This window comes from Aphelocoma coerulescens, chromosome 4, assembly GCF_041296385.1.
Source record: "Aphelocoma coerulescens isolate FSJ_1873_10779 chromosome 4, UR_Acoe_1.0, whole genome shotgun sequence".
Classification (NCBI taxonomy): Eukaryota; Metazoa; Chordata; class Aves; order Passeriformes; family Corvidae; genus Aphelocoma; species Aphelocoma coerulescens.
Window position 1 is genome coordinate 5,223,069 of NC_091017.1, and position 576,716 is coordinate 5,799,784.

Here is a 576,716-nt window from a genome sequence, read left to right on the forward strand (position 1 = left end):
AAACAGCCCCTGAAATAACTTAGGGACCAAATAACATCATTCAAACCCACTAAAGGTTTATTGGAAAGACTGAAAAATTAGTCTTTAATACTATGGCCAAAATTAAGTGTGCAACAAAATGTCTTCTGGAGAGAGCCTTGGTGCTGTGCAAGAATTGTGCAGCCACAGGCAAAGCACTGGTGAGTTTGTGACTGTATTTTAGTCACAAATCCAAGCCACGGCCTCAATGGCACTGCTGTGAAGGAAGTGAACTCCATCCTCGCTGGAACTGGGACACTCACAGTGATAAAACTGGTTTGATTATGGATCCTCTGCTTACACTAAATCACATTCATTCTTTTCTGGTGGGAACAAAGTCTACAATTTGTCATTGCTAACCTGTTGCTCATCAATAATTATTTTCATCTTCCACTGGGAAGGAGTTCACTTGAGTCCTTCTCCCATCTACATACCTAGCAAGAGGGGTATGTGGTTCTGTGCCTGAAGTGGGGAGCTAAGCTAAGAGTCTGGAAGGGCTTCCACGTCTGGAGAGCAGAGGTATTAAACACCCTCCTTTTACTGAAACTGAGGAAAGGCTTGCTTCCTTTATTAAGTAAAAAAGTCTGAGTTTTGTAGTCTGTGCCCCAGGTAAATGGGTATATTGTCCATTGTCCCTTCCACTGTGTACATGTTTGAACACGTGCTGATCCTTGGCATTTCACAAGCACCTAACCCTCAATATTGCAGCATGATAGCAGAGAATGGGAAGAAAGTCTGACTTTTGCTACCCTTATGGGCCACCATTTCCATCCTTTAGTGAGGGTGAGGTAATGGTTTAAATGAAAAAGGTTCAGACTTTAAAAATAGGATATGCATTTTGTCTCCATAGGGAACTTAACAGGTACATCTGAAGGACTACCTTCATCTGTGAAAATATGCCAGTCTGGACTGTGCAGAAGTGAAAATACATACATGAAAACTAATATTTTCTATTTCCTTTTTGTTCAGCTTCCTGTATGCAGAGCCCAGGTTGTTTATTCTTGTGAATGATGCAATGGGTTAACGGATAGTATGTGGGTTATCAGTAAGGAAATCTGAAGGTACAAGGACCATAACAGTACCTAATGTTTCACTTTGATTAAACTGGTGGAATTCTGTCTCAATGGAAAATTGTGAAGGCGTACAGCCTTCATTTCATCAAGAGGATACGGTAGGAAGTAACTCAAAAGACAAATTGTCATATTATTTCTAAATCGCTGTCATATTATTTCTAAATTATTAAATGCCTTGAGGACTTTCGATTCAAGACCCATGCAGTCTTTTTACAAAAGATAAAATACATGCATAGTCTTTCCTTGCCAAGGCTGAGATTTAGGGAGGGAAGGGGCTCAGGGGAATGGTTTGGTGGATTTAGTTAGGAGCCAAGAGAAGTCACCAGGATGTTGCCATTCTCTAACTGAGCTTGCACAAGGGAATGAGTGTGTTTCCTTTTGGATACTGCTTTCCATGAGAAGCAGCCTTGTATAAGCACTTAATTTGCTTTAGAAATCTAAGGAAATTTAAAATATTTTATATCGAAATTTTTAAAAATATGTATCTTCCATTTTGTTTCTTTGCTGCTTTGTAGAGTGTACAGCAATGCAGGATAAGCTCAGTTGCCTTTTAGAAATAAAAAGAGCTGGCACACAGGGAAGCTGCCCATAATCCCCCACCCCTGAGAGCTTCAAGATGCATGGCAGAGCTTCCCTCATGGGGATGAACACCAGGCCAGCTGTCACCCAAACCCTTGTGCAGTCCCATCTGCTCCCCTCCAGGTAAGCCAGGAGAGAGGCTTGAGTATCCATGCACAGGAAGGGCAGCACTAGGACCATTTCAGTAGCTGCATTCACCATTCTCAGTGGTTCTGAAATGTGTATGCATGACCTTTTTTGTGTCTTCTGCAAAAATATTTGATGCTTTCTGTGGGCAGCAGTCAAGATTTTCTTTGAGGTGGGTCTAATAGACATTGTTTCTGTGCCTAACTGCTCTTGCTTGAATAAAGATCAAGAATAATGTTTTCTTAAAAACCAGTAGGCAGGGAAAGCCCTTGGGTTACCCCACCTTAGCACTGCATGTTGGTGTTTTGAAACTAGGGTGGGGTGGTTTATATTTTGATAGACCATTATCTGGAGGGAAGCAAATAAACTGAAACTTGACCTGATTAGTGCCTTGTTCCTCACCAATGTTGTTGTTGTTTATATGCTGCAAAACAGCCTGTGAGGGCAGCCAGGAGCTAAAGACAGTCCTTTACACTAAAGGCTGGCAAACAGTTTTCCTGGGATGACTTCACCAAATACATTCGTTTACCCAAGGCTCTGAGAATTAAATGCACAGGCAATATTTTCCTCCTAAATTTATAGGAGAGAGGTACCTGAGTGAGTGCCTTGAGTGCCAGCCACGTACCTCCTGCTGCAAGATGCAGGACCTGCATGGTGTCAGCCCTGGTAAGAATCTCTGTGGCATTGGTCACAGCTAGTGGCTACCCACAGTCACTCTGGCTGGCTGAGCAAGAAAACTTGTGGGTTTGTTTCAGCTTCCTTGCTAGAAGTCTCAGACCCATACATCCTCATTTTGGGCAAGAGATACACTCCCAAACATGACTTATCCTGCTTATTTCTTGCTATGGCCTGTCCACATCACAGGCCCTGCACCCCCCTGGTGGTGAAGCAACAGCTTCCAGGGCCTCATTGTTTGTAAAGCCCATATCTCCCAATTTCCTCTTTTTCACCTAATACTGACCATTTCCCTCTCTGCCTTCAGAAACCTTGGATTTTTTAAAAACAGATTAATTTTGTTTGCCTTGAGAGAGGCTTTTTTGTAAAACTCTGTCTCATTGCTGCTCCACTCCTTCCTAAATCTTAGACAGAAAATGCCTCCTTCTGTCCCCAGACTTGTTTTTCTCTTCTGGTGAGAGTGATTTAATTCTTATTCTGCTCTTCCAATATTGCTCAAAAGATGTTGCAGGAAACAAAGTTGTATTGTATTGAAACAGAAAACAATTTCAGAATGGGTTGAATCACCCTATCTTCAACCCCCAGCTAAAAATAATTAAAAAAAGGATGATTCACAGTAGAAAGTCTATAGGAGGTTTCTCAAATTCAGTTCTGGTTTATCATCTGTGAGGCAATTCTGTGCTTGTCATTCTGGCAATGTGGTATCATTTTACTTGAAAATGGCTTGGAGGTTTTACTGATTCATTCTGGAAGATGACTTTATTGGTAAATTAGAAGGTTATTTTTGCTTCTTTCATGAAGGATTTGAAGTATATTTCAGACTATAGAAAATTTAAGTAAGTAAAAGTAAATATATAACAGTAAAAACATAACAGTAAGTATAGTCAAAATGCAACATGCTTAAAGCCAGTGTGAGGCAGTGCTTTTTTTATGTAACACAAAAGCTGTAGAAGCTTTTGCCTCAATATCATCAGGGGCAAGACCTTTGTGAGGTTGAGTACCATTAGGCACACTGGTAACATCATCTCTAGTTAAATTACAGAAAAGGGATGAAAAGAAAACATCAGACCTGGGGCACAGCGATGCCTGTCATGCATTCCTTTGGATGAAGGAGTAGTGCCTGGTGCCACAGGCAGCCAGGGCTACCCCAGCTGCGTGCTGGGGCTGGTTTTCAGTCCCCTTAAGCTGGATCTGAGCTTGCAGTTCCCTTCACCTGGGCAAAGGCTGTGACTGTTTCTGCAGCCTCTGTAAGGCTTGGCAAGCAGGATTGATGCCTGGACATGGTGGTGCATTGGCTTCCTTGGTGCTTTAAAGGACAGTGATCCCCCTACCTACACCAAAATTCCTGTCCCTCTTCATCAAATCAGGCCAAAATCTGGTCTGGTGTGAAGTCTGTTTCCAGTTCCACATGGTGAGCAGAATGAGTATTTTGTAATCTGGCTGAAAATGTACCTAGTTTATGTTCTGCTTTTGTATTATCAAATGATCCCCAAAGAGGGAGTCCACAGAACAGCTTTGGTGGAAGTTGAACTGTGCATCAGCTGCAGGAGCACTCTGGAGACCCAGCAGTGTTTGGTGGACTGGCAGAACTGGGTGCATTTGAGGGATTCGTCCATGAGGGTAATGGAAGTTCCCAAGCCCACAACAAATTGCACTGGATTTAAATACAAAAATGTAAGTGTAGTACTGAATAAAGGGTACTCTTTATTTCCATTTTCTTAACAGGAAATAGTTTTTTCAAAATTATTGCAAGGAAGATTGTGAAGTAACCAAGCTTTGCTACCCAGGCGAGAGCAATGGAGCAGAGAAGTGGCCCAAGCCTCCTCCTGAGGCCCTCCTGCTTGGCTGCCAGCTCTGGCTTCTGCAGGTCAGTGCAGTGCCTGGTGACTCCAGGAGGAAGGGTGACTAAGAGGGTGACAAAAGTTAGTGGAGGCTGCCATGAAACCCTGTCACAGGAGGTGTGAGATTTATGGCAGTGCTGACATACTTGCTGTGAATTGCAGAAAAGGCACATGAGGTCGAATGGCCAAGCTCCTTGGCTCTCTCGCTGAGGGCTGTGTGGACTAGAAACCAGCTGCTGCCTGGTGAAAGCTTTTTATGAATCACTTTTAATTAATACTCATGAAGGTGGTGGGAGAGGGCAGTGTGAAGAGGGATCAGTGCTGAGTTTGGCCAGAAGCAGTGCTGCTGACAGGGCACACTTCCCATGCTGGCACAGGCACAGTGGCAGCAGCGCTGTTCCGAGATCTGCAGCTGCACATAAACTCCACGTGCTGACAGTTTCCCCAGATAGGCTCTGCTAGCACTGCCAACCAAAGTGCCTCTGGAACAAGTCCAGAGAAGTGGCACTGAGTTGATCACAGGGCTGGAACACCTCTTCCTTGAAGACAGGCTGAGAGACTTTGGTTGTTCAGCTTGGAGAAAGAAGGCTCCAGGGAAACCTTATAGCCCCTTCCAGTATGTAAAGGTACAAGAGAGCTGAAGAGGGACTTTTCACAAGTGCATAGGACAAGGTGGGATGGCTTTAAGCTGAAGGAGGGTCGATTTAGGTTAGATTTAGGAAGAAATTCTTTAACTGTAAGGGTGGTGAGGCACTGAAACAGGTTGCTCAAAGAGGTTGTGGACTCCCCATCCATGGAGGTGTTCCAATTCCAGGTTGGATGCAGCTCTGAGCAGCCTGGTCTGATGGAAGGTTTCCTGCCCATGGCAAGGGTGTTGGAACTAGATGAGCTTTAAGGTTTCTTCCAACGAAAACCACCCTATGATTCTATGGATAACTGAATTTTCACAATCTACACACTTTTTTAGAACTACATTTGATATACTTACCAACCACATTTACTGTTAGAGAGTGAAAATGGTAGACATGATTTGTTTATGATTTATTTAGAAATCATTTCACATGATTAAACTAGTGTGCTTTGTTTGGGGGAATTTACTGTTCTTCTAGTGTATAATAGATAGTCTTCCTTGTATTCTAAGAGTAGTCATATTCATGTGGGGAAAAATGAAATCCCCTGCCCGTAACTGAATTTCAAGCTGAATACATCGCAGAGAGAAAATAATATGTATATTATGCCTTTGGTGTACTCTATGAGCTGTCACACCAGCAAGCAACTACCTCTTAGGGGCAGAAATGAAAACTTGCCTTTACAAACCTGGATTCACTCGCACCCATAGGTGACCACAGCTGCAGCAACATGAGTACTGCAGTTCCTACCAGGGTGCTAATAGTTCCTTTCACATGCACATTGGTGCCCCCTTTCCTTGGTGACAGGAAACCTGTGACCAGCCAGGAACTCTCTGTCTACAAGTGTCAAAACCTGCCCCTCCAGAAATCCCTCTGGGCTCTGTGGTCACTGAACTCACACCTGGGCACATGTGGGTGTCAGTCTGTTTCCTGCCAGCACATGTCAGTGTGAAACTTGTACTGCTTTCTCACAAAAGGGACCCTGGGGACATTCACACATGCTTTCTATGGGTGCCCAGGCAGAGTCTTTAGTATAGAAATGTACCCTTTTAATGTACATCTCTACCCAGATGATGAGTAAGATATGACCAAATCTGTGACTACCAACAAGAACATTAAGCCTGTGAATGACAATAAGGCAGTGTTTTAGAAAGAACAAGGCAGCATAATAAGGGATTTAAAGATACCTTGTTTTAATGAAGTGAAATACAGAAATGTAGGCTGATTTCTTGACACTTCTGCTGTTTTGCCTTATGTTTTGGAATCCCATACATGAATAGCAGTAAATTTTAATTCTAACACCAGTTTGCTCACAGACTTGTATTTTCTGAGGGTAATATAGACAGGTATTTTGTAGATTTGGTCTTAATTACAGGCAAAGACTAACTCGTCTGCCAAAGCAGTGTTCAGCCACCAGAGAGTTTTCCAGCAGTAGGTAATTCACAGGTACTGAAAAGGTTATCAGATGTCAAAGATTCTCATTCGAGGTTGCCTTTAAAATGATATTGTCTGTCTAGTGCAAATATTTTAGTCCTGAAGACTTTGTCAGAGGGTGTTTCCTTAAGTATTATTTCTGCAGCTGGGAATGGCATAAGAGAGGTTTTTACTTAGTTGCTTTCATGGAAAGTCGAGTTTCACTAAGCAGATGAGGACTCAGATATTCCAAGAAGTTCTGAATTGAATAAAATAAAGTGACTTAATATCAGTGAATGTGAATTTAAAATTACATACAATAATGAATCAAAGGTGTAGACAACCTAAAATAAGAAGTTTACATTTACGAAGTAAAAAAAAGTAGCAGCACTCGCTGTGTGGTTTGGAAAACTGTTCTGTTGTATAGCCAAATGAATTCCTTTCCTTTGCACCCATGGTCAGGGTTAGGATAGAAACTTTGATTTCAGACTAATTATTTCCACTAAAAACTTCAGAGTTCTTAAATTTGTAAGTTGATCTTTGTAGTTTGCAGTGCTGCTGCAGTTAGCATAATGTGGACTTTACTTTAGTAATTGTTCTTGTAGATCTGCCCCTTGCTCCAAATTCTACCTAAGTCCCTTGCTGTAGCAATGATAAAAATTTCTGCAATTTTGGTACTCAGTGTTTAAGTGGTTGGACAAAGTATCAGAAACCATCTGTATTGTACACACAGTAATAAACATGAGAGGGATAGCAGAAGGTTTCTGCCTGAGCAATGCCACCTATGTTCTACGTCCTAAGGAATGACTCAAACAATGGGACGTGTTCATGAATACAGAAAAAAGCTGTTGAAGAAAAATGTCTTTATCCACATACTCATGGAGTAACATTATAACATGGCCAATCTTACCAAGTTTCATAATGAATCGTAGGTGGGAACTGAAAAAAGCAAACTGTTGCCCAAACATCATTACCGTAAGTGTAAAGGAAAAGAAACATTGTAGGTGGGGATTGTAGTTCTGAGCCATTCCTTTGGTGTCTTATATGTAACTGTCCCAGAAAAACCCCAACAGGACTTCACCGTCACAAATCTCCTGTTCTGCAGACAGCCTGCCTGTTCTTGCCTGGTTGGCCACAACCCCTGAACACTTCTGACAACAAGAAAAAAAAGAATGCCATTTGACGTATTTCACGTTTCCACTCCTGTTCCGTGATCTTTTTCCTTCTGTCTGCGGTTGTTTAACCTTGATCCAGTCATTCAGGTGAGAACAGAGAAAAGTGGAAACAAGGCTGTGTATTTTTCCTCCCGTGTGTTGAGCCACGGCACAGTCAGGGATGGACTCAGTGGCCTTCGACCTGAAGCGTTCTTTGAAAACAAAACAGTATTTTGACTACGGCTCAGTGACATTTAATTTCTTCAGCCAATAGTAATTATTTTACTGTCTGGAATAGTGACTATTGAATTTTCCCCTGGGGATGGCTGAACCACACAGGAGGTTGTGGGGAAGCACCATCCAGGTGCCAAGCTCCAGAATCCACGCTGCAGCCAAGGATCAGCTCTACATTTTGCAAAATCATCCTTTGCCGGTGCGTGCTTAGACTTTGTTATTTGCAAGCTCTTCAGCTGCAACAAAAATTTCCGTGGAGTAGGGAGTGGGGAGGCATGTTTTGGGATAAAATCCAGGCTGCTGTTTCCAGCCTGTGAACTGCCTACATTGCACCGGCAGCTACAAATTAGGTGACTCAGTTCTGTGTGGTCACAGTCAGTCAGAAAATAGCAATGCTTGTGGCACGCAGGGTGCTGTGGCTGGTCCCATCCTATTGAGCAAATCGATGTTTACAACGACCACTGCACTTTTCCTTTCCCTAGTGCAACACCCAGACCAGCCTTGATTTTTCAATAGCCAAGTATATCAATGATACCCGAGCCCATGCCTTCAGAAGTGAGTCTGGGAAACAGTGGGTGAAAATTGCCGCCTCCATTTAGATACCTAAATAAAATGCCTGCCTTCAAAAACCCGTTCTGAAAGCCCCGGACCTTATCATTAGTGACATTTCATTGAGATCTGTTATCTGTGCAGTTCCACAAGTGACCTAGAATAAGAAGAGAACAATTCTTGTTTTTAGAAATGGAAAAATTTGCCCTTTAGGGAGTCCTCCATGACGCAGAAATATTCAGGCGGTCTGCTGGCCTTTGCTTTGACTATCATTGCATGGGATGTTCTTTCTAAGCAGTGTGGAATTGCCCAGTGGCAATCAATGAGCAGAAGCAGCTGGAGATGATCCAGGATGGTTTTGTTGGCTGTGCTGCTTTCCCAGGGAGAGCAAGGTTGGGGCAGAAAATCCACCGCAGCGCGACTGCGCAGCGGGAAAGCAGAGCAGGGGGAATTCATGGCACACCACAGCAGTAGTAGTGACTGCTGCAGGCCACAGCCACAGTGTGGATTGAGGTTGCCCTCGGGTTTTTCACTGATTTCTTTCAGTGTATCTGCAGCCAAAAAAGTCAGATCTGGCTTTATTTTAGCTTCACTTTAGCAGGGCCAAGGCAGGCTTCCTGCTGTCATCTGCAGCAGGGTGCAAAGGCTTGGGACTGGGTCTGTTCTCAATGTCAGTGAGTAGCACACAGGTCCTGGGTACTAAGCACAGCCAGGAGACTTGTGCGGACAGCTGAGGGCATCAGAGGGGTTTGGGCTGTGTATTTCTACTGTTTCATGTTGCACAGGGTCTGGCTGCAGATTTATATCAACTGGGAGTCAGGAAGCATGAAAATACCACACATTTGATTTTATCATTATTATTATGAAGACAACACCCAAAAGACCATAATTCTATTTTACAGGAATAACTAGACCCTGCCTAATCTCATCTCGGATTTCACTTCAAGTTAGCTCCAATTAAGAATACTTACTTTTCCAGTGGTAAGCTCTTGCCGGAAAGAGTAGTTTCCTTGAAGTCACTGGATTTAGATGGACGTTATAGGACTCAATCCATATGCTGAAGTATTGGTCTAAGTGGACAAAGGAAGGGGTCTTTAACTTGGATTTCTGTCTCTAGCTACGATCTAGGCAGTTTCTCAAACATCATCCTTTTCCAATTGAATAATGAAGGGAAAAATGGTTTCCTGAAAGAGCTTGTGAGAGGCAGAGCACAATCTAATATTTAATCTAGTCAAAGTTATATAAGAAAAAAAAAGACTCGCAGGAGACTATTAACCACTTTTTCTGTCAGAAATATGCAAAAAGAATTGCCATGCTAGGCAAAGTCTGCTTACACATCCTAGAAATTCAATATTTAGTAGAAGTAGTCACCCCTGCAAGATCTTTTTCTCTCTTTTGGTAACATCCACAAGAAAGAATAAAAATGGATAAACTATATGGGACCCATCAGTCTTAATCTAGAATACACCTGTCTGCACATGGAGTTATTAAGAAAGATCTGATCTTCAGCAAATCCAGATTCCACCCTTAGAAATGCACAGCAGGAAGACCACCTTAAACAAGAGCTAAAATCTTCCCAAAACTAAAGAGACACTATTCTGTAGTCTTACCTTTTTTTAGTGTGCATTGTCCTTCCAAATTAATGATCCATAAAATTGCAAATGCTAGTACTGAAATGAGAGCTGTGCAAGGGAAAAAATGGTTGAACAATTTGCCTCTGTCAATGGCTTCAAGACAAAAGCCTGTATCTGCAGTTCTGCATTTTGTTGGTATAAGAGGAAACAGGTCTGCAAAGAGGCTTCTTAAAATAAAAAAAAAAATTCTGCTGGTTCTGACTGTGTATTAAATACATCTGTTGGCTTGTGGGGGCTTCTCTTACTCAAAATTGCAGTGAGATTCACAGTAACATTTTTTTCCTACATATCTGATCAACCACATACAACCTTTACCAAGGCAACTAAATTAGAAAGAAAAGAGCAATGCATTAGGATAGTACTGGCATTTGCAACATAGCTTTTAAGGTCTGTTGAAGATGAAAAACATACACAGGTCATAAGCATGTGTTACTGGAATGCAATTTTGCAGGAACCAGAAGACACCTGCTTTTTCAGGGCAAAGATTGCTAAAAGGCATGACAGGACACTGAGAAAGATTATATATGTAAAATAGAGAATATCAGTACAACAAGATATAAACTCAGAAGTCTACTGCTACAGGTCAGAGACTTTACTGCTTAGATCGATTGTGCTTGATTCCTCTAGATTCAAATTCGCAATGTTAGACTTCAAAATTCCCAAAATTTGCATGAAATGGAAGATGTGCAGCTGGGTGCATATGTATCATGTCAAATGAAAAGGAGTTCATAGTCAAAGACCCTGCTGAGAAAACCTGGCATCAGCATCAGGGAATATTCTTTCCTAAAATCCTTAAGCCTGTTTTGGAGTGATTTATTCTAAACAGAAAAGTAAGGGGGTTTGCTTTTAGTGGGTAGAAAAGGTTTTTTTGGGGGTGTGGATTGCAACCAGCACAGGTTGAGATGCCAAGCATTTTGCTTGCAGCTCACACTGGCCAAAGCTTTTATGTCAGGCAGCAGAGTGATTATCACTACTGTTAATCTTCACTTCCAATAATTTTCCTGTACTTTATGAATAAAATAGGGAAAGAGTGCAATATTGCCTATCAGCTGTCTGAAAGTAACTGTGTTTGTATATGTAAGGAATGAGGACATTTGGATGAGTACAGCACAAAAAGGAAAGTGGATTTTTTTTACAAAACCTCATGCTTCTCTGGTGTACAAAATAATGCAAACAAGGAGAAAGATCAATGAATGGAGTGCTTTTTCTTTCAGTAGCAAGAATCTGATGGGAAAATCTGCAAGGTCATGCAATTAAAAGCTAAAGGAGCTCAGGAACATGCTGAATGAAGGTTGAACAAGTGAATATAGCTGCTGCTCTTTTGATTATGAGAGTTAGGCTTTGCAAGTGTACTGCCCTTACCTGGCAATTTTCTGTGCCTCCAGAGAGCTATGGACTCTGTTTGAAGACAGGAAATGAATTAATCATGCCTCTTCTGGGTTCACAGAGAGATTTGTTTGAGATTCCAGTTTTACTCTAAAAGCAAAATGGTATTCTCTTACATAAACCTTATGGTATTAAATCAGGGCATAATGAGATCTAACAAAGTGGGAAGTATAATTCTGAAATACTGTGGGTTTTCACTCTTGCTCTTCTCAAGATCAGTTCCAAAATCTCAAAAACTTCTCCCAGCTCTCCCTCATTTTCAATTACATTGTTCAAATTTTGCCATTCCTGTCAGAACCTTCATTTTGGGGTCCTTTGAACTGCCTAAACTAAAACTCGATACATTGTGCTGATATCAGAGTCTTAGGCCTGTGAGCTCTGAAATGAGATTTGTCCTCTTTGAAGGAAGGAAAAACCTGTGGGTTCAAAACTTCCATCCCTTGCAGAAACAAAACCTCCAGATACATCACCCAGCATTGCTGTAGAAATGCCTCTGTAATGAACCAGATTGTGCTGATGTTGAAGCTGTTCTGTCTCTGGCTTTTCTCTCCAAGCTGTCTAACCTCATTCACAGCTGAGCCACAGACAGAGGTGTGATGCATGCTGGCACAGTCTGTTCTTATAAACTTAGTTTCTGCATTACTCTCTCACTACTGACTCATGTTTTTCTCCACCTGCCCATGCTTTTGTACCAGAGTAAATCTTGGTGTTGAGAGACAAGGACGGAGAGGAGGCGCTTGGAACTGTTTCACAGGGTTTCTATGTACAAAAGCATTTCTGAACCACTTAAAATCCTTTGGTTAAGGTTGATCAGTATCTGCCAAAAATAAGCCCTCAGGTGCATTTCCGCAGCCACATGAAACAAGCAGCCACCTGTGACTGAGTTGTGCAAGTTGCATAGTACCAACAGGATCCTGGTTTTCCTCATCTTTTGCATCTTCAGCTAAGCCATGGAAGTTGTATTTGATAGCAAGTGCTGTAATGTGATGTAAATAAATCAAACCTTGCTTTGGTTTGCTGAAGAAGAAATTATTTAAGGGCTTTGTCCTGGTTTGAGACAAATTTGGAGGAAAATGTCCGAAATGAACGTATTCTCTAATAGAAGGCAGATTTCAGCAGCCCCTCCGCCCCAGGTTTGGAAAGAAATTCCTCAGAGGAAAGTGAAAAAAAAAAGTTATTTATTTAACAAGCAGGGTGCACACAGGCACCAAAAAAGAATGAATAATATTAAATAATAAAACCTCTCGCTGTGGAGAAAACCTGAGTCCTTTCTGTAGGTGTGGCTTTGCTCTCTCCAGAGCTGGGGTGCAGCTTGGGTCCCCGCCGGGGCTGTGGTGCAAGGCCTCACAGTGATGTTCTGGTGTTGCTGAACAGTCCAGAGGAAAAGAAGAAGAAGCCAAAGTTCCAGGGAAAAAACCTTCTTGCCTCAGCTAACAGGCTAGCTAAAAAGCAAAGAATTTTAACTCTCCATCTCTCACCTGAGAAAAGAGAGCCGAAAGCTGGTTAAAAGCAGGAAGGTTCTTTCCCTGGCTCTGCCGCAGCGAGAACACAGGGGAGTGTGTGTGTCCTTGAACACAAAACCACTCTGAAGAATTCACTTGGCTTTTTTTCCCCCCTTTCTCTCGGACCCAGCTTAAAGACACAGGATTCATGTCTGGGCATAGAGCAGGCGTTAGGGGATACAGCATCATAAAGTCACCCCAAGACAGGCTTCTATCTTTTGGTCATTAATGGTGAGAGACTGACTTAAATTAGAAAGGAAACAAAGAGCATTGATGGAAAATTACCACTGAAAGCCCCATTGTCCTGTATGCCTGAAGACTTTACTGGGTATCCAATGAGCTGCTGAGCTACTAGTATCAGACTCTGGGCTGCAAAAGTCTCTGCACAGACTTTGGACTGCAGCTGTGAGCTGGTGTTTAAAAAGTCAACTAGAAAGCTTGACAACTCATAAATTTATCACACAATCGTGCAATTTTGTGCTTAGTCTTTAATACTGCTGTTAAAGCCTGCTCCCCATCCCTTTAATAATTGAAGGCAAACCCTTTACTGCACATGAAAGAAGCTGCCAGCTTGTTACATACAAATAAAGAAGTGTTATTGGAGATATCCAAGAGGTGAGCTGAACTGTACCATGCCTCTGCTTGCTGCCAGATCAAAAGCCAGTCCCTGAAGTCGGTATGGCTGCTGTTAGTTTCAGAACAACACCATGTTTCCCTGGGCTCTGGCTTGTGCATACCTGAATGAATCACAGGTCCCTGGGCTCAGGTGGGCAGGGAAATACTGGCACATGGGCAATTACATTGGAGAGGCCATGCTGGAGGAGATCATCTTAACACAAAGCAGGGAGGAGGAAAGATGATACTCAGCTGGTTAAAGTAGATTGTGTCTGCCAAAAATATCTCTCATAGCTATTCCCATAGTCACATAAAAAAAGCAGCCATCTGTGATCACATTGTGCAACACATCCTGTGTTTAAAGATGTTCATTCTTTTGTGCCAATCTGCTCATTGGGAGGGATTGGGACACAGAACTTGCTCTCAAAGCCTTGGAGGAACATCCTCCATTGCTCTCTGGTGTGTGCCTCTCATTTGTGCCTTGAAATGGTCCTCTGTTGAGTTATTCTTCAGTTAAAGGTCAAAATGCATCCAAATCTCTTAGATTTCGGCTTTTAATCTTTAAAAAGGAAATGTGGAAAAATGGTGCAGATATTTACTATTAGATGTAAGACTGAGGATAAGCATCATCTTTGTCTAGGGCTGTTCTGTATCCAGATCTGGATGTGTGTACTCAGTAACGTGAAGATTTTATTCACAAGGTTAAACATTCCTCTTGTATCTTTGTTACTGCAGGATTCTTCTTGGCTTCCATGTAGTCCTTGCCTGCTACTGCAAAGCTAATTTTCCAAGCCTGCCTCTCTGCTTAAATAATTTCTGTGATGTCTCTGTCATATTAGGTGCCAGTGAAATGCCTGTTCCTCCAAGGCCAGCTGTGAGGTACTCTCAGCCTCGTGACCATCTCCCACTTGCTGTTGGTACATTCCCTTCCACCTCTCAGTGACCTGTGCTCTAAGGCTCTGCCACCTTCCTGTTATGTATTTAAGAGCGCACATTTTTTGGTTTTTCCAAAACATCCCAATTTCAGTCATCTTCAGACGGCTTTTCTAAGAAATGACTATTGGAAAGATGTTAACATTACTTGGATTTCTGGCCAATACTGTCTTATGTGTCATCTGTCTTCTGCTGAGGCTGAAAGCTTTCTAGGGCATGGGGCTATTACAGTTCTGCCTGGATAGTCCCTAAAACAACTCATATGCAAATAAAAAATAGTGGTAATTGTTAGGAACTCAGTGAGTGTTATCAAGCAACATCTACTGAAGTTGATGTAATGTTTTTAAAGAGATGGTGCCTTGAACAAGCCAGCCTCTCAATGGAAACTGCTGAAATAAGTGTGAAATGATTTCTTTTTGTCTAAGATTTATGCCACCTTTTGAACTGCAAAAGTTTCGGGATGGCAACAATGCCACAAAAATTACTGTTCAAACTCCATTTTCCATTAAATACCTAGATTCAGTTTGAATCAGTGCTTCACTCTTGAAAACAAATAATTTTGTATCCCTAAAGGAGTTAATCTGACACCTTGACATTTGCAAGTGCTATTCAAAAACCACCTTAAACTTTTGAACTCCAGGACAATGAGCCAGCAGCTCACATGCGATCGTTGATATAAATTCATTCTGACTCCAGCACGTAGAAGGAAATTCACTCCAAGAATGCAGCTGTAGATATTTAGAAATGTCCCAGGTGGCCATGATGTATCTGTAAACTATCACTATAAAACAGTTTGCGTGAAAAGGGACATGCTGAACCCAAAAAAGGGGGAACCTGTGGTGTAAGCAGGCCCATGGTGGAGCCAACCTGTGACACCTCCTCAGAAGAAAATGCTGGTGTTGAACATCAGTGTTAAAACATCTGAGTGGTGACCCAGTCATGGTAGAGGATGTGTGGGGCCTCGTTCCTCCCTTGTTGGCATAGATTACAAAGGCAGGCTCTGGTCTGCCCATCAGGCTGGGCCAAAAGCACTTGGTCTGGTAAATGGATGCATGCACAGACAGAGCTAGGAAGGGCTGGTTTGTTTTTCCCTTGACACGTAGCTGTTTTCTCCTGTCTGTCCTTTCCTGTGTTTTGGTCAATATGGGCATGGAACAAATGTGACAAGGAATGGACATCAGAGGAAGTTTCCTTTATTTTCTGCATGGTCTTGCTGCTTAACCTTCCTACGCAAAGTTTCAGGTGGCTAAACACAAGGCACAGGGGCAGCAGCTTTGCTAAGGAGGCACAAGGAGGATGAGAAGCCTTCAAGGAAGCATGGCACTGGTGAGGAAGGATTGTGTTAGGGTCATGGGATTGGCTGGGGTGCTGATGCCAGTTCTGATCCAAGTGGCCTATAAGCCATTGGAGACTTGGGGTGGAAAGGATTGTACTGCCTAGGCTGTTTGATTGTGAAAGCAACCTTTCCCAGTGCCAGCAGAGCTCTCTGGTTTCCACCTCAGTGTGGAAGCGCACGTTTAGGGATGTCAGGTCTCTTCTTGTCCCCTTTACAGGAGCAGCTTCTGAAAAGAGCTTTTGTTTGGAGCAACTGCCTAGACTGCTGGGCAAACCCATGCCAGTCTGTTCCTGTGTTTCCTTTCCCAAGAGCAATACTCAACCCTGGAGCTGGAGAGCCAGGCATTGGCTGCCTGACCCAGGATGCTTGTGGTCTTCTCAGAGTAACACCACCCTCAACATGAGCTTGGCAAGTGGCACAGGGAACACATGGAAGGAAACAAGGTGGATTTGTGAGCAATGTTTTGGGTTGCTCTCCCAGCTGGATTGCTTGCAGAGCCATCATCTGAAGCAGCGTTGGCAGTATTCAGCCAGTACTGGAAAATTCAGGGTTTGAAGCCACCCTGGCTGTTTGTACCCAGCTCTGCAATCATGGAATATGGCTGGGAGTTAGATGGGTGGGAAGTGAGAGCAGCACCTCTGGTGACCCTCACTGGAGCCACAAGTGCTGTGCTGGCCACAACAGTATGGCAAGAACCAAGACTTCCGTAAGCCCCTGTGCTTGAAGGCAAACAGCCTGGGCTGGGGAAGACCAGGAAGGGCAAGGTGTGACTTGCTCCTCGCCAAAAACCAGAGGGACAGGATGAGGTGGGACAGCAGAGTCCATTTGCTGGTGGCCCTGGCAGGTCCCCATGTGAGGAGGTAGAGCTGGTCACACACCTTGCAGTGTTGGGGTTGGCAAAGCAGCGGGGCCGTGGGCAGGCAGTGCTGGCTCGGGCTCCGCTCGCAGCTCCCCAGGATGCTGTCAATGATGTCCTGGCACGCTGGCCCTGAGCCCACAGTCACCGCCTGCACCACAATCTCCCCTTTGTTTTCGATGCCGACACATCCAGAGGCTGTAGCTGCGTTTCCTACACCCACTGGGAGGATGTGGGATTTTCCTGGCTGCGAAATGCAGCAGCAAGAAGCTCTGCAGGCTGGGCTAGTGACTCAGCTGCTAGTGATGGGCAGAGGACAGGACAGACGGGCTCTCCCCTCTCCGTGTGTGCAGCAGCCCAAGCCACGGTGGGCTTGCAAACCTTAATCCTTTTGTTTTCCACCCCAATCCTAATTTTGCCACACTAGAGGAGAAGAAATTAATCTTGCCAGCAGGAGATACCCCAACTGGTTTGGAGAAACAAACACATGATTTTTATTTTAAAAATATTTCATTCCTTTCATCATAGTCATTTCTGCAGAAACACAGTCAGAAGTTGCTGTGTAGGAGTATGGATTTCTGGTAATAAGGCCACCTACACAAATCCACCGCAGGAAATAGGAAGTCCATACCTAAAGCCTCTATTGTCTAAGGCCGAGTTTTGCAGACGTGCTGAAGCCCCAGTTAGTCCTGCTGCAGGCAATGGGAATAGATGTTGCCGAGCCCTTGGCAGGAGGGGGTCAGGATTGCACCATCCTAGATCTTGACTCGGTGAGTCATGGCATTGCAGAGCGTTTGGTAGTCAGGAGAATTCTGAATCTCGGCCCAAAAATCCCCACACAATAAATAATATCCTGTTTAATTCATCTATTGCATCTTGGGTTGGTACTAGGAAGAATAAAAGTACCTTTTTCTTCCCTCCCGCCTTCTAAAAGCTCTTTCATTTCTGGGAAAAACTCCTTTAATTGTGATACATAAGCATTTTCAACTCATATTTTCTCTTGGATTTGTAATACTGCTATTTTTAATGCTGTAAGCAATAATAGAGTTGTTTCCTGCAGAAAGATCCTAAGCATTTAGCCCACCCAGACACTGACCTAGTTTATCAGGACTTGACAAAAATATTTATATATTTTGCAGCACAGAGATAATATTCAAACCTGTTGGCCATTTTGATGAATATTTCATTGGTTCCTAAGGTTAAGGAGGAGGATGAGAAAGAGCCATGTAAAGGGAAATGTTTACCCAACACTAGACTCAGCTATGGTAATTTTCTGCTTAGAGAAAATAATTGTAGTTTTAGCACCTGTTTCACCTGATATCTGCTCTAGATGGACTGTACCTTCACTGACATGGATTTTTTTTCATCTAGGAAAAAATCTTCCTTTTATTTCTGCAAAAGGTAGCTGTTGTTCCATGACTAACATCAATAACTTCATCAATAATTTAGTTAACCTGTTAGGATAAAAACCCCAAAAACATTGTTAAATTGATGTCCTTTCCAAAAGGAGCTATTCTGCATCAATTCTCTCCAGACTCACGAGTGCATTATGGACTGATTTAAACAAAACATTCAAAAGATTTGTGGAAACCATGCTTCTGTGGATTTCTTTGGCCAATCATGTCCTAAGCTCTCTAAAGAGGAAACACGGAGAACAGAGTTAAACTGAGATGATCTGGCTCTATTTTTTTAAAAGTTGTTAAAAGGTTGCTTTTTTTTTACTGGAATGCCTTCTAGGGTTTCTAATTCAATCTACAGTCTTTGTGGTCACTTTTTCCTTCATTTTCAGAGCTTTCATGGTACTTCTCATTTGGATGTCCGAAAAAAATTTAGAGGAAAGTATGTATCTGTTTTCTCTATATTGAGGTAGAGAAGGCACCATACTAGGAAGCTATTTCAGACAATAGCATGGATGTGTGAATTAAGCTGGTTTTGTTTCATTGCACTAAGCTACGTTTTTGGGTAGAGAGTGGTTCAAAATAATGTTGGAAATGGGTTAGGTTAGCTGTTGCATTTGCTTCCTATGGAAACCAATTTTTATGGCTTTATATATGTGGGGGGGTTCTTTTCATGGTGAAACGTATGTCACTGCTAGAACCAGTTAGAAGCTTTCAAAGGAAATAATGTAGCCTTGAGAGCTAGGGAATTTTACACCTCTGCAGCTCAGGCTTAACAGTTTTGCTTTGTTAATATTCTCTGTGTTGAATCTAATTCACACAAGCAAAAAAAAAAAAATGCCTTGAGCAATTTCAAGTGCAGTAATTAGTGGCAGCCAGGACTGCAAAGAGGTCAAGAGCTATAGGTTTAGGTCCCCACAAGGCCATTGGAGTTATGCCACATCCCTAAAGGTCAATACACTCACCTCAGGGACAAGAGTCTAATTCTCAAATCCTTGCTCCTCTTGACTCGAAGCTTTCACACATCCCAAGGGAGGGCCACAAGCATCCTGCAGCGAGCCTGGCTCTGTCTCTCTGCTGGGAGTGGTTCCATTTGATAGCAGTATTCCCAAAGGGAGAAAATAACTCTACAGAGTGATCAGAGCACTCGGGGGGACTGTGTGAAAGGCGAGTTGAGTTCTCTGCTCTCCTGAGAGCATGTCTGCAATTATTGATAGAGTGGGAGTTTCAGAAAGTGTGGTTTGGGGGTTTAGCTTTGAACAACTGACTAATAATTACAGAGTTGGGAACACGGGTTGTGAGAGAAGCCTTGTGCTCTTCCTTTCAGAGAAAATAATTCTGTATCCAACCACGTATTTCAAGCCCAGTCTGGATGGTGTTTGTGAGCCTACTTTCTCTCGTCATTGAAAGCCACAGAGGACGCAAAGAAGCGTCAAAACCTCGCTCACCTCACACGTCAGTAACTGGATGCCCTCTAGCGAGGCTGCCACGCTCTCAGATCTATCGGCTCTCATTTGTATTGAGATCTGTGACACAAAGGAAGCTGTCTTTGCAGGATTATCCCCTGAGGGTGCTTTTCCTCAAGTGCCAAGGCTCATCTCGGCCTGTAGACGGAGCAGTTTGCTGCCCTGTGTCCTGCTCAAAATCCACTTAGGCTATCCGGGGGCATTTAAAGCCGTTGTAGTGTGGCAATATTTGATTTATTTAACTCCTTGAGGAGGTTTCCAGGGAATTAGTATTTAACATTTCAAATACGTAGTGTGACTTCACCAGGCAGTTTACAGGATGTGAGAGTTAGTCTTCAAAACTGTAAATGACCAATTTAAATATTTTAATATTAAATACCTCATCAGTTTATTGAACTATTTGGGCTCTGTTAAGTAAGACTCCCGGTGTGTGGAAGTACACAAATGTTTCCTCTGTTGCTTCCCCCCACCCTCTTTTAAATACCAAGATTAGGTGTACCTGAAAAGAAGTCTTTTTTCTTCTGCAATGTAAGAAGCTGATCCTGTGCTCGTTGCTCTGAAAACAAACTCGCACATAATGAAATGAGAGCACAGCACTCCTTGGCAGTTCCTTGGGCCTTTTTTCCCTAAAGCCAATTGAAGATTTGCCTTAATGTGGGACTAGCAGGATTGTGGGCCTGAGAGATGATAAAGAACTTAGAAGTTACATTTGGGAGGTAAAACTGCCGTGCAATTGTCATATTTTGGAATATAACTTGTAAGCAATTTTTTTTTCTCTTGAACTATTTTGTATTTTATTAAAAGCCTGGTACTTTTTCATTTCAAAACATTTTTCATTTGAAGTAATTTGTAGTATTATCTCCCAAGAAGCTATTTATTGTCCTTAACAATGCTTTGATATTTAGGTATTTGCCAGACACAAACTGCAGTTCCACTTTCCTTTCTGTAAAGTATCTGCCTAGAATGAACACTCAGAATGAAAATCAGGTTTTGCTGATGGTGCAAAGGAAGGATCTCAGCTGGGTGCACACAATGAATTGCAGCCCTGAGGGGAATCTGCAAATGCCAGATATTTAAGGACCCACTCTCTATGCCAGCATGAAGGGGAAAAGGGATGCAAAGGATGGGCTTTGCAGCCAGCTGCCAGGCTGAAGAGAGGATGATTTCCCTCACTATCCTGCAAGCTAAAGCACCACAAGACACTTGTTAACACTTGCAAGTTTTGTGCTCATTCAGACACTTCTTCACATTCCAGACTTCTGAGATTAATGGGCAAGCCAGAAATAACATTTCACCATGGTAGTACACATGGCAGGTATGATTGTGTGGCTTTTTCCTACTTTCAGGGCAGCTAATGAGATTAGAACAGGAAGAGAGAAGTGACATGCATCATAGGTAAACCACAGTCATCAATCCCTTCCTGTGGCAGCATAAAAAAAAAAGTACCATCACTCTAATAGGCTCTGGGATTCCCCATAATCAACTAAAACTTCAAATTTCCCTTTCTGAATAGATGTGCTTAGTACTAGAAACTTTTAATTAGCAGAGTGGAAGAGGAATTATGTGGCACACTACTGCACCTAAGAATTCCTCTCTTAGAAAGAAGAGATAAATGGAAGTGAAAATGAACTTGGTGAACCATTTAAGACTTTAAAGTAATTTTTAAAAAAACAGAATAAGCACAAGAACTCCGTAACTTGCAAAACAGTTTTATTTCACACTTATACAAAGTTAAGACATTTTAAAACACTTATGGTACTATAGATTACATCTACTGCCACTATGCTAACACGGGACTTTTTGGGCCTCTGGAGCTTAACAGGATTTGAAAGTTTTGATGCTGATTGTCTATAAAGGATAAACCCTCCTGCAGAGCCACATAATCAGGTACCAAGCTGTGTGTTACTGCTCTATAACTCAAAAGGAGATGTGGCTCTCCAGTAAGTCCTAGATCGACAGGATATGTAAGAAATACTAAAGAAAACAAAGGTACTCCTAAAAAAAAACCACCCTAAAACCTGTGACGTGCGAAATGGATTTGGACTGCATGGATCTAAATATATTCAGTGTTCCAAAGATGTCCATGGTGAGCTACTTTTTCACTTCAGATGCAAATCCCCTCTGCAACATAACTGTCAGCAAGACAAAATTTACTCTAGTGCACCATGGAACTGGACTTTTTAGGTACCTGAAATCCTGGAGTGACAGCAGCTCTGTAATGTCTGGGGAGTGAGAACAATGGCACAAGGTGTTGCCTGGTTATACAATAAACTTTGGTCACCCAAGCAGGTTACATTCAAGTTTCATTCAGGTTTCAGGTGATCAGATAAACACAAGAACATCTATGGATGGCACACAGCTCCAAAGGAAGGACCAAATCTACATTTGCTTTCCATTACATCCAAAACCAACTTGCCACAGGGAAACAGTGTTTCATACAGAAATACAGATAGATATGCAATTCATTTTAGAGTCTTTCATGGAAATAAACAACAGGAGACAAATACCAAAAGATAACCTAAAAAACCTTCAAAGGAATAAAAAATACTGTGCTTGTCCCTTCAATCTGTAGCCTTAGGAAAGGCAAAGTAGCCTTTCCCACCAGCAGTGGGAATCTTCACATCTTAAGTGAAATATCTTTTAGTTAAATAGTAAAACACAGTGGTTTTTATCCAAAATGGCTATCAGGGAAGTTGTTATGGTGGAGGGGAAGGGACCCTGCCTTGCAGGTTCAGTTCATCCTTCCTTTTGACTTCTGCAGTATCGCATTCTGGCAGTTTTGGGTACTGCAGCCTTCCTTCCCCAATGATCTTTGTTGAAAAAGAGGAATAAACCAAAAAAATCTTTCCTTTCAGACTTTCTTTACATGGCAGAAAACATGCAGGAGGCACAAGCCCAGTTTTTAAGCCTTTTCCAGGTTATCTTTTGGACCAGCTGTATAGCAAGGCAACAAATACTAGTATAAGCTAGTTTTCTTCATGATTCTCAAAAATTCTTGCTCACTTACTTCTCCATCTCCATCTCTATCAGCTTCATCAATCATTTCCTACAAAACACATTGTACATTTGATCAGGCACTGGACTCTAACCACAAGATATTCCACTCATTAAAACAACAATAAATCAGAGGCACTTCATGTGAAAACAGAACTATGTATTTGACTGCTTTTCATATTTCTGACCTCCCACCCAATCCCTAGGAGCTACAGGCTTGGTCTGTAAATCAGAATTTACCTGAAGTTCTTCATCTGTTAAATTCTCTCCCAGCTCCTTGGCAACCCTTTTCAAGTTTTTGAATGAAATCTTTCCTGTGCCATCATCATCGAATAATCGGAAAGCTTTCAGGATTTCTTCTTTTGAATCCTTTTCGCTCTAAACCAAGAGTAAAGCATATGTTAATCAGAAAACCCCTGACACTGAGATGATCCTTTTTCTTATGCTGTCACAAGAATTTCTGCTAAGCATTCCTACCATTTTTTGTGTCATCATAGCCAAAAAGTCCTCAAAGTCGATGGTGCCACTTCCTTCCTTGTCAATGTCTGCTATCATCTTCTTAATCTCTTCCTTCTTTGGCTCAAAGCCTAAGGCACGCATTGCAACCTGTGCCAAAATAGCAAAACCAATTCTGTTAGGAGGCCACCAGAATTTTGGTGTAAGGGCTGAGCTAAAGCTTGTTTCATTTCCTTGTCCAGAACTGTAGTGACAACTCACTGCCATGAAAACACCTTGGTGTCCTCTACCAGCTCTTTCATCTTGCTGAACAATAACAGTGCAGGTTTAATATTCTTAAGATGTCATTTTTCCTATATGGTCTAGTGGAAATCCTAAGTTATATTAGGCAGAGGTAAATCATGCTTCCAGGTTATGTACGCAGGAATTGAGCACAGTGTGTATGCGAGAAATCAAGGTAAAGGAGAGAATTAAAAGGGTTCATGCTTACAAAAAGATCAAACACATAAAATCACAGGGAGAGAACTGAGAACAATCTTCCCCCTTTACTACTGCATGTATGCAAGGGCCCACACACTGCCTGAATTGTTACTGAAATGCAACTCTGATCTCCGTTTTGCTCTTTTTTAAATCAAAAACCAGGTAATTTTTAGATTACATATATACAAATACACTTGTAACTTTCCTGAATGCGTGCAAAATCTGTGTTTAGTTCTCAGGCGAAGAAAATATTTGATATTCTGATGCTCATCCCAGAACAACAAAAGTCCACTTCCAGGAACAAGCACCTTAGTCATGAAAACTGAAACTGTTTAGTTTCTCTAATGCTCAGCTATTCAAAGCTTTCAGATCTAAACATCCACATGGTAGAGAAGCCTGTCTGCTGTGAACCATTGCATGCAGAGGGCACCCCAAATTCAGCCATTACACTCCTTCACACTCCAAAACTATTTTAAAATAGGGTTGAACAAACAGAAAAAGCAGCTACTATTTTGAGATCAAAGATATTTTCACCCCAGAGAAAAAAACCCAAAAAGTTTGAAAACCTTCAGTTCTTTTATGTCGATGCTTCCAGATCCATCAGTGTCAAACAAATCAAAAGCTTCTCTGATCTCCTGCTTTTGCTCTTCTGTAAGTTCAGGTTTCAAGCCACTTTTCTTCCGCTGGGCTGTACCTAAGCCAGGTTTTCTATAGTTGGATGCCTTCAGAAAGTGAGGGAGAGAACAGATAAGAAACAGAGCATTCCAGGGAGAATTCAAAATACACAAAATTATAAATGACATTAAAGCTGTAGCAGAGGTGAGAGACATTCCTTGCTGCAATTGGTAGACACCTGGTCTCTATGCTCATTTTCTTACATTATTGTAGAAAGAAAACAAGCCAACACTTTGTTCCTGGGGAATGTGCATTTGGGCTTCCTGTTTTCTGTTTTAAACAGAAAGATCACCCATTAAAGGAGTAATGACAGAAAAACAGGTGGGCAGCCTGAAAATGAACACTCCACTGAGGTGACCACGACCCTCTGCACCTTCTGCCAGTTGCCTTTCCTGCAGGTTTACCTGAAAAATACGAGTGCAACATCCTCACAGCTAAAAAGGCTGGTTGCTTAGGGTGTTGGCTGTAAATGAGACTCAAAATCAGCCACTCCTGATGGAGCGAAGTTTAAAGGGAGCTGAGTAGCTCCAGGCTGCCTGTCCATTGAGTAGATGTGGAGCCAGGTAGCAATGTGCCACAGCAGAGAGATCAACACAATCTCTCCCACAAGAACTAATCTGCTTGTGCTGAGCTGGTGATCATTATCCAGGGCACTTCTGAGACCTGTCCTGCCTCTGCTGTAAGCCACTACAGTACAGTGTTCCCCCCGCCACCTATAAAGCAGGACAGATGCTTTCCTCAAGTACAGTTTTGTTTTTAAATCAGCAGCAGACAGATTTTAGTCCTGCAGTCTTCAATCTGCACAGCGTCGTGGAAGGAAAAAGGCAGCCTCTCCCACCCCCAGCTTCAACTGGCTAGGCTTTACATAAGTAAATAAACACAAAGCAAGGAATTTGTTACCTAGCTACTGTGCACCAGTCTCCTGCCTCTGCTGAATTGTTACCAGTTTTTGGGCTGGGATTTCTCTTTTAAATACCCAGAGTGTAATAGAGAAGAATCCATTTTCTCGTATTTAGAAATGAAATTTCAGTTTTTAACGTGATTTGTCCCTCCCAGCTTGGATTGCAAAGCCATTTGTCTGGCTTTCCTCTGCAATTAACAGAGGCATGAGACTTTTACTAAGAGCATACGCTGCTCTGGGAAGAAGACACACGAGACCTTTTCCTGACTATGGAGACTTATTCCATTTGTTTCACATCTGAATTGTGCAAATCCCTTTCAGGTTCCACCTCCGGGCCTGCCCGGTGCCGTTGCAACAACACTCCGGGGCCCCGAACGTCGCGGAGGTCCGTGAGCTGCGCCAAGAGGAACGAGGCGTCTTTCCCCCGGCTTGACGAGAGCAGGTGACGTATTTTGCGAATCCCGGTGTATTTCCGGGAGTGTTTTTCCCGTTGGAAGAGGGGGGGCCTCTCCGGGGTGCGTTGTGCGAGGCAACCGGGCAGCAGCGACGGCCTGGGCAGGGGTGGAACCTGAAGGGGATTTGCACAACTCCTGCTGTCGGCGGCAGGGGCTGGAGGGGCTCGGGGGAGGCGGCGGTGGGAAGGGAGCCCGCGGCGGGGAGGGCGCGCTCACCATCCGGCCGGGAATGCCGCTCCGGGATGGGACCGCACCGCACCAGACGGGACGGGAGCTCCGCACCGCCGCGCGCAGCCGACACGCGCCGCCCAGCCGGCCAATGAGCGGGCGGAACGAGAGCGCGAACCCGCCTCCCCCAAGGCTCGGGCCAATGGCGGCGCGGCGTGCTCGTGAGGGACAGTGAGGGAGCGCGGGGCGGGCCCGCGCGCGGGGCGCCTGAGGGAGCGGCGGCCGTGTCCAGGCAACTCCGTGTCCAGGGAAGCGGCGGGAGCGCCGGGAGCGCGGCCCCTCCGGTGAGACACCCGCACCGGCCCGGCAGGCACCCTCCGGCCTCCAGGAAGCGGCTAGGCTGTCGCCAGCGCAGTTCCGGTGTGTCCATCCAGGCAGCTTCCAGGCGTGTGGGGCCGGCGGGCCGGGAAGCACTTCTTCCCCCTCGCAATACTACGACATAACATTGAAGTGGACTTTCGGTGTGTGGGATGGAAAAAAATTAGCTTTTTGGATTTGGAAAAGGGGCCTTTAGGGGAGCTGGAGAAAATGATGTGAATAAATTCCAGTACCTGAAGGGAACCTACAGGAAATAGGGGGCAAGACTATTTACAAGAGCATATAGTGACAGGACAAGGGGGAATGGGTTCAAACTAACAGACAGTAGATTTAGATTGGATATTAGGAAGAAAGTCTTTATTGTGAGGGTGATGAGGGACTGGAACAGGTTGCCCAGAGAAGTTGTGGATGCCCCATTCCTGGAAGTGTCCAAGGCCAGATTGGATGTGGCTCTGAGCAACCTGGTCTAGTGGAAGACGATCCTGCCCGTGGCAGGGGGGTTGAAACTGGATGATCTTTAAGGTCCCTTCCCACCCAGGCCATTCTGTGGTTCTGTGGTTTGAATCTGAGCATAAGAGGTACAGGACTCATGGTTCTCAATTCTTGGTGTGTATACTTTGTTATTCAAAAAGGGAGCTTTATTTTAATCTATGTGGTGTGCCACGGGACTGTGGTGTGGAAGAGATTTTCAGGGAAAGAAAATTTGTTTTTGGTGTGTTACGAATGAATAGTTGGTCAAAACTTTAAAGTCTTGGCAGTTCATGAGGTATGAAGAAGTGGCATTGCTTTTATTTCACTTAATGAAGTATTCATGCATGCTAATTGGACTAAACAGAATTGGAAAAGAATATGTTTTTCCAGACTTGAAGGTTAAAGTCAGTGGCATGACTGTTGTTACCTAGAAGGATCTACACAGAGCTCTTGAGTTTTGCATGTGATTTGTCTGTTCTGCTCTAGTGAAGTTTTGCCTTAAGTCAGGCAAATAACTGAAATTCCAGATAGCAGGACAGGAGGGAGGTGGTAGTTCCATACAGCCTGTACTGATGGAAGTGTAAGGTGCCATGGGAATTAACAGCTCTTTACTATTGGCCAGCCAGAAACAATTCCATGGTTTTTTAAGAGTGCACCATTTCAGCAACTCTGCCCATTGATTTCTCTTAGTAGATGCACAGGATGAAGATCTGCTTTATACAGAGGAGAGCTGTATTCAGGGCTAGAGTGTTAAAATGATTCTTCAGAGATTCATGCTGTGGTGTGCTGTGAGGACAGGGCAGTAATTTGTGCTCTGTTCACAGATGCTGCCCACTGCCCATGGCTTTCAGGGATGTGAATGCCAGGAGACACATTGGACTCCAGCAACTCTCATCCTTAGCATCCACTGGGAGAACATTCCTGGGGCCAATGAAATCACATAAATTCATTGTGGATGAAAGCACCAACCAGAGCACATTGATTTGTTCTGCTGTTAGACTGATTGAAAGTTTGGATTTGACAAGTGCTGCTGGACAGCTTCTTAATGAAACCATTCAGGCTCAGAACAAGGAGTTTAAGACTGGGATGAGTACCCTGTTGTTCCTGGTTGGAGCGTGGAGCAATGCTGTGGTGGAGTGCCTCCAGCAGAACGTTCCTGTTCCAGCAATAGTGTCTGTGATGTCTGAGGGGTTGAACTCTTGCTGTGAGAGAGTCCAGTGTCTTCAAATACCAATACATGATGTAAAGAAAGAGCTGTGTTCTAGCAGAGTTAGGCCAAAGGCTTTTGAAAGCAAAACTGGCCAAGCTGGACGTGACGGTCTTACAAATCCTTGGAATTTGCTGTGTTTTCAGAGAGATATTTCTGCACCAGAAGAAATAATTCCAATAAATTCTAGTTCCCATCAAGGAGATGATTGTCATTTTAACAAGTGCCTGGTTTCATCTTTGGCTGGCTTTGGTTCAGTGACTTCTCTTGTCAAAGCAGCGGGTGACAGAAGTTCGTCTGTGTTGTCTGGAAGTGGTGTTACTGCATCCAGCTGTATCGCTATCACACACAAGTTAACCCACAGCAGACACTTCAGCACCCTGGGGAAAAGCCATTTTTCAAGTCAGCAAGGTGATTTTCAGGGATACCTTTCAGGGCCATCAGCAGATCCATGTGGATGTTGTGGTTTAGGACATTTGGCAATGGCTCTGAGCCACGGAAACCAGACCAGCGTGAAACTGCTACAGAGCATTGCTGCTTATCAGCAAGAGAGAGCAGAATGCAGTGGCTCTTCCCAGATTAACATCACAGAGATTGTGACGTGCTGCGTGCTAGGCCTGCCTGAGAGCTATTCCTGTGTCTCCCCAGGCTTTGTCACATTAGTGTCACCAGAGCAAGCCACAGTCATCAAACACTTTGCAGACAAACCCCTTCGGATTCTGCTGATGGATGGTGACCTCACGGAGCAGTATCGCCACTTAGGTTTTAACAGACCACAGAATGTAAGGACCGTACTGGAGCATCCGAATCCACAGGGAGGCAGAGCAGGAGATGCGTGGCTAAGCAGAATGCTGGATATTCTGATGACCTTTGAAGTAAACCTGGTTTTGGTCAAAGGAAATGTGTGCGAGAACTTCATGGAAAGGTGCATCGGCAGCAGGATATTGGTAATTGGTTGTGTGGCTCGGGATGTGCTGTGTGCCTTTGGGGCGGCCACTGGTGCCCAGGCAGTGACGTACCTGAGCCAGCTGAACGCTTCCTGTGTTGGGAACGGGGCCCGGGCGGAGCTGTGGAAGGCCAGCGATGGGCGCGCGATGGATCTGGGTGAGCTGGTGCCAGTGCGGATCAGCGCGGGAGGCATCCCCCTGCTCACGGCCGTGCTCACCACTGCCCTGCCTTCCAAGGTGCAGCTCCTTGAAGACCAGTTCTGGACTTTGCTGTATCGACTCCATCACGCTCTTAAGGATGGGAAGGTTTTCCCTGGGGGTGGCGCGGTGGAGCTCTTGTGCCTCAGTCACATCCAGGTGCTCGCAGAGCAGCCCAAGCCACTGGGAAATGACAAACCTGGGAGAGAGTTTCCCAGTCCCTGGCTGGCAGAGTATAAATCCATTGTGCTCCAGGCGCTGGGAAGTGGCTGGAAGTGGTACCTCTCTGTGGTCCTGTGTAACACTGCAAAGGCCAGGTCAGAGCTGGAAGCGTGTGCTGCAGTGGATCATCACCTCCAGAAAGCGGCAGCCTGTGGGTCTCCCTCAGCTTATATTTTGGCAGAATTTAAGAGAGGTGGAGTGCTCAGAGGTGGCTCTGATCCCTTCCCTGACCAGGTCACAGATTTAAAAGTTTGTGATAACGTTGCAGCCAAGACAGAGGCATGGAGGAGAGCTCTGGACCTGGTGCTGCTGGTGCTTCAAACAGACACTGAAATTATCACAGGCCCCACAAGGAACCAGCTCTTGAACTCACCTGTGTCAGGTGAATTTATGTTTTTATAGGACTTTTCAGGATTTTTAAGTCCATGAGTCAGTGGGAGAAGCCCGGGCGCAACCTACTTGTCTTTATAAAGCAAACAGTGAGATGTGATTGTGACTTTAGAATGTAACAGCAGAAGTCAGAATGAGAGACAGCCACAAGGTAATTTCTTACTTCTAGAAATGGGAACTAAATAACAAACAAAAATCTCTTGTGGGCTTACCTCTAAGCCCAGCCGTGCATTTCTAGCTAATGGTATTGCCTGTACGGATGTCTCCTAATGTCTTCTAAAGAAAGGTAGAGATCTCTTATGTAACATGGCTGCACTTGTGTTACATGAAAGAATATAGTGTAATTATTTCTAAATTAATACCTTTTTCCTAATTTCTGTACACTGCAAATGTAAGAGTTAAACTTGAAATAATGTGAACGTTACATTTTATACTGAGAGATTGTATGAATCAATTCTATTTTTGCATATTTATGTGCTCCATATATCCTATTTTCCAGTATATACCCTCTGGAATTTCTCTGGTTTTGACCAGTCCAGCCTGAATCCTTCCTTTTGGTATTACAGACTGGATGCATCTCTACACAGTTTTCTTTTAAATTGCCAACTGGATTTGTAGATTATTTCCATGGGGTCTTTCAGCTATCCTTGCAGAGAGGAAAATGTTGCTGTAAGTTTTAGGTGTTGGCTAACAACTGGAAATGAATCTGTCCTGGTGATTGAGGCAAGGCATTTTTGCTGTGTTACAGCACTGACAGTTTGAAATCTGGGCACTGGAGAACTGGCACTTCATTGCAAGAGAGAGGTGTGTAACTATGGAGATATTTTTTTCTGAACTTGGCATTCTGAGTCACCTTGAAAGTGAAATGTCTCACCAGTCTGGTGAAAATAGAATGGAAAACGAATGGAAATGGTGATGCTAAGGAGGTTCCTTGCCTTCAAGAACTTTCTCATTAAAATGCTCATGGCTGGCAGCACAGATAAGGAAATTCATGCACAAATAAGGTTGAGATCCTTGTGGGGGTGTCTGTGCGTGTATTAAAGTCGTGTTACGTTTCTGACCTGAAACGAAACATTTTGGTTTGCTATCAGACCCCAGCATTCAGTGGATTTTGGCAAAATCTCATCAGTACTACAGGGGTTTATAATTTTAATTTGGAACAGTAGTTCCTAACAGCATAAGGGTCTCGTTATATTAAAGTTCTGATCATCCTGAAGTTACATGTTCATTATTAATCAGTTAGCAAATTGATGTGTGGCTGCTTGGCCACATTCTTGGTGTACCAAGATGTGAGAGAGAAAGAGACTGGTAGATCAAAAAAGGCAAAAGGAGCTGGGGGCTGTTAAGTGAGAATTAAATGGAAACACAACATATAAATAAACAAACTCTGCTGCTCTGCAAGAGTTTGCAGCTCATGTTTGGCTTCACACTGTTTTTCTTGATCCTCCTGTGCTGAACATTGCATAACCCCTGTTCCCAGGAAAAGATCCACTTGCACTTTATTTGAATAATAGAGTGAAGTGTGTTATGGAAAATCTGTGGACATGAATTGTATTGAGGTGGTCCAACATCTATTTATGGGGCTCTTAGACACTGGGAGCTGACGCACCAAATGTTGAGAAAGTCCAACATGACGTAATTTTTCCAATCAGGCTTTTAAAAAGCACATAATGATATATTTAAATGTGATGCCAAAACCAGGACAAGAGGTTTTCTAAAAAGCTGTCAGATGTTACATTTTGATTAATTAACGCTTGTTTTTCTACAGTGAAATGGAACATTTTATGAACTAGGTAGATCCTGTATCCTGGGTTACTTAAAATTATCTCTTTGGTATGCACAGAAGATTAACATGCATGCTCTCCCCAAGACATCCTCTCCTCCAGTTTGCAATACAACATACTGGTGCGGCTCCCTCAGCCTCAGATTTCTTAAAGCTCTCTGCACCATGGAATGGAGATCCTGTGCCTGTCTGCCATGGCGCTCGGCACAGGGAATGATTTCGACATCTGCCACGGGCGATTTCAGCTCCTGCCAGGCAGAGGCTTCTCCTCTGGACACAAAGGCTGTTTGTGTAGAGTATGGTGTGATGGGAGAGCTAAGCTTTTACATGTGATGTGCTTGGGAAATTGGGAGATGGCAGAGATTTCAGGGAGTTGGCACATCTTGCTCCCTGCTGGAACCAAGTCCCAGTCAGGTGCCTTGTTTCTCCCTTGCATCCCAGTATCATCATTCCCAGCTCACGCCACCTTCTGTTTAGGGCTGATTGCCTTGTATTTCATATTTCTCTTTATAAAGCAAATTTTTAGGCCTCTGCTACTTGAAGATTTCCTGAAATGTGGCACAGACATTAATCATAGCAACCAGACCCTTGTCCCAAGCTGGGCCAGCCTGGAGGGCAGAGCCACCTGCAAGATCTGGCCCTGTAAGGGATATAGACCAGTGATCAGTGGCTGTCAAGAGGAACCCGAGAGTTTGCCTGCTACCGGGTGTGCTAAAAATGTGAGCTCAGAAATGTAGGAGGCTGTGTGTACCTACAAGGGTCTCCAGGCAGGAAAAGGAGTGACTGTGGGAGGGTGGGGCTGAGGAGAAAACGTGCATACTGTTTGTTTGCACTGAACTCCTTTAGCTGTCCCAAACCAGGGCTGCTGGAGAGGCTGGGAGAACATTTTCCTTTCTATTTTTTTAGAGGAGAGAGTTGGAGAGGGGAAGTGAATCTAGGAGAAAAGTTATGGAGTGGCAAGAGATTTTCAGCTCTGCTCACAAGGACAAGGCAACTGGCAGGCCTGAGTCATCCCATCAGTCACAGTGCCAGCAGAAAATCATTCTTGCAGTATCAAGAACTGACCTTCCTCCATGCAAAGCAGGTTGGCTTCCCATAACCAACTCAGGCAGGACATCTACAGGAGCTGAACCAACATCACCAGGTATCAAGTGAATGAAATGTCTTGTTACTGATTTTTTTTTTAAATCTTTCTGTGTGTAAACTCTATAAAACTCCTGTGCAAACTCCGTGTTACGTGACAGTGCCATACTGAAATGGGACTGAGCTGCTGCTTCAAGGAAGGGCTTGCTGTTCTGGAACCTGCTGAGTTGCCAGGACTGCTGTGAACAACAGGCACTTCTGGGAGTAACAGAGGCTCACTACAAGCCTTACAATTTGTTTTACCCAGTTTTATCCCTCTCTCTGTAGATCAGCAATCCTTTTGACGTAATTCCACACCGGTACAGTCAGAGCAGTTTGTATGACATCATTTGGAAAAAAATCAAAAAATCACAGATTAATTCTGCCACTTGCCACCAGCATTGTTGCATTAATTAACCATTTATGGCAAAGTTGCAGGACCAAGACCTTTCTTTGCTAACCAAGCATTAATAGATCTGCAGTCTTAAAGGGCTTTTTCTTTATAGATAATGTTGCTCCAAGAACTAATGTCCCCAGGGATGATTCCAGCACAGGTGACAGGAGAGTGAGAACAGCTGAGGTGTGTGCACAAACCAGAGACTGGGCTTGATCCTGAATAGGGGGAGGAAGAAAAGCATACACCCCTCTATTTGTTTTGGCTTCCTACCTGTTTATTCTGCCAGTAATACCCATTTCTGTAGACTTTTGAGGAGTACCCACAGTGGTGTCTTTGGCTGATTTCAGTGCTGGTTTGCTGTAAGTACTGGGATTCAGTTTGTTGCATTTTGTCCCTGAAAACTTTGTAGGGACAAGGGCAGTTTGGGGCAGAGATGCAGAATGGAGGGAAAGAGTAGTTCCCCAACTTCTCCTTCCACATCAGGCGCCAGATGACCCCTGGGGAGTAGCTTCCTGTCACATTTAATCCAAGCCTGAGTTTCCCAGCACCATCCCAGCAGCCATGTGTTCCCATGGTGAGACATGTTTGGGAGGAATCTTTTTCAGAGGGGTGGAAAGAAAGGCTGGGCCATGATCATGCACAGATGGTGAAAGAGCTCATGAGAAGGGGAAGAAAGCAAGGGCTGTATTTGGTTTCCCTGCCTAGCAGAGATTCAAAACAAAAAAGTTCAAAAGGAATTCTTTCCTTGGGGACCAAGTGCTACTCCAAACAATAGGATTATTTTTTCATTATTGTAGGAGTAGTAAAGATAGCATGCAGTTTTTATTTAGAAGTAATGGGAATACTGACCCGACTGTGTTTTATTCCAGCTGAAATCAGTAGAATGGGGTTTAGTGCTATTCACAACTTTTGTCCGCTGTGTTGTGAGACCAAATATTTAACCAGCATTGCAGATTTGGAGAGATGACTGAAAATAACACAGTTGGTGAACTTATTTATTTCCAAGGTGTAATTTGAGTCACTGCTTTCACTGACTAAACTTAAAAACAAAACAAAACCGAACAACAGAAACGTTCTATTTGTTAGGACTGGAGAGCCCGAATAACCGCAGAGGACTTGTATAAAATAAATTTTATTTATAAATGTACATATATACACACATTCTGGAGCAGAACAGTTTCTCAGTCGGCAACATTATAGAGTAGTCATACAACTCTGATCTGATTCACCTCCTGTTTATGTCAAAGAAAACCATTAAAACACTTCCTTTTTTAGAATAACCATTTATTATCAGTAAATCCCTTTTTTTTTTTTTTTTTTAAAGAGCCTTGTAGAAAAAGGATCCCTCCAGTAAACTGAAAGGAATTGTGTCTTCTTTGGGGTATTAATTCCTGCATTCCATCTGCTGCTCCCTGAATTTGCAACTCTGCCTGTGAGTCACAGCTCCAGGATACCAGTTTTAGGGGAAGTGAGCACGATTCCACATGTGTAATTCCCTATCAGTATAGTGTTTTTGCTTCCCTACAGTGATGAAAATTAACGGCTACACCTGCAGCAATACAGATATGTTGATTAGATCAGTTTAATTAACTGGCAAAGTCCTGCTAATACAACATTATTCCAGTTCCCTGAGTATTCTTTGCTCAAGGTAAGGGGCAGTCAGTGCTCAGCACCTCCCTTGGTTTCTGTGAGCACTGTTTAAATAACCATCTCAACCATCCCATCCAAGTTCTGGTGCCTTCTGGAGCTGTTTAGCTGGGACAGAGTTGCTGATGGCTGCCAGAAGCCTGGAAACTCAGATGTCATTGGCAGTAAGAGAGCTTTACTGGAACTGAAGCCCAAATCTCTCTTTGTTTATCTGAAGTACCAGGCAGTTAGCTTGAAAAATGGTCATTTATTGTGACCCTGGCTGTGTAATTATTCAGGCTTGTAATTGACATCTCAAACACAAAAGCAGTGCTGTAAATAAGCTCTGCTCTTGTATTTGAGAATTGCCAAATGTCAGATCAGTATTTGCTGCACATGGAGTTACTGTGGCTAATTTGGGAAGTGCTCTCAGGTCTCAGCTCCAGTGCTGGATACTCGGGACTGTTTCCCAGCAGAGCTTGACGAGGACCTCCAGCCTCCCAGATTCCTCCTAACAACCATTCATTAGGCCAGTGAAATGGTGGAAGAAGAGAGAAATTTCAAGGCCAGGAGAAGCTGGATGAAATCCAGGGTGTCCTATTTGCTTGCATCTCATTATTAAACAGACTTCCTATTATTAAAGTGCTGAAGAAAGGTCTTCCAAAAATACAGGAGCTGATTTAAAAGACTTTTTCCTGTGCCAAGAGGTGCTGTTTGAATTAACTGTGTTTGCTCACCTTGAATGGGTATTCCCTGATGCTTTTGCTGATGTGCATGTGTGACAAGATGTCATTTCCCTGATATGTTATTCTCAGGAGACTGGAGGGGAAGGGGCAATCACACTTTGGTCCTGAATTAATACAGGGACCAATCCCTTTCTCATTAAAAACATCAGTGAAGTTTCCATGGCTTTGGGGAGTTGGTCTCTAAGAAACAGAATTTTGCAAAACTGTGGTTGTCCTTCCTCCCTCTTCTGAATACTGGCAAAGGGTGACTTTTGGATATTTCTTGGTGGCAAGAAATGTAAAATTGAAGACTGCAAATGATGAGGAGTGGCTTCATTAAAAGCCACTCTGTTTTCAGATGAACCTCTAATAAGCTCTGGTAGCAATGACCACTGGTTAAGGATGACATGGAAAACATTTCCTTCAGAGATGCGATGGGTTGAGCTGTGCCTTCCACAGAAGAATTTGATGAGGATTAGAAGCCCAGCATCCCTAGGTTAAGGGATGCCTCCTGCAGGGAATGTCACTTAGGAAGACCAGTCAGCTTTGGAAACAGGTATATCCAGGTCTGTCAATCTGTTTCTTATTTTAAAACTGCAAACTCTATAGAGAAGAAACTCTTTATTCATATGGTACGTAACAAAATGAGGCCTTGGATAATGATCAGGAGTCAGAATTTCTGTAGTAATGAATGAATGTTTGATGTCATCTAAGATTTGGCTTCTTCACCTTGAAAGACATTTCCTTGATTTGCAAACCTGATGAACCTGATGGACTTTGTCTAAAAGCCTTCTACATTACTTGGCCATACACAATTCCCACAAGTCTGAACTCCATAAGGATAATATCAGAGTAGCTCTTGGAGAGTAATAGTAAACTTTGACAATGAACACAGTATCTCTTTTTTGGAATGAGGGTGAAAATTAAACCACAGCAGTTAAAACGTGCCAAGCAGAGCTCTGAGTAGTCCTACAACACACAGTGCAAACTCAGTGGAGCAGAATGGTTCCTCTACATCCGAACAGGCATGTTGGCAGAATGGAAGGAATGTTGTCCTTTCAAATGCCTGGGAAATGAAGTGAGACCACAGCATATGTGTGAGGGGTTGGAGTTTCACTAATTCTTTTTAACATCTCTTTGAAAGAATTCCCCACAATCTGCAGTCATTTCTTTTACATGCAATCTCTTTATTTATGGCTTTAATAATAATCTCCAGTGTTGGAGCTCTGTCTGTCTGTCTTGGTCTGACAAAAATGTTGGGAGTTGCCCCTTGTCATGTTTCCTGTATCACTGATGCAGTGCTGGGTCAGGCAGACTTGTAGCAATGGTTTTAATATTGCAAGCAAAAGATAAACAGACTTTATTGCTGCAGGTTTGAGGAAAATCCTTCTTTCTCCTCTTTGGTTTAGTTGGGGTTGTTTTGGTTGTTTTTTTTTTTAAGTGGAAACTTAAATTGGTTTTTTACAATTGTGCTTTCATCTGTGTCTGCCTCTTCCCCTGCTCTGTTTGCTCTTGAGTCCCCAAAATTAGCAAGAGTAATGTTCTAGTTTGCAGTGCAGTAGGAAAGAATAACTTGACTTTCTAAAATGTAATAAACAGTGCTAGACCTGGAACAAGTACAAAACCTTCAGACAAGGTGAAAGCCCCCAGAAGAATACCTCTATTCAAAATGTCTGTGGATGTCTGCAAATACTGCCAGCAGCTTAAGTCTTGTCCTTTTCCTTTCCAAACATGTGTATTAGGTTTTCCTTTAAAAATACATACTGTATCCTTGAACTCTTCCACGCTCCTAGTCAAAGAAGGTAGTATTTCCTTTAGACCAGCTGATTCATACATAAAATAAAAGCTGTGAGACATTATTTTGGTCTTGGTTGTTTCCCTCTTGTGATATTGGATGGAAAACATTCTCTTTGAAATACGCAAGTGTTAAAACCAGCAATCATCTCTAGGTGTTGAGGGTTACCTGGCTCAACATCTCAGGAGTTCCACCAGGCTCAAATCCAGTTGCACCTGATCTGCTCCAGCTCTATTTAAAATGTCCCTTATCCTGTGGGACCTGTCTGTGCTATACAGCAAATGCTACAAATCTGTACACTGCACTTCGTTTCTTCCTTGTGTTTTGGTTTTGAATGGAACTATGATCTTCCCTCCTCTTGGTTTTTTTACAACAAAATATCTGATTTGCAGACAGGGCAAAAAGGTTTTATTTTGTGTAGGAAGCTCAGCTACAGACTTACCTTTCTATTAAGTTAAATCAGTGAAGGTAAAGCCCTTACATCACACAATCTGTTCTGTACCTATGTCTCTAAATGTACATGAAATTACTTAGAATAATATACTTAGTAGATCAGGGTAATTTATTCCTTAAATATGAGCTTTGTCATTATTTTGGGGTCAAATATGATGGAGTGAGAGACTGTCTGTTGTTTAATGTGTCATCTGTTCCACCTGGGTGACACCCATCTGTTTGAGTGTCCCAAGCAGAGGCTAATTTTGTAGCTGTGCTGTTGCCAGCAGCCTGAGAAAGATTCTTGGTGGCATTTATTTACTCCTTTTTATTTGCTGTAAAATCACTGCTGATTACAGCCTGAGTTTCTCTTTGTTGTCAGATGAGAGCAACAGCGAAAATTCCACTGATATTTAACTTACTGGGAAGGAGCCATAAGTGGTCTAGGATTTATTCTTGGATTATTTTGTCATGTCACCATCTTTTACTAGCTGATAATTTCCTGTTCATCAATGACAGGACAGTCACACAGCATATCCTCTGCAGTGGAGGTTGTCCCTATATGAGTAGCTTTTTATATTTAAAATCTCGGCAAGAGAGAATTCTTCCTAGGCATAAAAAAATGTGCATGGAAGGAAGGGATTAATATTAAGATGATGGCCTTGTCATCTGATTTGGCCTCTTTAAATCCTTCTGGAAGTGCCAGGTCCAGAAATTCCCCCAATTAATTTTCTTACAATCCCCTCTGTATTCTGCTTCTAACGAAGTCCTGTGAGAATGACTGTAACAGATGAGAAAATTAACTGAGATTTGAATCACATTTGAAATTGGCAGGAAGGTGAGGGGCTTAAAGCCAAGCTCCACAACATCCTCAAATACAGAATATTTGGGATCAAAAGCCCTGCGTTTTCTTCTGAGGAGAACTAGGGCCACTTGTGATTTGCTGCAATCAATCAGGACTTTGCAGTCCCATCAAAGAAATGTCGCTGGGAATGAAGTGCATGGAAAGGAGAGTCACCCTGGAGGCTTGCCTGGGGGACAGCACCAACAGTGGCTGGGACCCCCTTCCTGGAGTTATCTGGAGTGTGGAAAAGCCAGGGTGCAGAATATAATTTTTTGTCCATTTTTTGTTGCTGTTGAGTTGTTGGAGTTTTTTTAATAAGTTAATTGAGGCTACAGTTAATTGATAATTGGGATACCTGTGAGAACTGTGTGAGCTGGTCGGATATAATTCTGAAGGCATTAATTACATATTGCCAATATTTCAAACCATAATTGGAGATCAATGTTATAGGTATGTTGCAGCCTTTGCAGTAATCTGAAGCAGCTCAAAATTTCACAAGAAATTTTGGAGACAAGTAACCACTTGAAGCCTAAAACTGTTCTACTGTCATTGCTCTTTGTTTTCATTTTTAAATCTTGCAATTAGTATTCTTAAAAAAACAATAAATAAAGCAAAAGGCAAATACAGACCATCTGTGAAACAGAAAGAAATTGTTAAAAGCTGCATCCACGGGGATCTCTGGGAAGAGTGCCACAACACAGCTAAGCACTCAAGTCAGCATGATATAATTACAAATTAAGCATCTCTAAAACAAATTCCAAATTGAAAATAAAAATCCATTCTGCTTATTTCTTTGTGGTAGAGGACCCCACTTTTAGAAATTACCATCTATTCTCCTGCAAACTGCAGGGTCTGTGGGGTCTGCATGCCCTCCACAGGTGGGGTTTCTTGGAGGGGGCACCTCATGGGGCATTGCTCAAATCCATACCTCAGTCAAGAGACTGAGTGCGGGAGGACTTCGAGCAGGTCGGGAGCTCGCTGTGTTTTTTAGAGCTCTGGCATAAGGGCAGGTAATGCTGTTCTGTACTCCTGGCGTGTAGAAATGTGCCTCTTGTTCCAGGAAATGCCTTGTTCGGTTCATATCAACTGCATTCATTTAAATAACGGGCCCCCAGCGATGAGATGTTGAGACAGAATCTTTTTACACTTGAACCAGAGCACAGTCTCCAATGCTCTCTCACTTCTTGACTTTATCTAAAGGAACATTTTGCTGGCTTAAGCCAGACTGGATCTGATGGCTCTTGGGACATGCTTGAGGTAAAAGTGCTTTCAGCAAAGTCATCTAAGCATTTGTAATAACAACTTATGTTATTGTTTACTGCTGTATTTCCAAGAGGAACAAATGGAAACTTTAGTACTTGAAAAGCCAGAAAAAGAATTCTGTAAATAAATGAAATGGATGATGACACAATATTTAAGATTATTGCTGAACAATTTTGTCATTTAAACCAGACTGGTTTTTTCTAGACATGTCCTGCCTTTCACAGAAGAACATTACCCTCAGTTGTAGAGGTTAGATCCATATGTTAGATAGATCTGTCCTCTCCATGAAAACCAGAAGTATTCCTAAGAACTGAAGATGACTGTAATGAAACAAAAATCTCCAGAATAAAATGTCTCCATGAAAATCAGATTAATCCTGAGACTGAGTAAAGAAATTAGTTTCTCACAGAGGTTCAAAGTAGCTGCAATAAAATCATTTGACCAGTCAGGCACAAAATAGTACACCAAACATGACACAGTTTTTGGAACCTTCCTAATTTAAAACAAAAGGAAAATCCTCTACCTCATATATGGAATTCTAAATAAATAATCTGTTATTAAGATGTTTTGAATAGAAAAAACTGAATTTTCTGCTTTGAAGAGGGGCATAAACCAACGGCTTTTAAGGGAAGGCTCATCAGAGTTTCCTTGGGGTATTTAAAACCAATGAGGATGTCCTTGGTAAACACAAAAATGTAAAAATTCAAGCTTTTGTGCCTGTTGTTTTGTTTTTACCTTATGACATTGTTGTAGAAATAGAAACCATGTATTTAATAGTGAATTTCTTTACTTGGTTTTGGAACTTCAACCTTAAATTTTTCAATACCTCTGAAGGGAGATGATTTAATATCAGAATTCTGTTTGATGTGCATTGTAAGCTTTACTCTGGTCTCAAAAGCTCTTGTTTCTGATTGCAATCAGCATCAGTGTATTTCTTTACTAGAAAGGTTGTCTGGGGAAATAATTGCTATTATTTATATCAAGTCTGTTCGTCTCTGTATTTCCACTTCTCCTCTGTTCCCTCGTGTCCTAGGTGTGTTAAATCAGGAAGTCTCAGCACTGCTGTCATCTGATCGGTGCTTCCTGGCTTTCCACCATCTGAGAAACTATTCCCTGGACAAAATGCTTTCTGGAATAAGCCTTCTGTGCCTCATGGGATAAAGATCAGCAGCAGCAGCCCAGAGCTGTTGTGCTTAGTCAACTTAAAATGACAGCTGACATTAATAATAATTAGAGCTCATTAAAACCAAGTCCATTGGGGTTCTTATGAAGTGAATACCTTCTTGCTCACTGGTTATTTAAGTGATGTACAGACTGTCAAGCAGACAACAACAGCACTGACTGGAGAGACACTGTGAATCCAGCTGACTTCCCCCACTTTCAATCCTCCAGAGACTGCTGACAAAATTATTGAGATTCTTCCCTTTCCAGTGAATAAGAAATGCTGAGTAAAAGGATATTACATAAATTGGCTGACATTTGGAGTGGACCAGCTAATTCTCATTGCCTCGTGTGTGGTGGCTGTGTGTGTATGTGCACATGTGCCTGGTGTTGTCAATGAGCTCCCTGCCCACTCCCCTCTGCTCCCAGCAGCCTGCTGGGAGGCTGAATTTTGGGAGTTACGTAAGAGACAGTCTAGGAAAACATCCCAGCCATTTGGAATTTACCCTCAGCACTAACCTCTTTCCTCCATTGTGTCATGCACTTTAAAAAATTATTTTTTGTTTAGTGGCGTGATGGGGATGTGTCTCATCTGAAAAAATGAGGTCTGTCTGTTGTGGGGAGGGAGTTGGGTGTACCAAAATTGACTTTTGCTTGCTCTGCTTTCCATGGGCTGTGGCTGCAGTCCCTGGAGTCAAAAATCTCTCCTTTCTCTAACAGCTGGGAGTTAAAGATTACCAAGGGCAATTGTGCAGTAAAGGGAGATAAAAATGAGCTGTTAGGGATGTATCTTTACCCTGCTGGCAGCTGCTTCCTGGGAAAGGGCTAGCAGCAGGTATTGTGTCTACAAACACTTCTGACAAATTATTTCCCTTAAAAAGTAACAAAAAGTAATGTGAGATTACACTTTATGGCCAGTGAAGATGGGGTCACCCCTAGTTTGAATAGATCGGTGTGAAAATAATAAAACAATAAAATTCCAGTGAAAGTGCATTTCACCAGGAACATCACTTGTTGCTATGTGTAACCCTCCTCTGAGCTGTGCTCATTCTGAATGCTGCTTCATATTCCTGCAAATTTGTACAGAGTTTTATCCAATAAGTTTTGGTTGGCCTGTCTTATAACACCAGAAGAACACTCCAGTAAATTTTTCTTATACTACTTTGGAACCATGTTACTTTATTACATGTGATTTTTCTCTTGTGGCCTAGAAGCTTAATCCTGATTCTGCTCAAGTTTAAGAGCAAAGATCTTAGTAATATTTGTGTTTTCTTTTAAAAGTGGTTGGGATCAGACCACTAGGCCCTGCCTCTGCTTTGTAGTGTACTGAAGATACTGGTTTTAGAAGTGGGGAATTTCTTAAACATTCTGATTTCGATCTTTTGGAGGTTGAAATACATGAGAGTTCAGCTCCATACAACAGAGCAGGAATTACAGCTAAACCCCTCCCAGTACCACTGCTTTTCATATGCTAAAATCAAATTCAGACAGGAGGTAAGCAAATGCAACTCCTTTGTTTACACTCATTTGTACCACATCTGAATTCTGGCCAGTTCCATCCAGTCTTCTAAGCTAATTGCATACAGTATGTTCCAGTCTTCTCATCCCATTGCTTACAGCACGATTTGCCTTTTTTGCATGTAACCATCCTGGAAAAAAGACTCGCGTCTGAGAGGTAATGTAATTGTGTTTTCAGTTATCCCCTGTGGGAGTAATCCAAACATCATAATACAAGCTAACCTCTGTTTTAAAGATGGTACACAAAGCTCATGAAAAGAATCTGAAATAAGAATAGAGACTATTCAGTGCTGAGCTATTTTGTATGTGAGTGGAAGAACAAAGGTGACTGCTTCACTCCTAACAACCAACCTATTCACGTCTCTAGTCCCCTAACACAGGATATAGCAACACACATGCTGCAGCTTTTTTCCTAGGCCACTGGGAATTTGGTGGTGTGTCTTGGGCATGTGGTAGCCAAAAAGCATTTGTTTACCCCTTCATAATTTTCAGGGGCCTCCTTTCCTTCCTCTTTGCAGAAAAAGTACTTCCATCTGTTAAGTACAGTTGCGTAAAAAAAAAAAAGCTGGATAAAGTTACAAATGATGGTTTTTACTTTTTTTTTTTACACAAATCACTTCATCATTATTTCTGTCACATTTTTACTCTGTTGTCCTTACTGCACGTCCTAGACCCAGGCAGTTTCACATATGTGATGCGTGGAGCCAGGACTTCTAGTGAGAGCTGGCTGGGAACTCAAATGTCTTAAAAACAATGGCTGCCATCAACAGTTCAAAGAGTCCAATAGATTTTTAAGGGATTTGGATTGAGGCCTGAACTGACTTCAGAGTGCTGAGATGCTTAATTTGGAGAGTATGGCAGATGTCTGGGAATCAACTGTTTAAAATGGCAGGCAACATAGGGATACCCTAAAATAGTAATTTCTCTTAGAAGCTTATGCTCAGGGCATTGAAGGTGAGAGCGTAATGAAGAATGACAGAAAAGGTTTGTCATCAAGCTAACAACTCCAGTGACATGAATTTAATTGTAATCATCCCCTAAACTTGAAAAAAGTTTTAAACAGAGCTCCCAAATAGGTCCAGTTGCCTCCTGAAACACTAATTGTGTGTGTCTGGCAGCTGTGTGGCACTGGCCAGGCTGCATTAAGCATGGAATCAAGTTGGTTCAAAATAACAGTTGAACTAATTGTTTAATAAAATCACAGATTTTGTTAGATGATTAACCTAACTTTATATTTGTTATAGGCTCTGGAGAAAACTTGCGTTGGCAATAACTCATTCCTTGTATTGCACTTGCTACTTCTTCCTCTCCTGCCCTGAGCTCCTGAGTTTTTGCTGTGATATTTATAACTGTCTCATCTATTTGCCTTTATGGAGCATGGAGACTTCTAGAAACCAGACAAGAATACACAATATGGATGGAGAAAGGCTGGAAAGGGATTGGCTCTAGTGCTTATGGAAAAAACCCAAAAAAACATCATAAGGAAAGGCTCTTTTTTGACCTTCCTAAATAAAATCTTTGGGCTGTACTCAGGTTGTACTCAGGTTCACCTTCTCCCTCAGAATATCTGAAACTTTTGTTTGCTAAAGATCACAGTTCTCTGCTGCTCCATTCTGTTCTCCATTCCACAGCCACACCTGGGAAAAGTATTTATTCTCATCCATGTCTCTGTGGTGAAACTGGCCACTAGGAAAAAAAACAGCGTTCCATAAAAATAACTCTGCTCAATAATAAATTTGTGCATGAGGTCATATTCTTAACCTGAAATTAAATAGCTAAATATTAAAAAAAAAAAAAAGGTCCAAAAAAGCAGCAAGCAGTTTATAAGGAAGAAAGGAGAACCATAGTTCAGCAACTAATGAACTAAGGATGCCTTATGGGCTACTTGGTATGCTGTGAGAAGGAGATTGGAATAAATAATTGGCCTTGAAAGTCATCTCTACAAATATCCTTAATAAAAATGAAGTAGTTGGCATGGCACTGGTGTCACCTTACAGTGTCTGTGATGGTGGGGTTGTGACAGGAGACCTGTTAGTGAAAATTACAGGAATTGTTCAGGATGAGATGAACTCATTTGATGGAGGGCTGTAAAGGCCCTTGTATACTTTTCTTGGAAAAACACAAGTGCTGTAGGTAAAAATATTTCAGTACCTTCATTTGATTGTTATCTGTGTGCGCTAAAAATACCATCTGGAAATGGCTGCCAGAGAAGTCAGTGAGAGGTGCTATTTGAAGGGTGTGAGTAAAAAGTAATGTTACCATAAATTCCAACCAAAGAGGTGAGGTAGCCTGGGGATATATCTTGTGCACATCCTGTTCCTCCTTCCATACTCTGCATGGGGATTGATATCCCTGCTAACTGTGCATCCAGCCTTTCCCTTGGCATGGTGTCCCCACCAGCCCTGTTTTGAATAACAGATCATGGTAGCTTCAGGGAGGCCAGGGAAGGCATTGGGAAGTAAAAACCTTAAAGGAATGCTTCATCACTCTCTCCTTGCTGTCTTCAAATCATCCCAGAGCAAATGTTTTTACATCAGTAAAAATAAGGAAGGATGTTGGCTCTGAACTGTTCAAGTGCTACTTAATACGAGCACAGCTTGGCCAGCAAAGCCTGCTCCATGGGCCTGCCTTGGCAGCACCCTCCTGGCTGTGTGTGGACACCCAGGGAGCTGCTGCAGGAGCTGAGCCCCAGGAGCCAGGCTCTGGCAGGCTGCAGCTCTCCCAGGATCCCATCCCCTGGCACAGCCCCACACGCATGGCTGCTGTGCGCTCCCAGGAGCTGACAGATGTGACAGATGACATTGTGCTCGCTGCAGGCCCACACAGCTGGGCTGAGTGACTAACCCTGGCTGTTCACCCACACACTGATGTCAGGACAGCAGCCAATAGCTCAGAGTGACTCTCCTTGTCTGTGTGCACGTCAGTGGCAAACCCAACAATGGGCAAGGAAGGAATCAAAGCAAAACCCAACTTCAGACTAGGAGCAACTGATGTAAAATGGGATATGTAACTCCCATGTCCAGTGAAAGGAATCATCGATATTAGCTCGGCTGTTTTATAATAAATGAATCATTAGATGACAAAGCCCATAAATTGATTCATAAACAGCTGTCCTGTTAATATGAAAACACTGAGATCAATCTGTCTGAAAAACTGCAATTCAATTGTGAATGGAAATAACAGCTAAAATCCAGCATTCATCTTGGCCAGGATGAATTTTACAAAATAAACTTCTGAGCACATTTTTGAGTTCTATCCATCCTTGCATGGATAATATGTGTATGCAAGCATATGCACTAAAAATGCTGTCTGGCCACCTGGATTTCAGTTAATTCATTAATATCATTAATTGCAATGAATTTGACTTGGTCTTTGAGGGAAAGACTTCTATCATTGTTTGCTTGCTGAGTTTTTTGTTGTTTTTCCAAGGTACTTGTTGGTTGTGGTGCAATGACTCAAGGTGTGCGATTAGTCAGAATAAGAGCCCTCAGTACTTATGGCAATAAAGTTTGCCACATATATTTTTGTTATTTTTCCCTGCAGTGAAGCACTCCTAGATGATGTATGGTTTGGGATTGGTTGCCCTTGCTGAGGTAATTGATGCCATGGTACCTACTTTGAAGAAGAATGTTTTGTAACTTGAGTTTTGTGGTAGGCAGGTGATGGGCAGTCTGATGGGATTCAGGGAGACTGTCACCCTGCCAAGGAGTGAAATGGGGAGCTGGGAGCTACCATGAGGAGGGAAATTGCTAGGTGAAAGGAAAATGAAGGACCTTATGGAAAAAATAAGCCATAGGGTTATGAGGATTGGCTGAGGAAGGAGGACATTGGCTTTGAACTTCAAGAAAGGAGGCAGGGATTAAGAAGCAGTGGGGAAAGGAAACCCACCTCTGGAGCACATGGCTAGGAGTCATAGTGAGATACAAAGGAAAAGTAGTCCGGAGACAGAGCTTGGCATGAGGAGCTGGGGAAAGATTTAGAAACAGGCCAAGAACCTGTGCCTGACAGCAGGGGAAGGGAAAAGAACAGGGTGGGGACAAAGGATGAGGCGACGAGACAGGCTGGGGGTGGAGGGTGGGGCAGCCAAGAGAAAGGAAGATGAGTCTGTGCCTATTTCAGTGTCCTCCTGGTTCTCACTCCTGGGTCTGGGATTACACAGCCTTTCCCTTCATCTGCTGTCAGAAGGCACCGTCATCCACTGATAACGTGCACACATTGACTCCTACACAGGAGACAGCTTGCCACAGGGGACAACCTTTCTCTGTTTGAGACACAGAGTCACTGTGGCCTGTGGCAAAGCCAGTGGGTCCAGCTTTATCTCCAGTGTCAGCTGGTATCCCCCACAGGGTATGGGTAGGGAATTTGTGAGTTTTAGATCAACAACATGAACAGCTCACAAAGGTTTCAGAGCAAACATTCAGACTCATAATGGCACCTGTAACTCTTGCTTTTCAGTCTTAAGTCCCTCCTGCTTGGGTTTTGCACCTTCAGCATTCTCTTTAAGGTACAGCTGTTTTTTCCCTAGAGAAGTCTTCCCAAATGCCATGTGAAGTATGAGATGCTGGAATTCATGGCAGTGTGAATTCAGTAGTTGAACAAGGCAGTGGTCAGTAGCTGGCCACATTAATGTCAGAGTGAGCTTCCTCTTTAGCATTTGCTGGGGTTCTTGGAGCAGGTAATGCAGCTTTTACAGAAAAATCAACAGGCAAACAGTGAAGTCTGGGGTCCTTCTCCTGTCACTTGTCATGTAAGCAGTGAGCTCTTCACACAGATACTGGGTTTGTGGCAGAAAAGCAAAATCCATTTGCACAGCAATTTACTATCCCTGGAATAAGGGTTATGTAAAGCAACCCCATTTGCTCTCCGCAAAGATGGGCATGTTCTCACAAAATTTCCATGGAGTGCTTGGAGGAATACTGACTTGATAAAACTAATGAGGGTGTGACAATGTTTTTTATGCAGGCATTCATTCTCTAATTCTTCCTGAGGAGGAGAAGGATATAAATGATATAAAATAGTGATTCTTATGTAATGAGTATTGCTTTTATATAAAAGAAAACACTGAGCAATTTAACCTCCCAGATGCTTGGAAGTTAATGATTGCAGGTCAGCTTTGAGATAATAGCCCGGGCAGTGTTGGGAAAGTAATTTTCTGGCAGATAACAGATTCCATTTTGGCATGTGGACAGTGGATTACAGTTCTTTAACCACCACGAAGAGCTGCGCTAAGCTCTGCTCTGTCCCAGAAACAAACAAGAGTTCACAAGAGCCAGCTGGCTTCAGTTGCACTTACAGTGCTTGTAGCTTCAGATATCGTGGGAGATGCAGTCATGGTGAACATAAAGACATATAGGGATGGTTTCACAGCTGAGAAAGGGGGGATTGCAGAACGTGTTTGTCCCAAGCTGGTCACTGCATGGATGGATGCATTGGGGTGTGGTGGAGCAATAACTGCATCCACCCCAGCACTGAGTGCTGCCTCAGGCTCATTTGGGAGAGTTCTCCCTCCCTAGAACTAAAAGCTAACACAGCACAAGGGACCACATCATTTCTTTGCACTTCCAAAGGCATTCCAGGGCCTGTCTCTCCTTTCTCAAACACTGCTGTGCCGATACCCTGAACAGGGAACTGTCTTTTCAAGGGCTTAATGTGTTCACGGTGCCTCTGGAGCTCTGTGTTCTGCATGTGATGCTTGGTCTGTGACCTGCTGCTGCAGGGTGTTATGCTCTGGGGAACCCTTAAGTGGGGCCTAGGTTTGGGAATCCATGGAAACTGTCCTGAAACAAAGAGAAAACAAATGGGAGAGTTGTGACATTCCTTCTGGAATACTATTAGCACAGATTGTTACCGAGAGAGGGGTTTGGGTTGTTTCTCTATTCTTGCTGTTTTCTACCTGCCAGCTAATACATCCTACAGAAATGACGCAGAGCAAGATTTTGGTTGTGCAAGTGGTACAAATTAAATTCATGATGTAGTAAAATAATATTTTTTTCTTTTTAATGTCCCACTGATCTCATCTCTCCTTGCCCTTCAGTGTGAAATGATGAAAGCTGCATGATGTGGTAACTGCTGTTCCTTGGGAATAGTCTGTCTTTGCTGTATTCCTCCATGACATTACTTTGGCCTCATACTATAACATACCAGTGAATGGAGAGAGTATTTTCCTCACTTCCACCTATATTTATATTTCCAACTACAGTCCTGTGAATAATATAACATTCTCCAGAATTAGACCATGTGGAAGTTAGGAATTCTATGACCTGTGTATAAGAACCTAATTTAAAAGAGGATACAGGAGAACCTATAACAAAACTTTCACTGTTTCATGATCACTTGCTAGGAGAGAGACAGTGACTGACATTTTTGGCTTGTGGGGGGGTTGTAGTTAATGTGGAAATACTCAGAGTGAAAATTGTTGTAGGCAGATTTGCTGCAAGCAGCCCTGCTTGATCAGGGGTTGGACCAGATGTGCAGAGGTGCTTTCCAACCTCAACTAGTCTGTGTTTATGTGAAGATCCGCTTCCTAACAGTTTGTGTGTGCTCTGATCAAATGGGATAATGGGTTTCTGAAATGACAACAACCACACAGGCGGGCACTGGCTGTATCTGCCCCACAAGCACTGATTTTCCCCCCAGACACGGGGAAGAAGATCTCCCTCTAATCTCTGAACGTGTCCAAGCACTTCCAGTGTAAGAACAGTTGCTTTACCCTGCAGCAATACAACAAAATGTGTCTTGAGTCCTGAGCAGGGGCCAAGTTACTTTGGGACACTTTTTGCCACCCTTTCAGTGACATGGGATCAGGAGAGATACATACCTAAATCATGATCTTATGATTATAACGCAATGCTGTGAGAAGGATATGTGGTTTTATGATTGTTCCTATTAAGGAATCTCTCAACAAGTCTGGATTTCTTTGAAATCCAGTATTAACTGAAATTCTTTGAGTTCATGATGTTTGATTGCAGAGTATTTTTTAAATTTGTCTATTTTTAATGTATATTATCAGTCTTTATACGAACATTGTTTCTTTTCTTAGCCTGGAGTAATTTTGCTAATTTAGATGTATTACTCTCAGTAATGTGGATACAGAGAGAGAGGGTGAGTATATGTGTTTGTATGTACATTAGAGAGAAGGAGAGGGGTGATTTTGCTAATTCTGAACTCTAACCCCCATAAATATTTGTTCTTAGGACATTATTTCTCGTTTCTCATAAGCTGAGGTCACTACTGCATCTCTTAGATCTGCAACAGCTGTCAGTGCTTCTAGACAGTTCAGATCTTTTTCCAAGTGCAATCATTCTGGACCACAGAAAATTTGATTTACTTCCAATTTAGGCCTCACTGCATTGTTCGTTCTCTTGTCTTCAGCTGTGCTGGGCTGTTGTGTTTCCAACATTTGTAAAGACAACTCAAAACAAAGTTTTGGCCATCTGTGGCATTCTCAGATTAAGCATATATTGAGAAAATTTTATTTAGAAAGACATAAACAAGTGTCCACTGGTGCTTTAGAGGAATAAAGTACTCCTCTGAACTGGAATGGAGACTGCAAGAGGTTTGTAATAGGGAGGAGAGTTTAATTTTCTACTGTTGATGTGATGTCTTTCTACTGTTTGCACGAGAAAAAGAAAAAAAAAGATGAAGAGGGAAAAATAAGCTTTTATTTAAAAGAAATATTGAGGAAGGGTCATAAAGCCATGAGAAAGGTAAATGAAAAGCTGAACTTCTGCTAGAGGTTTTTTTTAAAAGAGTGACCATGCAAGTAGACTTCCCAGGCACTTAATATCGATACATACTTCAAACAGAGAAATTTTGCCTCATAAACTGCACCTACAAAAGTAGGTGGGTAAAAACTGAAGCTGCTTTCTACAGTAACTAATATTTAGAAGGCAAATTCAGTTATAGCCATGTTTGTGGCTGTTTGCTTCCATCATACAAGGCAGGTGCAGCATGTGTTTAAGCTCCTGAGCAAACATATGAATATTGATCCAGAATATAAATACCAGCTCTTGATGGTGAAAAATAAAAGTTCTGAGGAAAAAATTGCTACTGAATTTTTAAACTCATGCTCAGGCTTTGAAGGAAGGAAATCTTCCTTCCAAATTTAAAGTCAAGCAGTTAATGTTCTTAAAGTTTTTGACATTTCCTGTGACAAGTGAGTGTGTGAGAATTTGTGGGAGACCTTTGGTGTCGATATGTGCTGGGAGATGGATGACTTTTTCCACTGTTAGCTGAGCACAAGACAACATAGGAGCAGCTTCAGAAGGGACACAGCTTATCCATCTCTTTTTGGCTAATTGCTACTCGGATATGCACCAAAGAGAGGGGTTGGGAAGCCAAGAGCCTGCGGAAGTTGAGAAGCTCTGTGATGGAGTGGAGGCCTGGGCTGATGTTCCATTTCCAGCAGCTGGAAGCGTTCCCTGCTGCCACAGTGATACAAACCACCTGCTGAGGTGTCCTCGTGGTGGGAAGATGTGAGCCAAGTGTTCCTCGGTGTCTTTGCTTTCCTGTAGTTCCAATTGCTTCTCAAAAGTGAGTGGCTTTTTGTTTGCTTGATTTTAATTCTATAGTAAATCAGTTCTTCTGCAGATTAATTTAGAATGCTTTTCAAACACCATTTTCATTATTCCTGTGTGAGCAAACTGGAGATGTCATCCTGGTAACCTGTCATATGGCTGAAACATATGAGACATATGGCTGAAACCCCTCTAAAAGCAGCTTCTGTGAAAGGGGATTGACATTTCCTGGGCTTGTCATAATGGCAGGACTTGTAGTAGTAACTGTTGGAAAGCTGGGAAAGTTGTTGCACCTTGGATTAAAAATCAAAAACTGATGGAGCTGTTGGAGTTTCTTACTCCTAATTTGGAGTATCTCAATAATTACTCTTGGATTTTTCAGGGTTTTCCTGCAATATAATTCAGGTTTGAATTATGTTTACTTTGGAGTGTTTTTCCAGATGTTCTTACTGAGAGTCTGCAGAAATTTAAGAATTATATATTGACTAAATGTGATGATTGGATGTGCAGATGAGTGCCCTGTGTTCAGTATGACCCCTGTGTATGAGAGCAGCACTGAATAAAACAGCTTTTTCTCTCTTAGAGGTAAGATATTCCTGTGAGGAGCACGGAATTGGACTCAGATGATCCTTATGGGTCCCTTCCAACTTGAGATGTTCTCTGATTCTATTAAAAATTGTACCTGGTTACAAAACAGTGCAGGACAAACAGAATGGTACTAGTTCAAATAAATGGAACAGGTTAGAGAATGGGTCTCTAAGAGGTATTTTTGAAGAAGCAGGAAGGTAGGGTTTAAGGCATTGTAACATGGAGTGTCTTACACAGGCCAAGAGAAGGCTTGTGAAGGGGTTGGAAGCATGGATAACTGATGGTCTGGGTGGAGGGGAAGCAGCTGTATGGGTGTAATTGTGTGGAAGATTTGAGTTGAGGAAGGGTGGTGGAAGAGGCCACAAGAAAGGAAAATGCTTCTGCCAGCATCGCTTTAGTCAATGTTTAAGAGCAATATTAATGACCATATTAAGAGGTTGGATGCAGAAGAAAGTAAAGTGGAGAAAATAAAACCAGGCGTGTTTTCCATTTGAAGAAGAGAAAGGAAAATATATTAAAAAATATAGAAAGTTGGCAGATCCTGAGGTGAGTGCAGATAGCTTAGGGAATAAGGCTTCCATTTTAGCTCTGTAATCTTTTAGTTGTAGGCCCCACATACACAATTCCCAGTGACAAGCTTCTAAAGAGTTCTCAAGCCTCACAATTTTATTGGTAAACTGGATTTTACTGGTTTTCAAAAGGATCATTTGATAAGGAATTTGAGCTGGTTGCCTTACCCACCCTACCACCACTGGGTTCAGCACCCTCATGGAGGTCAGGGCTCTGAAGACTGAGAAATATCAGGACCCTGTCCTGTAAAGCACAGTGTTTACTCTGCCGCTCGGTGACAGGGCATCCAGCTGAGAGCTGTGAACGGCTGCTGTGTGTGTAGGGAATGTAGAGTTAAAGGAATGGCTGAGTGGAACTAGGAATGTTTAGTCTTTAGAAAAGTTTTTTCGGTTTTAAGCATTTTGAGATTGCTTTTTTGTTTTATATTTTTAAATAATTCCTTAGAGTTTTAAAAACTACATTTTCACCCCTTCCCTTCATCTGCTTGAATCCAGCTTCATCTTCCCTTCATCTGCCTTCCAAGGAAGACAGAAGGACTTTGGAAGTCTCTGTAGTGCAAGGATGCAAAATGCCCTGAACGCGGCTTCTGTTGCAAGAGGAAACAAGCAGGGTCTTTGCCATTGGCTGTGACTGTCCAGAACTCTCAGCTACAATGGTAACGTGGGATTTTCATGAGAAATATGAGGGAGTGTTTGAAGTGAATGGATGGCTGGGGAACCTAGGGAAGCGGGGGGATACTCACGGAGCAACAAGGCTGAAATGCCCATTTGTGGAACAAGGCAGCAGGTGCCTGCCCCTGTGGCACTGAGGGGAAGCAGCTGACACGGCGTGAACCTGTCTGGACTGGGCCACGCTCTGCCTACTCCCTTCATCATGAGGGTGTGGGAAGCAGCGTGATCGTCACTGATTCTGGTAAAGAATTAAAATTTATGGCTTGCCAGAGGTCAGAGCTGGGAAGGGAAGTGAAGCGGCAACAAAATATCCTTGACGTACTTGCTAGCAAAGAGGATAGTACAAACTGCGTGAGCTGCACGCAGTGTCTGCCTTGGTTTGTTCCTGTGGGTTGCTGCCTGTTGGCTGTGTGCAAAGAGCAGTGCTTGCAGTCCTACTTGGGATTGTCCAGGGCTGCTTGTGCTGCCTTTGAAGCCAGAGAGCTTTCCAAGGTCCGGGCATGAGCAGCCCGCTGTTAAACAGATTAGGGGCACAAAGCATGTTTTTGGAAAAAAACCTTTTCATGCAGTTTTGTTGTCAGCCTCAGGCACAAAGTGCATTTGATCGTCAATACACTTAATAAACTCTGTGCAGATTTGTTTTATTATAGGTGGAAGGCCTGGGCCAGAATTTTCACCTGTTGCCTTTTGCTATTAGTTTGCTCCTGTTGGATGGGAGGAGAACTGGTTTCTGGTGAATGCAGTGGAACAAAACGGTTGCCACGGATTTATTTTAAACACATGTTTCATCATATTGTGATTTAAACAATTTAGAATGGTGCAGAGGCCACATAACTTCTTCTGGTCTAAAATAACTCTCCAGTTACTTTTTTTATAAGGCCAGAGGAAAAGATGTCCGACCGATGTTCGCCGCATCCCGTTTCCAGCGCTGCCGGCAGCGGTGCTCAGCCGGACGGGGCCCAGCGCGGCCACCCCTGGCCCGGTCCCCCGCTGTGGCCGACGCGGCTGTAGAGACGCAGGGAGCGGCCCCCGGCGCGGCGCGGGGGCGGTCGGGGGCGGGGCGCGGCGGGGGCAGCCCGGTGCCGGTGGGGAGTCCGTCCCCGGCGTGCTCGGCTCTGCCGTCTATCCTGCTTCCCGCTCTCCCCATCCAGCAGCACCGTTGCGCAGCTCCCGCGGGCCGGCGGGGACGGGACGTGTCGGGAGCTCGGCGGGGCTCGCGGCTTGCGAGGCGAGGCTGGACGGCCGGGGTAGGGGCCGAGGCCGCCCGACGCTGGCGGCGGGGGGCGGCGGGGGCCCGGCGCGGCGCGGTGCCGCCGGGGCCCGGCGCATGGCGGCGGCGGCGGCGGCGGGGGGCATCGCCACGCTGCCCGACGACGGCGGCAGCGGCGCCTTTCCCCCGGGGCACTTCAAGGACCCCAAGCGCCTATACTGCAAGAACGGCGGCTTCTTCCTGCGCATCAACCCCGACGGGAAGGTGGACGGCGTCCGCGAGAAGAGCGACCCGCACAGTGAGTGTGTCCCGGGACCACCGCGGGCGGGCGAGCGGCTCCTCGCCCGGGCAGTGGGGCTGCCAGAGGGGCCGTGCCTCGGCCGTCCTGCCCTGCCGAAGCTTCGGCAGCGAGCCCTGCTTGGAAAGTGCCCGTAAATGTGCCGAATGTTCCTATGTGCATAACCGCGAGTACGCAGACGGAGTTAATTCATACCGAGTTAATTCATACACACGTGCTGCAGCGGGTGGTCACCCACCGGCACCCGCGGGGTGTCCCGGGGCAAAGCCTCGCTGGTGCCTCCGCGCTCAACCTGCTGGGTACAGAGCTCGTCAGGTGCACGGAGGTTTGGTTACGGGCTTGAAGGGGTCTCGAGTTTGTTTGCGCGGCCCTTAAAGGGGTGTAATGGCACTTGCCGGCTCCACACGGCGGCGGTGAATGCGTTGGATGCATCAAGGTACAGAGAAGGTTGTTCTTTTTCCCACTGCGGGTAGGTGCTCCTGAGTAGGAGCCCTTTTGGCACACAGGTACTCTTAGGAACAGAGGGGTAAATCTGGCCAAGGAAGCAGCAGGGTTTATAACAAACTGCTGTCAGAACATTTTTTGACTTAAAATGTTGCATATTGTGTGGTTGTTTTTTTGTTTTTTTTTTGTTTTTTTTTTTTTTTTTTTTTTTTGCTAACTTAATTAACCACGATTCAGCTACAGATAAAACCTATGGATTCCAGCAGCAGCAGGAAGGAGGTTGTCTCTCCAATACATGATCTTTTGAGGGGAGGGAGAGGCTCCTGGGCTGGGAACACAGCCCATGGATTGAGTGGTCACAGGGTTGCAGGGAGCATGTGGCAGGTTGCTGTTACCAACACAGGCTGCTTTTGGTCCCATGAACCAAATGCCTTTTGCAGAGCTCAGAATACTTTGGAAGTGTTCAGTATGGAGGTTTTGTGGATGTAGTGGTGAGTTTTTGATGTGCCTGTGAGGCATTTCCTTCAGAGCAGGTACAGGGAGTCGCTACCTAGCTGTCAGGTCATCCCAGTGCGATTCCTGGTTGGAGAGAAGTTGTTATTGTGCAGGGCCTGCCTGCAGGCACTTGGCATGAGAAGCAGGTGAAATGCCTTACTAGGATTCTTTATCTGCATTACACCTGTGCTCTGAGTAATGGATGCAGGGACCGGGCTAAACTTGGGGGAGAACGAAGTGAGGAGACAGACCAAAGGTTCTTAATACTACTTTCCACATTGGACATTCACCTTTTGCAAAACAATTAGTTTTACCCAACAATTCCAAAGAAATCCTGTAACAGGAATCCTTAAAGGAAATAAATCTCATTAGTTCATCAGATGTGTCACCTAACCCTAGGAGTAGCTATGAAAATGTGCTGGAAACCTACTACAAAGGGAGGTGATGTTGAGTGAAGGATGTACAAGGCTGAAGCTGGATCCAAGACATTGTCATGGCTGTTGGGTTCTTGCCTCATTCCCTGTTTCTGCTTTTGAAAAGTGCAGGTAGTGGTGTGTGTTGGTCTGTGCTCACCTGGCTGAGCCATGCTGCTCTGAGTGGAGGGGGTATTTATCACTGCTGCCTTTTTCATCATGGAGCTCCCCCTTAATCATCTCTTCCTCCCTGCCTTGTTTTATTATTCTCTCAGTAAAACTAATACTAGTTTTTCATTCTTGAGTCCACTGAATGTGTGTTTTGTCTTCCTGTTGAGCCTTATCAATATTAAAATTTTCAACTGACATCCTGTGGTTTCCTAGTAGTGAATTGTGCTTGAAAATATTTCTAATACTGATGATACTGCCTTATTCTTCCAGGTTTTTCTGTTTTGATCTATAGTTGTATTTTTGCTGTCATTTTTTTTTGGGCTCCTCATTTTGCCTCTGTACTTTTTCTTCCCTGCCTCTTCAGTACTATCTGATCACAAGTATTCTTTCCCCCTTCCTTTGGTGCTTCCCTCTCTGAAGCTCCTCTCTTTTCTGACCTTTTTTCCTCTTGAACAAATGGTGCCAGCAGGTAAAGGAAAACCTGAGTTGTAAGTGGGTGATGTGGCCTCTGCCCTGTGCTGCACCAAGTCAGCTCCTCAGGCACCCTCAGCTTGGCACTTGCTGGCCAAGTGTAGAAAACCCTTTTGTTTAAAAAGAGTAGTTTCTAAATGTGATACACCTGGGAGCTGCTGGGATTTGCTTCCAGCGAACACACCTAGGGACAGGGATGCCACCACGCCTGAGCTGCTCCCTTGTCCCTTGCTGCCATGCTCTCCTTTTCTCATTATCAGACAGCTCTTGGCTTGTGGCTTTTTCTTTCTTCCTCTTTTTTTTTTTTTTTTTTTTTTTTTTCCTGGAAGAACCCTAGTTCTGAGAAGCAGAAAATAATCAGTGCTTGAAGCATCAGTGAGGCTCATTGCTGGGGCATTGCATGGTTCACATCCTTAGCATCTTTGCTGTAAATACGTCATTCCACACGACTCTGCTCAACTCTGACCTGGTGAGTGCTGCTCTGTGGAAGTCCCTGTGAAATCTCGTGGTATTCCTGGCATGGTAGAAGGCAATAAATCTTGGACAGTGTGAAAGGACTTTAAAAAAGAAATTAGCAATGAAAATATACACCTCAAGTAATTCAGGGTGATTTTCTTAGCTGAGCAAAAGGTTTTTTAAGGTGGTTTTGAGAAAAGAATACCATGTCTTTGCACAATTTGGTTTAGAAATAATGAAAGGACAGTTCGTAGAGATGCTTGTGGTTGCTGCTATTCTTAGGAATTAATTATACAAAATAACATTTCAGTAGCACATCATCCTTACTTTTAAAGGAAGTTCTTATTTTAGAAGGCAAATTACTGTCTCCTTACGTTTCAGACCAAAGCTTTAATATTACAAACAAATTTCCATGATCCATGTCCTTTTTTGTTCCCCTCCTCCTTCCTCTATTTAACATACTTATCTGTTTTATGTCATGGCATGGTTTTATACTCACCCCACTCACATTCATTTATTCATAATTGTGTGGTTAATGAAATTAACAATGGAAGTTGACGTCCTGCGTGCTGGAGGATTGGGATCATATGATTCACCCAGCTGAAAACCAGGACAGGGCGTCTTCCATGGCCATTATTGCCACATCTGATGCGTGTGCTGCAGTGACTCCAGTGAAGTGCCCCTTTGGACACACTCTGGGGACTCCATCCTGAGTTTTTTCCCTTGAAGAAGTACTTTCAGACAAACAAGAAACAGAGGGCACTTGCTGAGAGTTTTGTTGTTTAAAGCAAAACAAAAAACATGGCTGGTTTTTTGTTGTTGTTGATCAACAACTTTTGATTTATGCCCTGGAAAACGTACAAAGAACGCAGTGTTTTTGGAAAGACTTTTAGAAACTCTCCAGAGGTGTTTCCCTCAAAGAGGCTACAGTACTGGTGAGGGGAGAAAAGCATGGGGAATGGAAAGAGAACACTTATCCATACATATAGAACATATCTAGCAGTACAGCTGGTTCCTTTCACAGTTCCCCTAAATGAGGAATGGTTGGCATTTATGTATTTCCAGAATTTCTTAAGCAGCTTTGTTTCATGATGAGCATAACCCAAGACAGTATCCAAGGAATCCCGAGCCATTCTTGTCCACTCCTTAATGAGGTGACAAGGCTCCAGCCTCTCACTTGGAAAAGATTCAGCTGTGTGAGCTCAGTCAACCGTGCAGATGTCTGAAATACCTTCTTCCTGCTCAGTACCTCTCTCCTCTTCCATAAATATCTGAAGAAAATGTAAAATAGGGTAGTACTGGTCCAGGAAAATTTCTTATGAAGGTTCCTTTCATAAGTAGTTGTTAATGTTAAGATTTTGACTTTTCTCTTACATGACATTTAAATGGTTGTGGAAAGACTCTGCTGAAATATAGGCTGACTTTTAGAGCAGCTCAGTGAAGATGATGAAAATCTGATCATGCAATGGGAGAAAACTCATGGGGATCCTCAAAAAGAGGAAGCTGAGCAAATGTCAGGAAGTGTTTTCGTAAGAAGGTTCAGTACCTGGTGTTTAACTTTTATAGGTGCGTATGTTGTTTGGGACTTGGAATATCTCCTTTCCTGTTTTGGTGTCCCAAAGACATGGCCAGAGTTGTTGACAGGGCAAGACCTGTTCCAAATCTTAGCACTAAGTGAGAGGTGACTCTTCTTTTTAAAAAACCCTGCCCCTTAACGTTCAAATACATGGCTTCTACCCAAGTCCTTCTGGAAACACACTCTTTCTGCATTACTTTTAATCTGTTGCACAGACCTGAACTGCTTTGCCAAGTACGTTGTGGCATAGCCCAGAAATTCCTCCTGGCTCCTGGATGTAGCTGCCTTTAGGGGATGAGGTAGCAGAGACACCCCACGTGAAAAAGTTGGGAATATGCTTTGTTCTGCTTCTTTTGTCATAGAAATACCATCATGTTCCTGCATGGTCCTGCTCAGGGGAGGATGCCCTCTCATCTGTCATCGTGTGTGCTAATCCTCTATCCCGGATCCTAGTGAGTCTTGCCCACCCCGGAGCTGTGTGATCCAGTAGCAGGTACACTCTAAAGGTGGACCAAGGCAATACAAGATGTCTCCAGTGGGCAGTGAACTGTCCTGTCCCTCCCAGCTGTTTTCTGTCCAGTTTGGAAGTAGGGTTCCAAGGGCACCACCACGCACAGGTACACTAGAGGGCAGGATTTAGCCCTTAAATTGTGTCACTTTGGAAATCAGGAGTGTTTTTAGGTACTTATGTAGTCCTGTTTGCAGGAAAATGATAATCCAACTCCTGTTAGCCACTGCACACCCAGAGCTGGAAAAGACAAATACAGATAACATGTAGTGAGATCAGGGGGCTGCTGTTGGTTTTTGTTTGGTTCATAAATGCTTAAAATTTGTGCAACTGATTCTAAAGAAAAAGTTTATCTGTAGTGGGGTCATATTTAAAAGCATTTTATAGAAAGTGAATGATGTTAGTAACTCAACCTGAATTTTAAATCATAATCCTTTCAGTGTCACTTTGTTTCTGTAAGCTTTCCCGAGCTCCCCTGGATTACAGATATGGCAGGCAGTTCTAATAAATAATTATTTGATCATTATGGTTTTTAGCACTCTTAGGAGATTGCCCTGGGATCGCTGGCCATGTGTTTCAGGATACTTGGGCAGTGATGGATTGTGCTGAACTGGTTAATGACCCTGGAGTTAATGGTGCTCTTGGCTGTCGGTGACAGCGCGTTTAGAGCAGTTATCTAATAAAACCAAACCAGACTCAATGCAGTCCAGAGAATGCTCAAGAACACACATAAGTGTATGAAATCTGTCAATTGAATATCTATACCAAGCAATATTTGAAATGTTTATGGCTTGATTTTGAAGGCTTAAAGTTGGTAATGAGATAGTGTTTCAATCCTTATGGAGAGTTAATAGCCTTTGCTTTTGTTAGTACCTGTTTAAGACTATTCATTTCAAAATAAAACAACTCTCTCATCCTTCATTTGTTTTCAGTAGTGTTTGGTGACAATATACGGGTAAGCTTTTTCCTGTCTGCCTCTTCTGCTGCCTCCAGACGTGTCAATAAAAATGTTAAAAGGGCAACTCTCTGGAGTGCTGGTGGCATTTTAGGGTTATTATCTTACGTAGTTTTTTGTTTGTTCAGGGTAGGGCCAGATTTTGACTGCAGCCTGATAGGATCAGCCGAGAATACAAATGAGATGATGTCTGCAGAGTTGGGTGGAGGTCGTCTTGCAGGAGCTGTCATGGTGCTCTGTTGGTGGAGTGAGCCTGCCACTCATGTTTGACTTTTAGAGCTTGAAACCACATTGCCCGAATGATTCAAAGGATAAGGGTACTGAGGGTACTGGGAAAGGGCAAAGTAGGGCGCAGGTGCCATGTGCAGTGGCAGTGTGGTGAAATTCTGCTCTTGTGCTGCAGAGATCACGGGCATGTCTGTTACCTTTTGATGGGATTTCAGCAGGTCTCACAAAACCACAATCATTAGCATTCCTGGAATGTGCAAGTCACAAAATCCCGGTACCCGTGGCTATGGAATCCTGTATGGTGGTGTTCTGTAAGAGCAGGGAGAGATGTCAGCTGTGATACAGCTTGAAAATATTTGTAGTCTGTTTCTTGGTTCTTTCCTTTCTACTCTCAGGCTGGTGCACAATGCCTGATGGAAACTATTATTCCCAGATGCCCTGTGCCATTCTGTGGGGGTGTAGCTTTGGGGTTATTTTTGCTGATAAAGGATGTCCTTAACATACTCGAGTGTGCAGTCGCCACAATATCTCAATCTGTGCTTGGGGGGAAGGTCAGAGTGTTACCTCTGGGGACTGGCATCAGTTTTTTGGCAGACTGTCTTTTCTTGGTGTTTCTGGGTACTGGGCTAAAAATCTTCAAGTGTTTAATTTTAATCCACATGCCCATCACTGAAATGTCAAGAAAGGTGTGAGAGCTGGTGCAAGGGTGGTGGTAGGAGCCTGAGGCTGGGAGTGTGGAATGGAGGGACACGGAATGCCCCTCTCCAGTGGCAGCTGATTGTCACTGCCTGTCCTGTGGTGCCATGTCCTGACCCATCTCATCTGTTAAAATGCAGGACAGGATACAACATCTTCCCAGAGGGATGTCTTGAAGAGTCCATGCAGTTGTCACCTATGTTTTATTTCAGGTTAGAATAGTAATTTTGGGACTACATTACAGAGAATGTTCATACAGTCCCACAACTCTGGGAAGACCAGCGGAGAGACCGACATTCCTGAGTGTAGGGAACCACACCTGTGGAGTGGTTGTGTGCTGTTTCTCCATGGGGCCTACTGGTACCTGTGGGAACAGAGATGGATGCAAAACGAGGAACATGGGTTAGTGTGGAGAAACAGCCACTGGGGGCCATATAGGGGCTGTATGGGAGAGGCTGGCACCTCTGTTGAGAAGTCTCTAGGGAATCCTGCTGCACAGACCTGTTAGGCTGAGCAGCTCCTGGGAAATAGTATGTGGATTCCACCTGTCATGGAGCAGTTGGGATAAACAGTTGAACGTGCTCCTGGCCATGCCTCAGCGTATGTAAATGGGAAGGCTTCATTTTGTGGTTTTTACAGATGTTTACAAACTCACTATGGATGTTTTGCTAATGGTAATGTAGTTCATTCAGGAAAATGGAGGAAAAAGATGTACAATTCTCATGTCCTTAGAAATGCAGGAATTCCTCAAAGCTGAAGAGGTGCTCAGAACTGCCTCATGTTGCCAGGTGTTATTTGTTTCAGTCCTAACCTTCTGCTTGCTTTACTGCTTCAAGCAGTAGCATCTTCCAGAGCACTTAACTGTGCTACAGCAAGTATCAGTGGTGGTAAGGTGTTTTCCAGTGATCAGGCTCTAGTCCCATGGATCAATATTGTCTGTGTGATGTTTTATTAGGAGAAAACACTGTTAGGAGTGGGATGCCTGGCTGCTGCTTTGATGTGGTTAGGGTGAGACAGTGTGATGGCCAGTGCTTGTAGCTGGTGTACTTCAGGAGCATCTTCTTGCAGGGATGTCTGGAGCATTGTGGACATTGAAACCATCACATGGATCTAAACCAGGATATGAGCACTAGCAATGGTCTGGCTGAAGCAGCAGGGAGCCCGGTAGGTTCTTCCGAGCTGCAAGGTCTCTCTTGAAAGCTTCCAGGGTCTCTCTTTTGTTGTCAGGAAAGTGCTCCTGTCCCTTCTTAGTATGGTGAATGTCTTCAGAATAAAAGTGAGGAGTGTTACCCAAATATATGCACTGTGTGTTTTATTTTCAGTTAAGGAATTTGGTTTCTTACAAAGAAAACTCTTTACTCAAGCAAGGCTGCATTCAAAAGCCTCAAAAATTAGAGCCTTTTTGTGAAGACTGGGATTCATTACTGAGCTGGGTCAGCAGTGATTGACAACTCTTGTCCTTCACTGCAGTGCGTGCTGTTCCCCTGTGGATGCTTTATTTAAAGGTCAGCACAGGGTGGTCACACAGCTTGATGGAAGAGGATGAAATAGGAGGATGAAGTAAGACTCTGGGCTTAATGTGGCATTTGCACTGTCCTTGCAATAAAGGAGATGGGCAGGCACCAGTGCAATACTGTGTGTGCACGTGTATGGCTTTTGATTGGGGTTTTCTTTTGACTTTTTGCATAAATATTTATTAAAGTCTCAGTGATCAGTTTCATCGGTATTGGAGATAGGGGAAGTGCAAACCTGGCGTAGTCACTGTCTCAACCTTTTGGCCAGGTTAAGAGCAATCAGCTGTAAAAGGCAGCTTAATTCACAGGAGCTCCTCTGTATGGGGTTGTTCCTTCTTGCTCCCTGTCTGCTGTGCCATCTCTCTACACCCTGGTGCCTGATGGAGTTCCTCTTTCACCACTGTGCTCCAGACTCTCAGATCCAATTTACTGCTTCTTCTCAGCATTCCTAAAATTCAGCTTTTCCTTTCCAGCTGTGACAGTGAGGCTTACTGAGCCTATGGGTTGGCAGTGTCTCACCACTGCTCTGGCAGTCTTTTCCTTTCACCTCATGTGTTACTGCTCCGACATCAGTCACAGCCCTGAAATACTGAGTACTGCTGAGTAGTTGTGTGAGTTGTACCTGGAGGAGGAACACTACAAAATACCTTCTAAAAATGAGACATTTTACCTTTTCCATCTTCTGAAATGCTGTTCCGTGTTTGCTTTAGGTTGTCCCCGGTTTTACGTGCTGGTTTTGCTGCAAGTGAAAAACAGGTCACAGTTACAAGATGAGTGAGCGCACAGTACACATAAAGCTGAATTTCTGCAAGTTCTGTATGTGTCTTCTGATATGGCTGAGTTGGCTGAACAATTGCACCAGCTTTGTTCTAAAGTTGAGCACCCAAAAGTGGTTATTCTACGATTTACTTCAGTGAATACTAAATGAAGTGAATGCAAATGAAAGCAACATGGGGGATTGCCTTACCCTTGCTAAGAAAAGCCCTTTAGGAAAAGTCTTAAAAAAACTACATGTGAGCAGGCATGCATTATTATTTTCATAAGGAAACCCTGAAACATTTTTCTAAATCAAGAATTTGGGGTGAAAATACTGGTAATTTGGAGACTAAGCTTTATTACCTGTACCCAGTAAAGAATTAAGTTCTTCTCTGGTAAAGTTAGGTATTTTTTCTGTTTGGTTTTGCTCTCTTGACTTCCAAAGATGCATCAGTTCATCTGCAATGCCAAGGAGTCAGCAAACAGTGTGGCAGAAGGCATTTAGAAGGGTTTTACATGACGGTGACTTGGAGTTTCTGGCGTATTAAATCCTTTCATAACTTGAAGCAATTGCTGTTTACTCGGCAGCACAAAATGCCCAAGTCGTACTTTGTAAGCAGAACCCAGAAACTCTGGATTTGCTTTTGCGTGAGATTTTTAAAGGGCTTGATTAGGTTTGATCAACCAGATTATGCGAGCTGTGAGAAATGGAGAAGCGTGGCTGTGTGTGTTTTACATGTGGGCACACAGGCAAGGAGCACAGTGTCACACTGGTGCCAGAAGTGTTGGATGTCACACTGTTCTGAAGTTACTGTTCTGCAGGATGACTTTACTGTCTTTTATACGAAATTTATAGGGAGCACCAGAGAATGCTGTGTATTTGGTAATCAGTGGTTCGTGGGGAGGATTCCCAGTGCCACAGGTACGTGTTAGGTAGAGCTGGATATTTGTAGGAATTGATGTCAAGTTATAAATCAGAATAGGTGAGTAACCTGAAAAGGGAAATAATTTCCATTGTATTCACTATCTGTACTACTTAAAAAGGTGAAAACTCTTAAATAAATCTGGGAATGTTCATCTTAATGTGGTTGATTAGATAGATTAGCGGGTCGATGCTTAAACAGTTACACAAATTACTGTTCTGCTTAAAGCCTTGGTTTACTCTTAAGTGTAACCGGAACTTCCTGAAGTGTTTGTGTTTCAGGAGTGTGTATTTTTGTTGTAGATGTTTACATTTTGGAGACCTTGGGTCTGTCTGCGAGTGGTTTTATGCCTCTGGCTGGCAAAAAGGAAAAAGATACACTTAGAATGTTGTCATGCAAAAGCAAAGAAATGTGCCTTTGTATGGGAGTGTGACTCACTGTTTCTCACTGTGACACTCCGTGTGCTTGATTGTTTTTGTTGCAATCCTAATGGTTTGGCTTATTAGCAGCCCACCTCTCCTGGTAAGACTTGCTGGCTGTTTCTCACCTCTGTTTCTCCTCTCTCCCCCTCACGTGTGTTCCAGGTTTTAGGCAGCGTGTGCTTCAGTGACTCTGGCAGTGGCTCAATTTTGCCATGAGTGTATGAAAGCGAGCAAGTTGTTCTCTTGTTCGCGGTCTGAAGACTTGAGGATGCCTCGTATGTCAGTGCTTATCAAATAGCAGATGTTAAATTGCTTAGTGTGCCTTTGAGAAAGAGATATCAGAAACTGTCAGAGACTGGTGTGGGACAGAGAGACAAAGATTTTTGTAATTCCTGGAGATAAGTTACAGTAGGCATCCCCAGCTCGTGGGCTCGGGTTTGGATCTCATCCAGCAGGCAGGAAATGCCACAATGGGGGTGTTAATATATGTATGTTTGTAAATGCATGTGTAGCTTTGAAGCAGCCCCTGGGTTTGGGAGGGTTTGTCGTGTTAGGTGTGGAGCAAGCACGTCTGACTCCTTGTGTTTTCCTTGGACACCTGTCTGGGACTAGATGTTGCCCCCGAGCATGAAGGAATGGCCAACTTCAGCCACAGAGTATGGTGGAGCAGAAATTGGGCTGTAGGGTGTTGCATTTAGCGAAACATTGTTGAGTCTCACTTTTCCCTTCCTTTTCTTTGTGGACTTCCTTGCATTTCTGATGCTTATTCCCTCTGGAGCTGACCCACCTCTGCAGTGAGACTGCAAAATAGCTGCTTTGTGCTTTCCTGTGGGCATGGAGGTGCAGGAGGGTGGGCAATGGGAGCTGGCGCTGCAGCTTCACTGCAGTGACACTCGGGGGCCTCGTGGAAGGATTTTCCTTACAGGGCCTCTGCAAATATGTTGGAGATGGGCCCTGAGCCTTTGGCTGGGGCTGAGGTTTTCCACAGCAGACTGTAGTAACACTAGTCATTGATCCAGAGACGTGCAGCCTGGGATTTCTGGGGGGTACAGAAACTCTCCCTTCTCATAAACTGAGAGGTGTTTTGCTTGTGACTTTTTTAGTTCCAATAAAGCAGCTGAATATTAGTGAAAACAGGGGTTGAAATAGTATCCAATTTGTCCTCTCTTCCCCTGATCTGCTCCCTTAGCTTCAGTGTGGCAAGCAGAGTTCTCACTGTGAAGTGATGGAGGCTCTTGAGCAGGAGGCTGAACTAGACACAGTCCTTCTGACCCGAGTTTTCTGTGATTCTGGTACTGGGGCTGGTACTCGTACCTTTAGTCTGCACTGAAGTCTGTGGGTAGGCTGTTTGCTAGGTGTGTTATAGTGAAAATATAGCTGAGGCTGTAATCAAACCTTTATTTGCTGTGTAAATGTGTGCAAAGCCAGAGGCTCATAGTTGGTTCTTACTTTAAGGTTTCTCTGATATAGTGGTTAGAGTTCCCATTTCCTTGTGGAGGAGTAGGAAAATGGGGGTTTTATTAATCCCTTTGGCTAATACATACTCAAATTCCACCTACTTCAGATGTGTGTCTGCCTCATGCTCCGGTACAGCACCCTCCTGTACTGCCCTTTACCCTGCCCCATCTTCACTGCTCTTTGCTCTTTTTTGTCTGCATTTTATTTTTATTTTGTTTTGTTTCGTTTCGTTTCATTTCATTTCATTTTTAATTATTTTTTATTCCTAATGTGTTTGTCGCTTTCTCTTCTCCCTGTGACCTTTATTTTCCCTTTTCCTTACTGATCCTGTGGCATTCTCCTGCCCCAGAACATCTTAGCCAGTGCAGCTGCTGTGAGTGAAATACCAGCACGTGGTTTTTGCTCACAGGGATTGCCCCGGGTGAAGGGCTTGCCAGCAGATTCCCACTGGGAGTCAAAAGGTAGTACCAGCACAGCCGTGAGCAACTTCCAGAATGTGCAGCTCTGTTTTTCTGAAGAATTAAGTTGGGAGATTTTCCCAAGCTCTTTGAAATGAACCGCTCTTGAAGGAGATTTTTGGCCGAACCCTTTGTGATGCAGAGCAGTGAAACCATTTGGGACCATTTAAGTTGTGCAGTGTAACTGGGTCTGGGCCACTCTAAAGCTTTGGTTTGTTAAACTGTAAAAGGGCCTGAGAGTTTGCATTGTACGTGTGATTTTCCAGTTCTAGTGCTCAGAACAATAAAAGTACTTTTGGAAAATGTCCATGTTTTCTCTATTCTCTGCATTTGCTCACAGCTTTCCTGTCTGGCTACTTGTCCTTAGAATTATTTTCTGCACTGGACTGTGCAAAACTGCCTTGGAAATTTTTTTTTTTTTTGAGATCTCTAAGAAAAGCAAGGAAGATCCATTTTTTAACAGAAATCTGAAACCTTGCTGACCACAATGCTAATACCACTTTTCAACTTCCATATTCTTAGAAAAGTCTCTCCAAGTTGTGAAATGCCCATTCGTAAGCCTCTTAAATACACTGTTCAGTTTAACCTGCAGTTTGTACATCTGTCCTGGCCACATATCCTGCGAAAGAGCATTTCAGTGCCTTTTGCAGTGTGGTCCAGCTTCCTTTAGTGCCACAAGTTGTACTGGTTCCAGTGGAAATATGGGTTGGACGGTGTAGCTCATGGTGTTGTTCATCAGTGAATACAAATCTCTAACAGAACCTCTGTGTATTGTTGGGGAAAACTGTTCCCACTCTATCCATTTTTATAGTACTGGAAGGCACCATAGGTTCACTCGAGCTACATCACTCGGAGTTTCTCTGCTGGTGTAAAAGTGCGTTTGTACATCTTGCAATTTGTTCCTTCTTACTTGGCAGAATGATTCTATTAAGCTTATTATGATAGAAAAGAAAGTCTTTAATAGGAGCTGCAAATTTCCTGAGTCCTTTGAGTTGGTTGTACTGTTTTATTTAATAACTTGGTGATGACCAGTTATTTATTTAAAAACTGGTGAAGCCCCAGCCCTGGGGATGTTTTCTCAGCAGGCGAGCTCTGTGTTGTCACAACACCAGCAGGCATCAGGCGGAGCCTTGTGCTTGGGTTCCTCGTGGATTGCAGGGCATGAACGGGAACAGGGAAATAACTCACTGCTGTGCTAGAGGGGCCCTCAGAGGATTGCAAGAATATCTGGGAAAATGCGCTTTTTTAGCCCTTGGTTAAGGAGCTCTTTCACAACAATCTCTGCTACTTTTTCTGGGCTACAAATATCTTAATTATTTGACTTTCATGGATCGGGTTTTGAGGCTCAGTTATGCTGAGAACAAGTATTGGGAGTAGACGTGAAATGATGAATGGAGTCTGAACTGTTGCTGTTGGTGATTAAAGGCTGCAAAAGATGCAGATCATCGGTGTCAAGTGATACATTTCTTGAACAACCAGTGTAGTTGGAGTGAGTTAAACCTAAAATTGTCACTTCTGGTGATGATCTTGTGGTCAAAATGTGTTGGATTAGTAAGGCTGTGTTGTATCTTGGCATCTCCAGCTCAGTGTAACCCTGTGGCAAATACTCACTGCATTAATAAAGCCATAAAATAATGCTGAAACCTGAAAAACTCACAGTATTACTCTGGCTCTGTTTGTTCACGTGTTTTTCGAATTGGAGAGGAAAATCCAGTGAAGCTGATTCTCATTTTGGGGCTTTGAGTATTGCAGCTCTTTTCAAACTCTGCAGGAAAACCTTGGGGCTTTTTTTTTCTTCTCACAAGTTTCTCCAAACTATACAAATTTTTACAGGACTTAGAAACCTTTACCAGAAGTTTATTTTCACAGAATTTGAACTTCTGGCCTGGTGTGATGTAGGATTTCGTGTGTGTTTTTGTCCAGAGAAAGTCATGAAGCATAATAAGTCAGTACTACAGTAATTAATATTAATTTTCAGCTGTTCCACAGCTGTTTCTTGTTAAGTGTGTGGTGAAAGCTGTGTGCTTGGGCACATCTCAAAAGTCTATTTCCCACAGTCCCTGCCCAGAGCACTTTTCCACATTGTAGCTTCCCCAGAGGCTAAGGAGTTACACCGAAGTGTTTGGAGCTGTTCACAAGTCTGATTTTGGCCTCATAACTTGTGAGGGCTGTAATTTGGATACTTGATTCTGAGATGAAATTGGCGCCTGACTTTTTACTTGTACCCTGAAAAAGGGTTTGCGGCAATTACCCCAACAGTTTCATGTCCCTGTATTCCTGTTGTTGGAGTTTTGGTTGGTTTCTTCAGTGCTGTCTATTTTTCCCTTCCACAAAAAGCCAAATAAGCAACAATCTCTCTCTGAATCTCAAGAGATGCTCTTTCTCCAAAATTTACAGTCACTTCAGGCTTTTATTCTGGTGACTGAAAAGCTCAAGCTATTTAAAACTACATCTCCAAACGGAATAAAGTACCTGCTGCACCAAAGCAGGTGGGTGAAGGGAGCTCTTGCCTGAGATGTTGTATACAACGGGCAAGGGCAGGCAAAATGGGAAGCTTTCAGATGTTCATCCAAACTACCGAGTTTGATTTGTGGCTACAGAAATCAGTTAAGGCTTTGTGCTAGTAACCCACAGGTAGTAGCTAAAAGCTGTGTGATAGGACCTTACAGGTTTTCCTTTCTATAAAATCTTTAATTTCTTTTAATTGAAGCAAAACACATTCCTGATTCGTGTAATGCTGTTTCCTGTGCCTTTGCTGCCTTCACCTACTGCTGCAGTTCTGTTTGTTTGTTCCACCCACTTGTTGGATGGATGCGGTAAACTAATGGATATTTATCTGTTGGGAACTGCCAGAACCCTTAGGCGGTGATATGGACCTGAATAGTCTCAGCTGCAGCCCAGACTCGCTGACAGCCTGTACAGTGTCCGATGCTATTGCGCAAACATTGAGAGATACCTCTGGAAAAATTGCCGTGAAAAATTTCTGTTTTCTGGGAGCAGTTGATTGTGCCCTAAATGGGCTTTCAAGGAATTTAATGGGTTTTTAAGTTGCCTTTTTGTGAAGATGGAATAACTCAATCTCACCATTGCCACTTCCTTTATGAAAATGGATTCAGAAAGCCAAAGGTTGAAAATTTATTCTCATTGCAAGCTGAAGCTTTCTATGGTGCAGGGTTTGAAGCAGTGACTGTCAAGTGCTGTGATCCCACGATGGCTATGAAACCTTTTGTCTTTTTTTTGGTTTTGTTCGCAGTCAAGCTGCAGCTTCAGGCAGAGGAACGAGGAGTGGTGTCCATCAAAGGTGTCAGTGCCAATCGCTTCCTGGCCATGAAGGAGGATGGCAGATTGCTGGCCTTGGTAAGCAGCACTTTCCTGATGTCTCTGTGTGTGTTGGTGTGTCCTGCCCTAGCTGTGTGGAGTAGCCTCTCTTCCCGCAGGAGTTACTCAGCTGCTCAGTGTGGGACCTATCAGGCGGAATGAGCGCTGCACAGCTTCTGTCAATTACTTGAAATAGGAGTTAGAGGAGTTGGATATTTCTGCCCTACCCAGGAGCTGAAAAATTTAACAGGAATGGCTTGTCTCAGAAAAAAAAAATCACAGTGATCAGGAAATTATAAAAACAAATGAAGAATAGAGTGTTTGTATTTTTACCCTCAGGAGTAATTTTTTCCTCTTTCACTTACTTTCACATAAAGTGATTTTAAAAGACCTCTTTGAAGTGGAAAGTAAAGCCAATTTCTTTTAAAAAATTACTTTTGTGATACTAATCTGTATAAATTGTTTTCTCATTTTCCTTTGTAGAGAATCAAGGTTTTTTTGGGCACTTCTACTTCCTAAGTAGAAAACTGGCAAGAAGAATATTTTTGAAAATGTTATGATAAAATTTAAAAAGTTATATAAATGTGGGTGAATTAAACTGCTCTCTAGTGAGACTAGTTTTAGTTTAAACTCTGGTGTGTTTTATTGGTATCAGCTGAATTTTTAACTGTGTTTTAAAGCTGGTGTGTGCAGCAGACTCTGGAAGTTAATGTCTCTCCGAGCCAGATGATAAATTTTGCTTTAAGAGCTGCAGTTACATTCATTTTGCTTATGAGACGTAGACACTGTAAACCTCTCATCCATATTTTAACCTTCAATGCCTGGTGAAGCACCACTGCAGGGCATCCACTCTGCCGAATTTCGGTTTGCAGGAATCACTGGTGCATTGGTGTATTCACACAGCTCCATTCAGTCTCTGTGCAATTCCCTCCCGATGGCTGGGGTTAACAATGTGCATTCCTAACCCTGACTGAACTGCAGCTAATGAAAGACCTGTGCCAGGGGCTGCAGAAATTGCTTCTGATTCCCTTTCTCTGCTTCCATGAAATGAGACTGAACGTAGTTTTACAGGAGCAGGGCTCCCTGGGGTGCTCCTCGGCTCTGGCTCCAGGGAGTTTTGTGTGGGCTCAGGAATGCAGTTAAAGAACCTGCTTCAAGTTACTTGGATATTGTGTGACAGCTCAGTTGAAGAAAATGTGAGGAGTTGTCCACTGTGCTATTCTTGAATTAAGGATAATTGGGAATTTCCTGTGGTGCTGGTGCGGTGGCATTTGGCTTCCCATTCTAGTTGCAGTCCGTACCCTGAGCAACGGCAAAGTGTCAAAATAGGGTGTTTAGCACCATTTGTAAAATTATAAACATAAACACAGGGGTGTGTTTATATTTGGAGTTTCTGACCTGCTGCTGCATGGTGGGTTTGGTTGTAGAACACGCTTCCCTTGCAGCAGTTTTAGCTGTAGTTCCTGTAAAGCAAAATGCTCGGGAAGTATCATCCGTTCACTCGGACTTACTCTCGCAGAATATGTAAAGTTGGGTCACTTTGTGCTTCTCACTTGAGCTTATAAAACTTTTTTCTTTTGTGTTGTTTCCAGAAATGGGTATTACTTGAATCATGTTTGCTGCATACAACGTTGTTATTCATAGGTGGAAACTCTCTTACTCTTTTAAGATTTTTTTTTTTTTTTCCTCCAACCAGCCTAACAAACGCTCCTGCAATTTCATGGCTGTTTTCTGTAGCACTGGCAATGTTTTTTCATGAGGATTTCTGCACTGTGACTTCCAATAGTCTGTGGCTGGCTGTGCCTTTACCATTTTCTGCCTCTGAACACATTCAAGAAACTGTTTCTAATTGCCAGCGTCTCTTGTTCAGTTCGAGCAGGGCTGTGTTTCACGAGAGCTTGCAAAGAGCGTACACTGGAAATGTTTGTGGTGAACTGCACATGGTGAAACACTGCTGAAATTTAAGACATTATGGAACTTTAATTTCTAAACACGTAATTTAGTCCTCTTATCCATCAGTCACTCAAGTACTGTTCTGTCCTTTTTAATGTCTGGGTTTTTTTAATTACTCTTCAGTGTCCAGGATCAATTTGCATAGTGTCCTTGTTTTACAAATAAATCAACATCTTTGGAACTACGTTTGCAAATTATTATTCAGGCCTGTTTTTCGTCTTGTTGGATGTTTTTGTAATTACTTGTTGAGACATGCTGCAGGGTTTGTTCTGAGCTGGGCTCTGCAAGATGATTTACTGCACAGCCTGTGGATCACTGCTCACCCTGGTGATCTATGTGGAGGTGCAGTGGGTCATGTTCTTGTCTGGAAACCTGGATGCTGCAACTTTTATGGAGCATTTTCTTGCTCTTTACTAACAGACTCAGTGTGGGGGAGAGGAGATCTCTACCACTGGAGGAAATGGCTGGTTATGAATGCAGATAGTCAAAACCTCCCCTTGGAAAATGCTCTTTTAACTGAAAATATTTGTGCAGAAATGCATTTGTTCCATCAGATTTCTGATGGAAAACCAGAACCATTTCCCATCTGATGTGGCTTATTTTGACTTTCCAGTTTATTATAAGAATGAAATACTTTGACTTTATAGAATGAAATGTGATTATTTCATTTAATTAAGAAATTTCCCAAACTTCCCATGAAAGGAAGGGTTTTGACTAACTTGTATTTTATGATAAATAATTTGTTATTTAAGGACATGACCTGTTCATTCTGTTGTGCTTATGTGGTTTTGCTGCGATCGGCCAGGTTTTACCAGACTTCAGGAACTTGACTTGAAGGGAAATTCTTGTCTTTTGATGTTATAGATTAAAACTGTGCTCCAAGAATGTTTGTGAGAATAACCTGCATTTAGTTAGTGGAGTTCAGGTGTTTCATGAAGGGCTGTGAACGCTTCTGCTGCCAGATCAGCACTCTGAATGCAGCCTGGAATGAAGTGTATTTGAAGGAAAAAACCACAGCTATCCAGGGTTTTTCCAGGTGCTGAGACTGACAGTGCAGTGGCTGGCATCCCGCTCTTGCTGGAAAGCAGTCCAGCTCCTGAAATGTCGCCTTTGGCAGATGTTAAAGAATACATAGTTCATGAAGCCTGAACTGCCGTTTGTCACCTAAATGATGGGGTTTATGTCCAAATTGACAGCAGCGTCCTGTAGGAAAGCACTGGTATCAAGTATGCTTTGGGGAGAAATAAGGATTTTTTTCACCCTTTTTGATGGTGTCTCTGCCTGAATTTCCAGCTTGGGCAGTTGTACTGAATTGTCTATACTCTGCTTAAAGTTTTTGTTCTTAAAGGCTTCTTTATACATTTTCTGATCAGAACAAAGAATTACACACTAGAAGCAAATTAAAAGCTGCTTGATCTGTGTTAGAGACAATAAATGAACCATAGGTAAATCCTCTTCCCGTAGGTAGCTTTAACAATATTTTCACAGTAAGTATCTTTCTTCAGTCGTGAAACAGTTAATCTCTATTTCTTAAAACCACAGGTACTGCTCATATTCTTGTTAAGTTACTCCCCTGAATGTGAAGAATTGATTTGTGGTGCTACACCAGTAAAATGTGTTTTCTTTTCCCTTTCAGAAATACGCAACAGAAGAATGTTTCTTTTTTGAGCGTTTGGAATCCAATAACTATAACACTTACCGGTCACGGAAATACTCGGACTGGTACGTGGCACTGAAAAGAACTGGACAGTACAAACCTGGACCAAAAACTGGACCTGGACAGAAAGCTATCCTTTTCCTTCCTATGTCTGCTAAAAGCTGATTTCCATGGCAGATTCAGAACACCAGTGCCATACAGCACTAAAAACATCGCCTTTCCTACTCCTCTCCGAAGTAGCAGAATATAAGCAATTATTTGCTGATATTATAACTACTTTTGCAGATACCAGATTAAACCATGAATGTTTCATACTGTCTTTATATTGCTCTTTAAACGCACTGTGCCAGTGTGTGGGGAGGTAAAGTGACTTGGAGAATGTATTTTCAGGATCAGTAACTTCTGTTTTCTGCTAGGTATCTATGTATTTTATTTAGCTTATGCTTGCTTTACGTAGAGAACAAACCTGATGCACACTCATGGCAACCATTACCTTTAAAAATAATTTATATCTTAGCTTATTAGAGAATAATTACTTTCTAGTAATTACCTAAAAAGAAGTCCATGAATAATTTTAATATGCAACACTGCAATAATAATTCTAAATTATTACTATAAGGAAATGTGAAATGTGTTGCTATGATGTCATGTTTCTGTAGGACTCGGGCAGTTCCCTGTGGTAGAGTTTGTAGAACAGGCCTGTGTAGACAGCTGGGAACTCCCTCATGGTTATGTCAATCCTATCAAACCCTTCCCGGTACCCATACAGTAAGAGCTTGGCCACGTTGCTGCTGATGGGAGTGGCATTTTCCGTCCTGGCCAACTCCTCCAGGTCCATCCACTCACACCGGAGGCACTCGTGCTGGCAGAAGCTGATGTGGAAGGAAGAGGGCTCCATGCGGCAGATGATGTACATGTCTGACTTCCCGAAGGCTCCGGGGTGTTCGTGTTGCTGCCTGATGCTCAGGATGGACTTGAACTCTGACTTGATGCCAGTCTCTTCAAAAACCTCCCGAACTGCTGTGTCTCCTGGGTGGAAAGAGCAATCCTTGCAATACATCTGAGAGTAACTTAGCACTCCTTAAACCTTTTGGAAAGGCGGAAAGCCTCTAACTCAACACATTTCTGTTTGCTTCATAATGTTTTCAGGATGTAAGTCTGTTTTTCCAACACAAGGATAAGCTAATGTTTTGGTCCCCAAACAAAAGTAACTGCTGTGTGCCTTTCCTGTGTATATCCTACAGAATTACTTTGGTAATGTTGTACAGGGTGTGGTTTGAAAGGGACACTGATGGCTGCTGGCTCCGCTGATCCATTAATCCAAGACAGCACTGCACTGTCTTTGCAGTCTTTTGGATCCCTATCCCTCTCCTTGTCCCTGCCCGGTCTCAGGTTCAGACCCTGTGCAGCAGCACCTGCACTGATGTCAGATCTCTTGATCGGATCAGTTTCACTGCACTTTCACGCCAAGGGATAACAAAACGTGTAAAACTGTTTGCAGAAAGTGAAAGGTGGTGCCAGGTCCTTTTCAAGATGTACCTTAAGGGTCTGGTGACATTTCAAATATGCCACAGCACCAGTGCAGCACAGAGCCTGTTCCTGAGGAAACATGCTGCATCTGTGCTGCACATGTGCATTCTGTGTGCCCCAGACATAGTGAGGTCAGTCCTAACATTCCCCACCACAAACGCAGCAGGAACTTTAAGGGTCTGCAGGGTCTGCGTGCTGCAATTACAGCCAGAGAACCACCCATCCATCCAGAACTCCTCCAGAGAGATGATTTTTCTCTTCAATAACAACTTAAATTGAAGAGTCCCAAATAAGTTTTTTTAATATTCCACTGATTTCCCCAAAGTCTGCAGTTTCATTGTAGCCAAGTCAAATCCTACTTGCCTGGGGTAACTGCTGGTAGGTTGAATACTGGCTTTTCCCAGATTAATTTAACCTGGTCACATCTGGTTTGAGTGGTCAGTGGATAGAACTGTTGTGCAATGTTAACTGCTCCTGTTAGTTCATTTTCAGTAAGAAATGTGTGCTGGCTTGCTTCCAAAAGCAAATGCATTTTAGAAGACCTGCAGAGATTCACCATCCTATGGAAGCTTGCATCTTGGCATGTCAGAGGGGAACAAAACAGACATTTCAGGGGTAGTTTCAGATATTGGAAAGAACTCCCTGTGGCAGGTGATTTTGTTAGTGGGCAGGGGGGCTGTATTTACACAGAAGTGAACTGAGATCATGAGGAGCGTTGAGGCAGACTGTGGTTAAGAAAAATGCAGTAATTAGGGATTTCATTTAAGCTTTGAGCTTTGCTTTTGGATGAAGTGCCATTTCCCTTTTATTTAAATGTGTGTATATATATATATAAATATCTAATGACAGTTAAACTAGAAGAAACACTACGGCTGGAGTTTCAGAAATACTCAAATACAAAAATGTGTGCACTTTGCTTAATCTGCATTATGAAACTATTGATGTTACTTGCATGAGTCAGTTGGCACTCATTTAAGTAGGCAGTCATGCATGTTGTTACTTCATGTAACCAAAGGATTTTAAGTATTGTAATTGCAATTTTTAATTGCAATTTAAAATTTAGTCCCTTGAGTGACTTGAGTTTTTAAGGTTTGATGTAAGAATGAAAAAGGAAGATTAGGCTCTATTACATTGTATGTTTCACTAATTTATACCTTCTTGTAATATAAGATGTGATGCAGAGAATCATAACTTTTATTATTCTGTAGTTTATAAGTGGCAGGAGGGAAGCTGTAAGAGACTTTTCTCCTGGGTGGTTTTCAGTCCAGGCTCCAGCCAGAATCTCACCTGGTAAGTGAGGGATGGCCATTGGCTTACTCAGCAGCAGCATCCCTCCAGGAAATGCCAGTGCTGTCATTTTGTTGTTCCTTTGAGTACAAAATTCCTTTTGCCGCTGGCAGTAGAAGTGAGAAGGGGCCTGGCTGGACAACAGCCATGGCGTTTGGGATTCTTTTGAAAACACGGATCCATTTCACCACGTTACATTGCAATGTCCAGCAAATATTTTTGATTTCCATCACCAGGTTTGACAGAAAGACTTAAAACATGACTCATGAGTTACAAAAACTAAACTCAGCCATATCCTGATAACCAGGAGCTTTCTCCATGTATTGAAATAATAACTGGAATACAACCCTAACGCATGTTGTTGTAGGGAGACTTCTAAAACAGTAGGTATTTCTAAGGTATGGAACAGTCAGGAAACCTGGGCTCAACAGCTTAAGAATTAACCAGCCTATGGATCATGATTTTAAGGGCTGAGATACAAGGAGAAAAAAAGCCAGATTTTCTCTCTCTTCTTAAACACCCTTGTTCATTCACCTGTGAAGATAAACTGCAGAAGTGCTCATCATCAGCATGTGGTGTGTTGGAGAGAAATGAGAAGTTTCCTCAAACCAACCTTGTTTCCGACCACAGGAGTGCCTTGTGTCTGTGTTGGTAGCAGGTGCCCACAAGACTGAGGCCCTGCACTTCACACTGGCCCTGTGGCAAGGAGCTTTTAGTCCAAGCTAATCAAGTGGAGGGGGGTGGAAGGAAGCAAGTGCATTTACTTGTTTTGCATGTAAAAAGGGCGAGTTGGAAACTTTTGCTCAGTCCATCTCTGAGGTCACTGCCCTGGATTCCAGTGTGAGCCGAGAGCTCCTTGTTTCAGTTTTATTTGGGCTCTATATGGATTACCTTAATCCTCTGCACTTCTGGCTCATTTTTCAGCATATCCGACTAGCCTACAAAAATTTAGTTGGCCTCAGGCACGCACTTAAAAGGAAGTGTGGAAAAAAGTAAATGTTACAAATACAAAACTTCTTTACCCTGAACATGATGCTGTTACCATTAGGGTCCCAGGATTGTGTCACTCCATCTGTTCACCACTAATTCAAGGAAACAATCGATCATAGAAGCGAGGTGGGGCACCCTGTATTTCAGTGGTATTCATGTCTTTGTAAACTCTGTTGATGTCTGACCTGTTCTCCTAGAACTTACCAATGTCTTCTCCTGGGTTAGACAGCCCTCCTGGAAATTTCCATGCGTTTACAGTCTGTATTGGAGGAAAAACCCATTCATGAAGTAGTCAGCCTGTGTTGCACTCTTTAATACGAAGGAGACAATTAACACTTAACCTTTTTTTGTTGAAGTTGCAGTATTGTTATTTTACAAACATCAGTGAGTAGGAACTTGTTCATTCCTGCTAACATGATCAGAGACAGCTACAGCCTGTATGAATTATTGGAACAAAACACCTACTGATTGAAAGTACAAACTGTCCAACAGTCATTAGACAACGTTGCTGCTAGATAGAGTAGCTGAATATTAAAAAAAAAAGCTGCTATAACTATATAATCTTATATTTAATCACTAATGTATTCCACTTCCATGGTTTTGGCTTTTAAAAAATGTATTTATATTTAATCTTACCAAAAGGTATTACAATTGTACTGTTCTGTACTGCACTGGCTTTAAGATGTCTCTGTGTGTCTGTAATGATCATTTAGTATAACTTGTCATTTTCATGGAATACAAGATATGAGGGCTTGTGTGTGAGTTATGCATAGAAACATTTATTGAATTGCAATAAAGTTCACTATTAAAACATGAAGTGCAGGCTTGATGTTGTTACTCACACTGCTTAAGGGAGTCCCAGTCCCTGCATCTCTTGGAAGAACATGAAGATTTGTAGGCTTTACCTTTACTTGTGTGTACTTTTTCTTTCTTTCCTTGTTAAAAGTTTAAGTAGGAAGAGGTTACCCTTCACCTAGAAATAAATGCAGTAAAAGGGTACACTGGTGCAAAAAAAGCTTTTTCTGTCCATGCAGCATAGCAGGGAAGCTGTGTGCTTTCCAGTGATTTGAAACCCTAATGACTACATTGGAAATTTTTTTTTTCCTGGGCATTCTTAAAGGGCTTGGATAGGAATTAAAAGTAATAGATTAAAAATAGTGCAGATGGAAAACACATATATTTGTCTACTGGCTTTCAGATTTGCTTCTAGTTCCTGGAAATCTTTGTGTGCTGTGGAATTGTCCTGTCACAATTAAACCCAAACAGCTCTTAAAATTCCAACAGCTGTTTAAAAGTTTTTTTTACTCTGATATATTTTTAAGATATTTACTAAAAGGTAAGCATGCACATTTTTGGTTTTTTGTGTAAAGGGTAAAGAAATGTGTTTCTAATGTTTCCAAAGTGCTGTTGTGTCCCTGGAGACTCTCTGGAGCTGGAACCACTTTTGGAGTCTACAGCACGAGAGGTAGGTTTATGCTTTAATTGGTAATTGCTGAATGTAAGCCTGAAGGTCATGCTATAGACAAGTCCTCGACATTTTACTGTAAGTAAAAATATAAAATACAAAAACGAAAAACAAACATCTTCAATTACAGGAAACAAGTTCAGAGGAAGAGAGACACCCTTGTCTTTAGTGTTAGAAACTCAACATGTAGTATGACTGAACCTGCCTACGAAAGCACCCTTTCACTGAAGTTCATTATCTGTGTTGTAGTTACTAATGAACTGATCCTTTGGGTCCTGAGGAGAAATGTCTTAGTAACTATTTCAGGAAAGACAGGAGAACGCCGCCAGTGACTGACACAGTTTTAACTGTGTAAAATGCAAATGATACATCCAAGTGTATTTCAGTCTACCTAGCTAGGTTTTGATTGTTTTAGGTTAAAACTGCATTAATCTCACTCTCCTAGAGACTACTTTAACTTGCAAATGAAAGCATAACGGAGGCTAAATGTCTCTTAAATGGAGTAGCACAGGCAGCTGCCAGTGAGCCAGAGAGCTTTCTGCAGCAGCTGAATTAAAACCTGGGTTAGCCTGATAGGGGCTGGAAGACATTTCAGTGATTGATGCTCCTTGACCTCAAGCCACATCACACGAGCCACCCTCACCACAGCACTGCTCTGGTCTGGAATTTTCTGTAGTGAGGGTGAGCGCTTCCGTGTGTGAGGAATTAAAGATCTTTACACCTGCTGGACTAAGGTGGTCTCCAGGTCACAGCCAACCAAGTTACTGCTTATTTAAAGCCACAGATATGCCTGGAATTTTGGAAACCAAACCAAATCAGAATCCTTCTCTCAAAATCTGTTTCGAGCCATGGGGGTTTTCCAGAGGTCGTCATGGATCCAAACACAAGATCAGGGACTCCTGGGTCAGTTACAGGAGAAAACAGAAAACTCAAAGCAGGAAGGATACTTAGTTCTGCTGAATCAATCACCAGTTATAATTTATAACAAAGCTGTTGATTTTTAGAGTTGTTTGTTTTTCCCTTAAAATGGAATACAGTAATCTGTTGATAGATGTGTTTAAGACACTTGTAAAAGGAAGTAACTTTCAACTATCACAATTTTGGAGTGGAATAAAAAGAAACATATATTTTGTTTTATACTACAGAATAAGCTTATCTGAATGAACTTTCTATTTTATAATCCTGTAGCAAACATACCTTATTTCTGTCTTGTACAACCAACACCTTCCCCGTGCTTTCATCTAGAACAGCACCTGGTAGAGAAAGAATATTGAAGAAGATGAAGCATTTGGACAACTATGTTCAATCCTAACAACCAAAATTTAACATTTTGATAAAGCATAACAAACCCCTAATGGTAACATGTACAGTTAGGAAGGTTTGTATGGAGGAATCACAGAGTGGTTTGTCAGTGGAAAATGGATGCACAATAAAATATCAGAAAAAGGTTAAGTGTCCCATATAAAAATTCAAAGTTGGCAGTACCAAGATAAAAAATTGCAACATTTAAGTTCCAGATTAGACAAGAAATGAAAAGAAAAACTTGCTTGTGTTAATATCAGAACTAAAGAATGCAAGATCAAGAGGTTACCCAAACAATCTGGCAAAGCTGCTTGCTTCAGCAGAGACGTGCCTGTAATCTTCCTCAAATAACAGAATTTTCCAGTGACTCTGGCTGAGAAGCCACCCTTAAGGGGGATGAGTTTTTCTCCAGTGAAATTCATGATAAACCCCCCCCCACCTGCTGTAGTGAAAATTTGAGTGGTTTTGGGTTAATAACACACCAGGTTTAGTACTCTGGGCTGACTGTACAGTAATGTTCAGCTGTGTGACTGTTTCTGAACTCGCACTACCCAGCTAACAATTCATGACAGGAACTGTGCTGTAATCTGAGCCAACTTCTTAATCAAAAAGTGTTGCTTCCAAGTGGAAAAGTGACACTTTCACTCAATGAAGAAGCCTGTCTGACTAAGAAGTGCCACTTTTCCTTATGTCCTCATGCTCAGCCCATGACTTTCTCCCTCAGGTTACAAGTTTTCCTACTTTCTGAACTCCAAGTGCTTTCATGTTTAATTATGTCATGCTCACTGGTCATACTTTAAAAATGTCCTTCCCTTAAAACAGGTATTTTTCTCAGATTTTAAAGAGTGCTGTGGTGAGCAGGACGAGTGCTGTGGTGCATCTTGCCAGGATCTCTTCCACATCAGTCATACATGGCTTTCAAATTAGAGGTTAACAGTAAAAAAAAGCTGATGTCATTTTATAGCCAGAGGAAGAGGATACAGGCACATCTGTGATGACATGTGCATTTAAAATGCTATGGGGAAGTATATCCACAGAAAGGAATTATTAAGGATGAGTGTCCAACTAAAAACAACCTCTGTTTTTCAGTAATACATGGCAGAGTTATGTGTAGGAGGAATATTTCAAAGATGAAGTACCAGTCTTCCTTCAAGCTATGTCAAAGGACGTGCTTTAAAAGGGTAGTCATGTATCTGCCTCCCTGTGGCTTGTGACTTAATGATTTCATTCCTCCTGTAAATATTTAGTAGTGTCCAAGTTCAACTATTGTAATGATTAAAAGAGGGAACATAAAAGCAGGAGGAACTCTGTGATTAGAGGGTTTGTTTTCTAGAAAAGTCATTCCTCAGCCAAAGGGCTTGCTGAGATCACGGAGGGCTGGTGAAGGCAGGAAACTGCCATTTGAATCAAACAGAAAGTGTGTTTGCTCTCCTCTGTTCCCCCGAAATTGAAGCCTGTGCATGTAATTTTTGGCAGTGAAATTCCCAGTGAGATGATCAGAATCTCTGCTAGAGGATACCTAAATCCAGAGCAAGAAGAAAGAAAACACACTAGCAGGATTTGCTGTCTGGTCTCATGTTCCCTTGCTGGACCACACCTGGTGACCAGTGAGATCAGAGCTTGACTGCAGGCCCTGAAGTGTGGTTTCTAAAACTCTCCCTCCTGCTACAAATGTGGCACCTGGAGCTTTAAATCATCTAGTACCATGATGACTTTCGTGCCACGATGACTTTCTGGAAAGGTTTATACTTGCAAGCCAACCAAGTAATCACTATTACAACACCACTTGGTTTTGAATGTTCTCTTTTGGAAAATAGGTAAGAAAAGCATTTAAAAAAAAAAGAATCCCTTAGCCAACTCCAGATAATGAGTAATGGAGGGGAAAAATACCTTCATCCTACCTCTTTTATTTATGACTGATGTAAAAATGCATGCAAAGATGTTCAGTGTCGAAAAGCACGTGTCAACCACAGAATGAGTGCAGACACAACTGCCTGCACTGAAAACAACAGCAGACAGGAATAGCTATTTGCAAAATAGTTCTAATGGGAACTACTTTTAAGTCACTTTTGATACGTGACTTGCCAAATCTATCTACCTCCATCTTCCTGTGCAGCTTCACAGTAATGCAGCTGCTCATTTTAGATTTCCTTAAGTAACAGGATTGGCCAAGGCTGATGGTCCTCTGTGTGTGAAGACTCTCCTTCCAGGAGTCCTTCAACTCCAAGGACCTTGTTTCAACAAGTGGATTAAGGTGGTAGCAATGCAAATAACAGCTGTATTGTAAGGCTTGTAGTGCATGAGTGGGGGAAGAAAATGCTTTTTATTTTTCTTCCTCTCCTTTTACTTTCCTTCCTCAGCTTGTCCTCTCATGCCAGGTACATGACATATTTACAAACATGTCACTTTCTGGATGGCAGGCCACATCCTCCTCGGAGGTGGAGAATTTTGGAAATGCTTTTTAAAAACATGTTAATCACTTCATACACCAGAGACTCCTCTGTATCTTTACACATGTGGAAAATCCTGCCGCCTACAAACGGATGCAGTAACTTAGCTGGAAGACACATCACACATTCCACTATTTCTAAACAATAATGGCCAAGCCCAATGAGTAACGTTTGCTACTCTCTGCTTGGCCACTCTCATCCAGTCTGGTAAAACATGACCTGACCCTGCTTATTCACACCTTTGTCATTGCTTGGCTGGATGGTCCTGAGGCACAAGCCCTGGCTGTGCTGTGTTTGCTGCGTGGGAAACTCCAGACAGGAGGAAAACCAGCTGCTGCTCTACTTGGCAATGAGACTTGCTACCTGTTCCCTGTGCTGGCTTCCTGCTGGCCAGCCAAGCACTCTCCACATCTCTGCTTTTCATTTTCAGGATGCTCAGAGGACTGAGTCCTGCATTTCACTGGCCACAGCTTTGGCATAGACTCTCACCAGCAAATTGCTTTTATTTACTGCAGATACGTTGTGAAATACTTTTTTGGTTAGGAAATAAAAATGCCTTAAGTTTGACCCCCCTCCCCAATATACATATTTAAATAATTTATTATTTCAATAAAATGAATTAAAAATAGAATGGAGCCTTCCCACTACCCAGGGTCTCCCTCCTAAAGAAGACAAAGCAGTAAACCTACCAGGTGGTATCCACACTGCTTAGTGTGTTTTTGGGATGTGTTCCAGATCCACTGACAGTGAGTGGAACAAAGGAAAAAAAACCCACATAGCAGTCATTATTTAACACTTGTTTACCTGCCTAAAATGCTTTCCTTAAGTATTTACCTACCTTAAAGAAATCCCCAATAATGAATAAAAGCGTACAGGTTTGAAAAATGGTAGCAAAGAACAGATACATTATATGTTGTGCAATTTTAAAACCTGTACAATAAAATATGAAATCCATATACCTGCACGTACCAAACTTTTCTTTAAAGTTTCCTCCTACTTGCAGAGTGCAAAGTTTTGAAGCACAACTGCAAATTATGCTCTGAAAATACATTTTTAAATGTTTATTTGCAAATCTTTCAGAATTATGATTTTTCTTCTAGTCCTTTCTGATGCCCACTGGGGTCACAACTCATCTCTTACATGATCTCCTTTCAAGCAGCACTTTCAGCTGTGCAAGTTCTACTTCAGAAAACCTCTCACATAGTCAGGTTTCCTCACAAGGAGTAACACGGTGTATTTGCGAGTAGAATGCAACGTCCTGTTCCAGTTTAATGCCACATATTTTAATGGTGAGGTTTCCATACCTCAGGAAAACATGCTCCAACATGTCCATTGACAAACTCCAAGCCCGCCTTCAGCATCCACCCTGCCCTCTGCTGGTCTTGGAAGAAGACTACCGGCAGTTATCACTATTTTGTAATTCAAGAGGTTTTTTCCGCCGAACTTCCTTTTACCTGACCTGTGGCTACACAGAACAAACCATCTTTTGTGAGTTCTTCCTAACTAGATTTTTCAAATTGCTGTTTATGGGCCTCAACACCACTTGCTGAAGAAATAACATCCCACATGGTCCCTGTGAGCCAAGTACAAACAAGTCAGGTTCTAACTGGAGAGATTCGCTCTCCCCAATCTCGTGATTTCTGAGCGTTAATGTAACCCTTAACCAGTACAGGAGGGGTCCAAGCCAAGCTCCAATTACAGATTACTGAGTGATGGGATAAGCAATGGTAGATCTGCAGAACTCTGCTGAGTGAGAGGGCAAAACCACTCAAATTCAGTGAAGCTAACTCCAAGCTGACAGCATTTTTGGCTCATCATCAGTCCCTTGTCCTGTGCTATATGAAAAACTAAAAAAGGGGAGACTTCTCTAGTTCCTCAGAAATTTTTTCAGTTATGGAACGACTTTCCAACTGTGGCTGTAGGAGGTCTTGATGGATTAAGACTATGGTGTTTGTTTGATTTTTTTGGTAAGATATATGGTTGGATTGAAGACTTCTAGGCACAGCTTAGATCAGCTTTCAGACCACTGCAATTTAGTCTAATAGTTGCTTTAGCTTCTGAACAATCCTGTTGGGTCAAATTTTCCCCATTTAAACACATTAACTTGAGCATAGTTTAGGCAGGTACACGTATTAAGCACACAGAGCAGAGAGGTGCTTTCTCTAAGTCGGTGGTTACTTTTTCATTTTAAAATGCAGTAGGCAGCTGGTTTCCACATGCTGGTTGTACAGAGGAACAGTTCCTACTGAACCTGCTCCTAAGGGCTCCTTCAAGACTTTCTGTGGGTGCAACCACTTCTGTAACTCACCTGCAACCCCCAGCTGGTGTGTGGCGAACCCCGGCAGCCTGCTGGGCCCCTCTCCCAGCCACAGCGTCAGGGTGGACGAGCCCTGCTCGGCGTGGTGGAAAGCAAAGCCTTGGGAAGCAGCCACCGCCACAAGGCTGCTCTGGAGGATGGGGACATGGAGCCAGACAGCAACACGGCCTTCCTTCCGCCACTGAGACACGGACTCTGCAAGGCAGGGAAGTGAGGAGGGTCAGGGACCCCTTTGCCCTTGGTCTGTGTGGTTTTAAACTTTACCACATGCTACAGCCGTTGGTAATGTGCAAAAATCTGTATTTTTCACCTAATTTACCACAGGGTGAAACTATTGCTGGTGGGAGAAACTAGCCAGCAGTGTCAGAGGCTGCCAGCTCGACATATTATGCAGCACAACTTGGTGTTCATGTGCAAAATGATGGCTTTTCCATCATGGGTCTGCCATGAGAAACAGGGGAATCTACTCTTCTGGACACCAACTGTCCCACTGGACAGTTCCTCAGTATAAGGAAGATAAGGAGGCCACAAAAAGGATGAGGGGTCTGGACCATCTCTCTCATAAGGAGACACTGCGGGAGCTGGACCTGTTCAGTCTGGAGAAGATGAGTCTCAGATGGGAGCTCATCAATCCATACAAATATCTCAAAGGTGGTGCCAAGAGAATGATGCCAGACTCTTTTTCAGTGGTGCCCAGTGACAGGATAAGGAGGAATGGCCATAAACTGAAACACGTTAAGTTTCACCTGAACACGAGGAAGAACTTCTTCACACAGAGTGGCAGAGCACTGGAACAGGCTGCCCAGTGGGGGCGTGGAGTCTCCTCTGGAGACATTCCAAATCCACCTGCTGTGGTTTGTCACTCCTGTGTCACCTGCTCCGGGCGACTGGACTGGATGATCTCCAGAGGTCCCTTCTAACCCTAGCTATTCTATGGCTCTGTGAACAACATCTACTCCCGCCTGCCAGCGCCCTCCACCTCACGGCCGCGGCTCAAGGTCTTTGAGGGGAAGGCGGTGGTTGAGGGCGCCCCCTGGCGGGACCCCCGCCACCCCTCACACACCGCCCCCCGCCCGCCCGGTGACTCAGGACCCCCGCCCGGCACTTGCCCCGCAGCCACCGCCCGAAGGAAGCCTGCTCCAGCCGCGGGGACCCGCGCAGCTCGCCCAGGTCCACGCTCACCCCCCCGAACTTGTCCGGCCTCGCCCGCAGCCCCGCCAGGGCCGCCCAGCCCCGCACCCTCCGCAGCGCCCGCCACGGCCCCGCCATGGCGCTGAGCGAGGCGGGGAACGGCCGCCCCCAGGGCGGTGCCAACCTCTGCGCCGGAACCACTCTGCGGCGGCCGTGGGGCAGCATGTCCGCCTCCTCTTCCAGAAGGAAGAGTAAGGGGCGCTCGGCCGCGGGTGGCGGCTCCCCGCGGGATGGTCCCCTCGAAGCTGCCGCGGGCGGGCCGCTGGCGCTGCGCGTCACCGACGCCGTGGAGGCAGGTACGGGGTACGGGTGGCGGGAACGGGCAGCTCCAGCCCCGCTGCCTCAGCCGGCGCACTGAGGGCGCCTCGTTTGAATCTGAGTCCCTGCCCAGCAGCGCTCCCGGCGCCTCACGAAGGCGGGACCGGGGGGTCTCTCAGTCCAAGCCCCCATGGAACCTACTCTTATTCCCGTGGAAGGGTGCCGGCGGTAGCGCTAAATCGCGGTGAAAGGGGCAGTACCGAGCAGCGTGGGACCACCGGTGTTCCCAGCCCCGCCGGCAGCCCCTCACGGGGGTCCGCGCGCTCCCCTCAGGGCAGGCGCCGTGACGGCCGGCGAGGCTGTGCTTCCCGGGGAGCACAGGAAACGCCGGACTTACTGACAGGAAGGGGAGAAAAAGTGATTTTTTTTTTTTCTTTCCTCCCGAAAACTTCAGGAGATGACAAAGTCCCGAAGATGCTGCGCAGAGCGCTGGCGCAGCTGTCGCTGAGCAGCATGAAATCTGCGGATCTCTGCATAGGGCGGCCGGCCCTGCTCACCTCTGCTGAAGGGCGGCAGGAGGTGAGATCCTTTCTTGTCCCTTCAGGTGCTTTTCTGGTGTTATCAGCGTGTTCCTGTTGTATTCAACAGGACCAGCATGGATCATGCATTGAGAAAGATGGTGAATATGCTCTTCTATGTTTTCTACACTGTAGTTGCATCTGTATTCTCAGTATTGGAAAAAACCCATGCAGCTGATTTTTTTTCTGATAAATTTATAAGTCATGTGTGAATATATGGGTTATATATCTTATCTTGCATAAGCACCCACATCAGTTTTATTTCCAAATAAAGTGTGTAATTATTTACTCATCTTTTTTCATGGATTTGTAGCATTTTCTAGTCAGCACAGTGTATGCTTTTGAGTCATCTTCAGATTGCGTAGAGAGTCCTGGTGAAATTTTTTTATCACTTTTATAGGCAAAATATAACCCCTTCTATCTTGAAAAGTGTTGTGGATCATATCTTAAGAGCTCAGTGCTACTTGTGTCTTGCTTAGTGGAACCAGGTTTTAACCTAATCCTACATATTAAAGCATTGTTTACCTTGACTGGAAATGGGCGGAGCAAAACCTCAACTGACAGGTATTGGCTTTGAAAACTCTTCCTAGGTCTGTACTGCTTGGCCCACCACAGGCTTTCCAGGGGGGAGAATTGGGCTGGATGAAACCACACAGAAGAGCCTGAAAGTAAATCCAGGTGACACTGTCACTGTGCAGCCTGTGACTGGTGCCGTCATCCAGGCAGAGGAAGTCGATGTAAAGTTGAGGTATGGAGCTTGTTACAGCCTTGTTGAAGTTTTTATTCAACCACTTCCCTTCATTCTCTTGTCATGTCACAGAGTGGGCATTTGGATTATTGCAGAGTCTGATTATAGTTATGTCCTAAATAAAGTTACAGTTACTTTTGAAAGTGTCCTAGCACTTACATTTTTATAAATTAACATCACAGTTCCCAGGCATTCATTTGCACATTTTTTTTCCATGAAGAAATTCCTCCTGATGTCCAGAGAACCATAGTTTCATGTAAGAAGTAAGAACATAATTTACTAAAAGAATAAATTGAAGTCCCATTGTTCAAGTACTGCCTAGGTTTCTAGATGCTTTACAGGTGTAGTTCATTCTCTTCCAATTAACACCTCTGGGTAGTGTTTGCATACATAATTTAGCTTTTTCTTCCAGTTAAAAGAATCAATCCCTAACTTCAGGTCCCAGCAGCATATTTGAGTATGTGTTTGCTCATCAGGAAAGGCTGTGATATTTTAAGAGCTCCTCTAAATTAACTGAATACACCTGTTTTCCATAAAGTTGCTTTCTTGTTGGTTAAAATCAGGAAGTGGGCTTTGATGTGCAGGCTTAGGGCTCCCCCCGTTGTTCACACTTTGAGTTGCAGCAGCAAAATCTGCTTTAAATGCCTTTGGTGTGGTGCTTTTCGACGTACAGGTGTGAGTGCTTACAAAAATTGGGGACTTCCATCTGCAAAAGGGATGAAGTGAGTCTAATCTGAGAACCAGTTACATAAACGACTAGAAAACGCTTTGTGGGGAAAACTTGTGTTTTGATAGTGGATATGCAAGTGCTCAAGGCACTGTTTTAATCAATAGAAGTCGTGTATGTGTGTTTGCAAGGCTGAAAGAGACCTGCCTGATCTAAATTCTTCTCAATTCAGTGCATGTAGCAGTGATTATCCTGCCTGGTGAGATGAAAAGCCTGCATTGCATATTTGTAATTCTAAGAAATGATAAATATAACTTGGGATTTTGTTAATTATAGCGTTTTGTTTGGCAAAAGTAGCCCTAGATTACATAGATACACTTCTTGTATTACTATATGTCTAATATCTTCAGGGTTAAGTCCATATGATACAAAAACTGCTAAGTGCTGTGGACTCTGGTTTGGTTTTTAAGTGCTTGGAAAACCAACTTTTTCCCTTCCTACCACAGGGACAAAGATGCCACCGCTAATGCTGAGGAAATGTCTGTGTGTCTGCTGAGGAACCTTGGTATGAGTTTTGCTGCTTCTCTTTTGAGAATTTTTGTAGTAGATCATTAAGTTCTGGATACAAGAGCAAACATTTTCCCTTTGTGTTCTTAATCAGGGGCTTATGGCAAAATAGGGGATGTTACTTTATTCACGCTTTGTAGATTGAAATGTTGTCATCTTTGTCTTTTTTTTTTCTTTCATCTTCTCATAGATGGGAAAATAGTCCTACCAGGAAACCTTTTGGCTTTCACTTACTATGGCAAACTTTGCAACATTGTGGTGATGAAAGTGAAGGGGAGCGATGGTGCAGAGCTGATTGCACAGGGCAGTGCCATTCCCGGTGATTCCAATGAGCCAGACCTTGAGAGATCTGATTTGGAGAGCAGTGCCTTAGATTTGTCCTTACAGCTCGGCAGGATGGACATCGCTGATAGTCCAGGGGTTGCCTCCATGAGCACCCCGAGCAAAGCCGTGGATCTGGGCTCACCAGTCGCACCCAGCGGTCCAGACTCTGGGCAGGGAGACAAAACTTTCAGCGGGGGAGATGGTGCAGACCTCATCCAGGATCGGGAGTTGGCTGGGAAAGCCAGCGCTGAGGGACTCCCACTAACAGGCAAAATTGGAGCCATGAGCAATAAAGATTGTTTTTACTTCATTTCTTCAAGAACTAAAATCAATTTTATAGAACCAAGGACCAGTGTAGCAGAGGATGGCGAGTGTGAGTCCCGGGTCACCTATGACATGATAGGAGGCTTAAGCAGCCAGCTCAGAACTATTAGAGAAACTGTTGAACTGCCCCTGAAGCAACCTGAACTGTTCAAGAGTTACGGTATGATGCCTGAGAATTTGCTTTCTTCATTAACTTTCTTTTATAACGTGACTTTTTTTTTTTTTTTTTAAACACCAATTGCTCCAGGATTATGCACTTAAATGAATTTTATGTAACACTGATCTGGTAAACTTGTGTGTCCAAACAATGTCAAACTGCCTTATAATTACACTGTATGGATACTGTGAAGATGTTATGGCTAGCCTATGTGAAAAACAGTTGAGCAGGGAAGGAATATGTGTCTGTACTGAAATTCCAGCATGCATGAGCAGAATTTGTAGCACATAGGAAAGACTTCTGTACTTGGACATTTGGAAGGTGCAATTGTTTGTGTTGCCCTAAGATTTTGTGTTGGTAGAGTCAGTTAATCATATCCTTTAAATGGAGAAGAACTCAGATTAATTCTTCTGCTATTTTTATCCCTGTGTGTTCCTGCAAAATTTTAAGGAGGTCTTGGAGGCTTTTTACTCAAACTGCTGAGTGTGTTTAGTATGGAATTACAGGGTGGAAAACCAAAGACAATTACTGTTGCCATACATAAAGTTATAGCTAATATATATGAAAACTTAAAGGATATTTGTGACTCTGTGCTGTGTATTTATCACAAATGGCTGTGTACCTTGTTTAGGTGTGCATCACCGTGAGACAGGGCCTTTTACCTATAAATATTTCTTTAATACCATGCCTTGGAGGCCTTTTATTTCTCTCTGTGACCTCTTCCCCCACACATGCTTCAGAGAGGAGGTGATTTCAGCTGGGACAGTTTCTATAGCGCACAGGTGGCTGTTTCCTGGCCATGATCCACAGGTGTCAGTGGGGTGGTGTGAGGCATCCACGAGTGGTCCAGCTCATTTGGTCCAACCCCAGCATCACCACATGGTTTTGTGGCAGCAGAGTTTGCTTCATCATGAGTGTTCTTCATACCTAGTCCCTAAAACTTAAGCAGATTCTCTACTAATTATGTGATGGCTGATGATGTTTTCTCAGGAGTTACAAGCCTTTACCCCCTCTCCAAACGTTGGGAGTCCTTGTCTGCTCACGGGCAGCAAGGCTGGAGCTGAGGTGAACCTGTGGTTCCACAGCCCCGTGTCTTGCCAGTGCCAGAAACGCCACAGGAGGGAGCAGCACGTGCTTTAATGTGCTGGTGAAGGAACCTGTCTGTAGAGATGCTTTTAATTTTATCCTTTGTCAGTCAGCAGATAATTTTTTTTCTCTTTTCCAGTGTATTAGTTTCTAAGATTCAGGCTTGTGGCTTGCCCTTAAGGCATTATTGCCTGATTCCCAGTCCCACCTGATATTTCTTTGGTCATGTTTCACCAATATCTTATGTGCTGGGGTTAGGCCTTTGTCAAACATTTGTGTCTGCTTTTTGCTTTCTAATTTTTCAACTTCTGTTTTTGGCTTTTGCGCCCGTTTAATTTGGCTTTGCTGGTCTGAAACTATTTTTGGTGGGCTCTTTACCTGGGATCATAATAGTGTTTCTTGCAGTTTACCTGTAATTTCCATCCAGCTTCAACTGTACACAGCAGTACCTTGTTCTTCCAAAGTCCCTTATGTTCTGTCTCTTTGGCTCTTAACGTGTGCCATTAAATAGGCAAATTCACCCTTTTAATGTGTTTTTTCATCATCTTGCAAGCATTCTTAAATCAAGCCTCACAGTATTTCTAGAGCTTTCTGGAGTGTTGAAGAGAAGTGGTTTTCTGATGTGGGAAATTTGATATAACGACACTGTAAAAGTCATGAATAGCTTAAAGTGTATTCATGGATGTTAGGTACTCAGTCTAGCAATTTTTTTGAGAACACACGGGGAAGATTTATAATGAACTACTGAAAAATATAATGAATTAAACAGATGCTTTTTAAATAGAGTCTTTTGGACATTGAAAAATTGGATGGATGTCCCATTTAAGAGTGATCTTTTCCCTGGAAGCCCACAATTTCATCATGATGACATGTCTGTTACGGGAATTAATCCTGAGGTTAAGTTATTATTGGTACTAACAGGGACAGTGAAATGTGCAAGTGCAGGCTGAGTCTGGCATTTATCACCAGTAACTTCCTTTCTCTGTTTGTGTGCATGTGCTTATCCAAAGGGATCCCTCCTCCTCGAGGAGTGCTGCTCTATGGCCCTCCAGGAACTGGGAAGACCATGATTGCCAAGGCCATTGCAAACGAGGTTGGCGCTCACGTTACTGTTATTAATGGCCCTGAAATAATAAGCAAGTAAGTCCATCCTCTTTATGTTCATAAATTCTGTAAACGTAGTAGCCCAAAATATGCTCTGGCATCTATCCATTGTGGAGAGATGTAGTATTTGCTATGGGTTATCTGCCCAAAAGAGTCAAAAACAAATGGGGAAGGGTTCTCTCAAGTAGGGCTTGTGTTTCTCATATTAAAAGAGGTTTATTGGACTTGGCCAGGAAATTTGTGTAAGGCATGGACTGAATTAAAGAGGGGATTCAAACTGCATCTGCAGTTGCATGTAGGTTAGTTCTGCAACAAGAAGAGGAAGTTGTCAGAGCGTATTTGCAATTAAGGTGATACTGCATAGACTGATGCATCCAGAGAAGTAATTTTTTGTTGTTTTTCAAAAATGTAAATAAAAGTGTTTCTCACACAGAAGAGAAGCAGTTCTCCTTAATTTTTTTTCTAGTTACTAGATGATTCTAACTTTGCCTGTGCCCCATTTCACCTTAATTTCCTGTCCTTGTGGAAATAAAGATTATTGTAGATTTGCCTAGACTTCAGGTCTTTAAAAGTGTGCACTATGGCTTTTTGTGACTCATGAGGAATAATTTTCCAGGTTGCCTGGAAAAGACAAAAACCCCATGTTTTTTGTTAAAATATTTTAATTCTCACAGGTTTTATGGAGAGTCTGAGTCGCGGTTACGTCAGATATTCGCTGAGGCTTCTCTCCGGTACGTTCCTTTGGAGAATTTTATCTGTGGTATCAGTTCCAGCCTTAACGTTTTTAAAAGAAAAATATTTGCAAGAATCTTTGAATTGTGACTTTTTTCATCCAGTGGTTTTTAAAAGGAAATAAATTTGTTTATGTAGAGCTCAGCTAGGAGGAAAGCAGTGAAACTCTAGGATGCCTGTTAAATCCTTTTGGACACTGCCCTTTTTAAGGGGCTGTTAGGGATGGTGCCAGATCGTTCAACCTGTGTCGTTACTGCATCGTGTGCTTGTTTCAACAGATGGAAACACGAGCCAGAGTTTCACCTGGATCCAGATTTTCCTCTCTAGTTTCTGGAGGCTAGCTCCAAATAGATCAGTGTTGGTACTGGATATAGCATGCCTCTGGTGGCATCTTGCCCAAATTTGTTAGATCTGGCTAAGGCAGATGTTAGACTTCCATGTGGTTGGTGTTCATAGTACATTAGCAAAAGACTATTGCATACTGAAGGTATTAGTTGTCTAATATATTATTCATTTTAGTTTTCTCTTTGAGTAACACTGTATTCGGGACTGAAACTTCCAGTTACCTAAAGGAGTGGGATGCTTGTTAGTTTTTGTAGGAACTGGACATTTTCCATGAACAGCTTTGCTCTGCTTGAGTGCTTTAAATCTTCCCAAGCACCTTAACTTCTTTTTTCCCTTTATTTTTTTTCCCTCCAGTCGCCCCTCAATTATATTTATAGATGAGTTGGATGCCCTCTGTCCAAAGAGAGAAGGGGCTCAGAATGAAGTGGAAAAGAGAGTTGTTGCTTCATTGCTGACATTAATGGATGGCATTGGCTCAGTAAGTCGACTCTATTGAGGCAAATAATGTGCATGGGCAATCACTGAACAAAATAGTATTTCTTCTACAGGGGAGCCAATATTAGATGTATCACTTGTGGGGAAAGAAGGCAGGTGAGACTTTATAGAGTAATCTAATGCTTTTTTGGATGCTAAGCAGAGGATGTAGGAGAGGAATGATAACTGTGAGTTTAAAAGAAAGTAGGTTTCTTCCATTCACTGCCTTTCCTTTACCTTCTCTCCCTCTTGTAGTTTTGGAGATCAAACTGAAATTTCAGTGATAGCCCATCACTGAACTAAACCAGGTATTTTTAATTGCTCTGAAATCAAAGTCATCCAAATACTTCTGGTCACATGTAGGCTGCATGATTAAAGGCAACAGTAACTATTTCAAGATTGCTAGAGCAGTATGTAGGGCATAAACAAAAGCCTAATAAAGAAACAGTAAGTTTAATTGACTTGAGTAAATTATGGTTTAAGCCCATAAAGTTTGGCAATCTCTCATCTATTATTTTATGATTATTAGCAGGAAAGATGAAAGAACTCTGTCCAGAGTATGAAAATAAATTTCTTCTGTTTATGTAATCTGCAAGTTTCTCATTATTTCCCTGCATGGCAGTTTGAGTTGCCCAGTCTGGAATTGTTCACAGGCAGAACATATTTTCTGGTGGCAAAGGCTAATGGATATTCTTCCTGGGAAAAGTGCTTCATTCACAAAAAGAGTGTGACATTACAAGAGACCTCCTAGCTGATCCTGCCTCGCTGTAAAAGTGAAAAAGCAGAGCTTGAGGAAATTGATTAGGATTTTTGACCTTGCTTTTCCTACTGGACCTACAGGAAGCTTTATAACCTCCTGTCTTTGCTGGGTTTGATACCTGGACTGATTTGTTTCCCAGCCTTGTTTATTTCCCAGCCTTATTTATACCATTTTGTTCTTGTGCCAGCGCTGCATTTTAGCTTAAACACTTATTTTTCTCTCCTTGCTTCTTACTTTCTGATTCAGGAAAGCAGATTATTGGGGATTAAAGTGGGAGTGTCTCTTGTACTATCTGTACATGCACGCAGCCTGTAGTATTGCTAAATTGCAGCTGGGGATGGGTTGGTTGGGTTCACTTTTGGGGTGCGTATTCTGAAAAGCTTGTTTTATTCCTTTAGAGCCAGCATTGGGATTTTAGTGTGTGTAATAGCTGGAAAAGTAAGCAAGAAGTATGTTTATAAGCTGTGTGACATTTAATTATATTTTAAAAATAACATCTTGCACTGTTTGATGCCTCCAGGAAGGCAGTGAAGGGCAGCTGTTGGTCCTTGGGGCCACCAATCGCCCTCATGCCCTGGATGCAGCACTGCGCAGGCCAGGGCGTTTCGATAAGGAGATAGAAATCGGAATTCCCAATGCCCAGGACCGTCTGGACATACTCCTGAAGCTTCTCAAGAAGGTTCCCCATTCGCTCACAGCAGAGCAGTTGGCACAGCTGGCTGACAGTGCACATGGTTATGTGGGTGCAGACTTGGCAGCCTTGTGCAAAGAAGCAGGTAAGACTTTGTTTATCTTATTTAGGGTATTACTTTACTGTTAGTGTCTTTATTAAGGAAAAAAAAATCCACAGTCTGTACTAACGGCTTTTGAAAAAACAATGTTTTGTTAATTTTTGTGTCAAAGACAAGACAGCCAGGTATTAGATATGAGGAACACCAATCTACTGCTGGGCAGATCAGAAAAATTCTTTGAATATTAATAACTTTTAGAATCCAGTGTTACGATCAATAACCCTGGGGAATCCCCTATGCCATTTTTAGGCTATTAGACAGCTTGCTCTCTCTCAGTAAACCAATGGTTTAGGGAGTTAGCTAACATCCCAAAGAGTTTTTCTACTTGCACGCAAAAATCCTAAGTCACTCTGGCTGCACAGCTTGCCCTGCAGGTCTGTGTTTCCAGGATGTGGAAGCGGTGTTCCTCAGTGGTGTTTCCTGTGTCTCCCTTCCATATTTTGTGCCCGTATTCCATTTCCTGCAGATGAGGAGCTCCTTGGGGCGAGGGGGGCGAGGGTGCTGTGTGCACCTGGCTCAGATTGTGCAGCAGAGCTGGGAGAGCTGCAGAGCACACCCTGAGCCAGGGGCTGGAACGTGGCCCTTGGCCTTGGGAACGGGCATAGCCCTGGAGAATTATCCATGCATCATGCAGCCAGGGTTCAGTATGTTCCAGGGAATGCTTCAGCATGAGTTCACTTCTGTTTTCACTGGATGAAATTTTGCAAGTACGCTCTATCAGTTCCTAGGTTTTGCTAGAATGTGTCTGCACTGTTTTAAGTGTTGGAGCTTAAATCTGCCCATGAGCAGCCCTTTCAAACAGCCGAGTCAAAATATGACTCTCCAGCTCTGCTTATGCCTGTTTGCTCCCTTGTGGTTCACAAGCAAGTTTGCTGCATGCGCTGGTTACTTTTATTTCCTTTGGCACTGGGACAGCTTCCTCTGGCAGTGGCACAGAGCACGGATAATTCTTGCATTGGAATTGACTGCGAAGATGACAGATGTTTTATTAGGGGTGATGGCACCTGGAACAGCAAGGATTTTACTTGCCAGCTTCCAGAATTTTTAAGGGATAGTTCTCAAATGCAAATTTTTGGAGTTTTTATGGATCAAGAAGAAAAGAAATACACGAATGCAAGACTGTTTGTTTTACAGTGCTCTTCTCTCGGCTTCAGTTGTGTTTTAAGCTCTGTTTTAAATTAGAAAACATTATTATTTTTTCCTGCTTATATATATTTGTTTTAAAAAAAGATAAACTCCCTTTTTATTTTCCTTCCCCTGTGTTTTTGGAAGCCTGTCAGTCTGCCTGTGTCTCAGTACTTGCATAGTAAACACTTAACTAATGTAATCTAAAGTTCTCAGTGAGAAGTGTTGTGGTTTCAATTCCAAACATGAGCCAGCCGAGGCTTTACTCGAGCGTGCTCAGATGGATCCTGGACACTTCATAATCCAGCTGCAAATAGATTATATTTACCCACTTCATGAGGACCTCTTAGAAAATAAATTTGGAACGTTGTGCAGGTTGAACACTATGTAGGTAAAAAACTTTGGGCATCTACCTGTGGCTGATTGCAGGACATGGTGTTATCCAGGAGCTTTGCATCCAAAGCCAGTGGTGGGAATGAGGGAAGGAGGATATCTCCTTCCTATTGCTCTTCTCTCCTCAAGTTTGACTCCATGCTGTTAAATTTCCCTGTCGTTTGTTAACGCGGGGTGACCTCTGCTGGGGAAAATAGTGTCCAGCGCCCTTAACTCCTTGCAGGCCACGTGAATTTTTCCTCTTGAAGAAGTTGCAGAAGCATGAGTCAGTTGAGCTATTACATAAACTGAAGTTAAGTTGCTCATCACTAAGGAACGTTCTTAGTTGGAGTCTAGGTTTTTTTCCAGTTAAGCTTTTTATCTGTTTTTTATATTGCATTTTCAACACCTGGTAAAATATTACTGCTTTCGCTGGAGTTAAACTTAGCAAAGGCTTGTATAATCTACTATTTCTCCTCAGTAGATCAAGATTCCTTCATATGGTAAATTTTCCAGTGTTTTGTCTAGTTTTTTGTGTTGTTCCAAGATGCATGGGCTTCTATTGCTTCACTTCAGAAACTCTGCTGTGGGCCAAGCTAGCTTGCTGCCCAGGAATGCTCTCTGATATTCAGCCTAAGTTTTCCTTGTTTAGTTTTATCCCATTATTTCTATTTACATCCTTGTACAACACGTTTGCTCTCCCTCCTTAGTGTTTATGCCCTTCAGATATCTCTAGGCTGTTCTCATGTCCCCTACCTCCTCATTCATTACTGGACCAAACTATAAATATTTAGCTCTTTTAATCTTTTCTCATAAATAAGTCCTTCCTGCCTTCCGAGAAATTGTGTTGATTTTCTCTGAACTGCCTCCAGTTTGTCAATAACCTTTTTGGTGATGTAGGGCTTAGAATTGAACATATTTCATATATATGTCTACATCACAGCATAAAACATGGTATAAACATATAGTTAATGTGACTAATGCACATTTCTAAATATCCAAAATGCTTTGTATTCAGGCACTATCTGAGTTAAGAATTCTTTCACAAGTTTCAAGGTTATTTGTGCCACATTCAGACTTGATGTGTGTGTAAGTACAGGTGAAATGTGGAAACTAGCTTAGAAGAAGGATTTCAGCACTCAGGAATACACGTTCAGTTTTTGGCACAGGATTACTGTTGCTTGCTGACTATATTTCTGTTGTGGTCTGTGGGAGACTCTCAAGTCCTGCATACCCCATTTATATCCTTGAGTTTGTGGCTGGAGAGACTGAAAGATTGCAAGCTAAATATGTTTATATTCTTAATACAAAGTTTAGATCATTTTCCAGAGGACTCATCTTTCCTTATCTTCCTACTTCAACTCTGTTTTTTTAACACATATATTGTGTATATACTGCTTATATAAACCAAGGGTGTAGTAATTAATGTAACATGGTAAATGTAGTATTTGTAGGGCTTTTGCATCTCTAGTTAGGTTTCCTGAGATACTCCATTGTAAAAGCTTTGATGTTTGCCTTCTATATAATTCTGAAGACCATTTATTAATGAAAAGTAAATAACCATTGTAGAATTAAACATATTCCATCTGGTTTTTTGGCAGTAGTTGTTTGTTCTCCAGTGCAGGATTTGCTTAGTGGTACTGCTGGGGTTAGACAGGCAAGTTTTGTGTTCTGTTCAGCAACTCTGCATTTTCATGGGAATTTTGAAGAAGTGTTGGGGCCTGTAATGTCCATTTTGTGCTGAATGTTTCCAGGTCCCCGTGTCTATGGTGTGTACAGAATTGTGTGGTGTATGCAGGGATGGGCAGGTAGAGGAAAAGTGGACAAGAAACTTGGAGAATCTGTGCAGTGTGAGCTGGACTTTCCCAAACAGGGCATTATGGCCAAAACCCGTGGCACCTTTATATGGAGATGCTTATAATAATCAACTAAGAGTGTTTTTATTTTATCTGCTGAATTTTTAAAGTATTAGTGGATTTTTCTCCTTTTCCTCTACTGAAGATACAGTTCTAGCCTCTCAAAAAATGAAACCACAAAACTGTGATTTTTATAGGATATTTACGTGTCCAAGGTTACAATATCTGTAGTGACTACACTGGAGATATTAAGATTTGCTGTGATTCTCTACTGCCTGGCGAGGTACTTGTGATTTCCACAATTAGCTGATGCTTTCATGAAGTTAACAGCCAAGTGTGGAAAACCTGCAGATTTCATGTTGGGCACTGGGCCACATCCCATGGACATCAACTTGCAGTGTGCTACTCTTGGTAAACTCCTGAGGACTTGGGTACCATCCAAGGGATTCACACACACAGAATTCTTGACAAGAAAAGGGCTTAGTTACGTGTGTAGCTGAGAAAGTCATATTCTTCAGACTGGAAGAGGTCTACTGTATCCTAAATTATTTAGTAGACTGGTTTTAGTGTGAACAGCTGCCTTCTGAATTATTTTATATCAAGCAGAGGAGGGTATAGGAGATAGACTGCCATATCCTTGCATGTAATGCCAGTGTTTGTATGCCCTTGAGATCTTGTTGCTTCTCCTTTGTTTAATTTGCCACGTGGTCTTTTATTAATTCCCAAAAAATTTATAATGGTTTTAATTTATTGGCAAAGATAAGCACTGTACTTTTTTTTAAAAAAAACCAAAACATATGAAATGTTAATTATGTAGCAGGGACATGAATGGTATAAACTGTACTGAATGTTAGAAGATGCTTAGCAACAAAGGTTTCCAAATATAGCAATTTATTATAAACTTATCCTTCTATGGCTGCCTGTAGCATTTCAAGAGGGTGAATATAAATATAGCTTGATTTCTTCAAGGAGTGGGTTCAGTCATATTGTTTACAGAGAAAGGAAGTATTTGCTTTGTGACTCTTAGAATTTATCTTCAACATCCTTGTTCATTACACATCATTTCAGTGTGCTGATATAAAACACTTGGGCTGTGATAAGATAGCATCATGAGGAGAGGAAGAACAAATGGCTTTGTTTAAATAGTGGTCTTTCTGGCAAGAACATTGACTTGCTTCCAGTAAGGATGCTGTAACCACTGAGACTTTGAGACTTCTGTAAAAGAGGCACTGGTGGCTTTGTTTTGCATCAGAAGTTTTTAAATTGCTTGGAAAAGGTATCACCCTGCTTAGCCTTTAGGATTAGAATGGTTTACTGGCTTAAGATGTCTGTTACAAAAAAAAATCTTAGAGAAATAAGGGATTGAGATGCATCTTTGACCAGAATGAGTCAGCATGACTGCTGAGTCTGTGAAGCCACTTGCATAGGCATGTCATAATGGTCTGTTGTCTTGTTCTCATAATTTTGAGACCTGTTGTTTGGAGATCTTATTGTCTGTGCTGTTCATTTGCCCCTTTAATTAGCCCTGCATTCTGATGAATAATACAGGATGGAGAGGCTTTATGCTGCTTAATCTATAGATCTGTATATTGATTTTATGTGGATGGCAGATCTGTAAAGGTGTAATTTATTTAGGAGGATACTGTACCTGGCTTTTTGTTGGAGCTGAGAAACTTCCTGCTGTATCTTCTACACCCCGAAACAGAATTTCTGCAATCCCCTTGCATTAAAAATAAGAATTAAAAAACAATAATAACTGAAGGACTGTCTCTTAGAATTTTTCTGTTTTTCCCTGTAATTGACAGGGAAGTGAATTCCCCTAAAGCCCAGGAATGTCTCTTTGTTAGACCTATGTAGTTTCCCCCCAGCTCCTGCAGTTGTGGTAGCCTGGCCACCTGCAGGAAACATGAGCCGTGTGGGCTAATGTGATTAACAGTGAGGCTCTGTGCACCCCGAGGAGCAGCCCCTGACTGCTCTTTCAACCAGACAAATGCTGCCTTCAATCCGTGCCTTCCCAGCCTCCTATCTCCAATCGAGCTCTTCCTTTCAGCTCAGGCACAGCCCTGATGAAACAGCCCAGTGTTAGAGCATCAAGAATATCCCTCCTTTCTTTAAGCCAAGAAATTCAGTCTGAACCTTTCCCAGCACGGTCTGCACCCGGGTTCTGCTGGGGGTGTGCAACAAATGTAGATTTTTTTTTTTTTGGATTGTAATCCTAAATGTAGGAATGTGGGTTTGAGACACTGTTGAAAATGCAGATTTTGACAGAGGCAGTTGATGACCAAGGCAATGGGCTTGTTTGTTTTGCAGGGTGGTTTTGCTTTGCTTTCAAATTAACTGACTGCAGTTACAGATTTGAAAGGGGAAGCACTGCTTGACACGCTGTAATTATTTTATTCCCTTATGGAAAGTGACTGAAAATACCATGTCTGTGTTGTTACTTATTTATTAGTAGCAGGGACAAATATTGAAGCTATGCTGTTGCAAACAATCTGCTGTTGCATTGTCTAACTGAGTACTGGTTCCCATGTGACACTCAAAATGAGGTGGGAAAGGCTGCTTGCCTTTTTGTGAAAAGGTCATGTAGAAGATGTGGGAGTTTGGGGAATATTAATAACATATCTAGTCAGATGGTCAATACAAAAAAAAGAAGTGTTAGGAAATTTTTGCAGAAAGGACAGCATATTGGATTTTGAAATACACTGAAAAGCAGAGACATAATACAAAAGTAAAGCTACAAATGAATTTTTGGACTGGGACAACTGAGTTTTCTGACACTGTGTTCCATCACTCTAATTTATGGTATAAGGAGAGCAAGAAACTCCAATCCCCATCTTCAGTGTCCATGAGTTTTAAGTTAATGTTGCATTCTGTGGTGTTGAAGTTGGGTCCGTGAAGCAGAGGGTGTTTCTAAACCAAAGCAGTTGGCCGAGCAGCTTGGCAGTAAATGGGCCCTTGTTTGCACACACACATAGCAAAGCAGTGTGGCTTTTTTGGCCTCTGATTGGAACACGTGTTTTGGGATTGTTTCTTCGAGCAGCAGCTCAGAGTGATGGCTTTTGTGCAGAAGTGGCTACATGTGGCTGCTGCCTCTCTGAAGCAATGCTGGTGCATGTTGTGTCGGTTTTTGGAGTTATTTTTTTCTTGTAGAAAGTCTTTGCCCATTTTTTTGGTTTGTTTTCTCATGGTACTTGATTTTTGTTTTTGCACGAGGAACATTGCACTGACTGCAGTCAGGGCATGTGAACTTTTGGTTTTCATCATAACTCATTTTAAGTGTGTGTTTATCCAAAACTTGCAGCTAATTGGATGATGGGATTGCTGACTTCATGCACACAGTTGTGGGTTGAGTACTTAATAATCTGTTTAAAGCACATCCCATTCTGTCTGCTGATATTTATATAAGCAGGAAATAAGGATTATTTTTCAGAAGAGTTGATCAATAACTGTAGCTAATACTTTAAATGAACCTTCTTGGCAGATAAGTCACTGTGTTCTTGCTTCTGCAGCTTGAGTGGTATGGAAGAAATGATGTTACTCATGTGTGGCAATGCAGTTAGCAGTAGGCATTTGTATGTAGAATGATTAGCTACTATTGGGGGACAGAGCTTAAAGGTTTTCAGGCAGAGTTTTTATAAGTCTCCTGACTTTAATTTTTAGCTGTATCCCTTGCCAACATTCCTAATTACAATTAGACTGGGCATTTAGCCACTAACTCTTTTGCTTCTTGTCTTTTTGCCCTTGCTGTTCTGGTAGCCTGGCAGTCCTTGTTTTTCTCCTCACACGTGTGTGACCACCCTTAGCTTAGGTACAGATATGTCTGGGAGCAGGCTCGGAACAGGCACTCTGGTATTCCTTATTTCCCTCTGTTGTCACGGTGTTGGGATAAATGACGTGTGTACCTGATCTGTGAATAAACTGTTTCCTCTACGAAAGAAGTTCTGAAAATGCAGTTCTTCCTTCCTTCCTCCCTTCCTCCCTTCCTTCCCCTCCTATCACACCTCTCAGCAGCTTTCAGGGAGCTCCACAGACGTGTTCCAGCAAATGCCAGGGCCCTTGAGGAAGGACTATAAATCATGGATATAATCCCTATAGTAGGTTAGTGCTCAGGTTAGCCCAGTGAATTTGTAATGTTACGGTTACAAGGGATTTAAGGGCATTATCTTTCCTGTGCAAACAGTGCATGAAAGTTCTTCAGGGATTTTTCCCATATAGCTCTGGCAGCTAAAGACAGATTGCAGAATGTGGTTTTGAGAGCAAAAGTCAAGGTTTATGCTTCCTGATTTTTTTTTTTCCCCCAAATAAGCAAGAATTTTATGTACAGGTTCAATTAAAAAAAGAAAGTTTAAAATATATTTATAAACTGACTTTAAGTTATATGAAATGCTTTTTCTTGCATAAACCTGTTAAATTTTGAAGTGTAGTGTGTAAAGATCTAGAAGTAGAGGAAGATACCCCCTCCAGTGCCATAAGAAAGCTGGGATCTTACCCATCCATGCCCCTCTGTTGAGTGTTCCACTGCCAGCCACGTGGTAAAGGGTCACACTGGGTCTGACAGCTGTCACTGTCAGGGAGAAATAGCGTGTGTCTTCTGGGTTTGGCCAGAAGAACTTGGGAGGGAAATGCCAGATTAGCAGAGAAGGAAGAAACATTTCCTTATGTAAACAACCTTACAAGAAGATAATAATTTCTTTGAAGCTACTTACAAATTCTGGTATTGGGATTCTGGTAGAGTAAGTCCAGACAGGATGGATTTGCAAAAGGAATAGCTGATGGGCAGTAAAAGATGCACGAGTAACAATTTTGTTTGGTTCAGTTTATTTCCTCAAGTGTTGTGTATATATTCTGTTTTGGAAACCTAAAGTATATATGTTGGTCATTCTGAGTGGCTGCTTCCTATTATTTACAGTGGTGTATAATTATACACAGACTCTGACAAATATAGCAGTGTCGTATGGTCTTTTTTTAGGCTCAGATATTTGTTATTATGACCTAATGTGCCAAAACTTAGCCAAGCTATGAGCAAGAAAATCTTACAGGCAAACAATGCTATTGACGTTGTGCATAGCTTGGTACCATCTGTACCAGGACAGGGCATTCTGCTGGGTTTTTCCCCTCTGTCCACTTGGTTTCCTCTGTTCTAGACAGACAGGATGAGTTGGTGAGGTAGAGCACACTGTTGCTGGGCTGGAACAAACTGTTTATTTTCCACTCTTTGTAATCATGCATACCTTATTATGCTGCTTTCTTTTATTTTCCTTTTTATTTTTTTTTTTAACCAGGATTTTCCATTACTACTTCACTGAGGATCAGTGTTGTTCACTAGCCCTGTGCTAGATATAGGTATCCTGTGCCTATGTGAACAGTCCCGCTGACCCTTCAGCAGGATAACTGCATCTCAGTCCTTCCTCCCCTCATGCAGGACTGGAATAAAGCAGGGAAAACCCACTTGCCGACTTCTGAGCCCCCCCAGGCACTGCCAAAAGGGTCATTGATACTCATTAGCCCTTAAGAAGGGAGTAAGGTCTGAAAAGGAGCAAGCAGAGCTGGAACAAGTGCTGTGCTCAGAGTCAGTTCACAGCAATGACATTATGCTCAACCCAAAACATTCCCATGTGAAAGACACCCAGGAGGTGCCTGATGTTTTCTGAGGAGTTCCTGTTTGTATCTGCATTATAACTTGTGTAGGGGTGAACGTGGGTTTGCTGTAGGGTTCCACCTCGTTTGCCTCTGCACTGCTTCTGGCAGCAGGGTTTGCATCCTACCCTGCGTTGCTTACGTTAAATCCGTCTTTCAGCGTCTTGAGACGAGGATGTGTTTTCCTGCCTCTGGCAAGCCACTGGCTGTATCCTTCTCCTGTTACTGAGGCTCCCCCTCCCCACCCCTCTTGTTAGAGGTCAATCTGAAGTGCAGGAAAGAATGATTATGATAACAGGAGGAAACAGGAAGAATCATGCTTTCTTTTTCAATCTGTTTTTTATTATTGTTTTAATGTAAAACATTGTTTCAATTAAATGCTGACCTGTGCAGTGGCGTGTGCGTGCACAGGCTGAAATGAATTCCGGCTTTGTTTGGAAAGCTGTGACCTCTTTATTCCTGTTCTGGATCAAGGCTGTTGCCTTCCAAATCCACTGCTGAGGACTAAAATTTCACTCATACTCCTTGTAGCACTGGCAGTAACAAACCTTAAGAGCACTGGTATCCTTGGGCATTTTTATTTGCTGTTCTCTCTCAATTTTTAAAATAAGTGTGCTTGGTTTTAAGACTTACTCATGTCATGGAAAAAAGATAACCGTGACACATTTAAAATGCATCAAATGAGTGTTGGGCTACACTGGCACTTGGTGGAGCAGATAGGTATAGAAATGAGCAGATATCCTTATCAATAACTTGCTTTCTCTAGGCCTTAATTTCATGTGATGCTATTTACTTGCACTTTTTTAAACTGAGATTCCTGTGTGAATTGACTGCCCTGAAAGAAAATATAAGACTGAACCCCAATGCCCGCTCCCACCCCAAAAAGTCTTAGCTGCAGTGACGTGGAATAATATGTCATGTTTATTTGTTTGGATGTAAATTTGAAATTTGGGGGGTGAATCTATGTTGTCTCACGTAAGTTGGTTTTTTTTGGTTTTTCTTTTTGTTTTTTTTCTTAAAATGAACTTCTTCAGAGGAAGGAAGGAGGGGGTGAAGAATAGCAGTGAAAATTGCCTGGGTTGTTAAAATGAGTCAGTTGTATTTTTTGCTTGTCCTCTGGTGACAGATTTTCGTTTTTCTCCTTGGCCTCATGGAATGTTTTTATTTATGTATCTTATTAGTTTTGGATGTTCTGTACAAGGGGAAACCTGAATTACAAACTTTTTTTCTCTCTTGTTATTGTATTAAGAACCTGGGTATTGGATGCAGGTGCTCCGACTCTGCCGTAATTGGCACTTTATGGAGAGACACCAGCTGTACTGCTTCACAGGGGACATATTATATCTCTTCACACGTTGTATATATTGTAGGAAATGCAGAATTCCTGTCATTGTCAGAAACTTTGCATGTCTGTGTCTACCAGTGCCTCTGCAGTAAAAAAAGACAACAATCTGCTGAAAGTTAAAACCATGTCTATTTTCAGAAATGGCTTATCCCTTTTATTGTCCTTTCATGTAGCACTAATTGATGTTTTGTTTGGTTAAATATAGAAGAGATTTAACAAATGTTTGTCTTTTTATGGTCATGCAAGGTGAACTGGTGGGGTATGAACTGCCTCATTTGTTTTGGAACACATGGCAACAGATACCGCATATCTGGATGTGTGTATACCTGTATATAAAATTATACTCATCGTGTAATAGTATACAAAAAAAAAATTTAACATTTTCAGTCACAGAACAGGGTTGGAAGTAGAAGCAATAAAACCCTAAATTATATTAGGCTTTAAAAGGCATAATTATACAGTGGGAAAACCATCCTGCTCCTGGGCATCTTACACAACGGGGGCTGCAGTTGCTCTCTGGGGAATGCCTGGGAGACGCCAACAGTACCGCTCGGTCCTGCCCGAGGAATAGTGATGTATTGATGTGTGAGTAGGTGGGACTTGTGTGGCTTTTGAGGGATTGATTTATAGGAGGAAACTAGGAATTAGTATCAAGATTTATGGATACTGTATGTGAGTGATTTGTCCAAAGGAGAGGGTAAAAGCTCTGCCTGCGTTCGGAAAATGTGATTGCTGAAGGGAACAAATAACTATTGAGCGTCACAGGGAATGGTTGTTCCATATCAAGAAAAATGCAGGTGTCTGGCATCTTGCTACGTGGAAAAATAGGGTTCCAATGGAAGTTAAAGCAATCTCATCAGGCTTTTTTAAAAAGTTTTGAAGATACTGTCCTGATAATAGAGAAGTGGGCAAGGTTGGGGATGTCTTGTGAGCTGATTTAATGTGTTCTTAAATGTTCATTGTCCTTGCTCCTCTGTGGTTTAGAAATGTGTTCAGATCACTGTATGGACATTTGGATGTTTTGCCCTGCTAGCTTTACATCTGGGAACATGGAACAAAGCTTGTTCCATTCTGTCTTTTGGAGCAGATATGGTTTATATTCTATCTGTCGCTGTCAAATCCCCTTTTTTGTGCTCTCTCATCAGAAGTGTCTTGCATGTTCTTTGACATAGTTCAGGCCCAGCACTGAGACACTCTTTTGAACACAATTCCCTTTCCAGTGCTGCAGTGTGTTTGTGTGTGGTAGACTCTGTTTGGGAGCAAGCCTACCTATTTCCATGTTTTTTTTGTTTTGCTAGGTTTGTATGCCCTGCGGAGAGCACTGGGGAAGAGGCCCAACCTGTTGGACACCGAGGTGGTTGGGTCAGTGATGATTGCTTTCAATGACTTCCTGCAGGGGATGAATGATGTCAGGCCCAGTGCCATGAGGGAGGTGGCAATTGATGTGCCAAAAGTAAGTTGTTTTGTGCAATGCTCTGGCAACATTGACAGAGCCGTGTTAAGAGAGGAGTTTTATGGAGTGGAAGCCTCAAGTTACTGGTTAATGTTGTGCACTATCTTTCTGTTTGTGTGTTTGTTTACTTAATTATAATTTGGAAGAACCATTTGCAGAAGCTTAAGTTCCTAATGCTTCAGGAAGAGTTTGTAGTGCAGGAGCATATCTCCTGATCTGTGGTTTTATATGCTGAGTGGCTTAATGGAGTATACATCTTCAGATATATGTTCAAGGAAGGTCCTGAACAGCCGTGGAGCCTTTTGGGAAGCAGACACAAACTAGAGCAATAAACTACTGTTAGCATTTGTAACCACAGTGTGTTGAAACAAAACTGTGAAGAGTTTGCTCTGATTTTTATGTGAATGTGGCCTGAATGTCCTCAGTGGCATTATATGGTTTTTAAGTGAAGGCAGAAGTCAGTGCTGTAGTCAGATTATCACTGCCAAGCATTCACCTGTCAGTGACTGTCATTATATGAACAGTTCATTTGGTGGTGCCAGGTTCATCTTTACCCTGCTCACTGCCCTCTTAATTACATATTATAGCAGTTTAGTAGCAGACCCAACATAAATTGGGCTGGTGAACTGATCTGGTTTAAGGCAACTCTGATCTATGTTAAGAAGATTGAGCAAAAGAATTTTGTATTTTATCTGACTAAATCCTGATTATGTGAGCAGTTGTGCTGGTGTTTCTCAGCAGCTCCCCAAGCCCTAGAAGAAAACATTTATGTTTCATTGCATGAAAATGAGTCATTTGGGAATTAGATTGCATGACTGTAGACCCTTATTCCCAAACTTATAGGAATGGGAAATAAAATCTGTGAACCGGATGCTGCACGCAGCCAGCTCGGATGTCACACTTGGCTTGTTAAGAGTCCATGCTGTGCAGAGTGGAATTGCCTGGGCTGGCCCCAGACAGCTTTTCCTGGAAATGGTGTCATGGCACCAATATCCTCAAGGCTAAGTGGTTTTGCTGAGAGCCAGAGTTACTGATTCTTGCCTTGCTTATTGTGCTAGTGGCTCGTGGGCTCAGGTTGTTATCCCTGTGCTGTGCCTCTCAGGCACACCAGCCCCTCTGGAGCCAGGTGGAATGCTGCTGAACAGCACAATACAGGCAGGTAGAAGCAAGGTCTTGAGGTACTGCAGGAAGTCTGTTCTCAGTCCTGGTCAACCTACTCCTCAGGCTCCCGTGTCCATTAAACCATCCTGCCGGTGGCTTCCTTCACTGTCATTTGATTTTATTTGATAAACACCCACTGAGTCATTGGAATACTACTGAAATTCATTCCTTTAGTAACAACATAGTGGAGATTTGTTTTTGTGCTGACAGGACTTGCATTTCCACAAAGTAATGCATAATCTCTAATGATGTAGGGTAAATTTCAAGCCATCTGCTTGGTGCCTGGGTGAGTTTAAAGTAGAACTCAAAGTACTGGGTGCAACAGATTTTGTCCTCCCATATCACCTACCAAAGGAAGGGGTTTTGGAACTAGATGATCTTTAGGGTCCGTTCCATCTCAAAACATTCTGTGAATGCTATAATCTAAAAAATCCTTGCTAAAAATAACTTCAAACGCTACATAAATTATAAGATGTGAGATTTTTTTTCACAAAGAGAAGACAGGAATTTGAGCTACATTAATAATACCAGCTTTTCAGCTTTAGCTTTTTATTGCAGGTATAGTACTCGTTTGGCAGCCCCCTTGGTGTGGATGGGACTTTTGGCCTCTGTAGTCACTTAAAAGTAAAAGCATTGACATACATGAGATTTTTTTGACTTGTAGCTTCGTTTTTCAGATGGTGGGGCTTTTTCATATTTCATTGCTTTGCAGTAGCCACGTGCCAATCAAATGAAAAGAGTTCAAAGTAACTTCTGAATAAAGCCACAAGTCCTTCCTCTTGTGTCTGGATTGTGTGTTGGCTGTGACCAAGGCAAATGCAAAATCCTTGCTGCCTGGTTCTGTGTGCATCTTGCCTTCCAGAGCCTTTTTTGAACTTTGATGTGTGTTATAACCTTTTTAGAAGGCCGCTTTTTCTGCAGCAGGGATTCAGGAGAGAGGGGATGAACATTATAAATCAGGAAGTTAATACTGCTGTTCTTTGGAGAGTTGCACTGCAGTTGCTGTTCCTCCCTCTCCTATGGGTTTTTCTGAAACTTTTTTTCAGAGAGTGCTGTGCGTTTTGCTTGTCTCTTTCACTGCCTTTACTGTAATTCAACACTCAGATTTGTGACTTTGCAGCCAAAAGGTTCTGGATGAGACATCCTTTGCCTGTCTGCTTTATTTCTTTATTACTGGTGCTTAATAACCTCTGGGGAACTGCTCTGCATCGAGCTCTGAGCTCTGTTGACCTGGGGAGAGCTACAGATTACAGCAGTAATGAAATCTTGGTGTCTTACACACTGTAGCAGAGAGCTGGCTTTGTATGTGTGAGCCCAGCCCCAAGGCTAATCTTTAAAGCCATTTCCACAGTGACAGAACATCGCACCTCATTGCTGGTGTTGCAAGACTTCTCCTTTGAGTTCCTGTGCAGGTGAGAGCAGTGTAAATATCGCTGGTGGACTGTCCCCCCTCCCCACCCCCCCCCCCTTAGCTCTCTCCTTTTGAAATGAGGAAATACAAATTTGTTCTGCTTAGAACTTCACCAGAATGTGAAGGTAGAGGTTTGTTAGCTATTTTTGCTTTTCATACTTTTGCCTCACCAGTTACACACCTTGCACTGTAGGAATTTAAAATGTAAGCAAAGTCAGAATAAGTCTCCAGATTGTTGAAAACAAGCTTCATGTAAGGTGGCCCTACTTCACCTTTTCTGTACAATCCTGTCACTTGTGCTGGTGTTAAATTACATGTAGTGGGTCTAAAAAAATCACTTGAATAATGCCTCAGAAGGCTTACACAGTAGATTGAATATTGGCAGAGGGTAAAAGATTGAATATTTAAGAGGGTAAAAATAACATTTAAGTGTTTTCTCCCTGGCTTTTTATATGTATGTGAGGTACTGCTAATAGATCTTGCTGAAAGTTACAGGGAATTCCTGATGGCCTAATTAATTTTAAGATGTTCTTGTTCATGTTTGTCAAAATCTTTGTCTAGATAGAAAGACATGATGATAGGAATGACTATCCATGCTTTACCAGGTATGAGTAAGGATTGATCTTGAAAAAAGGAGAAAAAGCCTATGTTTTCTTCTTCCCTAAAAAAAGTTGCCTAAGAGTGCCAAGATTTAGTTCTGTGCAGTTTATAAAGCTCCTAGATAGAATCAAGGGTTGTAGGGATAGGTAATACATCTTTTAAAATGAAATTTAAACCACACTATTTCATATCATAAACTTGGGTTTGCTGGTTGCTCTCTGCTGTCTTTGTAATTTTCTTCTACATCAAAGTCTGACAATTGAGAAATTTTATTTGGTTTGAAGTTTGGTTGGTCTTAAACAAAAGTGCTTGCACCACATCCAAATGCACTTTCTCATCCACTTCAATAGCAGACTGAATTACCTTTTTCAGGGACTGTCTGCTTCTAGTTTCCACTCCTTGTCCTGTCATCAGGAGAAAATAAGGACAAGCCAAGGGTGACACCAGTTTTCAGCTCAGGTGAAAGGCAATACCTTGCCTCTCAGCAACACTTGCTTGCCTTTCACATGGAACTGACTTTCCAGAGCTGAAGGGTGATTTATGTTGAGCGAATTTATGGAAGTGTATTTTAAGGCAGAAGATCACTTGATTTAGGAGTGCCTTAACATGTTTAATATTTGAGGTGGATGGGAGTGGGTGGTGACTGGAGAAAGAGCAGTCTGAGGGGATGTGGGGAAAAGTCTCAGGCTTGTTGACAGCCATGTAGGAAGAGGTGTAGCAGGTTTTAGATCTGCCTGCTGGTTTAGGTAGGACATATTACATGCCTTTATGTGTTCCTGACAAGCCTGTCTTGTGCTTCTTATTTAATAAAGACTTTTTGAAGAAGTGACTCATTAAAAACAGCTTCATGAAACAACCAGTACACATTCTACAGAGCATCCTTGATTTGTTTGTTTTTTTTAATAGTTCTGCTCCATAGTCTGAGTTCAACAAAGTGCTCTGTTCTGCAGGTATCTTGGTCAGACATAGGAGGACTAGAAGACGTCAAGCTGAAGTTGAAGCAGGCAGTTGAATGGCCTCTCAAACATCCCGAGTCCTTCATCCGAATGGGGATCCAGCCTCCCAAAGGTGTCCTGCTTTATGGACCTCCTGGGTGCTCAAAAACCATGATAGCAAAAGCTTTGGCTCATGAAAGTGGCCTCAACTTCTTGGCAGTGAAGGTAGGCCATTCAGACTCATATTTTCTTAACTCCTGCGTACCAATTGGTAGTTTACCAGTTTCCAGCGTTAAAATCCAGTGGCTCATGGTGTTTCTGATCCCTCTATATGCTCCAGCAAGCACCTTGTAAATATAACGTAAGGTTTGTGTTTCCTTAGGAAAAGGAGTAGTGCTTTCTTGTATGCCAATAAAAAAATTGTTATTTATTTTATCACAGCACAGATGTTTGATGGATGGGTAAGCTATGGAGTGACATCTTAAATATTGGCATTGTTTAAAGTCTTTCTGAAAGTGGCAACAATACTTAAACTGCAATTAAAGCAGGAAAGGGAAAAGTGACTGGATAGTGGTTAGCCGCTCTTACTGGAATAATTACTTGCATGCATGAAAATATTATCATCTAATCTCTTACATTCCTTTTCATTCCTCAGGAAGGTCACTTTCTTTATCTCACTGTTCATGTTTCGTTGCAGATTTTTCTTGTCCTATTTGCCTTTTTTTTAGGGGTAAATAGTTTTCAGAAAGCTTGCAAAATCAGTTATATCTTGAATACTCTGGGATAAATGGGATATTCTCTCAGCGTTAAGAAACACTAAGTATAGAAAAATTGTTGCCTGTGAATCAGTGTAATTGATCACTGTGGGTTGTATGGAAAACACATGAATAGAACTTATTTAATAATAATACTGCGCTTCACTGCATAGGAAAGAAAAAAAAAAGATAGCAGAGTGATTCCACATGGGGTAGTCTTGCAGCTGTGTCAGAATGTTAATGAAGTGCAAGAAAAAACATTTGTTTAAGTATTTTGAAAGTATCTCCTTCTCTGTAGTAAGATCACGTCCCCTTCTCTCTTGACCATCTCTTTACTCACAAAGCCTCCTGTGTTAGCTTCTGCACAGCTTCCTCCTCCTCCCATCCTTTCACCCACGCTGTAGCTGTAGCTGTGGATCCTCTCTGGGAGCAGAGGCAGTTGTGCTGACCCTGAAACCAGCAGCCCTTCACTGCCCGGGCTCAGTGGGATTGCAGGCAGCCCTCTGGGTCATGGTCACATCAACAAGGGCAGCCTTGGAAACCTCAGCCCTTAAGAAACACTACCTTTACTGCCTCTTCCATAAAGACAAAGTAGTTCTTTGTGCTCCAGAGTTACTGGTAAACAAGGTAACCTTTTCCTCCTCCTCTGCTTAAAAGAAAACATTCCTCTTTGTCTCACCCCAAGCACTGGTGCCCCAGAGGGTGGGGGGAAAAAAGGTAGCAGTCTGGAAAAAAAACCCAGTTGAAAATGGATGTTGTTGCTGTCTTGTATCCCTCAATCATAGCACCATCAGACATTTTTACTGATGCAGTTAATTGTCCAAAGTGAAGGGTGGCTCATGCTGACCAGGAGGTATCTGAAGGTGCAATGATGAGAAATGCTTGTGTACAGTAATGCAGCGTTTTTCCATGGTGGAGTTCTGCATGTGCAACGTCCCCCATCATTGACAAGCTGCAGCAGAAGTGTCTGGCTCGAGGAAACTGTCTGTGATTCCCTGTTGGTTTAAATCTCTTGGCCTGAAACTGGTCAAATATTCAATGTACAGATGTTTCAAGAAGCACATCTCTGGAGCATGTCCAGCCTTGGACATGTTGACTCCCGGAAGGGAACATAGCCCACTTTCTCTAACTTCACATTTGTTTCCTGGACAGAAAAAGGCAACATCCATCATGTACTAAATGTATTAAACACTGTCTGTAGCACTTTTTCAAGTGCAACAGGCATGAATTAATTTCCACTGCAACTGTTCCTGCAATAAATCCAAAGTAGATTAATATGTGAGGTTTTGGTTTGTTTTGTTGGGGTTTTTTTGAGAGGGATTTTTCTTTTCTTGCTTATAGCCGTATTAATTTTTTTGTTCTCTACATTATGTCTCGGGTGTCCATCTCTGGAACTGACATCAGGCATTTTGAAATGAAAGTGCGATTCTTGATAATTAACTTTTCAGACTTGCGTTTTCCTCCCAGTCTCTCCTGCCTCGAATAAATAATTCTGATTAAACGTGTCTGCTGTACAGCTTGTGGGATACTCTTTTGGGACAGTGCAGGGGGCAGAGGTTCTTGGGCCCTTCTGGAGCAGGGGCTGCAGGCAGGAGGCACAGCTCTAGCTGTTGGAGCCTGCTGCTGGATGCTGTCTCTCCCTTTGTCTGAAGGCTGAGAGGAAATAGATTCTGTTACATGCAGTGCTTGCTCGGTCCAGTGAATTTTGGAAGGCTGGACCTATTGTGTCTGCACACTACATTTAAGAGCCATGGGCACAGTAAGTCCCAACTCCTGCAAGTGCTGAATGTACTGTCCTTGTCTGAGTTGGCTGTCCTGCTTCAGTGCAGCAGGTATTGCCCCAGCCCAGCCTGCCTCCAAGAAGGCTTTGTTTGCCAGATGTGTCTGTGCAGTTTGGACAGCTGACTGTTCAGTGAGATGTTTCAGCTGGGTTATGAGCAAACTGTTAAAATGTGACCTTTCCATCTGTCTTGGGCATGGGGAGCTGTCACAGGGCAGCCTCTGGCCCACGTCTGACTGGCCTCTCGTGGGGTTTGGAAGATGGGCAGTCTCAATGTCATTTCTGGGCAGAGGAGCTGAAGAAAATAATGTGATAACAGATGTTTGACGTTGCATCCTGTTCTCTCCTGAAATCTATTGTGAGGTTTGAATGGTTAGTGTTACAATGAATGTGGCGCTTTTGTAAACATGCTCTTTGATACTTGGCCAAAACCTTTTTATAGCTGTATTTTCACCAAGATTGGCGACCTTTTGCTTTTCCAGAGCAAAGCAGCTTGTTGGTTGGTTTGTTTTACAAAGCAATCTTGCATATAATTCCTAAGGGGAATAGTTTATTTTTGTTCCTTCTCTTGACTTTCTTTGTCTCTAATACAATGTATCTGCTAAATTTACTGGGGAGGAGGTTGTCAACTACTTTCCAGGGGATGGCTCTTCCTGCTCTTTCCTGCCAACCCCTTTTTCTGAATCTCTTGTAGCATTGAGGCTTTTCAGGGTTCGAATGGTCATCTGGATTATTCCCCCCTCCCAAACCTCTGTTACAGAAAAGGCAACTGAATTGTTCTCAACTTCTTGGAGATTTTTCAGTGTTTTGCAGCTATGGATACAAGCAAATGTAAGACTGCATGAAGGAATGAATTAGGATAATTTCTTCGTTCTGCAGGATTAGACATCAGTCTTGACTTATCAATATTTTTTGATCTGACTGACCACTTATTTTAGTCAGCCTTCTCTGCATTTTTGTCCTTCTTCACAATCCCTTTGTGCTTTCTCCAAAGTGTGTAATTTTCTTCTGAAATGTGTTTTATGCATTTTTTGTTCTAGTAAGAAAAAACCCTTGTATACAGGTATTGGAGCTATCCATATGAATATGATGGGGATACAATTTCCAGCTTCTGCCAGGCTGATGACACCTTGCTGCTATATACAACCTGTCTCTCTGACATTTTTGCTTTAGCTGTCATCTAGCTTTCTGAAACTGAACAGAAAGGAAATTAAACCCTTTGTCACTGTATTCCCTCTTTTGACTATTTATATGGTAGGTATTTCTGTGGACTGTATTGACAGTTCCTGCACTTAGGGTCAGCTTCGACTAGCTGGTTTTTTTGAGCTATATTTTTATGAGACCAGTAGGATTTTTGTGGTCATATTATAAGAATATTTTTGGAGGAAGCTCACCTGTCTTGCTGTAGGGCATAGATAATTATCTCTGCATTTGTCTTGCATCTTAGTTTATTTAGATGTGTTATGACTGCCCTATTGGATTTTTAATTTCTTAGTTTATTTTGTTTTTAGGAAATCCTGTGTTATTGTGTTGTGCTAAGAATCAAATGAGTATTACTTTTCCTTACAGATTTTCTGTTGCTTTTCTGGGAAGCAGTTTGCAGAGAATCTCGTGGAATATTTTCCCCCCTCCTGTTATTGTGCTTTAGGTCATTAACTTTAGTACCAAATAAGAAAACCATTGTGCTTTTTTTGGTTTTAACCTATTTCAGAATGAAAACTGGAGTCTGCTCTTAAGTTGTCAGGCTGGGTGACAGTCAGGGTACCCACCCAGATAAACTCCATCAACCAGCTGTGATGGTCTGGTCCATGGGGACTTGGAGTTCTGTTTTTCTGTCCAACAAGCAGATTACCTGAGTTTATAAAATAGACAGCAAGAAAAATTATGTAACTTCTATATGCTTGTAAAGGTTTTGGGAGCATCATTTTTCCTCTGGCTGTTTAGTTCTTTTTAACATTTGTCTGTTGAAAATCAAAAATAAGGCAAAATCTTGCGTAGGGATAATGACAAAAACCAGCTTAAATTTAAATAAATTAAATCCCTTGGAGTTCAGCTAAGTGAGATGCAGTAATTGTTGTAAACAGGATGAAGCAATACTTGAAAAAAAACCCCACCACACAAAGAAAACCAAACCCACCTGTGACAGTAAGGAGTGTTTAAGGATGTCAGCACTGAGCAGACCACTGGTACAGATGATGTGAACTATACTGTTCTAAAACTTTAATTTAAAACATTAGTAAGGAGCTCCAACTACAGTGTGATTAAAAAAAAGATTAAAAGAAAAAAAAAGGGAAATATTCCTGACCTTTTATTTGCTGTTACTTAAGAGCTTGGGCTGAAGGAATCTTTTCTTTTTTCAATTAGCAGTAATTACAAAAATATACACTGTTCCCAGGACTCTGACTTCACCTTGGCTTGGTTTAACTTCCTGTATCACCCAGCCGATGCTTTTGTACCACTCCCCGTGCTTGACATGTGCTTAAGCTTAGTTTGTCATCTGGGTCAATTATGTCAAAATATTTTCCAATTGAAGTTTCCTCTGCTTTTCCCTTCAGCTCTTGGCTGTGGCAGCTCCAACAGATTAATGAGGCTTGGAAAGGTCGACTGCATTGCTTTGTGAAGAACTGTCACTGAGTTTTGGGGAGATAGCTTAGCCTTTTGATGGGGATTTCAGTGAGCAGAAGCCTGAAATAAGAAAGCTTGGTGACTGTAAGTAGTTATAAGCAAAATGTTTCAGATGATAAATGCAGAAGCATTGTGGTTTTATGAGAAACTTTTGCAAACATTTGATAAAATTTCTAAAAAGATCCACAGTAAGACATTTACAGTAACTTATTAGTTAATTAGCAGATAGTAAATATAACTCTGTTTGAAATTTGACATTGTTATCCTATTTACAAGGGATAACAAGTTGAGATACTTTGAAGAGTTCTTTTAATCCTGAAGCTATCTGCATATTTTACTTTACTAAAAATAAAAAGAAATCATTCATCCATTCTTACCATAAGCTTACCAAAAGTGAATGTGCAAGCCGAAATTTATTAAATATGATCCCCTGCCTCTGTTTCCTTGTCCCTTCTCAATTACCTTGCAAATTTAATTTTTATTAGCACTTAATTTCTCTCTCTCTCATCAAGTTACCAGTGATGGAATGGGATGTTGCTGGAGGTGTGAAGTCTCAGCAAATAGGGTTTTGCAGGAGGGGTGGCTGATTTTGTGTGGTTTTGCTGTGTGATTTTTTGATCCCACGTGGATCCTGCCCTGATGGTGCCAAAGGCACTCTGAAGGCACTGGTGCATGCAGTGAGTGTAATTCAATGTTTCCACTCAGTTCATTCTGCAGTGCAAATCCTGGCTTCTGTCTTGTGTAAAGAAGCCTCAAAAGATTGTCATAGGAGTTTGCTGGTCGAGGCAAATGGCAAACAAGTGGATTCTGAGGCATGCCAGTAAAGAAAATTGGGTATTACAGTTGCCTTTGCAGTCTGACCATGCTGCTTATAGTAACTTCACTGCAAGGATTGGGGTTTTTGCCAGTTTTCCCCTTTCCTCTAGAGCCCACAAGCACCTGCTGAAATTGAAGTTTTTCAAACCCCAGACAGGTGTCAACAAGTTTTTAAGGTCCTCTGGAATGCAAGGCAGAGGGAGAGGAAGTGATTAAAATGGTGCACGGTGCTCAGCCTGGGGTTTCCTTATGCTGGGAGTGATGCAGATTAAATCTTTACCCAGCCCTGAAAGAGAAGAAGCAGGCTTTATTCTTAACAAGCAAATAGAATGCGTTTTCTGAGCAAATATTTTTCTGTGCAGCGTAACCAATTACCAAATCACACACATACAGCCTCTGCCTTAGAAAGAGCCTTACTGTTAAAATAAAGGAAGTCTCAGTGTTTATCTTGTTAACTTGCTTCCCTGCAGCCGCCCTGAGTCATGTGGTGCTTTGGTTGGACTGTGGGAGGGATGAAATAGCATTTTGCCATGGAGATTACAGTGCCAAAAGACTCAATAACTATTTTCTGAGTCTCTTCAGTGTTGTTAGAATAGAGCATAAGGCTGAGAGAATTGGGATTGTTCAGTCTCGAGAAGACAGGGCTTAGGAGTGACCTAATTGTGGCTTTCCAGAACCTAAACAGAGCCTACAAGAAAGATGGAGAGAGGCTCTTTCCAAGAGCATGTAGTGACAGGGTAAGGGGGAATGGTTTTAAAATGGAACAGAGTAGATTTGGATTAGATAGATTAGGAAATATTCTTTACTGTGAGGGTGGCGAGGCACAGGCACAGGATGCCCAGAGAAGTTGTGGATTACCCATCCCTGGAGTACTTAAAGGCCGTGTCGGATGTGGCTCTGAGCAGCCTGGTCTGGTGGAAGGTGTCCCTTCCCTGGCAGGGAGGTTGGAACTAAATGATCTTTAAGGACTCTTCCAACCCAGGCCATTCTGTGATTCTATGACTTTATCTCACCTGCAGTGTCAAAACTGGAAAGACTTAAAAAAAAGATGCTGGTTTTAACTCTGTGAAGGGTGTATTGGTGGGGTGGGATCAAGCTTTGCTCCTCTGAGCTGGATGTCTAAGCTTCTCCTGCCAGTCTGCAGAGAAATTAGCACTTTGCACCTTAGAGGTAAATGTCTGCCTGTCCAAATGAGTTAATGTAAATGTCTAACTCAGATGCAGATGTGTGAATGTGGGCTCTGAACATTATCCTAGGAACACATTGTGAACAGTAGAAAAAGAATTTTGGCACCTCCTGTCTCTCTTTTCTTGTTCTTTTCTGAGATTCACAGTACGGAGCTCAGTTTCTAGAGACATCATTTGAAATCACATACTGATTATGACTGATACTTTAATGTCTGTCTGATCATTTCTGCTTTGAATATGGCAAAGATGGAATTGTGCATTATCTTATAGTAATAATCTAGAGTAATAATCCATTGGATGTCATAAAACTCTCTAGTTGGATTTTTAGAACATAGGAATTGTACTCTGTGGCTAACATAGTTTAATGTGTCTGCGTAAAAGCCCAGAACCTCTATGTGAGGTTATCACACTATTTCTGAAGAGTCTAGACTGAGCTGTATGCTGGAGAAATCTGGAACTGTGCCCATGTGACTCAGAAATCCTAAGTGCATAACTTGCCTGATTGCCAAAATAGTAAAAAAAAAAAAAAAACAAAACTGTAAGAGAAGTCACTGTCTAAATTTCCTATGCAAGTGGTGGAAAAAATCTGCAAGTGGTCTTAAGCCCTGCTCAGAAAAATGACTGATACTCTTTAACTTCACGGATAGCAGATGTCCCTCTTGCAGTTTAAAATCACTTTGAGAACTTCTGTCAGAACCATGTGTATACAAGCTTATCTCATGTTGCTGCATGTATGCAGGGCTTTTATCTTCTGCGCAGTTAATCTTTCAAGAGTTGATTCTGATAATATTTTAAATGTAAGGAATTTTTTTTATTAAAATAATTAAATTAAAATTCACCAGACCATAAGCAAAGTAGAAGGTTTCATAATACAAGGGGATATATCTCATAAATGGGGATGGAATAGTCTTTAAGCAAAGCATGCCTGGAAATTCTCTCTACTTTGAGGCTGAATAAAAAAACCTCAGCAGTATCCAGTGGGCCTGAATTGGAATTTACTGTCATTCTGGATTCTAGCTCACAAATACTTATGTGCATGGCTAAGCTACAACTACTTCTGCCAGTTTTCTGCTCCAAATCTTTTGCTGGTTTTGGAGTCACTGTGCAAATGACCACAAGAAACAGGTTTTGTTTCTCCATGTCTGTTTGTATGGAAGATGACTTGTTGCAGATGAGAACAGAGCTGTGCAGCATTAAACTAGCCCATTTGTTACTAGCACCTCTTGGTCAGTGTATCAACAGCTATAAAAAGCTTTTAAAAGAATCCTTATGCTCACCCCTGGGCCAGCAATGATCTTTCAACAAATGTCAGCTTGCTGACTAAGTCAAGCTCACGTTGTTTGATTTTTAAAGCATTTAGAAAAGCACTGAAATATAAAATAAAATCTCTCCTGGTATTTCTTCAGTGGCCTCCAAAGAAAGCCTGCTAAAGGTGAGCTTTGTGAAAATGAGAAGCTGTGTCAGCTGCCAGCAGGTGACTTTGTGGTGGTCTGTAGACTGCCTGTCCTGTGGATTTATTTTTCAAATAAGAACTGCCATCAATCTGAGCTAAAGGACAGCACAGGTGCAGACAGGGTAAGGCAGAGGCTCAGCTCAGGTGGGACCAGAGCTCACCCAGTTCGGTTGCTACCTCCAACTGCTTTGAACATTTCTAGTTTTTGTGGTTTTCAGTGTTTGTGTGAGATGAATTGTACAGCGATTCCTCCTCTTCTGGGTGTGCTTTGTCTTTGGAGCCTCTTCCTTTCTTGCCATGTATAATACGGATTCCGAGCTGCTCGCAATAAAAACCGTGACACTTAAATGCAGTTCTGGTGTCTCTCATGAGTGGTGAACTAAAAGACTTCCAAATCAATTTCCATGAAAATTCTCCACAAAGAGGCACGGGTCATTAACATGTAGTGGTCTTTCAGCTGCAGTTGCTGCTTAATGGAGAGAAAAATGGAGAAAAACTTCATGTCGAAGCTTACAGCAAAAAGCATTCAAAATAATTCTCTTTGGAAACATTTTAAACAGTATTTATTGCTTTGATGTTACCTTCAGCATATTTTAATGCTTAATTAAAAATAAAACTCCAAGCATCTGAAATTATATTGTACCTTAGAGCTCGAATAGAGTAGTTTTGGGTTAAGCTGGTGGGTTTTTGTTTGTTTGTTTGTTTGTTTTTTTCTGAGGCAAAAGAAAATGTCAGGCTGTTTGATGTTGGGTCATAGGAGAGGAGTACCCCGTTGGCACTGATGTGTGTGATGTTGGTTTCCATGGGAATACTGATGTGAATTAAGATTATTTATGGGAATAAGGGCATGAAAGAGAAGGTCCACAGGCTCCAAGGAAAAGTTAGTGAGAGAAATCTGTAATTGTGGGTAGAGTCTGCAGCAGTTTCTCAGTGTAAAAGGGAGCTGAATGGAAAGAGAGGACTCTGCTCTCGTTCCTTAAGGATTTGTCAGGGCTGTGCTATCGGATTGCTTATCTGCCCTGCACGTGATGAATGGCGAGGGCCCGGGGCAGCTGAGCTGTGTTGGAGCTGCAGCCTGTTGCTCACTAACTGCTGCACACGCCTCATGGGCGGTGTCAACAGCAGCAAAAGGCGCTGTGTTTCTCCCTCTCGCCTTGTTTTTGCCTTCTCTCTTTCCTGCATTCCTTGGTTTTGTGTCTGAATAATTCTGTTTCTGTGGAAGTACCCACCAGACTTCAGTTTTGCAGTCATTGGAGGCCTCCAGCTGACACTTTAGCTACCACAGCAGTTGCTTTAAGGGTGGATGTTGCAATGCTAATTGTATCCTTTACCTTTCCTACAGGCAAGGCACACAGTGCTGGCACTATCAACCCTTATACTGTGGCTTTGGCCTGAGTGGTGCTCTAGGTCTGCCTGCTGCACTGTCTCACCTGGTCCTTTGGATAATGGACAACTCTTTTTGCAAACGAGTAAATTAAAATGGTAGCTATGCCTGGATGCTTTGCTGATATCAGATAACTTGTGCTTTGCTTTTCAGAGGATATGTTTTTCTTCCCACATTAGCACAGGTGTTTTCCAGTGTCAAGGTAAAGTCAGTGCATTAACTGTTACTGCAGGAATGAAAATGAGCATGGAGAGGGGAGACTGTGTTCCATTCACCAACCTGGGAACAAAGTCCAGATGGTCCCATTCAAAGAGGGGTTGTAACAGAGGCTCTGTCACTGCCAGTGCATAAATGTGTGTCTGCCACACATTCTTAATTGTGACATACCTGCTGTTTAAAGCTGCCTTGTGCTCTGGGCTGAGTGTTACCTGAAGGTACCACAGCTGGGAGAAGGTGGGTCAGCTTTCTGACTTTGAAGAATGGATGTTGTTTCCGCTGGGGAAATTACAAGGACACCTGTTGCTCCCTGGTAAATAGATTGAAGCCACTGGCTCTTTTTGTTCAGGGCAGCAGATAATCATACTTGGTTGTGGCTGCAGGTCAATGTTGATGCAAACCAGGCTGAAGTCAATGAGACATTACCAATCCCAGGAGAAGCTGAGGCCCATTAGGAAGCGTTATTTAAGCAGCCTATCCTGCAGGATATAGCAGAACAGAAAATACTCAGAGAATTTGCCATTGTTTTACTTTTCATAATTGTAAGTACTTGTTCAAGACTCCAGTGCTGACCCTGTGGTCTCCAGTCTGTTCCTGGTGGACAGGGCTATGAGGATAAACAGGCACCACAGCAGCTGGTGCTCGTAATCCTGCTTGGCAGCCTCAGCAGAGGAACAGGAATGTGAATGAGCTCAGACACTGAGCAGCTTCCTCGCTAGGGATGGGTTTCAGGTGTGCTGCTGTGGAGCTTCTTGCATCACCTGCAGAGTGCCAAGTTCAAAGAAGTGCTGTTAAACATTGGTTTATGTCACTGTTGTGGTGCTTGGTTGGACAGGATGCACGTTGAGAGTGCAAGTAAATGCTTTACTGTGATTTGTCCTTCTGACTGATTTGCAGCCCCTTGGTGCTGTTGTTGAACACTTTTAAGAACCTCCAAGCATTTATTTTTTTGGTTAATTCCATTTCTCATGAAGGTACTGGGAAAGTATTAAGATGAGAGGACTAACCAACATGCATAGGTACTAAAATAAATGGAGAAAACTTGGTTAAGGTAGAGGGTAAGTAAAAATGCATCCATAAGACCTGCAAATGACAAAATCTCAGAATTTTTTGTAACAGAGCATGACCAGTGTAGGCAGATGGTTTCAGTCATTTTGTGTACAAATGTATCATGCTTATTAATTTTCTATTTTGCAGGGGCCTGAGTTGATGAATAAATACGTTGGTGAGTCTGAACGAGCAGTGAGAGAGGTGAGAAAGGGCAAGTTATGGATAATGTTAGGTGCTTAACTTTCTTGGCTTTCTTATTCTTCTCTGCTTATGAGGTACCTTTAAACTTTCTGAAAAACTCTTTCTGGTGTAAGTTTAAAAAAGAAAAGAAAAAAGTGAAGCAGCAGGGATATTTAGCTTTCTCCTGCATCAGCCTAGTGATTCATGTCAAATTTGGGATCCTGTAGCAGCTTTTACTGCAAGCCTGTATCATGAAAAACTCACAAAAACCTGTTTTAAAGTGAAACCAACCCAAAGCAAGACAGGACTGATGTCTTTTATGTGAAGCTGTGTAGCTCTTGAGGTGTGCACGGGGTGATAGTGTACTGTAAACAGCTTCCATCCCTTAAAACTGGGTGTTTCATTGTTGTTTTTTTGTAGATCTTCAGGAAAGCCAGAGCAGTGTCTCCTTCAATTCTTTTCTTTGATGAAATAGATGCCTTGGCAGTTGAAAGGGGAAAGTAAGTAATTCTGTTACAAAAATAACAGACATTATTTCCTGATAAATTACTCTTACACTGTACAATCACAAATTTATTTACCTTTCTAGAATTATTTTATTAAATATATTCATTCTTTATACAGAAGGGTAACGTGTGACTTTTACTCAAGCCTATTTAACTTGGCATAAACAGGTAAGCTGGTGGAGTTCCTCCTTTCTCATCTCATTAGCCTGAATGATTCTACTGGTTCTCATGCTCTTTGGCTCTTTTCTGTGGTTTTACCTTTTATTTCCAGTAACTTAACTCCTTTCTTTTCCCAGGGTTGTTGCACTGGCCTAATTTGGTGTCTCCATCAAGCAAACAATATGATCATAAGCTACATAAAACAAATTTCCAAGGAGACTACTCATATACATAAATTTACACCTACATTTAAACATTTTGCCAGACTGGGAAAAACTTCATGAAAAGCATTAGGAACACTTTTGTCCTTTCATGTGTGACATTAAGAAGGGATTATTGTGCAAACAGCTAGTATTATTTTTTTTTATATCTTGCTTTGTGATGATTCCAAGAGATGTTTAGCTCATGTCTGAAGTAGGATTATTGCAGTTTTTCGTTGCTACTACAGCATTTAAGACTTGACAGGCTTTGTAAGTGGGCTTTCTTGTGGGATACCTTCTTGTAAATGTTAAAACTGCTACTTGCTGTTGCAGTAAATACTTTTATCCTGTTTTATTTTGTATGAAAAGCTACCAGATTGGTGCATTAGAAAGTATTTGTCCAGTTTAAAGGCGCATCAGAACTTCAACATTTTTCTGGGAAAAAAGCTCCCTCAACATCCTTACACATTCCTTTGTATTGCAAGAAGGGCATTTGTATCTTCAGAAAAGGATAGCAGGTGTCATTTTGATGTTTCAGTGACACAAATAAATTGTTTGTGTCACAGGAGGTGGCATCACGTGTAGCATAGAGCTGCCCTGTGAAGCTGCTAAGAAATTAATGTTCTTGCTGTTGGAAATGTAAAATCTGATTGAAGATGTTTTCCTCAGCATCCTTCTCACATGCAATGTATGCAGCTGTGAAATTTGTGAGCTTCCTAGAACTGGTATGCACTGAAACACCTGCCTGCTTATTACAACAGAGAAATTGCAAAATTGTTTGCTTGAATCAAGCCAGTGGAGGGGAAAAAATATCATCCCCTGCTGCAATTGTTAATGTGTATAGCTTTCAGAACCAGTACTTCATCAAGATCAAAACTCTTGGAAGATTAAGCCATAACACATTTTAAACAGCCTTTTCACACAGTGCCCTGGAGGTGTTGAGTTTGTTTGTTTGTTTGCTTTATTCTTTCAGGGAGTAAACAACTTGATTTTACCTTACCTGGAACTATCCGTGGGGGGTAGTAGGCCTGGCACAGCTTGCTGAAGAATGTGGTGTGACCTGCTGCAGTGGTGTTGTGCTGGAGACATCTGGTTTTGGAGCTTTAAAAAGAACAGGGTGGGACACACAAATATTTCATTGTCAAATCTGAACCAGATGGGAGGTAAAATATGTAGCAGAGTTCTCATAAAATTCATCTGAAATTAAATGGTGTAGGAAACCAGACAAGGCACTTATTAGAAATGGCCCTTTTTTACAGGCTGACTTTGCACAGTAGGAATTTGCAAATGCACTAGAGATGCTAACGATTTGTGGCCTCTGGAGATCCATTTCCTGTTCTATTACTGACCATGCTGAAGTTTTCAAGGAAACACCTGTTTATATTGTCTCCCCATTCCCTCTGTTGGCTGAATTAGTTTTCTTTGCCTTGGCAGTGAAAAACACTCTGTGATACAGCTTTGTAAGAGGTTTTTCCTCTTGGTTTAAATTTGTGTTAGGATGCTGTGGGCTTTGTGCACCACGTGCCACATTCCGTATCTCCTGGGTAGGCAAACTCTCCTGATCCTACCAGGACATGTCCAGAGATACAGAGAAGCTGAAACTGTTAAGTTTGAGAGTAATTTTACATTTTATTCTGATCAGAAATACAGATGTGAAATAACCTTGAGTAAATCACTTAATGCTTTTGTTCTTCAAAGCACCTTGCCAAGTATTCGTTAACCCATTATTTAGCTTTGACTAAAGCTTGTGGGTTTAAACCAGAAATAATTTGCTCCAAACCTTCTGTAGAGATCACAAGACTATCCCTTCTCAGCAGCAGGCACGTATGAACTAACAGCCTTTGTAAATAATGAGTGTACAGGTAGATCAAGCAAGCTGAGGAATTTTCTTGTTTGGACCATTCATTACAATGTCTCCTTTGCATCAGGTAGTGGATTCTGTCCCTGCACAGGCCATTACTCCATGGCAAGCACTGTGGCTGCACTCGGTTATGCCACAGTGTTTTATTTGTTACACATTCCCAAGCCATAATTCATTCCATAATTGTAATACATCTAACACACTACCTAATGTAACTGTCTCATGTAGCAGTTTTGTTTTACAAAATGTATTTGTGTGTTTATTGGTTAGAACAAGTAATACTTTGAAGTCAGCAAAAATTATATTAATTGACTTTGCTTATTGTCAAAATGTATTATTTGGAAAAGATAATTTCTTATCCCACCTGCTTAGAAGTTCTGCATGTTTTATTGATACAAACTAAGCTCCTGGATTTTTTTTCTTGTCTGTCCACAACCTCCCTATTTTGCTTATAGGCAACCCACTAATACATATTAATCAAGGAATTAAGACTGTGGGCTGGATACATACCAGTGTTGAAGACAGTTTATGAAAATATAATCCTGCAGCTCTGCAGAAAAATAGTTCAATGTAAGGAGCAATTGCTCGAGAAAAAAATCTGATTATTCTTGATGCAAGAGGTCGAGAGGGTGATTCTCAATAGTTTTGGGTTTCCAGTGTGGTGGTGAAGACATAAAGATACTTTGAGCTGTGTTCATTTCTGCGTTTTGTTCTGTTACTCTGAGCTTCTGATGCTCATGGAGGATTTTTCCGTTGCTTTCTGATTTACGTTGAGATGTTAGAGTAAGTTTAGAGAGAACTGAAAATGAAGAATTAGTGGCTCAGTGGGCTGACCATAGAGAAAAAGGGAGGCATTCACCATGTCTGACTCTAAAGAACAAATGATAAACCTGCAGCAGAAAAGATGGTAGAAAGTTAGAGGTGTCACAGTGAGGTTTGAAGAGGAGAAATGATTGAGAAAGGAAAAACTTCTGCAGTTGTGCGCCAGGAGAGGTGAACCATGGGATGCATGGAGCCTTTTCCACTTCTCCATGGTTCTAATTAGCATTTGCTTTCACCAGCAGATTATAACTTTTTCTTTTTTTTCTCCATACTTTTGAAAGATGCAGTTATGACTTTTGGTAGGACAGATTGCACTGAAGCAGGACTGGTTCAGATACAGCAGTGTGAGCAGGAAAGTTTGCCTCAAAGTAATCCCATGCTTGCACAAAGCTTGGGAGGCTTTACAAATTGCACAGCTGTAGAGAGTTATGGGTATTTGTTACCCTCAGTATCCTGACCATGTAAAACCTAATTCTTCTGGCCATTAGGGGTTGCCAAGAGGGAAATGGCTTGGTAATTAGACTTGAAAGTGATGAATGAATGTGGGTCTGTGTAAATGCAGCGCAGACAGTCTGTTTGCTGAACTTCAGAAATCTCCGTGCTTTGGAAATGGAACATTGTTTATATAAGTAGGATTTTTAGGATTTTTGGGCAAGAGACATCCTTTTCTTGTTTTTCAGAAGCAAAGCATTTCCCCTTTAACTGCAAGTCTCTATAACGTAGGGTAGGAAATGCTGTAGACTGCTGTCAAAGACACTGATAAATTCTGTTTTCCAAGGGGGAAAAAAAAAGAAAGACCAGGGACAAAATCAGTACCTTGCATTTGACTTGTGGGGGCCAAAAGTTGGTAGATGGATGTTGCTAACCTTTTCAGAGTGAGGGTAGAAGTGACAAACTGAAGGGTCTTTTGTACTAATTCCCTTAAACTACAACACGATGATGCTTTTTTGGGGAAAATATGTTATTCTGTATGCTGGGGGGAGGACAGATAGATTCCTAAGCCACAATTTAAAACAGTCAGAACCACTGAAAACCACACTGTTTTCACTTTAGGTATTAAAATCTTTGCAGTCTTAACTTTTGAGGCTCTTGAGCTTTTAGAAGAAGCTGAGGTACAGCAGCTTCTCTTCTGTACTGTGCCACCTCTGCCTTGAACAGGGACAGTGATAAATCTCTTTTTAAACCAAGATATCTTTCTGGAATATTTTAGCTCATATTTATTTATCCTCTACACTTGAACTTATCATTATATTTTAGTGCCTGTGCAAATTCCCTGGTGCAATGGGCAGCTTCTGTCACGAAGGAGGTTAGTGTGTTGCATCCAGTAATGAAACCCACGGGCTGGACCCTGCAGGGATACAGCAAAGTGACAGTAGATAGGATAGAGGTTCTTGGCAGGAATCCACCTTGCACAGGGTAAATGAGCAGTAGTGAAGCTGGAGGAGGTATTGTCCCCCTAATGTTTCTCATGCAAAGACAGAAGAATGTGAACAAAGTATACCTGGAAGAAATGGGGTTTCCCTCTGCCATGGTTGTTGTGAGGAAGCCAGTTCTTGTTCAGCTCAGATAAAGAACCTTGTGTTTCTGACCTCTGTTGGCACTGGTGCCCCCGAATTGGGGAGCATCAGCTGATTCCCTGCAATATCTGAGCTGTGTTTGCACATGGTGGAGAATTGAGACATTCCAAACTTTTGTGACTGCTGTATGAATTCTTTAAAGTTTGGGAATTTGGTATCCAAACAAATACTGTCTGGGGAAAAAATACTGTCTGCATGCCTAGTGCCAGCTTTTTATTTTAGGCCTAGCAAGAAGTGGTGAAAGAGGAAAGTTTTGAAACAATTATATTGTACAGTAAAGCTTGTGATTGGTTTTGGAAGAGCAATTTTAACAAATAGCATTACCCATAGTTTGGGTGTGTATACAATAAATGTCTGCTTCCCTTTAAACTAAACTTGTTAGTGCTTGTGGCTATCAAGAATCCTTTATCACAATGTGTTTCTTCCTTTTTGTTTACAAACCCAAATAATGGGTAACTTCCCAGCCTGCATTGTAATTCAGATAATTTGAAGTCAGTAGAGACTTTCATTGACATCAGTGAAAACAGGACTGGATACAAAACTGCTTTTCTTGAAGACATAATTTTAATGATAGGCAGGAGGAACATAATTGCAACTAAAATTTATAAATAATGAACCTATTATACATAAATATTACTGTAATGAAATGAAATCCAGTCTAGTTAGTTACTTCTAGGTCTATAATACTTCCAACTTAAACTGTATTTGCTTTCCTGGTAGACATGATTGATTACAGATTTAAACTTGATTAACTTCCAGGAATGCACAGCAGAGAAATGCTGAGAAAAACAGAATGAAGGGAAGTGGGAAATTTACTGGGCATCAGGTGTGTGCTTGGTTTGGGCTTGTTTTTTTTATTTTTATTGCCTTTTTTTTAAGGCAACATCAGCATTAGCAGAATAAGAGAACTCATGATGTTAGCATTCTTCCTGTGTCACCCAGACAGTGCCAGGGCCAGCTGGAAGTGTGGGCTAATGCCCATATTTCATGAATATGCATCTGGAATTAGTTGCAAACAGATGGAAATGGGTGATAGATCATGACCTAGGTGCTCAGGGATTTGGAGATGGGCTTGGGGAAAGCCTTCTGGAAGAAAGCCTGTTGATTCCAAACCTGTCTCAAACTGGCTCCTTTCCTCCTTTTCTCTCCTTTCACTGTGTTTCATTTTCATGGGCCTACTTCATTAACTTTTGGAAGCTTCAATAATGAGAAATTTAGGCAAGTGGAAGAGGCTGCTTACACAGCCGTGAAGGATAATTAGGATGTGTCTGCAGCTGTCTATAGGCCATTTGTTTCAAAGTCACCTGCTGACAGCTGAGCACTGTTTCCTGTTTTCACAAAGCTCATCATCTTTTTAGGAGTGCTTGCTTGCAAGCTGGAGGCCACTTAAGGAGTACTTGGGAGTTCTTTTATTTTTCTGTGCTCTCCTAATGCCTTCAAAACCAAATTACATGAACGGCATTTAATCAGCGAATTGACGGTTGGCAAAACATCATTCTGCCGTGGAGGTGACCATGAAGATAAATATTCTACCCAGACTGAATTTCCCAGACTTTGCCTAGGTTCCCTCTGGATATTTTCCTTCTGTGGTACTTGAATTTTGTGCTTGAGAAAACAGGGAAGATATGAAACAATATAGTGGGTAATAGTTGATACAGGTGCGTACAGAATCCAACTGCATCTAATTGTAGGGTGCTGATGGAGGGAAGGGTTTAGGATCGTCTTCTTGCAGGGTTTTTGTGATCACACAGGCAGGAAAATTCCCTGCTATGGGGAATGCTTTTTCTCTGAGCACTGAAGTGGCTTGTGTACTAGTGTGGTTTGGGTTTTGTTTTTTTTTAATGAGTAGCAAAACTATGTAAGTGATAATGTAAAAGATTTGCGTGCTATATATCTTAGACTTTAATGACATCCAAGCCTGTGGTATCTGTAGTGGTCTGAGTAACAGTCATTGAAGTTGTGCCATTCACATGATACAACATTCACATGATACAACATTCACAGAAGTAAATTTGGCCAGGTGTTTTAATATTGGACAAGCCTGCTTTTCCTGACTGGCATGCCAATGTCCATTCTACTGGACAAAATGCCCCAGTGATGGAATTTTTGCATGAAATTTGATATCTGCGACCATCCTGCAGTTACTGTCTTTCTGGTAATGCTATTGGAGTAGATTATTTGCATTTTTTATTTTTTCAAATGCTGTGGAAAACTTTAACCTGCCAAAGCCATATTTCACCCGAGCTCATGAGGGAGGGCAATAAAGGAGTGTGACAGTTAATTATGATCGCAGCAGCCGGATTGAAAAACTGGGCTTGGCAGGTGCTCCTTGCTGACAGGTTTCCCCTGCAAAGCCCTGACAGAAATGTCAGGCTCAATAAAAATCCTTCAGGCTGTGCGAGAGAGGCGGCTCTCGCGTGGGAGTCTGCTGGCAGGGGGCTTCTGTATTTCAGGAACCTTTTAGCTCCGTAGTTCACAGAGAGGTGGAGAGTCCTGCCAGGAAGGTCTATTTCAACCTGTTCAAATTTTTTTGATACTGAGCATTTTGTCATGTAAATGAGTTTTACATTTGTTTTGATAGGAAATTATTTCCAGGGGTTTCAGTGAAAGGGTTATTTGAAATGATACCACATCCACAAGTATTTTTAAAACCTATAAATTTTGAGTATGATTGCAATTCTTTTGTTAGGGGGGGGAAAAATAATAAAGTCAGTTTTTATCCATATGTAGATCTTGCCTGATGGGATATTTTGGAAGAGAAGGTGGGCTTGACTCCATTCTCACAAAACCTGCATTATAGATTTCAGCTATGTGGCGATCAATCCGTCTGCAGTAATTTATCCTGGATGGTTCTCCTGAGGTCTGCCTCTTCGACCTCACAGCTCTGCCTGAGGAAGGGTCAGCTGTGCAGGAGAGGGGTCCTCCCAGACTACTTCTGCTTTTGCAGCTTCACAGTGGCTGTGATTTTAACAGCTCTCAAAATGTTATTGTGTGAAGATTTCCTGCATTTCCACGTCTACAGTTTAGCAGTGTAATTAAATTAAGGTCCTGATTCTGAAGCCAAGGTGTTCAGACAGTGCCACTGAAGTCAGTGGTGGGATGGAGAGTCACTGGTTCTCATGTATGAGATTTAAGTGGTGATGGAGACTTAAATATATTTTTCAGTGAAAATGATATCTGGTGTTGGAAAGCCAGTGAAGTGAGTATTTTTTCAGAAGTGTTCTAGATAGGTGATGCAAATGTACGTTTGCTTTAGCTCGCAGTGGTGATGCTTACCAAATTTCATCATTTTGGTGAAACCGCAGTGACTACATTTTCAGACTGTTTTTAGTTTTCAAATATTAAAAAATCTGTTAGAAAAAGGATGGGGGGAAGGAAAAGGAAGTTAAATAAGTAAAAATGTACAAAACAAGAATTAGCTGTCCAAGAAATGCCTATAGCAGGAAGGGTAACAGATTTAAATGTGATTTCGTACATCTGGTTATGTCTGGAAACAAAATCTTCTTGGCTGGAAGATCTGTATAAGCTAATGAACTGTATGTACTCCTTGGTGCAGTGATAGGATGGAGCTGTGGTTGCTTTTATATCCCCTGGAAGAAGTATGAGAGTGGTTTAAGGTGTCCAGGGGGAAATTTCAATGCCCACTGATACATGAATCCAGCTGGCTTGAACGGTCATTGGATAAAGCCGGAGGAGATAGAAATAAAAGCTGTGGAGAGCCCTCTCCTGCTGTATTGATTTTGGAGCTGATGCTCTGGATCTCTCAGGTTTATCAGACAAAGGCAGAATTAATTCAAATTAATTGTGAGTCTTTTTTAAACTGTAGAATACGTGATTTATTCTGCCAAAATGTGTATTGGGAATGCCTTTAGCCAACATAAAATACCAAGAGCAGGTTTGTCTTTCATGCTCACCGTGGATAGTCTTACCTGACAGCCTTCAGGAGTCTTCTCTGAAGGTCAAGCTGAGTGCCTGTGCAGGAGTGCACTTGTGCTTTGTCTGAGACTGGTGGAACACTTGCAGGATTAGCTGGCATATCACATAGAGGAGGATTTCTGTCTCTAACTGATGTAATGACCTTCTCTACCTTTAAAAACTTCATTGAGGATTGTAAATAAAGTGAGGTTGGCAAAAAATTTAAATAACACATAGCCTAATGTATTTCATTAGGGCAACACAAGCAGTCACTTGAAATTCTCAGGCAGGCTCCTCTTTGCTCACACATTTTTTATGTTGAAGGTATTTCTGGTTGGGGCACAGCTCCTACATGCACACACCCGTGCACACACATGGCCCTGCGTGGATTATGTGAGGGGCTTAGCTCTGGCTGCCTGGATTTGCAGGCAGCGTGTTGACAGGAAATTAGTTTGTACCAGGACGTGCCTTTGGAGGCCATTTCCAGGCAGTTGTGATGACATCAACGTGTGGAGGTCAGGTGGAGGCGGGGGGGGCCAAGGCAGCCCCTTGGCTGGAAGTTGGTTTTGGCAGTGCCTCCATGGGACTGGAGGGTTAATCACGGTTTGTTTCTCTGGCTGCTGTTTGCGTCAAAACTCTGGGCAGCCTTAATGAACGTTGCCTGTGTTAATTTGGAACCCTTGTTGGGAAACCATGGGACAATGGAAAATCGCATCCTTGCGTGTCACCCCTGGAATTAACAGCTCGGGCAGCACCGGAGCTCTCGCATCTCACCGTGGTTCTGAGACAGCTCCGAGCAGCTGGGGAAGAGATCTCTCCCTGTGCCTGCCTGGGATTTTTATAGGGTGTCCTGTTAAGCCAAAAGCTAATTTAGTGTAGACTGTGCTAAAACGGTGCAGCGTGTGATAGCTTAGTGAACTGTGTAAATAAAAGCACTGACATTAGAAATCCATGGTGTCGTAGGACCCAGGCACCTCCCCACTTGATACTGGTTTTGTTACTGATACTTTTTGCGTGCATGGACTTAAAATTATTTACTTCACTTTTAAGAGGTAATAATAAAGCCCCTAATAACGTCCTGGAAGCCCTCATTGTTTGAGCTGTATTATACCATCTGTGATTGCCTAACTGCAGTTTTCTGATGATGCCCTAATTGCATGAAAGTCCTTGCAATGTGCATTCCCCTGTGGGGATTTTCTTTAGAATAAACACTTCTTTAGTGTGTTGTGGGTTTTTTCTTTTTTTGCAGTCTGAAGCTTGTATGAGAAGTGTTTATATTGGGGAAAGATGTAATATCCGTTCTAGCCACCTCTCTCTAAAACTAAGTATTTCTTTTTTTTTTTAAAGGAAACAGAAAAGTTTAGCATCTCCTCCAAAGTCTTCCAGCTTCAGATCAATTTATATAACATTAACATTTTGGTCCCAGTTTTACAATTATTTTTCCTTTGCTTAGCATTTTCTTGTGCTCAGTCTATTTGGTATAAAGTGGAGTAAAATTGAAACTCATGCAAGATGGGAGGCCTGGATCCCTATTGAGACTAGCTAATGTTACAAAGTTGCTTTTAATTTCCTTTAAGCTGTGTGTCCTTCCAAAAGCATATGCTATCCATGTCCAACACCTGAAGTGTTTTATCACACTCAGCCCTCTATAAGTCAGTGGGACTGTGACCCATGGGTATGTTAGAAATGCTCAGATATGGCTTGGGAATATGCAGTGTGGCTGCAGAAACCCCAAAAGCTGACGAGCAGGTAACTCAAGTCCCTTCTCTAATATTTCTTCGCAACTTAAATATTTTACTCTCTTAGCCAACACTTATTATAGCTCCTTAAAGATGTTTTCCAGACTGGGTGTGATAAGTTAACTGTTCTGCACTGTAAAATTGCAGAACCAGTTGTAGGACAGGAAAGTTGGGGAATTTATTTGGAGGAGAGCTGTACAACAGTGATGGAGCCATTACTGTTGCTGTGGCTTTGGGACATCACTGTGGTCGCAGGCAGGCTGGTGGTGGGTGGCAGTGCTGCAGCAATATGTATGTATAATAACTGTACAACTGCATTTATGCATTCTCTATCTGATGGAAGTAATTGGAGCACTTACATTTTAATATATTTAATATTTTTATGTTTGGAAACTAGCTTTGTCACGATTGTATTGCAGTTCTCTGTGTGTAGAGGTCCCTGTATATCTGTGTAAAAATTTAAGAGGACTTCTGGAAAAGAGCTTTAACAACTTGGAGATTAAAAAATTATCTTAATCCTCTGTAGATTTGGTCTTAAGTATCAGACTTCTTTTTGCTTCTTACTTTATAGGGATCCAGAAGAACTGGAGAGATTAATTTTTTTAAATTGTATTGAAAAGAAGGGTACAGAAGTGAAACCTTCCCCTGTGCAGCAGAGCAGGGAATAGCCCTGGAAGAGCAGTCCCATTGATGAAAGATGATGGAGGATGCCATCCACAGGGGAAGGTTGTGTTGGAAACAGCGAAGTTTTGGTGTGTGCCAAGAGCAGGATTCCCAGTTTCTGGCAAAGGAGGATAAAACTCATATTTTTGGTGTAATTTCCAGCTGCTGTCCCTAGCCTGCTTCAGTTTCCTTGTCCCTTCTCAGCAGAGGGAATACTTTATGCTTGTCTGCTTAGGTTTTCCACATATTGGTAACTTCAAAACTGGAGTTTTCAGTTTTTTCAGTGTTGGATTTTTTTCCTGGTATCTGGAAAATGAGCTGAGTTGAAGGACTGACAATGCTATTATGAGGCAGTTGGTCAACACTCAATTTATTCTCAAGTGATGGAGAGAACATAAAAATATAGAGCAACTCTGCAAAACACAGCTGCCTAATTTTTTATATTGCATAGGGTGGTGTAAGCTCTCACTTGGATGATACTAAAATGCAAGTAATAGTAAAGAAGCTGTGAGAATTCAGTTTTCTTAAAAATGTTTATTCCAGCTATCGACATTGTGCTAAGTTCTTTACAACCTCCATAGCAGGGCAAGAAATAAAAGGAACCCTAAATCTCGGTTGCTTTGCTGCATACCAAGAAAACCTAGGGAAGTCAAATTCGCTGGTTTGGTTTTACTCACTTCATATCACTGATACTGTTTCAGAGATTGAAGGTGAAAATAAATATTGTGAAGAATTAAGGTAAGAAGATGCATCCCTGTAAATTGGAAAGAATAGCATATCTTTTTCTTTCTCCAGTTTCTAGGAAGGGAAAACTAATGCTGTGACTTTTTTTTTTCCTGTAAATCAGCTCTTCAGGTGCTGGAAATGTAGCAGACCGTGTCTTGGCTCAGTTGCTGACGGAAATGGATGGGATAGAACAGCTGAAGGACGTGACAATTTTGGCAGCTACGAACAGACCGGACATGATAGACAAGGTACAAATAGATGCACTCTCTATATCCTGTTCCTCTTGAAAAAAGACCAGATTTTGGTATAATTCCATCCTCTTGTACTCTCCAAACTGTTGTCTGTTCAATTTAATGATGTAGAAGTTTGAAAATGAAGACAAGGCAGAGGAATGGTTCATGACCCTCACTTTTTTTTCCCTCCCCTCTAAAGTATTTTTAACAGAAAAAAAAAAAGTTTTATGGTGGCCTTAATTATCTGTTTCCTAGAAGAAATTACCCTTAAGTCAAGCTCATTGAACTTGCGCAGCAGCGTTTCTGTCAAACTGCTGCTGTGGTTTTTGCTTCTGTTCTGTTTGTTTATGCGGGAGTTTGCTGGAGTTTGTTGGTTTCATTAGTTACTTCCTTTCAAGGATTAAATGTCTCAGCAATTCAGTTTCCAGCTGTAAACAGGGCAATTTCTCCTCAGATCCCACATCAGCTCTGTGACAAGAACATCTCAAGTTTGTAAAATCTGGAGGGTTGTAACACTTACTGCAGAAAACCTCCAAACGCAAACCCAACCCAGCAGCCCTCCAGAAAATCCGTTTTACAGCTGTTTACCACTGCTGTGTCTTCTCACAGCTAAGTGCAGTAGACAGATCGGTCTGAAGTGATTTCCTTTAAGATACATTTTGTAGTGTTGGTAGGGTTATTCCACGGCTTTTTGCCTTCACAACATTAATAAATTTGATGACAGGTTAATGAATTTAGTTTTCATGGTCTTTTTAGGGTTTCTTATAAGTTTCTTAATTCTCACATTTTAAGCTGTTTCTGGAATAATCTTTCTGTTTGTCTTGAAGCATTCAGGCATAAAATAAGTATGAAATGTGTATGTTTAAGATATGGTTTGTATGCACATGAAGTCTTGAAAGAAAACTTGCATTTTGGCTCCAGAACACGGCCTCTTCCCTTTTGAACTGGAGAAAGCCACACAGCTGAAGGAGACCTGACAAAGACTTACTCAGAGCTTACTTGTACAGTATCTGTGAGCCTGCCATGGCAAAGCAGAGCCAGCAAAGAGTTTTCAGTAGAAGATAATAAAACTCATCAGTGAAAAGTGTGCTTGTGCAAAATTGAAACTTTCAAGATTTCACTTTTGTCAAATTGGTTTTGGGTTTTTTTTGGTGACTGTTCTTTGGGGTCAGATTAAGCTGAATTTGAAAACATTCTGATTGAACAGCAGGGAAATTCTCTTCGGAGTCAGTTCAACATTGTATTATGTTGCCTCCTTCACCACCTGATGGGAATTGAGTTCTCTGTCATTCTCCCTTTTGTTGGATTTCTCCTGGGCACACAGTGAATGCTGCTTTCTCATATTTCAGGTTTTATTTGAAATACTGGCAGTATTGGAACAGAACTACCTTAAGGGTGCCACCCTGCAATATACAGGGAACTTTTGGATAGAACCTAAGGTACTATGTACTGTACCTACATCACTGATGCAAATCCAGACCTCTTAGCCTGGGACTGAAAGTTCTCATTTTGATATAATGTATAAAAATTCAGTGTCTTCTCTACATAAGAATTTTATAAGGGTGGTGGGCTTTTAAGAATGAACAACACAGTTTTGTCATCCAGACCAGACAGGCTGTACCAGGCCACTGTCTTTTCCTGGGTACGTGCAATATTTGCAATGCAGGAGTTGTATTTTTTCCCTTCCCTGGAAGAAAGAAGATATGACACCAGAAAGCATTTCTACTTCACTTATGGGAAATCTTTCAGTGGGGCCTTTTAGTTTACTCGGCAATTGGTGATCCCTTTGAGAAGGTATGGTTTTGTTAAATTAATATTTTATATGGAAATAGTTCTGTATGACAATAAGTGAGTGTCCTGTTTTCATAGGTATGTATGGTGACTATACAGTAATTTTTTAATGCATGGGCTTTACATATGGCATAAAAGTGTAAGGCAGTCTCTGTTCTCTACTTCCAAGGACTGGGACAACGTCTGGGATACATTGTGACTATTCTCTAGCTTTTCAAAGCAAGAAATGCTTGGGGGAATGTGTGTTTTCTAAGGTTTATATGCCTGCAGAATTGCTAACAATCCATCCAGCATTTTAATTTATGTGGCTCCTGCTTAACTGACAGTAATGTGATGATGAAACTCTTGTAATTTGCAAACAGCATGTGGGGATATCAAATGTAAGGGTATTCCCCAGAGCCTAGTGCAGACTTCATTATTCCTGCAAACACTACAGCACGTTGCTTTCGGATAGTGAATAGATTTGAGTCAGACTTTTTACAAAGTTATGTGTAATGGTAAACTTGTTTTGACTTGTCACAGATGTCTATTAATAACTTATTTCTCTAAGATGATTGCTTCGAAATATTGTTGCAGCCTAAAGTTGTGTCTCATGTTTGTGTCTCAGCTACTTTGCATCTCATTCATATGATGCTGGAGAGACTTTGGAATAGTTTCTATTTTCTGTAAGAATACAAACCCAGCACGTCCTGTTTTCAGCCATGTATGGTACAGAAAGTGATTTCTCTTGGAAGGGAAATATTCTGGAACAAGATGTTCTGAACATTCTTTGAAAGTGATACAGAAACAAAACACTCTGAGTCAGTAATAATAGTAAAATCTTTCCTTCTTCATTCTATAAGCAGAATTGATGAACAGTAACTGGAAAAACTGCCTTTTGGTTTTGGTGACTTACCCACTCAGGAGTGATTTTTCATGCCTAAAGTATGTAGCAGTAACTTTATGGAGCTGCTTATGATTCAAAGCCTGTTTGTATTTTCCTATGCATCAGTTGTCCTAATGAGAGATCACTCATTTCCACATAAAATATTTTGAACCCTGTTTATAAATTGCTCAGCTTGAAATGAAATTTTCTGTCCAGACATACATGTGAACAAGTTTTCAGATGTGGTGTGACAGATTTCCATGGAAGAAAACCTAGACCAACTCATCAGGATTTGTGTGCCCTGTTTTTCCTTTTCTCAGTGGAACCTGTTTTCCTGGTCTTTTAGTGCTGGGCTTACTTCTGGTGTGAGAAGGGTGAATTGCTATCATTACCTACCCATGCAGATATCTTTTTTTCCCTCTTAAGCAGCGTTTCAAACTCCATTAGCAAGGGTGCATTGGGGAAAAAGGGGGACTGTCAGATCCCCAGGGACTTCGATGAATGTTTTAGCACAGGTAGCAAGATACACAGTTGCTTCGGGATTGGATGATTTTACCTCCTGCTGGGTCAAGTTTGAATGTCAAACACATTAGCTGTGATGTAAAACACGAGGCGCTGAGTGAAGGGATGGCCCGTGGTATAGGATGACATCCTGCTGCTCCTGACAGCTTCACTTCTCCTTATCTTGGGGTGCAGAAAAGACTATCCTCAAATATGCTATTTGCATAAGAATGACAGGATGTGATAGGACAAATGAAGATTAATGGGAAGCTGTGCTGTCAGCATTACCCATTGTCTCCAGATTGATGATGGTCTGGATTTTGTCTGCATTCATGGGCTTCAGTTTAAACTGGAAGCTGTCCTGGTACCAGAATACTGAAGAGCTGAACCTTTACAAATGCTTTGTTAGCACAGGAGGGCAGTGCTCGGCTCCTCATCTCCAAGCATCCTGCTTGTTGCTCTAAAAACGTGTATTTTGCATATTGTGCTGGTGCAGGAGATTTTTCCTGCCTCCTTTTGCATGTTTATTTTGGTGTTTAAAAACTTCCTGCTCCCTAGTCTTCCTCCTTATTTTTTCCTCTTCCATCACCTGCAAGTTTTGCTGCTCCTTACATAAGCTTTGTTGACTTCATTCTATTAACCACTGGCTTTAAATTCAGCTTATTTAGTTTAAGAGTCACATGGATAACACTGAGTTTTGTGTTCTGGTTGCATGAACAAAATAAAACAGAACTGCAACTGATACTCTTAGCAACTGCCAAGCATGAGGAAAGGGAATAAAACTCCCTTCCCCCATGGTTCAATTGGATTTGAAGGAGTTTTCTGGGCAGAGAAATCAAGCAGAGGTTTATCAAATTGATCTGCCCCTCAAATGTTGATTATTATGTAGTTATGGGACAATCTTAATTTAAAGGGGCTTGTTTTGATGAAAATAAAAAATGCGTGATAGAACCATTTGGCAGAATCAGCAAAGAAATTATAATTTCTTGCCTGCAGCAAAAGTGAATAATCTTTCCTCTTTAAAAACATCAAAGTTCAGTCTTTCTGAAAGCTTGTGGAAGAAATTCAAATATTTAAGTTTTCAATTTTACAAGTTAAAAGGAATAGGAAAGAATCTTGCACATTTATTCGTTATTGTCTAGAAATGTTTATGTGCTGTTACAAAGCAGGTGATGCAGTCAGATGCAGTGGCACAATCTTACCTCAGTACCACGTAATATATTCTTCTATTTACATATTTGCCTATTTGCAATTTCTGTTTTGGCCAAATATTCCTGTGTTACAACTCTGACTTGGTAGGATTTCGTTTTCCCAAATGTCGTATAGGACTGTAGAGTTAGAAGCCACATAATCCATCATGTGTCTTGCAGTGGTAGGGAATGAGCAGAGTAAGGAAAGGGGGATAAGTCTCTTGCTGCCATTTCTCAGCACTGCAGATTTCATCCAGACTGGGAGGGCAGGGGACCCAAGACTGGGTGCTTTTTAGAAGGAAATGGTGCAGAAACACTTTACTTTCCCACCTGTTGTATTCTTGTGATGCAGTATTTCAGAGTGGGAATCAAAGTATGGGAATGCAATCACCACGGCTCTCCACACTGCCGAACAATTCGTTATCACTTTTTTACTTTAAATGCTGAAATGCCTCTCTGCTTGTGAAAGGACACTCTTCGTATTCTTGTAAAGCCCTGGGATTAAAAACAGAAAGTGAGAGTTTGTGGGTCTCCTTTTCAGTCAGCCAGCACCTAGAGCACTTACATCATCTTGCCCAGGTGCAAGTATGGCTCTTTGAAATAACAGAAGATGTGGGATTTCTTTTGAAGACAAGATTGTTCTGGAGCATATAATAAATTTTCAGAAAATGAAGCTTTAGGGAAAAATGATATCAAACTACATGACATGGAAAAGAGGATCTGATATTCTAAAATACTTCCACAATTTTGGCACCAACACATTTTTGATCAACCGGTTTTCTCTGGTATGTGTTTGAGTTTTCCTCTTAATTTTCTTAAACCTGCAACTCTCACTGGGGCAAAGAGGTGCTCTGGAAAGTTTCTCAGAGGTTCAACTTTGCCTTTATTAACGTCAGATCTTTACACTTTGGGGTGATTAGAAACTTATTACGTTTTTTTAAAAAAAACCAGAAAAGAACAAAGAGTAAAATGAAATTACTGAAAAGTTTTCACATGTTCTTTTCACCTGCCAGACTGAAATGGCTGAATGGACACGGTTGATGAGCAGTGCTGTTTACTGGCTGAGACTTTCAAGGGGCTGAGACCTCCAGGCTTGGAGGCTGGATTACATAGTGAATCCATGGTTTCTAAAGATCCTGACCACTCTTACTATGTAGAGACAGTTTTGGGATTCTTATATATATATATATATATATATATATATATATATGTATATACATATTTCTTTAAGACATGAACTAGGTTTTAAGATTCACCTGAATCTCCCTCTCTCCTTTCTCTTCTCCCCCCTGCCCCCCACCTCCCTCACAGATGAAAACTTTGTTTTCTCATGAGCACAGCAAATAAAATATTTCCAGGTGTGCAGAAGTGATTTTTGTTTTCAACTATTCGATTGTCAGAGTGTGGAGGGCTGAGTAGTAAATCAGCCTTAAGGCTGCTATGGTTTTAAAAAACAAAATCTTAGTGGTGACAGCTGAAGAGCACAGTGACTTTTTCACTCAAGATTTATTGCTTGCCTGAAAAGAAAGGTTGGAGGGAAAACTTGCTGGGCTGCATATTTTCTCCTTTAGCAGATATACTATAGGGCCAGGACAAGTTGGTTGTATTTTGTCTGTGAAAACATACATTTTAACAATGTATGTAAAAATATAATAGTTTTACTTCAAATAGAACAGAAAAGTCAATACACCTTCTCCTGTTGTTTATAGCGGAAAGCATTCCTTGTGTTGGCTCAGTCGTGTGTTTTAGCATCACTTATACTTTCATAAACTTCCCTGCAGCACATGCCAGAAAATTTACTTGAAGGGATCAATGTGTATTTATTTCATTTGGAAAAGTACAGAGATGGAAAGGTAAAGGCCATGGGCCAACGTTTGTTCTTACTCAGACCTTCTGCCTGGAAGTCCCAGAGTCCAGCTAAGGTACACAGGGTGCTAGCAGGCCTCTGGACAAAGCAGGAGCTTGGAAAGGCTCTCAGTTTCATGTCTGTTGTGTAAATGCCATCCTGGTTCAATGAGTCTGTAACTGTGATACCAGGCATGGTTTTGGAGGTTTGTGGTTGTTTTTTGTTTTGTTACTTTTGTGTGGGTTTTTTTTAACAGTGGCATGGAAATGATGCTGTATTTCTAAGATAACATGGGAACATCTGGGATTAAAATGAGTAATGCTTCTAAAAATTAGGTACATGTAAGCAGTACATGTAGACTGGGTGTAAATTCTTAAGTGTTGGGTTAGATCAAGTCTATTCTTCATGTAGATTTAATGACAAAGCAAACAACTTGATCTAGAGAAGTAACAGGAATTTTATGACTAATTGTCATGTACCTGTACAGCAGCTTTTATCTGCAAAAACTTGTGTGTGTGTTTGTAAAGGTCTGGGTTTTCACTTCCTGTTTGAGTTACTTGAAAACAGTGTATGTGATGGTAACACCTTCCTTTTAAATCCTTTAAATTCACTCTTTTCACGTTGTGTCGGTGTTTGGGTTGTGCAGGGGATGGGTACAGCTAAGCATCTCCCCAGAGATGGGTGGCTTGGCTCTGTTCCCAGGGGAGCATCCTCAGGAGCTGTCAGGGCTGTGGTGGCCTGTACCTGAGATAACTGGGATTTATGTCAGAGAAGCAAAGTGCAGCAAGGCATATTCTATAGTCAGTGTGCTGGATGGCATGAGTCTTAGTTACATTTAATTAGCTTCGTTAGGGTAGTGATAACAGTTAGAGGAGAGACATTCCAAACAGCCTTGGGTTTTAAATATTTGTGGGGGTGACGCTGGAAAGGATGTAAGTGTAATATTGAGAGCGGCAGAAGCTCAAGGAAGGGCTGCAGTTATGGTGCTTGGGCTGTAACCACGGACACATTTAGGGCTTGCTTTGCACTTGGTCTTCTGCCCAGCTTTCCTCTTTGTGGGTGCAAAATGCACAGTGTTTGTCCAGCTTTCTGTGTATGCTATATTAAAATAGCATTATAGAGGATATTGTGTTTGTCGAGCACTCATGAGTTAAGAACTGGCATGGGCAAGATTGTGTGTACAATCTTAGTTCATTCATCTTCTGTGTGTGCATCATAATGCAGTCTTTATTTACATTAATTAAAGATGTGTGCATTGTGAGTGATTAATTAAATTGCATTCATTTAGAAAATTATTTTTGCAAGTCATTATGATTGCCTCTAATTACCTTAATACTCAAGTTTCCTTGCTTTTGCAGGCTCTGACTAACACTGTTTAAAATCAGATGAACCATCACTAGTTTCTGGGGGAAATAATCAGGTTACATAATTTTGTGTCATACTGAGATCTTCATGGTTATCAGCAGTACAGCACCCTCTGGGTCTGCCACAAAACTTGTTCACTTGAAATAGGTGATAAATTGACAACATTCAACTCCTTTGCTGTTTTTTTTTTGTGGGGTCTACTGTGCAAGAATGGGACTTTTGTCTGTTCCCCAGGATATTTTCTGACAACAAAAGAGTGCTTTTGCCCCAGTGTCCATGCTCTTGGTTTTCAGTGTGTTCACTCTTCCTATCAGGAGGCTTTTCTTTCTGGTGTCTTCTTTCTCCTCTGCTTGACTGTATTCAGACAACTCCAGTAAGGGAGAGGTTGCTGTTATTTTGGGAGCCTAGGTCCAGCGTGGCCTGCTGACTCCTTCAGCCTTGGCAGGATCAGTCTTTGAGTGGGCAAAATTTGGAAAATGTATCTACAAAATGTCAAGAAGCCCCACAAAGCTTTTTCAAATTGAGATGTTTCAAGTCCTCCTAATGTGGTCAGGTCTCAAGACCTCTGTCCAAAGGTTAGGGTGAAAGAGTTTTATTTTTATTAATTTTTAAGAACTGTAAATAAAGCGACATATTTCTTGGTCTCCTTCTCATGCAATGGCTGAAATGTTTTGACTGAAGCATTACAAAACAAATCAGTCTAAGGCAGCCAGCCAGCTTGGAAAGGACAAGAAGGTCAAAGCTCGGAATAGTGTAAGCTACTAAATGGATTATTTTATAATATAAAATGTTGAGTGACTTCTATATTAACTGTTGATAGTTATCTCTCCCCTAACAGGGTACAGAGCTGTTCCAGTAAAAAGGGAAGTTGTGGTGAAATGGAATGCCCAGGTTTGTACAGGTCACTGGTTTAGTGTCCGTCAGAACCAAGGGCAGCTTGGGAGGATGAGGTGGCCAGTGCACAGTGTCACTATTTGGTTGCACACTTAAAGATTGTGACTTTTTCACTTTCATTTTAGGTTTAGGAAACCTCTGAACCTCAGAGCTTTATAATGAGCAAGCTGGAATACAGTCAAGCTCTTTACATCAGTAAAGGACTCTAAAGAGCTGCTGAGTTTAGGGATTAGCTGCTGTGCACTTATTTCTCAGTAAGGATGTTAGTAATCTTTTACTCAAGGTTCTTTATGGGTATTAGATGCCATCATTAGTCCTTTCAGTTGGTTACAACCATTTCTTTGTGAAATTTCTGTGGGGAGAAGGAAAAATAGGAGATCTCAGGCAGAAATTCCAATCACTGATTTTTAGAAAATTTTTACTGTGTTAAAGGAGATCCAACTTTAAATTCTATTTGCCCCATCAGTGATGAAAGCTGGATGTCTTGCACATGTGTTGTACATATTTTTAGGCATAAATGGAAATACCATTCATATGCAGTACATATAACACTGTAAGAGAATAGGTTCAGGAAAGACAGGTTCTTTCTGTAAGATCTTAGTTAAATTTTTGACATAAAGCTAAATGTGGTACTGTAATAATGTAGCATAAGAGGAAGGGGAGCAATCTGGAGGTGACTGATTTAATAATGTATCATTTCATAAGATGTGTAGAAGGATTGATGTGCACTGAAGTGCAAAGCTAGGGCTCTCTCCTTGTCCATGTGAGATGTTAACATCTCCTGTGAACAGTACAAACTTGGTAGATGGCTGCTTAGATCGCTGGATACCTCAGGCTTGGATTGGATATGCATAATAACAAAACTTTGGGGTTTGTTTGAGGCTATGTGTGATTTGATGTATAGGCAACTGTAAAAGTTGGCTCAGACTCAGGAGAGTTTGTGATGCTTCTTGGGATAACCTAGAAAAACGTGTAAATGACAAGCTGATTGTGAGCAAAGGGTCTGAAAGTTAAGTGGGTATTTTGATTGAGTGGTGGCAGGCAGGACTCAGCAGTTCTGGAAATCTGAAGTGACTGCTGCTTTTTGGGGGTTATGTCTGTTAAATATTCTTACCTGGTTGAGGAATTTAATTAAAGAGGATGTAGTCACTTCTTGCTTTGCTTTAAGTGTTGCATGTATTCCCTCCATGGCAAATGAAACTTTGTTCTACAGAGAAATATATACCAGTTATATGGGCTTTGAACACACTTTACAACAATACTCTGATTGCTGTCTACAGCATCTTCTTGAAGTACTGTTCTCATTTAGGTGCTGGAAAAGATCATTTTGGGAACTGCCCTTTTTTTTTTAGTTGCTGATCGTGTGATATTGTTCTGTGCTAAACGAAAGGAGAGTCAGCTATTCCTAAACAGAAACTAGTTTATGCCTTTGATCATCCTTGCTGCCCTTCTCTGAACCTCTTCCAGATCTATTATATCCTTTTGGAAAGAAGGGGACCAAGACTGCATGCAGCATCCAAGGTGTGGGTGCACCATGGGTGTTTGTGGGTGCATAATGATGTTTTCTGGTTTGATCTTTACTCTTTTATTAGAAGTTCTGAATTTTTAACACTAGAATTGCTTTTTTGACTGCTGCCAAGAACCAAACTAGAGTTTTCATCGCTGTCTATTAAGACTAGAGGTGGTAATGATTCATCTCATGGCACATCCGTTTATTTATGAAGAGAATATTGAATTTCCCATGTTCAGTACTTTGCCTTTACTTACATTGAACATTATCCAATTGCTGAGTCTCCTGAGAGTCTTGGACAGTTCTTTACCATCAGTCTTCATCCCTGTTTCTTTGAATAACTCTATCATTAGAAATTATGGCTCCTATATGACATAATTTCTTTGGTATTAAACCTCATAAAGGAGGTGTAAATTTTATACAGGAAAAATAGATGAGATGAAGGGGTCTGTATTGTGTCACAATCGAGAGGTAACAGGAAAGGCCTCTCCCCTGCCAGTACATGCTGTTATCTACAGACAGATCCTGACAAGCACAGTTGGACTCTTACTGAAAACAGAGGAATGAGAGATAAAGCATCACACAATATAATGAGCTTGAGGGAAATTGTATTTCTTTGCACTGCAGTGCATTGGTTCTGAAAAGGAAAGGGAGAAGGGTAAGAAGCATGGCACTGTTTCTGGTCTGTCTTGTCAGCAATGACCATGATAGGTGAGCTGCAGGTCCTGGTGTTGATATCCCCATGGAGTTAAGTCCTATGACTGAGAAGAAAAAAAAAATAAATTGCAGGTTGATTTCAAGCAGGCTGAAAAATCTATTGTTCTGTAAGAAGCATGCTTTAGTTAGAACTATTTTACACTAGTTTTATGCTAGATTTATTCAAAATAAGCAAGTAGAAGCAAAGCAAAAAAAAAAATCTTAAAGAGAATGATCATTCTAAAAGAAGTTTGTCTCCATATCACAGTGTACCTTGTAATGTTGTGTGGGGAGCCTAAGCCTGCCTATGTATTTATAAAGAGGAAAACAGTGAAACAGGCAGTCATCGAGATTTACTAGGTGGTAGGAAAAAAAGCAATCTGTAAGGAGGGCTGTGTCTTTGCAGTAGGCAGCAATGCACAAGAAAAGTGCTGAGTGCCAGCCCAGTCTGGGGGAAAACACTCCTGAGAGTGGCACAGAAAATGGAGGGATCACAGCGTTGGTTCTTGAGACAAGAGTGAGTCTTCTTCAGACTGCAAAGGGCTTAGCTCTGCTTCAGAAGTTGTTTTTCTTAGCAGTGAATGCTTTCTGCAGAAGTCACTGAGCGAGGAGAGTGGCGTTAGCCAGTTTTCAAGGCAAGTCTTATTCCATTACTTAACGGGGAGGCACGTGAGCTATGTAAGCAAGAACACACGCCAGGGTGTGTGTGTTCATCAGTCAGCATGTGGGGTGTGTGTAATTGGCAAACACACACCTTGGAACATGTTCCTGCACCTATAAAATGGCCATTTATTTTAGTTTTATTAAGGAATGTAAATACCCTCTGCTAGCTTACAAAATTCCCTTTTTTATATGTAAAATTGAAACACTATTCTTTCATGCATTTAATGGTGAAGTGTGTTAAAGTCTTTAAATACCTGTTTTAGTGCTTAAGTACTAGTTTGCTCTGATATCTGAGCTTCTCTGTTGTCTTCATGCACTAACAATTCCATTTGAGTGGATGTGAGGAAATGTAACTTGACTTCATCCTAATTTCCCCATTGATTCCTATTCCTTGTGCTCCTCTGAGCTTCCCCACCTGTACTTAGAAACAATACATTTCCCAGGGGAGCTGCAGTGCAAACCTTATTCTTCACCCAGAAGGACTGGCTTCAGAGGATATTACTCTTAAATGATGGTTTGAGTCTGTGTATGAGCAGGGAGGGATTTTGATGTTGCTTCAGCTGTCTGCCTGCTCTCCAGAAGAAGTGTCATCAAGGGATGGAAGAGTGCCAAGAATCAGAGTGACATGGAAATAGGTTGTGCCCCTTGCTGCAGTTCTGGCAGTGTATTACCTATAGAAGACTGACACCTCCTTATTGAAGACCTCTGTCTCCTCTGTGCATTGTGAACAGGAGTGATGGAAACAAAGTGAAAGAGCTGTAATTGCTGTAGGCACTGTAATTGAGGCATTAGGTGCAGTTCCATCACTGCTTCTCCAGAAGTTGCTGATTAACATTCACAGAGCTCAAAATTCTTCCCTCTGTGCAACCCCACTGCATGTGAAGGGATTTCAGAATTATGGCTGAAGGGAAAGTCTTGTGTTTCCTCTTTTTTGGGTTACCTTTTTCAGTTACTTGTCTTTCTAGTGGACAGAGCAGGGAAAGGAGAGAGGCCGCTGCTGAAGGCTCTAGATCATGTGAAAGACTTGTACAAGACCATTACTGGCTTTGTAGGTAATAGGACTCTGTCCTGCCTTTGTTTTCCGTGTGAAAACAGAGCACGTTTCACAGGAGATGCCACATCACAAATAAAGACACTGTTTAAGCAGATGCATTTCCACAACAAAGGCATATTTTGACGTCATCTGCCAGTAATGCTGTGACAGAACACAAATAATGTAGGCTCTTGGAAAAGGAAAAATATTAATTGGAACCATTAACTTTCTGAGACAGTGAATGAATTTTGAAATAAATTATTTTAATTAGTACTGTTCTAAGAGAAAAGAAGTTGTGGTTTGATTCAAAATTGCCAGAATTTGTGTAACCTGGCGTGCCACCTGAAGTTTTGGGCTCACAGAGAAATTCAAACTCATTATTCAAATGGCAGCCTGATTTGTTTTTTTTGTTTTTGTTTTTTTTTTTTTTTTTTCTTCTGTTGTAGGATTTCCTTAGGTTTACATTTTATTTATGTGGATCTTATTCTCATAAAAGTACCGATACAAAAGATCTTAACCTGGAACTCCTTCAGTCCGTGTTCAAACTGTTTTCTTTTCCCACAAGCTGAGGATTGCATTTGATTCCAACATTGAAATAATATATGTATATGCTTTACTGTAAAGCTCAGTATATAAGTGTATTTGAATGTTTGCAGAATTGGAATTTTAGGAACTAGAAGAAGGTGGCTAAAGTCAGTATCTGATTAAGCAGAAATATACCATGCATACAAACTGGGCTGAAATAATGCTTGTTTTGGCAATTCTGAATGCTTTGAGTTTTAACATTGTCTGCTTATATATTTATATAATATATCTAAATAATAATTATATTAATATAGTCACTTGTTTTTCTACTTTTCCCACATAATAATGGAGTGACAGAACTAAGCTTTGCCGAAGGAAAAAAAATGAGAAAAAAAGTGGGATATAAGAGTTCTCCCACATCACCGAAGATGAGGGAGAGTGAAAATGAACCCGGTGCTTTCTCAGCCAGATGGTCCTGATGCCCTGGACTGATAACTTTCTGCACATGCACGGGGTTGCACAGTCATCTTTTGTAGAAACACCAGATAAAGCTGTTTTTTCCAGGAAAACTATTCTTGTATGGAACACTAAATATCTTACTGCTTCAATTTCAGCTTTGAGCAGCAGTGATGTGTCTAAATGTTGGCTTGTACTGATAAAAAAAGCCATTCTAAGTTAGAAAAATACCCACTTCACGTCCTGACCTCATCCACAGTGTGGTCTCTTCCAAAGGGGTGGTTGGTGTAATCGTGTTCACATCGTGGTTTCATCATTTCAGCATCACCAGCCCATTCGCCCCCTCACCAAGTATTTACATTCTTGCAGGAAATAAAACAACAAATGTCAGGGTCCTGAAGGTGAATTTGCTTTCTTTTGTGTATGTGTGTGTGTGTTTCATTGGGGGGTACAATGAAACAAAGACTTTTTATAATACTGAATATTTTTGTGGTAGAATGGGTTGTTGTGGTGCTCTCCCTTGTGGAAGAGTATAAAGGTAGTCTATTATTATTCTATATTTTCCTTGGTTTTTTAAATGGTTGCTTCAGCTGGGATTCCCTTTTCTCTAAGGATTAGCTGTTGTACCTGATTCTCTGTTTCTTACTATTGCCATGGTCCTGGGCATTACATGCTTTTGTTTCAACAGTCATCTTATTCATGCACATGAAATTACTAAATTTCCTGGTTTTGCTTATCTGAATATTAGCTAAAGGATGATAAATATCTGGACACGTGGTCTCATTTTATTTCTTTAAACAAAGATACCAGTTACCTCTAGTTACCTAATTTCTTTGTTACCAAGAACTGGAAGAAGAAACACTGAACATTTTGAAAGTTTTGTGCACATATTTTCAAATTACTCTTCAGGTTCCCAAAACTTGGGATCAGCAGATGGCAGTCAAACCAAAGTTCCATCTCTTAGCTTGCGTGGAGATTTCCAAATACCGTGCCTGTAGGAGAAAGTGGGAAGAGAGACTCTGTGGCAGAGTTGTGTCAGAAGAGATGTTCTTACACATTTGTAAAGAGATACAGGTTTGTTGTCAGACCTTAGAAGAGAGGAGCTTTGATTTCTGTCTGTCTGGGATTTGCATAGGGTGTTTGTTTCGGGTCTTTGGACTTGGGAAGCTCTTGAATATTTTTTTTACAGCATCTGTGAATGTTTTGAAAAGACCAAACTGCTGATTAGGTTGTCTTACTAGAGTTCTAGAGATCTGTCTATTTAAAAATATTTTCTTATTTAACATATGTGAGAAAAGAGCTTTGATTTTATACCTGGATTGTCTCTCACTAGGGAGTAATCTGTTTTTTATTAATCAGTTTTGTTTTTTTTTTTTTTTTTTTTTTTTTTTTTTTTAAATAAAAACCGTATGTTTCTTTAATTCATGGTTGTTAATGCTTATAAAGAAAATGAATTTCTTTGCACTTCTTGCTTGTATTTTAATTATTTTTGGAAGGATATCAGCTAAGTGGCTGAAGACTATTCAGTATTATATGGTCTTTTTATTTACATCCGGTTCTAAATAGTGGAGACACTTGTAAACCAGTGCAGCTGTATTTAAGTTGTTGATGGAGTAGTTTCCTAGAACTGCACCTTCCATGTAACACAGTTACCCAAGGCTTAGTTACTGAAAGCGTGAGAACTGAAAGGAGTTGTAGGGTTTGAAGTATCATTATGCATTTATTGTACTGTTATTTTATTATATTTCCATGTTTTTCACTTTACAATGTCATTATTGAACTTCAACCACTGCTTTTTTTTTTCCTTTTCATTTATATTGCAAATTCTGTCTTCTGTTTTCTCTTGTCTGCTATTAGGAGGGGAGGGGAAAAAAAACCCTCTAATCGAAAACAAACGAACAAAACAAAAAACTTTGTGGGAAAAAGACTCAAAGGTTTTATCATGAGTCAGTATTTTCAGTTCACACTTCACATCTCCCTTTCCCCTGGAGGGATTAACACTGCCTATTAATTGAAAAGCACAGTTTATACTGAGCATTATTTAACATATGCTGGTGGAATTACTGTACTTCCTGTTTTGTATTCACAATAATAGGTTTCTGAAGAGTTGCCTTTGTATAAATACCTCACTGACATTTGAGGCAAGTATGTTCATGTCTTGGAGTAAGCACGAAAGAGTAATGTGTTGGAACACTGCTAAAGAAGGAAATCTCTTTGTGTTTCATAAATGATACCCCTAAAGCCTTTAAAAAATCTTGTGTTTTAAAATGACAGCTCTGCAAAGATTTTATTTCTTTGCTTTGTGTTATTCTGGCTTGAATTTGCTCTAGTAAAGCATAAAGGGAAAATTGTGGCTTCAGCAAGGAATCTTCTCTGCACCTGGAGTGCTTTGCCAGGAAGCCTGAAATACTGTCACAGGGAATAGCAAATCTGCAGAATGTGTTAATGTTAAAAGGAAGGGAAAACTTATTAACAAACGAGCTATTAATGCAAGTACAAATTTCCTTATATGTCTCTTAGTCCCATTTAAAGTCACTTGTGAAAAATCAGGGGGCTGTGGGGAGCCCAGGGAGTGAAGGTTTCCACCAGACTTTGTGTCCAAGTTTTGTCTGTATTGGTTGTGGGACTGCAGAGTTCTTACGATGGCCAGAGCTGATAATACATGATGGAGATCAGGTCAGAACTGATTAGGTTTTATTATCAAAACTCATTTGCTAATGCTTACTGGCCATCTGGTTAGTTCTGAAATTTATTTTGAGTCTCTAGAGAAGGAGAAAAAGATTAGAGATAACAGTAATAGTGACTTTTTTTAATATGAAAGTTGAAATTATTAAAAAACACTTAGCCTCTATTAAGGGGTTGAAAGCCCTCTGATAATGTTTATATTTATTATTTATTTGTTTAAAGTGCACAAAATTTATACTGGGCCGAATCACTGGTTCCGTTTTCTTTACCTCTTAATTAGTTTTTACCATGTTATGTAGGCACACCACTGCTCTCCAGGATGTGTGAAGTGGTTTCTTACATTCCAAAATATGTGGAAAAAGTAAGAAATAGGAGGACATTTTTTTCTCCTTCAAATTTAAGCTGCTAGCTGTAGCTTTGTATATCTGCCAGTTAAAATCGCAGATGAAAATACTGTAGAAAAAAACCCAATCTTGTGTTGTTGTGCTCTCAGTTTCACTTCAATGCTCATTTGGTTTGTAAGTGACACCCCAAAGATATTGTGTGTTTAATCCTGAAATCATCTTCATCCTGTTTTATAGTCTGAGAGAGGAAAAAAAAAATGTGGGGAATTTCCTTTTAAGATAGCCTTGTTTCCTGCCTTCTCTTTAATCTCCATATAAGATATGCTTCCCAGAGAAGTGTCAGCTGGCAATTGCTGTATGTGCAGGCCCTGAACTGAAAAGAAATTCAATCAAATTACACATAAACCTGAATTCACAGAAATTTAAGTAACTTGGCAACCTCTCCCCTATGCACCAGTTTTGATTTGCCTGCCTGAAGCCCTGCTCATGTCTGGTCTGGTGACAAGGTTCGCACATTTGTGACAGTGCTGGTGTAGCTGAATGTCCAAGAGCTGCATTTCTGTGGCTAGGTTGGCAGAAGGCTCTGGTGAAGACTTTCTCTGATGTAGCTTTACCTTTTCTCTGAACGATGCGAGCCAAGCAAGGCCAAAAAAAAAAAAAAAATAGCCTCAATTCTTTACGATTCTTTGCTGTGGTATCAAAACCTATATACCCCTAAAGAAATAACGTCCAACATTAACCACTCTGAGACATTCTGGGCTTAGTTCTGGGCTGACTTGTCTCTTGAAGTTTTCAGGACAATGTTGCAGATGATTCTGAGAATTAAAAAAAAAAAAGGAATAATTTGTCTAGATTAAATCAAGGCTCTGAAAAACTCCAGGCTCTTTTATCTTTGGAGCATTGGTGATGATCCAAACAGGAGGATTGCTTTCCCTGGAAGGATTCACCTAGATTTGGCCATGGAAAATATATTTGCTCAGCAAATTTAATCAGTTTATCACAAAGTTCTGCAAGCATCTTCTCTGTGTTTTGGGTAGTCTGGACAACATACTGCTTTCTGTGTAGCTGCAGCCTCATCCTCCATGATGTCTTGTCTGCAAAGCACGAAGCTGGACTTTGAGCTTGGGAGAGGAAAGAGCTGGGAATTCTGAGGTCCCCTCACTGTCCTTTGTGGCAAAGAAAAGGGCAAAAGTATCCAGAAAAAAAATCTTAGTTTCTTGAGTGGGTGTTAGTTCTCTGGATTTTATGGTCGTCATGGCACAGTACTGCAGACAGAAGGCAAGCAGGGAACGCTCACCCTGTTTGCAAATGACATTATTGAGATGTTGCTTGTGGTCATATTAGATGCTTGTGGAGAAGCAGAGGTCTAATTGTAGCTGCACCAGAACTCTTAAATAGTATCCATTTAGTCACCCAGACTTTGAGAGAAGTCTGTGTTTGGTTGTGATGCTGGTAACCCACTGCACCACATTCCTCCTTAGGGGCAGAAAAAGAAGCCAGGTCTTAAAAGAAAGAATTTCTCTGCTGCCTTGCAAATAGTAGTGGAATTCACAGGCTACTGTGGTGGGGTTTTCGGGTGGCTGGTCAATGCACAGAGTAACATCCTCCTGCTACCACAAATTGTTCTCATCATCCAGATGGAAAGTGTCTGGGCTGTGGATTGGCTATTTATGTTAGTAAATGCAGGAAGGCTCCTGGGAGCTGTGGTGATAGACCACACCATGTTGGGCACTGTACAGGAAAAAACCTGTCCCTGCCAGCCCCAAGAGGTGAGGACCCCAAGTTGCCCTTCTGTCAGCAGTGTGCCCATGGGATAGACTCTCTGGTTTTCCTTGCAGATAGCTCTTCCTTTAAGCTTCAGAAATAAAAGTGACACAGAATCTGATAAAAGGTTGTAAAGGCAGATGCTGGGAGTTAACCAGACCTGCATGGGCAACTGCAGCTTGATTTTGTTCTCCTTTGTGTGTGTGTGTGTGTGTTACAGGGTCCTGCCGGAGATTTCCCAAGCACAAAGTATTTGTTTGAGGGATTACTTATGGATGGCCCAGTGCCAGTGAAAATATCTACTCTGAGTACAGCAACAATCAAAACCCAAACAAAGTGTTTTAAGATATATGCTGAGCAGTATGGGGATGACATAAAAATAGTTTGGTGTTTTGCTCTGGGATGGAACAATGTGGCCAGTGCCCACACAGTGCTGTGGAGGAGGCTCAGAGATCAGCATCAGTCCTTCAGGGAGTTCAGCCACTGTCAGATAAGGGAACATGGCTTTTATTGTTACAGTTTTTAAACTTTGGTGATTAAAAAGAAGGCAAAAGTGAATGGGGGATGAAGATGGAATAAAAATATCTATTTGTATTCCTTGTAAATTGAAGGAGATAATTACATTGAGTGGGTAAGCGGCTACCTGGTGACTAACGGGCATAAGTGGCTAATGAAAGAACCGCCTTCAAAAAGGTATCAAAGAGAAAAATAGTTCATAGCAATCACTGCCATGCAGTGTCACTGAGGTAAGCATCTTAGCCAGATTACAGAATGGATTTTCTGTTTGTTCAGGTAATTAAATTATCCAGATTTTAAGAAAAAATATTATATAAATGTGTTTTGTCATGTCTGTGTCTTAAAATGAGTCAAAGTCCTTAAAATTGATTATTTTAGTCACTCTCTGCTTCCTGGAGTTTGGAGGGTCCTCACCAAGTGGAGGCTGAAGGTTTTGACACACAAACAGCAGCAAGGTTGTGGTAACTCTTCCTTTGCACAGCACATTCTTTATTTGCTGCAGCAAATGTGTGGTAATTTGCCCATCTGGATATGAGTCATACACTGCCTCTCAAGGAAAATGTGTGTTCCAGCCACCATGGCAGGGAACCTGAAAGATAAAATGTGGTTGCCATATATAAAAGTATAAATAATGCAACTTCTTGTCATCAGATGGGTCATGGTGGTTCCAAGTCTGTAAGTATATGCTCAGCTTAAAGTATGGAAGGTACCCAAGTAATATTTCTTCTCTGACAAAGGTATGTGTGAAATGACCCGTCAAAATAGGTAATTTTTGTATAATAATGGTTGCTCATTTTCTAATTGAGAGCAGTTTTCTGCTTGATACAGTTCTTTATGAGAGAATATGTTGTTGCAAGCTTTTTTATTATTATTTTATTTTTATTATTGGTTTTATCGTGTTGGCTGTGGAAATATTGCCAAATCCTTAGTGGTGAGCTGTAGCAAAAACACATGGGATTAATCAATATGCAAAATAGTATATATTATTTCACTTTTATAGGGTAGGAATCCGATGTGTGTATGCCAGTGAATTTTGTTCAAGGAAACCTTTCTCTTGCACTGCTACTTATCACAGAAGTAGAAGTAATATTATAGTTGGCATTTTTAAAAATCCAACACTTTACTCTGAAGGTAACTGGAATTTTATTTGGTTGCTTTCTCACCATGCTGTCAATTAACTGGGACAAAAATAAAACCTCCTTCTATACAGTGTGAATAGGCAAGCAGAAAAGCAATGCAGAGCTGTTGCCCTCTTTGCCCTGGATGCAGCAGGTGAATATTAACATGCACTTGTAGGTGCAAATACCTCTACAGAGTATAGGCATGTACAGATTACATTTTTACATGCCCAGATCCATTTGATTTTTACATGCCCAGATCTATTTGACAGCTTCTGAAGATACTAAAACAGTGCAGTAAGGAACACTACTGCAGACAGGTGTGATCACAGCCATGATTTTCTAACATCCCTGTGCAACTTGGATAGTTTCACACACAGTAGCAGACCAGTATTGCAGGGGGTCATATGTGTGGGCTCACAGCCCTCCACAGACCAGTACCTTTTGTAAATAAACAAATGTCATACATGATGAACAGTTAACTAATTGAAACTGTCCACCCCCAGCCAGCTTTATAAATGGACTGCCATTTAGCAAGTCAGAGAGGGCTGCACATTTTTTTTTCTGATGAGTAGATGGAAACTATTTTCTTCTAAGCAACATTTTCAGTAAAGTGGATTGATGTCAGGTTCAGTAATGCATGTAGAAAAACGTGGTAATTTACTGAGGTTTCTCTGGCATAAGTTTGATGTAGCTGCATTACTCAAACTGTGGCTATAAGGAGCTTTCTCTAAATCTGTGTCAATACAGTATTGAAACCACACCTTGCAAAACCCCCTCATGTAGTGCCATTTTTATATGTCCGTGCTGTATCATTTTTTGAAAAAGCTTTGTTGAATGAAAATGTGTTGACTGTCCTTGTAGTACTTTTTGGTTAATCATGGGATTGGCTCCTCCTTGTGCATGTAAGAAATGACAGTGTTTAATTAGGATATGGTAAGAAGTAAATCTAAAATACATAATTAATAATAGCTGAAATAATCATAGAGTCATGGCCTGGTTTGGGTTGGAAGGGACCTTAAATATCAGCTAGTTCCAAGGCAGGGACACCTTCCACTGGACCAGGTTGCTCAGAGTCCCATCCAGCCTATGCTTGAAGAAGGTCTGATGCTTTGCAACCTTACCAGCCTAGGAAAAACCCAGAAAGCCAGATTTCTTGGTGAATTTCCTTTTTTGGCTTATTGGCAGCTGTCTGGACTGGCAGATTCTTGAGAAGGGCAGTTATCAGATGGTGTACAGGGCAGGCAGATGATGGTGCAAGAGTGACCCCATCCCCTTATGTGGTTCTAGGATTCTGCCTTGCAAGTGACAGTAGTAGCCAAATGCAGACAGTGATTAAGTTCTAGTTACTCAAACTTGAATAATGTAATTCTTTGTATTCTGGTAGCTATCTGTTGATTCTTACTTTAGTTCTGGCTATCTCCTGTCTCCTCTTACCTCAGCTGTTTCATTTTAGCATGTCAAGGGAGAGGAAGAAAAGGGGCTGCAAATGTGTGGGGACAGCCTTGTGCCTGTGGAGCAGCTTACCTCCGGGACATGCAGCTGAAGTGTTTGAAACGCCCTGGAGTTTGGCAGTTTTCCGTTTGCTTTCCCTTTTCCTTCCTTTTTTTAGTCCTCCAGTAATAGCTCCCTTGTTCCAAAGAACAAAACCAGCACTTAGTGGTCATTCAGAAAGATTCATTAAAAACAGGAATGGAGTAATTGTAAACAGGCACCCCCCTCCTATCATTCCTCCCCCTTTCATTCTAGCCCAGGGCACAGCAGCCTTGTGTTGTCTGGCTCCAGACAAATTTTGGGAGAAAAAAAGGAACAATAGCCTTTGGAGGTTAAAATAACCTTTCCTTATTCAGCTGTTACAGTACTTTCTTAGAAAACTGAGAAAATAACTATAATTTAAATTTTTTAAAACCATGCACTTTAACTGATAAACATTCTTATTGTAAAATCAGAGTGTGCCTCTTTTATAATAAAATAGAGGTAGTAATTGTGCTGAGATTTCATTACAGAAGGTAAGAAAGGTGGGAAACAGCAATGGGAATGTTAATTAATATAGTTTTCTTATAGACTGGGGTAATCAGTGGCTGATAAAGCTGTGATTCATTCCTGGTTTGTCTTTTTTACAAGAGCTATCCAATAATATTGCAGATGTGTTAGCCTTTGTGCTTACCTAGAATTACTGGCAGTGGTGTAGGTTATGAGGAATAGCGGTGATTTTCTGGATGGGTGATGTTTGTGGAAATTGTTTCATCACTAAGAGACTTTTTAAATTATGGAATTATAGAAGGGAGCTGAAGATGTGCTCTGGGTACCTCTCCTCCCTCCCCTTTGCCTCTGCAGCTGCAGAACCCTTGCAGAGTGTGTGCTGCATTCCCACCCTGTCAGCCCTGCCCAAGACTGACCTGAAGCTGGAGCTGCTAAAATGCCATGGATTTAGATGCAAAAACAGGTACAGAGTTACTTTAACACTCACAACCGCTCCAAAATTGAGCTTTCCATTGGTTGTAACCAGCGTGCACTGGACAAGGGGTGGGTACTTAGTAATAATTGTGGCATTTTTGATTGACAGATGGTTTGGCAGCACTTCTTGTATAAACAATTTTGTTATCTGCAGTAGTGTGAGAAGCTAGAGTTCAGCTGGAGAACCAGCTGACTTCAAAGCAGGACAATTCATGTGTTTGTCTGACCTGCCTTGGGGTTGCCTGGGGATAAACTGGATCTGAATGAGCCACACCAGGCAGTGACACTGTATGGCAGTGATTGCTGTGAGCTATTTTCCCTTTGATAAACAGTACCGTGGCAAAACCAGCAGAGCTGCTCCCCATGGGGTGTGGAGAAATGTATTTAGTCTGAGGGCTGCATTAATCGAACCTGGTACATGAATTAATTGGGTTTGAATTATCCGGGGTTTCTTCTCATGACCTACTGTTTTGCCAGGGGGGATACAAATGGAATTGCTGTGAGAGGATGTTACTGCAAGGTTCAGGTTCAAAGATGTTAAGGCCAAATTACAGCCCTGTTGTTGCCATCTGGACTGGGTAGTAACTGCTTAAAAATAAATACCATTAGGAACAGCCTAATCCATCTAATTATTCACTGCTGTTATGCAGGTGATTGGGAAGAAATTAAATGATTAGCATCCGTGGGGTCGGATCTATCCTGTTTATTTAAAAGCTTCTCAGAGCCACCATTTTTCCCCTTTTTCCCTTGAGCAGAAGAGGCCAGAGCAGGAAAGCATGGGAAAGACAGCATGTGTAGGATTTCTTCCCGTAGCAAGTGCAAAGAGATGGGTTTTTTGTACTGGATTGATGGGACGTGGCCCAGCTCCCCTCACCTCCAGCCTGACGGTCGTGGCAGAAGACAGTGTAAGTGGTCCCAGAAGCAATAGGTCTGTAATGGGAAGTTGTGTGTGCCTGTTGAGCTGAAGCTCCACACCTGTTCTGTGTCATAACAACTTCCCCTGCGCACGGGGGGAGTTCTGTGAGTTATTTCGGTATTAATTTTGTTGGATCCTGGGGCCTTTCCTCCTGCTGGACAATCAAAATAGTCTTCTGTTCTGTCAGCAAAGCTTTGGCCTAACTCTTTTTGGCTTGTCTTCATAAACTTCCATGTAACCATGTGCATGTCTGCAAACACCATTATTATAAAGGCCTCTGAAATCATGCTGTGATGAAGGATAATAATTACTTTTTTCACAACTTTTAAATTTGTTTTTTCACTTCGCAAAGTAAGCATGAAAAAACTTGTGAGCATTTTCTAATGAATTATGGAAGAATATACCAACCCCACGCTTGACTTGCCATGCTGTTACCCCATTTACCCTAGCTTTAGCTCTGGCCTTGACCAGATTTGCCTGTTACAGATTAGTGTTTTCAGCCAGAGACTGCAACAGCATCACAGCTTGGCAGCATCCTCACACCCACACAACCACATTTTTCTGTGGTTTTTGACTTGTTAACCTCAGTCCTTCATTTGTTCATACCTATTTAAGTAGGTGATTGTACTGTGTCTTCAGAGAGCATCACCAGAGCTGTGTGCTTCAAATTATGCTTAGGGAAGATGGAATTTCTCCCTGAATCTGTTTAAATCACAGGGAAAGTGAGCAGGGGAAGTGCATTATTATTATCTTAGTATTAGTTTGGGTCAGTGTCATGCAGCATAAAGCTATTATGCTTTGATAATAGGTCATAAATACAAGTGTGTGACTCTGAGAGTGGTACTTGAGGGCTTTCTTTTAAAATAATGCATGTAGTCAGTTTCTTTTGGTATAAAAATCTTAAAGCTTAGTTTAATATTGTACTAAATATCTGCATACCTTATAGTCATCTACCTCTTCCTTTACCCGGATCTATTTTATAATTGTTTTACATTTTTCTGGGGTAAAAGACACCTGGTGAGAGTGATCAGGCTGGGAATTCAGAGATTAGTGCTATTTTAGATCTCCAGATACCACTTATACAGATGGCCCCAGCTGTTTCTGGCTGATTTTGATACCAAACTGCTAATTTCTGATGGCAGGTTTATTTTTACTACTGTGCTGCCCTTGGTTGTCCTTGTAGTTGTGAACTGTCAAAATATTGGGGCTTTGGGGCCCTCATTCTTCACTACATCACAATTGTTGTCTTGAGCCTAACACAGGTGGGATGTTGTAGGGATCATCCTGTTTTGATTTGTGAATGTGAGGAGCTGCTGAACTTAAGGCACACAGGGAATATGAAGTACAGGCATCTCTAGGAAACAGGATCATTGGCCCCAGAAAATCCAAAGCAAAAGCTTCTGCAGCCTGACCTCTCATCAACACTGAGGTATAAAAGAAATTTGAGAAATTTGTGTTTAGAGTCTTATCAGGATTTTTGAATGTGATATTGAGAGGCTAAGATCTGTGTTTAAATAGTTATTGCATGTTATTGCTAAGACTTTGTGATAGGAAAGGAACTTGAGGCACTTGATTTTCTTGTCAAAGAAAATGCTTGTGCTTTCAAATATGGAGACATATTTGGAGTATCTCAGCTTTCTGTATGTGTTTTCAGTTTTGACTTGCACGGTTGACATGTTGCACACTAACTTCTGTAAGGTGTCAGTATAGAGAGTGTCCAGTGAAAGGCTGAATGTGGGTCATGGTCTCTCACAGAGGAGATAATACTGGATGGAAAAGAAGAGAAAAAGCACACAGGCAATGCCAATTACACCAATGATGCAGTTACTTTTGAAGTGGTAAGTGCTGAAGTATTACCAGAGTTGCTCTTCCTTGCCTTTGTTCTGTCATTACCTAAGAAAAGATTGTTGTTTGATAAACAATGTGTAGCATTGGATGCCAGATGAAAGCATAGCCAAGAGATTAGATTACATTATCAAGAGAGAGAGGAAGGAAGATGCATGGAGAATGGGTCTGTTACAAGTCACCAGGTAATTATCAAGCTCCGTAATTATAAAGGGGCAGCTTCTCCTTTCTAATGTCTGTTTTAAAGTTTTAAATGTTACTTGTGATTAAAAGCAGATCGTTTTGGGAGGGAGGAGTGAGCTTTCTTATTTCTCCATCCAGATTATTGTTGAAACAAAGAAAAGCTGCAAAAGTGGAAAAAGTCCTCTGATGATGTGTATGCATGTGCATGTTTGGAGGGCAGAGATGGGATAGTAAGAGCTCTGAACTTCGGATTTCCCAGCAAAGTGGATGTAAAAATCAATCTGAAAATAGTGTGGCATGAAGTAAATTAGTTTTTCCTCTGGTAGTGAAGTCACAGGTCTGGTTTAGCTAATGTGAAGGGTCTATGGTGGTGCAATGCATTGGGGTGTCCCCACAGGTTTCAAAACTAGGGGAAAGATAAAATTCAAAATGGCTGGTAGCCTATTCTGTGTCACACCTAATGCTGATATCTCCATTGATAGATAATATAATTTTGCCACGTGACATATTTTTTCCCTCTGTCACAGGTCACTCAAAAACATAAATTAAATTTTGTTAGCTCTAATTACTATAATCTTGAACAGAAGATTATAGAAAGACAGGTTTTTCCTTCTTTAGAATCACTACATATATGGTTGAATAAGGGCCATTTTTCAGGCCCATTTTCTGAAATGGGTCTGTTCCCAAGTTTGCTCTGATGAATACTATACAGCCAAAACAGGTTTCCATCCACATACACTTGTCTAAAATCGCAGGAGTAATGCTATGGAAATACCTGCATGACCACCACTCCTCTGTGTTAGAGTCTCACTGGTGATCTAGGAGGATAACGGGAAAGATGACAATCTCAAAATTATGCACAACAATTTAAAAAATGCCTTTTTATGTCTTCAGTGTTTCAAACTCTGACATGCTAGGAAAATTGCCAGGATAATGGGATTGCCACGGCCTTTGTACTGGAAGAATTCTTTCTTTTCTATTGTAGCTACACTCACCTTTTAAGCCTTTTCTGCCTGCTCATCCCCATGCTTGAATATGTAGATGCTGTGGTTGCAAACATCTCTCCAGAGAGGTGAGGCTCACCAAGTGCAGAACACCTGTCACTCTGAAAGGGCTCGGGAACACCTTTCTGAGAGTGTGTCCTTCAGAGTGAAGAAAAGGACATACTATGGCTAGAAACATACTTTAATTGGAAGAGCATTAAGGTACCATGGAAGGGGAAGAAGAGAAAAAAAAAACCACCTCAAACACAAACCAAAACAAAAAAATTAACTAAACACGTTTCAGAAATATGAGAGAGGTCTTCTAATTTGGGCTCAGACTGGGAATATGTCTTAAATCTCAGACTACTTTGTCAATTAGGTTCAGTTGCAAAGTGAGAGCAGGCACATGCCTTTGGGAGCCAAAGAGAAATATTGATAAATAAATTGCATTGGATAGTTCTTCCATTCCCTACAAACAATGCTGTTAAAGAGGACAATGAGTGTGTTGTTTTAATGAGATTCTAATCCGTGACTGGAATAGCTTTGCATAAAACATGGAAATTTTGCTTTGTCAGAGGCCTGCAAATGGTACTGAAACTGTAATTGTGGTCAGTGCTATTGTGAGATGCAAACACTGGAAGATGTGATCTCTGCTATGAGTTTTCACATGTTCGTTTTATGTGCCTGGTGGCTCATGTATAAAAGCCTTGTCATAGCTGGAAGAGCAGGGAGCAAATGGACTTGCTAATGCTGGGGAGTCAGCCCTCAGCTGGTGTGTGAATGGCTGTGGACTCAGCAGCATATTGCACGGTCTGCTGTGTTTAGCCTGCTACTTCAGAATGAAATCTGAAGTACTTGTAGTCCTGTGTTAGTCCCGATTCTCTTTGAATTGACTAACATGATTCTTTCTGACATCCACTACCATATGTAGTCCACGTGATGTGGACTTGTCCATGGGAAGCAGCCTGCCCTGACTAAATAGTACTTAGTAAGGTCCCAGCCTTCCTGAAAAGCTTCTCCCCCTCCCATACCTTTTTTCTTTCTCTTCTTCTTCTTTCTTTTCTTTTTTTTTTTTTTAAGTAGGTTTTGTGGAAGTGAAGTATCACTGTGGTATTTCAGAACAGAATCCTCAGATCTTAAAAAAAAAAAAAAAAAGAAAAAGGCAGGGGAGTAGAGGGATGGAGGAAGAGAAAAGCTCTGCATGACAAGCCATTGTCTCCGGAAATGGAACACGCCCACTAGGTATTTTTCCATCAGGAACCATTGAATTAGTCCTCTGCATCCTGATCAGAGAGATTGTAAAAGTAGGACGCTTGCAGTGAATAGACTGGTTTTTGTCAGTAGCTTTGAAACTGCCTGTCACAGCTCGTGTGCTTTTGTGCAGTAATTTGTTTATTACTACTTCCTTCCTATGAAAACAGAATAAAAGGAGTGGCAAGCAAAATACACATTTGGATGAGATTTTGCAGTTTGAAGACTGAACTGTTTTGTAAGAATAATTCGATGGTGTGCATTTGTTCCCTTGTGCAGTGGGAACCCAGAGAGGAATAGCTGCTGGGGTGTGCTCTTCAGGAAGTGAGAAAGCAGCAGGATGCTCCATCTCTGTGGGGGACACAGTCACTACTAAAATGTGAGAGACTGCATTGAACTCAGTTCCTTGAAATACTTTGTGATACCATTAAAAAAGGGTGCTTGGCAGCACAAATTAGCTGCATCTCGTGGCTACAGCAGTGTGTTCAAAGTGTGGGTCAGCAGTCACAAGCTGCAGAGTTCCCAGGTTGTGTGACTTTCCTACCCCTGAGATAGGAGTTGCTGCCGAGAAGGAGTAATTGAATTCCGAGTGGGTGGTTCTCCTGTGCCAAACAACATAACTTGAGCCATGAAGGTGATTTACCTGAACTCATTTTACTCATAGTTTCAAAGTGCAGATTTTAACTGGGGTCAGAACTAAGCCCTGAAATGTGAATTTAGGTGAAGGATTTTAATCTTCAGGTAGACTTTGGTTGGTTCCTCTCCTTTGACTGTTGTGTCTCAGTGAGGAGTCTCACAGTGGGTTGATGGCAGGGATGGTGTGAATGAACAACCACTCATATTAGCTCAGCACGTTTAACCAAACAGCTGTGAGGGAAGGTTGCAACTTTAGTCTTCTCTTAACCACAGGTAAGAATATGTTGCTGACCCTCAACATCAGGCCCTCCCTACCCCACTTCTTGAGCTGCCTGGTTCCTGGAGGGATAGGTATGCCCATGTATTTTTATTTTAAAATCAGAAGAAAAGACATAATTCCACCTCACCTCTTCTCTAACAAAATAACTTACGTTACACACAAGTGCAGCACAGGCTTGGCTAAAAAAATTGAAAGTCCCTGTTGTTTTTTATAACTATTTGTTAGCTATTCATTTCTATTCACATAGCATGTGATGCCTGGGTTTTTTTCATGGAAGCTTGGCATAGTCAATGATGAGACCATCTTAAACTTGCAGCTCTCAGCTCCATTTAGGTGAAGAGAGCCTGGAAAGTGCGACGTGTTTTCCATACCGAGTCGTGGGTGATTAGCAGTTGGCAATGAGCTGATATGAAATGATAATGGAAGAGTGGCTGTGGTAATTGTTGTGTTGTCTGTGTCTCAGGAAGAGGTGTGTCTGCCTCTTGCCTGCAGTAAAATTGATGACATGGTCTGATAGACAAGTGCTACATAAAGACTGAGAGGAATTTATAGGCACCTGAAGGCAATACAAGCCGATGATGAAAGGCGTTCTCAATGTTAGACACTAATTCATAGTGAAGTGAAATCCTCAGAAGGGCTTTGTGTCTGCCATGCAGCTCACCAGGATGAAAGCCCACCTAAATGGCAGCAGGTTGTAATTCAAACACACTTGGGTGCCATGTTGAAGTTCACAAGCAAAAAAAAAAAAAAAGCAGAAATATTAATTAGACCTTAGCTGCAAACTTCTTGTTGCAGCTCTTTCTTAAGAATCTCTTCAACTACTCCACTTTTTACTTGTGTTGTTTTGCTGTATGCTTTTTTTCTTTTTGGTTGTCTTAAATATGTGTATTCAATGCACATCAATAAATGCTTCTGAAGTAGAGTAAAAGATCATATTTGAACCAATTGGGTTAGAATTTTACAATTGCCTCTTTTACAGCTAACGAAGCATTTTTTTCTGGGGAATTACACGTTTTCTCAGTCTTGTCATCTGTCTCCAGAGCCTGTTTATGTAGTTCATCAGGTTTCTGTGAAACAAGAATAAGGTTACACACTCAGAAGATTCAGTAGTGCTTAAGAGCAGTTTCACTTCCTAAAATATTGCTCATGATTTAAGGACTGCTGTGAACTAGTCTTATTACTTTATTTGTTTTCTTCCAGAAGATACCAGTTACCAGTGATAAGCCAAAGAATTGTTATAGCGCCAAATGCAGAGTAGAAGACTGGGGCAGTTTATGGGAACAGATTAATTACTGTTATGTCCTGTGTTGTAATCACGTTGTTATGGTCATCGTGGTCTGGCTCTGTAACAGAGGCCAGGCTTGTAGAGAAATACATGAAAGAAATGGAAGAAGTTTCAGGCATGGGTTACCATGATCTGGAGAGCAATGTGTTTGCCAGGAACCTTCTTTTTTCCCTTTGCCAGCTGATTCATAAAAGATAGTGCTTTCCTGTATCCTGTTGGAAAGAGGGTTACAAACTGCATTTTGGATGACTGTAGCAATCTGAGGTAATGAAAAATTGGTGTTGGTATTGCACTGTCCTTTCAGAACCATCGTATCAGATGCTCCGTGTACTGGTGGAAGGACGTGTTCTTTCATTTCTCAGACAATGCTGAATTTCCATGCTGAAATTCAGAGACTGCATTTTTATGTACATATAAATGCAATTACATTGTATAATTTTCATTATGCTCACCTTTTCCCCACGTACTCAACATCTGTTTGTTTTTCTGTTCATGGTCTGTATCATTACGTTTGCTTGCAAAGCAAAAAGGAGTGGAGTGGCAGAATTCTTTTAGAAACACTAGAGGTGCCAACAATAATGGTGATGATGCAAAGTTCATAAATTTTTTTATTTCAAAACTAATTTCTTTCACAGTCTTTCTTCACACTTTGTCTTCTTGTAAGTTTTAAAAAAAAAACCAAATTGGGCGATGTCATTACGTCCCGTTAAAGGAGGTCAAGTTGTACTCTAACGCCTAAAGTTATCTGAGACTCTTCTCAAATATGGCAGACAAATTCTCCATTTTCAAGGTCAAAACCAGCTAGATTCCAGTGCCTCTGGAAACTGTCTTTTTTTCCTTTTGGAGCCATCTTGCTGTTCTCTGGATGGCGTCTCCTGTTCACTCTTTCAGTTCATTCACTTGAGTTAGTCTTTACCAAACTCTGTGTGGGTTTCCCCCCCTCCGCCTCCAAATCTTTCTCAATTGTTTTTCTCTGAACCACAACTTGCCCTTTTCCACCACTAATGATGCTTTTTTTTCTGACTTGCTCCTTTTGTGAACACTGGCCTATTCAAGGCTGAATTTCTCATTGCTCCCAGCTTGACCTTTCTTCATTTTGTTGACTTCATGCTTTCAAATTTTGCCCGCTTTTCCTCCCTCTCTTTTTGTTCTTCTTCTCTTGTCTTTTCCCTGGCACTGTATTTCTCCATCTTAGTGTGTCCCGCCCTTCCTGTTCATGTCAGCTACCTCTCATTTTGTCACTTCTGGCAAAATCAATCACCTTGGTAAGGAAATTCCCAATTATATTGGATTTTCCTTTTCAATTCTTTGCTTTGTAAATGGTTTCTCTGATTCTGTCCCTTTTCCAGCATCATTTACTATCTCAGGTTTTAGAAATTGATTAGTGGCAAGAGATGTACTGAGTCAAAAGAGCTATTCTCAAAAAGTGAAAATGCATCATAAATTAAAAAATGTCTTGAAAATTATCCATGGCAACAGAATCAGGTTTTTCACATCAACATCCCTTCCTCCCTGAGCTAAAATAGGAGCTTCCACAGAGCTGCAAAACTCATGAAACTTCTGATAAATTTGTATGTCTGCTCGTTGACTGACTTCTGCTGAATTTTAGGAGGGCTGTAGCTGAACTTCTGGTCTATTAAATACCATAGAACTCACTGCAGGAAAGAAATATTATGCCCTGTGAGCAAGGGATAAAACCTTAGCTGGAGTTACTGCCAGTGCGGACACTGGATAATTCATGTGGAGATGGTATTGGCTCTGTTAGCCTTGGACATGGTGTGCTGACATGGACATGATTTCCTGGTTAAAACAGACCAACATGTGTCAGTGGTCCCAGATCTGGCAAAATAAAATTCAGAAAGTTGAAGACTGATACATGTTGGGTATGTGTTTGTTTGCTGTTGTAGTTGCTTGGTATTGGTTTTGTTTTTTAGTATCTTGTTCCAAATGTAAAGGCTTTTAGGTATTTTTCTAAGTTTTATTTTCCTCTGATTCCTTTTGCACACTCCCAATGTTTTCTTCAGTTAGTTTCTTTGTTTACTGACTCTTGTCCATTCCTCACCTCTGCACTTCTTTCCCAGATTTCCCTTTCCTGGTATTTCTTGCTTTGAACTGATGGTTGCTGTGTTATATAGGAAACCTTTCTGTTTTTTTCTGAAACTCTTCTGGTGAGTTTTTTTCTTATCCTTCTTATAATTTCTATTCTTTGACTTCTTCCTTATTTCTCCCTAGTGCTTACTAAAACAAAGTCATCGTGGTTTGAATTCACTTTATCACTGTCTTTTGACTGTTCAGATCCTTTTCTGAAATGAACAAGTGGTTTCTTCAGTAACAAAAGCAGTGATGCCACCCCGCTTCTCCTTCCCCCTCCCTGTGATACCCAGTGAATTAAAGTTACAACAAAGGGAGACAAGGAAAAGGACTTGTGACGGCACAAGTGGGCAGCATCGTTGCTTTGGTTGCCATAGCAATGAAGTTGCTCATTTTGGCATGCGAGCATCAAGAGATTTAAGTAATGACATCCATTAAAATATAGTGTGGGTTTCCTGCAAGCTGGCAGCAGGGCTGCAGGGTTATTCTCAGCTATCTGGGATTTTTTTGTCTGCTCTCTTAACCTTCCTGATTGACCTATTTGCAAAAACATTCTGTATCCACTGGCTCCTTCCAATTGGAGACAGCCCTGAGGGTAAAGTTCACTGTTTAATTCCACAAGTGCTTATGGACAATGCGTATTATAAAGGTACACAGAAGGCTGTTGTGCTTGCTCTGGAAGTGTTAATGGAACTAATGTATTTGTCAGGAGAGGAAAATACAGCTACCCCTGCACAGAGAGCAAGCACAGGCTCTCAGTGAAAGGAGAAAAAACATATAAGAAAAAGTAAATATCAGGAAAATTACATTATTAGTTACATGGATACCCTCTTGGTCTATAGGATAAATATACTTGGAGAAGAATAAAAAGACAGATTTAATTTTATCTCTTTTAAATGACGGCTAAATCCTTGCTTCAAAAAACACAGAATGAAAATCACTTTGTAAAGCACCCATTTCTTACTTACTGAATTACTTCTTACTTACTGCTACTGTAACTTTTTCAGAATTTCTCATACTTGAGATATTCAGCTATTTAAAAACCTAGTAGGAATATTATGGATGTATTCCATGGCAGAGATGATGGCTATTAATTTGTTAGGGTGACTTCTGAAATAATTTTTTTTGTTGATGAGGACATTTGCAGCTGTTTGCAGATGTACTCGAGAGTGTATCCTCTCAGAATGTGATTTTTCTTTTCTTCATGGCAATATTGCTTCTATAGATATTGAGCTGTATTTCTTTTACTTACACTCATTATTTTTGCTAACAGAGGAAGCATTTCTGGATATTGTCATGACATAATAATATTAAAGTAAGCATTTATTTTTCTAATCTAATCTACTCAGTAAGTCATGTGAATGGAAGGAGCATTTTCAGTTTGTGAATACTTCTTTGTTTTTACTTCTGTGCTTACAAGTCAGAGTATTAAATATAATAATATTTTTAATTTAAAACCCTGTTATTTTTCTGCTTGATTGTGCAGCATTTGCTGTAATTAATAAGAAAAGAAAGAAAGAAAGAAAATTGGATCCCAGCTGACTGCTGTTGTTGCTTGTAGAAATAAAAAGGTTAAAACTTCAGCTGAATGGTTGAAGAAAGTGTTGAGTTTAGACAAAGCTTATTAATTGTTCTTTAATATCATCCTGTACCAGTGAGTGTCAGGGAAAACCAACATAAGAGTTTTCATGTAAACCTGCGACCACAGCTACATAAACAAGCTCTCAGCTCCTTTGAAATCACAGGCAGCTTGAAACCATGAGCAAGTTTCCTCTGGAAATAACTAACGTTTAAACCCTTTTAAATTCCATTTGCAGTTGAGAAAATAACCTGTTATTTAGGTCATGGAACATTTTTCTCCCTTACTTTGCTTGCACCCATTGCATCAAATGAGGCTTCCCCTTCTATTAAATGTGACTTTTTACAATTGGTTTTATGCCTCATGTTTATTGTAGCTGATGGTGGGGGGCAGTGGGGACTAAACACGTTTTGTGTCTAATTGCAAGTGATTGGTTTTTCATTTTTCCTTACATGTCATTGTTTAAATTCTGCTCTTTCGACATGTTTTGTCCTAAAGCACTGCCTGTTTACAATTCAGTACTTCTATTAGCTTAAGGCCCAGCTAAGCAACTCCTGTTCTGTGTTAGTAAATGTCTTAGTTCCTGACAGATAGCTGCAGCAGGAATCTGATGGATATGACATTTACAGCATTAGAGCTGCAATGGTGAGAAATAATCTATGTCTTGTCAGCTTATGGTAGAGTCAAACTTCTCTTTTAGTGGAATGAAACAGTAGCTGTTTCCCACTGCAAGTAAGAGATAAATTTTTGATTGGTTTTATTGGGTGGGGTTTTTTTGTGATTTTTTTTTTTTAAATGTAATGGGGGGAAAAATCAACTCTTTCCCACAATCTGAATTTGTAAAATGAGATGTGATTGTTACAAAATTTTATATTAAGTGTTTGATCCATAAGCACGAGGAGATAAATATCAGTATTTCTCAGACTCAGAAGGCTAATTTTAAGTCTTTGTTTTATGCACCCAGATATTTTGGATTTACTGGGTCTCCACTGAAAACTGTGGGTGAATTTGGCCCAGAAACTACATGCTCAATCATCAAAAGTTGTGTTATCTAATGAGAAAGAAAATTTTCATGATAGATGGAATAGCCCCTGAGCTGTCCAGCGGTTCCCAAAGTAGCACATAGGAGAACTGCTGGTCTTGGCTTTCCTTTTCATTTCAAGTTAACAGGAAAAGAACAAATGTGTGGAGATAAAAGCTGTATCCTCCAAGGAAGTTCTTTGATCCTGTCGTGGCTATCTCAGTGTAACTCCTTACTAGGACGCTTGTATTCCAGGATGAAGATTCCCCTTTTTTTCTGTGTACAAAATACAAGCAGAAGAAAGTAAGGAGCATTAATCCTGGAATTCAAGTGTCCCAACAGGATTAGCATAGACAATAATGTCTCTGTAGACAGACCTGAGAGGAGAGAGTTAAAGCAATCTGTATTCTCTTAATTTTCTTTTTAAAGCTCAAAAAACTCACTGCCATGCCTGAGGCTAAGTTCAGAGTTGAGGGATGCTTCATTGTGAGTGTTTTTCTGTACCTGCCATTCATTGCCCCTTCGGTATCACAAAGAGGTGTCACACCCAAAATCTGCAGCAGGCTGTTCACCTGTCCCAGTCACAGGCGCTGCTGGGGAGGGAGTGTTTGCTCTCAGGTGGGGTAAGACGAGATCTGTGCTGCCTCACTTCCAGAGTTCGGGGTTATTTAGCATGTACAGTCATTCCCAACTTGCTTTTTTTGTTTTGCTCATCAGTGCAGATGTGTTCTTAAGGACAGAAATCACAGTGGCCTGAATAAGAAGGAAGCTGCTGACAGCTTTACTGCTCTTTTTTAATTGCTGTTATTCTCTGCTAGCAGTGTGGCTTTTCCAAAAGTAGTTCTGTGGAATTCAGTGGAATTCTGAAAATCATATCCTGAGTGTTAAAAAGGTGCTCTATTTTATTGGTAAATGTTTCTTACTTTTTTTTTCCCCTCCCAAAATTATGCTAATGGAGAATTTACTGTTGACTTTTTGAGCATTTACTACTCTGAAGTAGTCCCCACTCTGCTTCGTAGTTGACATTCTAATTTGTACACAAGTACTAGTTTTTTAGGAATACTGGATTTTTAACAGTAACAGCTTGAATTTTAAATTATTTTTCCAAACTCACATACAGGCAAAATAATATCCCTGCTTTATAAAGAATTGGCAGAATAGATCTCAATTGTCAGTCACGGGAGCATTCTGAAACCTGTGTGGCAAATTCAGTTATATTGAGGGCGTGATTTTTTCCCCAGGTTTCCATGTTTTAAGGATTCTTCTGAAGCTGATTCCATTTGTAATCCGTACACCATGTATGGAGCACTGTCCTTTATTCTTTATTACACTCTGCAGGCTGTTGATTACAGGTACCTTTTGAGTCTATCCTCTGGCATCCTGGAGCATAAACAAAGCTGCAGACACTATGTTTTCCTCTCCCAGCAGCATGATGTGTTGTGAATTAACCAAGTAGCCTTGGGTTCTACTTGAGCTTCCCCATTGTTGGAAAAGCAATTTATTCCTCTAATGAGACCGGAGATTAAGGATTGAATTAAAGGGAAAGTGTGGGTTGATACAAAAACCAGTTAATAAATAAGTTAAATTACTGGTCTTTTCAGTTTTAATAGCCAATGAGGTGTTTGCTTTCTTTTCACAGTGCTGAATTGTTGGGAGTGATTGCTTTTTTATGGTTATAACATCTAAGGAATACTGTGCCCTTAGTTTTTCATAACTGAGAAACCACTGAACTAAAAAAGTAGGCAGCTCCAGAAGTGGGAATGTGTGATTTAGGAAAGATCATGTGAAGATCCTGTGGTTTAGAAAAGATCAAGCTGTGAGGAGGAGAAACCACCCATTTTTCTAGAGTAGTATAAAAAGATTCACCGCAGGAGGGATATTTTGAAGCCATATCTAACTGTTCAGTGAGCCTCTTTAGCTAAGTTAGGCATACAGCCACATGGAAATTTAAATAGGGAAACCAAACACAGCTCCCAGATGCATCCTAGAAACAATCAGATGTTGGCTAATGGACCTTATTTCTGTCTCACTCCTGTCTACTGCGCTTATCCTTTGCCACCCTGCACTTTTTCATATCCTGAAGGGAGTTTTATCTCACGGCAGGGTGCTTTATCTTCTGTTACATGGGTGCCTACCCCTCACAGCTCCTCGGGGAACACGTGTCTTTTCCCTTCCTCTTCCCTGCCCCTCGCTCCTTAGGAGAGGGACAGTTCAGAGCCAGCTGCTCTTATCAGAAATTCACACAGTACCTGGCAGTAGAAGGGGAAAGCCTTTGAAGTTGTGTGTAGGAAGGAGAAAGGACCCTCTTGGGACTCTGGTGTGCGTTTCCTAGGCATGGCCACAGGCTCTGAAGTCATGGATAGCAGGAGGGAGCCCCTTTTAGCCCCAGGTGTGTGGGCAAGAAGTCACCCTGCAGGTGGAGGAAGCTGTGGCCCTTCTGAGCCATCTGGCACAGGGTAGGCATGCTCATGGGTTTTGCTCCTCTTAGTCCCTTGTAGGGGTACAGCAGAGAATCAGCCATGGCCCAGGCCTCCTTTGTAGTTGCAGAGGAAGTTGCTGGCTGGAGATAAGGCTTCTGAAGATCCGGCCCGAATCAGACTGGATGTCTGGCACTGGGCTGCAGCCGCGCGAGGAAGTCCTTCGTCATCAGAGTGAAATGAAACGCAGGTCAGAGACTATGGGGTCAGAAGACAAAAATTGCTAAGTTAGCTTGAAATTCCAGGTCAAAAGTTTCTCCTCCTTTCATTAAACATAGCAAAAGGCATTTCTGATTGCCAGGGATACTGATAATCTAGAGATCCAGATCCTTTTGTACTAGGCCTTGCACTGCTGCCTGTGCTCTGAAGAACTTTCTTGGGATTGAGATTGGTGCATTACAACATTATTCCCTGGGGTTTTGTGCAAGAAAATGGACATATTTTAAAGAAAAATAAAAAGTACTGAAAACCATGGTGTTGCAATTTTTTTACTCTCTTTTTAAATTATTATACCTAATAAAAAATTGCTTGGTCATATGCAGGGTGAGCAAAACCCTGTATGTTCCAGAGCCCCCAGAACCGTCCAGGAAAGGAAAGGGGGATGTTCTCCTTGAGACTATTCTCCTTCTCCCTATTTACTGTGCTCTTCTAGATTTGTCTCCCTCTCAGTGGCTTCTCTTCTTCACCTTCTGTCCTCTCCTTGCCCAGGAGCTACCTCAGGGATGTGAGCATTTGCCCTTATTGGAGTCTCAACCATTTTTTAGCCTCTTTTCCCCACTCCCCTGCAAAATTGACTTGCTGTTGGTCTGTAAACCACCACCAGATTTTGTTTGTCTCTTGAATGGTTCAGTTTACTGGTTTCAAAGATCTGAATGGCTTGGCTTTCTGAATCATGTGGCTGACATATCCTCTTCAGATTTTTGTTAGCAGTCCAAATTACAAATAATAGTAGTAAGATGCATTTGCAATCAGAGTACAGCATGTTATTTTTTGGAGCCACTCTCACTGCTGCCATTCCATCTTGTTGTGTACAACACTGTATTTTTTTCACGTTTGAATGTTTTGGTTCCATCTAAATTAAAGCATACAACAGCTTTCTCTCAGACAGTGGAGTCTTTTTTAATGATGTTTAGCCACATACATTGGTTCATCCCTTTGAATTTACCTTTCCAGTTTACCATTACCTGTCCTTGTTTGTCTGTGAAGTAACTTCTTGATGAGACTGCAACCCAGTGGCGGCTTGCCAATATTTTCTTAGTTTTTCTTGGAACATTCAGTTTAGGAAGCAGACTAATTAGCGCATAAACATTGTTTAGCAGAAGAACTCCAATTAGCACTGTTTGGCCTCAGCGATAAACAAAGTTTAGATGCACGTCAGTGTTTGTCCTAACAGTTTATAAAGTCCATTTTGTGGTCCTAGGGGACAGCACACAGCAGATACATTAAATAGTCACTGCAGTGGAGGCCATGAGAAAAAGCTTGCTGTGTCAACCTTAATAGGCTGTGCATGATACATTAGTGAGCTACTTTGGAAGCTTTCCATTAATCTTAATTATTCTGAAATACTAACTAAATCTTTACAAATATGTCTTTTTCTTGTTATTGTCTGTCTGCTACCATAGGAAAAAAAAATACGACATACTCTTCAGTCCTTGTAAACAAATGGAATTTAGGTTTTCAATGTGTATTTTTGTGTTGTCACTATATTTTTTTCCATGTTTTGTTAAAGCCTAAAACTAAGCTAGATTCTTATCAGTACAAGCTTAGGCAAGCAGCTTTTCCCCGAGAAAATAGCTATCCTCATTTTGGCATGATAAAATTAATACTGATAAATAGGTGGGATAAGCTTGGACTACCCTTATGGTAGTATTGCAGGTAGCCAAGTGTAGGAGCATGCACTTTGTGGTTCTAAGGGAGGGATGCTTGTCCAGCCATGGTGGGCTTATTTGTAAGAAACTGAAGACTAGAAGATGGTTGAAGTATCAAATAACCATTCCTCCTTCCCTGCTCCACATGCCTTAGTTGCAGTTTGGTTGGCTTTCTTTCTGGTTGTCCTGTAAATTCCTTGAACCTGTATATAAGCAGAAGAATTGGAGAGAGTGAATAACTTCATGTGCCCATCCCTTGTGTTGGGACTTTTAATTTATTGTATAGGCAACTGGCCTGGAGGTTGAATCCAGTAGTGGTATCTTTAGATCGTAGTCGGTATTAGATGACTAAAGTTAATACGAAATATTCTATGTGTACTAAAAATACTTGAACTAATTGGTGTAATCCTAACTCTGCATGAGAGAAGGATGCATGGAAGCAGCTGCTGATGTTTTGCTGGGTTAGCTCTATTTGTATTTCAGAAATTACTATAACTAGAGGATCACACAAGACAGGTCTAGTCTTAGCTGTTTAGTGGCTTCAAAATGTCTTTTTGCTCCTGACAGCAGTACACAGAGCACAGAGGCAGCCCAAAGAAAATCAGAGTTTTCTGCTGGAAATCCTTCCAACCAATTGAAAGGCATTGTTAAAATGTCTAATTCCTGTTTCATCAATCAGTTAACTGAAAAATAACAGATGCAAATAAAGGAAAACTGTTTCCTTTCTCCTTTAGACAATGAGACAGATCCAAAACTTCTAGACAGCCATGCAAGGGTGTCTGTTCTTCACTCCAGGGTGCTGGATTGCGTGTATGTTACTTGTCATTAAACAGTGCAGGATGTGGAGCTGCCCTTTCTCTCAGCCCTGGGTGGTTAACTGAGAGAGTGAAATTGTCCACTCACCAGGGGAGGGAGGAAGCTAACCCTAACACTTAACTATTTATTGTACTTCACTGTCACCCATGCTCTGCTGTTGCAGCTTCCTTGTGTATGGAGTCAGTGGATGGCATCCTTGATAGTCCAGCTGCAAAAGAATCACGTTCCTCAAATTGAATTTGTTGCAGGTTTTTATAACAGTTGGAGAAAATCCTTCCTCCAAAAATAAACATCAGAATTTAATGTTGTTGCTGTAGAGGATGGGATGTGATTGGTGACATGGTTTAAGTTACTTGTTAGCTTTAACTAAACACATTCACATTTTCTGTTATTTTTTTCCCTTTTATGAGTATTTTACTCTAATATATTTTCTAAGTTACTGCATCTCCTCATTCCCTCATGCTCTTCCATTGTCTCCCTCTTTCCCTTTCTCTTCCTCTCATTGCTTCTTCACCGACAGGCCAGATTTTGATTTAACAGTTTTGTGGTTGATACTTTACTCAAACACTTGAGGAATTATCAAGTGAATGGTGCCAAGGGCCTTTAGAAAGATTTCCTCCTCGGAAGTTTTTTTGTCTCCTACAAATAGATTCAATAAATTAACTAACATTAATTAGAAAATAATAGACTCTTCCTACTTCCCATCATATGAAGATAACGTCAGAGGAGTAGCCATGTACCATTTAAAATTCTTTATTTAGTGTATAGTAGTTGAGTCCTCTCTGACCTTGGCACATTTAAAAAGAAGTCTTTCTTTATATACCATGTGAAAAGGTGCACAGAAATTAATTTCATTTCAGATGTACAAATTTCCTAATTATTCCCATTTGCAAACTTAGTTCTCACTTGCAGGGAACAGATAAAGGGTGTCTCATTAACTTCCAATTTGGTCAAAGTTTTTGTTTGTGTTGGGGGTTTTTTGGTTTCTTTCTTTTTCTTTCAATTTACAAGGGACTGCTCTTGGGAAATATTGCAAAGACCAGGTTAAAAATGAGCTGTGATAAAAAAGGTCCCATAAAAGATAGGAACTGATTGATGGCAAGGTAAGTTGATAAAGATTGGTCTCACATAAGAAAGTAAATTATTAACTGCTTGATTTTTCTGGAGCTCTACTGTTCCCTTGGGCCTTGGAAATTTTCTTGGGATTCTAATACAAAATACACCCCTGATTTAATTCCAGCACATGCCAGGTTGGTGTTGTGTACTTCTCCTGCAGGTTTTAAAGAGATTGCAGGTGTTTTGTTTTTTGTTACGCTTGCAATCTGAACTGTGGAGCTGCATTCTGGAATATACCTTTGTGAAAAAATAAACGTGTGTAGCAGAAAAAATACAAGCCATTAGTGGAAAGCCTGTGAGTAGTACCTAAAAATACAGATGATTCTCTCCACTAAAATATCTCAGGAGCTTACATTCGTACAGTCATGGATGGTGTTTATGCATCTAAGAAACAGGTGAAGCAGTGAGCAGCTGTGGCAGTGCAGGCTAAACCGTATGGGAAACTCAGAGTGAACTAAGAATTACACCCAAGTTTCTTCAAGTCCAGTAACCAGTTTTGCTTAAAGTACTCTTTTATACTTTTTCCCCCTCCCTGTTGGATTTTTTTAAAAAGTCAGCTATAGAACAGGGCTCTAGTGAATTGATAACAACTCATTTCCTTTGCGATCACCAGGAAATACACTGAGCAATTAAGGGTGGCTGGATGGGAAAAGGGCTTTCATTTCACTGAGATACAAAAGTTCCCAGGCTTTCCTGGCTTTTCAGCAGCCTTCCAGGTGGTCTGACTTGGAGCTAAGTCCCCCATGTTCCGATGTCCATAGTAGCAGCAAATTTGAGGAAATAGGACTGATGGCTTGAAGGATTTTTTTTCTCTGTGTTTCATTTTTTAACAGCTCTTGTACAAATCTCAGCTTCTATTTCCTACCTGTTTCTTTATTATCTAGATAAAGAGCAAAGAACTTCCACCAACAGCCTACAGATTCACAGAGAGTAGTTCCTTGTTAAGAAGGAATATCTCCCAGTAATCCTTGAATTCTCAATCTCTGTAAAGATTAACAAGTATGGTGCTGTTTTAAGAGAGGGTGACCATCTGCTGATCCTGTTTTGCATAGAGATCCTCACTGGCTGTTTTTCTTTCAAATGTTGACCTAAAAATGTAACATTTCCCCACAATGTGAGCTCCATGTGACAGCAAGTTGTAGCTTGTTGAAATGCACTATGCCCACTAGTGTAAAATGAGAGTATCAGTATTTCATGTAGAAACATGACTTGGCTTGAAATTGATACAACAGATTTACAAGATAAAAAACGTGAAAATTCCTGCAAGTCCTAACAAAATACTCTCTTTAAGTAATGCACACTAAGTAAATATTATTGTTTATTGGAAACCCTTTCCGTATTAGAGTCTATTTTTGCTGTTTACTTCTCTAGGATCTGAATAACAAAGCCAATAGTATTTTCTAGGAGACAAAAAAAATAAAATCTGAGTTTTGTATCTCTTTTAAAAATCCAGAGTTTCTTTTTTCATCGCTGATTTATTCAAACTGAAAAAAAACGGAATTACAGACATATCCATATCTGATAATGTGGCCTGAACTTCTGGTCCCTTGCCTCTGTGGTTGAAAATTCACTATCTGCTATTGAAAGAGATCTTGCAGTCATAATAGATGCCAAATTTACTGAGCTTTTTTGTTCACTTGCTGATAATACTCTGGATTTATTTATTTATTGTTGAGGGGTTTGTGTGTGTGGTTGTGTGCACGTGTGGATTATCTCAATGTTGTGTCCTTTCCCTCCCTTATTTTAATGTTCATGCCATGGCAGTGTTTTCACCACAATTTGGAATTCTGTTTGAAGTCCCTAACCAAATACCACTGTTCTAAATGTTAATTCTCTTCTGAACAGCGGTAGAGTTCCTGTGTCCTTCCTCTCCGAGGCTCTTAAGTACACTGTGATCTGTAAGACTCATCACAGGATTAAGGAACAAGAAGTGCTAATCTGGGTTTTACCCCTTCCTGGCTCTGTAGTTTAGGCTGTCTGTAAAAGGAGAGAGCTGACCTGAGTTTCTCAGAGGTGTGGGGTGAGGATTAACTGCAGACACAAATTGTTGCATGGGTTCCTGGGAATGTTTCACCAAGATTTTCAAGTCATGTAAGGTGGTGCAGTTCATCTGAACTAAGCAGAAACTTGCATATTGCTACAAAAAATATGTAATTGTTTGAGGGAAATAGATTTGAAATGTTTTTAGCCCTGTAAAATGCACAGAAACAATTTCACTTGTATCTCTCTGCTCAAAATACATACAAGATTTTAAGATTTGCCTGCACCTGTTTTTGCCATCCAATCCAATTAGGATTTTCTTTCTAAAAGGGAGCAGTGCCGTTTGTTACCTGGAATTGTAAAAACAGAGATTGGTGCCTTATTCTCTATCAGCAAAATGTGTCATCAGCCTTCAGCATAGAGTTTTGAATGCAGTTCCCAGGAGGCCTCAACTACGTGAGACATCCAAAGGCTCTGATGCCATCAGCTGGAAATCCTGGCCCAGAAAAATGTTTGTGTATTTTAATTTTCCACCTCAGTTTTCAGTAGGTACTCCAGTTTACAATATTATTTGTTAGCTGGAGCCAAGTGCAGGAAAATACGACCGCTGTGGAAACCTCTGTAGCTTTTGTGGAGGTTTGATAGCATTGGACACAGACAAAACTGTACTCCCAAAGTAGTGTTAATATCATTGAAACACCTGAATTTTGTATAATCTCCTATTTTAGAGAGCAAAAGAGAGAGAGGGTGCTCTATACATGCGCACATAATAAATGTCAGTCTGGTTTATTCCTTCTGAATTAATGTATGTAGGACTGGAACTTCTGTAAAAGGCATTAGCAGGGTGAATATTCTTGCCAATGCCACATTTGTGTGATTGATGAATGATGTCTCGGTCATGAAGCCCTTGAGGAACAGAGTGCAAATAGCAGAATCTTTTTTTTTTTTAATACTTACTCTTTCAGAGATTTTACAGGTAAATCTTTGAATAGAGTAGAATTTTTAAAGTGTTGTCTTTTGACCACAGTGTACAGGGTGCTACATTTCCTTCTCATGAGTTCCTGTTTGGGACAGACAAAGCAGATGTTTGTCTTGGAAGCAGGCTTTATTTGGCGTGGTGGCAGGAAGCACTGAGAGATTTGCTATTGACATTTAATCCCTGATGTTTCTGTAGATTGAAAGAACATTTTTTTTCTTTATTTCTCTTTTTTTCCTTTTTTGTTGCTTGCTTGAATCTATGTAAAATGAACTGAACTCATAATACATATTTGGCAAGGGAGCTGGAAACACTGTATTCTGTTTCTTATAATCTTGACAGTCTTACTCATAAATCCCAGTCCCCCGATTCCTCTGATCACAGTGAGATTTTTTTTTTTTTGCAGGTGTTTAAAACGTGAAATTAGATGTTTCCCCCAAAGCTGTATGTCTGATCTCCATCACTGCAGCAATCTGACTCAAGGGCCTGTCCTCCAAGTCATTCTGGCTTAGGGAAGTTTCTTCCTGCATCTGGCCCATGCTTTGTGTTAATCTGTATTAATCTGCATTAATATGTATTAATATGTATTAATATTAATCTGTTTTAAAATTAGGAGGAAAAAAGGAGGGGGGAAAGCAGCTGAGAAGATAACTGGGCTGTGAAGGCAACCAAGCTGATTTGCATGAAAATACTGGAATGAAGTACTGTTTTAATAAATTCCAATGGTTTTTCTGTAAAACCTCCAGGATGTTTCACACATAAAGTTGTACTGTAGAGATTTTTTCGCTGCAAAAATCTTAGGTGTTAGAAAAAGAACTTCAGCTGTTTTTCTGTTATTTGCATTTTCACACAACGGATTTTTTCTTTTCTGGGTAATAATCTTGGTTTGTGGAGGCCACGAAACTGCCCCTCTGTTTTGTCTCACCTGGGGTTCAGGCTGTGATGGACCGAGCATTCCTGTGCAGTGCTGGAAGCAATGAAGTGATGCTCTGGGCATTTATGTGCAGCAGATTTGAATCCTGCAAAAGTAAAGTTACTGGGGAGAAAAGCAAACCCATTGAAAGATTCAGCTAGTGAACTTCATCTTGGGTCAATACCTGGAATACTTCATTTTTAGCAGACTGGATTGAGGTGGTTTGGGCTTTAGAGCTGCTTCAGCTTGAACTATGTCTCAGATGGGAATACGTGAGGGCTGCTTCTATTGTAATAGGAATGCTTTGGAACCAGAATATAACTCCTGCTATTAGGCAGTCAACAAAAATTTTAAATGCTTTTTGTTCTTAGGGGTATTTTTATAAAATCTTAACAACCCGTGGTTTCCCGTTTAATTTGAATATAGCTTAATTCACCAGCTTGCCTTTCAAGATGGTCCTGGATTTACCACCTGAGCCACAACTTCCTTAATGTCATGCCAGAGTAGTTTTAAGGGAAGGATATATTCAAATAATGTGGAAAATGTGTCCAGGAGAATGAGTGTGTGATAGCTCTCGGGTTACAGAGTGCAGCGGAGTCTGCAGGAGAGGGACATGTATTACCCATTAACACTTTACAGAAATGAGTCCTGCAAAAATAGTTACTGACTGGAAAGAGGGAAAAAAGAAGGCTAATTATTTTTCCTCACTAGTTCTATGTTTCACCCATTCCTGCTGATTCTTCAAATGTGGGTACTCTGTTTTAAAGAAGAGTTTATCTGTGTAATTATGCAGTTCTATTATTATATAGCGACTGTGTAGTTACCACCAGTCATTAAAGTAGTTCTTCCACACCAGTTGTAGCCATCCTTGGGTGGCACTGAAAAACAGAGTGGTTTTTAACAGCTGTTTTAAGAAATAAAAGAAATGGTGAAGCCACCAAGCATAGAGGGAAGAAGCACTGGGAGTGTGAAATGGTCTTCTTTAGAGCACAAGGGTTCATGCAGTAAGAAATGTAAGGAATCGAAACATTGTAAAGGCCTGAAACAAGATGCTCCTCCTGCCCTCCCACAACTGGAGTATTTTTTATTTTGTGCTTTAGTCCCAGGTCTTGTTTTTGTTTAGGTAATCTTTATATCAGGTTGCAGGTTATGTTCCTGTGCATAGATTTTCCTAATACTGACAGCCAGAAATGGTTTCCAATCCACTTTTTAGAAGTTTTCTAGGCTACCTATGAATTAAATGAAACTGCTTCAGGTCCAATAAATTTACTCATTAATGGTGTCAGCATTAGGTTTTGGAGCTTTCTGGGTTTCGATTATTCCCACTGTAGTCTCTAGACTGTGGACTCTCACCAGGCCTTTCTGTGCACACAGAGCTGCCAAAAAATCAAATAGGAAAGAATTACATGACTCAAGTTGTTGCATTGTTTGCGTTGCTGGAAGCTGCCTGTGGGGAAAAAAAAATATTGAAGGCAGAAAACTCTCTTCCATTCCTCAACCAAAAAATGGCTGTGCCAGCATAGAGAACTTCCCTGTCCTTAAGGAATGAGGTTGTCCATTTTTTTCCCCACTGCTGATCAGCTGTGCTAGAACTGCCCACACATACCCTGGGTATTTGCCTGTGGCTGGTTTAGTGGGAAGAGGTCTCAGCAGCTCCAGCAACCCAATGCCCTCTGCAAAGAGTACATATCACTTGGCACAGACATGGCTGTTGATCCCCAGAGCAATTGGGATTGGCCTGGGAGTCTCTGGGAGTGGGGAACATGTGCAGGAGGTGGTGATGTCTAATGGGTGAGGCCTGGTGAGAAAGGGTGGAAATTTGGGTTTTTTTTCTATTGCTCCAGTTGTTTCTGATAGGAAGGTTTTGTGGTAGAATGACTTCAGGGCTCATGTCTGGGAGCTAAAGGATGGCAAGGATAAATTTGAAGTAAATTTAAATTATTGTAATCTGATTTTTATTTTAATTTCCTTTTTTCCCATAGTTTAATAAGTTAGCATGCTCTGATATTTTTATCTACAGCCTTAGCACAAATAGTAATCGTTGCCAATCCCTATAATTACTATTTTGTGATCCTTTGGGAGCCTGCTGTACCAAGGCATTCTCTTCCCGTTGCTTCAGCACCTGGAAATTCAGGCTCCAATGATATTTTCCAGCAGATGTGACTCTCAGGGCTTGTTTATTTTTAGCTGGGGATTGTGCACCTTGATCTCGGTGGGAAGCTTCCTGTCCTCATTGTCTTTTACAGCCGGTTGTAAAGGCAAGTGGCTTATAATGACCTACCCTTACTTCCCCTCGCTGCTTCCAAAAGACACAGGAATGTCATCATCACGTTATAATTTACTCAGGGACTTTCCGATGAGGACCTCACAGGTTTAACCTTTCCAAAAGCTGTGTTTGTTTAAGAGGGTAATAGTGTTGGTAGCTTAAATGTTGAGGCTAAGAAGTTACCAGATTGTGTTTGATAAGTTCATTGATCTTTGTCCACAGCACAGTTTTTATTTTGTGGCAAGTGGATCTGTGTTTTTCAGTGATAGACATATTTTGATCACCTGATTCCATTATAATGAAATTTCTGAGGAAAAATATTTTTATTTTTAATGTTACGTATCTACCTTCTCTTAAATGACTTTTAAATAATGGAGAAGAGAACATACAGGAATAGTTTATATTTCTCCATATGTTTCTTAAAAACTTATTTTAGGACATCCTAAAACTTTAAGCCTTGTGTGTGTGTGTGCTCCTGCGCATAGGTACCTGTGTATACATTGTCTGTGTGTGTTTAGACCAGTTTAAAAGCCTTGTGTAGCAGGTCATAATGAAAAGTTTTTCTCTTTAATTTGTAGATACTTCCAATATTTGTTAAAGAACAAACCATTCAGCAAGAAAGGGCTCTGATCCCAGGATCAGGACTTTCTGTAGCCCCTGTGAGCGCTGCTGTTGCGATGCTGTTTTGTCGGTTTCCTGTTGTATGAAAAACAGTTTAAGGAGCAGATTTCCATCTATTATATTCCTCAGAAAACAGGCAGGATGATCCAGCTGATGGTTGGGTTTCATATATAGAGGGTTTGGAATAAAGCCCAAGCTTGTGGATTATTTCATCTTTTGCTCCTCTAACTTGTTTTGCCATTATAGGGAAAAGAATGTTTGTTTCCTAAATATTCTGTGTGGTAGATAGTGGAAACTCCATGCCCACTACCTTTCTCCCCCAGGAAGTTTTTTTCCCACTAACGATATGCAGATTTTATTTTTGGCACCTAGTTTGAATTTTGGAAGAGGGACATGATACAAGGATCCCCTTTCAGTATTCTTCTGTTAAAATGGGAAAAGGAAACAGACCCTTCCTTTTCTTTGCGAGGTGAGCAATAACAGGAGAGTACTGCTGCTGTTGGTGCTTGCCGAGTGATATTTATTATTGGGTAACATGGCAGGCTAATAATCCTATGAGTTGTGCTTTTGGGAAAAGACTTAGAGGCCTTCAGTTCTCCTTGGAATCCTTAAAAACCAGAGATTTTGTTTCGAACAGTTTGTTTCAAACACCTGTCCCAGGAGCATCTTTAATGAGCTGTTAGGATTCCCAGTGTACTCTGAGAATATCCTGGAAAGTTTTGATGCTTTCCTAATTGCTGCTTCACAATCATCACCAAATCAGACCTCCCCAAAACATCTGTAATACTTTTTGTTAGAGCAGAAGATTGTACAGAAGCTTCTCTTGTCGCAGAATAATTCTCAGTCAGGCCATTCTTTTCATCCCTAACAGGAGAAGTCCTAAAATGCATTCTCTTGTCAGTGGGGCTGCTGCAGAACTTTGGGTTATGTAAAAACAGTCAATCTTCTATACCATGGAAAAAACTGGTAGAAGGACAGGTAGAAGGAACATATTTCCACTTACTTTTTACAGTATTAAAATTGGTCAACACTTGTAAAAGTGATAAGATCGTCTGAGGGGACCTGGTAAACTGGTACAGAGATCTCCCTGTTTTGTTCTTAAACCATTTGTGTGCACTCCTGGTACTGAGCCTGAAAAAACCCCTCCCAACATGTACCTACAAAGCTCTGTTCAATGGCACATCCTGACATGTGAAAGAAGTAGTGGGGCTGAGCTACCTGAAAGAATGGCTTGGCATTCCTGCAGCTGAGGGAAGCTGCTTTTGAGGAAAGAAAGGAGATAGGGAGGAGCCTGGGCAGTGGTGAGTGTATGTGGGAGGGTCAGGAAGGCAGGCTGGAGCTAAAAAGACTACATCTGTGTTTTTCCAGGTGTCCCTTTTGTAATATTTCACTTTTTTTTTTAGAAGAGGCAGTACATCCAGTCATTCAGAGAACTAAGTGACAAGAAGAGAGAGAAGCCAGGCTTGTGCTGTGCTTTCATTAAGTGTTTTACTGCAAGTGGTACCTCATTTTATAATGCTTTCTCAATTACAGGGTCTCCCACACACTCATTGCCCCTCATTTTCTTCCTCATTACTTTATTGCTTTGTTTAATCCTTTATAATGTGTCTAACCCACTGTTAGGGTTACTTGCAAAGGTCAGGCTGCTCTTGAGATATTTTTGCTTGAAATAAATGAAATGGTTCCAAATTGTCTGTGTTTAGTGTGACCAAAAAAACCCCAAAGCAACCCAATCTTTTAAGCTTCAGAAATTAGTGAGTTCTTCCCTGATCAAACAGGACTTCCAGAATTGGTGCTTGCCTTCTACTTAAAAGATTCAGGAGGCCCCCTCCATGCTTGGAGCATATATAAATGATGAAAACAATTAAATGTGTACATATTTTACAAGATTTAACTTGACAAGCCTGAATAAACTAGCTTCTGCCCTGCACCTTTGTTCTTGCCCTAGGACTTTCTGTGTACTTGTGATAGACTTTCAACTCAGTCAGAAAAAATTCTTCATAACCAAAAGACTTGGCATCAGAATTAAAACAACTGTTTCAGGAATTGCTCATACCTTTCCCATTACTTTGGCAGTATGACAATTACAGGTAGAAAAATTAAGCCACAATCTTCTCCTGAGCCCCCTTTTGCTGCAATTGTTCGGTGTATTTTTACAGAAGGATGTCCTGTAAAATCAGCTTGTTGAGAGTAGAAGTGGAGTGTGTGCTTCAGTAAAAATCTGTTTTTCAGGTTAGGTTTTCATCTTTCCCTTGCATTGTTTCAAGTTGAGTTTCAGTTATAAATAATAAATCTGGAATTCTGCACTGGTGTGTATCTTGCGGGCTGGGTGTAGTTATTGGTGAGAGCTGCCGTCTTATTATCTCACCAAATTAATTTCCATTTTGATTTTATATGATTCCTGATTAACTGAAATGTATTTGTAGATTTGGATGTTTCAGTTCAAAGTATTATTGTCACTGATGTCAGAAAGACAAACACTATGCTGAGAATGTTTAGTCAAACTTTCTCAGTGAAAGCAAATGAGAAATTTTTTTATGTCAAGTGACCTTGAAAAATTGTCTTATTTCCCTGGTTTTATTTTGAGAGGTGAGATTTAGTTCCATGTTGCTGGCCTTTTGACTTTGGGTTTTTCAGCATGTAGCTCCAATAGCTTGTTTCATTGTGTAGCTCATGACCCTGTTCAAGGTTCTCTGATCATTAATGCACATTAATACATTGGTGCAATACCCTGGTGTAAAAGAGAAGCCTTGTGACTCTCAGTGATGTAAAGGTGTTTACATTTGAGTTTACAGGTATTTCAGCTTTCCTCCTTACCCTCCCTGCCAATTTTTCCTGTTAAGCAGACTGATCTTAGTGATTTCCATGTATATACAACTCTCCAAGTAGCAGAACTGTGTATCGTACACATGCACACAAAAATCAAATAATATAATGGTGTAAGGAAGAAGCCTGATGGTGTCTGTTTTAATTTGTAAGTGAAACTGTAACCTTCCCAGAAGTTATGGTTGCCTTTCTGGTTGTAATCATTTAACAGCTTATTGAAGGATAAAGGTGCTCCACTACCAGAAAAAAAGGTACATCTGTTGTGGAGGGCATTATTTTTGAGTATAAAATGGTAAGTAGCAGTACCTCCTTTATAATTTGGTAGGGCATACTGGATTTAGGAATGGTAGTTGGGGGTATGCAGTATAGCCAAGAAATACTTGAGACTTTACAATCAGCCAATGCATTACTTCGTTTGTTTTCATGGAATATTGAATGGTGTGGGAATTAATAGGCTTGGGGGTGTGTTGGAAGAAAAACCTTCATTAGAGTTGCTGGTAGGGCAAGAATTGTTCCTGTCCCCCAACCTCCATGTTCTCTAAACTCAGCTGTTTTTGTAGCAAGAAAGTTTTTCAAACAGTATTTTTTAGGATATTATAATTCCAAAATTGTCGCATACCTCATCACTTTTAGTGCACAATCTGAGCTGCAAAACTGACAGAACCATCCAGGTAAAAGCCTGTTAAAGGATTCATTTCTGACTTTTTATACATCTATTGTGGTTTTTATTATTTGATGTCAGACCTGGGATATCTCCCAGTGATTTAACGGACGTACCAATTTGGAGGAATACATGGCCTTTAAAGAAAAAAGTTGTATGATTGTGGAGAAACCTGAGACGTGAAGTTATATAAGTTGCAAACAGCACAGAGCTCAGTTTACAGCAGAGCTGTGTGTGATGCTTCTACCTCTCACATGACTGTAAATTAGTGTTACCTGTCAACAGGTTGTTATTCTGTCTGTTTGGCCTGTAACTGTTATGGAAGGAACAGGGAAAGGGAGGAAGTCAGCTTTGGTCATGACCCAGAATCTGATGAAGATACTGGAAAGATTTTTGTTGACTTTATTATGCTTGATATCAGATCCTTGGAGTTTGAAAAAAACTCCAGGAAAGGAGAAAAAAACCAGAGGCTTGAAAAAAGAATTTGTCATTTGACTGCTGTGTGAAACTGTAGGTTAGTTCAGAGCAAGCATTTTAGCCCTGAGTAAAGAGAAATAATTTTGACATTTTTTGTAAAAGAAAACTTTGCTGAATAACTATGGCATGGAAAACTTTGTGTCATGCAGTTTATCAGATTATTTTAAATAATCTCAGGAACAGCAGAGTAGGCAGACTAAGGATTCATCTAGTCTAATTTTTAGTCTCTAGCAATCAGCAAAAAGTGGATGCCTAAGAAAGAACACAGAATGACTTAAATTCCCAGCTTGCTCTTCCTTGAAGGTACAGAGCACCAGAACCTTTATCAGGAATATACCTGCTTTTTTTCTCCTGTGTGTTAGAGTAACTGACAAAATACACACAACCAAATGGTTTATTGACTGAGAGAACTCCAAAACAAAAAAAGGCCCAATGGAAGCTTTTCACTAAGACTTAAAAATATCATTGGACGGCACTGATACAGTTTTAGCATTTGCTAAAATGCGAAGTCACAACCCTAAGTCATTGTTTTACCACTCTGCCTGTTTTTTCATTATGAACATTGTCTTTGGCTATTTTGTTTTCAAATATTGTCAGATCAGCTCTATTAATAAAGGTGCCCTCAGGGTATTTGCAGCTAGTGAGGTGGTGTTCAGGGTACTGATTCAGCACTTAATAAGAAACTATTTGTTACCTTTTTGTTTGCAGCAGCAACAAGTTTTAACATTAAAGCATTACGGTATCTGATTGCCTACAGGAAAGGGATATAATATTCACTTAGCAGCCAATGAATGAATGATTAAAATCTTAAAAGCATTTAATAAGATTGAAACACAGAGCAGGGCTGTTCTCTGGTGTAAAGTTACAGAAGAGGTTCACTGGGTCAGAGAAAGAGTATGGGAGATTGCATTTTTTTGTTGTTGTTGAAAAAAATAGCACTGTTACTTCTGCTGTCAAGTCAAGACAGCTCTGAGGGGAAAACCATAGATGAGTGATGGTATGTTAAAAACAGCACAAAACCAAACCAAAGAATTGGTTCCACACCTGTAATATGACAAAAAAGAGTCATTATTATACAAAGATATGCCCAAGGTTTCTATCCTTACCATTAGTTAAAGCTGTAACAATTAGGCTGCTGTAAACAGAATCTGAAGTTAAGGTATGTACTCAGCTGAAACTGCAGTTCAAGGAGCTAATGAGTTAATTAAGCACTGGGACAGCCTTCATGCCTGTGACAAGCTCTGCAGAGTCTGACAGCAGTCTTGCTTGCTTGTTTATTAATAAACAGGCTGTTTATTAATGACATCTAAACACTTCAGTAGTTCAATATATTGAAAGTGGGTTTTGATGCTTCGTGCATTTTGAGTTTGGCAGCCTCTCCCTGGGAGACAAGAGGTTATAATTGGTTCTTTAAGGACCTTAAGTTGGCCAAAGATTCCTGCCAAACAATTTTTTGTCAGCAGGGAGAGAGCCCAGGGCATGATATGCCCGGCATCCCAGTCACAGTTTGTGCTCAGGTCCCCAGGGTAAGGAGCAGTCTGAGGAATATCACAGATGAAATAGGGAGAAAAGGGCATTTTGGAAAGGTGAAATTATCTCCATTTAATCCTTTATAGCTTGATGAAACTTTGCATCTGCTGAGTAAGTTGTACTGGAAGTCTAGGACTCCAGGACTAGGGAGATGTATCTCTACATATGAGAAGTGCTAATATTTTCCTGGAATTATTCTTCTCCACCTTCATGCCCAGAGGCAGAAAAATGGGGGCAGTACAGTTTGAAGGTTCCTAGGAGCACTGAAAAGCCTTTGGATACCATTGTCTTCTTCTGAAAGTGCTATTAAAATTAATTATGTGATAGGTTTGGGGGGGGGGGGGGGGCATTCCTGACAACTGTAAACTTTTTCATTTTCCTCCTTTTCGGTCTGTCTGCCCTGTAAAACTTGCATTTTTTGTAGAGAAATTGGATTTGGGTGGAATAGGATCTTCTGTTCATTCATTAGTTTTTCTGAATGACTTGATCCAAACTGATAATTGCCTGCAGAGGAGATTACCCACCTCACCAGCCAAAAGAGAGCATCCCTGCACTGGCATCCTGGGCATGGATGCAACCATGAGTTTTGCAGTCCATTTCTCATGACTTGATTTTTCAGCTTTAAGAAAATAGCTTACCAAGATAAGAATCTTAATCCTGTCAATAAAATAACAACCAAAAAGGAAAAAAAAAGGAGAAAAGGAAAGGGGAGGCTGGACTTGACAGGTTTCTCCAACTCCGCAGTCTGTGAGGTGTTGGAAAGATGTTTTCCCTTGTTCCTGTCTGTCTCCCTGACCCTCACTCACCCTAAGGACAGCATCACTGCTCTCCCTCATGCCATCAGCGTTGGTGGCGGCAGCCAGTCTGACCTGGAAAGGAGCCGAGGCTCCGGAGATCTCCCTTCAGACCCGGAAATGTCAGGAATTCCCTCCCTCGTCCCGCTCTGTTTATTCAGGGCGCCGAATGCCGGCTTCACCTCATGGCACTGGCAGGAGGCAGCCGGAGGCCTTTCCACAGCGGTGCCTGTGGCTGGGTCCGGCGCAGCTTTGTGCACGCGATGCTCTGTGTGCATCTGTCAGGGAGGGAAGGACTTTAAAGCTTCTCTTTAAAGTACAGCACAAATCAGAGGAGGGCAGTGGAAGGTGGCAGAAGCTGATGTCCCCTCCTGGGCTGATTTGAGAGACAGGTCTATGCCTAAAGGTGTGTGAAGTCCAGTGATGTGGGCCCCAGACAGTCTCACCTAGACTGGTCTTGGAAGGTGACTTCTTTCACTGGAAAACATTAATTTATATTATCTGTGCAGAAGAGTTTTGTTGACATAGGTTCCACCCTGGAGGTGACTGGGATCTAGTACTGGATGCAGTACCTCTTGCTTTAGGAGTCCTTGGTGTGAAATGAGGCTTTAGGAGTCCTTGGTGTGAAATGAGGCATCATTGTACTTTTCTTGGGTCCCGTGCAGTTATTTACACAAGGTCCATTTTTTTCTCGTAGATGGAAAAGCACAACCATGGCTTGTAATGTTGAATTCTTAGTGATAAGCCTACCCTTAAAACCGAAAGTTTTTCATTTCCCTCTAACTTCATCAAGAATATTCTCAGTACTAGGGACTTTATTCTCAATAACTCTGTTTTAGAATAAAATGAGTTTGTTTTACCAGTATTAATAGGTAAAGAATCTCCATCCATATTTTGGGAAGACAAATATGCATACCTATCTGGATGTCAGATGACATCATTGGAAAATGGGGAAAAATAGTTTGAATACTGGTGAGGAACATAATTTCAGATGAGTTACGTGAAAGAGACTGTGGTGGGAAATGTCAATCAGGACAGGAAGACCAGGATGTCATGCAGATATGGGAAGAGGGTTGGGATTGGGCCAGAGGGAGTGAAGAGTAGGATTTTTAGGATGGTAGGAACCAAAGGTGTGTTTCATGGAATAAGAGGTCAGAGAATAGGGAGAAAATGGATGTGGATTTGAAGGACCGGAGCAGATGAGTTGGATGAGTTCAGAAGGACAAGAAGAGGACTGAAAGGAGAAGAAAGAAGCTGAATGAGCAAAGGGAAACTGCAGCAAGGACACAAATACAAGAGGAAAGACTTGGAGACATAAATGTTGATGGAAAATGGAAAGATGAAAGTATTATATTTTTATATTTTCTATTGGAAGAAAATTTCCAGGTTATATGTGGGAAGGAAGTAGAGGCAAGGAGGAGCATGAAATGAAAAGTTGGTAAAACAGGATTTTGGGAGTTCTTTGTACTAAAGTGGAAGAAACAAAGCTGACTTAGCTAGGATTGTGGAAAAACTAAAGGGAAGATGAACTTGCAGTGGAGGGCATCAGCCGGATCTTGAGACTTCCAGCCCAGATGATCCATAGCACAAGAACAGGAGCAGAGGAAATGGGTGTTGGTTTATTGGGAACATGCAGGTCACATGCCAGGTGTTTGGTTGTCAATGTGTCAGTGAATATAGGTAGTGTTTCTTAAGTCACTGTTTAGAAAATTGTTGCTCTGAAAAAGCCTCAGCCGTGTTGTCCTCTTACAAAAGTTATTCCTGTCCTAACATGCTGTAAGTTGGCAGGAGAAGGTGTGACTGTTCCTGCGCTGTCTGGAATTTGGACAGTTTTTGGCTGTAACCTCTCAAGTAAAGGTAACAATAACAAGAAGTCATTACCTTATTGTTTCTTTTTTCAACTATAAATTACAGACTTTGGGTTGTACTGTCAGGAATTTAGAGCTGGAAGCAAGTTTCTGCCACCTTGTTCCATTTATGTTTTAAATCTTACTTGATGAGTAATAGAAAGAACAGGCATTCAAAGTGAAGCAGGATTGAGGGAGAGAGATTTTTAGAATTCACAGCAGGACTGTACTGGGGCAAGAAGAAATGCAGGTTAATAGAGTTCAAAGAGTTGTGCTCAGAACCTTGCCATTGCATAAACCAACAAAATCAGGAAAATTATTGTTGGAATTTCTTTGGTCCAGTCTACTGCTGAAGTCCAAACTACCTGTCTTTATCATGGAGCTGGAGCTGCTTATGATTGCTCTGTGGCAGTGTTATACAAGTTTGTAAGAACTCAGGAATTGCTTGAGGCCTAGGAGGATTAAAAAGCTGCACAATGATAAGACTAGAAGTGAAAAACTCTATGCTAGTTCTAATTTGAACACAGAATTGCTACGATGCTTCTGATAAACCACTCAGTCTGCTCTCTGCAATTTGCACACCTGTAAAACTCTCATGTGCCTTGTTTCACAGGCATGTGAAATTATGTTAATATTAATGTTAACATTAATAACAGTATTTTGAAGATGTAGAGTCATAAATGATTAGTCTTGTCATCTGATACTGCTTCATGCCATCCTTCTTCCAGAATTTTTATGCATAATGTTGGTGACTGTAGCAAAGTGCAGGAGAGTTAACAGGAATACGGTGGAGAAGGAAACAATTTGTTTTATTCTTGCACAGTCCTGTCTGCAACTTTTACATGTTCTTATTTTGTTTCACTTGTGGGGAAGCTTGCCTGACAGAAAATGAGACAAGCTGTTGATGCCCCATCCCTGGAAGTGTCCAAGGCCAGGCTGGATGAGTCTCTGGGCAACCTGGTCTAGTGAATGTCATCCCTCCCTATGGCAGGGGTTGGAACTAGGTGATCTTTAAGGTCCCTTTCAACTCAAGGCATTTCTGTGATTCTATAAAAATCAGCTGCAAATCAGCAGGTAGAGAAAGGCTGCAGCCTTGAGCCCTTGTCAGTGCTAGAATTTAAGGCAGGGATCTGTCTGGGTGCTGGGTTTGGGGGCAGCATGAGAAAGCACAGCACCAAGAGGTCCTCAGGTGGTTTCTAGAAGTGCGAATATTGGGGGTTTTACCTTTTTGCCTTCCTGCTCCTCCCCCAGAGGAAACATTTTCTGCTGATTTTTCTTCCCAGTAATGATGCATTTCTGTGTGTTTTGTGTGAAGTTGCAAATGAAATTATTACTTTTTTTTTTTTGTCAAGGGTCTGGCTTTCACACTCCCTCCCTCTCCAAGTCCAGGCCTGCAGTCTGTCCTCTGCGTATCTGATTCATTTTAGTTCCTCCAGGGATGTGTTTGTATAACCTTTTAATACCAGGGACCTGGGTGACCTTGGCATAACACAATGAATCATATATGGGAAATGTAAAGTTAGCAAAAAGAAATGAAGTAAGCATAGTAACGGTCAGAAAAGTAATTGTACAAATCTCATCTTAGGCAGCAGATAGACTTCCTGTGTATGTTTTGAGTTGTCTCTGCTGAATTTCCTGACAAAAAGTGAACCCACAGGGATCTTAATTGGCTCTCAAAACCCAAGCTGATTTTGCAAGCTGATAATTAGTGTGTTTCTGTGAGCATATTTATATACATGTTGAAAACAGACCATATCTAATTTAGATCCTATTGAGAGACACAAGACAGGGACATCCACGGTGTGATTTCTGTTATATTTATTTGTACGGATTTCTAAAACTCATTTAGCATGCATTCTGCACTCTGGACTCCTGACACATAAATCTACATGTGTATCACTAATTCATTATTATTATTTTGTATAAAGGCCTGCTCAGCACATCTTAAATCAGAGCTGCACAGCACCCAACAGTAAAATCAACAACTCCTGTAGCCACATAAATCTCTCCAGCCTCTGTCCATCTTCTCTTTGCAGTTCAATTGCACTTTAGGCACAAGATCATGTGTGGCACATCCTGGATTGCAGGCATTCAAGACCGAGTTATTCCCAAAACAATTTTTTGAAAATTGCTTTTCCTGAAAGGACTCTTCTTTTTGTTTCTTCCCCCTTGCCCTCCAGCTGATAAAACTTTATTAGCAACTGTGCTGAAGGTGTCCCAGAAAATTGCCTGAGCTGTAGTCATTTCTCTAGGTAATATAGATATTTTATATAATATTATTAATTCAGTATGACGTGACTTCACTGTAGGTGAAACTCTCAAAAGTACTTTGCTCAGTCTTTTTCGGAGTGCAGGGCCTGACTTGTCAGTGGAAATATGAAAGAATCACATATTTGAGACTCACACTTCTAAAGCACTGAAAAATCTTATTGCAATGCAATATGAAATTCAAATACACCTTCCCTAACTGACTTTAGCTATTTGTGTTTTATGATTTGTTCTGGTTAATCAGACTGTGGTCATGATTCCAAAGATCCCTGCTGGCTTTCTGGTGGAATGCTTTAGAGAAAACAGATATAAAATAGCAGAAAATACTATTGGTTGTCACATTTTTTCCCCCTGCCTTTGCCTCCCTCCAGGTGAGAAGTTCATTTTCTTTGACAAGGCTATGTAGAACATTTCCTGCATGTCACATCCAATATTCACTTGAATTTAAATGATTAATAAGTTGTTATTTTAATATGTCAACAGAATTTTTTTAAATTAGAAAGCAAGTAAAGGTACTGACATCTACAGGATCCTTAAAAAGTTGCTTATACTTTTCTTCCTTTCTCCAAAAAGACATGCAAGGGCATGGAAAGATCTAGAAGCAATTGCACTTGATTTTGATTGGAGAGCATTTTTTCAAGCAACTGATTACTGCTCTGAAGTTATCAATAATTAACTGTTACTTTAATTAGTGGCAAAACAGGCCCATTACTTAATTTGAAACAAGTGGTTCCATCTCTGGTTCAGATGCATTTGAGAGCATTTTTCTTGTGGCATTGCCTGTTGCAGTCTCACCTTCTCTGAAGTGTCTTCTGTTTTGTTTTATGAGGAAAAGGTGTCTTGGTTTGAAAAGACAGGTGTCTGCCAAGGAAGGCAATAGACAACAGGATCCCCTTCCCTCTGAATTATTATAATGAAATTAAGGGGCTTTCAGGCAAAGATATGGGAAAAGGAATAGCAGTTCTTTACGAGTACGTGTAACAAGGCAAACAAACAACAAGCAGAGCCAGAAGCCAGCACCAGCCTCTGTGGGCCGCGGGCCCTTTCCCCTCGGTGCAGTTCCGCTCACAGCCGGCAGGGGCGCTGGTGGCTCCCGGCCGGGCAGGGCGGCTGCGATGATTGCGCCTGCAGGGGGCGCTGTGGGGAGAGCTCGGCCACGTCTCCCTCACGGAATGGGCTGCAGCAGGAGCCTCGGAGCGGTGGCTGGGATGGCAGAGGCTGGCACACCCCCCGGGTGACAAATAAAATGTAGCAGAGAACTCCGCAGCTGTAGCAGGAGCCGCAGGGTGCTGGGTTAGAGGGCAGCAAAAAAGCCCAAGGCAGCGGCAGAAAACAGCGGGGCTGGGCAGTGACAGCCGGGCTCCTCCGAAGCAGCTGCCGCACGCAGCCGGGGAGACGCGCCCCCTGGGAAGGGGAGGGGGGAGGGGTCCCCAGTTTTTCCCTTGAGGCACCCCAGTAGACGGTGAGGGTCCTTTACAGTCAGATCGGGTGTCAATAAGGTCCCAGTTCAGCAGCCGTGCTAACGAGCAAAGCTCCACTCTTGGTAGGAGAGGACAGCAGGAGACGGAACCCCACGGTGGTAGTGAATTCTTCCCACAGTGACTGCAGCCTGTCTCCCCTCCGATGCCAACAGAGAGAGAAGGAGAGGACCTGCACCCAGCCCTTCACCTCCCTGCCAAAATCTCCTGGTATCTTTGCTCTTCCAAAGAGAAAATCCCCCCAGGTAAGAGGGTAACCAGCTGCACCCTTCCCCCATGCTGGCCATTTCTCTCTTAAGGACCAGTCAATATTGTCTCTTAGCAACAGATGGGACAAAATTCCATGAGAGGAAGAAAGGAAAGGAAAAATCCTAATCCCCATCAAAAGGTTTTCAAAGTTGCAGTCTAAAGTCTTAGGCCTTGGTTAACCGAAGTGCTTAAGGAAAGTGTTTTAAGTCCATTATTTTAAAGGTGGTTATTCACTGGCTTTCAGACATGGACTGTACAGAAAAACAGTCTCCTTAGTTAAGAGCAGGCAGTAGCTTCCCTGACCTCTGTCTGCTGATTTATTCTGGAAACCAGAATAGCAAGTGTGTGTCTTGCCCACTGGGAATCCAAACATTTTGAGGAAAAGAGTGTGGGTTTTTGTGTCTGACAAATAAAATGAAGACACACTTTTATGGCTCAGAGATGAAACTGTTAAAATGAAAAACCTGAGTGCAAAGGTAAAGATGTAACAGTTGTTAATTGTATTTACAAAGTAGAACTTGTTCTGTCCTCTATAATCTACATAATATTTAAAACAGAGCCAACTCTGTTTTGCCAAACTTTTGTGGCTTCCAGGCGCCTTAAGATGTTCCCTTGTACACAGAGAGAGGTGATTACTGAAGTTCATCATAGGTACAAAAGGAGGAGAAGGAACTGCTGTGTTGTGTCAGGTGATGTGAGGGGACATCATTGGTAACTGGCCAAAAGTACTTTGTTTCTCTCTTTTTTTTTTTTTTTTTTTTTTTCAGTTTCAGAGGAGGAGGAGATGTTGCAGAATTTTTTTCTGCATGCATTTCTTCTGCCATGGAGATCTGTTTACATCTGGGGTTTTTTTGCAAATATCTATATTGCCTTAATTGCTTGTTTTTTCTCTTCATTTAGGCACACTTTTATAGCCAGAAATAATTTTAAAAGATGGTTCTGTAAGAAATAGTTTCAAAACATTTGATGTGTGTGAGACTTTGACTTGATGCAATGAAGCATAAAATGTTTTGTTGAGATCTCTACCTGTTCATTGGAATAATTTTGTCAGCACAGTCATGCTGCTTCTCCTTCATGTGATATCAGCTCTTTCTCATTATCTCAGAAGCAACAGCACAAAAAGGGCCCTGCTCCTGCATTCCTACAGCTCCCTGCCTTCCTCCTGGATGTCACTGTGCTGGGAGTGGGCTGTAAGAGGGATGGGATGCTCTACAGAGCTGGCTCTCATTTCTCATTGGTAGTTTTCCCTTATGTGAATGATGGGAGGTAATCCTTGATTTTCCTTCCTCTGAATGAATCTCAGATTTTCAACTATCCCTCAGTTTTATGTAATACCTTAATTTTATGCTATATGATTGCCTCCTTGGTAATAAAATCCTTCATACTCTATTGCACAGTATTCATATCCATTTATTTTCCTTTGGAAGTCAGTGTGTTTTCATCTCATAATTGTCACTCATTATCTAGGCCCTGCTGCAGGAGGAACCTCATATTTCTGAGAAATACATGGAGCCAGTTGACAGCTAAGGCACCCCAACACAGTTAGCAGAGAGAGCTCTGGCTTTGCTTAGGCACGAGTGTGAGAGCCTACGTGGAACTGGAAACATTCGTTTTCCTTCTGTTTGTGAGACTGGAGGAGGCTTATTGCCAAGAGAGGAGCATCAAACAATGCTGTAATGCCTTTTGATGTTTCTCTCTTGGTCTTAAATCATGCTCTGATGTTAATTAGTTTGGTGGGGTGGGTTTGGTTTTTTTTTTAATCATTTAATGATTCGAGTATATATAAAATAATTTTCTTTGCCTACACCAAAATATTGCAGACTGGTGAGATGCTACTTGAGGTTAGAGAGGCTGTGTGAAAGCCAGGGTTTTACACAAGAACTCAGTCAGTAACAGGCAGAACAAGTATCAGTAGAAATTCTTTAGGAGCTTTAGGGTCTGCAGTACCAAGTGTTGATAGGAGCTGAAAAGTTCTTTCAGTAGGTCCTCGAGAGCCGGGAGCCACCCAAGGCAAAAGGTTAAGAGGTGGCACAGGGTTTGTAAAGCCCTATCAGCAAATATCTGTGCTCTGTAACTTGGGTTTGCTGTGAATCTTTCAGTATCTCTTTCTTGACACAATTTTTTCCCATCCTTGGAGCACCCTTTGTTTTCACAGAGTTTTAGACTTTCTGTAGCCTTATATAGAGTGTTTGTGTTCAGTAGAATTTCCTTAAATTAGCCATTATAGATAATGACCTTTAAGCAAAGAAGAATGGTCATTCCAGAGGATTGCACAGAGTAATTTGAATAAAATGAGAAAAAACCCTTATGACAGCTTCATTATATACATTTATCTTATAACTACACAAAATAAAATTGTATTCATTGTACTTCTGGACTATCATAATCCATATTTTCATATAGAACATACCAAACAATTTAAAATATTGCACCTGCTTAATATCTGTTGTTACATTAGCATTTTGCCACTAGTCAGGTCTTTTAAATAGTGTTTGTTCTTGGTTATGCTGTTTATTACATATTATAATTCAATATCCAGAGGCCAGAATAATTTTGTAGGATAAGTGTTAAGGGATACACAAATAAGATAATTTTATTGGTGTAAAAGTACATAATGCTAAATGGTTCTGGGTTTTCTTACATATTTACCTTGGGTTTGTAATGGTGGTGACGAGGGTAAAAAGAAATGTTCCAACAGTGAAGGGCAAAAAAGGATTCATCTAAGCTAACCAAACTGGATTTTTATTTTCTGTGAGGCTGGAACAGGTTGGCCAGGAACTGGTGTATACTCCATCCCTGGAAGTGCTCAAGACCAGGTCGGATGGGGCTTGGAGCAACCTGGTCTGAGGAAGGTGTCCCTCCCCATGGCAGGGCGGTTGGAACTAAATGGTCTTTTAGGTCCCTTCCAACTCAAACTGTAATTCTATTATTTCCTCTATTGTCTTTGGCACTTTTGTAGTCAATTACAAGTTTAAAGGCATAAATAATTGTATTTAGGTATCTATTTTAATGAAAAAAAGAAAGAATTATAGCTTGAACTATCAATGGTGTGTGCAGTGATTAACTTCAAGACAAGTATCTGTGTGGAACCCCAATTCACTGAGGTTCATTATCAGACACTTAAAATATTCATGGCCATGACATGAGTCTGACTTACCCTCCTCTTAAACAAGAAAGAAGAAAAGAAAACAGTGGAATATTCTAAATAAAAGTTTCTTTAGGCCTGGTCTCACATGATTATGCCATTGCTTCTCACCAACAGAGAGACAAAGACCCTAAACATCGGGTAGAAGTCTTTCATCAAAGTGAGTACATTCCTGAGAAATATTTTTTGGGTGTAGCAAAGTTACCGATTTTATTTCTGTGGCAGTCTATCAAGGAAAACCATTACCATCATTAATCAGTTTAATATGTCAAGATCAAGTGTCTAGATGCTCTGTTTGGCAGGCACAACATTTTGCCTGCACGGGGAGATTATGAATTTTGAGTGCTGCCCTTTTTAAAGGCTTCAGAAGCTTTTGCCTGTGTAACAATCTGAGACTGGAAGAGAAGTGCCCTAAGTATAGCTAATTATTTACTTACCTCATCAAAGGTAAGCAATAGTTCTCTTTGGGGTGAGTATGTGACTCACTGCACTTATCTGTATCTGTTACCTTTCCCCTCACTGCCTATGACCTCTTAAATATTTTAAGTAGAGATAGTGGAATGTGAACACGCTTCCGGAGCTATCAGACAGAATGTCAGTTTGCTGGGAAAAGAAATGAAATACACCTTAAAAGAAGCTAGTCAGCTGATTCTGAAATTATTGTCTTTGCTGACAAGGTAGGATGACACACACACACAGTCTGCCTTAGTGAAGCTGAGGTCCTAGATGCTTTTTAGAATTATTATAGGTGATCTAAATAGTGCTGTCTGTACTTTTAAAGTTGTCTAACTCTTTGTCAAATGGATCAGTTACAAGAATCTTTATACATGACGATTCTTTGACTGTTGGGACCATTGCCTGCTTCAGCATTTCTTTATGTCAACTAAAACCACTTCTGTTTTTTAAGTTTTAAGAAAAACTAACAGGAGATTATCTCTTACCACAGTCAATGGTTTTGCCCAAACCTGATATTGTTGTTTTTTTTTACTGGGGTTTGGTTTAGAAACTCTCTCACCCCTTGTGCACTAGAGGGGAGGCTTCAAGCTTTTGTTATGTGTGTACCTTTTCTTATTTTAATGTCCTGATTTGGGCAGATTTTACTTCTAGTAAACTTTGATTTCTACACACGACAGAGTTTGACAGCTAAATTAAACAGTTGTCATTAGGTGTGATCCATTCTGGCGTGGCTGACACTTTGGTTTTCTCACCCCTATCACTCAGAGGACTGAAAGATGAGAGTGGGGCACCTAGAGGTGAAGGAGAAGAGTGGAGAGTGACAACATCCCTGTAGCTGGGTATCAGGTGGCTAAACAAATTGGAGAGAACTGATGTAGAAGTCAAAACTGGGAAAATCAAGCAGATGGATCTTGTAAGGGGTACTTTAAATGTCACAGAGAATCTAGATTACTCTGCACACTTATGAAATCAAAACAGAGCTGTGAAACCCAAAGGCATGGTATAATTTTCATTTTTCTCAGCTGAGTGGCCCACCTAACAGAGTGCTACTGCTTTATCAGTTCCGGTGGTAGATGTCTGTACTGATATTTCACATAAAAAACTGTCTTATTCCAGATGGTGGAGGGGTTTTCTGCTATGCTTTCTTTTCTAAAATGTCAGATGGGAAAAATTCCCATAAATAATGTTGTTTTCACCCAAACAATGTTCGTAGTAGGAATGGTTTTCCTTTCTCATTGAATAAAGCAAGTTGGGTAATTCTGGAAAATATTGACCTAGTTCTTTCATGTACAAAAAAAAAAAAGGCAGAGGGAAAACCACAGAAGTGAACAATACAGCTAATTCCACATGGATCTCCTTTTGTATTTTTATATATGAAATAGCATTATGGGCAATAGTAAATAGGCTTTTAATGTGCCAGGAATTTAGCCTCAGGTATTTGGCTGCCCTCCCAAGTCCTGCTTCTACTGCTCTGTCAAGCCATACAAGGGTAACCCGTCACTGTGTGCTGTGTGTGGATGATAGTAGAGACTTCAGGGTGACATGTTCAGGCAGTAGGGAAGGTTGGGCATATTCCCTGGAGGAGCTCTAGGATGTGCTTATCAAAGGAATTTAAAGAATAAGCATTGCTACTGTGTTCAGTCTTTCAGAATAATTTTCAGCAAAATATTAGCAAATAGTTTTCATGCTCAAAAAATTATCAAGAATAACTTCTAAACTGGTTTGACCTGGATTGAAAAAGATAGCTTTTTGAAGATGCCGCTTAGTTAAAAAAAAATCAGCTTTTTCTATGAATAATCAATGTTTCTGATTGGTTTCTTTTAACAGAAATTAGTGTTTTCTTTGGTAACCAGTGGGGGTTTTTACAAGAGACACCTGGTTCATGGGAGGACATACTTTGGTTTGGAAATGCTCTTGTTGTGCTTGCAGAACATGTTTCCACCGAAGCTTATGGTATCCAGGCAGAGCTCCAGGCAGACACTATATGACTATTTCTGAGTCTTTAACTTCCTTTTCTGACCCAAAAGTTTTTAGGCTGAAGTTTTTTGCAGAAAATGGAGGGATGCAAAATCATTGCAGCTCTAGCTGCCCGTCTTTATTCCCATTCACCATCAAGCTGCAGTGCTGATTGGGGCAGATCCTTCCAAGAACTGCTTTTGTGTGTGAATCCTATTGACATCTTTCACTTACCTTAATGGAAAATACTCTCTCCTTTCTGACATTTTCTATTACCTTCTTTCTCCTCTGTTTTTCCCACTTTCTTCTCATTCCTTCCTCCGTGGTCTGGCTTCAGCTCCAGGTGCTTTTCCTCTGTGCTAGAAATAATTAGTGCTGGTTTAGTTTTTAGCTGTAGTTCCTCGGTAAGGAAACTCTTTACCTGGACTTTAATTCCCTGGAGCAGAGTAGAGCCATCTGTAATCCTTGGGTGTTGATCACTGTGGGTTAGAGATAATTTCCGAATTCTGGAATTCCCTGCTGGCCAGGAGGACTCAATGACAGGATAATGAGTAAGATGCAACCACCCAAGTTTCAGGATTTTGAGGTTATATAAACTTGCTGATTCATATGATGAGAAAGCCACTGGCCACTGTTTAATTTCTGGGATCAGCCTCTGCTGCTGTAAATATTAGCAGAGTGCCAGGAGACGACAGAGGAACTGCACTGGTTTACAGCAGCATGCTGGGGCTCTAATGTCTTAATAAATGTAAGAGTGCATTGCTGCAGTGATTCTCCCTTTGCTGGACTCATCAGTGAAGAATTTGGAAAGGTAATGGGAGGGTACTGTGAATATAATTCAGAGCAGGCTCTGAAAAAAGATATTGCTAATCTAATTCATAGAACTGACTGTGAGCACACCAGCTGAGCTTGATGCATAAAAACACGGTATGTGTGATATGTAAACTATGTGTATTATTAAATCTCATTAAAATGATGGCTGCTGTAGAAGAGATTTTTGTCTTCCAAAAAAAAAAAAACCCATGCATGATCCAGTTTCCTATTAGAAGAACAAAAATCGTAGAGATTAACAGCTACTTTTGTGCTTCATACATTTATAAATATTTCCTGAGTGATATTCTCTAATCAGTTATAAATGGTATTTGAATAGCTTTCTTCTGAGTTAATTCTCAGGTTTTTAGAGCACACTGTTAATTCAGACTCGTTTGGAGAGATTTTTTAAAAGTGGAGTGGGTATTTTAAGAGTGTTAGAAAACAGGATTTGGAAATCTGGTCAGGTCTTCAATTCCATGGTTTTCTCTAAATATTTTACAGCTGTTTGTAGCCTCTTGTAGCTGATTTTCATTAGTTTTATTGCTCCAGTCCATTCCTGCCAAGTTTGCTGCAGACTCGGGTGTTGGTGGGGTGGATTTGCAGGCAGAGATTCTGTGCGAGGACCTTGTCAGTCCAGTTCCTGCCTCTGGTTCCTGATGGGACCAACTCCTCATTAAACTCCCCTAGGAGCACTGCAGAATGAACTGCATGTACATTGCCCTGCAAATAATACATTGTAATTAATGTAAAATGACTCACAGAGAATAATTGTCTTTGATAATCATACCATTATTTAACAATAATTCCTGTGGGTTTGCTTTTAAGTAACTTCTCGTAAGGAGTGTATGTGCCCACAGGTACTGTTTAAAAGCTAGCTGGGTAATTAAACATTTTTGCTTTAATTGTTACCTCTTACAGCTGCTTCACTGAAATTAATAAGAAAGAAAACTTGGAGAAGAAACCAGCAGGAAATAAGAAAATACAAATAGGAAGTTAAAGGAATTGTCTCTGATACAGCTTGCAGTGCGTCAAGTTTCATTTCAGCAATATGAATAGTAACATCAGCTAGTGACAGATAGTAACATCCATTAGTATACAGTAATGAATTGGAATTTAGAAGACTTCTTTTTATTTTATTCCAGGTTTGTCAAGTCGTAATTCAAAAACAAGTGAGAAATTGTCCTTCATTTTGATAAATTCAGTGTAGTTTTGCAGTGATTATTGTAAAGGTGATGGGAAATTTTTTTCTTTTCTCTTTGCTCTCCTCCAGTCAGTTTTCTGTCTCATTGGCACAGACAGGGCAGGCAGGGATGTGGCTTGTTTCTGTCAGCCTGGCTGAGCTGTTTTGTGGATACAGAACTGAGAGGAGCTCCTCCTGGGCAGGAGGGGGAAATGGACACTTCATGATGAAATCCCAGCAATTTATAAACAGGTGAAGCCTCGTGCTTGAGAGAACACGTAGAGCTCCCTGAACTCCTGGAGATAAAGTGTGTCCTTGTCGTTGATTGGCATTTTTGGCAGGCAAAGGACCAGGGATGCTCACCCAGCAGAGCCCTGCAGTTATGCACAGCTGTGGCCAAACAGGCTTTTGTCCATCCTAGGACTGCATTGACGTAAGGAAATACAATATCAAGGACTGTGCAACTCTGCATTATGTTCAAGGGCTGGGAGGATTTTTCCTATGAGCATGGTGGGATGAAAAAGCAATGTTAACTGGGACATTCATTTCCACTCCCTCAATCCCCCTGAAGTTTTTGTCTGTGGATGTTTGTGCTCTCAGAGGGGCCAAAAGCTGTCACATTGGCTAATAAATCTTCCAGGAATTTTGAAACCCTGTGAGTTATGGAGCCCAACTCTTGTTGGGCTGTATGCAGGCGTACCAGAAGTGAGTGTAAAACCTGCAGAGATTTTGAGTGCTGCTGTTGGGAGACTGACTGTGCTGCTAAGCGGGTCTCCAGCACAGACCCCAAGGCCCCTCTGTGTAGATTATTGTGGTATGGCAATTTTTTTATTCCCTTACCTTTGAGTGCTGGCAGTTCTGAAGTTGCAGTTTAAGAGTGGAGGGTTTCTGAGCTTTTAAAGTGTTGCTTTTGAGACATCAGCCTGTGAAAAAGAGATGATAAGTGTGTTTGCAAAGGGGGGATTTGAGTTGTGTATCAACAACTGAATTTTAACTTGCCTTGAGCAGATGAAAAGTCATAGTGTCATCAAAATCAGACAGTCACAATCCCTAACTGTGTCCAGGGAGCAAGTTATTTCCACTTACGTTTTAATTGTCTTCATTTTTTTTTTGTTTGAAATGGGGTTTGATTCATTGTTAGCACCGTTTGCGACCATTTTGATGGTGCTCATCATGAGAGGAGATGAATTTCCTGGCACAGATTTTCCATAGAATAATTTTTGCATGCATGTGCTGTTGGTACAAAAAGATTCTATCTTTGCATCCCCAGAAAGAATTCTAACTGATTTTTCCATCAGAGCAACTTGAGTAAAATGAAATTCTGTTTCCTCCTGCGTATTCTGGCCTTCAGCCAAAGCATGGCTTTATGAATTCAGCAACTTGAAGAATGAATATAATTTTGAAAGCTAAATAATACGTGGGAGGAAATGTTGGTAGTTGTGAAGCTCTTATGTTAGAAATGTAGCTACGTGAAGTAGGGTTTTTTTTCCCTTAAATTCCTTTGATAAATCCTAACCCTAGAGCCCAAGAGTTGTCTCTATTCAGAGGGCAATTCGTATTTCCTCTTGGTTAGAGGGCAGCTTTGAGTACTGATGGCCCTGTGAAGTAAGTCAGAGTAATTTAAATTTTAAATGTCTCAGTGCGGTTCCTGCAGTTTGCAAATGCTTCGGGAAGTTCCAGATCAATAGAAAATAGAGGTGGGTGTCTTCTTACAAGCCACATTGCCCTCGGGCAACATCAAGCTCTGGGCACACTATTCCTGAGCTGCATCCTGAACTGGGCTATTGTCTTTCTTAAATGATACAGTCAGGAGGAGTAATCAGATAGTTATGTTAAATTGACTACGGTTTGAATCAGTGATTAGAGCCCAAGATAAAGCTGGTGGTTCAAAGTGACTCCCAAGCAAGTCACTTAAAGCTTTCAGGATCAAACGCTGCTAAATTCTGGGAAGACCTTAGCATGAACACTGAAGATATTTCCTGTTTCCAAGTTGCAAGTGAGCAGTAACTCGCCACTGGAGTTTGGTAGGAAAAACACAATGTTTCTTTTAAATGATGGAGCAATCGAGTATTTTATCTAATATGTTGCAGTTCCCCGGTGCTGAAGGGTGGGATTCTGTGACTCTGGCAAGCAGCAGCTTCTTACTCTGTTAGCTGAGAACATGTACAGCTCGGTATGGCAAGAGCTTACTTATGCTTTGAAATTGCTTATGGTTTCCAAAATCTGCCTTCCATAAGTAGAATGGGCTTGTTCAGTTAGGACACGCACACCTATTCGGACACCTGTAAACTGAAGGAGAGTAAACCCCCCTCAACACTTCACAAGAAAGTTTGGCTGGATGAAAAAATTCACCTCAGGAGCTCAGCATGGTTTCTTTTGGGCCTTTCTGCCCAGCAGCTTCATAGCTGGCACATAAATGCAGCTTTCCAGACAGCCAAGTATTAATAAATCATAGTCGGTTTATATATGTAAAAGTTGTTGAAACTATGCAAATTAACTGTTAAAACATACTCTTTCAGGAGGAAAACCCAATTTCTGTGAATTATACTACAAGTAAATGCAGTCTAAAATGAGATACATTGCTGACTGTATCATAGGAGCATAAACAAGTGTTAAAAAGGTGAGAGGAGAACACTTTACCAGCATGGTTTTACACCTCAGGAGACTTACTAAGGAAATAAACTAAATATTTATAACAAGAAGGGAAGGAAATAAGCAATGATAATATTAAACAGCTGAGCAGGGCAATGATCTGTCAATCTTGGCAAATAAATCATCTGTAAGTAGATCATCATAAAGCTCACAACATAGAGAGAAAAGCAAAACACAGGGAGAGCTGTAAATTAATATGGACCCAGAAAATAAAAATTGGTAAAGATAGCTGAATTGTTACTCTGGAGTCATTAGAAAAGTGTAATTAAGGAGAAAAAAAAAGGCAAAAAAAAAAAAAAGGAGAAATTAAAGATGGCCTGAACTACTGTAGTAATTAATATGATTCTGTGCTTTTTTCTGTTGGTGGAAAAGTCTTCTCCTGTGCTGTTTCAGGCAGGATAAAGGGATGAGTTAAGTTCAGTAGAACAGAAGGTCATATGCTGACCAAATTTAATCCTGACCATAACTCAGCTGAACCCTTATTTGAAATACCTCCCCCAGGGTTTTATAATCTAGGTTGTACTCACAGATTAGACATATTTGAGTCTGTCTGTCAGGATTGGTACTGGAGCATCTTGAAATGACAGGGTATGTTAAGGGAAGTAATTGGCTCATTGAGGTTTTTGGTCAAGGTGCAGCTTTGTTGATTGAAGTACACCTTGACAGGATGAATACTCATTTATGCAGATGAGTAGAGGTGCAATCTTTCACCCCTGCTGTTTGGAGCCACTGTTCATTTAAATGGGAAACAGTGGGAGATAAAAAAGGTAACTCAGGTGGAACATGCATTATATTACTTAATGAAAACCACAGCTGGGTTGTTTTCCAACAGACACTCATGGGCAAAAAAAAGGGGGGAAAAGAAGAGAAAAAAGAGAAGGTGATTTAAAAACCAAATAGACTTAATGAGAACCACAGTAATTTTCAACCCTGATAATACGATGCAAAACCAGGCATCTTCGCTTTGCACGCCAGTAAGATGGGAATGAGCAGGGTGTCCAGAAGGAAACAGTGCAATACCTCAACGAGGCAGCAGCTGCATTTGGCCAGCATGAAGAAGATGTAGGTGTTGATAATCTACAACTTAAAACTGATGTAGGAGTCTTCCACTGAGATTCTGTTTCCACCTTAACAGTTGGATGTGAAAGCTGGAAATCCACCAAAGGTACAGACAGACGTCTAAAAGCTTTTGAAATTAAATGCCTTGGGGAAATAGTAGGTATTAAATGGAATGAATTTATAACAAATACTGAGATTCGTCAGGGAGTTGAACAAGACTTAATCTTCTAAATTATCCAGAAATGAAGATGGAAATATCTAGGATATGTGGTAAGAATGAAGCTGGATCTGATGCCAGACTGTCTGCCATGGCAGGAATGCCTTCAGGCTGACTGTAGAACATGTAAAAGGGGCTGACCAAAATAATTCCTCTATTGGAAAGTGCTTAGAACCAGAAACATCACAGGTGGCTTCACAAAGTGGGGGACAGTCAAGGAGAAAACCAGATGGACAACAATCAGCAGAATCCTGCATTTGTTTGAGGGAACTCTCGGCAGTGTAGGGAAAAAATGTGAGTGCAGTGGCACCAAAGGTTTTCATCCAATATTTTACATCTGTTGGGGTCTATAAATGCTTGGCAGACCTGCAGAATGATTCAGGACTTTTATCAGCACTGCTCTAGTCCCAATGAGCAGAAAGGACATATTTTAACCCCAGAGTTCCAGCTCTCTCTGTCGCTTGCAACTGGTAGCTGCAGTGAGCTCTGTAATTTATGTAAACTCTGCACCACCCACAAGTCTCTAAGATCAACACACAAAGTGGTTTCTGCCGGTATGAGGGAGAAAACCACCAGGTTGTCTTCCTGCATCCGGGTGGAGGAAGTCAGTGATTGTCTGCTTGCAATAATAAGAGGAGGCATGTCTGTGGGGCCTTTTCTCCAGGCAGAGTGTCTTGGCTTCTGACCCAGCCAGTGCACCGCTGTTCTTAATTAGCCGTGTCTTGACTCCATTAATATCCTGGCATGCATCTATCTGGGATTCTGGAGTCAAGCGTGCAGTTCTTCAGTGTTACCCGGACTTTCTCAGTCTGTGGAACTGTGTCACCTGCTCTGTGGCGCCAGCTGCAGCCTTGGTGACCACATCTGGCTGTTCCCAAAGTCTTTGTGCTCATCTGGACCCAAGAAAGTTCCTTAACTGCTTAAAGACTCACGTTGCATGTCTACTGCTAGATGTTCTATGTCAGACAGTGCTTTGCTATGTGAGCATCACTTTGTGGGTGCTGGTTAGAGGCTTCTTACTCACCTGCTTCTCTTTTCCTCCTCAATTTATAACTTAAACACAGGTTAAGAATGCACCTTTTGAAAGGAGGAAAGGGCTTCACTGGTGTTCAGGCATGTACCCATAGCAAAGGAGTTGGAATGAGATGATCTTTAAGGTCCTTTCCAACCCAGTCTGTGATTCTTCCACTACCGTATAGCGAGTTAAAACTCATAGTGTGTTTTCTGGTTGTTCTGTATCAAAAGCATGGTTAGCATTTGATGAACAGAGGCATCCTGTGCTGTTTGTTCTGCTCAGCAGGCTCCTGCCTGGCCACCAGCTATGCCCTTGGCAGAGAGAAAGCACCCTTGGGAACACCTGGCAGTCTTGGGGAGAGATCCAAGTTTGCCTTAGTCAGTCTCAAATGGGCTTGGCACCTGCATTGTACCCAATATATGTTAGCTGTGAGTGGGCAGAGGAGGGCTGTGTCTCCCAAAGAGAGGGGTTTAAACCAGGATTTGTTTTTTTCGCTCCCTGGAATATAAGCCTCAAGATGGATTTTTAAAAGGCAAAATCACCTTGGTTTCCAATTTCAAGTACAAATGAGTGGTATTTATTGTATTGTGGCTTTATTCCCTCTCTGAGGTGAATGATTTTTCCTTTAGCTTACAGTTATTGTGATCAATATCTACTTTATTGCTTAAAATGGTCATCCAGAACCACAGTAGTAAAATAAGATCTCTCAAATAATGAAAACCAGAAATTTATTTTTTTTCAGCCGCAGCGTTGGCAGTAATGACGGAAAGTCATTGATTTCCTTTTGAAACTGTTTCTGAATTGTTTCCTTGATGTTGCCTACCTCTCTTCTGATCTCTTTCTTTAGAAGCAGCTGCTTTCACGTACCTGGTTTGTTCCAGGAACATTTCTTTTACACTTTGTTTATTTGTAGTTTGTTACAGACAGGTCCTAAAGTTTGGTCACAGGCCAGGAAAAGTCATGAATATTTTTGTGGTAGGGTAGTCACTGAAGTAACCAGGTGCAAGGAATACAGAAACTGGTATTACAAAAGGTTATATAAAATGGATCATGCAGCTTTAGAAATGCATCTTGTCTGCAGCACATTTTAACTTCTTGTCACACACTGAAGTATTCGGTCTTGAGAAGTGTTCAGAGCATGTCCTGTGGATGAATCGTAGGAAAACAGAAAGTAGGAGATGAAAAGCTATTGTAAGGCAGGTCCAGCTGGAGCTGACCTGCTGTCAGTTTTTGTCATTTGAAGCTAAGTTGTCTCTCAGAAAAAACATCTCATCGCATGCTGGTAATTTAATCAGAGCACTGGTAATATGAAGGTAAAGCTTATGTATGGAAAAGAATGTATTATGTGGTAGATTATTGTTGCAGTGTTAGAAAGCTTCTGAGGAGAATTGTGCTATTTTGGCAGGAGTTCAAAATTCTCTTTCCTACAAGGAACAGGTTCAGTGGTTTGTTTTTTCTCTAACATGTCATTTTGAGGTTACATGGTAACATCTGTCAGAGCTATGCTAACCTCTGTCATCCAGCTGTTATAATTGTGGTATTTTCCTTCCTTTTCCTTCTCTTTCCTCTCCTTTCTGCTTTCCCTTTCTCCTCCCTCAGAAAAGAAAAAAAAAGGTAAAAAAACCCAACAACGAAAACCACCTCCTTTTATACTGAAACTTCAGGTGGAATGAAGTGGTTATAAAAGCATCTGTCAACACAGGAATGGTTTGCCAAGCCAAGTATTTGGGTTGGAAGTCATGCCTTCCCGACTGCTTGAAAACAGGAAGTATCTCTGTTAAGTGATGGATAGCTCTACTTTGCTGAGAGGAAGAAAAGGCTTTTTTTTCTTTTTTTGTCTTTCTTTTTTTGCCTCTGGGCCAACAAATGAGTTCTGCAGTTGTTCCATGTATCTAAAGAAAGACTCCTATAGAAATGTGGATATGGGTGTACACATCTGTATGAGTGTGTGTGTATATATATATATATTTGTGTGTGTATATGAATATACAAGCTAAAAAAAAATACAAAACTCAAAACCAACAATATACTTTGTACATGATCAGTCCCTGTCAGAAGCCAGCCCAGGCACATCTTATCCCAGTGATTCCTGTAAAGCTCTCAAAATCTGTCAGAAACAGCCTGCAGGATTGCAACGGCTCCTGGGTGATTAATTGCCAAAAGAGTCTGGTTCCAGGTTCCATTACATGTAATTGTTATCTTTTTCTAGAGGGGTTCTTTTATTAAACTCTCACCTCCCCCCCCACCCAAAAAAAAAAAAAAAAAAAAAAAAGAAAAAAAGGAGGGAAAAGAAAAAAAGAGCTGGCATTCCTGAGGTTTTGCACCTCTTAGACAGGAGCATGGAGGACTCTCTTATGTAAACATACACTGAAGAGGGTGTGTTATGTTGTTTATTAGCTGATGATAGATTTTTTTTTCCCCCCTTCACTTAATTTTAGCTTTACTAAAAATCATTTTATTAGAAATGGGGGAGAAAAAGCTTCATGGAGTGGGCAACATCCAGTGTCTTCTCTGCATTAAAACCTCACTGTGAGACCCAGCAAATAGCAAAGGACTAGATCACCCCTGCTCCTTGCTAAAATTGCAGGAAAACCACCAAAAAACTGGGACATCCTCTGTGCCATTGTGGTAAGACTGCTCAGACTGGACATGAGGAGAGGACAAGACCTTGAGTCTGACACCCCCTTTGCAAAGGAAGTTTGTGGCTTTAAAATGTGTGGTTGAGTGTCCTGAAGGTAGGGGCAGATTGTGAAGAATAAATTGCTTTTCTGAGGCCATATCGACAAAGCAGGGGGGATTGAGAGCCTGATTCCCTCTTGGTGCCTCGGTGGGTTTAAACACACGTAATTTGGAGCTGAATTTCTGTGGTGCCAAAACCTGGAATTGTATCAGTATGGTTGCTTGGGTTTGCACTGCTTTTACTGCATTGAAAACGAGCTGTGTTTCTGACAGGTTTAGACTTTCATAGATGGAGGCCTGGGCGAAGCTTGGCTCCCAATGGGCACTGCAGTGATTTGTGCCAACTGATCAATTTAACTGTTTGAAATATCAGGTGGGAAAAAAAAAGCACAGAGATACTGGTTCTGCAGCAGCAGAGTACCTGCCTGCAGATGTTTCCGCCAAGAGAAGTGGTTGAAACTCTGTTTCTTGAGATATTTTAATCCTATCTGAAGAAAACTACATAGAAACGTGCCCTGGTATTGTCTGCATGGGCCAAGGAGCACACTGTTCCTCACAGTTGTGTTTGCACGGTCTCGTTGCAACGGAACAAGTCTCCTCAAGTCTTCTTTCTCCGTGATTCCCTGTGAATTGGCTGTATTAATCAAACATCAAACTCTGCCAGTGGCAGGATGGTGATGTGCAGTGGTCAGAGCACTGCTGTTAGTCTGATTAAAAAGATGAGAGAATATTTTGTGGCATCCAGCTTTGTGCAGGTTTGGAAAGCCAAGCCTGGTCTTCCTTAGAGGTTTTTGAGGCTCGGTATGCTTTCGCATCAACTCTGGACATTTTTGCTCTCTTGAAGCACTTCAAGCACTGCCTGTTTGTAGTTACTGAAGTTATACTCGTATCTGTTTTGAATCACCACCCTTAGTGGAAATGACTGGTTTGCTGTGAAACATGCAGAAGCAGGGAATGTCGTTCCAGCAGGAGATGACAGTGGTTTCTATTGATTCAAGGCAGTTCTTTGCCCAGGTTTCATTTTGAAAGGAAAGATGAATTTGCTATTTTCCTGCCCACTGGCACACTGTAGGATAAACTGTTCTGCTGTAATAGCTAAGAGACTGGTCTGTAGTGCTGGCTGAAGGTGTTCGTTTCTGTGGGTAGCCAGGAAAGAGAGCAGTTCCAGAAGATGCATTGAATTACATGGAGAAGTTTCCCACTGTTGATGTGACAAACTGGAAACAGGTATGACTTAGTGGTTGAAGGGAAAAGATGAACTAAAGGTGTATACCTGGAGGATAAACAAAGGGAGTAGCTGTCACACAGGCCAGGGGCATCTGAGGAACAGATAATGTTCTTGTTTTGCAGATGGTTCACTCTGCATATTGCTTCATCTTGCTTTGGACTGGGATCATATCAGCTGTCTCCCAGTTGGAGCTGGTTTGCTGTTTGTATCAAACCACATGTTTGCTCCCTGTCTTTAATTTGTGCTCCTGGTGAATGCCTGAGCAGAGGGTTCCTGCTGCGCTGCTGCCGCTCGGTAGCGCGTTCCTGCTGAACACCTGCTGTCAAACTATCATGTCCCTTCTTGTCAACTTGCACAACGCTCTGGGTCTTGAGCAAGACTGACACCACGGAAGGGTTTTGCAGCCCGGCTTTTGTAAATCTCCGTAGAAAGTGAAGCCTTTGCATAGGGGACTGCAGCATTTTCTAGGAGCTGGTTTCTAATAATATTTGATAAAACTCTGTTAGCAAATGCATTTTATGAAGTAGTGGATGTACCGTAGGTTACGGAAACAAAGTGCTCCACCCTGAGAGGAGTCGTAGATGTTGTGTAATGACAGCAGAGAGTAATCTGCACAGATCCTGGGAGATGTACAAGGGTGGTGACCAGCAAAAAAAGTCATCAAAGAGGGGAGCTTGTTAGAGGTCTTGGCATGTGCTGACGGTGGTGACAGACATTGGCACAGAAGGAAGAAGGTGGGGAGGTGGAAGAGTGTGAGCAAAGGGGCTCTTGGCAGGAACAAAGCAGTATCGCTTGACTCGGGAGCCTGTAATTACAAGACTCCAGCCTTGTGACACAGTGAATAAGTGTGTCACCTGGAACAGAGGAATTTGGGGTTGCCTCCCGAAGCAGCTCATGCCAGACGGAGCGGGAATAAAAACCTTGTGGAAGAATAAAATTTAGCTCTCCACTGGACTGCGGTTTTTAAGTCCTTAATAGTGACACTCCAATGTGTCTTTTCCTCTCAGCACCTTCTGATTTCTGTAATTAGCCTGTGGTTGTAAAAAAGCCTCCACCAATCTCTCTAGCAAACAGGATGGATTCCAGTACTTGAAACTTTCAAAGATCCTAAAATGCCAGGCGCTTCCTGATCTCTTGGGCTGGGAGCATGACCTGCTCTGGCACAGACGGAGAACAAAAACATCAGGCACTGAGCTGAGCCTCAAAAGCGTAGGAGAAAGCACCTTTATGGAAGCTGCCTTCACTCCTGCCAGAGATAAATGATGGCACAAGAAGGCCTTAACATTTCCCACACTTGCAATGCATCTGTCCTGACATGTGGGCAAAACCATGGAAAGCATCTCACAAACAGCTACTGCTTGCGCAGACTACAGGAAGGCTGGGATGGGGTGGTGAGGCACTGGCACAGGCTGCCCAGGGGAGCTGTGGATTCCCCATCCCTGGAAATGTTCCAAGCCAGGCTGGATGGGGCTTGGAGCAACCTGGTCCAGTGGAAAGTGTCCCTACCCATGGCAGCGGGGTTAGAATGGGATAATTTTTAAGGTCCTTTCCAACCCAGGCCATTCTCTGATTCTATGGTTCTATTTCTTTAAAATTATTTAGAAGCGTTCAAATACTGTAATGGTGAAAGTAAAAAAAAAATTGCATTACCCTGCGAAGTTACAAGATATGGAGCATCTCTTGTATTGAGGAGTCCGTGTAAGTAGGAGCCATGACCAGGGTTCATAAATAGCAATTGTTAATTTAAATTGGAAGGATTTAGTTACAAAGGAGCTATTCCCAGTCCTCTCATTTTCATCAGTGGTCTAATCCCAACAGACTCCAAAGGCAAAATTAAACTTTTAGTTGCATTTTTTATGTTTTGCATTAAAAGCAATGTATTTGTTTGAAAGAAAACAAATTTAGTATAAAAATCTGTTCCTACTTGTGGAGATTGATTGCAGCAGAGAACACACAATAACTTTGATTCTCCAGAGGAGCTTCTCTACCTGCTGAAGTGACTTGCTGTCTCTTACTCACCTCAATATGCCACTTATTGCTTGGGAGTTTTTAAGTTGTATTTATTTTTTCTAGTGTTAGGTTACCCTCTTGCACAGTTCATGTGTGACTTTTTGTTATAAGATCTGATTAAGAATGCTTTTGATGAATTAAGCATGGCTGCGGAGATATATCAGTAGAAAAACTATTCTTTTTTCTTGTCCCACTGAAAGCTCATCAGCTGGTTATGCTTCTGCCAGTATTGTAGTTCTGCATTCTTTGACAATGTGATTTTTGAAATTGCCAAGTATCCTTTGAGAAAGCTAACTGAAGGTAGATGCTTAAAAAAAAACAAAAGGGGAAAGAGGAGGAGGGAAATTAGCAAAGCCCTAAGGTTAAATCTGTTCCATTAATAGGAACCACAAATAGTTTTCAAGCTTTACCTGTTTAAGTTTTCTTTCCTGAAATAATTATCTTCATAACTGTGCACAAAATACACATTTTATGAAGTAGAGGATGTATGAAGTAGCTGTCTTTTCCAATTATATGTTTTGAGGAAATACTCCATTTTAATTATAAGAAAAATGAAATGTTTCTTTTTGAGAGGGGAGCAGTTTCTCCTTAAAAAACTGTGGTTTTGCTGTTGATGATACTCTGTATTACGTGACAATTATCCCACTTTCCTAGTATTCCCCAGAGGAGCACTGTATCTGTGTACCACTCATAACCTTTCAATGCATGAGCACTTAGACCCCTTTCAAAATTGTTGTGGTAACAACAACAACAAAAAAAATCACATAAACCTGCAGAAGAATTGCTCAGTGGTATGAAGTATTCTGGTTTGAAAGTATTCTGGTTTCTACCAAAACCCCAATTACTTAATTTTGTGCCCTTCCTGGCCGACATAAATTATGCAACCCTCGCATCTTGACATCAGTGAGTTATGTAGCTCTGTGCACACATCAATTAATTTTGGCCCCATCAACTTCCCACCTTCTGTGTGCTCCTCGCCCCAAATCGGGTTTGCATCTCCCAGCCGCGAGCGGTTCATCTCGCGCTCCCGGCAGCCGCATCTGCCTGGGCCTGCAGCCCCGCTTCAACTCTTCACCCTCCCCCTCCTGCCTCTGCTCCTGCTCAGCCAAGCCACCGCCTGCTCCTGCTGAATCCCTCCTCCTCCCGCTCCACAGTGTGGATCCATCCTTGTGCCTTGCCAGTGGGTCACCACCTAATCTCAGTGCGCCCAGCCCAGGGCAGTGAGGCTGGCCCAGAGGTGACCTTGTTGTCCTTATTGCCCTCCTCTCCATTTTCAAAGTGCACGTTGCAAGATTGAAGCTTCATCTTCTGGAATAGCCTGTGAAAGTCATGGCGTGCTTGGAGCAGCCACCTCCAAAGCCCTACCCGTAGTGAAGCCTGGATCATGCAGCATCCCACTGGGAAAAGCAGTAGCTTCTAGGTCTGTACAAAAAGTGGTGTTGAGGAGAAAGTACCCATCCAACTCAGCACTGCTGCCAGCATGCTGGTAAGCATGACCTGGGCCTCGGGGTTGAAGTGACGCCACTGCTGCAGGTATCCACATCCTGTGCCTCAGCAGGCTTCCTTAAGCAACCCAGAAGAGCTCACTTCCTTCCAGTGAGCAAAAACATCATGAGGGATGTCTTGTTCCCTTACTGCTGACCTCTGCGTGCAGCTCAGTTCTGAATTCTGAATTATTTTGGCCAGAAAGGAAAAGCATCTCCGTGAGAAGTGTGCAGAGACCAAACAGCTGAGAGGGCAGTGTGATGTCCTGCAAACGAGAGAGGCCTGAACTTGCTGTTGCTTTCCAGTTGCGTTCCGAGCAGCTGGCAGCAGAGCAGCTCTGCAGCCCACCCGCGGCCCCTCACCAGGCCTTTGTCCTCCAGTAACACAGGATGGGTCAAGGCCTCACCTCGCCTGCTGATTTTAGCTCCTCAGGAGTATGGAGAGGGGGAGACTGGTGGCTTGCCAAAGGGCCAAGGTGATGACAGCAGAGCGAGGAGCAGTCAGGCTGTGCCCAGGGTTTCCCAGGGTCACCATGTTAGGAGAGCTCTCACAGACCAGCTCTCAGTTCAATCTGCTTTTGTCTCCAGGGGCTGGAGGGAGTCTGACTCTTGTCTCAAGTTGAGGTTACAGAATATTTTCTCTCCTTTTTGTCTGTGTTGATGTAATGAGCGAGTGCTGCTGCGACTGACTTGTGCTTTTTTTGTACAGTTCCCAACACATCTGGTCGCCTTGGATAAGGTCCCTGGGCCTGATTGTAGCAAAAAAGTAATGATAGCGTGCTTAAAACTTGGGCCTCCAACTACCACCATATGTAAAACACAAAGCATTGGGGACAAACTGGAAGAAACACAGATTTTAGTCACTGATCAAAAAAAAGTATGTTCACTGTGTTATATCTGCAGTTGTGCTTTTTGTGTCTTGGAACTGAGAGCCAGGCAATGGGGCGCTTGCTCCCAGCTGATTGGCAGTGAGCATTTTCCCTGTCCCACCTGCACCACAGCCCTGGTCATTCATCAGTGGGAAGCTAAGCTGGCTGTAGAAAACATTCTAATTACCTGGGTGTCCTGATGAAACCTGCCTTGGTTTGAAAGAGGCACACCACTGTGCTCACGTGAACGTTTCTTTTTTCTTCTAAATAATAGAATTAGCTATGGGCATTTCCTTAAGAGCACGCAGAACACAATTGCAGTCTAATTCCTCACCTTCCAAGCCTAGTCTTGAAACATGCAAATTTCTCTTTCAAGTTGTTGGCAAAAAATGGCAACATCCTGACACACACGCATGATTTAGACACTGGATTACACACTGGTCGAGATATCAGTTGTGGAAAACAGCACAGTCTGCTGAGCAAATATCAGTGGACAGCTTGTTTCTTGTACTCTTGTAGGGATCCAGCACTGGCCACTGCAGGGACAGGGTACTGGGCTGGATGTGGATCTGTGGTCTTCCCAGCCTTGCTCTGTCCTTGCACAGCTCCCTGCAGTACCACAGCACAGCGCTTTCTGCTGAGCATTTTCATGTTCTGTTTTAAAAATAACAAGACATCTCTTAACATTCAGGATACATTTTTCCACTCTGAAGCACCACAACAGTCTTTTTAAAGAAACTCTAGGAAGGGTGTTAACTTGATCAATGCTGTGCAGGAAGGAAAGCTCTTTCCTACTATTTTTTCAGCATGACTTTCACTGACATGATCAGGCTGGGAAAAGACTTATTGGCTGACAGCCCAGGACAGCCATGCAATATCTCTAGTCATCTGGAGCTCAAACTAGTCTACCCAAGGGAGAACCATAACATAAAAACAATTTAGGTTACATGCTGAATCTTATAAACATTGTTCAGTTTTTATAAAATAGTTTAAATACTATTTATGTGCATTCGCTGTGCATGGGATTATTGTATTTCGCTTTTCTTTTTTCCAAATGTCAAGTAAGAAAGGCTGGGAGGGTTTTTACTTTTTTTACTGTAGATGGCTTTCAAAAATCTTGGAGATTTTTTGTAAACATAGGGAAATGAGCTTCCTCCCTTCTCATAAATTTAAGAGCTTGGTTTCTCCTCTCTATCGGATATAATTGTTTTATATATAGATAAAGTTTACTTTTTGACCGTGTCTAGAAAGCTGAAGGGAGCTTCCAGAGGTCCAGTGATCCCTCTCCTGCGCACGCAGGGCTTTCACCAGACCAGATTGGGGAGAGCTTGTCTTCTTCTGCTGAGCCATAAAACCCTTGAGAGCAGAGTTTCCACAGCCTTCCTGATGACCTGCCCTGAGGCTGTGCTTCTCTTCTAGACGTTTTTTCCTCCCATCCAGTCTGAACCCTCCACTCTGCCCTTCGTGGCCACTGTCCCCTCTTACGTTGTCTGTCACTGTTTGCTCTGTCACCCTTCCACCTCCAATATAATCTGAGTAACCCTGAACACCCAAAGTGCAAGGCCAAACACGTGTATGAAGCTGAGCATCACTGGCCTCTCTCTGTTGTTACTTTATTTTGCATAAAAAAACCTGTCAGAGTAGTCTGCTCTTCTGTAAGCATGTGCAGCTCTACTAAAGCAACATGGATGCAGAATGTAAGATTCACTCCAACAAAACCCTTCTTTTCACCACTTGTCTTGGTGGAAGATCTGAGCTTGGGATGTGTCCATTGCCACCTGTCTTTCTGCCAAGTCCTAACATTCCAGCACACCTTGCAACAAGTCTAGAAGTATTATTTTAGGAAAATGAGTATGGTTTCTTTATGATTCCTTTTTTCCATAAACTGGTATTTCACAAGCTAAGTAGCTTACTGTCTTTTCTTGTGCAGGTTCTTGCTTTTGCTGAAATTATTGGTTATTTGGTGGTGGTGTTTTTGAGTTGTGGTTTTTTTTTACTTCCTTGATGTGCTGTAACTTTTACTGTGATGCTTTTGTTGCAGGCCTTGCTGAGGCCGGGGCGAATAGACAGAATTATCTACGTGCCACTGCCAGATGCAGCCACTCGCCAGGAAATCTTCAAGCTTCATTTCCAGTCCATGCCAGTCAGTGATGATGTTTGCTTGGCTGAGCTTGTGGAACACACACAGAAGTACTCGGGAGCAGAGGTAAAACTTCCTGGAGCTGGTGTTTAAAGTTGAGCTCAAATATCATCCAGATATCTCTTGAGCTTTCTCAGAGTGGTGGTCAGAATTAGGAAAGGGAATATTTCAGATATTCCTGTGCTTTTGCAGGCTGGGGCTTTTTAACTTTCAAAAAAGCATCAGAGGAGGGTTGCCGGGGGAAGGGTCTCTTTCAGGGGTGAGCCTTTGTACAATTGCAGATGGCCTCATTAAGGATGTGCTGCCAGGAGTGGAGAGAGGTGGAGGCAAGTTCTCCCAGACTTCCCAAACAATTCCTCCACATCTCCGGGAATCTTCTGAATGTAGGGTTGTGACTGAGAGCCTCAGGTGGAGAGAGGAGAGAGGGAGTTAGGGAACAGTATAGGGGGGTTGCAAAGGAATCACTTTAAAGCTTATATTTTCCTATTCCATATAATCAAGACCTCACAGCAGCACTTACTGTTATAACTTGTTGCTATTAGTTAGCTTCTGACAGTGGATGTCAGACAATTATTTCCTGTCCTAGGTAGAAGGAGAAACTTTCTCAGATGCTGCTGCCTGGAAGTTATAATAAGTATCAGTATGTTAGTGGTCACCATTCTGCTCCCTGAATATTATTCATGTCAGTGTCTCGTGAAAGGATATTTCCTCATTTTAATTAATTGAGAGTAATTATATTAATTCAAAAATTCAAAGAATGTTAATAAGGTTGCCAAATCAAGCTCCTGAAAGGTGTGAAATACCAGAATTTCCACCTTGCTGTAGGCAGCCCTAGTGTCTGCATTATCACACCATCTCATTACATAGCCACCTTCTGCTTTTTCCATAGCAGAATGGAAAATGTCATGTGCTTGCCTTGGCTCCCCATCTCTGTGTGCTGTTTACAAGGGCAGGGAAATAAGCTAAACTTTTGTCTTGGGTGATTGTGGAGGATCTGTGTGATTGCTGTAGTGCTGAAGGCCCTTCTCAACAGACTGGTCATTGAACATGCTGCTCCCAGGCAAGGCTTCTCCTCATTTAGCTGTCACTTAAATACTGGTAGGTTGTAAAATGCTGTGCTGCATACTAATAAACCCTGGCTGATGAGGGCACTGCTGTGTGTGCTGTGGGGTCATTTTGGGAAGCTGTGTCACGGCAGGCACCAAAGCCAAACCCACGAGAGTTTTCCTCCTCCACAGCACAGGGCAGACTGCACTCCAGGAATGAATGAATGAAAGCCATGTAGTGAGCAGAGCTGGTTTGTGTAGCACATCCTTTTGCCCAGAATGTGGGCTCTCACAGTGGAAAAAAAAAGCAACAATAAAAAGAATTTCAGGCTTAAATGTTGATCTGGAAAACTGTCACAGCTCTACTGCTTCCACATTTTGGAGCAGTGACCTGAAACAGTGTTATGTTTATATTTGGGGGACAGTGACACAACTTGGGAACATTTATCTGCCTCTGGCTGAGTTACAAGCCTCCAAAAACATAAATATAAACATATCCTCTGTTGCATATGGCATCTCTCGCCTTACCAGGCAACAACTGCGTGCTTGGTATTTTAGAAATTCCAAGCATATGGGGATTTCCTTTGGATCTGGATCAGCTGAAAAGCTAGTGGTGAATTCCAGTGCCTGGTTGATAATGAGTCACAAATGTCTTGGTGCTGGCTTTGTAGAGAACCAAAAATAAGTTAATGGGTCATTGAGTGCAGCTACAGTCTGGTTGCAGGGGAAAAAAAAAAGCTGCCTGTTTCTAATATGGTATTTCTCACGAATTTTGTTCTTTTGCATCATGCAAAGTATTATAATAACTGGGATGTAAAGAGTAAATACAGAAAAAGCCTCAGTCAGGGTTCCTTGGAAGAATATATAAAGTCTTGGCAGTTGGCACACACAGTGGCCAGTTTCATTAAAGCCTTTTCTTCCCAGTGTCTCCAGCTTCCCAGCTTTACAAATAGTTTCCGCTGCTGAATGGCAAGTTCCCATTCCACTGTTCTAGCCTTTGTTCAGAGAAAGAAATGGAAAATGCCTGGTTTTGTGACTAGAAGATGCTGTATGAATAGGGAGCTGCGTGTAAAGATGCGTTGAATCATCCTGACATGAGCTGAATAAACAGCCAGGAAAGTGGATAGTTCAGTGTGCATCTGGCTTCCAACTTGGCCCCTTTTCAGATCAGATAGTTGTGTATTTTTGCCTGTCATCACTTATGACCAGTTATCTCTGTTCACCTGCTGGATGTACGTTTCTCTTAATGACTACCTTTAAAGATACATCAAGATAGGAAAATAGGGTGATTACTTCCCCCTGTTTCATGTGAGGGAAGGTGGATGATAATTTATGAGGGTGAATTACAATTTCCTTCTCTCGTGTGTAAGTGAAGTTTAAAGTGAAAAAAAAAACCATTAGATGAGCAATGTCTGTACAGTTAACTTCTAGGTCGAAGAAATCCTCAGCTTTCTGAAAATATTCAGGTTTGAGTTCAGTCTTCATTTTTAGACCTTTCTGAAGAAGTGCTCTGCAGTAGTGCTTGGGCTCTTGTTCAGGGATACTGCATTTTATTTTGGCCAAAATTGCAGGAGGTCCAACTTTTATAAAACTGATAATTTTTTAATGGTTTTATATAATTAGAATGTCTTCACTCAGAGGTTGTTTCACAGTTTGATCACAGCTCTTCCTAGAGCGTTTTCACTGTTGTACTTCATGCTGAGAAGTTTTATCTGTTTCATTTCCCACTGAAGTAGGAATAATTAGAGATCTGACCACAGAAGTATTTAAAAGCAATGTTTTTAAGTACAAGCAGTGTGAGTTCTTTGAGTCTCATTTGCTTGTTTTCATGGTGCTGCCACAGCCAGCTTGCCTTAGGAAAGATGGGCTTTCCACGAACTCAGGTGCTCCATTTTTCAGTTTGGGATTAGACAAGCAAGGCATGAAGAAACTGTTTCCCCACTGGAGAAATATTTTGTTCCAGAAAGTAGGCGATAAAAAGGAAAAGAAACGCAGCAGAGTGAGAGATGTTCTTTAATTTTCTGAGCCGCAGTCAGACGATGTTTTTGTTGCAATTCAAAAGGCAGAGAGGGAGGTTTTAGGCAGAAACTGAAATCAAGTGTTGAGTTCTTTTGAGTTTAAAGTCAGTTGGAATTAATAAAAAATTAAATAATCTGGGTATGATGACAATATTCCTCAGACAAGTGTGCTTATGAAAGTAAGATAATGGGACTGGCTACTTTTAAATTGGTGGAAAGCAGGTCATGGTGAAAGCCAAGGCTGGCATGGTTTCTATAGTATTATCAGTTTCCATGCTTACAGGACACAATAGTAGAGCGGGAATCTTGGAACCTGTAAATCTTTCACTGGTTCTTACTCGAAGTGGAACAGTTAATGTAAAAAATATCTTTCTCACTTTGCAATAACTTGCAATGGGAGCACAGAAAATGAAAGGGAAGAAAAGCAAGCTGATGAAGGTTTGCTCTGGCTCAAATAAGAGCAGATGTGATGCCAAAAAGATCTTTGCAGCAGCAAACTAGCTCAAATCAACCCAAGTCTTTGACTCTTAAAATATGTATTCCAAAACATGTGTGTTCTTGTTTACCAGATATTGACATATTTAAACTGGTAACTTTAATTAAAAAAACACCCCAAAAAACCACACCCTTTCCAAATTCCTCTCTTTCTAATAGAGGAAGATACTAAGTACAAAAGGAATGAGGATGTGTTCCATCCTAGGTGCACAGGACGGTGAAGACTTTTTTAAGAGATTGGGAAAAATTTGTCTATTTAGTAAAGAATATCTACAGTAAAGGAGAGAGAGGGTTTAGATATAGCAGAAAAAAAGGACATTCAAAAGATAAGGATGTGTTACCTTCTTTCCATCTAGCTTTCCATGAAGGAAGAGATCTTCCAGACTTAAGGAAGAGTCTTTCTGCTTAACGTTATTAAAGAACAGTGGATTCAATCCTATATAGTAGCCTGAAGTATAAGAGTGAAATGTGATTTTCAAGGTGAGGAATGCCATCAAACTGAAATGCAGCAAGATTAAGGCCTCAGATGAACCTCTGATGTTTCTGTTGGAACGGTGCAGGGGATCTGTTAATTTATATTGCTCATTGAAAAGTGAACATTTTTGTGTGGGTGGGTGAGGAAAAGTCTCTGCCATCATCCAATATGGGTAGCATGGGATCACCTCCTTCCTACACACATTTATCAGTGCTAAAGATGTGTTTGGCACAGGTGTCTGGAAGGTGAGGAAATACCTGGCATTGGGAATGTTTTCCAAATGTTAGTGTTTGGAATAAAAGAGATGAATCACCGGAAAGGAAATAACTACACAGGACTTCCCATGGGATTTTGCCTGCTGCTGGTCTCGCAGGAGGCTCCTACGTGCGGAATGTGCTTGAGCAGAATGGGAATGAGGGCAGTGTGAGCACCTGGGGATGTTGGAATGGCATTGGTGTGGCAGTGCTGAAAGCAGGAGTTGGGGGCATTACTCTGCCTCTCCCTGCTCTTTTCAGTCACTTCAGAAAGATCTGGTTTCCGTCGCTCATTTTTCTGAGATGTTGCCCGGAGTGGATGGATTTTCGTCATGTTGTGTCTCAGCTGAGGCCTGATAAAGTGCTGTGTGCTCTGACCTAGTGGGGGTATAGAGTATGGCTGGCAATCAGCACATTTATGCCAAACATAAGGTTTGGTGTAGAGGGGAGTATTGGCACTGAAATTTATGCATGGCAAGCTCATCTAGGAAAGAACATTTTCTCCTTCAGTGAGATAATGATTTGCTAATAGTTTAATCAAGCAAGGGAGATTTAATGCATCTGGATGAAGGGACATTAGTGTTTCCGAAAAGGTCAGACCCATTAACAGCTCAGGGGGACACAGTCGAAGCTGCTTCCTAAGTAACTCTAAGAACAGTTATCCTCAGAGGAACTTGGGGAAAAAAGCCAGAGGGAATTTGAATGAGCACCAAACAGTGCTGAGGTATGAAATTTCACTTGCTTCTCAAACCTGACTTTTTTCCCCCATAAAGCCCAAAGGGCTGATATTTTGATTCTTTAAATGCTGAAACAGTTCAGATTCAGGAACTTTACAGCTGATTTCAACATGTTTTTCTTCATTAACTACTTCAAAGATATTGTCCACCCACGTTCTGTAAGTGAGGACTCTTGTGTTTGCTTTTGTCCTCCCTGTGGTTTTGCAGAGTTGTTTTGTGTTGTGCCCAGTGTTTGGAGAAAGAACATCAGCAGAAGCATCACCTGTGTCAGAGCAAGCTCCCTTCCCATGAGGTTGCACAAACCAGCTTTAGTTTCACCAAACCAGCTGAGGCACCAACTGCTGTTTGCCTCCTTCCCTGTCTTCTCCTTCCCGTTTCCCCACAACCTCACCCGTGGCAGAGTAACCAGGAGCTCCTGATGGCTGAGGGTGGCAGAGGAGAGTGTGCTGCCAGCACAGCAGGGCACTGCCACTGTCACACAGGCTTATAAAAGAGGGACCTAGGCCGAACCTCTGTCAGCCAGCTTCACTTGCCCTCTGCTCTTGCCTCTGGCTTTGCTGCTTTATTGTCCTGGGTTTGGCTGTAATTCCCAGCAATGGAAAAACATGTTGCTCTTTAAAAGCAGATGGGAATTCATTCCTGAAGGAAAAAATATGTCTCTTTAGGCTACTGCTATTGTTTTCTTTGAGTTTTATTTTTTGCCTGTGAGTTATTTCTAGCAACTTTTAATTTAATTTTTTTTTTTTTAATCAGACAGTGGGGATTATTCTTCAGTGTCTTAAAGCACACACTCTCAGTATAGCAATGATCACAAGTGGGGGTATTTAAAGTTCAGAGTGAAAATTGCATTTGCAGTGATCAGGAAGGAATTGAAAGTGTTGGCTTGTTTCTGCCTTTTTGAAGTACTTTCATTGGCGTAATACAAATGCTTATATCGGCTCAGAGTTGTAGAATTGGCTTTTATGTTAAAAAAAAAAGGAAAAGAAAAAATAATAAGTGATTTTTTTCCTCACACTGACCTGTTTTTCTGATTTAAACCTGTAGTGCTGGCACTCGATCTCATAAGTTATGATGTGTCACGGGGTATGTGGTTAGGAGTGAACTTGCTGCTTGGAGTTTGACTCAAGTCTAGTCCTAAAGTATAAGACAAGGCATACAAATTGGAGAAAGTCACCAAAAAGTTATTGCACTTCAGAGAAAACTGATTCCTGGTCTGTCACTCTTTCATGACAACTTCAGGGCCAGATCCTCTCAACATACACAAGTTGCTGTAAATACTGAGTATGTCTTAGTACATTAGCAAAAGATATGTCTGAAGTTTTTTGTTTCATTTTCCATGAAATCACTGATTTGTATCCACATTTTTCATAAACCAGGGTGGGAGTGGATGGGGGAAGTAGATATTCTTACATACCCATTGCTATTTCTTATGCCCTTAAGATTAGCAAGTGTCTGACTTGCTTATGTGCCTGTTATGATTAATTTTAACAGTACACAATGTCTGACTGTCCATCCTCAGTGTTCAATTTATCTTTCTTTACATGTATGTTCATTTTCCCCTTGGATATGCTGAGTTAGAGGAGGGCCACCAAGTTGATTAGAGGGATGGAACACCCTTCCTATGAGGAAAAGCTGAGAGAATCAGGGTTGTTCTGCCTGGAGAAGAGAAGGCTTTGGGATTACCTAATGGTGGCCTTCCAGGGACCCTGCAGGGATCCTGCAAGAATGGAGAAGGACTATTGGCAAGGGCATGTAGTGACAGGACAAGGGGGAATTTCTTTCAAACTGAAAGAAAATAAGTTTAGATTAGCTTATTATGAAGAAATTGTTCCCTGTAAGGGTGGTGAGGCCCTGGCACAGCTTGCCCAGGGAAGCTGTGGTTGCTCCATCCCTGGAAGTGTCCAAGGCCAGGCTGGATGGAGCTCGGAGCAACCTGGTCTAGTGGAAGGTGTCCCTGCCCATGGCAGGGAGGTTGAAACTGGAGGATTTTAAGGTCCCTTCTAACCCAGGCTGTTCTTGATTCTGTGATTTCAAGGAGGTAGCACCAAAGCATAATCTCCAGCATCAGCTTGGCCAGGCGAGCTGCAGAAGGCTCCCCACTTCTGCAGTGAAATTACCTTCCATCCTTCATAGAATCAGCCCTCCAAAACCACGGGTTGTACTTGGTCAGTGAGATCTGAAATAGTTCTGATTATGATCTTAATTGGCACTAGGAATATTTAGATATAGTACCTGAAGGCTAATTCAGGATGTTTATACCAGATGAAAGCATCCAGAGGAACACCTTGTACTGACCTACTTGTGTTTCTGGGACTGTGCCAGTTAAATTGTTGTCATGGTAGAAGAAATGTTAATGAATGGCAGAGGAATAATAGGGCCCAGGTGTAAAAGCCTATTAATCTACCTGGCTATTGTTGTTGTGAATGAAGAACATGTTATTTTAATGGCAACACTGACTGTTTACACTTCACTGAACTGCAAAGATTGGAGAGCTGGGGGTGTGGGTGAATTAAAATGTTTGAACATATATTGGTATCTTTGTGTGCAGGGAAAATAGGATGTTTGCTTTTGGCAGTCATCTGCAAGAAGTCATTGTTTCTGTTGCAAAAATTTGGAACCTAATAATGAATAATAGTATCTAATAAAATCAACTCACAATAGACTGTGAATTTCTTGAACAATAAACGTACCTAATTTTAAGCTTAAATGCCCTCTCTAGTAAAACTACCATTGTGTAGTACATGCACCAACTATTCTGCTTCCATTGCTTTCTCCCATGATAGAAATGATATTTCACTTGTGTGAAGTGAATTTTGAGTTTATTTTGTGAGGGGTGATCATTACTGATAAAATATTTGGAGGTGGGGTGGGGGGGTGGGGTTTGGTTTCTTCCTTAACATTTTAATTGTGATGTGCTTTGATACTTCCTGTCCTTAAAAATGTGTACAAGGCACAGGCTTATGCACTTGTCATCCCAGAAAGTTGAGTTTGAAAATGCACTCTGCTATATTCCTTTCAAAGAGGTTTTGATTATGTGTGATTTTATTTTTCTAAGTGAGATTTTTTGTGGATAGAATAGTTGAAATGTCTGCTTTTGTTCCACTTTCTTTTTTTATCCACAAACTTTAACAATGGCAGTGTTGGAGCTGGTGGCTTTTTGGTGAGATTAAGGTGCTCGGTGTTAATTCTGAAACCATTTGAGAAGTTGTTAGTAATTAAAATAATCACTGATGCTGAATGTGGGAACAGGGAATCTTTCAAGTATTGCAGCCAAACCTACATCATCAAACGGGGCAATTTTCATTCTTGCCATGTAACTTCTGTTTTCCAGAGCCCTGCTGGAAAGCTGATGGGCACAAGCACTGCTGTAGCTTGGATTTTTGTGTAGCAGAAGTTGGAAGTTGTTATTTCCAAGTTATCTTTTATGGTTACCCTTAAATACATATGGAAAAGCTTTGGATTGCCTTTGGCAAAGGGATTAAAAGGTTATTGGCAGATGGAAGCAGCACAATAATAATGCTGCAGCAAATTATTAGCTATGTTAGAAGCAATTCCATGGTCTGTTTTACTTTTTAATTAAACTTTTTTCAAACTATCACCTAGTTCTCAGCTTAGGCTTTTTGTTTCCTCTCTTTGAGTAATGAAAATGTCAAGGATAGCTGGGTAGGAAAAAACCTTTCAGGTCTTAAGTCTTCTGTAATTTGTCCATGGCATTGCATGTATAGAAGGGAGCCATCGGATCTGGCCTGACCACTTGCAGTGGGAGAAAAACGGAGCAAACCCCAAGATGACTGCAAGTGCTAATTGGTCTTGACATCCCCATTGTCAGGGGAGGAGAACCAAGAGTGTTTTGTCCAGTTTAAAAGAGCTGCTTTGGGTTTTGTTTGATGGTTTATTTTCCTATTTAGGGAAGTTGGGAGTGGGAGTTACTTTCTCAAAGTAATTGGCATCTTACAGACGTGGTCTTTGTTACTTCATTTCCTAGCAAACAAAATAAATTTGTGATAGAACTAGAAAATTACTGTTATATTAACATTGCATAGTGAAACACACCATTGGAAGGAGAGAAGGGAGAGAGCAGCAATCTGTCTTCTGTTTCGTCCTCTTGTGCTCTTTACTGGGATAAAACAACTTCGTCTTTTTCTAGAACTGCCCCCAGTGAGTTCTCATTTGATGGAAACCAATGAACAAGGTAAAAAAAAAATTTTACCCAGCTCACAGGTCAGACTCTGTGGGTTTGCAAGTATTTGTGAGTCTGTGTAAGTAGAACTCTTTGTGAGTCTGTGTAAGGAGAACTCTTTCTGCTCAGTCTCTTCAGCAGTTGATTTCCCTTGCACGGCGTGATTTTTGTTGCTGAGCTGGGGCTGAAGGACCAAAGAGCAGGAGACAGCCGGACAGGTTGTTGGGGATTTTTCCCATGACAAGCAAGGACAAGAGGCTTGGGTGTTCAGCACTGTCACACTGCCACAAGCAAGCAAAACACTCAGACCCCAAACCAAAAGCCACGTGCCACTTGTGTTTCTGCTTACCTGTGCAAGTGGTGGTTGTGGCTGTGTACCTGGAGAGAGGGATTTTGGGGAGTCCCCTTGCCAGGGAGGGCATAGTATGGCTGGCGGGCTCATCACAGGCTCCTCATTTCATGGGATCTTGCCATTTCTGTGGTCATGTCTGGGTATTTCTGTATTATATAAACCAAGGGGCAGAGAACCAAACTGCACTCCTTTGTTAGTGAAACAGAATTTGCAAGGCAAGAAAATGCGTGCGATAGTTTAGTGTAAACAAGAGAGAACAAAACTTTTCTTGATTTTGACTTTTCTAGTTTAAGGCCTGAGGACTTCCAAAGAAGTGTTGTTGGCAGTCTTGTTTTATTATTCAAATAACAAGAGCTCATCATAATGAGATGTCAGCTCTCAGAAGTGGAGTATGGATTATAGTCAAAATGTTAAAAGCTGAAAACTTGCTGTTCATTTTTAACATTTGTTGCTACTAAATGTGCAAAAGTATTTGTGAAATAAGCTGAAAAACCTGGGGTTTGGGGGCATTATAGGAGATTTTTTTGTATGTGATCATATGTATAAAGACCTTTCTCTTCTTGTTTATAATTTTCTTCACAAGAAAATAAGTTCTGTGAACTTACCCATACAACAAAGATTCTATTCTTTCCTCTTCTTTGTTATATACTGTCTTTGCACACGAGCTAAAAAAAAAAAATAGTTGGTTTATTCATTAAAAAAAATCCCTAGTTTCTCTTCATTGAACCATGTTTGTTAATAACAATATTTATAGACGAGCAGTAAAAAAAAAGAAAAAAAAAGAAGTATGAAATTAATTTGTCTTTTGTCAGTGCTTGGAAGTTGGAATAAGAAAGGGAACTGGAGCACTGAGACAGTATCTTACCCTAGGCTAGTTGTTTACCATTAAAGAGAGAGCTTGCCTGCTGGAGGGAGTGTTATGTTTTGGACTTACTTCCTTGTAACTCATAAATCTTGGCTGTATAAACGTTCAGTCATTAATTAAGGCTTTCAAATTAATCTGTTTCCTGACTGGACTTGGCTGGTTTTGCATAGAGCAGTGCTGTTGCCCAATCTCCCAGTTTCGAAGTGCTCTCGAACGTGTGACATGGGAGGATGGTGTTTATTGTGGAGAGTTAATGAACAGCACCAAAGGAGGGAGAGGGAGCTCCTTGGTTACCAACATGTGCAGGAAATAGGGTGCTGGTATCAAAATGGTTTTGTGCACTTTAATTGCTTCCCTTACTTCAAACAATGGCAAAAGTGGATATTTTGTATTGATAAATGTCAGTCCCAGGCAGAAGTATTTTTCATTCCTTTCATTATTCTCACATAGTTGTTCTGGTTTTGCAATTCAGCCAGTTTACTCAGGATGTTGTATAAATGCAGCCAAAACATCTCTCTCATGTGATGGAAAAAGATTTCAACTTTTGTTAGAGACTTCTTAGAAATTAGTTGGTAGTATTATCACTCAGGTGCTGCTCATTTGGGGTTTGTGTCCTACTTGTTTTACCCTTTCTTTACAAATGTGTAAATGTGTATAAATATTTGTGTTTCCTTTCTTACTTATGCAGCCATGGAGGCGCTTTTATCATATATTTAATTATTTCTCTAATATTAAGTATTTTCAGAAATTCATCCTGAGGATGTACTACTTTTTGTAGCCATTTCAAACCAAAAATATTTTCATTACCTGGGTACCAGCTGACTAGATGTGAATTCAAGCAGTCAGCTTCCTTCAGTTCTGCATGTGCAAAGGATTTCATAAGTAACTTGTCAGGTTTAGATTAGACATATGGAAGAAGAGGGTGCTGAGCCACTGGCACAGGTTGCCCTGAGAAGTTGTGGATGCCCCATCCCTGGGAGTGTTCAAGGCAAGATTGGATTGGGCTCTGAGCAATCTGGTCTGGTGAAAAGTGTCCCTGCCTATGGCAGGGGGGTTAGGACAAGACAATCTTTAAGATTCCTCCCAACTCAAACCATTCCAGAATTCTTTTTTTTTTTTTTTAGTAAAATGATTTTTCCATATACAAGAAAACCCCTTGCATTTTAATGGCATGAAAGACAAGGTGTGTTTTCACTGTCACTTAGTCCCTAGCTAAGCCATTCTAAATGTTTCCAGGTCTTTCAGTGTTGCTTTTTACAGATTTCTGATGAGAAACATGACTCCACGTGTTTGTGAGGAGCACTGGCCAGAGGAATCCCTTTCCTTTTGATCATCACTTTGAAAAACTCACTGTGTCCTCAGTGCTAATGTTGGCATGTGAAAGAGCAGCCTGACCCTTAAGAACAACTCTGCCACTCTTACCATGTTTTTTTGGAGCAGAAAAAGAGGTTATTGTCACACAAGAAGTTCTTTCAGTGGCAGCTTAGTCTCTAGAAGTTTGTCACAGAGATGCAGCATCAAAGATGTGCGGGCAATGAGTGACCTGCTGAGCTGGGCAGGTGGTGCAGTCCAGGTGGGCTTGCTGTGCTTGGTGAAAGTGTTCCTATCATGTGGAGCCTGATAGGAACACTTGCTAAATATAAAACATAGTATTAAGAAACTGAGGTAATAAATCTCTCTTCTGCCAGTATACATTTGATTGGAGACAGTCCTGGACTTGCTGGGAGATAGGATGGATTGTTGGATTGGTTTCTTCTTTCTTATGGATTTGATAAATCACTTGACACATCATATTTGGTAACAAGTAAACTATTTCAAAGCCTGAAATGATGCCTGGGTGACATTTATAATTTGAAATCCATTGTTACATAAGACTTGACATTCAGTGTTGTATTCAGTCTGTTGTATTCAGTGTCTGTGTGCAACCTAGGGAGCAGAACAAATTACAATTCACCTTATTGCTTGCCATATACAAACTAGGACTGGTTTTGCTGTGCGCGGATTCAAAATGAGGAGCTACGTTCAAAATACCTCTAGGGCTTTATTACAGATGATGTGTTTCATGGCTACCCATTTGTTTTGGGACCTGTTTCCTGAGGGTTGTTACCAGGAGGTTGCATCAAACCACTTTGGAATGGCTGGTGCTGGTTTCGGTGTCATTCCAATCCTGTGCTGTACAGCAGAAGTCATTCAACCTATTTAAAAAGGGCTTAAAGCTACCTAAATAAAGTAAATAAAGGGGGTCAATTCATGTGGTGGTGGGAGCCAAGACCAGTGATGACTCCCTGGACTGCAGGAGCTGCTCTGCTCATCTGGCAATCCTGGAGCTCTCCAGGCTTTTCCAGCAGAGCCAGCACAGGGAGCTATGCAGGATCTCCTTGTGATCATTGCTCCTGCTGTGGTTTCCCAAGGTGAACAAAACAGTGATCCTGGTGTTAAAGTGATAAACCAAGTCCAGTCCTAGCCCAGTCGGGATCCGCAGGGAACGGGTTGTTCCCTGCGAGTCGGAACAACGCTGATAACATTTGGCAGGAATAGCAAATACACATTAATATTTGCATTATGATAACAGGGAGAGTCTATTTTGAGGTTTATATTTGGTACTAATAATTCATCCTTGGGTTTGAGATGATTCCTGAAAGAAAGTATCTGTCGCCTACAAAAAACAATCTTTTTTGAAAGTCCCTCATTTTTCAAACAGAGAGCTTTTAGCCACTTTATTCTTACCATTTGAAATCCAGCAGTTTTATTGTACTAATGTTTAGCCTGCCAGGACCTTTTAGCACCAGATTTTTTTCCTTTGAAAATAGTGAGGGTTTTTTTGCTGTTTGTTTCTTCTTAATTCATATGCAACATTTAAGGAAAGCTTAATTAACCCCAGAATACAGGGAGAGGGAAAGGAAACAGTGCTCAGCAATTGAGACTATATTTAGCTACATTTATACAGAAATAATTGTATCACCTAAATCCCTTTTTCTTTATTTGTGGATGAGTTTGGGGGCTAGGTAGGCAAGGCAGGCACAGGCTTGGTAAAAAGACGGAGAGGGAGGAAAAATACTTCCCTGCATCTGGAAACCAGAAATATAATGAGCTATCTTTGTTTCTGTGTAGAGCTGAAGCAGGTCTTGCTCTTAAAACTCCTTGAGTCAGAGTTTAAGTTTCAGTTTAGGAGGTTTGCAAAGTTTGGAAAAGCCATGGAAGTTGAATTCTATTCTCAAGGTGTGAACACGGGACTGGGCTGATCCTGGATAGGAAGGCCAGTTCTTGTTACTGTTTTTTATTAAAGTATTTTGTTACTTCTGCTGCAAATTAACATTGGTTTGAACATTTTCTCTCTTAAGTATTGTTCAGTCTTCCTCATTAAAAAAACATTTCCTCAATAATAATAGGTTCCATATGTAGATGTACTATGTATGTAAAGTGATACATATTAATATAGCAATTGCCCATGAAAATGTGTTTTTTTGCTTTTCCACCATGTAATGACCCTTCCTGCTCCTGCCCCCAAACAAGCAGAACAACAAGAGGGCCTGCTGAATGGAAGTGTGCAGTTTTAAACAATTTTCCAGATACGACGTTTTCCGAGCTGGAGTGGAGCTGGCAGAGGAGGCCGGCAGAGATGGATCCTGTTCCAGGAACAGCCTGACTTTGCAAAGCAGGGTCAGTACTGGGGCTCGCCTTTGCCTGACAGCGAGCCCCCGGCTTTCCCGGGAAAGCTGCTCACCAGGTGCTTCACCAGGCCCTCCTCCTGCAGGATCCTTCTCTGACAGGACGGTGCTTCCAGCTGAGCTCTTGCTCAGTGCTTTGCTGAAGCCCAATGTTGCAGTGAGATGGAAACACTTCATCCCAAAAACCTGTGGGGAAAGCATTCCTTAAAAAGAAGGAAAACAAACCCCCTTTTCATTTTTAGAGGGTTACAACAGTATCCCAACATTTGCCTGTAGAAACAACACCCAGCCTCTATTTCATAAAGACATAGATCTCTACAAAGCCAAATTACCTTGTGAAATCTCTATTTTTTTAATCTTTATGCATTTAACAAAAGGAATATTTCCGTGTGTTCTGGTTAAGTCTTGGAACGTGATGCAATCAGTCAGTTTGGCCGAGGAGATGTTCTCCAAGCATCCCGCAGCAGATGAGCTTGCCAGCTTCCGCAGGGAGAGGAGGTGGGGGAGAGCTGCAAGCATTCTTCATTCCTGCCAGTTGTGAGTTAAAAGACTGTCAGAACCATTTCCCAAAGCAAAAGGGACACACTGAGTTTTTCTTCAACCCATTGGTTGAGGGGAAATTAAAAAAAAAAATTAAATCCTGAATGAGGTGAAGTGGTATAGGATATAGCTGTCTCATTACTTATGTGGGGAAAAATGTAGGTATTAATTTTACTTTTATAAATTTTGCTTTAGACTTCCTTCTGATAAAAAATTATTTACAAACACTAAATTGAATAATTTCTTTAGTTCTGTATTGACTTAACTTTCTACATTAGAAATAGAATTTAGAACGCTTCACCTTGAAAATATTTCAAGTATTTCAATTCAAAATGACTTTTTCAAGATTTCCTTTCAATTTTGTTGCTAAGTGGAATGGGTGAGGTTGAATTTGACCCTTTGTTTATTTGGCTTTGGATTAAATAATACATTCTGCTTGGGAAATATTCTGCTCTCTATTCCACAGAATGCTTTTGCAATTCCGCTTTTGGATCAACTTAAAATTAGAGGGAGTTTTGTTTTCTGAAACAGAGAATAAAAAAGAGGGTTTTTTTCACATTTTGATAGATACATGTTTACTTCAGCATCGTGTATTTTCAGCTCTTTTGCTGGTTCACTTTATAATTCTTTTGCTAAGAAAACTGAGCAGCCCAGACTCATAATCTGCAGGCTGCACTTTCACATGGACCCAGGTGTTCATGTTCTTCTGTTTATATTGACTCCTCACTTTGAAAGATAAGACTTTCTGTCTCAGGTGGAAATAGTGAAGTTGTAGGAAATAGTTTGTAGAAAGAGGAATATTTAGTTGATCTGTATCTCAGAATGTATTCTGTTTTGAAAATGTATTTAAATGATTGTGTGATTATACATAGTTGTGGGCGACTAATCTAGTCTGTTGCTGCAGGTCATGGGAATAGTCATAAAAAGTATTTATTGTGAGTGTGAACCCGGATGCGTGCTTTCCCGACATGTTTCCCATATGGTCTGTAAGTAAACAGTAAATCAGATAGAGAAGAGTTGAGGAAAGAGAGGAAGTGGGTACGTGGGGATTCTGCAGCATTAAAACCCTACATGATTTGAAGCCCTGGCTTGTTTTGTCTCTGAAGGGAAAAAAAAGAAAGAGTTAGTCTAAGCAGAACAAAGATGCTCTGCAGATCTGGGAACCCATGGAAGTTCAGGCACTTACAAAAAAACATAAACTTTTTTTATCAGGAGAGCCTTGGTGGAAGTTTCTAGGCCACCTCTAGAAATGACTTGCCATTTGCCCATCTACACTCGCTGCTGTGGCAGAGCCCAGCCTGTGTCTGCAGACTGCAGCTTGCACATTCTTCTCCTGAAACCAAACTAGTTTTAGGGAATTGCTGGTTCCATTTTGAAAACTCAGCATTCGTGACAGAATATCCCTGTTAGACGTGAGGGTCTTCCTTGGTCCTCTCTGCTTGCTTTGGGAAGTCTGAACCAGGAAGGCAGGGATGTATCAGATGGTCTCAGTGGGTGTGGATGGGGGTCTGAGCTGTAAGCACTGCAAAAATGCCTTTTTTTATTGCAGCTGAAGAGCACACAAGAAGTCCTGAGTTACAAACTTTGTACACTGGATGTGTGAGTGGGAGGGTAGGAGTTGTGCCTGGCAGGAGAAACCCTGTTTTGACACTGTCACTTCAATATACATGAGAAGTTTTGAGCTCTACTCATACATTTGATCCGTGTTTATCTGTTTTACCTGATTTACCTTTAAATCCATCCCAAGGCTCTGAAGTGTTGTTCCTCCATACTTTAGCCTAAGCAGGTTTTCTTTTAGCCATCATGGCAATCTCTCTGTCTCTGAAAGGGGCCATTTCATAGCTCTGGTATCTCAGGCTGGGAAGTTTGCTCTTGGATACAGGCTTTCCATACTCTGCAATCCCTCTGATTTTCCTGATTTTTGTCTTCTGTCACGGGCTAAAGAAAGTACAAGTTTTCTGTGGGAAATGATTGGGAGATTAGAGAGAAGAAGTTGGCTCCAATCCAAAGGGTGGTGAGATTAGCACAGTTTAAAAGATAAAGCCAAATCTCTATTCTCTGTTACCTTGTGAGACTCCAGCCTAGGGCTAAATGCAGCCACAGACGGATGAATGTTCTTGTACTTCTGACGGCATGTCAATGTGAGGAAGTTATCCTGGAACGAGATAGGGTGTGAATGTAAATGCAGTAGGTGTTCCAGCATAATATCCTGTGGAGACAAGGCCTTGGTGAAGTGACTAAAAGCAGTGGAATGACTCCATTGGAAGCTGAGGACACTGCATTCCCCCTTCAGCAGCCAACCATGCAGACAGAAGACAGGCTGGACACCAGGCTGTCGGTTTCTCGCGCTTTCATGTGTCGGAGGAAAATAACTTTTCAGGGATGGGACTGTGCAACTACACGAATTTATTGTTTAAAATAACAAACGCATCAGTCGAGGCGTGAGCTTTTACAACACCTCCGAGTAATGGCGACTAGTCACAAGATCTAGGGTTACATCGTAATTTATAACTTTCTAATCCAATAGATACTTAAAACGACACTTTGTTTTCGATTAATGACCTATCACCTGTGGCACTTCTCACTGCAGTGCAGCTTATGTTTTGACCAATAGCTTCTCATGTCACGTACACACAGTTGTCTCTCTTATACCATCTAAATTCTTAACTTAAACTATATAAAATCACACTATTATATTTTAAAACCCTTCACCAAAACACCCAGTGTACAATTTTACTTATAATGATAGGAACACAAGTTTGTAATCCTGTTGCTTAAAGTCCACAAATCTCTGTCAATTAAGCCAGACCTAGTCTCTTCCAGGGTTGTAAATCAAAGCCTCCTTTAATTGCAGGAGTTTCTACTCCTCTGTCTCCCACACCAGGCCTGTCCCAGGCCTTTTTTTTCAGTTAAAATACAAGATCTAACCATCTTTGCACTGGCTGCTTTCCCTGTCATTGTGGAAATCATGATTTATTGCTCAAGTTATTAGTTGTCAGAAAGAGGTGGATGAGGTGATGGCCAATGGTGTTACTGTAGGTGTCTTGTGAACACAAAACATAGTTTAACACCCAGTGTGATGGGGAATATTTTAGCTCTGCCATCTCTTAATTAATTCCTACAGATTATCACTCCAGCTTTGATCGTCTCTGTGGGTATCTAGGGTCTGTTAGTGTGTATTTGTAGTGCTGGAGAGGTGTATGTGTGCACACACTCTTCCTGTGGTGCTCTGGGAGTTAAAACTCACCTTTTTTAATGCTTGAGAGGTTGCTACACACCAGTTTTTAGGCCTGTGTGGTGTGATTCAGTTGTTACCTATCCTTTATGGTCTGCTGGAAACGAGTGTTTATTTTTAAAGTGCCTTTGCCTGGATTAAATAGAGCATTAATTAGTGCGTGTGAGGAACAGGGTGCATTATTCCAGCACAGCTTTCCATCGCGTCAAGAGCTCATTACCAGATGTAGGGATCATAAACAAACACGCATGGCTGCTGCATGTAAATTTTCTGCAGGATAAATTACTGCTGATCCCTCCTGATTACATCACTTTGTCTTCCAGCTCATTAATACACTTTTGACCATGGAGAGTATTTAGGTGCTAATAACTCACAAAGCAATATACAGGAAAGTATTCGCTTTCCATATTTGTTAAACATATTTCCATCTGGATTTTCTGCCCGTGGTCTAGACTACTCTTTTTTTTTTAAGTTTTGGAAGAGTAGTTTTGTAGTCAAAAATTTTCCTTCATGATTGGTGTTTGCTTCTACAAGGTCTGTAGCAGGATATACAAATAGCCCTCCCAAAGCCACACAAAGACGATGATACAGAAGTTAATCTGAAATTATTAGGCCAAAGTCTTTGCTGGCACAATCCTCAGGGTAGTTATGCCAGCAGGTAAATTGGCCTAAGGATGAATAAACTTAATGAAAGCCGGGAATCACTAATTTAGAACTTGATCGTGCCTGTTACCGAGGAATTAGATCCCACTGCAGTAACTCCCATGGCAGTCCCTGGAACCAGTCCCTGCCATGCCAGGCACCCCAGTGGCTGCTGTAACCCCTCCACTGTCGATGGTCTGGGAGGTTTGGGACATGAATGGGCACTGACCTGAGGAAGGCAGCTCATCCCAGGTGTCAGCACAGCTTGTAGGTGGTGACAAATGACATTTGTGATAGAGCCAAAATCTGTAAACCTACATTCAGTCCCTCTCAAGGATTGTCAAATGGCTGACTCCTGTTTGGAGTGACTTTTGCCTAGCCCTGCTGGGATCCCTGGCATGTAATGTTTCACATACCCTGGTGGAAGAGACCATTTTCTTACTCCTCTCCTATACTTCTTATCCCCCTTCCAAATTCTCCGAGAGCACCAGCCACACACTGCCTGAGCTGCTGACCGCAGCAAAATGACCTGGCAGGGATGAGTAGCCTTGTACCAGTTTCTTCCTATTTTCCTTTTACTGGAGACATCAAGATACAAAAAATAGGTAGAAATATAAAGCACCAAAGGAATGTGACACGCTGGCATTAATCACGGCTTCTCTCTGTGACCCGAGCATGAATTTTAGCATTCATAATTCGACTGAATCCTGCATTAAAATCTGTCTCTGCTTCTGATAATGGGTATTACTGAGTCCAAAGTTCTGCAGAGCCAATAAGTACCATCACCTTAAAGGCAAAAAAGGTCTTGTTTGTTCATGGTACTTGTCCTGCTCAATGTCTTACAGCTTCCATTTAGCTTCCAATTATTAAAAGCAGATAAGGGGTTTGGAACATATTTAAGCATGTGCTTTACTTCAGTCGTGTTTGCTGACGTCAGAGGAACCCAAAACAGATGCCTATGTGCTTTCAGGGATGCTTTCTTGAAACAGGGGGAGAGGAAAAGAGAGAAGTCTCTCCTTCTCTTCTTGGCTCTCCTCTTTTCATGTGTGAGTAACACACTGTGCGCCTGGTTTCATTTAAATCCAAGGATGGCAAGCAACCACACTCTGTGAAAACTTCCTACTTCTTCCCATCCTTTTTTATGGTTTGTTTTTTTTCTTCTTGCTATTGATATTTGGGAACCTGTGGAGACAAAGTGATGTGAAACTTGGAGGTCTGACAGAGGAGTTTATTCTGGCAGTGTTTGTGTGAAGCCCTGTGGTGCCATGAAATCCCCCTCAGTTCCACTGCTTGCTTTGCTTTTTCAAACACAGCCATAGCCTGGGCTGGTGCTTCATTTGCAGGGGGTCTATCAGGAGACAGGGAGATGGATGGGAGAATGTCCCAGCTCACAGGTTGGTTGAATTGCCTCTTTTATGGTAATAACATTCCTGAAGCGTGTTCTAATATTTTATAGCTTTTTTATATGAAAGACATGGATACCTGTCAGTAAATTACAAATCTGTGAATCCAGTAAACTAGTTGGTTCTTCTGAATCAAGTGTGCTTGATGTTCAGATGAATTTGTATCCCATTAAATGGCAGTAGCACTCATTGTATACTTCAACTCTACAATAACAGAGCGTGTATACGGACTCTACTTTTTAAAAGGGAAATAAATTTATAGGAATTTTGTTTGAGGATTTATGTTACGGGTTTTTTTAAACAGTGAAGCATTTCCTGACGGGTTTGCAACAGCTAAGCAAAATGTGTGTTGAAATCACATTCACACCTAAGTGTTACATGGCTGTCCCTGCTTTGCCAGCTGCTCAGTTCGTGTGGTGACAGACCAAACAACTGCTAAGTGACAGTGCTGAAAACAATTTTGCAGGTTTCTCAAGAAAGTGTAAAGATGAGACTTCTCCACCATCTAAGATTAAGGGCCATTTGCATCACATCTGAAATATTCTGTGCTTGGTAAAGGTGAGGAGAGGAATATTTTGGGAATATGAGTGTACATAGTTGGGGCACTGACAGCTGCATGTCACTTTTTTTTCTCTCCACCAAAGTTTGGGGTATGTGAGTAGGGTTAAGTTGACCCGAACCATGAAGTCTAGTGCTGATCAGAGATTTCAAACCCACCCTTCTGTGTGCAGAAATGTCAGTGTGAGCTCATGTTGAAGCAATATAGACTTGATTAGGATCTTCTTTTAATTGAGAAATCATATTACAAAATACATCTGCTCCCAGTAGTTTTAAGAAGTGCCTTGTGGCAATTAAAGCAATCGTTTGCTCAGAAAATAATACCAGGAAGAAATGTAGCACATTTTACTGGATTTTTTTTCTGGATGTATATACTGTGTTAAAGAGAAGGATCATCAGTCCATCAATAGCACATAAATTAAGAAGTCCCTTGGTGGTTGATTTAATAATCTAAGTAGGATGTACTAGCTAAAGGAAAACTGGGAAGTAGCGTGTACACTTACTGCAAGGCTGTCAGGCAGTACTTAGTTATAAATCTTGCAAAACTGAAAAAACCCACCCTGATAAGATTACCAAGACATGACAAATGCCAGCTATAAATAGATTTTTGACTTCCTGCTCATCTCTTCTTTCTCCTGCCCTTCGCACTGGGCTCCAGTGTAACCAACTGTCAGGGTTGTGCAGCTCCTCCAGGTGAAGGGCAGCTCTTGATATATTTGTGATCATTGTGTGAAGTTCTCCTGTTAGTATGTGGTCCCTGTTTTAACCTCTTTGCAGATTCCCCCGATTATCCCAAATCACTTTCACATGGAGCTGAGGTTAAGCTTTATTTCTCTTGGCTTGTCCCTTCCGTAGCAGACACTTCGTCTTCACTTTGAAAGGACAAAGCGATGTTCAGCTGCCTGGGCCTGCGCCCAGCATTTGATTTATACATTATTTAATTTCCTTTGGAAAATTGGAAGCAGAACTTTAGGAGTGGAAGTCAGTCCTTTTCATTTGTTTAAGGATCTTTTAGGGCTAATATAATCATCGATAGTAGATGTCAGCATGATTAGGGTGACTTAAGGTAAAGCAAAGAAAATTGAATACCAAGAGAAATTCTTTTGCAGAGGAGAGGGTGCCAAGATTTATAGCTGTGCACAACATCTGTGGGTTACGAATTGTGGCATTAAAAAATGAAAATAGAAAATTGTCGGGTTTTTGAGTGACACATTGAAAACACCTGCCTCCCCTGGCTGCAGGCTAGGGCAAGAAAGGCTTGCACCCTTTGTGTTAAATTTGCAGTCATTCCTTGGACTGTGGGTCTCTCTGGAACTTAATTCAACCAAGAAACTAATTCTACAGAAATTCCTCACTTAGTCTGGAGGTTTGCATTTGGGCTGACGCTGCATTCACTCCTGCAATTAGGTCTGCACATGCCTCTAAGTGACTGCCAAGACAATTTGAAAATTTCTCATGCAGTGGAGTCAGGAAATTAAAAATTAACTCTGGAAAGGACATCATATAATATTTGGCAGTTTGGTTTGAGTGCTGTGTCCACTGACGAGTGGAAGGTCCTCCTCTCACCAAAAAAAAAAAAAAAAAACAACCAATCCAAAACTTGAAATATGTCTTCCATGGGATTTTGAATGATCCACAGCTGAGGGAAATATGGGAAGGGGAAAGGCCTGTGGCGTACATGTGCTTATGGATACAATATGACTTATTTGTGGCCTTCAATTTAGCAAAATAGCATTTAATGACACAGAGTGAGAGTCCCACATTGTTTCAGGCTCCCTGGTGCTACGGCTGCTGTTCCCAACATGGTTGTGTGGGGGAGGAAAAGGGGCTTCAGTGCCAGAGTGTCACTGTGGGGCTGTGCCCATTCCAAGTCCCAGAGTTATCCATTTGATCTGTAAGTCACTTGATAAACAGGAGGTGCACGTTGCAGCACAAGAGAGGCTTTCTGAATCACAGCCCTTTGGGATGAAACAAGCACCTTCCCCAGTCCAGGCTGCTGAGGGAAGTACCAGTCGTGTGGTGTCATGCAAAATGAAAGGAAGGAATAAAGACCAGCATGAAAAGTATTAAATTTGATACCACATGGGAAATATTAAGAACATCTCCTGATCTTTGTGGTACGGAACAATTACAAAGCTGAGAGAAAATATTATTTGGTTTTTGGGTCAGTATGGAAAACTGCTTCTGTGGCATATCCTGTATGTTTGCCTTCATTCTTTTGGTTGCCTTTTATTGTATTTGCAGAGGGGTTAAGACTTTCTATCTGAGTCCTACAGACTGTCTGTACATCTAACATGAAATGAGTAAGTACAATACACAAGGAAGTGGAAAGTTCACACTTTCTCATGCACATAGGCAATTCCTGAGCAAATCTTCTGAACTCAGCTCTTGACAAGGGTCTGGAAACAATTCCGGTTGTAGATATCCCCACAAGGCAGACAGAGCAGCATCTGCTAAGGACAAAGTCAGTGTTACAATTAAGGTGTCCTTTTTTTACCACCCCATTGACTCATGGCCACTTGGCATGTGCTGTTGGATGCTGTCATCCTTAGAGTCCTCCTCTGTGGCACGCAAAGTGGGCTGCTGGGTGATTCCTGAGCCTGTTAAATAGGCTGGAATGACTCCAGGGAGTGCAGTTTTGCTTTGTTGTGTCATTATATAACTTGGCCACACAATTCAGCACAGTAAAATATTTATGGAAGTTCAGGAGAAGGCATATGTGTGCTGCAGTCTCTAGTGAGAGGAGTGCACCCACAGCACTGCAGGTAAGAGGAGCAGATGGTTTTTCCTGTGTATTCACTCAGCTTCCCCCAAAAGAAGACTGGGAGATACTTTGAGGATCCAGGCTTGCATATATCATGTAGAGGGTTGCAGTACTGCCTAAGGCTGCTATTCATTCTTACTTCTCAGCCTACAGATTTAAGGGATGTTTAAGATCTGTACAACCCATGGTACTGGGTTGTTTTTCTTCTAATTTTCTCATTTTGTCCTTCTTCCCTTCTGCCAAAACCCTTCCCAGCTCCTGTCTGTCTTTCCTGTTGCTCGCTGTAATAGTCGTTCCTTTCACCTTTCTTTCTTCCTTTCTCTCTGTAGCTGTTTGGACAATTCCTTTGGATACAACTCCTTCCTTTAGTGGTGGAAACTGGATGGGGAGCAGAATTTTTTTCCCTACTGAATTTAGGTTCTGGTAGGCAAAGCAACCCTACAGCAGGAGGCAAAAAACTTCAATTTGGTGACTTCAATTTGTAAGTGTCCCTCAAAGTATCCCTCAGGATCACTTTGGGAGTGTCCTGTTGCTGGTTACACTAACGTTTCTTTGTGGTTTTTTAGGGTCTTTCAGCTGTGGTCTTTAGTTCTCTTATAGTTTCTCAGCTCACTCTTGTGACATCCTTCTTTGGGCATCATCCCCTCCTCCCTTGAACACTATTAAGCATAAATTTCATACTTTTCTGGCCTTATATTGTTTGAATATCGTGCTAGCCTGCAAATTCTTAGAAGCTGAAATGGTGTTAACATTAAGAAGCAAAGCTGCACACAGTGTGGAGGAAGGGGAAGGGAGACTCCTCTGCATCCCCCTATGCATATTTGCAGAAATGCTGAGGGTAAATTTTGAATGTAAAGCATCTTTGTGAAGAGAAATTCAAGTGACCCATTTTCTAAGTCTTCATAGTGTTGGAAATTTGCATTACATTGTCTTGCCTAGACAAGGAAGGAGGGGGAGAAAACCCAAGAGACCAAGGAGGTTTTAGCAACAACATGGCACAAATTGAGAAGGAATTTACAAATATGAAAGAGAAGAGTTTGTTAAATTAGATGTTAACCATGGAGTAAGCAGATCTGGATGACTTTCAGATATTACATGGATTCAGTTTCCTCAGCTGGAGGAGGGCACCCAAATGACAAGTTGTAATATTAATGGTGCAAAAGCAGACACCGTAATTGACTTTCTGTTCCATTAATATATACCCCTTCCATAAATCCTTAACTCAAGGTAATAGTTGATACCCCACTTTTCTTGTTCAATATATTTGCATCATTTGTAGTGTCTTTTCTTGCCATAATTGCTTCATTTCTTTTCTTGCAGAAGCAAAACCTGCATTAAAATTTGAATAAGTTTTTTACAGCATTTTTTGCTTCCTCCTTTAGGAGTAACAACCATACACAAAGGCATTTTGCTGGGGCTTAATGCTATTGCTTTCTAGGTCTTCCTGTCCTCCCAGTTACACTCTGCCTCCCTGGAATACAGGCGTGCAGTAGCCCTCCCTGATTTTCCTGGGAAACATGAGCAGCTGGGTGCTGCGGGAAGCTCCAAGAGGTAAACTCAGAAACAGCCTGAAATTCCTCAGCAGAGCTGAGGAAATAGATACTCCACAGGAGACATCTTGCACCTTCCAGGAACTGAGAACCCAATAAATAAACGCTAGAGAGCTTACATTAAGGACATTACTAATTTTGCAATCCAAAAGCCTTATGTGTGTTCTCCCCAAATGTCTTTTCTCACCTCCTACCTCAACTCAGGATGTGTATGCATGTGTCATAGGGAGACACAGAAAGTGTAAGTCTTATTATTGTAGGATTTCTGTGTTTTCTATCCAAATTGACAGAAAAACTAAGTTTCTAGAAGATTTGTCATTATTCTTAACTTAGTGAGTTTGCCTTTACTGTATTGCATGATGATAGTTCATATGAAGGTAACTACAGTTGCTATTTCTAACCTGCTGTGTAAAATCCAAATTGGGACAATATTCACCATGGCTCCAAAGACAGGGCGAAAGGCAGAATTTAAATGAACCTGTGAAAAAACAATTTTTTTGCTTTCCTTCTTTGCTAGTTGGATCCAAAAGTTTAGGGCTATAGCTACCTTTAAATGGTGATATAATGTAATAGAAATGCAGCTGGAGCTGAAAGGAGATGAAAGACAATAGAGACTGGCTGTGCTCTATTGACCAAAAAAAAAAATATTTTTAGGGAAGGGAGAGCACTTCTCCCAGTTCCTTTTGCAGAATTGCTTTTATTTGCTTTGTTTTGATAGGAGTCTGAGGCCTCTGCTCAGCTTAAACTTGAGAAAGGAAAGGCAAGAATTATTTTCCAGTGCAAGAAATAGGGAATATACTGAACATATTCCCCAACCTCCTAAGTGCCTCAAACTCTGAAAAGCAAGCAAGCAAATGCAGCAACCACTTAACACCTCCACCCTGATAGGTTTCATAAGGTAGGAGCTGCCAAATCTGTTTTGTACAGTTTTTTTTTCTAGGGAGAAACTCATGACAGCCACAGCTAATGATGAAGTCTTCTAGTTTTAAATTTTTAGTTACATAATCCAATCTCTCTTGCTGGTGGCGTTCAGCAGAATACCCTTGGCTCTGTGTCCAGGCCTTCTGCAGCACCAGCAGACTGTGAGTGAGAACACAGGATTCTCTTAATTACTTTTAATTAAAATGAGTGCGTGCACACACACACACATAGAAAGACTCTGGTTTTCTAGTGGCTTGGCTTCCTTTTCCTCACTGAAGGGAAGAAGTTAAACTTTCCCATTAAATGTTTATATAAAAATGAAATAATTCTGAGGTTAACCAGAAATGCAGCCTAATCTTGTATAGAAACATGCATGAGATTTTTGGGGGGGTTGGTTTTTTGGGGTTTTTTTTAGTTGCATAAATATAGCTGAAACTTGAAGTTGGCAGAGAGTGCTGTTTAAAAATATTCAGTCCCAGCATGTAAAAACTCGTTTTGTTACGGAATTCCTTTGTGAGAGGTGTAGCTATGCCATGTCTCTGCCAAAGTGATGGGAGCCATATCGGCAGAGCGCCTCTTGGAAAATAGCTGCATTTTGGGCTTGTAGTTACAAAATTGAAATCAGAATTTACATGTTTTATACATTGCTTGGAAGGATACCACATCTAGTAATATTTTTAAGAGAGTGGAAGGAAGAAAGCAAGCAAGCTTGCAGATGGAGCTGAGGCTTCGCTCTGTTAGAACATGTCGGGATGAGCAGAGGTATGTGTGATGACACTTAGCATGTACCACTGAGAGCGCTGCTTTATTCCCCTTAGCTGTCATCATGTGCTGGAGTTATGATACATACACCTAATTTTGGCTACATACCTCATCTTTCCCTTCCCTGGGCATGTGTGAGCTTTATAGAATAACAGGAGCTACTGATACATGTGATGCTGTCTGCTGCCCAGGCACAGCCCCTGCTCAGTTTCTGGCACTGGAAGAGCAATTAAAGGCAGCATTTTGGGGTCACTCTGCCTCAGTAATTGTTGCCGTGGTTGTCCCACAAGTGCAGCTGACCAGTTGTCTGGCTCAGCTCTTGGCTCACCTTCAGCTGAATCTGAAGCTTGGCTGAGATCAGGAGGAGAGGGCAGAAGGAGGACTTGGTCTTTGCTGTGGCCACCATGGAAAGGACGAGTGGGAACCCCCATCCTGGTCAAATCAGATGTATTCAGGCAGCAGGATGGCTTTGTGTCCCTGTGCAGCACCTCAGGTAAGCTGTGGACACCCACATGTGTGGTCACCTGCACATCAAGCCACAAAATTACACAAATAAGCAAATGGTACATTAAATTGTGAAGATCTGGGGCAGACTGCTCTGAACTAAGGTCACTTACAGACATCATTAAAGGAGCTGGTTTTATTCAATTACATGTGCTTAACAATTTCTCATGAAAGGAATCAGGAATAGCAGAGATCATTTGCTCAGAGACACAGGATACACATAATTATAGAATCACAGGATGGTTTGGGTTGGAAGGGACTTTAAAGAACATCTTGTTCCACTCCCCTGCCACGGGCAGGGACACCTTCCACTAGACCAGGTTACTCAAAAAGTAATACCTGTCCTTTCCAATTAAGAATTGCAAAGATGCTGCTTCATCAGTGCAGACCTCTTTTAAAGTATACCAGTCCAGTGTCTGCTCATACTGAATGTCTCTTTAATAAACAAGGAAGAAAGAAGTCTATATTTTTATTAAAAAATAATATCTAATTATAGACTATCATTGCTGAGGGTAGGAACTCATCTGTTGCAAGGCAGTGTTCCTAAATACAGAACCATAGAGATGTAAGTGCTTTAACTTGAGGAAAGCTAATAACATTTTACAACATAGCTGCTTGGAGATCAAAGAGGCCTCTGTCTCACTGAGGCACTTGTGTGGCCTATGAGGGCCTTGCACACTTCAGCTGGGAAAATTTTATGGAGCAACAATCATGTCCTAAGCAAATCCACTCCATAGCTCCCATGGTTCAGTACATGAATCTGAGGAGTGAATGGATACTGTCTGAAAAGCACGATGTTAATACACTTAATCATTTTCTGCTTAGAACACATTATCTTCCCTTTGCAAAATGCCCAAATGTATAATGCGTATAATTTTGCCCAGAGAAGCTGTGGATGCCCCATCTGTGGAAGTTTTCAAAGCCAGGTTCTGAGCAACCTGGTCTAGTGGAAAGTGTCCCTGCCCATGGCAGAGGGGTTAGAACTAGGTAATCTTCAAGGTCCCTTCCAACCGTAACCATTCTTTGATCCTGTGATCCATCCCATTTAAATCTACAGATCATAGAACTGAGCAGAATGAAGAGATGCACATACAGGGTGATTCTTGGTCTTTTTAAAGATAGGTCAAAATTTATCACAAGGTGATCAATAATACCATAGTATTGGAAACTTTTTCCTCTATACAGAACAAGATGTGTAGCAGTCAGTAACAATTTCTCTGTGCAGAGAAGAGAAAAAAAACGTGTTTTCTTGTCTTTCCTTGGTTTATACATGAAACAGGGGAGTCAAAACACAAGAGAAGTACTACATTTAAGCCTTTTTGAAACACATCAAAAACTTCACCTGTCAGCAGCTAAGACCCTCTCAGTTTAGCCCATTTTAAAGAGAAAAATTGATATTTGTGCCATCTTAAAATAGCAATCTTATCTAGGGCAGGTCTCCCCAGCAGCTCTCCGCTCCTGGAGCACAACACGTCTTCCTTGCTGTGCTCCCCACTCCTCCCATGCCGACTTGTCGAATCCCCCCTGAACCCATCTCAATACCCCAGCAGCAAGCTAAGGCTTTTTTTTTTTTTTTTTTTTTTTTTTTTTTTTTTTTTTAATTTCTGGATTAGTTTTGTGATGGTCTGGTGCATTGAATCGGTGAATGAAAGGGCCAGCTTAGCGCCGGAGCCAGCACAAGAGCCAGGCGGGAGCCCGCAGCCGGCAGCGGGTGGTGCCTACACAAAGGAGAAGGGGAAAGCGGAGCCGTGGCGCCCCACACTGAGCAGGAGTGACCTGCTGGGGGTGGCACAAACCTCGAGGTATTTTTACATCTCTGCCCAGCTCTGCATTGAGCCCCCTACAAATCCCTTGTGGGAAGTTGTGCGCTGCTGGAGCTGCATTGAATTATTTACGTGGATTTTAGAGTACAGTCAGCAACCTCTCCCAGCTACTCTCTGCCTACGGAGCAGCTTCTCGCTTTGGAAAGGCATCCATGCCCTCTTTTTGCCTTAGTCTCAGATGGGTCCCGGGAGCTTTCCAACTCTCCCCGTTTTGTGGGGATAAGTCTTTTGCTCTCACAGAGCAGCTCCTGGCACAGGGGTAGGGCAGGAATTCGCCCGAGTGAGACACAGATGTCCAGACCCAGGGGTTATTCATGTCTTTTTTCAAATGCCGTGTGTGAAGCTTTTATCCCTCCCTGGCTGAGCGGGAAAGTGGGAAAGGCGAGTCCCCAGACCTGGTCCCGGCTCCCTTTGAGGTGCCCGGCGGGCGCTCAGCCTTGCAGGTACTGCTCCGCCAGGAAGCGCCCCAATTTGTGCTATTCACAACCCGCAGGGCACTGTTCTTGTTTCCAGGCTCCTAATCCCTCTCTCACACACAGTCCCTTACAACTTTAACTGGCGGGGTGGAGGAGCGAGTTAAAAAGGAAGGAAAAAGGAAAATGAAACACAATGTACGGCCAGGCAGTGGCTGCCAGTTACGGCGTACACAATCGACACCAGCTGCAGCCCAATTAAACCCGACATTCACAGGTGTTCCCAGCACACTCGGCCCTAACAAAACCACTTTCTTGAAAATACCTAGGGCTTTAACACAGAAGCTCTTTTTTTTTTTTTTTTTTTTTTTTAGATATTCTTTAAAGCTTTTTAGAACACTTTAAATACAAAGAAGCTGAAAGGGACTTTGAGTCCGCTGGAAAGAGTTGGTGCTTAATGCCAGAATGGGGGAGATCGCCCAGCTGAATCAGCCAGTGTAACCATTGGTTTCGAGGGAAAGATGGGCTATGCTAAATGCTGTTTATTCAGGGAACAGTAACTGGCACCGGGCATTTTATTGTTGCTGGGAGTGAAATGGGGAAGGAGGGAACGACTAGGTGTAAATCCTTTTCTTCTGGGGCGCTCATCATTGTTTGCAGCATAGCTGTGAGATGGTATGTGGCTTTGCTTCTTACTGATCTCTGTGTGGTGGCTCAGACAGCAAATTTTAATTCTCCTTTCTTCCCAGGAAAGCTTGATAGTAGTGCCTTTTTGGCTTTGAAGCACAATTCTAGATTATTTATTTTCTGATCTTAAAGCACTTACTGAGATGATAAATCAGTCCTTTAAGAAAGTAATGTACTGTTTTACATACATGAATCCAAAACTATTCCCATGCTAAGAGACGGCTGCTGGCAGCAGACGAATGCATCAGTCAGTAAATTGCTCTGATTCCACTGAAAATGAGAATTCTCTTTGTTAAACTTCCATTTATAATGATAATAATAATAACCAAACTAGGGGATATTCTGGTACTCATAGATTCAGCAGCTTTTTACCCCACGTGGCTGGCTCTTCATTGCTGCAGTAGCACCCATGTAGTTACAGTGGTTACAGCTTAATTACCTGGTGCCTACCTAGTCTGTTGTTTAATCGCTGCTATGTCTGACACTCACTTCATGTCTTCATTACTGCCTTAGCAGTGGGTGCTGAAAGCCACTCTGGATTTAGATGCAGTCACAAAATATCTATTTTGTCCCTCCATACAGTGAGCTGCAGTTTTGCCTTTGGAACAGGACTAAGACATTATTCCTACTCCTCACAAAACCCAGAGATCCAAAAGACTGTGCTTTTATTTGTCTTTTCTTTTTTGTATACTGAAAAGGTGAAAATGATGATTCCTTGTATTTGTATTTGAAACTCATTAAGAATTGCCTTGCAGGTAGGTGATGTTGGTTCTCAGTGTTCATTTATGGAGACAGGCAGAGGCTATTCATCCTACTAAATGCAATGGAGAAAAAAGAATCTCACCCAAGCTTCAAATTAGCAAATAATTCGGCCTAAATTAGGTACTTGGGAAAAGATACTGGAGGCAGTGTGGATAATTTTCTGAGAAAAATCCTCTCGACACAAATACAGTGATAAGAAAGGAACTGCAGGCAACCCAGGGACAGAGCTATGGCCTGGTACAGCCCTCTCTGTGCCCTTCAGGCACTCAGCAGTGAGAGTTCAGGGCAGAACTAACCAAGGTAACAATGGCAGATGGGAAGAGGGATGGACAGGTTGGGCAGGAGCAAGGTCTGAGTCACTGAGGACTCTTCAGCTTGCAAAGACTTGACTGAGAGGGGATGAGATAAAACTCTGTAAAATCATCGATGGAACAGGGAAGTTGAACAGGGAAGAGCAGATGAATCACCGTTCTCATAACACAGGGACTAGGAGGACTTGTTGAAATTGCCAGATTTAATACAAACAAAAGTGCTTTTATTATATAAGGCATAATTGGACTGTGGCAGTCGATACAGAATGATCTTGTAGAGGCCAAAAGGAGAAGAGATTTAAGAAAGTCACAGGAGAAGTTCATTGGGGATAGGCCTGTTGCAGGGATTTGAAGGTAATGATCCGTATGCAGCTTCTGGTTTGGAGTGCTGCTAGGCCTGGGAAAGATCCATGTCTTGCTGCAAAGGGTCTTCTTCCTCTGCTATCAGTTACAGCCCCTTCTGCTGCCTTCCCTTTTTGCCTCAATCCACAGAAATGACATTTAAAAACCCTTCAGTTGCTCCATCTGGTAAGAAATGTCCTAACATGGCTGTGACAAGGAATCTCCATGATAGACCAGTGACCTAAGGCCAGTAATACCTAATTCACCACATGAAGTCACTCTTCTGTCACTGTGGCTGCACTACTACTTGTGTTTGCTTTCCACGAGTGATTTAGCTTTACCAGCTAGTGAGAATGCTTGTAAAGACTTTTCTTTTTTTTTTTAAAGTTTGCATACTTGAACAAAGAAAAATAATCAGACTCGCCTTGTTGAATCTCTTACCTCAGAAACCTGATCCTCTGGGTTAGACAAGGAAAGGAAACAACTCCATGTGACTCTGTGACCAGACACAAGGGCCTAAATTTTCAACACTGTGCCATAACGCCTGCTGTTTATTACTCAATAATATAGAAAAGATTTAGTCCACAAAAATTCTGAGTGCAGCCAGGAAAAGGGAGAACAATAATTCATGCCTTAAAATTCTTTCCTTGTGCCTTAAAACCAGCTGAAATGCTTTTGAGAAGCCAAAAATAAAGTTTTCTGGTGCTTCTTCATGTCTAGTGATTTTCAGTTATCGCAGAACTTGTGGCTCAGTCTTCAAGAATAAAATTAAAACCAAAAAAATCCTTTGGAGGTTAATTATCATCGCTGTTACTGATAGTGTTGGCAGGGCATAGAGAACAGGTGAAAGCATCATCAGAACTATCAGCCTCTGGGCAAATTCCTCCTGAGTGTATCAGTGTACAAATGAAATGGGAAGAAATAGGATTGGCAGTGGCGTTCCTTCGGTTTTGGATGTGGCGACTTGACAGTGTCTCATTCAGCTTCTCCTTCAGTAAAACAACTGCTGACAAATGAACACCTTGTCAGTGACACCCTGCTTCAGCATTTCATGCTGTGGATGGGTGATGGTCTCCGTGAGAAGAACAGGGCAGTCAAAACCTGCTGGACTACATTTGGGGATTTTTAATAATGCCTGTGAGAACTTCTAGAAGGTCTCTTAATTTTGTGGCCTTAGTGCAGTATTTATCCAGGGGATGTGGACCCTTCCTTCAAAGGCCAACATGGGTTCAGAGTCCAGGATGCTTGGGATCTGTTTTTCCATCAAGAGCCTTCTCCCTTGTGAAAGAATTCTGGATTTAGTGGCAGGCAGGGAGTGTGGGGGGAGTTTGATCTGGTGTGGGTTTTTTCTTTAAGTAGCTTAATATTCCTGTTAGAGAGGGGGACATAGTCACAATGTCTGCTTAGAGAAAAACCTGTACAGAAAGACCAGGGCCTCTCTGTTAACTTTCTGGGTGGTGTATTACTGATCTCCACGAGAAGCTGGTGCACTAAATCTCAGCTGTGCTTCCACGTTCAGCTGTCTCTGAAGTCCTGAAAAGCATTAAAATGCGTAACAGCAGTGTTTAGCTTTGGTGCTCATTAGAGCAGCACAGAACTAATAGTAATATTGTTGTAACTTGACAAAGCCATCTAAATCCATGCATGTTTTCTTGTGAAAGCTTCCTAAACATGCTGCTAAATCCCCTAAAAAGCTACTAAACGGCTTTGGCAACCATTAGTAGAGCATAAGCGGGGGAACTCCTTTCAGTAAGTGAACAAACAGAGAAAATATGCTGAATAGCTGGACAAATGTGTTTCAGCTGGCTCTTTCATTTACAGATATAAGGGAGCAGTCAATATCAATCACTGTTTTCCCTGTTGCACTGGAAATCACAATATCTCTTTTCATTCCACAAGCTCCTTTCACCACAGTAATGTGTCTTTAGAGTGACACTGGCATCAGTCTGTTTCCGCTGTCTGAAGTCCAGAGAGCTTAAAAACACATTGCAGAGTATGAGACCTTAACCCTCCTCCCCTTCCACACAACCCTCTCCTCCGAGCCTCCTTTTGGAGTTAATTGTTTTTATTTCTTTCCCAGTGCAAGGCTGGGAAAGAAAAGTGCCCGCAGAGCCTGGGAATATCTGCTCTTGCACTTTGGGGATGGAAAAATATATCGCTGGTTGTTGGGATTTGAATTTATCAGGTGTTGTGGGGAGTTTAACACAAGGTAATATGATTAGCGAGTTAATTTGCAGCATGCTGTAATGTGAATTGTAGTGTAACTGTGATTTGAATTTCGAGCTATATCCTGTTTCTTGGATGTCCTAATCACCCACAACCTCATTTATTTAAAAAAAAAAGTTGAAAAACTCTACTTGTGATTATTTGGCATTTGGAGTGATTTGATGTTCTTGTGTTCTCTTTCTTCAAGTAATGTAAATAACGACGACAACAACAACAACAATAATAATAATGATAATAATAATGCTGTGTGGTTGGTTTTTTATTGTCTCTTTGCAGATAACAGCAGTCTGCAGGGAAGCAGCCCTCCTAGCTCTTCAGGAAGACATCCATGCCAAATCTATCACAGGCTGGCACTTCCGGAGCGCGCTGACAGTTGTGAGCCCGAGGATTCCCGACTCGTTAATCCAGTTTTATGCAGATTACCAGCAGCAAAGTGGACTGCACGCGCTCTGAAAGGCAAATTAATACATACCCCATTCACTGTGTGAATGGCAGATTTCCTTTGTAAAGCTGTCAGAAGCCAAAGAGTTCTGTACTGTGAGTGAGTGGAGTGTCTGGAGTTAACTGAATGCAGAATTGCTGTAATAAAAGTCCCTGTGGGAGTTTTGAGTGTCATAGACATCATCCTAAACTTTAGATTTTACCATTTCAGTGGTATAACCTGCCTTTTAGAGGTAGTTAGATCTCTGGTTTAAGTCAGATTATCTCAGTGTATATCCATATATCCAAGAAAAGGATCAAATTCTGAGTTTTTGGTAGATTCTTGGCCCTAAATAGAAAAGCAGCAGATGCCATTACTGCCTGATTTGTTCCTGCCTCAACCACAGTTTAAGCCTAGAGACCATCCCAGTGAGGTGCAGACTTGTGGAGTGGCCTCATTGCAAAAAATGCTTAAAATTATTGTGAATCTTTTGATTTATGATCTCCAGCAAAGCTGCCAAACAGGCTCTCTGAGATAAGGCCAAGGCATCCTGATTGATTATAGCCAAACATTTATCTTTGGTCTTCCCCAACTCCTTTTTAGACGTGCTGGCAGGTAGGCACCTTAAAAACTGTCCACCCCTTCACTAACCTGAACCCACTGCCACATGTCAGCAGAAGATTCTTGTTGTTGATGTTTGTTTCCATCAAAATAAATAGGAATGCTGATAAATAAATAGGTAATTTAAAGCTGGCCACTGGAAATCCATAATGAATCCTAATTAATGAATGAGAAAACCTCCTTGCAAAAACTGTTATAAATGACCACAAAATACTTCAGGGACAGATAAAATCTTCTCAAGTTGTTTCTTTATTATATCGTCTGTTGAAATGATGACAGGTCCTTGTGGGCTCTCTGCTCTTACACTCAGGATGAAATGCAGTTAAGCAAACTAATATTCAGCTTTTTGCCCACAACAGAAAGACTGAGCTTTTCTAGTCCAGACATAAAAAGTTGAGGGAAAAGTAAACCAAAACCCACACAAACTTCAACAGAAAGGTAATTTCTTCACCTTGATTATGGCTTTTCCTCTCCTTACTTAGTTCCACATTGTAGGCATTTTGTAGCTTTTAAACAGAAATCTGCTATTTTTAAATGACAACTTTTTTATTACTCTCATTCTAACCTATTGTTGCTGTAATTAGCATTTAATTTTAGTATTGCTGTAAAGGATTAGAGAATGAGGAAAAGGGGGTCCTTTACTTAGTTCAGCTGACGTGTGTGAGATTTTTTCTTTTTTTCATTGTTTGACTCTTTAATAGTCCAACAGACAGAGGGAATTAAGAAAATTATGAACTGGAAAAGTTGCCTTGGGGATCAAGACTGCATCTGAAACTACTTTATCCTTCTTTTCTAAATTCTACATACTCCAGCTTGGAGCTCAGGATGTGAACCATTCATCATAACCCTTACAGTTTTGAGGTTTCCAGAAGTTAAATGCCATACCTTTATCCCCTGGCACTTCACTCCAGTGTCTGCTCCTGAAGGGAGGAAAGAGAGACTGCAGTTTTCACTGCCAATAATGAATTCTGTTCGTGATTTTGTAGCCTAAAAATAACACTACGTGGTGCTCCAGATGAGTGTTAAAACTAGATGGCCATTCCTTGGGAAGTGCTCAGGTTTATTGGGAACATGCACCAAGGAGTGAATGTGGACTGAGAAATTACAAGAGGGACAGGTAGGAGCTGGCTGCCCTGTCCCTTTGTGGAATCCTGCTGCCATCAGAGGGAAATTTTGCACATTGAATTTTAGGACATTAGGAGAGAATGCTGGCCCATGTCTGCTGTTTGTGCCTTGGGAAAAATCCCATCCTTGCAAACAATTATCCTTGTACCTGTATGGTGCCACATTTATCCACAGGGCACCAAATCTCATGATACACACCCATATGCTTGAAGTGACTTTAAATGTAGGAAGCTCCCCTTTTTATCCTTGGGTTTGTGGAATTTGATTTTTAAAAAAAGTAAGACATTCTTTAAAAAAAATAAGCGATGACAAATTTGCAAAGTCCCTGGGAGGTGTCTGTTGCTCCCAAAAAATTCTGTTTGGAAAACTTTGCCAGTCTGATGCCAGTCAGGATCTTATTCCGTCCCAAGCCACTGATAAACTGAGATTTAAAGGAAGGTATGATGATTCCCTGTCTCTTTCCTAAAGACAGATCACTGTTACTGTGGATGAGCAAATTGAAACCCACTTACTAGAATTCTGGAAAACGACCAAAAGTTCGGTTTTGGTCAAAACACAGGGGCAGCGTAGCCCTTTCATAATCCAGCTTGGTGAGAGCTGTTGCACCTGAGCCTCTCGTTGGAACTTACTGATGAGGGCACTGTAGGACAGAGCACTCCAGGAACATCTCCTGTCATTTACAGGAGCGAGTTTTGCTTCAGAGCTGACTCCTCACAACGTGTTGTGCTGAACACCTCGTGCCTTGGCACCCACTCAGATCTCTTGCACTGTGAGCCCATAAAAGCCTGAACACCTCTGTGCTGCAGAGCAACTCAAAGACAGAAGCTCTCTCTCTTCTGATCGGTTTTGTTGTTGTGTTTCCATGAGATTTCATTTTAACGAAAGGATTGAGGCTCAGTGAACTTCAGCAGAGAAGGCATCTGAGAAGAACATCTCTGTCCCATCCTCTGTTTAACTGCTTAAACTTCCTAGGCTTGCTTCTTTACGTTCTTTAGAAACACAGTCTTTTTCCTGCCTGCTATTATCTTTTGGGGCTGGTTTTTGGCCCAAATACTGCTTGAGTTGCAGAATTGTTAACATTAAATCAACTTTTCAACGTTTCAGGCACATTTTGTTTAAATACAAAGTCTACCTTTTTCCTCCAATAACAAGCTCTTGCAAAATGGCATAAAATGTCTTTTGACAGTTTGGCCAGAAATTACCAGGAGAATAATTTATGATCAAAAGGCGAAATTGTCTTCACTTAACTTGAAAAAAAGTTCAGTCCTGTGTTCTGCCTAATGCATAAAACAGGTTTTCACTGAAAGTATGATACACAATTTTTAATCCTGGAAAAAAGAATGAAGTTTATTGTGGATAATTTTCCTGCAGCCTCTAAATGAGAGCAGAACGTAAATTTTACTAGGCTCAGGTGCAAAGGCAAACATCAGGGACAGAATAAAGATCATTTACTTCAAAGATGGTTATTCAAAATCATTGAATTTAGACTTGTCAGCCCTTTCAAATATTATATCCTTAACGCTGCTTTTTGTGGATTCTGTATGCTGGCTCTCTCCTTTCAACTTCATTACCCATTTTAAATGTCAAAGTGTGGGGATTCCCCTCCAGAAACTGGGCAGGTGCCAAACAATGCTCCTGCAACCGAGCATCCATGGAAGGTTGGGAGCGATGTTTCCTGGTGAAGGAGGAGTCAGACTCTGCTGATGGGGTGTGGAGAGGGGAAAAGTGGAAGTCAGATCTGGTGTTTTGCCCTGTAGCTCCCAGGAAGATGAAGTTCAGTGATGGACACAGGTTGGTGGGCAGGAGAACTGTCTCTGCTTATTGCAGTCAGGGCTGTGTGGAGCCTGACCCTGAAGGGTTTTGGTTGTTTCTGGCTCTGCCAGAGAAAGCAGCTGATCTGTGGGTGAAACAGAACTGCCAGCCCTAGAAATGCCAGTGTCCAAGGGTTGTGGTATCCTAGTATGTGGTGCTAGAACTTGGGAGGAATTGGACCTGGAAGATGAAAAGTCACCACTGGAAGGTGTCGCAACCTTGGCAAAAGGCCCTAAAAGAATTAGTAAAAAGCAGGCACAAAGAACTTGCCTTGCTTCCTGTGATCCCAAAGTTGGGATAAAACTGACTGTGCTTCCATTCACACTCCTGAGCCTTGGGGTTGCTCCTGCGCTGATGCACTCTAGGGCATAGGAAGTGGTTTGCAGTGGGATACATTTGGAAAATGGGTTTTGCATTGTGACCCTTTTGTATTTGTATTTAATATTGTTGCTATGGTTGTAGTGAATTGCAGTAATTTTTGTCTCCTAGGAACCCCAAAATCTTTTGCTTTTGCTAATGCCCTTTTTTCCTTGACATGGAAGACAATACCACAGGTGATCTTAATGTGTGCAGTTTGATACGGAGATTTCCTGAGGAAGTAGGTGCAAGAGGCAGAATTGCTATTGTGGCTGGGCATGTTTTGTCTATTTGGCAGGTCAACATCTGGAAGACAAATATTTCAGCTGAAACCTCCTCGTAATCTTGGGGTTTGTGTCTGTTCCTTCTGCAAGTGCTACCTACTCATTTATTAACCTCCTCTGCTGGAAACTTTACTGCGCGTTTTCACCAGGGCTTTATGTGTTCTGTGTTAAACGTTTTAAATGGTGTCATTCTTCCACACAGACTTAAATCCAACAGCTCCAGAGCCCTGATAGGAGGAGGAGGAGATGTGTGTTTTCTCTGTTAACTGGCCTGCCAAGGACAGGAGGGGTGAGGGGGAGAGAGCCCCACTCTGTGTTTGCATGGCAGGACTCCAGCGAGAGTGCAGGTGTTGTGAGAAGAGGCAATGGCAACCAGATGACATTCCTTCCCCTTGAACTCCTTCCCCATTGCTCACACTGACTGTGTGTCCAGCAGTTGCACTCGATGATCTTAAAGGTTCATTTCCAACGTAAATGATTCTGTGATACCCTTCCAACAAAACTGGAGGCTAGCATGTTGTTTGCATGTGCCTGTGTAAAATCCATGGCAGTAAAGCTTGGCTTCCTCTAACTAGAAGATTAGGGGAGTGGAATCACTCTTGGCAGCCATTGGGAAGATACTAGAAGATGGTCCAGACAGTGATTTATCCCAGCTGAGAGCTGAACAGCCTATCTGGAGGTCCTGATGTCAGAAGAGGCCCTCAGCACTTACCTAGAGAAAGTGCCTTGAGGTAGATGGAAGGAATTGAGAGCAGCCACCCTCAATATATTGAGTAAAATATTTTATCAATTTGTGCAAATATATCCTGTTTGCATAAATGGTTCTGGAAATGCTGCTGGTCTTTTCCTCTCATACCTGTGTGTGTGGCATTAACCATGCACCCCGGGGATTTTTTTATCTCCTTTGCTAACACTGAGGAGTTTTCACATCCCTGTTTGGTAAAATGGCTCTGCATCAGCCAAGTGTGGAAAGGGCTTTGATAATGTTCAAGGTGAAACACTTGTCAGCTCTCACTTTATCCAGGAACGGATTATCTGGGCTGTGGAATAATGAGGTCATGTCTTTCCTCCACACCGCTGGCAAGAGCTTCGGATTTCACACAGGGGCAGCTGCTTACACCAAGCCTGCTCTGCTTAATGCCTTTAAAGCTACCCTGCTTCCCTGTCAGCGAGTTCTTCCCAAACTGAGGGTGTGAAACGTGCTCACACAGCCTCGTTTGCAGGGCCTGTGAGGGGGCTCCTGGTGCTTGGATCGCTGTCCTGTCCCAGAGCTAAGTGGGTGGGATGCAGGAGTGCAGGATGTGAGAAGCAGAGTGACCTGTATGTTGCGACTGCACCTAAAATGTAGGAATACAGAGCAGGATCTGGTGGGTGGGTGGACCAAACCCACGAAGCTCTTTCCAGTTGTCCCATCAGCAGCTTGCGGTCTGAATCTGCAGCTTTAATGCTGCGCTGTGGCAGTGAGAGTGGCCATGGACATGGAAGATCCCTAAAGCACACAAGCTGTGGGTGTTAAAGCCTATGGGTGCTTAAGTAGATTAGCAAACAAACAAATCCTTTAATATTCTGGAATGTTTCCTCACCACCTAAGTAGGGATTATTCCACCAAGACAACAAATTCTATCCTTCTACCTAGTGTAAATTCTGCCTTTCAGAGAGCTGTGCTCTTTAATGAGCAGTACTCTTAGGTTTTAAAAAAAGGAAAATCTGAAAGCATGTTGGAAGTGTCTGTGTGGATTTCAAGAAAAGCACAAAAATGGTAAAAAGAGCTGTTAAAAATGTTCAAGACCCTGTGAAAACTGAGGTTGCTGCAGTGCTGGCAGTAGCATATGTAGGATGCTACACCACAAAGGTTGCTACAATTTTATCCTTAAAATTTGTTTTACAGAACTCACTACCACTTTATGTACAAATATGTGACACAACTCACCCAGCACTTTCTCCTTAGCACTGTGAAAATACTGGTTAAACGATCAGCTTTCTATCTGAAACATGCAGAAACAACCAGTTACCTTGGTCTGATTCTACTTCCAGGCTTTCATCATCTGCGATTTTGGTAAAAAGCTGTTTTTGTTAATGTGTAATGCCTCATAGTAACCGGTTACACTTTTACTACAAAGGGGTGTTTTATTTTCCCGAGGGATGAATAGTAATCAAGGATCAGCTGGTAGTGCCAAGTGCCCTGATAACACAATTGGCTGCATACAGCTTTGTTAGGCCCCTTCCTGCACTGGCTGGCTGGGAAGACTTAAGATGTTGAGAGAGCTGTTCTTTACCTACTTGGCTGTTGGGGAGCTGAATTTTGGGATCACTTTGTCTGCCGGGTGAGGAGGTAAGTGCTGGCCTCAGAGCACATGAAGCCCTTACTGATTAAGGACAGTGAGGGGAGTGACGGAGAGGGGACAGATGGAGAAAATGCTTGAAAATAAACATGTGAATTAGAAAAATTACCCTGGAATTCATCACTGACTGATTTTAAAGTGGAAGGGTGGGGGGGGGCGGGGGTTGATGGAGTTGGAAGATAGGAAATGGGAATACTGATTCTAATCAGAGTAGGGGCTGATTTGTGTTATTTTGATGCTGATTTAGGTGAACTGAAGGAGGGCTGCAGTCACCATGGCCCTGTGGTAGGAAGTGTCTCACTGCTAAGCACAAAGTGGAATCTGGCTTTGATCTCATTAACCCCATCAGCACTGGAGTAGCAGGTGTGTTTCTGGAGCTTGACTCTTCCAGGCATTTAAGGTGCATAGAAAAGTGGTAGAGATTACTTCAGAAAAAAAAAAGGTAAGGCAAAGATCCTGCTCTTCTGATTTTTTCAGAAATTTAGTGTCCAGTAGTGGTATCAAGAGGGAGGAAGGGAATTCTGCCCCTTTTCTCAATGAGAGGAGGAGAAGTTGGGGGAATAAAAATCTGAGGAGAAGTGGGGAGGAAAAGAAATTGCTAGAAAGCCTGTATGGAAAATTTCCTCCTTTCCTCTAAGTCTGCTCATTGTTTATTTTTAAACTTCACAAGAAAAAAAAATGAGATGGAGAAGAAGGAAAACCCACAGCAACAGTAACAAGAAGAGCATCTTGGATGGCTTTGCACAAAGGTGGGCTTTGTTTCTTGCAGTCAGTTCTGTTAGGATGTGACTTAGCCTGATTTTTTGAACATCCTCAATATCCTTAATAGGTGCCCTATGCTGGATTTTAGGCTGGGTTTATCCTGCTGGATTGTCTTGGGAGGAAGGGTCACAGCCACAGAAGTTGAGCCCAAGCTGTGCAGACTACTTTGAGATCTCCAATTTAAAAATAGGATATAGAAGTAAAGTTCTGTGTTAGCTCTAAAATTCTGCTGTTCCATCAATTAAGGATCCCCCCTCATGACTTTGATAATAGAGTGTGTGTGGAAGGAAAATAATGGTGGTTTATGACTTGCTGAGCCCCTCCAGTTGTAACACACTTGCCCTGTCTTAGGTGAGGGCTGGAAACAAAACATCATCACCTCAGGTTTTTAATCTCTGCAAAACATAATGAACTATTTTGAAAGGGTGGTTGGAGGGTTAAGCTAGGAAGGACAAACTGGTAGTGTAATAACATCTATATTAAAAATAAAAAAAACCCAACACAGATGTAACGTGTTATATAATCTCTGTTAAACTTGCTCTGGGAAACCCTCCAAGAGCCAGTGTCAGTCTCCATTTTGTACAAGTCTGTACATAACCTTTGTAAGAATTTGTGTGAAGTTGGGTGGGGAAACAGAGAAAGACAAAGTTAGAACAGAATGTAGCCTGGCCAAAGCCTTTCTGCGACGGCGCATTCAGAGCAGGGACAGAGGGAGGTTTGCTCCTTCCCGGGCCTTCCCACCAAGCCACCCCTCGGTGCAGGTGCTATCAGCCTCTGTTAGTTGCTAACAGATACAGCAATTCATTTAATGACTGCTAATAAATAGTGTATATAATAAGATAGGGGCTATGCCACAGAGCTGTTTGTTTTCCAGGAGCTCAGTCACTGCCTGTCTCACCATAGATGGTGTTCACTTACCTCCCAGCAGAGAATAACTTGGAACAAAGTGGTTTCAAGCATGGTGTTTGGATACAGGGGGAAAGGTGCTGAAAACAGAGGAATTATAGTGATAAATCCTCTTGTGAAATGTGAAAGAAGCTTTTAACACTTTTCTGACAAAACATCAATCTGACTGTATCGATCTATTCCTGCTGAGCTCTTGTCAGCTTCTGTCCTTTCCACCTTCCTCCTTCCCTGGAACTACTATCCTAGTCAGCTCTTCTTGTGACACCTTTGGAAGTCATCTCTCTTAACGGAGGTGTTGCTGTGCTGCTTCCTTCCCATTACCTGCCAGGAAGGATTGTTTTCCTCTACACAATTCAGCAGAGCAGCCACTGGCGCTGAAAATATTGATGGTGTGGAGGTGATTTGGAACATGGCAAGTTTCCTCAAACAAACAAGTAATGCAGCAACATTCATAAGCTTTGGCTGAGCTATCCTGTCATGAAATACACTGGGAAAATATTTTTTTCAGGCTTTTTTTCCTTTTACTCCAAGCCTAAGTGTAAAACAGAGCTGACAGACCAGCTGTCTCCTGTCTAAACTACCTTTAACAGGAACAGTAGAGCTGTTTTAGCTGTTCCTCAAGGAGCAAACAGGGAATAATTCCACATTTACTACATCTCTCACATTTACTTTGCATCTTTATAGACACAAACTAGGATACATTTGGGTATCCAAGTACCTAACAGCACAAGGAAAAAGAGATGTGATTTAGAAAATGCATGCCTTGGAAATTCTCAGCATCTCAGCCTGGTTTTCCTGACATGGTCTGTCCTTTCAACCTCTCTTTTCTTTGCCCAGGGAGGTCTGACAATAGGAATTGTCCCTTCCTGTCTTAGAAAGAACTCTCTGAGCAAATGATTCTTTCTGTGTCTTCCTGAGAAGTGCTGAGCACTTTATAGCAATTGGCACCCTGGAAAATTAAGTCTGCAGGAGTTAATGAGTCTACAGGAGTGTTTGTAATTGACTCAAAGTTGTTGTTTTTTCATGTGGCAAGTTCTAAAAAAAACAGCAGATGGTTTTGAAAGGTAATTCTTGACATGAATCCAGCTCCAAAAATGTTGTTTTCCATTTACTTCCCGTGTTTCACACTGTTTGTGTGTGATGAAATATGAGTAGCGCTACTGCTGAGCCGCTGTGCTCTTGGTAGGCTTGTGGTGAGAGATCTTTTCCATGCCTTTTCAACCATAGAAGAGTAAAAGAAAGGTGTGGTGTTGGTTTGTTTGTTTTTCCCCCTGTACAATACCTGCAGCAAAGACTCACAATATGGTAAAATGTACTGAAAACAGGATCTTAGGTGCATAAAGGTTTAAATTTTCTGGAAATGGGACATTTTGAGGAGAATTTTAAAAGTCATGTTAGTTTGCTGTGATGACGGAGTGGTGTGTAAGTTCTAGCAGATTGATGTTTAGGTTTTGATAATTGATAATAGGTTTTGATAAATCTGCAGAGATGAAATCCAGCCAGGTGGTGACAGCTATTTCACTACTCTGAGAGATATGGACATAAATAATAGCTGAGCAGTTGACCTCAATATCTGCTGGAGCTGAAGACAACCTTTCTTGAATACTCTCAGGTCTCTGTCTGGCCTTCCATGTAGAAAAGACTAGAACCCAGTAGGGAACTGTTGTCAGGGATTTTTTAAAAAATTTTATTTAATAAACAGTACAGGGAATTGCTGCAAACACTGAGTTCAGCCAGGTAGTGATGTCCATATCAGTTCTAAGCTAATATAAGATGTGTTTTCTAATTTTCAACTGGGCACACTTGGCAGTCTTATCTTTATTCAGGTGCTTCTTTTAGGCTGGATTATACTGCTGTAAATCTATGGAAAGATTGCTGTAGGCAACAGTGCAGTCCCTCCCTTGGGAATGCTTTGGTATTACAGTGCTGCTCCAAGAAATGTCACCTTGCAGCAGCATCACTGCAGTGTTTTGGAAGGTTAGTGGGCAGGCTAATTTAGGAGGAAATTACATTTTCTGCTTTAATTTTAAAACTACTGAACTTGGAAGGCAATAGATACAGGATCCTGACTAGGATTTGAGATACTTTAACCTGGGAATGTTTCAGTAGTAGATGTAGTTCTTGTACAATGAAATTCTTTGGTTTCTCCAGGACAGCATTTAATTGATCAGGGAAAGAAACAAGAATCACAGGAATGGTTTCAAAATGAGAGTTATTGAGGAATCTAAAAGAGGGACCACCCCCCCCAACACACACAAACACAGTTTCTGGTGTCACAACCTCCCTGTGTTAAGTGTGTGTCTGTACATGTCCTGCTGGGTGGGAGCCAGCATGAGAGGCAGTGCAAGCTTTCCCCATGGCTTGGGTGGAACTAGAGCAGCCTGTCTCCCACCCCGATGGAAATGAGGGGGGTTTTCATCAGCAACGTGACAGTATGTGCAGGGGCATGTGTGTTTTCTGTTCTTCGCTGTCAAGGGTTTTCCCAGTCCTTTTTGGTGGGAGAAATCTGGCCTTTTCAACCCAAAGGCTCTTGAGGGATAATATTTTTTACACTGTCTCAAAAATACCAGTCTCCTGACTTCCTCACTCAAAGGGAACCAAGGTTAACTTTGATTTCCCCAGGAACAGAATCCGGCCCTTGGCACTGAATATTCCTTGGCAGGTTGTTGTTGTTACTACAGATCAAAATTCCAAGATGTCACCGGCAAGCTCTTCTAGAGTACAACAAACCTTATCAAACATGCAGGGGGTGTCTTGGCACTTTATACTTGAATTGCCACATGCAGAGCAGAATCTGTCAGAGAGGTAAGACCCAGAAAATGAGAAAAAGGATGGAAAAATACAGGTTAATAGCAAATTATACTTTATCATTCTCTTGTTGGGATGTGGCAAAGTGACATCACTGTAGTCTTGCAGATTTGTGGTAAGAGATTTATCTTTTCAGCCATAACAGAGTAAAAGAAAGGTGTGGGGCTGTTTATTTGGTTTTTCCCCTGAGAAGTTAAAATCTGTAAATATTGAAGTGGGTGATGCTGCAGCCAGAAATCCATGTGGCTCCTGTGGCATGTTCCTTTTCCTGTATCCAGTTTCTGGTGGGAAAGCAATGACAACTGCTGAGCTATTTGAGAACTGGCTCTCTAGATACACACTTAGCACCATTTGGTAGCATGCAAGTGTATGAAGGCTCAGAGGAAGAAGTTGCCATGAAAAAAAAAATTGCCTGTTGCAAACTTCTCTTCAAGGGATCCATGGAAAAACTTCCTCCCTGTTTGCATTTGCCTGTTAAAATCTTACTGAAATGGGTTTTGATGGTAAAGCAGAACTAAGAAAGTGACAAAGATGGGAAGCTACTGCTTCCCCACAGAAGCTGCTGCAGCCACGGAGGGAACCTAAACTTTGGTTGTTGACACACTGTTCTTGAGAGCGACAAGAGAGATTGTGTTCATTAGGCCAACCCCATCATTCTTGCTAAAAGCAGGCTCAGGTTTCCATGTATATTTTCAAATCAAATTAGAAACGCTGCTGCTGAGACCTCCTTCAGCTGACAGTGACGGATTGCACAACCTGATAAACAGGAGGCATTCCTGGAGCTGTGCTAACACCCGAGTCGCCACAAGTGCTTAGATAATAGAAACATGCACAGAGCTATGTATTTAAATTAGCAGAGAGCTTCTCCTCTTCCCTCAGTAAAGCAGCCCACTCCTGGGGAGTAGCAGAAATGGGAAGGGTTTGTGTCTGTGCAAGGAATTGTTCTCTCAGTGGATGGTAAAAGGCAGCTTGCTCAGTGCTAGGACAAGAGACAAGGAGTTGCAGATAATTTATGGTAGATGGGAGTAAGTTATTATTGGTATTCAGCAATAATGACAATTTTCCTTTTTCACAAAGCTGTTTATACAGGCAGATGAAGTCATATTACCTAAAATAGTTAACAATTAATACAAAGTAATGAAGACATGGTCAAGTAGCTTATCAGAGTATCTTGTGCAAGTGCAGACAACTCGGGTAGCAGCTAAACATGAAGGCTACAGAGGCAGTTCTCCAAGGAAAATTAAGCTTGATCAGAAAACAATAACTATGGATACCTGAAGGAGAGGTGAAAAGGTACCAGTTGCCTGTGCGGCAAAGGAGTAGTGGAAAATAAAGAGACTGGCTGTGGCCTACCCTTAGGAGAGTGAAGTTTTGCCTCTGGTTACCCAAGGAAAATACCAATTTCCTTGATGCAATGCAAGAGATGGGAAAGTGAAGGTGTGTTCTCAGACTCTCGGCCTGTTTTACAGACCTTGGCATTTTCTTTCTGTTTAATTTGTGGTGAATTTGGGCACAGACCAAACCCCTCTCTCTGCAGCATTTCCCCGGTGCTTTGATTCCACATTCAAATGTTCATGAGGCAGGTTCACGTCGAGGTTTGTCCCTTTGTTCTTGGAGGTTTGCCTGGCTGCCGCCTTTTACTGTCTCCTCTGCCTCTAAGAAAAACTGATGTTATCTCCTGAAGTGAAAACTGCAGGTTCTATTTGTAACTGAGGATTTCCTGTGTGCCTTTCCCCAGCCCTCGCAGTGACGGCAAGAGGCAGCGGTGCACGGGCTGCGCGTCTTCAGAGAGCTTTGAGAACAGCCCCTGCACAGGAGCTGAAGAAATCCCCAGCCACCGGTGCTTTGATCTCAGATAAAGGTCAACCTGTCTGGTAGAAAGTGTGATGGGAAACGCTACCACATCAGCCTTCGCTTTCTCTTCTTTGTCCTGAAGTGATTCACTGTACCTGTCAGGGTATGCCTTCACAAAGACACCCGCGGTGTTTGGCTCTTGGGATAGCTTTATTCGTCTCTTAAGCCAGGGCCGACAAGATTTCATGTGAGCTGCTGAGAAACTGCCCACAGCACTTGTTATTACAGCAGTGTTTCATAGCTGTTAGATTTTGTTGGTTTGTTGGCGTTTTTAAATCACAGAATCATTTAGGTTGGAAAAAAACCTTTAAGGTCATTGAGTCCAGCCATCAACCCAGCGCTGCCGAGTCACTGCTAAACCATGTCCCCAAGTGCCACATCTGCACACCTTTAAATCCCTCCAGAGTTGGTGACTCAACCAGCTCTCTGGGCAGCCTGTTCCAATGCCTTCAGTGAAGAAATTTTTCCTGATTCCTAATCTAAATCTCCACTGGCACAACTTGAGGCCTTTTCTTCATGCCTTGTAGTATATATAGGCCTAGTGGTATGTTAAAAAATTAGTTATGCTGGTCTTACCCCAGCAAGTATTGAGAGTCTCTGAGACTGTTCAAGCACTGACAACTGCAAAGATCCACCTGACACAACCTCAAAGTCGCTGACATGCAAAGCTTTGGGGAGCTGCATGTTCCAGTCAGTTCTCCTGACACCACGTCTGCAAGATCATCACTGCTGGGGGAAGTACCTGACTTACACATGCTGCAGGTAAGACTGGCACAACAATTTGGCTAATAATTTTGTTATAAATGCTAATGGAGGGGGGTGTTTAATTACCTTTGAATTCCTCTGTAACTTTAGAAATGTTGTTGCAGCTGTGAAGATTAGTTATGAAGTGACAAGTAACTTGCATAAAGGGAAATACTTTATCTGCTGAGTCTCCTCAAAGCCATGTTGGCTTTGTGACTGGGGCTGAGTGTGTGTCCTCCTTCTGGACTGGGATCTGTGCCCTAGCAAGGGCTAAGAGATGCTGCTTAGGGTGAAACAGAATAATATTCCCAGGTGGGGTGCACCATGGAAATAGTTACTGATAATGGGAGGATCAGAGTTTATCCAGTGCATCTTTATAAAGGTCAGTTAAGGCACCTAGAGAAAAAAGTTGCTTCTAGGTGTGGCTAAGGAAGAAAACCAAACAAAAAGCTAAGGACTTGCTTTTATTCTGTCCAATCCACCTTTTGGCACTCTGAGGCTGCCATGAGGGGGAAGTAGCATCTGACCTGCAGAAGGTGGGGATCATTTCTAGTATGTGATCCTCAAAGTGAAAATGGAAACAGGGATTGGATCACTGCTCTTGTCCATCATTCAGTCTCTTGAACACCATTCTGACAGGTTTTTCAGAAGGATTTACTTCAGACGTAGAGGGCTGGTCTCTCTTGACCTGTTGTCAGTGGGGGCACCTCTAGATGATGGTTTGGAGACAGAAAATAACTTGGTTGCATCGAATTCCTGCCTGTCACTCCTCAAGGTCGTGCCAGGATGTAGCCATAAGTGTCAGTTTATTCTCCAGAATGTACCTCTCCTTTTTCTAATCAGAACTCACTGCTATCATTTCCAGGAATAATCTAATGAGATGGGCTTGTGTGAGATGCAAGAATGTTTGCTTGAGCCTGTGGAGAGGCTTTGGATATCACTGGAGCGTTTTCCCTTCTTCCATTGAAGTATTCATTCAGGTGCCAAGTGATAGTAAACACCTGCCCATACTCTTGGTTATTTGACTGACCCATTAAAGCCCAGTGTTATGTTTCTAAAATCAAGCTCTTACACTTGGCATAGTTTTTAAGGTGGTACTGGCTTTAGAGATGAGAAAGGAGAGGTGTTGAGGTGTTTTTATGGTAATATCCTAAGAAAAATGCATACAGACTTCTGTGAGAACATAGTCAATTGGTAAATGTGTTTTTCAGTGGTGGAAGAGAGCCCTGCTACCACCAAAGGCTCCGAGGTGAACTTGCTAACCACTAAGACTACTCTGCAGGAATATATATTTTTTTTTCATTTTCTTAGTAATTTTGGTTCTTCAGTTGGATTTTTTGTTCATTTGAACTCTTACAGGTTCCAAGGTTTTCAGAGGGATTTCACTGAAAATGGTTTTGTACTTTGTGCTTGAGGTGTGCCTAAGAATGCTTTTGGTGGACAGCCACATTTTCTAAATCCCCCAGCAATATTAATGCTGATTTGGAATATTTTTATTCCACACCAAGGATTTTTATGCCATTGTTTGTCCTTTGAGCCTCTGTCATTGGAAGATGTTATTTAGGGTTTGTCTGTATCAGCAATCTGTTAATTACAAACTCAGAAGTATTAGAAGTCATATTACCACTAGTACTACATTCTAGTATTCAGTATAGAACCTCTAATGCACACAAATTTTATTTCATAGAGAAGTAGGTGGTTCAGGTAAAGGTTTTGCATAATGATGAAAATTTCAAAAATGCAGTTTAGGTGATTTCTTTCCAAGTTCAGCGAAGTTTAATGAAAAACAACTGTGCTACATCCATGAGTGTGAGCTGGGTGCACAGACTGTCATCGAGCACCACCTTTGTGCTGGTGTGTTCCTGTTTGCTGGGATTGTTTGCTTTTGGATGAATGTTCCTGCTAAGCAGCTCCACGCATTCTTAGCACATACTTTTCTTTGGGGCAAAAGGTGGGAGAATATGGGGTTTTTGTGAAAGAGATTGTTAGTATGTTTCTGATAAACTTAGAGCTGCAGTGGTGTTTAGCCAAGTATTGGAAGTCTCAACCATTCCAACACTTTGCATGTTGTTATGAAATAATTCTCAGAATTTTGATGTGCTTTACATCACTTTCCCGTGTTCTTTTGGTGGCCTGTTAAAATACTCCACTCCGTGAAAAAAATCAAACCAAAACACCCCCTCCCCCCCCGCCCCCCAAAACATACGTCGAAGATAATATCTGGCCATAAAACTACTGGCTTGGAAAGCATCCCTGTATCTCTTTGGCACCACGGCAGAGATGCAGTGGTGGGCATTGGATGGGATCTTGCCGAGGCAGGACTGGAAAGGCGGGAGAGAGACAACCGGGTCAATAACCCGTATCATCTCTTGATGCTGCAGTGCCAGCCGTAAAAGGATGAGAAGAGCCGCTTCCTATCTGATGGCAGGATGACAAGAGTGAATGCTTCCCGAGGTCCTCAGCTGCCTCTGCGATAGGCTTGAAAGAAGAAGAAAATATCTTGTGAATATAAACGAAGGGCTGTTCCATCTGGCTTGAAAGGCGCTGATGGTAAAAGAGAAGAATCTCTCTCTAACGCTGTCAAAAGGAGCGTGGAAGAACTCAGCCCTTCAGCAGAGTCCCGTGTCCGGCGGTGCCGCGGCAGCAGCGCGGCCCCGGCTCTGCCCTCCCGGCCGAGCGCAGGCAGCGTGTGCGGACCGGGCACCTTCGAGCTCCGCCGGGCCGAGCCCCCGGGGCGCTCCCTCTGCCGGCGGGGCCGCGAGGAGCCGTGGCCGCGGCCGGAGAGGAGCAGGTTCTCCCTCCCTCCTTCCCCGCCGGCCCGCGGGAGCGGCGGTGCCCGCGCGGGAGCGGCTCCCGGCGGGAGGGCGGGGAATCCACGCCGGGATTTCGGAGGCACACTGACATCAGGGGGGCGCGGCCGGCGGCGGGCGGGGGCTGCGCGCTGAAAGGCGGCGGGGCGCGGCCCGAGTCACTCCGGAACGGCGGCGGGGCAGCGCGGAGCGGCTGCCGGCACTGCCCGGGCTGGATCCGTGCCGCCAATGTGCCGCGGGAGGCGGGCGCTCACCCCGGCCGTAGGTAAGCCCGGGCGGCGCTCGCCGCGCCGCACACACCCCTCCCGCCGGGTCAGGTGCGGGCGGGCGGCCGGGGCTCCCCGCGCCGCGCTGGGGGCGGCCGCGCTGCGAGGCGTGCGGGAGGTGCGGGCGAGCCGCGCTCGCTGCTCTGCGGGGCAGCGGGCGGGAGAGCCGCGTCTCGGCTTCCCGGGCCAGCAGCACTGAGCTGGGCGCGATTCGCTGCTCATAGAGAACCTCCGGGTCCGTGCTCGCCCGTCCCGCCCGACGCGGGGTCTCCGGCGCCTCGGAGCCTTGCGGAGACCTCGGTGCCAGACTGCGGCGTGCGGGGCCACCTCTCCCCGCCGCGTCCTGCCCTTGCCCCGAGCCTGTCACTCGGCCCCCGGCAGCGACAGCCAGCACATGGCTGTGTGCGGGGAGCTCGCAGGGCCACTGCATTGCGCTCCCTCTCGCTTCGTTCGCAGTTCGCTGAGCTCTGCCTGGAGAGTCAGAGCCGCTTCGTGATTGTTTTAAAAAGAAAATAAAACAAAAAAATCAAAACGAAAACCAAAAAAACCCGACCGAATCTTTCGCACGAGAGGTTGTGGTTGCACTTTGCCAGACGGGACTTGCGGCAAGGACCATGCGGTGAAGCCGAGCGCTGGAGCGGGACCGCAGCCCTAAACTCTGCGATCGCAAAGGGAAATAACAAACAACCGGAGCAGGAGCCGCGCACCCGCCGCCTCTTCCCGGAGACCTGCATCGCAACAGCCCCGCTGCCTGCCGCAGCCTGCAGCCGCCTGAGGCTCGATCCAGACACTCCGCTTTGCAGGAAAGGCTGGATTTCCTCCCCGTCGCCTCCGGACCGAGAGAGCCGCGGCCGAAGGAGAGGGCCGCTTCCCCGGGCGGCCCGGCCCGCTGCATGCTGACCCCCGGGAGAGGGGGGCTGCGGTGAGCAGCAGAGCGGGGCTTTTCTCCGCTGGCCCAGTAGGACGTGAAGATCGGCGAGCGAGAGCTGTTCGGGGACGAGGAGCGCAGCCCGCCGGGCTTCCCCGCCCCGGGGTCCGGGAGGGCGAGGAGCCGGGGCCCCGCCGCCCCCCGCCCGCTGGATTTGCCGTTCCCGGTGGCTCCCTGCACATCAGTAAGTTGGGACCCGCCGTGCACTCACACCGGGGCCGGCACTGCCGCGGCGAGCAGGTGCCGCGGGGCGCTGCGGCGCCCGCCCGGCGAGGGGCGGCTCCGACCACCCTCCCACCGCCCCTCTCCCGGAATGGAGGCACTGGGCTGCTGCGGGACGGCTCGCTGGGGACCGCGACCGGCTGCAAACGAGCAGAACGTCAAAAACACCCCCCAATGCTCCTCGCAGGTGGGGGCCAGAGGGGCCGAGGCGGGGGGTGCCGAGTGCGGGGAAGCCCCGGGGCTGAGCGGCCGCTCGGCTGCTTTAATTGCCGGGCAATCCGCCCTCCAGAGGCAGTGCCGGGCTGAGATCTGCCTTCCCCTGTGGAAAAGGGAGAGAAGGAGGGCAAGGAAAAAAAAAAAAGCCCATGTTTTCATTCATAACTTTTTTTCTGCCCTTTTTCCCCTCCTCTTCCTTCCTCTCCGTCAGCGCCGTGATCCGCTCGGCTCCGCTCGGGGCGCAGAGAGCGCCGCGCCGCCGCTGCCCGCCTGGGGGCTGCGGGGAGCGGGGCGGGACGGGGGGCCTGGCGGCGTGTCCGAGCGGGTGTGGAGAAGGGGAGGGAAACGGGATCCCACCCCCGAGGTGCGGTGAGGGAGCGCAGCCCCGGGTGCAGAACCGTGAGGGCTCTCGCCGCCTGCGCCGTACGTTATTATTTTGTTTTACTCGGTTTTATTTTATTGTCCGGGGGGAAGCAGTTTACGAGCGATCTGCGCGGGGGTGGAGGTGGCTGGTTCAACTCTCGCCCCGGTCTGCAGCTGGGCTTGTCAGTCTGCGCCGCGTTGATGTTGCGCTTTCCCCCCAAAGATGGCACTGGATGTCTTTCGGATTTTCTTGCGATATTGTTTTCTATCCCCTAGGGAGCCCAGCTCCTGGCTGGTACAGCTGTAAATCTTTCCCTTTTCGCATTCATTCACCCTTGGCTTGTTGTGGATTTGTATTCAGTGCTCGTGAAGAAGGCGGCTTGTTGTGGGGGGTAGAAGGAGGGTGGTGAGGCACTGGCACAGGAAAAAGCTGTGGATGCCCTATTTCTGGAAGTGTCCAAGACCAGGTCGGATGGGGCTCTGAGCAACCTGTTCTAGTGGAAAGTGTCCCTGCCCATGGCCGGGGGCTTTGGAACTGCATGGTCTTTAAGGTCCCTTCCCATCCAAACCTTTCTATGATTCTATTCTGTGAATTAGAAGTGAGAGTGTTTGGGTTTCTATTTAATCTGGTGACCACAAAGCCCACACAGGTGATGCTCGATGTAAAATGAAATCTTTGACTACTGGATGAGGACAAAGACTTTGTGTCCTGGCAGAAGCTGTCACTTTCTGCCCATGGTGACTGCCTGTTAGGAGAAACCTTTCCTCTTCTTGTTCTTTCTGTGCTTCCACACCACGGTGCCTTTTTCTCTCTGGAGTGGGGAACAGCTCCATGCCAGCTGTGGTAGGCAAGAGTTTTGGAAGTGCTTGATAGCACTTACCTTTCTCTGCTTTCAGGTAAACACTTATGACATCTCGGGGGGGATGAAAAAGGGACTTTCCTTCAGCTGACAGTAAAGAAAAGCGATTTGTTGTCTTGGTTCCCTGCATAAATGTGGCACTTAGATACTCAGCTACATTTTTGTGTAGGTACAGAACTGTCACTGCAGTTTTCTCAGTCAGTGTTGCAATCTTCACGTCCCTAGCTAGGAAGGGGATGGAAATGTGTAACATCTCTATTATTCTCCTACTATTTAAAAGATAGACTAGCAGATGTTCTGTTTATTTGAGAAGCTTTTAATCTGTCTTGTGAAAATGGATTTGTTCTTTGCTTGTGTTTTGAGGTTGTTGAAGGGTTTTTATCTGCTCTTAACATTTTTATGAATCCTCAGGTACTTTTTTGTCTGACACCTAGTTCATCTAAGCCTTTTCTACCTCAATTTTCTTTCACACTCCGGCCTGTGGTCAGGAAACATTTGAAAGCAGGTTGTTTGCACCCTTGCTTTAATCTTATGAAGGAGCATATTAGATTTGTAGGCTGAGTTACTTTCTCATAGAAAATGTCTTGGCCACTTGACAGCACTTAGTTCAGGACTCTGTAATGCACATACGTCACTTTAAGAGGGAGACTTTCCAAGCGCACTAGGAAGCAATCTGTGGAGCTTTCTGATGCTGCAGATTCAGACAGAAGAGTGAGAATTGGGCATGTTCCTCACTCTGCCACACGGAACATGAACGTGGTGGTATTCCTGACTGTTTCCAGCTCAGTTTCGGGGGCATTTGGAATTGCTGTTGCTACAGACAGATGCTGAGTTCAGTAGCAAGGGAGAGGCACTTCCCATGGCGTGCCAAGTAAGCATACAAGTTAATACTGGATTTTTTTTTTCTTTTTTTTTTTTTTTTTAAATGGCATGGGGGCTCCTTTGCATTCCTCATCTATGATGCCATACCCAGACTCTCCCCATTACTGGACTTTGGCCAGATCCTCAGCATTGCTGTAATCCCCTGCTGAAAGTGATCAGTACCAGGTGGCTGGGGCAGTTTGGGCTTTGCCAGATCACTTCTGTTTTCAGAAAGTATCCCGTGCTTTATCCCTCTGCTGCCCTTGATCTCATGTGTGTATATGTACACACGCAGTGTTTATTTACACCTTCTGTCTCCTTTCTTATTTTAGGATTTCAGATGCATGCCAGGTTCCTGCTGAATGCCAGCAGCAGAGATCACTACAGATGGAGCCCCAAAGTCAGCATGGCAGTGGCGGTTCCCTGGTGGTGATTCAGCAGCCCTCCCTGGACAGCCGGCAGCGCTCGGACTATGACAGGGAGAGCCAGCCCACGACCATCTTGTCACTGGACCAGATCAAGGCCATCAGGGGCAGCAACGAATACACCGAAGGACCGTCTGTGGTGAAAAAATCGGGTCCGCGGACGGCACCGAGGCAGGAGAAGCATGAAAGGACTCATGAGATTATACCAATTAATGTGAATAATAACTACGAACACAGGCCCGGCCATGCGGGGCACGTGGCACATCAGCATAACGCCAGGGCTCCCGTCCTGAGCCGATCGACCAGCACGGGGAGCGCGGCCAGCTCCGGCAGCAACAGCAGCGCCTCCTCGGAGCAAGGGCTGCTGGGGCGCTCGCCACCGTCCCGGCCGGGCTCCGGCCACAGATCCGATCGGACAATCCGGGCGCAGCCCAAGCAGTCGGCCCTGATCGTGGACGATCTGAAGGGGCCTTTGAAAGAGGACTTGACGCAGCACAAGTTTATCTGCGAGCAGTGCGGGAAGTGCAAGTGCGGGGAGTGCACGGCGCCGCGGGCCCTGCCCTCCTGCCTGGCCTGCAACCGGCAGTGCCTGTGCTCGGCCGAGAGCATGGTGGAGTACGGCACCTGCATGTGCCTGGTCAAAGGGATCTTCTACCACTGTTCCAACGACGATGAAGGGGACTCGTACGCGGATAATCCCTGCTCCTGCTCCCAGTCACACTGCTGTTCTAGGTACCTGTGCATGGGAGCCATGTCCTTGTTCCTGCCTTGCTTGCTCTGCTACCCTCCGGCCAAAGGATGCCTAAAACTCTGCCGGGGGTGCTACGACCGCGTCAATCGTCCGGGGTGCCGGTGCAAGAACTCCAACACGGTCTATTGTAAACTGGAGAGCTGCCCCTCCCGGGGTCAGGGCAAGCCCTCATGATTTTGGGAGGGAGGTTTTCTTCCTCCAACTTCAGTTTTTCAGGTTGTAGCTGATTTTTTTCCCCCTCCCCATCTTTTCTTCTTCCCCCCTCCTCTCCCATTTTGGGAGGACTGTTCTTTTCTTTTCCTTTCCGTCTCCCCAGCTTCAGATACATGAGTTCTCCCCCTTGCATCTTTGCTCTCCTCCTCCTACTGACTTGGCTGAGTGTGGAGCATTTCATGCAGTCGTTGCTGCTCTTTGGTAAGTGTGGACCTGGTATCTGCACCTGCCACTCTCTTGGGCAGGGTCTTTGAGTTTGTAACTGAACCACTCCTGAAAGAGACAGTCAGGGCTCACTGGGCTCTTGAAGCTTCTTGCTCTGTGAATATCTTCCCAAAGATGTTTTTTTGTTGTTGTTGTTCTCAGCATTTTATGGGTTTTTTTCCTTAACCTCCCAGGTGCCAAGGAAGAATAACTTTCCTGAGTGAGCTGGATTGTGAACTAACTTTTTGTGTGTGTTCTTTCTGGAGAGGGATGTAAAATAAAGGCTTCACCAAATGAAAGGCCTGACTCTTCTATAGGCAGCCTGCTTCTTTTTGCATCCTTTTTTTCCCCCCCTCTCTTTTTGTCTTAACTTTTGGAACATTCTCAGACCTGAGAATTGCCCTGCCTCCTTTTTCTTTTTTTTTTCTTTTAAAATTACATTTTCAATATAACTTCAGTTTTTGCTACACTATGTAGATCTTCACATTGGAGACATTGTGGCTGCAACATACTCATTTGTTTCTTTTGCTGTCCAATCTTTGAAGGATATTGCTCACTCCACCCTCCTAATCCTGTTTTTATAGTCTGTCAGTATCAGTTGATATTAAAGTTGGTGGTGTTCATATATCCAAACGGCCTTCAGGTGTCATTGAGTCACCTAAATTGTTCTTGAATCCTTCAAGTCTCTTGTGATCCTTTGGCTTAGTGAGTTTAGCTCTGCTCTGTGCTTTATAATTTTATTCTGTCCCTGTTTTATTGCCTTAGCCACAAATTGTGGTCCTTTTTTGTATATTTTATGTATAAAACACAAAGTTGAATCCCAACTATTTTTAAGACAAAAGTCTGTTAAAACTTTTTTTATTGTAAAGAATATTTATTATGTGAATCTCTATTATTTTATGATATTTATTGCAAAAGACTTCAAAAATGTACTCATGTCTGAATATAACAAAATATCAATACTTAACGAAATAAGGATGACACGAAGAAAGTACATATGTTAACTATAATGCAGAAAATATATTAATTAATGAACATGGCTCTGGAGTTCTTTTGTTACAATGACAGCTTGTGAGCTACGTGTGTGTATTGCTGGGCTGTCCCTCCTTCAGGTCTGTCAGGTGGCAAATAACCTCCTATTGATACTTCAAAGCCACTAGTCTGTGCTCTAGTTTAGTTTACTTAAGTTTAAGCCAACTATATATGAAGTAAGTTTTTGCTATGGGATGTTTAATACAATTGAATCTATGTTGTGCTTAATAGTGCCAAGAAATGGAGGCTCTATTTATTTACCAAAGCATTTGGAAATACAGTTGTGGAGGAGGAAACCACAACTTCCAAGCTGGGGTTTTATTTTTTGTTGTTTCTTAAGGAATACCACATTAACATGCAAAGCCATTTAAAATTTTCCTATCTAGAACTTCTTGGCTGGTTAAATGGTGCAGCAGCTGAAGAAATTAATCTCCCCCGCTCAATTCTAAACAAAAAGCTAGAGGCAGGATGAAAAGTAGCAATTGTGTTGCTGTAGTTTGGTAGCTTTGAAATCTGGGAATGTGTGTGTGTGTTTGGGCCTATGTCTGCCTTACTTGGTTCTTTTCCCATACGTTTTCCAATGTCAACTGAATCTTCTGTCTTTAAATTAAAGGCTCTTAAGGATGACCTAAGTGTCACAGCTACTTGTGGCCATTTAACACACATTCAACAGAAAAAGCTTTTCATTAAGAGTGAATGGGGAGACCTCATTCTTTTCCTCATATGGGTCAAGGTTACATCGCAATTCTCCTGAACTTTAAAAGTTTTAAACGGATGTAATTTCACATGGTGTTCAGACTAAGTGGTTCTAGAGAAACTCCACTTCAGAACACAGCAGTGACTTGACAAATGTGTCATATCTTGCTTTTTTTAAGTCGCGCTGCTTTGAATTGCCATATTCAAGCTGCTCTGACTCCCAGCACAGTGATGATTTCAGTAAGCTTGCCTTTTTGTAGTTAATTCCATCCCAGCTGATGCAGTGTCATGGAATGGAGCTGACTGAAAAGCTGCATTTTTATTAAACAGCACAGATGACCCCCTGAGAGATAGAAAGTGAAATCATCATCTGAGTACACCTAGGAATGCTCCGCAGGATGCGGGTGGTGCCGCTCCTCTCTGTGTGACAGAAGTGACGGGCTGGGGGGCTCGTGGGGCAGCAGTGGATGTACACGAATTCTGCTGTCCAAGATTTCCTGAGAGGAAGCAAAGCCAGGAGAAGAATGTTCCTGAGGAGCAGCGACTCGCACTCCTTCGCTATCGCGGCGCGTCTCTAACAGCGACAGCTGCAAACAGCCCCGCAGAGACAATGGGGGCCTTGTCCGATGCTGGCCGGAGATGTCCACTGGTAACTGTGTGCTGACACCCGGGAACACGGAGCCAACTGCCTCCTCTCAGCAGGATCACAGCCAGCTCCCTGCTCAGGGCGTGTGCTCCAAGGGTGCTGCTTGTGCCTCCTCAAGGAAAACTTTACCCTCTGTACCTCTGTCTCTTTTTTTTTTCAGCCAGATGACTTATCCAGGGGTTTGGGTTGGTTCCTAGCAGAAGAGAAGAAATCCCAAAGGACCCACGTGTTCTCTATCCTTTAATGATTGTCTTCCATCAGGAGCCATCTCATGGCACTGATCCAGATCTCTTTTTTTAAAACAAAATCAACAAAAGCTATGCTCTAGTTAGTCATGCTAACGCTCCCTTTACTAACCAGATTTTGGGAATAACTTGAGGTTGCAGTTCCTTTGGAGAAATACTTGACTTGGACCTACACAGCAATGAGAAGAAAACAGTTCCTTGCAGGTCTTACATGGTTTTCTAATTGCCAGGTAGAGCAGGCAGTGTTAGAAAAATGAGAATAATGGTTTTCTCTTGGGTTAGATGCTGTATGCTTTGTATTTAACGTACAAATGTATCTCAGTTCGCTTTCAGGTACTCTCTGGAATGCAAGGTCATTGCTGTTATGTCATGGAAAGGACTGGGAATTCATTCAGGCAGATGGATTTTGTGGTGTAGAGCCACGCAGGGTTGCACGAGAGCACATGAATGTCTTTCCAGCTGAAAGAGACCAGAGCAAGATGACAGATGGATGAAGCTGTGAAGCCTCCACAGCCTGAAGAGACGCAGGTTACTTTAAATATGCCCCAAGTGGTCAGCCGCTGTAGTGTGTTCTACTTTCCACAGTGGAATGGCCATCCAAGGATGCAGTGTTCTGTTGGAAGGGGGTTTGCTGAGGGGACTTCCAGCAATTAGAGGGCACTGAAGTGCAGATTTGAGTCCTTCAACCCAAAATTTGTCAGGGGGCTGTTTGAGGTTACCCCTCCATGTCTGCAGAGTGCCAGACTGTCAGAGCCTGTTGCAATGTAGGCCATAAAAAGTACTTTTTTTCTGATGTTTCCGAGATGTTGTTTTGAGAAGCCAGGAGAACTCTGTGTAAAATGATGGTGTAATTAGGCAGCAAGTTCAGCTGACCTACTGACCTAATTGCATGGGTGGGTGATGGATTTGGCTGAAGCTGCCATCTAGTTCTAACAGTGGAGGCCTCCGATGCATAAGGTCTGGGTTGAAGGAAAAAGGGAAGTCCAGCAAGCTGGAATTCTTGCTTTGCTTAGTGTCTCAAACCTCGTGATAAGAGATGAGTTTAGGAAACTATAATTTAGCAATAAAACCAGTAGGTAGATAAAGTTTCCACGTTCCATGCTGGAGGAATCCATGGCTGGAGTGAGAACTTGCCCTCAGAGTTGGGGTGTTTCTCCAAAGACGGCTCCATTACACTAATGCTGGAGTGGGTGAGGGCATTATCTGAGGGGGGATAATGCCTAACAAATGAAAAGTACTTGCTCTTGTTTATGGTTCCATATCCTAAAGACAGGTGGGAGAGGATTAGCTCCTCTGTCTGTGATAAAGCAAATCTGTTAAGAGGGATTAAAGGGGCTAGATGAAGTGTTTTAATGGACTTATATGAAGTAATAGATTTTTGTCCTGGAGGAATGTTCAGGACTCACTGATACTTCTGCATTTCTTGTTCTGCTAAAATTACCTCCAAATTCTAAGGAATCCTGATTAATTGTTGGCTTTCTTCCAGCTGGTGCATTTGTGTCAGTCATGGTGGTGCTTCAAAAAACCTGGAATAAAATGCTGTTCTGCTGTCACACAGCTGGATTTCCCAGCCTTACACAGCACATGGGGCTGCACAGGTCTCCTTCTGATGACCCTTCATTTGGGGGGCAGGTTGCTTTTAGGGGAGCTCTTCATCATGTGTGTAGTTCTTCCCCGTGGTTGTGTTCCACCTTCCTCTGGCTGGTGTGAGGAGCCAAGGCATGGCTCCTCCCCTCGGCATTGGCTACCCCCATATGGAGCCCGAGGTAACGAGCTTCCTGTTCCTGTTTGAACAGAAGGATCTGTTCAAAAACTTTGTGATCTCCAGAGTGATATTTACAGCTCGGTTTATATTTGTGAGAAAGAGATGCAGTGCTGTTGGTTTTCCCAGTAGCTGCCATTCCCACTCCTGGTGAAGATGTCTTGAGATGAGATACTCCCTCATTTACTTACCAATAAATACTAACTTGGGAAAGATTTCCTGCAAACCACACATGGTCTGCCTTTTTAGTTTAAGTATATAGGGGTGAAACACTAGTCTCAATGAATAACTTTTCCTTTTAGCATCAAAGAAGAACCAGAAATTCACCTGGATTTTTCAATTTTCCTGATACATGCATGGGACAGTATTAAAAAAGAAAGAGTGTACTTGCAGAAGAAGTCCATATTCCAAAATTAGCTTGACAGTGTAGTTGCTCTTCATTTTGGAGCAGAGAAGCATACATTTGGTCAGTCCCTTGAGAAAGGTGTGCCTGATAGCCGTGGCTCTGGCCTTGTAAGCACGCCCTGTTTTTGTGAACCTTTGTCTACACTTACGGTGCCCCGACCTGAAAACAAACATCCTGCAGAACACGATGGCAGGAGGCACAAACAGCCTGACAGAGGCTCTGCCCCCAGGGGCTGAACCCCATTGTGTTTGTGCAAGAAGGAGCACAATGGGACATCCTGCCTGACCCCCTGCCGTAGTATGACCGGGTTTATTCCATGGAATATTTCTTCTGAATGGAGCTGATGGATTTACACCAGTGAATGAGCTGGCCAGGCAACGGAGTGCTTGCACTGCCTTAGGAATGCCCAGGTTTCCTACATGTTAGGATGTTCTTAGTTTGTGGCATAAAGTGACTGTGAGAAGTAGCTGGAGCGCCCTAAACATAGGCTGAAATTACATAACTGATTAACTACTTAATGGCTATTTTAAATGAAACCTCCTGTTTTCTGGCACATGCTTCAATTTCCAAACCACCTGAGAGTTCTTGCAGCGCCGGGAGGATTCATTCCTCTTCCATGCTCCAAGCAGGAGGAAGAGATGAATTTGTGTGACCTGGTAAAGGTTCTCTCCAAAGCTTCATTTCTTGTGTGATGTCTGATTTGTTGCTTTTGGATCTGTGCACTTTATGAGTGGGACACTTCCAGATGAAAATGAAGAAACTAGTTGCCTGGAAGGAAGGGGAAAGTCCTGGAGCTTTCCTCTAACCCAGATATTGGGAGATTGCACAGTACCCTCTTTTTATAGCAAAGTCTTATCTAAATCTAGTCTCATTTACCTGACCCCTTCTTTTTAGGGAATAATTGTCCACGTGTTCATTTTTCTACATGGCATGCAAAGTTCTCCTGGATGAAATGTGCTGTGACTACAGGAGCACCTGGGCTGTCACTGAGGCACTTGTTGATTAATACATTTTTACATGTCCTGTATCTCATCCAAATCAAGGTGAGGATAAACCTGGTTAGTCAGGTACAGGATAGTTGGATGTCACGAATTTGTTTTGTTCTGAAATTCAACTCCAGGTATGAACTTTGCCAAACTTTGGCAGTACCTGGGCTGGAGTTTACTGACCTGCCAAGAGTATGTGAGGAAATACTGTTAGAGTTGAAAATGCATCAGTTCTGCTGCATTAAATGGTCAAAGGGTCTCTCTGGAGCAAGTGGTAGAGATAGAAGATGCCCTTCTGGAGTCTCCACAGAGACTTTTGTATGGGCTTTCAAACCTGGAGTTCTAGGCCCTGTGTGCTTGTTTCCCCACTTTCCATCCCTTGCCCTGTACTGGAGCTGGAGTGCTTGCCATGGTAGTTCCAGAGTCATCCATCACTGCTGCCAGGTGCAGATAACATCCCCTGGGAAAGTTAACCTAATCTGTGCTTCCTGCTGACAGCTCTAACACACTGGGGTTGGGAGAACTTTATCTGTTCAGGTGGCAAAAATCGCAAAGTATCTCAGAGCATTTTACACTTGGACTTAAATTCTTTCAAATTAACTGTGCCTGATGAAACAGCTCTGAAGGAAACTCTTCTCTCTGGCTGCTTGGAAAACTGGGGCTGGAGGGCTGTGTGGAGCCACGCTGTGTGGCACTGGCACAACCAGGAGCCTTTGACCAGCAGTGTCTAATTACTGAGTCATTCTGTGCAGAGGGATGGATGGATGGATGGATGGATGGATGGATGGATGGATGGATGGATGGATGGATGGATGGATGGATGTGAGGGAAGGAAAAAACCCTTCCTGCTGGAAACTGTAGCACTTTCTGGAGAATATTTAAAACATGCCATTTAAAACATGCCAATATCTAAAACATAGGTGGGGCATGTGTGGTGGGTTAGAAGGTTTGTTAATACTCTAAGGGGAAAATATATAATCCCAAGACAGACAGAGACCAATTTGAAATGTTCTTGCTACAGCACACTGTATGGTATGATCCATCTGTAAGGAACAGTTTCCACATTTATTACTTCTTGGGGTTTCTTTTTAATACTATTTGAAAATGGTAGCGGTGCTGTTCTCTGGGTGTCAGCGTTTGGATATGTGGGAAACGAGGTAAGAGCCTAACTAATACATGTTACTTGCGGGGCTGGAAACTAGAGCCATATCCTATGGCCTTCTAATTAAAACTCTTTATTTCCACAGATTTATTCTGTGGGCCTTACTAAATAGATCAGCCTTGGGTTTCTAATGGTGACTACTTGAGGAGGAATGTCGCCTTTGTTCCCCTGAATGGTGGGGAGCAGATTACCGGGCTGCCAATTTCCTGCTGCCTTTCAGAGCTGCAATTTGAGCCCTATTTGCTCCTGGCTCTTGCACAATTGGAAACAATGGGTGGCTTCTTTCAGGTTTCACTTCAGAGCTCTTAGAAACTGGGGAAGTGGCAAAAGCCCTACTTTACAGGTAATTAACAATAGATAATGTTTGCTCTGCGTTTTTTCCCTTTTTTTTTTTTTTTTTTTTTTTTTTTTTTTTTTTTTTTTTAAGAGCTGATAAAGGTAGAAGTACACACCGAGCTCCCAACATAGAACCCGCACGGGCAGTTCTGTGGATGCAGTCCCGGCCACAAGCCCAGCAAGGTGATGGTGTGGGTCAAACCTCCAAGCAAAGGCACGGAAAGACACACCAGAAGAGCTGCTGGGCTGCCAGCAATGCTGAGCGCTGAGCCTGGACAGGCTCCCTGTTTCAATCAGCCCAGTGTGTGTGAGTGTTTGCTGGTGTGAACCTGCTCTTTGATTTAGGGCCCCTTTTTATTGTAGCCTCTATCTCCTTTATTAGGTGCACTCTTCTCATACCTTGTTGACGTTTATGTAGGATAGTTAAATGTTTTCTTGTGGATATTCTGTTCTAGGAAACCACCTGTCCTGTAAAGTTTATCTTAAATACAGAAGCTTGTTTTACCACATAAAGATGTAAGTGGCTGTTGTTTAATCTTATCTTGCTAATGGAGAGCTGTGGATGCCTCCAAAGAACATATAAAGAGATGCTCTTGCAATGTTATTAAAATTTATCAAAAAATTATTTGGAGCAGATGGACAGTGTCTAAATTGGGATGCTCATGCCTCTCTGTGTTAGATGTGCTCTCCTTCCTTGCCTCCCTGCCTGAAGACTCATCACTGTAGGTGCCTACTGGGGCTGCAGACGTGGATGCAGGGCTATGAACCAAAAATGGGATGTATCCAGCAGCACCTGAGGCAATTCAGTCCCTGCACTCCATCCACGTGTTGCATTTGAACATGTAAACAAAGTATTAAAAAATAAATTAAAACAAGAGGCAGTTCTGCACTTCATGCCTGTGTTTCTGAGTTTCCCAGGGGGATTGTAGAATTTCATTAGCTTTAACTGTGAGCATGACTTTTGCATCCTGTTCTCACCATCTGCAAGGCTTGGAAAAACTGTCTGACTCAGAGAAATAAGTCTGTTTCTCCTCCTTGCAGTTGTAGCTGCCCCTCTTGCTACTATGACTTCGGTGGTATCTTTTAGGCTGTAAATCTTACCATAGAAACTTATCCCAGTAGGAGGAAAGGGTTGCGCAGTTGTGACATTTTGGATGTATCTCTTCTCCAGAGCGGGAGCAGATGGAAGGATGCCCATGCCCTCTGTTGCTCATCTTCACTGAGCTCTGAAAAAGAGGAGGAAGAGATTCTGAGCAGAGGCTTAGAGCCAAGCTGTAAAACTGCCTCACTGGTAGGTTTGTCAGGGGATCATGATAATTTCCCCCTTTCTCCAGTTCCTTGCAGATAATTTAGGGAGATAGAGGAGTTATGAATGAACAAGGTATGTGCCCATCGCCTTTCCCACCTGTGACTGCAGCAGCGCTTCCATGAGATGCCAGTGCCAATGCAAAGGGCCTTTCTGGCTCTTTTGTGCTTATGGACAATGCAATTACATAATATAATAAAATCATAATGGAAATGTCACCCACAACAGGAGCTGTACGATGGGTAACCCTTTCCTCCTCCTGCATTCTGTGGGCACAGACACACGTGGGGATATTTGCACTCAGTGTACACCAAAGGTTTTCCTCTCCTGCCTCTAAGGCCTCCCCAGCACCCTTGAGCAGACTTTGTGTCAGCCCCGCTCGTACGTGATGTTCTGCTGTGGAAAATGATGCCTCCCTCATGTTTTTCAGAGGATGTAAATTTGCCAAAACAAATGATGGGGAGAGGAACGCCTGACAATTCTGTTTTGATTTTATGTAACCTTTACAGTGCCCTCCCGCAATGCCTCCCAGATAAAGAGGTGGTGTGCCAAAAAAAGAGAATAGTTACAACTCCTGATGACCTCATCCCATCTCCCCGTTTCAAACAAGGCACTTTTTGATGGGTTACGAGACATGACATCAGAGTTTTCGGTTTCGTGCCTGCAGCGACAGTGGGAGCATCCCACGGAGCGAACCCACTCGCTGGGTAGCAAGGGCAGCAATGAGACAGGAAAAGTGTGAGCCACAACAGCCACAAAGCAACGGAGGAGTTGGACAAGGCTGTACAGTGATACACCAGAGTCAGAATGGAAAATGCTTTTTAAAATTCCCTATGTCATTCTTCTGCCATCAGCTTGCTTTCGAAGCAGTCTCTCACAACAGGACTGCCACACGGCATGGAAAGGGCTGGAGGCTAAAGGCTGCCAGGCTCAGCAAAGCCTGGAGTTAAGCACTTCCCCCAGTGAAGGAGCCAAATCTCACCAGGATATGGTTGCAAATGGAATGCTTTGGGTGGAGGTGGCTCTGTCTCCGTTGCCCTCCTGTGCTGGAAATGCACGGATGGCCTGTGAAGCCAGACCCCAGATGGAATTTCATGTGTAAGGAGTCTCAGCTTCAAGGTTCTGCTGAAGCCTCAGCTCAGTCCAGGCATACAGAGGAGATGCTACCTGGCAAAGGAGAACAGGTGAAAGCACTGAGTCATCTGCAATAATTTCCTTAACAAAAGGACTCGGTGCTGTCAGCTGGTCCATAGCCTGGGGGTTATATTCTTATCTAGACTTAGGCAGGAAACCATTTGATTTACAACTGGATGTAAGGAATAGCGATTGCTTGCCTCATCTGCACAGTAGACTACTGGCATATATTTCCCTTTGGTTACAAACCTAAAGGATCCCACATCAGCACTACACTGCAGTGTGTGTTTGTGTGTGTGTGTGTGTTGTTGGCTAAGCCAGTTAGGATGCTGAGAACATGGCAGACTAATGCTACAGAGTTTGTAAATTCAGGGTAAAATGAAAAGAATCTGCCCGGAAAGCTCTGAGCAACTCAGGTGGTGGCAAACTCCTTTCTGCCCCTTGAGAACACCTGGATACTCCACATAATGATGAGGCTCAAATTTCCCACAGCTGAGGGGACACCCAGGACAAGAGCCTTTGGTTTTATAGAAGGGTATAAAGCAGGTCTGCTCTTCTTCAGGCAGGTCATAGTATGTGTTTTGATCCCCTTCAGACTTGCCCTAAGACCTGCAGCCTTAAACCCAAGGGTTTATGACAGGAGAGCTGTACTGTGCTCCTGCATCCCTTCTGGAGCTGCACCGATTTGGTGAGCCTGTGCTAAAGGGTGTCAGCTACAAGTGGCCCGAGATCTGTGATCAAGCTACAGGGGTTTGGTACCAAAATTACAGAATCTGCTCCCAGCAGAATGCTGGGTCTGAGTCAGCTAGAGAGACCAAATGGATGTTCTTACCGACTTAGTCTTTGTTGGGTGCCTAACTAGAGCTGAGCCTCCTGCAAGGACAGGGGCTTTGACTGCCTTTTGTGATACAAATGGGGCATGTTTAAAACCCTGTTTGTGGCTGGGAATGGGAAACTGTTTGTTTGAGGGTATTAACTGTCTGATAGCACGTCTGGCCCTCATCGAGGTGGCCCCAGGAGGAGGATAGCTTGGAAACACCACTTGCAATTAAAACCTGTTTTTTAAAGTGCAGTTCTGCTGCTTGTTCACGCTGAGAAGCGCTTCCTATCTTTCAGAGTCTTTTGGTCTCTGGGCTACACTTAATAGGATGAGATTTATTTTTTTTCCCCCCTTTCCCCCTTGAACCACAAAGCTACCAAGCTATCCAAGAAAGAGGCTTGTAATTAATGCTAAGTGGAGTGGAAAGCAGGGTGGCTGCTCAGCGTACCACACGCTCTGGCCTCAAAGAATGCCAGTGAAGCTCTGAAACAACCGTGAGTCTCCAGGTTTTTAATCATGGTACGTGGGAGTAGGAGCTGCCCTCACCGCAGTGAAGCGGTTTGGCTCTGTTGTGGCTGGAATGTGAATATTGTACTGCTGGGCCATGGAAGCGTCCCTTTGGGTGGGTTTCTCTTTTGGGGCACTCCAGAAGACGCTGGGTTTGCTTCTCTTTAAAAGCTTTGTCTAAGTTCCTGCGGGTTATGACCTTGCAGTTGGGGGCTGTGATCTTCCTGGTGATAACCTCATCACCTCGCCTTGGCCTGTCCCTAAAGGGTCTGTTCCATGGACACATTTTCTCAGCTGTCCCCTCCTCCTTCACAGAGCTTTGTTGTTCCAGTAAGTGGTTTCACTTTCTCAAGTGTTGAAAGTGGCTGTTAAAGCAGCAGCTGCCTTAACCTGGGGCTCACCTGCTTTACATTTGGGATTTTTCTCCCCCACCTTCAGGTTGTTTTCCCACCGGGTTTGATGAGCAAGTGGAATGCAGTTTCCATGTCTGCCAGATGGGTTATAGACCTCACCCTGAGCAATGATAGGGCAAGGTTTTTTGCTCAGCTCTTGAAGAGATAGGGAATGTGGGCAAGTCCTTTGCCTGTGCTTTTCCAACCCCTCCTGGGTGTCTAAAAATCCTTAGAGAAAAATGCCTGTGACTGCTAAGAAACCCTTTGCTGAGTAAAACTGAGGTTAGATCAGTACTGAGTGACAAAAAAAAAAAAAAAGGTGAGGAGCAGGAGGAGTGACATTGGGGTTTTTTTAACCCACTTTATAGTAGGTCCATTTCAACTCCATGGTTTTCCTTTTTGGCTTTGCATCTCCAAATTGCACTCTGCGTTTCCATGTCTGTTTGGTGAGGCTATAGCAGAAACACTGGTGTCTTTGCACTGCCTCAGCTTGCAGAGAATAAATATCATAGTTGTTGGCTTGGCCATTTGGTCACCTTGCTGTTGGAAGTGTTTTTTTTTATTTTGTCCCCTAACAAATAGGCTGTGGCAGAGGACCTGCTGTGTCACATTTCTCTATTTAAACTCTTGATTTGTGGGTTTTCTTGGTGTTTTGTTTTTTTTTTTTTTTCCCCTTTAAAACAAAGCCCCTCAATTGTCAAGCTGTGTCAGACTTACTCAGAATTCCAGAGTTTTGCTTCTTTTTTGAAGGTGGCTGTACAGAAAATCGATGCATGGAATATTTTTCTCCTCCGATGTCTTCATGGCTCTCCCTCCAAGCCGTCTGTCGGTGTTTCCCATCTGCCTGGGTTTCTCATGCAGATGAGTCACGCAAAACGGTTTCCTCCTGCACCCTGTTAGGACAAAGGCTCAGTTGTTGTTTTCTGTTGATAAACTGGACATTTAACTGCTTCGTTTCCCCCCTACTACAGCAGAATTAGTCGGGGGCTATTTGCTCAGGCCCCAATCCCTGGGATTGCTGGGACAATCGCTCAAGAGGTTCCGATTTAGAAACCAATGAATGTCAAGCTGAGCCTCTGAACTAAACTCTCTTTGAGATGAGCCAGAGTGACCTGCAGCGAGCTCTAAAGAAGAGTGCAATGACCCCCCCCTCCCCTTCCCTTCCCGAAAGGAAAAATATTTCCCAGACCACTGGGAACCCTCCTGACTTCCTCTCCTGTGAATTCTGGATTAGTGTGATTTGCATGCTTAAAGTTAATTCACTGGTGAACGGAGGAGGTGTCTGGGCGCTTGAATAGATTCAGCTCCTCGCCGCTGAGTGCCAAAGGCCTCCGGTGCGAACCACAGAGCGAGGGAAAGTGAGGACATGGAGGACAACTGCAGGGCTGAGGGGAGGGAGGAGGGATTGTACCATTTGTACTGAAGTGTTTGCAATTCTGCCCTCCCACAGGCCATGGCAACTGGACTGAATGTAATCTGGCCCTTTTATTTTCTTGCTTTCATTCAAGTGAGGCCATATAACAAGTGGGGAGAGAGAGGAAGGGGGGAAATGCATGAAGTATACATAATAAAGGTGATACTGCTGGAAATGCAGTTTGCTGTTTAAAAATGCAACCAAACCTCAGTGTGTTGGGCGGGTTGGGAATTTGAGTCTGCTGTGCCCGTGGGAGGCTTCTTCTGAAGCCATCCTTAAAAACAAACCAAACAAAAAAAGCCATGTCTGGTCATCCACAGGCCTTGCTCCCTGATAAGAGGCATCTCTCCCTGACCAAATTAAAACATGGGCTCCATCTTGCAGCTTGCACTTGATAAGATGGGTCTATCCGCCTGTTGGGAAAGGTCCCGTTTCCAATTTTTTGGTGCCTGGGAAATCTGCTTTAAAATTGATGGGGGAGAGGGAAAAAAAAAAATAAAAGAAGAAAAGCTTGAATCATTGCACGGAGTCACTGGCCCCGCTGAGGGGGCTTTCTCTGTCCTCTGAAGAACAGACCACGCACAAAGCCAGATGGTTCCCGTCTGCTGGCTTTATTCAATGCACTTCCTCCCACAGACGGGAGCCCTTTTGCCCTCCTTCCACCCCCCTCTTTCAGGCATCCACCACTGGGCCTTTCTGTTCTGCGGCTGGAAATAATCTTTTATTGCCCAGTTGTTCGGAAGTGACCTTTTGCCCTTGATTAGATAGCACCAGGCTCTATCGCCGGATTGCTTTTGAGCTGGCAGTTGCTTTTTTGTGTCCGCTGATCCGGTGTCAGGGAGAACAATGCAAGGCTTTGCAAAATTTTAGTCCAGCTAAGGCTCCATGTGGGATGGCGGGGGTAGGGAGGAACGGCGTTGGATAAAGCGGCCTCGCGGACCATGATTAATTATATGAAAACATTTCCTTTAATAAACTGAAAAACAAATCGTGTTTTGGTTTGGGTTTTATATTCATCTCGCGCACTGATGCGAACCGCTGTGAGCTCCTTTCCAAGCCGTTGGATCCGCGTTGGAGGCAAAGGGGCAAAACTGCTCCTTGTTCCTTTTCTACGGGGTTTTTGTGCCTGGCTGCTCAGGCAGGTGAGCTGAAATCTGCCCCCAAGCCCTCTGCCCCAAGCATTGAGCTCAGTGTTTTACTGATCGGGTGGCTGGAGGAGTTATTTTGGGGAGATGCTCTCAGGCCCTGGAGGAAATAACTGATCCTTTTCCAAAGGGCAGTTTTGAGAGCTTTAGAAAGGAATCTTAGCAGTTACCTGTAGACAAAAAAGTCAGCATTTAAGGAAAGTCATGGAAATTCTGTAAAATGTAATAAAAGAGGAAAATAGGCATTTCTAGAGAAATTTTAACCCCAAAGCCTAGAACTGAGTGTACATTACACTTCCCTTGGCATAGTGATTATATGCTCCTGTATTATTTTCTATTGAACATAAAATACACTGCATCATTTGGGGGGTGGGAATCTCTTTCCTAAATAAACGGACCTTGAGCTTTAGCCTAATACCAAACCAAACAAACCCCAAACCTGCCTTTCCCCTCCCCATCCAGCTTGATCTGGACTGACTTACAAATAGCAGGAGAGAAGCTGGTGGCCTGTGGGTTACTCAGTAATCTGTAAGCTAAAATCAAGAAAGCTGGTTTTGGGGTGTTTTTTGAATTAGGTATTCAATGTGTTCAAGACAGCTTAGGCAGTCTGGCAAAATAAAAAATGAATAAAATAAAAAAAAAAGTAAGTACATCTGGTTTCCAGTCCTTCAGAAATTAAAAGGAGAAAGATCCTTGTTCTGCAAGGTTTTTATTCTTTGTGTTTGGGTCTGGTGGGGTTTTTTGTCTGGTTCCCCCCCCCCATGATTGGATTCTGTCACTACCCAATTTTGGAGGAATTTTCTCCAGGGAATAATTTGTTGTTTACCACAATCCTTTTGTTACTGCTGTACACTACACTGCTTTCTTGAATAGTAACCTTTAAAAAAAAAAATGCATCAGCTCTTTTGGCCTCACTGATTCATCAGCAGCTATTAATTCTGTCACCCCTTCATCTGGCAAATCACACAAATGTCTGTGGTGTGAATTGGACACGTTCCGTGTCACGAAGGCAGTTTGGGAGCTCTGTTCCCTGGCTGTCTGGGCTCCAGCTGCTGGAGTACTGGGCCCTGTGAGGAATGGTGTCCAGCCAAGGTGCCACCATGGCAGGTACCCTCACCTGGGTTCTCCTGGCTCTCAGAGCAATCTGCTCCACAAGCCTGTTGGTTTTGCCACTGTTAGATGTCACAGGACTTCTCTGTGAGGAAGAGTTTGCTTATGATTCTTAATTAATTCCATGCATTTTTTCCCTCACATCCCTATTTTATTCACTATCTTTGGTTATCTTACATAATTTTATCAATTATATTTGGTTATCTATAAGTGTTATCTTTGGGCAGTAAGAAACTTTCGTATATGAAATATTTGTATAGATTCTGTTGCCCTGCTTGGAAGATTTGTCAGGTGGTAACTTGAGGGTACCTGAGAAGCAGAGGTTGTATCAAGTAGCTCTCCAGGTTACAAGAACTCCTCAATTAACACCGGCTGTGTTAATTGAACCCATATCTGTCCCCATATCTTTTGGTTGTAGTCAGAGCAATGACTGCTGCTCTGTCTTCTCTCCCATGCCAAAGTTATTGCTATGATAAGCAATTTACACCTTAGAATATTTTAGGTTGGAAGGAACCTCAAAGCAGTGGTTGAAGCCCAATTTGCTTTTGTATGGTTTTTAATTTGTGAAAGTTCAGGATACTTTTTTTTAAATGAGAATTGATGAAGAACAACTACAGGAAAATTCATACTAGCAAATTTATTTTAATTCTTTCCACTTGTCACATCTCTCATGTGGGTTCAGTGGTGGTGGTATGATAGTTACTCAGTCAGGTTTGAAAGAAGTTGGTGATAGAAGAAACTTCAGAATAACTCATAACTTTTTATCAAGGGGAAAAAACATGAGCCAGTCTGAGGCAAAGCAGCCTATCTGGTTTTCAGTGCAGGAGCCCACGTGTAGTGTGTGTGTGTGTGCAACAGGGGACTATTTCCACTTGCTAATGTCAGTGCTGCTGTTAATCAGCTGCCCACGACCGTCAGTGATGTTGTTTTCAGATTTGTTCCACACCTCTTTGCCTGCAGACTGCACCTCGTGGGTCACTGTGCTGGGCTGCAGCACAGGGCTCTCAGCTACGCCCAAGAGCCAGGGGGCTTAAATGCACCTCAGCACTTCTGGCTGGGGTGCTGGGGGACAGAGACGGGGAAAAAAAATCTTGGTCTTTTCCATTCTTTTTTGTAGGAGGTGGGCTTCAGGTCAAGGCTGTGAGCTGCTCCTCCTCCTTGGTTAGAGAGGGAACACAGGAGATCTCTTATCATCTGGGACATTGCTAGGTCCAAGACCACTTCGAGCTCACAACACATGCTGGGACAAGGGCGGATTGTTGTAAACTGAAAGAGGGTGGGATTATATTGGACACAAGGAAGAAGTTCTTCACTATGAGGGTGGTGAGGCCCTGGCACAGGTTGCCCAGAGAAGGTGTGGATGCCCCAGCCCTGGAAGTGTCCAAAGCCAGGTTGGATGGGACTCTGAACAAAGTGATTTAGTGGGAGGTATTCCTGTCCATGACAGGAGATTGCAATTACGTGGTCCTTTCCAACCCAAGCCATTTTGTGATTCTATGATCAGTCCTGCCTGGTCTAAGCCTAGGGTGACTGAAGCAATACACCTGCTCTTATCCAGTATGGAGGAAATGAAGATGGAGCTAACTGGGAAGCTCAGGGGAAGAGAGAATTGAATTATTTAATTTCTACAGTTTTGAATACATTTTTCCTTCCTTGATAGTTGTTTGAATTCTCGTTTTTTGTTTTTATCCTTATGGAGGAAGTTGAATATCAGAGCTGCTCTCTGCTTGCTCACAATGTTTTCTCTTGAATTATCTTTTAGAAGTTTTTTGTGCCATGTTAGATCTGCTTAAATAAATTGCCTTGGAAAACTAATAAAGCATTAAGACACTGAAAAACCGGGCTGCATACAGAAGAGACTCTAGGTACTTGAAGTAAATTCAGGAGTTTCAGGATATGCATGCATGTGGTGGGTGACGGGAAATGAGTTAATTTTCTATATTCCTAACTTGTTCCTTTCTTCTCCAGCACTGTTTGCCTGGGAAAACAATGATTGCCTTTCATTCTTTTCTTCCCTTTCAAAGAACTGGGATTTAGTCAATGGGACTATTTACATGCAAAACGTGAAGCATATGCATAAGTGCTTGCAGGACTTCGGCCTTTCATTGTCGCTAAAAGATCGCTGCTTTCTGGTGGCAGATGAACTTGTCATTTTAAAACTCATAATAAACAAAATTAAGTCATTGCAGGCAGGTAATTAGCCTTAAGAAAAATAAACAAGGTCTAAGGAGTTTAATAAATGTTTTCCCCAGCCCCCCAGCTGAGGAAAATGAGGCACTCTCCTTTGGAGTAATATAAAAGTGCAGGAATAGACATATTGAAATAAAACGGGAGATGATGGGGAGTGGGGTAAAACCACTCTTGGTTGTGTTGAAAGCAAAACTTTGAATAAGATGCTGAGAGAATTGGGTTTTCTCTATTCAGTTTGAATTTAGCTTTTACTTATTTTCCTGCCTGTACTGGGCAACCTGCAGATACCACAGGCTCTGCTGACCACAGGTTTGCTGAGCAGAGTGGTCTGCTGTGTAAAACAGCAACAAAAGCTCGACAATCAAAATTTCCATCCACTCTGCTGTCCTTCAGCCTGATATCTTTAATTTTCTTCTTTGGGTAGATTAACCAAAGCACTCTATTTCTGTCTAATTTGGTGACCTCAGAACACAACTGATAAGGAAATTTGCTTATCAAGATATGTGGTGGAAATAGCTGTAAGTGTGAGAATATGTTGCAATGCTCATGCTCTTGTTAAGGCTCCTTGAGGTGAGAAAAGCTTTGCTGTAGAACTATATTCCATGTAATCTTCATGTTGTAAGTATCCTACTTGAATTGCACTGGGATCTAATTCCAAAAATTCATGTGTTCCTTGGGTTTTCAGCCAGGATTTTTCAGTGTGTAAATGTGCAATCCTCAGGTAGGCTGTAAAAATCCCTGGCTTCCTAGAGAGCTTCTCTGCCTCAATCAGCTCTTACCATCGTGGCAGTAACCAAAACCATTCCAAATAAAGCCGAGGGATCGCTGTGCTCCTTACTACGAGCAAGGGCTCTGTGTCCTAGACTCCTCTACAGGCACTGAGCACTTTTTGAAAGCTAAACAAATAATAACCCTATCAAAATAAACCAATTTTAAATGGTAGCAAATAAAAGAGGAATCCAATCATGTGCTCCTTTGCCTGACTAATGTTTCTATGTGTTCAGCCCTCAGCCTTATTGCCTTTATGAGATTTACATAAATTAGTCATCACATTTTATCATTTTCCTTTTACATATGTATGGCTGTTAGATGTGTGTGAAAAAATGTCATGAGTATCAGAGGTCTATTTGCATCAGAATTTCCAGTGGAAATGTCAAGTATGACCTTTCCCTTGTCCGGGTGGCTAATCCCATTTGAAATTCCTGCCATGCTCCTAGGGAGGGTCACTGCGCTTGTGAATTCAGGCACAGCACCTGCTGCAGCCTCCGCTGCTGCTCTTCCTCCCCGAGCTCGGATGACGGAGCTGGCAGCCTGCAGAGCTGGGCTGATGCTCGGCCTGGCTGCGGTTCCCTGCCATCTCTACTCCCCAGTTATGGGACTAAAATGCTTTCTTATGAATTTCTTTTTTTTTTCTTGGCAAGGTTTTTTTGGAGGGTTTAAAGAACATAAAGGAAAGATGCAGCAGACAGATTAATGGTGACTGCTTACTTCTGAAATAGAGGAATGGAGATTTGGAAATTTCAGGGCAGAAAAATAAGGCTTTTTTCATGTTAAAAGAAAAAAAGCAAGAGTAAAGATATATGTGGGTTCATAATGCCTCCTGCCTGGATTATTGGATAAGAGATGCACCTTTCCTGATGAGGGACTTGAAGCCTTCCCTTGTAGCTGTAAATCAGTCTGGAGGCTGTAAGCAGGTGCAAATACACTGGCAGGATATCCACATGTAATAAACTAACCCTTGCTTTGCCACTACGTGGGTCTGTTGACAATTTCCCATTACAGGAAGTGCTTTTTGATATTCAGAGGAAATCTGCTCTTGGGTTATAATGTCTATTTCTATCATAGTGATTTTATAATCCCATTGTATGCCGAGGGGATTTGGAAGTAAAATTTCCTGCAGCCTATAAGAAAATAACTTTTATAACCTTGCTTATCTCTAATTACATTTTATTATTTTTTAGATGTTAGTTTATTTAAATATTTACTTTGGGAAATAACCACCAGAGATTAAGTTCTTGGTTCCTGTAGTCATGTGGGTATTATCGGTTTATGGCTCCTTTCCGAACCAGCCCTCAGTCAAATAATTTTCTATCAGACTGGAGCTGTATTGGCAAGCACAAGAAGCACTGGTGCCTTTGTAATCAGTTCCTGACATTAGAGATAGTACGGCCAGTTCCTGGGCCTCCTTCATCTTATATAAAGTTTGATTAAAGCACAAAGCCAAGATAGTGGGAATGCCAAACTTGCTCCTAATTCTGCTGCCAGAATGCCCCATGAGCCGTAGCAAACAACCCATTTATGATCCCTAAACTTTGAGCCCCTCTATGAATTGAAAAAAATTCCCTGTAGTGTGTGGAGGAGGCTTGGTGAACGGAGATTCCTAGGGGAAAAAAAATAACTTTGGTAAATAAAACTCAATAGTGGGTTGTGTAATACTTTTGAGAACTCCTGCAGCCCACTCCTGCTCCTGGTTTGGACCTCCTGGCCTGGGTGGGGACCTGGTGCCCATGGGATGCTGTGAGCTGCTTAGGTCCGCAGGGAGCCTATCTGTTCCCATGACTCACGGACAGCTTTCCATCCATGGTTTACACTGCACTGCACGTGTAAAACCACCACGCTTAAATTACTGCATGACAGCAGGATGTTCACTCTGGATGACCAAACTGGCCACCACGCCAACTCAGCTATTCCCTTTCCAGCCTAAGAGGATCCCCTTCCTGCAGCACCTGATTGAAATCGGTCCCAGCACCTTTATTGTTCCTAAGGTCTGAGCGTTTGTCTTACAGCAAGTGTTTTGGTGGGTGATCTGCATTCTGATAGAGCATAACCTTCAGTGCTTTTCCTCAGGAAGTGACTGTACTGACAAGTAAAGCATGTTTATCTGCTGAACAGAAAAACATACAAATAAGAAATGTATTTAACCAGGAGGTGACTCAGTATGTGACAGGTGGGATGCTGGTTACATATTTTCCTTAAGGAGTGGTAGAAGATGACAGGAACAAATCCGTCATGTCCTCCCAGGGTGTGTACATGGGCAGTGTGAATCAATATATTACAAACACAGACATCATGGTGGGTGGCTTTAAATTCAGTGCTTCAAAATCACTGGGGGCTAAAGCCAAGGTCTTTAAGCAACCTCCTGCCCTAATGCACTTTGCTAAGCACTTAGGTTCCAGTAATGGCTGAGTGTCTAAGCAAGCGCAATCAAGACTGAGTCCAGGGAGAGCAGGGCAGTCTCCCTTGTGAAAAAAATATTGTTTCATCATGTTCTGTGTGTGTTTATCCGAAAACAGAACATATTCTTGAAATGACTAGTTATTGTCTGCTAAAATTTTCTGAGTCAAGAGTGCTGCTTGCCTCTCTGGGGAGCAACATGGCCTGCTGCCAGCACAGCACCTGGAGGGAAATCTGAGAAGACAGTGGACACAGCAATTCCCCTTCTGTCTCTCTGAAAGTCTGGGTGTGAAGGATCTGCAATTTGTACCATCAGCTAAGACAGGGCAGCACACACCATAGCTGAGTGTACTGGGCAAACACCAGCTCATTAAAACTGGAGGAAATACCTTTTTGTTTTTAAGCAGGAATCTTTGTATACCACTGTTAGCTTGTCAGGTCTTTCTGTGGCTTTTACTAAGACAGGAACAGAAGAGAAAGGAATTCTTAAAGGCTTGAAAGCTGAGCTTATCCTACATAGCTGCATATCCTGCATCCCCCAGTAATGGGAATGGCTGCTGTCCCATTCTCTTCCCCTCAGACTCCCTCATAACCACCTCTGGTACCCCATACTGCTCCTACTGGAGGAATCTGACATGGAGGAAAGGACAGGGATGATTGCTGTAGTGCCCTGAGCCCCTTGGCAAACTTGTCTTTTTGCTGCCTGGTCATTCCTACGAGCTCTTATGAGTATTCCCCATGTTGGACAGATGGCTCCAGCCAACTGGTCTCATGGGAAGTGTTCTCACGTCCTCAAATCTTCCCGTAAGTCTCGCTTTTCCTTTAACACAGAGCCTGCTTCCTTATATAGGAAGTAGCACTTAGAAGTGCAACCTCCTGTGAAGATTTAGGAGTCTCTCCAGGCTGCTGTATCTCTTCCAGGCACTGTGCTGATACAAACAGGCTGGGTTTCTGATGCTGTGGAGACCTTACAAGGTAGTGGCCAGAGCCTCTGTAATAAAACCCTTCTGCTTATTAATGGCTTCCTGTAGCATTCACACGCTATGCTGCAACTGAAAACAGCCTTTCTCCAACAACACCATTCCCACTGGCTTCACCCACTTGCACTAAAAATTCAAGTCAGATCAGAAATATTCTTTAATGCCGCATTACTAACAAACACTTAATGATATATCAGTTAAATGGCATGGGTGCGACACGATGTGATTTTACTTCAGGAGAGCAGAAGATAAATAGGGTCATAAACAATTTTTATAGTGCTAGGAATGGGAAGAGAGAATTTAACATTCTAAGGCATAGTATTACATATCTGTCCCCCTCCCCTTTTGCTCTGGTTTCCTGAGATTGCTGTACTATAGATCAGCACTGTAAATCAGCAATCCTCTGAATGGTCAGGTAAAACACTAAATACTCCAGGTTGGGGAATTTTCTCGTGGTACATGAGTGGCATAATTCACCTCCTTTATTTATTTATTTATTTATAAATATGGTCTTTCTGAGGAAATAAGGGGACTAGAAACAAGGGGTTTGCTGCTGTGCCCTGGCTGAGGAACAGGTATCACCAATGGCACTGGTAACCTGCAAGGGCTGACCTGTACCTACACAGCTTGAGTGGAATTCAGGTGTAGTCCATTGCCTTCCTGACTCGCTTGGATAAACAGGAGCTAATTAATTGCCATACTGGCTTGTGAGGTCACTCTCAATCCAGGGAAAAAACCCCACAGTTCTGACCTCATAAAGGTTAAACCCTAATCTGTTAATTCCATCCTCAAGATACTTCTCCATGTGTTCAGAGTTTAGGTCCAAAGTTGCCCCCAACACACAATATTTGACAAATGCTGCTAAGTACTAGATAAAATAAATAATAGATTGCATGACAAGTAGGGGTTTTAAAAAAAATTCTGTATTTTATATTACTATGATTTCAAACATATGTGGTTAAGCTTATCAGATTTCTAAAAATGAACGTTCTATAAAAATCACACTGGGCCCCTCAGCTGTGTTTTCCTCTATTATTTATAGACAAATTGAAAACAAATGGTCTTCTCTCTTTCAAAAACAAAAAAGCACAATGAAATGGAAGCAGCTGTCAGAATGTGCTTTTCCTCCCAAAGTCATCTGCAACACAATCTAAATCGGAGATTATTTCCTTTAATCTGAAGTGCATTGCCATTTAATGGTGGTTTTGGTGGCAATTCCAGTGGAAGCTGAAGGGAAAAGTGTCAAGACTGTCGCAATGGGAGAGAGCTCAAAGGCCCTTTTTTGGCCACGCCACATCTGTGCAGTGCTCCTACTGTTGGAAGGGCTGTGAAGGAGACTTCCTGGTTGTCAGAAAACAAGATACACAAATTTCAGGGGTTGCTAGTCTGGAGCCAGATTCATGCCTCCTAAATGGGATTTATACACCATAAAACATCTGGGAAAGGATTTGGAGCTCAGAGTGGACACAAGTGTTCATGCAATAGCTGATGCACTGGAGTACAGCATTCCCTCTAGCTGCCTGTGTATTTAAGAGGGTGCTAAAAGACGGGAGAGTGCAGGAAGTTTGGGAGCTGGTTTAAAGGCTTGTGTTTTGCATGGAGAGAAAGAGATCGAGAATTCCATCTATTTAGCTTATCACAAGGAAAGGTTGAGGAGTGACTTGATTACAGCACTTTAAGCACCTTTGTGGAGAGGAAATATGTACTAAAGGGCTCTGTAATTCAGCTGGATAAGTCACAAGACTGAACTTGAAACCAGAAAACTCAGAGCACAGGCATGTATCTTTAGCAGGGATGTTTAATAAGCACTGTAATAAACTACCAAGGAAAGTGATAAATTCCCCAGCTCCTGATTTATTCAGGTCAGGGCTGCAGCCCTACTTAGAAGCAGTGCTTAAACCAAACATGAGCTGCTGGGATGAGCAGAGAGGTGACCATGATTAAATGACCTCTCGTACAGACTTCGTGAGTGCAGGAAATAAAGTGATTCCCTTGCTGGCGTCATGCATTCCAATAGTAGATGGCAGCCTGAACCTGCTGTGAAAATCACCTCACAGAACAGGACCACAGAGCAAAGTGTGACATCATCCTTAGAAATAACTCCACACAGCACTGGCAAGTGTTATATAACTCCTCGCTGGATCACAAGACTACTGTAATTCTTCCGGGTCTAGGTCCTGTTGGAAGAGGTCCAGCTCCAGCTTTTATTTCTACCCTGACTTCAAACTCAGACATTCAAACTTCTATTAGCAAACAAAGTCATCTTTCATTTGTATAGAAAATAAAACTGCTAATTTTTACGATAAGTTACCTTTTATGAAATTAGCGCACAAACTTTTATAAAACAAGCATCCTTATAAAACCTCCTGTACCAGATGAACTAATCTGCTTGAGTTACTGGAGTGTCTATTTGCCTCCAGACAATCTTCCCTGTGAGCCTGCTAAGAAGAGTGACTGCATGGAAGTGAGCAAAAGGAGGTAGAATAGAGTTTACAATGGGAGGGGCAAGAAATCAAGATGATGAATGAATGCTTTGATAGCGTAGAACGTCGTCAAATTTCTGAAAGCTGAAACACGGGCAACAGGAAAAAAAAGAAATCCACCCTATAACCTTTGATTTTAAACTAACCCTGGGTATGTTGCTTGCAAGGTGTCTCTATTTCTGAGGCTTCAAGGACTGCAAGCCTTCTACTGACCTGATTGCATTTTGTGTGCTTCATAGTCTCCCCCAGTTACTCTGCTTCTCTGGTGCCCAGCTTTTCATCCCATCTACAAGGGGCTCCACACTTAATCAATATAAGTCCAAGTAGCTCTGTGAAGGCAGGTGACTGTAGGAAGAACTCTGACATCCCCTTATATTGTCATTAATTTAAAAAAATATATATATATATAAATTTACCTTTTTTGGTGGCCACTGACTGCTTTTTCAGCAGCAGAGAATCTGTTGCTCTCCAGTGATCCAATATCCAAACTCTGAGTGGGGCATCCCTCAGTGGCATTGAGTCAGCTGCATTTTCACAGTGCTTAGTGAAATGTGGTGGCATCTCCTGGTTCCTTCTTCTTTCCATACAGTGCTGAACATAATAGGATTATGGCCTTAAAAGCACAATCTCCAGCTTCTAAGTAACATGCAATATGCAATAATAGTTACTCTTGTATTATAACAGTCATGTGTGATAATACATGACTTGTTATTTTAGAGACAGGAACTTGAGTAAGGGTGATGAAGCAACCTAATTAACGCTTGGGAATTGCCATATGCAATCGTGTTACTTGGAGAACATTCAGCATGCTCTGAGAAGCATTGTCCAGGGTTACTGTCAGACACAAGCTTGTGACCAAAAGGAGCTGTTGTACTGATAACGCATGGCAAATCCTGTCTTCCTTACAAGAAAAAGGAATCACAGTTAGAACTAGTTAGAAATTGAAATATCTTAGCTAGATAAGGTGCTTTGCCACCCCTTCTATTTTATTTTTGGATCTTTCTGGCAAAACCACACCATTAATGGCCATGACTGAAGAAAAATATCCATTAGCTCAGTGCTACTGTGTGTTATGCACTTCATAGCCATTACTTTCAGAAATCACTTAGTTTAGGGCACTTCCTTGTGACTTTTCTCTCAAACACACCCTATTAACAATGCACTTTGTCTCCAACTGTATTGCAGCTGATGATAAACAGATGGATCTCGGTCACTGGATGAATATGAGAAAGCTGCTGGAGCATGGTATGGTTCATATTCCCACCCAGCTGCCTCAGGCTTCTGTCCTCTTGAAACCCTGCTGAATAGTGAAGGCTTCTAATTAGGGTGAGGGTCTCTTTCTGGTCATATATCACTTTCTTTGGCAGGGCTTCCATGGACTCGAAAGAGGGAAAATGCACAATGCTGTCAAAACAGTGTCTCCTTCAGAGTGACCTAAAAAAAAAATGGGGCCTGTGTGAAAGTTGGCTCTTTGGGGGAGGGTGGGGAAAGGAAAAGAGGAAAGAATGATGGTGAAAATCACTGGCATCTCCCCTAAAGGAGCTCCTGGCATGCTGATGGGTTTGAAATGATGCTGTGAGTCACTGAGGACACAACCCAGTATCACAGGCTGCAGCACAGCATGCACATGTGCAACTATTAAGTGATGATCTCTGGATGCTTGAATTGTGTTTTGGGTTCTTTAAAGATTTTAATTTTTTTTTTTTTAGGATAACTTGAAAGGGTTTGTTTTCATGTTAAAGCTCCCTTTTGTGGCAGTAAGGTCTAATGCTGCACATAGTGCCACTGTGGCTAGAAGATTTTATCTGTGTGAAGTTAAGTGGTCTCAGGTAATTTTAAGTGCATTGAAATCTCTAGGAAGTACACTTCCATGTGGCCAATGCCTTGAGAGGCTGGAATGGAGCCCTGACACTGCCTAGGTGTGCCAAAAGCACCCACCAGCCCCCTGGAAGTATGTTTTTGTCCCAGTTTTTAGAAAGCGATGGCCATAGCAAAGAAAGTGGGTATTGAGAGAACAGAAATGGGGGTCAGCGGCTGCACTTGGGGGATTCTTTGCCCACTTTCTGTCTGAAGGGCTAAGCCCACCTCACCGCAAAGGCGATGAGGGGGACGCAGAGGCGACACAGGGTTTTCCCCCTCACAGGGGTGCCCTCAGCCCTCTCGGGGCAGGGGTGTGGAGGTGCCCGCAGGCGCTGAAGGGCATGGAGGGCGATGGCGCCATTTCCATCTCAGTGGGCGATGCCTCAGGTGCCCCCTCACGGCGCCCGCCCGCCTCAGGGCCGTGAGGGGGGGACAGGAAATGGCGGCGGCGTTCCCGCCACTGAGCTCCCTCACGAGCCCGCACAGCCCGAGGCGCCCCAAGGCGAGCCTGGCGGTGCTGAAGCCGCTGTGAAAATGTCTGGAATTGGGCGTCTTCCAGCAGCCTTCTTCCCCGGGACCACACTGGGAGGCGTGGAAAGCCCGGTTGCAGCTTTGTCTCCTGTGCCATTTCGGTGTCATGGTGCCCAGCCGGCTGCAGGGCCGAGGTGATGTGCGCAACCTCCCCGGCTGTCCCTGTGGGGAGGAAGGCGCCCCAGACTTCACTCATATATTTCCAGATGTGCCAGAAGGCTTGGTCACTGTTTTTCGGCAGGTTAATAAGGTTTTATACCTGCGCCGAGACAGCCTCCCGTGGAAAGGGGAGAGGCCGCCCCAGGGCTGCTGGAGCTTTGCTTATTCTCACAAAAGTTGCCCCGCTGGATTGCTTCCGCTCCCTGCCGAGCTGATAACCCGCACCTCCCCGACAGCAAACAAACCCTGCCGTTCCCCAAAGGTTGGGACACATCCTGCGATCCCGCCTGGAACGGGGTCAGTCGACTGCCAGCAAGTGACCCACTTTTCCAGCTGCTGCCAAGTGCGCTCAGCCCTGAGGCAGCCCCGGGGCTTCGAGCTGTGTCCCTGTCCCAAAAAGTGGTGATGCGTGAAGAGAAAGTAGGAGTTTTAGCAGGGGAATCTCGTGTCTCTGTCAATAATATTTGAAAACCAAAGGGAGCCTGAGATGGGTGTTAAAAAGTCACAGTAAAACAAAAATCTAGTTCTGGAATGAATGTTTGCTTCCACAGTACTTTTTCCTCGCTGTAGGGGCCATCACAATTTAGGTAAATCTAATTTTAGAGGGACATTTTTAAAATAGCCAGGACTGATCCTACTGGAGGGAGGGAGTGAGCAGCTCTTTAAAATGAGCTTCTTGCAGTGTCTGTGAAAATCAGAGGTTTGCCCTGTTTTAACTCTACCTTATCTTGATTGTAGATTTATTGGAGGTTTGGATATTATATTTATTAAATATACTTGTGCATTAAGGACCTCCATGCCAACAAAATGTATTCTTGCTGCATACAAGAAGGAGGACCTGGTGTTTCCATGTATTTTTTCCCCTTTCTCTTCTGTATCTTATTGCTCACTCAGACAAACCCCAGGTGGTCACTTTTGCACTGATTTCACCACTGTCTTCTAAGCTGTTTTTGGAAAGCGACAGGAAAACCCTAAAATATATTTCTCACCTCGAGGGTGGTATGCTTCTATTATATGTGTTGGGACTGAATATTTTCAAACACCAGCTCAATAGAGCATTTATTTCTACTGAACCATGAGAAATAATCTTGAAGGCTTTCTTGGAGTATATTTTGTACATGAGTTCAAATGATTTTCAAATAGTTTTTTAAAAGAATGATGCTCATAATTTTTTAGGTGTCAGAAATATCTATTATATGATCTTTCCCCTTAGTTAATTGAAAGTATTCATATCTCTGGGTAAAATTGATGCTGATATCAATGTGTATAAATTTCATACACATCTCCCAATTTGTTGCTCTTAACTTGCATTACAATACTTTTACATTGTGCTCCTGTGTGTTACAGTAATCTCTCTCACCTTGGGAGTGAAAAAAAAATCACCTGCACATCTGTCCCCACTCTCGGAATAATAAAACCTTTATGCGCCAGTGAATTTTTCTCTCCAAGCACCGACACCAAACTCCTCAGATGGGGCTGCACAGGGAATTTAAAAGTAGGATGCCCTGTGGCAGTTAATCATAGCTAATGCAGAGCCCAGGAGGAAGAGGAAATGATTTTATGACTGTAAGTGGAAAAAGGACAAGTCAACAGGGCTGGGAAAGAGAAGCTGCCGTGTGCAGGGGAGCCTCAGGCTTTTGGCGTGGTTGCAGGAAGTGGGCTGAATGCATCATGAGGGGCGCCCACAGATGCACTCAGGGCTTTCAGAGATGTATTTAGGTCACTGACACTCTGAAAGCTTTATACTTTTTGAGCCCAGGGGCTGTGACAAAGGCCTGTAAACTCAGAGTGAAGGCTAGCATCCATCCGTGGCTGGCCTTATTGTATCCACAGGAATTTCAGATCAATGAAGGATGTTAGCAATTATGTGCTGAAACAACTAAGTACAATGGGATGAGGTAAGGAAAGCGATTCAGCCTTGAATTTGAATTTCTTTTGGTTTCGGTCAGTTTGTGCCAACACCCCTTGCAATGCACACTCTGTCTCTGGGGCTGTCCCATATTGTTCAGGACAGGAAATTTGAGAGACACAAGTTCAGCAGCAAGTGTCAAAGTTGCATGTATGGATGCGATGTTCTCCCTGATGTACGGGCCCGTTTCATTGCTGGACACGTGAGGTATTTTGTGAATGCGATGCTGATTTCTCTCTTTTGGCACAAAATATTTTATAGCAGGTATTGCTCTGGTTTTTAAGCCTGAGAAATGTTACTTGGCTTCCTGCAAAGCTCCAACCCCTGGTGGGCTGTGAAGAAAGTCCCATGTGCTGCCTCATGCTCTGCTTGTTCCCCGTGGTTCTTTCCGCTTGTGATTCCCAAAGGGCCAAACGCAGGGCTGTGTGCCTGACCCCCGTATCCAGGCCACTGGGCAGACTGAAGGAAGGAGGAGGAATTCCTTTGAAGTTGTGGAGCTGCTCCCCAGTAGCTGACTGGAGCCCAGTGGTGGGTGCAGTGTCCCATGGTGTTGTTGCTGCCTCCCTGAAAAGGATCTGATTCCTGCTGCTCCCTGCAGCGCAACTACACCAGTTCCACTACAGTGCAGCCTTCTTCCATTGCCGAGCCTGGCTCTGAGCAACCTCAGGATGACAGACACTCACAGAAAACCCCATTACAGACTTCCTTTCTTAAAAGCCAAAACACACGCTAGGAGAGCCTGGAGTCTGTGACTTCCAGTTAGGGCAGTTAATCAAAACGTTTGCCATGTATTGTGTGAGCTCCTTCACAGTTTGTGCATTTATCTTTTTAACATCTGCAGAACAGCATGGTTTGGATAGGTTTCTGTTACTACTCCAGCCTTCATTGGCTCTCAAAAATGAGTGAAGAGGAGCCAGACAACATAAAGGGCAGGCAATCAAAGCTTTTGACTCTTAGATCCTCGCAGATGGGCCTTCTGATGAAATGACTAACAACTGCTGCCAGATCAGCAAGTAGCAACCACAAGGCACCTGTATTTATTTAACTTTCATTTTGCCAGATAACTTGTCTTTATGCTCTTGCAGTTTTAACTATGGATTATAAGTCACGAGGCTTCCTTCTGATCTCCCTAGCACAAGTGTAGAATGAGTCACTTGAGATTGGTTGGTGATAAGAGTTCTTCTACTGTACAAGTGGCGTATGCAAAGGCAGGAGGTGCAGATGATGAGTCCAGTGTGGAGTTTGTTTGAAACATCTTTATTGCCGGCCTCCGGTGTGAAGTCTTCTTAGGGCACGTACTAGAGGGAGGAAAGGTTTTTAGCAGCACCTTTGGTTATTGTTAAGATAGATAAATAAAAACCAGTGATCTCATTTTTCTTTAACAAATGGCTCTGCATCTCATGAATTTGGCTGTGTGAAAAGATGCTGTCTGCAGCCAGGGCCCCCCAGCTCCTCCAGCCCGCCTGGGTGAAGCTCTGGGTGAGGGGCAGGCAGTTTCCCTGACCTTGCAGCTGCCTGCCAAAGCCGAGATATTGCCAGATGCCTTGGGCTACAAACCTTGCACCTCAGAGCACTCATTCCAGGAACGACTCGCAGGTGGTGTTGCCAGCAGCTCCACAGGAGCTTCGTGGCTCTGGCCCTTATGGAAGGAACAAAACCGCAGATGTGGCCGTGTCCCAGGATGACCTGGTGGCTCTGGCTCCAGTAGCTCCGCTGTCTTGCCACCTTTCGCAGGCACGGGATCCAATTGCTCCGTGGCCCCAGTGCCAATCCAGTCCCGCTGCCAGACGCCTCAGTGTAGCCTTGGTGCATGGAGTACATGGCTTGCTCATGGGCCATAGGGGGCTTCCTAATTCTTGGCTATCCTCCTGCAAGGCTATCCTTGAAGGCAAATGTTCCATGTTGAATATTGGCTTCTGTCAGGACAGGTTAGAACGTGCTTTGTGTCTCTGATTGCTGCTAGTTTTGGGTGCTGTGAAGGGGCCCCCAGTGGGTGCTTGGCTGTTCCTGGAAAGCAGTCAGCTCCCCTGTTCCTGGAGTCAGATATCTGAACAATGGCAAGTGCCAAATCTCTAATTCCTTCTGTATCAATCAGTGGTTTTATAGCCAATGCTTTACCTGTGTGCTGTTGGCTTTTGTTCACCAAAAAACATCCTGCCCATATGTGTTGGCCTAGGATAAAGTTGGACTTGTCAACATAGGATAAAGTCACAAAGTGAACCTGCTCAAGTGTTAGAAGCAATATTGCAGCAGTACCATCAGACTTGGCCCATGGTTTTTAGCAATCCTTGCAGCTGTGCCTGTACTTCAGGTTTTAGGGATATGCTTTGGTGTCTAAATGAGCATATGTATTCTCTGTCTGATAGTGGAAACTAGTTAGAACACAGAGTTCTGCCAAATTTGATCTTACATTTTTTTTTAATGTCTACAGCAAGATCTGATAGTTTTAAAAGGCTTTCATGTGACTCTTGCTGGAATGGTTTTCTTCAGTCACTTCTGTCTATGCTCTCTTCTGAGTCCAAATATGATGAGGAGGCCACGTAGCTGATTTAAGTACTTCAAGCTAGCGAAATTAGACCAAATTGATTGAGGGCATGTGTGGCAAGCACAGCACTTGAAAACCAACCAGCTGTTTCCTCCTGAGAAGTGTTCTTACTGAGGGACTTGAAATTGCGATTGATCCCAAGTTTTCAGTATCAGGATTATTTAAATATCAAGCTCTGCCTCACTGCTGTCTTTAGGCTATAGGGTATGATCTGTCTTCACGTTAAGTAAAACTTTCTTTTTTGAGGAATTTTGCAAGGAAAGGGAAATTGAGGGGAGCCAGCAGATGCTGTGGCCTATGGTTTATCGCCCAAACAAGAATGGCCTCATCTGTCCCCAGTTCCCCAGCTGATGCGTTTGCTTTACTGGGGCTTCTTTTCCTGGAGTCATCTCCTGCAGGGATTAGCTTGGGTCTGAATTTATGCAAATATGGGAGCACTGAAGTGTCTTGCATTGTCCAGAATCATAGTCAAGGAATGAAAATGCTGGTTTTGCTCATAGCTTAGAACTAAGCTTAAATGTGAATTTCCTGGACTTTGTGAATTTTAAAAATTAGATTTACTTTTGCATTAGCATCACATCTAAACACCAAATTTCCTTTTTTGTTCTTAAGATAAGGGAAAAAAATCAGGAGCAGGATTTTATTCACCAAGAAAATGTGGTGAGGCCAATTTTTGATAGGTTTTGCTAAAACAAGCAAGCAAATACTGGCCACACTCATTATTTGTAAATTGATGAACAGCTTCAGCCAGGAAGTGAAAGCTGTGTTTATGGTGAGCTAGGATGGAACGAGGCATCACTCATGTCCTTTGTGGTGCTTCAGTTGGTGATACTGGTGAGGAGTCATGTGGAGTGCACAAATCCAAGCCTTTGCATGGTTCTGGACAGGCTTTTGAGCGTGGTAGGGGCGGGGCTGCCATTGGGAGGGTAAGGCTGCTGTAGGAACTGTTTTTCAGTCGTGGCTTACACGGGATTTACCAATGTTCTGTGAAGAGCTGGTTTGTCCAGCTTTACAGATAAAACTTGTGATTTGCTTGTGGCAAAAAAATGCACAAGAGAGGTTGACAAAACCTTTATTTTTTTTCTGTGCAGTTCCTGTACCTGTCAAAAGGATTTTATGAGATAGAGAGCGAGGTGGGTACGTGGTTTCCTGCACTGTGCCTGAAAGGAGACAGATTTGTTAAGACGATTTTGACAGTGCATTTGTCGCTGTAAGGGAACATTTGGGAAATCCTGTTTGGTGTGTTTGAGTGTGGCAATCACCCTGGTGCTCTTCCTCGTGGCAAGCTGCAGTAACTCTGCCTGGGACCAGAGCACGCATTGCCCCATTCATAATAAAGGTGTCGAAACCCTTCGTGCAGCAGCGTCTCTAACGTGGTACTGGGGTGGATCTGCTGAGTCAGCAGCGGGGCTGGTTCACACACCGTGCCTGGAGTTACGGCAGCGCTCCCCTTATCTGCTGGTGGGCAGGGAAAGGGCACAGGAGCGGCAGAGCTGGGAATGAACAACGCCAGTATAAGGAACAGGATTCCCATTTATCTTCAGAGTAACCTGAACTTTGGTGCCCTGCCCTTGTTGCTGGTTACCTGACAGCATTCCCTTCGCTTTGCCATTAGCTAATTGTCCCTCGGACTGCCTGTTAACGAGGTAATTTGCCGCATCTGCTTCCACTTTCCATGTCACGGACAGTTGCTGGTTTTGCAAAATGTTTTGTGTTTGTCAAGCTGCTCTGCCTGCCTGGAAATGTTTTGCCTGCTCAAATTTTTTCGGCTCATACCTCAAGGACTTGTTACTAGGTAACAGAGTTTCATTTGCCAATTGCCCACTATTTCCTTCTCACCGTATTACAGGCCTGATTATTAACATTTAGTTCAGAGAAATTGCTGTCATTATGTGAAGTAACTTCCTTTAGAGGTTACTCATTAACCTTAGGTATTTTACTGTGCGATTATAATTGCCAAATGCCATAGGCATGGAAAACCTTTGAACTCCTCAAGGTATTAGTGTATGGGAGAAATGGTATCAGCTGTGATTTTTATACATTCTCCATCCCCTCCCCCCCCTCCAGTTATTTTTCCTTTTGACTGTATTCTCCTTCCATTCCTCTTGGCATGTTGCATAGCATACAGGGCCTGCTCAGCTGCTGGAGAAGAGAATGTTTCCTTCTGGAAAGGAATAAACCTCTCCTATTCCCCTTCAGATCTGAGATTAGCCCTAGCCAGCTCAGGGGCCCATCATCTGCTTTCCAGTGCCACTAAGAACAGAATTTCATCCCTTGCCCTTGCATGAAAAGTGAAATAATTGGAAAGTCGTGTGGCATGCTCCATACTGTTAACATGTAGTTTTCCAGAATTTAGGATGGCTCTTCCATGTTTGTTTTGGGGAGACTTTCAGCTCTACTGCCCTAGATTGTGTTCAAGGAATGGAGATTTTCAGACAAAAACACCATTCCCCTTTTAAAAAAAAAATATTTTCTATACAGACACAATCAGCTGCATACTAAAGTGTTTGCTGCAGGGCAACATGTGTTTCTGGAAAAATCTTACTATATATATTTGTCTTTCTCCCCTAACCCATTTCTCCTTAGAAGTCCGTTGACATTCCTAGTAACTTGATGCCTCTGACAGGACAGAGCAATGCTGCTCTAGCTGTAGTGTAGGCCTGTGTTGTCATATGACTTCAGTGAGGAAATATATATCATATCCAGGAAATTAGGGAACAAGTGAGATACATACCCAGTGTTTAAACAGAACTAAAAAAACCAAAAAAAAATTTACCCATGCAATAGGAATGTTTTTACATGGAGACCTATTTTGGTGGTAGGAACCAAAATGTTGTGGTGGACAGGGAACATTAATCTGGTAAATCTTCTAAAATATAACATTAGAAAAAACTAGTGCTATAAATTAAAAAAGGGGAAAGCTCCAGTGGGATTAACAAATGAGTCCTCCCAAGTCTGAGCTTGGCAGCAGGGGGAATAAAACAAGATCATGACAGAGCAACTTCCATCAAGCCCTCGATTTAATATTTAATATTTAATATTTAATTGATTTAATAAATGATTAACAGATCTGTCCTGTTAATCTCAGCACGAACTTTTGGGGTTTTTTGAAGGGGAAAAAGTGAGGAAAACCTCTCCAAACCAGTATGTCCTTGCATGATGCACGCAGTATAATCTCCACGATGAAAGTGCTAAATCAGTACCACGTTATTATTAATAACGAAAAATGTCCAGTGACATAATTTTGGATAGTGCCCTAACCTTCAGCTTTTTGTGGTAATTTGTTTCTTCTTTCATTCTCTAGAACAATTCTTGCTCCTGATTTCAGTGGGTTTTCTCCTTTGACAATGTGTCAGCTGCGACTTCTCAACTGCTGTGTGTTGCAATGAGCTAAGCAGTGGAATTTGTGGTGACATCTCATGTAACTCTCTGGGATAAATTTAGCGATTCATGAAGTCCAAGCAGTGCAGAAGGTGGGTAACACTTTAAAAGTTATTTTAGTAAAACTGTGCTTCACTGATTTCCTGTCTGTTCCTTCTACTTTATCTGCTCACCTGCAGCTCCAGGTCTGATTAGTGGATCCATCATTCCACACTGTAGGAACAGCTCAGTGCTCAGTTTTTGCTTTCTGTTTATTGCCAATAAATCCACATCATTTAACAGAGACCACTAGTATGGTTTAAAACCAAGCACACCTCAGACTGGCATTAACTACTTAGAGCCCTTCTGCAGAATACAGCATGAAACTCAATTTGCTGGTGTGGAATGTGAAAATCACTAGCAAAACGTCATGCATGAGAAAGCATTTGGGGAAATTAAAAGCCTACTGCATGTCATAATGGCATACTGTATCAAAGATTCTGGATTACAGTTACAAAATCTTGCTCCACTGAAGCAAGTGGATGCAGAAAGCTGGGAAAACGTAGCTAACACCTGAGACAAGGCATGTTCCTGCCAGCTGTGGCACGTCTCTTGCATTCATGAAGACCAGCAAATGCCTCAGCATATTTATTTATTTATCTTTCTGTCTGTTTATGTATGAAATGTCTAAATGTGTCTGTTCTCTATTGTACAAACATTACAAAATATTTACCTTTATTTTGATACATGACATTGTTTCTTGGAGCAGGTGTCATGGAATAATAACATTAAGTTATTAGATGTGGTATCTAATATTTTTTTTTCTTACAGAAGCACCTGTGGTAGTTCAAGTGTTACATTTTTTCCACATGTTGAGTTTGCAAGTGCAGAAGAAAGAGATGTATTTTTAGACCAAAATTAGACTATGTGGTAATACACAGTAAAGTACTTTCTCCTACAGAAGTTGTGGCAAATTTTAAGTTAAACAATGATTATTATGTTTCCATAGAATACAGTGCAATGGGATAAATCTCTCTTAGCAACCTCCATTGTAACTCTACTTAGTGGGGGGAAAAAGCCAACAAGGTAACAAGAAAGTGGCCTAGAGTACAGCATGAACAGAACTGTCCTTAGGACATACAGTAACAGGCTGAAGCTGTCATAAACACTCTTTATTTCCCTTGGGTCTGGACATGTACCTTTGCAAGTTTCAGTGGAATCAGGATTTATTGATCTGGAATCTCTAAGAAACACCTGTGAGGTTCACTGTATTAGAAATGCCTATCAAGCTTATAAAATCAACAGAATGTTATTGATTTGCCACCAGGAAGGTTATATTTAAACTTACTGAGAAAATAAAAAATATTTTCAAGATGCCTGGTAAGGCATTCTGCTTCTCTCTTTTTTTTTTTTTTTTTAAAGTCATTCCTCTTGACTGGTCCTGATGCAGTCAGGTTTTATTCCTTTCATCAGGAAGGGAAAGATTGAACCTGTGCTTGATGGTTTATTGGTAACTAGACAATCTCTAAAAGAGCAAGATTGGTTGGGATTTTTCTGGCGGGAGAGGGGGTTGTTTGTTTTTTTCTTCCCTGGAGTGGAGAGAATAAGAAATTTTGGTCTCTTAAAAACGAAGGAAAAGGCAGGAAACTGATTTAGTCCTTGTGATTTCAATAATGTTTGACTCGCTGCATTCTGAGGACAGGATTTGATTTTTCTATTTGCTTTCCCCCCCTTTGAATGCAAGGCTGGGATCTGTTGTTTCTGATTAAATGTGTGCTGAGCCTTGTGGCGTTAGAAAATTGCACTCCCTGCACCTCCATTCCTCGTGCTCTCTGTTGCCCAATGTGGAAGTTGTGGCTCTATGGGGATTTACTGTTTCCTCTTAGGATCACCTGTGCTGTGGCTTAAATAAAAGTTTGTTTCTTCAGCTGTCTGACTTCGGAGTTTATCTGACTCAGGCTGACCCCTCAGTTTTATAATGAGCTAGTTTATTTGCTTGTGCAAATTGGGTTTTCTTAGACAGAAATATAACAGACTGTAAAGAGGCCAATCTTTTGATCATTTTGCCTCCGGAAGGGGGAAGGCTACAATGCCTTTCTGCACTCACTGGGCACTCCCTGGGTTGTTAATAACATTAAGTTACTGTTCCTGAACACTCTGTGGTTGGATTTTTTTTTTTTTTTTTTAACTGTGTTATAAAAGTCTGGTATGTAGAAAAATGTTGTTTCTTCTGTCTATGCTAGAAATATTGATGGGTTTTAGAATCTAATTGCTTCTGTATTTGCAGGAAATACAGAGCCTTTGCTTAGCAACCAGTCTGACTGTTTCCAATTCTTCTTTAAATATATCTTTGTGCTGCACCTATAGCCGTGCACACAGGGAAGCACGAGGCAGAATGCTGGAAGAAAAGGAGGAGTAAACACTTGGTGAAAATGGTGCCAGTTTTTCCTCGATGGGCCTCGAGCCTCTAATGCAGCCCAACAAAGCTGGGAGTGATGTGTCAAAATATCTTTTAATAAACAACGGAGGCACTAGGAAATAATACTGGTCAGGGCTTGTTTTTCTGGCTCAGGGCCTCATTCCAACCTGTTGCAACCAGCTATTGAACGTCTATGGGGACACCCCCACACAAGAGGCCCCATGGAGGAAAGGAACTTTTACATTTCTGTTTGACTGGGATCCTTGCCAGTGGCTAAGTTCAAAGTGCAGTTTCCAGTAATTTGCTGTTACTACTTCGTGTGTTTGATAGGCCAGGACAGAAGCATGCAACCCGAAGTAATATTTCCTGATTTCTGACATTTCTCAAGATATGAATGGAGGCTGCTGAGGCACTAAAACTTGGAAGGGTTTTCCTGACTCCAACACCTTCGATGCTTTCCTTTTCTCCTCTTGCGCAGCCCCTTTCCCTCCCCCCATCTCCTCCCTTAGCTCACATTCCCTGCTGTTGTCAGTTCCGTATTTGGATGACATTCATATTGATTGTTTCCCTATGCAAACACTGTGTGGCTGGTCTGATGCAACCAGAAGAATCCTATTGATTTACTGAGTGTGAGGGTTATTTAGATTGATATCCTTCTGGAGTACTGATAACGCTTTCATCTCCCCTCAGAATTATGGTTAACCTTTCCATTTTGGGGGAAGGGCATGTAAATGAATTTCCTTTGCCCTGTTAACTGTGGTAAGAGGGAGGTAAGCACAGGGAGAAGCCAGTGGAATAACTACTGTTCTCTCCAACATAAGCAGTTGTAGGCCATGTGTATGCCATTGTGGTTATGGGAGAAGTATCCTTTGTAATTAAGATTATATAAGCATTCCTATTGTAATCCTTTGTTTCCAGCTCTCCAAAACTTGCCTCTTTTGGGCTGATGTTTTCCTGGCTTGTTCTTTGCCATGTCACAACTTAATTATTTATTTTCCAAGCAGGGATGCAAATGTTGGAGAGAGCTGAGGCAATGGACCTCTCTTGCCCATTTGAAAAAAGCTCTTGACTTTTTTGAAAATTAGATCCAGAGTCCAAATGAGCTTTAGGTAGAAAGGACGTGACTGTTGATGAGCTTTTGGGGAATGCTATTTTAATTACTGAATAATCTAGATTTGTGCAAAAGGTAATGCAAATGGGCTGTGTAAGGGCAGAGATCAGGTTGGGAGGGCAGACTTCAATGCTTAAAATCCTAATTCTCTTTTTTTTACAGGTTAAGTGTGCAGACTTCCTAAGTCTGCAGGGGCGTGGGGGTCCTAGCACAGCTACCCACAAAAGCAGAGTAGTAGGAAATTTAAAGGTGCAGATTTCAGTTCTAACTGCACCCCTGCAGCAAAGTCAGTGCTCACAGGAACAAAAGCTGAGTGTTGAAGCTGTGTGTGCTGGCTTTGCACTGGAGCTTCATTTTTCAGCAGAAACTGTCGTCTCAATTCTGTTTTAAAAACCAAATAAAATTCCTTTGGCTAGTATGTAGTTTGAGTTTTCAAATAAATAAGCAAGCAAATACCTTTTCTTCCAGAGAGCACTGACAGGTGTTCACACAATCCAAGCACTCATGAGGTTTTAATCATTAAACTAAACAGTTCCTTGAAAGCAGAGGAATTTGGATTTAATCCTGATCTTTATACTTGTGCTGATCACATCACTCCGGTGTGTCCGCTGCAGTGACATCCATGGGACAGCCTAAGCAGCAAGTAGAAAGAAACAGTGAGAACATATTTTTGAGCTGAACATTTCAAGCACTGTAATTGGAACTGCATTATTTGTGATTAGTGCCTTTTTTTCCGATGTTTAGTCCAAAATCCTCTGGGGGGGGAAGTGGGAGAAAGCACAGAGTAGCAAATAATCACAAGATGCTCTGTGGTGGGAGTTGATTTGCCCATGAGCGCCGTGCGTCGCTGGTACCAGGGCGTGTGTCATGTGGCCGGCAGCTGTGTTCCCTTGCCGGATGCCCAGCCCCTCTCCATAACCAGCTGCAGGGCCTTGGCCTCCCTCTCTGTGGATTTTTAGCCAGGAGGATGTGAGTGGAGTGGAAGGGAGAAGGCTGCAACCTGGTCCATGTGTGTTTCTTTTTATTATTTATTTTAAAATTAGTTTTGTGCGAGAATAACTCACCGGCGTCTGGCTGCATAAGTTTGTTAAGCCCACAGTCTCCTGTGGGTGACAAAGCCTCTGGCTGTGTTACAAGCACTCTGAACTGATTGAAGAATGTCAGGTTGCATCATGAGACCAAACAGCAGGTAAAGAAACAGAGCATGCTGTGTTCAAATGAAATAACTCCTCATAAACCTGGAGGATTGCAGTGAACTTTGTTGCTAAGTGGTTCCTTGGCCAAGAGAAGCACCAGAGATGTTCCACTGAATAACTGTAAAGGGTTACTACACTGGAACTGCAGTCTAATTCTGTTGAGGAAGATGCAGGGCTCACTAGATCCCACAGGAAGTTTTCTATGTAGTCCCTTGTGTCTTCATTGTTGATATGTGAAACCAGAATAATATTCAAGAGGCTGTATTTGGTTTCCATTATATTTGCTCGAATGTGGATTGTATTGAGGGAATTAGGTTCATCCTTTGAGATTGTTCTGTGCAAAACAAGAAGTTGTGAAGGAAGGAACGTAGTCCGGTTGTTCACTGTAACAATAAACATGGAAAATGATTCAATGATCTGTGAAGCTCAGTGAAATTTATGAGAACACAGCAACTGTCACGCTAGATCAGATCAAAGATTATTATGACCAAGTATCCTGCCTCTGGCAGAGGCCGGTGAGAGCGGGATGCGGAAAGGGCCTCAGAAAAGAGATATATATTTGAAATTATCTTTCCCTGCTCTATCTTTTCAGCTTCTAACAAAGAGTTGTGTAGCTGCTTCCTAGACTGACATGTGCTTGATACCTTCTCCTGGGTGTATTCATGGTTCATTCCTTTGATCTCCATTTGAACCTGTGTGCTGCTTTACCTCCACCAGCTCCTGTGGGCACTGAGTTCCACACTGTAATTGTTTTATGAAGAAGCATTTCCTTTTGTTTTTAAATTGCTGCCAGTTTAAAACAGGCCTCCTGACTTCCTTTATTACATACAGTAAATAATTCCCTTTTTTTACCACATCATTCCATTCATTATTTTTCAGATGTTGATTCTGTCCTCTCTTAGCCAGCTGGCATGTCCTAATTTATTTAGCTTCTTCTTGTCTGGAATTTGTCCTTTACTTCTTACTTTCCACGGTGCCTTTCCCCTAATCTTTCCCAGTTCTTCCGTGTGCTCTGAGAGATGGTGAGGAGATGAATGCAGCACTGTAATCAAATGGCTCTAATGAGTAACCCTGTGAGGGTGCTTGGATGAGCAAAATGCCTGTGGACTTGAGCCAAAGGTTGCACTGATTAGCCTGGGAAGACCGGTGCTGTCAGGCTTTGTCTGTGCGGTGTCAGAACAAGATAAAGCTGTACGAGTGCTCCTTGTTACCTGCCTTAAGTTCATCATCTCCCTTCTGAAGTTACAGCTGTGATGCCAAAGCTTTGGATGAACCATGCTTCAGACTCCTGGACCTGAAAACAGTGGGTGCCAAAAGAAAAAGATTATACTAGCCATGGTGGGGTGATGAAAGTTTGTGACATGCTGGGGAATGAGGGGAGAAGTTCCTCACGTGTTCAGCAAAAGATTATTGCACCCCCCCAAACCCCGCAATCCATAAATGGGTATTTTTGGTTTTTTTTTCATGATCCCTTTGGGTTATTTGCATAATGTGGATTTTTGCCTAAGTGCTGCTATGCACTGCTCTTAGTGATTTTGTAGCAGAAGGTGGGGATCTATGTTTGAGACTCCTCTCAGATCTTGGCCTCACGGGGCACTGAAAACCCTGACGATTCAGTAACAGCCCTTTGCACAAGCCTTACAGTGCAGCAAAAATTGAAATGGTTCCTTTTGTGGTGAGGTTACAAGTCAATAACTTGAGCTCGGATTGTGTCCATATCCGGTGAGGAGTGAGGATTACATCTCCCCCCCCCTTCTCTTCACAGTCCTGCCTAACAAATCCAGACCCATTCCCCGCAGGGAGCCGAGCAGGCGAAAGGAAGGGAGTGTCGTCCCCTTGGGAGCTGTTACTGCATCCGCTCCCCCCAGGAAGGAGGAGGGAGGAATTCCGACAATTCCTTGCCAAGCTGTTCCAAGGGTAGAGCACTTACACCCCACCAGCTAATCAGGGCTGCTCCTTAAGGCTTTATTGTAGCATCTGGACTTCAGTAACTTTTTTTAAGCCTAGTTTTGTACTGAAGATTACTGTGAATTTAGATCCAAACCATTGCTTGAGTTGCACATCCAAAATAAGCATTGTTAACAAAAGCCAAGTGCCTTATGCATTTTATTCAGTGCTAAGAGCAGCTTGACTGCTAATATTTCATGTGCTGGAAGAAGTGGAGCTGCAGTGTTTCGAGCTAATCCTGGGGTTTTGAAGCAGATCCTGCATGGCAAGCTATAATGCCCATGGTTATGCTAGTAGTAATCAGTTTGAGGCCAGTGAGATGTGGGTGCAGAGAGATACAGGACAGAATCCTTGTAAGAAGGCAAATGTGCCCTTTGCCATGTTTGTTTAATATTGCACTATTAGTTTTTTGAAGTGCCTTTGTTATAATGTCTGCCCATGTTACCTTTTAAAATTTTTTCCAGGTCTGCTACTGTTAAAATAAATCATATGGCTAAGCAAGAATTTGTCCTGCCTCCTCCTAAGACATGTAGGCTTAATACTTTTGCTGCCTAAGTCACAATCATGGTTTAGCTAGAAAGGTTTAAACAAAACTCTGCTGTATTATATCCCAGCAGTTACTTGGGAGAAATATGTGGAGAAAGAGGGAGCAAGGTGAGAAGGGGAAAGAGGAGAACACTTACCTCTCTTCTCTTGCTGTGCAAGTCCAGTCTGAATGTCTGCACAGAGGGGCTTTGAGTTTTTCCCTTTGCAGGAACCCATGAGCACAACTGGGTAGAAGCAAGCAGGACTGAACTAGTCCGGATGGTGGATTGCTTTGTGTGCCCCTGTTGTGTTTCTCTCCAGCTCCGGCCAGGCATTCTGGCTTTACACAGCAGGTAGCTACACAAACAGATGAAAAGCTCGGCTTTCCTTGCATTGCTTTTGCCCTTTATGCTCTAGGCTTCGCAAGGAATGCTATTTTTTTGCGTGTTGAACCAAAGGATTCCTAAGTGAAGGAGCAGATTATTTGTTCTGCAGCTTGCATGTTGGTGAAAAATGCATAGTGCTGGGTGTAGCCCCTTCCAGAGCTGTAGAGTTCATGGGTGTAGCGACAGCTTCCACTTGCATGGGTGCCTTTTTGGCAAATACAGGGCTACAGAAAGAATTGAAACAACTCTCCTGGTGTGTTGGAAGACAAGGCCCAGATAAGTAGTGTTATTAGCCAGTTGGGAGGGTAATTAGTGACCAGGTGGAGAGCATCCATTCCAGGTGCCGGATCTGAGTATTGGAAGAGCACTGACCTTGGGCATGCTGACTTTTACAATAGAGCAATTAATAGGAACGGGATATGCAGATAAATGAAAGCTAACTTAGTGATATCTGTCTGTAATCCCTTTGTCACAACCCCCTTTATTATCTAACACACAAGGGTGTGGACATCAAAGTGTAAGTGCAAAAGGATTCTGAATTGTCTCTCTCATTTGTTCACCCTTCTAGGGAGAAAATGCTATTGATGAATGTATAGATCTGTAGAGCAGTAAGACCATAATTTGATCATGTGTATAATGTGATATATTGTTATTGCTTGAAAGGTGGAAAAATGGCTGTCAGGAAACTATTCTCAAAGCTTTTAATTGTAAATTAGGATTCTAGGTATAAGTTCTGTAGGGACTTGATTAGATTTGCTGTCTCCCCCCTTGGCACCCTGGGCTATGGATTAGTTCACTATCCCAAGCTGTCGCTAATAATGGAATGAATCTATTAGCTGCATGGTTCTGCTAAAATTATTTGCAGTAAAAGGATTGTTTAGAGTTACATTTGCATGGTAATGGACAGGCTTTGGCTGTTAAGGGTGGATGAACAGATCAGATTGCAGGGTTCTTACAGAATCAGAAACATGGGGTGGTGTTGGCTTATAGTTTGTTCTTTTGGAGATTGTTCTACTGTTCATAGTGAAGCACTAGGGAAGCTAGAGAGATAATATAGTAGTCTGGTGTCTAGGACACTGAGCTGTCTGGAGAGGGACACCAGCTCCTTGCTCCAGTGAACATTTGGAATATTAATTTCTCACCTCATCTTTCTTTTCTTGTCCTGCTGTATACACTTTTCTTCCCCTATCACCAGTCTTCTGGGATATGGAAACTGTAGGAAAACAGCTGTTGGCTATGCTGGGGATGCCTGCTTTCCCTACCTACTGCCAAGAAGTCTTTTTGAAAGATTTCTTGGGCTAGACCTTATCCTGTGATCACAGCCAGTGTGTTCTCTGGAGCAAGGGTTGCAAGTGCAGTAGGCAGAAGAAAAGTTAGCCTGAAAATCCCATCAAAATATAAAGAAGGAGCTGAGAAAGCAGTGTCCTAGGAATCAAATTCTGAATTTATCTGCTGATGAAAATCTAGAGCCCTGCAGGATTAGGATTAGCTAGGTCAGGGTGTGAAAGCAGATGGTGCTACCAGAGAGAGATGCCCAAATCCATCATTTGGATTTAACTTCGTAGGTTAACTCCTAGAAAGATGTAATGTGCTAACCACACAGTTAAGCTCAGAGCATCCCTTTCCTATTTCCCTTGGCAGCCAGTTTGTTTAACTGTAGGTCATGCCAGGAATGAAAAAACTGAAACAAATCAAAGCTGCTCTGCATTTCCCAGTCTGACTCTCTCACCTGCTGCATCGTGGAGCATCACCGTGGGAAGCTCAAACTCTGCCACATGCTGTGGGATGTGATACAGCACAGCCTGACCTACCCAGGCTGTGTCAGCTACAGGAAGTCTGAAAATATGATTTCCTGAAAAACAAGTGAAAGGAGGGGAAGTGCGCAGTTTATGTTTTGAGGATGGCATTATTGGAAACTCCGTGAGCACTTCTGTCAAAATACCTACAAGCTAGCTATTTAGTCATATGAATAGTTGCCATTTATTTACAAGGCATCTGTGTGTGAATTAGGAAAAATCCTTTAACATGTATCAGACCTCACAGAGATGAGTAATTCTGTGGAAACAGCGTGCGTGTCAGACGTGACTGATCGCTTGTTGCCCTGTATTCTGTCCTTTGTTTTTGAGTAAGACTCCAATGTATGTGCTAGCAGTGATTCAGTATGAACCAGGGGGTGTCTGATAGAATCTTCTTGTCTCTTGCATTTCAATAGAAGATGCAAGATTTTCTTACTTAGAATTTTCTTGACAGAATCAAATTGTGGGGCAGTTTCCCAATTGGTGTCAGCTGGTAAGCTCTGGTTTGCATCAGGTTAGGACCTGGTCTCTCTACTTATAAGAAAGCTATCCTAAAAATGCATTTCCCAAAATGCAAATGTGCCATGCAGGGGTGGTTGTGACTGTTATCTTTCCTCGATTTCTTAACTCTGTGTGTAGAACAGAAAGCTCTTGGTTTCAGCACCTGTGGTCTAAGGTAGGAGTGGGATCTAGGAACTGGAGTCAAACTTGGGGCCTCTCTCTTTAGGCTCCATATGTTAACTTTAATTACTTTTCTATGTGATTTCCTTGAACTGTTTCATGGTTTTCCCAGTGCTTTAATACTGAATCTCTTATTTCCTGGACAAGTCCCTGAGCAACCTGATCTAACTGGACCTGCTCAGAGCTGGGAGTTGGATTAGATGACCTCCCAGGAGTCCTTTCCAAAGTAAACTATTCTATGAAAAGAAAAAGATGCTTTTGGGACTGATAGATGAGGTATAACAGGGCAAGCTGTGGAGCTGGGGAAGCCACAAGCACTCCATTTTACCCAAAGATATGAAGCACTGTTACTTTCCTGTATTTGTTGTTTCCATCTTCTTGCAGTAAATTCAATTACCATTGAGCAGGACTTTTTCACCAGGGGCTGGCTGGGAAATTTTCTGCAGAGTGCTGGAGATAGAATTTCTAGCTGGCAATTTGTGTTTAGTCGACCCTTCCTAACACCAGTTCCAATTCAATGGATGTAACTTCTGTATCTGAGTGCATTTAGTTTAAGTGCAGGCAGAAAGCAAGTGTTTGGCATGCAAAATGCTGCACATCTGCTGAGAGCTTTAGCCCGAACTGATGCAGCTTTCCTGAGCAAAGGAACATCTGGAGATGCCAGCAATAAGAAATCAGAGTATAGATTTATTTTTTAAGCCGACAGAAGGATCAGGGAAGATTAAATACGTGAGACAACTTGTCCCCATGGAAGACAGTGAGAGAGCAAGACAGCAGACCTTGGTGCCCCATGTGTTTCTGCAGGGATTTCAGTCCTGCCAGGCCACCACTACTGCTGCATGATTTGAGAGAAAGAAGGCAGAGAGTGCTGTCCTGTCTGCAGTGAGCAAATTTGATTTATTCCTCTTCTGGCCGAGTAGCTGCAGCCTACAAGGCAGTTGTGGGGCAGTTTTGTGCCCGATTCTTCCCTGGATTTGCTGTTGGGAATTGGTCAGTCAGTTGTAGAGAGAAAGTGTTTCTCCTGGGCCTCTATTAAGTATCTTTGCTTGGAGTTCCCTGCTAACACAGGTAGCTTATGTTGGGCATGTCATTTTGGTCCTTCAGTGTTGTGCATGGATTATGCACAGGGATGATTTCAGTACTTCGTGAAATCAGTGTTGCAGACACCTGAAATAGTGGATTTTTATAAAAATGTGTGGAGGCTAAATTTATTAATTCAACAGTCAAGGATTGTTGACATAATATAAGCACTCTTGTGTGCTCATGAGTTATTCTGCATAATTGTGGTTAGAAGTGTATCTGTGCCTGAAGAATACAGATGGTAACAGAAGGATAGATATGCAAGGAGAGCTGTTTAATTCCTGAACTATCAAACTTCTGAAGTAAATGTGTAGCATCTCTTTGTTTCACAGTTCACTTGTAGCATAAATATCATGACCAGTACTTTGCTGTCTGCCAAAATGTCCAAATCCTACATCATGCTTTGGACAAAGGCCCCGTGGAAGTACAGCATTTAAGGTTTTTACCTGCAGAAAAGCTTCCTGTTCAGGCTTCGTCAACAGATGCATGAAGCACAAGAATTACTGTTGACAGTGAACACTTTATTACAGGGCAAAAGATCCTCTTAAGAATGTAAGGTCAGCAGTCTGTGAGTGAAGAATTTCTTATGCACATCAACACACAAATGCTCGATGCCTAATCCTTTAATATGATTTTTATGGATTGATTTCAACAGGAATCCAAGGACAAATCTTCAGTAGCTGAACAACCTTCTAGCAACAAGCTGGCTTTGTTGGAATTCATGCTCAAAAATTATCCCACTCTAGTTGCTTTTTAATAGCTCATCTTCCAGTTTTGAGTGACTCCTTACTGAAGCAAACTCCTACTGACTTTTTTGAGTATTTTGCTAAACCAAGTATTCCTGTTTATAGGGGGATGTCTTAGGGCAGGCTATAACGACGTGTGCATGACTGTCATATGAGTTAGTCTGAGCTGACAATCTGAGCTGACAATGGGTTTGTCAGTCATGGAAACCTACTACTCTACTATTATTTAGAAGATAATTTCCATTTTATGTGTGCTTTTAGCCTGACTAGGTGACTTCCCTCACGTGGAAAATTGCAGTTGGCTTGAGAGTAAACTCTCGGCCCTTCAGTAATTTCTCTGTGAGAGTCTGTCCTCAATGTCTCCGGAGCTCTGACTTGTTATCCTGAGACTTGCTTAGCCCTTTCCTTCCAAAAGTAACCTAGTTGCTGTAAGTCTGTTCTCTAAGCTGTCACTACTTTTCTGTTCTGTTTTAAAATATCTTTCTGCTGTATCTCATTTTTATGTGGAACACAGCCCTTCTCTAAACTGTTGTGCAGTTTGTAGTGAGCTCAGGAAGAAGAGGCATCTGAAAGCTACTAAAAACATCATGTTTCAAACCCAGCAGTTGTCAGAAATAAAGATACCTTTTGGTTTAAGTGAGGGCTAAACTTTTTCCAGCAGTTGCTCTTGTCAAAGAATTTAAATCTGGGAGGAAGTGAAGGCTTTTCACTGTACTACTCCTCCACCTGAGGTACTGCTTTAGTTCATTGCACTCCAGATATTCACTAATTTCTCCAAGCAGAGGAGCTGGACGGGGGTTTGTTTAGTTTAGTGTGCGGGTTCTGCCTGATCCACCCAGTTTCCTGTGATCTGTCTATTCAAGGACAGTGAACCCCTTAGACTATGCTTGATTACTTGACCCAGGAGGTCTTCCCAATTGGTCTTCACCCAGGTCTTCCCTGGACTCGGTGCATGTGCCAGACATACCCTGCGTCTATATTAGAGTGAGATTCTGGGCTTAAATTGGCATCCACTTTACCCTTGTTTCCCCTTAAAGGCAATCCAGGTGAATAGACTGGATGTGAGCTTTAACACACTCTGACAGGTCCCAGATCTGGATGGTTTGAGGGCAAAGAGGGAACGACAAGATTGGAAAGCATGCCAGGCTATCTCCAGCAGGGATCTGGGCAAGACCTTAGAAGACCTGTTGCCTACAAAGTATCTGAAGAGATTTCATCTGTTTAATTTCTCATGTTTCTTGAGTTTGTTTCATTACAAACCTTCTGGTCATTCAACATAATATTGCAAAGATTATACCCCAGATTCTTCATGGTATCCATGGAAGATGTGGGCAATTCCTAGGAGAGGAGAGGTTCCTAAGTCTATTTCAGTAGCTCAAAATCAGACAGGCTTTCTTTACAGGGGCATGTTTACCACTGTAAATCCTGAACATTACCTACCTTCTGCTAGTGCCTGGGGCTTTGCTGTCATGGCTGATACTGCATGTCTAGTACTGAAGACCTGTGCCCAAAATGAAAATAAGTGTGCTCAGTTTGCTGATTGTTTCTCCAGAAAATGTTTCTTATGCTGAATTAATATGTTGCCATCTGAAAATCTGAGTTTACACAAAAATTACTCCAGGTTTCTTATTTCCTTCCATAGGTGACAGTATTTAATTATATGCGAAAAAAATAGAAAAGAAACTTGTTTTTTTAAAAACGTGGATTTTTTTTTAATGTGTGGACAATTGGAAATAAAAAATTAAGAAGCACAAATAAGTATATGCAGTGGCTATGAACTAAATGGTTTAAAAGGTCCATTTACTGTGAGGGTGATGAGGCACTGGCACAGGTTTCCCAGAGAAGTTGTGGATGCCCCATCCCTGGCAGTGCCCAAGGTTGGATGTGGCTCTGAGCAACCTGGTCTGGTGAAGGTGTCCCTGCTGCCCATGGCAGAGGGGTTGGAACTAATGATCTTTAAGGCCCTTTCCAACCCAAACTATTCTATGATTCTATGTTTTTTTTACTCAGCTTCCCTTACACTTATCTGTGACGTACTTGGCCTGTGCTAAAAGTATTTTTATTCTATAATCTGAGGGCAGAAAATAATACCAGTACAACTTCCAGGTCACCTCTTTTAGTAGCAGCTGCCTCAATCCAAGGCATTGAGTGCCTTTCCTGCAAGGGAAGGGTTATCTCTCCTCTCGAATGTGAGAGCACACCCTGCTCTAGCCTGCAGGCACACAGATAATAATAACATGGAAGGATGGCAGCCTGTGCTCTGGAACGGTTTATGAGGAGGAAGTCCGCAATTACATATTTCTGGGCAAACATTAACCAAGGCTGAAGCCTAGCTTCGAAGAAAAACAACAGGCTGGAAGCTCCAGTAATATAGCTGTTATGTGGACTGGAAACAGCAGTCATGCATTCATGGAGCATTAGAAGCTAAGTAAGAATAGCACGACAACAAAGCAAAAGGCTTGATAATATTAGCACATCCTGGTGTGTGCCTGCAGAAAGTGTCTCTGTCCCGGCACAGCCCTCCAGTGATATTGGAAAGACCAAGGAGATGATTTTTTTTTTTTTTAAGTACTCTCTAGCTCTGTGAAAACAGACCTAAGCCAAAGTAATGGGACTATTGTTTGCTGTGCTCACGGCCTAATCCATTTATATCGGTGGTTTCAGAGCTTGCCACCACACACTGAAGTTTCCCCTTTAAAAAACAAGTTACTTTGGGCATCTCTCAATCACTGCGGTTACCACGCTAGAAACAATTGCCATTCTGTGCTGTGGTTTTGTAAAGCAGCAGTCTTATTTAGAGCTTTGTGTGCTAAACTCGGATATGCCCATTCTATTATGGACTCTCTGTACCTAAAAATGGAATTGTTACACTAAAATTAAGGAGACAGCCAAATGATACATACTTCCTCTGCTTTGTTTTTTCTGACAGACCACAATTGCTGCAGAGAAGCTGTCCACTCATTACTGCAAGCTCTGGGGAGAAGGAGTGACAGAATTTAGACCTGTATGGGAGAAGAGCATTAGTCTAAAGAGACACTTGCTGTGGCAAGCATAATATGTAAATTCCAAAGTTAAGCACTTTGGAAAAAGTCCAAAAGATGAAGATACATACATTACTGCTGCAGGGGGAAAGGAAGGGAATCTTAAATGTCTCCACAGAGAATATTTACTTGGCTTTTCTTCCTTTCCTTTTTTTAAAGGGCAAGACCGTTGTGGCTGAGAAGCCTTACACTTGGATTAGGCTATTGGGTTCAGGTTTAATGGTAAAAGTTAGTTTTATTCTGTTGTTATCTGGGCTAAAATAAGAAAATAGGTTTACTGTCCTAACATCCTTCACTGCTAGGGCAGGCACATACCTACCCACTCCTGTTAGTGACCTGAAACCACTAACATCCAAAGCCCTTAAGAAAGCTGAAATGAAGTTACTTGTTCAGCTGGCTTCATTGAGGACAGTTGTTCCTGCCCCGGTGCTGTCCTCACAATTAGCAGTGATTAACAGTCCTGCTGCAACCAATACTCCGCGGTGAGACTGGAATGGAAAATGCAGCCTTGGGGACTCTGTGAGGTCTCTCACAACAACAAATTATCTTCAAATAGCAGCGATCCTGCTTTGCCTTGTTCTGATAATGGAAAACTGTGTTCTTTGGTTTTGTCTTTTCCCTTCTCTCCTCTGCCTAATACTGCACACTTTTTAATACCAAAGCAGCTTTTTAAAGCCCCCCATTCACTCCCAAGTGTTTTAGCAGGCTAATCTGGAATATTTTAACAAAACACAAACTGTGACATTCAGTCACAGGGTGATTTCTTCCATGTTTATGCTTGCATTTTGAAAACCCAAAATATCTCTAGATAAGTGCCAGTAGATTATTTTACATACACCAGAAGAGATCTGTTGCTGGCATTTTTGAAAGGTGCCGGTTCAGAGGGTAGAAAGAACTGGTCTTTTCTGGGGAGTATGGCTGGGTTGTATTGTAATTATGGAATAAAGAATTCTGACTCCTAAATAGGTATCCTTCAGAATATTTTAATCTAACCCAAATAAAACCATGTTTGTGTTTAAATAAGGAAGATGATTAATGGGATAATGGGAGGGGACATAGTTTCACTTCTTGTAAAAGGGCTGCAAGTATAAACTTGACAAAAAGCTGCTTTTTTTGGTTTGTTTTGAGGGTGGGCAAATCATGGATAGCTTAGAGATAAGAGCTGCACAGGTGCTTGGCTTGTCCTTTCATATTTTATTGCATCTTTCAAACTATGTTTTTGGAGGCTGAACATGGATTTAGGTTAATCTTTTAGTGATGCATCTATATAAGCTTTTGTAAGTTGATGACATTATCTCCTGCATGGTAGTAAATTTGGTTCCTGCTGAAGTAGACTTGTCTTCTAGTAGTATGTCCTTCTCCTTTTGGGAAACTTAGCACATGTCAGTGAACCAGCAAAGGATGAGAATCTAAGCAGAATATTCAAGTCAGATTTTTTTTTGCCTGTTTAAGAAGTTACTCATTGCATTGTCATTCATAATCGTCTTCCCGTGTGACAGGATGGGCTTGTCAGATCCCAGGGAGATAAAGTGGAATTTGCCAGCTCCTAGGGGGCCAAAGTAAGCATCCTTCTGACTAACAGTCTTTGAGCACTGTGTCAGGAGTTATGGGAATTTGGAGTTACGTGCTGCTGTTGAGTGGCACGGCAAAATATGGTTGTGTAAGTGTGGTTAGTGGTTAATGATTTCTTTTTTTGTCTTTCCTTCTCTGCCTTCTGTGCTCCTTGCTCTGTACATGAGAGCAGGAAGGAGGATTTGGATGGAGCAATGCAGCCTCTTCATCTTTTCCTAACTGAGTCAATGTTGTTGCTATTTCTAGAAGTCATCTTTGGTCTTCTCTAAAGGACCATCAAGAGATGAGAGACATCTTCAGCTTGGAAGTGTGGAAGGTGGGAGTTCTCCAGCACACCAGGAGCTCTGCCTGCTGGCTCTTCTGGTTGCAAGCATAGTATATATTTTAGATTCTCCCAGGGAGTCTCATTTTGCCTCCCTAATGCACTGCTTCAGAGCAGGAGCCTCTGCAGCAACGGGTGTGAGAGAGAGTCTTGTGTAGGCAGTGCTGTGTTGACAAGTGCCTTGTACCATCTGCTTCCTTCCTCCACAAATCCATCAGCATCCATGCAGCAGCTTGTACTTGGTAAGAGCACTGAAAGGAGATGTGATTTGGATTTAATCATTAGCAAATGTCCCTTGACTGTTTCTCAGCTGCCCCATCTGAGTTTAATTCCTGGAGAAGGAAACTGATGTATTCCTGCCTTCAGGTGTAATTACTTCAAGACAGATTGACCGTTTAAGCACACACGACACTGCTTAGCTTTAATTAGAGTAAATTGGCAGAATTTATATGACCGGTAGTTTGGGGGACTGTCAGATGCATGAAAGTATATTTTGCATATCATTTCCTGCTGAGGCTGAGACCAAGGTACTAGCTGAAAGACTTGTAATTAGGATAAAAACACTTTGTAAATTTAACCCTATCTCTGTTAGGAGAAGAGTGGAACTGGCTGGGGAAGGGGGTGGTGTTCCAGGGAGACAAAAACATTTGAAAGAGAATGAGAAGCAAGAAGTTGTTGGAGACTGTGCAATAACACAGACAAGTGTTATTGCCAAACTGGAATCTTTGTAGACAGGCACAGGTGATTTGTAAGTGTGTAAGTAAGATTTATAAACCCAAAGATAATTTTTTTTTGGAAGGTTGTTCTAGTATATTGTATGACCCCAGTGTTGATATAACTGAGATTAAAAAGAAAAAGAGGTTTGGCTGGATGTTCTGTCACAACAGTTCTTAGTGCACCAATTTAGAGTGCTCTGGAATAATGTCAGGCTCTGCTGGATCCACCCCTGACTTGACCCTTAGCTGCAACAGCAGTGCAAGCAATGAGGTTTTAGTACATAAAGGGATTCCAAATCATCAGCTGAGCAGTACGTGAGGACCAGGAGCACTGCTGAGCCCCTTCTGTATTGAGCAATCTGAGGGGACAGGCCTCTTGTTGCTGTGCCCTACACTTCCTTCCTGCTTGGAGAAGCTCTTTCCCAAACCAGAATCAGGGAGCTGCTTTGTGCCACGCACGTGCTGATGGATGTTGTCACTGTAGCTGGGATGCAGTTTACAGTCTGTCTCTGCCTGGCACCTGGGGAGCGTCCATTTAAAAAATTGGGGAAGATGAAGGGTCCTCAATTTTCCCAAAGAAGGAATAGCCGACCACAGGTTCAAGTTCGATTAAATTATTGGCACAGGGTTTCCTGACTGATCTCTGCTTAATGGTGGGAGCTCTTACTGATAGTATTCCATAAGAAGCTTCTGGAGTAAAAAGAGTTGAAAACAGCAGGTTGTTTTTTTTTTTCTGGAATAGACCAAAGCATGTTAATTTCTGTTTTATTGCTTGGCACAGGAGAGGTGGCTTTATCACCCTGCTGATTTGAAGTTTAGTGAAGAGGCTTAGTTGAAGTGGTCTTGAACATCTTCTGTGATGAGGTCAGGATGGAATAGGAATCTCTTTGCTTGAGGATGCTGCAAATATGCTGGGTCCAACATACTTAACTGTTCTACTTTTTATTATCTGCATCATTTGTCCTGGGCCTGAGACCTGTGAAGACAGTGGAAGAGCTGTGGTCTATAAGACTTGGGAACCAATATTTAAGTTGCTGAACAGCTCAGGGTTCTGTGAGGAGTTTTATTTCTGTGTCAGCTGTACCTGCTTAGACACATCTTTGCTTTAATTTGGTGCAAGTGTGCCACCATCCAAACGTGATATATCTGGGTCCAATAGTCCCTTGAAACTGTGTTTTCTCTAGCCAGAATGATGGAGTCTGTAGATGGATAAGAGGTGGTTATCTTGTGTTAATTATGAGAGAGGCCAGTCTGGCTGCTCCTTGTTTCTTGCTGCTTTCATGTGATTTTTGATTCTGTGACTGAGTTTAAATACAGTTGACAAGACCTGCATCTGCTGATGAGTTAAGAGCTTGCTGTCAGCACCCATTCTTCCAGCACAGTATCAGTACTTCGGATTTCAGTCACCCTAATCTCTCTGCTTTCAGAAATGGAGTCCTGCCTCCCTGAAAAACAGACACAGCGGAAATTCTGTTGATCTTTCTTCTCAAGATCGTGCATTAACAACACTCTGGCAGGATTAAGGTAAGAAAGTTTGAGGAAAAACTTTGAGTTCCTTGCTGTTCATTGCTTCTCCTTCTCCTAATACAAACTTGTGATAGCAATTTTTGATAAGAAACAATTTTTCTGAAGTCCATGTGTTCCAGGCTTAAGTGAAATGACAAAAATAAGGGCTCAACATGAATAACAAGTATTTAGTGCAACAGAGGAATGGTGGTGGTCGTGATGATGCTGTGCATTTGCTTTGAAGTCCAGCATAGATGTTTTTTCCTGTCACTTTTATTTTTAGCAGGATGCTGGGGATGCAAAACAAGTATGAAACTTTTAGAGCAGCAGTATATGCTAATCTGTCTTCTGTGAAGCTAATAATCCTCCCAAATTCTTCTACAGGGGAAGTCACGGATTTGTATTTTTCACTGCATGGCACATCACAAACCAGAAACGTGCTTAATGGCTGCTAATAACTCCTTGAATTCTCCTCTTCAGGGAGCCTTCCCTCGGGAGAGCCGTTGTCGTTAATCTGGTTAAATCTGGATGTTTTCCCTTCTTTTCTTATATTGTTTGTTCTCCTTTGAGGTAGTTACAGTTCATTTATGTCTAGTGAAGGGACAAGTGGTGTTTGCCAGAGCCGGCTGCAGGGGCCGATGGGCGCCCGTTTGCAGAGGCCTCGTTACAAAGGCAGACCACATCCTGGCCGGGACAAAGTGCTGTCTGATACACAGCCGGCACACACCAGTGCCTGCCTGGAGCCACGCCAGGGTGTGGGCAGCCTTTGTGAGAAGGCACTGTTTTAGTCTGCGTGGAAGTCGAAGGAAGGGATAAACCAACTAAATTAATCTTTCTTTCCATTCTCTGGCAGAGCTTCCACCAGTCAAAATATGCATGTGATTCACTACAGTATAATTTTTTCCTGTGCTTTTTGTTTGCTGTCATCTAGGAGAAAAGTGATGTGTCATTCACTCAGCTGCTTTTCTGGGAGCAGAACACAGAGAAAACGAATATACCCTATCTTGGGTGTCTTCTTGCAAAGATATTCTTACTTCATGTGTAAGAGGTATCTTTGTGACCAATTGATGTTATACAACATGTTCATCACCTTCCATCTAACAAGTTTTAAACCCTCCATGCAGCTCAGGTTCTAGGATTTAAACTTGCAGCTCTTGCTGAAATGGGTGGGTAAGCATCTATGTGCTTTTCAGCTGTGTCTAACTCATGTAACAGAAAACCTGAGCTTGTGGGGAAGAGGGCAAAGGTGCTGTTGTAGGACAAATACAAATCATTATTTTCTGCCAGTTAAGGACAGCAAAAGGAATCCACAAAGTGGGTTCGGTGACAGAGTTGGAGATATTACCCCATGCTTCCTTGATTTTGGGTAAAAAAAAAAATATCAGAGGAACAACTGTTTTTCTTTTCATTTAAACAGCACAATAAAATATGAACTCTGTGGAATGCTATGCAACTTAGGGTGATTTTTAACAGGAGTGGAGCTGCATAGGTTTGGGTTTTTTGAGCCTTGCATTGCATTTCTTTGTTGAGAAAATGATCATGTGGCTGCAGGATTTTAATAAACCTTTTTGCAGCTAAAATAAAATGTTGAGGTTTGATGGGAAAGCAGATTGAAGTGGAACATTGGTTACATCAGTAAATGTGCCTTATTCTCAATTGGCAGTGGTGAGTGTGAGTCAGTATGTTTGTTTCAGCCTCTAAAAATACCATATGTCTTTATAATTCCAAACAAGTCCTTAAGACGGACAGAAGGAGTGCTCTTTTTTTTTTTTTTTTTTTTTTTTTTTTCCTTAAATATGGCACAGTGTCTGTTGTATATTGGATATCTCTGAGAACACACCAGCCCACATCCTGGTTGACCACTGCTGTCCATGTCATCAAAAAGAGTGACCTGACAAAGGTGTGAAATTTCAGTTTGCTGTGGGGATGGTGGTCCTCTGCCTTGTGTTTGCAGGTGCTGGAGAACAAAGTCAGTCCTGGCATAAGCAGGTGAGTTTTCCATTCAAGCTGATGGGAGTTGTCCCTATCTGTGCCAAGAAAGAACTCTAGAAATGCACTTGTGGGTGAACTCCTCACAGATTTTGTTTATCCAGTTTTGGGTAAACATGTTGTCCTAAAAACTACTGTGTGAGCCCAGCTTTACCATATGATTCAGTACCAAAACTATGTGAAATTAGGCCTTTCTCTTTGGATCTCATGGGTTTGATCTGAGAATAATTCTGAGGTTTTCAGTTTACTTGAATCCCAAAGTTTAGCAAAAGTAAAAATTTTGTTTAAATCAACAAAATTGCTTGGAGAAAATACCTAACTCCTAATATAATTGTTGGGATCCTCACTGGTTTCAGACGTTGAAACTACCAGGAATTCTAGTGGCCATCCTGTATGTATTTGTCTGCTTGACTGATCTGCCCTAAAGTTGTGAAACCTCTTTTACAATGAGCAGTCTTTTTTGAGTCCTAGAAGGAAAAAAACCCAGAAGATCCCAAAACACACATCTTTTGGTCTAGAGCTGACTTCATTTCTTCCACACTTCTACAAAACACATTTTATATTTTTATTTGTCCAAAATCTATAAATAACTTCAGCTTTCTGTATTCCAGCTTGTAGCATTTACGTTTTTGCCTTAAATTTTCTTTTCTGCTTTTATGACTGTGAGAGGATAACTAGAAATATTTGATACACCTGTTGAGTTGCACAGAGGGACTGCCAGAACCATCATAGAGAGAATTCCTTATCCATCTGTAGAGCATTATGGAAGATTGCACCCATTTTTGTCAGTACAGCTACATTTGAGCACAAAACATTTATTCAGACAAGTGGTGAACTTAAAGGAACCAAACTAAAGACGAGGACTGTTTCTAGTGAGTAAGAACTGTGAAAATAAGCTGATAGAATTTAGAGTTCATTTACAATACTCCCCATGTCAAATACATTTCTTCCTGCAGTTGTTGAACCTTTTCTATCCCAGATAGTCCCAAATCAGGTTAGCCCTGTTTACTTTGAGGTGTGCGGTGTTCATAATCAGATGCATAAAATTTGGCTTTCCTCTTACAATGTAAACTTCCAGGACAGTCTCAGAGAAATTTGATAATGAGTTTACTTTTGCCCTAACCACAAACCTTTCTGTGGGTGCTTTATTCAGCTTAGATGGAGAGTGTAGGCACATCTGAAAGAAAAGTTGCAAATCATTTTTCTCAGACTATGTTGCAGCTCAGTTATGCCATTTCTACTCCTTCAGAATGCTCAGGTAGCAGCACTGTTTTTCTGGTGGTGTAGCACCAGTAAGAACAGATGCCATGGAGAGGGTTGTTGTGCTCTGTGCCAGCTCTTTGCTCTTCTCTAATTGCACAGAGTGTTTGTCCCATGCAACCTGCAACACTATTATTGCCTTTCTTTCAGTATTGTACTGAAATTTCAGTACTTGGAAATTGTCATGGGGTGTCAGATACTTATCAGATATTTGAGACCAGATAAGACTCGTGGGTGGGTTACAGCACTGACAATTAATCTCTTCCCTCCAGTCCTGTGCTGTAGGTTGGCCTTTTTGGGATGGTGTTGGCTTTTTTGTTTGTTTGTTTGTTTTAATTAGTTAGGAACATGGATATAGGAAGTACTAAAGCTTTACTGGAGTTGTATGTGAAGGAACGAGCTATTGTCACAGTTTGTGGGAGGAATCTGCTCAGTAAGCCAATATATGGGTCCCTATGTCAGCTGATAGCACCCTTGTTAAAGCCCATTACTGTAGGCCTGTCTTTCCTCCTGCTCTTGTCACTTGAAAAGCTCTAAAGCCATCACTCTTTATTTATCTGGGTTTAGAGAGAATGGGAAGAGCTGTTTCAAATCCCCAGGAAACATGCTGAACAAAGGGTGTGATTTGCTAGGTCAGTCCAATAGCTTATCTCCTCTCCTGGCCACTCCCAGCCTTCGGCCTTTATCAGTGCTTCAGGCAGTTGCGGTATCACTTGCCCAGGTATCTTCCCAAATGGGGGCTACAATGAGGGGCTGGGTGTTTCTTTGGGCAAAAAACCCCAGTTGCTTTATACCTCGAAGCATGATTGTTTTTTGTAGCATTGGCTTTGTTTATTTAGCAACAAATGTGGCTTGCACCCAAGGCTTTATTCCAAATGTTTGCCTTGATGTGCTGGATGCCTGACAGCAAACATGCAAAAAGAGCCCTGAAGATGTGACTTGGAAACAGAATTAACTTCCCTGCAGGAGTTGCCTGAAGGAAGTAACAGCTAACAGCACAGGATCTGCTTGGGGTACAGCTTATGCTTGGGAGCAGCAGGGAACATGGAGTTTTTTTGTGATTTAGGTAGACTCAGTTCTCAGTGCTGGACACGTAAAATGTCATTTTACCTTTTTAAAAATTTTTTTTCCATTATCTTCTCTGCCTCTTTCAGGTTTGATTCATAGTGTGCTACATAACTGGCAGGCTCCTCAACACTTCCAGTGATAGAAACTAATACGTGGTGGTGAGATATGCTTGCAGGCATAAGGATTTCTGTTTTTAGAGAGTGTGAATATCTGCATGTAGAAGGCTTGTCCATGGCTTTTGGAGGCATGGTAGGGGATGGCATTCCTGGATTACATGCTGTAGGAATCCTTACAGTGCTTGGGCTGGCTCAGACAGGATTCCAGAGACTCCACTCCTTCCAGGAGTCTCTGGAGACTGTAAATCAGAGGGACAGCATGAGCATCCTTACCAAGAATGAAGTGTGTGCACCGGTGCAGAGCAAGTGTGAGATCGTGACCTTTCCCTCTCTGTCCTTTTGCAGGCAGCAAAAGCATTCTCTGCCTGTGTTCCAGGCAAGAGACTGAAGAGGCATGGGGATTTTCCGTGGTTTTATTCTCAGGAGACTCTCGTTAAATGTCTTTGGTGTGTTTTTATTTAATAATGTAGTTGTTCTGGGACCCGGTTTATCCATTTCTGATTTACAGTCAAGGTTGCTCAATGCAGAGTAAATAAATTAGAGGTCTTCAAGCATCTGTTCTCCTGTGGGTTTCCCTGCAGAGATCTTCCAAGCTTTTTTTAAAAGGGTTTTCAAGTTCCACCTTCTTCCCGGGTTAATTTTGAATCTGTATAACAGGAATAGCGATTCTTTGTGATCAGAGGACTAGCTTGGGTGATGTGTATGCCTCAGTTTCACCATGGAAAAAGGCTCCAGAGGGAAAGGTGCTTTGCTCCACTGCTGCACGCAGTAACAGAAGGTGATCCATTGAGCAGATGCTGAGCACAGATGGCAGAACTCCCTCCTGTCCAAGGGCTCTGCACAATTGCTTTGCTTCACTCCAATGCCACTTAAAGGCTGTTTTCAATGCTCAAGTAGGACTTAAGTACCGCAGTTCTTGCTGGCACACCAGTGAGTAGGGTTATGGGTGAATCTTTCAGTAGTGCCAGGAGACAGTAACTTTGCTTTGATGGTTCTGGTGGGTTTATTTTTAGTCTTATGAGATCTTTCTTGCTGTGATGAGAATCGACGGAACTTTGGCTTCAGAGTTGTGGTAGCGTGTCTGAAGTGTTTCTATGCTGCTTCATTTCTTTCCCTGTCTTCATTTAATGTCACCACAACAAGCTTTTAGTGAGACACTAATTAAAGATTGCTATTTGATGATTTCAGTCACTGGTTTCTTCTTCATGGATTTGGAGCTAAGGAAATAAATTTCTCCATGTTATTGTCTGATGCATCTTACAGAGTCATCTTTATAGCACTTTAAATAAGGATGCTCCTGCAAACTCCCGCTTGCTTTAAAATACTTCAGAGGCTCGGTTCAGCCATCAGAAAACCCCCTTGAACCCTGAGATGTTTTCAGGCTTCTAATTGTTGTGGCTCTACAAACTTGGTAGCATTGAGATGTCCAGCTTTTTCCCACCTCCTTGATTCCATCACGTAGTCTGCGTGGTGGGTGGCAGTGCTGGGGAAATCACGAGCTGTGTTAAGCAGGCAGTCTCGCAAAAGCTCTCGGTTTGTAGATTCCTCCCTTCAGTAGCAGTAAAATGCTGCTGCCTTGCATACCATGGATACCTGTCTATCCACTTAGAGCAACCAGATAGTGTGCTTTATTGGTACAAAGGTCAACTGGACAGGTTCATGAAAGAAATTAATTGAGGGTGACTAAATAGATAAAAAGGAGTCTGGCACAGGAAGTCTCTGATCCTCAAATGGTTGGCTGCTGGGAGACTGCCAGGAGGTATCGTGTGTGCTCACCCTGTTCTGCTCCTTCTTAGAGATCTGCTCTCCACCACAACTTGGGGACAGGCTGTTGGGATAGGTGGTTTGTTCAGAGACAGCATGGTAGCTCTTATGTTTTCATATATAACCTCCTTCTCCACAAGAGAAAATATTACAGCATGGGCACCTGTTTTAAACAGCTGAGAGCTTGTTACTGGAAGGATTAAGATGTAAGTCTGAAGGACCTGATCCTGACATGTGCTGTATTTTGGAAGCTGGCTCTCTCTCAAACCTAAAAATATCAAAAGCTTCACTTGCCTATTCTCTCTGGTGTGGTCAGAAAGGTGAAATGATAAAATTTACGTAATCAGGTAAACCGGGAAAATGGCTAATTTGAGAATAAAAAAAATACTTGTCCTTAATTTTTGCTGTTGTTGCTAGGATCAGTACACTAGCCTAGCTGTTGTAATCCAGGCCTAGCTCCTGGCTGGACAGATCCTGTAGGGAGTTGCTTGTGTCATCTTCCAAGAATGCCATGGTTATGTGTGTTGAACCTATAGGTGCAGCCTAAATCCAGGGAGCTTGTGTAGGTTTCCACAGCCTCACCAAGATACTGCAGCGGCCCCAGGGCCCTGGTTAAATGTTAACAGCCCGTGGCCAGCAGTGTGTCTGCAGGGCAGCGAGCAGGTACTAGTGGCTGCAAGTTCAGCATGCTCTAATTGGCAACACTAACCTGCCTTGGCATGCTCTCAGGTGTCTGTTTCACCCCGTTACAGCTTGCTTCAGGACTGCTGCATGTTCCCCGTGTTTGTGTTGCTTTAAGTACGTTGGGGGTAATTTTGCAGGCTTAACTCTCTCCGACTGTGACTTTGCCTTTATTGTGTTAAAATATTCTGAGGCAGAGATGTTGTTTGCTTTTGCCCTTAAAATTCAAACAGCATTGGACTCTGATCTTACACCAGATGAACAGTCTGTCTTACGTGAGCCTTACATTTTGGAGGCATTTATAGCTGATTGAATTATTCCTGTGCTGGTTGCTGTGACTCGGAAGTGGAAATGCTCAGTGAGCTCATATTAACTTTTGAAATCCTGACATGTTAATGCACTACCTACTTAGGTGCTTAATTAGCATACTAACTGAGTAACTGGGCTGCAAGTAAGCTGTGTCTGAGCTGGCATCCTGTCAGGAGTGGGAGCGGGCACTGTTAGTGGCTGCTCGACTGGCAGCGAGCGAGGCATTTCTCATAGAGAGAGGGTTTTCTCTCCCAGTTAATGAAGCCTGCAACAAAGTCAGCAAATCTGGCTGCTGGGCTGGGAGCTCCCAGGCAGCCAGTGCAGGTAGGAGCAGGAGCTGTAGGACAGCTGAGGGATTACTCCATCTGCATCCCTACCTACCAACTGTGGCACTGGATGAGCACAGGACACACGGGCACTGTGCTGGTGCTGGGCTCTTCACTTCTTGGGACTCTGTGCCAGGTTCCCTCACTGCTGCTGCAGCTGCTTGTGCACCATTCGGAGCCTCTATTCCATGTTAGATTAGGGCATATCCCGTTGGGCAATTGGATTTGATGGAGCCTAACTTCACTGTGACAGTTGTCCTTATGGTCTGTTGCTACCTTGCTGTGGAGACTTGTGTCAGTGGTAGCCTTGGGACTGGGAGCCACAGAGCATTGCACCAGTGCCCTGGTGACCAGTTCCCAGTCAGAATTGGGCAGAATTTGTGCACAAGAGAGTCTGCATGAAACTTCCTTGAAGGTGGCGGAAGAATTTTTTTCTCGCCAGCTTCCACCTAAACCAAACACTTCATAAAGGCCTCACGTATGTGTTTGAAAGGGTCAGTGTGTCAGAATTAAATCATCTTGAGGGAAATTTATCCAGCTACAGTGCCTTACACGCCCCTCAAATCCTGTTTAACCTCTTAAGGAGTTATGCAATGCCTTGGCCTTGTGCATAGGGGAGTATTTCACTCGGTGTGAACAGGTCTAAAGGAACGTGAGTGATCCTGTGAAACAGGTAACACGTAGGGGTGACTTAATCCCCCACTGAAATACAGCCACAGCAAACACCTTTTCACTTCCAAGAGGAAATGAAGAGGAATATCCAAATATCCGCTTGAAGACTGAAGATACGCTTTTAGCAAGGGAAGCATAATGACAGAAATAGCATTCCAGCCAGGATGCCTGCTGCTGTGGAGTAATGAGGTTTTGTGGATGTATCACTTACTGTCTCTGTTCCTGGGTTTCCCTCTCTGCAGGATGTGTGACATTTTTCTCACTTGCATGAGGAGCCAGGGATCGCTTCAAGATGGTGGAGTTGCTCAGCAGGAGAGTTATGTGCCACTACATTTCCTGTTCAAATGTGTTTCCTCCTGTTATTGACTGACAAGGAGGAGGAAGGGAATTTTTCAGAAAGGCTGAAAATGAGCCTTAGACAGCTGCTTTCCAGATTGTAGAGAAAACAACTGATTCTTTTTCTTTTTTTTTTTTTTTTTAAATCTTCTCAAAAGCATGTGTTTGCCTACTGCCACTACATTGTGTAATACCTAAATGTGCCAGAGGTTTTTGGGGGACCAGTGAAGAAAGCAACTTGGTGTGGGAGCTGCCTTAGGAGGAACTCTTGCAACAAGCAAGGGTTAAAAATTGCCCAGGGAAGGCTGAAGGTGGCAAGAATAAGCTCATGTGGTTATGCCACAAGGAAACTTCCAGCCCCCATGGTTGGACTGAAACAAAAAAACCATTTTTGTCACTTTTCTCTCTGGCTCACTGTGGGAACATGGGGCTGTGGAAGGGCTGAATAAGGCGAGAGAGATGATCTTGTCATTAAGTGTTCTAGCTCATTGGGTTGTGCCTTTAGTGCTGTGTTGTATCACCATGAGTTTTTTGGGGGAGGGAGTTTGTTTTTTGGTTACTTGCAAAGGACCTGCCTTGAAAACAGCTGTCTGCTGGACAATGGAATACTAAGCATGGCAGGCTTGGAAACATAAAGGAGTCTTTTACCCAAAATTTGATAATGCTGAGATCTATGCAAGTAGAGAGGAGAAAAGTGGAAATGCTAGCAGGTCAGATCAATCTCTGACACAGTCTTGCATCAAATGCCTTTTTTTCTTTTTTTTTTTTTAAATTTAAAAAGAAAAGATTTAAAGCTGTACTAGTTGCTGAAGTGAGTTTGCTGTTGTGGTTTTGTTTTTTTTTTTTTTTTCATAGGCAGTACAAAAAGAAATGAAAAGCATTAACAGCCTTGCAAGGTCACTGGGACCTGAGCAGAATTATTAACCGGTTCTCTCTCTGTCAGGCACTCTGTATTCACTGTATCACAAGCTTGAAGCCAGACCTTATTTTACTAAGCAAAAAATGGTCCTTTTGTTGCTGTTTTTCCCCTAGTGTCATCTCTCATGGTTGCCAGGGAAACCAGTGTGTATCCTTTCAGCATAGGTTATTGGGCCTCAGGAAGGAAGTGCTCCAGTGCTGGCCTGCTATTTTTATAGAACCGTTACATAATACAATCTATTAAAGCTTCCTCTCGGTGTTTTATGGCACAAAGGGGAAATTAAGTTTGATGACTCCTAAATGTTTGATGGAGGATGTCAGGTGACTTCTGGATTGTTTTGTGCTCGCCGCATAGCAACAATATTTCTGTGTGCAATTCAAGAAGAACAAATATACATTAGTGCCCTGGGCAATATTTGCCTGCATGCAGATCACCAGAGGAAATTGAATTCTTAGCAGAGCAAGTACAAACAGTGTAAAAGTGCAGGGTGCTATCAGCTAGGGAGGGTGAGAAGGCAGAGCAGTTGATGTTTTGACGGCATAAGGAAAGCAGGCTTAAAGGAAAGTATTATTTTTTCTTTCCCATATTCTATTGTACTGCACAGAAACTGGGAGGTGCCACAATCCATTGGCACTCACCGTATACATCTGCAACATGCATATTGTAGTAGCTCTTTACTGACACTGATTTCTCAGGATTTAGTGCTGTGAGAGAATGGGGATTGAAGCTTTGGCATCACAAGCCTTGATTCTTTTCAAGTAAGAGAAAACTGTGTAGAATCAGTGGTGTTGGTTGCATGTGAAACTTGAACGGCTCCCATATATATTCCCCTCCTAGGTATGTTTCACATGCACGCTGACTGTTCAGAGATATAGTTAAAAAGGAATAATCCTGGGTTTAATACCTGGCCAGGAAGAAATCTCTGCTCAGAGACCAAAGGCTCACAGTTCCTTCAGCTCCTTCTTGTCAAGGTCAGATCAACACTGTCTTGACTGAGCCATAGCTCCAAGTGAAAAGGTTTAGCATGCAGATGAGTTGCTGTGAAATAACATTACTGCACAGCACTTGCTCGAGGGGAACTGTCCACGTACTTGCACTTGGCCTACACCAAATATGAGATAATTCAAGCCAGATTAGCCATCAGTGTCTGTTCTTTGTCTATTGCACATAGAAGTGTATGATGTTCATAAGTTTTTAGTTGCCAGTATGACAACTGTGTTGTACTTCAGCCCAAATTTAACATGGATCTGGAGTTTCTAATATGGATGACATGCAGTCAGAGGTAGCTTTGTGCTGAGTCCTCAATGCTGTCCTTTGAAAGAAGGGAATAATGAGACTGTGAGTGGCAAGGTTGCAGGCTTCGGAAAGAACAGGAAAACATCCTTCTAGAAACCTAAAGTGCGTGGGGCTGAGCTGCCTCCTGATCTTTACTGCTTGTGAAAGAAAGATGTAATTTCCCCTTGAAACTGAAAGCTGCCAAGAGAATATAACTTAATTTCTATGCAAGCAGAAATCCTGTTAAAGCTGACAATTGTAATTCAAACATTTGCATTTACAGAAGTAGCTTCAGTGATATTATACACTGCATTGGAGGGAGGTTCATCACTGTTTTCAACTGTCCCTGCTTATTTTGAAGATGGCACTGCTCTTCCAAAACAGCAGGAAGCAAGGGAAGAATTTTCAGTTGCTTATAACCCTTTGCAAGTGACAGAAAACCTTCTGTGCCTGTAAAGTCTGTGCCACACCATTCAGGAGGACATCTAAGATGATCCCTGCTGGGGGAATCACTTGGTGTGACTAGGTGAAAACAAAAGGGAAAGTTACAAAAACTCAGGTCTTAATGCTTTGCTCCTGAGAAATAACAGGAGTTTGAATCACACCAAAAAAGGAAAAAAAAAACCAACCAAAAAACCCCAACAAAACAAAAAAAAGCCCCAAACCAAACCCACCCTCCCCCCCCTGCCACCCCCCTCAAAAAACAAAACAAAACCAAACCAAAAAAAACCCACCACCACTGCATTTTTGACCAGGAGGTTATATAGGACCCAGAGGATACAAGATTTTACATGTCCCAGAGGAGGGGTGGAGGAGGAACCAGAGCTGAGTAGAGTTTTACTAGGCTTCAGTCAGCATGTGTGCAGCACACTGCTGTAAATCCATGGCCATGATTTAATGTGAAGATTAGAGCTTGCTAGGAATTTTCCAAGAAAACATTTTTTTTCATCAAAACTTTTCATGGAAACTTGTTGCGTTGGATGAAACTTTTGCGTGGAAAAATTTCTGTGATCTGGCACTGAGTTCCTGTAGAAAGCCAGAGCAGAGAGCTCAGAATAGCCAATACCCTGGAGGGTAAAGCTTTTCCTGGGAATGCAGGAGATGTGTCTGCCAAACATGAGGTCTTGATTCTCAGGTTCCTGTTCCTTCACTGTTACAAGCTCTGACTACTGGGCTTTTGGCTGTCCTGTGTGGATGCCTCTTTTTCAGAGGAGGGGTTGGAGGGTACGTCTCTCACTTTTGTCTCCTCTTTTGTGTCCTGGTGCAGAAGGATTTGTTGTTGTAATCCTAGAAATGTTAGCAGGACAAGAAACAAGCTTCCCACCCTGTCCTAATGAGGTATTTTCACATGTTCCCACCATATGCAGTTTCTGTTGTACTGTGGCACGTTTGTAGGCTGTGGGTCAGGCGGGATTCAATCTGTCCAGTCCTGATCACTCAAACTTGGTTATCCTTCTGCATCACTGCTTGGACTGCCTCTGCACTGGAAGTGGGCTCTATCAGGACCATTTCTGAGCCAGCTTCAGACACTTAAAATAGGTCTCCAGATACTCACCTAATCTCAGCTTTGAAAATTTTTCTATTTTATTGTCATTTCCAGTGTAAGTCGTAGCTCCTCAAAGGAGCAGGCTTTGGAGACCCTGAGCTAGGTGACTAGCTTAGCTCCACCAGGTGATAGTCTGTCTTGATCCTTTTAATTAATCCTTGATTTAAATAGAGTGGAATAAGTTTAGGAGAACATGCTGAAGTACCTTTCCAGCCTAGCAAGCATGACTTTCTTGGGCAGGCAGGAGACCAGTTTGAATCCTCACTGATCTGGACAGCAAGGACATAATAAATAATGTTGTCTTCAATTAATTGCTCTTTTGCCACTACTTCCCCCAGAGTTATGTCTGTGATTTGAGACAACTTGTTAAAACCACAACTAACTTGCAAAGCTTTTGATATTGGTGAAACAGTAATTTCTGAAGGAAACTGAACTAAGGAGTATATATATTTTAATGCTCCTGGTTTTGTGCTGTCCAGAATGGAAGTGCCCAGTGAAGACAGAGTGAAGCAGCAAAGGAGAATGGAGAAGATACTTCCTGTGTTTGCTTTGTAAGCAGTGATGTATAAAAATCCATGTTTGTTTTCAGAAGGAACCTCTGGAGGAAAACAACTGTGGGCAAGAACGTGCAAAATGTAGAGCTAGAATTATCTGACTTTGTCCTGTCAAATGTTAAGCCAAACAGGAAGGTTTATTTTTCTCCCTTCTTTTTTTCTTTTGGCAACTACTTCCCCAAGCTTCCTATGGGGTGGAAATGGGCAATAAATAGCAGGGTATCTAATGGCATCATTCCAGGCCTCCCAGCTACTGGTGCTGGCAAGGAAATGGCTCTCCTTTTGCTTCCTTCTTATTTTTAGAGCGCTGAGTTTTCAGGGGGTGGAGGGAGGGTCGGCTATTATCAGTGAGAGTCAAACCACAGTGGCTGCCTTCCGCAGGGCTCTCACCGCCCTGCCAAACTGGAGGAAGTTGGACTCATATAATTCACACTGCCAGCGGTTTTGCCTCGTAAGCGAGACTTCCTTTAAATCCAAAATACATTCACATGCACGCAAAGCTGAACCCTCTCGTTCCTACAGGAGTCCTGCTTTAAATATGTCCACATTTTTGTCTTCTGGCCTCTCCTTTTTTTTTTTTTTTTTTTTTTTTTTTTCCCCCACTGCCACTTCTTCAAGTTTGAAAATGCTCACTGGAGAGATGAATTGCAAACAGAACCAATGTTGCTCTTGGAAAAGTTGCTCAAAGAACAAGCCCTGGAGAACAACAGGCTGTAAAAACAGTCTTCTCTGTGATTTGATGACTTCCATATAAAAATGATCTTCTCCAAAATTCTATTTTGAGCTTTGTGTGTTTGAAGTTGATTATTTTTTTTTTTTTTTAAATTGTCAGTCATGCAAACTGTAGGAAGTACAACTGGGTTTATTAAAAATCAAGGGGATTTGTTTGTCATGAGGTGATAAAAAGAACCAAAAATACCAAAGGCTGTTTCCAAGTTTTGGAAGTAAAGCTTTTCCTCCTGTAAAACTTTAGACACTATTCTTAGTTTTTGCACAGGGGTGCTTGATTTTCATTTTAAATTTGTAAGCCAGCTCAAATAATTCAGAATTCATTCCCACATGATAGGCTTCTATTTCTATTTGGCTGCAGAGCAGAACTTTAAACTAGAGAAGTTCAGCTTGGTTTTGATTTTGACATGAACATTTCAAACACCCCTATTTCTACAAACTTCATATGGGAACACTTTTTTTTGGTGCACTTTGTGGCATATCCTGGACTTAGAGAAATCATGGCTGGAAGCTTTGATCTGCAGCAAGTCCCCTGGGTTGCTCCTTCCCCAAAGGGGACTCAGGTATACCAAATTCCTTCTGAAAGCTTTTCCAAGGTTGTTGTTTCCCTGGCGTTTGGTCTCAGGGAAGGGTATAGCATACATCTTGTAGTAGGGGATGCTGTGGAGGTACCCTGGTCTGGGCTGGGTTCTTCCAGGTTGTATGCAAATACAGGCTCTGAAATTTCTCCTAGCAAAGGAAAGACTGATTCCCAGGCTAGATCTGTAACTTTACCTGAAGCCTTGAGGCACAAAGCAAGGCGTGATACTTGATACCAGAGGAATGGGTAAGGGAAAACCAGAGCAGAAATATCTGCTAGTACATGTTCAAATTCTGTTGGTCCAGGTTGCACCATGAAGTTTAATCACGGGTAGGGATCTTTCAAATGTGGCCTTGGTGGTTTCTGAAGAAAAATTTCATAGTCATGAAGATGTCTCCAGGTGGTTTGCCAAGTCTGTGCTAACTGATCTAGCCCCTTGCACGTGTCAGTCTGGGATTTGGCAAGACCTTAGCTGAAGCACAGTATTTTCCAATCACATGGCTCTAGAAGAATGGTTCCATAATCCACAGTACCTTGTTGTTTCCCATAGTTCCTGATGCAAAGACTGAGGAGGGCCCCAGGACTGGCCAGCCTTGGAAAGTCATGGTGCTGAATTAATAGTGCAAGTTTGTTTTCACTTGTGCTTGGTGTACTTTTGTGGGAATGTAGATTTTAACCGATGAGTTTTACATAAGTTGCACTTGAACTCCCACAGAGGTTCAGTTTGAACCTAAGCACAGAGTCATTTCTTCTTTCGTGTTAGGATACTTTTGTACAAGCCTATGCATTCTACTCAGTATGAGGTTATTTTTCTTTTTGCCAGATAAAAGCATCTTCAGATATGAACAAGTAGAATATTGTCACAGAACAATGATTTATTACTATTATTGTTATTTTGATGACAAAACAGATTAAAGAAGCTTGTTTGTCCTGAGACCACTGAACATGTGCTGCAAAAAAATCTCTGTTGCCCAAGTGCCACTTTGATTTCTGGAAGAATGCAATCTAATTACTCTGTCATTGCACTAAAATACTCCTATTTGTACAGTTTTCTTGGTTCATTTGGGTTCCAAGAGGACCTGTTCTCCAAGGAGTTTGATGCTATGAGTAGGTAAGCATGATAAATCCATGATAAACTTGCTTTACACTTAAATTATGATGTTCTGCTCTTTAGAATGTATTAGAGACAGGGTTTAATAGTCTTCTGTCCTTAATTCTTATTCATATCCAGTCTGTAATAGTCTTTTGGAAAGTCTAAATTGCTTTTTATTATAGAGTTTGTGAGTATCCATAGTGAAATATTTCTTCATCAAAGGCTCACTTATGATGTCAAGTTTCTCATTATAATGAGATTTATTTGACATATCTGTAAAGGGCTCTTCCCCCCTTCCTTTTGTCCATGAGAGTCCAGGTTTACTGATATAAGGCATGATGTTTCCTGAGTGATAACATTAAATGTATTATCCTCCTGGTGTGCTTGAATAAGAATTGTGATAGAGAAACCCTTTTGGAAGTGCCTAATAAATCTCTTATCACTGTGAACATGGGTGCTGAGACAAGGAGACTTGGGCTGAAACATGTTTAGGGATAAAGTGTATTTTTGATATCCATGGGCCATTCTGAAATATTTTGCAATATTGTGCAATTTAAGTGATTACCTGGCTAATTTCATGCCAAACATGAGGTGTGTATTTTTCAATATAGATTAGTAAGACATGATGCCATATAGAAAATGCAGCTTTCTGCTGAATACCGTAAATACAAGGATAAAATACAGCATATGTGGCTTAAGTCTGGCTGCTGAACTAAATAATCTCTATATAGTGAGCACTTTAATGACCTCCAGGGTGAAAATATTTACTGTTTCAAAACAAAGCAAGGAAAAATAGTTATGATTTTTCTCCCCTATTGGGATGACCGGAGCTCATTCAATAAAGCAGTATTTTACAGAACATATAACTTGGCATGGAAGTGTTAAATCTCTTTCAAATGTATCTTTTTTTGCCTTCTATAAAAACTGCATAACCTGCTTTATGTGTATGCATCACAGCCAATAGTTAAGCTCAGATATTTACCACAGGTATCATTTGGTCTTCGAACAGGCACAGTGAGACTTTGAGGGAAGTACTGTGGAAGATCATTTATTTTCACACCAATTTAACACCACAGTCCTTATCTTTCCTTAGAAACAGGGTCTGGACTTTCTCCAAGTGGAAATTTTCTACCAAAAGGTAAGTCTTAAACTATGGTTAGGGAAGCAGCAGAGGAAAGAACATGAACATAAAAATAATGTTGCCAAATCCTCTCTGATGTCATTCCATTAGAGCTGATGGGATTTGACCACTGAGAATTTGTCTCATTAACAGTAAAGTCCCAGCCCAACATGTGTTTGCTCTGAAGATCCCATCCTGCTGTGAAGTTGCTGGGCCAACACATTTGGCTACCTCCAACACTCAACTGCAGTTTGGGGTGGCTTGGACATTATGAAAAGAGAATGGGCATCCACGAAATTGGGATCCATGTTAGGGAGTAGAGACAGAAGTTTCTTGCTCTGATTTTTATTATCTTAATAATTATCTACCATTTTCAGTTTGGTAGTTTTGATGGAGGTTTGTAGGCTGGGGTTGTGAGCAAAATGGAGGTAAAAGTTGCACTGAGGAGGTCAGACAAATCTCATTTTAAAGTATTAAAACTTGTAGATTGTGATTTGCACAGTTTTTGACAGTTATGTTTGAAAACTAGCAGGTACTAAAGGATATTTCTGTCCTCTGAAGGAGCACAAATATTATTGTATCTTCTGATAGACACAAAGTCTGATGGGCAATTACCATGTCTGCATCCAATACATATATTCACCTTCTTTAAAAGTGAAGCTTCTCTAAGATTTGGAAACTCCTGTATGCAGCACCTTTGTGTGAGTTTTTCTTGTCTTTCCCTATAATAAAAAAACAAAGAAAACCCTTGGGTGGGTCCAGAGATCTCAGTGACCTGAAAACAGAACAGATTTATGCTGCTGTAATTTATTTGAAGCCTTGTCATCTGCCTTTAGTTTTGCAGTGAGATGCTAATCTCCTCAGATTTTGTGTACTGTTAGTACATGTAAAAAGCTGTCCAAAATGTTGGTATCAGCATTGTTCCATGACATTTACAATGAATATTTCAAAACATATTTGCACTAGTTTAGAATAAGTTCTACAAATTGATTTCAACCTTTGCAAGTAATACTATGAAAAAAAGCCCAGGATAAATATTTAGGATTTTGATTCTTGGATGTGAGCAGTACAATGTGAACCAAGTGTGTCATAATTAAGTAAGAAGGTGGAAGTCCTGTGTGTTGAAAGGGACTTCTCCTGTGAGGCTGGTTGGTTAATTTGGTCAAAAGTCTGTGGGATGGGAGAAATAAACTTTCTGATGAAATGAAAAACTTAAATGAAAACTTTCCACTTGGGTTGAGTTTCTAGGCTGTCTTCAAAAAACACTAAAACTTACTGAACTGAGAAAAGGGTTTAGTTGCCAAAACCAAACAAAATTTAACTCTGCATGTAAACTGGAAACTACGATTAAATTGGAAATTGTTCATTTTCCTAAAATGATTTTGTGTGGGTTGGGAAGTGGGGGTATAATTTCCTGACCAGCTCTAACACAGGCTTGCAGCGCTGCTGCTTTTTATACTTGCAGGCAGCCGGAACTGGTGACTAAGGTTTCGCTAATAGTGCAAATTCTAAGAGCTGGTTGTTTGTGAGCATGTAATTGACCTTTGCTGGCAAAGTGATGTGGAGATAAGGAAAGGAAAAGGATAGATTTCAAGTCACTTCTTTTCTCCAGCTCGGAGGAACACACACCAGTGCTGCCTCTTGTTTTAGGAATCCTTTAAGCGCCGTCTGTAGTAATTATTTCAGTAGCACATATGGCAATTGCATGTCTAACACTGCCTGCTTCACTGCACAGGTACGAACACAGTTATTCAGCAAACATTCAGTACCGAGGAGGCTCCTTATCTGCAGTGATGATAGTAAGCATACAGTTTTATATAGACAAGCTGTGTCCCTAATTCCTTACTATCCATGGATTCAAAGCAGGCTTTTCCTGAGCAGTCTTTAGGAGATGAATCAAAGAAAAATACGCAGCAAACTAAATTTCTCACTGCCTGCCACATTATTTGTGTTTTTTTAGGAAGTGGGTTTTCTTCTCAAGTAGAAAGTATCAATCTATCTATGACAAATGGGGGGAAAAAATTGAGACTATTTTTGCAATCCAATTAGGGATATGAGTATATGCACCTTAGGTTCTGAACCTAAATTTCCACCTTGATTTGAACCACCCTAAATTTGGTAATATCAAATGGAAACTTGTTCTTTTGGGGGGGAAAGTTCCTACTTTAATGTTAACCATCACTGGCAATTTCCACATAATTCCTGACTTTGTCCAGTGACTTGATGTAGCTGAATGACACCAGAGTTAAGTGTAAAGCTGCCAAGCACAGCAGTTGCAACTGTGCTTTGAAGGGTGGTGGTTTCCAGCCTGGTAGATGTCACTGGGACTGAGAGAAATGCTGATGTTTACAAAAGGGAGGAGAAATAAAGTTTAGACAGGGGAGGGGAGGAAAGCTTCTGCTGCAGCCATTTGTTATCATAAATACCCCAAATCCTTCTCAGCTGTGGAGCAGCAAAAGATCCAATTCTGCCTTCCCACAGACTTCTTTGTAAATGCTCCATCCACGGCAGCATCCACAATGGCTCTAGTGGCTGAGGGAGGTGTGTGTGTGTAACTGCCACATGGCAGCATTGGTATTATTTTATATCCCTTGCTGATATGGCTCTTTTATGTTCAGTTCTGGCCTGGATTTTTTTGGCAATAGGTCCTGAAGGCAGTGTCTGTTGTACAGGAGCACGGTTGGTTTTCCTTCCATAGCACGAAAGACCGAAGCATCTCTTTGGAGTGAGAAGAAAGGAAGGACAATTCTGAGGTGCTGAATGTCCTTTGCCTGTGTTGAAGTCAGCAGTGGCAGTGCCTTCCTTGTGCTCGTAGGGCTGTGCCCAGAGAGCATTTTCATGTCAGCATGGCAAAGGTAGGAAGTGAGAACAGGCTGTTTTTCTCATTGTGTTTATTCAGCCGTCTCTCGTTTCTGAGGACCGGGTTCAGGAGCAAGGTACCGCGCAGTCAGCTTCTCAACTTGCTGATGTTTGCACTCGCCTTCCCCTGTGACTCATTCCAAACACATCTCGTTCATTCAGGAGGGTAATTTTCTATTTCCACTTTGGTGCACTTCTCCTCCTCCTCCTCTGCCCCCTCCTTCCAGATCTAAAATGTCCTGTCAGCTGCTGTTTATCTGATGGTTCAAATGTCCATGCTTGGTTTCTTTTTCCCCGTCGCTACGGTTTCTCCTTCCGTTCCAAAGGCTGTTTTAGTTGTCATTTCTATTCCCCTGTCAGCAGCATTCTTCATCGTCTCTGGCTTGGGCAGTCTGTCTACATCGTTTTCTTTAGAGGTGTTTTTGTGCTAAATGAGTGCCTCCTAGGAAGCCCAATGTAGCATAGCATAATTAAGTGACAATATATGAGGTGCCAGTCCTTTACCAGGCAGTTAATGACTGGCTGGAAGATTTACAGGCATGAGGTAGAGTCAGAGGAAATTTAGCACTCCAGTTAAATGATAGGTAGAGAACATTTGAACACTCCTATTTTCCAAAGAAATACTAGTTTAAACTTAGCCAGTGGTCAGCTTGCTTATTTCTTTATTAAATTGAACAATTGTTAAAATTGCCAAGTCTGGAAGATGTTATGTGATAACATTGCCCTTGGGAAAGGGTATCTTGGGATGTCTTGATGAGGTGGAGAGTGGCAGCAGGCTTGATTCTAATTCCATATCTTCCAGTAATTATGTGGCTACATCTGGGAAGATTTTACATGGGGTTCTCACTCTTTCCCCTCTTCATTACTTTAATTGTAATGTAGTGTACACTCATGATCTTCCCAAAATAGCCAGTGTATTTTTTATCCCTTATGCCTACAAGCTTTGCCTTAGCAGTGTGCCCTGGAGGCCTCGCCTCCTGCTTCATGATCCATGTACTGATGGCCCAGGCAGGACAAGGAAAAGTGTTCCCTACCCCTGCTTCTATCATCTTCAGATTCCACCTTTTTCTAGCCACAAGTCCATGCTCCAGCTTTCTGGCAATCCTTCACAGCTTGCAGAAGTGAAGCACAGGGATGTCAAAAATTTGCTTTGTTATTTTTAAGTGTCTAGGTACAGTGTAAATGGATACATGTATCTCATTCCCTATTTGCCCCTTCCCCAGCCCACATGGAAAGAAATATGAAGTTTATTTACCTTGGTTTGGATCTCACTTTACATATCTGAAATGTTTTGAGTGGGTTCTACACTTTTAAGCATATTAAATATGAGTTTTCAAGGCCAGGGTGAGTTTTGCTAGCAGGGCTTGTGGAAAGTGTGGGCATGTGGCACACAGAACACAGGCTGAGTGATATCTGTTCACATACATCTCTTTAAAACATGAAGGGGAAATACCACTGTCTTTGGATAAGTGTCTGCAAGATTATTCCAGGGTAGGGTACTAAATCCTTCTACTTTTTTCTTTTTTTCTCTAGCTCCCTTATGTTTCTACTCATGACTTTTTCTCTTCTTTTTCCTTTTTTTTTTCCTTTCCCTTCCTCCCTCTTTTTGGTAGCAGATTACTGTGGCCACTAAGAGGTACTGTTGATACAGCTCTAGTTACCACAGTTTAGTTGCTGAAATAGAGATCTTTTTGTGTGCTTTTTGCATATTTGAGCTGCTCTTTCATTGTGTCCTTTTGCTGGTTGTTGTTTTTGGTTTTTGTTTTCCTGTATTTTTGTTTTAAATGAGTAGGCTGTTTATATTAGCTTAAACATTCACTTGGCTTTATGCCATTCAGCTTCATGCCCATGTACAAGGCAGGTGAACATCAACACAGCTCCAATTTTCCTTTCTTGCTTTATTCCTGCTTTGAGTGACAATTTTTGGAGTTGTGCAGAACAGGTTTGCCTCAAGGGCTGCATTTGTTCTGGCAGTGAGGTGAGCACTCCTGGGTGCTGGGTTTTCCTGCCATCCCCAGCTGGGAAGCTTCACCTTTAAGAAGGTTTAGTGGGATGTGCCAGGCTTCTTGGTGCACCTGTGAGAGTTACCCTATAAACTGAGTACAAATTTGTTATTAAATTAATTTGTTACTAAATTTGCCATAAGGTATGTATTAAATATATCTTGGTGGTGCTTTTACTGGGCACACCAGAGATGCCTGGAGAGTGTTTCCTTGGTTTTAGCTCATCTTTCCCCCTTTCTATTTATGAAGTAGTCCACTTGAAATAATGCTTTTTAAATTTCTGGTGTTTTATATTAAAGAGTATTATATTTGTCTTCAATTTTGCTCCACGAGTTCCACGTAAAGAGGGAAAAAATGCCAGAATCCAAATGAATGTCTCCAGGAAATACTTCTGCCATGGGAAGAAGTTGGGATAGTTTCAAAAAATAGAAGTAAAGGTGTTCATAAATGTTTAGTAATCAGAGTTTTAGGAAGTATTTTCAGGTTTTTCAAGTGTCACTAGCTTCCTATTGAAACATGCCCAAGATTTGGATACATGCTGGTATTTAGATGCTGCAGTTGTACAGAGTCCAGTGACAAAGTGGCTTGCAGATTTTAGCTTTGGACACATTAGGAACCTCCTTCTTTTTCCCTTCCCCCATCTTGTGTTTGTGGGTGCCTATATTTACATAAAATTTTGTACCGTCAGCTCTTAAAGAAAGGCTAAATTGCTGTGGAACTCTGCTTTCACCCAAGCTGAACCTGTTTCTCCCACCAGCATATCCTGTGCCTTTTGCAATTGCTTTTCCACCCCAAACTTTTGATTCCTTTAACTTAGCATCAATCTACCTGCATTCATTTTGAGTTGTCATCGTGTGGTTGTCGCATGCCATAATGGAATTTTTCCTTAACTGCGTCATCATGAGCAGCATCTGAACCTCCAGAGGAGTCAGACACTCAAAGGAAGTGTGTCCAAATGCATGTCAATTTATTTGCCAAGTGTGCACACGTGTATATCGCTGCCCTCTCCTGCATGGAACAGGTACTGCTCCAAGATGTGCCTCAGGCCATTTTATTGGGAAAGTGAGAGCTGTGTCAGCCTCCTGTCAAAGGAAAAGGGTCTTGTGACTTTAGCCTGGGAGATGTTCCTGTTGTTTCTGCGAAGCTTAGGGTGTCTGTGGTGAGCCCTTTAGAGACAGCATGGCCAGATCTGAAATCCAGAGAAGTTCATTGCATGTTTGCACAAAATTAAGAGTCTTTTGAACAGAGCTCATTTCTAGTTGCAGCTGAAAAGGGCATTCAGAAATCTGGGTGCTCTTTGTTACTTTCTGGAAAATTTGCTATTTATTGCCATATGTCTGTAGGACATTGTTGAAACCGACTGAGTCATGGCTCCTGGAAATGTCAGGAGGCATATTGAGTAGCAACAGAAAGTTAGGGGTCATCATGGCAGAAGCAGAAATTGTGTTTAGTTCTGAGGCTATGAACACAACAGCTGTGTGAGAGCCACAGGGCAGGGAGCTCCTACAAGGCAGTGCCAAGTGGGGACCAGATGGCGTGCGGGATGGGTGAAGCGTATGAAGTCATCTGCCTGTAGGTTATGAATTCAAGTGCAGCTCAGAATGTTAAGCTGGCTAAAAATTATGGTTATCATCCGCAGGACTGGACTGGGCTTTGAGGTGCTGGCATGAAAAATTGAGCAAAGAAGGCCCCTCATGGATGAGGAAGTAAGGGGCAGTGTTGTGGCTGATGCAAAGGGCTGGATTTCCAAGGACTGCTTAGCCCCTTTGGTATTGAGTGTTTTGCAATTGGTTTTCTTGTTTAGGGAGTGAAGGTGGACTCTTTTACAGAAACAAACACAAAAGAAAAAAAAACCAAAGAAGAAAGGATGGGGAAAGAGGTGTCCTGATTTACTAGCACCAACTAGCATCCTTTGATTCCTTTGTCAAAAGCTTCATTCAAGACTGAAATGTATGAGCTGAGACCACTTTAGCACAGTGTGGTTTTTTTCCTTCTTTAAGGTTGGAGTGTGGGAAATGGGTATTATCAGGCTCCCAAAATTCCGACAAGCTCTTGATCATAGAATGAATCACAGAATGGCTTGGGTTGGAAGGGACCTTAAAAATCATCTGGTTCCAACCCTCTGCCTTGGGCAGGGACACCTTCTGCTAGACCAGGGTGTTTAATGCCCTATCCAGCCTTGCCTTGGGCCATTCTATCTGGTGTGAAATTAAACTTTTTGTGCCCTGGAAACAGATATTCACAAATGAAAGGAGGCTTGAGGCTGGAAGAAAGTTGTGGGGTTAGCAACTGACTTTTGGTTGCAGGGACTGTCTCCAAAGGCTCTATTCACAGAACAGGGAGGGAGGTGATATTAACACTGACAGATTGAGATGGGAAATGTCACTTTGAATGCTTTATATTCTGGGTGTGGATTCACTGAGATGGGAATAGAGAAGGGGTCATTGACAGCCTTCTGCTTCTCAGCTAAGCTTTAGCAGGTTCCCATTTTGTAGGTGCTGGATGGTACTAAGGTTTGCTGGAGAGATGCAATGCTCTTCTAGGGTCGCTCTGCAGGGCTGGAGGCAGCCACCAGGGCAAAATGGGAGGGCAAAATGCCATGCAGAGGTTCAATCTCCATGGTCACATCTGGGCTGAACCTACATGGGCAAAATACATGAGGTGGCCTCGGCTATCATCTGTGATCTCTGAATTGAAAGTGGAGAAGGTATGGAAAGAGCAGGAGTTTGGGATGATGAGGGCACATTTGGAGTAGGTTTAATTGAGTAAGCCATTGCCAAATGGGTTGTCCTGTCCAAGACAGACAAGAGGCAGAAGGGTGACAGTTCAAAATGGAAGGGTGACAAAAATGTGGCAAAATGAACATCTTGCCTTAATCACTTTTAACTACAAAAACAGTCCTCTGTGATTCTTGCAAACATCTGCCATCAAATTTGCATCTACTCTGAGAGCCAGGTGTTGAGGTCTGTAATCACAAACACTGAGATCAAGCAGCACGTCCTGTATCCTAAGTACCCTGCTAACCAAGCCTGACTTGTGTGTTCATCAATTGTGCTCTACTCACTCTTTAAAAAAAAAAAAAATTAAAATTTTTTTGGTTATTATTTTTATTTCTTACTTTGTGCTTTGGGCTTGTTTTCCACATTCTTGAGCTCAGTATGTCTAAACCCAATACTTTTTTTCATCTGATAGAACTGTGTATCTAAAGTTTTGGGGCAGTGATAGAGCACAAATTTAAGAAGTAAAAATTAATCGTTGATTCTTTTGACACATTGTAAACTCCAAGCATTTTTGTTTTTCAGCTCAGACTTTTCATTTGATGTAGGAGGATGGGCTTGAGATGTTTTTAGTTTTGCTCCACAGATTAATCCAAGCATTTCAATGGTGCTTTTGTACATTTTGTTAATATGGTCTGCTAATGGAAGTGAAGCAACTTAGATGAGTAAGTTCTGATCTCCGGAAGGTCATGGTGATTAAGCATGACCAACTTGCAACTGAATAGATGACATGAAATCTGATAAACAGTGTGCTTGGTGTCATAATATTTTGTGAAATTTTACTATGGAGATATTATGAAATAGTTTAGTTATATGTGTCTACAGTGTGAATTCAGCACTGGTACAGAAAAATAATGTGTTTGATTGTCTTTCACTTCATCTTTCTGTTTTCCACTTCATCTTGCTGTTTTCATGGCTATCACATGGAAAACACTTTAGTAAGGTGAGTGATTCTCTGTGAGGGACAGCTTCAGAGAATCTAGGTGTGCTAAGGAAAGTATCAAGAGTTCCTTGACAAGATATGAGGGAGGAGCAGGGAAAAGATGAACACAAATTAACAACTTTTCACAGCAGTTGACACAAATCCTTGTGCTGATCAGAATCCACAGTATAGCAAATCACACTGAGTTACTTGGGAATAAAAGCAAGATTCCAGCTTCTCATGTTGCTGCCCATTTCATGCCACTTACACACAGGTCTGTATATTGAATTAGTGAGTATTTCAATGTATTCTGATTTGGTTTTTAAGAGGTAACTTTCTCAGTCTTTGGAGGCTTCAGGTTTGGTTCTATAGAAGTTAAAGTGATTTCTGTATTTAAGAAAGTGTGTACAATAAGGCTTGTATACCAAATGTAGTTACATTTCTTACTTGGGAAGATAACAATGATTTCCTTCCGATGATGGGGTTTCAATTTCTGACACATCAGCGAGTCACATCGAAAATGTTGAACTACAAATAAGCTTAAGAGAACTGAACAACATGTCTAAGGTTCTGAGTGTAGAAATTGCAAACAGAGGCGTAATCTCTCTTGTTATGCTTGGGCCTTTGGAAACAGAACATGCCAGAAATATCGCCTGCTTTTGTTTTTTGGCATGGTTAATAAATTGCTCCAGTCAACTGGATGTTCCTTTGGAAGGTTACAGTAAATCATGGGCCTGGACATAAGCCAACGTTTCCTTCCGTGAGGCAAATCTTAAAAGGTACAAAAAGGCTGTGTTGGGCTGTTCTCAGTTTCCTTGTGGACACAGTCTGCTCCCAAGTGGGGGAGCCACAAGATGGCAATGGGTCTTTTATACAAGCTGGATGTAGCCAAAAACCCCCCCAGATAATTCAGTTAATTCCTTCCGACAATGGTAGAAAGTGATTTAAAGAAAAACAGCTGGATGAAAGCAGAGAGGTGTAACCTGAAAGAGCCGTGCTCAGGTCTGCAGACTTGCTCATAGAGCTGTGTGTTTGTTATTTGCTTAGGGGTTTAGAAAAGTTGTTTGTGCTTATAGTCCACTTCTTAAGGGAAGAAATCTTAGTTCTAATATGTAGCTCTTGTGCTCCTGTGCTAGATTTATTATCAAGCTTACTCCATAACTGGCAGTTGGGAGTGTATCTGGATGTACTCAGATCCAGATGAGAACTACTTATCCAGCTGCTCAATTCCATTGGTATATCACTCTTCTCCTCCTCCTTCTTTCCTCCCCCTCCCTTTTATTTTTCCCCCTGTGCTTTAAGGTATCAACAAAGTGTTTTGAAAAGGTTTGAGAAATAGGTTCTGAATTTTTGCTTATGGTTATCCAGGAAAAATTATTAAAGTACTCAAGAAGTGTAAAGTTATTTCATATTTCAATACTCCTTACCAAAGAAATATCTTCCCATTCTGTATGTTCACTGGATTAGATGACTGGAGGCAAACACAATGAGCCACATTGCTGGGCAAGGGTAGAAGTTTGGACTTGGACTAAATTACAATAATTTCCTTTTCCTGCGAAGGTTGAACAGCTTATTTATGCTAGAGATGGAGGCAGTGTGAACTTTTAAAGGAGAGGTGGTATGTGAGAATGGGGTAGCCCTGATATTCCTGCTCTGTTTCATTCCTTGTCTATGGTAAGTGCTGGTATGGCACAATGACTTTTTTGATATGTGTGCATATGTGCAACACACAAAAAAGAAGACAAATTCCTCCCTTGCCCACTTCTAGTAGGTTCTAGGAATGACATTGTGGCAACACATCTGACAGGGCAGTAAATGAGCAGCACTGCTGTGGAAGCACAATTTTCAGAGAATCTTTATCAAGTCTTAGGACTCATGACAGTTGCTAATTTTGGAAAACTTTCAGTGGAGCACTTAACAGCTTAGCTGAACTTTGGTTTCATCTATTAGTAATTACTTCCAGAAGTTAGCTTGAGTGAGAAAATAAAACCTTGCAGTCTCCTGACCAGGACTATGGCAACGTGAGAAAGGGCTCTGCTCTGCTGGCTGGTGCAATGTAAATGTGCTGCAAAACTGCAGTCACTGCAAGAGCTGAATGTCCGCTTAGATAAAAACATATTTGTTAGAAATATGGAGCCTGATCTGGTGGGTCCCAACTTTGCTGTGTTTACTGATGTGTAGAAAAATCCCTAAAAGATGTGGAAGCAGGAGTCTCCTGGTTATTGAGGTGGAAAGAAATATTTCTGTAGCTTTCAATGACCTTGAGAGTCAAACCTCACTCTATCATTAAAAAAAAGGTAGGAAGGAAGTGAGCTTTCTTGCATTTCAGGTTCTTTTTTAAATGAGTCAGCACAGTCTAATCTATACTGTGATTAAGTGCCTCTAGCCAGGAGGTTTAGAGAAGAAACAAACACAGTTTTGTTAGTCCCCTTCCTCCATCCTGCTGTGGTGTCTTTGCTGCCATTCCTGCAGGCCTGGCTGACGTGCGCCCGTGCACAGCGAGAGGCACACGCGCCTTCTCACACGCACGCCCGGCCTGCGCCCTCTGAGTGAGACAGGGCCACGCAGAGCCTGCTGCCTGGCCTTGTCAGAACTTGATAGCTCTCTAAATATTGTATTCTTTGTTGCCATAACACTGGGAAAATAGTGGGGGATACTGCATTATAAATATAGCTGAGGCCTTGGGGAATAGGAGCATTTCTAAAGGGCCTGAAGCGATGGCAGAGCATAATTCTCATAAATAAATGGGGACATAATTACTGAACGCTGACTGGATTTCTGCCTGCTGTGGCACTCCAACTTGCTAGACAATTATTATACTAAGGGATTATCTTTTAACAGAGCACAGTTATCTTTTCTGTTTTTCTCATTTTGCTATTCGCATAAGCCAAGGGAAATGCAAAGCGTTCTAATTGGTCATGGATCTTTCTACTAAATAAGCTCCAGCTTTATTTAGAAGGGTTTTGTGCAGTACATCCAGTTTACAGCTGGAGGAAGGTTGAGGGCAAGGAGAGGATGTGACGGGTCTGTTTTACAGAGGATGTGAAATGGGGAAACAAACAGATAAATGTTGTGTTGAACTGAGTTATGAATGACAGTCCCATAAAGTCTATAAAGGAAATCAGGCTCCCTCTATTTCTATCAAAATAAGGAGCATTGACCTTTTACCTCTGCCTCACCTGCCTCAGCTTGCAAATCTGACAGCTGCAAATAGTATTAAATGTACCCACTGAGTAGTGATGTAGTGATTAAAAATAGAATAGTACTTTGTCATGTTTACTGTCTTTTACAAGACTTCTGTTTGCTGTGTATGCTTTGCAAGAGTTAAATAACTGCCGGTGCTACGTGGTCTAAATTCCAAAATAGTGGAAAAAAGGAGACTGTATATACTGGAAAAAAATTCTGAAGACAAGTAACAGATGGCAAGAGAGCTCAAAAGGGACAGGCAAGGGAAGAAACTATATTGCTGGAAAAGAACTGGAGAGTGGTTAAGGCAGAGGGAATTACAGAGATAATTTTATCTCTGACAATTGGGCAGAAAATAGACCAAGAAAGATGAGAAAAGGCAAATAGTGTAGGGAGGGGTGGTGGAAGATGCACATGCATGACTGCTTTTAATCAATGAAGGAAAAGAACTGATAAAGAATGAGGAGAGATGAATGAGGAATAAGTTTTGTGTGCCTTAGAATTTTGTTTCTGTACAGAAATCTGTTTATTCAGTCCATTTTGTGAGAAATTGAAGAGACACATTCAATGGAAGAGAGATAGTGACAGAACTCATGTGGATAACTATCTTGTCACATAACCTGCCTAAATCCAAGGTTGATGACTTGCTAAGCTCCCACTGTAAATTTCAATTAGAAAATACTACTCTTATTTTTCAAAACCCCAGAGACAGTGATATTCAATGCAGGTGGAATGATCCCCATTTAAACTCTTATTATTTCTAGGTCTTGTCTCAATTCTATTGGCCCAGCATGAGTAAATCACCAGCCAGGAACCACACTGACTTTGATGTGATCTCGTAAAATCAGGGCTATTCCTTGTGAAGTGCTTTAAGATCAGGACACTGCTGAAAGGTGAAAAGTAGCAGGTGGTGTAGATTCATAATCTGGCATTTTAGGAGGATGTCCAGCCCAGCCTTGCTCAGTCAGACCTTGAACTCCTTCAAGCATAGAGTTTCCACAGCCTCCCCGAGCAAACTGTTCTAGTGTTTGATTTATGGGATTGGTGTTTCAATAGCTGGTGTGCCCCATGCATGGCTGCATTGTGTGGTACAGCCCTGACCTTTTCAATATTCTGTCTCAATGCCAGTCGCCTCTTCAGAGCTTCCATGGCTCCTGCAAAGAGTGAAGCTGTGGGGAAATGTAGAGTGCTGAAGAGACAGAGTAGCGAGATTCATTGTTCTACACAACAAAATATGAAGGATATCACTCTGATAGAGGTCTCTGAGGGATTGTAATGAGGGTGGGCTGAGGCAGGCTGAAGGTCAGCAGCTCTCTGCTTGTGGTCTTTTGGAGCCCTTCTGTGCAGAACGGTGTGGCTCCATAAACTAAGTAGGAAAAAAGGCACTCACTTTCAGCAGAAAAGGTGGGGCTGTGACCCTCAGGTGCTGCTAGCTGCTGGCAGGATGAACAATGTTCTGTACTTGCCCTGCCTGATATCTCTGGTCTATTTGGGTCGTACAGTTTTCAGGGGAAAAGACCATTTTTCTTGCTGGGTACTCAGTAAAACAGACCCACTGTGGTGTTTGGCTGTTACTGCAATAAGGAAAGATGATAATACTGGCTCAGAGAGAGTAGGCTGGTTTTGTTGGGGTTTGGGTTCTTTTTAAAATCACCTGATAATTTTCCCTCAAACTTCCTGCCAGTGAACTCTGAAGAAAGCTTGTAAGTTATATAGGAGAGCAAGTTCACCTGAGCACTGAGACCTCTCACCCAACCCTGTCTCATCACCTAATGCTGTCTGGTTATCACTGAAGTTGTTATCCTTGGCAAGCCTTGAATTCCTCCTGACATGCAAAACCTATTTATTAGCATGGTGTATGGATAAGTGAAGCAGTAACCATGGGAGAAAAATGGAATTTTTATATTTATGTGACAAATAAGTGACAAAACACTAAATTCCATTAGCATCTCTGGTTTCAGGAGAACTGGATATTTTCTCCTCTTGCTTGCTCAATTTCTGTGACCTTAGGCAACTCACTTCACCTCTATATATCAACTTTCCAAACTGTAAAGACAATAATCTATATCAAATTGTACTTTGTTGCCTTGATAAATATACAGAGGAAGTCATGTTAGAGTTGCATTGTATTAAATTATGTTGGAAAGTGATAGAAGTCAGAGAATAAACTTGGCCAGTATAGAATCAATCTGCTTTCTCCTCCTGAGCTGGTATTCTTGCTCCAAAACAGTGTTTAAGAACATTTGAATACTTTACTTTGCAACGATTTGCAAAATGCCAAAATTGTTAGCCCACAGTTTTCCCCTAGAAATCCCTTAATTCCAAGATCATTGAGAATATCAGTGCTTACTGAATTCTATATTGCGTTTGCTATTTCTTTGTCCTCACCATGGCCTGTGACTCATTTGCTGCATGTTTTTCAAGCCCTACTTTGAATACTAACTTGTGAATTTTCTTCTTGCTTTTTTTCCGTGGCACGCACTACTGCAGGAACTGTGCTGGGAACCAGTGTTTGAGTTTTGTGGTAGTTTGGAAACTTGAAAAATATTTCTGTTCCAAGTCACTGTTTTATATAGAACAAAATTATGAATTTATATTTTGGAAGAACTAGACATGTGTGTCTGTGTTTATACACATGCATCTTATTATACTATTATATTAAGGCTTCTAACTACCTTTCATCCTTATACTTTCTCCTGTCTGTCCACTTTTACTGAGAAAACAGTAAAGGAGAGTAAGGAGAGGAAACATTTGTACTTGAAGATATACAGGCTTTACTCATATCTCCCTTTTTTTTTGTGCTAGTGTCACTTCTGTCTGCATCCACAGCTACTGTTCTATCCTAAATCTGAAAGAGTCTTCCAAAATAAGAAGTCTTTCCTTCAAAAAATACAGCATTTTGGCACATAATCCTTAGCAGACAGTCTCTGCCTGGGAGAGTGGAACTCACATTAAAATCAGAGTTTACAATATTAAAATGGAGCATTCTATGAGTTCCAGCAGTACAAGAGGTTCTTATGGATCCTGTGACATGTTTAATTCATTTTGGAGAAGTGCATTCAAATAGATGTTAGCTCCAGTTCTAGGGAAGGACAAGCAGCCTGTCTGAAAGGCATACATAACGAAGACCTGCATATTTCATGATACATCATGTGCTGCTCAGGTGCAGAGGCAAAAATTCAATCCTTTACAAGTGTGTCTGCCCAAACTGGAGCAGAGGTAGCTATTTTGCATCCTGCCAAAGTGTGTTTGATCTTGGAAGTATAGAATATTTGTTTTATGACTATGAGAGTGCCAAGAAATTCTTTGAAGCAAAGTCTGTAACCTCCGAGGCTGAGATGGAATAGGATGAAACAGGAAAGTTACTGGAAGATGACATTGTTAAAAAAAAAATACAAAACTCCCTAAACTCGAACTCAACAACCTTCCCCTCCAACTCTTTTTAAGCCTGCTTCTTTTAATTATATTGCCTGTCATGACTCTAATTCTTTAAATTAATTATGGTGACTGATATGAAGTCTAAAATGCCTTTTCCAATGTACATATGATATGATGGATGGTGATTAATTGAAACATAGAGGTCTGAAGTTTGATAGCTTATGAAGTACAGTTTGTGAAACAGCCTCAGCTTCCATTTTTTTATTGAACTGTCTTTCTGAATGTCATTAGAGTATTAGACCCAGAGGGAGACCATATAAATGACAGATCACTGCTGAACGAAATTCCAAGTTTTCCTTTCTTCCTTCCAGACTGAGGTAGCGTATTACACTACTGTCTTGCCTGTTTTTACAGGAAGAAAGAAGCAGTGACAAAAATTTTTGGTTTAAAATGAAATCTGCATTTGCAAAGTCTTTGCTGTACTGTCCCTTTGTGGACTTGCCTGGGTAGCACAGTATGTAAGTGGTGGCTGAAAATATTAAATAGGAATATTTACTTCAGTCCCTGTGAGGGGTTTCTGGTATTGTTCCTTGCTTTTGGCTATCGAGTCCATCCCCTTGCAGCCAGTTATGTGATACCATCCTGGAAATGTTCTGTAGAGGGAGGTGGTTGGTGACCAGAAACAACTTCCGGTCCCTTCCCTTCCAGTAAAGCAGGTTCTGGGCAGTTCTGTGCGAGACCTTGATAACTTCAGCAATTTGATTAAAACTTGATTAACCCTACTTCCAAATAAGCCTATAGGGAGAGTGTGGGATTTTTTGGGCTGGTTTGTTTTTTCTTTTTTTTTTTTTTTTTATTGCCTTAAAATAATCTGCGGCGGGAGCAGTATCTGTAATTGTGCTTTGTACAGAACCTAGAACAGTGATTCCCAAATCCTGAAACCATCTTTAATAAGCATAGAAGTAAGATACTTAAGACCTGCAACTAAAGTCTTGAAACTGATTTTGCTGCTGCTTTTTAGCCATTCTGAGGGCCCTTTTGTGCTGTTGCAATTATTGCAGATGTTATACATCTCTCCTGTGTACGAAAATCTAATGGTTACTATCTCTTATTTCTTTTCTGTACCACTACAGGCAACTAGTCAGGTTTAATGTGAATACTGAACTGTGCGTCCTTTGAAAGATCAGAGATGGTAAAGGGGGTTGTCTGAAAGCAACATGGTAGGCAGAGCTGTAAAGAACTTCTCTCAAGTTGCTAATGAACACTCAGAGCTTTAAACCGAGAGAAAGCAACAGAAATGTGCCAGGGCTTGACAGAAAAATCCCTGCTGCTAAAAGTAGGGATACAAAAAGACTGATACCTTGTAAAACTTGGCTACAGTGTGCAGGATAGCCCATGGAATCGTGCCAGCTCTGATAAACTATGCAAGATGATGCCTGATATTTGGAAAAAAGATAAGTGAACGGCAATATTATGTTGCAAGAATTTGTAGAACATGTGCAACCAGGAGAAGAGGTTTGACAATTGAGCTATTAGCCTCAAGGAACTCCTCATGGGCACAACACTGTAGGACAATATAAACAGTGTTTCATAGATAGCAAAAGAGACATTTCTTAATTTGAAGTTGAGGATGCTGACAATTATTCTCATTATGAAATAATGGGATCAGCATTACAAAAAAAGCAGTGGTCAGCTGGAATGCAAAAAGGTAAAAATTTGTTCTCAGGAAGAGGGTTTGTGAAGTAATGTGGAATGGCAGTCTATCTTTAAACAAACAAAAACCATTCAGTCATTTTTGAGGAATTTTTCTCCACTGCTTGTACAGGAAATGTAGGTTCTTAAGGTACAAAGTAGTTTGTCACACAATTACCCTGTAAATATCTGGTTGTTTGTTATTGCCTATTTAATCACATTCTCAGGGGAGAAGTACCCATGATAGGTTTTAAACCTACCAAATCCTCCAATTTTTTGGTTAGTGGTACTCCAAGACAAATTTGGGAAGATGGTCTTCAAATCCCCTTTTGAGCAAAGAAGTGCCAAATCAAATGAGCTTGACATAATTCAGCTGTGCCACGGTTTGTGATTCAGGGAAAGATTTTTAAAGGTAGAAATTAAAATTATCAGTATGTTTTTGATCTGAGAGCAAGTAAAAGAGTTATATGTTAGTCAGTTTTAGAACTGGTTTCTACCAGATGCTTGTTGGTCTCAGCAAACAAACAAAACTGGGATAATTTTGTGAACAGATCCCCAGATAACCAAGTTAAGTGAATTAATTCACACCAGTTACCATGAGAATGCTGGATGATGTAAAAGCCTTTTCTATGACTACAAGTTTCTGTCAAGTGGCTTAGAAACACAAGACTATATGGGACATATTGGAGGTTTATTGAACATTTGCTGGGTTTAGTAAATGGAGGAATAAAAGGATATAAAGTTGTAGGTATTAATATATTAGTCTGAGAAAGGAACATGTGTGGAAATACAGCCATAGGGACATGTAAGTATGAAACAAGTGGCATGTGAATTGTCCCTGGAAACAAGAGTCTAAAAATGAGCATTTATAGGCATTGAATGAAGCACCACAGTAGCCATCTCAGTGACATAATGAGCTCAGTATTTCTTGTATCTGAGCTGTAATTTCAATGCCTCTGCAGGCACTGTAGATCTTTTTAGATCTTCATAATTCACCATGCAAAAGAGGAATTTCCTGTCTAATCCTATTCCTATTTAATTTTTTATGTAGGATCATTAGTAGGGTTAGCTGTAAGGTGTTTGTGTCATTAGTGTGTTGCTGAAAGAACTTAACCTCAAGAGTTGCAGTTTTACTCTACCTTAAAATGTTATGCAAATTCCCCATCTCAGGGTATCAGAGTGAAACACAGATGCTGTTTTATTATTCTCAACTCACTTTTGACTTGTTTTACTAGGCTTTGGGCTCAACAGGCCCAAAAGTAATTAAATGCTTCCTTTGTGCTATTTGGAAAATCCTTCATTAGCAGTGTTAGCTTCCTTCAAAATTAATGCTGTGCATGCCAAATTGACCTGCAGAGGAAAAAAACCATAAAATTCCCTTTTTAAAGCTACAAGGGAGGAAGAATTCTTCTGCTTCATGGCAGTATCTTAAGCTTAACATATTAATATCTTTCTCATCCATTAGAGAGGGGACTATTAGACACCTGCTGTTCGAGGTTAGTCTCGAGTCTTCACTGATTTTGTTAGGAAGAAAATTAAAGCAGTGCTTGAAGAAGCCAGGAGGCTGAGTAAGGATTTAGGAAAGGGGACATATCACAGTACCAGTGATAATGTTAAACCAAGCTGCTGCTGTTATCAAGTCAGTTGGATTCCTTGGGCAGTCAAAATCCTTCATGTGAACCTGTCCCCCCCCACCTACCACCAAACTATTGGTACCACCTGTCTCCTAATTGTTGTAATTAATAAATCAATATCCCCATGACTTGCTTATTGATCCTCCTTCCTTCTGTGACTGTACTGGCTTTAGAAGGAAGACTAGTTAAAGACAAGATATCTGGTTTGGAAATTCCTAGAAAAACCCGATATATTTTAATATATTGCTTCCTCTTGACCTTGCAGCAGGTCCTGGAACACAGTAGAAAAAAAGAACTTTAGAAGATGTATTTTTTAAGGAGTTTGTCCTTCAAATCAGTGGGACTAATGTAGTCTCAGGATTTGTCAAATCTTTCTGGAGAGCTTTCCTATGGACTTGAGTTCTACCAACATATGGAAAAATTGACGTTGACCAATGATTCTGAGTAGCCTGGCTTATAGGACATAAATATGTTAAAATAATACAGGAAAAAGTAGCAAGAATATATCACTTGAGATCAGTGAGAGATACAAAACTTTAGATTTACAGCTGTTTGGATACATCTAACTAATGCATGGTGAACTTTAGTTGGTAGTTTGTCTTTGTGTGCCAGTGAAAATGTGAAAAGATTATTTTCCAGTGCAATTCAACCAGATTTATGGCAATTATAGGCTCTGGTAGCAGAACATAGTAAAAAACTAAAGAAAAGTTGGATGAGTGCTCGTTTTCAACCTTCTTTAAAGAGGAACAATGGGAAATGATTTGTATAAAATAAAAGCCAGAGTGGAGATGGTGGCAAAACCCGCCTACTAAATAATCCTGTAATGTAAAGCCCTCCTATGAGCTCTTGCCTGCAGTGACATTCACATCTGCTTGTGAAGATGGGTTTGTCCAAACAATAGGAAGATATTCTGCTAAAAGATTTCCAAATATTTTGGAAACTGTAAAATAAACAACTCCTCAATCCCATAAAGTTTCTATTAGATAGTCTTCATCTTTAGATTAATAAATTATAAAATTTGAATCTACAGTGAAGGCTAATAAGCCTTGGTAAGATCAGCATGACTTTTCCTCTTGAATGAGTTTACGGTCCAGTAACAGGCACTGTAATATTGTTATGACAACAGAGCACATTGAAATAATGCTTGAAAGAGCCCATTAAATTGAAAAGCTATTTGGGTACTCGACTATTTGATCTGTGGAACAAACTTTTCATCACTGTTTATTGAGGATTATTTATTGGGGAGTCAGAAATTTCTAATAAAACTGGTGACAGAACAGCACTATGAGAAACTATATTTTCTGCTAGAAGCATAAGATTGCTGCTATTGGAAAACAGTGACTCTTTTTCTTAGTTACTTACTATTGAGTTTTGAATTAACTGGAGTAACATAAGACTTAGGTATGAGAGCCCCCTCAGTGCACACATCTGGCTGATGAACAGTGGCAATCATAGTAGAAAAGAAAAATGTTAGCCTGGGTAAAAGAAAAGGATAAAGTATATATTATTATGCTATGGAAAACACAGGTGAGGTTATCACCACTTAAATACTAATTTCTCCTCTGGAGAGGAGAGGTGTTGATGCAGAATTCTATTCCCAAAGTCTAAATCAGGGCTGAGTCTGAACTCGACTCCCGCAGTTGCTCTGGCACCTCACATTGACCTTGCATGGCAAAATCTCCAGCAACTGCAGTTGTATCTTTGCATTCCAATCTTTTGGAGGAGCATAGATATTAGTAGACTGGAATTTTGGTGGGTTTGAAAACTTAAAGATTCACAATCTAATACTATGTGTTTTCATGATATTGCCAGCTAATGGTTATGAATCATACTTCCCTTGAGGCAAAAATTATTATTTGACTTCAGTGCATCAAACAAAGAAGGTTTTGTTTTATTCCTTTTGAACTGCCCTTGGTTTGATCCTTGATTGTGTTAAAATTTAGTGTTGTCATCCATCTAAGTAATAACAATGCACTTTAATTTATTGTCATCTAAACTCAAAGGCTTGTGAATATCTGAAGAGGAATAACTATAATCAAATTTAGGACAGAAACAAAAAGCATATTGACATATCCTATCAGTCTGTGAATTAAAATAAGAGTAGACAAAAGCTATTTTTTATTTTTAGCAGGAGTTATGGGGAAATAACTTAATATTATTTAGTCTTAATGTAACTGGAAAATGGATTAATATTTATGTGTTTTTCTTCTGCAGTGCCCCTTTGCATCCTAGTCAAAGCTTTTGTCTCTGATTTTGGCAGAGAAGTTCTTCAGTTTGTCACATTTTGAGAATCATCATAGAAACATAGACTACCAGGTTGGAAGGGACTTCTCCTGGCAAAAACATGGCCGAACAAGATGGCCCAGCACCCAGTCCAGCTGAATCTTATAAGTGTCACAAGTTGGGGAATCCACCACTTCCCTGGGGAAAATATTCTGATGGCTGATTATTCTCACTGGGAAAATTTTCTCTCTTGCATCCAATCAGAGTCTCCCCAGGAGCAACTTGTACCCATTGCCCCTCATTTTTAACTCGTGATTCCCTGTAAAAAGGGAATCACCACCTTCCTTTTGTGTCTTCCCTCTTACATCTTCTTTGTAGCCACCCATTTAAATACTGAAACTCCCTTAAGCCTTCTTTTCTCCAGGCGGAACTTCCCAGTTGCCTCAGCCTTTCCTCACATGGCAAGCTTCCCAGTCCTTTGATCATCTTTGTGGTCCTTCCCTGGACAGCCTATCCATGTCTTTTTAGCATATTAGGGACCAAAGCTGAGCACAGTATTCCCAGTGTAGCCTGACAAGCACTGAGTAAGAACTTCTTTGTCTTGCAGGTGATGCAGCTCATTGTACACTGGGATCCCCAGGTCGCTTTCCACAGTGCCACTCGCAGCTGGGCAGATCCCAGGTTAGAAGGTTTAAAAATGTTTTGTAAACAGTTTGCTTGGTTGTTACCAGGTGCTTCAGCCCAGTAAACACCTGTTTGAAAGATAGAAAATCTTGGGGGGGAAGAATTGTGGGGTTTAGTGGTGATTCGATGGTTTTGCTGGGAGCTGCTGGAATACTTGTATGTTGATTTGGCAAACAAAACAAATTTATTTACCTGTGAAGTATATTACAGAAGTACCAAACCTCTCCTATTTACTATGAATCCTTTGTGAACCAGTGCAATTTCTATGGTTCCCTCACAGTTTGCTTTTGTTTGTTTCTTTTTTAATTTATCTTTAGTCTTTGTGTACTCCAGTGGTGTCATTCTGCTGAGCTGAAACTGTTGAAAATGTGAAGGGCTGGTATTGTGCTGCACTTTAATTAGTTGGGGTATTTTTTGTCACCCTAAGGACAGTTTGATATGGGAATTTTGGTTTTATTTATTGTCAAATCCTAAAGATGTTAGTGTACGGTGCCCACACCTTTAAATAATAAAACTCCTATATTTGTTTGCAGATACTCTAATGTGTTGTTAATAAACTTGAAAGAACACAGTCTTGTCTAATAAACACATCAAACTAATGGGTACCAAAGCAGTTCAGAAGAGTGTTTGTTGTTTGGTGTTTAGATTTCAGTCAAAATTAATCAACAATGGATGGGGCCTGCTGTATTTATTAGCAGCACAAATCCCTGTGATTCGGTGCCAGGTCCCTTTGACTCGTTCCAGTGTACGCTGGCAGGGGTACAGGACTGATAAATACTTACATCCTTGTGACTGGGAAAGAAAGAGGGGAGTGGGATAGAGCTGAGAAAACAGACCTCACAGTTGGCATGAATTCCTTGAGAGCCATTTTGAATCTCTTTCAGAGTGAGCTCGCTTGTAAAGGGGAAGTCATTGATTCAGGAACAGTAGAGGCTTTTTGTCTTTGTGAAACCTTCAGCTTTGCAGATGGCTGGCTGCATAAGCCTGCATGGTTTTGTTCTCACTTCCCCTCCCAGGATACTCTCTTTCCCCAATTTTAATTTTCATTCTCCTTCGTTTGTTATTGAATTTCTTTAAGAGATGCAGTTATTGACAGCAGAAATGCTGTTGCAGCCATGCTCCTTCTTGGGAACATCTGTACTGGTCTAAACCATCTCTTGGCAGAGAAAGTGAAGGTGCTTGAACTCTGGATGTTTAAGTTCTATTTATTTCAGTGAATTCAAGGCAAATTATGGCTCATTTTGTGGAGGGTAAAAATGAATGGCTATCATCAGAAATGTTTCTGTCAAATCAGATGAAATTCCTTACTGATTCTCTTTGCTCCAGTCACTTGTGAGACTGGAAATACAGAGGTTCCACTCATGGGGATTTTCTGTCCTGCAAAATTGGGGAAGTTTATTTTCTCTGCAGATGCTGACCCTCAGTTTGCTTCTGGAACCATAAACTCTGAGTCTACGAAGTAAAAACACTCCAATTCTGAACAGAAGCATGTTGAATTTCTTGTAAGAATTACTTAGTGATAAACTGTGCGAGGAAACAAGTTTCAGCATGTTGTTCATGCACTGCTGGAATTTCAATAATGTTATCTCCAGGACTAGTAGTTGCACTTGATACTGATAAGTAAACCAGCCAGGTCACAGTACCTGCTACAAATTCTTGTTCTTGACATGACACTTGCTGTTTTACAGCTTTGATCCCAACTTTCTTTTTCTAATGGCCAAATGACTCCTGAAAGCTCAGGGCACTTTCTGAGGAGAGGAGCTTACAGTAGGAGGGGCTTCTAAAAAGGCTATTTGAACACAGAGAATTCAGCTATTGATTATGGGAGAAAATTGCTGTGGCAGTATTGCTATATGTCACCCCAATGACAGACTCTGCTGCTATCCACTCTTGGGTCTAGTTCCTTGTGCCATTGTTGTCATTTGTCATATGAAGGGAAGGCAGGGTGCTTCTCCTGGTAGATAGAAATGGTCTGTGGACACTGCAGAATTATCCTCAGTGGGACTGTGTGTGTGACTTTCTCTCAGGCGAGCCCTGCTGATAACTGCTCTGCATCAGTGGCTCTGCTTTTGTTGTGGGTTTTCTCTCCTCAGCGAAAACCTGCACTGAAAAGGGAAGAAATGAGCTCTTATCCCTTGAGAGATGCATCTAACAGTGGTGACAATTTTGTCTTACAGAATATTGATGTGGAACATGTGCAGTTTACCCCTGTGATTACAACAGATCCCTCTCTTACTCCTTATTATTTCTAGGAAAATGCAGAAAACACAGACTTCCTTCAGAAATAGTGAGGCTGCCTGTGAGGGAGTTGAGTGGGTGGAATTACTCACAAAGATAGTTCGATACCTTGCATAGTTGCCCTGGATATAATTTGGCATCTTCTAATTTGAGAATATTTGTCTTATGTTCCTCCCCCTCTTTTATTGCCATTCTAATTGGTGTTCTCTTAGGTATTGAGTGAAAGTAATGTTTGGTGAACAAATAGATCAGGAGAGGACAGTTATGATTCATAATACAAGCTAGGTATGAATTATGGTTCTCACATATACTTTTCAAAGCTGTTGAGCAAATGATCTAGGAGAATCATCTTTATGATGTCTGTTGTTCAAGAAATCTTCAATATCTTCTCAGGCTGAAATATCCCTTCCATGCTGTTCCAAGTTTTTGAGGCTATGAAATTTATGGCTCTGTGGTATCATATCCTTGTGTTGATTATCTGAGTGTAACTGAATGATTAAAGTCCTGATTTTAAGGTGAATGTTTTAGTTCAATTTTAGCTAACATATAAAAAATACTTGTGTAAAAGTTTCCTTTCCTACCACCATTCCTTTGAGTAAACTCATTTGCTAAAGCAGTTGTGGAAAGTGGTTGTGTAGAGATCATTTTGTCTTTGCCCCAAGCATTTGCCATCTTTTCCCTTCCCACTGGTGCTCCTGTTTAGCCGATGCCTACAGAATGACCACAGAGTTTCATCACAAGCACACAGCTATAAAGGACTGTGTTCCCAGAATGGGCAGCAGCAAGCTTGCCAGAATATTCAGCAAACAATTTCCCTCAGTAGATCCTACTGTTACTGACAGATGGCATTGCAACTTAGAAATCCAGTTTACGTGCTCTTTTTCACTGGTTTTCCCCTAGGATCATTTGGGTTCTCACAGAAAATTCCGTTTTGGTGAAACAGAGGCGGGTTATGAAACTGTTTCCACTGAAGTGTTCAGCAGACACAGAGGAAGTGCCTTTTTATCACTAGGAGGCAAAATTTTGCTATAGTAATTTCAGAATATTTTTGAAGTGTGGAATTTTTGTGGTGTATGGGCAGCAGGAAAAAAAAAAACCTCGTAATGTGTTTTGAGTTAAGCTTTTCTGCCTAGAATCTCTTTTTATGAATTTTTTCCTTCCTAAATCAGAAAGAAATTAAACTTCACGATCTTCAATAAAATGGATTTTTTTTAAACTGTTCTGAGCATTTACTGTCTAATGTTGAAGGCTGGCTGGCTCTTAATCTTTCTAGTAACACTGCTCATAAGGTTGCTGTTTGTGCCAATTAAAGTGGTGATTTTTGGTTATGTTGAAGCATCCAATTTAATCCATCACTTACCTTATTTTGTACCAGTTATCAAAACCATAAATTTTGGTCTCCATTAAGTTAGCTTTTGTCACATGCAAGACAAAAGGTGTGGAAAAAAGTAGGAGAGTCATATCCTCAAATCACTTCCCTTTTTCTTTCTCTGAGGCTCTGTCATTGTCCTTCACTGTTTATTTGGTTAATGGAACCATCACCCTTACTTACTTACCTTCTCTCAAGTACTTCCTTTGGAAAAGATGAAACAACTGGAATTTCCACTGGCATGGAAGTTGCCATTGGCACCTGTTGGCAACACACCTTGGCCAAAAGCCTGACTTTACCAGTTAGTTTTAAGTGCTGATCTCCCCACCCCCGTGATTGTACTGGAAATGAACCTGATGAGGAAAAATGTAATTTGGCTGGTAACATCTCTTGGAAGGGTCAGCCCTGTGATGCACTGGGGTAGAGTGGGAAGTCTCTGATGTTGGTTTAATGATTAAATTACAGGAATGAAGAACACAGAGGAGCTACCTGAATAGAGAAGGAAAATATCTTCAAGGGAGGCCGCCCGCATCCCACCCAGGTGTTGGAGACATTCTTTCCAAATGCCATTCAGGGAAGCCCCCTTCACTACACGTAGCCAGCATAAACCTCCTCATTAAACAGTGCCAGAAGATGTGGTAAGGCATTCTTTAATTAATTTTAATAATATTGTTTTTATTTTCTTTTCAGCAAGATTGAAAGCTTTTTTATTTTTTTGTCTGGTATTTGTGAAAGGAAGTGTTGGGTGCTCCAACTATATACTAGTTGCTGAAACAGCTCTTTTGCTTTTATGGGACTGAAGATAACAAAAAAGCAAGTTTTAGCCATTAATTTCACCTATTTTCTTTCTGGACTTATATCATAGGTCTTTCTTTCTCTGCTAGAAAGGGTGGGTGAGCAGGGCAGGAAGGAAATGAAGCTATGGACCAGGCAGACAGAAAAGGTTGAATAGCCCAGGTTTTGTGTGTCCTGCTACCCATGGAATCTGCAGCTCTAAGTCAGGTATCCAGGCTTCTAATCACCTTGAGGTTGGGATCTGGGTGGATCCAGCTGCAAGGAAAATAGCTTGCTGACAAAAGAGGTAGTTAGCAGTGTCCAGGATAAAGATATGGGCTTAGGCCAAAGGGAGGGAGTAAGGGAGACACCATGAAGGTATTCATGTGGTATCTGAGAGTCTATTGAATGCTGGCATTCAGAGGAGAAGAAACAGATTTTAGAACCAGGTAGAGATGATAGTCTAGAGATGTAGGTTCAAGTCCTGGCTCAGAACTGGGGAAGAGATGCAGAAACAAGCTTTTCCCACTGTCATGGGTAGCCAGACTAATTGATTGTATTTAACTCCCAATCTGGGAAATGCAGTTTTCCTAGACTATATAGCATGTTAGCTGAGAGGAAGAATATATGCAGTTAGCCCTGCAACTGCTGGAGTTTGCATGAGAACCAGGTTGACTAGGGGAGAAAAGCCTTTGAAATCTTCTTGGAGAAACCAAAAAGCCTCTGGTTGTCTCAGGACCATCTAGTAGCATGTGAAACAAGAATTTGCCATGCTGTCTCAGATCTTCCACTGAGAAAAATAGCAGCTACAAACCCAAAGCTTGATGGGAAATGTTGTGTAGGAGGGAAGGGCAGTATCTGTAGCAAGGGAATGATGCAAGGTGTGTTGGTTAAGTGTTGGGCTGAGCTACTCTGGCAAAATGAATCTTTGCAATTAGCTGGGCTTTGTTGTGTGCACCTTTGGACAGCTGGGCTGGAAGGAGTCATGAGAGCAATGTGTGAGTCAAGGGTGGAACCAATGTGTATGTCCATACACAAATGGAGAAGGATTTTTTTCTCTTGCCAGTGGGAGGAATGGAATACAAGCATGGAGGTAAGAGTGTTATCTGACTCATGTCAAAGAAGTCGTCCATCAGTTGGGTACATTCGGTCACATTTCCTTTGTGAGTATTCAGTGCAATAATGTATGACTTGCCCATGGGCTTTTCCATGTCCAAAAAAGTGATTCTGCATGACACACATTGGAACAATACAAGGGCTATGAAGTAAGGCTGTTTTGGTACCTTTTGGTCATAAAGGCAAAAATGTTTCCAGAACAATTGCCTGACAAAATGAAAGTCAAAGTTTTGCTTTTGCTGTAAAGGCTCTAATACTTAAGTATGTGTTTTTCTCTCTTTAAACCATGAGAGTTCCTAAACATGCAGGCATCTAAACCGCTTTAGTGAGGTTACGTAAATCATGATTGTCAATGACAGTAATTATTGGGTTTGAAGGGTGATGACTTCAAAATAAACCCTTGTTTTTCCAAGCATCAGAGCTTGAAATATGTGCATCTTTCCATGCCAATAGCAAGTATGTTAGCACCCTGATTCATTCTTCTCCATCGGGTCTTTGCCTTTTTTGCTTCTCAGGCAAGGGTCAGTGGAAATAGGTAAGCTGGAATTTTCCACACACCATATGTTATTAGAATTTGTGTCTGAACTTTTAATAGAACAGAAATATGTATCGATATAATAAGAGATCTTAGCTGAGCTTCTTGACCCAGGTGTCTGTGTTCCTACCTCTGCTCCAGAGAAAAGAAAATGAATGCCCCCTCCAATTATTAAAATGATGAAAGAGATGGAGTTCTAGGATACCATCAGGGTTTACTGGTATTGTATGTTGAACTCAGAGACGTATTGCAAGTCAGAGGCTGCCATGGCACCTGTACACTCTACTAATAGGTTGCCACTGGCTGCTTGTCCTGCAGCAAAAGTGTGGTTCCTCATTACTTTTGTGGAAGTCCTTTTGCCAGCTGAGACCTCTGGCTTCAGCTGAATGTGTCATCTCCCCATTTAAATTATTTGTGTCAGAGTTGCAGTGCCCAGAGGCTATACAGTCTTTTTTGGAGGTGGGGGTGTTTTTTCCTGTGGGTGATAAGCAGTAGGGGAATCATGAGCTCAGGCAACAGCTGGAACTCGTGATGTGGCAGTCAACTGAATGAGGCTGCTGAGGAGGGGATGTAACTAAACAAAACGGATAGATTTAACTGAGTAAGGAAATATTTAACTTCCAGATGTTTAAACTGTAATCCCTCTGATGAAAACTCTTATCCTTCCCTGTTTGGAATGGATGGGAAAACAAAGTGCTGTGCTTGCCTGGCTGCCCATGTGCCACTGCAACATGCCAAGGAGCAGCAGTGATTGTGCTGTTGTTTCTCTCTGAAAAGGGAACTAATCATTTTTTCCTACAAGCGAGTGTGTGCCTGGAGGATGCCAGGGCTATGTCTTTTGTGTTTTAAATTGAATTAAAAAGTGTCAATACTAGATAACTCTGAGGTAAAAGTGAAAATACCTGTAATGAACCCACAAATCCTAATTCATCATTAAAATGTGTTTCTGCAAGCAGCAAACAGCCAGGCAGAAATCTCTCCTGTGTCCAGGGAGGAATTCCCCCAGCACGGAAAATCCCTACACATGGTAAAGGCTGCTTCTGCCAAATTTAAGAGATCTGTGCAAAAAGTGTTGGCATGGGGAACATCCCATGGGCTGGTTAGGGTGGGCAATGTTCACTAATACAGCAAGAGCTGGGCAGTGCCATAGCAGCCCTTTGTTCCTGCTGCAGCACTAAACCAGAACTGGGGGCAGACCTGGATGTGGGTGTTTCTACCCCACCCAGAGTTCTTGCTGTAGACATGATCTTCCTTCTTGCTGCCTCCCATGAGGACCTCTCCTCCTCCCACCAGCCTCTGCCTTTCCATGGTCCTGGCCATGGCCTCCTATCCCAGAGGAAGGAAGGCTGCCTGTTGTTCTGGTTCTTTTGACTGTTTTTCTTGGGTCTCCAGCTAGCTCCTGTAACCTTTCCAACTGCAGCTTGTCTTTGTTTACCTGGTGACAGGGTAGTGTTGTCATGGCTTCCTTGTGAGATCCTCTGAGGATCTCGCCCACCTCTGTTCTTCAAAATGGCCTGAGGTGCTTTGCTCTTTTGTAGCAGAGCCATTCCCTCTACTGCTTGTGCAGCTGTTGTTCCTTTGCCAAGTGGAGCATGTTACCCCGTGGGGGAATGAACGGTTTTGGCTTCCAACCTGCCATTCTTTGGGATTTTGTCTGGCTTTTCGAGGACGTCATGAAATGGCCCAAAAATCCAGCTGGGGATTTCCTCATGTTCCTTCTTCAGTGGCCCCGCCAGCAGCACGATCACCGGGACTTCAGGCAATCTCAGAGGCTTTTTAGGGTTTAGCTCTAATTTCAGCCTGCATTTTCCTGTTTCAAGTGTTTGATTCTTTCTTATTTTGATGGGTTTCCAGCCATCTATTGCTATACTTGCACTACACATATGCAATATCTGTTTTTGTCCTGCACCACCTCTTTGCCAATGATGATCAGAACTGACACAGTTTAATTTTTCTGCTTTTTGAGTTTTTGGAAGATATGAATGTAAACTTCATCAGGCACATCAGCAAATTCAGTGTAGATTTTCCATGGATTTGAGTTGATATTAGCTGTGAGGAGAAAAGTGAAACTCTTCTGGCTCTGTACTTTTACTTCCAAATATTTAAAGGCTCCCGCTTATCACACCTGAGAACTTTCCTTTGTCCAAGACAACCAAGTACCAAAGGAAGATAATGTACAGGCTATTTTCTTATTAGCAGGTAAGTCTACCTATCCCCAATTTGAGTCAATAAATTGGTTGCATAATTTTTTATTAAAATCACACTAATTGATAAGGGAACTACTGAAAAGGAGCAAGGGTCTAGTTATTTCTTGACTGCATACATAGAAAACTAGATATTAAAACTGAAAGATATTGTAAAGATCCCAATAAGAAATCATCACCCTTCATAATAACAGTAGCAGCAGTAAATGGTGAGATTTAATGGACCCAAGATCTTTTGGATCCCAAACAAAACCTCAAAGCACCTTGTGCTTCAAAACCTGTTTTCTTGCTACAGAACCTATGCTTCAGATAATTTTGGAAATTTGCTCCACATTATCATTGGATGATGTAGAATTTCCTCGGAGAAAAACCGTACCAGACTTTGATCAGTGTGTACACACAGTTATTTCCTGCCCACTGCAGTTTCATGTTTTATTTTGGTATGAATGCAGCAGGGCAAGAAGGCTCAAAGCTACCCTAATTCTACCACAATAAAAGTCTTTATACTGGGACAATGTGATTGGAAGTTTAAGGACTCACTCTTCAATAGAGAGGAAAGGGGTGGCCTCTCAAAGTTGCCCTGAGTGCTTTTCTAAGGCACCTTTGTGAACAAAGCAGTGACACTGCACATGTGATATTAGCAGGACATTGTCCCCAAGGCTGTGCAGCCCCCCCCCAGACAGGTGTTACATTAAGACATTTCTTCATTTTACTTCTCCAATAGAAAGCTGTGGTAATCCTCACCTGTCATGAAGTGATGTTTGGGATTAGCATGTGAGAGGGGCATGTGAACTGCAGCCCAGCTTTGTGTCAGGTTGAGGAATTCAGTGCACCATAAACCCCCAGAATTGTGATCCTTGTGGGACTGGGCTGCAGCCAGTCAAACATCCTATCAATCAGGAGGACCCCTGCGTGGTGTGGCATTAACTTTTACAATTCAGACCAGTGTGGGACTCTGCTGTACTCAATCCATCAGTCAAGTCTGCCTGCACAGTTCCTCCGCAGGGGACACCTCAGCCTTTATGATGCTGGTCATTGACAAGCTGCCTTGTGATCAATCAATCAGTCTCCTATCACAGTGCACAGTGGCTGCAGGGTAACACAAGACAGACTTCCCCAATCCAAAAAAAAAAAGAAAACAACCCCAACCCCCCCCACCCCCCGCAAAAGTTAAGTAAAATAGCCTTAAAAAAACCCCATATATTTTTTACGCATTGCCCTAAGTGACGTCCCCAACACTTTTCTATTATTTTCCTCTTTTTTTCCTAAACATAATTCTGATGAATGTTTTTAATTATGATTCTTGATTTTTTTTTTTCTAAATTCTGTATGTATGTGTGTGTGTGTGATTACCTAATCTTTTGGCACAAGGAAGTATCTCTGATCAGGCCCAGGCCTAGAATAACACAAGTATGGCAGGTCAGGATGGAAGAAGGTGGATTGGCACAGCGAGTGTGTTTACATCATCCCTGGCTCTAGCTTGATTTATGAGTAGATTTGGCCCTATTTACTGTTTTTTTTTTAGCTGGTGGTGAAGTATATAAACTGAGAATGATTTACAGGATAATAATTGTTCAGAGTAAATGCAGCTAAATTAAAGAGAGAGCATTGGTCTGGTAGTTCTTGGGCATTCGTATGACTCCTAATTTCTGCACATTCTGCACATTCTCACCCCACCAATTTAGGTAGAAATGAGTAGATTTTAATTTTTTATCAGTATAAAAATTGCATGTTTGTGTGTGCATGCATATATATATATATATAAAAATATACCTTTTTTGCTGCAGTCTCTTGCTTCTCTGTCATTTGCATTGATAACTTCTAGAGTGGTTTTTTGGCAAGGCTTTTGCATCTTGGAAAATACTGTTAATACTGTCAATACTCTCATCCCATAGTAGTGTGAGGTAGTAGGCAGCTCTTTGGAAGAGCAGAAATGCTCTGTGGCACTAGTCCTTTATTGTCCAGACCAGGTCTAGAGCAAGTTGGGACATATTCCTAGCCTGGATTGAAGATTTTCCTTTTCTGTTGCTGTCTCAGCCGTTGTATGCCTGGCGACCTTGGCCAAATTTCTCCTTGGAGATAGCAATGCTCCTCTCTGCTATGCCCCACTCTGAGTTCTGCCAGTGAAAAGGTGGTAGACAAGAACTGGGCAGAAAGTGTCATGTTTGGGGAGGAGATGAGAGAGTAGGAAATAGCTTGTGAGCCCAGCCCTCCACATACTTAAATACTGGGGAGGAAATTTGCTAATTTCTAAGTGTTCCTCTTACTTGGCAGGGCTGGAAAGCTCTGAAATCTCTGTGCCAGGGAAGTAAGGAGTGCTGATGGGAAAAGGCAGGCAGGTTTTTGTGAGGCCTGGGCATACTAAGGCAAGAGCACAGTGGATTTTCAGATCTCACCATGATAGGGAAAGGAAGGCTACGAGAAGCCAGGAAGGCTATGAGAAGGCAACTAGAGGAGAAATATTAAACCTTACCTTATCCACCAAAAGCTTTCTCTCTAAAATACAGGCTTCTGTGGCATCATGGAAAAAAGTCCAGAAACACAGATGAAGTTCTACTGGATTCACTAGCTCTTTTCCCCTCCTCTGCATCCTGCCAAAAATGCAATTTTACTTTAATTTTGTTTTTGTGTTGTTTTTTGTGTTATGATGCTAAAGCATTGCTTGAACACAGATGTAAACCATCAGTACAGTACTGTAAGGCATGGACCACACAGACATGCAGTTCCTTTCAAAACACAAACCAGAGGAAACAATCTGCTTTTAAAATTAAACTTCCTCATTAATTTCATTAAAAACGTGTGCAGCTTCTAGGGAATGGCAGAGGGTGACTTAAAACATGGCATTATCCCTTGAAAACTGGCAGGCAGTGAATGTGCTCTGGCAGAAAAAAAGGAATAAAAAAGGGGATCTGAAAGAAAGGTTGGGGAAGGGGATGTCCTGCAGTGGTTGCCATTTTTCTACTCCTGTCTGCTTTGCTGCGCTCTGCAGACACACAATAATAACCCCAGTGGGCCCGGGGATCAAATGACATGTTGCTGAAGGATTAGGAGCAATTCTATCCCCCTGGCATGGGTTTAGGAATTTTCATTAAAATGACCTTGGGTGTGGTGAGAAAGGAATTTGGGCTGCATGGATGGAGAGCTAAACATCCTACCTGGGGAACAACAAAAGATCTCTGCAAGGCTCGCCTCCCCAGGCCCCTAGCAGAGCTGTCATGCTTTTCCCCACTCTGTGCAGTTGTTCATGGATTAGCATGGAGATACATGGAAGGTCAGAATTAAAAGGCATCTTTCCGGGGGATGGAGGGGGGAGGTGGGAGGATGGAGGGGAGGAAGAAGCAAAAGGGCTTGTTTCCTGGAATTGCTTAAAATCAAATACTTAGAAGCAAATATGTGTCTGGTGTGGAGCAGAATTGTGTTTAATTAACAAGACAGCATTGTACCCAAGTGCTGCACCAGGAGAAAATGGAAAATTATTGCTAGGTTATGCAACCCCATCCTGTTCATCTGCACAAGCAGCCCTTGCACAGTTTGGTGAGTTTCTTGTGTATGCTTCTGCTTAAGGAAAAATTTCCAGTCCTGCTGAATGTCTTCCCACAGTTTGACTGCTTGTATTTAGGCAGGCAGCATCTTGGACCTTACAGTAGCATTTTCAATTCCTGCTGGCTGAACCCAATTGTTTTTGAAGAAGCAATTTACTGATAACTGTAATGCAGTTACCTATGCTACATGCCATCACATCTTCTAGGGGCAGAAAATTCCAGAAGAAATGGATTAATCAGAATAAAAAGAAAGCCTGATGTTGTTAGCAACACAGCAAAAGCATTAAAGCAAGCAGAAAGTAAAACCTCTTGCTTAAGTTTATAGGGCATGTGGTTAAAAGGCTTGTGCACACCGTCTTGACAAATTTCATTATGTGGTGGTGAAACGTCCCTCCCTACCTTGCATTCAAGGTAAATGAAATGTAGGGCACTGTAGCAGGTATTCTTGGTGACAACAGTTGTTCTAGAGCACTTAGATGTAACACAAGGTGTTAAGAAGCAAGCACTGAAAAAACTGAATTATCTGTAGTTCACTGCAATTTCAGACTCGTTCTGGAAGATGTCAAGGAACTACTGATGTAATGAACAGTTAAGAGCCTGTCAGTCCTCTGTCCTTTGATAGCCTCCCTCCAGACACTAGTTTGGACTTGGCCTGGCCAAGTGCTGTCTTTTGGGAGAAGAAGACAGCCCAGGGATGAACTTCCCTGGAGCAGAGGAAATGCTGAGCATTTTGCAGCAGGTGCTGTGGCTGACCACCCAGCATTTGTAAACCAGGAGCTGATGGAGTGCGAAGCCCTGTCATATCCCCAGAGGGTGCCCCGGGTGGGATTGCTGTGATAGCAACAAAAGATTATCTGTTCCAGGTCTCTCCTTCCTAAGCCTGCAGAAACACAATCCATTACTTCAGATGGAAAGAGTTTATTTCAGCCTGATTGCATTACAAGGTCCTGGAGTGAGTTCACACACGAGCAGCAGAAACCTGTCACATTTGAGAAACCGTGTGTCAGTGTGACTGGCCTGCTCCCCTCAGCTCAGTACCTGGAGGCAGAAGGCACTGTGGTTAATGTGGGGAGGCCTCGAATATTAATCAAACCTGTAATCTCCTACAGAGACATGTGTAGACACTGCTGCTGAAGATTGTTGTTTTAGACACCTTTTATTCTGATCTCTTGACTCTGTCTTACGTGGCTCTGGAAAGAAAAGAGGAATGTAAATGTGACCCAGCTTAGTAAATGGCTTTCATGAAAATAGGCCAAGAGTGATTTTCCTCACGCAGAAGACCCAAGTAAACTGCATGGCTTTTCTGTAAACCTCTGGAGGTTGCTCTTCAAGAGACCAATTTGTAGAGCTGAGGATAGTAGGACCTGTTTTGCATTGTCTTCATCCTTTAACAACGGATAATTTGGTACAAGTTAAAGAGTGAACTTTTCTTGTTGTTCTTCATGGCAGATATCTGACTCCTCACCCTTCTGTTGTAGGGGGACTTCTCAGTATCCTGGGAAATATTTGTGGTCCTTTGTTTTTTAAGAGAACCACTTGTCGTGGAAATCGGTGAAGCTGGAAACCTAACTTCCCATTCAGAAACAGATATAAGGTGTCTGAAAGCAAAGGAAACAACTTTATTTGTGCTGGGGCTGTCTGTCCTCTCTGCTCCGCGAGGGTGAAAGACAATCAGAACCTCTGAAATATCTGTCATTCCCACTGAGTGAGGAAAAGCAGAGTGTGATACTTTCTAGTGCCCATCTGTCAACAATCATTATTGGCTAAAGTTTTTCCTTGAGGCATGTGGGTTGGTGCACTTATTTTCATTTGCAGGAAGGGTGATTCGGAGCAGAGAGAGGTTAATCTCTTACATTAGCCAAGTCATATTAGCAGTGGCCAAAATGTTCAATAGAGTTTGTTTGCTCACTGTCACTAAAAGCATTGGTATGCACTGCTTCTGCCTGCCTATTATCTTGGGTTATCTTGGGTGGCCTGTCCAACCCATTGATAAGGCCTGGTGGTGACAATGCTGTGACAATGAAATTGCCAGGGAAGGGGTCCTTATCTGAGCTGTGAGTTTTTGGTGTCTAGAAATGTGCCCAGCCTAGGTTTTCTTACGCTGATAAATATGTTCCCTGTGGCCAGGGAGAACAGCAGAGGTGGCAAGCTGAGCAGTTTGGCAACCCATAGTTTTCTTATCATGGGGAGACCCAGTTCCTCTGGTGCCAGTTAACTGGCCCCAGAGAAGCTGCTTTCCTTGCCTCTAGTCCAAACCAGGCAATAGTTTTGGTGGCTATTATTTTTTCTTGGTTTTCATTTCCCCCCCTATTGAGATGCATTGCTCTCATATCAGATAGTGTTGTGCTGTATTCTCCCAGATTTCTCTCAGGAGGAATGGATGTCCACTAAATATTGACTGTAAGGGAATTGTATGAATGCCAGTGAGGGGGAGTACTTAGTGCTCGTGGAAAGGTGCTTGCAAAAGATACAGTGCTATTTGTCAGGATTTTGGTAGTTTTGCCAACATGAGAAGGTCCTGAATCTCAGAAAGTTGTCTGCTAAATATGAAGGGGAGGTTCTGCCTATCAAGACCTGTGCATCATTCTTCCCCACCAGTCCAGCATGTGTGAAGTTTGATTGCATTGCAATCCTGAATTGCATTACAATCCTGAATGGGAAATATTCCCATTCAGGATTAGAAACTGGACAGAGCACTAAAGGGTCTAAACAGAACAACCAAAATCTCATAAGAGGATGTGAAAGAGTTTATGCAGATCTGGGCACCTTTCCCACGTTTAATTGTGAGTTTTGCACATATGAAGACTTTTATGTTGTACTAATGCATGGAAATGAGGGTTGTATTCAAAATCATGACCATTTAAAAAAAAAAAAAAATTAACCCTTTTGTCCACCTTTGTGGTATTTTGCAATCTCTGACTGACATTTCTTCCGTTGGAACATGTGCAATGTGGCCAGCAGGTTTAAAAACAAAGAGAAGAGCTTTATTAATGCAGCTTGAACAGAAGAGTAAAAAAAAATAGAAAAAAAATCTTGAATTGGATCTTCATTTGCTGCAGAGGTCTGTTGTCCCTGGAATACCTTTGCAGTGTGTGCTAAACGGTCACTCAAAGTCAGCATGAAAAAATGATTTCCGAAGCTGTTGGACAAATAAGGAGACTCATTCTGAGCAGGGACTAAATTGGTTTGGAACATATGCCTGTGCTGAGCAGCCAAAGTACATAATCAGGTTTAGCAAAACAAAGCCTGATACCAAACTTGCCAGGAAAAATTGTTTTGTCATTTTGAAATCTGCTTGGTTTTTAAACAGACCTTCCCAGAACAGAAAACAATGTATTTCATGCCCCACTTCATCTGCCATTGCTGTATTTTTCCTCTGAAGATTTGTAAGGAAGGGGAAGAATATATAATCCATTTGTTAAGATACTTAAATTAAAAGCTTGCTCGTGTTGAACTGCCCTTTCAGTCAGGATTAAGATTTGTTACCCAAGTCTATATACCCTGTAAAACAACGACTAATCCAGACATTAATCACAGGAAATATTCTGGGCCTTTTAAAAATAAACCATGACATTCTATGAAGAATACATAATTGAGAATATCCTGGACAGGTTGAAAATTAGCCCAGTTGATTGGTTACATAATGATCAGCTGGGTAAGCCAAGGGGAAAGAAAAGAGCTCATGGGGCGAACAATGCAGCAGCTTTGTGCTATTGTCTGCTTTTTCCTGTCCTCGAGTTCAGCTCGGTACAAACATTGTCATTCCAAAACAAATGACATTAACAGGAGGTGTCTGTACCCCTGGTCAACCTTGCTCCTCTGCTTTCCAGTTTTTCCAACCACGGTCTGTATTTTTTTCCCCCCGCTCCCTTTGCCGTCTCCAGCCAGCGTTTCCCAGCCCCTATCTGTTGCCCAGAGCAACTTGTGCAGCAGTTGGGTTGTGACTGATCCCTTTCTTCAGGCAGTATCTGTCAATGTCCCCCCTCTCTGCCAAAGGCCAGTTACTCATGTCAAGGTCAAATTGTGGACAGTCATTCTGTGTCTGCCCAAGTTAATCCAAACCAAACATACCATGTATAAGTAGCTTATCTCCCAAAATAAATAGATGATAATTAGCATAAGCCACCGCACCCACTCCTTTTCCATTCCTCTCTGAAAAAGTCCTTCCACCTGAGTAAATCGGGATGCTTTGTCTGACCCATTCTTATTATGTTGAAAAACAAGCAAGCGAGCTCTGGCTCCAAGTGGGATGGCATTTACTACCTGGCTTTCCCAGACCAAGCCACTCATAGTGACAGGAAGAGATGCACACAGACATGCTTGCAAAGGAGATGAGATTATGCCAGGAAATCCTCAAAAATGGTAATTTACAGGAGATCTCTCTGCAGCTCTGGGTCAATCATTATCAGTTGTGCTGTTGTCTAAATGACCACCACTTCTTGGGCACAAATGTGTCCCATCTCTGTTTTTTCAGAGACAGCAAGCTAAAGCAGACTTAGCTGTGCAAGGAGACTGAGGCACTTGGAGTTACAGCATGGTATTAAAATTCTGCATTTTGTCTGTGAGACTTTCACTGTGGACCTGCCCCATAGCGGCTTCTTTGGTTGGCTGAACTTCTGTGCCGTGGCACTGTGGGACTTGGTACTGAAAAAGTGTCCCCCCTTGGTGCCACTGAACGTGTAGGTACCAATCCTGAGGGAGAAGAGAGAGGAAGATGAGTGCTGATGCTGTCAGGAGGGTGAGTGAAGATGTGTGAGGTTGAAGGAAGGGCACAACAGACAAAGGTAAAGGAAGTGATGGGTCTGAGCTGCTCTCCCTGCCCAAAGTGTGAAGTGGTGATTGATGGTCAATTCTTTCCTACTGTAAAATCAATTACTGGTGTAAAAAAAAAAGGGGGGGTGGGGGGAGGGACTATGAAAAATCCCAGCTTTACTTTTAGAGGAGGAATCTGCCTGACTTGGGTTGCTGAAGCTCAGCTGGCAATGAACTAGGCAGGTGGGATTTTTTAGTGCTGAAAAACAAGAAGTTTTCCAATTTCCTATTCTTCTTTCTTTTCTGTTTAAATATCCTGTAATAAAGACAGACAGGAATTAATCCCTGTGTTTATGTTCAGTGCTATAGAAATAACATACATGTAACAATAATTATTTAATAAATGACTAATAACATGAGGAAATTCTGTTCACTACACAGGGTTTCCTCTCTTACTTAGACTTGTGTAGCTCCTTTGCCCTTCCCAGGGCACGTGATTTATTCCGAAAGAGTGCGAAGTGAGCTGAGCACCCACACCTTGGCTATGGTTATCATAAAGGTATAATTTCTATTTAGATCATTCCCTTTTTAATCTGAGTTTGTGCCTCTTATCACTTAATTCCTATGAAACAAAACATGAATAATTAAAAAAAGAAAATTATCAAATACTATAGGCTACGCAGGATCTATAGGTTTCAGGCAAGATTTAGAGGATGCAGTCAGTATTCTGGGATGCAATCAGATAGAAAACTAAAGGATTAGATCCAGGACACATAGACCCTGCTGTGGACCTCCAGTCCAGGGGTTTCCAGAGAAAGTGAGGCACAAGATATTATGACCTGGCCTTGTGCTTAATACAATAAATTACAGTTTAATGACACAATTTGCAAGTAGAGGAATACAGGTGTGTTTTGGATGTGTTTCTAGCCAACAGCAAAAGTGGCCCAAAATGCAGTTTTGAGAGCAACATTTGTACAACCTGGGAAGTTATATTGTTTATATTTGCTTTAGTAGCCTAGGAACACATCAGAGGTGGCGTGAAACCTCTTGGGGGGGTTTTGGTGTCGCTTTGCATAATTTCCATCAACGTCTTCACATCCTTCCTCAGCTTTTGAGGCTCAACCCAGGTGTGCTCAAATGCTCCCGAAACTTGGCAAAGGCTTCTGCAAGGCTGTCTGCTGGGGGGGAGGGAAGGAGGCAGTGGGGAGGTTTCACCTGGTTTCAAGTTTCAGGACGAAAACTTTTGCATGAGTAACAGTTCCCAGCTTCAAGAGGCCCGTGACAACATCGTAACCAGGAATCCAAAATCCCGGGTTTGTGTACAGGACGGGCGCTGTCAGGCAGAAGAATGGGATTTCAGGCAGCACTGAGGAACAGGATGCTGTCCTTGTCGGCGCTCAGGATGTGCTTACTGGGAGCCTGTGGGAAACACTCACCCAGACTTGGCCACCTTTTCCTCTCGGGCCGGGGAGGGGAGGAAGGCGTTTGAGGCAGCGGCGTGGCAGTTGTTTCCAGCGCGTTTTTGAGGGAAGGGAGTCATCTGGCATGTCGCTGGCAGCCGGGCCCCGGGCCGCATTTCCCTGGCGCACAGCTGGCCACAGCTGGCCGCCGGCAGCCTGAGAACCGCCCGCTCCCCAAGGTGCTGTCGGAGCGGGGCCGCGCTGCTCGCGGGCGCGCTGCCAAGCGCGGCGCTGGTGGCAGGGGGTGAACCTTGTAAAGAATTACATTGATCCTTGGGTGCAGCGAAAATGCGCCCTCGGTTGAAAAGTCATGCATTAATTAAGTTGATGGCCTGTTTAGCTTGTAACCTCAGCAGCTGAGTCTCAACCTCTCTGTGGTCAAATAGATTTACCTAATGTAATGAAAGGCCGTACCCTTTCCATTTCCTTCTTTCAAAGCCTTCTCACCGCAAACTCTTCTGGTATGGCCACTTATCAGTGACAGCACATTTTTCATTACTAGTGGAGTATGTGTTAAAATGAAATCTTGAAATAGTTTTTCAAATGTCACTTGGTGCACGCTGCATATTGACTGGTCAGCGATCAATCCATCAATCACTTACCTTTGTTTTTTTAAAATTTGATTTGCTTGTTTGTCTCCTTGAATTGAATTTCGTTTAGACAACACTCCTTATTCCAGGCAAGCTTGTAGAAGAAAGGCAAAGAACTGATTTTTTGTCCCAAGCTGAAACAATCACATTTGCATTGGCTTGTCTAAAAATAAAAAAAAAAAGTAATTTTAGAGATCTCAAGTGATTAACTTTGTTCTGCAATTTTTCCTGAGTTTTAAAAAAGCTATAGATATTCATATACATATATATAAATTAATAAAACGGTTCTATTCTTGTAATATAGTTCTGTTTGTTAATACAGTGAGATACTGTATGACATTGAGGTCTTTATTTCATATGTGCCATGTATGTAAGTAAAAAAAGTAGGAATTTAGCTCATTCACCTGTTCAAAATGATCCTGCAGCACTCTCTGATTATGCAGGTGATAATTCTGCTTCAAGTTAACAGGAAAGATTTTATTTTGCATTTGATTTCATACTACTGTGGTCTGATGATGTCATTCTATTTGGTGTCATTAAGTTTTGCAACAGAGTCACAGAGTAAAGAATCGCTGTGGGCTTTTTTTCTACGTGCATGTAGGTTTTTTTTTGTTTTGTTTAGTTTTGGTTTTCTCTTGGGGTGTTTAGGTTTTTTTGCTTGGATTTTTTTTTTTCAATGATTGCAGCAGTGATTCAAGAATCTGCCCATTGGCTGAGGTGGGTAAAATTCATGTGCTTAATGTTTTCTATTACAAGGAGAAAGCGTCAAACAGAAAGCATGAAGATGCAAGAATAAGAATTTGTAGATGGTAAGATGAGAAATCCCAGGAAAGGCTTAAAAGAAGAAAAATTGTGGAAAGCATCTATGAAGATGAGAGAATTTCACTCAACACTGTGTTCTATAATATGTTCTATTATATATTCAATTTATTTTATACTGCAAGGCGTCCTGTTGAATTGGAGTCTCGAGTACATTCAGTGACAAAGACCTTTCTGAGTCAATGCCGACTGCTCTCCAAAATATCTCTAATTTCAGGGCTAAAATCTTCAAAGATTTTTATTTCAGCTACAGCTCTAACTGTTCACTTACTTGGAATTGATTTAATGGAATAATGTGAGTGTCCATCTATTGAAGATATTGCTGTTTCAAAAGGGATTTAACAGAATAATTGCTGGAATAATTCAGATCTCAGGTCTTTGTAGCCCAGAATGCTGTTTCCAGGAGTTTCCAATAGGACAAAGACGCAGTGATATATTCTGGGATGGATTTGTACCTTTTTGCTTCGTGATTCTGAATGAGTTTTAGATTCTTTTGTAAGATGCCCATACTGGCTTGATCTTAATAATTCTTCTTGACAACTTTCCTAAGGTTAGATAGATCTTCTGTGAGTCTCAGCACAAGCTGAGTTCTTCTCAGCTCTCTAAGTCCTGGGGCTTTAAGGTCTCTGAAGTCCAGAGGAGTCTTTCCTAATTCTTAGTCTTTCAGAGATTTAGAGCTTGATTAAGTTTTGTTTTTGAAGAAGCTCAATGCATCAAACTGACAGCACAACCGGCGTTCAGTGGCAGGATTTGAAGCAGACAGTGGAGAAGACAGCCAGCCACAGGATGTACCAGCTGGAATGTCTCACTGTCTACGCAACAGCCAGGCTCCCTGCTGCATGAGAATTGCATAGATCAGTGCCACCTCACAGGGGAGGAAAGGATAAAGCAAACTGTGATAAAGCTCACTTACATGCTGATGTGGCCTGGCCATTCACACTTCATGAAGGGTCAAATTGGGCCTGAAGCCTTTGTGTTACTCTAATTCAGTGACACCTTCAGCTGTCAGTAAAAGAGGGAAGGCACAGAAGCAGTGATTTACCCAAACAGATATTTTATTTTTCGGTCATGAAGGTATCCATCTCAGCTTGAAACCAAGATTTATTTTAAAAGCATTTTTTGTTAGTTCTGAGGGAAGAAAAAGAGTAGTTAGTCAGTCCTCTGGCTAAGGCACTATCCTGAAGGAGAATCTGTCTCCAAAGTGGTTCTTTTAATAACAGAGAATCTGAAGATGACATGTACCATCTCAGGAGCATGCACTGAATACTGTGCTGAGGGTTTCCTAGATTGCCTCTCTTTCCTGCCAGAGCACTCCATGCTATGGAAGTAACTCCATGCTGGGCATCTAATTTATTCCATCCCAACTAAAGTTCTTTGTTGAAATAAGTTCCAGAAAGTTTTGGCAAATTTCTGATAGAAATACCACGTCACTGGAAACTCGTCCATTACCTATTTCTGGAGCAAACCTTACCAGGCTGCTGTGTTTGGCTTGGCCACCTTGGAGGCATTTTCATTCTCAGATTTGTTTTACATTGGTCGTGGGCTGGTGTTTCTAATGCTTAACATGTACAATTACTGCTCTGTTAAAAAATAAAGCATGCCATGGAAGTTGAAACTAGAGCCTGAAGCCCAGGAGTGAAAACAGCTGAGAGCAGCAGGGAAGGGGAAGTAAGTGGCAGGGCAGGCTCTGGTGCTCTGAGATGCAGGGTGTTCCTCACTTGTCATCATTCCCTAGGAGCTGAATAGAAGGAAAAGCCATCTCTTGTTTTGTAAGTTGCTACAAGTATTGTAAAAAAGCGGAGACAAAGGAAAAGAACGGAAACCAATCCAGAATGTCTTTCCGCTTGGTTTCAGACCGTCCCCGCTCTGTTGAGTGTTGAAAAGGTCTGAAGCAGAATATCCTATTGTTGCAGTTTCTCTTTATTGTGGAGCAGGACTTGCAGTGGGAGGATGACTTTTGACAAGATGCCAGGGGGCTGGTTTGTGTGTACTATCCAAATTCTCAATCAGAGTTCTCCCAGGCAGCTAGTTGCAGGATGAGAGGACATGGCCTCAGGTTGCACCAAGGGAGGTTCAGGTTGGACATCAGGAAGAGTTTCTTCATGGAAAAGGTCGTTAAACATTGGAATGAACTTCCCAGGGAGGTGGTGGAGTCTCCATCCCTAGAGGTGTTCAAGAAATGACTGGATGTGGCACTCAGTGCCCTGGGTTAGTTCACAAGATGGTGATCAAAGGTTGGACTCAATCTCGGAGGTCTTTTCCAGCCTGAATGGTTCTGTGAATCTGCACACCAGCATGAGTAAGGGATGCAAAGCAAAAATGTGCTGGGAGGTTCAATGAAGTGTTTTTAAGCTCTTAGAGCTCCTAAAGGAGGTGTTAAGTGGAAGATGAAGGTAGGGCACCCATGTAGATAGGGCAGGTGTAGAAATACAAACAAGGAATTATATTGTCGTCCAGAGGGGAGAAGGAAACACTGGCAATGATCCTGTGACTTTGGTACATAAACCAAATATTTTTATTTTTTTACCTTTTTAAATAATACACCCAGGAAATGTTCTGAGGGAAAAACAGAGGGTGCCCCCTATTTTGCTTATGGCATTCACCATCAGCTGCAAACTCAGTATGTTTGTGTGTCTTGTTTAATCACATGTGGTGGGGCCATTTGTGTACAAATCTACTTCAGGGGGAACACACGGGCTGTGTGAAGTGCCTATGGTGTCTCTCAGAGAGCCCAGACTAGAACGGGGCAGATCCCTCATCTTTCACAGAAGTTTCATGTTTAAAGTAGAATAATAATAATAATAGTAATAGCAAGAGTCTAGATGCAAGAGTCACTATATTGCAAAAACTCTTCTTGTAGCATTGAAATGATGAACTCAGTCCTGCAGCCATTGCAAAGTATTACATCTTATTTATGAAAGTATTTAGTTCAAACCAGATTTGATGGGTTTTTAACTTGGCTGTGCTAAGGGCTGAACACTGTGTTCTTCTGCTGGCCTCTATGCAGTGTGAAAGCATTAAGTAACATGGGCTGAAATGCTGAAAGTGCCTGGGCAGCCTTTAACTCTCCAAAGCAATATTCCAGCTCTTGAGAATCCAGTCTCAGTGCAACTGTGGAAGCAGCAGCCAGGGAGGGATGATTTCTGTCTTACATCTTGATGTGAATAAAATGCATTTATACTCAAGGAATCAGAGGGGACGATTAGAAGAATATAGAGGGGAGGTTATCAGAATCTAAGAGGCTTAAATTCCTGCCCTTTGTGCAGATCCCTTCACAATTATTTAGCAGTAGCCAGTACCTGAGCAATGGAAGATAAATAGAATTGTTGACAACAAAGATAGACTCTTATATAAGTTTTATCATCCTGGGGCTGAGTGGCAGCAGATGTTCCTGGTCATGCAAGCTGGGTTTCCCACTGGATGAGAAATCAGTGATGTGGAGTCTGGGTATGTTCTCAGTTTACTTAAGAGTGCACTCACCAGTTGTGTGACAGGAATGGTCAAAGAGCATGCAAGATGTTCTCCTTCATCCTTGTTTTCTTTCCTAGACTGCTGGAACAGCAATGCCACTGGAATGACATTATTTCAAGAATTAATTCTCATTAGAGATACTAAAGTGGAGAACAAATTGTCTTGTTTACTTGTGCCACCTCCACAAGTAAAACAAAACTTAGGTCTAAAAATAGGAGCGTTTCTCGAAAGATTGAGCAGGGCTTGCCAGCTAAATAAAAGAAGATGTAAAGCAACATACAATGGCATCTCTTGACTCTCCACATAATGATACTGAAATTGAGGAGGTAAATTACAGCATAAAGGATGCAAGATAGAGCATGCAGCCCTAGGGGTACAGTGCCAAAATAGCTGATGAATTCATCTGGTTTTAATGGTACAGTCACTCCTCCTTTTAATCAGTTCATCTCTTCTGAGTAATGACACAGTCTGGTTATTGTTCTAATGTAGGCAATAACAAATCATCAAAACCAATTTCTGTACCTGCTTTCTTTCCAAACACAGGAGGTTATGAACCATAATTCACATTGATAAGTAGGTCCTAGAAAAATCATGACATTTATTTAATGGCTGAAGTAGTAAATCTACATCAAACTTTGCTGATTTTCTATTTCTCTAACGTGCAAGAAGATGAATTTGGGAATGTCACCCTGAAACACTTTGCATAAAGAGATCATAATCACCACGCAGAAGTTAAGTTTACTGCAGTGTAGGAAATTATGTCTCTGATTTCCTCTCTTGCATCTGCTGTAAGTCTTACATTTCTGGGGGGGGGGTTTCTTTTTTTTTTTCTCCTCTATGGCTGAAAAATGAAAAGATCTAATAATATTTTCCAGCAGCACTCTTCCTTCAGGGAGTTTTTTAGAGTGGAACTGCAATAAATTCACGTGGTAAAGTCCAGTTGTCTTCTGCATAACCAGAGCTTCATTCCAGCTTTCATGCAAACAGGGATCATGTGCTTCTTTCAAAGTCCAATTGCATTTAGTATTGGAAGCCCAATTTCTCTTTGCTCTGAGGATAACTCGGGGAATCCTGTGCGTGGTAGCTGGATCCTTGAAAACTAGAAGCCGTTACCTGATTTAGTATTGCGACATTTAACCTCTCTGGGCTGTGGTTGTTTATCCTTCTGTTGGGAATACTGTGTGGAGCAGAGTTGGTAACGTGGTGCACCCCTCTGATGGACCCAAAACCCCCACCTGGACTGGTCTAGTGTGTCAAAGTGGATTGCAGTGCAGACTCCTAAGTGACAGCACATGTTCACACAAACACAAAATGTACTCAGTCAAAAAATTTTTTCAATTATAAAAAAGAATAGTTTGGGAAAAAGCGCTGTTGATTTTAAAATACCAACAAAAACCCCCTGGCATATGAAGAATGTCATGGCAGAGTCATCTTTTTGGAAAGTTGGTGATGCAGAACAGCTGTGTTTCTCAACATCAGGGAGGACATCAGCTGGTTGAGTGATGACTTTTCATGTGCTGGCATATGGTGTCACTCTGCAAATGGCAAAAAGCAAATCACTGCCTTCAATCTTAGCTCCTATTTTCCTTGGTTGTTACAACTTTTGCTCATTTATTTTCACCTTTTCTGTTTGTATTTGGCTGTCTCTTCACTTTCTGAAGTGCTAAACTGTGACCAGAAGCACTGATAAGAGTGGTAGAGTATGTCGGCTCCACTGACACTCATACTTTTATAGGGAATAGCAACTCTGGAGTTAACTGAGAAATAGAGGGACAGCAGATGCCCATTCCTGCAGAAGACTCAGTTTCTGTAATTAACTCCTGAAAGAGCCAGAGCCCAACACTGTGCCTAGATTTAGACAGTATATTTGTAGTATTTATATTACAGCTGAAGAATCAAAACGATCAGTTTTCTAGTTTTCCTGAAGTTGAGTGATTTTTTTTTTTTTTTTCTCCTTTCTTCTTTTTGGCACTGCTTCTCTACTGTTTCATGATGTGGAGGGTCTTATTTAATGCTTTCTCATTCAGATTGTTTAACAAGAAATTTGCCTATTGATTATTTTCTAGAATTTGTAACTACTTAAGCAGATTTGCTGGTACGTTGAGGTATGTTGGTAGCTGGCATGAGACATTCAAGTGACTTCTCTTTCCAAAGGTGATATTGATGGAAATTTTGGCTTTTATTTGAGCAGAGTCAAACCTGGGCCTCTCATATCCTTGCCCATATGTAAAATTTGTCCTTCAATTTCTTAATGAAAAGCTAAAGTTCACACAAAAAGAAAAAACAAAAGAAAAGCAAACGAATATTTTTCTAAGTCTGCATTTTGTATAAGCTTTCAGAAGGTTTTGGTGCTGTTCCTATGAGTGTCAGCTGATAAAATGCTCGAAGCTGGTGCCAAATTAGAACCTCTGGTTATCTGTAGTGAGTCTCATAACCAGTGGTCCCCCAGCTCACGGACTGCTAATTCAACCTGTGTGTTGAATTAACAGCAGCTTTCTCACATTATGTGCTTCCTCCTCGAGGGCAGTGTATCCAATTATCATCTGTTCCCCAAAGCCAGGAAAACAGCGGGGTAGTGTGGTGAAAAGGCTGTATCCACAAACCATATTGATCCCTGAACAAATTTGTCTGGAGTCCTCAAGCACACACGCACACATGTGTGCACACACACACAAATTCCTGTGGCTTTGCCACTGCTGCTCTCTACGTGGTTTGGTTTGTGCCTCCCCCAGAGCTTCATGCCTTTGCTCAAGAGTTTTTCCTGGGACTGTCAGTGCAGGTGTTCCAGAAAACGCCTGCAATACGTGAGTGGGGATTAGAATCTGGCTCTCCTGACAGATGATGGATTGTTCTTTTATTACCAAAAGTTTTAAAAACAAAAGGATCTTGCAGTGGGGTGGCTCAGAGTCAAAAAGGAACCCAAACAAAGCTGAAAATTGAGTGTATACGTTGCAGCTCAATTATTTTGAAGGCTGAAGTTTCTGCTTCAATCCTTCATAAGGAAAAAGGCTGTCTTTATTGAAGCACTCTCTTTTATCATTCTCTGGGATCTTTATGCTTTGGTTTTGTGTGTGTTTTATGGAAAAATAAAGTCAATACATCTATAATAATTTTGCTGCTTACTGAACTTTAGTAACCCTGAGCAATGCTGAAGTTCTCTGACTAAAGTGCAGCTTTTTAATAACAGGGACATCAGGAAAGGTGTTTGTTTGCTGGTAACTAATGGCCAGAAGTGGCCCCAATTTGAAGTGATTCCATTCTGGCTTTCAATGTTATTGTCCTCAAACTTTTGTTGAAGTGGGTGGGCTGATTTCTGCCAGGGAAATTAAATGAAGACTGGACAGCATAGCATTTGTAGGCCATGGGACTGATGGTGCCTCATAAAAAGAAGCATAAAAGAGACTTACCTAAGAAACTGTCCTCTTGTTTTTCTTCTCTTGCATTTTACCTCTGTGGGCAGGTTTTGATGAGGTATTTGATTCCAGTGGGTCACTGGCAATGAAGCCCATGATGCAAATTGGTTAGTGTCCAAACGTGATGTCTTGGCTATTTTTCTGTGGTTCTTCTAATTTCCTTCCTATTAGAACAAAAAGGAAGCATCGAAGATCTGGATGCATTATTCTGGTAGTGCTGTCACCATGTGGTTTACACAAAGCCAAGATTTTGGTTCAAAGCTGTGCTGGTTTTGGGGTAATCCCCCAAACCTGTAATGATGTGACTGTAATTTAATTGACGGGGTATTTCCTGCAGGACAGTTCTGCTTACGAAGTCTCTGTAGATGTATGACTGATATTCATTGTGTAAGGGAGAGTAAGCAAAGCCTTCTGGCTTTCTCAGCTTCTGTAGTTAAACTGCAGTACTTGGCCTCTATATTTCTTGGTATGAAATGATTTTAAATGATTTTTCTTGGGTGCTTGAATACATAGCTAGGATGCAGCAGGAGGATGCATTTTTTCCCTTCTTTCTGCAGTCTGGCTTCTCTGCAGATATAGAGAAGTGTGTCTGTCACTAAGTGGAAAAAAAAATTATCCTAATGCAATCCTACAACGCAAACACAAATCAGCAGGAGTAGGATTTAAGCTCTTAGGAATTTCTAGATTTTATATTTTCAAAATAACATCCTGCCCATTGACAGTTCATAGAATCAAAGTGCTCCGGATTTTTCTTTTCCCATCTCCATTAAAAAAAATCTCATTGCAAACAAGGATTTGGATTTACGGTAAGTAATTTTGCGTATGGCTGCTCACATAAAGCTATGTAACATAATCTGAAGTGAATGTTATAAAGTCAGGCTTTCCTATTACATCACATTTGCACATAATTTTCTGGATAGAAAAGAGAATCTGACTTTTGAAAAATTGCATTCCCTAATTCCATAGCTCTGTGGAATCATTAAATTTTGAGTGATGCCTTTCACAAAGAAGCTGGCATCTGCCTCATGGGGTGGTTGGATTCTGCTGCAGTGTCCTTGGGAAGGGAAACTGCTCTGATGAAAGCTGTATTCTTCAGTTCCTCTTTCAAGGACTACCTCAAGAATTTGTGTTGACCGGATACTGCTAAAATTTGGGAGGGTGGGAGGAAAGAGATGCATCACTGAGTAAAGGATTCCTGCATCCTGTCAGCACTGATCCACATCCTTGGTTTGATTAACATGCAGTGTCAATTCTTTGAGTCTCAGTGGGTTTTGCCTAGAGAGATTGTTTGCAGTCCAGATGTGAAATGTAAGTGTAATACAGCACAAGTAAGAAATAGATCTGAACCCCTTAGTCCTCACCTCTCATTATAGAGAGATAGATGAGTTTAATTTTAGTATATTCCTGTTGTAGTGAATATAAGCACAGAATTAATTTTGTTCACTTATCTAAAACTACATTTTAGGATCAGAGTTGTTGTGAATGTGATTGCTCCAGCAGCTGGTCCTCTGTGGTTACAGTCTGTGGCTTCTCACATCTGAACCTGTTACTTCTTGGTTTGGGGTCTGGAGGCCTCAAGATAATGGGGGAAAGCCCAGAGTTTGAACTCTGCCTACGGAGTTCATTGTCTGGGCATTTGAATGGATTATAATTTCTCTAGCTGGGACCATAGCAGGGTATGAGTTCTTGAGGGCAGCTGTACCCTCCAGTTTTCTACCACAGTATGTGGTTATGGATCAGTACTTGTTTCCTTGTATTTTTTTTTCCTAAAGCTCTTTTGCTGATTGAAATGCATTTTAATTGTTTTGTGATCAGTATTTTTGTTATTATCTAGGAAAAAACACTGGATTTGTTTTGGTTTTCTTTTCATGTACAATGAAATACAGAATTAACTGTGAACTAGGGTATCAACAATGAGCAGCCTCTCCAAGTGCTGGCTGCAGTGATCATGTGTTGGGATCTGGGATGACATCTCTGTGACAAGAGCTGAGCCTGCATGGACACACTCTCTTCACATTTTCGTTTGTTTGAGTATCTTCTTCACTCCAAAATGCCTGGATGTGGGACTGTGAGGTCTAGCTCCAGGAACTGAAGGATTCTGTGAGGAGAATGCCACTGTTATTTACCTGTTGTTGTGTTGCAGTTCACATCCTGTTCAGCTGCATGCCAAACCCACAAACTCCCTCTGTCCCTGGTAACTGAGAAGATACTTGCTTATAATGCTGTGAAATAAGTGCTTTACCATTGTGAGAGTAGGTAAGAAAAGCCTTTAGATTTGATATGCTTTATGTAGAGTCTCTGAAACTTCCTTAAAAGTGATTCTTATTCCTGATCTGGACTGTAATTTAAAACCTGGTAAAAGGTTTACAATTTTTTGGGGGCTACATTTAATAGGTTAATTTATGTAGAGAACTCTTTTTTTTTTTTTTTTTTTTTTTTTTTTTTTTTTTTTTTTGGGTGGCATGTTGGTTTTAACCCCAATCAATTTGGAAAGGTTATGGTACAAATGTTAACACTGGGCTGTCTCTTGTTAAAAAGCAAATGCCCAAGGAAATGACAAAACTTGCACTTTTGTACCATTTATGAGAACCAGCAAGAAGAGAATGTGCCAACACACAGAGTGGGGATGCTGCTAACAGTGAACAGCCCAGCAGATCTTCCCCACCTTTGACATTTAGCATCATTTAGCAGTTCTCCAAACTCATAGATTAACAGGTCTTCCTGAGTCTCAGAGAAGGGAGTCTAGTGAAAGCCTTGCTGTTATCAAAATGAGACATCACCAAACATATGGGGTCAAAATGCAGAAGAGTTCATTTATTTCATTTGGTCATAACTCTTGCTGTTCTCCTTGAAAGACCCAAAAAAAGAAGGATCAGACAGAAGCGCTGTTCTAGAGGTGGTGGTTGTTGTGGATTTTTGTGTATTTGTATTTAGTTGGGTTTTGTTTGGTTTGGATTATGACTGAAGAGCAAAGGATATCAAAAGACTGCAGCGAGCTTGGTCGAGAGGGAATTCCAGCCCAGACTTGCTGTTCCATACGATGTGCTCTTTTCAGCATCCCTGCCCTTCTAACATGAGACTGTCTTGCATATATCAAGGTAGCTGTATTTTGAATCTTTTCGAGCACTGTGTGATGGTTTGCTCTTCTGGGAGGCTGCAGGTACAGCACACTGGAGGATCCTGAGGAAAAAAAGATTATTTTTATCCTGTTTCTACTTGGGGCCAGTTGAAGTCCTTTACAATTTCATGATGTGATGCTGAGGCATTAAATGTCTCCCAGTCTCAAACCAGACACAGCTGAATTTATTGAGGTCTGATCCTGCTTGCTCCTTTGTTAAGAGGAGTTTAAAAATTTATTTCGTTTGCTGCTCGACTGCATGGGTAACTGGAGTTAATAGTTTTATTTTTGGAATTATGAGGGTTTTGTGATTAAAGAATGACAACATTGAAAAAAAAGGCACCTTAGGAAGATTTTTGTTAGCTAGTGTTTCCATGTTTCGGTGTCTGTGCTTTTGCAATACTTGATCTGAGCATCCAATGTGCCATGAGGGAGAGAGGGAAATGAATAAGCTAAATTTCAGTTGAGATTTCAGTAACTCTGTTAAGAAAAGATGCATGTATGCTAATGACTTTCTATTGTGCCATTGAGAATAAAAGAAGAATTCACACAGCCTGATCTTGGGAGGATGATTTTTCCTTCATATTCCACATTAGTTCCTAGGGAACAAGGCCAAAGAGCTTGGCTGGTTCCTAGCTAGAAGAAACTAAAATAGCCATGAAACACACCCCAGCCTTAGAGAGACTTGTGTTTTGGGCTCAGTGCACCAGTTCCTGGGACAGGGTAAAGGACTACATTATAGAGAGGATTAACAGGTAACATTATTTATGCTGTAAATACAGAATCACTATGGCAAGAAGAAAAATTTTAAGTCAGTTGTGGTGGGGTGGGCTTTTGTACTAATCGACTGAAAACTTTGGTTTCTGATTTGACTTGGCCTTACTAAAGCTTCTGTGGCTCCTGGGGTTTATTGCTTCACGGTGCTCAGAAGGACATAAATTAGTATTCATCAACATTTTTCTTGTTTATCTCCCCTGCAAGTGGAGGAGGCCCAAAAGACACAACTGAATTGAAAACAGTACACGTGAGGATTCCAGCCAGCCAGTCAAGCTTTGTGGACAATGTGATTTTGCTGATACAGATTTGTTGGAAATATTATATTTCTTTCTGAGACGGGAATGATTATAAAAGCAGATCTCAAGAGAGCAACTTACTGGAAACCCAAGCCATGCTGAATAGTAACTACTTTTACCTAAGGAAGTTTGCCTTTTGTAAATTGCAGGCAATTTGCAGACCTTGCTGCTGTGCTTATTTTGGGATTGCAGTGGATGTTCTATTATGGCTGTTGTGGATTTTTGTATTTTCCAGGCCACATCTTTTAAATATTCTCCAGTTTAAGTGATCCTCCAATAGTTTTCATCCCTGGATATTGTGTTTGTTAATAGGAATGCATGCAATGAATGCAATGTCATGCAAATTTTACTCACTTTATGTACCTCCTACTGAAAAAAACAGATCATGTCAAGCAAATTGTCAAGTCAGGTGTACAGCTAGGTCAGAGTAGACAAGAATTTATATACTACTGGCAGTCCTGTCCAGTTTTGAGAAAAACCCTGTTCAGTGAGACAAACCTTAGACAAACACATTACTAGAATTTAGCTCAGTCTTCACTCACTTCTCAAATGAAAATTTCAGGATTTGTTTTTTTGGAGACCTGGTGTCAAGAGAAGCTGGATTCTGTGTGAGGAGATCCTGCTCAGGATGTGCCTCTTGGCCTGGCACCATGCTCCAGTCTTACTCTTTCTATGTCATCCCACAGGTGAGCTGAGATAGAGTATTGGCATGTTTTCCCTATAGAGCAACAGTATACACCTTGTTTTGGTTATATATCAAGGCTTACCAAGCAAGGCAAGCTTGGAACAATGAAATGAAGGACCTGTTTTAAAATATTTAGCTAATTCATTGGCACTAACTCAGCCAGGCTTCCCTGTGCTTGGTCTGTCAGGTGATGTGGGAGGAGAGAGAGATCCTTACATTTGACTCCTTTGTTTTGGTTAAATGTGCTTAATGGGAAAAATCCTGCTGTGTGATTCTGGCTGCCCTGTAGAAGTGAGTGTGAAGAGAAGCATATGATGAGGTATCTCCAGGATTTTGGGGAGACTGCCCACACTTACTCCATTATGTGTCTGAGTGGGGCTGACAGAGGATTTCTCTTTGGGGTCAACTCATGAGTCAGTTTCAAATCCCTCACTGCGCCTTGTCTGCTTGGTGTAGGGAGGTAAAAGAATTAATCAGAGGATGGAGTTCTTGGGCTGTGAGAAGGAAATAAAGGGAGTGGGAATGCCTGTGCTGGCAGGTTGCTCTCAGAGCTGTTCTCAGGTATGTGACCATCCCATAACCTGATGGAACAAGTAGAGGTTTGGAGAAACTGATTAAAAGTGGTACCTGTCGTGCTGTGAGAAGATCTTAAAGATTTATATGTCACTCTTCTAAGCCCTTTTTCCACCAGCTTGCTGTTTTCCTTACATATCATATAGCAGTATGGCTTTTAGATACCAAATGGAAAGCATATGTAACAAAACAGAAATGTTCTTCCACTCCATGCAACCAAGGGTGACGTCCAATATGAAAAATGGATTTTCCTGAGGTGGAACATGCTACTTTAATTATTACGTGCAGTTCGGAATCACGACTATTTGTATAATTAGAAGTTTGGAAAGGCTTCTACAAATTCTTTCTACTTAGTCATTAAAGAGGTTTTTTTCTTCGTGGCTAAATGCAAGCTAGAAGATGAATATCAAAAACAGCTTGGAAAGCATTCTGGCAGATGACATATTTCAGATATTGGTATTGCCTGAATTTCAGTGAGCATTTCTCAGCTGAAGGTTCAATAATTTTTTTGCCTTTAAAAATCTGTGTAGAGCATGCCTGGAAAATAATCTTGTTGAAAGGGGAATGGCTGCCATGGTCGAAGCGCTTTACAACTTCTCTGGCATTAAGGTTAAAACTGTATTTCCATATGGGCCTTATAGAATTTTAAATAAATAGCTGTTTTATGATGTGGGTTTTTTTTCATCTTTATTTTGTAATGGTGGAGATGCTGAATTCTGCTCCTCATTGATTGAAAAAGCTGAGGGTAGTGGCATCTATTATTTGATATTTATTGGGAGTGAACACTCTGAAATAGTGCTATTATCACATTGCAAAATGACATCATCTAAACAATGGGCAAAATTCTCATCTTATTGACAGCAGTGTAAATCTAGGTGAAATCCCCTGAGACCAAGTTAAATACACGGATTTCCTCTACATTTCTACTGTTGTTTTAAAGTGCTGAATCTGCCCCAGTGACATAATTGAAAGAGCCCCTGATCACACAAAAAAATCCCCTGCTATTTGATAAGGTTCCACAAAGAAAGTTTATCCTAGTGAATTCCATGTATTTTTAATGCAACCTCTCTTTTGCTGAATTGATTAAGCTCTGTTGAAAATTCTTGAATGTGGAAGAAAATCAGCTGTGACTGTGGGAGGGATTGGCTGATAATTTAGTAAGGAAAAAAAACCAGCATGTCTGTAGACTTCTGGAAAAAAAAAAAGACTTTCAGTAACTGTAATTTTGAAAATAGGCTGGTTTTGAAGTTTGATAGTATGTTCTGAACGGAGCTCTTCCCTTGCTTTAGGCTCTTTGTGCACTTTACCAGGGGTCAGGAAGTTTGCATAAAAGCAGGGCAGTAGGTAAAATCCCTCTGAAATCACAGGTAACCCTCACAATGAAGCAGAGTCAGGATTACAAACCATGTCGAATGCAGTAGACAGACTAATGTTACCTGAGGAGAATTTGTCTATTAATCAGGTGGGGTTAGTTTTCCACACTGAAAAGAGAGTTGTACTTGGTTTTGTGTACTGTCATTCTCTTTTTCTTACAAACAGTATGGTACCACAGCCTGCTTTAATGTCACCAACCACTACAGTAGTGTTACTGTAATGTTCTGGTTCATTTCTTAGGTTTTTTAAATATTCATAAGGATTCTATATAAAGGGCTCCTTCTTGGTTGGGCAAAAACTGGTCTTGGGCAAAAACTGGTCTTAGGCAAAAACCGGTCTGTTAGTACCTATTTCCAGGAAAACTGGGAAAAGTGAAAGGAACTTCAAATGACTGGTGCTGTACAAGTTCTGCACACATCTCTCTGGGTTTCTTTCTCCTGTGGTAATGATTGGAAGCTTTCTGTATCCACAGGCATAACAAATGAACAATTAGTCTTTGGGTTTTAAGATTACATCAGCTCTGAAGCATCGCTGCTTCGGAGAACCAGGTTGGTGTGGTCAATTCACGCTGATTATAGCAATTGCAAAGTGAATCCTTATCCCTGATGTTCCCTTGGCAGAGGAGAGTTAGACCTTTTGATCACTGAATGAAGGGAATTATTTTGTGACCTATGATAGTTATATCTTTTGTATGAGTTCAGAACCACTCATTCTTCTTTCTTGCCAGAGAGAATTCCATCTGTTTGAGTAGTAGGTTCCTTACATCTTGATGATCTAGTCCATTTTCTGTGCTGAGTCAAAAGAAGAATATCTATGAATAAACTAAAAAATGCTGTGTGTCTGTGGCTCCCTGACTAAGCATTTGCTGGAAAAAATCAATATGAAAGCAATTTGTGCATGAAAACATCTCCCTGTACAAGAAATAGAAACTAACAATAGGAACTCCAGTGTACACCTAGGAATTACAAAATCTGGAAGGAAGGCTTATCTCCTGTAAAGCAGCCCACAGTTTATAACAGTGCCAGTGGGCCGAACAGCATTGTACCACGTTATTTTTTTGTGTGCTTGGATAGAACAACCTGTCTGTGTTTACAGCACTGCATCTTACATAATCGCTCTGAATTAAAGCCAAAAGATGTTTAGCCTGTTTGGTATAGGATCAGGGATTAGCCAAGGTGGCATGGGGTGGAGAACAGGCACCTTCACCTGAGGAAGGCAGATTAACAAATAATGAGAAATCCAGCAGAGTCTCCTTCCACCCATACTGAGCACAAACCCAGTATAGTGCTATAAGGTGCAGTTGTTTGAGGTGATATTTGACACAGTGATCAGTACAAGAGTAAGGATAATTACAGCATCCAGACTTCCATTAAGTGTGAACAGATTAAGTTTGTAGATATTGGTTCTAAGCCCCTAAATAGAGGGATTGAAATGTTTTGCAGTGTCAAACACAGTGCTGTTTTTCAGTGGGTGATAATTCCACCGTCCTTCACTCAAAATACATCTTGTGTAGATGTATGTAAGTTGATGCTTGTTAGACATATGGCAGAACAAAGCAGCTCCAGCTCACTAATTCAGAATCTGCATTCTGAAGTAGATAAAACTTTATTTTTCTGAAATCTTTCTGCTTAAATAAGTCCTTTCAACGGTCTTTATTTGAAACCAGCCATGAAATTGTTCTTCCTCCTACTCCTATGAAAATCTGGGACAAATTATAACCTTTCCAGCCCTTCTCCCTTTGGCAAAAAATGGAAAAAGTTTTCAATATATTTTGATTTTACCAAAGACCATTTTCTCTTGTGGCCAGACTTTGGCTCATAAGTTTAGCTTTGCTGTGCTTTTCAGCTGCTTGTAAGAAGCCATGAGTGTGCTGTCTTTATACCTAGCATACTTCTAATCTCCCTGTCTGCTGCAGCAAATGTGTGACAGCCCCACACATATTTCAAGTTCTGTTTTCAAGCTCTCTAACCAGACCTTTCTTTGCTTCTTTTGGAAATAAAAGACCTTTTTTGGAATCTGGGAGAAGTACTTGCTCCAAGTCTCTCACCATCAGGTGCATTGTATCCAGGTATTGCTGAATCTGTTCTTTCATTCCATTTTATACTAGTGGTAATAACAATTTGTAATGGCTATTATTGCACATAAAGCAAGTTGTTGCTATTTTCAGTGTAAAAGATGGACACAGTCCACATGCAGGTGGCTCCATGGCAGTGTGTGATGTAATAAAAGTTTATGAAACACTGTGTGCAGTACTGAGGTTATTGGAAGAAGCCCCTCTTGCTGGGAGCCTTCTCACACTGTTAAAGTGATTCAAGAATAGTTAAAAGCCTGTGTTAGTCTGGGTTGTCAACTCCAGACTGGAAAAGCTGTATACAGGAGGTATCCTCCAAGACTATTGTTCTGATCCTTCCATGCCTTGTGCCTTGGTAATTTATGCACATGGCAAGCAGAGTTTCCCACACATGCTGCAGACCTTGGATCTGAGGAGCAGATCAGAGAAGCTGAGACTATAAAGTCCTTGGAAAACACAAGACTGCAAAGAGGATAAATAGGCTAGCTGATGCTGAACTTTTTTGCTTAAGAAAACAGATGAGTAGGAGGCCATGATCAGTTGCTTGAAAAAAAGGATATGGGATGAGGAACCACAGTCTTTTGCATGACCTGGGTTCTGGAGAACAGGTAACAAGAGAATCCATGTGGGATTCCTCCTCACCTTGGGCATCCAGGCACATCAAGCAGAAACCCAGTGCTTAGTTTCTTACTTCTTTGCTCCCTATCAATTTTATTAAAATATGTGGGAGCTACTCAATTTCCTGTTCTCAGACCTTATGGAAATCCATCTTTTTATCCCTCTTTTCATTTGTGTGCCTCTCTGGAGGTGCACACGCCTGCACATCTGTATTTCTATGTGCTGGCTGCGACACTCAGTTGTAAAGAATGCGTGACAGCCATGACCGTGGAGCTGTGACATGACTGTGTGGTGTGAAATGGGGCTGGGAAGGGAGGGGAGAGACTGATGGTACACACTGAATGTACAGTCATTCCCTCCTTTCCCTGTCTGAAAGGCTTCCAAATCTCATATATTCACAGGCAGACCCCAGCCAAAGCCTGCAGCTGTCATGCATTTTCAACAGATTCCACAGGGCCTAGATGAGGTTTGAAGACATTCCTTTGCTCTTACACATTAGCTAAAAGGAATTACCGTAACATCTGATATTGTGGAAGTGGGAAATTTGCCATCCTGACCTTGCCCAAAGCATTCCGGAACTGAGGGTCCGAGGATTTATTATCTCAGATGGCCTCCAAAGGTCGGCGAGGGCCTGTCTAGTGGTGCTGCAGCCCGGCTCAGACAACCAATGTGCTATTCATTTGGAGGGACTGTGCTGTTTCTTTTTTTAATTTCTTTTTTCTGTATGGCTGAAATAATGGGCAGACACATGTTACTGCTGCTCTCTGGATCTCTGTCATAGGAAAAGCATGTTCCATTGGAGCAAGTCCCAGCTGTCAGTAATGTGCTGAAACACCACAGCCAATCATCAGAGAAGAGGCCAAATAAACAGGATGTTCACAATGTGTATGATTGCATGAGTGTGTAACAAACTTTCTGCACATTTCACAGTCTCCTAATGAGATTGACATGCATTGCTTAATCTGCATCTGTCTGTTTGGGGAAGAAACACATCAACACCATGGAGACCATGTGCAAGAAAGCTCCGTTTCTCAGCTCTGTGGCTGTTGATATGATAGGACAGAATCTGGTACTGAGCTGGAAGTGAGCAGTACTTCAGAGATACTCATTTAGCTGCTGGGAAGTGCCCTACAGTCAGCCAAGTGCAGTTTGGTGAGCGTTCGTGTAATCAGAGCTGTTATTATAGCAACAGATGACAAAAGTGCCTGAGGATGATGCACAGAGCTAATTTTTAAGGGAATATCTGAGGCACCATTTGTTTTCTCTTTGTTTTGATTTCAGAATTTATTTTGATTGCTTTGTGTGTTTAAAAAAAATCTGCTCACAGAGCAAACCAACAAAGGAAAGAATGTTTACAGAAAATCTATAATTACATAATGGAAAAGCAAAAGCCATTGTGTCTTTAATTTGAAATCAGGACAGTGTAATTAGAATAGCAAATATAAAAAGGAAGTCGATGTCCTCACCCTCCAAAGCATGCATTTTTCCAGCAGTCAATGTTCTCATCCCCAAAAGCAGGCGCTTTTTTGAGCAGAGTGAATGTGAATGCACATTAACTATCTAGCTGCACAATCACTGAGGTGTGAGATACAAAGAGTTTATCCCACAGCTGGACAATGCCAGCTTCTTCCTTAATCCCTCCTGTCTCTTCTACTAGGTCTTTTCATGGTTCATGGTTTATAATGTCCTGAAAATTTTGGTCTTTCGAGATTTCTATGGGTGACATCCGATGGCAGTTACTTAAGGGAAAAAAAGGTATCTTAAAAAAGATAAAGGCAAAGCAAAGATGAAATACAAGTCTGATAACCTCCATTATATGTGAAAGTGTGTCTGGAATAGCTATAATCTGCCCTATCACAGTACTCAAACTGTTGTTAGCTTCTCAGTCTTACGGGACAATGTGTCAGGTACAGTTGTTACAAACACATCCACCACAATTTCGCACAGGCTCTTTTCTCACACAAGCTCCAGGAGGAAGTTAATGCTTGAATGTCTTTGCAATGAGCACCTGTAGAAGGTGTTACAAAAGCTGCCAGTGTTGGATGATGATAGTGGTGAATTATAATTGGTAGACCACAACATAGGAATAAATATATGCAGAGGATGTCCTGACTGGCTATATCTAGTCAAGCTCTGGAGAACTGGCCGCCTTGTCTTGTATGAGAGTGAGGAAAGTGATCAAGAAATTAAAATTACACTTTGCAAGATATGGCATTCTAGATGTGACTTTCCCTACCATTACCTTTCAGTTTATCTTGGCATTTAGGACATGCAGAACCTTAGCCCCATTTCTCTGAGAAAATCTGCAAAAAAAATGGGCAGGTGATAGTACAAAGCACTGATAGATAATTTTCAGATGATGTATTTAGCATTTCTATTGTGCAGGAATACTGCTTCCCAGGGATGCTTGTGAGGAAGATCCTCTTTACTAACACGAAATATCACAGGATATCAAACAAATGGAGTGGGGAAAAAGGATGAAGTGAGTGATTGGCAGTTCTAGCCCAAGCCTCTGGGAAGATGCAGGAAAAGGTGACTTCTGCACAGATTCTTAGGTTATGACTGTTCTGGAAATGTAAATGCTGCAGCAAAAATCTAGGCAATGTGAGTTGACAAACAGTATGAGAAGGAATAGAAAAAAATTCTGTGATGTACCTATCAAGATGCCAAGATTGCAAATAAGCATAAAGTCAGAAGTAATTCCTGGTTCGTGGGGTTGGAAGAGAGTCTGGGAAGAGGTGTGTTGCCAGCTCTGAATATGTCTGAAAGAGATCTGATGTAGCTTATTTGAAGAAGACTCTTTGTCTCAGTGGATATCATTTCCCAGCACAATCTAGAGCCTTTGTGGGTTCCACTGGAATTTATGGGAATTCCTTGTTGTGGCTGACTTGGTTGTAAAAGGTGGGAAAGGGAGGAATATGGTTATATTCCAGGACTGGTCTTGTCTGATGGGACATCTAGAGCTTGAAAATGGCAACTGAAGAGACTGCTTAGCAATTAGCATGAATCCCTTTCTGTCAGGCCTAAACATGACCCAAACTGTTCTTTTCTAACTGCTTTGTGGTTCTACTTCCTAATTTTATAACCCAGTCACATCTTTCATATTTTGTGTGCTATCCTAGCTCCCAAACACTAAGAATATTAAGAATTTCTCTTCCCATTTGTATCCTGTCCCATAATGTCCAATTTTTACTTTTTTTCCCCCCCAGTGAGTTAAGAGTAGAGGCCTAGAGAATGCCTCATATCTGTTCAGGTACCCTGGAAAGGGAAGTATTTAGAAACTCTGTCTGAACCTACTCCTAAGCTGTATAATGAAAACTAATGTAGCATGCAGGATTTTGTTTTCCTAGCTTGATTAAATTATGAGATGCTAAATGTATGGATCTTGGTACAGGCATAAATAAATCAGATAAAGTCTACTACAGTGCTCTAAGTTTATATGCAGATTATAAAATTAAACCATTACAATGCTGTCACTCTGATTTATTTAATCTGACCTGAGACATTTATTAGCCAGGACATTCTAGACCTCTTAAAAAGTTACACTCATGAGAATTAAATGTTTCCACTAAGTTAAGCTACTTCAATATTGACATTCTTCCCTAGAATAATAAAAAAAGAGTATGGCTAGGATTTCCATAGAAAAACAATTCCTTCAGGAGGTATTTTTCTTTGTTTTGTTTATTGCTATTATTGCAAAATAGATCAGACTCTATTTGATCTCTCTAGCTTCTGAAACTGTATTTGGTTGTACTTCCCAAGAGCTTACTCAGCAATGCCAATGCATTATGGAATCAATGTGGAACAGGAAGACGACAAGCAGGAAGCTTTAAGTGTCTGATACAAATGCATTTCTATGACTTTATAATGGCTTGAGCAGATGAGATGTTGTTTTTTTCATCTAGGTGTATACAGTTATTAATATTTTAAGACATTTCCTGACCAGAGCTGCTGCTGCTCTTGCCAGCAGCCAGTACCCTGTGTTTACTGCACATTTTCAAAATGACTAGTGATCCTCATCCATGGAACAAACAGCTTGTTTCTCTTTCAAAATGAACCATATTTTTAAAAAAACCTTCTCAGCCCTTCTCTTTGACTGTGTAACCACATGTATTTGGGTAGTTACCCATAATAAGGTTTTGGGAGTGAATGCATTCATTTGTGTTAGTTTTAGATTTAAATAAAAATGATGAGAGTATGAGATCTGATAATGCTAAATTACTTATCTCCTGTTGCTCATCTTGTTCAAAAGTGGAGCAGAGACAAAGTCTGCTGATTTAGTAGAGAGATGAGAAGCAGAGAGGAATTCCTGTAGGCAGAAATACAGCTTGGCTCTGATTCTCATTGCCACTCTGGTCCCTCTATACTTGTTCAGCATCTCTTCCTCACAAGCTGAAGAGCTTTGGAAAAGACTTTTATCAGTATGAATGGAGAAGGAATGGCCTGCCCAGAAGACACTGCCTGAGAGGATAACCTGGGCACATCTAATAAATTCTCTGCCACTCCAGGAGCCTCAGGAAATGGTGGTGTATTGATGTCTCCCTGATTTAAGGCCTGTGGCACAGTGTTTGGCCCCCAGAGAGCTCGATGGACGATTCTGAAGTGAAATTCAATGACAGGAAGTCTCACAAGATGATCTAATGGGAGAAATCATCAATAGATAAACTAATGGTGCTAGGCAGGTTTAAGAAGACACTGTGAGTTTTCTGGTGGGGTTATAGCTGAACAGTGAGGAAAACAACCCCTACTGGACAAGAAATTTAGAAAAGGAGATGGAATAATTTCAATTCAAAGGAAAAAGGAGGAAAAATTTTCATGGTCTCTGTTAGACAGGCAAGAGTGAGGATAAAGAAGGCAAAACCCAATCTCTAGGTTTTTTTCACCTATTTGCTGAATGGAATGTTTGTAGAATGTATAGATATGGAGTAAGATGTTGTTAGTAAGGGAAAGTGGAGGAAATATGAGGAAAGAACAAGGCTGCCTGGGCCACAGGTAAAGAGAAAAACAAAATGAAGCCCATTTATTAGGCATCTCCTTATTTCTGGTCTCGTTTTTAGAAATTACTCCTGAATAGAGGTGAGAATTTTTTCTCTTGTACTGTCTGTAGTTTTGTGTCTATGAATGAAGACTTGAGCAAGGCCAATTTCAGAGAAATTTCAGTTATTAGTATTTGGGCAAGGATTCTCTTCAGAAAAACTTTAAATAAAGTAAAATTCACCCTGTTAGTGCAGAGACTAGAAGAAAGATTCAAGGATTAAGGAAATGAGAAAATGGGCAGGTTTTGAAATGTTTTTGCAATGCCTCCCGGGGGATCATATGGTGTAGCCTTACAATTAGAAGATATTTTGCTAGTAGGAACTTTTATCCTTTATTTGTCTTTTGTACCTAATTATTTACTCATTTGTTTAATAAAATGAATTAAGAGTCTTAGGCAAAACCCATTATTTAAAATGCAAATGATCTTCTGTACTGACTTTATTTAGGGAGTTAACAATCTCTGTGAATAGAAGGGCCAGACAAACCACTGTAAAATTTCTATTCCATTCCTCTGGAAAATCCTCCCCTTTGCCCTCCCATTCCTAGCCACAACCACACATATATCTGCTATTTTGAGGAATGCCAACATTGTTCTCGGTTGTATTTTCCTTGCAATTTTGGTGGTTATAAATGGAATTCTTCGTCCTCTGCTCTAGTTCATATTTTTTACCCTAAATCAAAGTCAGATGTCAATCTCCAATTGATTAATGCTTGCCATAGAAACTTAAGCAACAAGATTGTGAACCATATACTGAGGATGACATAATACTTGGTAAAATACCAAATATTTACCAAGCTAAAGCCAGTGAAAATCAGTGTCAGTGGCAGCAATAGAACTGAGAAAGGCAGTAAACATCAGCTAACTTTGCTCATTTTGACAGGAAAATAACTTTTTCAATCTAAAAATCTTTAGTGCTGTAAATATACAAAGTATGTTATTTGTTGACGATAAGTTGTTAGTTAATGACAAACAGGCCTAAAGCTGCCAGTAATCATAAGCTGCCATATCTCCACTGAAATTCATATAGCTCCTCTGATTCTCATCAGTTAAACATCTGTTTCCAAACCTAACAATGAGCAATACTGCTGGTGTGAGCCAACTGACTTTTTTAAAATCCACACGGATCTGCGGGGTCTACTTTTATGTGACCCTGACTGTTGGGACATCCACTACTCTAGCATTCCCAAAACAAGCAGAACCCTTCCCAGTGAATATGAAATGCATTTGCTGAACTCTTTCCTTCCTTATCAGCTCGATCATGTTCCCTCTCTCTGTCATGTGTCCCTACAGGCTCCTCACCTGGTGCTGCTTCAGGTGTAAGCAGCTTGCCACCACTTCCACAGCCTTGTGTGTAAGAGCAGCTTGCCCTCTTAGCTGTCCTCCCACAGCAGACTTCCTGTTCCCAGTCCTCCCCATCTGCTCCTCCAGTATTCCCAAATCCATCTGCTTTTCATATTATCAACATTTTTTTTTTGTGCTGTCTTTGCTGAAGAGAGCAGGCTGCCTGAGTTAGTTTGTAAGACTCTTGCTTTATGTGTTTATATGTGAGCCTTTTGAGATTTCTGTTTCATTTGTGACTTGCATTTTAAAATAGCCTTTTTTTTTGTTTTGTTTTGTTATTCCATTTTGTTCATCTACCTGAAATAGATAAGCCCATAAGGCAGGAATGCTGCTCTCCTGAAGGTATGAAAAACCTCTGTCAGCCGACAATGATAGGGAAAATATCTTCATGGTGGTAAGAAGAAAAGGCTGAAAATATCCTCATAAATGAGCTGTGACATGGTACTGAAATGATCTTAAGAATTTTTTAATTCAAAGCTCTTTTACCCTTATTTACTCATTGAAGACACAACCTTACATGCAGCTTGCCCCCTTGTGAAGGTTGGATATTCCTGTGGTACTAACCTGTTCCGCGGTGTGTCCTGCAGGTTCTCTGGGAAGTGGTGTAGTCTGTGGGAATTAGCACAGCCATTTTCCTGACTAAGAAATATCCTTTATGGAAGTCAACACAGGGACTTCCTTAAAAAGGGATCTTCTGGAAGAAAAGAGGCCACAGCTTAACCAGAGACAATGAACCTCTATTTACAAGGCCTTTTTTTTTTCTGTAGTTTTATTATTTTTTTTTTATTTTTAACTGATATTTGGCTTTTATGTATCTGGTGTGTGCCCAGTATGAGTTAAAAGAAAGTTGAATCTAAACATTACATAGCTGTTGGACCTTGAAATCCAGTTCTTTGCTAAATTTAAGAATTGTTTAATGTCTGTGTTTTCTCTCATGAAGGTATTTGCACACCCTGATCCTTCTCCAGTACTCTCACTTAAAAGGAATGAAAAGAGATCTTCAAATGTATCTCATCTCATAATAAAAATTTTCTCAAGCTCTCATTTTTATGGTTTCTTTCACCTTAGCTATTTCAGTTTTCCAATCTTCTTTTTAGAAAGTGAACATCAGAACTATGAAAAAATATTCCTTAGAGGTTTAATCAGCTTCAGTCTAGAGGTTAAAACACATTTCTGCTCAATATTCCTTTCTTTATGTATTTTAGATTTCTTAAGAGAAATGAAAGATGGAGATGAAACTCCTTTTAAATTACCTACACACTCTGACACCTAGATTCCCTCCTGTTTCTGCTTTTCAAGGCCCAATCTCTCACTGTATAGGTCTATAGTGATATCTATATGTGTGTCTGTGCAAGCCCCACAGTGCAGGTCAGTGGAAATTAATAATCACAGATCAGCCATGAAAATGCTGAATTGCATTGGAGTTAATACCAATTTGTCAGGGTCCTTGCTAGTGAACTTCCATTCAGTGATTACTCCTCATTTTAAGCTCACTCTTACTCCATTGATATGTATCTCACTGATACTGGGTAGTGGTAAACAAATCAGAAGTACATTGTCTTATAGAGCTGTCGGATTATTGCATCTGTGCAGTTGCTTCCATTCGTGAAATGTATGATCTCAAAAGATTGAATGGGATATTTGACAAGGGCTGCTCTCCATAAAAACATGCTGACTGGCAGTGATTATCTTCCTATCCCTGAGTCCTTTATCAATTCAATCCCCTTTTGGTGTTCCAGTGTTTTACCAAATATAGATGTCACTAACCAGCCTGCAATTACCTGGGTCATCCAGCTTGCCCTTTGTGGGCACTGGCAAATTATTAACATTCTTCCATTCTTCTTAAATTTCCTCATTATTAAAAGATTTATTAAAAATGGACCTCATCAGGCGGGATATTATTCAGCAGCTCTTCTAGGAATCTCTGCCTCTTACCTTGGCCAGTTGTTTTTAAAGTGTTTATAGCTAGTTGATACCAATTAGCCCCTTCCATGACCACAAACTTCATCCAATATGGATTTTTATGGATCACAGTCTGATATTTTTCCAGGAGTTGTGCATTGCAATCTTTCTCTTCATTTGTTATCTTAATTTTGACCCAGCTGGCTGCTTAATGAAGTTACTGTCTTTCTTTAGATATGGTTTTGTGGTCTTTTCTCAAATGGCAAACATCTTCCCAAGTAGTTTCATTAATTTACTTTTTGCTTTGTAGTTTTTCTTTCCAATCACTTTAGCTTAGTTTTTTTTTCTCTGCGAAAGGAGATGGTTTGAAGCAAGATGTCTGGAAAACCAAGTGTGTCACTCTAACCAAGCCTTTTTTCACCAATTTTAAACTTGTTCAGACCACTGGAGTGGTGACAGTTCCTGTTGAGAAGAAAATACATCTATTTCTAAAAAGTTTAATTCAGTGTTAATCTTGAGCTGGTGGAAGTGGTTTAAACGTGAAATAAAAGGATCAAGAAAATTTCAAGAGCAGTCTTAAAATGGTATTATTGTAACATTTTCCATGACTTTCAAAAGACAGAAAATATTGTTTTCAAGAGTGCTTTGTGCAGTAGCCCACATTTCATATCTGGCTTGTTTTAGTGGGGTTGTTTTCAGAGATGAATGCATGGCATTAAGTGAGTTTTTATAATAATAACAACTCTTGTTTGTAGTGCTACTGCACATCTGTGGGTGACAGTAAATCCTTATGTCTTCACCTGCCTTCAACATTAATATGAGATACAAACAAATGATTGTTTGTAATAAAAATAAATAACCCATTAGATAGCTTCCAGAGGATGTGCAGCTCTTTTTGGTTACTGGCTTTGGTTAATGAAATAAAATTGACAAAGGAAAGCCCAGGAAAGATTTATTGTTACATAAATCTTAGGTATATTTTGTACATCCTTGAAACAACAGATCTTTAGACATTAGCTTGAAATAGATTTACAGGAGTCAAAGGTCATAGTTCCTGAAAACAGAGGAAACTATGCATAGAGATTGTGTTTATTTTCAGTCTCTTAAAAAAATCAAATGAAACCATTCAGTGTATAAAGCAGAAGCACTTTGTTATGAGTAGCAGAATCAAGGACTGTGGATATTTTCATCTCCCTGGTTACCATGTGTAACAAAAACAGATGTAGAAAAACTTGCGACTTTTTGGTCGTCATTACTTGCCGTAACAGATTTTTTAATATACAGCTATATTTATATATATATTGCAGTTTGTTTAAATAAATACAGTAATTCTCTGGGAACATCTGCCCAGAGAGCAGGCACCAGAAAACCCCCCAGCAGTTTGGAAGAGGAGGCAATATGCAGTGGCCTCTGAGGAGGGAATCTGGTAATAGATCTGTACCACCTTCCTGAATGAGTGGCAGCTTTAACTACATGGTTTTACTGCAGGATAGACAAAGATAGATTTACAGGCGAGATGAAAACCCAGCACTGGGGGTTTTTCCACAGACTGAATGCCAACAATTTAATTTCAAATAACCCATTTGTAAATTATAAACAGTTTAAAATGAAGATTATTTTCCTGAACTGTTGAGTATAAAATGTCATCCTTATTTAAAGCTGAAGCAGAGAATGATTCAGATCCCTCTCTGACTAGACTGGGCATAGCTGTAGCCTTCTCTGGACAGGGTGCACAGCAGAGCTTGGGTCATTGTTACTTGTGATTTCAGTGTTTTTCCATACAGCACTATCCAGGATCGCATTTATCCTTTACATTTCTTTTAATCTAAATCTTGATCTCTACACCAAGTACCATTTGTCAGGGCTTTTCCAGCTTTGGTTTTTGATTTAACCAGTTCATGGTCCTGCATTTACTATGAAGAAAAATTTCGGTGCCTCTTAGGGATCTGCCCCTCATGTTGAATTATAAAGCTGTTATTCATCATGCTAATGAATTAAACTGAGCATTCCCTTTTTTTCCCCTGCTGCACAGCAGTGGCTGGTCATGTCACTAACCAGCCATGGGACTGTGTATTTTCATCTTGGCTTCCTTGGGAATCTTTGAGCAGTCTAATGCTTTTATCTGAGAGACTGAGAAATTGGGTCATGTGGCTTACATTTTGGTGTCAGTTACTTATCTGTGGGTCACAAACTTGTAAGGTAAAGAATCCCTCACACCAGTTGCTTTTGGGAGCATACTGATGTATAACCTAGGATACTAATGTATTTATTTGTTTGTGGGGCTCTTATCAGAGTAAGGGCTAGGTCCTTAATTACACTGTAAAGCTAAATCACACTGAATCTACAACACTGGAGTTGCTGCAGCTGCTCAGCTTGGTTTGGAATATGCTGGTGAGTGGAAGTATCCAGGTCCTCTGAATACACTGAGTGTTATGGACTTAAAGGAGGCTGAAATACCTGGAGATTGTAACAGGCAGAGGGGAAAACACAAATGAAAAGAGCACAAATAGAGAAGGAGGAATGATCAGAGTGTTTATAATTTGTGTTCCAATAATGGTAGGAACACACAAATCTTTCTGGTTTTAGATTGGGGATCACAGAACATGCAGTGGTTCACAGAGAGGTCTGGAAAACAAGCCTTCTGAAAAGCTTATGCTTGGCACTTCTGCTGCTTAGGCATTAGGAATCATGGTGCAGTTTTCTTTCATGGACACAGATATAATGACTGGAACTCCTCCCAAATAGATCATGCTTACTACAGCTTCAAGGACAGAGTTCACAGGTTCTTTGCATGGCCTAATTTTAGTCACCCAAGTCAGATGCTGGTTTAGAAACTTCATTTCCCAGGCTTCCTGGCTATCCAACAGAAAGAAAGAGGCTAACATCACTAACAAAAGTGGCCTGTGCTTTCCTGCATTCATATCTTTCAATCTTTTTGCCAGTGTCTCCTTCCAGCTTCCATGAGGAGAGTGCTAATTGTGTTTGCACAGTATATCAAACATAATGCGGTCGATCTTTAGGACCAAAATCTTTCAGTGCCATTAGGATTTTAAAATAATATATTCGGAAGCATCTTGCCCTGTATTTTCTTTTCTTTTTTCTCTTTCTGTCATGTTTTCTGTAGTCATTTATGAGATCTCTGCCCCAAAACCTGGCTGTAGGGTCCTTTTGGGTAGTGGGCTTCCTTAGATGCACAAGTCAGTGCTGTTTGTGCACAGCCAACAATTTCACACTGTTATCTGTCTGAGTCCTCTATGTTTTTATTGTCAAAGTTATTTTATGGGCAAAGCTTGTCTCTGGATCAGTCACGAGCCAGCGCTGCTGTCCTGTAAGCAGGAGGTCTCCCAGCAGCTGGCAATGCTGGCCATTGTGCTTTGTGACGAAGAAAACCTTTGCTTTTGTCACATGCCCATCAGTTCCCAGCTCTCACCAGTTCCTAGGAGTGAGGTCTCTCAGTGCTTGATTAAACTGAGGGCAGGAGGCAGCTGCTGGGCATTATGGAGCGTGTTTAAAGCACTGTACAAAGCCAGATTTAACTGCTCTCCGTCAGTCTAAGCTGACCCTATAGGTATATGGAGGGCACATTCATAAAGAACAAAAGGTCAAAGAGTCAAAGACTCAGAATAATCAGCCAACTAAATGAATGGAAAAAAAATACTGCTTCCTTTTTCCCCCTTCACTTGGGGATTGGATATTTGCCACCAAGCTTCAGACATAATTAAAGCAGGGGCCTTTTTCACAGCAGGTACAGCAGAATACCTTCTTTCATAGATGCTCCACTACAATAACACTGTTTTTCTTGCATCAGAATGATTATTTCATTCAAATGCTTCTCTGAGGCATAGCTCTTCCTATACTTTGTGGAGAAACCCATGATTCCAGTACCTTTCTCTTCCTTCCATTCCTTCCAGGCTATGCTTTTACAAAGGCTAGAGGAGAACCTCCCAGATTAAGAAGAAAGCTCTGGAAAGCTGTGGTTCCACAAAGTAAATGGGAATGATGTCAAGGCTGAGTTAATTAGGCTACAGTTTTGCTTTTGGAAGACAGTGAAAAGTCTGTTAGGTAGAGAGGGATGGTACCTGCATTGTGCCCAAACATGCCCTGTATCATGAGAACAATGAAGATGAGAGCAGCTGTTCCTCTGCAGACAGATGTAATCAGTCTCTGTACATTGTGTAGCTATTGGATGTCACATTTTCACTTAAATCTCTCTCGCAGGAGACCTCCAAATACAATGAAGTCATGAAATAAGTAAAATACATGCATGAATATCATAAAATCAGACACTCCAAATGATTTTTTTTCCCCCCTCTAGTGCAGTTTATCTGTGTCTTGTGTGGGAGAGATATGCCATCCTGGAAAGGTCTTGAGGATTTCCTAAAAAAAGTTTCAGAAAGTTGTGTTTCAGGTAGGAAAGTACATTTGTGTGGATGGTGATGGAAAGGTTACATTTGTACTGCTATTTTATACACAGACCTTGGGGTCCATTTCCTTAAATGCTACCTTACAATGCTGCTCTTTTGTGAAAATCACAGCTAAATTTTGAGGAACCCACTCTGAACTGGCTCAGCTGAGCATAGTAGACTTCAGTAGACTGAAGTATACTTTACTGTTTATAAATCCAGCTGGTTTCCAAATGTTCTGAGGTCTAGTTTAGCCTTCTAATACAATTATGAAAAAAAGGTCAGGCTAAATGTCAGGTGTTGACAAAGTACTGATTGTTTCCACTTTGCAGGCTTCATAAATGTCAAGAGAAAAGAACTCTGCTGTCTTGCCTTATTAGAAAAGAATTTAGTGAATGTAATGCGTCTGAAGAGTATTAGTGTGGCAGCCCAGCAAACAGTCTGAGTCTCCTTGCATATCAGGTGGAGGAATGGATGGATAGACACGTTTCTCCATTTTGACTTTATGCTGCCTATCCAAGGTCACTCAGAGAAGTTGGGTATGCATCTCAGTGTCTCTTTCATTCTCATTTTTCATTTTAAATTTTAGCCTTTCTGCAGAAGTTACCTGCTAGTTTTGTTTTCTCTCATTATTGTATGTTTCTTTAATTTTCTTTAATTCCTTGAAAGACCATCTCCAGAACTCCTTTCCCATGTGACTACAAGCACCACCATCCTGCACTCCACTTTTTCTCTTTCTACTAATTAATACCCATAGTAACAAGATACCAGTTCCTAGTAAGAATATCCTTGATCATCATTATCAGTCACCAGGTGGTATCCACCTGGATATTCAGAACTCTTGGCTCTCTGATGGTCCTGACAGGTAGTAGGAAGGATTTTGGAGAAACTGAAGTACAGTACAGCGACTGTTCTGGAGAACTGCACTATGTGGTCACAGTGTGACACTTTTGTGTTTAACTGAATTGGAGCATTGTTGAATCTTTCAGAGCCCTAGGGAAGGATAAGAGAGCATTTCTTCACAGCTGTAGGTGAGGCTCAGAAAGCTACAGCAGCATCATTGCAACCAAATATTATCTCCTGGGTCTTCAGGAAACTCCAGTGGTAAAAAGGACAATAAACCAAAGAAACATACAAAGAGTCAGAGTGACATATTTTGGGCTTTACCCAGTTCCTGAGTGGTGTTACGTGAGACTTTTTGCCTTCAAGTTATTCCTGTTGGATTGGGGTATGGGAATTCTGTGGTCTTATGGAGAGAAAGTTGGAAGGGGATATCAAGTGGGTCTAGAAGGTTGTGTTTATACAACAGAATGGAATATAATTCGCAGGATTAGCTGAGAACATTTGTAGGTGAGAAGGTACTAAGTAATGGCCCTGACCTGTGACTATCATGTTCTTTCCTATCCTGCTTGAAGACAACTGGAAATTAAAATTACTGCTGAGAATAATTCTGTGAATGTTTGTGAAATTCTAGTTTCCACATGAAGTATCAGCACACGCCAGACTGGAGATGTCCCCTTCAGGTCAGTGGAGACTTTGAAGCGACAGTATTTATAAATAAACATAAGATAATGACAGTATTTATAAAAACTCGGTATTTATACACATGCAGGTTTATCCTGAAAACTATAAAAGACAATTTGAAAAACAGTTTATTTAAAACCAAAATAGTCTTGGGATAAAACAGAAAAGTTATGCCATCATGAATTAACGAAAAATACCTCAATTGCATTCTGATGTATTCTGCTTAAACTTTGGGCAGAAGAAGAGTAGGCAAAATGCTTTTTTTCTGGCAGAAAGCTCTCTCTGCATTTTAAATACATGCATTCAAGGCAGCTACCAGGGATTGCTCTGCCTATATCCGTAATAATGTGTTAATCCTTTATGTGACATCTTTGTGGAGTATGGCACAACAAGGGATGGATAACACAGAGTGCTCTCCATCTGGGAAACTGATGGCTGCCTAGAACATAGGAATTTTTTTTCTGTGCCGCTTGGGAGACTACAAAAGGCATTCATTTTAAAAGTAGACCAGGGCAATTACCACTACATTTATGTTAGAGGTTAACATTAGTGTTATTTCCTCTATTGCCTGGTTTTACAGAATGTTATGCCCCACTGCTTTTATTAGATTCAAGCAATGGATGAAATAAGTGTTATTAACCTCTAGCACTTGCAGAAATTAGTCTCAAGGAAAACAGAGACAAAGCCAGGCAGTTCTTTTTCCCTGATTGTTGGTTGAGGTGCTGTAAAAATTTGCAAATTTAATAGTTATTTCATAATGTATCCGTGAAATAAAAATGATGGGAAGCAAAATAAGAAAAAAGAGTCAGTAAAATGCTTGCTGCTTTACTTAGGTCATTGAAAATTTACATAAAATAGAACAATAGCAGGTTTTTACTGAGTATGAGGTCACTTGAATTAAAGAAACACTAACGTGAGCCTCAACAGAAAATATTCACCAGCTATATTTCATTGACATCATATTTGGGAGCTGAAAACATTTGAGATGCTTTGCTTTGTGGTTGCACACAGGACCTCAAACAATGTTAGTTTAAACAATTCCGAGACCCATGTGCTTGGTATGGTTTGTGAATGGCTACAGCATCACCAGAAATAGGAGCTGAAGAGGTTCCCACGCAGTTCAGATTTAGCAGGAGTGTGTATCCTGTCATCCTCAGACAGAGAAATCCCCAGAGGATGAAGAAATATGGCTGGATGTACTGGGATACGGACTCCTGAGGGCATTTCCTAGGCAGGTCAGAAACCTCATATACTTCTGGCCATGGATGCACAGTGCTCTCTTCCTGCTCCTCACCTGAAGACTTTAAATGATGGTGTTTCTTACCACACCACTGTTCTGACATTAATTTGATGAATAACAGAAATGAGGGAAATTGAAGACTGACATACAGAAGTTGTTAAAGTGCCCATAAATGTGGATTTTCCCGAGCCCTATGGTTGTCCTGTGATTTAAAATACAGTATAAAGTTATGAATACAGTTGTGGATTGGCAAACTTTCCTAAATTTAAAATGAAGTTCTTCAATTTGAAGACCTTTTAACTGCAGGTAAAACTACATAAAATATTTGTTTGTCTGTTTTTAATTATTTTATTTCTAATGTGTCCTTTTCATGCAGCAGCACAGCCTTTGCCCTCCATCTTCCCCACCTGTCCCCCCAGCCCTGCCCCAAGTCAGGGCTGTTGATTAGGATGTAATTTTTAAACTTTCAGTTATATTCCACTTTCTTCCACCTGAGCTAAATGTATACCTTAGAGCTGTCTGAAATATACAGTGTTTTATCAATCTACTTAATTTCTTAATAAGATTCTTTTTTTGTACAATGACCTGAGAAACAGTGGGGAGGAATGAAAAGTTTTTGACGGGGGGAAAAAAGAAAGTGTTGTTTTAGGGGAACAAGCATTGTCAGGAAGAAGTAGAAATAAGTGAACAGATGTAGAGGAGATTTTTAATTTGTTGAACACGCATACATGCACACCAACAAATTAATGTCTAATTACTGGTGTTTTCTTCTAAAAGCTGATACAATCTGCCAGTGCTCAAAAATTTTGGAAATGGAACTGATGATCTCATTGATCTTTCCTATCTCTAATTACTACAAGATTGTTTTATTTTATTCCATATTGGAACTTATTAAATGATCATAACTAATTGCTGGTGATAAAGATAGGTGTCATTGCTTGAAATTGAAAATCTACATTACATCCAGGTGGCAAAGAAAAGAAGAAGAAAAGAATGCTTTTAAAGATGATATTAAAGGGCTCTGTAAGACTCTTGTAGTATAACTTCTGTAGGTAGAGAGCATGACCTTGAAACACCACTTCTGTAAACACTTCTTCAATATTGCTGAAGCTCAGGCAGTAAATACTGCCATTTTCTAAGCATCTAAAATATTCAGTGACCCAACTAATTTACTTTCAGAACGTTCAGGCTTTTTACTCACTTTGTTAACTATCTCTTCAATAGCTTAATGGAGTATTTTAAGCCAATAAATTACCCTTCAACATTTCTGTCTGGACGCTCAGTCAGTATCCAAAACAAGCTTGTCATTAATGAACACTTTCTCAAACAAAAGAAAGGAAGGCAGCAGATCTGAATTGCGGCCGTTGTTTGGTTCCCTTGTTCTAAACACATTAGTACACTGTATTTCCCCACTTATATAGGCTTTTGTATGCTGAGCATGTGACTGTTTAAATGTCCCAGCGGGGCACCCAGAGACTGCAAAAAGGAAAAAAAAAAAAAAAAAAAAAAAAAAAATGAAAAAAAGAAAAGAAAGAGGAAAGCAAAAGAAAATTGTTTGGAACAATTTGCATTAGTTCAAGGGCAATGTTAAGCATTTTACAGCTGGTTTATTGCTATTCTTGTGCTGTTTAAACTGTCTTTCATGTCAAAAGTCCTTTCCTGCTTACAAATCATCAGGAAGAATTGCGGCCACCACGCTGTTCGCCTAAGCTCCTCCAGGGGTTCTGGCCCTTTGATCACAGATATCGTTTGCAATCGAGTCAAAAATAGGGAGCTGCTGAGATAAGCCGAGGCTCTGACAGGAGAGCAGCTTTCCTTTTTCTTCTGGACTTTGTTCGCTCCCCCTGTGCTCTGGGAACACGTCATCTCGGCACAGAGGGAGCGGTGTGGTGGCCTCAGGAGACGCATTTGAAGGATCGGGGAGGTCAATGAAGAGCTCAGCCCCTTGCGAGCACGGCCCAGCTTCGAGAGATGCCCGCGTTCGAAAGCCGGCTTGTAAACTGGAGCCTCACGGCATAAAACTAACAGATGTAAGCCTGCATCCCTCTTTGGGGCACATTCAATGCAATGCCAAGGTTTTGTCACCTCTCAGCTCTCCTGAGTGAGGAGAAAACGCTATTTAAAAATGAAGTTCACGTCCTCCGTAATTCCATTAAAATTTTCAAGGAACCCTGTGCTTATTCAAGTTGATCAAAATTCTGGTTGACCTTAGATCAAGTTTAAAGTAAGTGGCTCTTTTGTGGGGAAAAATCTCCAGAATAGTGCATGTGCTTTTCTGCTGGAGGTAAAGAAAATTTTCTTAAACAGTCTGTATGTGCAACCTGAAGAAGAAAGGACTGAACTGCAAGTGAGGCTCATACAACCTCCCTAAAGGAAATCAATTTTAACTTTGTGTTATTGCCTTTTTAAGTTTGTTTCCTCCTTTTGGAAACATCCAGGATTCAGATAAAAGAGGTCTTTGATTTATACTGATTTTTTTTTTTTTGTCCTTAAAAAAGATTCAAATAATATAAGACACAGCCCATGCAGGGACTCCACAGCTGACATGCAGACTACCTTTATTAATATTATTTATTTGTTTGATTATTTTGCTTAGGAACCTAGGTCATGAACCAGAGGCCTGATGGGCCAGATATAAAACCAGAAAAAAGAATATTGAAAAAACAATTTCTTCAGGCTTTTTGCAACCAACAGTTGAAATACAGGGAGAGGCAGAGCAGCTGTCACAGTACATCAGCAATCTTTGTTTTTAGCAGTCCTCATGGCAAAAGAGATGTTTCAGAAGGGATTTGCATGTGGATGCAGGAGCAACTTTACAACCATTTTTTGCAGACCTGAAGCTTATATTTCATTTCATAGAGAAGAGGGAGACAGAAGATGTATAGAAAAGCACAGTGTTGTTACAGCTATGGTGTTTAAAGGATATTGGGGAGGAAAGATTAGAAGGGAGAAGTAGATTTTATTAGCTGGATAAATTTTTTTTGGGGAAAAAAACCCTCACAAGATCTTAAGGGCTTTTGTGTCTGGAAGGGTTATTTTTTTTCCCCAAAACAGCAATTGGTGTAATAGATGATGTTGCTCTTCCCATAAACTGTCTCTTGTTTATAGGGAGGACTTACATGGCCTATCAAATCAGCTACAGATATGATTGTGCTCAATTTTGGGTTCACTTATGCACTGATCAGTAATGTTGTCTGATTAGAAGTAATCACTGCAAGTTCTTGTTCTCCAAAATAGATGGGGGTGGTGGTAGTTGGATCAGTGTTTTCTGTTGTATACCATCACGTGGCAGCTGTGATCTGACTTAATTAAGTAATTTCATAAGAACATGATATTTTATAAATCCAGGAAATGGTGAAGTTGGAGAGGAAAGTAAATCAAGCTTGCATTTTATGTGCTGTTGTTCGTCTGTTCCAGAGCTGCCTCAGTGTATGTAAGATTAACAGGCCAGAACTTTTACTGCAAGTTTTGCATTTGGGAGTATTTTAGTCATATGAATACAACTGGTAGTACAGAAAATAACCAGAACCTTTTTGGGGAAAAGTTGGGGTTGTTTTTTTGCTTTTTTCCCCGTTTTGAAAAAAACTGCAGGAAATATCAGTGATAATATCTCAGATTCATAGCCACTGTGAAGGACAGTTCTTGAGCTCTGCCTTATTTTGTGCTCTCTTTGCCCCACAGACTGTTGAGTTGGCAGAAACTCTTCACGAACTCCATTTTCTTTTTAATTGCCTGACTACTCTTGACCCCAAAGCACACCACAAGCCTGACATTTCTTAAGATCATGCATACTGAAAAAAATGTAAGTCTGTGGTAATAACTTCTAATAACTGTTAGGAGGAAGGAATTCCACATTTCCAAACAAAATTTCCCAATGAAATTAAGAGCAAATGATCTATGTGCAAAGGTCCCTTGTGAAACAGGTGGGAAATTAGTCTGAGAGTCCTAAGAACAGAACTGAGGCAACCGCTGTTGCAAAGGGGACACATGTCAAACGTATAATGAATATAGAGAACAATATTTATTGCTCTTTAACATAAAACATAATATTGTAAGTGCTCATAACAAGCCACCACAGTTGTATATTGTTGGCAATGTCAGAGTGCTCAATAGGCTGAGTTATCATATGGCTGATGCTAATTATGCAACTCATTTGCTAATTAGATATGACTCCTTCTGGAACTCCTTAAAATGGGGCTATAGCAATTTGTATTAGGAGGCCATGTCACTGTGTGATGTGAGTCGTGGCTGTTTGTTCCTCAGACAAATGTAAGCAAAACTGCTCTGCTCTTGAGGCAAAGTATATGTTATACTTGCCTCTGTATCTGTCTTTTGCTGTCCAACATGGGAGAAAGCCTCCTCATCAGCCAGGAAAATTAGGATACTCTTTGGAAAGAAGCTTTCGTGTCTGTGTGCCTTTGAAAGAGATTGTCTGTCGCACGGCCTTGAGTTTCAGAAATTTGTGTGTCTACATGGAACTCTGCGTCTGTGGAAGGGAGCTTCCACTGCTGTCCTGTAATCACTTATTTGTATGCTTGACCTGCCACATACATAGGTTTTTGAAATAGGAAAAGTGACCCAATGAGAAATGTTGGGTGGATGTATCTAAGAGGGGGTGCAGGCTCTACACTCGAGCCTCAACTTTTAGAACAACAGTGAGAGAAGGAAAAAAAGATGTTTTACTATTTGATACAGCCAAATCTTCTCCTCTTCCACTTAAAAACTTTCTCTTGAAGTTGGCCTTGCTTATAATTTACTGGTTAGTACCAGCACCTCTAGTGGAATGGCTTTAACGTGATTAAAACCACCAGTTCCTAATTGTATTTCCCTTCATATCTACATTTGTTTTCCTGTTCACTGTTTTTCTTAACTCAGTTTCTAGCATAGTGCAAAGTTATAGGTAGTGACATCTGTGGCAGAAATGACATTATCTCTTTGTAGAAAGGATAGCATAAAAACAATGTCCAGAGCTGTTTTAAATTTCTTCCTGATGATCCACTGTGCCTCGGGGAGGGAAGACAGGGGAGGGATAGGAAAAAACCTTTGAAGAGAATGGATAATCTATTTGCACAGATGTCTGGAAAATCAGTTTCCTCCCAAGCTGTCGTAAGACTTTTGAAGAAATCATTATATTACCTTTTAATCCCCTAGTGCCAGCAGTTGCCTGTGTGACCAGACATTGCCAGCAATGGTCTGTGTGTGTCTGACAGTCTTCCCTCAGTGTCCACATGTTCATTACATTTGTTCCCGGGGAGAGGCACGTTCATGTACACATAGGCATGTGCATTTTTTGCTTTTCAAAATTTGACAGACATCATGAATTGCAGGTATTAATAGAACCTGTCAACCAGTATGGGACACAATTTACTTCCTTTTTGGCAGCCAGTGTATCCTGTTCCTATAGTGAGGAAGTACTACTGCAAAAATATTGGCGTCTGCATTGCTTGCAATTGTCCGCTCACCAAGAAACCGGGATACTCAGCTTTCCCATCTTCTTGTTGCAGGAGAGTAGAAACTGAATGTTATTCCAGTATTTTTTGTATTCATAGTACTGGAATGTGGAGGACTGAGCTATAAGGGGGTATTCTAGGCGCACAAGGAATAATCCTGTGTTTTGCAAGCATGTTTATATATTAAATTGCTGACAGCTGAAGGATTGATAAGGTATTTCATGCTGTCAATACCACTATCAATTATCTACAGCTAAATCTGTATCCTTTATTCACTCAGGTAACTGTACAGAAGTTGAGATATTAAACCCACCTAAATAACAAAAAAAATTTCCTCATCTTGTATAAATGTTTGATTATTTAACCAGTAAGTTACTAATGTAAGGGTGATACTATGTAATTAATCTGATATCCCAGGTAGACAATGCTGTCTTTGTGCCTTAATACTGAGTACACAAATCCATGCAACTCTTTCAGTAACAAGGCTTTGCTTTAATTGCTAACAAAATCTGGAAAAGTTCTTGTTGAGGATGTGTCTTCACATAAAATGTTTTATTGGGCACCCTTGGGTAGGAAGTGGTGAGCCAGACTGATTGCTTAAGCCTCCGCCACTGAAATCATAACTGTGTGTGTTGGTGACCTTGGGATTAGGATAAGAGAAAGAAAGTCCCTCTGTTTTTGAGGTCATGTTGGTGTTAAGATTTGTTGGAGGAGAGACTATTTTTCCATTGCAAAAATGACATTCCCTCCTGCTTTTTTTTCCCCTTAATGATCCCTGTGTAAGAGTGATGCAGATTCTCTCTGAGCTTTGTTTACCCTGCCACAGACAAAGATGATGTGCTTGAAGCCAACCACGTAACCTCTCAAAGCCACTTAAATGTGCACTGTCTCAAAGACGAGAGCAGACATGGGGTAATTGGCTTTCTCCTGGTAGTAAGTAGAGCTGTGTTAAATGTGGGCCTGAGGGGAACCCCTGTTTTGGGTTGTAGTTTATTATTAGGTGAGGAAATTACTGGACACCTCCAGCTGCCATTAATCAGCCGTGGAGTCTGACTGGAGCCAAGCGAGAGGCCTGTGGGTGGATGCCGCTGAATGGCAGGGAAATACAACGAGACAGAGACAAATGTTTTCCAGCTTAGCAGCACTAAACTCTGCCCTTTCACAGTCCTTAACATGCATGTTCAAATTGATTTAGTCTGTTTACCCCCTCAGCCTAACCATCCATTTCCATTGAAGACTGACAGTTTTATGTGTCGCTACCATGTTATTATGTGTTGCTGTGCTGCCAGTAGCGATAGTGTTTCAGAAGGACTCACTTCCAGACATAAAGGGAGAAGGGGGGCAGGGAGCCTGAGTCACTTAATTCCTTTTTATAGGGTGCAAAACATGTTGACCGTGACACCCGTTCTCTCCCTTTCTCTCATTCTTTTCTGCCTTCCTTTCTTCCCTCCCTCCCCCTTCCTTTATTTACTTTTTCATTTATTTATTGATTTGAGTCAACACATGCCATGGAAAATCCTTAAATGAACTTGCATGCTTGAGAAAGACATCTGTCAGGTGATGTAAGTGTCTGGCTTATTCCTCTTTCCTGTTTAGTTTACAAACATGCCATTCCTTCAGGGCTCTGGTATGCTGGCCGGGAGGCTGCCAGAGGTGGGTGCTGCTCAGGCAAGGAAAAGCTCAGGTAGGAAACCCAGCAGCTTTGTGTGGCTCCTTGACATGGTTTAGGTCCGTCACCACTGCTCTGCTGAGAGGTCAATGTTCTGAGGTTGCAAGAAAAGCTGAAAATCACTTATTGTACACATTCCCAAAATGGGCATGTAGGGAGGCAGAAGGGAGGAGCCGTTTTCCTGTTTTGCAGGGTTTTTTTGAGACAGAAAACACCAGCTCGTTAGCTAAAAGCTTAATTTCAGGGTTCAATTCCACAGACACTTCTTGTGCTGGCTTATGCCTTGTTCCACAGTTTGAGGGCTGAAAGTCCAGTGAGCAACGATAAAGGTACAGAGGGAGAGCCAAGATGTGGCTCTTTCTGTATTTTGGAAGTTTTATATTGAAATAAAGAAAAAAGAATAAGAACGGCGCTTCTTGTTTGACTCAAATGCTGGGAACAACAAAAAACTCCAAAGAGAGAGAAGTGGCTGGCAGTGAATTTTGAGCATCTCAGTGATTACAAGGGCAAGGGGGAATGGCTCAAACTGAAAAAGAGCAGGTTTACATTAGATGTTAGGAAGAAATTCTTCCACTATGAGGGTGGTGAGACACTAATATAGGTTTCCCAGAGAAGTTGTGGATGTTCCATCCCTGGAAGTGGAGCAACCTGGTCCAGTGGAAGGTGTCCCTGCCCATGGCAGGGGATGGAATCAGATGGGCTTTAAGGTTCCTTCCAACACAGGCCATTCCGTGCATCTGTGGTTAGGCCTGTCCTCTGGCCTCACTCATGAATTCCTGACTTCAGAGTTTCAGTGCAGTCAAGTAGGTTTTCCTTCTTCTACTTTTAATGATTTCTTGCTCCTTTCCAATGTTTTCTTTCCAGATGATGCCTGTTTACTGTTTTTTTCTTTGTATGTGAGTATATAAAATAAGTGATATTTCTGTGGAGTAATTGCATCAAAGGTAGCCTGCAACATCCTCTGGCCAAAGGCTGCCAGTCAATAAAGAGGATTATTTGGGCTTCCTTTGCATTGCCTGACTTTGTGTAAACGCCTTCAATAATCATAATCTACAGTGCTCTATATACAGATCAAAACAAAACCATTTTGTTCACAGAAATCTCCTTTTGGGGTGTTAGAGGAGAAATAAAGGCGGGTGCTGGAGAGGCAGGTACTATAAAAAAGATTTTGTTTTGATGGGTACAGATATTCTCCACACCACATTTTTGTACTCTTTTCAAAAATGACATTTTTACCCTGCTCACCACTTGCATTCGTGCAGGGCCTGTGGTTTAAAGCGGGTTTTCCTGAATACTCTTTGCCTGGGGTCGTATTCTGTCCACTGGATAATGGAGTCATTGTTTACAGAACCTGGCTGTGTGGCTCTGGAGAAGAACACTGAGGAAGATGGGAGTGTGGCCTGTGAAAGTTAATGCCCTAATACCATAAACACTGATGGGTAAGATCAGCAAAAGCTCTGAGCTCAAGGATTTGCCAGTTTCTTTCCTTGTAGTGGAACTCCATTATTCTCCTTCCCCTTAATGGCTACTTTGATGAGATTTCTTGTGTGCCAGGACAGCCATCAATCCCTAGTTCCTCCTTAGGCTGGGCAGGCACGGTCATCTCCTATCTTTTTTGGGGTCTCAGCCAAGTGAAGTGAGAGCCTCTGTCTCGTCTCTGCTTCCACTGGAATATTGCCATGATATGCATTGAAAATATATAGAATATTTTGTTCTCGATGAACATATTTAACGCTTAGATGAATTGTTTATATAATTGCCAAACATAATTGTTGTTTCACCATTAAATGTAAAAAAAAATACGTATATATACATATCTATATCTATATCTATATATATATATATACACACACACTTTTGTTTTGAAAAAAATGTGCCTGTCCGGTCAATGTATAAAATGATGCTGCACTATTTAAAGATATAAATTGGTCCTGTAAGCATAGCTAAGGATTTATTTTAATTTGGTTTCTAGTCAAAAAGATATGATAATGCTTAATATCCCAACCTTGGAGTCTACAAAAATTTGCCCACGTGCTGAGATTTAAGTACATGAGCTGAAGAAATGGTGCTATCGGAACAGCTTCATCATATTTCATTTAAAAGCTGCCTTTTCTGAAGTGGAAAAGTCAAGCAAAATGTCACCAACATTTTCCAGCATAACAGCAGAAACGGGATATATCAAAGCCAGTAATTATCATAGTATTGCTAAATGCTCAGTGCCCAGGAAATTTAAGTCAGGGCCTTTCCTTAACTCTCCTATACCTTCAGCTTCTTCCCATAAACACACAGGTAACTGCATGCTATCATGTTAGAAATAAGTATCTCTTTATCCAAGGTAAACCTAATTTTTGGTGACTTACATGTAAAATTGCCTTACCCAGTGAATTTTAAACAGCAGGCCTATACATCCTTTTCATTCAGCTGTTTTTCCTTCTGGAGGTACTTAAATAATATCTTGAGGGTGTTTCCTCTTAATGAGGTAATAATACCCATATCCTGGGCTAAATAAACTTGGGGCCAAAGGCCTAGGTGTTTATTAGCAGAGGATGTGGTTATTAAGAAATTTAACAGGAAGCACCCTCGAGTTATTATTTTACTGACATTTCTAATGATTATGCATTTGAGAAATAATTGGTTGAAAAATAATACTTATACTTTTAAGAGGGCAGGTGAAGCAGAAGATAATTTATAGGTCTGCTCCTAGCAAACAAAGATTCCGTCAGTCTGGTACCTTCCCAAGTGGGTAGTGATACCAGAGGGAGGAGGATCTGTTGTTGCCTTGGGTGCCTGAGGTCAGCATGAATGCCAGAAAGCCCATGGATTTCTGCTTTTCGATTCAAAGAGTTGGGCTCTGCATCCTTTTAAGAGACTGCAGTTATTTGTCAACAACAGAGGTAGCAAAACCACATGAATTTGTGTAGTTTTCATGTTGTTAGCTCTAATAAGTGACAATTGGCATCCTAATCCTCTTTAGTAAGGGAGTTTTGTCCCTAAAGAAGCAATAATAATGAGCTTAGTAATTATAAAAACTGGTTTTCACCTCTGGCTCTTAATTGGTTTTGCAGAGATGGACAGAGGGACGGAGACAAAGGGAACTTAAAGAGCATGCCAAGATCCTGTCATAAGTAAACAGCAGTTTGGAGAAGACTCTGGACTCTTGGTCTGGTGTTCCAGTTGTGTTGCTTCCTCTGCCTCGTAATACCTCTGTCCTGCAAATATTTGTGCTGCATGAGTAGATTCAGAGGCCTTGGCTCCGCTGGCCAGGCTCCTACCACCTTGGATAGTGTTTCATTTACAATGCTTTCCACTCTGTGATGCAAATGCTGGCAGGGTGCAAACGTTCTGATGAGAATGTACAAACTGCTCCCAGACTCAGAACTGAGCACAGATGTAGGTGTTTGTGAGGCTGGCAGCTGAGACAGATCAGATTATGAATTCAACTCCCGTAAAAAATCCCAGCAACTTTCCCTTTATTGCTACAGAACAGGAACTTGGGGGATTTAAACTTATTTAAAAAAAAAAAAAAAAGGTGATTCAGTGAACTGACAAGTCTCCACTGTTCTTTGTTTAAGGCAGAAATTGTAGCAAAGTATTTTCAGGGTAACCAGCATCCGTGAGCCAAATTTTTCACCAAGCTTGACACTCCCTATTAAAAATACAGCAGTGACTAAAAACTGTGCTGACAGCTTGTTTAAGTTGAATATAGGATGCAAAGTTCCCCATGTCAGAACAAAAACAAAACCACAATGACTACTTATGTTTTGCCTACAATTAACAGAACAAACATCTTAATAGGCAGAGAAGACACAAACAGATGTTCTAATTGCACATCTGTGTGAAACTGATATTTGCTAGTTCCACTGTAGCTTGACCTCTGCACCTTGGGAAGTTGAAGTCTCACAGGATTTGAATGATTTATTGATCTGATGCAATGAATATTGCAGAAACAAGCTGCATTTCCAGGAAGTTAAATACATCCTCATTCTGTGTAGCACTAATTCATGTTTGAAGGGAACCCACTCTCTGCTTTAATCAGAGTGGAGATATCAATATTGTTGGTATCCTTGAAAAAGTGGGAGGAAAGATGAAATATGCAGAGGATATGATATTGGGCAACTGAATGAATGTGGAAATAAGGAACTCGGTTCCAGGAGCTACATATTTCTCTTTAAGCTTCTGAAAAGGATTTTGTGAGATGGACCAAAGATAAGCTGATGGAACCACCCCCCCTCCCCTTTTTTAGCAAGCGAAAAAACTCCTCATGCCCTACACTGAAGATTAATTTTGTTTCACAGTTCACTAAACATAAACTAGAAAAAAACCCTTTCATAATACTTATGAAGCTTTTTCATAAGTAGGGTAAAGATTTATATAGGCAGGTTTTCATGATGTTTCAGAAACAGCAAATAATGAGTATCAAGTGACTTTAGGACCAGCTGTAACATGGAGGACTGCAAAATAGTAGCCTCACCTCTTCACTGGGAAACTGGACATAGTAGGTTTGTATAAAATTAAAAAAACATTATTCTTTTAGAATTTTTGATTGCTCTGGTTTTGGTAATTGTATCTTTGGCACAGCACTTACTGGTGTGTGCTGCTTTGAGTGTTGTAGCAATTCCACTGAAGTCAATACTGCTGTCAGACATATGAAGACTCCAGTCCCAAGCTGAGTGCTGGTTTTTATGCTTATGTTTTCCACCAAGCTGCCTCTTGTTCCTGCCAACAACAGTTATGCTGTGCTGAACTGAAGTACAGCAAATCTCTGCGTTTTAAAATGCACTAATTTTTATATCCAGCTGTCTGAAATCGGCGCAGAGGATTAAACAAATGGCACTGCAGCTTGATTTGTTCAACCTGTTTTGTGGGGTTTGTTGCTTCTATTTGTTTTGTGGGGTTTTTTTTGTGTCAAACACCTGAAGTTTATTTTGCTAAAGGAAAGTGAGACTGAGGAAAGCACCAAGTCCATTACCATAAACTGTGGTAATGTATCTAACACACAAAGAAAATATACAAAACCAATAAGAAGACACATATTCATGCATATATAATGTGTATAATTCTCTGTCCAAAGGATAACTCCACTAATGACAGGAGTATGACATAGCACAGCATTTTCTGGTTTTTTTTATTACTTTATTTTGAATTTATGTACTTCCTTTTTATGTTACCATTTCTTCTTTTCTTTTCTATTTTTTTTTCTGTGATCCCTTACAGGTTCTGAAGTGTTTTGTGGCACATAAAAATGCTTGAATTAAGAGGCAAATCTTTCATACGTATTTGAGGAGCCAACATCTGGCTCTAAATTTCTATTTATCTTTTGTTAAGGCTGGTATAAGGGCATCATCTTCCAGGTGTTTTCAGTCAACTATTTGGTGTACAGCAAGCAGATGTCATGCATGCTGTGTATTGTGTCTGTGCGCTATCTGGAGCTATTGAAAGACAGTATTTACTGAGGAAATCATGTGAGAGTTCATATATATGATTTTAAAAGCCCAATTTCCCTTTTCCTAGAGGTGATTTATATATAAATGTCAAATTTCAAATATACGACTCCCAAAAAGGCAGCCACAGAACACAAGACTGTGGTCATATAACACGACTTCAGTGTCAAAGAAAGGCTGCATTTTAGGACTTTGATGCCATTATTGTGAAATATGGCTTGATTTTGGTAAGAGCACATCCAGGATTACTCAAGATGATTGTACTTTTCAGTGTACAGCAGTTTGAAAGGGCAACAGCTCTTTTTTATACACCGTTTATTCTGAGCAATGAAATGATCTTTTTGTCTGTAAGTGTGAAGGAAAACAAATAGTTATTCTGAATTTGTGGGACAAAAATGATGCCCATACTGAATTTCACCTCATGTGGGTATTGACAGGGCGAGGAGCTTGCTGTACACACAGTGTAAATCTTATATTGCTCAGTATTCTTATAGATAATTTTTGCAGCCTAGCAAGGACAAGGATATTCACTGAAATCTGTACTAATGAAATGATGGAAATCAGATGCAGCGAAAATCAAACCTCTTCATTACTGTGGCCAACTAGAGTCTGTAGCTGATCACTAATTGACAGTTCTTAAGATCCTCAAAAAAGTGAGATTGATCTTGTAATAAAAGATACAAGACAACTTATAAGGACATTAAAAAAAAATTAAATGTCTTCAATTTATGTAGTCTGGAAAAGGCACAAGAGATAATGTCAACTTTAATTACTGTTTTCTTCTGAATGCAGGGAATAGGCCAAAGGGCATAAATGGAAATTAAAGAAAAATGGAAAACAGATGGTAGGAAGCATGCTACAGGAACTGGAATACAGGCAGCACTGTACATAATTTACCAAAAAGAAAAGGGGCCTTACCAGTTATTTTGTCCCATTTTAAACAACATCTTATGATCTGTTTCACAACAACATTATTACTAAATCAAGGCCCCATTGATAGTAACCGCTGTAGCATTGCCAGGATTTAAAATTCTTCCTTCTCCAGCTTTTATAAGACATCTTTGAAATATGGGTCAAGCAAAATTGGATGCTGAAAGATAGCTGCATAAATTAATAGCCTGACATCTAAAAGTGCTGGTCACCAAAACCACCATATATTTCAAGGGATACTGGTTGAATACTTGCCATTTTGGAAGAGGTTGACGCTGATTTAAATGCTTCAACATGGGATTAGGAGCCTAATTTTAGTAAGCACTTTAAAATAAATCATGTGAATATTTATGATGATATATATTGCAAAGTGCTCTTGCTTTGTTTTAGGGGCTTTCATCTGGATAGGAAATCTTTTAGTCCAGGCAGAATTTCTTTCCCTTTACAGCAGACTTCTCAAAGCTGAAGGAGCCGATTAGGAAATGGTGCTGACATGCAGCAGGGAGGTTTCGAAGTTTGAAATCAGAAAGACTTTAAGTCCCACTAAACCAAAGACTGATAAAACACAAACAGCAAGTGGTAGTCCTGGCAATTAATCCTAGAATACATGCTTGGTTTTGAAATTGATTTTTTCTCCTCCAATCCTGCCCCATGAGGTTTCTGTCTTATGGAACATCATGGCTGTTCTCAGAACAGCCTTCATAGGAAGGGCTATTTCAAAGGAGGGGCAAAAAAAGGCTGAATGGTTACTTGCAAACATGTTAACATAAGCTCAGTCATCCCTAGGCTTCCAGCACCATGAGGGGAGAAGGTAATGAGGTCATGGGTTGTTTTTTTTAGGTTCTGAAGACTGACTTTGAGAACTGAAGAAAAGTAAATAAAGGATTATTTATTAAATGAAGAAAGGATTACCCATTACAGGATAAATCTTGCTTGCCTTACGTGTACAAATAGTTCTCATTGACTATGAACAAGTCAAATACTTACACAAGGCATTTATAACTTTTATGTACCCTTATAAAACCTCATATATTATTCTGTGTCCTGGGCTTAAACAGCAGGCAGACATTAGCCAGTTAGGTGTATAATGAAAAAAAAGCAGCCTTGTTTTTACTGCTGATCTCTCCAAAGATGGATTTAAACTAGAAAACTTCTTATCCATTTAACCATGAGGCAAATGCATCCAGAAAAATATCCAGGCAACTAAGCAAGTTTCACTGGAGAGTCTCAATTGCTGTGAGAATGGAGGGTCTGGGAAAAGGAAAGGAGGAGGATGCGAAGCATGAAAACATTCGGAAGGTATTTAAATGGAAAGTTTCTCCTCCTTCTGCACATTCCTGAGAGTCTCCCAGAACACTGGGCAGGGCTAGCCCCGGGACACTCCTTGCTGGATAACGGTAACCTTTATTATGAGATGCTGCAGATTAATTTCAGAGTTGTTTTCTTCCGGGCCACCAGCTGTAGTTACTCAAGGCAGATTAACCAGAACATGGTTGGTTTCAGCCCCTACCCAGCAGCATGAGGTAAATACCAAATTTCAGAGGGTGCCAGCACAATGTTAGCTGCTAATGTGGTGGCTGAACACAGTGTTAGCTGCTAACTTGGTGACTGCGTGGCATTTGGGTGTCCTGCTCCTGCCTCAGCTTCTCTGGCAGCTGGACATGACATGTTTTAGTATTTAGTGACCACTTGTGCCTCAGTATGTGGCACTTGGGGACGTGGCTTAGTGCTGGACTTGGCAGTGCTGGGTTAACAGTTGGACTCGATGGTCTGAGAGGTCTTTTCCAACCTAAATGATTCTACATCTGGTATTAAATCACTTGGCAGTTTGTGCAACCTTTAGCTGATGTTATGCTCCATACACTAGATACACAAACTTTTCTCATCATCTTTCCTCCTCACTGATTCAGTTGGAAATCACCCTGTTGTATGTTTCCCATAGTTTATCTCAGGAATGCGTAGATAATGACCTCTCATTAAAAGAGAAGGGAACATTTAGCCTCCTATTTTAATTTTATTCAGAGGAACAGCTGAATCCAAAAGGAAGATTTGGATGTTTTCCCCTCTTTCTTTGAAAAGTCAGCTACAGAAATTGAGGAGAGCAGAGTTGAATCACCACTGGACAAGTGCTTTCAGTGCTGTTCTGGACTAATTCAGAGACATTCTTCTCCCTGTGATGAAATATTTTGAAATCCCTTCTTTTTTTGTCTAAATGGGAAATGCCAAAACCTCAGTGTTTTTCATGAGAAATTCTTGTCTTCTGGCCAGCTCAGTTAGCTTCACAGCAAGAACTGGGAAGTTAAGGCTATGGCAAAGGGAGGATTTCCACATTCATGGGGAAGTAGACAGCAGTTGCTTTCAGTCATTTGGCCTCCTATAGCACTGAGATATCAGACATTATAGTCATGACACTGAAAGTTATCAAATCAACTAATTCCTCAGGGCTTTGACCATTATCTCTAATTTTTCTCTCAAGATGATTTAGTTAAACTTAGACATTCATCGTGCAACTAAAGATCATGCCAGGAAATTTTCACAGCAGCTATCAAGTACTCCATGCTAACATTAAAAAAAAAAAAAAAAATAAAAAGGCCAAATGATGCATTCTCTCAATTCTTTGCTGAAGAGTATTTCCTTTCTTAATCAGAGTACATATTGCTATGGTCTAACCTGTCAGCCATAATCTGAGTTCTGTCTTCAGCTTGACCTATGCCTGTGTTGTACCATTTGCTGGTTCTGTTTCACATTAACTCAATGATAGGGCAGTTTTTATCCAGCTAAAATATTTGACTGGGCTTTTCCTCGTGTCTTGTGTGTGACAACTACAGTCCTCCCTTGAGCAGCTCCCCCAGAGTGTGGTTGCCAAGACTGCACTCCTAGAACATTGTTTTGAGTACCTCTCTGTTCCCTCAATGTCCTTCTTGTCCTCACCCTGAAGGCCGTTCCTTACCCCTCTGCTGGTCAATTTTGTGATGTCCCCATCCAGCCTATAATCCCCTATTGCCAACTTCATTTTATCTAACAAACTCATCTCAGCTATCCAGGGGGAATGGGAATTCCATAACCCACAGAAAGTGGCTTCAGTGCTGTCCTTCAGACTCTTCATTAATGTGTTACCAGTCTCACTGCTGGGCAAGGGTGATGTTGTGCATGTGACTTCAAGATGGTTTCACCATTTTTTTGGTTCTTTTCTCTCTGTCCAGATATTGCTTCTCTCCCACAGCTCCTCTTCCTGTGCTGAAATTGGGAGTAAGTTAAGAGCTTTGCCTTACCCACACCAATTGACATGAATTCAGCCACGACTCAGGATTAGGGGTCTCCTATCAGGAAGCTTTCCTGGAGTCCTGAAATATTCAATGGAAACATGAGAAGTGTTTTTTACTCTTCAACTCATTACAGACTGTAAGGACTGGATATTCAGCTTGGTACTTCAGGGTATGCAGATCTGGGTCTCAAGCAGAGTTGTTTATTTGACACCTTTTGAGGCCACAACTTTAGCTGCAACTCAGAACATGAAAAATACTTTCTACTGGACTCCTGTATTTTTGACTTCATCACTTGAATTACAATGATTTCTTGTTGTGCCTGAGCAGAGTCCACAAACTCTGCAATTTACTGCTTCCTGCAACAGTCTGACACCATCCCCTGTGGGAGAAAAATAAGTTAAACAGAGAACTTTTTCCTCTTAAAGAATTATATTGATCTTGCAGATGCTGAGTTGACTTAGTGTTTTTCCTTAGAGCACTTGGCTGCAGATTCACTTCAGAGTAAATATAAGAGCCCTATCATCTTCTTTCCCCTTAAGCCTAAGCATTATAATCTCTGTCAGTGTGACATGATGTTTTTCTTTTAAAGATGAAATTAAATAGTATGACACAGCTCTTCAATGTTCACTAAATTCTGTCATAATTTCCCAGCTATAACTATCTAATTTCTCTCCAAAATCTGTGGTTTATATGCAGCCTGAATTTCAAGTGCAATATATAGAAAATATAAATATTTAAATTTGAGATATGGTTTACACTGTTCTTTCCTGGAGTGTTTTTCCTTGTTTCAAAAACCACAAGAGTGTAGCTCAAGTAGCCTACTTGAGAGAGAAAATTTATCATGTGTCTACTCCAAGGCTCTTGTGCTAAGGGCTAGCTAGACTGTGGTAAATAATCCACAGACCCTCACAGGAGGCAATGCTGCCTCACATTCCTCCTGGAAGAGCACAGGCTTGCATCTTTTGGTATCCTCTTCCTTCTTTTACCCCTTTTCTCTGAGATAGGAATGAAGAGGTTCTTTCATCTCTGGAGACTTCTGTGATGTTTATTTGACACAGACCTTTATGGTTTGATTTCAGCTTGACTGGGCCCCTCGAGGTTGGTTTCAACATTCTGCTGCAATATGTTCTTCCCTGTAGACTGTAACCTGAGTTTCCAAAATGAGGAGGACTTTTGGCATGCGAAGAGTGGATCTGTCTCATTTACATCAGGACATACAAAGATACCTATATGGATGCATGTAAAGATATGTAAATGACACGCAAAGAGTATGTGACCATCAGCTAGACCTCAGCCAGGAAGCAGGCAGTGATTTTTCTCCCTGGGGACAACCTTGTGGCCATCATCAGATGTGCATACCAATGCTAAGGTGATGTTAGATCATTGGCAGTTTTGCCAAAACACGCCAAAACCGAGCAACCTTTGCTTTCATGTTGCAGAGCTGCTGTGACTGACAATGACCCTGACAGGAAACTTGTCTTTCCACAGAAACTATGTTTAGAGCAAATGATTTTAACTCCCCTTAGTAAATAAAGGGGGAAATAATATTTCTCTCTGACACTATGTTTTACAGGTAATTGATTTTTAAAAATGACTTGGCTTTCTCATTTATGGCCAGGAAGCAATAAAACCACCCCCACCCATTCAGTTTAGAAATTCACCACAGAGATGTTGCAAGTAGAGAGAGCCAGGAAAAGAGTGAATGTAAAATACTTTTAAAACCAGGCATCACATTTCTCTACAATGGTGGATAACCTCAATCATTTTCCCTTCCTTCACAGAGCACGAGGGATACCATACTCGTGAGAATTACACCTCAGCCCTTCAAATGCTACTGACCCTGTGATACAGCTTAATCAGAGATGAGATTTGTTTGAATGAGCTAGTTGCAGGCAGCCACTGGACATTACTGTGGAAACAGCTTTCCTAAGTCTGTCCCACGCTTCCCAGCAATGTTACTAAAATTTTGATGTGTTTTCCTACAGATTTTAGTGGCTGCAGGTGATTATGAGATACTGTGCCATAGCAAATAATGGCAATTTCTTTTTGAAACCCAGGTGGGAGTGTTCTTCAGGTTGTGTTCCTTTCAGAAGGAGCCTTTTGCTGGTTAGAAAAGTTGGTTGGTATTTGCGTAACCTAAGTTTTGCAGTTTTCTCTGTGGCACCTTATCCAAGTTACTGTGACAACTGTGGCCTGACAGTTGTCTGCCTTATGGATGGGCAAATAATGCAAGCATTAAAGATGTGTGCTGGGGTCAGAGGTTGGCTGATGTTTGTTTAATTGAGTCCCGTGGCAGAGGCTGGAAAATCCTCAGCAAGGAGCGTTGTCATTCAGGGCACATAAGAATCCTGAAATAGGTCAAATAATTTGAGTCTGACCCTCCTGCATCTGGTGGAGCTTTAGGGTTTGGTGCACCGTGATTTTAAACTGCTTATTCAATTTCCTGATCCTTAACATGCTAAATTTATTCCTGTGCAATGGTGAAACACAAACTCCAGGCCCTATTATGTAAGACAGCTACTACTGGCTTTCTATTTTTGAATTATAATAAGATAGATTCTGCACTGCTTTAGCATTTCCCTTCACACCCAGTTTATGGGAAAAAAAAAAAAAGAAAAAGAAGGTAAAATATGATGGAGGACAAATTTTCTCTAGTTTAAAACAATTCTGTACCTGAATGAGATGTCTGGCACAAGTCACTGATGGACATGAATGCAGAAAGATGTGCTGAGTTTGCAGTGCAAGCTGAAAAGGAAACAGATATTCCTGTACAGAGAGATGGGAATTTCCCAATGTGCACATAGTGCCAATGTGTGCCAGGAACAGCAGATGATCTTTAATGCACAGAAGGGATTTAATGACTAAATGAACCTGCTGTACTGAATCAGTCAAAACCCAGCAAGTAAAGGTTTTATAAAAACATGCTGACTTCTGGCAAGAACTGCTTATTTACGGGACTTCGCTTATTTTATGGGCCATGATAGATCATTACTTTCATGTTATATATGAGGATAATTACCAGAATTTCAGTGAAGTAGCTGCCTCTTTATTTTCTGGGAAAAGTTCATGTATATACAGAAAAAACCAGCTCATTTATACACATGATTTCTCTCAGAATACCCAAAAGCCTGAGGATGTTTTACCCAAGTGTTCTCCCTCTTGAAATTTAATTTCACTAATAAATGAATATACTGTGGGATATACCATCCAGGAGAAGATTAATAATGATAATTGTGAGAAAAACCAGAAGTGTTTAAATGTATCATAAAGGTCAGACCAAATTAATCTCCAACAACATAAGCAAGGCTGCATGTAAAAATGGGTTTGAAATTCTGCACATCTTCCTGCTGCATAAGGCAGAATAGATTCCTCATGTCCAGTCGAGCTGGGACAATTTATAGCATCTGGCAGCTCAGCTATGCACATTTTAAGTGTATAGATTCAGAAGGGAATATTATTTTAAAAGCATGCAAAGTATTGTTTTCAGAGAAAAGGAAGCAAAAGTTATGTATTACAAAAAAAAGTCAGACATGCCTCAGTTTTGGTTTTAGAAACCTGGCCTATATTCCTGAAGTGGTTTGGAACCGCAGGCCAACTTCCAAGGGGAACACCCTGCTCCCCGTGGGGAAGGATTTATGATTTTATTCAGGATGTATGAAATGTGGTGATTTTGGCTGGAGTTCAGGAAACAGAAGAGGGGAGCAGAGTCTCCATTCATTTACACCCCTGCCTGTTGTCAGTGAAGTTTTAATGACAATGAACAAAGGCAGAATGTGGGCTGCAGAATGGGAACTCTGTGCTTTGTAAAAGTGGCCAAAAATCAAGGGAACAAATTGCTGACTCTTCTGTGAGCAGGAGCTTCTGGTGCTGGCAGAGCTCTGAAAAACAAGGCTGCAGCTGAAAACAACAGCAGATTCTGAGAGCCTCCATTGGGGACCTTCCTTCTAGACCCTGAGTTCTTGCTCTCTCTGACCTACTGAAATGGTCTGTTACAACACAGTGTGAACTCAGCCTTTGGAAATGGATGAAGCCAGTTGTGTTTCCAAAATCCATGGATGTGCAGACAAGTAGCTGTATTCCTGGAATATGCAGGAACTTTTCACTGCCTGAGCTGCACAAATGGACATCTGTGCATTTTGAGGGAAGCTGCTTGACATGGAATTTTTAAAACCTAAGGAAAGTTCACAGTATTCAGTCATTTGAAGGAAATGCTTCCCACTGTTCCTTCTTGCTTATAGTTTAAGGTTACCCAACACATGGCAACTTTCCTTCAATGAGAGCAGTGTGTGTGTGGGGAGAATCCCGATCTGAAAGAAGCAGTGCTGAGCCAGATCCCTGGTTTGCATCCATTGCCTTGCATGAGGGAACTCCTCGGTATCCCTGAGCTGCAGGAGCTTGGCCCCCACAGCACCCTCTCGCTGTGCCTTCCATGGGGGAGCAGCCCACCTGGGATGTAGCTGAGGCCGAGCAGGAGGGAGGTTCAAACCATTTGTGAACTCTGGCAAGCCCCAGCTGCTGCAGCAGCCCGTGGGAGGATGTTTCAGCTGAAGACAACTTTGAGCAGTCTGAAGCAACTCCGAGTTGCTGAGTGGGGCCCCTGCAGATCCCTTCCTGGGATGGAAAGTCCAGAGGTTCTTGCAGATCCTTGTCTTGCTGTGGGAGATGGTGACCAAGCGTCTGCCCTAAAATATGCCATCAGTACCTTCAAAAGAGGTTTTGCTAGGTGGGAGTAAGACCCCTGCCTGTCATTTAAACACATCTGCATTTTGTAAGCACGGCAATAACTTCGTGAAACACTGGAAGCAGCAGGTATTGCCTGGGAGGCTGAAAGTGAGAAGGGAACTCATGAGCTGGGTTCCACCTGCAATCCACAAGAGCCTTGAGGTTATCAACAAAGATGCCTTGACTTGAAACTGTAAACTTTCTTTGGGATGTGCTGTGCACCGGAGTAATCAAGTATGGAAGGATTTATTGGCATTTTATGCAGATAGAAGAGCCACTCTAAAGGGAGACAAACTTGCTATTGAAATGGGTTTCTCTGTGATGGAAATGCAAATAAAATGCTTGGCTTGTTTCATATCATGATGTAGATTGAAATCTTCTCCATGGCCTTGGAGAGAGAGGGCTCATACCCACCACAGATGTACAATATCAGCTATCATTAGATTTTTCATGTAGTATCCAACACATGCACATTATGGACCTCTGATCAAGGGAAAGCCTCAAATGATTGAAAAGCAGCAGCAATGCAGCAGCATGCCCCTGGGAAACCAGAACATCACCACTACAAGTGTTAGCCACTGCAAATTAAAAATCTGAGACTCTCACCGTACTAAGCTGCTCATGTCTTTCTGCCCTCTCATGTACTAATACTCCTAAATACGTGGTAAAATATCAAAATGTAATTGCAGAGTAGATTCTTGGTTTTCCCACACCTGTAACATACATCCAGCTGCTTTGTTAATATTGCCATTCAGGTACAATTTAAAATCAGCAGTGAAAGTCATTCCAGAACCTGCACCAGAAGGTCACCAACTCCCTCTGAAAGCACTGATACTTCCTTTTGTTCGCTCTTATGTATCTGATTACAAATTACTAAATCCTCCTGCTATTTGAGAACTTTTAGATTCTAATCAGTACTTTGATGAATGTACAGCACAATAATGCAGATGAGTGATGTCACCCTTTAAGCACACAGCAGCGTGCAGGGATGAAAAAGTGGAGAAGCCATTCAAAAGCTCTGGGACCTTTGTGATCTGGGAGCTTCCTTTGTAATTCATCCTGACTGTAAATTGTTGCCTAACAACTTGACATTGTTAATGTGTCTAATTAAACATAAAAATCCCCCCACGCAAATACAAAATGTTCAGCTTAGATTGTGAAGGGTTGCCTTTATGTTGGTAAAATAGAACGAAAATCTGGGATAAGGAAATGTTACAGAAGTTGACTTGAAAAAATAAGAAGGAAACATAAGTAAGTTCAACAATGCCAGCATCAAAGATCTTTTCTTCAGGAACTAGGCAACTCCTAACGCTTTGTGCTACGGCATAAGAGACTGTTTATTAAATGAAGTAGAAGTAAACATCACAGCCTTTTTTTCATGTAATAAAAGAAGAACAATGTAGCCAAGTGTTAAAAGATGAGCAAAAAATTCTTAAAAGGGAGGTTATTTTGGTAAAATATGATGAAACCAAGTGGCTGAAATAAAAATTATAAGTATGAACTTCATCTGGATGAACTTCATCTGTGTAGTTTTTCTACTGCAGATGACAGGGTCCTGACCTGTTCTTTTAGTCTGTTTAACACACTTATGTTCAGTATTTTCATTGGGTATGAAAATTCCATAGGACTATTCTTGGTAAAACCAGTGCTGAAGGATGTGAGGGCAGTGCTATGGATTTAGGAAAGGGAAGAAATGCAGGGGTCTGCTTCTGATACCTCTTCAACACCAGCTGGCAAGGGATGATGCCTGTCCCTTCTGATACAGATAATGTGTGGTTATGCATTATGATGTCAATATTCTTTTAACGTGGATTACGAAGGAGTGACCTTGCCTTATTCTAAAACATGCACCATTAAACTAGGATAATTGGGGAATTTCCTGTAAAAAGAAATTTCCTGCCACCTCACACTGTGTCTGGGTAGTCGTGTGTGCTGTTCTTCTGAGGCTACCCAAGTAAAGGAAATGTATCCAAAGTATATTTTCCTAAAGTTTTCCTTTACTTTGCACCTTTGTGGTGCACCTCTTCAGAGGAACTGCTACCTGAAAGCATCCACCTTTTAATAACCTTCTTCCTTTTCTCTTCCAGGGACTTCTGACACTCCCAGCCCTTTAGCCTGTTGCACCTGAAGTACAAGAAAAGGACTTTTCCCTCCATTTTAGGTAATCAGTGCTGCTTCTTGGTTGTAAGTGGGATTAAGTGATTTGTTGATAGAAATAGTGTAAAAATACTAAGCAACTTGCAAGTCTGCCACCAGAAGTCAACATATTTGATGGTACAGGGTCTGATGATAGTTATTAATTCAAACTTTATTTTCAGTTTAAGAACTATAAACCGACTTCCCTGCTCCACTCTTGGAAATTAAGCCTGTATCTCTATTTTTCTATCCCCTTCTTTATGAGTGTATATATACATTTATACATCTGCAATTGCCTGTGCTGTTTTATCTGGGAATCCCACTGTACAAACCTAATGCTTTTCCCTACTGAAAGTAAGTTTTTCTTGCAGTGTCACTTTGATTATGGCAGGGTCCTGTCTTTTCAACACTTAAGCATTTTGTGTCACCACATGATTAACATTTAAAGCTGCTTTAGCAGTGAAAAGTCAGTCTCACTTACATACTTTTCCCCCTTGCTGATCTTAATGTGGGAAGTCACTATCCTCTAACTGGACAAATTTGTTTCAAAATGAGCTTGAAATGCACATGGGTCATAGCAACTGTATCAGTTCATATCATTCCCCCTCCTTCCTCTTCATCCATCATGTCTAATACATCTGATGCACTTTAAAAGATCCTGGGAATAAGATAAGCTGGAAGGAGTCTCCAGTTATTTTGAAAGGGATCAGGGAGTCAGAAACATTGGGAGGGGTCACCTTGAATCTGTGTAAGTATGAGAAAGGCAGGCATGCCAGCCCAGATGGTCTTTCTTTATACTTTTTATGCTATAAAAAGGGGCATTACTGTTGCTTGGATGGAAGGGTTTTTATGATCAAGAGCAGAAGAAAAGGATTTAGAGTTGTTAATATACTGCTTGTGTGCTTAGCCATTTATATTTAATTGCTTCTGGAAAAAAAAAAAAAGAGTCCTTCACTTGCCAAGTGTAGGAGAAATAAAGGCTGACTGAATTAAGTCTGGGAACCAGTTTGATTAGAAACTGAAACAAATCTCCTAGGACTCTAGAAACCCAATTCATTTGTGGCATTCCTTCCATACTCTAATGGGCTCTGATGCTTGATACCGAATGATAAGAAATGCTTGTTTCTGAAAACAGCTGTTGTGGGTTTGGTAGTTTGGAACTGCTTTTGAGAGCTGAATGTAAACCATAAATATGTGGAAATGAAGGCAAGTCAGATTGTTCCTCCAGATAGGACTGGAGCCCACGGTCATTGTTTCAAAAATGCTCCCAGAAAAATAGTAGAATTACACCTTTCACTTTTGGAAAGAAAAGCAAGACCACCATTATTCCACTGAGACTGTAAAGGATCTGTAATGTGTAATGTTGTGTGTATGCTCTGGGACTTAGAGCAGCCTCTGGGTGGTACCACAGATCAGCATCCTGTATTTTCTGTTTTCTGAACTGTACCCTGTGCCATTATGCTGGGGTGGTGCTGGTCTTGCTTCAGAATCTGATTAAAAGAAAAACATTTCTGTTCTGCACTTGTGTTAACATAACTCAGGCCTTCAAATGCTTGAAAAATTATGGCCCTGCTTTCTAACTTTTCCATCACTATCCAAGTTTGCAAGGGATGCTTGGCTCTTAGTGCCTTGCAGAGTTTGGAGCCCTTCACCTCTAGCAGTGTTCCAAGTGCAAACTTGAAAATGGGTTTCTTAAGGCATTTTGTGGGGCACAAGTTGGGAGCTAAGAGCAACAAAAGCATTTGGTCATGAGGTGAGCTTGACTCCTGTTGTTTCCAGTCACCACAGTTAAATTAGATCTGAACTCCTTGGGCCATCCCTAACGTAACCCACAGGCTGAAGACTTCTGTGTGTCGCAATCCCAGAACCAACTCTGTGGTTTTGCACATTTTTAAAGAGAAAAATGATTTTTTTTCCTTTGTTCTTAATTGTAAAGATGGTATTTTTGAAAAGAAGTTCTGTAGTGACAAATATGTTTCACAGGTAGCTCTGTTTTGCAGGTAGCCCTTCGAAAACGACAAAATTAACAATAATTATCATTTTATATAATGTATAATTATCTATTATTTACAGAATAAAGAGTGAATAGTGGAAGTAAAGATCATGTCATAACCTGCAGTATGAAGTGCTAGAGAAGAGCATTTTTTTATGTTGCTGCATCTTTCATCACTCAGAAATTGTGAGAAAATGTTTCTAAAATACAGCATGGGCAGGCACTGAATTTCAGATTGAATTGCATGAAGCAGACAACACAACAATGAATTAACACTGACTTAATTTTTAAAACATTTAAACACCTGTTTTTTGGTATCAGCTGATCGTAGTAGACACTTGTTAAATGAAATTTTTATTGGATTCTTTTTATCCATTTTGGCCTATTATATACCAGGACTGAACAATGTAAATTTAGTCCACACTTTGGAAAAGAGGTTCTCACCCATTTTGATGTGCAATGGAATGATATTTGATAATTTTGCAACCCTTGCAAAATGCAAATTTTTTCAGAGAAAAGCATGTAAAGAATTGTGTGCATAAGGTGTGCAGTGGCAGTTTGCATACACAAATTTTGTGCAAATAGAAATGAAAGAACCCCATGTGGTGTAACCTGGAAGTGTAATGCATAGAAACTGTACGTGTAGTTGTGGAAAAAACCCTATTTATAACCTGGCTTTCTTACCATAAATTCTATCTTCTGCCTTAGCAACACAAAACTTTTACAAAAAAAAAAGGTGGAAATTGGAAGCTTTTGAATTATAAACATTTCCAAATCATTGAACATAAGTATATATACTTTATTAACTATATTCTGGAAGTAGATGGAATAAAAACTTGATGAGTTAACATGTTCAGTTGAAGGTTATATGATATTTACCAAACATTTTTGTGAAACAAATCTGGGGAGCAGATGGGAGCGATGGGGGAGGACGTAGCTGATATTTCAATAGATTTTTGCACATTTTCTGTGGTTTCTGTTTGGTTTGGTTGTGTGTTTTGTGGGATCTGCTCCACAGTCACTTGGACCCTATGCCCAGAGCATTCTTGGGTGCACTTGATGATTTTATGGCTGTTGGTTAAGACCTGTAGGATATCCCACCTCTCTAATAATTTTGACAGGGTTCTGTGGATGCAATTTCAGTCTCAGGCTTAGGAAAAAGATTCATTTAACCCTGGAGACTGAGGAGGAAGGAAGGAGGCTGGGAAAAGGAAGGACAAGGAAGCATCAGAAAGATAGGCAAGAGAAAGTGAGAGAAAGCATCAGGTCTAGAGATGTGAACGAATGAGGAGAGTATAAACAGAGAAAAAAAATTGCAGCCAGGCATTGTTTTTGTTTGCTTTAAATACCCCATAAGCAGAGCAGTCAACAGGCAGACAATTATAGCACCAGGCACATTAGGATGCAGAACAAGCTTTGCTCTCCATGGTTTATGATATCCTCTGAACCCTCTGGAAGGATAAATGATATAACTTGATGTGACTCATACAGGAAAGCAGATTATCTGTGGTGTGCCATAATGCAAGTGAGAAAAAGACAAAATAGAGTCAAAGAGTGCTTACACTGTGTTACTTTTATCTTCTGATATTGTTTATCATATTGGTATTATCATTATTATTTGATAATGTTATCATATCACTTAGTGACAGAATTTCCAGGCTTGGAGCCAGCATCCTAGACAAAACATCCTAATGCTTATGGCAGTTTCTTCCTTTGCTGGTTATTAAATTGTTTCTGTGAATGAAAATAATGATAACAACAAGGAGAAATGCACACCAAGCAGGGACCAATTTCCTGCCACACCAGGAGTGATGCACACAACAGCCTCCTGCAGCTGGAATGATGCTCTGGGATGGAGGGAGCTTGAGTGAGGACCTGAGGAGTGTGGCTGGAGTGACCTCTGGAATTGTGCTGTTGGCACTGAGACCACAGATGCCTGATTTAGTCCTTCAGGCTGCAACATCTTCCTGTGCATTGAAAAATGAAAATGCAGGAAAATAGGTCTGGCAGGGCTGGGAGTTGTTCAGGCTGAGGTTTCAGTATGGATTTTCTGTGGGGATATCAGTTTCATGGGAAAGTTAAGACCTTCCCATCCGTATCTGCATTTTGCTGCCTTTTCTCTTCCTGTGTTTTTATTTATTAAGTTATGCTAAAGGGCACCAGAGCAGACACTTGATGAAAATGGAGTGCCCCGGTTTTTCCAAAAAAATAATAATAATTAAAAAAAAAAAAAAAAATTCTATCATCTGCAGTTTTATGGAGAGCCTTGGTTTATGTGTCATATTTTTCTAAACCCCTTTTGTTAATCCTTTTGTAGGCAGACTTGACATTTCCAAGAATTAGCTAATGGTATACCAGTAAAAATGTCCCTTGAAAAAGAGAGATATAAGGAACTTTTCTACTGAGGGTTGCATTTGATCATATTTTTTCCATTAGATCATGCTTCTGTGGAGTTCCTAGTTCTGTGGAGTTCCTAGTTCTGTGGAGATCATTCTTCTGTGGATTGGAAGATCCTGCTGGATCTTGAACCGCAGTGAGTGTCCCTTACATTCATTAATAGCTTATATTGGAAGCAAAGGGCTTCTGAACTTTTCAGCTGTAATTCAACAGCATTATTCTTATGCAGGAGGGTGAAAATTTATTTACTGAAAGGAAAATATTTTTCTGGCCAGAATGCAATTTTTTGCCACTGGTACTGATGCCTTTTAGATCAAATTTTTGTAGTAACCTAGGGTAGCCTGTGATTACAAACACAGGTGAATTCAATGAAAATTCAGCCTGGTCTCATTCCTTCTGGTGTCAATCCAGAGTATTTTACTGAAATCTATTGCCATCTGACTAAACTTTGTTTCCAGGGGCTGCCAGTGTACACAGCATTTGGTATTATCAGCCCAGGTATATTTAGATTTCCTCATTATCATAGAAAGCACGAAAAAGTAGCCAATCCACTTTATGAGTTACCAGGTGACATAGACTCATGTTACTGATGTGACAATTATCTGGTCTAGCAATTATGACTAATGGCAGCAGCAGCAGCAACAACAACAACAACAAAACCACCACCACTAATAATAATAATAAATAATAATAATGTGAAGGAAGGAAGGGAGAATTTCTGTCCCTTTTGTGCACTCAGACTGAATCCGAGAGGTTAAACAGCCTCTCTAGCAATTCCAATACGAAGTTTCACCTCTCTTTTGAGTGTCCCACAATTTCCAGTTTTGATTCCCTACACTGAGGCATTGGAAATGGAAATCAGGTACTTAAACTTGCTGGAATAAACTTGCTGTGGAGGCTCTGAGCATGCTGCACTGACAGTGTCAAACACTCTAATGCAGATGCTCTGAGCTCAGTGGTAGGTGCCTGAATTTAGCAGCTAAGCCTCAGGGTTCTGGTTTACACTTTTGGATCCGGCCTGTGCTTTTCCATGTCAGAAATTATTTAAACAGCTATTAGGCCTGCAACAAATTGCAGTGGAAAGATCAACAGAGCATGGAGAAGCTCTGTTTACAAGGTGTCAGTGACCACTTGCATAACAAACCTGTCAATGATTTGTGAAGTGTGCAGACACGGTACCACAGAAAGTCTCACTCAAAACAATTGGTTACTCATTGCTGCATGGTTTCAGTGATCTTCTCATCTTCCTGGATGTGCTGGACAGCAGGAAGGCCCTGCCCATCTCTTTAGCACCTGATGATCCTTGGACAACTTTGCTGCCCTCTCTGTAAATGAATGTCAGCTTTCCTACAGAAGTACAGGGCTGCCTACTGAAGTACAATGCCTGTTTTATTTGAATGTTCTCTGGGAAACAGTTTAGAGAGCATCCATATCAAACAATTCCTGCTCTGCAGTGTTTGTACCTCGAAGAGTTAGGTCAAGGGTTTTGGATCAAAGCCTAGCTGAGGCTGCATACATCATGAGGCCCAGAGAGAGAAGCATTGAATTTCTTGCTTAAAACTGGCTTTTCAATGCAAAGGTATCATCCTTTGTGCTATATAAAACCCAAGCTGAGTGGTCTGTATTTTCTTCAGGCAGCAAACTGTTGAACAGATTCCACTTCATTTCAAGGTCTTTCGATCAGATTCTTGATGAATTTATTAAGCTATATATTCATTATAGGTGCTGAAAGGTGTATAACCTTTCTGAAAAGGAAGTGGTCTGCTCCATAAATAAATCTAGTGTTGTAAATTAAAGATGTGCTAGAATGAAATACCTGGATCCAACAGTGCTGAAACATGAGCAAGGCAATTGTAATGGTGGCTTTCAGAAGGAGGCTGCTCACAGTGGAGGGGATGAACCTTGTGAAGTACCCTGATGGTCTGAAACTTCAGGCTGTGCTGGATCAGGGGAGGAAGAACATTCCTTCCCAGACTTTCTCTCAGTTGAAGCTTGATCATGGTATTGTTGTTAAATTTGTTGGCAGAGGAAATTTCCCATTGCTGCACTTGCTATAGCAGTTACATGCCAATGGAAAATGTTTTATAGCCGTGGCAGTGTTAGAGACCTTGGTGGTTTTCCTTAATTATTGGACACAGTCCAGTCACAAATATGTTAGGATACAAATTTAATCTGTGTTTGTGGAAAAACAAACATCCCAGCTAAGACCTGAGCAAAGACCTCCACAGTACGGGCTGTGGCCAGGTCAAGTACAGAGAAATAAATATTGACCTCATATGAAAGCTGTAGTGTATTAAATCTGTAGCTATTTTACATTGGAAGACAAATTCATGATACAACCAACTCAAATCTATTAAATGCTACCATAATTCTTTTTAAGTTGGGTCTCTCCCTCCCCACTCTTTCCCAGTAATTCCATTTTGATCTCGTGGAAAAGATTCTGCCCTGGATGAAGCTCTCAGGAGCACTGCAAAGGTACTGTGGACAAAGGGGCTGTAGTCAGTCACTTACCAGACACAATGCATTTTATGATTTAATGCAGAGTAAAAATAAGAGCCACATTTTTAAATTTTAGTATGACAGGTCATGTGGCACCCACAAATCATGCTGCTGTCATCAGGGTCTTAAAAAAACATATTTTTTGGAGAAAAAGTAGACTGATGCAGTTAAACAAAGCAAATTACAGGAGGACAGGCCAATCTACAGAAGGGAATTTAGTGTACTGCCTATTAGTACCTTTTAAAATCCCTCTTCTGTGCTTCAAATATTAGATAGCAAGCTGAAAAAAAAGTAGTTTTCCTGCAAGAATATATTGCTTCCTTCAACAAAAATATCAGTGTTTTAAAATGCAAGTTTGTCAGTGCATGAATTGTACTCTTATTGTGCTGCAAGCAAATGCTTCGTGCTTTTGAAAGAGTTTTCCTTAATAAAATGCAGAGGCTAGAATGTTAAATCTTTTGAAGTTGCTGCTAAACATGTAATATTTAGCTTGAGAAGCAATAGTGAGGAAATGAACATGATAAGCGCTCATTCAGTAACAGCCCTAAATTGATTATTTCCTTCCTTATGTAAACTTATCAGTCAGGCCTTTGGGCTCACTTCCGAATACCAGCTCAGCACAAGAGTCTTATCACAAGGAAATGGAATGTAAAAGCCCAGACAATTTTGATAAGGCACGTACTTTGGTTATGATCCTATCTCTCCCCTCCTCCCTTTGAAATAATTCATCTGCACTAAAAGGGGAGATGCCCTCCCTGTAACTCTGGTATAAGTAAAAGTTGATGTTGTTATAGTCAGAATAAACCCTGGTTATTTATCCTGCTGGTTTCTCAGAATATTCTCAGGCAAAGAGACTAGAAGATATATTGACAATTGCAAGCAGTTTTGGAATGGAGTGGCGTAGTGGTCTGGATAGATGATATCTGAGTTTTTAGAGACTCTTATGAGTTTTGGACATAATCTAGAGATTCTCAGTAGAATGAATACTGTAAGAAACTTAAGACTCATTATTTATTTGCCACCTTTACCCCACCCATGCTGCTATGGGTCTGACACCTCCTTGTGATGGCAGAAGCCAGACCGAATAAAGATCCAACAGCTCACAGAGCAAAAGCCAAAGATGCAAACTTTAAAAAACCCTACTACATAAACACCAAACCACACACTCAAACACACATAAGGCAAAAGAAAACTGACAGGCAAGCTCTACCCACCAGCCACCACAGACTAAAACTTCATGGTTTTACCGGCCAAAAAACCAGCAGAACAGCCCCAAATACAAAATTTAACTTCATTCATTTGTCCCAGTAAAGTAATAATTTAAAGGGGTATGTAACAAGTTTTGTGGTTCATCGCATACCAGGACAGCAGAGCCTGATAAAAACACTCAAATGACAGTACTGTTTTTGTTTGAGATGTGATGACATGCTCCTTAAGCAAATGTTATAGGCAGCAAATCCATGACCCAGTAAAATACACTCCAGACCATCAAAGTAGGTCTACAGCTTGATGAAATCCACTCATCTCCAGCAAGAATGACCTAAAACTCTTCAGAGGGAAAAAAAAGTGTGGAGGAATTCAGAAAGAATGTTTTTTAAGCAAACAGTGACATACCAAAGTTCAGTGTAGCTTTTCCAGTGAAACCTAAAACTAAGCTAAACTTACCTGATTTATGTTTTTCCACAGAAACTCAAATCTTGAGTAGTTTTATGCAAATTATGGAAAAGTCATGACTGAGGCTGGACTAACAAATAATTTTGATTGGCTGCTTAGCTAAATGTCCTCTCAGGAATACTTATCATCCAAACATCTCATCATTGTAAATCAACAGGGGTCTTAGTCCTGGCAGTGTTGAAGTGCATGGCAAAGACACCATTGATTTTAATAGGATTAGGATTTCTCCAGATTTTTCATGATGCTTTGCACAAGGAAGCCCTTAGACTTTTTCACAAGATATCTTAAGTGCTTTAAATTGAAAAAAAAAAAAAATGTTGCAATGACAAGTATATTTGGTGAAGCAGTGGCAAAAATAAGACTGAAAAAAGTCATGGAGCAAATCCAGAATGTTCTTACAGGCACATGAGCACCCAGAGGAAAGGAAGGCTTTCTGATGGAAGGTGTGGGATCAGAGTAGATTAATCTATGAACTGGATTAACTCTGTGCTTTCTATGCCATACCAATACCACCACACGTGCAGCAGACTGTACTTACCAGAGAGAAAATCTTGTTAACATTTTTGGAGAAAGAAAATCAGAATTAGCAGGGACGAGCAAAACTGATACTTTTGCACAGTGAATGCTAAGTAGCAAAATAAAAGAGGGTGTAACTGCATTGCCTGTCATTTATTTCTTTGGGCCTACAGCAGCAAAGTCCTCAGGGGAAGAAATTACAGTAGGAGATATTATCTTTTTTTACTGCTGTATTTCCCATCTTAAATTAATAGTGCGTAGGATTTTGATTATAATTGATATAATTATTCATGAGTCTGTTTTGTTATACAAGCGAGTAAAGAGCACTTTGCTGCTCCATGAAGCCTGGCTTGTTTTATGGAGTTTAAATTAGGGCCTCAAGATATTAGTGAGGTGGACAAATACCATTGCTGAAATTCTCAATGCAACCACCAAACTGGTGCTCAGAGCAGAGAGCGGATGGAAGGGCTTGGATTTTCCACCCATTTCTGCATGGCTGAGCCTCCTCAGGCTGGGTTCTGCCACCCTCACTGAATGGAGCACTATACTGTGAGAAGAGGTGCGTTGGAAAAATGTTGTGGTCTGCTTAAAGGTGGCAGAATTGGTTATTTTTTTAGGTCAAATAGACTCAAGTGCTTTGGAGACCTGGGGAGCTTATGTAATGCACTGGCATGGTATGAAGGAGCTACGTACAGGAGGAGAGGCACAGATGGAATAACTGCACACTCTCTGAGCAGGTGTCTGATGACATTTCATGGTGATCTGGTGAATTGCGTGGCCAGAGGCTTTCTAACAAAAATATCTGCAGAGTCCCGGTGAAAACAAGCCCCACACAATTCTCAAAAAAACCATAAAACCAGACCAAAACAGAAAATTAAAAAGATTTTCATATATTTTGCTTAATAGTCATGATGTTTAGGAAACACATGTTGATCACCTATTACCCAGGCCAGTTTCAGGCTCCTGTACTACTTTGAAAGAGTTTGGGCTCAATTCAGGTCTCAGTATTTTAGAAGAAAAAAACAGTATGTTTTATTGTCTTGAAACTTGCAGGAGCTGTTTTAGGGAGCTCAGCTTGTCTGTTTGGCTTAAGTAGAAAGACATACAGTCAGGATGGTTTATTAACTAACAATAAATATGTTTCCTTCTTTGCTAAAAGTGATTGTGGCCTATTTTGCTTGTGTGTTTCACATGGCAGCATCAGGCTGTGGAAGCAAATTGTTATCACATCCTGGCTCCTTCTTCTCAGCTTTGGCAAGTGACTGGAAGGAAGGAGGATTGCCAGATCAGATGCAGGGTGTCCTGCCTTCCTGAGAAGCAGCTGTTTGCAGGTAGCCTGGGGAAGTTTAGCCCTTGGCTTTGTTTCCGTGGGCATGTCATACAGGTGAGACAATTGAGATCTGAATCACTGCCTGTTTAAATGGTAAAAATAGCCAGGTGCAGACCAGATCCGTGTCCATTTCAGGTGGCATAATGTGATCAGCCCAAAGATAGGATCTACAGTGGTAGTAAATTCAATGTGGTTTTTTTCATGACCCCACGAGTGACATACAGAAAACATTTCATGCCAATCTATGAAGCTGCTGTGTTTTAAATGTATGTTAAATTCTCCACTCTACAGAAGCTGTACCATGGAGCAGACTCCTTACCTCTTCTGGTGAGTTAATCTCGTGATTTAGCATTACAACGAAGCCTGAAGGAGCTCCCTCCCCTTCCACTTCCTTTTCTTTTGTAGTGGATCAGTTATTCACAGGACGCTCTTTGTTTCTGGAACCACGTCTTTGTTTTGCCAAACTTCGTTCCACGCCTGTGTCTAGTAGAGACCTGTTCCAAGATGTGTTCCACTGTCTGGGAACCGGCACAGGCAGCAGAAATGCTTTTCTTGCAAAACAGTCTCTGCAAGCATTTTATCTGCTCCCCACCCTAAAGAGGAAAGAATTTGTTGAAAACAAGTAGATCTGTATGCATTCCCCTTGGGAAATTCTCCTTTAAAACCCGCATTTGAGGGAACAGGTTATGCATCTAAATATGTAAAGAGATTTCTCAGAGACCCTCTGTCACAATCTGTGACACTTCAGTGCTACTCATCTGTGCCACCATGGGAATACATTAATAAAGGAGCGTGGCTTCTTCTGCTTTTAATGGTTCCAAAATACTGAGTCAATTCTGTGAGGTACGTTTTGCTTAATTACCTCTGGTATAAGAGTTTCCATTCCTTTGGGTGCTGGATTCTCTGCTAGTGGTGGAAACTGCATCTTCCTCTTCATAACCAATAATCTTAATAACTGCAATCTACACTCTGTTTATTTATTTTGTGGGGTGTCATGGACATATCCAAAGGCGTATCCAAAGGTCCTGATGCAGATCTATGGATATTCCCAGGGTCTGCATTGCCCTGTGCAAATTTCAAGAGGAAAACAATAACAGGAAGGCAAGGAATATTAGAAATGTTTTATAAAGTTGGAAACAAGGCCCACCAAGCCTTGGATCCATTCTTTGTGGATGAAATGGAAGAAAATATTTCAAAGGAACTGACTGTGCAGAAGGTGTGATTCAGGCCCATAGAGGAATTTGTTCAGTATGAAATCTTTTGCAGAAGACAGATTTTCATTGAAGGCTGAGACATGATTTTGTCTAAGATAAAAAAAATTAAAGATTTTAAAAAAAAAGCTGAGTAGCCCCTGTGTCTTATCCTTATGCACCTGTCCTGGTGCCTTGTAGATGGTTTCTGCATCACGTCTGTTCTACAGAAAGTGAACATGCTTTTTAATTGCCTGTGGGCTTGCTGAGGAATTGGTTTGTTAGGGTTACTGCAAATAAAGGAAGATCTCAGTAGACAGTTATTTCTTTGTCTAAAAGAGGTCATTAAATTTGGTGATGGAAGCTGTCAATGTATAAAAATATACAAGTGAATAGGACGTGAGAACAAACGCTGACAAGTGCAGTGTAGAGCCAGTGCTCTTGACAAGACATGGGATTGAACTGAACAAATGGCTCATAAAGCTCCTTTAGCAGGAGGACAGTAAAGTCCTTCCTCTAAGGTGATTTAGTGTTTTAGTAAGCATTTATATGGAGACAGGGGTCTACCCTTGTGGATGGGGGTGCTTGCTTTTGCCAGGCACTGCAGACAACACTGCAATATAACTTTAGTTTATTATGGCACTAAAACTATTAAACTGTGACTGTCTTTTTTTTTTCACTTGAAGTGAGGTTTGTCCCTAACCAAAAGGGGACAGCCATTCTTTTCCCATGCTGACTATTGTTTTTGATGGGCAGCCATCTCATGTCTTTTAAAAAAGCAAGAGCTCACTTTGTGCTAAGTGGCTGCAAGGGAAAATATAGAGTTAACTACAGAAGTTGATCAGTAACTCACAAATACAGTAGCTCCACTTAGCATACAAAAAAGTTAAAACACTTACTCCATTCTCTGTCTTATTGATTAGCATTATCCAGATGATAAAAATTAGTGATGTCCGCTTCCCTGGGGGACAAGAGCTGTGGTGGGTGTAGAGAGAGCCCAGGTCAGGAGCCCTCCCATGAGGATGAGGATCTGAACGATGCCCTAGGTAGCAGAGAACTATGGTGGCTCGCTCCTAGGAGACAGTCACCTCTGTGGGTGGGTGTGGGACCTGGATATGTGGAAACCCCAGGTCCCTTGGAGTCATGTTTCCATTCAGGTGAGTGACCATGCTAGACTGGGGTGGGGGGCTGTCTCAGCTAAAGGCCACCATCCCTCTGTCTGATGTGCTGGTCTGCTTGTGTCCATTGCGTATGTGTCACCGCTTCTCGTGGTAAAAGACTGCTCCTGCCAGCTGTGTCCCTACCCTTCAAGTCCCCACCATGGCATGGGGCTCCTACAAAAGCCCTGGCAGGCCCACAGTGCTGGGTTCACTCCTTTATTCCAGTTTGGATGCTTATTCTGGGGAGATGCACAGGAACTCTCATTGCAGCTTGCAAAAGTGTTTTTCAGAGTCACTCTGAGGTCACAGAGTCCTCTGAATCACTGAGGTCGCTTAGACATAACCTAAGTGTCTTTGAGAGTCCTTTGAAAATTGCTGCCAGTATTTTCTTTGACCGGGTCATCATCTACTTACTGAGAAACAGGAGGTTTTGTAATACACATTTGCTGTCAAACTGAATGGTTGCAACATGGGAGTCCTCATTTGGGCTGGAAACTCATCTTTAAATTCATGAGATGGATTAGGAAAAAAAAAACCTAAGAACACTGAAAAATCAACACTTTCAAACCCACATTCCTGACAGTGTTTGAACCTCGTGGAAGCTTTAGGTCAATTATTTATTGATTGCATTCAACTGTTTCTTCAGAGAGAGTATTTGGATGAAATAAGCGTTGCCTTCCCACAGCAATCTTTGTGTTGATTAAGAAGGCATGTACACTCTGTTACAAACAACTTCTGTTACAGGAGCTCTCATACACCTGCTGTGTTGAAAAGAAAAGAAAATAATATAGGCAGCCATCACGGGCAAGCACCAGTCCTAACTCGAGGCCAGGGGCTATGGATCTGGTCCAGGGTGACAGAAATCTGGTGCTGCGCAGAGCCCAACCCAAAGCAGGAGCCTGTCAGTGCTGCTCTCCTCAGACACGGCGATGCCTCAGCAGAGCAGCCCCCTCATTCCCTAGGAAGCCTCAGCAAAAACCTGAATGTTTCAGTTTAGTCCAGGAACACCAAGAACTCGCAGAGTAGAACACACATCTGTTCCAGATGGACACCAGTCATGAGCTTTAAGCTGTCTTAGAGACGTTTTCTAGATCTGTTTTTTCACCTTTTGCTCTATGACAAATCCCAGTAAATGCATATTAGCAGATTGTTTTTATTATCCACAAATCCCACAACACTGAGTATGTTTTCCACTATATCCCTCTCACTCCAAAACAGAAAAAACCAAAAGTTATAAACATTGAGATGTATCCAGGTCAGAAACCACAGTTTATGTCATGCTTGTTATTATTCAGGTTGACCAGTCTGCCCTGGCATATTTTCACTTTAAACCCATACCTAAGCTTAACTCCAGTGGGATGGTTCTGTTAAGATCAGACCTTTAAAACTTCAAGCCCTTATGGTCTTTCTGAAGACACTATTCTGGGGCTTTGAGCCATTTCTGCCTAACTGAGCATCATTAAAAATACTTAAAATTTTATTAACCTACTGATTGTATTTAATACCTAGCAAAGCAAAACTACAAAATTGGAGCAGCAGCCAGCAGGTATGTCAGGAAAACATGGCAGGCTTGCACAGAATGGCAGCTCTGCTTCTTAAGTGAATGAGACAGACAATTATTTACTACATTTTGAGAGCACCTGGCACTCAGTCTCTTGGCCATCAGGACGACTCAAGGGAAGATGGTGTTTATCACAGTGCCCTGTTAAGTGGGTTTAAGTACAACAGAAATAAACAAAACAGCCTCTGGAAAAGTTTCAGGACTTTCAAACTGGTGAGTGCTCTGGTGTTGCAGACAGCTCAGGCCATTTATTAGGAGCCAAACAGCACAAATGACAATATGCACTTCTGTGTTTGTTGGTTTCTTCCCTCTTTTTTTTTTTTTTGCTGTAAAGAAGGGGGATTTTATACAGATATAATAACCCTATCACTTCAAAATAATCTCCAGTCTGCCACTCTGAGAGACCCTACATTTTCTTTCAAATTTTTTTCAAATTCTTTCCTTTATTCTGGTCCTCTTAAGGAGCCTCTCCTTTGCTGCTCTGCTTCTCTTATGTGACACGAAGGAGACAATTCTGCTTTCCTGTGAATGTGCTAAGCCATTTAAATGTTTACTAACCACTGCAATATGTGCTGCCTGCTTTTCTGGAGTGCTGTGTTGGAAGATGATCTAAAATGGATGGATTGCATGCTACAGATTCCAGGATGTAATTATCTTACAATCCTACATCTTGGTCACAAATGTTGCAAGATTTGCTTATTGGCTGTTTTCTGCAACCAGATGTTGAATTCCTAAGTCACAGAATGGGCCTCCCCTTACTTCTAGCCAAATATCACTTCCTCATTTCAAACCAATCATGTCAAATAATTTCTGAGTTCAGCACGTTACCCAATTTCCCAGGCCCAGGAAGTTCAAGAAATCCAAGATGGAAACCCAGGACTTTGTTTTCAGGTCTAGAAGCTTTGGCTGATATGAATATCAATACTATAAAAAAGAAAAAAAGTCAGCATTTTCACCTTATCATGGCCTAATATGAGGCAAAAAGTAGTTTTCATTCTTAACAATTCCTATTTTTTAATGTAAAATTTATTTGCATCTTCAGTTTTACATTTTGGGATAAAAGTTTTGCTTCTGTCTGGTTTGGAAGTCCAAGCACAATATTTAATTCCTTTAATTACTCCATGGGAATCTCCCTGCTCAAACCAGGTCCAGCTAGACCAGGTTGCTCAGGGCTGGTTCAGTCCAGTTTGGAGCATCTCTTCCAAGAGATGGGTTAATAACTTTCAGCTTTCAGCAGTTTTGATAGAAGAGCAAAGCTGGCATGGGAGAGGTGAAAGGGAGGATCATGTAGGGGAAATCAGACCTTGCCAGAACCCTGATGTGTGTTGTGGGGCCAGCAAGACCGAGTGTGGAGGACAAAAGGATGGAACTGCAAATCTGGGGAGCTACCAGATGCACTCCTGGGCTCCAGTCTGGCTCCTGATAGGAAAGGATGAATGAATAAATCTGCACTCAAGTGCTGAATTAAGGTGGGTGTCACAGATCTCTAAGCAGATATTTAAAGCTTTCCATTCTTATTCCCACACCAGAGAGAAAGAAAATCTCCAAAATCCTGAGCTGACTAGGAATTCCATCAAAATAAGTTTTTATTGAAGAAGTTGAGAAAGTATCATGTGTGATGTTTCATTCTGATTTTGGTTTCTTTTGTGTTTCCCACTGTATGAATAATTAAACGAGAATAATTTTGTACAGGAAAAACGAGGAGGAAACCCTTCTTCCTTTCCCTGTATTTGTTGGTAAACACTAACTTAATTGCAAACTAAAATATAACAGAAAAAGATTTCTTTCTGAAAAATAGATTTCTGTTAATGGTTCATATCTGTTGATGAACATGTGAGCAATTGTACTTTAGCTTCTCCTCTTGAGAGAGAGTGGGATATATTTACTGGTGTGAAGTATATTAAATACTCAGCCTTGCAAAGGGCATTCTCTGTTCTGCCTAAAGCCTCCACAGGCCAGGAAGGCTGTTTACCCCTTTCCCTATATTTATTTAAATTCTCTGATGAGTGGACTGTATTCTCATAAATCTATCTGTAATTTTAGCAGCCTAAACTGCTTTTTCTTCTTTCTTATTAAAATAAGGTGATGGAGAAAAGAATGATGACTGTAAATGTATGGTGCACTAAAGATACAGAACACGTACTTTACATACAAATGCTTCAGAACTAGTTACACCCACTATGAAATACTAGCTTCTGCTTTAATAATCAGTGAGATTTTGCATGTTGGCAGCCAAAGCTTCCCACAGTGTTTCTAAACTGTAGGGTTTCTTTGCATTAAATCCCTGAAGACTAGAAAAGTCATGACATGAATGACGTACTGAATCCTTGAATTGCAGCTAAGAAGACTGCTCAGAGTGGTTATCTAAGAGGCAATACAATTTTGGAAGATTCTGTGAGGGCTCTGCTTCAGCAAAGTCCTTGGTCTCATGTTTGACTGGAGATAAGGGAACTCATTACTTGTAATGCATGTAATAATGCAGTTTACTCTTTCCTAGAAACATGTTAAAAACATCTTCTGAGTCACTTTGAAGCAAAGGCAACTGCAAAATCCAGCAGTTCATGGCGAACACATTGCATTGTTGCAGCAGAATGTTGAAAAAAATCCCAATCCTAGTGGACCTCCTGGTTCATCTGAACCTCTGTAACATTCCTGTAGCCTTTTCCCACTCATGAAAAATGTATGTTGCATTAAAAAAAGAGCTTACGAAGCAGGAAAAAGTTATAAAACCAAATCCACCTTAAGGGGAAAAGAGAAACAAGAACAAAAAATCCAAGCCTGGGTCATAATGTTGCTTTTCTATATCACACACTCATTATGGAGGTAGCTTTTACTTAACCTCTTGGTTCTCACATCACTCATGTTAATGGCCAAGTTTCTGATACCGGTGGCATTTATCAACTGATCATCTGTGACTCCATGAGTCACTGTCTCCAGGCTTGACATAAACCACTCAGACTCTGTGCTAGGGTCACCTGGACTTTGTCACTATTTAACAATTGAAAAGGAGCAGTATTTTCTTAAAGCACAGGCCAGACCCTCCAGTGATGGAAAGGAGAACAAGAGAAGCAAAGTCAATAGAGCACTGATATTTTCCTAAGGCTCCAAATGCTGAAGCTCTGTTTTCCCTCTGCAGTTTCTTTTCCTTGCTCATTTGTTCCTTTGCCCTCTTGGGTTAAATCAGACTTACGTAGGTACAGGCAGTACTTGTAAAATAGCTGTTGGTTTATTGCATCCAAATACCACCATGCACTGACTCTGTAATAGATGAAAATTTTGGGGCTGTTCATCTTCTGCTCTGCCTCTACTGTAATTCCATAAGTCCTGACAAGATTATTTGGTTTTCTGTTTTTAAAGAAAAAGTCTTCTGAATGCAGAGAATCATTACCTTGGTGATATTTTGAAGAGGGTAGAAAGGTAGTGTAGGCATAGCACTGAGGAAGGAAGTGTTTTATTTACCCTGCTTTTAAAAATAGTGTTGCATTTTGGCCATCAAATGTGATAACTCTGAGCAGAAGCCCTGACTGCTCAGGAGGCAGAACATTCAGTTTAATCCCCTGGCTAGTTCTTACCCGTGCCTGCATCTGGGAAGAAATTCTGTGCTGAGAGGGAGAAATGAAAAGGCGCCCTCTCTTTAAAGACACTTTATCTTTCAATTCCTGTGCAGTTTAAAGTCTGTATCAAACCTGAGCCCTGCAGACAGCTGGTAAAGCCGTAGGGCCCAGCTGCAGCATGAGGCCGAGGCCCTGAATCAAAACCACTGAAAAACTGTGTTGAATTTAGTCTTGCTCTTGGCAGCTAGTTGGAGAATATATACTAATTTTTCCAGGTCAGCTTCAGCTTCTTCCTCTTCCAAGCCCCAGGAAGTAAAAAATGCATATTTGATGAACTCCTTGAAAATTACAGTTCCTGTATGCCTGACCAGATAAGTAAAAGATGCTGATGAAGTTCAGAAATAAATAGTAGGGGAACTTTCATCCCAGTGCCCAACATATATTTCTTTAGTACATGACGTCTTTAAGATCAGGCTAGGTCAGGAGAATCAGACCACTGACTCAATGTAAAGAATTTTTTGTTGTCAAGACACTGTCTGAAACTTCTGCTGGGAATTTAGTGCTGCTGCAAGTGTGAAGTGCTGGTAAGCCAAAGGACGTGCTTATCCACGTCTCTGCTCCTCTCCTTCAGCCCTGCCCCTGAAGAATGTGTCACAGGATCTATTTCTGGATCCATGACAGAAGTCACCAAACAGTCCTTTCAAATTATTCTGTTGACCAAATGAAGGCTTAGCTCTCTTCCAAAGACAACAAGGCCAATGTAATGCTGAATGCTGTAATTAATTCCACGTGTTTTGAGGCATTAGGGTAGAGTGGAATGACCAGAAGTGTACTAATAAATAAAGACCATATCCTGGTATTGATCTGTATGTGGAACTTACCGCTGGAATCAATGGGGAGTGCTGAAAAAAATCAATGGCAGGATATGACCCTGAGATAAGCTGGTTTCAAATCATTCTGTCTCTTCACTACAAGAAGACAGGCTACTCTGTGCTATCTAAGCCCTCAAACATCCTCAAGAAGTTTGAGAAGTAGGAAAAAGCCACATGGAAGGGGGCTGCCATGAAAGATTTACATGACAAAATACTTGTGTTTTATAAGGCATCCTTTAGTTGTTGCTTTGCAATATCAGTTCTCTGGGTGAAATATTTAGATGGTTTCTTGTAATTAGGACTGAGAATACCTCGGGGAAGAGTGAGTGGTTACTTTTCCTCTACTGGATACCAAAAAGGCTGGATTTTGCCACTCATGGGGTGTTTCTTAGCTCTGTTTGCTTGTGTTAGGTAAGTGCTGTGTGGCATCTCCTGAAGCACCAGAGTTCAAACAGGGACGGTTCAGGCTCACAAACTTGATTTTTTTCCTTCAGAAGCCAAAGTGAAGGGATGGGCATATGGATGCTTGGATACCTGTCTAATACAGCATCAAGACAGAGCTGAAGCTTACACCCAGCTCTGGTTAACTAACTTTATGCTTCCCATGACCTGAATCAAAAAATAGCTTTAAGATGGCTGCATGGACACTCCTCTCACTAATTGTTTTCTACTAATGTGAGTATTCCAGTTTTTTTATTTCTTAATTTTATTTTTTGGGAGAGAAATCCTCAAGCAAATGTTTCTGGGAGTGAGAAGAACTTTTTTAATATCTCAAAGTTTTTATGTGTGCTTAGTCTGACAGACATTGAGGCAATTTGGTATGACGCATACTCCATGTCAAAGGATATGGAGAAAATGGTAGATTTGAACCTGAAAAAAAAAAAAGAACCAAGGGCATTTACCCAAAGAATTTCTCTTTTCAGAATAACTCTCTTTACTTGCCTTTGCTTGTCTTCTGTCTCTTTTTTTGTTTGTTTTTTAATTGCATACATGCATTTAATGCATGTGAAATGGTTCCCTTTGCCAGACATGGTATAAACCTGCACTCAGAGCCTTGAGAACTGCTGGTTCCTAACACTGGAAGATGCAGCCCAGCCAAAATCCCCTCTAGATGGCTCCGATGCTTTCATTGCACTACCAGTCTTTGCCTGGATCCTTGTCTGACTCTTCCCTATCTGAAGTTTTGTTCTCACTTAGAATTGCAAGTTGGAAAGTTCCTATTTCTTTTTATCCATGAAGGAGATCTATCTCAGTAATACAAGCTTTTGCATGCTGCCCCATTAGTGTCTCATCTTAATCCATGCCTTGAGGGTCCAAATCCAGGGAGGATCGAATAATTGAGTCTCCATGCAGATCTTGGACTCTTCTCAAAATGTGCCAAAAATTGTATGAATTAAAACTGTGCTTTCATGACATCGCAAGCCAGCCCCTTGCAGAGAATGTGGATGAAAAACATGAAGGTTTATAACTTAGGTTTCAGAAAAAGAATGATTTCCCTTCCAAAATGATCTGACTTGTGTCATTCACAATTTAGTCAGAACCTGGAATGCTACCTTCAGATTATGGAAGCTGGCAAAATTCATAACCTGGCAAAAGAGAAAATATTCACATAATTCTCTCGGCAAGAAACCAAATCAAACTATTCTTTTTAATTGGAGGTGAGTAATAGCACTCTTACATTTCATACAAATAACGTCAGCACTCTCCTGTTTGTGATTGATGGGATGTTTTAAGTGGAGTGCTTTAACTCAGCACAGCTGGTCTCTTGTTGGATTCCTCTCCTTGCCTAAGAAATTTTTGGGTTTGGATGTATTGGCAACAACTTTCCCTGTTAAGGCTGAAAAATATTCCTCAAGAGAGTAAACGTTGAATTGTCAGCTCTCTGCTTGGTCTGTATCCCTGCTAGTGAAAACCTGGGATTACTGTGAGTTTTGTTTGGTTGGCTTTTTTGACCAATTCATTTGGTCTTCAAGGTCTTGTTTGAGCTCCTGGATTGAACTAATGGTCTTTCATGAGTAATGTGTCTGTAGCCTAAGTGCTTCCTTGCAGTGCTTTCAGAAGGAGTTTTCCTTTTCCCTGGATCTCTGCCATTTTGTTGCTTCCCGTGGGTGTCCAGGGAAAGAAAACTGCTGGGTGTTTGAGAAAGGAGGACTTTAAACCATTTCTATTAAGCTTCCAAAAAGCAGGATGTGCAGCAAAAAGTGGGATTCTTTGAGGATCTTGCCATGCTACCAGCAATGGAGTTTGTTTAAAGTAGGCACATATCCATTTAGTGTGTTAAATTCCTGGCATTAAACTCACGTGGATTTATTCTCAGTCTCTTGAGTAGAAACCACACGAGCTTTCAGAACCTGGAGTACATAATAACAGGAAAATCATGGCTCTAGTTAAACACCTCCCCAGGGAAGGCCTGGTAAATGTCCAGGGTGGTGATTAGGGAAGGTTAACTTATGATGTGACAAGGAAAGTAGTACAACTTAGATAACACTAATAAATGACAGTGGTGCCAAAAAATGATAGATTATTCTGAGGTGTTCTGTTAAAAAAAAAAAAAAAGAAAGAAAGAAAGAAAGAAACCAAGCAGTTTTTAGAGGAATATCCTGAATCTGTTTCTGTCCATGTACAGTTATTTGCTATTCTAGCATATCAAGTTGGATGTCTATGTGTGGAAAATATATTACAGAAGGAATTATTTAGCATATAAGGACTCATCTGGTGTGCCCCATGCAGGACAGGACGCTACACAAACTTCTGATTTGTGTGGGTGTCATAAGTGAGCACCCACATTGCCATCTGTATTGTAGGAAAGTACCAGTAACAGAAAGCATTTACTGAATGACTGAAAACAAATTTGCAAGGGGAAGACAATTTTCTCTTTGCTCTTGTTGGTTTTATGCTCCGTACATTTTAATCCTTAGATTGTGGAGTTAATAAATTGAATTGTGTGGAATTTTTGCTATAAATAAGGGAAATCCTAGACTTCTAACATTAAAAAAAGCCTTTTTATCCCCCCCAAGGATTAGCCATTTCCTTCTTGTTGATTTTCTTACGTTAGAATTTACAGCACGATCTTCTTTCTGGCTGGTGTATGAATTATTACTGCTGTATTTTTGGCAAACACAGACTTTTAGGCTTCATTCCTTGTTATGTTGCAAGCTCTCAGTCTTGTACAGACTTTGAGATACACTCTCCCTGTTATTCAGTGATCTGAAACACAGATTTCAGAGGGAGAGCTCATGATGAAGAAAATTAAGCGACATTTGACCATTTGGGATCTAAATAGCTCTCTCTTGCTCAGTGGCTAAATAATTGCTCAGTATTCCGGACTTCCTGTGATGGACCCAGCCTGTCTATCCAGAGCCAAGGGCTGTGGTGCTCAGATATCTGATCTGTCTCTGGGAAATCCTGGATTGTCTTTGCAGTGCTGTCTGGAAATTGTAGGGCTGCTCTCACAACACGAGCTGAGCCCTGCACCCACACACTCCTGCAGATTCCAGTTAGGAAGTTAGTTCTGCTGCTGTTTGTTTGGGTGTCACTGTATTACCCTCCACTGTGTGGACATACTTCAGGGAAGTTGCTAGAGACAAATCTTAACAGAGTGAAAACCTGAGACTCCTTGCTGATGCTTGGAGATCCTGTGTGTATCTGTAAAAAGCTCTGTTTCCTCAGGTCTTTTCTTGTAGACTGAAACAGATGTTTTATTACACTTTTACTGACTCTAAGGAAAAAAAATCTCTCCACTTCAGCAGGAAGATGAGGCCTCCTGACACCAAAATCTTTGTTCCAAACATTATAATGTGTGTTCTATCACATGTAAAGAAAAAGCCACTTAAAATATTAAATAGGGAGATGCTTTTCTCACCTCTCCCATAATGGAAAAACACTCGCCTCTACGGTGCTGTTATAAATCATACATCTATTATGCAATAATGCCATAAAGTTAAAACCCGAGTGTTTATATCCAGAGTCAGCTGATGTTCAGAGAGGTGTAGCATACATGCCTGACACCATGGTGTACAAGAGGTCTTGTCAGACTGCATGGCATTCCCCTCATTCCTGTCCAGAAATAAGGAGCTGACTGCAGCCATCATTCCAGTGGAGAAGCTCTCTATGTTACATCAGCATCGGTATGGCTGCTTTCTTCCAGGAACAGTTTCTTATTGCTACTCCTACTCTTTTTTTTTTCTAGCATAATGATAAGCATTTCAGTGTGTTTACCAGTTTAAAGGTGTTTCCAGTATTGCCAGGTGGTGCCTGACAGGGCTTTCCATGTGGAAGTTTTTCCGAGACATTTCTCCAGGTTTCCCCTCCTGCCCAAAGTGCTGCCATTTCTCTCTCTCTTGAACTGTGTTGCCTGTACAGGGAAGCAGTTCAAAACCAATTGGCTTCTTGTCTGTACTCCGGGAGGCTGATGGTCTAAAATACAGGAAGAAAAAGGAGAACACCATGAAAGTTTGAAAAATTTGTGCTTTTCAGCCAGCTAAAAATGAACGTATTTACCACTGAGATAGTACAAAACTTGTTTGTTTGTTTTTATCGACTTCATTTACAGGACAAATTAACAGAGTTCCTTTACGTAAAGGTGCACATTTGAAAAGAAAAACAAAAGAATTCTCTGTAAATTTCTTAGGAAAAAGATACCCTGTCACTTTTACTGTATGATAAGAGAATCATTAACAAGAGCAAAACACAGAAAAAGGATGTATCAAATTCCATATGGTTACTGTAATGCCCTTGCTTTCCCTCTAATACATTTAATAAAGAAGGTGTTTGTAGTGTGTAATGCAATTTTTTTTCTGGCAGCAGTCAAAGCTGCAGTCTCTTCTATGCACTGAACTGAAGCTCAAATCCTACATGGTTCAGGCAGTTAAAAATGCCAAAAGGACTTTTTTCCCCCCTGCTCCTCCAGGCTTTCTTCTTTGCAGATGGCAGAGGACAATATGCTGGGTCTGCAATAACACTGACTCAAAATTCCTTGCTAATTGTAAGATAACTTCCTAAAGATTGCAAGCAAAAGGAAGTCAGAGAACAAAGCAATGTCAAGTATGCACATGTCACAACACAATGTGCTGATTCCAAGGCTTTGGAAACATGCTGAAAGACATGTCTGGAAAAAAGAAAAAAAACATCAGGGAAGTGCTTCCACACGGGCTTTCAGCATGAAAACAACAGCTGAATGTGCCTGTTCCCATCAGGAAAAAATACCCTGAAATAACAAAAGGTGCTGGAGAGCTAGAAATGAAATCATCAGATGGCGAGAACACTCTTTTGTCTGTTCCTAAAATTTACATAGACTGTGCTCCCAGTGCATTGTAAACCAAGGGATCAATCTGGAGTAGTGTTTGACTGCAAGGTGCCAAAGAAGACCAAGAAAAATGGAATGTATAAACAGGTCTCTCTTACAATGAAGGACTAACAGAACAAAACAGGAGGAAAGCAAACAAAGGGCCGCACTTTCAGATAATGTATCTGCAGGAATGCAAACTCTGCGCATTCCTGATCACTCCTGTAGGTACTGAAGGCACAAAAGACAGACTCTTGAGCAGAATGGCATACACAGCGTTTCTTTGTGAAACAGAGCGTGCACACATTCCCTTCATAACCACAGGTAAATCTTTGCATCATTGGTGTACTCTAAAGATGTAAGTACTTTCAATTAGGTCTGTCACTGTTGGCTTGCTCAGTCCAATTGTCTGTCATCTTAAGAGCTGAGGGTTGAGTAAATTCCAGGGGAAAATTATGGGATCTCAGTGAAAGACGACGTGCACATCACAAATGAAGCACTGCATGCATCTGACTAAAGATGCTGCAAAATATCTCCTTCAAAGGCAGAGGGATATCCCACCCGAATTCAAATGAAGCAGTGCTTGGGGATGAATAATAATGTGCCTAGGCATTTTTCTTTTAAAGCTGACAGAAGGAAATAAAAATGATCCCAAGTTTTTGCAGGCAGAAACAAATACCGGGCTGAAAACCAAGTTGCCTTACATTGCCTATCAGCTCAGGCATAACGTCTCCATCTCCAGATTCTCAAGTGACTTTATAAAACCGTTCCTTTTTGTTAAGTGCCGAGCCCCAAAGAGCACTCAGGACAAGTGCACCTGAGAGACTTGTTTTACCTTTGATGCTTCTCCTTGTGCTCCCAGAGATACATGCCATAAAATGACCTCAGTTTGCTCATGCTTTCTACAATGTGCAAGAAAAACTCAACCTTACCTTAAGCGAGTTAGGTAGATTTTTTTTTTGTTAAAAATCTAGCATAAATTTTTCTGCCAGAAATAGAAAAATGTTTCTGTGATTACAAAGGCTAAATATGAAATAAGTTGAAAAAATATTTCTTTCCCCTGGCTGCAAACTGTAGTATCTATCTCAAACCTAATTGTCTGCTAAATATTCCTTGTCAGTGTACTTTCAGGGGTTCGGTTCTTTCTTGCTGATTCTAATTGGAACTCCAACTGTATGAAGCCCCATTTAAATCTGGTGTTCAGCTATCTTTCTTAGACTGCCATGCAGTTAACGTATTTCTTCTTCCCTCTTGAGCTAAACTGAGACTATCTGACTCTCAGTCCCAAAATAGCAAGTTCATGGAAAATGTGGCTTCTTTAGAATCAACACAAGATGGTTTTCTTTTATTATTTGTGTAAACAAGAGCCTGACCAAACTGAACCTTCTATTTTAGAGGAAACCCTCTGCCATAGTAAATCACTATTGTAGAGACCCTTTGAGGCTGTAACACAGCCAAATGAGGGAGTGAGATACTCTCTTACTGCTGTGCATGGCCACATAAAATTTGGGAGCTGGCAGGAGCAGTCAGGCAACAAGGCACATGAAATTGTTAGGCAGTGAAGAGGAAAAGAAATACCTTAAAAAGAGCTTTTGGACTGCAGTTTTGTCGTTCCTGCCAGTGGTTTTGAAATAACACAAAGGATGAGCTGCTTGTCCCAGGAACAATATTCTAGCAAATTGCTTTTCCAGGACCAAGGGAATAGTGTCTTTCATCATAATTCCTCCTTTCAGACCACTGAATAAATGAATTGAAAGCTAACTTAAAGTTCCAAAAAAAAAAAAAAAAAAAAAAAAAGGAGCAGAAGGAAAAAAAAAGAAAGGAAATATGAAGGTTAAATCCAAGCGCTATTATACTGTCCAAAAGTACTGAAGAGATTGTAGCAGGTGGTCCCACCACCTGTGCCTGTCTACTTCCATTCTAAATGATCTCCTTATCAAATGCAGAGAGAAGCAGACACCCAGGAGGGTCCCAGAGGAAGAGCAGTGGCTGAAAAACAGAGTGACTAACCAGAGGGATAGGAACCTGCAGTGCAGGGGATACATAATTTGGGGAAGCTGAAACAGTGAGAAACGCTAGAGACAGATCCTTGTCCCATTTGCAGCTTGTATATCTACAGAAATACTGCTGGCTCCAGCCCTTCACATTTATGTCCTGGTGGTAATGGATGGGAGATGAGAGATCCTGCAATACCATGTCCTAATGGCTTGCAGAGAAAAAGGCAAATCACACCATGCTTTTATAATAGCACCTATTTTCTTTATCCTTCCTCAATTGCTGCAGGAAATGCTTTAATTTAATAGAGTAAGCAGATGCATTGCCTGGATTCCGGGTGGCACACTAACAACGTAATGATCCCGACCCTCGGCATTGCAGGCAGGGCTGTGGTTTGCTTCTCAGTGGGCTGCACTTACAATGGCTTTTTATGACTGTCAGGCTTCCACTAAAAGAAAAGAAAGTGCTGGCTGAAAAAGAAGTCACAGTAAAGACTGTTCCTGTCATTTATCGGAATATTCCTTCACTCGTTCTCTTCTGTGCATGAAATTTCTTAGGTAAATATTGCTGGGAAGGGAGAGGTACCTCAAAGGAGCCTGCTGTTGCCAGTGTGTATCCTCACATTCAAGTGGCATCTTTTGAAGTGAGGGCATTCTCCAAGTTGAGGACTTCTCAGTCAAGCTGCCTGCTGGGCACGATGCACACCCCAGAGATGATGGCTCTACCTTTTCCCAAGTTGTTCCCTAGCAGAGCAAAGTTCTTGCCCTTTGGGTGGGAGCCAGTGTTTCCTTCTCACCAGGTCTGCTCTCTGTGGTGCAGCACCTCAATGACACAGCTAAATGGCTTCTCAGGTGGGACCAATCTTGGCACCACTTTGCCACCTTCCACTCCACACCCAGAAGGGCTCCCTGGGCCCCTTGTAACTTCTACACCTGGGCCCAAAGGCTTCCAGGGCTTCCTGCCTGCACTGGGCAGTGCAGAATACTTTGTGGTAACCTCTTATGGGATCCCGCCCTCACTGCTTCTCTTACATCTGTTCCTCATAGACAGGACATTCCCCTGTCCTGTAAGGATCACTTTGGTAACAGTCCTGACACTGGCTCTGCTGTTCTGGGAAGTCCAGCTATTACTCCTGCACTTTTCTTAAATCCCTTCTCAATTTTAGTAGCACAGTAAGATGTGGGCAAAAGTGAGGCCTGCTGAAACCCATCAGAAGGGTTGAGTGGCACACTGGGTAAGGTTAAAGGACCCAGGATCCACGTTTTCCATAGTGATAGTTATCCATAAAAATGAACCCTGTAGGAGACCTAATCCCAAAACATCCAGCACAGCTACTGCAAGCTTTAGTGGTTTGTCCTGGTGCAGAGAATTGTCCTGATGTAGAGCTTGATATTGTTTTTTCAGAGAAGGGAAGCTTCACTTTGGATTTAACACTGCAGTCTCAAAGTGAAGTCTGGTTCACCTTGATAGCTATTTGGCTCATTCATTTTGAGTGATGCTTTTGAGGTCCGTGAGTGGAATATTCTGGGTTAAAAGAATAACACTGCAGCTTGCTTTCATGAAACAGAAATGTTTCTTTTCTTTCTTGCATGATGTTGTCAAGACAACAGTGTCCTAATTGCACCTGTACTGTTTGCCACAGTGTTTTGGAGCACACAATGTTTTGGAGCAGCTTTTGTTATAGAAATATTTCCAAACCTGAGCAGCCTTTCTTTTTTCCCCTTTTTTTCCCCCCCCAAATATTTAAAAATATGTAAGGAAATATTTATTCCTGGCTAGACATTTAAGATCAAGAATTAAGAGGGGTTTTTTTTTTGTTCATATGACCCTCAGAATACACAATTTTTGTGCTAACTTTTAATCCAAAAATGCCATAAATACAGAAGAAGGTCTAAGGCTCTAGAAGTTTAAAAGTGAGGGAGTGAAAAGTGATGACACTCTGTAACTATGATGACTCAGAAATATATGACATTTTCTGTTATTCTGTAGGGTGATGACTTTATACCATCATATACTTAAACAGTGTGGCAAATTTTATAGTAACTTCATTAATCAATTTGGCATTTTTACAGTCTCAGCTTGCATTGCACTTAACATGCTCTTTCAATATTTGATTGCCTTGACTAAATCCATAAAGCAAAGAAAGGAGAGATTAAAATAACAAGAACTACATTGACACGAATTCAGTTCAAAGCTTATGCTGGATTCTGCTGTATACTTTTAGTGGGGAAGCAAAAAGTTTGCTCTCCCCTTTTGTGAAAGGATTGTGTCAGAACAGGACAGGCCCTGAGGGACTTGGCATGAAGAAATGGTGGCAATTACATTAGTCTTTCTCCTTCCTAGGAGTGTACAGTCCTGTTGGTCAGAAGGATTTTGGTAAGAAGACTCCTGTCAATATGAGTCTTCCCTAGGAATCCTGAGCAGGCTTTCAAAACTGGTTAGGAAGAAACAATTTGTGTTTCTCTGATTCTAGACTGAGAACTTTGATAACAAAAGCAGCAAAGCATGTGGTGAGATTCAGATCTGAGCAGCAATAAGCTTTATTTTAGTGTGCTCATTTCGATATTGATCACAATAACCAGTAAACAAGGGAAGATGAACCAATTTTATAGAAAGTTTCTGCTGACTCTACTCAAAGGCCACAGAGATTCTTCCCATTTCAAGAAGAGCATCCTTTTACAGATGACTCCTTATATTCTTCTTTCTTCAGCTCAGGTAAAGAGAAAACTGTTCTGTGACAATAAATGCTTAGTAATTAGGCCAGAATTAATTTCCACCTATGTATAAAAGCCACTTGAAGATATCACCTGACAGAAATCCCATGCTAAGTTTGCAAAGCCCAGAATTTAAATGTTAGGAAATGTTTTATTCACAGCTGCCAACAGAACCTGAATGCAGATGCTTTTTGTGTTAAGATTTAGTCTTTAATTGCATAATCACATACTATTTTTTGCACAGGACCTCTGTCTCGCTCGGGGCACAGAACCTACAAGAGGGCCAAGTAGAGGTTATGCAGGCACGCATAAATCTGCCACTTCCTAATTTAGCTGTCCTTGACTTTGCAACCTACATAATTTTGCTTTCAGAGAGATACATATTATTTTCTTTTCTTAAACCATGATAGAGGAGCTTTTCATAAATGATTTCTTTTGGTGGGAAACTGTTGGATGTCAGCTTCCTAAAGGAGACATAGTTAAGAAATGGATAATTCAGTAAACGCAGCCTCTGTGTATTTTTAAACATGCATAGACTAACACTTCATTTGCTCTCAGCTTGGAGTGTCTCATGGTGTTTCAAGTGCTAAAAGATTTACTATGGTTTATGACTTAAATATTTCTAACTCAATTTGTCGTTTGGCACCAAACCCCCCTGTCCTGCAGCACACTCAAAGGCTAAAGGGCACCGAAGCATTCTCCTGCTTAACTGCCCATGGATTGGAGCAGCTCTCATGACCTTTCTATTGCTCTTGGGATCTTTTATGAAATTAATTATTAAAATGCAAGGCCTCAGGACTATCTGTGATGTAATGCTTGAGGTTTTCAGTGCAAAACCAGATTCCTCCAGTCACAATAGTTTTTATACATTAAAGAGTTTTGCTTGAAAAGAGTTATATTGTTCCTCAGTATAATTTTGATTTTTCAATATACCTTACTACCAGTTTGCTCTTCTGCAAAGCACTATTAACTGAGTGCATTTCCATTAAATTTCAAAATACATCTTAGCCTTTATGACTGGATGTTCCTTTTAAAACATGCAAGTTCTGGCAGGTATGACCTGGGGTGCAAGCACAGCTTTATTTGCTAAGAATAAGCTATTTAGCTGTGTAGCTTTGCTTATGGTTCCATCATTAAAGTGCTGGGACACTACTGTAAAAAATGGACTGAAGCTACAGGTAGAATGAGCAGGAAACAAATACAGATGAGAGGAATGAAGTGTGGTGAGCAGGCTGTCATATCAAGTTCTCTGAACCTCATAAATGGAGAAACCCAGCCTTGACTCACATTGACTTTTTAGAACAACTTACCAGTTATCAGAAAGAGCCCTTCAGCCCAAGAAGATTGTGTTTAATAGGTGACCAAGTCAGTGTGTTTGTAATCTGTAAAAATAATCTGCTACAGTCTACTGGAACAATAATTATGGAGTGGCAAATGCATTTTAAGGCCTTTTAGTGGCAGCTCCACAATTGATCCTGTAGAGACTATTTTGAATCCAGGTTTCCATGCCTTCAGCAAATGCAGGTTTTAAGTAAGAATTCCACCGTGGAACCTTGAAAACCTTCAATACAGATATGTTCCTGTGCTGTGGAATAGATGAACCATCTGAGGCAACACTGAAATAATCCATTTTTCCCTTTCCAATTTCTCCCCATCTGGGTTTACTAGATTACCCAACAAATATGAGTTAATGTTCTAGCTTGCAGAGAGTTCTCCTCATGTTTGGAGGAACTGCAGATTTCATAACAGTTTTATGAGTTTAGTGTTGCTTTTTTGGAAATGTGCTTTTAAACAGAGGATGTGTTTTATCTTTCTTTAGAACATATTTTCTTGATTTAACTGGCGTGGGTTCATATTTTTTTTAATAATTTAAGCAGTCTGGGTCCAGGGTCCAAATTGTGTTGATCTTAAATATAATCCTGATGGAGTGAATGTTGAAATAGCAAAGAGAAGTTTAATTTTGTGTTGAAGACCAGGGTCAGTGGGAAATATTTCAGCTGTTACGCTGTCCTGATTTAGAAGGCAAGTGAAAGGCTTCTGTGCATCGCATTGACGTGATGTGACTGAATGAGTGCAGATGCATCATCATCTGGAGTCTGCTAAACTTGTGTTTGGAGGACTCTGAATATATAAGGAAGAGTCTGTTCCTGGGAGAAGTGAAAAACAGGTTCTGGAAAGATCCCAGCAAATCACAAAAAAAGTTATGCAACATTTATTGGTAGGATGTGGAACAAAACAGAGGATTTACCAGTTTATTTGGAGTGTCTGAGCACCATGGACGTTAGTGGTTTTCACCAGTGTCAGGTCAGGAACAGGGCTCAGGAACTGTCCTAAAGGCTCAGGGAAAAGTGTTAGGAGCATAAAATTAATAACCCTTGTGGAAGATGCATTTTATATTGTGTTGACTATTTGAATTTTCTGTTGGCCTGCTCCTTGTGCAGGAGACGTAACAGGGAAGCACTGAAACAAGCCCAAGGAAGAATGATTACAGTAGCTGAAAATATCTAAGATCTTATGCTCCTGCAGGACTGGAGATCCTTTCAAGAAAGCTGGGTTCCCAGGGAAAGTAGAATCTCAAATCTCTTACTACTGGTCAGAGCCTAACAAATAAAATTTCCAGTCCACAGGGGCAAAAATGCCATAGAACACACAATAGAGCTGTGCTTCAGGCAGCCATAGCCAGCCTAGGTGGTATTTGGTATTTCTGCATGGTCCAGACATTAACCCATGCACAAAGCAGGGATCTGTGCTTGGGGTAGTTAGTCTCCCTCAGCTTAAGCATTTGGTGTGGAAAAACCTGTAGCAGAATTGTTTTTTTAATTGGGTGGAGTAGGAAGGGAAGGCAGTGAAACTTATTATATGAAATTATTTCTAGTATTTGAAAAATTAATTGAATAATGTTTTGGTAGTATTAGTCACCTATTTCCACCAATTATTGATGAGGACTCAGCACAAAAAACTTTTCATTTTTCAAGCTGCTCTCTTGCTTGAAATAAATATTGGATGTAGAGAAAACGTGGAGATATTTGAAAGAGATCTAAAAACAATGGGGTCCTCCTGACACAAAAAAAGAAAAAAAAAGAATGGAATTTGTTCAGTTCCTTTAGAAACCCAGCCTCCGCCTTCAGAGCATTCTCAACAGTCTATATTTTTTCCAGTCACTAGCAAAACAAGGGGAAAGGCTTTCCCAAGGGAAATCTGCTTAAGCCTGCTGCAGTGTCTGCAGGGAGCATGGGTGCTGGTGGAGAGTGATACAGGGAGGAACTGTGCTGTCAACAACAGGAAGCTGGTGAAAAACGAGCGGTGCCCCTGGGGAGGTGAATGCAGAGCAGATGGCTCTAATTGTGAGTCACACTGTGACAACTGACAAGAGAAATTCTGCACTCTTGACACTTTAAAGATACCAAAAATACCAGAGAGCACATTCCATGGCTTCTTGAAGACTTCCATATCGAGGTAGCTGTGGGGGGAGAGCTCCAGCTCCTCCTGTTTCCATCACTAAACAGCCCATAAAATTTGTTGTTGATAAGCTTCCAAGCAGCCAAGCATTCTAATACTCAGATAAGTCACTAATGTTAATAAAACCACTGAAGAAATAAGAAGGAAGAGGTGCAAAGGGGATTCATGTGCAGGGCAGCGCCAGTTGCTTCAGATACTGATCCTTTCAATTAAGGGTGGTTCTGGATAAGAAAGGGGAAAGTAACATCCTTGTTTATAAGCAGTCTTAGATTTTGAAATCTCTCTTCCCCCCCTCCCCCCTTTTTTTTTTTTTTTCATCCAGAATGACTGCAGGCATTTTCTCGATGTATTCCAATTATTGTCCGGATACAGGGTTGCAGATTTATATTGTGCTTCTTTAGCAGAGTTACAAAAAGTCAAGACCAGCAACCATTCATAGCTGGTTGCCAATTTTTTATTTTGGGATGAATGCCTGGCTTGGGTGGGTCTCCAGATGTCAACAGTGCTACTCCAGAAATGTGTTTTAGTTGCTCTATTTGCTCTCTTGATGCAATTGCTTTACTACCAGTAGTTTACTACCATGCCCGGGTAGTCTGTCCCTTGAGCACGGCCAGGTTGTTTTGTGTGCACCAAAATAACATAAATCAGCTCCTTAGCTTGGAACTCTGTGATTGCTGATATCTGGCTGAGGCATTATTGTTCTTTTTTCTCTGGTCCCATGCAAAAATTTTCCCCTGGGTATTTGGGGAGGTGTGTGTGTGTGTGTGTGAATTTCATAGCATTGGAAATATTTTTGGGAGTGTCTCATTCTGACTGGATTCAGATGTCCGATATTTTGGCAATCTCCGCTGTTTTTCAGGCTGTTGATATTTGTGGAAGCTGCTAACAATGGAAAAGTGCATCTTGTCACTTGGGAGGGCACAACACTGCACAACTGTTCCTCCTACAGCTGCTGGGGTGCAGTTTCAAAGCTGGTGTTGGATAAGTGGTCCTGCAGGGAGGTGGTGGGTTCGCTCCAGGCAGGTCACACAGTTCAGAGCCTCTCAGCCCTCTCCTGTGTTTCTGTGTTGGAGCTATCTTTACCACTTTCTTTTATTAGTATTTTGTTTTATGTTATATCAGTTAAGCCTCTCTGGATCTTGCAGTAGCCACGGTAGTCGTGTCATGTCACACTGCATCATCTGGAAATCCCGCTGCTCTTCCCCTCTGCACTGCTGTGTTACACTCCTGGGGTTACATCACTGGGCCCTCCTTTGGGCCAGTTCTCTTGTGTCACTGATGCAGTTTGAGATGAGAATAACTTAAATTATTGGGCATTTTGGAACAAGACTTTCCCTTTGTAACTGCTGTGCCAGACTGACATTTGACCAGTTTGCTAGCAGATGTTTTATTAGAGGTCGGCTCCTATTGCCATTTTAAAGATGCTATTACTCTGAGAAGCTCAGGATTTACACTGATTGGAAGTAATCTACATAAATATTTGTGTTGTCACACTTGAGAATTTGTAAGTTGTGTAACATCCACGTACACCAGGTTACATTTTCTAAAATAATGAACCTTTTTTAATCCAGCTCGCAAATATCTATGCAGATACACATATAGGAGTCCTCCAAGACATGCAAATCTCTGCCACCCTTCTGTGGTATCGCCACTGCCAGAGAAGACAACTGTAATGCAAAGACAAGGAGCAGGACTCAGGAAATCCCCCTACTTTCATGTTGGGTGAGAATTTCAAAGTTTGTCTCTTGTGGTGTTATTTTTTCCTGCTAGAGTAGGAAGAGGAGCAAGCGCCATGTGATATTGTGTTCTCGAATCCTTGGCAGGGATTTTGAGACCACAACTCTTCTCTGCTTCTTAAAGGCTTTCCCTGGGAGAAGTTGTAGGATGCGGCAGAATTTCTTTCTTCTTTGTATCTGTGTTGGCCAAGGCAGGACAGAGGAGCTTGAAAGGGCTCGCCCTCCTCAAGGAACGCTATCTGATTCATAAGCATTCCTAGAGGTTAAGGCTGGTGACTATCAAGAAAGCAAATACTTCACGCAAGGGTAAGTCCTCTAATTGTGTTTGTGTTGAATAGCTGCCAGATCCCCATGTCAGGATGTCTGCAGTCACGGCTCTGATCTCACCATTCCTTCCTCGGCTGTTGCACAATTGTGTTGCATGTTTGTGGTACGGGAGAAGGTTGGAGAGCTGGGCTATGAAACCATCTCAGGGAAGGAAGCCATGTTTTATTTTAGTTGCTTGGTTTGGATAAAAGCCTGTAGGAGATGGAATAACATAAAAAACCCCATAATGCGGCCCATTCATGGAAAACAAACCTGGTCTTCTCTACAGATACGTGAAATATGAGGTTCGATAGCTAGGCTGGAAAAGGAAATGTCAAGAAAAATGTGCTTGCTGGTGTAGTGGAAATCCTCACATACATATGTGTGAAGTTATTACTTGTTCTACCTGGACTCTCACCTGTGAGACCTGCAAGGTCTGTTGGGGTCAGGCTTCTAAAGCCAATAAGGGAACTTTTGAAAAACTGGTTATGAATCTGCTCCGTTGATGAATCACTTCAAGGATCTGTTGTGGCAGAGAAGTGACAAATAACAGGTTATGAAATAGGAAAGAAACCCAAAGATACTGCAATGAGCTTAGCAAGGGACAGGGAAGGGAAGAAGATCATAATTCCTTCCAGCCACAGCAGAAGAGTTTTGGGGACTCTCAGAACAGGTAAGGATTGAAAGCCACTTGGGTTACACAAATATTCAATCTTGAAAGAAGACAGCAGTTGCCTTAGCCACAGAAATGTTGATGAAAAGTAATATCCTGATCAGTCTCAGCACCATAAATCTGTTTTAGATGATAAAGCTGTACATTACTCCTGTTTGGTTAGAACAAAGCAAATGTCACAGAGGTCTCATTTTAATACAGAAAAATAGTAAGAGGTTGAGTTAATCTATGACCATCATATCATCTCACATAATAAAATCTGGTGAACTGGTAGCAGTGCTCCAGGAGGATGTCAGTTCCACTTCCTAAACCAGGAAGGGGAGAATTATCCAGAGCAATAAAGAGCTTGTACAAATAATACAAGGGAAATCAGAAGTTAATCTGAATACCAACTCACTCAATCTAATCAGTATGAATAGCTCCCTGCCAACTACTCTGTTACCTGAAACAGGGGTCAACTGATAAACATCAGCCAGTCCTCTCATTAAAAAAACACAACTAACAACCCCCCTTCATCTCCGAATCTCAAATTCCATCGTTCCTGATAAGCACTAACCAGTTCCTCATCTCTCATTTGCAGTTCATATCCTGAGCTACATAGATTTGCTGTTAGAGATAAGGATATGAGAAAGCAAAGTGATATTAATACACATGTTGCAACCTGTGAGCCGCTCTGGGGCTGCCGTGCCTGGCGCTGGAAATAGAGGTGGTCAGCGTGTCTGCACTGGGATTTGGGCTCTGGCCACATGCCATTTGTTTGGCAACATTAGCTCAGATGAACACAGTCAAGGAAAGCAGTATGAGCCACCTGGGTGGGAAACAGATGACTGGCAAAAGAGGGAGAAAGCAAGAAAGAATGGGAGCGAGAAGGACCGACTGTGTGTCTGGGAGCTGCAAGGGGGAAGAAGGACAAGGAGCTGTGATCCCAAATTTGTGAAAGATGTCACCCAACTCCACTCACACCATGTAAACTACCTTTGGATTCTCATCCCATGCTCACCACTGTTAGATATTTGTTGAAGTTGAATGCAAAACAACATTTTCTGCCTTTCCCTTTCAGCGTGGGTGAGGTTTCACCTGGTCCTAAAAACCAGGTAATGCCAGTCAATGTTGGCATTCAGATGGCAGCCAGTGAAAGGTGGTTCCTGAATCAGTGTTCTGGGGTTTGAGTCAAACATTCCTCTTCAGCCATTTATCCAGTGTTTTTCTAGACTTTTGGAAAGGTACAGAAGTTGTCTTTTTCTGCTTTTCTTGGTAGTTGAGAGAAATAAGGGTTGAGTCAGCTGCACCACAATGCAGAATTCTTCTTTACAACAGGTTAGAGGCTTCCCAGAGAAAATCGCTCTTTTCCGTTCTGCAGACTTTGGTTCTTCATGTGTTTTAGATTTGCAGATAAACTAGTCAAAACTAATCAAAAGCAAAACAGAACACAACCAATATAAAATCCCCCAACAGACTTTTTAAATGTCACCGACTCAACTATATTTAGTTTTAATATTTTTAAATTTCAGTGTGTGGGAAATAAGCAGGGGTTCTTTCCTCCAGCAAACCAAAGTTTTCTTAGCCTGTTTTTTTGACTTCAGATTTAGCTGAAGTCAAATATTATGACCTGTAATAATCTGAGAACAATATGTCTTTTTTACACTCAAATTGCTATTCACTGTCCCTTTACTTGTTAAGGGAAAAAATAATGCCTGTTTCAGTGAGCCACAGGTAAATTAAATTTAAGTCAATTCTGTGAGTATGGATAGGGGTCTTGGAAAGAAGCTGCCTGTACCAGCTTATGTATACTTATATTTATGGAAGGTCTACCCTCAAATCAGAAATAAGTCAAAATTACTTCAGTGATATGTTTTCCTTTTGAAAAAATTCGCTTTTGTCAAAGTGAATAATATAGAGAAGCCTATAAATGGATTAATTTAGATCAGTTTGTAGAAAATAGATGTATTCTTTCACATTATGTTTCCCTGTGAGTTGTAATGTCACCCATTTTTCTTTTCAAACACATACTCTCCCTTCCACTATTTACTTTTAATTTCAAAGGGGGAAAATAATGGGATGAGGGGTTTTGGATAATTATTTCATTTGAAATGCCTAGACAGCAATGAAATAAAATATTCAATGCATCATTTAAAAGCCAGACACCTGCTATTGAAGGGGAAATAATTCCCTCCCCCCTCCTTGTTCCCCCACTTAAAAAAGAAGAGAAAGAAAAAGAGAACAGGTGCAGTTAATGGGCCAGACTAGAGTATCATGGGAGATTTTCAAAGCCACAGATGAATTTAGCCACACCACTTCCGAGGAATATAAATGAGTGTTGTTTTCTTGGGTTTTCTGAAGTTTGAAATTATCCTCTCCAATGTAGGCTTTGGGGGGAAGTCCACTTGAAATAATTGCAGACATTTGGAATTGACATGTCAGCTTCACCTCATATGACAGGGATGAAAGCCACTCATTCATACGCGGATTTTCCATAGCCAACCAGAATACCAGAGAATATTACCAAGCACTGCCAGTGAAAAGCAGGAATAGCCTTGCCTTGTGATTCCACTCTTTATTTCATTACTTTTTCAAAACTGTCTCTGAGTGGGGAACAGGGTCTGAGCGTTTGTCTCAGACAGGCAACTTAATCTCTCCTTTTCCTTTGGTTTTAGCAGAACCTTTCCTCCAACCTGCACTCCCTTTTACATTTGTTTGTCTAAAATTGTCCTGGAAAATTATGGGTTTATGAAAATGTGTCTCTATTCTATGAAATTAATACGTTGTTAATTAAGAAGTCCTTCAATCCCACATACCCCTACTCCAAATATATACATGCACTGAGACACATATGTTGAATTCATTAAAAAACAACTTTCTGGAACCTTTGGAATGACACAAAAATTAGACAAAACTGTACATTTAATACACCATCTGCTTTATTAATGGATAGCTTGCTCGTCTCTGGGCCTACATCACACGTTGCTCTGATCCAAACACACACCCAATTAATTTAAATGGATTTGATTTAAATGTGATCTTATTCTAAAACCTTAGTTCTTTGAAAGGTCTATCATTTTGTAAGGTCACTGTGGAAAGACAGTGAAAACTGTTAAAGTGGTAATGGCTTTCCTAATTTCCATAACAGAGCTTTTTCCCCTTGTGCATTCTAATCTTATTTGACCATCATCAGCACTTTATATATGTAAAAATTGTTTTGGCAAAGTGGCTATGTAGCCAAAAATGCAAATTACCTTTCTTGGAGTGTTTATTTCTTATTTTATTTTTTCAATTAATACCTCTCATGTTTTCTTCCTTACATTGACCCACTGCACGTAACTTCAAAGCAAGAAGCATGTTATTTCTTTTGTTCCAATGACTCACTTCAGCTGGGAACAAACTCTGTTGTGTTAGTTGTTCCTTCTAAGATAATATCATACACTACATTCCAACATAATAGTTTTTAATTCAAAATCATAGAAAAAAAAAAGAATGGTTGAAAATAACGCATAGGTAATGGAGTGAGCTACTGTAGAATCATCCTCAGGTGTCTGTTCACTGTCTATTCATCTGTCTCTTTTTTCTACAGATTGGGGGAAATTTTTTTGTATTTTTTTTAAGACAGTTCTTAATGCTTGAACAAATCTCTTTTTCTTCCCTTCGGTAATGTGGTTAACTGTCTGGAATGTGAGCCACTGGAAATTCTTCCCCACAGAAGAATCTCCATTAAGCTTTCAAACAGAGTTACTTCATCCCCACAGCTGCATGGATAGAAGGCTTTCTAGTGCCTAAATACTTACTGTATATGTCATCCTTAAATTTAATTATTTTTTTTTCCCCAGCCAGAGTTCTGGGAGCAGGTGCTAGCCTTTTGCTTCCTTTCTACTTCCTCTGTGGTGAACGGGCTGGAAAGAGCCAACTAATTAGAAAATTCTACAGGGAAATTAATTCTGCAAACAGCTGAGGAATGGCATTTCAGTATAATGCTCACTTTGTCTGTCACCAGAGCGGTGGTTGGCTACACAAGTGGCAGCTCTCCCAGATGTTACACATGTTGTGATGAGACCAGAGCTGCATCATATGTTGCCCGTTTACTAAAAGTTGTGGTGCTCTAGAAGAGTAAATACATTAAAACCAACCTCTGGGACGTGCTGTGCTGTGTCACAAGGCAGCAGCATGGGTTTTTTTACATATGCTTGAAGTGTAGCAGTGAACCAAATCGTTTTTAGAGAGCTCAGTTCCAAATGTTTTCTTTGCTTTCATGTAGGGCTGGGGGCCTGGGGAAGGAGGGTTTGAGGAGCCTCACTAAACCACTCTGTGTGAAGGCCTGGGCTGTCAAAGCGTGATGTACACTTCGAAGAACACGTGCAGGTCTGTGACATGTCTGAGCAAACCCCTCACTTACCCAGTTGGCTGCTCACGTGCACGTGAGGAGAGTCGGACTCGCATCCGCAGGCTTCCCTCTTTGGAGGCTCTGCGACAGAAAAATGCAGGCACAGGGCACTTGGAAGGAGTCTGCTCTGAGATATTAATGGAAAAAGTGCTTAGTGAAGATGATGACAGACTACTCCTGGCTCAGAGATCTCACCAGTACCAGTTTTGTTACCTCAGTACTTACTTTTGGACTAAACCCCACCCAGCCACTTGCATTACCTTAGCGATGTGCCTGGTTCTCAGCTCGCTTCTTACGACAGCCCTCTGTGACTCTCAAGCCCAGTGCTCCTCCCAGCCACATTCCTCATCTGTTCCTTCCACAGCCCCCAAATTTTCCTCCAGCTAATCTTCAGGAGCAGACTTCTCATGCACTTTGCTCCCAGATTGACTTGGCATCCCTTGCTTCTGAGCCACCAGGAGATGGCCCTGGGCTCCATTTTAGCATTCAGCTGGGCACAAGTGGCTCTCACACTCCAGATGTCTGGGAATTTACCCTGATTTTAATATTGGAAGAGTGACTTGTGAGTGCCTTGAGTAATACAGAACTGCTTTCTTATATTTTTGGTCCCAATAGGATGGTGAAGCTTGGAGCACTCTGAACACCTCTTTGTGGTGGTTCATGTTTCAGGTGTCTTATTCTCCTGCTGTAGCTCTTGTATGCTTGAGCTCTCTTTTGTACTCTATCTCTGCCAAAAGTATCCTAATGCTTTTCCTTCCTGTGTCTCCTAAGAACTAATTTGTCTTATCTAAGAATATAAAAAATAGGACATTCATGCAATTCCCATGGAGATATGTTGTTTTTCTGCAGCTGAAGATTTTCCAAACCATTTTTCTTTGTCTTATATTTGATTGACTGTAGCAGGACTCAATGTTTTTTTCTTTTTGTTTAACTTTCCATTGTCCTGTAGTTCACAAATGCAGTATAATAATCATTCCATATTCTGTCTCAGTCAAAAATCTCATCACTCCTTTTTTTTCTTATCAGTCTGTTCTCTCCAGCATAATTACATTGCTTAATATGTTGCACAGTGTTGGGTTCAACGACTGTTTTTAATGGTAAAACATCCATATCCTATTACCAGTCCAGTTTTAAAGTGCAGATGTTTTTTGAGAATTATTTGCTTATGAACTTTGTGTAAATAAAACCTCGACATTTTGGCTATGCTCATGTTGATGTGTGATCATCTTCCAGCATGAAGCACCAACTAAAGGGCCTTGACTTCGAAAGAGTCATTTTCACAGATGAAGATCATGCTTGCAGAAGAAAATAATAGCATTCCATCTTTGTCTTTAATAAAAATCAAGCCAGTTTCTGTGTTTTCTAATTTTACTTCACCTGTTAGTAATTACAGTTTTCCTAATGAGATTTAACTGCTTAAGAAACTATTGAAATTAAATCCCAGCTAAATATTAACATCTTCCCCTGATCTAATTCATAATTTGAAAACATTCTTTGCATGTTTTAATTGCTTTCTGTAGATGCATACATTAACAAATTGGAAGGACTAAAGAGAGTCTATCTCCAAAAGAGAGGTACATGGACTTTTGGATGTGTGCAACTGGAGTCTAAAGTCTCTTTGAACCAGAGAGGTCCTAATGTCTCATATAGAAGATTTATTCTGCAGTCACATTTTCTGAATTAATTGAGTTTTTAATTTTGAGGTCCTAAATGCATCACTGCCTGGCAGTTTTCCAAAGTGCATTGTGGTATAATGATGCCTACATTATGGAAGTTTGTCAAGTGGTGTGTGATTAACATGGGGACCTGTTTGCACTTAAAACAAGAACTGAATGAAATTATTAAATATTATTATCACATATTCTTCCCAGAATTACATTTTTTATTATGGTGTGCTTAATAATTGCAGGAACATTGTCAGCTGAAATTTCTATAGCGATTGTCAAGTAGGAAACAAAATGGCAAATGGGAAATAAAATGTGCTATTTATTGCAGGTCAAACTAGATTGCCTTTATATTCTACCTAGATAAAAGTTCCTGGTGATTTAATTTTCTGTTTATTGTCATCCAGATGTTCAAAATACTGACCCAGCTGCCGTGGAAATTCTTTTTTTCCAACTTATCATAATGAATTGAGTCATAAACAAAAATCATAAACGATCTCCATATTCCATCCATGGAGATTCACTAGGATGATTTGCACTAAGTGGATTTTTACATGGAATGGATTTGTATTCCAAAGTTCAGCAAGAGTCAAGACTACATCCGTATGTGCTTAGGAGCCAAAAATTGTGAGTAAAGGACAAAACACATCTGTGTGTGGAAGTTCTTGAAGGATTCACTGTTTGTTTAATGATACAGCTGATGTTGTGAGTGCTCCTGGAGAGTACGGCAGAGCTGGAGCAGCATGGATGAGGAAGTTTTCCTTCGGGGTAAAGTGAAATGCTTTGTTTTGTCCTTGTGTCTTCAAGAAGACTGCATTTCCATTTTGGCTTCAAGAGATCTCCCCTTTTAAAAATTGAAATTCTCTTTCAAAAAGGTAATGCTGGTTTAAGAAATTAAACCTTTTATTTATTTAATTATTTTCACTTCAAAGCAAAGCAGTAGTTCACTCACCCATTTTTTGAACAAAGGCACTCACCGAAGCTGATCAGAGTTTGCAAAAGGTTTTAGTAAGGCCAAGATTTCATTTTTCAGTCAATTTTTTATTCATCAAGAAATTTCATTCATCTCTAGCTATAATGTTTTGGTTTACAGCATTTTTTTTTAATATGTGTTTACCACCCATACTGCAAGAGTTAATAAATAAACCCAAATTGATTTATGACTTGTTTTGCTTGGACAAGTTTATGAATAGAAATGTTGTATAGGTTTTTTAATTAAATTCTTTCTTTCCTCCATGGATGCCACTATCCAAAACAAATTGAGAATTTTGTTGAGAAAGTGCACTCACACTTTGTAATACTATGGATACTCTTGAGATAAACTTACATCTGGGGTAGATATTCATAAGAACTGTTTCCAAAGTTCAGAATGGAAACTTTTAAACTTTCACACTGTCCTTAAGTTTTAATATATGCCTGGCTTAATACTGCATTTCAGTATTTACATAACTTCTATATTTTGCATAACAGATGCACCTCAGAAAAATGTAAGCCTTTTCTTGATACGTTTTGGCAGCTGCTGTGGGTAACATCCCTTGTTCAACTTCTAGATTGTTCACCAAGGTCAACATTCATCAAGCATTTTGTCTACTACACTTTAAAGATTTTCCTCTATCTGCTCTAGAAATGTGACTGTTGTTCTTTTCTCTGAAATCCCACCAATTTGTTATTTGTAGGCATGACCCGGAGAGGAAGGAAGGAAGGATAAGGAGACAGTGGGAGTGAGTCAATATTTTATTGTAATGACACTCTGGTGTTATTCCAGCCAGTCAGTTTTACTCCTAACCTGCTGACTGCAGTGCTGTCTGTGGCAGATGCTCAGAAATGAAAGGCTACACCTTCTTTGCTTCTAGTTCGTGTGATGTGGCACAGATGAGAAGATAGGTGGATATTTATGCCAGCTTTATTCTCTGACCAGGGAATCGGACAGGCTAAAGCTGTGCCACGTCTCCCAAAGGCCAGGTGTGTATGAGGTGGACCTGTGTCCATTTTATTTATCAACAGTGTCCAGAAATACAAGAACCTAACTGTGCTGAGGATTCATCTAAGGATGTTATTTAAACACCTGTATTTCATGGCCAGAAAACCACTCTGTTAAACTCAACTGAGGGCCTGCTGCCTCTATAAGAGGAGTGTGTTGAGCTGGCTAAGGGTACCATGTCATGTCCCTCATGGCTGAAAGAAAAAAAGTCATGGCATGTGAGTAAAACCCCAGAGATTTCCAGAAAAGACCTTGATTTTTTGGCCATAAGTCAATAACTTTTTTGCCAACACAGATGCAACATTAGGCCAGTCCTGGCTGCTGGAATCCCACCCTTAACACCAGCCTTCTTCAGTGCCAACCTGTTTGCCTTCTTTCCAAATGTTGGAAAAACCCTGAAATCTCTGCTCCTCAGCCCCAAAACAGAAGAAAAGAGGTTAGTTTGTGTTTAGTTTTGGGATTTTTTTGGTAGGCCATCTAGAAAAAAGAAATTGAGCGAAAATCAGATGAACATAAAATTACTTTTGACACATTTGGCAAATAGTAGTGTTTTTAAGAAGTCTGCTCACAAACCCTGTTGTGTAAGCAGCCACTTTCTCAGTTTGAGTAAGAGGATTTCTTGCCAGGAAGCAGAAAAAAAAGATCACCAGCTGGGGATTCATCCTTCCCACTTGTATCTTCTTTGCCTGTGATTCCCAAAGTGTTTGGTGGAAATGGCAATGTTGTATTTTACAACTAAAGCACAGGAGATTAAAGTTTTCATATGATAAGAAAACACAAATGCTTGAAAAGTTACATTCCTGGAAAAGAGAGACACTGAGGAGCTGGCAGAGAAAGCTGATGCTCAGGAGTACACTAAGGACCTTCAGAGGGTTGGCATTTATGGAAAACAAAGCACTTTTTTAGGAGCCTAAATTACGCTCTAAGCAACGGTCCCAGACTTTTATTACATTCTAGGAAATTAGCAGGAAAAAGAACATAAAATACTCATAGTTATCTGTACTAAATACTAGACTGGATATTTCATCCTGTCTTTAATGCTGGGGAAAAAACGGAATAGTCTGAATTACTCTCATTTTTTTAAAAACTAGAAACACAATCTGGGAAGAAGTTTTTATGCTGCGTTGCTTTTTAGCTGGGTTGTTTCTAAAGAATTACAAAGAACTGTAAATCTCATGTTTTGCATTGCATAATCAATGGGTCAATGACTGACCAAACACACATCATTCTGTTCCGTTCATAAGATTATGCCATACACAGTCAAGTGGCATTTGTCCAGAAGCTGACATGTCCTTTCATTGCTAAAAACCTTGGTTTGGAATGGAATGGAGTCAAGTACAGGAAGGAAATGATTATGGAAACTGTAAGAATTTGAGACCTCAGCTATCTTCAGACACAACAAAATATTTCCTCCTGTTATCAGCAGGTATGTAATTACTGATCAGACAAAAATGCCCAGAAATATTTCAAGAAGGTATTTGGCTTCTGGAACCTAACTCTGCCATCAGAGTGCTTGTCAGACATAAGCAGAGCATCGCACTGGCACATTTTTTCTTACATGAAGAGAAGTAAAAGAGGTAAATATTTGGAGATTGGGCTTTTACTGCCTGTTTCAAGGGACCCCAGTGAATGTCTTTACAACCTCAAAAGATCCTTTATTAAAAGAAATATAGGCTCCAAAGAACGTTGGTAAATTAACTTTTTTTTTCATTTAAGTGGATAAGGTTGTGATGGATACACCTGATTACATTATCAGAGTCCAGGAATTTTAAGATCAGCTCAGGTTCCAGAAAAATTCAAGCTATTCACAAGTTAAAATAATTTTCAAGTGCATCATGTGAAAGGCAGTTAGAACTACAGATGGGTTGCTGATGCAAAGAATTTTCCAAGTTCATTGGAGAAATTTAAGTGTGGCACTGATTGTGTGTGTTTAACCTTCACACGATAACAGGGTTTCCTTCAACTGGAAATTATGAAGTCAAGCATAAATCATTTGCATATCTAAAACATATTCTAGACTTTAAGCCACTTCAAATACAGGCATTTTCAGTTAAAATTTTGAATTTTATTCTATGTACTGAATCATTTGTATTCTCTTAGAATCATGTATTGTACACAAGAATATCAAAATAACAACAGCATTTTCTTGCTAGTGAGACAGAACAAACTCATTTAAGTAAAAATATAGAATATTTAGTGCACAGAAAGAAGAAAATATGTTGAGCATGGATAATAGCTATCTAACTATGTTTTCAGTGGAAACCATCTCTTTTCTGAATAGAGCTGGTTGTTATTTTTACCTGCATCCTCATAACTTAAAATGACCTAAAAGAATGTTAAGTGAAAGCCAATTTTAATTAACTGCAATCTGATCAGTTAGTATTTGAGGGGATCAACTCTACATGGAAGTAGTGCAGGGCTAAATCTGCAGAGAGGACATTTCTGGCTAGCACAACACCTCACTTTAGGGCATCCTGCCAGCTAGCAAGGATTTTTGCTCCAAGACTAGGCACATCTCTTCCTTAATGAATGGAGTGGAAGAGCTAAGTCAGCTCAGAGTAAAGTGTCTGGAGAGCAGCAGGCTGAGGTCTTCCAGGGAAAACCAGCAAGATGTCAGTTGTATCCCTGAGAGTGAGGGATTTAACTCTATTTAGGTTTCTCTGCTGGGAATTAAACATCTCCAAACTGGCTAAAGGGAATCTCAGGCCAATATTCAAAGCATTCACCTGAGTGTCGACCTGTTTTCAAAAGCCATTCTGCTTTAGCTTGAAAACACATTTATCTGTCTTCTGGATTCTTTTTACTGAATTTTAAAACAGTATAGATTGCATATTTTGAGGGGTAGGGAGGAGAGTGAGGCTGTTCAATCAACTTGATAAAAAGATATTCCTTGGCAGAGCAGAGAATGGTGTCGAGGTCTCAGATGAAACAAATATTTCTGCAGAGAAGTGTTGGTACCTGAGAAACTGCCACGATTTCTGTGGCAATCCAGTAAATCAGTGCAATAAGTATTCAAACACAGCCACATGTATATGGGGACAGAACATAAGGCCAGAGACTTATAAATATAATATTTCTTCATGTATACCATGAAGTAAACTGTCTCAGTATATAGGACAAAACAACAGCAAATACTCCTGCCTTTTCAGGAGTTATTTTCATAAGTAAATCTTCACTTTATCCAGTTTAAAATTTTTAAGACAATGGTCATGAAACCATGACTTTTCAACACTACTGACAAAGCCTGGAAGTCACTGAGTAGGTATGCAGATCTGTGTTTCCCTGAGGGCACAGACTGCTCGGTAAATCTGCTTGGTCTTCTCACTTATGGATTGAACTTAAAAAGTCAAAACAAAACAAGAAACCTAACCCCTGAAAACAAGTAGCACTCCTGCTCAGAGGATGCTTGAGGGAGTTATTCCAACTTGTTCTTTCTCCCACTTACCTTCTATAGGAGGAAATATTTATGGAGGAAACAAACTGGAAAAGATCACAAAGATCCTACCACACAGATTTCCTGGTGTTATTCTACAGAGGAAGAGGCAAAAATTCTTTCCTCAAATTCCTTTCCCCATGTAAACAGGGGGAAAAATATTGTCTTTTGTCAACTTTTTGTTTTACTCGTTTGTCATTATCTTCAAAACAGTTCTATGAAGATACAATTTTTTAATCATGACTGGTGTGTTCAATAATAAAAATGATCCTTTGGGTATGCATTTGTAGTATGTGCTGAAAAGTATTGTTTGCTAAGTGGCCTTATCTATAATTCAAAGACTATTTGTGTGCTTTGGAAGATCATTTGGCAAAGTCTGTGTAAGGAAGTAATTTAGTTATTTGGCTGTGTTAAGGATGAAATTAATTTAAGATGAATTAGGACTTCTAGAAAAGTGATATGAAAAGAACCCAACAGCCGAAGTTCTTGGCTTTGGACAAGGTAATTAACCAATACTGGAAGAGTCGTGGTGAACATGCAGTAGGATACCCATTAGTGGATCTAGAGGAGCAATTTAAGGAGGTGTTCATCCTGGTGAACACTTGTAGCCTGTTTCAGTGACAAAATAGATTAATTGAAATCACTGCTTTAGATTATTCAGGGGGAAGAATTCATTTCCGTTTGAGTCCCTCTCTCCTCCCTCTTGTCTCTCCATGGCCATAAAAACGTAGAGGAGATGTTGCAACTCAAGTACCCAAGTGAAAGCAAAGCTCCATCTGAGACTGACTTGGGTTTCAGAAGGGTCAGGTCCACCACATGAACTAGAGACTGGCTATTGAGAACACACTGGTTGGTAAGTCTTTGCTAAGTGAAGATACAGTTCACAAGCATTTGTTTCAAGTAATTTTCAGAGTAGTGATAAATCTGTGCAATTTTATTTTCAGCTCCACAGGACATTGGATGTTGCTAAGCTGTTTAATGTGTGTAATGTGATACTCTATGATAAAAATGAGGCATTAGTGAGCTGAGTGACAAAAAGAGCGTGTCTAAAAAAGATCCTTAGGATAGGCCAAGATCGTTTGCATTTATTTTAATGATATCCAAATGGTGTCCTAACTAAAGGTGTTAATAATTACAATGAGCAATAAAACTCTAGAAAGAGTTAAATTTACTGGCAGGCCTTATTCTGCTGCAGTGTTCTGTTTGACACAGTTCCATAACCTCTTCCCTTCAGTAAATATCAACTACTTTGTTTTATTTTTTAAATTTCTTCAATGTCTTAGCTGTGAGGAGAGACAGAGCATGGAAATTGTCAGGGATATACCACGTTTTGCATTCACATGCTCACAGTTTTCCTTAGGGTGACTGAAAGGTCAGAGAAGATGCTGCAGGAAGACTTTCAAGCAACAATAAATATGGAAATTGTACCAGAGGGTGGGACTGGTCTTCTGTTTATCTGGTACTAGAGGCACTTTACTGGGTACATGATTTGTAAGTGTTATAAAATGGTGGAATCATAATGGCCTTATCCATCTCCTACCAAGAAATAAGCAGCACTAATAATCTTAATCCTCAACCCAGTCCTAACAGTATTTCCAAGGGCTGTTTCAGAAAATATAAACACGTTAAAGAATAGCCAGAAACCTAATCTGCTCAGCAATCACAGATTTCTCAGTTGTGTGTTGAAGACATAGCAACCCAAATTATCCTTGAAATGACTCTATTTATTTCAAGCCATAAACTTTTCCGAGCTGTATTTTTAGACAACTTCGTACTAGTAGTACAAGGGCTTGTTCCAGACAAGGACTTAACTTGGGTTTATACTAACATATAATTTGTAAAAGGTTGTAATAAACATCCTTCACTGAGACTGGCAGAAACTGTAGGAAGGAAAACACCACCACTTACTTGGGCTACTTGCTTTGATTCAGACCTCATTGTGTGATGTTTGTTCTGAGAGCTCCAAAACTGCGCAGAAGTGATGAATTGTTGTGTCACTAAGACCAGAATTTCCAAATCAGCCTCGTCTTTTTAGATTTTGACTTCCAATATAAATATTCACCAGAGGCTTGGTGCTTGGATTGAGAAGTGTGCTAGCAGGCTTTCATTCAGATAGCAAGAAATATGCAATGCATAATTCCAGACCTTAGGCCTGAGCTGGCATCCTGTAATGCACTCACTGAAGCTGATGAAATTTTAGGGTGCACAGGAAACACCAGCTGAAGTCTTACAAATAAACCCTTAGTGAATATTTATGTAAATATGATAAACAGAAAAGGAAAGTGCCAGTATGTTCATGCTGGTGGTCAGTCTGAAACTGCTACTCTTCTCAGGCCAGTTTTTATATCCTTTAGAATAATAGGACCATCATTATTTTTCCACTGCTGACATAGTTTCCCATCTGTTAGTCACACAGACTAAAAGCAGGTCTGTAATCTCAGTTCAGCTGCATTTGGAAACTGGTCTTGCTTGTAAAGATGGAAGGAAACCAAGCAGGAACCTACTTCTCTGCAGAAACATTCAGTTTTTCCATGGTCCCTCTTTTCTCCACACTGATCAGCTTCTCTGCACTGGGTAAAGTTTCTTCCTTCAAAATACCAGTTTATCATTGATCCAATTCAGGCTGCATCAATGACTTTGAAAGGGTGTTCTAGAAACTGCTGTGCTGTATCGCACTCTGTGTGTGTTCTGTTTTATTATTATTGAAATCCTGTAGTTGTTCTGGTCAAAATTGCTCATTACATTGTTTAAAACACTGAGCAAATTCATAATGGGAAAATCCATTTCTCTGAAGTGCCAACATTTAAAATAATTTAGAACTATGCTTCCTATTCATCCAAAAGGAAGCTTAATCTCTTACTTATCTGTCCAGGAAGCTACTGTTCAGAGGTATTGGGCAATCTTGAATTAAGTGGAAAAAAAGTTGTTGGAATGAATTAAAGAAATATTTCTTTATAATAAATGGTGGCATTTTAATAATTAGTGAGAAGCCTTGTGTTTATAGATTTTTCATAACATGGCATATAAATAATGAAAACAGAAGGTTGTTTATTCAGCATATAAAAGCCAATTTTAGAAGAATAACAGATGGCAAGTGCCAGAGCCAGAAGAGAGTGAATATCTTTTAAAAGCTATATGATCATATAATTGAATGGATTAAACATGAAAATTCACAAAAATTGAGGTGAGTTAGGTTCTGTTCTCATTGACACTGGATAAACAAAGACATTTCTGCTTCCCTACATGTACACACATTTATTAATGCTGGAATTAACAGCATCACAACCATGCATTCACCAAGCCTCAAACTTCAACATGACTTAAAATGATCAGTTCCACATAACAAAGTGTTTATGTGGGGAAAAAAAACAGCAGAAATCATTCCAAATTGCTGAAAAATGATGAGTATTACCTTGTTAACATTTGTTTCATAAGCATGACCAAACCAGTAAAACAGAAGAGTGCCAGGATGTCAGGAAGAAGAGTGGGAAGATGAGTGGGAAGAAGGGGGAATGACTGACCTTTCCATTATTACAGAGCTTGACAAAGCTGGAAATAGTTCCACCTTCTCCAAGTTGTAGTATCTCAGAAGACAATATTCTCTTAAAGAAACAAATGAATTTTAAAAGTCTGTAGGAACATGCCAAGGACTGTGTGTGCCTATTTATGCCAACCAAACTGCTACTCCTTTGAGGAGTTTCAGCATTCTTGATGCTAGGCACTGCTTTGTTTTAAGTCATCTCCACAATGCTTTTTTCAATCAAATAATTTATTCTTATATGTGTTTTCTATGAGAGGGAGGCTCTGTCACAAGCAGAGCCAGCCAGCTCCCACCTGAAATACACAGGCCACACTTCTGGTGCTTGCTCTTTGATTTGCTTCCTATAGCTACCTAGATACAGAAACAGAACTACCTGTGACCAGCTTTTCCACCTCAGGCCTGGAGCAGATAACTCGATACATTCAGGGAAATTGAACTGACCAAGAATCATCTGCAGTGTCTTTTCCAAATATAACAGTAGTCAGGCTCTCCATTTTCCCAGAGAGACAATACATACCCATTAAACCTACTCATGTCTTCTGCCACACCACTGGAGATAAAGCAGGCTTTATTGAGGTCACACAGTTGCTCTGTTTCCTCTTTTATGGCAGGTTCCTTTATGTGTTAAACTCATATGTAAAAGGGGCAGCTTTCATATGGTTTTGGAGTGTGTGACTAGCCATGCAGTCTCTAAGAAACAGCCTTTTTTGTTTTGTTTTGTTTTGTTTTGTTTTTTTAATTGCTGTAGGTTTTTATTGCTGTAGGTCTTTATTGGGTTGAATATCTTCCTCTCCACAAGCCCCTTTCTGCCAGAGAAGCAGAAGACAGCTTTCTCCTGCCTTCCTGGAAAGTCCTGCATGGAATAGTTTCCTGTAGCCCACAGGTCTCCCAGCAGTAACTCAGTCAAGTGCACAGATTCCACTCTGACCCCTGTGTTTATCACACTGATCTGACAATCTCTTTGGGGAATCTGAGGAGCCTGAATGGCTCAAACTATTACTGATGGGCTGCTGAAGGTCTGCTGACAGTTTCTGTAGAGTCATGAGGGAATTGACTGCGCACTCTCTGTTAATCATCCTGTGGCTGAATCTCTCAGCTGATGCTGAAGGCTTCAGCCCTCCATTTAGCAATTTGGTCAAAGACAAGCTGGTGGCAACTGAAAAGGGAGGCCAGCTGACTGCTGTATCCAGTGGTAGTTTGTGAAAAATGCTTCAGTGGTCTCAGTCCAAATTTTATGGACAGAACCTTAGTGTCTCCAAAAAATTAATCCAAAATATCTCCCAGTCAAAGGTTCAGGGACAGCCAAGTTTATAAAGATGAGAAGGGTGAACTTGTCTCTTCCCAAGAAGTATTCTCTGTACACCAGCAATGAAATGCAAAGGGGTACATTGATGTTAGCACCACCCACGCTGTCAATAAAGAACTTCTGTCCTCAGAAATACCAAATCAAGTTCATATGAATTTCCCACTCTTCTGAAACCACTTTCCTACCAGGCAGAAGAGATCACAAAATTGAAGAGCGTTCCCTCCTTCTCACATCTCTGCAGTCTGTAAGCACTGTGCCTGTCACAACACTCCCAGGAGGTTTCCTTTACCATCCTGTCTCGTCTCTGCAAGCAGCTGCTTCTGTTTTGTGCAAGAGTTCTTGGAGTTCTTGCTTTGCTTATCAAACCTAAAGCACCAAAAAACTGGTAAATAGGTGAGTTCTGTTTGGAAGATGAAATCCCACTGCAGATGGAGAGGTTTGCTTAATCTATAAAGTAATTCTGGAACAGCTATTGCTTTGGCAAAATTCTAAAATGTAACAAAGCTTGATTGTTCTTGGCTCCTCCTAATTTGCTTCCTTTAGGGTTATTGCTGCTCCTAACTCTGCAGATGTTAGTCCCATTGCTGCTCATAGGAGTTAAATATACACAGATGTATGAGAGGGACTTGATCATTTACTCTCAGTGTTCCAAGGTCAGCTGAAGTCTGGACCTTTTACTTTCTCTATGCTCCACCAAGTGAGAACAAAACTTATGCAACACTTCCTTGGGGAGCACTGGGCCTGAGGTTTTTACAGTCCACAAGGCTAAAATTCAAATATGAAGCACAGCTGTTTGGACAGGAGTCTTGGACCTCTTTGTTCTGACCTACAGTGACCCACTCAGCCTCACCAGTACATGAAACTCTGAAATTCCTGCACAGCTAATGACTGGGATGTGAAAACTGCCTGGCAGGCAGTGTCCAGTTTAGGGTGCTCTGGGATTTGCAGGTGGGAGGGCTGCTCTTTCCCTTCCTTTCCCCTCACTCACATTGCTCATACAGGTCATTCCATTCATGTGCAGGTTTGAATCTCTGTCCACCATCCAAACTGCTGACCCAGTGATCCTGTGGCAAATGGTGACATTCCTCCCTTCTGCCAAGGACAGCCCTGGTAACAGATAAAATAAAAAAGGAAGCAGTATGGCATAAACTAGTCAGTCAGTTTAATTAGAGATAGACCTCCTCTTCTAAATACTTTTTTTATCCCTCTGGTAGTATTTTGAAGTGTATAATACACATTAAAGTGCTACTCAAACCTTCCCTTTGATTTAGCTGCAATTCCACAAATATTTAGAATATCAGCAATGAGTGACTTTGCAGAACCAAGACAGGATATGCTGGATTAATAACCAAACGTTAAATAAGTGGTTAAATGGACTGGCAGTGGCCATTGAGGCTTGGATGAGGTGGAGGCTGCTTGGCTGCTTGGCCTTTTCTTGGAGTCAATGATAGATCCTCTTACACCCCCTTACATTAAATTCTAAATCATCCAATCATCCAATTCAATGTAATCTTCTTTGCAAAAATTTTATCTATTTTCTATATTAATGCCTGATCACAACAAGATAAGGAGTATCTTGATCTGTTCTGAGTGTCTGACCTTTCACATTCATTTTGCTGTTGTTAAAGCATGTGTACTGCAATGGAAAGACTGTGGAAAAACCCACAGTTTTTTATGCAGTGATATAATGAACATCTTTGTGCGTCCAAGATAATAGGAATTCCAACAATTGTGCTGAGAATAAAATATATCAAGCAAAGACTAAGTAAATCCTGTTTTTTTTAATACAGCAGTAATTTTGACTGCATCTTTGGCTGGGTATGACATGGAAACTGGTGATTGTTTATGCTTTGCTCCTTTTTTTTTTTTTTTGGTCTGCATTAAAATCCCACACGAGAAACAAATTTTTTGTCTGGGAACAAACTGTTACTTTTTTGAGGACAGAGTTCTAATGAGTTGGGGAGTACGTCTGCTTCTTTTCAGCTGGGAAAACTCAAGGAGTATAAAATCCAGATGGACAGCACATGATGCTGGAACCAGCCCTGGCCAATCAGGCACATCACATTGATTAAAGGAAACCTATAAGAAATTAAGTAAAAATCCAAACACCAGAGCGAGAGCAGAAAACTGGCTGCACTGTGGGGTTTCATCACAGCTCTGGCCTCCCCCCACCTCACTGAATGTTAACCTGTATTTAATATTCATTGAGGTGTAGGGAGGCAGGCAGGCCTTGCAGAGGGATGGAGAGGCATCTGGAATCCCTATGGATAACTGCAGGAATGCTTATTCTTCTTTGTTTATTCTTTTGAGTGTGTGCTCTCTCCCTCTTCCTCTCTTTGTGTCCCTTTGTGTAATAAAGCTCCTCTAGGCATATAAAGTAAGTCATCTGGAATCATGCAACTCCTTCTGCCAGGAAACTGGGAAAGGTCCTCTCCTGTGTAGAGAGAAAAATACGGACTCTTCGCAACCACTGAAATTACAGAAATACAGCATTTGTCTTTGGGTTACATTCACATAGCAAAGTGCTGTGGCAAATAATTGTGCTTCTCCCTGTTAAAAAAATCTCCTTTCATCCTGTCCAAGGTGTTATGTTTATTTAAAACTTGCAAAAAAAATAATTTGCATACTTTAAAATAACACGAAGCCTGCAAAATACATTAGAAGGCCTCAGTGTCAAAGTTGCTTTCTGTGCCAACGGGTGCAGAGAAGGAAGAGGAAATAAACAGAGAGGAGCATCTTTACAGCCACATGGCTAGTGAAATTTTGTATTTATTCTTTAGGGAAAGGGCAGAGTAGCTGCTGGTTGGATAGGAGCCGGCAGTGTTTTTATTGGCAGGCGAGCCTGAGTGGCTGAAAGGTGGCCATTAACACCCTGACACGAAGTGCTGACAGGGCGATTATAAGATTAACACCCTGTGTTATATTAACAGTGTCAAAACCTCCCCTCACCTGTCAGGGAAGAATAATGGCATGAAGGAAAACATTATAGACAAACGGAGATTTTAACCTGAAAACACCACACAGGCACTCTTTCAAATGGGTGTAAATATCGGAGTGACCTACGAAAGCCCAAGAAAATGAAAGGATTTGTTTCAAATCAATTTTAAATTGTAGTTTCACAGGTGTGCTTGGCCACTTGCCTGGCCATTTTTATTCTACAATTGCCCCCCTTCCAGTGTAGGTGCATATATTTAAATTATGTTTTATGTTGTAAGCAATGATGCTATGTGTCCTATATGTTTGTCCATAGATAAAGGTAAGGTCCATAGATAAAAAGCGTAGCATATATTCTTTATATATAATTCAGTTTCCAAACAAGATCAAGGCAGAGTCAAGGCATCCAAAAGGCCAGAAAATGCTAATATGTTGCATAAGAAAAGTTCAGCTGCTGTAAGTCAGATTTTGGGGGGTTTCAGAGAGTTGCAGTGCCAAGAGATGATGAGAGTTTAAATGTTGTTGAAACCCCTTCACAAAATGGATGTAGTTGACTTACGACTTGTCACAAATTACTAAAGCACCAACTGAAAAGTTCAAATGTCTCGGAAGCAGATCCAACAGAAACATTTAATAACTAAACAAGGATAAAGGATGGATTTATGAGAGCTGTTTGGTTTGGGGGCAGTTGGACGACAATGCAAAAAATTCACAAACATTTTCAGAGCTTCTCTTACACTCTGCAGAAAGCAGAGTATTTATTATAGCAACTGATGAGAATTGCCAAAGGTAGGGAGTTTCCAATAAACAGGATTCTCGTTTTAGAAACAACCTGTTTAATTATTTGTATGTGTAATTTTATTGCAGCATCTGCTTTGGCTGACACGAAGGTCTCCAGGGCAATTCTGAACTTTCAAGTCATCTATAGAATCGAGTGTTTTCATCTACATATCTTTCATACTTCAAAAAATGGAAAATATGACATAATTCAGAGAAAATTATGTTTAATCATGTTTTATTAATGATATTCAGGCAGTTTTCCATGCTGACAAGAGCCTCAGCATATTTTCTGAAATGTCAGAAATGCCTTTAGAGATTTTTGGCATTTCAGAAGATTTCTTTTTCAAAACAAGGAAGAGTCAAGACGCACTATCAAGATTGTAGGGTATTCAGTGGTCTAATTTATAATAAGATCAGGTGACCACTAAAAAGACACTCAGACAATGAGATCTTGCATACAGGACAGTTTTCAGGGATTTTAAGTAATATATGAAGGTGTTGTTTGTCAAGTGAATGACACAGATTTGAGCTAAGAAACACTCAACTCTGTTTTAGCTGCTCAGCAAAGGTGTCGTTCACTGCGCTTTGTTCTACTTTTCTTAGCAGGCTTAAGGCACTTTTTGAGAACCCTGTGTTGCATTTATCTACCCCTCCTGTTTCATAGGAAAGGGAGGATTGTGCAGCTCTCCTGTCCTCTTTGCTGAATGAGACAGACGAGCCCTTCGAGTCCTGCTTCTGCCAGGTAGCACTGAGAGGGAATTTTGGGCTTGGGTGCTAAAATCAGTGATCAGTGCACGCCACAGATTTGCTGTCTCTGAGCTCTGAATGGGAGCAGAGCAACAGGCTGGATCTGCTAATCCTGATCCCTTCCTTTCTGCACATCTTGGGTGTGACAAGGAGAGATGACGTGTCACACTCTGCCCCAGCCCAAGACCTCCTGTCACAGCTGCAAATCAAATCAAATCAAATCAAACCAAATCAAATCAAATCCCTTTGGCAAAGCTGAGGTGGCAGTCAACAACAAAAAAAGCACCACAACACAATGAAAGCCACCAAATTGTTTATAAACTATGAAATCATGTGTGGACATGAAAGTGGGAGGGGAACTACCAAGCCTTATTTACAAAGGGGCAAAGACATAAAAGATGACCTTCTGTGACCACTGAAGGGATAACTTCACCAGGAAATATTTGTGCCAGAACATGACTCCAGCATGTCAATCATGCTGAAGTGCTGGGAAATTTACTGTAGCCATTTGCAAGGGGTTTTGAGTGAACAAGGTGAGGTTTTTTGCTTTGGTTTGTGTTTGGTTTTGTTTGGTTTTTTTTGGGTTTTTTTGTTTATCTGATGCCTTTACTCACTGAGAAGAAAATGAATATACACTCCTGAGATAAGATTCATGGTCCTGCCACCACTATGCAGACCAGTCAAAGAAAAAACTCATTTTAAAATAACCTGTGTAACCATGTGCTGTTTTAGTGTTGTATGACAAGCAGTAAATCATCTTAGTGTCTTCTATTTTTTTTTAAATAAAAGCAATGTATAATACTTTTGCCTGAGACAAACTGCTGAGTGACTTAAACCCCACCTACATTAAACCCAAAATTCCTCCTCCTCCAGAAACAGCACGTCTGTATTGTCAGTGCACAGAAATCACATCTTCTGTAATCCCTGCATTATCTGTGATGTGAGGTGAGATTTCTCAGATAAAATATGGGCTTATTTTCCGTGTTCTGGTTTTCCCAGAGAGGCAACATGTTACACAGTGTCCAGTGAAAGGATTTAATTAATGCTGATTTAAATTTTAGAAAGTAAAAGGCAAAACTTTGTCCTGTAAATGTCAGCCTGCCTGGTGCAAGGGCACCTATGAGCATCCAGGAGAGAGTGAGGAGGTGGAACAGAGCCCAGAGACAAACAGCATTTTAACACGGACAGCTGCTCTCTGCCTCTGTGTCTTTTCATCTGCACAGCTTTGCCTTCCTAAACAGATGGCTGGGGAATGATGGATTTTTAAGGCATTTATAGCATAGTATTCACAAAACAATTCTTTTCCATCTCTTTCAAAAATACTTCAGGGCACAAAATATTTAGAGATCTTTTTTTATATATATAATTGCTTGAGATGGGTCAATTTTATTTTTTTCCTCTTTACTTTCCAGGCTATGTTAAGTACATTAACAGATTGCTGCTGCCTTTTTTAGACTGAAAAAACCCCCAAATTCTTGTATATATCAGTGACCCCATGATGAAACTGCAATAGGAACACCAAGCAAAAGAATTCCTGCTTAGACTATTGCAGCTTGGAAATGGATCAAGCTCTGGAGAGGGAATTGAGGGATTCCTACTGCCAGCAGCTGAATTTTCCCCTATAACCCTCACAGATCCAGAGTGGGAAGTTTACATCACCAACATCCCCCAAGGATCACGGATGGGATTCAAGCCTTGCCCATGGGGTTGCTTCGTGGCACTGCTCTACTGACGCCCACCACAGCATGATACAAGCCCCAAAGACTTTCCCATTCCCACTCCAACATCTCTGTGTTGGATAGTGGACAAAATACTTCCATATTTGAGGAAAGGAACAAAGTAAAGTGTGCAGGGCAGCTCTGTTGGCTCCCTTGCCATTGTTGCTGTTTGTTTATTGTGATCTGTCAGGATTGATGGGTGTCTAGAACAAAACAAGCCCTGGTTTTGAAAGGTTGCTTAATGAAAGAAGTTTCAGCTTTATTCTGTGCCTTCATGCAACCAGAGGTTCTGTTTATTTAGAAAGCTAACATTTATACAGATTATGCACTCGCCATGGTTCCGTGCCAAAAAACACATGACTGAAATGGGTCTTTCCATCAGTCTCTCAGTGTTGACCTGTGATTGTTTTTACAGGAATTGGATCTTTTAAGCAATAGCCTCTGGTAGAGTAAGGGGGAAAGCACAGCACCTTGTGCAATGATTTGCAAATGGTGGCTTGGGCAAAAGGGTGCATTCGGATCACTCGACTGCCCTGAGTACCCCAAATAGTGGTTGATTAAAATAACAACCAGTGAGGGTGGGAATGGTGGTCAAGCAAAACTGGATGATGGGGGAAAAGGTCACCAGTTACAGAAGTCAAATTTTTGTGCAATTTGACACTTTTGATTGATTAAGGCCTCCAAAAACTGTTCAAAGTATTAAAAACAGTAAAATAAGAATAATTAGAGATGGCAAATTGAACTTGAAAAGTCACTGAGTAATGATTCAAGCTGCAAATTTGCATGTGCTCCTCATTATTCTGCTCTTGAAAGTGTTAGAAATTTTTCCTAATGAGCAGGGTCCTAGGAAAGAACTGGTCACCTCATGTTTGTATGTGAGCATATATTTAGAGCTCTTTAAAAATCCACTCACAGAAAAAATGGAAAATTATGACGCTCAGAAGGATCTATCTGGCCACATCCTTTGTAATAACACATTATTTTGAGGAGTGAGGCCTGACAAATGCCCTCTTTATCAGTGAGTGGGGAGAAATGGTAACAAGGCATGTGGTTAGAGAGCGCTGGAAAGCTCTTGACTTTTCTCAGTGGAATATCTTTCCTGGGAGACAATGACTTTCCTACAGAACTCTTCTCAGAATTAAGGATGTATGAAAAAAGAATCATTTTTCCTCTTTCCAGTATTTTTCCAGCTGAGAAACAGTGACAAAGCTTAAGGATGTGATTTTTCTCCCCCCTCCACATTCTCACACTTTCTAAATGTTTTCCAACTGGAAAAACAGCCACTGTTACTTTGTGCTCTTTCCTGCCTTTGGAAAGAAAGTAGGTTTAAAGGACAGGAAAGCCTTGTTTGAAAACAGTGCTTGTATTTCTCTGTTCCGAACTATTTTTGGAGACAAGAGTAGAATCGAATTATTTTTCTTTTCATAACTATGAAATGAAAAGTTCACCACTGCAGAAAACATCCTCCTCTGAACCATCCTCCCTGAAGCGTGTTTTTAACTTGCAGTTATTTTTCGCTCACCTTTATGTGTCACTCTTTAGTTTGGCCAAGCCTATCTTATAGAGACACAGTCTCCCAACAGAGTTTTTGGTGTTTTCCTTTAAATAGACATCTGTGGGCTGATTTGCATCAGCAAAGTGTTCATTAAAAAGGATTAAGCACGGTTAAGCACTGCGGCCCCATCAAAGAAAGGGAGGCTAAACACCAAGGCACCTTCCCTCCACTGATGGTGCCAACCCAAGCATCCTAAATTGGGGGCTTTCTACCTCCCATATACCAGCAAACCTAAAACTTTTCATAATACAGCACAAATTACTACTTCAGCAAGTGTGTAAATAATCATTGTTGACTTCTCTCCTGCACAACATTTACCTCAGAGTTGTGTGTTGGTGGCATGAAATGTGCTGTGACTTGGGGGCAGGAGGGCCAGGAGTGGTCAGTTGGCTCTTCCTCCCATCAGCCATTCCTGTCTTTCCCCAAGGCAAGATTTAGGTGCCTAAATTTCTTCTTTCATTTCTTTATCAATGGCTGTACGTGTTGTGGATCCACAGTAGCCTCCACTCCCTTGGCACAGGCCTTGGGGCCACTGGTGGAGGTAGATGAGCCTCACTCCTGCTAGGGGAGGTCTCACAGTGTGGGGAAGATACCCCAGGCCCAAATGAGAGGGAGAAAAGCGTGACCTGGAAAGACAGCAGGGATTCCTTTCCTTTCATGTCCTGTGCTTTCATTTTCATCAAGGAGGAGGAAGTTGGAGACTCATTTCTTTGAGTAGGTTCTCCCCATTTCAGAGACAGAAGAAGAAAATGCTGAGTAACAGCAGGATGTGGAGGTGGGTGAACCTGCTCTGTGTCTTTGCAGAACATGCACAACTATCCCAAAGTAAGGAAAATGTTGCACTTTAATATTTATTGCTGAGCTGCCCCATTTCATCAGGTCACTCTTTTCCACTCTGATATGTAAGTGCTGCAATTACCTGACATGCTGCTGTAAATGAAGATTTCTCTTGAAAAAAAGAGGACAGGAGGCTCCAAACTGTCACTATATTTCCTACAATCCTACAAAGTTTACTGAAGTGGTTGGAGGGTTTAGCACACTGTCATCCTGTAATTACATGTTGTGTCTGAAGACTTATATTAAAGCTGGGGATGGAAGACTTAGCTGAAATGTGTAAGACTCTCTTTATTCAGAAAAATCTGCCTGGAAATCTCATAAGAAAAGGCTTTCCTGTGAGATTTTCTATACTTCCTACTTGAAGAGAGGCTGGAAACTTGAGAAGAGTCATTCTGTTCCAGCTAAAGTGGGTAGGTGCCAAGGGTTTAGGACGCTGGGGGAGAGGCAAGGGGAGGAAAAGGGAGTTATACATTTTTTTCAGAAATTTGGGTCCATCTTGAGTTTTTTTGGAAGAAACTAGTACTCACTCTTGTTTTGTCTGAACAAATTTCTTCCCTTCTATTTTGTCTAAATCACCTGGCTGAAGTACAGCCTGAGCCTGGCTTGCCTGAGAAGCCACATTGGATCAATAGGTCTGTTCACAAAGCCTAAATTGCAGTGTGTTTGTGAATCCTTGCAAGAGCTAATGTGCTCCACGCACCTCTGCCAGGCACATGGAACCTCTTCCATGCTGCACACAGGACCAGCTCAGCCCACGTTGCTGGAGATGAGCTTGTGCCTGGCTTGACCCAAATCCAGAGCTGAGCTGTGCTTGCAGGATGGTCTTTGGTCCAGGAACATCAGTCAATATGAGCTTGTTTTGATGTGAGGCACTCCATTTTCCAAAAGAACAGGATTCATTTCCCTCTGCCAGTGCTGTTTAAGACATCTGCATTTCGGTTTTCAAAGTGCTTGAGGTATCCATCACAACTGATAACCTCTTCACAGCTTGGAAACTTATGACCTGAAATTGGTTATGGAATGGGAGACCACAGGAAAACCTTAAGCAGAAATCAGGGCACAAAAAGAAAAGCACCTGGCAAATTCTTTACCTATTTTTGCCCCTGAAGAAGAAAATGCACATGCATAGAAAGGAGGGACCGGAGGGACAAACCACAGTCCCTTCAGAGGTACACAAAGCCTCAAATGCCAGCCTGGCAGATGAAAGACACACCTGTCCCCACCCCAAAAAGTGGCATCAGCAAGATGGCAGCAAAAACATGATTTGTAAGAAAAATCCATTAGATTTTAGTTCAGCTTCATCCTGTAAATGGCACACAAAATGACTCGTGCCACTGATTTGCTGCCACCCTTCTCTGTAGCATCCATGGATGGTGCAATTTTCAGGTGCCTGTATTGAAATAAGGCAGAATTAAGACTTTTTTTCAATCCCTCAAATATTTTCTCTCTTGAAACCAGTTCCTGCCACAGCCAAGGCTCTTCCAGAAGAGTAGCTCTGTCCTATACTGTGCTACCAAGAATAAACACTCCGTGAGCATAAGTGCCAAAAGAGAGAAAAAAAAAATTCCTCCCTTTCATTTTTTTCTTTCCTTGCAAGGCCCAACATGCTGTCTTTGGACAGATTTCAATCCTGCTTTAATTCATTAAAAAAGTGAAACAAAATCACCATTTACATCCTTGACAGCTGGCAGGTTTTATGTGTTCTTACTGCTCCTGCCAAGTCCAAAAAAAAAAAAAAAGTGTTCATTCAGCTCTGTCATGGATCTTTGGAGTGCTGCAAGTGTGAGAGATGTCAAAATGTACTCATAACAATGACATACAGTACCTGAAGGCAGGAACGTATTATGCTAATGTACTGGTGTAAAGGAAGTTACAATTCTCCTTTTCACTTAAAAAACAAAACAATATAGACCAACAAAAAGCTCCATGACAACATCAGAAAACATACCATTCTTGAAAGAGGCAGAATTTTGCTTTCCTCAAAGCTATCTGACATGTTCCAAGAGCTTTCTGTTCACCAGATTGCATTCTAGTCTATACTAGGGGGCAAAAAAAAAAAAAAGAAAAAGAAAAAGAGAAAGGCAAAAATCTGGTGGCTTATTAGCATTTCTTGATTCCTGTTGCTCCTGTGAGGTGAGAATGGTTGTGCAGTTCAGGTGCTGGGATGGGCTGCCAAAGTGCTACAGGCAAATCCTGCCGCTGCAGACCTGGGGAACTCGACTCTTCCCTACTGGTATCAGGTCCATGGAATGTTGGAGTTCACAGTCCCTACATGGTTGTATTTGCAACATGCCACAAACAGGGGAAATGGAAATATTATAGTGGTTGCAAGGCAGTGATAATAGTGCCCTGCAGCTGCTTTGGTAGAAACAGGAGCAGAAATGCCACTTGGATTTTGAGGGAGGCTAAGATAAACTAGGAATTGACACTGCTGATGTTGCATTTCCTTGCCTGGCTGGCCATCCCAAGGAAATGCAAATGTGAGTTACATTCACCTAAGCACAAGTGTAAGAGGTGAAACTTCCCATTTCCACCCTGCACAGCTGTTTCTATAAGAGAGAAGCCCTTTTGGAGAAAATGAGAAGCACCCCATGGTATAATTACAAGCCATGAGCACACCCCTGCTATCATCTCCAGAGGCATTTGGAAGGAGCTGCCGCAGCCTTGAGAGCTGAGTCCTCGCTCAGGAAGGACAGATGCCAGATCATTATTCTTGGCTTTAAGGTAGAAAACACCTTATGGGCATAAGATGCTATTTACTGCCTGCAGTACATTTCAAAGAACAGCTATCTTGTCAATCACATGCTCTTTGTATTGCTTGACTAGGTCATTTTCCTTTTGCCGTGGTTAGTTATTTTGGAATCAGTGTTATTCTTGCGATCAGCTACCCCTTATCTACGGTGGTGAGAATAGCTTGGGGTTGTGACTTAAAGACCACAAGTATGACTAGTCTTGGCTCCGAACCTTGGAGACCCATAGGCACAGTCTTTTCTTACAGAATGCAATCACTGTGGCATGCACACAGCCCTGAGCTATTTCACTTATTAAGCCAACAACTGCTTAAAATGGCAAAGCTGCTCTTGGAAAAATCAACTTGCTGCTTTTTGCCTGTACAAGATCCCTTTTGATACACATACATTTTTAGAAAATCTAAGCCTGGGGCAATTGTCTACCTTTGAGATGCAGTTACAGCAGGATAATGAGGAGAATTTCAGTTACATTGCTGTGCTCATCTTCACCCTCACTGTTGTGGATGCAACAGGCAGAAATGATTTGTTCTCCACCAGAGTTACTTTAAAAAAACCTACACCAGTGGAAATGTGGCTTTGTGTGCATATCTGGTGTCAGGGAGATCCAGAAAAACACCAGCTGAGGGAGGAGGAGTAGTGTGGTGTCTTTTACCAGAGCTGGTTCTGGTAAGTTTCTGGAATGTTTCCCTGTGAGTCTGGTGAGGCACTGGTGCAGGTTTGCCACAGAAAGTGTGGATGTGCCATCCCTGGAAGTGCTCAAAACAAGGTTGGGTGAGGCTTTGATCAACCTGGTCTAGTGGAAGGTGTACCTGCCCATGGCAGGATGGTGGAATGAGATGATCTTTCCAAGTTCCTTCCCAACCCAATCCAACCTATGATTCTCTGATTATCAGTGCTGTTTCTCAGAAATCCTGGGCTGTTACAACCCGAGCCACTGGAGAGGTGAAGTGTGGATGTTGTGCTGGCTGATCAGCACAGAGTTTTTCATCCACAGCTTCTCTGGACAACCTTTTCTGTGTATAACCATAATCACTCATTTCCTATGCTGGAATCAGCTCTCAGCTCCCCTTCCCATGCAGGTTTCAGTGCATGGCATGCTGGCTGTGCTCCCCACGGTGAGCGGTGCCTCTCACCAGGCTCTGATCTGTGGCTGGATGCGTGCAAAGTGCTGGCAGCTCTGGGAACCTTTGAGATAAAAAGCACTTTCTGAAAGTAAGATTACTCTTATTACTGAGGAACTGTTTATTTTATTAGGTATCTTTTCAAATCATTTCATTATCATATTAGTTGTGCTCATAGCTTATATTCTAAGGGCACAATTGTGTGAGTGAATGAAAGATTGCCTCCTGCCAATTTCATTGTACAAACAGCCTGGAGCTCTCTCTGCTTTAAATATATATCCACAAGTGGGCTGAACGTGTGTGGGAAGTGGAGAAAAACTTTGGAAACAAAAGGAGCTCTTACCCAAGGTCTCTTTTGAAGACTTTTATTAATTTTCTAAAATAGCTAATGATCTTTTGAAGACTGGGGAAAAGAAAGTGGTTCCGTACTCTGCTCAATGCTGATCGAATGGTTCCCCAGTGGTTTACAATCAATAAGATTTTGCTTTGGCCCTATCAAAGTAAATACAAAAATAAAATCACAAAATTCTGCTCTTCCACATCTGGGAAAGTTCTGCTTTTCCACATGAAATATATGACAAGCCTGGAATATTGGACTGCCAAAAAAGCATATCTCCACACCATATAAACAGTGCAGTTGAAAAAAGTATTACCTTATGAAACTTATAGCCAGCAGAGTTACAGAAAATTTATATACAGAGATATAGAGAAATCAGTAAATATAATTGCTATCTAGAATGTTTTGTGGAGGTTTTTTTCATATATATATTCCCAGTTATTCTCCCTTTGGATCAGGGAGTTAAAAATGCACAAAAATTTAGAAATATTTCTAGAAAAGAAAAAAGCAACCTCCAGAAGATGGAACCCACTGTGGAACACCTCAATATGTCAAAAGGATATTCTTCCTTTTCTTCCTCTCAAAGAGGAAACCACAGTGCTTTGTCTGAGAAAGCATTTTGATTAAAATGCAATGATATATTTTTCACAATTGCATTTTCCAGGTGAAATATTCTTCTCTCAAGAGGCTTGGTTGATCATCTCCCTTTTCCCTCATTTGCTGGTATATCACTCTGGAAAAGCATCTCCTCTCTGCTGGAAAAACCTGTGACCACCTTGTATTCTAGGTCAGAAAGCCCCGAATGGCATCAGACTGGTCAGCTCCAGCTCCATATTCCCAGCCAGATGTTCCACAGGGGGCCAGGGACTGTCCCCACAACAGCTGGGGGCTGTAAGGCACCTGCACAGAAGCTGCTGTGCCTCTCCCAGGGACCCCAGCTGCAGGAGCATTGCTGTTTGCTGAGGCCCTGGAATGTTCCTCACCCAGCTGTGCTCTGCTGGACGCTTCCCAGTGGACTGGAAGAGGACTGCTGACAGCACGGTGACACTAACCTTGGCCAGCTGACAACCAAAAATTGCCTCCACACACCCTGGATTGGACCCAGTGTCCTTCCTTTGACCCTCAGCTCCTTCCTCTGGCTCTGAGTGATGAGTGTAAGCAATTCCAGCCATTCCAGTATATCTTTTCCTTCTTTTTCTTCTAGCAGAGAGGATATTCCTCCTTCATTGCTCATAGTCAGATTTGTCCTCTGAAGAAGTGGACACATCTGGTGGGGGGTTGGTGAGCCTGAGCTCATGCCTTGGGAAGGGTTCATGGAATACTCAGTACTTCTCAGGTAACTTGGGATAGCACCCTCCTCACAGCTGGGGGATTCCCTTTCCAGAGCAGGATCCTGTACTGGATCCACAAACTGGATATACCTGGGGCCTGTCCTCTTGTATAATATATTTTTGTATATATCTTTGTATATATATAAAAAGATATATACAAAAATAATATAATAATATATAATAGATATATATTATACAAAGATATATATATATCTTTGTATAATATATTTTTGTATATATCCTTGTATTGTATAATACAAAAGAAAGGGCAGAAAAATGCTTTACCGAGCATTGAATTCCCCAGGAGAATATGGCTGAACTTGTCTGCAAGTAAGTCACTGTTGTTTGCATACTCTGCCTCAGGCTCACCCTCTCCTGTCCATCTGTGAGTATTGTACTTCAGACAGTAACAGTTATATCAAACATTACACAATTTGGGAATGTAAGATGCTTTTTATTCCAGGATTTTTAAGTATGTCACTGGCATATTTTCCCATTCAATTGTAAGTCAAGACTGGTTGCAGAAGAGAGTCATTGAAGGGGTAGGCCACAGTTGCCACCCTATTATCAATGTTATCATCAATATTATCAATATATGGCAGCAAAGTTCCCCTCTATATGTCTACATGGGAAAATTCTTAAATATAAAGCCAGAAGCTTCTGCAATAGACTAAGAAAATCTCCCTAAATAATCGTGGACCGGAGAGATAAGAAATTCTTCTCCCTGAATGGGGCATTGTACACCATGTGTCTGTCTGAAAAACAAAAATAATCAAGATTAAATCTGAAGAGATTTAAGATGCAGAACTAAAATGCCAATGAGTCTCTACTGGCTGAGAAGGTTTTTGTTGACATGGGGCCAAAGTTACACACCACCATGTACAATCAGACAATCAGACAATCAGATAAAATTAAAGAATCTTAATTATCTTTTTAAAATGCTGACTGTTCATTACATAGTGGTTTTTTAGCTCTGTTGCTCTGAGCATCTCCCTAGCCTAAAGACTGCTGTGTCTGAAAACTCAGAGTGGTGGTCACAAGAGAAGGATTTTTCTCTTCCTCACCTTCCCACTGTGGAAAATGTCTACAAATGAACACAAAGAGCAGGGCAGCAGCTTGCAAAAAGTGCAAAGTCAAGCTTACCTGTGGCCCACCTCTGCAGCAATCTTGTTTACACATCAGCACCTCAGGAACAATCCCTACTTCATTCACATTCCTCAACAGCAGCCTTTATTATATGATGCACCACATCCTCACATTAATTAGCACCTCACCAGCAGGCTGAGGATCATTTTTCAAAAGGACTACAATTAAGGAAATAAAACAAATCTCTCTTTAGTTCGAGCAACATCGCTTCTCTCCCTCTCTTCAAAGTGAGGGGGTCAAATTGTTGCTTTCCTCTCCAAACCAGCAATGGAAATATTTCCCAACGCAGTGTGGTTTTCACTTGCCTACCACCTTTTGCCTGAATATTTGAAAGGACTTGGCAAAAGGGAAGGGTGGGGAAGGATATTGATTTTCTTTGATTTTTCTTCAGTTTATCTGGGGAGTTGGAGGCAAAGAGGTGGTAAGTAACTCGTCTCAGGTTACAGGATGAGTCATGAGCAGAGTCTGGTTTTGTTGGCTCTTGGATTATTCTCTCCACCAGATACTCCAACAAATGCAATGATTTCACTGCAACTCAAAATTTGGTAACGTGTCTGCAACAGCTGGGGAGCCAAAGGGCTCTTAATGGCAATGAACACAATATAATCAGTGGAAATACACTGTTTTCCTTTGGATGCTTTCATGATCTTCCCTCTGTGGGGAAACCCTTAGTAGAAGGGGCTGAAAGATTCCTTTCCCTGTTTTTTAAACAAATCCTGTGGAAAAAAAAATTTCTTGACTTAAAAGTTTTGTGTATAAAACCAGCCTAGATTTGTCATTAAAATACCATGGCTGGAAAAGTGTCAACAAAACATAAAAAAAATTATTGGCTGTCAGCAGCAATCCAGCTCCAGCCAGAGGGTGTCATGGGCTCCAGGCATGATTTTCTGGCTGGATTGGCCCTTCTGTGGATGGGAATGTCTTTTCTTCCCCAGGGCTGCTGCTGGGCTCCAGAAGCCAGGGCTGGCTGAGGCAGCTCCCACAAGGCCCCAAGATGGACTTGCTGGTGGTGTTTGATTTTGTTGGTGGGTCATTCAGCTGATATCATGCCCAGAGTGGGAGAGAAGGTAAGCTTAGAAAAACACAGTGTTGCCTCTGGAATGCAAATTTCTCTTTCAGGCAAAACTGTTTATCTAAAAAAAAAGAAAAAAGGAAAATGAACTCCGTTCCTTCCTCTCCAGGTGTCTCCATATGGCCAGCACCTTTGTTGTGGGGCAGCTAACAAGGCACTTCAATGATTTGACCTCACAAACCTGGTGAAGGCCCTAAGAGAGACTGCCAAAATCACCCCAAATAACCTCAGAAAGGAAAACTTAATTTTCTACATTCAGGTCAGCCCTGTTTTGAGTGAAACATGGCAAAGCCAATGGAATGCTGTACTGTGGCAGTGCCTTTGTGACACCAGCAATATCTGTGTTTCGTAATGAACTTTTAGGGCCTCCATGTGGCAAAGGGTGCTGTTGGCAAGCACACATTCCTTCCCCATTAAATCTCCTGTGCTGTGAGAAACTGTGAGTGCTGGTGGGTTTTTAGCACCTGGGAAGAAGAATAACGCTGCATCACTATTGAAGATGGCAGAACTTACCCAAAAATGTCCTGATTTTTTGGGATCCAGATTGTATGAAGCAGCTGGGCTTTAATCAAGCGTCTCGCACAAATCTCTCTGCTACACTTATAGACCTAAAAACCAAAAAAAAAGTAATGGAAAAGGATCTGGGAAAACCATCACAAAGGGACTAAGAGCTATACTGGAGGCATAGCCTCCTGCAGGCATTATTGCTCTGAATTGGGCAGAGTTTGGGGCAAGTCAAAAGAAAGCTGCTGATCTGGAAATAATGGTGCAGGCTGGAAACACCCTGCACCATGCACAGCCCACCAGCTGTGTGCTGCCTCCAGCCAGCACCACTAAAGGAAACAAACACAGATCAGCTGCAAAATTATTATTATTACCGTTCCCTTGAATTATTATTATTATTATTGTTGTTGTTGTTGTTGTTATTATTATTGTTATTATTATTACTGTTGCTATTATGCTTAGGCCATTAAAGACTGAGGTTTAGTGTCAGAGAGGTGAAGCAGTGGTTTCAGGGATGCTCTTGGGGAGAGTATGTTTGTGCTGCCTCAAACCTCTCACTCGTCCTGTTTTCCAAGCAGTCCCATAACCTCTGATAATGTACTCTGACAATTTTTTTGCCATCACATGTCAAAAAAGTCATCCTGAGAAGATTCCTCCAGGCTGAACACAAGGGCACACCTTAGGGCAGCTGTGGCCACAGTGAAAAATGTGTATTTCCCTGGCAGCACTGCTTGCCTTTGGAATATGCTTGAAAATACATGGAATGAGGTGTCCCTGTTTGCTTTTCGCACTGATGATGGCCAGAGCTCAGGTTACAAGTACATCAAGTCCCTGCTAAGAACACCAAAGAATAAAAGTGTGGATGAGGACTTTGCAACAAACCTGGTACTACTCCTGTGATATTTCCCCAGGATGATGCTCTCCCCTCCACAAAATCATTAGATTCTCTCAGTGGGTGATGGAGAGGGAAAATATGTATATATTCAGGTAGGGTACATCTTTTTTTGGTGGCAAACCAGGCTACAGCTCTTCCCAGCAACTACAAGATTCCTACTTTTTTTCCTTTCAAAGGAACCTAAAGCACATCAGCCTCAAGAAGAAGAAAAATCCTTGTTTTCCAGATTGATGGATATTTAACTTCCTGTTACATTGGGAAAGATATCAATGTGCTCGTGTTGAATCAACATGTTGAACATCAATCATGAACAAACCCAGTAACTCCTGTCAGGCCTAATGTGTTACTGAGGATAAAATTGTATATACTCCTGGTCTGTGCCATTTCAAGTTTTAGAGGACAAGGCTTAACAGCCAGTGACATGCCATGTACTGCACCCACCTCACTAAATCCAGCGTTTCTCCAAAACACCTAATTTAATTTAAAGTCACAAAGCCACACCATAGCCAGCAGATTATACAAGAATGTAAAAGACAGTCCTAAACCAGGTGTATTTTTCTGAACATTTCCACCTCTTTACATTAACTGTAATTCCTTTGATTACAGCTCAGATTTTCCCCCCTTTAGACTGCTGAGGGAGCTTCACTCACGGTTACTGTCTCCTTTACATCACTGATTAGTCAGCCCACTCCCCAGCTCGTGTGGGGTTCTCATGTGAGTGTGAGAAAGCAGCACAGATAAACCAAGGAAAATATGAATGCAAAACCACAAAGGAACTGCAGGCATCACCCAGGCCAGGTGCAGGCTCTGAAACTTGGTGTTTCCAAGCCATCTTAGGTTCAACTTATGGTTAATATTGTCATCCTTGGGTTACCAGGTTTGTTATGCTCTGAGCCCGGGCGTTATTCTTTTTTAGGGTACATCCTAAGAGATTCAAGTTCCACCTACCAAAGATATTCAGAAGAAAACATCAGGCTATGAAATTCTATTGGGAACCAGAGTGCTGCTTATTAATAAATAAAATAGATATTTTAAATGAGATCTTAAGTTCTTTAAGCAGAATCATGGGAATGGCATTATTCACTGTAGTTATTGATGCACAATTACCCTCACTGTGTCCTCATTAAACTGCAGAAAAACTAGACCATTTTTAGGTTTTATTCTTTCTGCCTCCCTTTAGGTGATGATTTTTTCTCTTTAGAGCTTGCCCACCCCCCTCCTCTGGCTGACCTTCCTCACAGGGTACATTCTGTTTCCTACCAGCCCTTTTCTCTCCCATCCCATCCCATCCCATCCCATCCCATCCCATCCCATCCCATCCCATCCCATCCCATCCCATCCCATCCCTTTCCTTCCCTTCCCATCCCACCTGAAGGTGTCCAGCCCAAAGCCTCTGGGATGAGGACCACACCAGCTGCTCCCTTGGGAGCTGAGCTCTGGGACAGGCTTCAGTGCCCTGTTTGAACTGGGAGGGGAATCTGTGCCCAGCCACCCGGAGCAGCTGCCAGCAGCAACCCGCAGCCCTTTCATGCCCCCTCTCTTGTGTTTTGCTCCAGATGTCAGAGCTGTTATCCCTCCTTTCTTCCCCCCTTCCCAGGCATTCAGGGCCACAGCTGTTTGATCAGGTCACGGTCCCTTTCTCTCAGAGCCACTGGCAACCAGCACAAAAAACCACTGGTGGAGAGAACAGATTTTCCCTCCCATTCCTTTTCCACCAACAGGGAGCTCTGCCCTGTTCATCTGAGGCACAGTGGACATCAAGGCTGCATGGTGGCTACTGGGGGGCTGGCAGGGCACACACCTCTAAAATCCATTTATTCTCATTTTCCATTAATTTGCCCCTCCCATCAGTGCCTGCAGAAGGAAGAGCAGGTGAGCAGTGCCACGGAGTGCTGGTCATGTTACTGCTCCTTCCATCACATCACGAATCCTAAAACAGATCACTCTGATTGTGAGGTACCAGGAAACTTTTGGATTTCCCTGGTGTGTGGTCTCATGCAGACAAGCCACCTGTTAGTGGGCTGCAACAGTCATAAACTGGTCCTGGGAATGCTTGGGTAAAGAACTGTCTTCTTTGTTGTCCAGGAGAGCAGATCTATCTGTATAAAATATCTACTTACTCTGCAGAAATTGTCATTAAAATATTAGCTTGGTAATATTTTCCATTAGGAATTCCTGAACTTTCCATGCTCCTGTGTGCATGCAGAGGTATTTATCTGCATGTGCATACACTGCAGGAAGAAAATGTGAGCACTGAAATATAAATGCAACTGCTCAGGTCCAGTGGACATCATAAAAGGTAGGAAATCATAGAATGAATTACTGTTAAACAAAACCCAATCAGCAACCAGTAAGCAGCAAGGAAGTTTTAATGTTTGTTGTAAACTTGTCTATGACTCCAGTTAAATTGCTTTCCATAGATAAAAAATAATTTTTGAAATTTTCGTTCTAGAATTTTGTCTTTGCTACGCCTCTAACAAAGCTGTTAACAGATTCTGTAGGAGGTCAGTGCTTTAATTTTAATTTTTTACTGATAACTTCTGAAAATAAATATGGATGCTTTAAACCTTTTTAAAAATTTTTTTCCCTCTCCCTTTGTTCCTTTTCCTTTTTTTCTTTTTTTTTGCCATCACCTGCAACTGACAATCTAGTAGGAATGTATGTGTGTCATACAGTGAGAGAAAGGGAGAGCGAGGAGCAATGGACTCCATTTCAGTGTTCAAAATCAGGAGCCTTCCATTGCACTTCACCCCAAATCTAGCAGAAAACCTCTTCCTCAGACACAGTTCTTGTGCCAGCTTCCACATAGATATTCCATTTTGTGTTAATTTTGGATGTGGAGTCAATATGGGCCTGATCATGGAAACTGAGTTCCAGCTTTAAATTTTGAGAGGCACCCAGTTTCTCCTGAGTGCTTTTAAACACTTTCAGCCCTTTCGATGAAAAATGCCTGTTTTACCATTAGTCACTTGGAGTGAGAGCACTGGCTCTGAAGGGCCAGCTGAACCCTACAAATGCACAATTTCTTCTTGATCACCCTTTGCATTGCGTTAAGTACCTAAAGAAAAGGTATTCATACAAATGAGTCAAGTGCCAAGTGGCTTTTCTTTCATTCCAAAAAAAGATGAGAGGTTTACATAAGTAAAAAGCACAGCTCCATGTGCAATACTCTTCCCAGTGCATTTTCAGGCAAAATAACAAGCCGGATGCCAAGACTACAAGTTGTCCAACAGCAAATCCAGCTGTCATTAATGCAGGTATCCATCCTCCAGTGGAAATAGCCTCCATCAACAGCAGACAGCTGTGGCTTTTAATATAATTCAGTGGCAGATAATACAAAGCAGTACTTTCACAGCCGGGGCGCGGATGAAAAATGACACAGCCCAGGAACATGACAAGTAACAGGCCTGCAGGGTGAAGTTCTGACTGGCTTTAACTGGAAAGCTTGTTTTCTCTTGAGCACACGTTTGCCAGCTTCAAATGGCACTTACTATTTTTGGTAAAGTTGTTGCAAGCCCTCACACATGCTTCATCTAGCACCAGTTCAATGGTATATGATAATCATTTGGTATTAAATACTGGCAACAGAGCCAGAAGGTTTCCTTCATGCATCCTCCTACCACTGCCAAGGCAATCAAATTAATTCTGCTAACAGCCTGCCAAGTCAACTAGCCCACTAAACTGTCCTGCCTTGAGAGAGAAATGGAGCCCTTCCCCTCAAACCGGGCCGTTTCCCTGCGGAGCGCGAGGGTTGGAGCCCTGCCAGCGGGAACCGCTGCTATCATCGTGCGATGCCATGCGATGGCTCTAATGAGCTGACATTTCCTGTTGCTAAATTGCCACGTCTGGAAGCCAAAGCAAATAGTGTTCAACCCCAGCAGAAACCAGACCATGGGTTCTGACTTCTCCCTCTGCCTTCTATTTCCTCGCTTGCGACATTTCTCCATCCGAAGCTGCCTAGATAAAGAGGGATAAAGTAAAAAACTGCTCCTGCAGCATATGGAATATATCAGGCTGCTCTGCAGAAACCAAGCTGTCTCACATTGCTTCCCCCGTCCTCACAGAGCACTCTGCAACTGAGCCATTCCCTGTTAATCAGAACAAGGAGCTGCTGTGAGCAAGAACCACACCGTGGGCACAGGTTGCCCACACTGGCCTGGCTCTGCTGCTTTGCCCCGAGCCCACACCTGAGCTCGGATTTTGTCATACATGAAATCCCTATTTGTGCTTGGTCTTTGCATATTAAGTGCCTTAATTAATTTGAGCTTAATATTTTTAAATTGAATGTTAAAATCAATCCATCAGTCCAGGTACAATAATCAAGCTTTTATGGTCTTCCTGTGTTTACTGTATACCTTTACAAGTGTTTTAAGATGTGTGGAATGTATTTTTTTGTTTTACTTGTATCTTGGTTTCAAGGCAGATTTTAAAAAAACCCCAGTTGCAACAAACAGCCCAGCCCCCCATAAGCACATGACCCTTATCTCAACTAATATCACCCCTCTGACCAGGAGGAGCCATTGGTGGACAGAGGTGGTCTGTCAAGGGGAAAACACCAACCGCCTTGAACCAGGGGGGTGGACTGTGGGTGGGCTGTGGGCGGACTGTGGGCGGAGCAAAAGCTATAAAAGGAATCCAAAAGACACGCCCACTCTCTTTTTTCCCTTCCTCTCCAGCTTGCTAAGGCAGTGCTGGAGAAGCCTACCCCTTTCTAGGGGCTTTTAGAAATAGATTTCTTTTTGACCAGCCTAAACTGCAAGTTTATTTTTTTCTCTACCTGAGGTTCAGAGCTGTCTTAAGCCTAAAGTTCCTGAATCCCTGCGCTCCTGGGGCATATCTCCCGAGCCATCTGGATCCCAAATTTTTATATTTTGTTAGTTTTTTTTTTTTTGCAATTTTTCAATTTTTCTGTTTTAATAAATTGTTTTAATTTCTACAAAGAGTTGTCTCATTCCTCACAACTCTTTTGGGGGCTCTCCGGGATCCTATTTTTGCCCTAAAATCCAGGTATTTTGGTTAATTTTACTATTTTTGAATTTTTGCGATTTTTTTGGTTTTTTTCTCCTTGGATTTTCTGGGCTCCCACAAGGATTACTGCAGCAGAGAAAGGACACCTCCGGTGGAGAAAGACTTGTGGTAAGGCTTGAACCCTTCTTAAAGGGAACTTAGTTAGGGACTTACCCTTTTTAAGGGCTATTAGTTTTTGGGGAACCTCCGAGTGGAATTCCTTTTGTGAGAGAGTGTGTGGGGGGGTTGGCCGCCCCCAGTGTGTGTGTGAGTGTGCTTGAAAGGGTTCATTTTTAAGGGCACCACGAGGGATCACCCCTTTAGAGACACAGAGGGGAAGATCTAGTGTGGTGATCAGCCTTTCTGGGGGGAGGTTTCCACGTTTTAGGGGTGTGCGCAGCCCCAAATTCATTTTTATTAGTGTCTCAGTCTCCTCGGGTCTAGAACTGAGGAGAAACCTCATTTTAAACCCCTCTCTTTTTCTTTTCGCCGCGTGGTCGGCGGCCATTTTGAAATTTCGGGCTGCCGCGTGGTCGGCCGCCATTTTGAAATTTCGCGCCGCCGCGTGGTCGGCCGCCATTTTGAAATTTCGGGCTGCCGCGTGGTCGGCCGCCATTTTGAAATTTCGCGCCGCCGCGTGGTCGGCCGCCATTTTGAAATTTCGGGCTGCCGCGTGGTCGGCCGCCATTTTGAAATTTCGCGCCGCCGCGTGGTCGGCCGCCATTTTGAAATTTCGGGTTTCCACGTGGTCGGCCGCCATTTTGAAATTTCGGGCCGCCACGTGGTCGGCCGCCATTTTGTGTCCTTTTAATTTGAACTGCACCCCTTTTGCTGTTCTAAGTGCATGTGTGAACTTGTTTTAGCTGCACTCTTCTGGTCAGTGCTATCTAGCACCTTTATACTTCCTGTTAGTTTGGAGTGTTTGGGTTATTGGATTGTAGTTGTAATTTGCTTTATCTGCTTTAATCATAAGACACTACTTTGATATTTTGAATTACTGTTTGTGTTATTCATTATAATCTTTTTCCTTTAATTCGATTATAAATATTTTAAATTTATCTCTCCTTTGCTAATAAAGACAACTCTTGTTTCTTAAATTCTAAGTATATATGTATAAAACTATCTAAATTTCAGTTATACTTTAACCAATTTAAATATTCACTAATTATTCTTTTTATAATTAAAATTAATATTTTCTTGCAACATATTTGTTTCTCACCAGCCTACCATATTTAATTTTCCCACAGATTCGCCATCATTCATTCCCTTATATATCTACTAACCCTGCTTGCTTTTCTCTACATTAGTTGTATTGTATTTTATGCTTATAACTTTATTATCATTTTTTTATTGTGATAGTGTATTGAATTTAGGTTATTTTGTAATATTATTTCCTTATGCAATATTTTAATTGTTTTATATAATACAATACTTTGGTTTATTTAATTAGAAAAAAAAAAAAAAAAATATTTTTTTTCTTCTGCACTAGCTGCTTGTTTGCTTCCCAGTAACAAAATGGGACAAGCGAATAGCAAAAAGAAAGACCTAATGAAGAAATACAAAATCTTCCCAGACAGTCCGTTAGGGCAAATGCTCCTAAAGTGGGAAGAAAATCTTTTAACTAAAGAAAAAGACCAGTGTCAAATGATTAGGTACTGTGTTTTTAAGTGGCCAAAACATAAAATTAACAAAGATGGACTCAGATGGCCCAAGTATGGGTCTTCTGAAAAATGGCTTTGTGAGGCTTTGCATTCTTATGTACATTACAAAGCTCCAAAACATTCTGATGAATTAGACTATGCTAAAATTTGGTTAAATTATTGGCAAAAACAAAATGAAGACCAAAGCAAAAAAATAGAATTGGAAGAGGAAACTAAATCTAATTCAATTGGACTTAATAAAAATTCAAACCAAATTTTTTCCATTGCAGAAGAACACAAACAGAAAGAAAAACAAAAACCTAAATTAAATAAACCAAAGTGGGACCCCCTAGACTACCTTCCTCCAGTAACTCCTCCAGAAAGGAGGGTCCAAATTGAACAAGAAAGGGTCCTTCCTTCATCAAGCCACCCAATCGAAAGGGACTCAGAAAATGAGAATGAAAGTGAAAAAGAAAATTCTGTTCCTTCCTGCTCTCACAAAAAGACAACCGGACAAAGGATTTCTTCTAGCCAGGATGGCCCAGCATCTTGCACTAGAAAGAAATCATTTAAAACACCTGACTGTCCCACCTGCCTTAGCACTCCCCATGAGTCAAAAATTTTACCTCTTAGGGAGGTACCCATGGGAAATGCTCAAGGAGGAATTGGTTATGTAGTTGTACCTCTAGCTTCATCTGAGGTACGGGAATTTAAAAAGGAAATGAAAAGCCTGATGGCTGACCCCATTGGTCTAGCTGACCAATTTGATCAATTCCTCGGCCCTAATATTTATAATTGGGGAGAGATACAATCCATCCTTCACTCCTTATTCACCATTGAGGAAAGAAAATTGATTAGAGCTGCAGGAGTGACAGTCTGGGACAGAGAAAATAATTCTAATCAGGGCCCAATTGGAGAACAAAAATTACCACTGAACGACCCTGAATGGAACCCAAATTCAGAAGAGGGCAGGAGGAACATGAAAGACTACAGAAATTTAATTATAAAAGGGATTAGAGAAGCTGTTCCCCGAGTTAATAATATGAAAAAAGCATTTTGTGGGGAACAGGAAAAGGATGAGTCCCCAACAGCTTGGATGGCTCGGTTAAGGAATAACATTCAACTTTATTCTGTCATTGACTTAGACACTGAGGGAGGCAAAACTATGCTAAAGGTACATTTTGTGCTTCACTCCTGGCCTGACATCAGAAAAAAATTAGAAAAATTGGAAAAATGGCCAGAGAGGGAACTAGATGAATTACTGGAGGAAGCCCAAAAAGTCTTTGTTAGGAGGGATGAAGAGAGGATGAAGGCTAAAAGCCGAATAATGAATAACAGTACTAATGCTCCAATCCACAACCCTCCTACACAAAGAACTTCCCAAAGGGGCATCCCACAACAGCAAACCCAAATCTGCTCTCAGCAACAGCCACAGGTTTGTGTTTGCAATAAACAACCTAACCCAATTGTTCAAAGACCTGAGAGGTTAATTTGCACATACTGTAATAAACCAGGCCACGGGCAGTGGTACTGTTTTAAAAAGCAGAGAGATCAAGGAGTCCTTCAAATGGAGGGACAAATTTTGAACAACTGAAGGGGTCAGGGGCTTTATTCTCTGGGGCAAAAACATCTTAAAGAGCCCTTGATAAAATTAGAAGCTGGACCCCAGAGACAACAAGTGGAGTTTTTAGTGGACACAGGTGCTGAAAGAACCTGTGTCACTGAAACACCTCCAGGATGTTTTATTTCTCAAGATACATTAGATATATATGGTGCTAATGGTGAAAGCTTTGCTGTTCCTGTAATTAAAAATGTAATCCTTTCCATACAAGGACGTACCCATACAGGGGATGTGCTATACCTACCTCAAGCTGGGATCAATCTTTTAGGACGTGACTTCCAAATACCTCTGAGGGTTGGGGTGGTACCGCAGGGTGGAAAAATGACCATTAAATTGTTTGTGTTATCTTTAGTAGATGAGCAACACATTGACCCGGTGGTGTGGGCCAAACCTGGCAACAGGGGAAAAATGGACATCACACCTCTAACAATTGAGTTGCTCCCAAATAGCCAGCCAGTACGTGTACCACAATATCCCCTCTCCAAGGACAAAAGAAAGGGCCTGAAGCCTGTTATCATGGACTTATTACAAGATGGAATTCTTGAGACCTGCAAATCCAGTTACAACACTCCAATTTTGGCTGTCCAGAAACCAGATAAGTCATTCCGGCTTGTACAAGATCTGCGTGAGGTCAATAAGAGAGTCCAAACCAGGTACCCACTGGTGCAGGACCCCTATACACTCCTGAGTCGGGTACCCCCAGCACATGCCTGGTTCTCTGTTATTGACCTTAAAGATGCTTTCTGGTCATGTCCTCTAGATTCTCATTGCAGAGACATCTTTGCATTTACCTGGGAGGATCCAGACACTGGACGGAAGCAGCAGCTGCGCTGGACTCGCCTGCCTCAAGGGTACACCGAGGCACCCACACTCTTTGGCCAAGCGCTAGAAGATTTGCTAAGTTCCTTTTCTCCACCCGAAGGGATTCAGGTAACTCAGTACGTAGACGACCTGCTCCTCTCTGGGGAACAGGAGTCTACGGTAAGAACTGCTACAATTCAGTTACTGAATTTTCTAGGGAGGAACGGGCTGAGGGTGTCAAAACCTAAATTACAATTTGTGCTACAGGAGGTGAAGTATTTGGGACATCTAATTGGCCATGGCACAAAAAAACTCAGTGCTGAAAGAGTAGAAGGAATCCTAAATCTACCACCTCCAACTTCAAAACGAGAAATCCGGCAATTATTAGGCCTATTTGGATACTGCAGACTGTGGATTGATCAGTATTCACAATCTGCCAAATTTTTATATGAAAAACTAATAGAAGAAGAACCTTTTAATTGGACTAATTCAGACACACAAAAATTACAAAATCTGAAAGAGAAATTAACAAAAGCACCTGTTTTAAGCCTTCCTTCACTAGAAAAACCCTTCGATCTATTTGTTAATGTGGAGAAGGGAATTGCCTATGGCGTCTTGACCCAGGAGTGGGGAGGAGTCAGGAAGCCGGTTGCTTTTCTTTCCAAATTACTGGATCCAGTGTCCAGAGGATGGCCCGTCTGCATCCAGTCCATCGCCGCAGCAGCTGTTCTGGTCTCGGAGAGTCAAAAACTCATTTTTGGTGGAGACTTGACAGTGCATACACCACACTCAATCAAAACCATTTTAGCTCACAGGGCTGCAGAGTGGTTAACTGACCCAAGAATAGTCAAATATGAAGCCATTCTCATGCACTCAGACCACCTGAGGTTAGTTGTGTGTACACACCAAAATCCAGCTCAATTTCTTTATGGGACCCCATCAGAAAAAGAAATTGAACACAATTGCATTGAGATAATTGATATCCAAACAAAAGTCAGAGAGGACCTGGTGGACTGTCCCCTCAATGAAGGGGAAATCCTCTTCATTGACGGGTCATCTCGAGTGGTGGATGGAAAGCGATGCTCTGGCTATTCAGTGGTCGATGGACACCAAATGTGTGTGCTAGAAAAGGGCAGATTGCCACCAACCTGGTCAGCTCAGGTCTGTGAGCTCTATGCCCTAGAAAAAGCACTCCACCGACTAGCAGGAAGCATCGGGACCATTTACACTGACTCCAGATACGCTTATGGCGTAGTCCACACCTTTGGAAAAATCTGGTCCGAAAGGGGGTTCCTAAACACCAAAGGGAAAGATATCCTACATAAGGAATTGATCCTAAAAATTCTAAAAGCACTGCAACTGCCTCAGGTGATCTCAGTGGTGCATATTCCAGGTCATCAATCGGGAACCACAAAAGAAGCTCGAGGGAACAACCTAGCAGACTTGGCAGCAAAAGAAGCAGCAGTGGAAGAAGAGGTAAAAGTGATGGAAGTAAACCAACTTCCAACTAACACCACCACATCTGACACTATTCCACAAACTAACATTTTACCCACGCCCATTTTTACTGATCAGGAAAAACAGAAATTAGTTTTAATTGGAGCTAATGAGGATTCTCAAGGTCGCTGGTATTTACCAGATAAACGCCAAATTTTAAACAAAAATTTAACCCGAGAAATTCTACAAAATATCCACCAAAGCAATCATTGGGGTTCAAAGGCTCTGGCGGATCACTATCTCAGAACCTTTGGATGCACTGGTGTTTATGAAATAGCCAACCAAATAACCCGGGACTGTGTAATCTGTCAAAAAGTTAACAAAAAGGTAATGAAAAAGAACACGGGCGGAGGAATTGAATTAGCAATCAGGCCTTTCCAAAACATTCAAATTGACTTTACAGAAATGCCTCCTGTCCAGAGGTGGAAATACCTATTGGTAATCGTTGATCACCTTACCCACTGGGTGGAAGCTATTCCAACTGTCAATGCAACAGCCCAGACAGTGAGTAAGGTGATCCTCGAGCAAATTATCCCCCGTTATGGGATAGTCCACCGCATAGATTCAGATCGAGGTACTCATTTTACCTCCCAAATTGTACAACAATTGGCTCAGCAATTAGGAACAAATTGGAGATTACACACCCCGTGGCATCCACAGAGCTCTGGGAGAGTGGAACGGATGAACCAGACAATCAAGAACACCCTCACAAAATTAATGCTGGAAACAAAATGGACCTGGGTAAAATGCCTTCCACTTGCTCTTCTTAGAATTAGGACACAGCCAAGATCTGATTTGGGTTGTTCACCATATGAGATGTTGTATGGATTACCCTACCTTGCTACACCACAAGAGTTGAATGTGAAAGAGTGTGGAAACACCAATGTACAAAAATATGTACAGATAATTGCCAAAAATCTAGAGTTGCTAAGGGAAAGAGGTTTTCTACCACAAACTCCCCCACTTGATTTTAATTTACATCACATCAATCCAGGTGACTGGGTGTTAATAAAATCCTGGAAAGAAAAGTCATTAACCCCATCCTGGGAAGGTCCATTTCAGGTCCAGCTAACCACTGAAACAGCTGTCCGGACATTTGAAAAGGGCTGGACGCATGTCAAGAGGGTGAAGGGTCCAGTGGCACCACCAATTGAAGAGAAGAAACCTCCAGACAAACCATCAAACTAAACACCCTGTTTGAAAGCTCCACTCAGCATCCCTCACTCCAAGTTAATAAAATCCTGTACTCCCAGTTCTTCCCCAGTTATACCTCAGTAATAAGTGCTAGCTACAAGTTGTTAAACTAAGTTGAAAATATTTTGCTGTTAATTCTGTTCTTTGTTATTCCCTTTTACAGATTCTGCCTTCACACAACCATATTGTCACATCAACTGTATAGTAAGGCTCCATTTGAAGCCAGCATTCTCTTCCAATAACAGTCCAATCAGACTCCAAAATTATGGGCACGATAACTCTAATCTTTGACAAGGCCAACCCTAAAATAACCATGAGTTTCCAGAAGCCTGAGGTCACTGAAGAACCATCTGAAGGTGAGATGCCTAAAGAAAGGACGAAAGAAGCAAAGATGACAACCCCCACCAGCAGAGGCAACCCAAATGCTGACAGCTCCTCTCGGGTATGCCAAAAGGGGAAAGTGAGCAACATCCTGCTACTAAGTGTCATCTGTCTCTGGGTCCTCTGGCCTCCCTTTACACAAGCAGCCGACAGCCGCTGTAACAGATGTTACAAGACTGTGTACCAGGCAGAAGGAGGCTCATTTCAAATTCGACACTTTTTCCGAGCACATACTTATGTTAATCCATCTTGTTATAACATAACAAGGTTGAGTATCTGCTCAGAAAAAGGTCACAAGTACTGGATTGGCAAAAACATTGGCACCCAAATACATAAGCAGAAGGGAGAGTGCCCCTCCCAAGACGATTGGCTCTGTTTCAATTTTAGATACATAACCAAGACAGAAGATTTGTTAAAAAGAAAGACCTATGACACTGACCTGATCCAAGAGGTGGTCATAGAAGAAAAGGAAAAACAAAAAGAAAACAATCCTTTGATGTCAAGGAAAAACTTGTTTATTGACCTGGCAGAAAGGATTGGACAACAGCTAAATTTAACAAATTGCTGGGTGTGCGGAGGAACTTTAGAATCGGAGAGTTGGCCTTGGCGGGGAGTCAGTCTTGGACCCCCCGATTTACTCCGACTGAGTAATCTCTCCCCCACAACCAGACATGACAATGAAACCTGGCTGCTAAGCAATACTGTTATTGGAGAAGAATGCATCTGGAGGAAAGGAAGAAAATTTTTAAAAGAAGTTGGTGAGACAATATGCAAAAGGTACCTGGTAACTGATGGGCAAAAACATTGGTGGATACCTCAAGAACCAGATGTATTCTGGTCTGCAGAAAAGGTTAAAAACAAAAATTGCATTTTGAATCCTGTTAAAAAACTCTGGCAGTGCTGGGATCAAGGAAATCCATATTCTGTCCTGCCACAAATTTCCAAGTACTGGATTACAGCAGCAAGTATACAACCCCACTTCTGGGAAGCACCACAAGACCTCTACTGGATCTGTGGTAACCGAGCTTATTCCAACTTACCACCTCGCTGGAAAGGGAGCTGCACTCTTGGAGCCATTCAACCAAACTTCTTCCTACTTGCTGAAAACGCTGGAGCCCACCTTGGAATCTCCCTTTATGATGAACTTTTCCGTACTAAGAGACATGTAATAGGAGGGACCCAGAGATGGGGAGAAGAAGAGTGGCCACCTGAGAGGATCCTAGAGACTTATGGACCTGCAACATGGGCACAGGATGGGAGCTGGGGGTACCGAACTCCCATCTACATGCTAAACCGGATCATCAGACTGCAAGCACTAATTGAGGTAATCACTAATGAGACCTCTCTTGCTCTTGAACTACTTAACACACAGCAAGGGCAAACTCGAGCAGCCGTGTACCAAAATAGGCTGGCATTAGACTATTTACTAGCTGAAGAAGGTGGAGTATGTGGCAAGTTTAACACCTCAGACTGCTGCATCCATATTGATGATCACGGTGAAGCCATCACCAAGATTACCCAAAACATCAGGAAACTAGCCCATGTTCCAGTGCAGAAATGGCAGCCCTTGATCACTTCTGAATGGTGGGAAAATATTTTCCAAGGACAATGGTGGAAGAAAGCTTTAATTATTGTTGGACTTTCCCTTACAGGACTTATTTTTCTCCCTTGTTTAATCCCTTGCTTCATCCGTCTAATCACCACTGTCGTCCAAGGCATGCCACTGATCCAGGATCTTCAAGGACAACAGCAGCGTCCACCATTCGCTCAAAAGATTATGCATGTCAATAATAGTAACAATAAGAAAACTAGAAAGGAGAGAAAAATTGCCCAGCAAGTGTGGGACAGTTTTAAAGAGCTTGAATCTATCCCTGAAGAGTTATCCACCTCCACTTAAATGCAAAGACCAAAGATGTGAGCATAAGAGAAAAAGGGGGGACTTGTCATACATGAAATCCCTATTTGTGCTTGGTCTTTGCATATTAAGTGCCTTAATTAATTTGAGCTTAATATTTTTAAATTGAATGTTAAAATCAATCCATCAGTCCAGGTACAATAATCAAGCTTTTATGGTCTTCCTGTGTTTACTGTATACCTTTACAAGTGTTTTAAGATGTGTGGAATGTATTTTTTTGTTTTACTTGTATCTTGGTTTCAAGGCAGATTTTAAAAAAACCCCAGTTGCAACAAACAGCCCAGCCCCCCATAAGCACATGACCCTTATCTCAACTAATATCACCCCTCTGACCAGGAGGAGCCATTGGTGGACAGAGGTGGTCTGTCAAGGGGAAAACACCAACCGCCTTGAACCAGGGGGGTGGACTGTGGGTGGGCTGTGGGCGGACTGTGGGCGGAGCAAAAGCTATAAAAGGAATCCAAAAGACACGCCCACTCTCTTTTTTCCCTTCCTCTCCAGCTTGCTAAGGCAGTGCTGGAGAAGCCTACCCCTTTCTAGGGGCTTTTAGAAATAGATTTCTTTTTGACCAGCCTAAACTGCAAGTTTATTTTTTTCTCTACCTGAGGTTCAGAGCTGTCTTAAGCCTAAAGTTCCTGAATCCCTGCGCTCCTGGGGCATATCTCCCGAGCCATCTGGATCCCAAATTTTTATATTTTGTTAGTTTTTTTTTTTTTGCAATTTTTCAATTTTTCTGTTTTAATAAATTGTTTTAATTTCTACAAAGAGTTGTCTCATTCCTCACAGATTTCTTCCATGTATTTCCCTCTCTTCTGGCTGCTTATTTCACCACCAGCAGTGGCAGATGGGAGATTTCACGCACCCTTTCTAGGATCTCCAGGAAGTCAGTGCAGAGCGCTGAAGTTGCTGTCATTATTGCATCTCCTGAGTCTCTCATAATCACCATTTGGCACAGTGAACTCTTAATGCTTCTCTTCAGAATGATTTTTCACCTAAAGGTTTTCACCTAAGGGAACACTCTTTGGTGGGGATCAAATCACCAGTGCGTGTTGAAACCACTGTGGTTTTAAGCCCAGCAGTGCTCACTGACACATCCGAAGCGGAGGCACAACAGGTACATCCTGTTGTGAATATTCCTGAAGGAATATTCATGGGAAGAAAAATTACAGACTCAGGCTAACAAACCAGGCAGCAATCCTCTGGGGATCTTAACACAGGCTCCTCAGCATGAAAAGGAGCTCTTGGATAAGCTGAGCTGAACAAGCATGAAAGAGATGTTTTGCTAGGAAGAGGATGGAAATGACAAAAAACGGCAGATGGAATTTTTTTTCACCCACTGACAGAAGGTCACAAGGTTCAAGGAAGTGTCATTTTTCTGTGTCACTTTCTAGGTTAGGATAGAGTTGGGATTTTATCTACCTGCACCAAGCTGCTTTCTAAAGACCATGCATTTAACAGGGGCCTGTTTTGCTGGCAGCATAGTTTTCTTCAGGGCCCTTATTTTTGCCCTCCAAATGGTACATGGATTTCATAGACCTCGAGCTGTACTTGCAGCCTTTTCCCTAAGCCACGGCACTGGTAGTCTTGGCTGTCCTCCATCCACTTAACTATTAAGTCTCAAAAGTCTGTTATAGATTTTATAGACTTGGGGGAAGCTCATTTTGCTCATGTGCAGGCACTCATCTGTTCAGTTCAGTTTGCTTCTTCTGTAGTGGCACATTTCATGTTTGTGGCATCAATAAATAACTAAAAACTATTCCACCGATCTCTTTGGATTACATTGAAGTCAAGGAATGAAAATTATCTACCATGGAAAAATATTTCTTCTGGCAGCATTGTGCCTCATGCAGCAGGGCCACTAAAAAATCAGCAGCACTGGGAAGAACTGAGTGTGTCTACAATTCCAATTTTCTATGGGTTAAAGTAAGTCATAGAATCATTAAGGTTGGAAAAGAGAGCATCAAGCACAACCTTGGATATAGAAGTCAGTGCGCTGTGGTTCCATATGATCACTGCATATACCACACAGTCCTTAGAAATTTGAAAGCATCCACTTCATCTCTTCCCACAATAACATACTGAAGATTTTCAAAGAGACTTAAAGAATAGGGAAAATTAATAAAGAAAATTGGTACTGGCATGGATAAAAGTGATTTTACTCTGTAAGCATGGAGGAAAGCCACTGATGGCACATATTGCTCTCATCCCCACCCCAACCACTTGACCAAGACCTGGGCAGTCTAAGTCTGCACAGTTGCACAGAATCAAAAGAGGTTCTGCCTTTGCCTTTAACTAATGTTGCAATTCTGAAATTACTAATTGGGAAAAGCTGCTGCTTACCCAAGGTACTGAACTACTTTGTGAAACCTGGACAATGGGCTATTGTATGCAAAAGAGATGCAATGAGCTGTGTAGTTTAAAAGGAACTACATGTACTGTTCAGGTGATCAAAAGGTCAATAATATTAATATATAGCCTTCACTTCTCAGGCTTTTCTTCAAAACCTTGGTGCAGCAAAGAAAATAAGGCAGGGTCAGTTTTAAATTCATAAGACGGAGTCACATAAACAAGGAAATAAAGCCTGAAAACCTCCCTTGCCCCATACCAAGAGCAAATCTGAATCCAGTCAGGAGCAAGGTGGGGTTTTCAATACAGTGGACCTTCTTCTGGAGTTCTTAAAGTGCACAAATATAAGTGATTCCCAATTTAAAGACCTTGTTAGGCATGTATGTATATGTGTTTCATTTTCTACCTGTGTAAAAGGTCAGAAAATCTTGTCATATCACTTTAAAAATAAACTATCACATTCCCATCACAGCAAAAGCTCAAGGCTTTGTTCTGAGGTGTCAGATATTTTCCACCTTTGAGGAAGTTGTGCTCTTTGATTTCTAACACTGGCATATGCAGTGCTAGACAGTACAACAGGTGGGTTTCAACATGTTAAGTGGCAAAGGACATTCAGCAATTACCTTTGGTGTAGAAATGGGTTTTGGTTTAAGGACAATATCACCTGAAAACTAAAAAGCAGTATTTAAAATATAGGGGGAATTATTTACATTCTTATGTTTGCAAACAGATATTTTTGACTTTGTGTCAGATAAAAGCCCCCAGGACCTGCTCTGCTCTCTTTCAACCAGGAGCAAAATGCAGGAAATAAAATTCAAGCGTTTTTCCATTTGTATTTGCACAATATTTGCTTTGGGCTAAAGGCATACGAGGTGGGCTGACCTGCTGCTGGAAAGGTGAGCATATTGGAAAGGACCACAAAAGGAAGGTGAGATGATGGTATCCATTCATTGATTAAGAGAATGTTGTGTCATTTCTGAACGGCCTCAGTGTCAAACTCCTGCTTCTCTCCAACTCTGGCAGCATTAACAGCGTGCTGTTGATACTGTGGCCCGAGGTCTCTCACTCTGACAGCTCTGAAAGGGAATTTTGGAAGGATTTAGTGGTTTAGAACAGCTTATTTCACTAACCCATAAAGAAACACTTTCCTTTGACACAAGCACGAGTGGTTATTTTCTATACTTAAGAAGGCCAAGGTAAAGAAAACCCAACTGCGCATTTTTCAATATTTTATTTTTACACAAGCCTGGGTTATGCAGAGCACAAAGCCACATACATAATTCACAGAGAAGGTAATAATATCTGACAAAATCTCAAGAACTGTCTAACTCACATGCCAAAACTTTCAAGAAGGAGTACAAAACTAGAAAAAAATAGTCCCAACAGAAGTATTGTTAAGGATAGAAACTTCCCCGCCTGATGAGAAGCTGCATCTTCTGCTTGTCTCTGGAGATGGAAAGCAACAGAAGTCAACAAGTTCTCTGCATTTCCTACAATGCCACAGTATAATATTAAATACCCATTTTTTTGTTTTAAGTCTGTGCTAGAAATGATCCTTCAGTCATATGCAGAACCAATCTATTTATCCTATAGATTTCCTGACTTACAGGGTGAGAGTGTGAGAGAGCTGTAGGAGTGAAGGAATTCAGACTTTTCCCAAAGTTCTTGATAAGCTGCCCCTGTTCTATGGGCTCTCCTCTCTTCCAGGATTTTCTCAGCCTTGGAAAAATAACCTTCCTCATGTTTTTGAAAATTAAGGAAAGAATGGTGTTATGATACGTGATGAAAAGCAATCAAATCAAATATCATCTGTACAAACCTGAGAAAAATCTGTAAAGAAAACAATGTCTCCATCAGAGAATTGTTACAACACATGGCTGTTACAATTATTGCAATGTTATATTATTTTCATTAGCAACAGACTATGGTTTGTTTAGGCTGTGTAAGTTTTTAAGAGGCTGACATTTCAACGATTCAGGGGATAACACAGTTGTATTCTTGTTAAACTACAAATAAAATTTAATCCCATTTCATAAATGACCCCTGATTAAGCTTGTCCAGCATCTCAGATGTCAGAAGACAGCTACCCTGATACAAGAGCTGAGCTGACTGAGAAAAATAAGTGGAGAGGACTAAAATAACACCCATAAAAATTCATCCTGCCATTTCAGTCTGAAAAGAAGGAGACTGTTCCTGTTTTGCACAGACTTGAAAAAAGCGTCTTTCCCGGGGTCACTCAACAGACCATGGACTGGAGTCCCATTTGCCAGGATCCTCTCCTCCTTAGGTCACAGAGGAGATGCTTCATTCAGTGATGTCCATTCCTTTGAGTTTCTAGGGCCATTTGGGCCTTAAAATGTTCTATTTGGGGTACCTATCTGGGTATCTTCGACTTTTGGTGACAATTCCCATTGCAGTGATCTTTGTGATTTCCTAACAGCGACCAACCTGAGGCAGAAATAAGGAAATGGAATACAGAATAAAGAAATGGGTTGCTTTGGAAGGCTCTGAAAGCAAGTACAGATAAGTCTTTGCTGTGGTAGCAGTAACATCATATCCTGCTGTCCCGCTTTCCCATCTGGAATGACAGCAAAGAGAGCTGAGAAGTCACCCTGGTGCCTGCAATGAGAACCAATTGCTTTTCCCTGTCCAGGAGCCATCTGATCTGTTTTGCATTCAAAGCCTTTTCTGGAAAGAGTTATGGCTTTGTGAATATTATCTTTAATCATATATTTATTAGATTGGAAATATTTTCACCAAGCACTTCTTAGAAACATTATAGAGCACTTTAACACTTTTCTATCTTTAGCCAGTCTTATTCTTTGCCTTCAGGATTCCCACTGTCCCTTTCCCTCTCCAAAATGAAAGAAAATTATGATTTAATCCAGGAGACATGCTGAGGGCATCAACAGCTGTGGTTTTGCTGCTCCACACTCTGCCTCTTCTCCAAATCCCCAGATGAAATCAATCCAACTGTTTCTTTGCTTCAAAAGGGGTTTGGACCAGGCTTGTTTCCTGATCCTGGGGAAGTCACTTTGCCCCCTGTGTTCAGCACACTTCTGAAACAGGGAACCTGTGTTTGAACTGGCTTGGGAGCTGCCATGGGACTAACCACAAGTTGTCATGGTGATGGAGAGGGAAACAGTTAATGGTCCAGCCATTACCAACAGAGGTTGGAAAGAAGTAACTTCTGTTTATATTTCATTGTTGTTTAAAGCGCTCAGAACTAAAAAAGGAGCTATCTGATGATTGAGGTTGTGTTTATATTGACTTTCTTCCCATTCACATTTTTCTTAGCACAAAGGAATACTTCCTCAGCACAGAAATGTGGTATTAAGGGGAAGGTGTCAGAGGACAGAAGAAAAGTGTCTTTTGCACAGAGGCTCTTGTTTAGCAATTTTCAGGACTCGAGCACGAGAAAGGAGTCATTTCTCAGGCCCCAGTACGGCTGCTCCAAACACGCCTGGCACTGGTGGGGGCTGGATGTCTTTGCAAGACCCTTCGGGGGATGCTCAGAGTCCTGAAGAGGGGACAAAGCTGTGCCCAGGGCCCGGAGCTCGGTGTCCGCCCCGCTCCGAGGTGCTTGGCTTTGCTGCTGGGGGATTCCTGGTTCCTCCCCACCCTGCTCCCCACGTGTCCCTGCCTGCTCGCCCAGTCCTATGGCTCCACTGATTTATCTGTTCCTTCACGCAGAGCTCTTCAGCAACCCCGAGCCATGGGCCAGCTCCGGGAGAGGCAGCCGAGGCTCTCCAGCCTCTCCAGCCGCTGTGCCAGAATATGGAGTGAATGCCCAGCCCTGCTTTCGCAAGGTTTTACGGTTCACACTTCCATCTGCCTCCCTCCCCCTTTCCCTCTCTTCCCCTCTCTCTTTTTCTGTCGGATGCTTCAAGGAAAAGAAAATTTATGGAAGCGGTTCCAAGAGCTGTTTTCCCTGCCTTGGTGCTAGTCGGTGCACACTCCTGGCTGGCTCAGCCCTCCCTTCCCTCTGCCCGGCTCCACAACTCCTTCACCTCACACAAAAGATAGATCATGTTACCCTTCACTTGCTGCCTCCTGGGCCCCAGCCCCCGGAGCTGGTGAGTGCATCCTTAAACGTGCCAGGTACATGCAGCTCCCTGTGCCTCCTCTGAAGGATAAAATTCCCTTTCCACATTCCCACCCTGGGAAAAATGTGAATTTCAAGTTTTTTTCCGATACAAAAAAAAGTAAGTGATGTTATCTCTCTGCACAGGGACGAGTGGTAGGAAACACAAGCTGTCTTCCTCTCTGCTTTAATCAGCAAATTGCTTAATAATGTAAGCTAATAAATCAGAGTGGTGACACGTGCTTGGTTTAGAGGACAGGCTGCCTTGAGTGGCACCATGCTAGTCCTCCATCCCTAGGGCCAGCTTCAGGCATAGTCCAACAGGGAAGGCAGGACCCCCGCTCCCTCCAGCCTCTTCTCCTACCTCAGAGTGCCAAAAATCAGCTCAAAAGTCATGGATGACAAAATTAATTTTGCCAGGACTTCTGAATGCCCAGTGGTCACCCAAGCCCAAGCAGCAGCTGTAAAAGGCAGTTCTGCCCTTCCTCTGCCCTCCTTCTTGTTGCCTTTTCTTCTTTTGCAACTTTGCCACCCTCGTTTTCTCCCTGAATCTCATTTCAAGGCTTTCTGACTTCAGTATTGCTCTGTCAATGCTAAAATTGCAAAGAACAAGACATAAAAAACCCTGATTCAGACTATAACCTTGGTTTCGTGCTCCTTTGTTTCTAAACCCTGATGGCCATTTTTGTCTAGAGCTGGATCCTGATCTCAAGAGCAAATTTAAGAATTTGGGGTTTTTCACTGCCTCCCTTCCTCTGGCTCAAACATACAGCAAATCTGTGTTTCAGGGACTGAATTCTCTCATGCATATTTTTGTATTCAGACTGAGATCTTGTGTGACAGGGATCAGTGACAGTGATTTTCTGGAGGTGAACAGGTAACTTCAAATTGAAGTGATAACTCTGAGTCTGGGGGCACCTGTGGTGCCCTTTCCAGGCCTGTCAGGCTGAGAGAGACAGCAGCAGTATAAAAACAAGCCTGTTTTTAAAGGTTTGTCTCCCGGCCTTCCCTCCAAGATGATGTCTCACCTACAAGACAGCCAGTGACTCATCCCTCAATTATTGCTGCTGTCATTCGGGTCCAAATTGCTCCGAGGAAGGGAAGTACTGACAGAGACACTTTGGGAGATTAAAATACCCGTGTCTGCGATGCTTTATAACAGCTTTGCTCTAAGGAACCTGCTTTCTCCATGATTACTTTGTTATGAATTCACTTGTGCAACACATTCTTGGAACGGCACCCTTTGTTTCTGGAACCAGGAATCAGTGACAGGAGATTCATTATAGGCAGGGAATATTTTCTTTAAAGAAAAGCTGTCAGGTCAAATCAGGCCTTTATATTACTGTTTGTAAAACAAGGTGTTTACATACCTGTAAAGCTGCCACTTTTTTTTTTCTCCTTTGATGAAAGTCACCTTTAGAAATGTACGTGGAAACACTTCTTTGGCACTGAAAGCAGAGTGAGACCAGAAAAGGCCAAGCAGCCACACTTCCTTGCCCTTTCCTCCCCTTACACGGTGCCAAGCCCCTGGGAAGGTGCCCAAGATGCACACCCCAAATCCAGGGATGTGCAATGTGCACCCTCAGCTGTCGGAAGCACCCCGGCTCTGCCTGTGCTGTGACAAAGGAAGGGTGCAGCCTGCTGCCTGCAGCCTCCCTCCTGCCAATCCCTGCATCTGTCCCCAGGGCCGTGGGAGAAACTCCTCTTTGTCACAAGGTTAGTAATTAAGATACTCTAGCTGATAAATGAAAGTGCTGAGAACTCTACGTGCTGCGTATCCCTCCTCTCTGCAGGCAGCTACTCAACTCTTATCTGGATTATGATCTCTGAAGGAAAGTATAACTTGGCAATCGTGGTCAAAGCGTTTAGACAATTCAGTCAATGGAAAACCCCGAGGGAAAAAGACAACTACAACAAAAACATGAAGACAGAGGGGTGTAAGAGGAGAGCAAATCCCATTTGATAAACTGTGTCTTGAGACAAAACCCCTCCTCTCTTGCCCATGGTGAACACACCAGGACTTTCTTTCACAGCTCCCAAAGGTGAAGGAAAACAGGTGACCTAGATAAACAACACAAATTAATCTAGAAATTAGATGATCATCTCAGAAACAGGAAAATTGCAAGCCAGGCAGGATCTCTGCTTTTCCTTTTCTCTGGGGCTCATGGAGTTATCACTGGATGTTAATTTGGATTTTAATTCTGGACTGACACTTCTGTCCCCTAATTTACCCTGCCACTTGCCCATGCCCAGGAAAACAAAATTTGCATTCAGATAAACACAGACCCATTTCCAAGCCTACTCAGACTATTTAATTAAGAGTTTCCAAGTGGAGACCGCACATTATTTCCCCAAATTAAGGGCTGCTCCATAGGAACCCTCCCTTCTGCTCTGGGATAAACGGAAACCAGGAGGCGAGGGGCCAGGTCATATCCTGAACTCCCACCCCTGCACGAGCATCAACCACCAGGCTGTGCAAACACAGACCTGTGCCTCTGGAGGGAAAAATCCAACCAGAGAGCTGGAAATGCTCGTCCCCTCTGCAGCCAAAAACCTGGAGTGTGGCCAGGCTCCACTGGTCTGACTGCTGCGGGGAGGAAGGAGCTGTAAGCCAGCAATTAGCAATTCTGCTCCTAACAGGAAAGATTGCTGGGAAGCATAAATAGGGTGGCTGTTTACATGGGAGTTAGTGCAGGAAGTCGTGTTGATGATGATGGCTGGGGGTTTTTTGGAAAGCTGCCTTGCCCAGGGAAGGATGCGGTTTGTCGGAATCGCAGCACCTGGGCGAGGAAGAGCTTCGTGCACAGAGGTTTGGGGCTGGCTTTAGGGATTTGCATCCCTGATATTATCCCTTCCAGTCCAAACCATTCTATGATACATAATTGTGCATTAATGAGTTCCACAGCATGGGAGATAATATAGAACCCTTTGGCAGACACTGAGTTTTAAGCTTACATTGTGGTGAGCAAGGGGACAGTCTTGGACTTTCAGGGTGATTGCTTTTTATTTTTCCTCCTTGTTTTAGCACCATTCAAATACTATCACAAGCACACAGATCCCTGCAGTTTTTGAAGGGACAGGTACTTTTCCAAGCAGCATGAAAAATGAAATCATGAATGATGCAGAGCTTAGTCATGAGAAACACAGAATTAAGAAAAAGAAAGCTTTGGGAAGGGGATTAGTTTGTTTGTGCAAATGGCTGAGCAAGGAAATACACCTCTAGGTGGACTGTTGTCACCACTTAGTGTTTCACAAGCCTGAGATGAAGAGAATACAAGGCCTGAAAAGTGACCAGACTTCTAGTTCTTACAAATAAAGGGTGTTAATTTATTAACAGCACTAAAAATGAACGATGCTAGGCTGGAGGACTATGGCAGAAGCATTTCTCCTGGACCATCACCTCGTGCATTTCATCACACCTGTATATTTGAAATCAATCTCTTAAATATGTCAGCCCTGTGCCCACTGGAACTCAGAGCCCTGTGTAGCTTGGCCAGTCCATCTAACCACTGGATTAAAGGGAAAACCAGACCTGCTGTGGGGTGCAGGAGTTATTGGTGATGACACGAATCACGCTGGGAACAAAGTGGCAACATAACACAAAGAGGAAATTCTCTCTGACATGCCCTTTACCTTCTTTAATAACATATCATTCCTGGTCCAAATTATGTACGGACCTCCAGTGCTATTTGACAGTACCTGGAGGAGACAACCTTAAAAATTTGCCAGTTTTGCCTTAGATAAATAGATGGAGTTTCTCCAGTGCTCCTTGAACTTCCTCCTACTCACTTTAGAGAGTGCTCCTAATCTAAGGCAGCGATATTAAGCTCTCTAGCAACTGGCATGTTTGAAAGGATCATTGTAGGTTTTCCTGCTCAAGTGATAAATCTGGAGGTCAGTTCCTGGCACAGCCAATGGGAATGTGGATGTGTGCTGCAGAAGACAGGTTTACAGCATTAAAACCTGGGAGAAGTAATTACGTGAGCCACTTTGGAGGAAATCATAATTAAATCTTATTGGGGTTTGAAAGTTTGGATTTACAGTATATTTCACTTGCTGTTTTTCATTTTCATGAACCTCTGGCAGTTTCTGCTTCCAGCTGGGACAAGGAGAAAAGTGGCTTCAATGCACTATGAATTAAATAGTGGGAAACCCATATATTTTCAGGAGGGCAGTCTGGGAGAAATCTTGTTCTTTAGACACACAGAGCTCTGTTATATTCCTCAGGCTGAGCAGTAAAAAGTAAAAATTGAGGATCTGTGATGCTTTGGGGGTTCATCCAAAGCAAAACCCTTTTCCACGAAAAGGAAAGAAAATGTCTGAAATTCAGTTGTGTTTTCCCCGAGGAAACCTTGCCTTGAGGCAGGGCACAGCAGAACATACAAAATTCCCATTCTGGGCAAGAATTAGAGAAAAAAGGACCATGTTACTTCAAAAGAGAAGTCTAGTGTACTGGTCTGGACCAGTAATGATAACATGCACCAGGATCGTGTTCTCCAGTTTTTACCCACTGTGCAAGCAGGAGCAGCAAGCTCGATGCAATAGGAAGAACCCTCAGTGCTTGCAGGAAAACTGATCCTGCTCACTCTCACCTTCTTGCTTTTTCACCTGGCTGAGGAGGTAGAAACTCCAAGGTTGGGTTTGCAAACAGTGTGACTATGCACTTGTTTGGAATTTTGGCCAATCTGTTAAAAAATAACGTAAATATCAAAGAATGCAAAATATCGTACAGTGGCAACACCCATTACCTCCAGCACTGGCAAGGATTAGAATATACAAACATTTATGTAATACAAAAATTCCATTAATTTAGATAATAAAGATTAATAGACTAACCTAAAACCATACAACCCTAAATGTTTTTTTTCCATTAGGTCCTGGGAGAAAAAAAAAGACTGATCAAAACCAACTTTTGGGTTCAAATCACTTCAGTCGAGATTTGCTTTTTGGGTCACTTTAGGCATGGAAGTTGGGTTGTAGCTGCCTTTGTGCCTCATGGGCAGAATTCATAAAATTAGAATGTTATCTCCAGAGGTTATTGAGACAGACTGAAAAGAGCAGATTTTCTGGGAAGAGAAATAAAAAAGTGGCAGAGGTGGAGGATATAAGGATATAAGGATATAAGAAGTGGATGGGTACCAGGGACTCAGGCTTCAAAGGGAGGGGTGTCATGACCTCCTTTCTCACCCACAGTCATGGTTCATCCATGATATTTCCCAGTTTGATGCAACAGTTGTTGCCAGGCTATGGACTTCTCCTGGGATTGGGGCTGGGCATAGATCTCACCACCTTCCAGAATCAAGACTGAAAAGCCAGATTTTAAGACCTAGAGCCCCTGCAATACAGAATGCGTGTAGAATTAGGCTTCCAGCTCACGTGTGTCAGTAATTGAAGCAATGTCCAATGCCTCTGTCTGGTTTGGGTTATCTGGAAGTAGGCCAGCATGCTGGATTATCCAGAGAGATAGTGAGTTATATGTGTTAATAGGGAATTTAGGTAATACAATTTACAAATGGCAAACACCATCTCCTCTGGTTTCCCAGCTAAATCCCAGGAATGTACTTGCTTGGAATTTCACAGAGCAATCATAACTCCCCCAGCACACTCCCTGTATTCCTTTTTAGGGAAATAGAATACCAAAGACCACTACAACTCCCTTACCAACACTGATTTTACTGCTTTGGCCTAATTTTGTAGCCAACATCATCACACCGCATTGCAAAACCATTCTTTCATCACAGCCTTTGCATTTAATCAGTCTTTCTCATTCTTGCACACCCTACAAATAGCAGAACACAAGCAAAGACTGAAAACAACCAGCAGAGTTGGTTTATCCATCAGCCAGATGGATATCTGGATCAGCCAGCGTGACAAAGCCAGATTAATACGATTTCTCTAATAGAATCCCAAACCATCAGCTTTAGGCTGAGTTGGATCCTAAACCTTATAACCCCACACAGTCATGGCAGCACTGGCTGCTTTCTCTTGGAAACAATCCCCTGGGCACTGCTGGAGACACAGCACCTGAATTAGGTTGTCTCTCGTCTGGGTATTTGCATGGAGAGGGCTGGAAATAGTCTTCCTGCAAGGATAATCAAAGGCACAAACTTCTGCTTAAGCTAGACACCTTTCCTTATTCTCTTGCTATGAAAATCAGGTTTATGGGCATTTTATCTAGGAGTGTATCAGCTATCCTTGCTTGTAACTTTAGAAACTGCTATTAAACAGAGCAGGAAGGAGGCAAGTGGAAATAGGGAGAAGGTGGTAGCTCTGACTGACATCTTTATTGGCATGGGACACAGGATCAGTTTATGAAGCTTTTCTAATGGTGGCCCAAACCCAGGCAAGATTGGCTCCATGATGTCTTGCCAGGAGTGCTATAATCCTCCTATGCAGCCTCTTGGGGGGAGACAGTGACACGAGAGCTTCACAGGAGGTCAGCCTCCTGCCTCAGCAGATGTGCATAGGCGCATCCTGATCGGATTTGCAAGGGCACAAGTCTCTCCTGAAGCCTGGGTCCTCCCTCTGGAGGTGAAGGAGCAGGTTTGATGTGGGGCAGAAGGGTCTGTTTCTCTTTGGGGTGATCAGTACCTGCATGCTTCCACTGGTGAGGAGCCATTGTGGTGTCTGCAGATCCTGGACTTACAGGATAGATGCTTCATTCTGGAGTATCTATATTATTAAAATGACTGCACTTGTTTGAGGCTTGGGCTACTTTCCATTCAAAGCAGCAGGGACGAGTGGTTCTTGCTCTCTCCCCATGACCATATTGTTTGTGTTTTCTGCAACCTTCAGGCGATAAAAGGAATGTAATAATCTGTCTGTTGTCTCCTTGCCAAGCTGTCAGCCCAGCCAGTCCAGCAGCCCAGCAGCCTCAGAGACTTTCTCAAACAACTTCCAAGCCATATGAAGGAGATATGGGGCACTTTAGAAAGCAAAACCAGATAATTTCTCAGTCTAAAGCCACCCGTGAAGTGTCAGTGTACAGGAATCAATTCACACATGTTTTAATCAACTTGTAAGTTACACAGGGTATATGGGAATAGTTAAATTTATAGACCTTGGAGTCTGTCCCATTAAACTCTGTCTATACTGTTTTAACACTTCTGGAAGCCTACATTTAAATTTGCCTCGGGTCATGAGTGAAATGAATACTCCTACTTCCAGCAAAATACCAAGTGCAGATCCATGAATTTGTACTGAAAACAAAAGCTTCCTCGTGCTGTCTGCAGGGATGGTGGCGCTCTGGAACGACAGCGATGTGCAGGGCAGGGGGGATGCACAGGGATGTGCCACGCCGAGCCCATCGCTCTGGCTGGAGCTGCTGGTTGTTCTTCTGGTGCAGGAGAGCAAACTTTGCCAACCCTACACGAGCAGAAACGTGCCTGGAGATGAGATCCAGCTGTTTGCTGAAGCGATCCCGGCTACCGACAGCCAATCTGGACATTTTGGAAGCATCTGCAGGCTCGCTCTTATCGATGGAGGAGGGGTTTTGAGTGCATTTTCTCTCGGAGCAGGTTTGCTGATAGCATCAGCATCTGCTCGGCAGCAGCATTAGCAGCCCTGCCTATGCAGGTATGGAGGAAATCAGAGACAGGGCTTTTGCCAGTCAGGACAGGAATGTTTATTTAAATGTAAGGAGAGAACCAGATCTGCAGCTGCTGGATCTGCAACGAGTCTCAGAGGGGCAAAACCTGGCTTGGAAAAAAGCGTTGCGTCCTGTGAAATGGAAAAGAAAAAAAGAAAACCAAACCAAAACCCCAACCCAAAACCTTTGCAGGGATATGCACTGCCCATACTGAAAAGGCATTTTTGGTTTCCAGCAAAGCTGGCTACAGCCCACGTGGCTCTGGTCGCCCAGTGACAGACAGCCTTACACGCTGAATACCAACTGGAGAATTTGCAAAAACAATTACTTCAATTATCTCGTTCCCTTGGCAACCACAGAACACACGCTCATGTTTTAATGAGTCGCTGCCACTGACACCAACCGTGCAGGGCAGGAGCCCTCTCCCAGAGCCCCGCAGCTCCCTGGGGAGCCCAAAGGGCACCCGAGGGCCTCCAGCAGCACCTGCCATTCCCACTCCCTTTCCCCCCCCAATAACTAAGAAAAACCACAGTTTTTGTCTTTAATACGAAGGTATTGGCTCAGAGCAAGCACTGCTGCTACACTAAAGGCCTAATGCGAGCTACTGCAAAATAAAGCAAATGTGAAAAGCTCAATTTCAACATCTCAGGTGCACGGACTGTGCATGAAATTGCCATTAATGAGTTAATTGTGGCTGAGGTGCCAGTGGTGTGAAGCCAGAGTAATGTCACAGACTGACTGCAGAGTTTTGGGCACACTCGAGGATATCGACTGATGAAGTCTTTTCAAAACCGACGTAAAATAAGTTGTGCATGCTGACAAAAACGTGTAGATTATATAACTTGTATGTCTCATTCTATAACACATGCATCTATACATCCATCTATGCTTCTAGGCAAAAGTATTCTGAATAAGTAGGCTGATTTTTATTGTCTTATCTCAGTTCCATAGCAACTGCAAATTGCTAGAAAAGAGCAAGAAAAGTGATAAAAGCTCCTGGGAAAGTTTGCATTAAGATGACAAGTAAGGAAAATATTTTATGTATTCGGTGAAGGGAATGAGTAATGGGAAACATAATAAAAGATATGAAACAAGGCTGGTGAGAATGGAATAATAATGAACCTGGGGGTCTTACTCATCTCTTTGTGCAGATAGGCAAGGAGACAAGCCAAAAATAGAAGGAAAACACACACATATGAATTTTTGGTTTATAATCCCTTCCTGCATGCAACATATGAGCACTTACTGCTGCAGCACTATGTCAGATCGTGGTGTTTTAGAAACACCGTGTAGTTACTTCACTTGCTGAATCAAAAGTTTGCCCAGGAAATAACTCTCATGCACAAGCTGGGCATATAGGAAAAGTCAGAAAGGACCTTCACTTCAGGCCAAGTAAATCCTATTCCAGAGCCTTTTTAGTGAAGTATTTATTTAAAACTCAACAAACCTCACTTTTGTTGCAATGACAGAAAAGCAGCTGAGAAAAACAAAAGAGCTTTTAGTCCAAAGTTTTGAAGCTTGAGAATATTTTGCTTTTGGAAAATTGCTTCTTTTTTGGTTTTTTGTGTGCCTCTCCTGTCACAGGTATGGTCATGCCTAGAAAGTGGTATTTTTCCCACTGATGTGGGTTAAAGACTATTTTGCAGACAAAGGACACCAAAATATTTGCATTGGATACTCAGAAGTGACAAATTCAGCCTGATATGCAAACACTGTGTGCTGTCCCATGATGCTGAAAGCAGAGGAGAGCTGGGAGCACACGGAGGTGTCCAAAAGATAGAAACCTTGAAAACCAACTGCAATGAGGCAGCAGCTACACGGCACAAAAATAACATTTCCCCCTGTAATCACAACAAATTGTTTTTAATCACAAGCAGATGTGATTCATAATCAGTTTTCTAAAGTCAGTCTAATGAGAGCCCCAGCAACTCCCAGCTGAAGAATTACTTTAGAGGGCAAGGGAATACCTATAGGTCAGTTTACATACCTTGGCAGCAACATGCAAGCCAGTGGGGACATCCAGAAGGAAATAAGGTCACAAATTGGCAGGGCAGCAGCTGCACTTACCAGTTTAAACAAGATTCAGTTGTTGAAAATCTACATCTTAAAGGCCAAATCAGCAACTCGTAGACGAAACCATGAATCTTCAACTCAAATGTTATTTCCATCTGACCATATGGATGTGAAACCTGGATGCTCCCCAGAGGCACACAGGCAGGCAGCTTAAGGCTTTGGAAACAAACTGGAGGGAATATATGAAGTGGAATGGATTTGTAATGAACGTCAGGAGCTGTCAAGGAGCTCGGTAACTTTGTACCCCTGGCAAAAGAAAGGGGGGCATTTGGGACACGTGCCAAGGGTGAAGGCACACATCTGCCTGGCAGAGATGGCCCAGGGTAGCCAGGGGAATGGCTGACTGAAGGACTCCAGCAAAAATGCTCAGAGGATGCAGGAGAGCAGCATGTGGATGGATGTGTGACAGCACTGCTTGCTCCAGCCCAAACTTGGGAACACGGGGTAGGGTCTGTCGGACTCTTCTGTGACCCACCTGAGCACCTACCCAGCTATCTCCTGACAAGCCAAGATGTGATAGGACATGCACATATGACACTGGTCTAATTAATATAAAGCTCCTATGCTATTTGCTCCATTCCTGTGTCATTACAGGAGTGATTTTCAAGCTTCCCAGTTACTGTATAAATGAACAGATTTATCCTAGACTTTTATCCCCATCCCAAGGACATTTTAGTTAGATCTTTATGCTTTTTTTGGGATGTTGGTGTGTTTACAAGTTCCTGGAATTATTAACTCTGCATTGAATGCATATTGGAATTCCTGAGTTTATAATTGATTACATCTCAAAAGGAAAGATAATTTCTTTTTTCAGAGTGACATTCTCTTAACCATGGGAACATATTCTTAAACTCTTACATTCATAAGAAAACTTCTGCCTTATAACCCTTAGATACCAAGCCCATGGATAGATTGATGTGAAACTATCTCTTTCATTTAAAACAATGCACGAAGAACAATTCCTGCTCCAGCAGCTGAAGCTGGGCAGTCACCCAGGAAAGTTCAATGGGAATTCCAGAGTTTCACAAATTTTGGCAATGCACCTTTCCTGGAGGAACTGAAGGCAGCACTCCTGGGACTCCAGAAGCAGCTTCCCCCTGAGCTCCAAGCCCTGCCTGGGGCTCTCCTTGCAGCCAGACACGTCCAGCCTCACTGGATTTGGGATGCCCACAATGCAGGCAACCTTACTGCCTGCAGGATGGGATGGAAGTGTGGGATCTTGACGGATTTAAGCTGTCACTATCAATCAGAGCTAGTGAAAAGGCTGCTTTCCAGGTGGCACAAACAAGCTCTGTTTGGAAATCCTTTCCTAGCCTTGCTTCTTGTGGCTGGGGGGAAATATTCCATTTGTTTTCTGCTCTTCACGTGAGGGTGTTTCAGAAGCTGTGAGCCCTCCACCATATAGGACTGGATGCACAAACAGCAGGAGGGAGCTCATATTCAAAGGAATGGAAAGAAAATAATGAATTACTGGAACAGCACTGGCCACTTCAATAGGAGCACCAGTCATCTAATGAAAATATTGACATTTATGGGAATCCACAGGCAGAGTTAGGAATAGTTGTGGTCTCTGCTACTGTATCACTTTTCATGATGTTTTATTTCTGTTTACCTTCCAAAACAAACTACTGTAACTAATATGTTTATAATAATTAATGAGGAGACAGCCAAGCTGGAGAAAGGAATGGCCTCAAAAATTTACACTTTTCCCAGCTGGGAGGCTTAATTGGGCTGGGGACTTCTTTTCTTTCCCTAATCAGATAGGGAAGAAGCAGGGAGGTAGGAATGAGGGCCCTAATTATTGGTGGTGTAACTCTGTGTAAAACAATGTGCTTGCACCAGGGATTCATTTAATGCATTGTCCTTTGCTAATCACTCCATTAGCAGCTAAATAACCACAACTAATATATTTATACGCATGCATGTGTGTATATATGTATTTGTGAATGTCACACATGCCCCCTGGTCACTGCTGGAGCTGGAGGTGGTGCACAGTGCCCCAATTCAGCTGACAATAAATTATCTTGAGGACAATCTCTCTTCAAGCCTAGCAGCAGCTTTTGTGGTCTGTCATTGCACCGAGACTGACAGTGCACAGACCGTGCCTGGGAGGAACAGGGAGAAATCTTTCTTGGGGAAAAGTCTGTGACTACTTTGCAGCCAAAACCAGTCCCAAACCTGAGGGGTCTCACTGCTGAAGGAACGGGATGGCACCGAGCTTTGGGTAGACATGGCTGGGTTTGTGGTTCTGCGAGACGGACTCAGGCTGATCACCTGGGGCAGGGAAGTCTGATCCCTTAATCTCACCCAGGAAAACATGTTCTTTGCATGTTCTCCTAATTACTCATCAGGGAAGGAGGGCCCTGCTCAGAATGTGGCAGAATTCAGCTGGTTACACTGCCTTCAGTCTTTCTGCTCTGGGAGCAAAACAGAGCTGCCTTTCCTGGTCTGCTGGTGATGAAGGCTCCTCAGGTTTGTCCATGCAATGCTCGTATATCCAGCAAGGATAAGCATCTTTTGGCCTCTCACCAGAGGCTCCCACAGCTTTCCATCTGCCCAGCTGACCTCTTCCATGGCCAGACTGGAGAGGTAACTTCTTAAAGATAGCCATGACGTGGATCTGCAAGTTATGAAGTAATGTTTATTCCTTATGGATCAAAAAGTGCTCAGGACAAGATATTGTAAAGCCAAAATGTATACATCCCTTCTTCCAACAGAGGGCTATGCCCTTAAAGCAGTGAGAAATCTACTTTTTGGCACTTGTCAATCGTGTGTGTCAGCTGGTTCCTTAATAGTATTGATTTTGTTTCCAAAGAAGTGACCAAATTAGGAAATGAATAAAGCCAGTCAAACCCAAAACGAACAGTGAGGAGTTCCTTAACCGAAGATTGAAGGGCCTAAACCAAACCTGACTCTCACCTCAAACACTGTGTATTGCTAAAAGAGCTTCACAGACATGCAAGCCCTGCATGCCAGGCAGCAGAAACGTGCTTCTTCCTGACTGTGCTTCTTTCACATTTCAAATTGCAGTGTGTGCACCAAAGATCCCTTTAAGTTCTGTGCAGAGCACAAGGGAAAAGACTGACCTTGGAAATGCAGCTCTATCTCATTGGAAATGCACCTCTATCTCACTACAGTAAGTATATTCTCTTCTACAGCATAACCACTCTTGTCTGAAGTCATTTGTTGTTTGAAAACCACCTTGTAGTATTGAGAAATACTACATTTTCCATTTCCTTCTAAACAAATGCTTCTGCTATCTGCAGATCCTGCGTGCTTCATGTCATGGTTACAGTTCAAGCACCAGTGACAAAATAGGGACTGGAATCAGACTCTAACAAACAGGCAAAAATGGCAGCTAAAACATTAAATAACAATTTTTCTGAAAAAGGCCAACTGTGCTTACAGTTGGGAAAGGATGAAGTTAATCTGAGGTATTTAATTTTTAAAAAGGACAGAAGAAAGGATGAATTTTTCCATTTATCAGCTCTGAGAGACAAAATCTGATTTATTGCTTTATAAGTTATGTAGAAGTTCTGCTGGAAAGGTATAATATATCTGTGAGTATAGGCTTAGAAGAATCAGGACAGAGTTTTAAATCAAAAGCTTTTACACCATTCAGCAGCAAACCTGCAGTGATAAAATGTGGCAGTAGGAGGGCTCCCTAATTGAAAAGGGATTCAAATAAAATATTGATAAACTCAATGCATCTCCATACATTCCCCTGATTCCAGTTGTAGCTGTGTTTGCATGGCTAATGCTGGGAGGAGTTACTGGTTAAAAATGCTGAATTTATTTAGTTGTCCTCTTCTGAGGGCAGGAGTCTCTGAATCTGGAAAGTATTTAGGTTTCACAAAAGGATATGATCAAACATTCCTGACGAGGCCTCCGTGCCCCTACTCGATCGGAATTTTTGAGCAGCGTGTCGCAAGCTGCTGAGATCTCCCAGCAAGGCTTTGGGAGAGTGGTGCAGGCTCAGACTCCCAGCTTTCTCTGCTTTATGGTATGTGGTGAGTTCTCCACCATCCTGCTGAAGGCACAGCAGCAGGAAGCTCGCTCTGCTCCATGGAAGCCCTGGAGGCACCACCTCTGGAAAATCGCTAGCTGACAACAGGAGAACCTGTTCCTTAAATCTGTTATAGCTGTTTTTGAAACTTCCTCAGCTACTTTTTTTTCCCCCTTTTCTCTTTGCAGGGTTTATCCCATGACCAATTTTAGATATTAATGGTCTGTATTTTAGAAAACGATCTTGCAGGTTATTTATGCCCTATATCTCTATTTCAGTTATGCACTCAGCAGCTGGAGTCCATATGGAAATGCTGGCCATTTTAACTGAGTGAAGACCTTTGCAGATAAGGGATAGGAAATCTGATAATTTTTTTCCTATTTGATTCCTGATCCTATGCCATTAAAGAGAAAAATGTATGAAACAGGATATTTTTCCTAATGTTATGATTTATTATTATCAATTTCACCATACAACTTGGCCCTGGAGTAGGAAGCAAACAATGAAATATTTTATTTTAGAACTGTGAGCAGGAATTAATGGGATTGAACATTTCACTACCATTTTGAAGGAGCTTGACCTTGATCAAGACCTCCTTCCTGTAGGAGCATCTTTTTCACTTTGTTACCTCCCTCAGGATGGTTTCTGTCTGGGAACCAGCTCCACTTTCCTATCCTGACACAGGGCTCCGGTTATAAATAAGCAAGGATACATTGAGTACTTTATTTGGGATGCACAGAATGGCTGCTCAGCTGTACCTACAACCCAAAGGATTTTGCAGAGGTCCAGCAGACACCCAGAGGGCCCATCTGCCTTCCCAGCAAGTATCCTGCTGTAAACACAGTGACCTCTGCTCAGCCCTGCTGTCAATTCAAAATCAGAGTCACTTTGTTACAGAGCTACAGTATTTTATTCCAATTAAATATCCAGGCTCTCCTTATAACCTTCAAAACCAGCCTTAGGCAGCTGTATCAGGACCACAGGGTGCTGTGCCTCCTTGATAGGACTCAGGTTTGGTCAGCAGAAGATGGTAAGAAGTGAAGCAGACCTTGTTCAATGTTCTTTTCACCTCAGGAATGCAAATGAATTTCAGTTTCCAGCCAAGTATCAAACACCTGTATGTTCCCCTTCCTCAAGAAGCTGACAAAATAAATGCAGCATTAAAAGCAAGGAGAAAATGAGTCTGACAGACTCATTCTGATCTGGGCACCCTTTCCTGGTTTGCTCTTTGCCAAGCCATGATTGCAAAAACAATTCCTTATGCCCTTTAATAAACACCATAGAGCTGTTCCAACACCTACAACCAACACAGATAAGAAAATGTGGGGTGCTGTATTTAATGAAGCTGATCGCTGTGCATGAGAGACTCAGGAGCAAATGTCATTTCTGGAAGTATGAGGCAGAGATGGACCTTACAGGAAAATCAATTACAGAGCTACAGTGAGGCAGTGGAAAGAGAATGATGGAGAACTTGAAAATTAAATATATAAATGTATATATATATATATATTCTAGAATTTCAATTGAATAACCATCTTGCACCTGCCATGCCTACACAGAAGAATGGCTTGTGCAAAAAAAAAAAAAAAAAAAGAGAAGAAGAAATATAAAAGCCATAACCTAACATTACCAAAACTTTTGAGGGCAGATGGAAAATCCATGTAATAGTAAAGAACATAGCTGGTCTGCTGGTGTGCAAATGAAAAGAAAGCAAGGCTGCTCACCAGCCTTATTAAACTTAAAGGAAGCAATGGTTTCTGGACAGTTTACCACAAACAGCTGGAGGAAGTTGCCAAGAGAAAATTACTGGTGTCACAAATTCTACACTTTCACAACTGTAAGATTTTCTGACAAATAAGACTGAGGGAGCTGAATTCACACAGCACTTATTTTTCAGCTGCAAATTCTTACTCAAATGTGTGGTTTCCTTTCAGAACTGCAGAAACTGCCGAGCATAAATAGAAAACTTCTCTGTGCAAATTACTGTCTACCCATCCATCCTTTGTTTCAGGTGAAGAAGAAACCTGGGGAGTTTCAAAACAGAGTTTTTCCACTTTCCATTATGAATATTGTCTGAGCTGATATTTGTGATACACTGTAAAACATATGTCTACGTAAATTGTACATAGGACAAAAATTAATTAACAGCATTGAGTGGCCATTGGTATTCTTATACATTTTGAAGAGGAATAGGAAAGTCTAGGTAGAAACAAAAGTGAATACTGCACCATCAGGAAATATTTTGCTTGTACAGACAATTAGATGTTTTCATGGCCTGAGGGCATGCCAGGGTGGGAGTGTTTCCTGCCACAGGGTTTGTCCAACTGATTTGTCAGGGGCCCAAGTGCCAACATTTTCTACTTGCTCTCCTTAGCATGTTATTCCAGAGCTTCTTTATTTTCAGCATCCCCCTTTATTTTCAGCATGTCCCCAGAAAGCCAGCCACCTGTTACCTCATATTCATTTCTTCATAACATTTCCACAGATTTTGAAGGTGGAATCCCAATGCCCAGTCTAAACAATGTTGGAAGAAAATTTGGGAATAGTGTGGGGAAAGAGAAGGGAGCCAATGTCAAAGTGCTTTGAAGCAAGAGAAGCAGATGATATCCTGAATATCTGCTGCTAAAACCAAGCTGTGTTCAGTTTGGTTTGCAAAAATCATCATTACTGGATTCCATGCAGCTCCAGACATTGCACCAGCAACCCCCCAAGGAACCAGGAACCAAGCAGGGTGTGCAGTGCCTGTGGATGCAGAACATGGAGGAGAACAGCCACAGGGAGAGCTTGAGGGTGCTGCCCATCTCCGTCCAGCAGCAAATCTGGAGAGGGAAGTGCTCACAACTCGTTTTCTTATGTGCTGGAGCATTTGGCAAACTCTGTCACAACACCCCTACATTTCCCTGTTCCTCTGTTTTTAATTTTTCTTGTTTTCATGGGCAGTTTTGAGGTATGAAATTCTCAGAGCTGAAATAATATTAAAAGAAAGATCCGTCTTTGCAAGGGAATTTGATCTCTAAACTGAGTTTGGACTTAATGATGTTTGCAGGTCTGTTTTGTTCATTTTCCCTGTACGTTTCAGCACTCCAGCCTTCTCTGTGAGAATACTCATGGAAAGTGAATTTGAGGCAATAGCTCACTTTGGACTTCACAGTTGACTTTCAAGCTTGCCCTTTGCAAATCTCATTATAGCAATTAGCCAGATAGATGATGGACGAACCAAAATATCCCGTGAGGGAAAACCTGGGCCTAGTGAAATTGGGGAGAGTTTTGCCAATTTCAGCCTCTACTTGTAATGTGGCAAAAAAGGCAGCTGCAATTTTCAAGTATTCATGATTGGTGACAAGATTTTCCCCTCCAAAGAAATTAAAGCAGTCAAATGGTGGATGCATCCAACTCCAATTGCAGACAGGAAAAAAGCAGTAGTCGTTTATTGTAGTGTGAGCTATTGGCTCAGCCTAAAATTCCAAACCAGAACAATTTTGCCAAATTTACAAAGAATTTGAGTGAATTAAATCTATTCCAAACCATTCTATTAATCTACCATTTTCTCCTTCTAGATCAGTTTTAATCTTGGGTTAATCTTAGAGCAAATCTTGAGAATATTTTACCCTAAATACTGACACAGACTTTCAGTGTTAAAACCCCTTTTCCTGTACAGAGTTTTTTTAATCCAGGCCATTTTCTTTGTGTAATCAGTGCATTAAACATAAGTAATGCAGAACTTTAAGAAAACACTTGGTCACTTAGTCACTGGTGACTTGTTTGGATGAGATAACCAACTGGAAAGCTGACATTTTTCTCAGTTAGCCCACGTGCAAAGTAGTGTGTGCTGTCTGAAATCAGCAAAGCCTTGAGACAATTGATCTCACTGATAAATCACTCTGTGTATGTTCACTCATTAATGCTCACCCTCCTCTCCATGCTGGAAAGTGGCTGCCCCAGTAAATTCCCAGTTTTGGGGGGCACATAATTCTTAACCCTGTCTCAAGGCCTTAGAGAACAGGAAGAAAGGTGGGTATGGACTGTGGAATGACAGGTCAGGTCAGGTTCTTCAGTTCACTTCCCAAAGCTGAGGCTGCACCTCAGGAAAAACGGTGGCTTGCAGGAAAGGAGTTTGGAAGGAGCTGGAGCAGCACATGGGCTTCGAGGTTTCATATCCCAGCACTGCCTTTTAGAGCAGAGAAACAAGATGGGCAACCTTGCTGCCTAACACAGAAGTGCAGTGTCTCATTTTATAATCTCTTCACTTTATTGGCTCTAGGGAGAAAGGGAATTATTCAGAGAGGAATTGTGTAAGTGCTGTCTTTGTCAAACATGTGCAAAATGAGAAATAAACATTTAAAACAGCTGAAGGGCAGAGAAGGCACTGCCAAAAAAATGCTTGTTGAAAAGAAGAAAATTAAATTTAAACCGAGTGCTACTAGTATTGCAAAAGAACAAGAAACAGAACCTTCTTCTATACACAGCACAGGAGCCCCAATGGAAAACCCGGGAGGGGAAGGGAGGGAAGGTGCCAGCACCAACACAGGAGTGTCACCAGCAGAGCCCCAGTGGGAGCAGGGGTGTGGGCAGCAAAGCACGAGCCAGGGCTGACTGGGGCAAGCTCTGTGAAATTGTCTCTTCCCACTGCCATGCCTGCTGGGACAGCCCTGTTGCTGCCACTTGGTGGGAGTTGCCTGCTGGGGTGCCCCGTTACACCCACGTTCCAGGCACCCCCCCTCTGTTGCACCCCAAAAGTCAACACCCACGGATAAACTCTGCAAAAAAGGAAGCACGAGGAGAGCAGGACTGCCTTGCTCTGCTGTGCTGCTGAGGGACGCTGAGGAGCAGGAGGACCCTCTGCTCTCTCCTGGAGTTGGTGCAGCTCCATGCTAAACAGCAAGCAGCCTCCAGCTGCCAGGAGCTCCTCTCAGGAGGGGACATCTGCACTTGCCTTACAGCCTAGAGTTTGCTCATCCCACTGAGCTCTGTCCTGCTGTACTGCTCACAGGGATAAAGAACGGCCAGGACGTAGCTTGGCCCCACCGCTCCCTCTTTGTTATGATTATGAAATATCATCACATCTTGGTTCCCTAAAGGAACAGGGTGTTTAATTCCTCTCTCTCATTCTTTATGGACATGGGCCTGAGCCACGACATTTGAATCCAGCCCCTGCATTAAGCATTTTCAGAGCTGTGGGCTGTTTGGATGTGGCCGTCCAGCTCGGTGCTCTCTCCCCCCATGCCTCACCCTGGCTGCTGCCAGCCATATTTTGGATTTTGCAAAATACCTGGAAATGGATAGAGGAAAGGAGAGGCAAAGCTGAAAAAAGGGAGGAAAAACTAAGGTATGGACCACAGGGAAAAAGGCAAGGAAAAGAGTGTTGTGTAGTTGGCACTGCCACAAATGTCAGAGAGCACACCAGGCCTGTGGCAAGAGAGATCACAGGAGATTTATTCCTGAGACACTCCAGGGACTAGGCCCAGAGAAAAGCTTCTGCTCTAGTCTAGTGTATCAGAGCTGCAAGGTGAAGATAAGAACCAGATTGCACCAGGCACCAGCTGCAACCTAAAACCCACTGCAAACATATTCATGTTAAAAAAATAAAGCTACAGAGTCTCAAACTCATTACATGACAAACTGGAGATTTAAATGAAGGGATCGTTCAGGATGATATCAGGACAGGAGGTGGGAGCAGGCTGGTTTTAGGGAACCCTCTCCCTTCACAACTCTAATTTTGTAAACAGCCCTTTAAACTCTGCATCCAGTCGTAAACTGAGCTGCCCAAGCTTTGCCCCTTCACTTATGTATGTCATATAATCAGGAAATGGAAATTATACAATCTGCCTCTGGCTTCTGTAGCTAAGCAAAACACTGCCCAGGCTTACTGCAACAAACTACAGAATTCCTTAGTAACCTGGAATGCAAACTAAGTGAGACAGCTTCCCCTTTCTGATGATAGATGTCTTGTGTGAAGAAGAAAACCCTAACATCTGGGCACAGGATTATGTGTGAATTCCTCTCTTAGCTGCACTGAAGTGTGTTTTAAGATGGTTCCAGTATCCCATTCAGACACTTATATCCAAAACAAACTCATATTTTTCTCCCACAGAAGTGAGTAGATATATTACTATCCAGAGGCATGTAAATCTGTACAAATTTATTACTCTGTTCTAATTAAGTTTATTTGTTGACTTATCCATTTCACCTCTTTAAAGAAAACAGAGCTAAAAGCTCTTCAAAAGCTGTGTGGTGACAGAGTCACCATCCTGTTTTTAAATTTGTGGGCAATAAGTCAGCCCTGCCTCATCCCAACAGCAGAAGCATCATGCAGCAGATTCACATGCTTTGTCTGCAAGAGCAAAATGGACATCTTTTCATTCTCCTTCTGAGTTCCACTTTTCTTGGGCTATGGGGGTGAAGGAGGGGAGATGTGGGTGTGCATAATCTGCAGCACCCTGGCTCCCACCCTGCAATCTTCTGACAGCTTTGGGAAAAGAGGCTGCTGAGCTTCATGCAGGGCTCTTACCAGCGTCATTCAGAGAGGTCAGGGGACAGGGTGTGATCCCAGCTGTCTCCTTCCTTCCTTCCCTGTCCTCTGCAGGGACACAGGACCTGATGTAAATCCACTGACATCAACAGGAGCCTGATCAAAGCGGCCTGGGTCAGACCCCAGGGGCATTGCCTCCAAGAACTGTTTATGGCAAATCGATGTGACTTCAAGGAAGTGCCCTGACTTCAAACTTAAACATAATCTAATTTTAAATATCAGGTGGGGTAATCTTCTATTTAGGTAGGTCCTGATCCAGGAAATCACCGAGTACTTATTTAACTTTAAGCATCTCATTAAGTTCTGTGCTATCCAGCTTGAGACCAGAGCACAAGTTCACACATCTTTGGTTTAAGCACATGATTAAAGGTAAGCATGTGGCTAAGTGTTCTGCTGAATGGGGATGGAATTAACTTTCGTGCTCAGACGCTGGGCTGAACCACAGAGACAGGGGCTGCTTTGTACTCGCTGAGTGGGGAGAACAGGGAGCCTCTGCTGAAGACCGAAGGGCAAAGAAGTGAGCAAGGCACTGAATAAGCTTGAGGAGTGGATAATTCACAGGGAAATCAGCAGGACTTTGAGACCTGCTACAGAAATATTGGCAGGAATAGGGAAATTTGTGTGTGCCTGGTCAGTCTCTGCTAATTCTGCAGTCTTTTTCCTATCTGGCTTTTCCTCCATCTCATAGAGTGGTTTAGGTAAGGGGGTCATCCAGTCCAACTCCCTGCCCAAGCAGAGCCTCTAGAGCATGTTACTTAGGACTGTGCCCTGGTGGCTTTTGAATATCTCTCATGAGGGAGACTCCACACCCTCTCTGGCCAACCTGTTCCAATATTCAATCCACCTGCACAGTAAAGAAGTTCTTCCTCCTGTTCTGGTGGAACTTCCTGTGCATCAGTTTCTTCCCATTGCCTCACGTCCTCCTGCCCTGCACCACTAAGCAGAGCTTGGTTTATTTTTCTGGCCCCCTCCCTTCAGGCTCTTAGATACATTGGTAAGGTCCTCTCTGTCTTCTCCAGGCTAAATTCCGTCACCTTTCCAGAGGGATCTTGCAAGAATGCTTAGGAAAAGGGAATGTGACAACAAAAGAAGATGAAAAATCATCCAAACCTCCTTTTTCGGAGGCTTTTTGCAGACTATTAGATGTTGCATTCTTGCTGTAAGGGGCGCAGGAAGGAGAGACCTTTCTGTTCTTCCCTTCAGGTGTATTGGCACAGAGCAAACCGGAAGGAGTTGCTTGAGTTTTGTTCTTAGATGAAGTGCCTGGCATTTGGGTGACACTACGCAGGAGCTAAAAAGCAAAGCCAACAGGATATTTTCCAAACCCAGCGGGCTGTGGAGCGGTCCTGCCGGGATATGGATGCATGGATGGATAGATGGATGGGGCGCTGGTGCCACCTGCTGACCCAATTCTTCCCGCCTGGACACATGGATCCCGCAAATGCGGCTTCACCAGCTCCATCCTTCTGCTTGTTTAAAGTCTCCCGGAACACAAACGTTTCCTTTTGCCTTTCTGGTGTGAAGTACTCCACTCGATCTCCACATCTTTGTAAGCAAACGATGCTCAAAGCCAGGCTTACCAGGATAACTGATATTCCTGGGCTCCATGCCACAATTAGTATTTTGTTTAACTGCACCTTTGTTTATCCCAAAACATCCTGAGCCTTGAAAAAACAGCCCTCTCCTGCAGTTTCTAAAATAAGGAAAAAACATGGCAGTGTTGGTTAGTTTCACCTCTGCAGAAAATTGGCTGCTCCCCTTGCTACTCTGTCCTTCCCCAGAAAAAACCCCATAATTACCTTGACAAACCCAAACTGGCTGATTTTTAGGGGCACGTGGTGCCCAGCAAGTCCTTTGTCACCCCCAGGGCAGGCTGAAGGCACAGAGCCAACCCTGCCAGGTTCACCCCCATGACTCGAGGCAGCAGCTCCCCATCCCAAACGAGGGGAAGGAAGGAAGAGGGAGGGAGAACAACCGGGCACCGCACATTGCGCTGCGTCAACGAGCACTGGAGACCCAGACTTGGAAAAAATGCACATTCAGAACATTTAATGTGGTGCAGCAGGCATATACCAACAGGGCAGGACTGCACACACAGGACACTCAGCCCCAGTCTGACACCCAGCTTAGTGTCCAAAGGCACTTCCCTTCCAACTGGGATTTATTAGGCAGCTTTATGGACTGATACTTCCTCACATTTTGCTAGTTTGATTAATTCGGCTGGCACCTCTGATCTTGCCTCCACAACTAACATTTTCTCTTGAATGGGATGGCTCTGCAGTCTCACCATTCATGTGTTCGAGTCAGATTTTACATCAAAGATGTCCTGGGTTTTATACTGTCAGAAGCAATTTTGTCCCAGAAGAATGAAGATTGTGATTATCCCAGGAGGAAAGCTGTCAACTCAGCTCTGTGTAGAAAAACTGCTGTCTACAAAAGCTTATATTGGACACCCTCTGGCAGCCTGCCCTCTTCAAAAAAAAAAAAAAAAAAAAAAAAGTCCACTGTTACCTACATGAAAGACTTTTTCTAAGAGGGTTTGTGTGTTTGCTGACTTGGTTCGCGCAGCGAATTCAAATGAGAAGAAAGAGAATTATGTCTTTCTTTTATAAGCACTCATTTTTTGCAGGGCAATGCAGAGAAGAGTGATAAAGGGGAGCATGAGGAAGGCATGTTTTGAGAAGGGAGTGACAAATGTTGAGCTTTGATGATGCTCTGCCTCTCAATTAGATCCAAACTTCTGCGGGATCATGCATTTATCAAGAAATGGCTGAGCCTCAGTTCAGGCTCTCTGCAAACCTCCAACACTGCTCCAGACACAGGGGATCTCCAGACCTTTGCTCATTTAGGCATGTTTGGTCTGAAACACACCAGTGTGCTCTGCAAGCTGCTTAAGGACCAGCACACAACAAATTTTGTGCAGAGTTGTCTTGCTGCCGTCCCAACAGGACAGGAAGAACCTCTCACAGCAGCTGCTTTTCACACAGTTCAAAGCCTGGGGTGCTTTGCCACATTATAAATCAGCTTCGTGTCCAGCTGAGCCAGTGTGGCCATCCAGGAATCTGAATGCCAGTGGAATTTCATCTGGTCCAAGGATCATTTTCTTATTTCTTTTGTTTTCTGAAAGTACCCCAGAAGAAATCAGTGCCAGTGAGCAAACTTGGCATAACCATACTGACATGAAATCTAGGAACTGAGCGAGGTGCAAAACCCCACCAAAATAAGACAGAAGGATAAAGATTATGATTTAATGAAGAGCTTGAACAGAACCCTAACACCCACTTGTTTCAAGAGAACCCCAGTACAAGCTTACGGCACAACACATGCTTAAGTGATTTACTAATTCAAGGCTTGATTACACAAACTAACAGCTAAAGAGAAAAAAAAAACCCCCAACTTGTAAAGAAAGAAGAAATCTGAGTGCCAAAGTCAAAAGAAAATTTTACAGTCTGAAAACTAGAGGCTGTCATTCTGTTCAGAAACACAGGTTTCACTCTTTAAAATTGTGCCTTCCAGGCTTAATCTAATATGGTGGTATTTTGTAAAACCTCAAAAAAAACCCCTAAAAAAACCAAACCAAAAAAGTTTAAAAAAATGACAGGATGGGGTACATTTCTATTGCTGGAAATGGAATTTTAAGCACCGAGTTTATCTTGTCAGTTTGGCTCAGCGGTGATGTGAGCTTGCAAGGGGTGAAGTGGATCACTAATTACCAGAGAGCATGACAATAAACCGATAAGCACGGGAGCTCAGAGTCTTTCAGATGAGAGAGGTTCCAGGAAAGAGGGGACTGTTTGAACAGGTACTCATCCTCCTGGAATTGGCTTCTCCCTCAGCTCAGCGGCGTTTGCCTCACTTTTGTTCTCTGATCCCCAAAAAAGAGCACACTGGAAGTTGTTTGGGCCAAATCAGGGAAACAGGTATATACCTGCACTCTTTGCTGCCAATGCCAGCTCCACCCTGCAAATCTTGCAGCTCTGTTTATGCTACATTTTTCCGTGGCTCCAGACAGCCACAGTTTTGATTGGACTGGCTGATTGTTTTTTTAACCCTTTTTTATTTATCTTTTTTTCATTTTATGATGCTAATCTTGGCACTGGAGGACTCCCCTAATTCAAATTACAATATCAAAATACACATCAGGTAATATAACAAATGGCCATTCACCTAAAATTAGGCAATCTACCATAAACAATAAGCCAAATTAAACCCACGCTTCTTCTTTCTTCCTTTTGGCCTGAGCTGCTCCCCAAACATCTAAGGAAGAGGGAAGGCTCAGAGATGCAGGAAGGTGAGAGGGGGAAGTACCAACCCTACCCTGGGCTTTCAAGCCTTGAGATGCATTTTCCTCCTCACAAATGGAGTGCAACAGAGGAAAAATAACCCCCAAACCTTGGCCTGCTGTGAAAAGGAAGTCACAAAAGTGGGAAGAGACAATTTGGATTCAAGTTTTTCCTTCTGAAGTGTTGCCATCACAGTCAGGAGGAAAAGAAAAGGAAAAAGGGGCTTGGCCCCATTTTGGGTGCTTTGTCCTGCTTATGATGCCTCCTGGAGCTTCCTCCACACCCCGCTGTCCTCAGCTATTAGAAACAGCAGCAGCAGAGGGAAAAGTAAAGGATTTCAGGAGCCCATGAAAACCCTAACTCCCTCAGGAGAGAGGCTGGGTCCTAAATTGTCTTGGAAAGTACCCTCAAGTTGGGCTGGTCTATCTAAAGAGAGCCTGGGCATGTCAGCATCAGGCGGAGTAGAGGTGCTTTGCTTCCAGGTTTAGGCAAAAGTTTCCCCTCATTCCCATTTGCTCAGGTGGTTATTTATGAATTAGCAAGCTGGCTTTATGGCACACTGCACCTCCTAGGTTCCCCCAGATCCCAGTGGGCTGCTCCACACAATACTTACAGATGCTACCGACTGTCAGAAGTGGTTTCCAAGCAGTCTGAACTCGGGTTATCCCTAAAATAACCAAAAATAACCGAGTTTTGTGGGAGTTCTTGTAGTTTTGGCCCTTACCTCAGCAGGGCAAATTACTGCTGCCCAATATAAGACACCAAGTATTGTATTTCCCATCCTGCCTGGATGGTTTGCAGTCTGAAGGGAAAAAAAAAAAAGTACAAAATAATGTGCCAGACGAAACTTTAAAAGCATTTTTGTTTAAGGTAATTATGATCTCTATTTATGCCTATTAAATTACAAAGATTAATATTAAAGAACACACAAAAACTGCCAGAAGGCAACACCTGAACTGTGTATGCTTAACACCCGCACTGTTTCTAAAGTAGCTGCTCGCTCATCTCCTCAGAGCTGCCTGGATAATTGCAACTTTTTTTTGTCCAGAGGAGTTCATTTGAAATGGAAGAAAGCAGGCATTTCCTATTCCACAGCCTGGGAATGCAGGGTGGACTTTGATCCCTTGTTTACACATCGTACCTCTGATAATGCCTCACAGCACGGTGGGATTGTGTTCACCTGAGCACAGAGAGATGTTTGCTGTAGCCACAGCTGTGCCAGCTTTTCATCAAATGCTGCACACATAGAATTGCCAGAGCTTTCCTGACTCACAAATAACTGTAGATAAACTAAAGTGTATTTTAATGTTTCTGTTATTTGGGAAGACGTGTTCTAAAGCTCGTGGGGGCAGCAGTAGCACTGACATTTACCCTCATAATTTTTTTTCAAATTTCCTCAAAAATCTGTGACCAGATTCCTCAGAGTTTCAGCTCAGAAATCATACTGTGAAGGGAGTATAGAAAAGACCTCTACAAATTTTTTGTAGGCAAAGAAAATCTTGTCCTCAAGTTGCAAGTAAATATTATAAAATAAATTATGTGGTATGTTGGTAGCTGTTTGGTCTGTAAAGAATGACAGCAAAGATCTCTGAACCTCCCTGTCCTGACCCCAGGAAAAACTAATAAATTTGTCTGTTTTACAGAAACTCCTTATAAAAGGAGGAGTAATACTGACTTTTTGAGTGTTATTAGCAGCTTCTTCAAGCCAAAGTTAAAAGAAAAAGGAGAAACCAAGAGAGAAACTTGGCATCTCCTGTCCCTTAGCTTGAGCTGGAAACCTCAGTTATGAAAACAGGATGGATAATAAATAGCTCTGTCCAAGTGTCACGTGGACTAACATGATTAAAAAGATAGCACATCACTCAGCACGTTCCCTTGGTTCCTCACTAATGAAGCACAGCCACGTATCCAGCTCCAGTGGGGCTTTATTAAATGCCAGAACCTCATATCCTGCTGCAACTACTGATTTAATCTGCCCAGGGTTCCCTTTTGTGGAGCTACTCACACTTTGTACCACAGGCACAGGAGCAACAGCTGGATTCCCCACACCTTCCTGGGGGTGTGGCACAGACACCTGAAGGGTTTGGGGATGCTGCAAAGGATGGTGGCAAGGGTCACACTTAGAGAAACAAAGATGTGGAGAAGTGCCTGGGAATCCTTGGGGCATCCAAAGGGCTTTCCGTGGAGAAATGATCAGGACCTCTCCTCAGCAACCTGATGGAGCAATGTTTACATGACCAGTGAGGTCTCATCCAAATGCAGAGCCTGCAAACTTCAAATAAGTTACCAGGAAGAAGAAAATAAATTATTTTCAAGTTTATTTTTGAGTTTATTGCTTTGACCTCCTGTATTGTTTCTATCAGGAAGAGCTCTCTTCTCGTAACATTTCAATTAATGCTTTGCCAGAGACACAAACTGCTCCAACCTCATACCCTCCCCTTCCTTAGGATTTTTACCTGTAGGTAGTTAAAAAGACCCCAACAACCCCAACCCTCTTCAAGTGCTTGTTTCAAGGCTGTCATCAGTTTGCAGTTTTTCTTCCTCCCAGATGACCAGGCAAGGTAGAATTTACAGAACTCCAATGGCAGGTTACACGTTCAGCCCCTCTGAGAGGGGGGAGGTATGTAACCTTCCTTTCAAGCACCCCCTGTCCCCTTCCCGCCCTCTCCCCGAGGCTCATTCCAGCTTGTTCACAAATCAGAGGTAACTGACAGCAGCAAATCAGATGCCATAAATCACTGGGGAGGTGCTGCAGCGGGGAAGGCGAGGCCGCGCCGCTGCCGTGTGAACCAGAGGTCACCGCGATGCTCCTCAGCGCTCCCCTGCACACCCCAGTCCTCCCGTGTGCTTGGGACCACATTTAACACAGATCCCACCCTGGCCACAAGGGTGATTTCGGAATTATGTCTGAAAGGTCAAATTTGGGGACTTAACAGCACCACTTTTAAAAAGTAAATCTTCACTTGATCCTCTCTGATGTCTGTCTTCTCAAAAGAAGGTCGCTTGCTACTGTGTTTCAGAGCAGATTTTGACACCTTTAAGAATTAAATCTTGACTTAATCCTCCAGTGCTCATCTTCTCCAAATAAGGCCACTGATTAGTGCACTTCAGAGCAGATTTTGACACTGTGTGTGTTGGTTTGTAACTCCAGGTGAGGGAGGGAACTGCACCATTCTGGGTTACCCTGACGGTTTTGTTACACAGTGGCTAAAACACAGCACACAGGTAGATTTAGTACCACCTGCCATGCTGAAATTAATGGGAACTATGATTATAAACCCACAGAGACATGAAAAACAGTGCTGAACCAATAAATTAGAACAAAGTGTTAAGTAAGAAAAATCTCCAAAACACTGTGAGCAGGCTGGAGCCCTTCAGCGAAATGATCTGCTTCAATGGATGATTAAATTACCAAAAATGGGGTGGGGGTAATAGTTGAATGTCTTAACACCATTTTTAACATCAAAAGGTTTTCATTTTGTCAGAAAAGAACCCTCAGCACCTGCAGAATGGCGTCAAAACAAATTAAGTGGTTGCCACCACAATGCCATTAACCAAATTCTAGCCATTTATAATGTATAGAAACTCGACTGACCCATTTTTTTTGAGTAATTACTTTCTCCACTCCGTGTACCTGCCTAGGTGCTTCAGTTTAATTAATGATGGCTTCTGCTCAGAATATCCCAAAAGGTACATGGGTAGAGGTGCTGAAGTGCAGGTATGGAGGTGAGTTTTCTCCCAGATCTTTTCAAATTGTGTTGAAAGCTTAGAGAGGGAAGGAACACCATCCTGAAAAGCCCAGCCTCCTCTCTGCGAGGGTTTGGCACATTAAATAACTCTGAAAGTTAAAAGTAACACAAAATCCTACTGAATGCTATGAAAAAGATGAAGGTTTCAGATAGTGCTGGAACCAGAAAAATAAAAAAGAATTTAAATTAAGAAAGTAAAACAAAACCAAGAACTCCTTATGTGGTTAAAAAATACAGCAAGCTTTGACTAATTTGTTGTGTTATTTCCTATTCTAACCTGTGCAACTTGGTTTTAGGATGCCATATCATGTCCAGAGGATGTTTAAACTCTGAAAACTACTCTGGTGTAATCCACACCTCCAAAAAAGATACATATTTGCTTGATATGGGACCATGCAACATTATTTCAACTGAAGATAATTTCTCAAATCCTACACCATAAATTCAAGTTGTTAATGAATTTAGCACATTCACTTCTTCAAAAGTTCTCTATCTGACTAATTAATGAAGCTGGGAGGAAATATTTTAAACAATTCCTGGGGATTAAAACAAATCACAGAGACATTAAATAAAGGCAATTTTTCTTTTGACAGTATCAGAATGACTTCATCCTCTACTGTCAGGTGAGTGTTCAAGCACAATTCCCTCTCAAAATGATGAATTCACCCACAAAGAAGCTGATTTTGGTTCTAATGCTGTGGCATTTAACATCATTAATGTTAACAACAGCATGTGAATATTTTCTTTTTCATTATTTCTATTTCTACTTTAGGTCAAGATCAGTTGTCACAATTGTACGATGCCAGTGAGAAGGTGTCGTGTCAGAGTAACTGATGCAAGGAACTGTTTAAAATCTCTTATTGCATTTCCCAAAGTGGGGAATATTTGCTCTATTGAAAACCACAAGAAGGCACATGAGCTATAAGATGCTAAAACGTTTATCCTTTTTACTTATTGCTAACACACACAAATTTAGAAAGACTCATGTAAGGCCTATAGCTGAATATCAACAGCTGTGATGGAACTCTCCCTTCTGCTGAAACAAAGGCAAAAAGAGATCAAAGCTTTAGAGTCTGGTGAGAGCAAAGCCATATAGTTATTTTTAGTCCCTGCATTTCACTAGTTCCTTCCTGATCCCTTTCTACTCTCACACCTACGCAGACGAGATGGTATCCCATGTCCTGAAGCAAGTTTTGTAATGAATGAGGAATTACTAATTTACACTTAAAGCTATGTTTTTATGGAAGAAAATCATCATCAGGCAGTTCTATTCTGCCCTTGTGAGACCAACAGAAAAATCCCAGTATCGATACTGAGACACACCTATGAGAGATTTCCATGAAAAATATTGTTCCCCTCTGCATTCCAAGTTTTGCAACCCTGGGCTGGATGTGTGGTAGCTGGATTTGAGGAGCACGTGTTGTCTTTTGGGGATGGCCACTAGGCAAGGTGGCTGGTATTTTCATTATCTAGACTTGATTAGCTTCAGCTTGGGGAGTCTGGTACCTGCCCTGTTCTTTTTATAGATGTGGGGCAAAACCCCACCCTCCCAATCTAGGACTGTTGTACTGCAGTATTTTCTCAGGTTTCCATCTCTAATTGTTACTGCTTAATCCTAATTCCTAATGGTAGTTCCCCCCAGGAGCCTATTTATGGATTCCTGTCCTTGGTCAGGCATCTCACTGGCTCAACCCTGCGCTGCAGGTCTCAAAAACCTGGGAGATCTAACCTGCTCCTGCCTCCTTAAATAACTGTTGATTGAATTAGTCTCTAAATCTGTCTCCAGAGAGAAATGAAGCTGTTTCAAAGGAGTCAAACATTGGGAAGCCTTCAGTCTTTTGGAGTTGAGATGCTCAGTTTTGAATCAGAGCATGGCATGAGCTGAAAACTGCTTTCCAGCCTTATGGTATACAGGGAGTTATTGGTACCACCAGAACAACATGAAATATTTCCCTTATGTTGGAAACCTGCTTGACATGCCAGTTTCTTTGTCGATATTTACAGCAGTGGACATTTTTCTGTTAAACATTTATTTCAAGGTGGTTAAAGCCAAGCAAAAGCAGAGGAAGGAAAGTACAAATTTACCTACAAACCCTAAATGGGGGTCAGCTTGACTTTCCATCATATTTTCCGTCTGTGAGGAATTTTGACAGGTTTATATGTGACACCAGGTTACCCTGGAAAGTGGAAAGCCTGTAATTAGATGCCCTGCCATCAGCTGCCTCCCACTGGCAACCAGTCTGCCTTAATACTGCCACCAAGAAATGCCCTCAGGGAGGCAGAAGCCACTCACCTGTCACGTGTGGGATGTACCTGAACACCCCCGGATTCATGGGATGGCTATAGATGGGGTCAGGGGTTTGTCCTGTTGCACTGCTGCTGTGCTGGACTTGGGAAAAGCTTTTTCCCCAGCAGCAAAACACAAACAGGAGAATCTGACCTGATCCACCACTTCCCAAGCCATCAGCAAGACCCCTCCTGCTCTATACCAGGGCACAGCTACACCTTATATCCCAATGTGGAAGAGGATGTTTAGCCAAAAAATGTGTCATTATTTGAGTGAAACATTCTTAACTTGTGTGTACCACTGTGCTTGCCATCAGACAGCTGCTGGTTTTCATTTGGGGAAAAAGCAGCCTCTGAAACAGCTGAAAATATACGATGCAAAAGGCAGGCATAACAGTAAAATACCATAAAGCTTGAGGAGCACGAGACAGGACAGACTGCGCCGAAGAAATGAGTTGAAAATTTTTTCCATCTGAAGTCACTCTTGTATTTATGATTTTGTTATTCCTGAAATGTCACCTACAAAAGAAGATGCATTACATAACAGAGAGGTATTGCTAAATACCCAAACACATGCACAAGACACATGAGTGCCATAAAACTTCAAAGGGTGGCTGCCTCATTAAAACACTAATGTTTTTAATCATGTGTTTCTTGGAACTGGTTTTAAGGTGCTCAGATATACGTAGCTGCTTACTTCTCAGATAGCAACATAAAAAAGGAGAAGACAAGGCTGCTTCATGAGCATCTTGTGCATGTGACTGATGGATACAGCACTGAGAGAGGGAAAACACTTCCAGACAGGCAGGAAGGGATTGCAGTTGTAGATCCCAGTTAAAGTGGGGCACCAGAGCTGCCCTGAGCTTCTTGGGCAAGCAACAATCCTCTTTGACAAGGGGAAAGGAGCTCCTAAACCCCAAACTTGGGAAATTAAGCATTTATCTGCATCTTCAGAGTTATTTCACAGGAGTAATTTCTTCTGCAGCTAGAAACAGCTCTTTTAACTGTAATAGGTCCTTTAATCACAATCAACTATATTGCAGCCATAGTTTGGGTTTGAGCATCTAACTATGCTTCACTTTATGGTGTTCAGCTCCTCAGACCCCACAGCTCAGTTCCTTTAACTGGGGCAACTCATGCAATATTACCCTGCAACAGCACAGAGTCTGCTTTACAGAGCACTAAAATCCTTGGAGATGCAGGCTGAACATAAAAGTTTAACTAAAATATATATGGGGTTTTTTTTATAGGGAAAGAGAGCATTTTAAGAAACAAGCAGCCTAACTCTTTGGAGAAAAGCTGCCAACATTCAAGTCTTTGTATGTCTCAATATCCAAAACACAAACACAGAGATTAAAATAGTAACATTATTTGAAGATGACCATAGGCAGCCACTGAGACTGACAGACATCCATATCTAAGTTTATAACTTTCACTCCTTTGCTGAAATATCTTTTGAGCAGAAAAGCATAAATGAAGAAAAAGTCACTGGTTTCAGTCCAAGTCTTTCATTAGGACTTAATATACGAACCCTTCTGTGTCATATTTACAGCAAGGGTGTAAGCTGTGGCCAGCTTCCATTCTCTCCCAGCACTAAAGCAAGTGGAGGATTGGGTTACCAAGACCTGCCAAGCAGCTTTGCCACAGTGTGAGAACCAACACAATTGATTACCAGTTAGCAACCTTGTGGGGCATTTGGCAGCTGGAACCTGTGACCTCTACTTAGCAAAGGCTGGAGCCACAGGAAAGTGACAGGGATGCAGAGACCATGAAAATCTGGGTACGGGCAAGTCTGAGGCAGGGAAATTCAAGAGCAGAGGGAAATGGCAAAATTAATTGAATTGCTTTGTGTACCATAGGAAACTTTACCCCAATGCCTAGAATGGCCTGTCACTTGATTAAGAGCTTAGGGGACTGCACAGAGCTGGCTGAAGTTTGTTGTCATCCAACACAAAATTCCTGTCTGCATTGAGCACAGAATCTGAAGGCTTTTCCATTTAAACCAAACACCCCCACAAATCTGATTTTTGAGGCTACAGACTTTCAATGAAAAAAAATTGAAAAAAACCTCCAGACTTTCAAAAAATGTGATAAACTTTTGTTCCAGTGTTGAGGGACTTGATGGAATATTATTTTGTGCAGCTGCATAGGAAAAAAGAGCAATCCTATCAGTGTGCCCATACAGCTCCATAACAGCACTCCTGTTCTTTGGCTCAGCCACCACTGATGCATTTCATTGCAGTGTGAAGACTGGAGTAAAAGCCAGGGGAATGTGCCAAGGCTAACCTGCAACAAGCTGAGGGAATGTTCACACTGCTGGGATGAGGCATTGATGGAAGTCCTCTAGGAAAATTCACATCATCCTGCCTTATGAAGGGAGTGGACTCCACACTTTGCTCCCTCATTTTTGTCCCATGCTTCATCCTGGCAGCTTATTTTCTGCTTTCTGTCCTTTGGGCTGGGCCATCACAGTAGTTTTTGAGATCCCCCTGGTATAAAAATCCCAAATCCAGTGATTGGCTGAGTGGTTTTCACTTTGAGGGCTGTTTATTAATACCCGATAAAAAAGTCCCACAACATTCCTGCTTTGAGATGACTCCAAATGAATGGAAAAGGCAGCTCGTGCTGGATTTCCTTAAGGAAATTTTCTTGCAGTGGCAATGCTTAAATTTATCCCAAAAAAAGTACTTCTGTGCCACCTAGTGGAGTCACAGTTAGTGACATAACACTTCATTACCAAGTTCAAATGCTGTCCAAGATATTACCGAATTTTCTTATCACTGCTCACAGGTTTGTGTCCCAGTGCCCAGGACAGGACAGGAATATCGGCCAGGTGGGACCTCAGAAAAAGTTTTTATCGAGTGTTCTGGAATACTTTGCAACCAGAAGATGCTGTCCTGGTCTTTTGAGAGCCTGCCCCAGGGAAGAGTAAATAAACCAGTCCAAATACTACTGCATTCTGGCAAGTGCCCTCTCAAGCATGCACTGCTGGGTCTTTTTAAATGTATGCTGTGAAAAATGACTCCAAATGAATAAATGCTGTATTTCATGTAAAACCTGCATTTAAACTTGCTTTTAATAAGAGCAGTGAACTCTCCCTTACATGGCAGGGTTTAATGATTTCTGTGAAACCCCTGCCAGCAAGACTTTGCAATGACTTGTGGTTTCCTTCTGCAGTGCTACAGCAGCCCTACAACATCCAGCCAAAATGTGATGTAGTTTTACTCCTGCACAAGGAAACCCAGGGCCTTTAAGCCAGGTGGCAGCTTAAAGGAGACTTGAAGTGAAAATAAGCTAATTTGGGGCCATGCAATGTATAAAGAATCCAGGCATCCCCCTGAAATGTGAAACCCCTGTGCCTGTCCCCAGCGACCAGACCCCACTAGATGGCAATCCACGCCTTGGCTCTGTCCCTGCAGGCTGCTGTGCTGCTCTGGAAGTCATATTCATTGCCTGGTTTAAAAATTAAGAGGCCCAGATTCTTCATACAAGTACCATTTTTATCTCCTTTTTCTCTTCTCCCTAAGATTTTAGCTTTTTAAATAGGTAGTAACTGTTTTTTGTGGGTTTTTTTGTTTGTTTGTTTTTTAAATTTTTTTTTAATTTTATTTTTTAATGAGATGCTCTTTTTGTAGTGTAATGCTTAAGTAGGGCTTAAAATTTTCTGGTGTAATACACAGCTTTACAGAGTAAATAAAAACCCTGGGTATTTTGAATCCAGGCAGCATCAGTAATGGAAACATTTTGTAATTTATGGCCTGTAATAAGTTGGCTTCAGGCCTACAGAAGAAGGAATTCAGACAAACATCAATAGTGACATCACAGAAAGATAACTTTGACTGTTTCAACACTAGTCAAACCATGGTCTCTCACTGCTGAAAAAAGCCTTTAACTCATCCTCCTCTTCCCTAATTCCAAAAAGACATTTCATGGGATGTAATGAACACCTAAGCCAAAAGGATATTCTTTCCTCTGGAAAAGTCCTAAACTTTCAGTTTGCAGAAACAGAAGTCATACATAGACATAGACATAGACATATATTTACAAATCTTCATATAATAATGCAATCCTTTGGTATTAAAGCTCTAAAGGAATTGCTTTTGCTCTGTCCTCTGGTTCTCAGGGTATAGCTGAAAAATTGCTTTATTAATTGCTTTGCAAGGATTCGATTGTAAAGCAGTTGGCTTTGACTCCCATGCAGACATCATTAGACAGGAGTTTTGGAAATTAATGAGGGCCATCCTCAGAAATGGTTTGTTCATGGAAAAGCAGAATGAAAAAGCTGCTCTGCATCAAGGGGTTTACAGAAGCAGAAAGATTGTGGTATTCAAAGGTCGTATAAAGCTTTCAACTGCAGGCTGAGCACTCATTTTATATAAAACCTCATGTTCACCAGCTCCCTGGATAGAAATATAGTCCAATGCACACTCCAGTACTTTAGTTCCTCAAAAACTCCCCTTCAGACTTGTTTGTGCTCTCCATCACCTTCTCCCCACCACTGGCAGGGGTTTCCCAGAGAAGCTGTGGATTTCCCATCACTGGAAGTGTCCAAGGGGAGGTTGGATGGGGCTCTGAGGAACCTGGTCTGCTGGAAGATGACCCTGCCCGTGGCAGGGGGGTTGGAACTGGATGGTCTTTACTGTCCCTTCCAACCCAAGCTGTTCTGTCATTCTGTGACACACAGAGCCAAGCAGCCCTGCTTCAGGAGCAGCTTTGTGCTGCTCCAGTCATATCCTGAATCCAGCACCAGCTAAATGGCATTTAAACCAGCACTGCTGCAGCTCCATCCTGCTGGAACAAATGTTCAGACACTGATAAGCTCCATTTGAATGAAAATGAACAGTTGCAGTAAACTCACTTCCTACTTCCAAAAGCAAAAATTTTCTCTAATTTCTTTTCAAACAGCAAATCCTTCTCCCCCCCAGCTGAGTACAAACAAACATCTGGAACTGCTGTGCTTCAGGTTTTGTTTGTGCATATTTAATAGATGACCAGAGGGTTAGAAACTGCCAAATAATTCTGCTCTTAGTAGTTTACATTAACTAATTTCCATGGGATTTGGGATTCATTTGCCAAGTTTCAGATACAAGCAGAGCTTTTGCGGTTGAGTTGCGACTCCTGGAAGGAACAGCCAATAAATGGAAAGGCCAGGCACGCATCCCTAATTCATCTCCATCCCCAAGTGTTACTGTACTGGGTGAAGCTGCATGAATTATACTGAGTAAGAACTGGCAAACAGCTTAAGCCACTGCTGGTCCCAGAGTCATCTTTGGGGGGAAGATGTGGCTGTGACCTCAACAGGGCTTTTCTCTTTGGTGACTAATTTGACACATTTTTAAACTTGAGTATCTACAGGGGTGACTCCTGTCACTGTCACTGCCAAAAATCAGTTTACTTGGCCAGGTCCTTAGAACTGTTAATCTCTAAAAAGATGGACCTCCAAACCTGTATTTGAGCAACAAAGCAGATAGGATTCATGGAAATACTGCAAGTCCACAGCTGCTTGTGGGGTTAACAAACATTTGGCTGCAATGGTGCCCAAATGCAGGGAACAGAAATATTTTTGAAATAGAAGCTTGAAGTAGTAATGACCACTGGATATTAATCTGGGGGCAAAAGTAGGTCAGTATTAGGAAAACCCATAGATGACAGTAAACCTGATGTCTGAAAAGCAAGCCTAAGTTATTTGCTATAGAGATAGCTCACAAAAGCAAATTATTTAAAGTAAATTGATTAGCTGCATTTGCATAATTCCTTACACATCTGTGTGCATCTATGGATAGACTTCAAACATACAACTGGCACCTAAATAATGGCAATTCCACAGGGAGAACCCAGGTGTTGGGCTTAAAAGAAAAATAATTGCTACACACATGAATTATCCTCCAATAGCAATAGCAATATATTCAGATATTACCTGCCCTAGTGGTACCTCAGTTCTTCCCTCCTTGCAGACATCTACAACTGGAAATTTTAAGGCATGGATTTAGCAGATTGCTTCTATCCCATAGGCACCTCTTTATTTCAAACTGTTAATCTACAACCCCAGGCACTGCCTCCCACTCCTTCCTTTCCCCAGCCCTCCTTTTCCAGGGCCAGAAGGAGGAGGAATATGAGCAGCAAGCTCCCCGTGGTGAACCCAGTTCAGTTGCTCAAGCATTTTCCTTCCTTTTGGGAGCTGTTCAAAAACCTCAGAGAGCTGCAGTTCCTGGGTATGTGCTCTCAGCTTTGCCTGTGCGTGTGCACGGCTCCGAGGATTTCCATCCGAGCACCAGGCTTCCCGCTGCGGCAAACCCACAGAGGCACAGACAGCTGAGCCTTGCTGAGAATCCCAGTTCTTCCTACAGAATCCGTTCCCGTGGGCAGGTTTCTCCCTACATGCATTTTACACTCATTTTTGCTTCTCTTCTTAAACACTTTTATTTTAATCCTCAAGGACAAAAATGCAGCTTAACTCTAGATAGGAAAAAGTTTGACGTTTAACACATCCGTGTTTTTTCCCTTCCCAGTTATTACTGTGCTGATTTTTCTTTTCCTAAGCACCCATTAATCTCTGGTATTTGAAGCCTATCACAAAATGACATTAATTTTAGGAGTGACCAGATGGGTTTTGTTAAATTCAAAATTAGCTTTGACACACACAGACTGTGCAACATTGACCTAGAGGTAGGAAAAGAGTTCCACCAAGGGAAACAGGAGCATTTCAAGTTTCCTCTGTGCATTTAGGTGGTGGATTTTGAATTATTGATTCATTTTATTTCCCAAATTTGGCATAAACCAAGAATTCCTCCCCAACTGATGTGCTGAACCATGAGGAAAAGAGGAGTGTATAGATTCTGTTCCATTGCCTACTGTTATTTATCGGCCTGTTCAGGAGGAGATAAGCTTCCCACAGCAGTGATGAGCATGAACTCTCATTTTAAATGAATTCAACAATTATGAGAAAGTAACCAATCTGATATAACTACTCTGCACATGGCCATGGGTTCACAGTTCACTGAAATTGTACCTGAAAAGCATCAATTCTGTATAAAACCCTACCTGGATAAGCATCAGGTACAGGCTCCTACCTCCATTTTCAACCACAGTTTGCAAAGTGGCTCCTTTCTGTTAAAAAATGACCTTAGTGTTATATTTTTCAGTCTTCAACATGGCTGCTCTAGGTATATTGAGAGTGGGAACTGTTATTTGAGTCTTTTATGGGTTATGATAGATGATACTGAAAGGGGAAGAAATATGAAAGGAAAACAAGGCCATTGTTTCCTTAATAGGTTCCTATTCTTTACAATATCCAGGAAGTTTCTAAGCTTGCATTATTAATGTGCACTTATCTTTTATGCAGAACAATACCAGAAGAGATTTACAGTAATTTTCAAGGTAAAACAAGGAAATTGAAACTGGGGCACTAGCTAGTTTAGTGCATTTTTCAAAGTTAAGCCTTTAAAGAAGTTAGAAGGGGGAAAAAAAGCTTGTTCACTACAGATTCTCAGTAAGTCAAGCAGAAAATTATAATCTGAAGAAAAATAGCTTTTAAAGAAAGCACAGACTTGCAGCATTTTCTTACAATTACTGAAAGATTTTTGCATCTCGCAGCAGTTCAACACCACTGAACAGCAAGTGTAGGCTGGGTATAAACACATAAATCAAAAACTGATTTCTTATTCTAAGCCTAAAGTTTCAGGGGAAAAAAATGCTCAGAAGAACATGGCTGCTGTTTTGCAACAGACTGACCCATGTTCTTAACTCCACACCTTCTCCTGTGACCAGCAGTGAGATTTTTCCCCATAAAATGGCAGAGTCCAGAGAATACCTTAAGGAAGCAATGAATTCACAGATGAGAGATTATACTTTCCACAGACTAAGTCACCACATTTTGAATGAAATCTTTCCCCACAACGTCTTTGCCACTGAGGATGACAAATGCTACAGCACCTTGCATAGCTCTGATGTAGCTTTACACCGTCTGTGTAAAGTCCTACGCCTCTGCATCCCAGTAAACTGCTCAACTTCCATAGAAACATTTTCACCCCAACTTTATGTTAAAAAAGTAACCACTGGTATAACCCAAGAGTGGTGTTTCCTTGACTTGGCTCTCCTACAACAAGCTCTGCTTCCCCAGCCTTGATCTCCTTCTGCTCTTTGTGTGACAATCGTGGCTTCCCTTAGTTATTGCACCTCTAAGCCATAACAATCCCTCTTGGTAAGTCTTTCCAACGTTCCGGATGATCCCCATGGCTTTGCTCCAAATTCCATTCAGGTTATCTAGTTTTTCTGTGCAAAAATTGTTTTCCTGGAGGTGTCATTTAAAGCAGTTTAGGGGAAAGTTCTCAACTGTTCCTTGGATAAGCACTAACAGCCTTTCTCATTCTGTATTTTGGGGGAAGAGTCTACCAAAAATACCAACCTCAAAATATTTTAGACTGAACACGGGTGAATTATACGGGAAGAGCACTGCATTAGGAGGTTGTACCAGCTCCCTACTGATGCAGTATTAGCCTCTTGTCCACCCCAAGGCTAGTGCAAAGCCAGCTAAAGACAATAGAAGCAAAGCTGCTAACCCTATTAAAATATTTTGGATGATTTCATTGAGTGGAGCTCTAGGCTACAGTTGCATTTGAAAAAATATTTTGACAAAATTAAAGCTGCTTTAGTTTACAAAAGCAGTTACATGCCTGGCTATTGTGTTGTTTAGTGTTTAAGTATTGACTTGATGACAAGGGAATTTCGGAAAAGAGTTCTAAGGATGAATGGAGAAAAAACATTTCCCAAAAAAGTAGAAAAAAAAAAAAGTCTTGAAACATGACAAAGGGGAGATATTATGGAACCTTTAATTAGAACCTTCCCCGCCCCAGGAAATTCAGAAGTGCCTGCAACCAAAGTTAACAGACAAATTAACATAGTTAAAATATTCTGCTTAACTGATGATGATGTCATTTAGTCAACATAAACAACATGGTTTGCTCTTTTCTTTCTTTTTTTAAGGTATCCTGTGCTCTTATAATTAAGTTTGTCTTACTTCTTTTGCCTAAGTCTTGAAAACTTGTAATAAAAAAAAATGGGAAAAGATGTTGGTATCTGTGTAGGTGCTGAGAATGGACAGAGGGAACAGCCTTGGTAGAGATATTTGTGGTAGTCAATTGTGCCATTTCTTACTAGGTCAAGTCACAGCACATTGTTATTTTGCTTATTTCCCTGCAGCAGCCTATGCCAGAAAACTGAAAGCAGAAATCATGGTTCTTCATCACACAGGTGACAGAAGAAGCCACTAATTAAATTCATCACAGTGCTAATAAGCCATGTGTGACTGTGAGACAAATATCCAGTTCCTGGGTCCAGCTTGCCATCAGTAGTTTCAGGCAGAAACAATTTGTTCTCATTTGTTGAGCTGAACCTGACTACCCCCTGTCCCCTTAAATTCCCTAGGTACCAGAGGAAAAGCATTAAGGATTTCTCCTATGCCTATACAGAACCATTGCACCAATTCATGGGAAGATTTTGACTTTTGACATCCAGAGACAGCACGGCTTTCACTGGCTGTATAAGCAGGAAAAATATCAATTTAAAATATATTATTTAGAAGGAAGGGGCTGCAGAGTCCATATGGTGTCTCCTACAACTGAGCAGTAGGATCAGGGCTATTCATAGAATCAATAATTAAAGTTGGAAAAGACCTCTAGGATTGAGCCCAGTCATTAACCCAGTACTTCCAGGTCCACCACAAAACAATGGAGACAGAGGACTTATTCCATGCCAAGGCATGGTTGGGTTCCCTGTTAAGGGGATCTTTAAGCATCAATTAGACAACAGAGTTTCTGTGTGGGAATGGATTTCATCCCAAGTGAAAACATTAAAAAAAAAGGCAGGACACGAATGTCTCCTAAGATGTCTGTGAAATTTGCTTCAGTAAACAAGAGGCAGGGGCCAGCAGGCTCCAACTGGAGAGACAGAGCAGCACAAAGAATGTGTGGTTACAACAAAAATATACTATCTTAAACAAATCCCAGAAAGAGGACCTTCCTGATCCTGAAAAGCATTAATTCTGAGTGGCTATTCTTAAACAGAGAAAAACATATGTATTTGAGAGGCTGCCAGCTGCTGGCTCAGCATTTGTTCCACGCTGCTGTTGGCAGCAGCAGCAGCACAGCCATGATAAGGACAAGCAAACTCAGGTATCATTTCCCAATTCACCATCTAAGAGCTTAATGGAATTACAGAAGAAGGAGAGGGGTCTGTGGACCCTTCCAACCCCTGCAGTACCCTGAGATGTTACTGAGCAACATCTCATTTCCCTTTGAGCACATCAAACAGGCACACTGGCACAATCCAGTAATTTGTATGTTTAATGTCTGTCAACCATTCCCAGGTAATTTTTCCCCCTTATTTTTCAGTGCTTAATACACATCTATCAAAGGAGGCCAGTAAATAAGACCTCAGGCAGAGTTTTTACTGTAATTTCTTAATTTTCTAGCTGTCCACAGTTATCTGGACATACAAAGGAATTATTTTCTTTCCACCAATTAGCAGAGCGGGAGTTCAAAAGCCTCCGCGACTGCTTTAACACAGAGAATTCTTTAATCCATAAAAATTAATGGAGATTATGTTAAAGAGACTTAGATATTTAAATCCTTCTCCACATTAGTCACTCTCTTTTATGTGCAGGTAACTGCAGCTGAAGTCCTCAGGAACCCTGTGTGTGGTAGAATGAACTAATCTCTCCAAATGAGAAATGTGAGTTTTTGCCAGTTCTCCCCTGACAGCAGAAGGTGGCAGCTTCTGAGGTCTGGCTTTCCCCCCACCGAACATCTTATGACTTGTGTTAAAGTCTTAATTGGCTCCAAAAGTCCTAAATGGAGCCATTTATTCTTGCTCTGGATGGTTGTCCCAGTTACAAATAACTTCGTTGTGCAATTGAGTAGAACTGACTTCACAGCACCAAGAACAAAGTTCTAAATTTTCATTTTTCCTTAAGTCTGAAATGTAACTTCATCATCTTATACCAGTCCCAAGCCATCCAAACAGAAACTTTATACTGCTCTTCTTTATGGTTGCACAGTCTTCACATGCACCTATTAACTGTAGTTACATTAAAAGGTTTTGAACTCATTTTCTCTCAACACCATCACTTTAAAAAGACATATCCTCAGAAACAGAGGAGATTTTTAGAACAGAGTAATTATCTCAATGATAAAAAGTTGCATTTCAAAGATTTGCTAGAGGGTATTTGCTGACTATACCTGTCAAAGACAAAAGTTACAGAAGGGGGATTTTTATTTTCCACTCTCCCTTCGTTTCTTTTCTTCCTGGCCCCTGAGTGCATCTCCCAAATATTTTTTTTCTTTTAAACCCAGAGGCTCTTTGTGAAAGCAACAAAGGAACAGATTTCCCATATTTAGGATGACAAGGAACCACATTTACTCAGGTTGGTTCATGCCCAAATTCACAGCTCAGTTCGGCGCTGGGGTTCACTTTGAGCTGTTCAGATGCTACCAGCAGGAACCACAGTCCCAAAATGTTTCCACAGCTTCAGAGACAACATTCACAATTCCGTGTTGCCTTTCATGGGGGTGCTTTCCCCTTGTGCCTGTGGATGCAGAGATACAGCCTTTCTCTCCTTGTACCCTTCTGAGGGAACAAAGATGCTGCTACACCCAGGAGCTGAGCCAGTGAGGATGTGCAAGTTGTGTATAATAATTTATTTTTCACAGAATCATTTAGGTGGGAGAAGACCTCTAATTAGTGATGGGGAAAGGGGGAATGGCTTTAAACTGAAAGAGAGTACATTTGTGTAGGCTACAACCCTCGAAGAACAGCAACAGCAGCACACTGAGGGCTGTAGCTCACAGAATAATTTGAACTGGAAGGGACATTAAATATCATCTCATTCCAGTCCCCTGCCATGGGCAGGGACTCTTTCCACTCAGCCAGGTTTCTCCATCCAAGCCAGCCTTGAACACTGCCAGGGATGGGGCATCCACAGCTTCTCTGGGCAGTCTGTGCCAGGGCCTCACCACCCTCACAGTAAAGAGCTTCTTCCAGACACCTAATCCCAATCTCTCCTCTTTCAGCTGTAAACCATTGGCACATTCATCTCATTACCAACTCAGCAGTGTTTCCTTATATTCATTAATTATCTGCAGTGGCTTTTTGGGGACAAGAGCAACCTACAGAAACCTGTTCTCCTTACACCTACTGACCATGGGTTTTCCCTGGCCAGAGGAAAACTACACAGGCTCACAGTCATAGTCCATGTTCCATACATCCTATTTCACTTCCACTGCTGCCCCTAAGCATCTCCCAGGAGAGATGCTTGCAGTTTCCCACGATATAAGCTGTATCATGTTCATATAAAACCTGAACACGGGCACTTTTTTCCTCCCTTCTTGGAGGGTTTTGTAGCCCAAGCCTCAGGGCAAGCCTGGGAAGGACGGAGATGCCCCTCCAAGCTCCAGGCAGGCCCCCGGGCTGGCTCCGGCCTCCCCATTACCACTAGGGGTCAGCCGGAGCCCGGCGCATCCCCCTGCCCAGGGAAGGAGAGATGGATGGAGGGATGGAGGGGCGGTTCTGACCCCTCAGGCTGCTCTGTTCCAAAATTAGCATCAGGCCAGGCAGCTGTGAAAGCCAGCCTTCAAAACAGCTTAATTTAAGTTGCTGCCTTCAAAGGAAAAGTGTTGCAGAAGCAGGAAAAGAAATGCAGTGAGGTGAAGACAAGTGAAACCTTTCATATCTCAGAGGGACTTTCTGCTGCAGCTTTACAGCACAAATTCAGGTACCTGCACATGCTGCTTGGGCAGAATTTAATCACAAACACACAGCACCTTTCCCAGCAGATTGAGCTAATCCTTCCATAAAATCTGGGCTGAAGCCCTAGAGGCTTGAGACTGACTCTAAATAAATATTGACAATTCTTTCATAAAATCACAGAACGCTTTGGGGTGGAAGGGACCTTAAAGATCATCTGGTTCCAACCCTTATGCCATGGGCAGGGACACCTCCCACCAGACCAGGTTGCTCACAGCCGTACAAAAGTCATCCCTGTTTGGAAAACCAGAATTACACTCCCACACAGCAGTTTTACTCCCTTGCAGTAATCCAGAGCAGCCGATTGCCCTGTTAGCAGTCAGTAATACATCAGTGATGTATTTAAAACAATATAAGAAAGCAGATTTTAGCCTCTGACATATCGGTAGAATGGGCATTACACAGCAGATGTGCAGCATACAGGACTTGGGGGAACGTTCACTGAAACATTTTCAGAGCATTTTCAGCAAGCTAAAGTTTTTTTTCTATTAATTTTATGCTTACAAATTGATGCTCCTTTGGTGAAACAGTCTGATATAATATAATTCTGGAGATACTTCATTCCTCCTACACAGTTCAATAAATTCTTATTAAATTTTATATTGTTTTCCAACTTTTTGGCAAGGATTATGCTAGAAACTACTAAATTGTATGAAGAATAGCTTTTTCTTTTTTATTGGATTTTGCTGGAAGCTTTGCAGACAAATTCATGCAACGTGCTGAGAACAACATCTAATTCTTGTGAAAACTAGAAATAAAGAGCAAAAAAATCAGTAGCTCTTTTGTATGTTTGGTAAAGCCAACCTTCAGTACCTGAAAGCCTCAAGCTGCCATTTGGTTTCCTTCTCAAAAAAAAAAAAAACAAAAAAACCAAACCAACAGACAGCTTTCTGGCTTTTTCAGAATTAGTTTAATGACCAGAAAACAGCAAAAATTCAGACAAGGGCTTTTCAATAGTGAGACTGGAATGGTTTGAACATCTGATCGGGGATCAGCTGCATTTCTCAATTTCATGCCAGAAAACCAAAGGTTAAAATGTGACTTCTTAAAGAGAAACAAATCAATCTTGTATGAAAAACCAAAAATAAAAGCAGTTTTTTAGCTCTGGTGATCACAGAGCGTGTGAGTGGGAATACATGGAGCAGAGCCTGGTTTCTGAAAAGCAAGTGGCTTATTAGTGGTGTCTGCCTTGCAATTGCTAGTAAAGCAGTGAGCTACTTAGCTGAGTAAACCAGGGCTGAGGGAAAGAGCAGCAGGACATGATTCTCCATCTAATCAAGTGCTTTGCAGCCTCATTTGAACGTGCAGAAGCAGGAGAGCTGGGATTGGGGATTGACAGATGCTGGGGCTGCACTGATCACAAATTCAAAACTGAGCAACCAAAGAATGGCTTTAACCAGGATGACTCCAGGGCCATGGGGGCTCAGGCAAAAATCTAATCAAGTCATCTAATGAGCTACATGGCAGACAGCTTGCCTGCATGACAAACACCTTCCTGGGCTTGCTCAAACCAGCCCATCACTCCCACCAAAGCAAGGCACTCGGCTCTCTGGTCCCACGCTCCTAGCACAGCACAGAAACAGAGGATCTGGTAGGACAAGCTGCTTCCTCTGCCTTTTGTAAAGCAGAAGTCTTTATTGTAGCTCATTAAGATCTGTAATGGCCCTACAAGCTTGTATACACCAGGCATTTCATGAATAGCAAGTTTTTGGCAGCTGACCAATCATCTGAATATTTCAAGGCTTGGCAATATTTCAGTCTCCATAGCAAAGGAGGTCATTTTCCTTCTATTCCCTGAAGTGGCAGCTTACAGTTCAGTCAAATTCCTTCAAGTGACCTTTCCACGTATTTAAAATATTTCTTTTAAATAACTTGCCATTCCTTTCCAGCTTGTTGCTGCAGTTACAGCTGCAAACCCCTAAACCAAGGATAAGGTTCTGGTTTTATGTCATATCATTACTAAGTCCTCCCCTGGCAGACACTGATTAGGAATGACCAATTAATAGTCATCCAGTCTGTGGAACAAGCCCAATTAGCCAGACTGAGGAGTGCCTAGGAAACTAATGACTTTTCCCCTATTTGCAGGGGAGAGGATGCCCAGTCAGCACAGCTTGGCAAGGCTCAGGGGGCTGTCAGAACCAAGACAACCACCTGAAGGGCAGAGTGGAAGCACGATGTTCAGTGAAAAGGGGCTTCAAGATGAGAAACTGTCCCAGTCTGGTGCAGCATCTCGCTTGGTAAGAGCAATCCAGCATGGCTTCACTCGGCACAAAGGGAACCAAACCCTCTGGAAGGGAAAGCTCATGACCCGCAGAGCTTGGGAGAGATGGATCTGCTCTTGGTCTCAATGATGCTGAAATACAAACAATTCCCAGCTGAGAGGCCTGAGGCTTGCAGGAGGACAACAATAGGGTCAAGAACAGGAAGTTTTGGGGCAAACATATTTTGGCTGGGTGTGAGGACCCCTACTATGTATGAGTTGTTCTATTTTTCCTTTAGTTGCAAGTCCAGCTTGGCTACACAACTTACAGGCTGCTTTCCACTTGAATGACCTTGCAGTTTTGCAATAAGAAAGTCCTTTTCAGTTTCTGAAAACTGAAACTGAAGGCCTGACCAAAATAATTCTTCTATTGTTAAAACTACTAAAATGGGAGTCTTAACTGGCTTTGCTGACTTACGAAATTATTTTTTTTCCACACAGTAATAAGAGAAACTGTCACTTAAGACTGGAAATTCCCACAGTTGCTAAACAGAAAAAACAGAGGAAAATCTTTTTAATGTCATGCTTTGTGCAAAAATATTTGACAATTAACAGTCTCAAATTTCTTGTGCATTTCTCTAAATATTGCAGTTGTTTTATGAAGACCACTGTGAACACAGCTGTGCCAAGCCAACAGTTGAGGCCATTGTTGGTATTTTGGCAAAACTCTCTTCGAGAAAAGCATGAAAGCCAGCTGGGTTGGAAATTGCAGATTCCAACTTTAAAGATTTGAGGAATGGAGTATGCAAAAATAAAGAGGGTTAATTCTGCCATATTTAACCATGCCAGGACCAGTCCTTTGAGACCCACTTGCAGCAGGGGATATATCCAGGCTGCAGGGCAGATACACTCTGGGAGGAAAAGGGGGGAAAAAAGCCAGTGACTGTTGAGGAGACAGCCCAACAGCACTGGAGTGCAGTCTGGGAATACATTAAGACTCCCTCCCAAGTTTTAGATGTATCCATCAAGCCCAGTAAGTCCATTAATTGCGAGGGCTCAGCAAGTGACAATAAGTCTGGCATGGAATATATTGTGCCACCTCATGCTGCTTTATACTCCACAAATGGGCCATGGGTTTCAGTGGCTGTTTCCTGCAGCTGTGAGTAGAGTCAAAATACCCTCTGTAGATAGAGAGATCCAAGCCAAACCTACCAGCCCACCAGCACAGAACCCCAGCCAAAATGCTCTGTCTCAAGTTTACCTCATGTGTTGGTCCATAGCTCTGTCATGGCATTCACAGCTCACAGCTGTCTAAAGCACCTTGAAGAGCGACATTCAGAGCACTCTGCATCCTGTGGGTGCATAAAACCACTCACTGAGGTTATGGTGTCATGAGGAGTCCCACAGACCGGGTCACCTCCCACAGCAGGTCTGTGTGGTAATGGGACAGGAACAGAACAGCACCACAGGATCTCTAGCCTGTGTATAGCCTGTGTAATGCCTTAGCTGGAGATGATGCCATGGCAGCAAAGGTTGGCTTACACACTGCAGTAGTTTTGGTGGTATTTCTGTCACCAGCATCAATGGAGAGAGCACAGTTTCCTCTGTCCCACTGAATAGCAGCAGCTTGCGATGAAATAAAGAGTTTAAAATATTTAATTTGGATAGGTGCTATTTTCCTCCTAGTGGCATGCTCCCAGATGTCCCTGTGCTGACTGAAGATGCTGTTGCTGCTGCAGGATTCATTGGGATGTTCCTGATGGCCACTCCTTCCACACCCCAGCTGCCAGCATGAATCAGCCAAGCACAGCTGGTCTGCTCCAGTGCACCCACATGATGCTGGGCTGCCACAGGAAGCCTGCAGTGATTTTGTGACCACAGTGTGAGTGACACACATGTCACATGGGGAGCTAGTGGACTGCAGGCAGTGCCAGCAGGACCTGTGGCTGGCAGAGATTTTACAGCCTTGCTGATTACAGAAAATGCAACTCACCAGCTAGACCTAATAAAAGCCAGTCCTCACATGCAAGGCAACTGTGATGCCAACATTCAAAGTGGCAGGGAGTGCACACTTTTTTTTAGTGGTGGAGGCCAAGAAAACATGATACAGTTTGTGTTTAGGGAAGCATATATTCTGCTGTGATGTTTGATCTGGCAAGAAACCACGGTTCCTTCCTGCAAGCTGGCAAAACACTAAACACAGGGAGTGCCATGCACAGACAGTCTCAATTAAGCTATCTTTTCTGAGCTGTAAAACAGCACTAGGCACATAAAACAACAGAAAACACATTTGTTTCCTCTCCATCTGCACAAGATATACAGTGATTCAGTTTTACTCAATTGGCAACACCAGAGGAAGGAAAAACATGCATTTAATCTTTGTTTAGGACCACCTCACTCTCTACTGGTTACTGGTGGCTTCTAAAACTTTAGAAAAACTAAAGGTGCCTTTAGAGGAACTTAAATCTGGAGCTAAAATCCCTTACCCATGGTCTGTGCTACCCTAAATAGAGCATAACTGCAACTGGTTACTAAGCAATTGGCAAACAGAAAAAAAACCCCACAACCAACCAACACCAACACCAAAACCAACCAACAACAAAAAACCCTCCCCAAAACCCCAATCGTGTACCTACTGCCTTAATTCCTAGTCATGAAATTCAGTTAGGCAACACATTTTTAGAGCAGAAGTAATACCTCCTTAAATAACCTTTAAAACCTGGCATTTTCTTAGAAGCCAATGTATAAAAATTAAGCAAAAGGTTAATTAAAATTATAGTAGTTCATGACATGTTAAGTCACTTGACAACGCCTGTGTGGATCTGATGAAGCTGATTGTATCCATGGCTTTGACCATGGGTTATACACATGGAAAATCTCAGGCTGCTTCAAGACAGAGAGAATTTGCTATTTCACAGCAAAAATCTTGTTTTGCATTTGGGTTCTCCACCAGCCAGGTAAGAACCTAAATTTTGTCAGCTAAGCAGGGAGTGCAGGAAAACCTGAGTTGGGACACCTGAGACATCAGTAGTCCCCTTTGTGGCCAACTGCCTCTTTCTGCTGTGCCATGTCATACTGTCACTGTAAAGCAAAGAGAAACCCTTGGATTGTAAAATAATCTACTAAGAACAAATTTAGGTCTCCATGGGTTTTTTTTTTCTTCCCCATAACTACAGTGTACATGATTAATACCACTCAACCATAAGAGGAAAATAATCATATTCAAATTTGGCCTTTGATCAGCAGCGTTTCTGCTCTGCACGAGAAAAGTTCAGTCTGGGTTTGGCTGGTGCCTTTGAGATAAACAGAAAATTACCCTGCAGTTTTTCTGGCAAGTTGGTGAGGAAAGAAGCCAATACTCAGCTAAAATTAAATGTAAAATTAAATAGGGTTGCTTCACCATTTAACCTCCTCTGGGTTTTAAGCTGTAGAACTGGGGATTCCAAATCTCGTATTTCACACATTAAGGAAACTCCCCAGTCTGACCATTCATGAGACTCTCTTGTGTTTTCAGGAATCTCATCCTTAAAAATAGACAACTTTGGCTGCATCTGTGCTAATGTGAGCCTGAGGACAGTGTGAGTATTCCATGTTCATCCCATGCACAGCATAAACCACTTGGATCTCTCTAGCCTGTCCTAGGTGCAGCTGCAGTGGGACTATGAGATACACGTGGAGCCCACAGAAGTTGTTGCAAAGCTGTGCTTGAGCTGGCTCTCTCACTCTTTCCTCTGCAGCACATATGGGTATACATTATATATTCTCTCTGTACTACAGAGAACGTTCATATCTATCACAGAAGTCGTGTGAGCCCTCTATGAACTGTTTTTATGACTAATCATGCCAACTAATTGCAGGACATTATAGAGAGATTGTCTTCTTGTTTATGGCAGGATTAGCTCTCTATCCCCTTA

At 41.8% G+C, this 576,716-nt stretch overlaps 6 protein-coding genes and 3 long non-coding RNA genes across 26 annotated transcripts; 7 read left to right on the plus strand and 2 right to left on the minus strand.

The window, feature by feature from the left end:
- Positions 1-21,105: 21,105 nt before the first annotated feature.
- Positions 21,106-25,692, minus strand: LOC138109361 (uncharacterized). Its single transcript, XM_069012614.1, has 5 exons — positions 25,594-25,692; positions 23,913-24,068; positions 22,888-23,016; positions 22,651-22,788; positions 21,106-22,462 (listed from the first exon to the last, which is right to left on the minus strand). The coding sequence occupies exons 1-5, from the start codon at positions 25,594-25,596 to the stop codon at positions 22,373-22,375; spliced, it is 516 nt and encodes a 171-aa protein (XP_068868715.1). The 5' UTR covers positions 25,597-25,692; the 3' UTR covers positions 21,106-22,372.
- Positions 24,937-30,720, plus strand: BBS12 (Bardet-Biedl syndrome 12). Of its 4 annotated transcripts, none has more exons than XM_069012609.1 (2): positions 24,937-25,364; positions 27,219-30,720. In XM_069012609.1, exons 1-2 carry the CDS (start codon positions 25,192-25,194, stop codon positions 29,368-29,370), a joined length of 2,325 nt encoding a protein of 774 aa, XP_068868710.1. In that variant the 5' UTR covers positions 24,937-25,191; the 3' UTR covers positions 29,371-30,720. The 4 variants fall into 4 exon arrangements, with proteins under 4 accessions (XP_068868710.1, XP_068868714.1, XP_068868712.1 ...); XM_069012613.1 differs by lacking the exon at positions 24,937-25,364 and adding an exon at positions 25,819-25,965; XM_069012611.1 differs by lacking the exon at positions 24,937-25,364 and adding an exon at positions 25,830-25,889.
- Positions 30,721-53,696: 22,976 nt separating this feature from the next.
- On the plus strand, positions 53,697-72,916 carry FGF2 (fibroblast growth factor 2). Its single transcript, XM_069012630.1, has 3 exons — positions 53,697-53,877; positions 69,075-69,178; positions 72,729-72,916. The coding sequence occupies exons 1-3, from the start codon at positions 53,697-53,699 to the stop codon at positions 72,912-72,914; spliced, it is 471 nt and encodes a 156-aa protein (XP_068868731.1). The 3' UTR covers positions 72,915-72,916.
- Positions 72,917-73,367: 451 nt separating this feature from the next.
- Positions 73,368-85,357, minus strand: NUDT6 (nudix hydrolase 6; the record flags this gene model as incomplete). Its single annotated transcript, XM_069012307.1, has 5 exons — positions 73,368-73,778; positions 76,761-76,815; positions 79,219-79,274; positions 84,082-84,285; positions 85,273-85,357. Coding segments are annotated over 5 exons (792 nt in total), but the record flags the coding sequence as incomplete, so codon positions are not given.
- On the plus strand, positions 85,356-257,151 carry AFG2A (AFG2 AAA ATPase homolog A). Of its 9 annotated transcripts, XM_069012619.1 has the most exons (17): positions 85,356-85,577; positions 85,994-86,118; positions 86,708-86,865; positions 88,039-88,097; positions 88,290-88,907; positions 91,001-91,130; positions 91,769-91,825; positions 92,526-92,649; positions 93,926-94,181; positions 105,830-105,984; positions 110,107-110,316; positions 121,505-121,558; positions 121,958-122,037; positions 133,827-133,953; positions 216,195-216,359; positions 250,103-256,778; positions 257,036-257,151. In XM_069012619.1, exons 1-16 carry the CDS (start codon positions 85,358-85,360, stop codon positions 250,277-250,279), a joined length of 2,715 nt encoding a protein of 904 aa, XP_068868720.1. In that variant the 5' UTR covers positions 85,356-85,357; the 3' UTR covers positions 250,280-256,778; positions 257,036-257,151. The 9 variants fall into 9 exon arrangements, with proteins under 9 accessions (XP_068868720.1, XP_068868718.1, XP_068868716.1 ...); XM_069012617.1 differs by lacking the exons at positions 216,195-216,359; positions 250,103-256,778; positions 257,036-257,151 and adding an exon at positions 177,867-178,187 and having other exon boundaries at positions 85,357-85,577; XM_069012615.1 differs by lacking the exons at positions 216,195-216,359; positions 250,103-256,778; positions 257,036-257,151 and adding an exon at positions 135,288-136,804 and having other exon boundaries at positions 85,357-85,577.
- Positions 257,152-263,134: 5,983 nt separating this feature from the next.
- Positions 263,135-273,021, plus strand: SPRY1 (sprouty RTK signaling antagonist 1). 5 transcript variants are annotated; one of them, XM_069012626.1, is made up of 3 exons: positions 266,862-266,937; positions 267,395-268,050; positions 270,721-273,021. In XM_069012626.1, exon 3 carries the CDS (start codon positions 270,776-270,778, stop codon positions 271,736-271,738), a length of 963 nt encoding a protein of 320 aa, XP_068868727.1. In that variant the 5' UTR covers positions 266,862-266,937; positions 267,395-268,050; positions 270,721-270,775; the 3' UTR covers positions 271,739-273,021. The 5 variants fall into 5 exon arrangements, with proteins under 5 accessions (XP_068868726.1, XP_068868729.1, XP_068868727.1 ...); XM_069012625.1 differs by lacking the exons at positions 266,862-266,937; positions 267,395-268,050 and adding an exon at positions 263,135-263,880; XM_069012628.1 differs by lacking the exon at positions 267,395-268,050 and having other exon boundaries at positions 266,802-266,937.
- A 9,113-nt stretch (positions 273,022-282,134) lies between these two features.
- Positions 282,135-321,455, plus strand: LOC138109367 (uncharacterized). The gene is made up of 3 exons (XR_011150433.1): positions 282,135-282,380; positions 306,216-306,384; positions 321,088-321,455. It is a non-coding gene; the product is annotated as an uncharacterized lncRNA (long non-coding RNA).
- A 2,076-nt stretch (positions 321,456-323,531) lies between these two features.
- Positions 323,532-449,561, plus strand: LOC138109366 (uncharacterized). 3 transcript variants are annotated; one of them, XR_011150431.1, is made up of 9 exons: positions 323,532-323,620; positions 325,237-325,333; positions 362,934-363,007; positions 367,083-367,255; positions 422,721-422,811; positions 437,819-437,892; positions 442,297-442,393; positions 448,568-448,603; positions 448,682-449,561. It is a non-coding gene; the product is annotated as an uncharacterized lncRNA (long non-coding RNA). The 3 variants fall into 3 exon arrangements; XR_011150430.1 differs by lacking the exon at positions 422,721-422,811; XR_011150432.1 differs by lacking the exons at positions 422,721-422,811; positions 437,819-437,892; positions 442,297-442,393; positions 448,568-448,603; positions 448,682-449,561 and adding an exon at positions 382,347-384,029.
- Positions 449,562-539,341: 89,780 nt separating this feature from the next.
- Positions 539,342-543,047, plus strand: LOC138108915 (uncharacterized). Its single transcript, XR_011150116.1, has 3 exons — positions 539,342-539,423; positions 539,982-540,087; positions 542,969-543,047. It is a non-coding gene; the product is annotated as an uncharacterized lncRNA (long non-coding RNA).
- Positions 543,048-576,716: the final 33,669 nt, after the last annotated feature.

Excerpts from the sequence above, each read along its gene's own strand:
- BBS12 (XM_069012609.1), top strand. The coding sequence starts at position 25,192 with ATGGAGACTTATTCCATTTGTTTCACATCTGAATTGTGCAAATCCCTT. Across the intron at positions 25,365-27,218 it reads CCCCGGCTTGACGAGAGCAG|ATGCTGCCCACTGCCCATGG; the intron begins GTGACGTATTTT and ends CTCTGTTCACAG.
- LOC138109361 (XM_069012614.1), bottom strand. Across the intron at positions 23,017-23,912 it reads TCGACATAAAAGAACTGAAG|GTTGCAATGCGTGCCTTAGG; the intron begins GTTTTCAAACTT and ends ATTTTGGCACAG. Across the intron at positions 22,789-22,887 it reads CTATGATGACACAAAAAATG|AGCGAAAAGGATTCAAAAGA; the intron begins GTAGGAATGCTT and ends CTCTTGGTTTAG.
- SPRY1 (XM_069012625.1), top strand. The coding sequence starts at position 263,801 with ATGTTCCAGTCAGTTCTCCTGACACCACGTCTGCAAGATCATCACTGC. Across the intron at positions 263,881-270,720 it reads CTGACTTACACATGCTGCAG|GATTTCAGATGCATGCCAGG; the intron begins GTAAGACTGGCA and ends TTCTTATTTTAG.
- AFG2A (XM_069012619.1), top strand. The coding sequence starts at position 85,358 with ATGGCGCTGAGCGAGGCGGGGAACGGCCGCCCCCAGGGCGGTGCCAAC. Across the intron at positions 122,038-133,826 it reads TTGGCAGTTGAAAGGGGAAA|CTCTTCAGGTGCTGGAAATG; the intron begins GTAAGTAATTCT and ends CCTGTAAATCAG. Across the intron at positions 133,954-216,194 it reads GACCGGACATGATAGACAAG|GCCTTGCTGAGGCCGGGGCG; the intron begins GTACAAATAGAT and ends CTTTTGTTGCAG.
- FGF2 (XM_069012630.1), top strand. The coding sequence starts at position 53,697 with ATGGCGGCGGCGGCGGCGGCGGGGGGCATCGCCACGCTGCCCGACGAC. Across the intron at positions 53,878-69,074 it reads CGAGAAGAGCGACCCGCACA|TCAAGCTGCAGCTTCAGGCA; the intron begins GTGAGTGTGTCC and ends TTTTGTTCGCAG. Across the intron at positions 69,179-72,728 it reads ATGGCAGATTGCTGGCCTTG|AAATACGCAACAGAAGAATG; the intron begins GTAAGCAGCACT and ends TTTCCCTTTCAG.